Source organism: Trematomus bernacchii, unplaced genomic scaffold (assembly GCF_902827165.1).
Source record: "Trematomus bernacchii unplaced genomic scaffold, fTreBer1.1, whole genome shotgun sequence".
NCBI classification, from domain to species: Eukaryota; Metazoa; Chordata; class Actinopteri; order Perciformes; family Nototheniidae; genus Trematomus; species Trematomus bernacchii.
Window position 1 is genome coordinate 1,442,368 of NW_022987547.1, and position 576,716 is coordinate 2,019,083.

Sequence of the window (576,716 nt, forward strand, 5' to 3'; positions counted from 1 at the left end):
TCACCCACGACTGCGTGGCCACACACAGCTCCAACACCATCGTGAAGTTTGCTGATGACACGACCGTCATCGGCCAGATCACAGACGATGACGAGACGGCGTACAGAGAGGAGGTCGAAAACCTGACATCTTGGTGCCAGGAGAACAACCTCCATCTCAACATCAGCAAAACAAAGGAGCTGATTGTGGACTACAGGAAGCAGCAGGGAGAGGGACACGCCCCCATCGCCATCAATGGGACTACGGTGGAGAGAGTCAAAAGCTTCAGGTTCCTTGGGGTCCACATCACTGAGGACCTGACATGGTCTCTTCACACCACCACCATCACCAAGAAAGCTCGACAGCGGCTCTTCCTCCTCCGCAGGTTGAGGAGGTTCAAAATGGATTCCAGGATACTCTGCAACTTCTACAGGTGCACGATAGAGAGTATCCTCACTGGCAGCATGACGGCCTGGTACGGCAGCTGCACCGACCTCGATCGTAAGGCTTTACAGAGGGTGGTGAAAACTGCACAGCACATCACCAGGACGGAGCTGCCATCCATGGAGGACCTTTACTCCCAGCGGCTCAGGAAGAAATCACTACGGATTATCAAAGACCCCCATCACCCCAGCCACAAACTGTTCTTTCTGTTGCCGTCTGGCAGACGTTACCGCAGCATCCTGGCAAGGACAAGAAGATTCGGAGACAGTTTCTTCCTGCGGGCAGTGAGACTGTTAAAAAATTGAACTGTTGAAACAACTTCAAACATTCAACTGCTACTCAGTAGTATGTATCTAATACCTAATATATATATATATCATTCCAATAACTTGTATATAGACTCATACTGCACTATTCCACATCATAACTTTATTTCATTTTTATAACTATTATTATTTTTGTATTGCTCTTGCTCTTATTGTTATTATGTTATGTTATTATGTTGCATTGTTGGAGAAGCCTGTGACATAAGATTTTCAACTGCATAATTACTCTGTAGCTATGTCAGATTGACAATAAAGAACCTTGAACCTTGAACCTTGAACCTTGAACAACATGTTTATATCTCCTCATTCTCAAGTCTAATACAACAGAAAATGGGGCCTTCCCTCTGGAGGGATCGTCCCTTTTTTTCGTAAAGCAGTTTTCCAGCCTCCACTGTGTGTCGGGGACGAGGGGTTCAAATGCTGCAGCACAGACCTGCAGTTTGCAGATGTACATGTTATATCTGCCCATACTGTTGATCAAACGTTTATGTAAGCTCAAAGTCCTGGATGGCTGTTTCACCCTGCTCCCTCTCAAGTTGGCCATGCTCTGGCCCACTGGTGACTGCAGGAGATCTGGCAGTGTCACTCCACTTTTTCTCAGTACAGACACGCTGTGTTATGGCCCAAAGGACTCACTCTGATTCTCTTTGCCTCGCTTTACTGACACACAAACTGACACAAAAAACACGCACTCGCACAAACATCAAAACTCTTTCCCTGCCGTTCCAGCTGCTCCTGCTTTAGTGGCTGCATGAGGTTTGTACTCCCACTTTTCTCTTCACGTCCCGCATCATAAATAAGCAAGACATGCTGTGGTAAAAGTGTCTGAGATGTTTTTTGTAGGTTTCCACAATTGTAAAATCCATTTTAAGGTTTAATATATGAACTCAAAAAATACTGGAGAATTCTGCGGATGTGAGTGCACAAGACATAAAACTAAACTAATAAATATGGCACATTTGTGAAAGTATATATTGGTATGGTTTTTGAATCATTTATGTCTCAGTCTCTTGCTAATTAATATGCCAAAGTAGAAAATAACAAGCCTGTCTCGGCCACTTCTTGCTATTTAGTGTCAAGGCCTTAAGTGATGTGGGGTGAAATGAGCTACAGGAAGCAGCCTCAATTACCAGGGTTGTTTTTATTTTTTTATGTTGCTGGGTTACTAATCTTTAATTTGGCCTCCAGCTAAATAATGGCACATCTTTTTCAAAAATGTAACTGCTTTTCATATTGGCTGCACTGTATGACTGCTCAGTTGTGGATGATGCTAAACGATGAATTCACCTTATTAATGATTCCTCTTTTGGATAATCTCTTTATATATTTGCTAAGTTGTTTATGGAACACACAATAATTGCATGATGTACTTTTCTGCTTCAGTTGAGGTCTGTACAAAAGAAAAAACTATATATATCAGACCTTTAATGCACCAATTTGTGTTTGCACTCATTACGCATTCATCCTGCATTGCCAGTGCTGAGACTCAGTTGTGTTCTATTCTTTAGCAACAGTAAGCAACCTCTACTCGATCATCAGCAGTGTAAGGAGGTTCTCTGATGAATTAGCTTACACAAAAGGTAGTCTCCTTTTCCTGTAATGAGATAATGAGTGCGAACATTACAAGTTACCTGGATGTAGCTCCTGTTTTATTATGCGTGTAGCCCACGGTTTCTCTCTGTCAGTAAGTTAATGAAAGAATGTAAACACAGTTTCTGGCGGGAATGGGCAAAGCATGATAAAGCCTGAACATGTACAATATGCATCTATCAGAATAACCTCAAGAAACAGAAACAGGCAAATGCAGCTGGGTTTGTTTGAATTTCCACGATCCTTAAGAACATTATTCATTTCAAATGTAGCTACAGACATGTGCAATGAGACCTAATGTATTTCGTACTATGTTCATAGACATATTTTATAGCTTCATGCAGGTCTTGCATAATATCCTTGAGAAAAAAAAATATGGTGGTATATTTTGTGTGAAACATACGTTTATGAAAGTATGCAGCCTATATTTTGTATTATTTTGTAATGTTATTATAGTATTCTTAAAATAGTTCTCTTTGTTTTTCATTTTAGTTTTACTTTTAAGTATTCACCACGACAACATGTCAAATTCCTTATATGCGTCAACCTACCTGGTAATAAAGCTGTTTCTGATTCTTTATATTAAATGTATAGATTTATATTTCTTTGCGCACATCAAGGTGTTTCAGGCCTGAATGAACGCTTGTCCTCATCCACTCTTTCATGGCGCGTCCCCTGGCACGCCATGTATGACATTGGTGTGCAGGAACAGACCCGCCATTGTCACTCCACGAGGCTCAAAGCAGACAAGCTGTGTTGTGGCCCAAGGGAGTTTGGTGCGCACACACACACACAAACACACACAAACACACACAAAACACACACAAACAGAGAGAGCAGCCCAAGGGACTCCTCTATGAAGGGATCAGTGTAAACATCCAGTGGCAGACGAGGTGTTGGTGGCCCTGTGAAGTGGAAGCGGTGCTCAGGACATGGTGCTGGCTGATAAGCACTACCAACGTACAGGAGAGAAGTGAGTTGGTCAACCCTGTTTAAACACCGGGAGCTACAAATTCCCTCGGGACCGTAAGACTGCTGCAGCTCACTGAGGAGAAGCTAAGACTTCTGCAGAGGAAGTGGTGCACTTATGCGCGAGCCTGCTCTTCATTATGTCTACACAGAGGACCATCAAGTCAATCATACAGTAACATAGGCTGTTTATTGGTACGATTAAATTCATCTCTAACAGAAATACAAAAACATTGGTCGTTTGGACATATATTTTTGAGGGGACCTATTGTTGTGGGGTTAGTAATAACTGCTGAAGAGAAAATATCTACAAAAAAGGCCCTGGGAATACAAAATAAAAATGAAAACATGCCTTAAAGGGGATTAGCGAATTATGGTCTGCATCTTAACCCTTAAACCACTGGGATATCCAAATCTCTCCTGGAGAGAAGAGCTTAAATTCCAAAACCTAACTAAACATTTTCCATATAGGGCGGCACATTGGGAGATATTTTTTTATAGTTCTTGAATGGAACAGACAAACGTTTTTCTTTCTCTCCCAGCGATAGGGCTGTCACATCAGAAATATGGGTCGTTTCTGATGAAAATGACAAATGACTGGTCGTTAAGCTTGAAAGACTAGCTGATTGGAATGGTGCAATTGCACACTGCGTGATATATACCCTCTCAATACATAGTTTATTGGTGGGTGTCTTTATTTATGTCACAGGGGTAGAGCAGACTGTTCATTAATTGCAGGATTGGTACTCAATACTATGGTGCGTGTTGCAAAGGTATAAAAGCACTATATAAGCGCAGTGCATTTGCCATTATCTACAGTTTGTTATCTCTCAGTCAGGGTGAAGACCTACTGGCAGTGTTTCTAAAGAAAGCTGCAGGACTTAAAGCAACACAGGATACAACATACAAGAAAAACGACGGGTGACCTTATGCCAGTAGAACATGCATGATTACAGTGATTACAGAAACAAAGAAAACTAAGAAAGAATGGAAATAGAAATGTGAAAAAATCTTTGCGGAGGAAAAGATATATGTTGATATATTGTTTTGACATTGAATTGTTGCCGGGCACAGAGTCTCAGCTTGTTAGGAAAAGTTGTGATTTGCTATATATATATATATACAATGCAAGAATCCTTGCTATGCTTGTATGGTTTGGCATGATGTCAGCAACAAGCAAGAAGTGACACTTTATGAAGAGTTGCTCTGTGAGCCAATATGTGTTCCCTGGCATTGAAATAAAACAGTCAAATGTTAAATAAAGCTGCAAAATGTAAACTGATAGTGTTTGTTTTTTGTTTTTCTGGTGATGTAATGGATGCTTCTTCAGTGAGTGCAAAACAAGCGACTTTCTGAAATGCACACCATGAACAGCGCGTGATGAAACCATTTTGTGAGAATAAAGTTGTCTTGTGAGGTTGTTCACAGTAAAAATATGTTATTGAGTTAACTTTATCACAGTTCACCATCTGCTACGCAGTGGGGTCATAATGTTAGGCGAGACATTTCTTTTTCTGTGCAGCTATATAACTATCACTTTAGAAGAAGTTACTGGTTATACTTTAATTTTTTTTTTATGAGTACATCTACGGTTTGATTCTGAAATCAGGCATTGACTCCAAGACTTTGGACTTGCTTCAAGCTAAATGCAAAACCTGTGTTAACACAAACATGTGCCATGCAGTTTGAATTCGCTATGCTCTTAACTTTTACAGACACCTAGTGATGAGAAAGGTTGTTTTATTTATGGATTTGTTAGTCTCAGATTTGTTATCAGGTCCCTGAGATGGAAACTGGGAGGAAAATAAGAGAGGACGGGATGATGAGGGAAAGAGAGCCTAGAAAAGCAAGAAACACGATCTTTGAAAAGTAGATTTATGTTCATGCTGTGGATAACAAAGCTGCATTTGGGAAAGCACAAAATAAATCAAATTAAAATATGTGTATCTGTCAATTCCCATCTCATTTTAAGATTGTCTGTGGGGAGAGCGACGGGGTAGCATTTTACTCAAAAACAAACCCTCAAACACTTTCTTTTTACTTTTTTTGGTATGCTTTTGTTACAAAATAAGAGCACAGGAGCCTGCAGAGATTATCTGTTGTTTTCCAATCCAAGCCAATTATTTTACCCCTACGTCATTCCTCTATCTTCTTTGTGATTACCTCTCTTTCTCTCTGTCGCCATCACATCCCTTACATTCCTAATATGCCTCCACAGACATGCACGGGCACACAAACATCAATGTTTAAACCCCCCATAGATGACTATGTAGGGACTTGGGTCTGTTCCCTGTCTGGTGACCACAGTGCCCACTGGTGCACATAATGAAGTGCAAGTGGAGCTAATGTACTGGTTGACATGCCAGCTTTTACAGATCAGGACTGAATTGATTTACACGCGATGTCAGTTCAGCATTTTCCAATAATCTTCTCATGACAGAGTGCCATGAGTAAAGTGTGCAAACATTTCAGACAGATGCTTTATTTTGTCCCCAGTGGATGGCTGAGAATGTATGTGAACATAACCTTGAGACGAGCAAAAGGAAAACCAAGATGGAATTTATCCTATTTCTGGAGTTTGGGTTTTCGCAGTAAAAGCCACATTTCTCAGACTTGGCAAACATTTCGTGACAGCTTTCAGACGGACATTGTCTGAAATGTTGACATCTCTTCTTGTCACATCGCCACTCCAGCACTTACTGCACTGCCTTCCCACGGTTTCAACACAACAAACAGATGACATCTAGATCAAAAATGTGTCTGCCATGGCTCACTACGCTCACTCATGCCAGCGGGACGGATTTAATCAATTACTTCAGGGATATTGATAGTCCCCAACGTGAGGACAGTTTAATGCCGTGCTGTGACATCTGACCCCTGATAGTGATCACCTGCATCACCTGACCGGTTCAAACCAGCCAGTCATTCAGTCAGTCAATAAATCACTCATAGATGAAGTCAGGAGAGACCGGGGATTTAGTCCCTTCTCAGCAACCCTGGCTCCCGGCGCTATTAATGCGGCACACTTCATCAGTCCTAGCTGGCTTTTGTGTTTGTCCCTGGTGTGTCACATCCTTCAAAAACCTCCCACAACAGTGTATTCATACAATTTATGATCTAATTAGAGGGCATAATGAATAGTCAACCATTTGTAACGATCATGATTAAAACGTTTTAGCGATTGCCAAAGATTAATTGTTTCAGTAATGGCTTCGGATTGATGCAATTTGCATACGTATGGCAATTATGAGTTTTTGTTCTTCCTTTCCTTGATGTGCGCTCGGTGAAAGCTGTTTTCTGACAGTAATGTATACGCTCAGTCACAAAGTAATTTCCAACAAAACCTTTTAGTAAAAAAGTAACACAACTATCAGCGGAATTAGCACCTCATTCATTCATAATGTCAGTGATATGGACAGCCAGAAGACGTTATTTTTGTATTATTCTGACAGAAACGGGTGCGTCTTCATCTAAAAAATATACAATATGTTCATGTGTGACAGAAGAAATTACCGTCCTGCTAGCGGCTCGGCAGGGCGGTAATTATGCGCTAAATGCTAACATTAGCCTGTGAACATTCTCACAAGAACAATAATAGCGTGTTGATGTTTCGAATGGTCACCATCTTAATTCAATAGATACAGTACACATGCTACACTCTCAATGAAGCATTAACCCTAAAATGTGCCAATCCATCAGTTGAGATATTTGAACCAGTGAATAATTGGACTAGAGGAAAATAAAAGGGATCACAAAGGCAAAAAAAGCTATCTTTAATATCTGTAGAAAGTGTATTTGCGGTCTGTCCAACAGTTGTCAAGATAGTTGACTCTGAATCACCCATGTCAACTACATGGTGGTGCTAAAGTAAAAGATGAATCCTCTGGCAAGCAGGAGAAGGTGTTCTAAATTGTATGGCAATCCATCCAGTAAATGTAGAAATAATTCAGTATGGACCAAATTATGGATTCAAGCAAATGACTATTCATATAAATTATCTACTATACGCTCACATTTTATATGAAAGTATCGCCCTCAACTCCATCCCTCCTGTATTTCTCTCCCTGAGATGTTTCCTTATCCGTATCACTGCACAGATTGTAACTACAGATTTTCGGGTATACTGTATAAATGAAATGTACTTGACTCTTCAGCACATACTTTATATGGAAGCAAAGTCTGGGTTTCTGGCATTAACTTCCAACGTGCACAAAAAAGGGAAACAGCCCGAGGACATTCTTTAAGCAACACCATAAAGAACAACTTCATTGTCAAATCAATGCAGCTTTAGCCTTGATCCCGGTCATCACGATGACTATCGCATGTGCCGAGTCGCAGTGTTAATCCGTGTAACCCTTCCTACATCAGGTTTACAAATTTGCCATAATCTGTCCACTACATCCTGAGATTATACTGCTTGGCCTCCTTCTGCGTCCATCCAAATATTGGATCAGTCCTGGATCATCCGTCTATCCCGACGAATCCTATGCGAAGTCTAATTTGTTATCCCCTGCATGCAGCCTTATGTCAAATATGTTTTACTGGAAGCAGCGTCTGCATGTGTTTGCTCTGTCCCCTGTTGAACTGCCTGGGCTTCCAGTCAAATGGCAGCCATAGGGATCAAAACCTCTGTCTGCTACAACATGACCTCATTTCCTCAGCTAATCTACAGCACCAGTAGTAGAGAGTTCCTGAAATCCAGCGTTAAAGTGAATACCATTTTTACAAGTTTATAGAACACTGCTTGGCATACATTTCTGCAGTTATGAAAAATACAAGAGGAAAAACCAACGTGACACATATTTTATATTTGTGTTAATCTGGAATCCACTGCTTGTAATACAAATCCAGCGACTCAAATGAGGGTCAGAAATATAACATGCAGGGCGCCAGATGGTGATGTTCTTAAGTTTTATATTTTGAGACTTGCGTCGTGAGGAAAGCCAGGATGTGATTCACTGGAGGTGACTTGCTCTTGGCCACAGTGGGTGTTGCGCTGTCACACCCCTAAGTGTCATCATCCCGTTAGCCTGCTTTGTACACATACACACACACACACACGCAGCTCTTTGTCACTTCATTCAATACTCACCCACATCCAACCTGTTTCTTTATTCAGAATGTCATGTAATATTTCTTACAGTTTCGGGAAGTGAGTTTAAAAACAGTGTGACATTAGGAGATAACGAGAGCTCTGGGCAGATTAAATAAAAGGAAATCCATTCACTGCTCTCAGTTATTGGCTTTGATAACTTTTACTTTTTATGAGCTACAATTCCATTTCCTTTATTCATTATCCTCCTTCTAGTTTTTAAGTAAATACTGCCTTAATTACATCTTGCTCCCGCTCTATAATAACTTATGTATGTGTTGTAATCTTCTCCGAAACAGCAGACATGTATAATTCAAAAAGTGGCTCCACATTAATGCCGTCTCATCATATTGTTTTTATCTATAGCACTCTTGAAGCCTTTGCTTACAAAATTATGTTTAAAGGATTCCATTAGCCTTGTTTTTCTAATGTTCAACAATATGTGGTTTAAGCAAGATTAATTTGATTATTTTAAATGTGAAAGCCTCAATATAGCGTGGCACTTCTCTACTGAAGCAGTCATTTGTTGTTTCAACCATTACAAAGAATGATTATCTTTTTTCCATTTCCTCAGTCATAGCACTATCCATTTGGTTCCTTCTTAGGCTACATACAGATGCCTCAGTTTAAAACACCGGTATGATGGGATCCATTGGATTATTATTATTGACAGCAAGAAAAAAAGATTCCCTCACCACTAAGATGTACTCAAGATATATGAAACCTAACCAAAGTTTTCAAATGAAATGTCCTTTTTCTCTGACAATCTCAGGGGCTTATCTCAATTCCACTCCAATTCATTTCTCAGCGCTACTGCACACATGATTGCTCTTGATCTGTCATGGATTTGTTCATGTCATAAGGCTACGACCAGCTCACATTTTGAACTCCTTCTCATTTGAAGTCATGCTCTCCTCTGACAGTTATTTCTCTCTTTTTTTTTTAAGGCAGGAGTTTGTTCCTAGACCTCAGATCCAAGCTCCATATGTCAGTCATCTGGCTGCCTTTCTTTTAATTGAAAAGAATACTGCGAAAAAGATGCTAGGTGTTTTTTTTTCAGACTTGAATGAAAAGAGAGTTCGGCTGAAGGCAATCAACTACTCTCCTATTCAAGTGAAAATCAAATAGCCTGTGCTTTTTCTCAGGTAGTACCGTTCCTTACGTAGCCACCTGATTGAAAACGTGTGTTTGGTGACAGTCAGCATCTGCTCAATTAAGTAGCACTCAATACAATCCAATCGAGGTTGAAATGACTAAGAGGCACTTTAAGTAGTACTCCCTTTGATCATCTGTGTCCCTTGATAAATGGGTAGCTTTTAACCCTTCAGCTCCAATACCCTCAAAGCACACCCATTCACTGACTGGCTCGGATCACACAGATATTGATCTGTAAAGAAAGGTGAGATGAGTAGGCAGTCAATTGCAGCGAGTAGTGAAATTGACATTTCACAAGGGTAAAGTGAAGGACCGGCAACATAATTTTTTCCCAGCAACGACCTGAGGATATTAGAGGGTATATGTGTGAAGGTTAGGTGATGATAACCCCCTAGAAAAATATAGCAAAATGCTCCTTCAATCCTCCATTTTTATGAGTGCGTTTATTATATATAAAAGGGGGATAATGCTTTTTCCAGGTTTTGGAAATACAGGTTGAGCAAAGTATCACAGACAGCAAGGTTATTATATTGAATTGCTCTGTAATCTAGTATACTGTAGGTGTACACGGTGTGTCCAGCCTCCACATGTTTTGCTTGTTCCGAAGGTTAAAAGCTTCACTTATTGATTCATTTGTTAAGCCTAGTGAGGATTAAAAGGGGCACACAGAAAGAAGAGCTTTAGTAGAAAGAAGTCAAACTAAAAGTCGACATCCCGCTAGCAGCTCAGTCGGGGCGTAATACTCGTATTTAATAAAACCATCAGGAACTGTGTGTTCAAACTGAAAATGTGACCTTATCATGAAGTCATTAAAAAGTCAGGTGGGTCACCAAGTAAAACAATTTCTGCACAGGGTGCTCTTTTAAACATAGATATTTTACTGTGAACTACCAATGTCAATCTTTGGGTGGCGCTATAGGGGAAGTCAGAGTATCAAGTCTGTATAGGCTTTATCCTCTGGGGACCATGAATATGTGTCCAAAAGTTACAGCAAACAATCCATTGGTTTTGAGATATTAGACTTACCGACACCTTGAACAGAGTACCACAAAGTTCTAATCAAAGGCAAGTTGGGCCAAAAACGGTCAAGTCAGTAGTTTCCAACATGTTATCACAATGGCGGTGGCTTAGGCTAACTTTATTAAAAGCAAGTTGTTTGTGTCGTTAGACCTTCAAATTAGTTGATAAAGCTTTACAGACTAAACATTCTTGATTTGATAAAGCGAATTAGAGTGACTTGGCACTGGTTGCCTAGTGCAGAGCACCACAAAAAATGGGAGCTGTGGTGAAGGAAATGAGAGGAAGGCTTGGGTGTGTAGATACAGTGAGGGGAGCAGAGTGTTCCAGATAGAGACAGACAGTGGGAGATAGGATAAGAGACATGCTGAAAGTGAGACAAAAGGGTGAGACGGAGAGAGGGACGGCCCAGAATGCATGGGTGGAGATGAGCTTTGTCTGGAGAACCCTCTTTATCTGATAGTGTTAATCTTGTACTCGGTTTGCAGCGCCGCCACGCTCCAGCACTTTTAACTAGCTGTGATAATGGGAGGAACAGCATCAAACTCATTAATTGAATTAGCTCGCTCTTTATCTCTGCATCTGCCTGAGTCTGCTCACCCCTAAAAACACTCCTCCGACAACTATTCCTTAGCTAATTGACTCTGTTGCCCCGTTTCACCCTACTAATGTATTGAACCGGCTCCCAGCCTGGTTCACCTTTCATTAGCTACTATCTAATCTCATTTTACCCAGAGGTGAGAGGGATTATTTTGTTTCTGAGCAAGAGAGATAGAGAGGAAGGAAGGGAAATAAAGGAAGCCGGGGCTCTACAGTATGTCCAACAGCTTGTGCATTCATTTTATAACTGGATTTAGCTGCAGGTGTTTGAGCATTTCGGGACACAGGCCAAATCAACAAGCTCGATGTGATTTGGCCAATTTCACTTGCTGTCAGTAAATTGAATTTAGCGTAACTACCTTTTTGAAATTAATTAGGAAAATATGCCCAACCACGAGTTAGGGTGTGTTTTAGATTCATCCAAGTACCAGATGATCAATTTGTGATGTTTTTTGAGTGAGATAATGATTGCTCAGAAGCCGGCTGCTGGTTTTATTTGAATTAGCTGACTCATTTGTATCACAGCTTTTCTCCATCTGGCCCATCCCTTTGCGTCTCTGTGTAGAAGGAGCCAACGGTGGTTTTTCTTTGTGGCTGAGCCGATATCAGAGCAATTGTTCTCGCTTTCATTTATCTCCTCTAAAGGTTAGCTTTGTCCACCAACCCACTCTCTGCCAATGAGTTTACATAATATCTGATATAGACCCAGACCTGTGTGTGTATATCTAAGTGTGGAGAGATTGGGTTCTCTTCATCTCCATCTCTGTCGGAGTAATGATCCGCTATCACCTGGATTGGAAAACCGGGAACCATTTTCCTCCTGTTCGTGTCATTTATCTGCCAAGGAGGATGTGTCTTTGGCTCGGTTTATGTCTTTTTGTCCGACTGTGAGCAAGATTACAGAAAAACGACTGCCCGGTTTTCATGGCACTTGGTGGACGGGTGTAGCATTGTTCAAGATAGAAGCCTTTCAATGTTAGAGTCAATCTGAATAACGGGGTTGATACAAGCATATTGTTTACTTTGGTGACAGGCTTTACATAAAACATTCAGAGTCTGGGCCTCCTTAATCTGGAACCAGAGGGTTGGAGTTCTGTCTTTATTATTTGCTCAGGTATCCATTCCTCCATTGTCTCTAAAAGGTTTCTGGCTGTTAATGTAATGCTCTAAATGTCTTATATAACTTTGCAATCTAGGGCATTTGGTCTTAGCAGGGGTCTGTGCACTCCAAAAGCCGATTTCTTTATTATTTGTACTTTAGTGGGTGACATAACCTCGCAAATGGCTTCTTAATGATGTCATTGACATAATGTGCTCTCTGATGTTGGAAAGATAAGACCAGAACACATGCCATTGTTGACTTAAAGCTCTTATTCTAGCCTCTTAACCAATAAAGTCCTCTCTTCACCTCCATTGAATGTTTGTCATCTGTCCATTTTCTTCCACACTAACACAACACCCATGTCTTCTAAACCACCGCTGGTCCCTCCACTATCCACTCAAACACCTTTGACACCAAGATATATTTTCATCCCTGGGCTCTACACAAAGCCCTGTACACCACCTCTCAAACAACAATGCACTCTCCCTTCTGTTTTCTCCCTTTTCTTAAATTGTAATGTTGGCTTTTTTTGTTACAAAAGCCCAATTTGGCATCAAGTAAGAAAATTGACAAGTGATAGTTGATGTTGAAAGCTTTCCGCTGCTCCCAAGAACACACATCTGTTATGTTAAGTATATGGTGGTTTGGCTGAAAATAAGTAGGGCAGTTACTCATGGTGCACGAACAGCAGTCTCCTAAGTGAAAGTCTTGTGTTTTTGGACAGATCCCCCGCCCAGACTCTGCAGTTAAAAGAACCATTTTAAATCCTTTTTCTGTTGCTAATGGTTTTGTTACTTATTTTTAGATTGATGGCTTCAACATCTAAACAATTTAGTGTCTAAATTATGTTTTATTTGCACACAAGAGTCATGGCCTCACATCAGAATTGTTTGTTTTCCATTTATTTCCCTGCTGTGTAAAGTCAATTTATATAAATGCACATTGGTATTTCACGCAGCATACGAGTGGCCGTCCTGCGGAGTCATTTCTGAGCATCAATCAGGGGAGAGATGAACACCGTCTTTCTTGACAACCTCATCTCATCTGTAAACACTCATCCCACTGATGCAGGTTTTCATGGAATTAATGAGGCAGCTTCATGTGCTGATGCATGGGAAATTGCTTTCCCTTATTGCCTCACCCCTCCTCCCTCACCAGAAATCATATTAGCCAAAGCAATGTCATTTACAACATGCCATTTGTTAATTTAGCAGCGCTTGCTTGTCAGCTGTCATGTGTGTGTGAGAGATACAGAGCGAGTGTGAAGCAGGAGGGAAGAAACTGAGAGTGAGATGAAAGGATGAGAAAGAACGAAAGAAAGAATTATACAGTATTGATCATCTCATCAACCCATTGATTCACTAATACATTAGTAATTTACTTGCCAAATACTGTGACAAAACACCAGTTAAGCCAACATATATTTATACGGCATGACCAGCTTTCTTTTTTTTTTTTTAAATGTAGCACTAATGAAAATAAGTTGTATCTGTAAAGAGGAAGAAGGTGCCATGGGACAAAGCGCTTCTGCCTTCAAACTTGGATGTGATATTTGATCAATAGAGCAGACCTTGGTCCGTATAAGTTGATTATCATTAGCCGTTGTCCACTGTCAGCGCTAGTCTGCTTGTGAGTTTGTAGTAATTACTGCGCCGTGTAAAGGTGCTGACTGGGAAACAGGAGGGCAGACAGCAATCAGTCGCCTCCTCCTAGTTATTGTCTATGTCTTCCACACCGGCGGCCTTTATCTCTGCTCGTCAGGAGCAGCGACCAACACAAGGCCAGTTATTACCGCCTCAGCGGCCTGGATAAGATCAAAGATGACAGTGAAACACTGAAGATGTAATGACTGTGCTCTTCTAAAGACTGCTGCATGGTTTGTCATGTCATTATCCCCTGGTTAACGCTCAGTTTCCCCCCCCCTTCATCTCTACCAAGTCTTTCTCAGTTTCAGAACAAGGACAGTCTCCAATTATTTTGATGCAGAGAACGAATTTACCCTGGGCTCATGTTTCACTGGGAACAAAATGCATCTTTCTCATCACCTTGCTTTTTAGCCTTTGGTGTTTTACTTCAGATCTGGATTTTTCGTGCCCCTTCTTTCTTCATTTCCCTCGCATAAAATATTCTGCTGCATTCGTGCCAGGGGTTTGAACAAGAGCAATTTGTCATGTTGAAAAAGGAAGCACTGAAAGCCGCTCACGTACTTCATGGTAATTCCATGTGACAGAAGGAGGAGGAGGAGAGCAACAGCGTGTCAGTATACTAGAAGAAGAGGAGGTCATGGTTCTTTGGCACATGTTTAGCCTCTGCCAGACTGTGACCATCAGTAATGGAAGTTATAGAAGGACAAAGGGGTTGGACAGATGGGGCAAATATTGGAGTCTTGGTTAAACCCCAGGTGTGTTTGAGGTTGTGTTCATGCATGCTGTTTTCAAACACCATTCATAGCTAAGAAAAGTAAGACTTTGTCCTTCATACATCTCCAATAAATGTGTTATTGGGAACCAGGAAGTATAAAGAGCGACAAAGTCAGAAAAGCAAGGAGGTTGGGTTGGATGGACGGGATAAAAAAACACCTTAGTTTACAAGGAGACTTGTGTTAACGTCCCATGTGAGCCCGGAATACATTTTGTAAAAAAAGAAAATCTGTAACTTCCGTATTAAAGTGGCAATAGACTGTAGAATAATGACCCCAGTAGCTTTTGGATTGGTTTCCCATAATCCTCATTTTACAATGCAATATAGACTGCCGGAGGGTCGAATGACCATTTCAAAATAAGAGCCCTAGCCATATAAATGGCACCTCTCCCTCGACTGTGCACATGTTGCTGGACATTCATGGGGCGTGTTGCGTTCAGACTTTGTCTTAAAAATGCAGCAGATTATTACAAAATGAAGTGAAAACCTTTTCTCTTAATGATAATAATCCAGAGAGGATGAGTTGCTCAAACTGAAACGTTCCTTTGTCAACAAGAATTTTAGAGAAAAGGACAGCTATTGTTTTCTCATCATCCTCAACTGCCAAAAGCCTTTCAAAAAATGTTCTTCTTTTTTGCTGCAGTTACTGTAAGTGCTTTTATATTACTGTAGTAGAGCATGTTTTTTATCAGTGCAATACTACTGTCCAAAATATTCTTGTTTTGTTATTGCAGGAGCTAAAAGAATGTCCTTCCTGTGTGACAGAGACAGACCATGAATGTTTGATCTGTTTTTTTTGTGACCTTGTGTCAATTCAAGCCCAACTCATTTCATTTCTGTCTTTAGACATGTTTGTTGTGTCAGAGGGAGAAAGAGAATTAAGAGCCCAAGCGTATTTCTGAGGCTCTGAAATCAAATGTTTTTGTTTTCCTTTTAACCCGTGTGCACTTCTGTTTGTTTCAGGGTCAAACTGAAGGACGGCGTGGCGTTCCTGGGAGCTAGAGCCAGTAATCCTGTTGTGTGGACGGTGAGCCAGGAAGTCAGAAGTGAAGGTCACAGGGTCGTCACCCTCCACTGTCGGCGAAAGGAGAACAGTTATAGTCAAAGGTACGTCCGTCTCTTCTTCTGCGCAGTTAATCAATGCGTGAATGAAAAATGAAGTGAACACTCTGCTGAACATCCACAAAGCAGCAGCACACCTTCATTATCCTCATCATTTCTCGGACAGCTGTCAGGAGAGAGTGATTGCGAAGAGTGTGGATGAAAAAAGACATGACTCAGCATCTAAAGCATTCATTTCTTGGCACTGTCATGGATAACCGTGCAAGACGGAATGACAAAACTTTACAGGTGTGTAGTTTGAAGATGGGTGTATGGCGACAAGGGCATTGGAAGTAGGGGGTGGTTGGAAGTGGGGAAGGGGCCCTTGGCCTGGTCAGGGTATGGCGCTGGCCCCATTTAGGTGTCGTGATCCCATCGCAAGATCCAGTTCAGTGTGTCAGCAAATCCCATTAGAAGACCAAAGCAGACAGTGGATAGTTCATGTGTGCCCTAATCTACCAGGGTTGCCAAAATACTATTAAATCTAGACCATCTATTGGAATAAATACGATTATTCTCAAGTGACCTACCAGACAAATACCCCACCAGCAAAAGTCAACCAAGGAGCCAATAGCAAGCTGCCAGGTCTTACTAAATAAACATACTGGTGGTTATAAATGTAGATGTGTTACCCTGTTAACTACTTCACATTACTGCCAACCATTTTTCAAAACATACCATATATTTTAAAAGGGATTTCCCACCTTCTACACAACATTGGATTTCACTTGACTTCAGTGCACTATATCAACATTCACCATAGACTTAACAGTTGCTTAATATGGATGATTAATTGCATCTCATATCCTGGAGGGTATTTTCTGTTCTTATTATGATGTGGTATTCAAAACTCTTGTGTTGCATTCAGATATCCCCCACGTCCAAGCACTTGAGGACAATATGAATCTGGATGTTAAATGAAAGAGGCTCTCTTGACACTCAAAACTCTGTTGACTGGACTGTAAGTCCTTGAATTAATTCTGAAATAATACCTTACCAAACCTTTTCCCCAAAAATGAAGAAGGATGAAATACCTCAAGTAATTTGTCTCTCACAAAAAAGCAATACAATAAAAGGTTTGCTGGATAGGAATGAAATTAATCAAAAGCTATGGTGTTCTTTGAAAATGCATGGTACTGTAGTGAAGTACAGTGTAAAACCAAAATAACTTGTTTAATCCTAGAAGTTTCACTCAAGTACATGAAAAAAGGGTATTGCATTGTAAGTTTGAGAAGCTCACCGAACTTACCACTATGTGTAGAATTTAAGAACTTCCTGCCTTGGCGGGGCAAGGTGATCCCATGAATAAAAAGAAGGTTTGAAGAATAGAAGAAAAAGTCTGCAACTTTCATATCATGTCCACAAGACATAAATAATGAATTCAGGCTCATGCGTGGATGATTGCTGCTTACATTTATGTTTTTACATAAATATATGTTTGTGTGTCTCTGTACAGTATCTGGTATTCAACGCGACAGATAAACGTTTTTAGGGCAAGACAAAGTAGCTGCTCAAAGGAAATGACACCGTACCTGCACTGTTATTTCCTCCTGTGTGCCAAGGTGACGACGGTGATGAATGACAAGCCATCTATCATTTACATGCATTTCTTTCACACACCCGCTGTGGAGCCTGGACATTGAATTATACAGGACTGCTCAAGTCAAGGTCACACATGCTGAAGCTGGAATTACATCCTGCATCCTGCACCTCGACAAAAGACTACCTTGAAGTATTGAAATGATAATGGAACGCCAGCTGAGACCCTGTGCTTTTAGGTTCCTTAAGATTACATATCAAATAGAACACCTGTAGAAAAGCAGTGAATGAACAACATTGTTTGTGGTCTTTGCAAAAATGCACTGATCTTTAATAGAGAAATTCTCGTTGAGGAGGTTAAGCGGTTATAGAGAGAGCAGCAGTTCAACCAGTTTTTCTATTTGACTGAAACATTAAAAACATTTTCAAATGGAAAAATCAATGGAAAGTGCTCCCTTTGCGGTGCAAGTAGCCTTGGAAGCCAGTTCGGAAATGATTCTTTGCTTTTTGAGGACGCCTGACTGGACAAATACACGGCTTGATGGGCTTTTATTGGTCTTTGCTTTCCATATTCAAACAGGAACAAAATGAGCTGTGTTTACTCATGCGATGTCGACTGAAATGTTGTTTGAAATAACTTTTTAGGGGGAGGAGACTTTGCAGTTTCAGAAATGTGCTTTGTTTCTGAGCTCAGAACAATGTTCAGAAGTGGCCCAACCAGATCATCTTATTGGTCAAGCCTCTACCTCGACGGCTCTTCTCTGTAGATATTTTCCAGACTACCATAGAAAGAATTAATACATCTTGAAGTATTAAACTAAGCTAGCTTGGAGGCTACAACAGAGCCATGTTGAATTTAATCTGAAAGTCTTGAAAGTAATTGCTGTAATTAAATATTTTTCACTTCCTTTTACCTGCAAAGATTTTTTTCTCCTTCTGACCAGTAATAGGTTCATACTCATTTTATTCTACTGCTTTCCTGTGGGTAGGAAATATCCCATCAGTTAGGTTAAGTGCAGAACGAGCTTCATTAGCCAGAATATTAATGGGGGTTATGGACAAAGGTAGAGATGGAAAGCAAGGTTTTAAAAAAAGGCAAGTGGCCTGAAACATTAAACTCCTCCTTATGTCAATTGAAGCTCACTTTGCCGACCATTAAAACAGCATCACTGGCAGAACCTGGAAGATAAACACCGGAAGAGGTCTCTCCTGGTCTTGTGGTAGAAAGTGCGACATTACAGTCGATACTGTGACCGCCAGGTGACAGACTCTAATGATATATATAAAACAGGCTGGAGGACTAAACACCCAGCAGCCAATAAGGAGAGGTGAGAAACAACAGAGACCGGTCTATCTCAGTGTAATTATGTTTTATGTACTGTAGTGTGATGACCACTTTTGGGAAGTACTCATGTCCCAGAGGTTTGCAAGAAGTGTGTCCAGTTACTTTAGAAGCCATATGTCCAATGCTCATCCTCTAGGCTCTGCAGAAACCAACAGCTGAGAGTGGAGGTGTGAAAGCAGAAATGCATGACTGGAGTGCCAGTAGGAAAAGAGAGGATACAAACTCTTGGGGGACACACAAACACAGTTCATTTGGCAGTGCCTCAGTGTGTGAACCAATAATATGTTCCGGACAAACTTTAACCATCTGCCTGTGATATCCTTTTTAAATTCACATTCTCTTTAGTTCTGTCTTTAACCAAAAAAACGATATATTCCAACCATGATGTCAGGAAAGTCTCCAAATACTTCAGTTAAACCAACATAACACAAGCCAACATAGAAAACTATTCGAAAATGTTATATACGGTTGTGTTTATGCTTGTTTTTGCCCAATCCTTCTCCCTCTCAACTGCTGCTCTATCTCCTGGCTGCAGCAACTTTATGCAAACCACAGAAACCACACTCAATATTTTTGACAAATTGATTTTGCTTCAGTATGTATAGCAGCCTGCATGGATTACCTCCTCAGCTCAATACTGTGCGGTAAATTAATTGCCTATAGGAGTAAAAACAGCATGTTGATTTACACTGATCATAAGGTCTCCACATGTTTGGGATTTGGTTAGCATCAAGCTAATTAAATCAACCCTTTCCAATCCCAGTCCCCTCCACAGAACGCTGTGGTCAGCATTTTGTATTTGAGGGCATCTGTAGGCAGACAGCAAGGATGTCAGAGTGTAGTGTATGAGATAAGAAAATCCTATATTGAGCCAGACCTGGTCCTAACTGTGCTGTACATGTCTCATCAACCAAATTGCCTATACAGTTACACGTGTTTTCAGCATGACCATTTACATTTTGTTTAAATGAAAACTCCTTGCTTTCGCGCCCGGTGTTCTTCAGGTCTGTATAAGGAACATTGGGAGTAACAGGAAGACCAGCGTTAGAAGTGACATGTTTTTTTATTTTTTAACAAGTGTGGTAGTGGGTCTAAATTATGCGAATTTAAAGAGTGGTTCATGTTGATTTCGAAAAGTACATTGGTGTGTTGGTAGAATGAGTGTTTAATTGGGTTAGGCTGATCTAGTTTCTTTCTGAGCGACAGTGTCTTTCTTCAATTGTTCACAAGGAGAAGAGAGCGTATGCGGCTGCGTAGATAAAAAAGCAGTGCACTAAAAAGAAACTACCAATGTTATCCAAGGAAATTAAGCATTATGTGATGTATATACAAAATGAAATAGGTGATGGTAGGGAACAGACTGTCCTGTTTTAGAGAGTGGACACATTTTGTGGCAAGGCGGGAAAATGCAGTCTGACGAAATGTGTAACCTCGCTAGTTTTGCAAAGAAAATAAAACGTGTTTATATTCACTAAAGTTACGAGGCAAGACAAATGAAGGCAATGGCTGTCATGACTCATCACATTCCCTCGACAACAAGTGCTCTACTTGTTAACAATTCACTGAAAGCAAGACCCAAATCTAGTTTACCGCTCTTAACACAAGCGAAGCAGATCTTGTCACAAATGGGCTACTACATACATGACTGTGCAGGTCTCAAGGCTGCAATAAAGCTGACTGATGCCAGATCAAAGTGGCCCAATGGTCATCAGACAGTACTGTCCACTCTGTTATGAAGACGCATTAGGATACTTAAACGTTAAGAGCTGTCCTTCACCAGCCAGTCCTCCTTGTGTCCTCCCTCTTTTTGATTCAGCGCATGTCAGGTATACGCAAGCTGCCTCTGGGCTCCTTCATTTCTTTTTAATGAAAGCTAACACAATTTGGAGTTCCTGTGTGATGGAGGCGAAGAGTTAAGAAAGGGAAAGGAAAGAAGGTTTCATTCTCGCAGTAGCAGTTCTGCAGCCTAATAATCAACGTGTCAATCACTAGCTTGTCCACGGGGGGAGGGAGTTCGATTTGTAATTGCAGGAGGTGAGGCGTGGCATCTAACAATTCATTAAAATAAACTGAATCTAATGGCCGACATTTCTCAATCTGCTCCTCTCAAATGAACACATGCACACAGAGACGTGCAGACTTCAAGAGCAGTAAACACAAACACGAGCCCAGACAAGAAAGTTAGAATCTTCTGGGCTTCGGCTCTGTTTAAACTTGACAGGGCTATTATGGCTAGAGCAACAACATTTGGCATCTGGTACACAAAAGGGAGCAGTGGGCACAGCTGAGGGACAACAGCAATGAGTAGAAAATAATGACATGAAGCAAAAATGTGTTACTCTCAAAAGTCGCGTTGCTGATGGGTTTTAAAGTGTATTTGCTATATGAAGTTTATATTCATAACGGATTAATATGCTTATCCTTTTCTCAATTCGGTAATTAAGAGTTTTGTTATTGACGTTTCTAAAAGGGATTCAGTTCACTGCAGCAACTGGCATTTATGCTGAAAAAAGACTGACACGACTGATCAATTATCAAATGATATGGATATATTGGAACCGATTAATTTCCTGACAAGCATTGATTGACTGTCAAAGCTTTCATCCATAATATGAAGACTTCATCGATAACCTTTGAGAGTGCGAATCACTCACCCATTCTTCTCCCAGATAAATGTCCTACTTTTCCCATCAATTTCATCATGAAGTTTAATAGGCATTAATATAAATGACATATAATGAAATATTACTATGATTGTAAAATAAAAGACTCACATTTCCACCTTACTCAGAGACACACATAGTGACAGCGGGAGGAAGCTATTTACTCATGTTAATTAAAAATAATATCAAAATAAAAAACTACCCTTGTCTGTATGTCTATTTAAAAAAAGGCTTGATGTATCCTCTCAAATCACACACTTTCAAGGACTTCAAAGATCAGTGAAGATAACATATACTGTGTTAAATATCTAATTCTCAAATGTGTTTTTTCTTAATACTAACCGAGTCCCGTCTGTGTGCATACACATAATATACTGTCTGACACACACCAACAACACACACACACACACAAACAAACAAATAGAGCCCTCGAGCATCTTTCACCTTCAAAGTCTACAGGATCATGAAACATGTCACCACATTCAATTTGTCTGCGGTTGCTACAGAGAGCTCCCACTGTGAGCAAGTGGGAGTAAGGCTTACTCTAAAAGACTGACAAGACAGCCTTAAAACACCTACACAATGATGCAAGCCTGTAAAGCAAACTTCTTAGGGCAGCTATCTGAACACAACACCATCGTCTTGTGTCTGAGTGACAATGCCAGCATGAGTGGAGTCAGATTTGAGGTAAACAATCTATGCTTTTCAGTGTCTGTTTCATCAGGCTTCACATGTTGGTGGCTGTACTGACATGTGTTACATATTGATGGTTTTAAGAAACAAATGTGGCAGGGAAGTTGCAGGAAAAGTCTAATAGATGTGCTGAGCGTTTGATGAGAATAGCACTCAGTGTTCGAGCCCCTGTGTGAAAATAGGTTAAAGATTCAAATTGTTTTCCCACAGTTGGTGAAATCATGTTTTAAGCATCAGTGAAATCGAGGGCTGTCATACTGAGTTTGCCCCAGCCATCTGCTGAGGGAGGTGACATGAGCCTCAGAGGGTCTTTCTGCGAAACAGAGGAAGCAAGCATCAATGAGGGGAATGGAAACCCCAAGCTTGTTCTAGACTGATTAGCATACTGTGCAGTGTGCCAGGGAAAGAAGAAAGCCACAATTCTCATATAAATAGTCCATAAAGATTCTCGTTAGATTAGATTCCCACTGCTTAGCATTGTTATATCTCCATTTCCCACTGCAAGTATTTGTTCCAGTACACCCGATATGCTTTAGGTTGAATGTTATGTGAGCTAACCTGCTGAGATGTATAGATAGCTGTGCTCTTTAGGGGGGCGATAAGTCGACATGATCGGCTTTGAATGGTTTTACTGCCATGATATTTTATACAGACGTTCACGTTCCCCATGTTCCCAATGCCTTTGGGGATCCCCTGACTTTTCTGCCGGAGCAACCCTCACTGAAGGTTGACACATTTGGTTTTAAGTGTAATAACTCAAAGACTGTTGGAAAGATTACCAGGAACATTTCAACAGATAAGGTCATGGAGAACAAAGAATATATCACAATAACTTTGGGGATTCTTCCAGGTTGTGTCATTCGTTCATTTTCATTCTATTTTATAAAAGGAAAAACAATGTTCTGACAAACCATCAGCCTCTGTTGAACGTTGTGTTTACTGTAGCGCTAATCTCCCATGTTACCATGTTAAATTGACCTAACATGGTAAATACTGCCTGCCAACCAGCATATCAACATCGTCATCAGTTACTTAAAGACAAAAATGCTTTACATAAGGGACATTTTACGAAACATAGAAATAGGTATTGTACCCCTACTAAAAAATGTCATTTATAAATAGATTCTGGTAATGTGTTTATAAGCATTTTTGCTACAAAGAGCACTACATTTACTATTAGTTTGGATTCATTTTCAGTTTTAACTTCATCATTTTTTTAATCCCCTCCCCAAAACAAACTAAAGGTGGCAATAATATGTCACTGTTTTCTGATCATTTAAAGACAAGACGTGTATAAATTAATCGATATAAAAAGAATCAGCAGATGAATCGTCACTGAAAATATGTATTAGTAGCAGCCCTGATTTCAATAATATGTAAATATCAGGAAATTGTATTTAATGTGGCTATTTTGACCATATTGCAGAGCTACAATACAACATGTATTTGATTAAACTAGCTGAGGTTTGCAACCAACCAGAACGTGATCATGGATCAACATACAAGGAGGCTGTTGGTCCCTACTGCATGCTGTGTTCAATTACACGTAGGTTACCTGTGGCCCCGGGAGTGTGAGCGGCCCACTTTGTGCCACATGTGGAAGCTGTGCCATATTCATGATCCCATTACGCGCGTCCCGACACAGCATGTACATTTTAACCCAATTTGATTGATTGTTCTTCTGATATGGTAATAATAGCCTGAGGCCTGGAAGGGGGTGCAATCTTCTCCTGCTTTCATCACTTCTTCGCCCCATCTCAATGACAGCCCTCACTTTCTTCAGCCTTTATATGAAATTTAAGACGGTTATATTATATAGTGTCTCGTATGGAAACCCTTACATTAGAAAATAGTAGAAATGCGTCATCCCAATATGCATTTTTCATTATGAGCAATAGTGTTATCCTACATTGGATATGGTGATAATATTCCGACGTGAGCCATGCGCGTAATTTGAGAATTGTAATATGTGCCTGCAGAGCGATACTTTAGGTATACACTGATTTGAATAAGGAAGGGTTTCTTCATTCAGTGCTGACATTATACTAGACCCCACGAACTGTGAGCTCATGCAAATTGTTTAGGTTAGCGAATATATGTCTATGAAGGAGCTTTACTCGATGCCCGTAGAGTCGTTAGGGGCCGGAATAATTGACAGAACAATGATGAGTGAAGATTGAACAAGAAAGGAGCTCGATATTCAGACCTCTTCAGTTCAGTGGGAGAGGTCAGAGGGCCGTGTGCTGTTTTTTCTGATTACCGTTCTTCACTCACATTGAGAACGAAAGCATACAATCAATGGCCGGACCAAGCAGGACCAGAGCAGCTGCCTTTACAACCTGAGTTAAATCAAAAGGTCCCTTCAGAGCAATCTGATTCCGATGGAGGAACTCGCCATGCATCAGTGAGAAGCACGGAGGGTAATGACCTGCGTGCGTGAGTGTGCATATGCACCCCTTTATGTGTATTTGATTAAGCGGGAAATTAAAGAATAGTCTACCATTAGTTTGGGTCTTGAAGAGCGTGGCAGTTTTGATTAGTTCTGTGTTGTAATCGGTTTAATTAACGCTGGTTTAAAAACTAGCAGACACAATTGAGAGTTTGTGTGGATGTGGGGAAAAAGATATGAAAGTAAAGCAGAGTAATAAAGAGATAGGAATGCAATTGTGTGTGTGTGTGTTTTCCTGCGTGTCCTTGACTGTGCGAATTGTCTTTTGAAAGTACCATGTTATAGATGATGGATAGGGGGGACAAAGCAATTACCCTCCCAGGTGGTCTAATTTGTACGTTTGTGAACTGCTGTTTCCTTCAATTGTTTCATCACAGGTACAGGTAGCATACAATTTGGTATGAAAAATATTTGAATGCGTTTCGTAATCCTTTTAAGCAATCATCTAGACGTCCTATTTCCCGTGTTTACCCGGCGGGGCCACTAATGCATCTGTGGAATGCCGTCTTCTCGCTGTCTCCATTATATTAAAAAAGATTTCCACAGCAGTTCAAGGAAGGCAACTGTGTGATCATTAGATGGATCCGCCTTATTGATCGTGTGTAATTTAATCTGCATGAGTGGCATGTGAGTCCTATGTGATGCTGGGCCTTCTCATGCTTAATGCAATCATAAATGCTCCATAAAAAAACAGCTCCCTAATGTGATCAAAATAAACACAGAATTCGTATTTATTCCCTCTAACCTATTGTCATTAATGGAAATCAAAGGGGAAGCAATGGCACTAATGAAATATAATGAATTGAATCATGTATGGGAATGATTTATACCACATCCTTCACACTCAGAGATACGTGCCACCTTCTCCTCCCTACAGCCTCACCCCTAACAGCTCAAGACATGCATTCGATATTTACAGTGGATTCTGTCATATCCTTGACCCGCGTCATATCAGTGAGCTATCGGCCGGTGAAGTGTGTGATTGAGCCCTGTGGGACTGTTATCAGACCTTGGCGCTATGGCTAACCCCGGTAATACCGCCAAAAGGCCCTGATGTATGAAACAAGATGGAGGTTAACTTTTCTGGTTATCTATTTTGTCAGTCTGTTGTGTTTCTTTTATAAAATGGTGTTTGATTGTGTTAGGAAACAACACAGTTAAAAAAATCAGAATTTGAAGCCTTGCCATGATTGTTTCTGTCTAAGAAGTCCACACTTTCCCAATGTGTTTAAACTCAAGTCAACTGGAAATGAAGTTCATATATATTAAAGCTTTTTTTTGGTTGAAGCAGAGTTTTTCGTACACATTGATGAAGGAAGCATATTAATGATTTTCTTAAGGTGATCAAAGCGTAAGTTCCTCAATCTGACTTTTTTCAGCACCAGAGCTTTATGGAGAGTTGCCCACTGGAGATTGGCCATGGAGCCTGCTGGTGTTAGATAAGGCAGGCCCATCGGCCCAGAGACCCAGGGCTCAAACCCCTCTGATCCACTTCATCTTCTAATAAATCATCCGCTGAATCCTCGGATCCTGGTAATGCTTCAGAGCTCTATTTGAGGTGTTTGACAGGTTCTGGCTATACCTTAAATATCAAAGGATTTCCTCATGACATTCATCGACAATTTGATCGCACTTCTTAGAGTGTAGAGCCGCACAGAAAAGCTGTTTAACTTGAGTTAAAAACTAGAGTATGGAAAGGAGATTCATCTGAAACTGTTTCTGTAATCGATTAGTCGTTTAAATTGCTTCTCGTGAAAGCATTTGGTGCTGTTCTTTGTCATATACATGTTTCTGTAATGAACCACTTTTAGGATTATGGATCATAGTCAGACAAATCTAGCAATCCAAAATCAATCCTGATTCTGGGAGACATGTCGTTGATTAAACAATGATTTGCCTAACCCTGAGAATAATAACTATTGCAAATTAAATCAATCATAAGTGGCGGCCCTGATAGAGAGAAGCTAATATAGATCTCATACTAAATTATAAACAAAGACAAGGTCAAATATGTATTTTTCTACTTATGGTAAACATGCTATTTTGGTTAGAACATTTTCAGCTTGTTTGCTAGCTATCATTCAGAATTCCGTGTTCTTTTTGTGCATGTTGGTGTGCATCAGTGTGTGTAGGTAATAAACGAGGACATAGACAAACACCTTTGAGAGTTGTTTGCTCAACCGTTGTGTTCAACACCAGATGGAGAGAAATGTAAAGGGACGGCAAAATAAGAAACCATGTGCCTCTCCCTCTCGCATCAATCCCCCAGCTCGTCCAGTGGGTGAGGAGGAGAGGTTTCTGTTTACAGATTAATGAGGCAAGGGAGCAGAAGTAAAGGTTCGGGTCAGCAAGGGGGTCGCGGTGGGTCCAGCATTCTTATTAACCCTGTCCAGATACACCACCGTAATAAACTGAACCACGGAGCAGTCGGTTTGTTTGTTTGTTTACGCTTGTGTGCACATGCGTCCAGAGTGTGTGTGTGTGAGAGAGGCTGAGAGGGAGATTTGCAGACACGAATCATCCCGGGTTTATTGATGGAACTGGATCGGTTCAAGGGAAAACCTGCTTATAAAAGCATGCATTACATAGAAGAGACGTGTAAAACCCTGAAATGCAAACACGATGTCGTCACATTTTAAGCATACAGCAATCCAAACCAAAACCAAAATGCATTCAGAGCTCATCTAACCATTTCTATGGAAGCACAAACCCTGCTAAATCTTCCAATGAGGGATATCAGTCATATTGATTTACTGAGAAACAAGTAAAACAAGGTAAAAACAAATCAAAAGATTACCTGTCAACATTTAAAGAAAACAACAATATATGAGTCAGCCTCGCTCATAAATAAATGGAGACCTCATTAGAGAATAAGAGAGGCCAGACAAACAGGCATCTTCAAAGAAACTTCTGAAAAACACCACTACACTTCACACAAAAAAAATTCGATATAATCCACTGACTTCCAAACCCTTTTTTCTGCCAAAACTCCCAAGGTATCCCAAGATCAGAAACAGATGTTTTATTTGTACATTTGATTTATTTATTTACAGCCATTTTCAAATACAAATATCCAGTCTTCATAGACCGGTACATCAGTTTGACATACTACCTGCCTGCTTTTTTATTTTTTAATCTGCGACTAGAGGATACATCTTTCTACCACTTACAGTAAACAAGGTCCTCTTGCGGTGACAACATAATGTATGCCTCTGGCCCTAGAATCATATAGATGTAACCTTTACTTATCTGTGGTAGAATTGCTGATAGATTTGTTTTACATGTGTCTTAATGTGTTGCCACTGTTTCTCATTCAGCTTGACCTAACGTTACATTTCTACACAGCCCTGAAATGAAGACACACAAATGTATTAGTATATTCCTTCATACTGCTTGTGGCTATTTGAGGTCATCTATATTCCAATTGGCAGACCCCACAGACCAAAAGCAAAGAATATCGGAGAAAAAACGGACTAAAAATACTTTTTTCAGACATTCAAATGCTCTGTTTGGCCTTCACTTCTTACATGATAGACCTGCATAATATATCAAGTGAAGCTCCTATGAGAGCAGAATAGGAAAGACAAGTAAAATGGGTTGGCGTGGAGTGAATAGATGGCAAACTTCCTCTGTTCCCACAACGATGTAGACATACATTGATTCAAAGCAAGGAAAAAAAAACGAATTGGTGAACAAAGCAAAGTGAGTGGGAAGCAAAAAGCAAAGAAAAAAAGATGAAAGTTAAAAATAACATAGAAAACTCCAGTATCAGATCAAATAGATACCTCTCGAGCCGCGATACATAAAGCTTAAAATCATGGTGAGATTTAACATAAGCAGGCAGAAACTGAGCGGCACATAATGAAAACGTATATCTAATCCCTTGTCATCTTTGTGTGTATATGTGTGAGTAACAAGGAAAGGAAGAAGTGTCATTTCTAGTGGAGAGTTTAAACTCCAAAGGGGGGGGGGAGATAAGCCAGTCACACTGCGTTGATCTTATTGTCCGGGATAAGCACCATGGCCCTCTGGAGAATTTTACTAATACTCCTAGAGCTCACAGAAATCAATAGGGGGATAGAAGATGGCGGTTGTACGCTGATTGATTGTGTTGTATTGTAATCACTGTCTACAGCGTGATGGTGACCTCCGACTGGGTTTACACTGAGTCCAACAGAGGTCATGGTGGTTTTGTGTGGCTCCCATCAGGCGTTTGTTGGGCTCTCAACAGCTCGTTTGAAATATTATATGTCCAGGGAGACTGAATGAAAAACACATTTTCACTCACCGCCGCAATTTCTTTAATCTCGCACTATAGTGTAGCTGACTCAGAGGTAAGTAAACACTGATGTTCAAAGTGTTTAAAGAGGCTGCATTTATTTCTGTCTTACAAAGGTTAAAAGCTTTTATTTTTTAAGGCTACAAACAAGCTGTGGTACTCCCTGTTTGAAATGAATAATCCATTGTTATTTTAAAAGTATAAACGAGCACATCAGTGAGACCATATTAAGGATAACATACCATTAAAACTGATGTTTTTCTTTATTTTGGCTTTTACACTTTAAATGAGCTCCCCCCCCCGGATAACAAATACAGTCACTGGTAATGTGGGGTTGTATTATAGCACAGGATGGATGGTTAGGCGCACAAAAGGAGAATTGTGTCCCGTGTTGTAGATCTATGTTGAGGGAAAAATGGTTGCTTTTCATGAAAATGTTTTTTAAAGGTAACAAATCCTATCTACAAATGAACATAGACCTTTTCATTTACTGAAGAGGTGTACTTGCATGTCTGTACTGATCCATCGACTTCAGTAAAGTCAAGGGATCAACAAAATCCTTTCAATTCATCCTCTGGGTACCATCATATTTTGTACAAAAGTGAAAAGCATTCAGAAAAAAAAATAATGGACTGACCAATTGATTGCAGGATTTTGCCTGATGAAGGTCAAGCACCAACACGAAGCATACGAATGTATTTTTCTAATTTAGACAGTGAGTGGGAGTTTGTTTGCAACCTTTGATCTGCTCGCCCCTCTCCTATTCGCCTCGTGAAATAGATCTGTACTTCTGGTTTATGACCGATTGCGGGGAAAACAAACACGTTGACAGTAAATGTCTTGCAGCGAGTGTAGACATGCTTTTCTTTTGGAAGAGAAGGACTTTAACAAGAATGTAGCAGTGAATCATTGTAAAGTAGACTCCATTAAGTTGATATTAAAACACTGTGTGCTTAAATCCTTTGTCTAGTTGCATACAAATAGAATATCTATGAGACAATACTTTTTATAAAAATGCAATAGTGTTTGATTGTGAAGGTATTAGACATTTTCAAAAACCCTGTTGCTATATGATAGTAAAAAATATAGCCAGACAAAAAGAAAATCACATTTATTTTATGAAGACTGCATTTGAGACAGTGTCTAATTTCTAATTCAATGCATAACATTTTAGATGATGATTTTGGTTACGAGTAAAACAAAAAAGCATCGTCTTTCTGTTTATTATCTGACTCCGATAGAACTCTTAGAAGATGAGCTCACCGTGGAATTTTCTTTGCACCATTTTAACATCTCCAATTTCCCAGGGAAATGTCTGTTTTCTCTGCCACTTCTTCCGGCTCTGATGGGCGATACGGTGCAGAGTGGCGACACCGCCTTTTGATTGGTTGATGCATGAAGCCGCATCTGTTTCATGCAGGAAGCCTGAATCCTCTCATTTCACACACCGTTTGAGGGGAATATAGGGGAAATATGAGATAGAAATAAACTACTGCAGACCTCTGGGCAGTTGAGAGAGCAGAGATGCAGCAGCAACAGAAAAAAACAGAGGGGGGTAATTCAGAAAATACTGAAGAAGAGACAGTCCAAAAAGGCCATTTGGGAGAAAAACTGAACTATTTCTCTCTTAGTGTTTTCTCCAGCGGCGCCCCCATCTCTTTTACACTGCGGGTCGACTGTTAAAGCAAACTAATCTGTACTGACAGGGACAGGGCTGACGTCGCGGGTTTGATAGATCCTGGGGGAAATCTCCAGCATACATAAATTGGTTATTTTACGTTTCATCTGCCTCTTGACATGGTTTCGTTTTATGATCTCTTTCATTATCTGTCTGTCACATGTCAACGTTTATCGCTCCATAAACACATCCATTCCACACAGATGAAACAGGCATCAGTGGATGGAGAGCCCCCCGCCCCAAGGTTAGGATTGCAGAGCACAAGTTTAATAAACTCAGCGTATTTCTTACTAACAACTGTCACACGTCACCGAGCTGCGTCATGGGGAACATATTTGTCTTGTTTCAGTCATTATAACAAACACACATTTCAGCTATTTTTGCACTTTTTGTTTATTCTGTGATCTGTCACCCTTCCTTGCTTCAATAACCCCCCCCCAAAAAAACCTGCAGGGCCTCCAATGACTGCATTTATAATTTGCTTGTAACAACCTTCTCCAAACTATAACGTAACGTTGCATTTCAGGTTGGCTGTTCCCCAGCGATAGAGGGTTTTGATTGGATCTCATTAGCATCATATGGGAAAAAGAGACATATATTAGACCTGAGATAGTGAAACTCATTAGAGAGGCAGCAGGACTCTCTTGGGATGCGCACACGCAAAATATGGTTTCTGCTACACCAGATCCTAATTTATTAATCATTATATTCTAATGACCCCCAACTACATCAGCCTAAATGAGCTCATTACGCACACTTGGGATGAGCTAAGGTAGTCTGATGTACAGCCTCCACTGTTATTGTGCAGTGACCTTTATAACTACACTGTGGGAAGCAGCAGATGGAGCTCCTGTTGGGGCGAGTCATTGGAGATATCATACGACTCCCCATGTGGTCTTCCAAAACGATTAGAATCAAAATGTATTTGTTCGAGAGAAATCGGACTCCAAATGCGCAGAGCACTCAGCCACACAGCTGGAGGGTAAGTGAACTACAAATAATTAAAAGAGCTGCACAAGCAAATCATCTGTGCCACCACATACAGTGCACTCGGGGAGCAATAAAGAACAGTAATTACATCTTCCCAAAACATCTTCCCAGCACAATGAGAACTGACATTCAATGAACAGTTTGACAAGTTTTGGAAGTGCTTTCTTCTGAGAGTGGATCATACCACGCTCATATCTGTGCATATGGAGCAGAGACAGAGAGTCAATCAGATAAGTACAGACAGCAGGGGGAAACAGATTGCCTGGAAAAGGTTCAAACACGCCAAAGTCTTCTTTAAAGCTTTCTAATTAACTAATAACTTATTTGTTTAATCCATACAGAAACAGAAGAAACAAGTGCTGGTTTATGGGGAGTTTGACAGTGGAACTATTTCTCTCCTGGCGCAGTTTGGAATAAAACTTTATGTGGAAAGCTGTAAAATATTTGCCCTCCTTGAGAAAAGCTGATGAGGTCCATTAAAAGTTATCTGTGTCATTCTTTCAAATACAATATATAAATTACCAACTGAAAGTAAGGTTTTGCAGAGATTCAAATATAGGCCCTTCCATACAATAATGTAAACACAGATGGCCCACCGTCACACCTACTTTGTGTAATTACTGCTAATCTCCAATTATAGTGTTATACCTGATACATTCATATTATACATTATGGCCAAGGACACTGTGCATTCTGTACTGTTTTTTCAGCACAATCCCGGTTTGCACCAAGAAGTATACTTGCTAGGAGGATAAAAGTAGTGTTTTTAAATCAACAAAAAATATATTTTTAAGCTAAAATGCCAAACATACCACAGCCCAGTCTTTAGGGGACATTACTGTGAAAATATTTGTTTGCTACCACTTTAAAATAATTGAAAATCTCACAAGAAATCTGAAAATTGCTGCAAAGTCATAACTGTTTCATTCAGAGACTAATGAGGAAAATATCAAGACCGCCAACAGCAGACATTATGCCACACCAATTAATCCATCTGCTGATAAATTAACAGCAACACAGAAGAAGTCTTAGGAAATATGAAATCTGTCATCGTTTTGGAATCATTGGAATGCATCTGCAAAAAGAAATTATTGGAATGCACTTTCAACGCAGATGTCCTCCTCTCTTGTTTGTCTGACCCTCAGACACTGAAAAAAGTGTGTGTCAAGATCACAAACAGCCCATTCTCAGCACATCAAACAAACAACTCTGACTAAGAGGGAAATCCAGCACAGAAATCTGACCCGGACAAAACTAAAAATTGTCATGGGCAACCATTATTAGTTAAGTGTATAGCATGTCCTCACATTGGCTGAGAAAATGAGTTTTTGAAGTTAAACCGTCGTCTTCTGACTCCCATTATTGACAAAATAACCCTCCTCTTTCTCCTAAACTGAGCTTTTGAGGTGTTAGTTCTTACAAACTGTACACAACCTGTCTCCCTCCCTTCCTCTATTGTCGGACGTGCTGTCGATGTCTGAGTTGAAGAAGATTCAGGTCTTTGATGTATCATTGTTGTCAGTGCTAAAATCACCGCTGTGCATGAAAGGAAACCCCTCGGGTCTCCAAAAGAGACGGCAGACTTGTTCTTTCTCTACCTATTCTCAGAGCCAGATACCCACGGAGGTGTTAAGAGTGGAATGAGGAAAACATGGCCGCATGTTTAACGGGGCTTTTGTGTTGCTCTGCTCCCCTTTATTTCCCTGTTTTCTATCAAAAGAAATGTAATTCTTGTCATTTTTTTTTCCCGTTGTTGCTGTTCAGAGCCCCTTTGTTACTACAACGGCGTGTTTGAAATATTTCTGAACGCCTTATCCTCTAAATGGATACTTTTACCTTTCTCTTGTTGTGCTTTCACACCCAACAATAGGACTGACAAATGGAGAAACCTTAAAGTGACATGACTGATTTTCCCGCACAACACAACTGCTATGATACCGGGGTATTGTCAATGTTGGCATCTGTAGTGGCACTGTCAATTATGTTATCTCGGTAGACATTTTGCTTTTATTGAACCCCTTTTAAATGTCTTTCCGTTCTTTGTTTTGCCTTTGTTTATGCGTCCACCTGAAGGCAGAGGAGTGACAGTTGCCAGTGGGTGTATTGAATTGTGAAGGAAATCTCTCTAAGAAAAGGGCACATGTTAGCAAAAAGCAAGTAGGCTGTCCTTTACTACCAGTGGGATGCAAGCATTCATCATCTCAAACACAAGCTGTTGGAACGGGTGAGGGTGAGAGAAAACTGCCCTCTATTGGGAGCAACATGACACTGCAGGTAAGTGAAAAAGGGCAGACAAGAAAGCAAATAAGACAAGAGAAGACTGATTAAATAGGGAGTGAAGAGGCGTATTGTAGTGTTCAGCACTCACGCTCTGATTGTTTGCAGCTTTTTTGTAAAGCACGACACTCTGTTGCAGATAATTGATTGTAGACCATAAGCGTAAAGCACATAATCACTGCAGTCGCTGCCCCTGAGCCCAGCATGGTGTCAGGAAGAGGAAACCCCACTGCGCCTCCGTAGCACTCTGAATCTCTGAAGAGAAAACGAGAACAATGGCTGGACTCGATCTTCAGCAAGCTATTGACCCAAAGCCAACAACTAAAAGTTACATCAAACATGCAGTATTTATTTAGAATTGAAAGCTTCAATATTTGTTGTTGGAGATATTTTTGCTCACAGCAGTTCCTCTGTTTTGATTTTGATTTTTTACTTTCATAAAAAGGAAATGGATTTCAAAAAGCCAAAATGAGCCTAGAAATGTGTAAACGGCATCCCGCATGAAAATATGATTAGAAATTGCAAACATAATGTTTCCTGTTATTCCAGTAATTTTGTCATCTGTCAACAAATGTTGCAGAAATATTTGGCAATGGAAATATTTGGCTTTTTATTTTCACAATTTTGTCCCTAATCATTTTTACAGTTTTACACTTATATAGAGATATGTATTTAGTCGGGATTGTTTGTGAATGATGGGATGGTGAGTGTGGTAGAAATATCTATTTTCTTGCATTCTTTGCAGAAACATGTATGTAACGTCTTGATTGCATATTCAAAAACTATTTCTATTTAAAGGATAAGGCAGGAAATATGTTTTTATCAACACATTCCATTACACGCCTCTGAATTAACTAGGGATCCCATTAAAAGACCAAAACCAAATTGTGTAGGAGAGCCGGTTTTCAAAACTTAAAATGCTGCTCGTGGTGCTCAGCCCCATGACCATTCAGTTATTCTGAATATCTTTGAAAACAGGTCACATGTATATATAGAGTTTCATTAAAAAAAAAAATGTAATATCTGTTAGCGGCAGTGCACAGTAGGTTTTAACAAGCATTGTTCACACAGGAGTTAATATTGCATTTGTCTGGGACTATTTTCAGCAGCGGATTAATACACATTTGGTGCACTAATGAGTATATAAAGCATCAGGGCGGTGTATGTTGAGATGCACCGTACAACGTTGGGTTCGACTTGTGTATTTTTGACTTTTTTTGACAATAATGGCGCTCAATAGAAAAGTAATTTATTGTCAATATCATGGGATTTTATTGACAATAACAAAAATATCAACTCCCTCCACCTTTTTTCTTTTAGAGAAAGTTGTTTATTTGGGGGGATATAAGTGTTACAAATGTGTTTTAGGTAAAAATTGTGAACAATATCACAAATACAGCCAACAACTGTGGTGTACCTGCTCTTTCTGTTTTGTTTTTTTAGGGGGAAAGAGGTTCCTTATATATGCTGCACGGGTCTATGGACAGAGGGTGTTTTATACAGTCTGTAAACCCCCTGAGGAATATGTGTTATTTTGTGTATCGGGCTGGATAAATAAAATTGACTTGACCTGTATAACAGCACTCAATGTGACCAGATAAACACCTATAATAAGCTTTGATTGCCCTCGAGCCAAACCTTCTCGGTGGCATTAAGAAACACATTTAGCAAAGTTCAAAACATTACCCACTGAAACAGAAGATCTTTTCCGCTTGACCCAGAATTGATATCCGAGCTGTTTTCATCCACGCTGGTTTTCAGCTTCCAAATCTGTTTTCCCTTCTACTTTTCTACCAGAGTGGGTCCTTTAAATCAGCACTTTGAAGTGAGGCTAGCGTCTGAAGTTTGAACACATAAGGGGGAGTTGGGTGGGGGTTTTAAATAGAGGCTTGGCCAAAATATGTTCAAGGAAAACCTTGGATCTTACCCCCAACACCCCCCGCTTCCTCATGCTCAGTTTGGGCTCTCTCCAGGCTTGTTTTAATAGTGTGACAACTAAACAACAAACATACTTCTCATGAGAGAAATTAATAAAATGATGATATACATTGAAAACAACTTTATACTAACTCAGAGGACACAAACAAATATGTATTGCCTTTACAGTACTTTACACAACATGTTTAAGTTCATGAGCTCATTCCACATCCCCGAAGTGCAAATTGTATTCTTTAAGACACCTTGCATATCTGTGTACGGTTGATAGAAAAGGTGTTGCGTGGCGTTATGACTGTGACAGAGAACACCTGAGGGAGAGGCGGCAGCTTGATCAAAGCCAGCGCTCAGCAAATCAAATACGTTAGGAGGATTTTATTTCGCATTCATTGTTTTTCTCTGCTTTGTTTGCATCTCCATCAGCTGAAATCATTCGCCTGGCCCTGGCAATCTCTGCAAGAGAAGCTCCATAGGAGGAAAATAGGAAAAAAATAAATTGCTTTTTTTGTAGTTAGTTCTGATGTGAGAATGAATTTCAACGGCGCTGTGATTAGTTTCATATCAGATAGCCAGATGAGGGATACGTTGACTAAAAGATAGAATAACCCCATGCAGCATCTGCACAGCGTAATCATTGTGTATGAATAAAGATTTGTGTTACATTCTCTTTAAACCGGATTTAAATGTACAATTCAATCTCAGTCTTTCAGTCCATCTCCTGTTAATGGACAATAAAGACCATTTCCCTTCTGTTTCCCCTCAATCTGTCTCCTTCCACATTCTTTTCTAACACTATTCCATGGTTTCACTTTACTTTTACTTTGCAACTTTCTCATCTATTTTGTCTCTCCTCCCCCCCCCCCCCCCCCCCCCCCCCCCCAACATTTTTTTTTAGTTGTTTCTGTATGGATGTGAGAATGAATTTCAACTGCGCCGTGATTAGTTTCATATCAGAAAGTGAGATGAGGGAAACTTTGACTAAAAGAAAGCATATCCCCATGCAGCATCTGCACAGTGAAATCATTTTATATAAATATTTGTGTTATATTCTCTTTAAACTGTCTCAGTCTTTCAGTCTATCTCCTGTTAATGGACAATAAAGACCATTTTCCTTCCAATCTTTCTCCTTCTCTTCATTCATAGTCAACTTGTTTTCTCACACTATTCCATGGTTTCACTTTACTGCAACCTTCTCATCTCTTTTGTCTCCCCAGAACATTTATTTGTCAGACGTTCACTTGTGCCAGCATGTATCCTTCTTTATCTCCTGCCTCCTGCCATTCTCTCTTTATCTTAACCTGCTCCTGACACCCATCTTCTCCCCCCCCCCCCCCCCCCCCTGCAGGGCGGAGGCACCGGGCTACCAGCGGGTGCTGCAGGTGGACCTGGAGGTGAACGGGCTGGTGGTGACTCAGGGGGGACGGGAGGTGACGTGGCAGGTGGAGTACCCCCTCACCCGTACTCTGACCAGTGAGGTGCCGACTCTCATCCGCCTGGCACCGCAGGACCTGGGGGGCATCGTGCCGCTGGCCATGGTGAGCAGTGGGGGGTGAGCTGTGGGAGTTTGTGTGAATGCAACGTGGACGTATAAAGAGAAAGTGTGGGTATTTAATTACCGAATTATCTTTTTTTCTTTATCCTGCAAATGGATGACTAACGGGAGGGCTACCTCTGTATAAGCTATGCTTTCTGCCCTTCCGCTTCTACTAATTTTGTTTGATTTTCGGAAATTGTCTAATTGTTGAAGTAGTAGAATAAAGAAAAAAAGACAAATTGGGTACAGAAATAGAGCTGGGGACCCTTTTGTTCCCAAGAAAGTTGCTCAGTGGTTCATAAAGCTAAATATCTTCTACTGATGGTGTACCTGGCTCTTACTCACAGGGCCTATAGAGAAGCTAATAATTACTTTTTTATCACGGATCAATTCCCTGATAATATTCTTCCTTAATCAATTGATTGTTGCTGCCACAATAACGAAGAGCTCATTAAATCACCTTCACAATAATCGTTTTCTCTATGCAATGAATAGTCAACACAACTACCTGTCTCTTCCTTATACATTGGGCCTACAGAGAAAGTTAATCATTATTTGTATTATGGAAACATTGCCTGAACATTTTTTATATTCATCAACTGACTGAATACAAATCTTGAGAAAAATAATTGTGTGAACTGCTGTCACAATACCACAAAGATAATTATATCACCTTGACGACGGCTTTTTTCTCCTTACAATAGTAAAAACATCAATTATCAAACTAGTTAAAGCTGTAAAATAATTGTTGTTGAGTAAAAAGTAGTGTCTCCGTAGTAGAAAAGAAGTATAAAGTCACATAAAACCTAAAGGAACCTCAATGTGTACTTCAGTAAATCCAATGGATCTGCGGCAACATATCATCATAACAGATCAAACAAACAATATTATCTAAATATAACTTCTGTCAGATTCTATAAAGCAAGTGAACATGGGAAGACCTCTCACCACATTGGTTTTGAAATATAACAATGACTATTAGCTCAAAGCCAAGAGTTTCATGTGGTTTTTGAGGAGGTTCATCTCCTTATACTATAGTAGCCCTATGACAATGATCCTAAGCAAAGAGACAAGGCAGCCAAGGATCATTTTCTGACCAAACACTGGAATGCTTTTGACTGGCGGAGTGAGTCAGATGTCCTAAATCCAACCAAGCATGTTTTTCACTTGCTGAAGACGAGAAGGCAAAGAGCCAAAAGCAGAGCATCAGCGGAGAAGATACTGATGCCTTCTGACATCTAGGTGTCACACAAGTCAAAACTCATTTAATGCAACTATGTATGTATACTGAACAAATGACTGTCCCTTTATGAGATTGAGAGACTTTAAACAAAGGCTTATAACTGAATGCTTATCATCTATTGGAGATATCATATGAAGTTCTAATACTTTTGTAAGAAGGTAAAGCAGATAACCAAGTTTTACACCCACAGTGCTGTACTGTATATTTCCAAGGACTATAGATGTGCTGGTCACTAGGCAACGTGTCTTGCCACTAGTCGGAGAACAAATACATTTATAATTATTCCACTGTAAAGTCTGCATTCTCCCACAATATGAAAATAAAATTAATATGTGCATTAGATAATCTCCTCTCTTATTGTCTCGTTGTGAGCCTTTGCCCCCCCCGCATTGCACAGTAAGGAACATCTCCACTCTTTATTAATAGTGATAGAAGAAAGCATGGCAGAATTATTATTATAATACATTAGTCCCTTAAAAAGCCAAGCCCCGATATTTTTAACACAAAGCTTGCTCTTTTTAATTGCCAGTAATCTGGTTAACACTGCTCTCAGACTGTGCTGACTGAGAAGTTAATTGAGTTTGGATTTAGAAAGTCCAAACATGGGTGCATTGGCAAGTGGCTTAAAAATGCTAATTGTATTATTATAATGACAATGTAAATTGTTTTTCGGGAAATGAAAGGGAAACCACTTAGTATGCTGCAAAGAGATAAGTAAAGTTTTAATTTTTCCTCGCCAATAATGGCCACCTAAAAATCTAATGTCCTTGACCACTTTTTTAACTTTTATTATGACAATTTGAGTAGGCAGCAATTCACCTCTGACTGATGGTGTCTAGTCAGAAGAGCAGCCATTAAACTCTGATTACATCGTGAACTTTCAATGTTGTCAAAGCTGAATTGTTTTTCAATCAACAAAAAGACGAATAAGAAATGCAAACAACAAGGTTGCATTTGAAATAAACTTTCCTAAATGACATAAGATACTGCCAAAGTCCAAAATAAGATGGATAAACCATTTTGATAAAAACAATACAATGTGTATTGAGACAAAATTATAACCTCTGACATCACAACTGTATTGGAGTCATATATGAGTGTTAGACATGTAGAGATTGCTAAAGTAGCCCATAACTGACCGAATAATGAAAGAAAATAAACCCACTATTGTACAGCAATATGACTCAGCAACAAACAAAGCTCCATTGCCAACAATCAGATTTGCTTTTGATTCTCACTCAGACAAACAGCTGTAAACGTGCGCTGATGATCGCTGAACATCACATTATCAAGAGAGATTGGAAAGGACTGGGCCACTTCTCTCATGGGGAATTAGACTGACAAAATGTTAATTAAATTTAACAGGTTTTAGACCAAATATCAACACAGTAGTAGGCGATTCATAGATGTAGAAGAGCCTGTCGTTTTCTAGATGAGTGTATGGATACATGAAGAGAACCCTTGGGATTTGTCTCTGCAGCAATGTCTTTTTTTTATCATTATAATTTATTATCATGTTTTTACATTACTGTTTCATCACTCACCAAGTTCACTTTTCCCTCGAATAATACACGTTTAAAGGCAAATGAGTCAGAGTCAACAAACAGTGCTATTACATTTGCTGTTAGTTGACATTAATCTCCACCTTTGCAGCAGAACTGGTCGGCAGACACCAATCATTGCCCACACTCGTCTGCCTACAGAAAACCAGACACCTCAATTCAATAAAACTCTCATCTCCCTGTGATCCCTTCTGGACCTCACTCCCACTGAGAAGAACACACACACACACATAACATGTATACATCACTTCAGGGGACATTACATTGACTTACATGCATTTGCTGGAGACGTATCCTAACCATAACCAACACATGCCTAACCCTAACCCTTAACCTTACCAAGTCTTCACCCTAAAATTAATGATTTCCCTCATGGGGACCTCCATTATGTCCCCATAAGGGAGGCGAGTCCCCACATGTGACTGTGTAAACAGATGTAGGTCCCCACAAGTATAGTAATGCCAGGACACACACACACACACACACACACACACACACACACACACACACACACACACACACACACACACACACACACACACACACACACACACACACACACACACACACACACACACACTATCTGCCTGCCAAACAAAAAAGTACAGGTCTCTGCTTTCTTGACTTTACAGCTGCTGTAAACTGTGACTGATTGAAATTGTGACAAGTATTCTGATCGCTCCAATGGAAAAACATTCTAAAAATGTTTGCAGCTTTATATAGAAAATAAATGGTGAGATGTTTGCCCAATGTAGAGCGTACCACAAGGTTATTTTTTACCCTCAAGACATGAAGGCTCCTGACTGCATACAAGCAAGACATATCACCATTGGATATTCGTCCTGCAGCAATGCACAGAGCCCTTTACTGACATTTCAAGTTGAATGCTCAATACGCCTTAGAAAATATCTATCTCAACACTTTTTTAAACTGACTTTAAAGTTGATTTTCTGGTTGAATTAAGTTTCAATTCTGTAAAAGGAAAAGAAGAATTATGGCTTTGGAACGAGGTGATTTCACGTGTCCTCAGAGCAGTTCCTCTTGTTTCAGGAATATTTAATTAATCATTTTCTTTAAACAGAGCTAAATTAAATCAATGCGCTAATAAGAGGAAATTACACTTTCATGTTGGAACATCCTTAAGTACATTAAGAAATGATTAATTGGTTGAAAATGAGTGTGTTTTTACGATTCAAAAACAGATTCCTTGATTTTTGGCAATGAAGATATTTCCTCCAGTAGATCTTTAAGAAACCTCCAGCGGTTTAATATTTCAGATAATAACATTGTCTCTAAAACATTTTTTAATTAAAAGATTTAATAGCCCCAAGATTTATGATCAAAAGTGTAAACTAAAGAAGAGAAATCAAGAGAAAGTTATTTCACTACGCCATTACTGAGATGTTGTGAACTCAAGTCATGAATGCCGTCACAAGCTTGAAAGACAGAACATGCAGAGAACATGAGAGAACATGCCAACGGAGAGTTTTAATGCATATTCCCATGAATTTGATCTTGGTCTCTTGCCACGCTTGTGTCTCTCTTTGTGGCTCATTAGAGGAGACAGTTAGGCCCCCATAGTTCTTTACAGTACATCCCAAATGCTATCATTAGCATTTTAATCATAGCCTCTGAAAGAACTCCCTCAGTTTCAAACCCAATAACATTAGCTTTGTTCTCACAGTCCCATAACATTATAATCAGGGCCATTAGCGGGAAGCTCAATTTATCTTTTTTTTTTTTCTTCTTTCGGTTACGGGTTAGCACCCTTTGTCTGCAATAATTAGGGTATGGCCCAAATTAAAGCTTTTTTTCCCGTATTGACTCACGTTTGACAGATAGAGATAAGCCGAGGCAGCAAGGACAACACACTTGGTAAGAAGTTGTGTCCTCCGAGAGACAAACAAGTCAAAAAGAAAATACTCCTCATATCTGTACTTCACACACACATCGCTATCGCTTCATCAGGGCCGGCCAGCGGTATTCCAGCAGGCTGCCATCAGTCACACTGTCACGCTGTCAGGAAGTGTGTTTGGAAATGGCCCGGCAGAGCACTAATGTAGTAGTGTAGGGAGGCTATCCACGGGCATTAGCCATCTGCATGCAGCCATGATGCCCCTTATAGCTTGATTAAGTCCCCTTGTGTATATACAGGCCTCTAATTGACTGTTCTATCTTTCCCTTGTGCATTTTGACAACATTCATTTTCCCTCTATCCTTCTCTTAACCCTAGTGGATTCATTCTTATGCACAAGTTGTTTTTTTCTAATCTGGTCCCAGTTATCGTATACTGCAAGTATAAGAGAGAACCAGGAAGATAGAGAGAGAGAGAAAGAAAGAGAGAGAGAGAGAGAGAGAGAGAGAGAGAGAGAGAGAGAGAGAGAGAGAGAGAGAGATATCGAAAAAGGAAACTCACACAGGTTTTTTTTTAACTCTAGAAGACTGTGTTTTCATTAGTTATAAAAAAAATAACTGAATTCTGTAGGCTAACAAAATCAATATCTGTTTAGCACAAACAATACAGGATCCCTTATCACTGATTGACCAACATTCCTATCTTTAGGGCTTTAACTTACATTTGCTGTAATAATTGATTAATTTGGTAATTATTTTATAATTATTTTCTGTAAGCCTGACATGTAGGCTCACCTTGAGAAAATGTGCAGATAATGTAAATGTGAATATCGACACCCAATGTATTGATTGGACTCCCACACACACAGTGAAAACAGGAAGCGTGCCCCTCTGGATTAAAAACTTTTGCCAAGCTGATTTCAAGCAATTTATACAGCGCTCATTTGATCTGCAGCTGTTCTGTGGCGGGACTAGGAGTCATGGCAACTTCTAAGTGTGCATGTGTCTAACTGTGAGCATGCAGCAATGTTGCAGAGGGAGAGCAGCACTCTCCAGATGAATAACTAACACAATATGTGTGTGTCCTCGGTACTGCACACAAACTTTATTTCACTCCTGCCACCCAACATCTCCCCCTCTCCCCATCTCCCCCTCTCCCCCTCTCAGCTTCTATGTATGTCAGTCAGGCTTTACTTTGAAGCTAAGCCTGTCCATTCTGTAATTTGTTGTTGTGTGTTTGTTTATTTTGTGTTGGCTTGCCTTCCATCACCCTTTCCCCACTCTGTCAGTCTGGCTCCAGAGTCTTCTATTTGGCCCGCTCGGGGCCAGGGTTCAGCACAGCGCGGCTCTGCTGGCTTATTCTAATCAAATGGCCCCCAGAAACAGGCGAGGAGCCCCGCGGAATATGGACAGGGTTTATCAGGGGCAGCCGATTTCCCACTGCTGACTTTGGCATTTCCTCTACTGTTAAAAGAGTGAGAAAGAATGAGGAGGGAAAAACAATGCAGGCTTCATATTTAATCTCACTAAAAGTATTCAGCGCCCCCCACAGTACACAATAACAAAATCCAACGGATGGTCAGGCCAACAGGTTACGCAATAAATCAATATCTAATTAATGAGGAGAGTATAAATCACCGCAGGTCCTGATTTAATAATCAATAATGGTGATTCTTACTCCTGGTCATGGCAAAATGCCCCCAACCTGCCTCCCCTCCAAACTCTTTATTTGCTAATACTGCTATTACAGCTCCCTGCCGATTGTGTTAAATCAGTGGAGACACAGGAGTTGATTATTCAGCATGTTGTACCCTAACCTCTGATTCACTGTTGTTGCAAATGCAGTACGTGCAAAAGAGAGACATGATACTGGAGAATAAGTCTGTACGTTTTACTCACTGCATGTACAGTTGAAGTTCTCTAGTTAAAAAGTAGCACCTGAAATGACTGACATCTTCTTTAACAAACTCATTTTTTACCCGCGTCATCTCAGCTATCTGCACCTTTCCCCCGGCTTCTCTCCGACTCCCACATTGCAGTGCGGAATAACTTGGCTTTTTTTCTCCCAAGCCATAACCATAAAAAGATTAAATTCTATGAACACCGCTCTCCACCTGCTGTGTAGCAGAAAACCTGTGGAGGTGTTGATTCCCCTGCCCTCATTTTGATTTCATCTGCTGCTATAGGCTGTGAGACGCTCGGATGTATTTGATTGGCATGGGGACGATGCATAGTTGCTGGAGGGAATATTCTTTTTTTTATTGATAGTTGATACGAAGTGAATAGCCGAGTGCTGCATTGGCGGGATAATTCCCCCCCCCACAAGCACTGTAGGCCAACACCTTACAAGACCTGTGAGTGTAATGTCAATCAAAGCCGGTTAGTGAGTGGTTGAGCTGCGGGTCTCAAGGAGGTCTGAGGAATCTGTTCAGTCAATGAATAATAAATTGCTGGATGTGTTAAGCAGGGGTGACGGCCCTGATCTAAGCTAAACATATCTCAGATGTCTCCTTCTCCTCCCCCTCTTTATAAATATATAGCATTAGTTATGAGTGTTCTCTGATGTCTCCTCCTGGGCTTACAGCTTTCTCTGGTACAGGGTGTACTGAAGTGACTTGTAAAAAGAGATGCAGAACTCTTATGGACTTGAAGGCAACTGGATAGGTCAAATCCATTTATTTATTTGTATCACTGGGCTTGCAAAGGTTGGAAACATGTCTGTCAATTCCCTAAAACTGCCCAGAGAATTTCCAAGAGAAATTAAGTTTGGCACTTTTGGGATTTAAAATTTGTTTATACCCTATCTTGTTTTTTGGGGTAATACAACATCAAATTCTAGGCTACTGTTTAATGATGTCCTTTGATTTAATTGTAGATATGAATATATGCACTGTATATACAGTACAGTAGTTTGCAAGCATACCATTAAATAAATACTCATTAAAATTAAGACCCTCAGACTGCACAGTGCATTCTCTGCCATACTGCCCACACTAATACCAACACTGCTGCCCTCAAAGGACTACATGTTTTAATGCAAGCTTGGAATATATTACTGTGGTGAATTTATCTATATACAATGTGAAAAGACAACCCCTACTGTATGTTGACATTTTATTCCTGTGACTTCCCGTTAATTCTCATAAATCAAATGGCAATTTTCACCTTGAGTAAACCTGGAATTGTATAACTTTAGGAATCGTTTGTGTTTCACTGGAAAACGAGGGAAAATCTGATTACAGTGACTGATATAAAATAAACATGACTGTATGTATCCTTATGTATACAATTGTGTTCTTTGGTGTCACAAATAGCTGATGTAGAAAACTTCAAAATGAAGTAATTGTTGTGTGCTATAAAATGCAACTCATGCATTTCTATATAATGTTGATGGATAGATGTTCAATAAGAGTGCAATTATTTTAAGTGTCATAAAATCATGACAAAGCAACGTGGGGTGAACATGGGCAAGGAGAATTGACAGAGTTGACGCTGACAAAAAAGAACAAAGCCTTGAGCATTTAAAATAGTTGACATTGCTTCATGAGTCTTTTGTGATAAACCTTTTTAGTATGGGTTTTCTAAAAATGATGAATCAACTATAAAAATAGTGGCAGTTTCCAGGATGAAATTGCCCGCAGGCTAGCTGGAAGACAAACTGAAAGGTGGTTTCAAACATCCTCCATGGCCACCCAGTCGTCAGATCTCAGGAGATATACAGTATATTGCTCAGAGTTTTGTAGCTTTGATTTCCCAGCACCAGTGTGTGCCCTGCCCTTGAGCTTGCTGACATCCATATACAGTGACTATTCTTTAAAAGAGGGGCTTCTGTAGGTTGTCTGCTCCGGTACACATCATTCATCCGCAACCATATCAGCCCCCACACCTCCTTTTATCCCTGTTGCACAGAAGCGTAATGGTCTTTTATCGATTCTTCCCTCTCTCGCCTTTCTTCTCCTTTCCGTGCTCTCTTCCCTGGACCGCAATGAGAGGTTGTTAAGATAAGCTGCTGTGCCAGGGAGCCAGGACTCTTTTTTTTATGAGCTGGGCAGCAAGGGTGTGTTTGTGTGTGCCATATGTGCTTATACCTATGACTCCATTGGTGTGAATGTAGCATATGTGTGTGTCGGGAATAATGGAGCCATTTGGAGAGAGATTATCTGCATTGTGTACAAATAGGCTTCATGAATAGAACATGCATTTAACTCCTATATAACCCCAGAAGATGGCAAGTGTCGGAAAGGCAGATTTCATGGAAAGAAAATACTCCTTTTTTACCTATGAATCACTCCGACTGTCTCGCTAAATTCCACTTAGAGCTCACTCAATATTACACTCTTTATGGCACAAATGCTCTCCGTAATAAATGTCGAAGCTTATATAGACCCCTCTTTTTTTATACTGTTATTGTGGTGTTAATGGCTCATTATGTGTGAAGAGACCCGTAGATGTACGGAGCACAAAACACTTTTTATAGGTGCTTACGTGTCTCCCGAGAAGGTACATTCGTTCTTTTCAATAGATTATGAGCAAAGGTGTTGATTGTTCACAAGGGAACAGGGATAAGCGTCGTTATAAGGTCTCAAATGGCAGGCGTTAGCAAGCATAATGTGCATTAATGTCATGAAGTTAGGCAAAGGTGATTCACTCTCAAATTCAAAGAGGCGTATTTTTGGTTTTTCTAAGCTCCCCACTTGCTTGGTGACTTAAACACATCTAGCACACACCCCCATGGTTTTTTTATATCAGCATATGCTTTAGAAGCCAATTTATTTTTCCATCAACTGTGTAGAGAATGGCACTTCATAGCACATTTTTACCAGAATAATATGCTTCCAGGATGATTTTGTATCCCCAAATTGTAACCAATTGGTCTGATGTGACAAACTATTTGCAGTGAGGAAGATCTTTCTAATGAACTCTGCCAGTCATTTCAAACATGTGAATATGTAAGGCGTTGGATCACCTGCATTTCATCAGGGTATAGTTTAAATAGCATTTTTCTTGAAACCTCAGTGAAAAGTTGTCACTGGATGGCATTGTTTATTTAAGAAACCTTGAATAGGTGCCTCACTAAAAGCCATGATCGACAGCTAATAACATCGTCCGTGTCAGTTGGAGAAAGTTGGAGTCCTTTCTGAGATTGTGAGTAAGAATAGGGAAAGAACTACTCCGTTTCAATCTTTTTTCTTACCTTTTCATGATAACATAAGGTAGCAAATTGTCCACCTACCCATTGTCTTGATCTTCATTTTAAGTCATGAGCAAAGAAGACGTAATGTGGACAGTTTTATTAAACAGTCTGGTGTGTGACCAGTGTTGGCGTTATTTTGGAGTGACAACTTTGGGAAAACTGCAACCTTTAGTAGATAGGGGTAGAGGTGGAAAAAAAGATTACTTCTTTAATCCTTCAAAGAGTATCTAAGATTGGACTATTGACATTCTGGATGAAATAACCTCCAAACAGATGTCAGAGTGCTATCAGAAAACAGAAAATGTGCGAAAGAAACAAGTGAGAAAAGACCTCTTTTTAAATAGGCTAAGAATTCCTTAATCTTCACCGGAGCTTTAAATTATGGATTTTTTTTTCTCAGAAGGAGCATGAGGGTGAAGAAACAAATCAAACAGTGAGGCACCGGTTTTGATGAACAAAGAGCTGTCTGGAGACCAGTTTTCGTTTGCCTTTCAAAGTTGTAGGCCTCTTAGCAGTCTTTCATTGAAACTAAGCTGTGATGATCAGGATCCACTGTTATAGCACATCGTCTGTACAGCAAACGCACTGAGAGCTAAAGGATTACCAGACGTTGTCTTAATTGATCTGATTATCTTCTTCCTGCTTCTCTGTAAGGCCTTCAATTCTCAAGTGCATCTTGTGATATCTCTCTGACGCCTGCAAATTCACATAAAGTACTATTGTTGAAGTTGTGTTTTTTTCCCCGCTTGAAAGGAGTACCGGGGAATAGTTGTGAAAATGATTGTGAATGATACTATTTCACTGCAAATCCTTAATTGAAGGGGAACTGCACCATTATACACATCATGCGTTTAAAGGTCTTGTGGAGTACTACTTCATATGTGAAAGAAATGTGTAAAAATACTTTTGAGGCTCAATCATTTTTAAAAGGAAATGGATAATGTTCAGGGGCGGTCAGTGATGTCATTAATGATGGCCCCTGCGGACAGTTTAGCCATCATCGCAACAGTCATGTGACGCTTAGCAGCAGTGTGATAGCGAGCATTAACAATCTGTAATGTCCTAATTGACCAATCAGAATCAAGTATTCAAGCAAGCTGTGTTATAATAGGAGATAACACACTGGTTGGGTGGCATTCTGGGTAATGTAAGCGCCAGGTCTTGACAAGGGAAGATAATGCATCTATTAAAAATAATATTTCTGGTACTTAAATGTCAACTTTGAATTAAGTAGTATTATTGTTATAGTATATGCTTAAAGATTTGTAGTAAACGCCAACATAAGGAGGAACATTTGTTAGCTCACGTTATTTTTCATTTATTAGTCTAACCAACAAACTTTATATATTCCTAGCAGTGTAGAATATTAATTGATGATTAAATGAACAGTTACATTTTGATTGTGGCACAGTGTCAGATTGAGACATTTATTAAGTGCACAAAGTGACAGTCATCACAGTACATTAGTGCTTTAGCAGCAAATAGATAAGTTCATGGCTGGTCATCATCATGTTGGCCTTAAAGACATTTCCAAAGTAAATGTGATGTGAAGGGCTTTTGATGGAAACAAAAGCTTCAATCAAGAAGTGTTGGACCTCGAAAAATAAGGTGTTTGAATACGTTTTGTAAGTAGACTACACACACACACACACACACACACACACACACACACACACACACACACACCTCGAAGTGTTATTTGGATCAGAAACAAAAGGGGATTTAGATGTTCCTGTTAAGGTCGAAACTATTCAAAAGCCTCCCCCTCAGCTGAGTCAGTGCTACTTTGAAAAACTTCTAAAAGCTTGTGAGTACACATTGGCCTTTTCTAATTTGTTGCTCCGACACTATGTGGTTCTGTATTTATTATGCTGTTATTGTGCACTTCACTGAGTGATTAATTCAGGACATTTGGAATGAGTGTGCTAAATGTTACCCATTGTGGTGTAGGGTCTATTTACTTTGTAACTAGTGTTTTGAAAAGTGCTATGATAGGTTGAAATGTGACGCATTCACGGCGGACAAACAAATAGCACTCTGTTAAATCTCAATCTTCATTACTCTTCTTTTCTTTCTCAGGAAAACTTTCGTGTGCCCGTGCAGAATTGGAAGAGCATTTGTATATTCTATACCGTAGGCCTGGAATATTTTGGATAATGAATTGAAACTCAATTAATTGACCTTGTAAAGTGTTTTTCGATCCATATTGAAATGATTAGAGGCAGATTCCTTAAACTGTCAATGCTTGTAATTTAACCTGGATACCTCTTTTTAAATCCCCTTTGGAAATGTTGGTTCCTTATGCTTGATTTTTAATTCATGAATCCTCTTGTGTTCTATGTCTGTAACTATGTGTTTTTTTTTATTGACTCTTTTAGCCAGGGCTGCCGTGAAAAAGATCCTGGTCTAAATAAATAAATAATTAATGCAATGTCACCAATATTAGCAAATGACCATTATTAGGACATTATTTGAAAATAACTACAGAGGTGGAGGCTATCCGTTGTTTAAAATAGTTCCAAGTTTGCTTTAATCTATTAACTCAATAAGACCTAGAGAAATCTTAATGCACTCTATCATTACATGCTATCTTAATCCTAGCAAGACAGCATACAATCTTATTTCCCATAAGAGCTTGGAGCTTTATCTCGAGGGTTATTACCGACAAAATATAATCTATACTGTACAGTATGTATACCTGCAATTATGTCAATTGCTTTAAAGACAGGCGGAAGATGTCTAAGGTTATTTAGAAACTGTGTCTTAGTTAGAGACTAGTCATCCCCAGTTTAGCTATTTCAAAATGTTGAACTACTAAGGATGTTGGACAACTAAGGATAATTAACGTTTGTTTGCCAGATACCTTCATTTCTGTAGTGCTTAAAAATGCGATGGAAATATCCCATTGGCTTTCGTCGAGGGACAATGGTCTCTAAACCAGGGCATCACACAAATCACAATTTCTCTTGTTCAAAATTCTTACACAACCTCATTTTATGGATTCCTATGAATGATAGTGTATGTTGTGTCGTTATGTAAAATGTAAATAGATGAATAGAAAGTCTTGAATACTGATATCAAATCCCAAAATTCAGAATCGGTCTTGTGTTATTTGCTAGTCCCCAGGATCACTATGTTGTTAGCGCTAAAACTGATTGATGTATTTCTGTTTTCCCCTGCAGGACACTGAGATCCTCAACACAGCTGTCCTCAATGGGCGAACGGTGGCCGTGCCGGTGAAGGTAGTTACCGTAGGAACAGACGGAGCGGTCTCTGATGTAACCGAGTCAGTGGAGTGCAAGTCAACAGATGAGCAGGTTATTAAGGTTAGTGGGGAACGTGTTTTGAGCTGCTGCTTTTTGTTTTACCTTTTTCCAATTTGTCTCCTGCTTCATGCTAAGTTTTCTTTAGTGGTACGTGGGTGGGTGAGCAGCATGAATAAAAGATAGCCGGGTTGTAGAAGTGATTTGTGCCCATTAGTCGGGGAAGCAGGTGCTACATTTTCTACAGCAAAATAAGGCCTGACTTTCCCTTCTTTTTTTGTCGGTATGCCAGAAATTGAGAGGTTCTCCTCAGGTGTGAAATCGATACCTGGGAATGTCTGAAAAACAAATAAAAGAAACAACGTGCCTTTCTTATTGAACAGCCTGCTGAAAGAAAGCATTTAAGCTTTTTCTCTGGAGTTGTGCTTTTAAGTGTATGTGCAACTGCATCTTGGTCTCACTTATGCAGACCTTCTTTTATAGATCCAGATTCATCAAAAATGTATACTTTATATTGGAAACATGAACACACAATCCTAAAGTCAGCATGTTTTCAGAATACTATTTTGATGCATTGTCATCAGCAGTGTTTCTAGGAAGAGAGAAAACAGAAAGATGTCTTGTTTTTGTATTATTATATAAGCTGACGTCTGAACCAAAATAAGAAGACAGAAGCTTGGATTTATATAAGACAAAATTGCAACTCCAATCTGCCTTGCTTATTTCACTTGCCTCCAGAAAAATGTTCAAATATTGTTATTGAATTTATTGAAAAAAATGAAAGGCCCTCAAATTAGGTCATTTCCTGCATTAAAAAGGTTGTTATTTCAAAGCTTAATGTATGCACCAACAAGAACTTATTTTCTTAACAGCTCCTTTTTGCAATTTCATCACCACTTGCCAAAAATATGACTTTGAGAAACCATAAAAAAGTGATAAAATGGTTGATTGATTTTCTATCGTGCAAGTTTTAAATCTCTGTAAATGTATGGCTTCCTGAAAGCGTAGGTAATTAATCTCAATCCTTACTGAACGCTTTGGGAAAATTATACACTGGATTTGTTGTTAATCAAAAACAAATCGCAAAACCACGAGTACAATCCAATATTTAAAGTAAAAGGTGGAGCTTTTTACTATAACAACTCCAGATATAATATCTGATCCTCAACATGTCCCTATAGTATTATGTAAAGGAAGACACAGGAAATAAGTGATAGAAATGTGAAAAAAAGTGTTTGTTCTTAATATTGAGTATAAGGAATAATGTTGCAATGTGCTTGTGTTATATTGGAGCGGATTTGTTGTGTTTCTGTGTACCGTACATGCATATCACAGAGAAAAGAAGTGGAAGATCTCTCAAAGGGTTTAATTATCCACTGTAGAAGTACCACACATTGTGACGCTGACCTCAGTAGCACACTCCCCTGCCCACCCGGCTATTGGAATAATATGCTCACCCCTCCTTCCTCCACCCTATTTTCAAAGGGAAGCCATGATAAAACATATTTTTTGATCAGCATCTCCATCCTCCCTCACTGTTTCACTTAAACTAATGGAGCGAGTCCTTGGTGACCTTACCCCATCAAAAACACTTATGTAAACTTAAAACTGTGGAACATCCCAAGATGGTGGTTATTTTAGATTAATTTGACCCAACGGATACAAATTGTATCTTTGATTGTAGAGCTAAATACATTAATATTCAATCAGCACAATACTGACCTAAAACTATTTGATAATTGCCTAATCAATCAAGTCATTTAAAAGCCAAAATGCCAACAAATAAGATTTTACTGCTTGTCAAATTGTTCAAATGTGTAATTTGTTGGTTTTCTTAGTTTTGACAACACGAGAAATTTCAAGAAGCTGCCTCAGACTGGGAAAACGTGACTGTCCTTATTTCACTAGTAGCTGACATTTTATAGACCAAATGTTTAAACGAAAAAATAATCAGCCGATGAATCACTGCCATTATGGCCAGTCCTCTCCTTTAAAGAGATAATGTTATCATTAGCCTTAATTGATTGCTTAACAACTCGTTATAATGCAATGGCATGGGCACAATCTGGCCCGACGTAGCTCATTTATCATAGCCAGTAAAGGATTTTTTTCTCAACTTCTTAAAAGCAGTTATGAAAATAGTTCATGTTTTCAAATGTTGAACAATCCTAGGTCACAGCCAACCTGACACAAAGCCTTTTGTGTTGTGGGTTTACCTTCCCTGTAGACATGATATCAATGTTTCCATTTCTACATGGCAATTGCCTACTCTGCCTGTTATCATAATGCAATATGCAGTGCTTAGGTTAACAAGTGAGGCCAGGCATGTCCATGACTCAGTGGGACATTGCTACTTTTGACTGGCTTTCAAGGCATTTCCATGCTCAACAAGTGGCAAAACACATATCATTACTGTAGACTAGAATTTACTCCCGCAGAAAAGGGAAGTGAGGAAGTGTTTGTGTGAAACAAACCTAAAACCTAAATTGTAAGCTAAAGATGAGACTATATTGTCTATATTTATTGATTTAGAAAGGGAAGATTGATTGTAAGACAAAATCAACAAAATCAAAACAAGCATGTGTTTAGATATTCAGTTTCAGTTCGAGTTGTACTAAATTGTTCTCATGATGTCGAGCACAAGGTGTATTAATAAACAGTTGAACCTCCTACTACAATTAACTTTATACATTTAAGAGATCTTTATAATTGACAATGATGGAAACTGAACATACTTGATGCTCCAAGAAGAAGAAAAAATGCACTTCTGCTCAGCGCCTTGAATGTGTTACCTGTTACGACAAATATATTTTAGGGGAATGAAAGAAATCTTGACATACTTTACAAAACAGCCACAACAGAATTGTCCCAGTACAGACATTTTTTGTCAGATATAATTTCAGTCACAAACTCATCCGCGTATGCCTCCCACTGAATTGGATCCTGCTGTGTCTTATCTGTGTTTGCCACTCTGCATCAATTCGAAAACCGCATTATAAGCGAAACAATGGATTGTTTCCATTGAGAAGTGACATTGATTTTTGCAGGGCCTCATGACACATTCACAGTGATACATTGCTCATGCAGCGCGGAGGATGTCACCTTCGAGAGATCACAATTAAATCTTTATGGTTATCATTTCTGATGACTTTCATAAGGGGAAGATGGATCTAGAATTTAGATACGAAAGTGGTACAAAACTACAGATTGAAAGGTAGAAGTGAGCTCACAGAAAATGTTTTCAGCATTAGGGAGGGAGACAGAGAGGGAGAGGGAAAGAGAGAGAAGGGGGAGAGAGAAAATGAACATGGCAAAAGGAACAAAAATAGAGGTGAGGCTTAAGAGACTCAATGAGGAGTGAAGTGGATTTTTTCAGCTCATTCTTTGGATGGTTGCTCTTTGAAAGCCTGCACATTGGTGCATGTCGTCTATGTGTGTGTTTCTGTTACTTCAATGTGCACACACCTACCAAATAGACACATTCACTAACAGTATCTGATCCATTATCATGAACTCGCATCAACTGTTCACAGCCAACGAGAGCTGTAATTATTCAAATAAGTAAGTAAACTGGATTTTTTGTTATATTACATTTATGAAATATAATACATGTACCTAGCATATTCTAGTGTAAAACTGATTTCAAGACACAACTGCAGTGCTCTTCTGTCCAATGAAATACTATAAAAGACAACAAGAGATGCCATCGTTTTTATTTCCTTCCAAAAGCACTTTGCTCTACATTTAAAAATAGATTTAGGCTAGGCCTCTTATCACTTCTAAAGAATAAAACCTTCAGGAATTGTTGAGCACTGTCAATATCAGATAAGTATTTTACTGTATTATTTATCTCTGCCTGAATCAGTTTAAAAGCCAAGATGCATTGAAGGCTGTAACTTTGTTGATAGGATTAGTCATTTATGTGTCATTAAAAATGACCATAATAATTTCTCAGTACTCAATTTGATTCCTTCATATGTCTTGTTATGTCTGCTCGACTATAATCCCAGCTATATTTAAATTAAAACGGTATCAAATAGTGTTAGGCCGAAAAACCTCACATTTTAAAAAGCCATGAACAGTCAATGTTAGCCTTTTTGTCTTTGGCAATAAGTATAAGTGTTGACAATTAATTGTACGATTATTGATTAATCATGTAAAAAAGATGGCAGACCTATTTGCATCAAGCACTTGTTTTTCCAGTTAATCAAACTAATAATTGTTTGATATTGTTAATAACGACCATGGAATCGTACAAAGTCATCATTGGACTTGCACTGTTGCACCTATCACTAGCGCTCTGCTCAACAATGCTAATGTCCAATAGCCAGTCAAACACATGACAGATGTGGGTTATATATTGTTTTCTCATCATGCCACAGATGAATTGATTGTGAACCTAAATTTGATTTCTGAAACCAATCATTGAAACAAAACTTCATTTCAAATCTTAAACCTTCCCCTCACCACTTTGTATAATTCTGAAGCACATTGTTTTCTCAACACAGAAAGACTGAACATGTAGGAGTTACAGTGATGTTTTTGTATGATGAGCATGAGAGTGGGAGAGAAAGAGAAAGAGGAAAAGAAAATGGAGGAGGAGGAGAGAACTGACAAGATACCAAGCTGTCAGTTTTGTTCCTCAGAGATAGGAGGCTGGTCTGACATCATTTGAGAGTAAAGCTGTCAACTTATATGCAAAGAAGTGGAGACAGATGACAGTCTTCTGGTGATTTGTTACAAAGGGGCAATTCAGTGAAGACATGTGCTGAAATTACCAGTTGTGCCAATCAAGCTTAAGATGGTATTTGAGATAGAAATAAATTGAATTGCAAGTGATTACAATCACAAACATTGACAACAGATGACAGAGATTGAGTCCAGAAAATATTTATTCTGGCGCTCTGAAGATAAAACACGTTTCTTATGTTCCTGCTATAATTTATCCCTGTTGGAGATACATCAGAAACCACGGTAACCGATGCGGCCAATCGTAATATGATTCGAGCAAGAGTTTTCCTTTTCGAAGGAAAGCCAGCAGACGTTCGAGACTTCGAGGACTCATTAAAGCAGTAGCAATTTCTTCCACCATCCAGCATTTAAAAAGACCAAAAAACCACCTTGATCTTCCTTAAAGCATTCCAAATGACATATTTTGTCCACTACACATATATAAACACACATTTGTTATAAAGAATACATTTGAAGAAGCTGTTATTAAATAATTAGCTTGTTTCTGTATCTTTTTAGGTTTGGCTAGTATGCTCCTGCTGGTCTAATCTTCCCCTTTTCTCTCTAGGTGTCAGAGCGATGTGACTATGTGTATGTCAACGGGAAGGAGACAAGAGGAAGGACCAGGGTGATGCTCAACTTTACGTACAGTTTCCTCAGCGCCCAGCTGGAGATGAGCGTGTGGATGCCCCGCCTGCCCCTCCTCATCGATGTGGCCGACCCCGAGCTCAGCCAGATCAAAGGCTGGAGGGTCCCCGCTAGTACGGGCAACCGGAGGTAAGGCCAGTGGCACATAAACTGTCAGTGGTGGAATAAGTAGCAATACCACAGTGTAAAAATACTCTGTTATAAGTTAAAGTCCTGCCTTTAAAATCTTACTGAAGTATTTCTGATGCCATTACTCCAGTACTTAGAACTCTAAGTACCGGAAAAAATGGTTATGGCCCATTTCATAATAATATAAATGCAATTAATGGTTTATGGAAGGTGGAGTTAATTTAAAAAATGTAATGATTGCTGCTGGATATGTTAACTTTTATGTTAATGTTGGCTTGTTAGTTGATTTTTATTTTGTATTAGCTAATAATCTGAATCTAAAGTTGTCAAATAATAGTAGTGAAAAAAAAGGTTCAATACTGGCTTTCAAAATTAAGAATAAAAAACAGCATTCAAGTAAAGTACACGTAACTTCAAATGTTATGCAAGTACAGCATTCAGTAAAATATATTTAGTTATATTCCATCACTGTATTGGGCTACATGTTGTACTTTTGTTAAACTTACACCTATTCAATGTAACTGCAGCACTACATTCACAGCTAAATGGTTTGCTACTTAAACCAATACTAAACTATTGAACAAGGTCCTTCCTTAATAGAAAAGCTTTCTCCCAGTAACTCATATTTAAACGCACAACTTGGCCATATTAAAATAGTCCAAGGTCATATCCTGAATTGCTTTATTTAGGTCATTAACCAGGAGATTTTTCTTAACAAACCCTGCCTGAATGAGAATCCCATTCGACACTTGGTTACATGAAGGAAGGTTGCATTAAATTGGATTTGAAAGGTGGTTGAAGACATATGAGGCATAAAATGCAGGTGCAGCTGCAAAGGTGGTGTAACGAGTGTCGAATATTATCCGCCAAAAACTAACCGAATAAGAAATGAGTTATAATGTTGAGCGTTACAGATCATGGACAAAATTCCTAAGGCTGAAAAGGGACGTGTGCAGGGAGTTTTAATACAAATATTTTCTTGAACTATGAATACATTTAATTAAAATAAGAAATAACCCTCATAATAAAAATACATGATCACTGAGGGACACTGACTAATTTATATTTATTAATAGCATTTTTTACAAATTATTATTCACTGTGATCTTAGACAGTAACTATGGTGAAGTCACAAAGCACAGTCTTTGTGATTTAAAAAGGAATTAAATTGTTCCATACCCAGTTTATTAGAGCCAGGATATTACATTCATGCACAATTCCTACTGTGAAATGAAAACAGTAATTACGTGATGTCGTCTTTGACATACAGTAGGTCCCCTTATTGATAGCATTTAAATGAACAATAAGTGAGAACGTGTAGTCCCAATTTGTACTATTTATGCAATAAATGGAAACAATCCTGGGATTGATGGATAAGGCTGTGTGAAGAAATCAGATTTTTAATAGGCCTGGCAAATTAACACTCACAATGGATGTTATAGAAATAACTGCTTTAATAACTCTTTATATGCACAGAACCTCTTTACTGGAAACATCTTTTCACTATGCTAGCTCAAAGTCACTGCAGTGATATTTTCCAATTTCCTAGACTCCACAGGGTGGCACTGTAATACAAATACCCCCTGCTGTCCATGCCTGATCCCATCAGTCAGGTCTGTCAAGTGCATCACTTCATAAAAAATGCACGATATGAACGAGGTGGAAAGACCAAAGGCCCAATGAAGACAAATAAAATGTTTCTTGGCATTGTTTATCATTGTGTGTGTGGAGGCCCATTCACATTCATCACCTTTTTGCACGGCAACACCTTGGCTGACCTGTCACTCACCGCGACAAACATGACCTGACCTCATGTTTCTGTTGCCAGCCACAAATGTCACCTTGGTTTAGCCCGCCGTCCCTCAGCTGACGGGGAGGAAGGGAAGGGGAGGGGATGAAAGGCAGGTTAGGAACTAAGCCAAACCATTGGGCCACAGCATGTTAACCTGTCAGCCCGTTTTCTGCCTGACCGGCCATGCCTCATTAAACCTAATGGAAACTGTCACTGTCACTCCCCCCCGGCCACATGACTGTCAGAGAGGGAGATGCAGGCTGAGCTGGAAGAGGGACAGAGGATACAGGTGAGAAATGCAGACTGAAGGAGTTGAAAAATAGATTACAGGAAAGTCAAGTTAGAAAATGATGTCGAAAATATAGAGTGAGAGTCAGCCATGGAAGAGATATGACAATGGCAATGCACAGGAGAGCAAAATAGACCGTTGTGGTAATAAAGATCGATGGAAGATGAAGGTTGTGGATGGATAAGAGCGATGTTTACGGCTAACAGTTACAGCAATGTTTCTTTTCATCGTCAACATGGTTTACTCTTTAGAGCAGATCTGTGTCCCAAGGCCACATTTCACCCGTCGCTGCAGCTCAGATAGTTTGGCATTGAGACCAAGAAATACACTCTGTTGTTGCTGGATATGATGTATCGTAGAAGTTGAGGGAGCAATTTCTGTCTACAAGTGTTTTTTATGTATTTTTGAAAATATTTGGAACCTACAACTTATGGGAGGTATATTATACTTTTGATTTAGGACAACCCGCTTAGAAAATACTAGACGAACAGAACAGAATCAATTTGATCCTTAATATAGCAAAGTAGGATATCAACTGTTCTTATCTATCCCATTGAGTTTTGTAATGTTATAAGTGCAGTTAAACTGGTGTCAAACATGTATGTGCTATGTAGGGTTGCAAAATTCCGGGAATTTTCAAAGATGGAAACTTTCCATGGGAATTAACGGGACCACACCAAGGTTCGCAACAGGCTCACAAATGTGAGAGTGGAAAAACTGGTTGGCATTCGGGCAAACCTAAGGCTCTTTGAGCCTGACACGGAGCCATCCTCAACAAGGCTGGACAGTGACACTGAAGAGGAAGACTCAGAGTTGGATGTTGATGAGGCCCAGGAAGAGCCCGTTGACTGAAAGGGTTTAGCAAAAATGCAGAGGATTGCTTGAAGGAAGATTAGCATGTTTAATTGGACTTTTTGGAGGGAGAAGGGCTCTTTTCATTTAACATTTTGAATGGGATTTTTGGATAGGGGTGCATTTTTGTTCATTTTTTTTAATGAGTGGGGTTGGGGGGGATGAGTAACATTTAACTCAACATTCCTGTTTTCGTTCTTCAATGAAACAAATAATTGTTCAATAAAATAATTAAAACTTGTTCTGTTCTACTTAAAAAAAATAATTAAAAAATCTGTTGAACTGTCATGTTTTTTTGTTTAATTTTGCATCGAATATTTCCAAAATTCCCCAGCTTAACTTCCCATGGAAACTTTCCGGATATTTACCGGAAAGTTTCCGCCCCTTTGCAACCCTAGTGCTATGTACATTTTGCCTAGTAATGGCATTGAAACAGTTTTTGCTTTAAATTGTACCAAGCTGTCTATTGCTATCAATGTTTGGATGTCAGATTGAACCATTTAGCCCTCTTTCGTTATTCTTTGCAGGATTTCTCCAATTTCCAACCCTGTACTTCCTCTGCGACCTTCCCAACTCTAATGTGGCTCTGTAAAAGGCCTTATAAAATGCGACTTAAATAAGAGGAAAACAAAAGTGTCACAGAATTCCCAGACTGGGTTTGCATTTATTTGTTACAAAACATATCTTTCAGAGATCTGCAAAGTGTTTGCCGTGGGCTAAATAAATGGCAGACATACAGCAAAATATCAGTTGCCCTTTGAAAGAAAATGAGAAAACAAGAAAGGCAGCAGTTTGTCTCTGAAAGCTGTTTTTAATGGATTTTTGAAAACACTGGGAGCATATGACTTTCGGGAGGTCGAGGAAACCTGCAGCACAGTGGAGGCATCGACTGCAGTAAATACATCAGAGGGTCCCACTTCATGGCCATTAATGGTGATAATGAAAACTGGGACTAAAGTGAATTGAGATTTAAAAAAAGTTGAATTATACTGGTGATAACCTTCAGTTTTGTTTTCATATATAAATAAGTGTGTTCAAGGTTCAAGGTTCAAGGCTTTTATTGTCATATGCCTACAGTGTAGTTATGAGAATGAAATGCTTAGGTCACAGGCTCCTCCAACAGTGCAACACAATAAAACAGATAATAGTGTAAGTAAATAAAATATAAGATAATATAATAGGAAATTGTGCAGAATAGTCTATACACAAGTAATTGGAATATTGATATATATAAGTTGCAAACAGATTAATGTTATGGATGTTCTTTCAAAAGTTCTTCAAGAACAACATTTTTCTTCAAGGACAAGTATGCTTTCTGCCTCTTTCAGAAGTTATCGATCGATCCTTTATTCTCATTGGTTATTTACTCTTTCCCATTGATGCAGGTATGAGAGAGTCACTGACGACAGAGACGAAGACGATGATGCAGCTGGCGGGAGGACAGACAGCGGCTGTGTGGCGCAGTATCAAAGCACCACCCTGCGCGTCCTCACACACTTTATAGCAGATACGGGAGAAGTTAAAGGGGCCACGGAGGAGGAGGGGCAGGGCCAGCAGACCTTCCTGCTGGGCAGCGACTGGCAGGTGGAGGTCACTCAACTGGTCAAGGATTCTCTGAGGGTGGAGGTCCCGAAGGTTGCACAACTGCTGGATGGCCAAGTCCTTATAGGACTGAGCCCTGGGATCACCAAACTACAGGTGTGTGTTGAGTGTGTGTGTTTTGTTTGCCTGATAAGCACACTGCCATTTTGTTTCACTTTTCCTCAGTTTTTAGACTGACGATGTCATGTTTGAGGTTATTTTTTTTGGATAGGGGAGCTATTCTTGCCCTTAGCAATTAGTATTGACTGACACATCTGTTGTGTCAACATACATGTCAGTCGACAAAGAACCTTGCACTATAGCTTTTGCGAGCAGCAAAACTAAACGTGCAATTAATACAAATAAAACTTGGTAAGTCACCTCAGAATAACATGGCATTTGTGGCATTTTTCTGAATCCAACGTCCTCAATCCTTATGCGGCCTCAAAGCTCTTATGCGCCTGGTATGTTTTTTCCACTAAGAAACAGTCATTGAGTTGGTGTAGAAAAAGGATATATGGGAGGCATTGCAGAGGACGTAGGCAAATGTATTGAGAAAATCTGACTGATTGTGATGGAGGGTTTGTTCTTTTCTGTTCAAAACAGGATATTAAACAATCCATGGGGAAAGGAGAAGCTCCACAAATCAAAATGTCCTTGAGCAATTGAACAAATGTGTAACTTATAGATGGTAGCTCATAGCTCTACAAGGCTTTAAGACTTTCTAAAATGTTGTGGTGGTTGAGTTCGCAAATGTGACTCAACAGCAGGCTTCTAAAAGCTAATGAACTGACTTGTGATTATGGAGCATCAAGGTGAAAGGAATTTTAGCCAGAAACAAAACTCTGATGAGTGCAAATGTTGCTCTGTGTCTGCTGGAGGCATAAAACAAAAAAACGAGATAGTACAGAAAGAAAATAAATGCAACATAAGCCATTGGAAGTAATATAGAGGGGAAAGAAGACATGTTTGGCCATGGAAAGGTAAGAAAGTACAAAAACAACATTGATCGCAGCATAGCACAAATACTTAAGCCTATCTTGAGCTGACAGAGAAACATAGCATCAAGGCCAGTCTAATGACAGCTTGCCTCTCTACGGCCTCTCTGTCACTCCTTTTTCTCTACCTACGCCCACACAAACACTCCCATTCTCTCCTATTTCTGTAATACTACAACCAGGTGTAAGCTCAGGACGACACGCGTGCCCGCTCGCACCGTAAATCAACACCAATCTGGCATTTACAAGATAGCACAACAGAGAACAACACTGTGTGGAAGCGGTGGAGTGGAATCATAATCTCGTTTTTTTATTTATCAATTGTAGAGCTTAGTGCACTGCAGGAGTGATTACATGAGTGAGGGACATGGTTTAAATAGAAGGAAAACTAAATGAAAAGGTATTTAGGATTGAGTGTTAAGACTGATACTGATGAAATGGAAAGAAGGAGAAACTAAAAATGTGTGCCTTTTTTAAATTGCTTCAAAGTTATAATGTGGTATATTTGCATTTGTCTGATCTGTGTAGATGTTATGTCACTAATGGCAATTGCTTGTTTACCTTTATACTTTTGGCTATATACTCGCTTATATACTGGCTATGGTGGCAGAAGCTACTTGGTTTTTCATAGCAAATAAGCAAAAGACAAACAAAGCATTGACAACTATACATTAAAAAGACATCTGTTTAATTCAGTCACATTTAAGGTCAACCTTGCAGAACAAGTGCTCTCAGATTGTTGATGCAGAAATCCAAGCATTATCACTGCAGTAACACAAAGAGAAATCTGTACAATTACATTGGATTTAAAGCCATTGCAGATAATACACAGCTTTATTTACAGAGCAGCTTGTTCTAGCTCTCCCTCAGCTAAAAAAAGTGACAGTATTTCTCCATTACAACGCAAACTCTGTCAGTGAACTCAAAGGTTAATTATACCACAGAAGGAATAGGATATAATGTTTCTTCTATTATATCAACATGTTTTTCTCAAAGCATTAGTTATGTTTTCAGCCTAGTCTTTGGTATGCTGGTCAGGTAGTCTGTGGAAAAGGTTAAATCATTCTGAAGGAAAACATTCACTTGATTTAAGACAACGCTTCTGGGCTTAATCCAGTAAAAACATGTCAACTCTTGAGAAAGCAAAGCATGATCTCAATGAACCACCAGGTGTACGTATTCCAGTGGCCATCCTAATTTTCCTAAGAACATCACAAACCATTTATCAACATGTTGCTGTGACCTTTTTTTTGTTTTACTAGAATCTTTTCACAGTCAATGTGAAGGACAGCTACATACCATCCTTTATTGGCTCCTTCGAGGCATCTTAATCAGTCTTTTTGAAAGATACTGCGGTTCCAAAACAGGTACACATTGGCCTTTCAGCAACTTATGGGCTGAGGGTTTTCCAGGAGAACTAATATAATCAGCAAATAATGAACAATGCAGTAACAGTTACACAATGTTTTTTTTATTTTAACATTGCTTGAGAAGAACTATGGAGAACATGTTTATTTGTATTCGGAAGCCAATTAGGAAAACATCTCAAAAGTGCTTTAAGTCCAAGCTGCGACATTTTAGAAATCAAACAATTGAGTTAATGTGTTTCCTACCTCTAAAGCAGCCAGTGGTTTCATATGATTTAGATCCATTTTGTATACCAAACTATTGTTTTTACCTTTTTGGTGCTAATGTTTTTGCATGTGTGGACTGATTTCAACAATATGGAAAATGCCTATTGTTTGTTAATGTACTGGTTTACCGACAATCCATAAGCTAATCTTTTAAAGGATTATGTGAAATTGAGAGCTTGTTTCTCTAAAAATATATGGAAGGAGCCATTGCTCAATTATCCATTAAACAGTGCTAATACACTCCATTCTCCAATTTCCAAGGGCTTTGAATACAGAACGCATTAGGAGTTTTATTTGTGATCTAACTGTTCAGAATTACAATGAAGGACTTGGACTTGACAATTAAATGAAAGCAAAGGATTTCAAAAGGCCACTGAGGTATTAAAAGATTCCATAGTGGCCATAGAATTGGTAATGTGATCATTAATATACTGTGCTGCAAGTTCAATGGTGTCCGAGGAGAAATGAAAGAATTCATTCAAGCACCGTCTTTCTGACATATTATGGATAGACTTTCTGCATGCAAAACATATTTTGCCATTTAACTCTACAGAAGAGTCAAAGATAAATAGGTCTAGGAAGTGCTGGGTTATATGTTACATTGACTATTACAGCATAAAAGAAGTGAACAACAAATTTAGCAATTTCTTCAGACCATCAAAGATGTGTAAAATATCTTCAAATGTATTATATTGCTAAAATCATTGCCAATGCTGTTTAGAGTATTTGCAGTGATCTGTTCTGCCAACAGTATTGAGTGGGTGTCTAACTCTTGCTCCATACGCAGTCAGTAGGTGTTGGCAGGCAATTTACAGTTACTATATATACACGTATAATACAAACACCTTTACCTTATGTAAAAACATACTGATTCATAAGTGTTTTTTCTATAAATAAATAGGTAAATAAATACTGTTTACAGTTTTAGGTGAATGTTGTCCGTTGTAGTTCTTAAAATATCAGAAGTTCGAATTGACCAAGAAAATTCAACAAAAAAAAGCTCCAAAAAAGAAGTTTAAAATACCTTATTGAAGTTTACACCCATTTACCTGCATATATGTATAAGGTTCTTAAGCCTAAGTGGTTGCTGAGCAAAGAATATAGCATATGTTGTATTTGGCTAGATTAGATTTAAATATAAATGCAGCCAGATGTCACTAACCGATAATGATGTTAATCTACACAGCCAAAGGTGGAGCAAATATGCTGCTGGTTTAAGTATAAACTTTAGCAACCAGAAGAGCAGCAGTGATTATGCCCATGATTTCTAACTAACCATAGCCCATTAGTTTCTGATGAACATTCCGTGTCACAGTTTATTATGCTCTACTTTTATCAGTACAAAAAACTTCCAGCTAATCAGTGTGCATGCTTATTTTTAAGAGTGATAATCACCACCAGTCTATCTTTTTAACCTTTACATTCATCCCAGAGATGAGGTTAAACCAAATTTCCCATGATATGAGACAACACTGATTTAAGCGTTGTTTAACATTCAAGATGATCAGTTTCACTGTGTGGGAGGCAAAAGGGGGAAAACAAGAGGTAAACCAAAGGGATGAAAACAGGGAAAAGGGGTCTGTAAAACGAGGCAGTTATCAGTGCTGACAGTTCATTACGGCTGGTAAATGCAGCCATGCGGGGGCGGGTGCAGGAGAGACTGGAGCCCTAATTGGAGCGGATGGGAGGGACTCTCATCACATAACAATATCACAACTATTTACATGCTTACGCCTCTGGCAACTCAGGGAGATGGAGATCTGTTGGGTGGAGATAATATGTTTGCATGTGAGTTTAGGAGTGTTTTATGTTCGGTGCGTTTGGTAATCACAATGCAGAGTTGATGTGCATGTGGATTTGTAACTTCATTTAGTGAGTGTAGAATACAGAGGAAATTTAATTGTATTTACATTTGTATTGATCCAGAAAACAAACAAGAATAGGGAGGTATAGTAAAGGAATCAAAAAGTAGTAAAAGTCTTGGCTAATGGGAATAATCTAGTATCTGAAAATATTGAAATACATAGCCTTGTCAAATTATAAAACGTATTTTGCAACAGCAATTTGTAACTGTTTTTAAACGGTTAAGATAAATAATGTTTGACTTTAATGTCAAATAGTGCTTGACTTGTTGAGCATAAGTTAAAGTTTAAGCCTGTTTCCATATTGGAGTTTGACTGAATTTGAAGAAGCAACTGCAAAGGCAACTTTTGATAAAACACTATATCAAAGTGCAGTCTTTGGCTTGGAAGGCTCCTGGACAGGACATTCTATCATCTGTAGGGACATCATTGTCAACAACATTAGCTGCTAGAAAATGGGCTCTTCCTCTTCATTCATAGTAACAATGTCATCCTGGTTCTTAATGTTCCACCGTGAGTAGCAAGTGTATTTGTTTGTTGCAGGTGCTGTCCCCTCTGACATCATCGGTCCTGGCTGAGAGGAGTATCAGGGTGCTGGATGATAAAGTGAGTGTGACGGAGCTGGGGGTGCAGTTGGTTTCTGGACTCTCTTTGTCCCTGCAGCTCAGCCCAGGGAGCAACAGGGCCATTGTCGCCACTGCAACCACACAGGAAGTCATCGACTCGCTCAAACAGGTACGAATCAAACGCATCCTAATAAGGGGAAATCTAATCTTAACCATATTAGCACTGCACTTTGCATTGTATTGCATTTATAAACCCATGGCTGAAACTGATTTTGTGGAGCATATGCAATTTTTCCTTTATAATTATTTCCCTCTTGATATAGTAAAGCCATCTCTTTGATTTCCAAATCCAACCACTGAACCGTTCTGTTATTCCTGTAATTAGAATTTCAAATGGAAAAGGGCTACCGTCTCTTCCCTTTGAGAGAAAAGCATATTTAGCTTTCAGGATAATGGCTCCATATCCAGTTGTTTCCGTGAGCCTTTCTACTGTAATTAAGGCTTTCTTTTGCCTCTCCGTTTTCTCTAGTCATTATTATGCATTAGTTAGAATGAGCCGATTACTGTTATTTTATTCACAGGGTTATTTTCTCTGTTTTAGTGAATACAAATTCTGTTTGTGTGTGTATTTCCTTAGGAGTCCCTCATTAGTGCTTGGCTTCAGTTCAGTGATGGATCCATGACTGCTCTGGACAACTATAACCCTTCACATTTTATTCTGACTGCCACCTCTTTGGATGAACGGGTGGTGGCGGTGCAGCGCAGTGCGGCGTGGAAGTGGCCCATCATTGTTGCCAAGGGGGAAGGACAGGGTTTGCTTGTGCGCGTTGAAATGAGCCCGTCAGAGTTGTGCCAGAAGGGAAAACGACGTACTATCTTAGCCAGTGGAATGGCAAACATACAGACAAGGTTTGGTCAACCGGAGGGGCAATACAGACAACCAGGAGACCGGCGTACCCGTCCAGATCCTCCATATTACGGCGGATCTATCTCAGACATGGAAACTGGGTTGGTCAACCGCGGCGCCACAACAATCAAGGGCCATGTCCCAGTGAGACCTAATGGAGGCCGTCTATCAGCAGACAGCGGGGCCAGGGTCCCAAATGAATTCTCAGAATTCCCAGACCAGGCAGAGCTGCCTCGTAGCCGCAGCACCGTGGACGACTTGTTACCTTCCCGACGAGGACTGACAGACCTGGAGATCGGGATGTATGCTCTGCTTGGAGTCTTCTGCCTTGCTATCCTGGTTTTTCTCATTAACTGCATATCTTATGCATACAAGTACCGTAGCAAGCAGCTGACCCTGGAGACCACGGAGACAATGCCCCATGCTCACGACTGGGTTTGGCTGGGCCAGGATGAGGGGCTCTGTCTGCAGCAGCAGCAGGACGAGCTGGGCGCTACCCTAGAGGAGGGGAGTCAACTATTGAATGGAGGTATCCAGCGTGGAAATACCGGTGTGGGAGGCTGTAGTTTGAGTGGGAGGGATCACAGGAATGAATCCCTTAACTCACCCACCACCAAGAGAAAGAGGGTGAAGTTCACAACCTTTTCCAATGTCAAGTCCAGTAATGGTTGTCCTGTGCTCAGCCCATTAGCACTAATGCAGACCAGTGAGATCAAATGGGTATGTCCGGACATTGAGCTTGGGGACTCAAAGGAACTTAGGAACTACATGGACAAGCTTAATGAGAATGCAATTAAGAACATTGTATAGAGGGTGCTGGGTGTTTTCAATGAACTAAAGAGAAACTCACCTGAATGCCTTCAGAATCAGTTGGGGATGAGGGTTGGAGTGGGAAAAGAAAAATGGTTGCAAAAAACTGACTGGGCCTGCTGTTGGACTGATTACCATGACAACAGGATTGTGCATTCAGCCTTTGTTGTTTCTATGACAGTTGTCAGAAAGGGTAATGCAATGGACCATGACGAGACATGATTTGCCACAACCCCACAGCATAGTTATGAAGCGGAAAATGTGAACTTGATATTGTTGCTTAACTTAAATGTACGTTGTTTTTCTTTAATTGAGGTTCAATTTCCCTTTTCTATGCGCCATGTACTTTGTTTTTCTTTATTTACTCATCTTGTTTTAATGTTGGATTTGTTGTACTTCTTTGCGCTTTGTTTAGTTTTTTTAAGAGTTGCTCTGTACCACATGTCTGCAGTTATAGATTCTAGGAGAGAAGAGATAAAAATAACTTTTTTATTGTATATAAATTCAGAGTTTGATCTGGAGGTATTCTATGTATAGTAATATTTTGTAAAGTGTGGTTTGGTTTGGTTTTGTTTGTAGTTTGTTTTTTGTCTCCAGAAACCAGAGCATGACATTTTTGAAGAGGAGGCATGTGTGTCTGATCTGAAATGAAAGTGTGTAGATAACTAATACCAATATCTCTGGAGACATGTCAGTTTAATATTATTGCGTTTTTCTTGAAGTTGGGTTTTGGGTTTGTTTCTGTATGTTGATTTTGGTTATTTGTGTCAGCCCATAAATGTCCCCTTCTTATGTTAATCTTATTATTTACGCAACGCAACCCACCCCCCCCCCCCCCCCCCCCCCCCCCCCCTTGATTCATACCTTACAGAGAGTAGACTTTTTAAACTACTACTGATACTACATATTGAAAAAAAGGAATTAAGTCGCATTCAACAATAACGAAACATTGATCATCAAGAAAATCAATCGACAATCACATGTATGTTCATTTAAAAATGTTCCATAAAAATGAGTCCAGTTTACAGTTTGTATGGTCTAGGTGGAGATCGGTTAATATAGTTAACATCTTAAAATACTGTGTATGACATTTTGGATCCCAGAATAATAGTAAGTGAATCAACAAACTTTGAAGTGAGGCCCAATGTCTGATCTCTTCACTCCTTTTGTCAAATGTCAGTATTAGTCGAGTCCATCATTTTCTATCTCTGTTTTAAAATTGGCTGCTGGACTAATTAAAACTGAAGGTGACTCTTCTCCATCATGCTCATGTGTGATTCATTGGTCTGGTTTTCGTAGGGTTCTCTCGATGCGTCTAGTTTTACTCATCTGACTGGTTTATGGGAGTACTGTATACAAACATTGCTTTAACACAAATCAAAAAAGTCAGTAATACAGACAGTTTTAAAAGAAGAGAAGTAATCCACAAAAATTACAAAGAGGGTTGTCTGGCATTTTAATTGGATTTATATTAACAGAATATAATGGACTTGGAAGTGTGAAGTGCAGCTGTACTATCAACGGAAAAAAGAATATTGGATAGAGATTATTGAATGATTTATAGAATACAAAATTATTAAATCGGAAGATCCCTATTAAAAAGTGATGCAGTATCCAGTAGAATCTGTAATACAATTAGGCATAAGAAACATATTTTGCATTAAGCATCATACCGTTTAGTATAATTTTTCAACATAATGAACTGTAAAAAAGTTCTATGCCAAATGTGTCAGAGCCCTAAAAGCTTCAAATCCTCAGACAATTTGTCTTTTTCCACAGGATCACAGACATGCTCCCCTTTCTGAAAGGGCAACCTAATTAGAGAATACTTAGTTCTGTCTTATTACATGTTAATGTGACATTTCCTAGGCAATTTGTCTTGCCCACTTGCTGTACCTATGAATCTCCTCAGATATCATTTGCACCCTAATTAAAGCAAAGCCAGAGAACTGTGCATTGGAGATGTGCCCAGGTTACAAGGAAAGTCTAAGCGTTGTAAACATTGTCTGTAAGAATAAGGGCACGGTGATGCTTTCTCATCTACATATCTTCCTTAAAAGAGCTGTATGTTTATAGATTAGTTCAATACATCTCAGTAGATGAAAAACATAAAAGCATATCTTACATCAGAATTTAAATACTGCATCTTTACATGGTTTTAATGATAATGTGATCGCCAAACAATATACATCAATACAAATGTCAATGTTTTATCTATGTTTAAAAAGGTAGAAGTGCCTATTTTTCCTGCTTTGCTTTAGTTTTCTGTTTTCTTTTTTTATCACAGTGCTTATAAGGTGGTTCCCCGTCACAACTAAATCATTCGGAGGATTGGACGTTATCTTATGACTGACACTGTGGGTTGCAATTATTAACTTCAACTGACCATGTCATGCCTCTGTGCTCATTCACATCAATGTAGAGCACAGACTGCTGGACTACTGGCTTACAAAAGTTACTCAAAACTAGAATATTTGCACAGGAGGAAACTTGACTTAACTACACGACACTTTCCCAATCTCTCCTGCCATAGAGATTGCTCACCAGAGCTCAACTTGACACGATTGAGATGAACAGTCAACCTTAAATGGCACCATAACTTTCCCCAGAGTCACTGAAACAGTACAGTCATGTGTGGTGATGGGATTTCTACCTGCTGAGATAATATAAAACCAAGACAAATGCAAAACTGTCCTCAAGCACCAGATTTGAGGCGTTAGCTCAGCCAAATGTAACCACGCAGTTGAAAGGCCGAACATGAACACAGGCCACCGTAACCTTAGAAAAGCTAGTGAGCTAAAGCTAATTAAGAGGTCCGAACCATTAATTTGGTATGGGTCCTGATAAATATGGACAAAAAATAATTATGGTTGTGAGAGATGCTGCTATGAAATAGGGTAAGCCAATTAAAACATATTATTACATGGTTTAGTTGAATACTCGATTCTGATTGGTCAATTCAGAACACGTGACACGTTGTTAATCCAGAACAGACAGACCGCTGTCAAGGATTTATGACCGTTGTTAAGGACGCTCAAATCTGCAGAAAGAAGTCCGGTCGATTGAACTGTATACAGTTTGGCTGAAAAGCAAACTGCATGCAGTTTGCTTTTCGAACTGACAAGACAAGAGCACCACATCGGGTCAGTGCCTTTCCATGTTGTCTGTCCTTACACACACATTAGCGGTAGCGATACAACTGTGGCAATATTGTTTTCAGATGTGTCATCTGCGAAACCCCCGCAAGGAGAGAGGATCGAGGACAGAAACGTTGATCTCAATATCCTTAAAGATTTCCCATTCACCATGTCACATTGTACTATTAATGGAAACGTTCAGGTTAATGTTAATTACAGCTAAGGCTCAAATGCTAACATGCACAGAGTTAGTTGCTATCGAAGCAGTTCCTGCCGTTGCAACAGCCTAGTTCAAACATCAACAACGGAATATTTTTCGTAGCGGATGAATGTCATTTTAAATCAGTTACAACTATGTTTTTAATCATTAAAAACATTTTCTAAAACAATAAAAGCATTTCAATTAATATTGGGAGTCATATCGTTACTTTGTTGAGAATGTGGCCATGTAATAAGCGGGATAATGTGCAGCGACTTGGTCATTATGGGTAAAAGAACACCTTCATGCCGATCTAGATCCCTCCGCTTCGCGTCGGGCTCCTGATCTGCCTGTCGGTGTTCTTTTACCCATAATGACCGCGTCGCTGCACATTATCCCTTACCTACATCCTAGGTGCTATACTGTGACACAAAGAGAAAATATATGAGCGGATTTCTCATTGAACAGTTAACTGGCCTTATCCACCTGGATGACCATTTGTTTTTTAATTGACTTTTGACTAAATACCTGTCTTAGCAAAGCCTGTGGACTGAAAGGGATCAAATGCATTGATAACGTATTACACATCAGCACAAAAAAGACAGAACATCACAGCCTCTACATCAACCAGCTGATAACCAATTCCTCTCTACACTCTTCCCTGCCTCAGCCCTTTTGGGATTACCTGACTAAATGGAAGGGCTGGTTAATACCGGCCCTAAATTCACCTCCCCCAAACTCTGCCGCGTTGTATCCCTTAACCAAGAACCTTCTGTGACACTAACGTTGGAAAGAAAGAGAAAACAGCTCTCTCCCGCCTGTTCTGGTTCGCCTGATAAGGACGGTGAAGTCACCAAAGGTTTGCTCATGTCCCCTACCTTCCATCTTGGTGATTTCTCTAAGAAGCTGAGATCATTGATAAGGGATCTGGATGAGATGCTACAGGATGCTTTTGGAAATGCAGTGCCACATTTATAAAAGTCGGCAGTTCAATCAACATCCCTTAACTTTCCTCTATTTGGCATGGAATTACTGTATGGTAGACCCCATCAATGCCAAGGAATATGCTCAACAAGATTGCTAGAATGTAAGGTCCAGAGGGGAGGGAGGGGGGAGGCTCTGCCGTAAGCTCTGCTGTGATTGGTTGATAGGTCATCAGTTGCCTCACTTTGTCCTCCTTATCTTAACCTTATATTTGTGGACAGAGAAAAGGGCAAAAGGAAATGCAGACTTATTTAATGATTCTGTCAATATGAAAAACAGAGAAGCACTGCACAAGTGTTCCTTGCTTGCATCTGAATTCCTTTCCACTGAGACATTCCATGAGCCATATTTAAGGTTTAAGACAAGCCATTAAAAACCCATGCCATTCCAAAACAATGAATTCCCATCTGAAATTACATGGAAACAATAATAGCATCATTGGACAGAACTCGGAAAGAAGTTTTGCTTGCATTCTTTTGTATAGCCTGAGGCCTTCTGGTGGTATTTATTATGAATTTCAATTGGAATTCCTGCCGAGTCTGAGAGTATAGGCTGAAGCTGAGACTCTGGATGTCTCAGATTAAGTCTGTCGGATTCTGTGTACTATGATTGAGACGCCAGCCCTACGCTCATTATTAAATACATGTTGTTGTGACTCAACAGACTTGTTCTCTCCAATCTCTACAGATAAAGTCCAACAGCTTGCCTTCCTCCAGCAGGGTCAACACTATTCTTCCCGTAAACCCTTTAAATTACTCCACCAATCTATGACTTTTTGTCCTTTCTTTTTTCTCTAAACTTTGATAAAGTCCACCCTGACATAAGGATGCAACCTATCGACTGTACTTATTACCTTCCATTTTTGAAAATATAAACTTGATTGACTCAAACCTCAGCATTGTGTTGCGTCTTTTATTCCTTTCCAAAAATCCTAACATCTTACCACCATCTCAGTGGACATTCTTATCACACAGCCCACTCTGCTCCATTGAGATTTTTCTCCCTACCACTGTGGCACTCCAAACTGCTACAGCTGCCCTTCACTTCTCAGTCTTGACCCATTAGACTGGTGCCTGCATCCTCCACACTACGAACTGCCAGGTGCTCGTCTGGCAGAGAGGAGGATCTCTGGATCTGCACTCCTACTCACTAACCAACTGACAGCTGCTGTCAGGTATAATGAAATGGACTCCTGTAACCATTACAAACCATCTCCAGTGACATTCCCCATGCCAATACATCACTAGTTATCCTATTTCACAAATTTCCTATATCGTTGCCATGCCATCAATACTCAACACACCCTTTACTTCTTGCCATTTCTTCCCTTTGACAGGCTTGGGCGAGCAACACCAATTATACTGCAATGTCACCTATCACCCTACCACCTGACAGTTGCCCTTCTTCTAGGGTTCACACTGCTCTCATTACCCTAAGGGTTTGCACTCCACAAAAATGATTCTCAAAGAAGAGTCTGTGGAAGCGACTGCAGGGTGTCAATGAGAAACTGGGAAAAGGTCAATTGCAGATCAATTGTGGCTACACGTTTGAAAATATGCAATGAAAGATTTAGCTGTAACCATAATCTCTTCATATTCAGAATGTTTGTGCGTGGGTATATTCAAGAGAAAAACATGTTCCAGGATCATTGAGGTTACAATAGGGTTGAAACTTAACAATAAATAGTTTCAACAATTTAATTTGCAGTCTGTAAAAGAGATAGAAAACCAGCAAGGCAGCCTTATACAACAGAGGGCAAGACATTTTGCTCTAATAAACAAACTTAAAACTAGATGAAAAGTCAGGGGATCACCAAAGTCAGTATGATTCATCATACTGTGAGTCAACCATGAATTACACTTCGACTTTCATCGCAATCCATTAAATGCTTTGTATTTAAATTATGAACCAACCACCATTATAGGTACATATTTATCTATCATATTAATTCAATATTTTCTGTGCTTTCAATGATTGAATGAATATATATGTTGACTGAAATAGTCAAACAATGAGTGTTTAAGGCAAAAGGTGTTGGAATGATGGTCTGTTTTCCAGCAGCTACATGTGTTTCTATACTAACTCTAATGTATGCAAGTCCAGCATGTCCTTTTTTAAATTCACAGACCAATTTCTGCTGTCTGTATCTATGTGCATTACACATCACAATGAAGTATTGTTGCTCCGTTCATTATTGTATGCCAAAGGTACAGAGGTACAAAAGGTAGAATGGTTTACAAGACTACTGACTTACTACTGTATGTGAGTGTGAGTGTGAGTGTGAGTGTGAGTGTGAGTGTGAGTGTGAGTGTGAGTGTGAGAGTGAGTGTGAGGCTGGTGCCCCACGGGAACGAAAACGGGTTGTATCCGCATATTTCTCTTGCGTATAGCCCTTTTTGCCACACGAGGCCGTAACGAAACGATAGAAACGGACCCCGCAAGCGATAACGGGTCCAAAGGTGGATAGATCTGGGAACGGAGCGCTCTGGGGGGTCATACGGCTCCGTGTGATCGCCTCTATACGATCATTTTGTGATAATGATGACGCAATAGCCCTGCCTCCCCCCACCTCTGCTGCTCACCCCCGCAAAAGTAAACTGCACACTGAATTCAGATTATTTATCTTTATCTCGATATGGACACAAACGCGAGTGAAGTCTAATCTGACAGGACGGAGACACGCAGCAAAACACACACTTCAAGTCAGATCATCACCCTTAGCTATTTTAATTAGCCTACCTCTCAAACTACCTAGTTATAAATATGTTTATTTTTTACTGTCGGCCGGGTCACTCATTACTGGATCAGCTGCGGCATGAGACAGACACTGACGCTGTCAGAAGAGAGGAAAAAGAGAGGACCGGCTCCGTCTATTTTATTATTATATATAGTCGTTATTCATTTGTTTTAAAGCTTAATAAATAACAAAGAAGACATTTGACCGGCACTTTTATAATTTTGTCCGGAAGATTTAAACTTTTACACACGTTGACCGGCGAAAGACTCTGCCCGGTTCCCTCGGCCCCCACCACGGAGAATAAACAGAAGCGCAACCATGACGACCATGCTTCTTCGCTGCTTTTTCTGGAGGAAGTTACAGCGCCACGTACAGGCTCGGCATATGTACTGCAGCTTTTTCCAGTGGTTGGAGCTAAACGGAGCTGTCTCGTGTGAACAGACACTATAGTATCCGGTGTATATTGCGTGTGGACGGAAGCTTTTTTGCGATTGCGATTTCGTTAATCCTATGTGTTTTGCCGTATGCGTTCCCGTGGGGCACCAGCCTGAGTGTGAGTGTGAGTGTGAGTGTGAGTAATGGGCAGTGTGTATTCCCGTTGGCATACTGCATGCTTGTTTTTCTGTAGTGTGGGTGTAGATAACGTGGCAGACTTATCGTGTGTGTGTGTGTGTGTGTGTGTGTGTGTGTGTGTGTGTGTGTGTGTGTGTGTGTGTGTGTGTGTGTGTGTGTGTGTGTGTGTGTGTGTGTGTGTGTGTGCGTGTGTGTGTGTGCATGTGTGCGTGCGTGTGTGATTCATGGGTTAGACTGGTGCAATTAAAAGAGGTTTGAATGTGGTATTGTTTTCTTTATTCTGCTGACATTGAAACATTGCTTTTAGTGAGGATGAAGAAGACAGCAGATGAAAATCTTTGTTTTCTTTTTAAAGAAGGCTTTGACCTGGCTGTTTGTACACATGTAAACAATTCAGAGGGATGAATCAGAACTTAGAGAATGTCACTATGAGACCTTATGCAGCCCTGAAAAACAACAAATAGTTCATTAAGGGAAAGAATCAAGGCATTGTCAGCTGGCTGATCATTGGAAGTCCCTGTGGTTAAGACCTTATGAGCTCAGAGCGTACACAGGGCTGTATCTGTTGTTATTCCCCCATCCACCAAACATAAAGCTGCACTTCTAGCCTCTTCTGGAATTTATATTTTGCTCTTTTTATCTTTTTTAGGTCTGTGTTTTCAAGCGTCCTTGGGGGAATGTGAATTCTGGTTCCCTGAAGTGATAATGATGGCTTGCTTGCTGGTTTCTTTGTTCTGCAGCACAATGCCACACTGACAGGGCCAGGGTAAGGGAACGGCTGCTGGAAATAGTCATGCAGAGAGAAAAAGTTCAGGAATCAAGGAAACTAACAAAAAGCTGTGAAGTGCTAGACAGCATACTTGAGTAGACAGTGTTTATGTTTAAAGCCATTACTTTTATAAGTTTAAATTATGAAAATGGAGGATGCAATCCCTAAAGTTGACATACACTGTGCGGTAGAGAGAAGACATATCACTCTGCTGGATTTGTTGAAGCTACAGAAAGACTAAGGTGGCTTCACGGAGTAGAGGTTCTTCCATCACAAACCATTTATGTCCGAGCAAAGACACTAGCTTGCAGCGAGCACACACATCCAACCTTGTTTACCGTCCTTTGGATTTTCTTACGTAATTAATGATCAACAGCTAACGTAAACTACCAGTGAAAACAATGGTAAGTGAATCAAACACCAGCTGCTACCTTACCGGTTTTTAAACTGCTCATTGATTAGGTTGCTAATTAGCGTCATAGCTCATCAAATGTGTGCATTTTGCACATTCTACAAAAAATCTCTGCATGCTACAGTCCAGGGGCCTCATTTATAACGCCTTGCGTAGGATTGACGTGAGAAGGTTGCTTACGTAGTACAAAGCAAAAAAATAGGTACAGAAATGTTCCGACATTTTCCGATTCACAAAACATTGCGTACCGGTGAGGGAAGTGCGTACCGGCACTTCCTACGCCTGTTTCCCTTTATAAATCACAATCGACTCGAAATGCGGCGCAGCTTTTGCAGGCTTCACGTAACGCCCATATTTGCCTATAAATAGTCAAAGAAACGCCCATTCATTCATTCATTTTTGACTGACTGCATGAAGAAGATCGCAGGAAATGACGACCGAACAGCTAAAAAAGACATCTCACACCGTGTCAGATTTTGGTTATTTTGGGGAGGTCGAGATAAATCATATTGTTTGGTGGATGCAGTTTGAACCAGAGTAGCAGCATGGAGGTCGGATCGTCACCAAAATAAATAAATAAGTGGTCCGAAAAAAGTTAATGACAAAAAAAATACACATAACCTTCCTCAGGCAGTGTGTTTGTACCGGGGACAGGAGACACCCCCTTGATGAGAAACTGTAAGAAATGATCGGGGAATCCCTCCGGAGTGGAGTCATGACGACTGGATCTGAATTATTTTGGTGGTTTGTGTTCCAGCTGTCGATCAGCAACTATATATCCATAATCCACCAGTTAAAGGAAATACAACTAATGTGTTGTGTTATATTAGCTGTACAATTTACCATATATGGTGTTCTTAGTTTCCATACCTCCTGTGTTTTACGAGCGACTTATCAAGTCTTGGCAAACGGCATAAAACACGATTAAACGTGATAGTATATAAAACCATGCTCGTATCTACAACCTATAGAAATGCAAAACGGCGTCAGTTTAGACGTTATTCTGTCCTCCTGCTTACCGCATCATTTATGAGAAAACATTTCATAACATTAACACAACATATTCGAGGTGGTTTTAAATAACATATCCGTATTTATTTATTTCCCCAAGTTATGTTTTTGTGTGCACTGAGGAGTCTCAAACAGGCGTTTGTTTAATCATTTTAAGATTGGCTTTAATCAATGTTTGAAAATGAATTCTTCATATGATAAATGAGAGGTAACATTTTATTTATTTCCACATATTTCTCTCCATTCTTCCTTCTGCCAACGGTGTCGCAGTTTCTCGTCTCTCCCGTTGTTGTGCTTAGTGTGTACGCATGGGTTACAGTTTGCGTGGAGGACCGCACATTTTCCCGTCAAGTTAGTATTTTATAAATCGCAAACATTGCGTAGAAACTGGCGTACGCCATTTTTTGAGCGTATATCCCTTTATAAATGAGGCCCCAGGTAACATTGTTGGGTTTTTAACTTTCTTGGCCTGCGTTCAAACCCCAGATGGCCTGCCTTTGCACAAGTGACACCATCACCTGCTCAGACAGCATGGTGAAATGAGGCATTCTGCCACCAGAAACCATAGAAGAAGAATCAATATACTGCCAAAAGCTGGAGTACTCGCACTTGATGAGCTAGGACAGGTTTGTGCTCATCTTGAGTTCCATCACAGATACTCTTGGCATGATGCCTGAGCCCTGGCAATTGGCTCAGTTAATCCTACACACACCCCTTCTGCACATGACAATATGTTCACAATTCTATGAAGGAGTGAGGCAAGGTTTAGAAATGCCATGTCAAACTTTTCAAATAAATACACATTAAACCAAATTAAAGTCATCTGCCTACAGTAATTATTGGGATAATTTATTTTCAGAGAGCATACCCCCTGTCCCACTTACATGTAGTGTCTGTCTTTGCTTCTAAAACAACATAGGAGTTAGGGATGGGAATTTGAAATCAAATTTATATTCGATTATTCGACCCCAAAAAAACGGTTAACCGATTAACCGAATTTACATATCCTATACAAAAAATAGAAAAAGTTTTAATAATAAATACATTTTCAAATAAATATAGAAACCAAACCAAGTTTTCTTTGATATTTTTCTTAAGATATTTTAAATGGCACGGTCGTATACATTTAATTAATCCATTTGATAATATGTAATCAACTTAGGCACCCCTCCCATAAAATAAAAATATTCATAACTCATATTCGAATACCTGAATCATTTCGAATAGTCGAATATTCGATTAATCATTCCCATCCCTAATAGGAGTAGGCTTTTAGGTTTTTTTGTTTATAGGGTCTGTCTATCTGTTTGGCAGAGTGTCTGTGGAAAGACTTGTGTTCATGAAACCAGCTACAGCAACCATCAGAGCTAAGCCCTTGGCAACACAGTGCACTGCACCTGGCTGTTTGGATTACAAGAGACAGTGACTGTACTCAATGGCTGTAGCACACCGAAGACAAAAGTCTGGAAATATGTGTCGTATTCATTAATTGGTGCAAAGAAAACATGTTTCCCTTTGTTTGTTATTTAACAATATTTCATGGCTTAATAACAGAATTACTGACAAAGCAGATAAAATGTGTTTTTATGCAAATTGGTTAGTCCTAATGAAGCCACCAGAGAAGCTGCATTTGTGTTCCAATCCTACATTTTAATAGATTCGATTTTATAAGTGGGTTTGGTACTTTATGGCTACAAACATTCATCCTACATTTATTTGCCGTCTGTCATATTGATTTCTCTCTAACACTAGAGCGTCAGTTGTTTTATAGAAACTGAACTATCATACTATCAATTTAAGAATATATCTAGGATTAAAAGTCACCGCAGGATTTGGAAAAAGTTGTCCATGAATTTTTCTTCAGTACTCGACTACTGTAATGGTGTCTTTACAGGTCTTACTAAAAAATATATCAGAAAGCTGCAGCTAATTCAGAACGCTGCTGCTCGAGTCCTCACTAACACTAAGAAAGTGGATCACATCACTCCAGTTCTGAAGTCTTTACACTGGCTTCCTGTCTGTCAAATAATTTATTTCAAAATACTGCTGCTGGTTTATAAAGCACTGAATGTTTTAGGGCCAAAATACATTTCAATCAGGAGAGACTTCATTTTGTTTAAAGAACATTTATTGACACATGTCATATGATAAATGTTAAGTCTTTGGGGATTAGACCCCGATCCTGAAATCATATATCTAAAGGGGGAAATGCAGCCGTGAGCTGTATTTTACGTATTTTATTCTTGTTGCTTTTTAATGACTTTTTTCAAATGCCATTTTATAATGTGTTTCAACAGCACTATTTCTTAATGCTCTTAATGTCATTCATTTTTGTAAAGCACTTTGAATTGCCTCGTGTTGAAAGGTGTTATATAAATAAACTTGCCTTGCCTTGCCTATCATGTGAAATGCCAAGAACCAACACAACATGTGAGTTATTTATGGGTAGCAGCAGCAAAGTTCAAAAGAAAAATATACTGATAAAACATATATTGATTTTCAGTATTTGCCATTTAAATGTGGACACAAATATTTATAAACCTGATACTTATTTCAATTCTATAGATGCAACCTCTGCGGTGCTTTTTAGTCAGGTTTCCCAGGATGAATAAAAGGTTAAAAGTAGTGAAATTGAACTGCCAACAGGTATGGAGAATATAATGAGACAAGGCTGCTTACACAAATTAGTGAGTTGTTTTTATTTCTACGCTATTGTTCATGTAGTAAGCAGATGTGTGTTTGATTTTTTTCTGTACAAAGAAATAATATTTGGCCAGCACATCCACAGTAAAAGATCTACAAAATAAACAATGCCAGCAGGAGAAATGCAGACACACAAACACGCAGTTTGGTATCAGCACTCTTGGGGGAGCATATGCTTTTACGCTGTGTTTCTAACAAGAGGCTGCAGTGGTAAACAAATATCTTTCCTCCAACTTAAGAAAATGCTGTCTTAAGAAATAAACTGATACTTAGTGTCAGTAAACTCAACAGTTTCCCTCATAGCCCAGTGGGGAAGTCTGTTGTCTTACTATTTGAGATAAATGCAACAGTATTCTGAAGCAATAGTATCACCTCACACAGAGCTCACATTGCAAGGATCACAAATAACATACGTGTAAAATCAGAGATTAAATACTTTCATTTTTTTCTAATTTCCAAATATGGATTCTGCAATAGGCACACATTTTATTTTACTTTATGCCTACACTTTAGTAGTTTGGAAAGAGCAGCAACAGTTTCTGTGAGATTGAACCTAGATTGTGGCCACTGCAGTGCCTGAAATTGCATTGTACATATTTCAACTGAGATGAGGTGAAAATACACAAAGCTCCTCAGATATTAACGCTGTGTTCACAGGAAAGAACACACCACGGTCCCAACTCCATCTGATAGTGTGCCGACAATAATGAAGATGTAGCAGGAAGACGCAATTGTTACTGGAAAACCCGTACAATACAATGCAATCTGATGCAATACCTTTGCAACAATGGCACCTTGTTTTTTGGAAGCTTTTGATATTTATTTTCCCTCAAAGTCTGTGAAAAAGTTGAAATACACTTTTCAGGTTACAGTTTGTGTTGTATGCTATTTTGCATGGTAATTTTGGAATAGTTTACAAATATTTTAAGAGATATGAAATATTATTATTATTTAATCTTAAGCAAAAATGGCAAAAAATGCTGTGTTCTGCAGCCTCTCAAATATTGTGATTTCCTGCTTTTCATTGGTATATATATATAACAAAAAACTCTATAGGGTTAAGTTCTCTGAGAAACTTGGATGTACATTATAACTATTTTCTAAAATTGTATAGATGAACCTATAACAGAATCATTAATAACAGAAATGTATACAATGACGTGTGATACAAACAGTCTAAACTCTTCTTCAAGGATGTCCTGAAAATATTCAGACCAATGTAGCCTCTGCTTAAAGGCCTGCACTTGTCCTTTAATTCTGTAGTGACAACCACTGCCTCTTGCTTTTTAATCCCATGCACTCTTTTCCTGGCAACACAAATCGTTAGTGTCTTTTAGCATGAAGCCATGAGAGAAAGGGGCTCTATATTTAATGTGCTGTTAAAAGGAATCAGATGATTGCTGTTGGAGGATAGGAGGCCCCCGCACTGTCAAGCCTATTCTCACTTCATCTCAGAACAGCGATTTATCAAATTACAGAGCTGGCAGGGGAGATTACCGGTAGCTACATGGAGAGAGAGTGGTGTTTTCTCCAAAATGCCTGAGCCTCTAATCAATGAAGCATCCTTTCCTCACACCTATCCAACTCCATGTCTTACTCTGAGGTGTCCATTTCTTTAAAAGCTAAATAGGGCTGTGCGATTATGGCAACAATCATAATCACGATTATTTTGGTCAATAATTGATATCACGATTATTAAAAACGATTATCCATTTACTTTGAAAACATCCATATATTGAAAAAAATAATTTGAACAGTATGTTTTTAACAGTTGATTACCCTGAACTTTAAGTATAATTCAACAGAAAAACCAATAAAAAAAATAAATAAATTACATTTTTTTTTTTTTTTTATAAAAATAATAATCGTTTTATATCGATTACATTGTTTTCGTAATCGTTGCAAGCCAAAACCGTAATCGAGATTAAAATACGATTAATTGCACAGCCCTAAAGCTAAATACAAATCTTAAGAGGGTAAGCATGGGATACACCGGTTAATGCTTATGTGCGCATTTGTGCAAAGGAGCGTTTCTGCATTTCCAAGTGTTTTCTTGTGATTGTGTTTTGGTGAAGTGAGATGTAATATGGGAGAGGCTCTGGCAGCTCCATTATCCCGCTGGTGTCAGCCTGTCTGCCTGTGTGCACGCTTCCTTTCTTTGGACCCACTCTCCCATTCAAAAGTTTGTTTGCTACCCTGGCGTACCCTGTCAAGCCCCTTCTGCCTCTCTGTCAGTGAGCTGGGCATGCTAACTCTGCAACTTCAAGGCAACCTGCACCTCTATTTCTCTCTTTTCTAGCAACATAAAGTACGTTTTCCCCTCAACATTTAAAGGGGACCTATCATGCAAAATGCACTTGTTGATGTCTTTTATACATGAATATGTGTCTCCGGTGTGTCAGGGAACTCACAAAGTGTCAGAAAACAAAACCTTCTCTCTTTTCCTCCGTACCCAAATCTCTAAAAACGGGGGTACAACGGAGCTGATCCAGATTTGCGTCCGATATGACGTAACATCGGAAATGTGGGCTGGCTTTACACCCACGGCCCTATCAGGAACGTTGCTATCAGAAACAATGCCTGACGTGTTTTGGACGCAATATGGACTTTGTTTACATTAGCAAGCATCGCTAACACTCAGAGCTAACCTGTACTGGAGAGAGTATGTGTAAAAAAGCAGGATATAAAAAGGAACTCACCTTGTGGTAAACCCGCAAGAGAAAAAGCATTTGAGCTCCATACTGTTTCAGAAATAATCCTTGATGTGCTTTGGAACATGATATGGCATTTAATCATGGCAGCATTTAGCTGAGTATCTCGTAGAATTCTGAGCAGGCACCGGCTCCAAAGCTCTTTTTTTTCAAGCTAAGGACCCAGATCAGCCATTCTCTAACAGGGCTTAAACATTCACACTCATTTACAAACCGTTGGCCATGCCATTGGGAGCAATTTGGAATTAGGTATCATGCCCAAACACATGAACATGTTGACTGCAGGGCTGAAGATTGGACCACCTACCTTCTGATTGGTGGACGACCCAAAACTCAAGAGCTTCGGCCACCCCAGGTGCTTTGCAATTGTAATTATTTTATATCTAAATTCTTATCTTGTGTAAATGTCTTAAAGATCTCCTATCATATAGGCATATGTTATGGGTCTCAGATATATACAAATATATAAAGAACATGTCTATGATGTGTTTTGCTCAAAATACCAAACAGATCATGCATTTTAGACATCCCTCATATCCCTCTGTTAGTCTCCCTGATCAAGTGGCACCTCGTATGGCAGCCTATTCCTCTGTATGAATGTGTGTGAGTTGGGGAATGCTAACATATGTATGTAAAAATGCTTGTTTAAAAGACTGGAAAAAGCGCTGTTTAAATGCAGTCCATTAGCCTGTTTGTAAAATGTAAGTTTATTATACCCATAACTGTGAGACAGATTGCCTCATGTGCAGTAAATGTTGGTATTCCATTGCCAGTAACTGGGGTGTGATAGCAATAAGTGGTACCTTTCTGCCCGACTTCCACAGTGACTCAGCATTTGATTAAGTCAGTAATTGAGGGCAAAGTGTAAATAGATTACTGATTCAATTAACCCCATTACACGACGAAGTTCAGATCACAGCCAGACGTTTAGCCTTTCCAGTGAAAGCCTAACAAAGCTGCGGACAGCCTTGGATTACAGATGGATGACCAAGACGGAGCCTCTGCGGCAGACGGGAGAAACGCTTTCTGGAGCAAATGGCAGCTCAATTAAAAGTGTTAAATGTGGAAATAATTCTGGGTGCCATTTTACCAGCCGCCTGGGAGGAAGCAGCAGCAGAGAAATGTCATTTAACTTATGCAGCAAATGAGAGCATGATTAAGTGACTCTCGAGGCCGAAACAACTCCCTGCATAGCTTGCAAAATGAATAAGGTGCCCAACACTTGCCAGTTGTGGCTTTCAGATAAAGCACTTTTTCAACTTGGCAATATTCAGCAACTTGGCAATATTCAGCAACTTGAACTAGTATTATTGATGGCCCGTATAGGCCTGGGTATTAATTCTAGGAAAGGTCTTGCAGGCAATTTCTGTACTTCCACCTTAGTATTCCTTTCACGGTCACTGTGTTTGAGGGTACTTTGAGTGCTTCAGCACATGATAATGCGCCTCATATTGTAGCATTAGATCAACTGCTTATCTGAATGTCTAACCGATGTTATAACTGTATTGCCATTGGCAGAATGTTTACAGTAAATCATCTCCTGATTCACAAAAAAGATTCTGACTATTTTGTGATATATCTAGACATCTACCTGGCACAACATTTGGTAAAAAAATCCATGATGCCAAGATAATTTATCATTATGACTTCATTTCTTGTCTTGTTGACTTTTTGGGGTAAAGAATGTTGGCATGAGATATGAACGAACAATCAGTTTTGATCAATACTGAGAGAAAGTTCATATGATACCTGCCTTATTCCAATGTGAAACAATACCAGGGTGAAAGACCTGAAATGTCAGGAAAACAAATGGACGCACGTTCTACATAACAAAAAACATGGAAGTTAAATACGTAAAAACTGAAAATGTCGACTTAAATTCAAAGCAGTTAGTCTTGTGTTAGTTTGCTTTGTCCTAAAGTTTAGTATGGAAAGAAAAAACTTTACACCAACTACTTCCTGCTTTTTCACAAAACGTTATCATCAACCATGTGCTACAGGATTGTCCAATATACAGTAAATGTCATTTCTAAGGTATGACAGGAAGTAAAAAAGATACATTTGTTGTGGATGATTAAAAATATCTTCCGTCTCGAACAATTCAAGAGAGGTTCTACTTTTTTCATGAGGTTTACCGTTATGGCTGTGTGTTCCTAAATTAAAGGATGTCTAACAGTGAGCCCTGGATTCAGAAAATAATCTCTTCACTTCTTTCTATTCCTCTCCCACTGCCCTCCCACTTTTTTCATTCATTTCCCGCTACCCTCCGTCTCCCTCCTGGCTCCAAAAGAAATCTGCTTTAAACCATCTGTCTCCCGGCGCAACACATGCCTCCTCTTGTCACAGGAGGGAGGGAAAAGAGCATGCGAGGACACAATAGACCCGTTACAGGAGCAAATTGTCTGCCTTCTACCTCTCAGGCTTCTCCTCCCTTCATCCATCCAGATGCCTGTGCTCCACAAGTTGGGTACTTTCAGAGCAAGTGGGATAAATAGAACCAGCTGGTGGCAACAAAGACATAATTGAAGTGGTACATAGGAATGTCATTGTATGGTAATCTTAAAGGTCACCTATTTTGCAAAAATCTACTTTTTCATGTCTTTTATACATAAGCATGTGTCCCCTCTGTGTAAAGAGATTCTGAAAGTTTCAGGAACAAAGATTTGCTCACTTTTTGTCCTGATCCATTTATGTAAAAACCTTTCTGAAAATGCGCTGATCAGATTTTGGCCACTTTAAAGATTTTTTGGCTTGTGTAACCATTAGCCAATAACGAACCAAGGTAACCCCCCCCCCCCCCCCACCTGATTCTCCTCCTAGAGCACCATTGTGGTTTTTTTAACCAAATATCTCTCAGAGGGGCGTGGGGTAAAAGTAACAGACAGACAATCAGCACTTTTTAAACGGGGCTGAAACAGAGGGGATTATGGGATGCTACAATGATCTGTTTGGTATTTGGAGCCAAACACTTCAGAGACCCGTTTTGTATATATCTGAGACCTGTAATATATTGATGAAACACAGTATAATAGGGGACCTGTAATTCAAATTCATCTGTGAAATCCCAAATATGGTGCTTAAAAGTTACTTTGGGTTTAGAATACGATTCTCACTTCTTCTATAGTGTAACAGAAAGTGAGTTTGTCGGTGTGTGGACCCTCATTTCTTATTTCAAAAGTGTCTTGATCTCTCTCACCATGGCTCCTTTGACTGTCTGGTGGAATTCCGAACCCTAGACGAGCGGGTCGGCGATCTCAGCAGGAGGTTTGTAGGCTGAGATAGAGGATGAAGTCAGTGTGATCAGGCCATGGGGCCGCAAGCATGAAAACAGACTCTACAGAGAGACTAGGGTTTGCATGGGTGTTTATTTTCGACTTTGTGATTGTTCTTGGGTAGGGAGTCCTACAGTTTTCCATATCAAAATTGTATTTCTCTTGTGGCTCCAATTGCCCTGGTGAGTGTCTGGGAACATACAATCAGCGGTTTACAAAAGTTCTTTAGACAACGAATAAAGGGAAGTCTAAAGAAAATATGGAAAATATGAAAGATGTAGTGATTTACTATTTGTGGGGACTTAATGTTTTTGCGGTATATATACAAATAATTAGTACTGAGCATTTACAATGTCATTATTATAAAACGAAAAAAGGACAGTGCCATATGTCCCAGAATCAGAAATCCTTTATTTGGATTGATAAAGCCAATGGGTATTTTCTGTCCTTTTGCACCATAGATCTTATGAAATAGAACATATGTTGTATATAATGTAGAGGACTCAAAGTAACATGGAACAATAGTGACTAGGTTTATCACTTCGCTGTCGTACTGTATGACAAGTTGTTTAACACAAAACTGTCATAAACCGTTTTTGAATGCAATTATTTTCTTATCTCACTACAGTTGACTGAACAAATGCAGTATTGATGGATTTCATATCTGGATGTATAGAACACCTTTGAAAGTAATCAAATAACTCCAAAAACAAGTATGACCTAGGCAAAGAAATAGCTGCAGCTTTAAAATATTGGTTTAAAAAGAAAGCCTACATTTATTTCCTTCATGACTAAGCCTTACCAAGAAAAACAAATAAACTGAACTAATTCTAGATGCACTTACATATTCCTTCAAATAGTCCTATTATTTGTGGCATGTGCAGGCAAAAATAAAAGCTGCTCAATGTACTGCACAGTATGCTTCACAAAGGGATTAAATATCCTGTTATGTTGGTGGCTACCAAGCAACCAAACAAAAATGTCTCTTTGGACTTTCAAAACAAGGAAAGGTGATTATAGTGAGTGGAAAGAGAAAAAACATTAATTTGCAAACTGGTAAGATGTCTGTGTTAACTATGCAGTGACAATGTTTCTGTGAGGAACATCCTCCATGAATGCTCAAATAAACCATAAATTATAATTATATATAATCTAAGGGTTTAGAGCACATGGGCAAACAAGACTGTGAATGCACAATAAAACTGGACTATGATAAAATACTAAAACATTTACAAAAGTGATGCAGAGTTAATTTTATCAAGCGAAATGTGTACAATAGCTTATTGACATATAATGATTTTCTTTAGAATATCGTTTTTGAAAAGGCTTTTCACATCAACACAGGTGTGGTCAGTCATACTCGTTAAAAATGGTAAGAACTAGTCGGTCAAGAAGTCACTTAACTTAAGGCAGTGATTGGAAAAATGTCAAAAGGAAAATGCTACAAGAGAGTGAGGCCTATACCAATCAATATGACTATGTACATCATTATACAGCAGTATAAAATATAGACTAAAGTGTAATGATGACCTGTTTAAATTCATAAGACTAGCTGTAAAAATGTTATTGTGGAATTGTGTAATATCTCCGGTAATGGTATTAACTTCTACAGTGCTGTTATCTTGCCATCCCTACTTATTATGTATGTGCCTCAACTTTCTGTGCTCCTAGGATGCAATTAAGACGATTATTCACATCAGTACTTAAAAGTATTTTCATAAGACTTGTTTTCCTATTAAGAACAACAGCCCTCCCACCCACTCTGATGTCACATGTTAAGAATATGGTGTAAATGTGTCCTCATGTGTAAAGAAATGTCACAATCCAGAGGACACATTTTTCCTTTAGGCATTTGGCTGACATTGTGATCCACAGTGAACAATTTGGACAAACATGGCTGGCTGCTGTGAAATCAAGACCACCGCTGGTGTGACATGAAGCCCACCTCCTCCTTTGAAATCTGCATCAAATGTACATTCAGCTGCTCTCAATTATCACACAGAGACAGCCACGGTGAATTAAAAGACTGCAGAGAAATGTGGCAAAGAATATGAAGAAAAGCAGCAATTACTATCTGGTTTTTTCTGTGTTCTCGTTACGTGAACCTCCTATTTCAGCAAGAGAAAAAGGACACTTCCAACTGAAGAAAGCAAAGCAGTTACACAACTAAAGTCAGCTTTATTTCTGACATTCAGCACAAAAACTAGCTGCTCCCACTTATCACCCAAAGGATTAAAGTACACACCAAACTTCATAGACTGTTTCATAGGAAATATCCTTGGTACCATTTCTTTGTCTAATTAAGTGCCAAACAAGGTCGACAGCTACACAACTTACTTCTGTTCCAATTCCAAACTTCGCTTTACCCAAATCCCCAGCAAACATAATGGATGCAGGTTCAGTGGAAGACACATTTCTAGCTTGAATGAATTTGTCAATTATATACACCTCAAGTTTCTACAAGGTAATTTATATTAAAGCCATCAGACATCAGACTCTTTTAAGTCAGGAGGTTTCCAAACATTCACAGTGTTGGTTTGTCTACCAAGTCAATTAACTGAGCAAACGGAGCTCTTTATGAGTACACATGAGCAGATGGGGAAAGTCAAAAATATTCATGAGTGATTTCGCATATTATAACACCTGCCAGCTTGATTCATGTGCTGATCAACAAACATAAATGCAAGCGCTGATAATTACAGTTCCCTTCTTACTTTTACAATACTGTGTTTGAGAAGAAAATTAAGTGACAGCTGACGTTCCGAAGAAATAAATGGTTTTGGCAACATTGTATAATTTATTTTCCTAATTAAAACCAATATATGATAAGCATTTTTTAAAAAGGGTACAAAATGTGATTCAAATGTAAATAGATGAATAAAAGAGTAGTCCACCCACAATAAAATACGATTAAAAACACAGGACTGCTTGTCTTGTGTCGTTTTTCAAAAATGACAGGCAGATCTTTTTTAGTAATTCATGCAGAGAAGAAATACTTAATCTACGTGGATGTCTTTTGAAGCAGGAACGGCAGTCTTAAAAGTAGATTTTGAATTTAAAAAGTTGTTATCATTGATAGAAAGTTAGCTGCTGAAGGGGCATGTCGATGTCGAGTTTGATTGAAAACAGCTGGCAGGCTAAGCTCTAACAGGGGAACTATACACAAAGTAAACAAACCTTTGCCTTCAAAATGTAGAAATAGGAGAAAGACTTACACAGGAAATGGTTGCTGTTCCAAGCCTGTGGCTGCTGTCTGTCTGTTAGACAGTGTGGCCGCCTAAGATAGAAAGCTGTCAACAATATGACTTCTTGTATGCAGAAAAGGACCCCATATAAAATAGAATACTAATTAAATTAAACATATCATAGATTCTAGAGGAAGAAAATACAAAATATAAATTCCTACTTTTTGGTTTCAAATTAGGCACTAATATACAATTAACTGAATTTTCCTAAACGCTCAAGTATGTGTGTATCTGAGAAGAGAACAAGCAGTCATTTCTTTAAACCTTGGCAAAAGAGCAATAAGACACAGGGGACACAGAGAAGAGAGAGCACATTTATGTGATGACTTATTTCTCTGTAGCAGTAAAACCTGAAACAATGGCATATAAAAGCAATTATATCAGGAGGAATTTAACCGCTATTCAAGCCTAAGGCAAGCAATACAAATAACTTAGCCATCCAGCAAGCATTAGATATGTAGACTCATGAATAAATGATCCTCAGATCTGCAATTTGACATCACAAAGATACACACTGAGCCCACCATCAAAGGCACCCCAATCTCTGCCACTGTGTTGTCACCGCAAAGGTAATAACTTTGAATTCTCTCCCTCCCTGTCTTTCTCTCAAACTCAATGTAATTACATCTCTCTGCCACTGCATCCAGGGTAGCAACGTTTGATTCTGAAACACCAGGCTCACAGACGTCCTGTGGGTGTCAAGACATCAGACGGCAGTGGAAGCAGACTACCTGCTGGGCGCACCCCCGCACGTCGCCGCTCGATCGAAGCAACGATTTCACATATGTAGTAACACTGACAATCAAAGTCCCGTGTTTTGGAATGACACCGTCTTGATCTGAAAGCTGTCGTGGACGGCGCACCCATCAGTTCTGGTGACAAGTGCACTGATGCAAATATCGCCAGATGGAAGCCTGAGGAGGTGAAATTGAGGGCTTCTGAATAAACTCTTCTGAGGACGTTTTAGAAGCAGCATTGAGTTATAGAAGTTAGTTATAAACAAAGTGATTGGCATTAATGAATGCATGGAAAGGCATTGACGGCAGCTTTTTACGACTTCAACATGTTTGTACTGACAAGCGTTTAAATGTTGACTGCTGAACTATTTTGTTGGCATTTTTCACCTTTATTAGACAGATGGCAGCATAGAGGCAGACAGGATATAGTGGAAGAGAAAGAGAACAGGAGAGAAGTATGACACAAGGCTGGAATCAAGCCTGGGACTTTGCTGTAACCACTTGCTATCAAAGAGCTCCTTAAAGTATTTTTCTGAGCTATCATTCTTTGCTTTGAAGAACCCATCAGTCAAGTCAAAAAGTCTTACCTGCCTGAATCACATTGATCTGATGTTCCCATAAACTTAATTACTTTTTGGCCTTGTCTTTATATCCTATTCCAAACCCTATTAAACTTTATGATTCTTGTTACCTCCTCAATTAAATTTGACATTGTTTTTGTCCCTCTGAGGCACCAAGAAATGTAATCAAGACATCAAAAGACACATTTAGTTGTTATGCAGATATGAACCTCAATCTGAGCAGCAGATGGTGTAAAGATGGAGAATCCCACTTCTGGAGTTATTAAATCAAAACCAATATACAATAACCAACTTAAGAGAGGTACGTTTTTAGGGCTTTTTTTAAGAGCATTTATTGGTGTTTATGACATGAAACAAGCAGGGAATTTTCACATTAATCTGACACATTTTACTAACCCAAAATGTTACCAAAGATAATGCTTTTTGGATCCTATATGGAGCATGGATCCAGCATCGAACACAAGTCCACCATCAATGTGAGAGAGTTTTAACGCCTATAACCCTCACACTGTGTAACACGGGTCACTATATCAAAGCGATGAGAAATGACATCAAAAGAGGTCAACAGGTCATGAGAAATGAACTGGATGCCTGACCACTGACCCGGCAAACGACATGATGAACTGCCTGATTCAAAGCTTTTTACAGTAGCTCCCATCTTGTGTAAATGGTGTGACACAGAAAGACATAGGGTTATCGAGTTTATTGTAAAATAGATCCACATAGATCAGCCCTTTGTTGGAAAATGAAAGTTTAACGCGGCTCAGATGCCAGCGTTACCCAAAGAAATAAAATGCAGCGTGTGAACATGCCTGAGTTTGATTGACAGATGTATTGAATTATCTACTGTGTATGTAAAGTAGGTATGGAGATAGTGTACATGTACCTTTTGTAATTTTGATAAGAAATTCATAAGATGCATGTCAGGCAATACAGGAGCAGTGATGCATGTCTGCTATTACAATGGTGCAAAAGATGTTGTCAACGTCACTTTACTTATTTTTCTCTTCCCTACAGCAAATCATTAGCATGAGCTAAACTGATGGAGCTGCAGTGCACAGGTGTGGTCTGACACTCGCTGTTCGCCCCACAGAGCTGTGCTGCAAACCTCAAAGCAGCAGAAAAAGATGAATCAAGACGACTGCTGCGGTAAACACCCCACTGCTGAATTAGTATTATCTAAATAGAATCAACTTCTCTTCTTGGCCTGGATAAGACAAGTTTAGCACGTGCCACAATTAACATAGTGGCCTGCAGCTGAATGTCGGAGAAAGTACGAGATAAAGCATGAGAGAAAAGAGAGACAGAGCAACAATGAACCAACAAATCAACTTTATGCGCTCCTGCCTCCTGGTAAGTAGCACACAACAAGATCAGATGCATAATGCTTAAATATGAATACAATATATTCCCAGCTTTCTTTCAGCACAATAGCTAATTTATGACAAGCCAATTTACATGGAACAGATGTTCTGTGTGGAAAGACAGTGCAGTATAATAAACACAAGTATAGGAATGATCTGGCGTCTTGGCTTTGACCTCATCACCACCCACAAGCAAGCTTGGCACAATAGTAAATGTTCTCCTGCAAACTGCATTATATCCTGAGCCCAACACATTATTTAATCTGAAACAGCATTAGAAACCAACCACGGTGTGTGCCAAGTCACCTGCTAAGCACCGCAGACCACAAAGGGAGCATGCTATCCAGCGGCCTGACATGGATAAATCTAAAAGCAATGCATCTGCACTGCAGCAGAAGCAGGAGCATCAGTTATGCAGCAGAACATTATTAACAGCATATCACCACAAAAACAAAACAGACAATCTCTTTGCAAAGCAGCAGGTTTGTGATTAAAGTTGGATGTGAGTGCAGCTCAGAGTAAAACACAGCAGGGTATCAGCATTTATAACCAAATATGACACACAGTAAAGCAAGTTGTCAAATAAACATTTCTTAAAACAGGGGGAAGACATCAAACTTAGCTCAAAATATCAAGTGTGTAAAGTGAATGTGATAATCTATCCTTTGAGAAACATGTTGAAATTGAAATGTAGTTTGTATAACAGGGAACAGTTCAACCGTGGACTGCATTGATGTTTACAGCCCTATAGCAAATAAACAAAATCAACAACCAAGACGGAAATATGCCATCATGAACTCAATACAGCACACTGAAAGCATAACAACACATGCCAAACAAAACAAAACGGTGGAAATCAGCTCATCCACTACAATAATTGGATTCATATTTAGCTATGCAAGCACATCACATAGCCTAGGTGCATGATTGACAGAAAAGAAATTAGCAGCCAGCATGCAAAAGACACACAACACAAGCACAGATGGCAGAGCAATATCAGCCAGCACTGATTCGCAAAACACATAAACAACAACAACTGAGCAGAGCCAAGGCATCTCAGATAATAGTAGGCAAGGACTTAGCTTACAGTTAGCTGTCATCCCTGGCATGCTAGCTGGAGTCCAGGCTTGAGGCTCGACGTGTCTTTGACTTTCCAAACGTGGTTTTCTCATTATGAAGACCGCAATAAATGACATTGTTACAAACGGGTTTCAGCAAAGTAAGCCACGACAGTTGTAAAGAACTAGCCTTTTTGCTAACAAAGTGTAGCCTTCATTAACAGTGGGCATGGCCTCGATACCTTATGGTAGTTTAAGCCACCCTTCATTTTGAAAAGGGTGCCCTTACTTTTTTTTCTTATTAAATGTTTTTAAATAAACTGGTATGAACCATTAACAGTGTATACATGCAAAACTGTGCATACCATGCATGGGTAATACAGTTAACACATTTAAAAAGTAATATAAAAGTTTGTTCGAAAACTACTAATTCAAAACAATGCAGGCCTATCAAACACATACTTTAGTTTAATTGGCTTCATTTTCTTTGGTTTGTAAATGGAATGTCCAAAAAACATTCTAAGAAATGCCTTGAACCCAGTTAAATTAATAAAAAAGAGAGAAAACAGCCTACATATAGAGCCACACATTTTGCGTGGTTTATACGATATAGAGGGATTGTTTTGTGACTTTGTGTGGGTTTATACATTGTTTTTTGTTATTTAAGAAAATCCTTCTCATTGTGCATTTAAAGATTTAAAGGGAATGGATTCTAAATCCTGTGGTTTCTGTAGTTTCACCTTGTGTCTGACACTGATATTCCGCAGACAGAGGGAAAAACACAGTGTCAGCAAAAAACTTGAGGGGGGAAACAAATCAAGAGGATACAGTGAGAGTGGCAAGTGTGAGGAAAGGGAATGGAGTGAGGACAAATACGAATACGGACAGTCTTTGTTTAAGGGCTGTACAAGATGAATGCAGCATGTGTATAAAGTGTGAAGCAAGTTGGGAATCAAGTCAAGGCAGAAGGAGGTAGAGAGGCAGAGAGGCAAAGGACGAATGGGAGGAAAATAATGGTCTAGGATTAAATGGATACAGAGAACTGTCTGCTGGGTACAAGACAAGACCACATTTCCAAAAGTAATGGGCAGACTGCAGATGAAACATTGATGCTCACTGTTGCTTCAAAATGTCTGTCAGCTAAAAAGAAGATGTATTTTAAACATCTGTGTGAGCGCTAAAAAACTCTTCCGTATACCAACCTGTTATATGTTTTCCTTACTTTCTGCTCTGTCTGAAAGACCATCTCTGTCTTCTATGCCTTCATCCTTAAACCACACCTACACACACATGCAGTCAGACAGAGGCATGAGTGTGTGCATTTCTCTCTCTCTCTCTCTCTCTCTCTCTCTCTCTCTCTCTCTCTCTCTCTCTCTCTCTCTCTCTCTCTCTCTCTCTCTCTCTCTCTCTCACACTCTCTCTCTCTCTCTCTCACACTCGCACACACACACACACACACACACACACACACACACACACACACACACACACACACACACACACACACACACACACACACACACACACACACACTCTACTCTTCAGATCTGAAATGAGGTGGAAAAGTAACTGCGAAGCCAGACGGGAGCCTGCAGCTATCTCAGGGATGAATACAACTATTTCATTACAAACACCTTTAATGTCGCCATGGTGCGTCTCACTTGCTATGCAGTCCCATCATTTATTTTTTCTTGAAGGTACCAACAACACCATTATTTCTGGTTAAAGCTCTGCAGCATACAACTCGTAAAAAGGGCCAAACCGATGTGTCCTTAATGAGAGTCCATCAAAAGTCATTCATGGCTTTTTCCAAACTGGGTTTTGTTGTGTAACACATTAGAACCGTATAAAATAAATTCATATTACAGAAACAAGTTGCTGGGAGTGAAAGAAGGCAACTTTGCTGTGATGTGTGAAAGCCTTGTGACATCTGTGGAGGCAGGATTACTATAAATGCGACACTCCTAGTTCCCGCAGACTATTTTAATCCGCGCTTCACAGATGTGTAATCTAACGTGAAGTTTGTGGTAGACTTCATCAGGTTTTTTTGTTGCAAATGATATTCCTTTAAATCCTTTTAATCAACCTTACCCATTGTGAATTGAGCCTGTTGTAGTTGTGGTTTGCACAGAGATGATGATTAATATCATAATAAAATCAAAAAATGTCTCAATAAATTAATTGATGGCCTACTTTGCATCAACATAAATGTTTTTTTAAATGGACAAATTCTTATATTATGGCGTAATCTTGACTCATGTTGGTTGTTGTTGTTGTTCTTTACAAAAAACATGTAATCCAATAATAAAAGCATGGAAAATGATGTTTGGTCCTACAGAAAAAATGCTTTCTCTGAGCCAGCCGGTTTCGATCATACGCACAGGAATGCTAATATAAAGTAAGCAGAAGGTCAAATTTGCAGTTTTTTCCTGGTTCATAATTGAGACCTAAACCTGAACCACTGTTGGCCTTGCAGCTTGTTTGGTGTTATTTTTGCTTTGCCTCTTCCCCATCTCCCTCTTTCTTTTTACATTGCTGTTTCAGTTACACGTTCCTGTTCTTTTTTCAAATAATATAAATTCATTAACGTTTAATGTTTTACTATTTGGTACTGCATATTAGTGATCTTGGCTGTCATTTCACCACTTTGGTCCAAATTGAACTACAGACAATTTTCGGATTAATTGCCATGAAATATTTAAAGTCCCCTTAAGCCTCAAACTGGCATAGAACACAAGGATCTGGCTTGTTCAAAACATACTTAAAAAAGCATTGCTAAGTCCTCACCAAGGACCATAACTGGGATCATTTCATTCATGCAGCGATGAGTCTTGTTCTGTTGTTCGCCCAGTCTCTCTTTCCTCCCCTACCATTTTGCAGTTTTACCATACTTGCAAACTTAATGTGTTTTATATCCTCTCCCTACTGAAAGAAATAAAAAATATGACAACTATTGTAGTAACGATCATTTACCCGTTGCCTTCACACTGTGTCATCTAGTTTAGATTCTTCTTTAGTCAATTAAGGCTGTTTCATCTTCTGCTCTCACAAAGCTGTTATCCTTAATTTGTATTATTAATACACATAACTTTCCCACTGTCTTTTTCCCTTTTCTTTGTAAAAATGTGTGACATTATCTTTTGATTCACTGAGCACTGACACTGTTCTGAAAAGCAATTGACAGTGACGAGTGCAGCGGGGAAGCAAGAGGTATTTTGTCTTAATGAGCTGCCATACAGTCTGAGTTCCCCTCCACCTGTGATATGAGAGTAACCTCTCTCATCTCCTGAAATATCATGAGACTAACTTCTTTGTGTCTTCTAAAATCTGTCTTTGTCTCACTATCTGTTTTTTATGTTCTCTTTTACAAATCAGGTTACAATTCTTTTGTATATTCATTCAGTTGAATATACCACGCAATAACTATATAGCATCTCAACTATTGCACATTTTCACAACTGAGTTTGCAGATACACCTACCCACAAACACCTGTCTACCTCTGTGACCAGTTAGTGTCCAACCTGTCTGAAAGCAGCCTTATGCAAGAAGTGACCTTGTCTCTTTCGCCCTACATTACGAGGAGTATGCCATGGAGAGGGTCCACTAATGCACTCTAATCCTCCAACACAATGACCCCAATCCCTTAAATCTGTCAATAGGGAAGCTGATGCTCCAGATTATAGATGCTGCTGTAATGATACTGTGGGACTCTACTCCTGTCTTGTTGTTTGCAAGACAAACACACGATATGATTTGCATACTTCATTATATGCAAAGTATTCCCTACTGCTATGTTTTTCAACCTGTATTGAGGTATTTTTTTATTCAAACAATAATAAAGAATGTGCCTTGTTTGGTATGTTCAACTGACTTAAAACCTTGTGTCAGTTGCCTCTGAATTTCTATCCACCAGAGCCTTGCCTCGCTCATCACTGAAACAAATCAGAATATCAGACAAGCAGTCAGTGCCTCCATATCAGTTACAGGAAATGTGTGGTCCCCATGTCCGAATAAAATCAATTTAAATAGCATGGCACAATTCCATCCAATCAAACATGAATAGGACATGACTTTATACAACATCTGAAACGCTGCCAACAGGCTGTTAAATAAGTAAGGGATAATGTGCAGCGACGCGGTCATTATGGGGAAAAGAACACCGACAGGCTGATCAGGAGCCCGACGCGAAGCGGAGGGATCTAGATCTGCATGGCCACATTCTCAACAAAGTAATGATATGACTCCCACTATTAATTGAAATGCTTTTATGGATTTAGAAAATGATTTTATTGATTTAAAAAATAGCTGAATAACTTGGCACTTAGCAATTGTTATGTCCTTTCGACCATACCTCAGCATTTAGACTTGTTAAAGTCTTCAATGACATCCATTTAAACACTGATGCTGGCAGAATTTCAGTTCAGTTATATTCCAGGTCCTATTCTGTCAAACATCTACATGCTTCCTCCGGCTCATTCATTATAATTATGGAAAGCAACCTCAATATGTCACCACATCTATGCTGAACACACAAATGTATGTAATCATATCAACAGGGGACTATGGTGCTATATCACACGCACCGAGAATAGTTTGAATGTTGTTCAGTTTACATATGGAAGACCAAGAGATGAATCTGAGTTATAAAGACTGTCTTTGAAATAAAGAAAGCAACAGAAGTTCATTTAAAGCACATATTGTGTTCCTCTCTTGTTGTAATACCATCTGTGTTGCTTATGTACATTATTACTGTCTAAACGTTTGAGTTTTGTATTCTTCATCTTGTATGATACAGCAGGTCAAATCAGAGATGCCGGGCCACGATGCAATGTAGAGACAGCTTTGAATCAATGCTTATCTCAAAGGCGAGTTTGTTTACTTTTCCTACCGCTGCTGGACAGATAAATCGACTGGAAAGCAAAGAGAGTTTATACACATACAAAGAGGCTGGGCCTGTACACAGAGCATTTGGGAGAAAGTTATTAAAATTGCTTTTATCAACACTTTAAATCCACCCGATGCTGTTGTGCAGCAGGGAGAGACGAGGTTTGCTGTCATATCCACAACTGCCAATTCCTGAGGTGCAGGGCATCAGATTATTCTTTAAACTGGGGATGCTGTTTATGCTTCACAGCTCAGAGAATGTAATTTTGAGAAGTGTAGCAGTGCACCTCTGAGACACAGGAAGGGGGACGGTGAAAAAGGAGACAAATGAGCCATGAGTTCTCATGTGAAGCCTCCACCATTGATAAAATACCTGTAAATCTTTGGGGACACTGTCACAATACACACAACAAGAGTCATTTTTCTCTTTCCCATCGTTTGCTCTCTGTGTAACTGTTATTTTGTTTTACAGCAAAGAATCCCAATATTGGCAGGCACATCAAATACATCAAATTCCCTGAATGACATCAGACATAAGTCACATTCAATGGTGATTAAAAATAATCAAATCCCACTTATTCATAGCAGAGCTTTAGCCTATAATCCAAACCATTCACTGTGCTTTTCCATGAATGATACTTTACTATGTTTAAAGCTTTATAAACAACAATCGTAGGTCATTTAATTTCAACTATAACCGTTTGTTCTTTATTGATAGAGTCTCATAGGAAATACACATCACATTTTGGTTTAAAAATAAGAGGATGTTACATTTGGAAAAAGGCATCGTCATTTGCATTTACACATGAAAAATCTTACAGTTGCATATGTATTGCTCTGTGTCGAGAGACAAAGATTAGACATTTTTACAAATTGTAGAAGCAGCCCCCAGGAGAAACTTAAAACAAAAGGTAAGTTTGTTAAACAAATTCAGAAACAATGTCCACTTTAAACTCTGCACAGACTGTATTTGCATAGGTTGCATTGGATTTAAATAAATATCCAGTGAAGACTCCCGTGCATATTTCTCAAAATAACTTGACAAACGTTGCATTCTCTGACAAATTGCACAAACTCTTCAGGTATTCCCCTGAGGAATCTAAAAAAAAGATTACAAAGGCTGGAAAATAATAGAATTGCAAGAAATAATCCCTCCCGTACTGCATTCACCCGAACAAGTTGCAATATCTGGAGCTGTTTCTATAGCGGCAACATAATTGTACAAAAGTAGTAGGAGGTGAAAATGCATTTGTTATGAGTTACAAAAGTAAAAATAAGAAATAGTATAGATATATTTATATTTACAACATCAGATGTGCTGAGTGCATCCTTTTCAAATACAAGAATATTGCAATTTCTTCATGGGGTCACCAATGCACAATGTATTAAGAGGCTTTCCATCAGCATGTAGTTTCATATAGAAAGTCCTTTATCTAATCTCAATAAATACATCCTATAAAGGGACTTATCTTTTATCAAAACAAGAGCCAGCTTCTTATTTTTTAGACATTCTACAACAGGACTTGCTGTGTATGAATACTATTCTTTTCTTCTTGTTTTTCACTCGCATAACAATACCCCAATAAACTCACTTGGGCTCTCCTATAGGTTTGACCACAGGCCACGGCATGTCAGGTAGAGGTGACTGTGGCTCAGCGTGGACCTGCTGTAGCTGCAGGGCCTGCTGGTTAGCCCAGTTCAAGTCCACCCCATTCTTCTTCAGTGCAGCCAAGTGCTTGACGTCCAGCGTTGTGAAGGTGGTGAACTGGACCTGGTTCCTCTTACTGGTGGGGGAATGAAGTGGCTCGCTTCGGTGTGGCCTGGCCAGCAAGGTGGCTGAACGGTTCGCCATGGGGTCAATTGCAATTCCCTGAAAATGCTGCTGCTGGGAGGTGTTCCTGCTGCGGCCCAGAGTGGCAGTTCTTTCGGGGACAGGGGGGCCGCTCACTGTGGGCAGGGCGACCTCGAGGCCGTGGGGGCCGATGGAGTCTACGGAGTGACGAGACTCCAGAGAGCGGTGAGCCTCGCGTTTTAGCGTGGACACTTGAGCCGGGATACCTGGAGCGGGGTGGCCATCGTTGCCCAGCCACACCCAGTCGTGCTTGTGATCATTTGGGTCTCCTATGGGTGCCGGGGCTGCCTTCATTGCGGTCTTTTTATTCCGGAAACAAAGGTTATACGAAAGACAGTTGACCAAAAAGGCCAAAATAGCTACACAGGCCAGACCCACCAAGGCATACATGCCGATTTCAATCTGCGACAAGGCTCCGAATGTCCTAATGAGGTCACTCTCAATAACCTTCGGAGTTTGCTTCTTTGGCGTCACTTCTGCTTTAGGGATGTCTTTGTTAGGGGTTGAATTGGGGTTGTCAATCATGTTTCCAAAGCTTCTTTTCTGCTCTTCACCTTTACTTACTAACCCCACTGTTGTATATAGGGGTATGGCAGTGCTCAGCAGTGTATTGAAACTCATTGCGCTGGTAGTTGTAGTCGCCGTTGTTGTGGGAATAGCAGTGGTTGTGGTACCTCTTGTAGCTCTGGTTGTGGTTCTAACTCTAAAGACAGGCCGCACCATAGCTCTTGTTGAAACTGTGGTTGAGGTGGTGGGTTCTGCTGTGGTGGTCTCTTTCTGGGCAGGGGGTGTGCTTCTGTATAACCAGTTATCCACGTCGGCAACCACACGCTTGGTTGTTTTGGGATCACCTACCAATTCTAATGCACCGCCATCAAGATCTGTCAATCTGTCATTGCCACCACCACCACCACCACCTTCTCCTCCTGACACTCTGCTGCTACTCTGGAGGTTGATCCTGAGTAGACCGGTGCCCACCGCCAACTTGCCCTTCCTTTTGGACTTCTGGCATTCCTCGCAGATCCTCAGCTCCACTCTCACTAGCGCCCCCTGGCTTTTACCTTCACCTTGCGTTACTATGAATGTGGACTGCTGGGTTCGGCGCACCGTGGCAACCTTCTCATCTGGGGTAGAGACAGTCAGAGAGTAGATACTGCGGTCAAAAAGCTCCAGTGGTGTCACTGCGCCATCGCTGAACTGAACCCAACAGCTAACCACTGCTTCCTGAGAAAGAAAAAAAGAAAGAACGATTGTGATAACTGAGCAATACAGTTCATATGTACAAAAGCAGGTCAACAAATCAATATTCTCCTCTCTGCTTTCCGTGAGTGCTATATTCACATGATTGTTAATAGCACTAAATTGCTTATGCTAATCTCTTTATGATTACACTCAGTAGGGTGCTATTGTTCCATAGATTATAGTCTAATGAAGTCAGAGTATGGCATACAATTAACCAAAGTGGATAAAAAGAGTGTAATGAAAGCAATTTTAACAAGAACAAAAAGTACAGCGACAAGGGGTCGTGTTAAGAGCCAATCCAATCGCATGAATACACAATGACCTATTTCCTGTGGCTGATGTGAAACACTGAGGTACCACAGACCTAACCTATATTTGGGGTTTGAGTACATAATGAATCACCCTGAGCAGAGCATTAACAGCTTGCCACCACAGACACAATTGGTTGGTCATCTGTACTGGCATGGTTCCAACAGTTTTGTTATTGACAGGGGCCGACCAGCCACAGCAACAGTGCGCTGTAGGTAAATTGAGCTGTCGCTACAACAGATATGGAACCGCTAATTGCTGCCCCGTGCCTGTGTCGGGAGGCTGGTTTGATGTGGGCAGGATGCCAAGGCTAAATGTGCGAGTGAGCTTTTTAAATGATCATCTGTGCACCCTGTCTGCCTCTTCCGCTCTCTCACACAGCATGGTTACTGCAGATGGTGGTCTCAATGAGTTCACATTCTGAGAGGCAGAGAGAAAACACAAATGTTATTACACCCTTAAGGTGATTGTTTTTGCGCAAATCTGTTCTGCCGTGGCAATTTATATAATTCAAATCTTATCTGTTGGAGCCCATTATGTCTTTGGGGGAAAATATATATTTAGGATACGTTAATACCACACTATTTACCATAGAAAGTGTGATTTTAAGCCGCCCCTGACAGGGTTTAGAATGCAGTTGTTTTGAATGATACTGTATTGTTTTTGGTCTGCAGCAATATCCTCACTGGAGAAAACTTAAATAAATGTGAAATAGTGTGGTTTCCACTGAAAATAGGACTTTTTTTTTATAAGATTGTGGTCCTTCAAATGTGGGTTTAAAGCATTTGAAAAACATTTTCTGATCCTGCAGTGCTTTCACAATTAAATGACACAATATATCTAACAATGCTGATAAGTGCCACATCTCACCTACAGATTGTTCGATTTTCCAATGTTTAGGGGGTACCAAATTGAATAACACTATCTGTTCAGATCAAAATCTCAGACATTTTTATTTCTTACCTGTTGTGCTATTTATCAAGCTTGATTTGTTTTTGTGCATGTTTCCCATTGTCGGAGTTATCAGCCTTAGAGATGACCGCTTTCTCTTGAATATAATTTCTAAATCAATGCCAGTAGACACAATGGGAACGTGGGGCTCAATGCGCCAACAATGTTTTAAAGGGGCCTTATTATGCTTTTTGTGAGTTCCCTTTCCTATAGTGTGTTATATGTTTTTTTTCTGCATGTAAAAGCTTGGGTTTCTCTCCCACACCGTTTGTTTTCCACTGTTGCAGTTCCTCTTTGATAAATAGCACTAACTGTTAGAGCAGGGGTGCCCACACTTTTTCAGCTTGGGAGCTACTTTTAAAATGACCAAGTCAAAATGATCTACCTAGATTAAAAATGCTAAACATATATTTATTTATAAATATACTGAGTATACCTTATGTTGGTGTACCTTGCATAACTGCATGAACCTGTATGGCACAATACAACTCAGTACATTGTTGGTCATTACGTCCATTTTATACCCTTTCTTTAGTAGAATTGTATAAATTGGAAGGCTAAGGTAATCAGCTCGCCGGTGATTTGCAGCTGGCGCGGTTGACCGCACATGCGTGGTGAACTGCGTGTTAGAAAAGATGAGATCTCAGACTAGCGTACCTGTAGGTCAATCAAGTGGCAAATGCCATAGTAAGGATGGATGATAGGCTAACTTTTGTTTCCTTTTTTTTTCAATGCCATGTGATCTACCCACACTACCTTTGCGATCGAGGTATTGGGCACCCCTGTGTTAGAGGATGAAAATGATCATCACCCTCGTTTCATGTAAAGTTTCAAGTCAGGACTCCTCTGTGGACCCTACAAGGATAAGTGTCTTTTAAATAATCTATTACTTCAACAGATATCGGTACTACTTCAATTGCCGATATGAGATAACAAAATGTACCTGTAAAAGTCATAATGCATCTTCTCTCCTTTACGTTTCTATTCAGAACTTTTGATTCCTCCCATGACACGATCACCTTCTAGTAAACACTTTATCCTGATGTATCAAATTAAATGTTGCACTCAACAGCTCTGTCCCCACATATGTCTTGCTAATCACTTGATGTAGTTGTAGTTCAATTACTGCAGCCTAAATAAAGTGTGATGCAAGCAAGTTGTCTCCCTACTGCTATACATTCTGAACAGGCATACAACCAAGTAGATGTGTGGTCAAATCTAATTAAATCAATGTATCAATTAATCAGTTAATCACAGTTAACTACACCTGCAATGTTGGTGATTTCCTTACCATAAGCCAAACTATTATGAAATGTTGATTCCTGAATCCAAGCACTAGGATCAATACCCAAGTCTTGTGAACAAGGTTTGATTTACATGCGATATCATAGAGCATCAAAACAAACAAAAGATTCCCAATCTGTTCACAGTGCAAGGACATGTTAGTCTTTAAACGCAAGTCTGTGAGGATTCATGCTGTTCCTTTATTGCACATGCATCTGTGAGTGATTCTACGCTGGTAATAAAAGGAGAAAATTGTCATTGGAATGAATGCCAGGGGCCTTGCTCGTTAAATGCCCACACTTTAAAAGAACAAGAAAAAAGGGATGTTTTAAGACTTTGCACACCGGCAAATGCAGAGCTGCAATTTTAGCAGCTCACTGAGGGAAATAGCTTACTTGTTGCAAAGCCAATAAATAATTACATGTTGAGAGTAAATGCAGACAAAAACACATTGCGGGCTCTCACCTTTGATATTCAATCGCAGCCTACAGCAATCTGAATTCTGCATTTGTGTTTCTGCTCTTATGTAAGCCCTCTGATGAAACCTTGTCTACGGGGGAGACACTGACAGTTTCAAAAGATGTGAGTTACAAAGGAGAGTGAGTGATTAAAAGAACATGGACATCGTTCAGTGTACTTTCCATTCGAGACAAATGAGGTCTCATATATTTTTAAATACATTTACCATCCTTATTTTTTTAATCATTTTGTAAAAGAAAAAGTATTGTTCTGTGTCACATGGAAATCTATAAATCAATTGTTTTCTGTTTTATAATCTGAATAAAAGAGAAAATAAATGGTTGACTCATAATTATAAAGAAAACTCTCTTTTATTCTCTCACAGTACATGTTTGTATCTCTTATTGGACAGGATTCCCTCTTTTCGTTTATTTCTGCTCTTTTAGATTTTCACACTCAAGTTCTAAAACGAGAATCTGTAAAACTAATAGCAATAAAAAGAGAGAAGCAGAATCGAGAGAAGCTAAGCGAATCCAAACCCTTTCTATGCTTTCAGCATTACAATTTTCCAGTTTCTTACCTGTTCGAGCTGCGTGATCATCTCCCGTGTGGTTGCCGTGGCGACGATGGCCCCATTGCTCCCTGGGCTGAGCTGCAGGGACAGCGAGAGTCCAGAAACCAACTGCACCCCCAACTCCGTCACACTCACTTTATCGTCCACCACACTGATGCTCCTCTCAGCCAGCACCGACCAGGTCAGAGGGGACAGCACCTGCAACGAGGAAAACCTCATGCAACTTTCAGATGGAAGCACAACAGCATGCCCAGCACCTGCTAAAACCCGTCTGACATACACACATACACAAACACACAAACACACAAACACACAAACACACACGCAATGGCTTACCTGAACAGTAGTAGTGCCCACAGCCCGTCCCTGGAGGACCACCCCATCGTGCACACTGGCTATTTCAGGATCTGACACTTTTAGAAATGAGCGCACAATATTGGTCACATCCACCTAAAAACAGAGAAAATGTTGATTGTATTAAATCCTTATAAAGCTACTGCAATAATGTGATGATTACTATTGTTTCAACTTTTGGAAAAATGTAATCTATCTATAAATGTACTCAAGAACTGAACTTAAGTTGAGTTTTAAAATACTTCAAAAGAGTATTTCCATTACTCTATTCTTAAACTCCACAACATCTCAGAGGTTTTACTTTTTACTCCATCACATTTTTATGAAAACGTAAGTTCTTTACCAGACTCAGATTAATGATCATTTTAAATATTGTGATATTTTACTGTACATTAAGAAGACTTTATTGATTCACAAGATATTTAATGGACAAGATACCCACAATAGATCATATTGATGCAATGCAAACATTAGTGCATCAATAATCAAAATTCAATAAAACAAGATATTCTGTATAATTACTACATTGAGTTGTGATACTTTAAGTATAACCTAATGTTAATACTTATACTCCTAGTACTTGATATACAAATATGAATGTATATACTTTTTTACCTGCCAGTCAGGACCCATGAAGTACTCCACGGACTCCGCCCCCGTTAGTGGGTCAGACGGCGCCTCAGCGTCAGCCTGGGCTATAAATGGTGTTAGCACCGTGAGCCTAGAGTGCTGGTACTGCAGCATGCAACCCCTGCCCTTCCTCACGTCCTCCTCTTCCTCGATGTCCCATGTCGACCTGACACACAAAGGGGAATCAGACACAATTAGTCGCCGACTTTATTTCTAAAATATTTGTTAAGAAAACTTTAGTTCTGTTTCCAAAAGTTAGAGGATAAGATCTGAATTATGTTCAGACCTGTGTTGTAAATATGAAGGCATCAAGAGCAGTTATCTTAGCTTAGCATAAAGACTGCAAGAAGTGGGCGACATGATAACAGGTTATTACAGTCAGAACCTCTAAAGCTCACAAATGTAAATGTTATATATCCGTTTCAAATAAAACAACAACAGAAAGGTAAAAACAACAAGATGTGGTTCTAAAGGGATTTTTCAGAATGGCTATCTCCTCTGTCTTTATGCTAAGCTAAGCTAATCGCCGGCCGACTGTATTTTCATATTTAAATTTAAGTTATTCCGATATTTCACAAAAATGTGTTCATTTATTCTAAGTAACAAACATGACATTCAATAAGTTGCAGTGAATATGTGATGTGAACTCTTAAATGGTGTTTTCTAGCCAGCAGAGAGACCACAGGCTCATAAACAAAATACTGGAGACCAGCAGTGTTTGTTGATGCCATAAAAGGGACAACACATTTGCGGACTGACCTTTCCTTCTAAATGAATTTAAGTTAAATTAACCAGGATCCCACGGCTGGCTAGTTTGTTTGTGCGCAATAGAGGTTAAGCTGTGAACTATCCTCAACCCCCTCAGCAATGATCATTCTGTATAATTATCGTAAGCACAGCTGGTGCGCCATGCACCGCACCACAGGTGTGCTGCGGGGCTGGTGGCTATGCTTTTACACTGCAGGCACAGCGCTAGTGTCCAGAGCTACAGTCCAAATAAACATCATTATTATATAGCCTTAGGTCAGAACTTAACATGTGATGGAGATGCTGCTTGAATTAAATAAGTGTGACTCAACACCACACGGCAAATGTAATCTCCCCTAAATGATTGAGTCTAAACTCATAGCGGTTAGAAATGCTTCTAGGCTTCCGCCTGCAGAGAATGAACGGCACTTATTTAAAGTTTAATCTGTATTTTTTTATTTTTTTAAATATCAGCATTCATAGTATCATTAATTTGTTTAATTGCATTTTTGTACTTACTGACTAACTGATTTCCCAAAGTTTAGTTTCTTTGGCATAGTAATTCAACTTTTCTATTTGTTCTTTGATTAACCTTTACTCATTATGCCTTCTATTGGCTTGCCAGGTAGCTAATCAACGCCAACAAATACAACATTAATATCAGTATTATTTAAAGATGGAGTGTTAACTGATTTTGTGTTTATTTCATATTCTATTTTAAATCAATAGGGTTTTAGTGCAAATCATAATCACAATCTGAAGAAAAAGAATGACAAAACAAAGCAGGGGTGAGAATCTTTCATGAATCCACAGTACGTTAACAGTAAGTTAACAGTATTACTGTTTTGTTTATGAAGCCCAAAGTTTATTACCAGTCAGTTCTGATGCTACAATTGGACAGCTTTTATTCCATAGACATGCATGGCATATAAAATTCATCCCTAACATGAGCTGAGACTCGTCATTACAATCACCATAGGAGTTTCCCATTTATGACCTACTATCCATTTGTGGGTATTGAATGTTTTGGGAAATGAAAGCCTCAAAGAGTTTTTACCCTGAAGAGAATTAACAGCCCATCAGCCAGCCATCATCATTAGTATTGAGTGAAGAGTAATGACTTTACTGTAAGTATCGAGTGAAAAATCAACTAACCTTTGTCTCTAGGGCAACTGTGTCCTACCCACTAATGTGCCTAACACAAATGTTATGCTTTTCTGATGGCCTGTATTTGCAGTAGGCAGGCCGATAGAAACACACCTCTCAGTATGCTATAATCCATTTTAATATCCCCACTAACGGCAGACTCAAAAATGACAATACAGCTGAATTCTCAAGTCAACAAAACTGATTATAATCAACTTCACAGAATCACAATAGGGTTTCTTGCTACAGTAAAACAATACACAAAAAGGTTTATCCTATTATTTATTTCTGAAAATTCTTACATTTAGCACTTTTACCCAAATGACTGCATCTCTGCACTGGCCCACTCAGAATCAAGATAAAGGGACTATAGCAACCAGGGGCGGTTCTAGGGGGGGCCAACAGGGGCCAGTGCCCCCGTAACACTGACCAGGGACCCCCCTGTGGCCCCCCTCCAAAAAAAAGGTTACAATTTTACAATTTATTGGAACTAAATTAAATCAGAGACCCGGATGTACAGTGGAGATCTAACTGTTCATTACCTTATAAAAGTAAATACTGTTTATGTTTTGTTATTAAATTGTCACTTACAGTAAAGTTACTAAAACAAATACTCTAAATGAAAAAAACTACTGAAACAAAGGACTGTAACTTAAATGTACTGAAACAAATACCTTTACAAAAACAAATACCAGTTACTGTATTTTATGTTTATTTTACACAATTACTTTATACTGTCTTTGTAACCCGCTTTTATTGTGCCCCTCTCATGAAATAACTGGCTCCAGCCTGGCCCCCCCCAGTAAAATTGGTCGAGAACCGCCACTGATAGCAACCACATGTGTATAGCAATGCAAGTGATGGGCCTTACCTCCTGTTGCCAGAAGTAACAGGGACTCTCCAGCCTTTGATCTGGCTGAGCTCGGGGTCGGCCACATCGATTAGCAAAGGCAGGCGGGGAATCCATACACTCAGCTCCAGCTGAGCACTCAGGAAACCGTAGGTGAAGTCCAGCACTACCCTGCTCTTCCCTCGTGTTTCATTCCCATTTACATAAACGTAATCACATCGCTCTGACACCTGGAAAATGGAGAGAAGAAAAGAAAAAAGGTGAATATATGGCTCGGCTGTATCTGGCCGGAACATTTAAAAAGTTCAGAATTACTTTAGAATCGCTGGACTAGAGGTAGGACTGTGCTGTGATTTGGATTCAACTTTTCTTGACAGCACCAGCAAGGTTTTTTCTATGTATGGCCCCATGGAAAATAAATAAGAAAGTTTTAACAACTGACAGAGAGGAGAGGCACCAATACAAATAAGCTGAAACCACACAACCACAAACATTTTATCAATTTCGAACGACTTCCAAAGTCTGGCCGGGGAACCACACAATGTTTCTGTTTATGTCATGTAAACTCACAACCTTGGTCTCCATGAAACCTTTACGGAATATAAATTAAGTCAACCTTACGACTGTTCCTGTAGTGCTGTACGGTAGGAGGGAGCGTTGCATTTCCCCACCAGTGAGGGCAATGAGGTGAAACACAGCAGTTGGTGTGTTTTATTTAAGATTGGAGGCCTATCTCCACTGCAGACTCACTTATCTTAGCAAACCAGTGGCTCCACAGCGGTAATTGGAGGGCAATAGACTGGAGAGTAGAGCATAGCACTGGAGAGGGGGTGATATAAAGGGGGAGGCGTAAAAAGTGAGGAAAAAGCGGAGGGAGGAATGACGTCCAAGGTAAGTCAACTTGAACTCCAGGGGAAATATTGAGGGGGACCAGCCTGTGAAGAAATGTTCCCATCATGCCACAGGTCCAAAACAAACTCTCTGATGTGTGTTAGAGCTCTACAATGCAACTACATGTACTGTAGATGGGTTAATGGACAACAAATAAATGATATAAGCACCTACATCATGTGTTTGTTGGATTTTAGCTAAATAATGACGCATGTTGATACACATCAACACAATCAAAAACTTTAAAGGCGATTCTATAACTTGAAATTTGAATTCTTATTTTCAAATAATCACTCCTTTCCACATGATCTGTTGTAGGCCTAAAAAAGAATGCATCTTAAAATACCAGAACTTACACATTTTGCAAATCATCCTGCCCAGTTTCAACATTTCAGAATGTTTTACTTTCCAAGCTATAGTTTTCTCTTCATTATAGAAATCCATGAGCAGACTTATGAAACTTTAATCATGCACCCATTATAGTAAACATCACGTCGGTGTCCCTTTTTGTCAAAGTTAAAAAATATATATATGAGAGCAGAAGCACAGTGAAGACTTTCAAATCAATATGCATTTATAATTTCCATGACAATGCATCTATCTTTTATTTTATTTGAAGAAGTAATCTCATAGAGATCAATATATCTTTTTGAAGCAAGACCTATGCTCAAGGCATTATATAAGCACGGACAAAACATAGACATTCTCACAAACATACATACATATTGTAAAAACACTAAACAAGTGAATCTATTACGAGTAGAGCCCAAGTATAATAGGTTCAAAGTCAATATATTTTTAAATATTGATCATTTGCAGTTAAAGGTGAACCATTTATTAATCAAATATGGGTCAATTGACAATGAGTATAGTTCAAGTAAGAGACCCAACTCTGCCATCCCTTTATCAACTTTGATTTGATTTGTTTTGGCAGGTGTTTCCAGGAAGAAAACTAATAAAGTAGCTAACTCACATCATTACTAGCTAGCCTATGGACATGGTGAAGCATTTAGCTTCTAAAGACACAGATTCGGAGATGGTGGAGACCAAATCAGAGCTAAAAGTAGGGTGGATTTTGAACGTATTATAACAAGAGTTGCCTGTTTGCAGTTTCAACAGATGGCTACCTGTTAAAAGTTCAACTGTCATCAAAGGCCAAGAATTATCAAACTGGAAACCACAAAACATTTCACAAACTTGTTCATGGCACAGAAAGACGACCAATCTTATGTTGGCTAAATCAAACAGTTTGTGTGCTGTGTGTGAATACAGTCACCCTTGTGGAAGTTATATAGATGATAAGGTTTTTGTTTTCAAGCTTTCCCTTCACCTGGCAGTACTTTAAAAAGGGGTCAGAGAGAGCAGGAAGCAAAAGAGACCATTCAGAGACACAATAATAACTGGATTAAGTTCCTCTACTGATACAGAAAATCATTACAAACACAGGCTCCCTCTTTTTGGCTCTTTCCCACTCTCCTAAGCTTACACACTTACTGTAAGCACATCGACTCAAACTTACAAAGCCAGTGGCTTCCGTGTCGGCTAATGAAAAATAGCACAACTCCTTTTTTCTTCTTTTCTGGTATTCTGTTCTGCTTCTCTCTCCCATTCTCTCTTTCTGCTCCTACTGTTCCAGTAACATGGATCCATTACACAAAGGTCAAACCACTGTGCTTATGGACTGAGTGCTGGGATTATGCAGCTCAGTCTGTAATGCCATATGGAAGAACTGCTTTTATCCACCATGTTTTGACACACACTCACACACACACAGGCTGGAGCTGGCAAGTTGAGTATGATGGCAAAGTGACAGGGGATGTTTTGGAGTTAGAGACCTGTATAAATAATGTTTTGTATGTGCATTAGGGCCTGGATTATATATTACACTGGAATTTAATATGAGGGTAAAGAAGGCTGCAAACCTTTTTGCATCTTGAAATAGGTGATTTTAGGTTTGTTAGAGTCATTAATGCACACTGTTGAGTGTGCTTACACACAAGTCAGCATTATAACGGAATAACTACATCCTAGATTTTCATGAAACTTGGTGAAAGGTTTTCTAATGGGAAAAACCCAATATATTTTGGAGTGGACTCACATCACAGGGCTGATAAATTAACAAAGTTTCATTTTTGTTAACACTGACAGTTTGCGAATTTGCAGCCAGTGGTGTTAGCATACAGGAAAATGAATTATTACATATAGTGCAGGCAAAAAAGGAAGACATTTACAACCAACGGATTCTTGCTTGTAAATGTCTAATCCAAGTCAAATAAACTTGTTGTTGTAATGACTTACCTTGAGTACATCCTCCTCTGTAGACCTACATCTGGTGTAGTTTGTCACATCAGTGACGGAGCCATCAGCCTCAACTGCCAGAGTTTTCACAGGTACAGACACCGTTACACCCGTCAGCTTAGCAGTATTCAAGATATCAGTTTTCTGTGTAGAAAGGAGGACATTAATAGAGTAAAGAAAAATGTATTCTTTTTTTTTTATGGCAATTGCAAAGGTCAAATAGTTACACACCAAGATCATGTAAGTGTATTTCAAGTGTACTATGTATTCATTTATTGAGCTGTACTTACATCAGGTTTTAAAATTGTTTGACTGATAGAGATCATGCAATGTTATTATTTGTTTATTGATTGTTATGAACCTGCCTGAAGACCACAGATGGAAATGAGCTATTAGCTATAATCTGGCATATTGCATCTCTTCTCTTTGCTGAGATTAATGTTGTTGTATGCATGGTCCTTCTATAAATAAATAAATACAAAAACAAATAAACAAATTCTTCCTCTTTGTCTTCTTCACACCACAGCAGCTTGGATCTTAATTGTAATGCTAGCTCCCTTTAAAGCTGAAGAATATTGATCTAAATACTTTTTCACTGACGATCATCACTATTTGTATTGGGGCAGGGATAATAGGCAGAGGGTGTTAGCAAGACTAACAGAGATTAAAACACTTGCAGGCTCACAAACTCGATTCATTTAAATCACAATGATGCAACCCGTACACACAAACTAGACAGATGTGCTAAAAAGAAATCTCTCTGTGATGATATTATATAACAGAATACATGTCGTTCTGTCTCTCTCAAACTCACACACCTGGATTAAAACAAATCACCTATTAAACGTCGATTTCCCCACCCTGTTGTGCACATCTGTGTCAATGCTTAGCAACTGCTTAGCTTTTCATACATCAAGACTGGTACTTTACAGTTTACAAGATCTCTGATAAGGTCTTTTTAATCTATTATAGGTGATGGCAGTGTGTGTGTGTAAGGAGCTCTGGGTGATCAGCAGGGTTTTTTTCCCCCTCCTGATGCTTGTGGATCAGAAATCGCTCGGCAGATGTTCCCCGGCAGCTTCACATTCTGAACTCTGTCGGCCTGACAGCTGCTGACCGCAATTCAAAAGGGACATGCTCCAGTTCAGACCGAAACACTGACCCATACATAAAGCCACTGGATCAAGGTTAGCGCAAACCCGGAAAGCAATATCATCGCTCTGTGGTTCTGGCAGCGCCACACCGAGAGAGCTCCATTTCCGATGTTTCCGCAGTAATCTGTCTGGCAGTGATCAGGTTCAGTTCAAGTGGTTCAGCTCTGTTTTAAATCGGCCTCTTCTGGGAATACAGTCTTATATTTACACTTCCTTCATTTACATGTTCATTCAGTCAGTGTAAGTGCTAAATCCTTTAGAGGGCTACATGTCAATGAGATGGACATGAGAAGAACATGCAGAAAGAAAATCTAACACCCAACCTTCTTTGCTGTGACGCAACATCCCCCATGCCTTTCCTTCACTATTAAACAGTTTTGTATTAAATGTGCATTTTCTTGTGTAGTGCAGTTTTTATTTTAATAACCACACTTCAATTACTCATGGTGGTTATATAACAGTATGTTTGGCTATTAACAAAATAATTAATTCAATAATAATTCAATATAGTTGATGTCTTATTCATGCTATTGCAGCATGAAATAGCTTTCCGAGTCTCCTTTTCGAAGACAGTAATGAACCTATTATACATTGTCATTTCTTACAGTTTGTTTTAAAAAGGTAAACGTCGCATAGCAGCATGAAATCAGTCTAGGCATCACAAATAATATTAATGCATTGCAAGAAACTGCTGGTTCAGAAAATAAAATGTCCCTTTCCATACAGGTGATCCGAAGCATATCAAAATCTGCAGTCCAGACCTATAATAATTTGACATGGAGGATATTTGCAATAACTGCGATGAAGTATTTGCATGCAACCATGTGATCATGCATTCACACACACAGACAACCCAACTCTTGACCTCCATGCCAGATTTCAGCATCCTTGAGAAGTCTACTCATATTGTTTGTAATTAAATGATATCATCAGGATGTTTAGTGCATGAAACTGTGTTTAATTAAGGCAATTATTATCAATTTCCTTAAAAGTGAGGTATTGGGAATCACTCTCATGCTTTGCCGTAATGTTCGACCTATGGCAAAGCCAAGTAACTAGGTGTGGGGCATGACTAAAAACACATTTTAAACAGTAGATAAATGGATACAGATATTGTCCTCACCATGACCAGAGGTGCCAGCCCCACATAGTCTCTCTGAGTTGTGTAGATGCGCATTATGCCCACATCCTTGAGGTTTCCTGGCATCTCCAGACGCCAGGAGATCGTCTGACTCTCTGCCTGCTCTGAAACATCCTTTGGCACAAAGTCCAGTTGCAAGACTTCCAGAAGACCCCTGTTTAGAGACAACATTTGAAAAACACATAACGGTTGGACAAGTAAACGCAAGCCTCTGTAAACTCCGCTGAACAGCGACCATCACAGCTGCATGTGGCTCATTATGGGAAATTGACAATGCAAAAACGTCATGCAACTGTATCTGTCAGTAAGAATAAAGTCATTTAGTCAATGGAATTAGTCAGTAATGTCAGTCATAAAATCTAAAGTTTGCTTACTTAAATGAGCAATTACCGCCATAAGTTACTGGTCATAGCAGACTAGAAGCAAGGCTGTAACAACAATACCTGTTAGCTGATTAAAAAAACGATATTATAAATTTGGGTTGGAAAACTGAAACACTTGTCCTTGTATTCCTCATAAAGGTTGTGTCTAGAGCCTAATATTCTGTGCATGTATTGTAAACATAGACCATGCTGTTCACTGTCTTTTAAATGTACTACAGTATACATTCAGTCGTAGTGTGTTATATAAAGATGAATAATACAAATGTAACTAAATTGGATTTCAAGAGTTTTTACATGGTTTAATTGAGAGATAAAAACAGGAAATAACACTTAGCCTGTGCTCACATATAGTTCCAGTTTGATCACAATCTCAACTAAATAAGTTCCACTGGTGTTCAATTGGAACGTTATGTTTGTAAGTACTAAAGTTTAATTAGTGTCAGGATTATTTTGTTCAGTCTACTGTTAAATTACTAGAAGTGATGCAGGTAAATAACCAAAGCAAGCAGGAGTAATTTCACTCTCTGGAAGCTGGGATATATATTATTTTTTTCTTGGTGTCAAGAGACAAATATGCTTCGATGCAAAAAGGAGATGAGATGAGCTGTGTGCTCTCTTGTTCCATGAGGGAGGAAAAGTAAATATCTGTATAAAGAAGCTGCCAATGAAAATGAAAAAGATAGAAATTACTTTGAAATGTTTGAAAAACAAACTCCGGAGTTTAAACTCAAAGTGAGTGCAATACACAGGAGGACTCATTTATATCAGCTTAAGGAAGAATAAGGTGAGACTGTGGAAGGAAGATTAACTGAGCTGGCAGAGACTTGAGCCAAGTATTCTGGTCAAAGGCTTGTCAAAGAAATGACATGTGATGTTATTTGATGCTGCAAAGAGTGTGTAGGCATACCTGCCAGTAGGAACAGATCAAAGGGAAAATGGAGCCCAACGTAAATGGGGCTGTGGCACTTTGAAGTGAGGCAACACTTTGCATAAAGCGAAACAATCAACCTCTAGTTCATAAACTTGCATTATAAAAATACATATAATTATGTGCAGTGACAAGGTCATAACTACATGTACATATATACATATTTACACTTACACTATGTTGAAGCTTGGCAGAAAAGAGAAAACTTCCGCTGAGTCATTTCAAAGACCTCACAAGCAGGAAATGGAAACCAGGGAGCACATCAGAGATGAAGCAAGTCTTGTGCTATTATACAGTGTAAGAAGTTACCAAATTAAACTAAAGCAGCTATGACCAGTATCCTGCTTCTAAAAAATATGTTTATTAGCTTTTTCAGCGAGAACAATGTGAGAAACGTACTACTGATCTTCGTAAGTTTGTATGCGTTTGTATGAAAATACCACCAACAGTGAGCTAAATTAGCTTAGCATAAAAACTACACATGGCGGGAACAGCTTGAACTGTAGAGCTACAAATCGTCAGTTTGTAGGCAGTTTTCTTTTATCTTAGAGAAAAGCCAGGCTAGCTGCTTCTATTCTGTATGCTAAGCTAAGCTAACCAACTGTTGGCCATAGCTTCACAATTAATATACAAACATTATATCAATGTGGTAGTCATTCTCTCATCTTACTCTTTGCCAAGAAAACAAATGAACGTATTCTACGAAATGTCAAAAAAAAATGTAACATCCTCCATAAAGGGTTATTGATCCAGTGTTAAATTCTATATGCCAAATGTCCAGTGGGATATTACTAGAAATAAGTGATTATTTTGAGATAATGGAATTTAAGCATGTTAATGTCTAATCTGACTCTGTGTTCCTCTACAACACAAGGTAATGTGTGTGTGAAACAAATTAACCTTAAAGTAGGCTATACATACTGATCTCCACACTAAAAAGTATTTTCTTAAAAAAATTGACCAAGACTGAGATTATTTTTTAAAGGATCAGAAAATACTGCGAGAGCGTGCATGAGAGCGAGGAAGAGAAACATAGAAGGGGTTTATGCCCCTATTTCCTCGATACCCATGCATAAGGGGGGGTGTAAACCCTTGGACGTATCATTACTTCAAAGCACAGTGGTGGGAGGATGTTTGTGCGTGTGTGTGGTTGTGTGTGTGTGTGTGTGTGTGTGTGTGTGTGTGTGTGTGTGTGTGTGTGTGTGTGTGTGTGTGTGTGTGTGTGTGTGTGTGTGTGTGTGTGTGTGTGTGTGTGTGTGTGTGTGTGTGTGTGTGTGTGTGTGTGTGTGTGTGTGTGTGTGTGTGTGTGTGTGTGTGTGTCCTTGTGGGAGCTCAGCACTATGGACACACAACTTGGAATATCTCTCCTTCCTAATCTCCCCTTCTGAACGTGCAAGCGCTTAAGCCCGGATAACGTAGCCGTGATTATGGACGATTACGGATAAGTGGGTCGGACGGACGGCGGGTGCTGTGTGTCTGTGTGGGCGGAGGGTTGCTGGGCAGAGGTGACTGTGGGTGTGTGTCACTAGCAGCATCTGGCAAAACTGCTGTAATCAACTGGTGTGTGTCATGTAAATCAGGCAGTGAAAGGGCTGTGAAATATTCATTTAAGTAAAAGCACTTCAACTGATTTATTTTCTGCTACGGTTTACACTGTTTACACTTCTCATTTACACTTCATTTCCATCACCTCAAAGCCATTTGGAAAGTAAAACTGGTGATTCAACATAGTTTTTAAGGTTAATAAAGTAAATGTATGTAAGGTAAGATAATAAGCATTGCTGAATGAATAAATAAAACTAAACACTAATAGGAATTTAAAAAAAATGTTGTATCACAACTGTATACAGTATATGATGTTTTACATTTATTTCTTCCATTGCTGTTTCACAATGTTTTGTTTCTGCAGGATCATTATTATATTTTATCGAAAAATAATGTGTCTGGGGATGTTGTCAGTTAGTCCTTAAAGGAGGACCACATAAATGGTTTGAAACCAATTGAAAAGGGTATTTATTTTCTAGAACTCTTTGTTCAAATGTAGATTTCTGGAACTATAAATGTGTGCTTCATCATTGAAACAGACTTAGATAAACACAATTGTATGTATTTGACTTGAACTTGAAATACTATATCTTCAATGTTACATTTTACAGTGGAAGTAATTATTGTATTGCTTTTTCCTTAATGATGCAGTCTGAGGCCACCAATGATTACTTTTCCTGTAAGCGCTGAATATGTTTCTTCCTTGAAAACAAATTGATTTTCTTTTATACAGTAGTAGCAGAGGGGTTTATTGAAATCTTAGAAAATAAAGAGAACAAGAGACAATAACAAATCACAAAAGATGAAGATTGTTTTTTTATTGTAAGCAGAAAGAACATGACTGACCTCTTTGCGGTGACAGTAACTTTCCTCTGGCAGACGACGGAGACAGTGTTGGGAGTCGCTCCTCTGCCGGGCTCCACTATGATGTCCCAAAGTGCTGACTCACTGGGCCGCGCCGCACTGAATGACAGGCCCGATTTCACTGTTGCCCTGTGGTAAACACATTAAACAATACATAAACAAGCCAGTGCAAAGGGTGAATTTTAGTCACTACTCTCCATACACTCTTAGCAACATGTCTTATTTACTAACTAAGGTGATATGTGAGTTTTTTTACTGTAGAAGAAATTTTATATGTTTTTCCAACTCTTTTAATATCAACAAGAGTTGTATAGCTGCAAACACAACACCTACATCAGAATGTTGTACGTCCACTAAGCATTCAGCAAAATCCCCCAATTAGACTGCAGAGAAGATATCATTCTGGGCTTGATTTTGGACTTCCTCACAAACACACCCCAAGTTGTTCTGGTACAGGGTCAAAACTTCTCCACTCTATTATTGAATATTGGCGCACCCCAGGGCTACAGGCTCAGCACCCTTCTGTTTACACAGTTTACCCATAACCACAAACCCCAATATGATAAATTATTTTCTGTGTCTGTCTGCAGAGACACAACCATACTCAGCCGGATTACAAACAAGATCATTCATATCAGAGAGTAAATCAACAATCTTGCAGAGTGATGCTCAGACAAGATTATGATCGTTGATTTAAAGTGGACCTATTATGCTATATTGGAAAAATATATTGTAGGGCCATACCTATACAAAACATGTCTGTGAAGTTTTTTGCTTAAAATACCAAACAGTTCACCCATTGTAGCCATGCCTCATACTGCTCATACCCCTCTTTTGCAGCCCTGTTAGAGAAACGCAGATTTTGGGTCCTTAGCTTGAAAAAAAAAAAAAGAGGAGGCGGAGTTAAATTCTGCTGTGATAAAACGCCATCCGGTTCTAAACCACATCAAAGATTATTTCTGAAACAGTATGGAGCTCAAATGCTTTTTCTCTTGCGGGTTTATCACAAGGTGAGTTCCTTTTTTAATTTCCTGCTTTTTAAACACATGTGCTCTACAGCATGGGTTCCCAACCTTTATTGTGCCAAGGACCGGTACATTAAAAAAAAATCGCGGACCGGTTGTCAATTTTAACTGATTTTAATATTTACTCACCACCAGCAGGTAGCAACAGAGGCTAATTGTATGTAACAGCCTGAACAAATACTAGAACAATATGCATCCAAAACATATTAACAAAGTTTAAAAAAGAACCGGTGTTGTTTTTTGGTTTTTCGGAAAACCAAAAAACCGACGTTATTCAGTTTTTAAACCAAAACGGGAAAACAGATAAATCAACGTTTTGGTTTTGTTTGTATGATTTACGGATAATCCAGTGAATGCTGGGAAAACGAGGAGAAGGCGCATTATGTGTGTGTGTGTATGTATGTATGTATGTATGTATGTATGTATGTATGTATGTATGTATGTACGTGTGTGTGTGTGTGTGTGTGCGCGTGTGTGTGTGCGTGCGTGCGTGCGTGCGTGACACTGGCATTTGTTTTCAGAAGATATTATGATAGTGTCGTTCGTTCCGGTGCACTCCCGACAGCATTTAGCACTACATCGAGATTAAGATTAAACTAATTTATTTTGGGAACAGCCGCATATATGCCGGTGTCGGACACATCATGCGCCTTGGTGACTGACTGGACATCTCCTTCATAAAACTAATAAAAGGGGGAGTAATCGGGCAGTTCGATGTGTGTAGATGTGTGTGTGGTTAACACGTAGCAGCCTGCAGTCACTCTTAAGCTGTTCTGATTAAGTTAAACACAGCGAAGGCGGTGCGTAAAAAGGCACAGCTCTTTACGCTGCCTCCTGATGCTGCAGCCATTTCATGAAGGAGGGTTTCCTTCTATAAAACAGCTGCGGGCAGCAGATCGTGAGAGTCCCGGACATTAATTCATAGATCAAGGCAGACTGGTTTACTCTCCTGTTTTGCCAATCCGGTGCTTAAACAAATAGCTCTACACCCCTGGCCGACATGTCCTTAAAATGAAGTCCGAGTTTGAAATATATCTCAAATAATGTATGCACTGCTCCTAGTACTAGACTCCTTGTACTAGGATGGGTTAAAAGCAGAGGCCAAATTTCACTGTGTGTGCTGTGTGCTCTGCATGTGTGACCATTAAAGAGGGTTTCATCCCTCCATATTCTATTCTCTATCACCACCATTTCCCCACATAAACATAACAGTCTGCAATCAAACGGTTGTCTCCTGTGCGCTCCTCTTCCTACTTGGAGCACCGGTAACATGCTTGTGCGCACAAGAGGCTGAGACCTTAGGCTGAGCCGCCGAATCCCTCGGAACATCATAAAAGCCATTTTCAACGGTTTTCTGGTGAAAGATTAACTAGCTACTGGATGAAATAATATGACTGGTGGCATAGGTGCGAAAAAATATTATGATAAAATATTTTTATATATTTATAATTCTGCAAATATTACGATAAACTCACAGCTATTTCGCGGCCCAGCAGTAACACCTCCGCGGCCCGGTACCGGTCCGCGGACCGGGGGTTGGGAACCCCTGCTCTACAGTACAGGTTAGCTCTGAGTGTTAGCGAGGCTTGCTAATGTAAACAAAGACGAGATTACGTCCAAAACACGTCAGGCATTGTTTCTGATAACAATTTTCTGTATCCGCTCGTTGTACCCCTGTTTTTAAAAGATTTGGGTACGGAGGAAAAGAGAGAGGGTTTTATTTTCTGACGCTGCGTGAGTTCCCCGACGCACCGGGGACACATATTTATGTATAAAAGACATCACAAAGTGCATTTTGCATGATAGGTCCCCTTTAAGCAAAAAAGAGGCAAAGAAACAAACCCTGCTCTCCTTCAGGGGAGCTGAGGACGAGACAGTGACAGTTTTAAGTTCCTGGAAATCATCATCACAAACAAAATAACATAATATCTCGAAGATCGGCTTCAAATAAATAACACTCCATGTCGAAATAGACTAATCAGAATCAAGTATTCATAAAGCCATTCAAAAAGGTATATGTGTGTTCATTCATGTCGTGTCTAACAAGCCGAGTCAGAGACAGACTGATGTGTTGCAGGCTGCTGAAAATTAGCAGGGGTATTTATTCCTATTAGCCCTGGGGACAACTGGGAATAAGTTAATCAGATGTCTGATTCAGACTCACATAAGAGTCTGCTGGGAGAGAACAGTTATTATGAATAATGTGAATGGACCAGACAGTCCTAGAGGTTCAACAAACACCAAGCCTTTGTGTTTATAAAGCAAAGATCTCTCTGCTATATTATTAAATGTCACAGGACAGGGTCATGGAGCAGTTATTTAAGTTTGAAAGTGATATGAGACGCAAACTGCCTCTAATCAATGTTTAAAATGCAATGATTCACTAATCTGCACTCACACAGACACAATGCTACGGGGTGTGTTTCCAAAACAGGCCAATTTCCTTGTGGTAGGGATTCAACGAGGTGCTGGAAACTTTCCAGATATAATTCAACTCATGCTTACTCAAGAGCATCCTGCAGTTTGTCAGCAGGATATTTACAGCGAGAATAATTAGAAAAACCTCAACCTTGATAAGGTGCTGTATTTGGTTTGGAGAATGTGAAAGCCTCTGGTTTAAATTTGCTGAAACTATCTTGAAATGGAGTGTAACATCCCTGTGTTAATGAGTAGACTGCAGCTGTGAGAGGAACGAAACAGAAAGCAAAACGAAAGCTTAAATAAACATATTCAAAACACCATAAACTACTGTCACTTTTCCCATATGTTGATCCAAGGAAGGAGACATTAAAACTTCCATTATGTCTACCACAAATTTGGTTCCTGCCATCAGTATTTATGATTTATACGAGGTGTCCATTTTCTGCTTTCTAACAGCGGCTCTGTACCCAACCCACTTCATGGTCTGGTAGTGATACATGTAATGAATATACCACCAACCAAAAAGTGAAGCATAGAAAGGAAGATAATATACTTAGAACACATTGTAGAAAGGCTTCTTTGTTTACATATAAACCCTCAGTAATGAATCAGAGAGGCAACCTGCAATTTTACTGAAATCAATCTGTCTGTTTTAACAAGCTGTAGTGTTATCCTTTTTATCATCAGATTGCTGAATAATATTTTAAATTACATAACAGATGGACCTATAAAATGTATTCCTGCTACATCCAAATGAGGGTCAGTAAGCATGCACTCATGTTCAGCACACACTTTTACAAACACTGATTAGTAATCAAACAGCAGCAGACTGATCAATAACCATTGAGACAGGGTCAAGGACAGAGTTGTTTTGACAGAAAAAACACAGCAGGCAATCACACACACAAACACACACACACACAAATAATGGTGTTGGAAGCAAATTGAAAAAATAACAATTCAACATACTCTGGCTAAAGACATACTTGTGCAGAGATAATGTTGTGGTTTAAAAACCTTTTAGCCAAAGGGAAATCTCTATATTGCATTTTCCATTTGAATGACTGAAATATAATAAATATAAACATTTATTTGGTTATGTAGATCAGGCAGGCAAATCAAGAAAACATTTTTTTTAAAGATCTATTATGCTTTTTGGGGTTTTACCTTTCCTGTTGTGTGTTATATAGGTTTTTGTGCATGACATCACTGTGTAACACTTGCGCTTCTTTTGGCTAGCGCTCCAATACTTTGTACCTGATAACCAATCAGAGCAGACTGGGCTCTGGTTTCAGACAGAGGGTGAAAAGAGGTGCTGCATCACAGGCAGTATGAGAACAATAAAGCACGTTTTTAAAGCATGTAAACAGTAGAAGCACAAAATACATACATGAACCTGAACATTAGCAGAATATGTCCTCTTTAAACACAGACCTCATTTGATTCCTCATTTTCTGACTTAACTAACAGAATCATAAGGGAATTGTAACGTGCATTCATGTTTTTTCAAAGTCCTTTTCTCTGCTGCTTGTCCAGATAAGCATCACAGTGACAGCAACACCTGATGACCATCCTTCCCAGGGGTACAAAGCACTTCAGCGGGCTCCTATTGAGTGTGGAGGAGCAGTAACTCAATGCCAGAATCTCCCTGGATCACTGAGTTTCTCGCCCACTAGCAGACACAAGCCTCCCCATAGAGAAACCTAATTTCAGCCACTTCTGTCCCCGCTCTTTGTCTTTGTCAGTCACTACCCCGAGTTCATGACCACAGGTAGAGGGGAGGGCAGAATGGATATCGACCGGTAAAGTGAACAACTCTTCACTGTTATACCTGACTCGGACCATCTCTTTGATTAAACATGTGAAAGCTGGAGTTTTTTTGCCTGTTTATGTCATTATCATGGTGAAAAATAAATATATGTTCTCTTTGTAAATGTGATGCATTTTGTGTTTCTTCAACGCTGAATATTTTCTTTTTTGATGTGACTTCTTTTTATCTAAATGTGAGTATAGAAAATGTTTTTATTTTCATTTTAAGACCTTTTTTATTTCATGAGAGGACGAATTTGAAAATACATAATTTTGAATTACAAGTCGTTGAACTTGTGCACTTAACAGGTGGGTATGACGGAAAACTACAATCCCCCACACACACACAGATCTACATGGTTAATCCTGGCATTTTGCCCAGATCATCTCTACCCTAAAGGGTTAACCTCTTGATACATTTTCAATCAGGGCCACAGATTATCTGGCCTAACCCTGTTGGAGTGGACTCAATCTTGGGCCAAAGAGTGAAGTAATGCAGGGATTTCTCCCAGGAGGAATCAATCACTTTGCCAAGCTCCTCAGAGCTAGCCTTCAGTCGGACTTAACCGCACAGACTCTGCCCCCTCCTCTTGTCCAATCTCATTCTGGATGAGGCAGTAGGTCAAAAACACACAACAATCACTGACCTGAGTGTAGGAACTTTATAAGGCACGGTCAGTGAGTCAGTGTTTGGAGTATTTCATGTGGGGAGGCTGTAAATCCCTCCAAATACTCCAAACAACAGCAGATGTTAAAGGGTCAGCGTCCCTATGACAAATCTTAATCACGTAATGTCAACATTGTTAGCAGCAGAGCTACATTCAGCTCAATGTGGAGGAATGTTTGTGTCTGTGGAAGGTAAGTCTGACATTTTGTAAGGGATCGACTCACACACAGCCACAGTTTTAACTATGTGCCCTATGGATTAATACACACATCTCATTTCTCTGCATACCGCCACAGATTACTGCAGTGTTGGTATGTTGTTTGCAGCATGATATCACTTAATCATGGGATTAGAGAAAAAATGTGTCTTGCGTTTCAAACAAAACCATTAAACCAAGTAAAGACTGGAAACGCAAACCTCGCTGCGATGGCTTCACACACTACTGATCTGAAGCATTCTGATAAAAAAAAAACTCCCTCCAATCAGCGATTTGCATCAAAAGGCAGCGAGCAGACATTTTGAAAACAGATTAAAGTGCGGATGTCGGTGCTACAGGGCTGCTTTTATATTAACTTCACTTTTACCCAGCAGTGAGGGAGATGTTAGTTATTTGTTTTCCTGCTCCATTAAATAGATGCATTATTTATGAAGTCAAATACCCAGAGAACCTTGTTGAACTGTTAGGCGGGATATTGAGATATGGAAACCAGTGAATCATTTGCCAATTATTTCCCTGTTTATGGAAGAGTACCCTCCATAACTCCCCCACTAACTGAGAAGTTGAAGTAGACATGTCAGTAATTTATGAAGCCTGAGAAACTGGCAGACAACACAAGTCACGTTGGCGCTGAAGCATTTTACTGGATAGCCTTGATGGCGATACCCTATCAGTATTCAAGTGCCTTAAGTAACCATTTAAATGCATGGAGCCTATCTTTCATGAAGATGCTCAATTATACTGTTCATCACTGCGATTCAACTTGGTTTCAGTGACAATTAATTCATATGTCACTCCTATAAACTAAACTGTTGGCCCCTGCAGACTCAGCAACATAGTTAATAATGATAGTGTTTCCTCTGTGTGACATTTTAAGCTAAACACCCTCTTGCTGTATTTAGTTATGGAGGTCTAAAAAAAATCTTGGCATACTATAGTGTGTAATTGGGTTATCTTGGTTTCACTACAATATTAGTTTATTCTCTTTTTTCCGAAACAGCAGGTACAGCTGTAGCGCTGAAACTAGCTACTTAGCTACTCAGTAATACAATTCAGGCAACATCATCACCACTATGCTTGCAAAACAACCAGCAGAATGTATCCAACTTAACAGAATAATACAGAAATGTTAAATCACATGTTAAAAGACATCCAAAACATTTGAAGAAATGATTCAGAACTGTAGACATGAGAGATAAATCCCAGAACTGATCTTGACAAGAGACTTGACTAGATTTAAGACTTGAGAGAAGACTATTTGGTCTAATTTATTTTACATCAAAAATGAAATAACCAGTATAGCTCCCTGCAGGCCTTGTGTAGGCATGTAATTCTTGTATAGTCCTTTACAATTAAAAAAGTACTTGGTTAGGACTTGTACAGAATAAACACTATAAACACAACTTTGATTAAAAGGTTTCAAGAAAAAAGCCACCTTGACTTGCAACTTGTTCAAGAAGACTTCTGACTTGGCTCTGACTCCCCCCAAAGGACTTAAGACAGTGATGTAGTACCACTGACTAAAGAACTAACTTGGACTTGCATGAAAAAAAGAAAAAAACACAGCTCTGCAATGTACTATATCACTTTCAGCGGGCGATGTAAAATCTAACACTAGAGGACAGGTCTGTAACCAAACTGTGGTGCATGGTTCAAAACAGTGTTTAAACTCCTACAAAGAAATCCAAAGTACTTTAAACTTTCACCGTGAGGCTCAGCAAGTCGCTGCTCAAGGCCATAAACTGTCTGGCACAAAACCTGCAGTGAAAGTGCAACGGCTCATCTAACTTGAATAAGGATATTTCCACACTTTGAAACAAGACCTTTAAGAACAGCCTGAAACAGAAAAAAGGTGAAGCTCCCTCACCTGAGAGTGAAAGTTTCCAGGAAAGATGTGCTAGGCAGGAACACGTAGAAAGTTGCAACGTCCGTGGCCTTCAGGGGCTTGGAAGAAGTCTGGACCACCACGGCGCCCCCTAGCCTCAGTCGGAAAAAGGTGGGGTTCCCTGGTGGAGTTTTGAGGAGATTGACACTTCCTATACGCCTCATTGGTGTCCCTGAGCCCCCAGAGTCTCCCCCTCTTCCACCTCTGACCCGTTGCAAGCTATCCTGCGGGGCACACTGGCTTGTTGGATCCCCCCGACTCTGAAAGTAGACATCCACAAGGTTCCCCTGAAGCCCCTTAACTCCTTCTGTTTTTCCTGCTTCCCTGCTGGAGCTTCCTGACCGGCTGCCTGAGCCAAACCAGGCGGGTTCTGGCTTCAGCTGGGCCACACAGAACCCACCAGGAGACACCAGGCATGCCCCCCGGACCTCCTTCGTCTCCCAGAAGGCGTAGGCGGTCACACAGTGGCCTCCATCCTTCGCTTTGGCTCTAGTGCTTTTACTGACATTATCCTCTCCTGACCCCATCCTTTCTTGCCCAACAGTGATGTCACTGCCTGTGGGCATGTGGAAGAGGATCTTGACGACAGGGGATGATGATCGGACCTGACGGACCAGAATGAATGGCAGGATGGTGCGCCCACTGAGGAGAAGGTCTGGAGGAACGGGGGCATCGACAGTTATGGGGCCGAACGAGGCGTTGACAGCTGGTTGGAGGAGCCCAGCGCCTTTACTTGTGATGAGAAAAGTCTGAGCCTTTTGGCTAGAGTTCCGCGATGGGGTTGGACTGTTCCGCCTCAAAAACACATGATCCACATTGAGAACCTTGAAGTTGACACTGGGATAAACTGGTGACGGGGTGGAGGATGCGTCGATGTCCACAGCAGCCTTCTGACTTTCAGCAACTGGCAAGGGGAGAAGTTAAAAAAGACGGGTTAGTGCAATAACTGCTTGAAGGTTTAAATTCTGCTATTGGGATACACACAGTTGCCACTTACAAGGTCAGGGATTTCAATTTAGAGCATGGCAGGATGACCAAGGGTTGACAAAGGGATCACGGCCGGAAGAACAGAGCAGAGGGTCAAGGACGGAATGAGTTGGGGTGCTACGGGGATCGATAAAGATTGATGGGGGCAGGTAGGTCATCTGGAGAAGCCGAGGGTGGTGAGACTCAGGGAAAAGTCTCATTTCATCATGGAGTTCTTGAACTGAAAAAGGAGAGCGAAGGAAAACACACTGTTTATGGTGGAGTAATGTATAAATGGAGACTAACAGGAGAGAAGAAAGTTAGTCTTAAGAAAAGGAGTGGCTTTGAATGTTGAATGAGTACTTGTTAAGCTGTGCGAGGAGTTATACCCTTTTTAACATGAAAAAATTGCTCCAGAAGTCATTACAGCAACGTTAAGATAATCATTCTTTACGACTATCATAACCGCTGTGTAACGAAAGAAATTAAAGGGTTTTTAAACAGTTTTATGTCCGGCACATTCTCGCACAGACTGTCTTTCCTGTCTCTAAAAAGGTTAACTAGAGTATTTACATGACCTTCACAAACCCCATGAAATGCAACACTCCTCTTAAGTGAGTCCCATCTGTGAAGGGCAGATATAACAGTCTAAGGTGGTAGGTGGACTGATGTGGAAATAACAAACAGTGTCTTTTTTTTATTGCATACAATTTAACGAAATGGTAACATTTACAGTAAATCCACAGGTTGCTTATTAAATGTCCAGCCAAATGGCACATTACGGCCAAATAGCATATTAAAGGGAATTAAACACATTATATTCTCCATTGTAGTTATCATTTCTAGCACTAAAAAACAGGGATACTACGTGCATAACTCTTATGCATTATCCTTTGCACCAAAGTTTACTTTAATGTAATTAGAAAATGTAATTAGAAAATAAAACACGTACTCCTTCTATGTAATGCAATAAAGGGAATGGTGAATGCAGTGTCTGAGTGGTAAAAAGCCTCTCTCTCTCTCTGACTTCCATGAGATGACTGTTTGTCCCAAAAGGATGCTTCATGTGACAGATCCCACCTCCTCCTGCCAAAGACACTTGGTATTTTGCCATCCTCACTCTGTGTTGAAGTGCTCCAGAATTAATGTGCAAATTTGACTTGGCCTAGCTCACAAAAGTACTTTATCAGAAGGCAAACGTAAGGAAAAGCTGAACCTAATTTTACAGCCCCTAAAGATCTAAGAAGTGATTTATCTTTCCTTTCAGTTTTTTTTAAAGGGACCCTACTATGCTTTTTGGGAATTTTCCATTTCCTGTAGTATGTTGTATACGTTTTTCTCTCCCACACACTCACCCCCCACCCCCCCCCCCCCCCCCCCCCCCCTAGTTTACTTTTGTACCATAGTGACATCACTATGTATACACTAGCGCTTCTATTGGCTAGCGCTTGTTCACTTTGCATGTGTTAGGCTAAGGGGCGAAATATTTCTGAACAGTTGACCAATCAACAGATTCAGCCACCTAACCAGTCAGATCAGACTTGGCTCTGGTTTCAGACAGAGGGTGAAAAGAACAGGCAGTATGAAGACAATAAAGACCTTTTTGAACATTAAAGCATGGAGACATGTCACAGTAGAGGCACACAATTAAATATGAACTCCCAATATGAGCATAATAGTGCCCCTTTAACAATAGTTGAATATATCTGTATGTAAATCAATGTTCTTTCTGAAGGCATAGGAAAATCTATGAAAATAATTAGTGCGATAATATTAAACAAGTAGTATTCAGAAAAGCATACAGGAAGTAATAGATTGCAGGGATCAAACATATCTGCTAATTAAAAGAGTAGATATTGGCTGGTACCAAGCGGCAAACTCTGGGGCAGAGCCGGGAAGCCCATAAGGAAGTGCCACAAACTGCAGTTCATCTATTGGCCGATAGGGGATGGCTGCAGAAAGGAGCAATTTCCATAGACCCCCATGTTAAAATGCCCAACTTTACAGCAGAAATAAACATGTTTCTACCCCTGGATGCAATAACAAATATTCTGGATACCATGACAATGGATTGGGGAGTGAATTTTTTTATAAGACACCCCATTGAGTTATATTAGGTCTTAACGTTTTTGCATAAATTAGGGCGTGGTCACCTTGAGTGACAGGTCTCTGCAGTGACTGCTGCTTCTAGCTTTCTGTCCCTCTGCTAGCTCCGTTAGCTCTGTTAGCTCCAGGATGCTACAGGGGGCTGCGAGGCTGCGAGGCTGATCCGGGGAACGCAACTTGAACTCGGACGTGTTTGTTGTGTTGGTGCCTGGTGGAGTATTCTTCATTTAAATATCGGACTTATCTTATGCCGCCTCTTTGCCCTTATTTGGATCAGGCTGGAGCAGGCGGGAGTTAGGCTCTGACGTCACTGTCGAGATGGCAGCGGCCGACTCCGCCTACTAAGGGCTTCTCAGCAACTCTGCAGAAACCTATGGGTGACGTCACAGACACTACGTCCATTTATATATACAGTCTATGGCTGGTACACGTCACATTTGCATGATTTCCGCCGAACTATGACTATCCAAAAGTCTAAATTAAAGCTTAGGCAAAGGTGGAATATGCATCAACGTTTTAATTTGCTGTCATAATCGTATTTGTTGAAATAAACTTGATTTAAATGTTACTCTTTCTCTTCTCCACTAAGGAGACGGAGTTTGAACAGACCTTTTCAAATAGGCCCGAGGCCAAGAAACAGCTAATTAGATTTTGGTGATGATCCAGATCTGAGATTTCCACTTTGAGACGATTATTGGATTTTAGCCAGAAACAGGGATTAATAGTTAAAACATCATATCATGGGACTTCAATCCAAATTTTAGCACGTTTTTAGGATGAAAAAATCAATTAAGTTTTATTAAATGCTGACTTTGGATAGAAGTTGGGGAATTAGCATTTGCCAGAGGTTTTTTCCCCTCTAGTTTATTTTATAGTAAATATTCTACTCACAGAAGTTCGAGAAAGATGTTTGTATACCTCCAGCTTTCATGTGAAATAGTAAAACTTGTTCACCTTCATTATGAGCCCATAATCAGTAATAGACCAACCGGTGCTGCCTTTAGGTTGTTGATCCATATTGTTAAAGTATATCTATATCCTGCAGGTGTATAATGCAGGTCAAAGCAATATATGGGAGGAAGAAAACACAAAGAGGAAAATATTCCTCAGTCTGGTTCAAAACAAGTCTGCAATATGTCTGACCATGAAGTGACAAGGAAGGGACATAGTTCATACTGAGATGATGATTAAAAATAATGCTCACATTGCTAGTAAACACTGGTCTGGGAGAAAAACATTCAAAATAAGTGTTTGGAAGGATGCCTTCCCAAAATCCTTTGGTAAAAGTCGTGCGATAAGATCACAGAGTTTTGAGTTGCAGCCTTTGATCTGCGGCTTAAAATTAGTCCACTGCTGATATGCACTGCTGTACCTAATTATTTAATAATCAAATATTCATTTTGGGGAGTCCTGGCACCAAGGTATCTTGACTCGTCACATTAAAAGAAATATCTTAACTACTATTGTAAATGTTAGTTCAACCTCAGAGGGGCTCGCTGACACAACAGGCAACACATCTGTGACTGGACTGAGAGATAAGGCCGCCATGCATATTCATGGCGCCCATGCCGAGAAGATATCAAAGGCTGAACACTATCACTTAGACACGCATTAAGGGCACAGCTGCACAGCCGAGTCGTGCCTTATAGCAGAAATACAGCATTCCTACATACAGTACTTCATATGATGGGAAATACACACACGTGCAGATGTAAATCCAGGCAATCTCAGAAAGTAGACTTTTGCATGGTATCGCTATCACATAGAGACAGCTTATACTGTGACTCCATAGCTTGTGACTCCATAGCTCCCAATGCAGGTTATCTTTAAACAAGCAGAGAAACAGCTGTGAAGCCACAGCTTCAGGCCTCTTTAATCCCACAGATCAGTGTGCATCATGCCTGCTGTCACTTTCATCGAGACAGAGGGACAAGGAAATGGACAGGGCAGTAACCACAAACCTTAAAATAAAAATAAACACAATCCTAAATTCTTATGAAGACCACATCATTACAACAAAATGAACATTTTATAAACTGGTTCTATACTTTCAAGGCTCACTTCTCATAAACTTCATCCTCTCAAATGTACACAATAACTGCAGTCTTGTATTGGGCCCACTAAAGGTTTGTGCAGCACACTGTCAGGTTACACCAGAGCTTCAATGAGGGGGGCAATAAAGCCCATCTTGTAAATTAAATTAAATCAAAGCATGGACAAAAGCATATTCTCATTGCATCACCAGTAATGTTCTCTAGTAAACACAGCTGGAGCTTGCACTTCCAACCTCATTTACGTGAACACACGCACACACGCACGCACGCACGCACACACACACACACACACACACACACACACACACAGAGAGAGAGAGTCATGGATCTCACCTTTAACAGCTGTAAGTAGAGCCAATGCGACAACAGGGAGCCATGAACGGAGGGGTAAGTTGAGCATCATTTCTTCACAGTTGCAGGTAGTCCTACTCCCTCCGGTTGGTTGAAATAAAGCGATGAGAGCAAATCACTACATTGTCTGATGTCCTCTAAAGTAACTTCCCCTGACTGAAGAGGATAACAAATGGCGGTTTACTTCCTTATCCACATCAATCTTCAATCGGAATAGTTTTGAAATGTGTTTAAATCTCCTTTCCTCCGGATGATGAGAGGGATGTTTTCCTCCGGGAGCGCACTGCTCGAGCTGGCACGCTATGACAGCAACAGGCACGGCTATTCCCATGACAGAATCAGTAAACATGTGGCCTCCGTCAGATTAAGCGGACCCACGTGGGCAATCGCCGGTAGGGGAAGAGCTGCGAACAAATTAAATGCACATGAGGTCAAGGGGGATCAGTGGTTCCTCCACCAGTCATTAAACATTTTGAATTAACAAATTAATCATATTATTCTGGGCAGAAGGGCGGATTTTCCCACAGCAACTAATAATAATAATAATAATAATAATAATAATAATAATAATAATAATAATAATAATAATAATAATAATAATAATAATAATAATAATAATAAAATAATAAATGATGATAATAATAAAAAGTATGTATTTTTATTTGTTAATATAAGTAAGTATATGATATTATTGACAATTGTGAAAAAAAGTTTAATAAAAAAAAAAAAAAGTTATAATTATTTTTTTATATTTAGAACAAACGTATTTCTTCCCTTATTTATACACTGTTGACATATGTATATATTTTGTATATGCTATTTTTTTTAAATGTCTAAGAAATGCACAGATGTTCATAATAAACTCAGAAGGCCTTTGTATTAATCGCGACTTTACATAAGCCAGTTTTTGAGGGAAAAAAAGTTGAAAGCAGGTTATGCCAGCTGTCAGCTGCATACTCTCAGTTCACAGCGTCACGTGGATCATGCTGTGAAGGATGGAGCAGATGGGAGGAGGCACTATAACTGAAGCCTCTTGGTGTCACTGCACACTATTCCTTTGGCAACAACGGATAAGCAAACACTCGTGCTAATTCCACTTCAGTCTTGTATGAACCCTGCATACGTTTATGGACAATTTGAGATATCTTCACTCTCGGTCCACAGTTCAAATAAAGTAGAGTAGAACTATTTCTGGGCTACATCAGGCCTTCGGGCCACATTTAATTTCTTAACACCACTGGTTAATGATGTTTCTCTTTTTTATATGTATCACTTTATCTGCCTTGACCTAAAATCGCATAGACTCATTATAAAGAGGTACACTGAGCATTAGTGTGACTTCAAAGCCTGTACTGAAATAGCATGGTGTCTTATTGCAGTGTGCCCTCCCACCAGGGAGACATGATATGAGCAGTTTGATGTCTCAGAGCGGGTTTATGTAGTTTAAGCATGCAGTTCTGAACAGCGACATCGGGGTACATGTTCGGGTTGACATCAAATGTACAGTTTAAAAGTGTTTTACGAACTTGGTCAGACTAGTCTTCACTTCTCCACCCTCTAACATCCCCCTAAATACCTGTTCACTGAAACTAATTTGCTAACAGAAAATGTTTGCCAACATAACCCACTTTTCCCACTGCCTCGATACCTGTTTTATTGCAAGATGGCACCAGTTCCAAGGTGCCAGCATGATGCATGCATGCATCATTGGCAAATAAACATTTCCTCTCCTGACAGCAGTGGCTGATTAAAACAAATGTGTGCCTTAGAGAGACATTCAGGGAATCTCTAAATGCCAATAAAACTTTGTAGAACTAATGGTATTATCTCAGGAGAGGAGCTGGATTTCACTGTACACATTTCTGTAGTGTTTACAGTTAGTACTTGCATTGCATTTTGAAGCCTCTGAGCTTTAATTTGAGCGGTGTGTCTGCAGTTTTGGCTGGATGAGATTATTAAAGCTGACAGTGGCAGAGGCCACCGACTATTGAGTCTGGGAACCCCTCCAGATCTCAGTTGTTGTTCCAGATTTGCAACCTGCTGCTGCTGCTGAAGCTGCTATTAGAGATGATGGAGAGGTGGTCCACTGCACCATGTGTGACTACAATACTCAACATAAAGCAGGCGGCATGTGGCTCAAAGATTTTTTGGAGGTCATTATGTGTGTTGCAACATGGATCAAGACCTGAATCCATGTAGATATGTTCATTTTTTTACAAAACAGGTAGCAGTTCGCACAGAAATGACCTCAGTGGCAACTCCTTCAAGCTTTAGCTTAGTCCGAATTCAGGAAATAGACCATTGAGGGCACCTGCAGGGTGACTCTAGGTCAGCCACTCTCTCCCAGACTGAAATATGTCAACAACTATTGGATGGATTGCCATGGAATTTGGTGCAGATGTTCATGTCCCCCTCAGGATGAATTGTGATCTTTGTTAAACCTTTTACTTTTGCTCTAGCGCCATCATCAGGTTTCAATCTGTCTAATACTTTGGTTTATAACCCCATACCTGGATAGCTGTTTCCATTCCCATCATCTGATTCAATGATCCAAAGTGAAAACATTGATACGAATCATCATCGCCATCCACACAGCGGCGTGCGTTGAAAGCTTCACCATTCACTTTGAATGGGGTGACGTCACTTTTCGCCGAACTGCATTGTGGGAAGCGAAGCGGAGCTTTGCTGGCGTGGCTCGCTGCAAAAGTTGAGCAATGGTCAACTTTTGAAGCCTCGGCAGAAGCGTTAGCCAATCGAATCATATGCCAGTACAAGCTTTAGCCAATCAAACCGCTGCTTGTGTGTCCGGGGCGGGAGATTCATGTGATTGGTTGTTGGTCGAGTTTCAGACACGCCCGCCGGCAAGCTTCAACGCACGCCGCTGTGTGGATGGGCCGTTACGATATGCCTTTATTTTGAATTTCCCATGGCACAGTGTCATCATGACGTTCCAAGCCCATCTCCTTTCTAAATATTTGAATGGTTTAAACATGAGACATGTTTTTAGTAAACAGCAGGAGGTCTATTTGTTATCCACTTCATTAAAAAGAATAGATTCATGTTTATTTAAATGACTGCAAGAGTCCAATAATAAAACATATTATATTAGAGTTGCTGTTTAGAAGTGGAAACCAGGACAGGTTACATCATACCTCCATCTGGAAGTTGGCAGCTAGGTTATCCACGAGCTGACTCCTCGCTGCACACCTGGGCGATCACAGCGTTTAACCTTTACTGACACTAATCCAGCTCAGGGATGGATATTGAACTCTAGCAATTTTCCATTTTAATAATCCCATTGTCCTAACTTCCATCAATCAATCAATCACACAAGGATTAAATCAACTCTTCTCAATGCCATCCCCATGATGCTGCAGGTGTGGACAGGAATATAATATTAGAAGGAAAAAGGTGAATGAAGAATACCGTTGAAAAGCCCTCTGGGTGTAAATCATTAATAACTGCTTCTGTATTCTCTACTGTGATCTCCAGGGTGTGATAGAGACCAGTCTCTGAACATAAAGCTACTGTTACGCCTGTAAAACACTCAGCACTACAGACAGACAGCAACACTAAGGTGCTGGAGCTCTGAGGGCCAACTTCCATGTGAGGGTCTCCAACTTCTGAGCAGCTGAAGACGAATCACCGAGGCAAGGCAAGTCAAGTTTATTTATATAGCACCTTTCAACACAAGGCAATTCAAAGTGCTTTACAAAAATGAAAGACATTAAGAGCATTAAGAAACATATTATGAAATGACATTTAAAAACACTGATTTAAAAGCAAGGATAATAAAACATGAATAACAAAGGTACATGAATTAAAAGTTACAGTGCAGTGTGAGACACCCACATCTGAAATGTTTAGGTCTGACTCTCAATCCTTGAGTTTCTACTTTCTTTTTTAACTTATCCTTTAGTTATTTCAAGTGTTTCATGCTAAATGAACCCCCCTTGTGAACATTCTAATCTGCAACCCAATATTCCGACAATTCAACAGATCCTGGCCATATTTGTGTAGCAAATAAAATTAATTTGCTCTCAGACATTCATGTGGCTTGCTAGTTTTGGACCCCATCTGTAACCCCACCAAGGCAATGCGGATGCCCTGGGTTTCTTCTCTTCGCTGACGTCAGGCAACATTCCTCAGCTGGTGACGAACGACTGCTCTCCTCGGAGTTCGGCCACCATAAACATCGGTTTTCCACGCCAGCAGGGGGCTGCGAATGAGTTACCGGCCAGGTGGTACATCCTCCCCCCGGCAGCCTGCCCTCAGAGCGCGGGGTGAGCAGGTAAGAGGCTCGCTGCAAACCTCCTGCTGGGAAACACATTACTGTTGGAGCGGCTGCATGGACACACTTGTGAAGTACTCAGTGGGATCTATTTTTTTTTCGTGGAAATGCTGGAAAAAAGGATTTATGTAGCTGTGCACAGCTCGAGGTTATTTTGAGAAAATAATGTTTGTGTCTCGCATATTTAGCATGCAAATACTTCTATTGTATTTTCCTAACTTAAGGCTGGATGTTTTTCATGCACAGTAGGTGGATTCTTGCCATAATGTCATACAAATCTACATTGGCAAGCTTCAATTGTGTCTGTGTCAAATCAGGGTTAAGGTTATAGAATACAAACAGAAAGTCTACAACTTTAAAGAAACAAGGGGGTTAATAGGGGCCCAAAGGTTATTATTGCCCTCTGGCCATCAATCCAGTTGATCCGGCCCTGTAAGCATAAAAGGAAGAGTATAAAACATGTCAAATGAAAGCAGACAGTTACTATATTCAAATCCTTTTACAGTGCCAGGCACGTACGCTGTTACCTTCTCTACCACCTTGCTACTGTACGAGCTCAGGGAAGTTTCGAAAACGGTTCCCAGAGACTTCAAAAGAAATGTCCGACTCGCCTCTCGGTATATCAAAGTCAAATTAAAATATTTTACCTGAGAGATCCCTGCTGTGATTCTGGGGCAGAAGGGTCAAATGGATATTGAGTGTTTAACTGGCACTCTGGGGTTTTGTGAAATATTCAGAAAGGCCAGCAGAAGATGGATGTCTCCTTATGCCCCCCCCCCCCTCTGGTGTCGCAGCGGGCGGGACAAAAAGGAGTGATAGAGAGGTTACAACTGGCTAGAATTTTAAACACCCATTGGCCCCCGGGAACTCCACAGACTTACAGCTCAATACAGATCTGTTGGATAGAGAGGGGAAATAAGGGCAAGGAGGAGAGGGAGAGGAAATGGTGGATAGGGGAGGGGGGAGGGAGAGGAAGGAGGGCAAATATATTAGAAGCAACAAAACAAATATTCATTGATTCACAATTTCAATCTCCTTTCTATGTCGCCTCCCTGAGAGCACAATGGGGGATTCATCATAACCCCACTGAAACACTGCAGTGTTCTCCCAGTGTCTCTCCTGCTTAAATTAACATCCATATTATGCATATGGTAAGTGTGTAAAAAGTAAGAGGAAGCTAACATTAAGGATGTGCTTTACAGCCCTACAGACCTTTTATTGTGTGGATTTTGTGTCTGTGTTCCTGTGTTGACATCAGCAAATGTTGAAATTAGGCAATTATAGACATCGATGAGAACTAGGTTTGCCACTTTCTGAATCACATCCCCTGTGTGTAGCTGCAGTGTTCAGATCAGAGACTCAGACAGAGAAGCACTGCTGCCCTCCAGAGGACTGAGGGGTACCAGCGCCCAACAGCCAGATGTGAATAAAAATACTAGAATATATGGTATTGTATTTTGGCTGGCTTTATCAGGGTTATTTGTTTTTGTGCACCCACAATCTGTTTGCCTTGATTTGAGTGTTTACTGCCTTTAAGTACATTTTGTGGACATGAAGTTTGGTGAAATGGAGAGAAAAAAATGTACTAATGTACTTACTGTAGTGAGAGAATTGATGATTGATATGTCAGATGTGTCATGACTGATCTAAAATGACATGAAGGAAATCAAAGAATCTTTGTTGGATGTCGGACTTTCTAAAAACTCTAGTTGTCAAAATATTTCACAGTTTTTCAGGCACTTTTCAGTCAGAAAGAGTTTGAAGTCAGTGATCTGTCCCTTCAGATGTCATTTTACAACCCTTATTTCTTGCTGTTGTCAATTGCATTGTTAAAAACAAATCCATTTGTTACTGACGGTCAGTGTTGTTGTCAATGAAGTGAACATTGGCACCAGCATTTCAGCTTTTTCTCTCGCATGTACTGACATGATTTGATGTGATTGATTTAGTGAATGACACTAGACAGGTGGTAGAAACAATATTACATTCAGAAAAACATGTTGTCGAGTAGATGGTGTACATGTAATTGGCTCCTACAGATGAGTATCAAATCACATTATTTGCCATGTCCTCATCAATATCATCAAAAGAATATCATCCATTATTGTCATCTGTTAATGAGGATGAGGAAAGTTTTTTTAAAGCTGATTTAGGTATGTTTCCATACTTCATTTGTTGCAGCTGACCACAGTATGGGGTCATGACAAATAGTGGCTGCTCCATCAAGCCACCTATAATCCAATACTAAGTGAAGCTGCTGAAAATATTATCTATTTTTGGGCTGCTCTGAGTGTACTAGGTGCTGTAATTACTAGAACATCCACATATAAAGCTCTGGAATACATTTCCTCTGCATCCATTAGCACACTATTCACACGGCTAGGAAAAGATGAAACCTTGGCGATGGTGTCTGACATTGATTCTAATATAAAAACTCAGGTTACTAAAATATGCTCATCAAGGGATGTATCATCATGTCCATATGATGATGTAACGTCAGCTTCATTTATTATATCAGTTGCTACAGTACATGTCTACCATCCTAAATATATTCAAATGCATTTTTCATTAGTTTGTGTGACACTGTAATGATTAAAGATTAAACCAAAATCCAGGATATCATTCAGTCATGTATATTTTCTCTGCAACTTTTAATATTTGTTATGAATTACTCATGAAGCTTTTAACAGTATTGATAATGTCATAGTGTGATGGTCTCTTAAAGCAGGACACTAATACTGTATATATCACCAAAGATATTCCCCAGTCGATACAGACATAAATACAATTATTTTTGTATTACAACTTTTCTGACATGTTATGTTTAAGTCTTCATTTGATCATTTTAGTATGTGATCATTTGTGTAATTTCAAGAAAAAACGTTTAAATGGTGGACAAATTAAACTATTGTCATTAAGGCATATTTTAGAGTCAAAGGTTTTTACAGTTTCACTTTCTTAACCAGTAATACTGTAAACAGCCATACACAAATGAAATGTTCATATATTATTTAGGAATAAAATGTTATTGAAAACCAGGCTATGAATATTATTTGAATATTAATAAATAATATATCCAGAATATGGAATTAAACGGAAAAAAAGAGGAAATATTTGTGTATTTAAGTGTGACTGAAGGGAAGATTTTCTGGTGTTTAATTGTGAATAGTGTAAAAAATGTAACCATTAGATAGTAAGTTGATGACTTACATGAAGGTGATTCCTTTTTGTATTACAAGTTTTCTGAAATGTTTTGTTTAAATGTGAGTGAGGCATTATCTCATGAGACTTTGGTCTACTAAGGAGATATCTAAAGACCAAAATAGACAAAGTTAGAAAAATAAAGTGTTTGCTTCTCATTTTCAGAATTATCCAGTGCATAAAAATACTCTTTTTGACCGTTGTGTTACTCCAGTGTGTCCCCAGAAAACATGGATATTAGTGTCACTTACTAAAATGTGTTTTCAAAGGGTCAGAAACGCACAATATTTCCTGCTGTCTCAAACATCGTCTGACCTGAAAACAAGACACACAAATGAATGTGGACAACGCATTTCTAAAAAATATCAAATTTAATTTGGTTATAAAAGTTGTATTTTTTCACATGCACACCCACACATAATGAATCACCATAAATACTGTCCAATGATTTCTCTTTGACTTTTTTTTTTCTTTTTTGAACCTTTGATTCACAAAGCAAGCACATACGGTGGACCGATACATCTGATTCAAAGGACACTATGGAGAATGCAGTCTGTTACAGGGAGAGGAACTCTCAGTGCACTAACAAAAAGGCTGTCGTAAAATCAAGTAGAAACATTAAGAAATTATCTACAAATGGGTTCAAAGTACAAAAGAGCTACAGCGTTCAGAGACACTACACCCATTCACGAGTGAATGATTTTGGTATTGGGACACCGTGTTGCAGGAATGTGTGACTTTGTGAAAGAGAAACTATACACAACAAGCTTTGGAACACAAATCATGTCAACCTAAATCCAGCCAAACTTCCCTTACATTCCATTTTGGCAAAACCCTCACTTGTCATTGCATTTAATCAATCATTTTAATAAACAATGAGGACAAAGAACCCTCGAGAGCAACTTGACATGAGGAAGATAAATCTGATAGATTATAAAAAACTAAGCAGAGATAGTCGTTTTTAATTTATTAAAGCTATAAGACATACTATCCCTCCAGTCAGAGCACTTTTTGCCACCCTCACAGCACACGTTGGGATTGTGTTAGTAATCCAAATTATTCCAATATATTATTTCTGTAATCTTGTATAATTTACACACACACACAATAACCCTCAAAAGCAAGCAAAACTGAGGGAATTGGGTTGTGTTCAAGGTCACCAGATAAATGTTTGAATTATTTGCTGTGACTTATGCAATCAGTGTCCATCATGTTAGCATTGTAGTTTAAATTATATCAAAGTTCGTTATTGTTTTTCGGTGCATTTTAGAGCTCCGAATCAACATTTTATTTGATCACCAAACTACAGGCGTTGCAATTTTCTGAAAACCAGCAAACAGCTGTTATAACTAAGGTTGTTAGAAATTCTGGCAACAAAATGTTGAAGTCAAACTGAATATTGAGAGGGAAAATGACTTTGAATCAAGTAAAAAATAATTCAATAATAAATGCTGTCACTCAGTTTCAGTCATCAACCTTAATTCGAACGTCAGTATTGTTCTCACTTCATGCAGCGTCATCTATCTTGTAATAAAGATGAACGTTGGGGCTTTTTAAACTGACAATATATGAGAAACAGAATTAGTAGAGAGTCAGTGTGACAGTCTGCAGAATATTGAGTAGTTTTGTCTGACCTGATGGCATTTCTGAGTGCAAATCTTGTGGCATTATGCAAATAGGTTGGCTTGTTTCTAAATAAATAAACCTCAGAGTCTCACATGTACTCTGTTTGAGTACATGTGCTTATTTCATAAATAGGTACATTATCCAAGATCATAGGAATAAAAGGTGTTTTTTACCCAAATCCCTATAAAGTATACTATATATAGCCCTTCTGTGACTAAGAGTCATGTAGCGAATAAATGTGGCCAGATACAAAATGTTAAATCATTTCAGATTTCTCTTCACAGACCTCAAGCAGGACCTTTTTGTATTCTATGAGGCTTTAACTTGGCCGGCTATATCAACATGAGACATCAAAACTGAACAGTGCACAGGCAATGGAGGTAGCAGCACATCACTAAATCACAGGACCCATAAATGCATGGCCTCTCCTTCAGAAAAGAAATGAAAAGTGAACAAGAAACATGAGCGGTGCAAAACATGAACGCATCACATACTGCCTCACATACTCAGGCACACCAAACATCTTTAACCAATCAAAACCAACCTTTGTGCAATAGGAAGACAGACACAAAATGTAGTCTTTAGAACTAGGCGTTTCATGACAGTTTGACAGCGAGGACAACAAACACTTCTGCTCTTATTTAACTCTCGGAAAAAGACAAGTCATGAAACAAAGAAACCCTGGTGTGAATCAAACGAGGAATGTCACGCTCATATTGTTTTCGTAAAAGGCCACTGAGACAGCTGTAATGCCCTGTTGCCAATCTGATATACTTTTTAGAAAAACTCCCCTCTGTTGAAATCACAGGTACAAGTAGAAATGTCTCATTTCTTCCCACATTATGCTACCGCCTCTCTATGATATTGCACTGAATAAAGCCTTTGTGTTAGCAGCCGGCATTACTTCACAGAATGCCTCGATAACAGTGTAGTCTTTTTTTGATTTTCTTAGAGGAGTATGGTCTCTGTTTCCTTGAAGTGGCAACATCAATACTCCACATAAATGTTGTTTGCTTTGAAAAGAAAGGAACTGAGATGCTTTGTTTTCACAGCTACCCTGCTTGAAAGGAATTGTTTTTACAATAAAGAAAAAAACATGTCATGAAAATCCTAGTTTTTTTTTTTTTTTTAAGTCATCCGTTGATTTAAAATACATCACAGTAATATGTTTTTGTGTCTGCAGGCGACCTCTCTTGATTTTGGCACTGCACTGTACATAATTTACTTGATTTGTATCCGTACATGAATAATTGTATCACTTATATTAAAATAGGCTCTCACAGTCCATCCTCTCTGTCATGTGCTGTTGGATCAGAGTTGATTGTATGGATGCAATAAACAGAGCCCGATATGTACGCTCTCTCTTCTTATTTCACAGGGGAGAGTCTCTTCAGGAGCTTCTTCCCCTTGGAAAGTAGTCCTTTCTTCTTCTTGTTTGCCATATCTTCGTCCCGGGGGTCCCGGGGTTCCAGAGGGAGGCGGGGGCCCCTCGCAGGGCTGATGGGTCTCATGGTCCCTGGGAGGAGGGGCCGAGCGATGGGGGACGGCGCTCGGACAAGCGCGGCTCCGTTGTCGACCGTGTCGGTGGTTTCTGTGGCAACCTGAGGAGAGAGGTGATGGGTGGAGGCATGGGGCGGCGTTTACAAGAGAAGCAACACGTTCACACTGCAGATCTCTCCATCTATCTATCTATTTATATATCTATCCATACGTCTATCTATTTATCTGTCTATGTTTTTTATCAAACTATTTTAAATAAGTATTTCGAGTAGACTAGCCAATGAGCGTAGCGGTTTTGCCACATTTGTTGGTTGTCAGAATTGATCAAATGTCATTTATTTTAAATTTGATAGGTTATTTCTCTTAATGGCAGATGTGTCACATGACTGTCCACCACTAACACTTTCTATTACTAAAAGTAGAAGTCACAAGAAGAAGAGGATTATACAGCCTTAACCTTCTACTTGTGGTAAGAATATGTACAGGCAATATAGTTATGTAGAATTAGATTTTCGTTTTTTAGCTTAAGCTAAGTTTCTAGTTACAATTGTAGCCCACATTATGTTTATATTATCTACCTCAGTGTCTATAGTTTTAGTGATTGTTATGTTTTATTTGGCTGGCGTCACTTCTGTGATTTACCCTTTGGGATGAGAGTTGTCAATCTATCAATCATAGTTTCACAATAAATCAATTGTTGATATTCAATTCAAACGCACACACAAACACAAGTAGAAGTAGAGGAAACACTGAGGAAGAGGAAGAGGCATCAAACGTTGAGCACAACATCAGCACAGAGCCGGGGGGGGGGGGGGGGGGGGGGGGGGGGGGGTCCACCGTCAGAAGGCCAAGAGGGAACATACAGTACAATCAGAACAACACCCAGGGACACAACTGTAGATACCAGGCTGTTCCTCTAATGCAGCAGCTGCACACTTAGCCTCTGTTAGCATCATCGCTAACAAGATTGTATTTTGATATCTTAGAAATTCAGATTTAGTCTCGATGTCTCAAAATGTGGTCCAAATTGTCGGTGATAAAAAACACTTTTGCTGACAAAGTGATGCTTTTCTGTATTGTGAGGCTATGAGGAAACGTGTACATGTAAAACAATTTTTACAACATTTCATGTACACTCAAACCAGTATGAATTACACATTTTACTGATTTGACATGCCACAGGAAAAAAAGAGGCAAATTAAGAAACACTTGAGTGCTTCCATAATGTAAAGTGGCATTTCTAAAGCCTTTAGTGCGATACACCAGCTGCGTGCATTAGAGCCTGAGTTTGGTATCTCAAGTTGCCGACTTACTGTACAAGGCAGACAGAGCCATTTATGGTGTGAAATGAACAATCTTCTTCTGTTTGTTTGTTTAGTTTTGCCAAGCGGGTGAGGAAAAACAAAAAAGAAATCAGATGTGGCAGCATAGTCACCGTCGCTCAAACCCATACCACTATGAAAACTGAAAACAACAACACCACCACCACCACCACCGACACACAGGAACACAGAGCGCAAAAAAGATAGTTTTTAATATCCAATTTCTTCTTTTATTGTTCCATTGTAACAATACAGTATGGATGTATCAGTGCTGCGATTAGTTTTGTCTCTCGAGCTCAGAGCAAACATGGCATATCCACTGTCAACACGGCTGAAAAATAGATTTGATGTGTGTGCAATATACATAAAGAAACAAAGCCTCTTTTAAGGAAATACAGCAATCGAGCCAAGAAAGGTATTATAAAATGTATCAAGTTTGAAAAAGGCATGCTTTTCTGTCTTTTCTCATCTTTAAAGTATTCCCTCAAATCGTTTATTTCAGTGTCATTGGGTAGCCATTGTTATGTGTTTAATAAAGCACTTATTATTATACACAATAACCACAATTTGATTTTGTGTTTCAGTGCAAAGAGGTACCAAATTATCTTGTGTAAGGAATGAGTCGAGCCTTTTTTCAAGTCCTCCTTAACCGGTGCTACATGCATAAATCACCCAGCGCAGAGCTCCCACAGTCTATCCTCCCTCTGTCCATGTCAGGCTTTGCTTCTTCCTTTCTCTGAGACTCAGAAAGGTGTAAGCACTGGGTCCCCTTTTTCCAAAGGGTGAGGAGGAGGAGGAGGAGGAGGGGGAGGAGGGGGTTAGTTTGTATAGAGTCACCACTGTCACCACATGGACGAACACACACAATGAACAGCACACAGACGGCAAGTGGAGGAAGCGAGAGACGGAAATCAAGAGAGAGGACGGAGGATGGATGAACACAGGGCCTAGCGCTGAGAGCGGCGATGATGGTGTACCCGTTTGCCCTCCGAGACGCTGGCCGCAGGGTTGGGGGGGGGGGCGGTTGGCAGGCTCTTCCTGGGGCTGGTGGGACGGGGTGTCGGTCAGATACACCTCCACGTCATCAGGCACTTCTTCCAGGAAGTTCGAGGGAACCAGACCGCGGTGGCCGTTGATCTCACCCTGGGGACGGAAATGAGGAGACACAGGCATTTCATACTAAAGTCATTCAAAGTTTGCTGGACACTATTAACCCTGCCTGTAGTCAATCAATGTTTGAACATTTGGAGTTACCACATTACTTTTAATACTGATAAGAGGCTGGTATGTTGAAGATTTCACACTCTGAGAATGAAAGTAACATAAAACTAAGAGGATTTAAGACCAGAACAACACATATCCTGAGGTAACATTATAATCCTGCAGCCAATCGTCAGGTTAAATCATTGTGCAATGGTGCGGATGTTTTCAAAGGTATTTGAAGCACTTTATCTATTTGGTAATTTTGTGTTTCTGTTCATTTCCCTACAGGTGCTAGTGTTTATCTGTAGTGTTCCTATTTGCTCCATTTCATTTCACCCATTGGTTTTATGCTTTCATGAATTTTTACGAGCATGGATATTACTTGATACTCTTTGTGTTAAAAAAAAAAGATTTATATTCTACGTTTCTCTCTCTTTGTTTAAGTAAGCTCACCAAGACACATTCCAATCAATCATTGATAGATCAATATAGCAAAGCATTAGAACAATAAACCTCCTTCATGTCTGTATACATATAAAGCTATAGGAAGCAGCCAGTTAGCTTAGTTTCACATAGTGACTGGAAACAGGGAAAACAGCTGGGGCAAAACAAATATAATCTGCCCAACAGCCCTTAATAAGGATGATGACAATTCAGTTTTTGTAGACATTAAAATAAAATAAATGTAAAGTGTTGATAAGACAAGAAAACATGACCAAGTCGCACTCACATAATAAAATCCATCCTCATCAATATCTCCAAACACAGCCATGATGTCACCAGCACAGAAGGTCAGCTCGGCCTATCAGGAGACAGAGAAACAGAAAGTAAGGCGAGTCAAGTCAAGTCAAATAATTCTTAATCTTTTTTTGTTATTTTGTACAGCACTTCCTTGGATCTGTAAGTGTGTGTGTGTGTGTGTGTGTGTGTGTGTGTGTGTGTGTGTGTGTGTGTGTGTGTGTGTGTGTGTGTGTGTGTGTGTGTGTGTGTGTGTGTGTGTGTGTGTGTGTGTGTGTGTGTGTGTGTGTGTCTGTAGCAGAGAGTGATACCTCCGTATCAACATTAGGGGAGCTCTCTCGGGGGTCGTAGTCGTACAGAGCCACCATCCTCCGGGGGGCCTGATCTCGACGGAGGCCTCTCCTGTGTTGCTCTGGAAGCAAAAATGGACAGTATGATAGTTCATATCATGTTGTCATACACAGTTGAACCCCTCAGTTCCATAACAGGAGCAGATGTGTACGTGTTGAGGGAGTACCCCTGCGTAGTACCTAATCTGTCCACGGGGGTGCTGAGGGGCAGGAAGCCCTGTTTGATGAGCTGGTCCATGGTCTCCTCGTCCTCAGCTCTGATCTCTGACACCATGTTGCAGGGGATCAGCCCCATCCGGCCCCTCACCTCCGCCCTGTAGAACCCATCTGTGTCTTTATCACCGTACACCTGTCAGACAAGAGAGAGGTTAAGAGATCCCTAAACACATATAGTACTTATTTTATGGTAAGTGGATGACAGCCCTGAGTTTATAAAAATGTATAATTAGGTGATTTAAAATGTAACTTGTTTGAGCCTAACTCTGTCCAATGCCTGATTTTGAAAAGCCCTCCTGTCATTAAAGGACATAAACATTATTTTTGGGTATACATTTGCTGACATAGATAAGTCCCAACCGGTCTAATTTAGGTGAGCATTACCCGATATAAAGAAATTAGAGGGCGTGTTGAATACAAAATTAACACAGGCCATGATGGATGTCATTAGAGTATAGTAATATACTTTAGTTTTCAGATAGGGGTACAATACCTTGTACAAAACACATTTAGGGTGTTATGCACTTTGCTGCACCACTGACCTACATTCGCCAGTTGCTAACAAATGTGTTTTTGTTTGTTTGAAAGAAGATGCAAATGTGTGCATAAGGTTTGATTGTCCATACCCTTGCAACTTAAAAAGCAAACAATTGTGACGGGTGAAGTCAGATTTAGAGATCCGTATAAAACTGATTGTAAAGAATATAATTTCTGAAGTTACTACACACTAGAATTACCATTATTACCCAAGATTTAAATATTGAAGGGTTTGTTGCAAGCCCAACTGCAGCAAACAAGTTCTTCATAGTTTGAATTCACTTTTAAGAGAAAATAAATGCAGAGGAAACAGATGCAGTTAGTTCATCAAAGTATCTGTAATCTCCCACCCTAATGATCTGCCCCTCTTTGAAGGGCAGCTCCTCGTCGGCTGCGTCTGGGTTGGGGGACATGGACAGAGGGTCGTAGTCAAAGAGGGCCACGAAGATCCGGAAGGACTCCTCCGGCTCCGACTCATCGTAGTACGTGGGGGAGCGGCGATCCCGATCCCTGTATCCATCTTTCACACAAAGACAAAAGAATTCCATCATCCTGCATCACCAGAAAGAGCAAACTATGAATGAGATCCAAGACACAAAACATGACTTTTCTAGCAAACATAGTTTTCATCTTTGTGTTCAAATTGTGGTGTTTGGTTACAAATGGAGCAGATGTAAGGGCTCAGCTAAAAAAACTCAAATCAGTTGGTGACAAAACCTATTTCTGAATTGAAGCATATACCACCTCTATGATGATGAAGTCCATATGTTTACATATTCATGTCTCAGCCATGCTACAGTGAAAGAAAATCAATGAGAGCTTTTTTTTGTTTAATACATCTTATTGATTTGCTGTATTGTTAACAGATTGCATTTCCCTGTCTAGCCATAACTGTGCTTGTCAGCATGCAGGAAGACACCTGTGGTCAGTCAAACATCATTTACCATAGCACACATGCAACCAGTCACAAACACTCACTTAAACGCAATAAATGTATCTTTACATTTTTGACTTCATGTTGGCATATGCATTGAGAGACAAATGAGGAGCAAGACAAACCATGGTGCAATGCACAGAATGTGATTCATGGACATGACACAACGCCAGAATCACACACTAACCTGACATGCACGCTAAAAGAAGCCCAATAAGAAAATGCACCAAAAGATAAAACTCTATTTTCACTTCATTTGAAGACAAAACACTAAGTGAAATTCTGAGATTTAAAGTGGACATATCATGCTATATTTGAATAATATAGTGTAGGACCATACCTATATAAGGCATATTTATACTTTTTTTTTTTCAAAATACCAAACAGATCATGCATTTTAGCCATGCCTCATTTTGCTCAATTTGACCATTTCTAGCTCTGGGCAGATTCAGTGAGAACAGCACCATCTACTGGCCTGGCATATGTACTACAGCGTCTCCAGCGCTTTCGAACGGCAATGGCCGTGGCTGTCTCCTCCTGATTGGTGGAGTTGGCCCAATAGCCGTAGCGCCACTGTCCTGACGTCAGGACAGTGTTCAAATCTGGATCAGTTTTTATCAGATCCGTTGCAGCCCCTTTTTTAGAGATTTGGGTATGGAGGAAAATAGAGAGGGTTGTGTTTTCTGACACTTGGTGAGTTCCCTGGAACACCGGGGACACATATTCATGTATAAAAGATGTGCAAAAGTGCATTTTGCATGATAGGTCCCCTTTAAAGCAGAATCTTCGCACACATTGCCAACCCTTTGCAGCAGCAAGAGTTCGACAGCAGTGGAAGACTGTCATTTATCTGACTTTGCCATGGCAATATGGAAAATGGAAAAGCTTGTTCAGTGTTATACTGTGGAGGCAAGGCTTTATTATGGTCCTTGGAAACACAAGCATGAAATGAAATGCATCGCTCCCAGTCAGGGATATGCCAACCTACAAAAGGTGTGGTTATTGTATTCATGGGGTACTGAGAAATGTAAGGGACGACTGCATTTCCAACAACTGATATTTCAAACTTAAACGTGTCTAAAGGAAACAAGAAAGCAGTGAATGTGTGGTCAAATGTATTCATCCATGCATAAATGCTCTGTATAGAAGTGTAGTCAAAGGGGAGGGGTTTAGCAGGCATCTGTTCAGTGCAGTGAGTGAGGCATTCTCTGAGCAGTCAATGAATCATTGATCATCTTAAACTGTGGAGACATTCACCCCAGACCCCAGGTTTGGCTTTCCAACGGGTCCACCATTTCAGTGCAGTGCAGTCATGCTGTTCAACTGGAAGCATAATAATAACTATTATTATTTGAGACAGAGAAACAGGCACTTGCAAGTGTCCACAGCTACTTCTCGCTGTATTGCCAGTTGCTTAGTGGCATTTTTGTCGCCATGCTTTTGGTGGTAAAGAACAGGACTGCAAGCACATACCCTGGGGAGACCTGGTGCCGCCCGTTTGCCTGCGGGACGACCGCGTCTTGTGCCGAGCTACTCTGCCATAAACATCCTCGGTGACGGGGTTTCCCTCACTGTTATTCTCAGAGGTTACCTCTACAGGAAACACCAATTAAGAGGGTGATGGGGTTACAATGCAACGCTCCATAGATTTGTGTTGCCACATGCTATTGCTTGGACATTAGGTTAAACAAATACACACAAAAAGCTTATAAACAAAGAAAAACTATTTATGAAAAACTGTGTCCGCTGAGTAGATGACGGCATCAGTGTCAGCTTGTTGCATCTAAACTATTTCTGCAAGATCAAAAACTAATGTTGAGGGAGAGGAGGGCATGAGCATGGTTTATAAACACAGAGGTGATCTGGAGACACAGAGAAGCTCATGATGGTTTTAGCAGGGCAACACACACTTCTGTTCTATGGCACAGAAAACGTTACAATTATAAAATGTAAATGAAAGCTCCCCTCTGCTCTCTGTAGCTCCCACCCTTACTGACCAATGGAGGGGACCATCAGAGGCCGTCTCTGAGGCTGCGGCCCCCCGTGAGGAACTCTTCTCCCCTCTCGGTCATGGCGGCCTCCAGGAGTGTTGTTCTGAAATGCACATAAACACAGACAACATTCGCAAACATTAAACATTCTTGAGCTGCACGCACACACACACACACACACACGGACATACTCGCAGTGTGTGAGAAAAAACGCACGTCGGACATACTTCTACACAAATTGTATGTAAACAAAATCATGCAGCACTCACAGGCAGGCACACTGAAACACAGACGCAAAGACACACACTCAGACACACACAAGCCCACGGGAAATACCAACATCACAAAATTAAGAAATGACTGATAACATACTACTGAATAACAAAAAAAAAAGTGGTATAAAAAGGTGTGGGTTGGCACTGTTTTCCGTATGTTACTGTGTAGCCTCCCTCCACAGCGCTACACTGCTCAAACCCTGAGTCTCTGTCCAGGGTGCTGAACACATTCACACCCACAGTATCTTCTTTGATTTCCATGGAGCTGAAACATTCAAGCTCGTATTCTTTCTATCTTTTTTTTCCTTCTCTATGGTGCTGAAAAATGTAAGCTGCTCTCATTTGTAATGTGTGGCAGCCGGATGCAACACTGCAGCAGCTCAACGTTACCTTCCATCATTCTAGACAATAGGCTGCTTACTACCAAGTATAATCTCATTCCATAAAAAAGGACTACAGCTTAAATGAAGAATTTAGGAATATAGCACATTTGGCTGACTAATATCCCAAACATCGGTTCAGACGGGATCGTCACAGAAGATGGTGCTGCAGTACTATTTCTCTTCACGGATATGTTTATCATGCTGTCTAAAAGCATTTAAACCACAGGCTGTATGCAAGATGATCATTAGAGCTCCTCAAAAGTGAAGCCAAAACATCTCGTGTGGGACATGGGCCAAACCAAAAAGTACAAATAAAAGAGAAAATTCAAAAGAAATGGTTTCACTAGTTGTAATTGGTTCTTACCACGCTGATGTATGTTCGAGTGTTCGTGAGTGGGTGATGCTTTAAAAGAGTGAAGCGTCACGATTGACAGCTGTGATTGACAGCTGCTCTGAGTGAAGCAGTCACTGAGCCGAAGGCTCTGGGAGAAGGCGATGTAACTTTAGCTTTCCATAATCACCGCAGGTCTGCGTAAAAGAACATTCATATTTATGAGGATTAACTGGTTAGTTGTGTCTTTCTAGCCAATCAGCTGCTGTGTTGCTAAAGTAGCAGGTAGGTTGCTCGTGCTTCGGGACCTCGATACCACGACTCAAACCTCCCACTGCAAAGAGTCTGGGTACCGATGACGTTAAGAGCTAAATATGGAAGCTCCCATATCTGGGATATTTTGGCTTCACTTCTGTACAGGGGGATGAAGGGGAGACGCGTCACCCAGCTATTTACACAGTTTAGGATTAAAACCCAGTCTGTCTCTCTCCATGGTGCTGAAACTCTGTTTTTTTTAGCTCTCTTCCTATAAATTTGAATTAAACTCAGCACACACACTAACAACACATTTTAAATGCATGTCAAGGCAGCAGTCTCAATTGAAGCATCTGTGCCTGTGCAGTTCACTAGATTAAATTTGGGTGCTTATGACTCTTGGGTTTAGAATAAGTGCAAAGAACTGCACCTTGGGTGTGTTGTGCGAGTTGCGTCGACGTCCCTCTTCCAGCTGCATCTCAGAGTACAGCTCCTCCTCATCCTCTTCCATGATGTCAGACAGGTCAGAGCCCCGGCTGCTCTCGCTGTGATACTCTTCATTGTGACTATAGTGAGGCTATTGGCAGTCGCACACACAAACACAAACACACAGACGCAATTGTTTAAGTCCACATACATACAAACATACATACATGCACACACCAAACACACATGGAAGAACAAACACACACACACACAGGAACAAACAGAGACACAGGCAGAGGAGTGTAAGCATGCAACCACCCAGACATGCATGCACACACGTCCAAACACACACACACGTGGAAGAGGTTGTCCATTGAAACACACACTGGGACAAAAGGAGGTAGAAGAGTCATCACTTATCATGTCCTTCTTACCGGCCTCCCAAGCTCCGAGCCTCTGAGGAACTCATCGACTGAGGGTCCTCTTCGGCGGCCGCGTGCAAACCCTTCTTCATCCTCCTCTTCCTCGTCAGAGTGATGCTGGTGAAACGTACGACCCTGCTCTCCGTATCTGACCTGCCTCCTGTCGCCCTGGAAACAAGCATGAGACGTGAGGTAAGTGAGATACCAGCGGTACTTCATTATTGGATGTTGTAGCATTTCAAATTCATCTTCACATTTTCACTAGTTTGCAAAAATATAACAGTGAGCCAAAACAAATCACCGCCCATGGCCTGAGAAAGATGTTTCCTAAAACATTTTAGGCAAGAAACGGAATCATGGAACCATCTGTAATCACTGCTGCTCAGGATATAGTGTCAGTGTAAGCAAATATGACAAACGTATACTTTACTTTTAATGCAAAAACATATTGTCTTATATAAAACGTTCAGTGATGATAACAAATTGAATTCAATGGTAATTGTCGTGTTGTGAGTTTTAGTTTTTGTGACTGTGTCATATCATCTGTGTGATGGATTTATTGTTTTCATCAAACCTTGCCACTCTCTGCTGCCACCCTCTGCGCTGCTTCTCGGGCGATGGCTTTGGCCACGGTGTCCGGGATGAGCGTGCCTCTGGGCTGAGGGAGAATCCTCTGGGGGGAGGGCGAGCGTAGATTAGCAGAGGGAGGGGCCTCGAGAGTGTGGCCTTGCATGGGCCCAGGAGGCTGGGAGGAGGGCGAGCGAGAGGGGTCCCAGCCAGGCTGGCCCGGTGGGAAGGCCCCCCCTTGGTGGGCCGCGTGCTCTTTGGCATCCAGGTCTCTGGCACATACTGGTCTCTGAGGTATAGGGTGGTGATGAGGGTGGGGTAGCAGAGGCAGTTGGTGCTGGGGCCTGGGACCTTGGTGGGGGAGGCGGGGCTGAAGGTGCAGGGGCTGAGGATGTGGGGGGCGAAGCTGGGGCTGCTGGGGTCCGCCTGGGTGGGGCTGCTGGGGCCCGCCTGGGTGGGGTTGCCTGGGATGGGGTTGAGGGTGAGGTTGGAGTTGTTGTCCTTGCGCCTGGGGTGGACCAGGAAGTTGGGGTGGTGCGTGAGGATGGTGAGGGGATGGGAGGTGGGGTTGAGGGATGGGTTGAGGGTGGGGTTGAGGGTGGGGTTGAGGGTGGGGTTGAGGGTGGGGTTGCGGGTGGGGGTGTGGCGGGGGGCCTGCGTGGGGGTGCATTGGAGGGGGAAGGGGGATCGCAGGTGCAGGCACAAGGAGATTGTTTGGAATGACGGCGATTTGGGAGTCCTGGGATTCCCCCTGCACGGACAGCGTCCTGACGATCACTTCCCTCGCCTCCAGGCACTGAATCCTCGTCAGCTCCACAGTGACATAGTCTGCCATGGGGAACAGCACCTCAGCTATCTGCATTCAAATAGAGGAAATCAAATGTCAAGATGAACAGAAGCTCCATATTTTCTTTCAACAAAACTTGTTTTTCAACCCTTAGATTCCAAAGAACAGTAAACGGTTAGTTTACTCTGTGTTTTAGCAAACCCCCTCATAATTTATCATTTGTTCTATGTAAAGCACATAATAAGGTTGAAAGTGTGCCTTTAAAATGGAACCAGACTGCGATGATTAACTTTGGCAGCCAGTCACCAGAGGGAGTGGGAGAGCTTTCCAAGGCGTTCGCAGGGCCCAGATTGAAAGTCATGCACTGATCATGACTCACAGGTAGGGGGCACTGCTGTGTGCATTGAGGGCTCTGATGACATAATGCTAAACTCAACAACAGAGGGTAATACCACCTCATCTACAATGTATGTTCTCATGTTTCAACATTATCTAATATGGCTAAACACCTTACAGTGTATGAAATACTGTATCTGTGTACCTCATACTGTATAGGCCTTTGAAATATGGATCCCATATGCCTGGGAAGTCTGAACAATCCCTCCCCAAATGCCTGCTACTGTACACAGTATTTCCCTTTTCACAATCACTCACAAAGTAGGCCATACAAACCCTTTCAAACTCACCCTCTGTCCTTTAGTACAGACTGCGTATCCCACCACATTGGCCCCATTAGATGTGCCAGTGGGGGAGAGGATGGGGGGCTTCCAGCGTACCTGTAGGACCCCTGGAGCCTGCCCACAAAGCACCTGCACATCAAGGGGAGGCTGGGGGGGGCCTGGGAGGTGAGAGGACAGTTACGATTGATATCATAGTTTACAGTTTTAATAGCACATATATAAACAAGGTGAAGCATTCATCAAATGCACAAGTTGGGACACACAATCATGCCACAAACATGGGAGAGGGCCTGAGGGGGTGAGGTGGGGTGAGGATTCATAAAACAACAAACAGGGTTCATTTATCATTTGTCCTGCATTCTTAAATCTGTGAAAGAAGTTACATAAGGCATTATCTTTACTTGTGATAATGTGACATTGCTAGTGAGGGATATTAAACAGTTGTTTTGTGCTGTGATTATTACATTTCATTTAAAGTATTTGATTATTTGGTATGATAGCAATACACTAACATTGTCTAACCAAAGATACAGCTTTATTAAACTGAGGAGTGGAGGGGAATCTTCATATTGTGCAACATCAAATATGAACACCTCTTGTATAGTACCGAAAACTACTCTTCATGCGGTAAAAAAAGATGAAGGTAAAATAAAACAATGTGTGCTTGTGGTTCTCCTGAGAGAAGCGCTGTCTTCTCCGCATGCAGGACACGATCCAGGGAGACTTACTACAGCTCATTCTTTGTCTTCCACTCTCCTGGATCACTGGAGAAAACATGCACAACTGCATTCAAGCAGAGGCAAATGCACACTCATACAAAATGGTCATTTCAGTGGGCAGCGGAGGGGAACTGCTTTATATAGCACTGGTTACTACAGGCTAGGCTATAGGCTGAGGAAATGACTCATCAGAATAATAGCTGATCATATCGTGGGATGCCTGGCTGCTCTCTAATTACTGATATGCTCAGTGCAGTAAGCAAACTTAGGCAAAATTGCATTTGAATTTGGTTTCAAAACAGAAAGTGTTTTGAAATGTTGAATAAATGCATTATTGGCCACATGGTTTGTAAATAAAAAAATCTTTCTGTATATATGCGATTTTGCCAAGATCCCTTAATTGATTGCTCATATTGATCAATATGTCAAAAGCATTCACAGCATAATGACCATAGCTGTCTTCCAAAAGTATCCTAGCACTAATGTCCACTCCCATTAGTTTGCAATGGGAGAACATCTGTTAGTGCTCAGATATTTGGGAAACCCAGCCCAGAACTGATGTTTGATTCTGACCTGTTCTGCAATATGGTGTTGGACCTAGACAAAATACAATACACATCAGCAGCAGAGTAAGGCATTGCTGTACTGTACTCTTCCACAGCACAGAGACATTACCATTTCAGGCTGGTATTACAGTAAACTGAAATAAACAGAGTACTAGCAGCCTGTCATCTCCATCTTTCTCAAAGATAATTTAAAACATGTAAAAAAACAAACATAAAACACGACTGACAATCATCTGCTATGGATTTAGGCATATATTATTGATAGTGTGTCTCTATGTATAGAAAAGAGCTGACCTGCCGCCTGAGTGCAGAACTCCACGCCGGCTTCTTTCCTCTCTCTCTGCTCCAGCGGCAGTTGCCATGGCACCTGGTGCGGCTGTGCCACCACCGACACTTTGTAAACTGTCAGGGGCTTCAGATTGATGAAGCGTAGTCTGTACCTTCCCGGCTTTACCACCGCATGCTCCGCCCCGTCCAAGAACACGGTGTGGCCATAGTTACTGTTGCTCGGCAACCAGGAGAGCTCGGCGGTGTCGCGCTGGATGTCGTCCACCCGGAGGCCGCAGGGAGCCACCACCACGTTGGCCCCCACCAGCAGGGTGCAGCGCAGCTCGTCTGAGAGCCCACGCTCCGTGGCGCTCTGCACGGACACACGGTGCACGCAGTCGTCCAGGTCCAGCTTCTCCAGCAGACTCTTGGTGCGGCCGCCGAACGCCACGCTGGCCCGGAGCTCCCCGTCCACCAACACGTTGTAGCCGGAGATGTTCCCCCAGCCTAAAGGCACGAGTGAAGGCTCCCAGCCCACAATGACGCTCCGTGCCAGCTGCTTGATCAGGTTGATCTTTCGGGGATAAGGCACAACGTCTTCCGCCAGGTCTTCAGGGTCCAGGGGCCCCCCTGTCCCATTGCTATAGGGAACCAAGGCGTTACATGAGCCCAGAGGGCCATCTTGGGAGAAACCTCCATCAAAAGCCACTAAGGCCAGGGACATATGGTCCCGTGAGCCGCGCTCCTCCCCTCCATCGCCGGCCTGAATTGCTAGTTTCTCCTTGTCCTGGACAAATTCCACAAAGTTGGAAGGAACGAGTCCTCGCTGGCCATCTAGCAGCTCCCCTGTGACGCAGAAAGATAAAGAGAGGAAGGTGTAGGAGATACATGACTCAACATTGTTCCCTGTTATTCTGGTCCATATGAATTAACAAAAGGTCTAATGCCAACTGCTTGAAAATGCTAGGAAAGCTTAACAGTCCCTCTGTGGTGCCTCGTGCAAAGTTCAATAACTCTGCAGTAAAGCACCTAATTTAAAAAGTATATTTTAATTATATGTTACTTTATTCTTCTACTTCTCCACGTTTCAGAAATAATATTGTACTAAATATCACTAAAAGCTTTACTTACTTTTTAGAATAAGATTCTACAAGCAAAGCATACTATCAAATGATAAAATACGATAAAACATGATGTAGTTCAAATGTGTTCCATCAAGACCATCTGTACTGTATACTGAAAAGATTTAAGATAAAGTAAAAATAGGAATTCACTCGTAGTTTATAACAAGACAAAAGGCAAAAGAAAGCTGGAACTTGGATACACGTCATCATCAGTGAGAGCTGTTTTCCTTGCGGGCCGGGAATGAGTCAGTGAGTGAGAGGTGGGAGATATGTAAACATACAGTAGGTATTCTCTATGTACTTTTCTCTCAGATGTAACATTTACCACAGCTTCTCTGATCTTTTGCACCCTCTCCAGTAAACACCAAACTGAGAAAACATTTCAACATTTCAAAGATCTTGAACTTTAGTTTGCCGCTTTTGAACATTTCGAGGAACACCCCTGAGCATGTGGATTCTGCGGTCAATGCAGAAAAAAAACCATCTTAGATTTGTAGTTGTTTCCCAGGGGAAGAAGTTTAAAAAAAGCTCCCTATCATCTTGTCTTCAATCCTTTTTTCCACAGTGGCCTGTGAGACCTTAAGCCCATCTGTGCGTGTATTTGTGTGCAAGTGAGGGAGTGCGTTGTTTGTGTGCACTGATGATTAAGCCGAGCCCCACTGGATTAGTCATCAAGCTAAAAGGGACCAAGGTCTCATCTTGACGACAGCTTGGTCCGAAGCCCGAGTCTCCCTCCTGCGTGGCTCCTCCACGATGCCATGCAATCTCTCTGCCCACAGCGGATGAATCACTGCAGCTGACTGCCACTGTGTCTGTAGCGGGACGCGCTGTCTGCACGATGCTAGTCAGGGGGATTAGGACTGCCTCTGATGGAGAGGCCTTCATAATTCTGAAGAGATTAGCCCAAGAATCTGAAACTCTTCTTTTCTTTAAATCCATTTTCTTTTCTAATTTATTTATCGAGTCCACAAGCTGCAAAACTCACTTGTTCTAAAAGAAGTTAAAACCTCATCACCCATAGCAACAATGAAGCGTGCAGTATAAGTCTTGCTCATTGAGAAAGGATGTTCAGAGGGCATTTAGACAATAAATGCAAATCTGTAAACAGAACAAATTGACTGTGGAATAACTAACAAAGGTCTTGGCATTCATTTTCATTGTTGGATAATGAATGTGTGTTGATTCACACGCTTGTTGTGACTGTCAGGCATTCTCTTCAGCAGCAGCAGACAGGGACTCAAATCATAGACTTGAAAGAAAACAGAGGACACCTCTTGCTCTTCTGTAATCTTTCAACTTTAAGATGCCATCATTTTCCGTTTCTGTCTAGGCTTCACTTTCCAGTTGGAACTGATCAATATTTTCCATGTCATCTTGGAGTATTGTTTTTCTTCTCACCTTGATAGAAACCATCGTCATCCATGTTTCCGTACACGTACAGATACTTCCCAGCCACAAGGGGGAGTTCTGCTTCAGGATGCTCGTTTGGTCCATCGTAAGGATTATAGCTAAAAGGAGAATTTCAGAGTTTTAACATCAGCTTTTTTAAATCATTTCCAAATAAAGAAGCAGTTTGTCAGTTAACGATTATATTATTATACTATGTTAAGATTATATGCAATACAATCATTCCCGAAAGCTGAGGTCATTCACCTGTATCGGGCAGTGCAAAGGCGGACCTGGCCTGTGTAACGAGGCTTGGACCTGGGTGAGGGGCTGGCCTCATCCTCCATCTACAGATCCAGAACCAAAGATGAATATTACTCACACATATAAACACTATTCATAGGTAATACTCAACCTAAGAGCAAGCAATGACAGCCATTAAGTTTGAATGGATGACTTTGTAACTGGGTTAATGTTGAGAACATGGAAAACTAGCATGGTGAGTGACTCAAGCATTAATGAGATGATGCAGTCACACAGTCCCACCTCGGAGGGGGTCCGCTGTCGGGGGCTGCTGGGGCGGTCCGTTGTCACGGTGTTGTGTTTGACAGACAGCAGGTCCTGTCTGTCTCTGTCTCCAGTCTGTGGTTGGCGGGGTAAGAACCGGGAGATCAGGAGCGGCGGGTCTGAGGCGCTCTCATTGCCTGGGAGACATTGATTTCCATAGCAAATAAAGAGCAACTGTCATTCCTTCTGCACCCATTTGCTGCTCATTGTACAGCTATTGATCTCCTGTTGAAGCGAGTGTACAGCAAACACTCTTCATGGCAGAGGCTTTCCCACCCCCATCAACACCTCACATCTGCAACACGTTTGTCCTTAAATACCACTGAGGTCCACGGGGGAAAGAAAACACACACACACACACACTTGAAAAACGCAGGAAATAGAAAACTGAGGTCTAAGGGTGTGAACAGCTAAATTCCTTGAGGATATTAAAGCAAGTCAACAACATGGCTCCTCTGTATCAGTGGCTTTTCTGGTTTGTGAATGAGTAATATTATGCATTAGCACAAAAGCATCCCCCCCCCCCCCCCCCTGTTTAAAGTGAAGGAAAAGATAAAACAGGATTTCCAGCACTTCAAAGACCCTGGTCTCTGCCAGACTGTATAAATCTACATCGCTGATACGGCTCTATCTGCTGCCGCTGCAGGTTGCACAATGTGTGTTTGAATGCTAATGTGGTAAACCACATTCATGTCATACATCAGGCCTGTGATCAATTAGGATAGATATTGATCATGAATAAGCAGTATCGCCATTAATGGTGTCCACCTCTGGTCAGGAGTGAGCTGATGCAGCTGTGATGTGAGCTGTCTGCGGATCAGATCACTCTGACTCATTTCATTCTGATCACAGGCCCTTTGATCACATGTGATTTGGTTGATACTTTTATCTATTATGTATTCATTATTTTTAATAACGTGTGGACAACACTACGGATACACTTTACCCTAATAGTGAATGTGACTTATTCCTATGAAAAGTACTCGATTGAGATTTAGCATTGCATTTTAATAGCTTTGTCAGTCACGTTTTTATACGTTCTTTCTTATTGGTTTCTGTGAAAAACAATGAAACAAGTCAACTTCAGATGCGCCAAACGTTCTCAACCATCCTAATCTTATGCAAAATGATGAGTCATGTTCACCATTTGGAGGTGTCGGGCCGATTGTAAAGCCCACCAAACACTGTAGTAGTCCAATCATGGTAATTTCACAAAGAAATCTGTGAGATTGGTGCAGTTCTTTCAAGCACAAGTTGCCACATTATCATTGTAAGTATTTTGTCCAGAGCTGAGACCCACCTGTCTTTGTGTGGGCTTCAAATCCAAGGCTGACTTGTGAACGTCTTTGCTCTGATGACAGAGGGATCTGGGATCTGGAGTCGGGATTACTTTTAGGGATGTGCGCAGTATCTGATTGCAAACGGAAATTCAGCAGCTCGTTGGACAGCTGATGGAAGTGTTCACTCTGTGACCTGCATCTCTGCTCCAGGTCACAAACCTTGACCTTTGATAGAGAAGAAGAGAAGAGAGGAGGGGGGGGGGGGGGGGGGAGAGGGGAAGGTAAAGAATGATTCATGAGGGGAACTTAACACACAAAGCATGTAGGGCACTTCATTACATGTAATGTTCAGATATTAATTCTCTGAAGAACAGCCAACGATTCATCTATTAATGCTGATCAAACACAGAAGCAATTAGAAGAGGATCCCTACAGAGGCTGTTTCATTATATAGTAGCATGTTATTTTGAAACCACTGCAGTCTAATCAAAGGATGTGTAGAGTCATCTGCACTGCTGCAGCTGCTCATATACAACCCGGTTACACTCTGATAACAAAGCCTGAGTACTGGAAAGATTTAAGAGGATTATTAGACTCACAGTATAGGAATTAAAGATGCCATATCATAGATATCATATCACAGGAAGTCAAGGAAGATGGATGGGATGTATGGTGAATATAATAGTACTCAATCTAGGCACATATGGATTCTCGATGTGCACAAAATACCCAGGAAAAAGCTTTGGAAGCTTTAGTGATTTGCGGAAAATTCACATATGAAACTATTCAGGGGGGAAAATAAATACCTGAAACATTCTGTCCTTTTTGTTCTGCTCAGACAAAATGGAGGGAGACAGAAACAAGTAAAGAAAGAAGAGAAATTAAAAGAAAAAAACACACAACACAGAAATGAAAACGTTGCAAAAGGAGGAAAAGATAAAATGCAAAACAATAATATATGTATCAATACAGACAAATATACAAAAGCAAAATGAAAGAAGAAGGAACTGAACAGAAACACAAATATGTGTGTTTGTCAGACTGAAAGAAGCCTTCCAAGCACACAATAAGGAATGTACACAGAAAGCAGAGTCAAGAGGTTGGTTTGTTTTGTATACCTGTTGAAAAGTATATTTTCACATGAATGTAAAGTAACAGGCCTGTGAAAGGGACGATGAATTGATTTCATGAATTTGTGAGAAAGTAACTCTGGTGGAGTTTCCATTTCTCTGTCCAAACTCTTGATGTTTGTCGGAGCCAAACTAAGGCTGCTTGTTCAGCAAAACCGTGTTAAAGTGCTTCAGATGGATAATAACCTGACCTCACTTGAACTACATTCAGAGGAGTCGGAAACCTATTGTCGTGACAAAAAGGGTTTAAGAGTGGAATGAGAAAATCATTTAAGTAGATGATCCAGTGACAAGCATCTGTGATGAAAACAGCAGGTCGGAGATTTGATCAGAGGGAAATCTGGTATGCAAGGTCAGCCTGACTGCAAGATTAGGGGAAAACATTGTTAAGTTTGAAAGAATATTTGACAAAACAATAGTAAAGAAGGAACAGGCAGGAATAAGACAGAAAACACAGAAGAAGCTGAGCCACTGTTTGTTTTCAACTCTCAAATGTATCGCTCACAAACAGCTGCAGTATTGGATAACCGACACAGTATTACAGTGTTTGTCCACAAATAATACCGTGTACTGACTTTTGAATTAAATGTAACCACCTGTTCATACCCTGGAGATTTGTCAAAGAGGAACTGGCGCATACATATGACAAACTAAGAGGCAGACAATAATGTTTAAAAGCAAGTGTAAAAAGTATAAAATAATTGGTAAAGCCGGAAAAAAGAAATTGTGTTTTAATTCAGGGGATTTTGCGGAGAAAGAGTCATGGGCACTTTTTTTCATTCTATTGTGGGGATTTTGAAGGCACTTTATAGAGCATACAGTATACTTCAGAAATGTAAAACTATAATAGCAGAAAGTAAATAAAGTAACCAGATTTGGGATGTAGTGTGTGTCACCCTCTATCTCCTGTTAGTGTTCTTGTACCTGCTGTCGTGGGACAACTGACCAATTACATCTTAGCAATTGAACTAAAAAACCTCCTTCACAACAAGAGCAGCCACTGTGTAGTTTGAAGAAAAAGGTGACACTGAGTAAAAAGATCTTTGTGCTGTGTTCATGTTACCTAACCTCTCACAGGTGTAGTGCTTCTTCGAGCTCTTGGTCAGCTTGGACCTGAGCTTGCAGAGAGCAAACAGAAACACACAGTGGCACCTGACACTGTGATCACAGTGCATGAGGTAAAGATGACAGCACACAGCTGACATACTGTCAACACAATATCCTGGCAGAGACTCAGTGGTTGATCACAGCACTGGTACATGAATAGATTCTAGATGCTACTCCTGATGGCACGGTTCTGATGAGCAGTAGGATATATTTTGGGGTCTGTTAGTGTCTAAGAAGTGGCTCAAGGCATCATGAAACACCTTTTTGTTTAGTCGTACATTACTGGGCCTTGGCCTAGATATTTTTCTGTGTGTTTGTTTGGTCTTTGAACAGACACCAATGCACATACAGGACATTAAGCAGGTACATGGAGACAACTAGCACGAAGACCTCACAGATTACTAAAGCTTCAGTCACTGTTCAGCTCTTTATCAAAGCCTGTGTGATCTAGTCCAGTGGGTATGAGAATATTAACATATCAGTCATTTGAATTTGAATAAGCTTTTTTTTTAGCTTTTTGTCTGATCTATTTATGGTGTGTAAATAATTAACAGGAAATGACACTGCAACAGGACAAGAAATACAATGTTTAAAAGTAAATATTTGTTCATTTAACAATTAAAAATGTAGGATTGAAAAAGTAAATCAGGGTGAATTATGAATGACAGACATGAAGAGGAAAACATCCCCAAACTCCTTAATTACAATATTCTTGCATAAATTAGTGCCACGCATTTGGGCTAGACTTGGTAAACAGAAAGGCATATAATTAGCATTTTAGACATTTGAAAAGCCTTAGAAGTTCACAAGGAGTTTACAAATGTATCAACAGCAAGAAAGGCAACACTTTAGGCAGAGAGATCTTCGTCACACTATCGAACAATATGAAAAGGTGTTGCTGCATTTTCTCAAGAAATCTGCTGATTTTTTGAAAGCTTTCTGAGGTCTTTTCATCTTTCTGATACAGTATCAGATATTCAATGACAGTGATTCAGCAGAAACTGGTCACTGACACATCAAATACTGACAAAAAGGAGGGAGACAAAGAAAAATTAAAAGGTACAGATAAATATACAAAATATATATGACATTAAAGAAGAAGGAAATAAACAGAAACACAAATATGTGCGTTTGTCAGACTGAAAGAAGCCTTCCAAGCACAGAACAACGACATTTCACAAAAAGCAGAAAAGAGGTTGGTTTGTTTGAACCTACACAGCAGTTTTGTATACCTATTGAAAAGTGTGTTTTCCCATGAATGTAAAGAAACAGGCCGGTGAAAGGGACAATGAATTGATTCAATGAATATGTGAGAAGAAAGTAACTCCAGTTTCCAATTTTTTTCCGAGCCGATTGAGGATTTTCAGGATGTCATAATGATAACAAATAAGATTTCAATAACCAGTTTCAAATGTTTGCCTGTATCCGTATGGCCATACCTTTTGCAGTTGATTGATCTCCTTCTGCTTGGTGTGAAGGGCCACCAAGGCTTGCTCATGCTCTGTCTGCAGCTGCTGCTTCAGCTCCACAGCCTCTTGCATATGCTGCAGGAGAAACAGAGAGGATGTGGCTTTGTTGAAGGATGTTATTTACACAGTATATTTGACAGTATCCCACTTCAGGGAAAGAGAAACCAAAACATTTTTCTTCCTTTAAATCAAAATTGATTTCACTGTGAAAGAATGATACAGTATGGGATGTGTATCTCATTTGTAATGTATATCTATCCGATGCAGCCTACTCCGAAGTGACTCAGACGAAGCTGTAACGCCTGGTCACCCACGCTGCTCCTCAATCTACCCTTTCCCAAATTAGCCGAGTCATGACTATACACTATCTTTCCGGAGTCACGACCAGCTGTCACATCTAGCAGAAACAGAGTTAAGGCCATAAGATGTTTCAGAGGGCTTAGGAAGAAAAGACAGCTTAAAAGGCTCTGACATTCATCATTTTCTCTCTGTGTTCTCTCTGCCTTGAAAAAAGGAAAGAAAAGCCTCTTTACCTCCCGGAGTGGCTTCGAGGTGTCCTGAGCAGGCAGCCGCTGCTTTGCATAATCAGGAAGAAGTTTTAAGCTGCAGAGCACTGGGCTGGCTGAGAGGCTGTCACTGGAGCCTTAGTGAACACTTTCTTTATTTTTTAAACTCATGGATATTTAGGGAAGGCTTGATGAACTAACCTACATTTTCAGCAAACAGCCTGTGATGTTATGTTAAAACAGACTTCCTAATCATACTTTAGGCCATAACTCAAAAGATATCTTTTAGATATACTCATTCAAATTGGCTCCAACACATGGGCTGTGCATATTCAGAAAGTATTAAAGGTGGGGTAGGTAATTTTGGAGAAACCAGCTCGAGTGTGCTAGAATTTGAAAATACACAGCCGGAAAAAATCTGCCACTTCCTTACAGAGCCCCTCCTCCAACACACACGAACGCGCACATGACCAATGAGGGCACGAGATAAGTTTGTGCACAGATGGAAGGCTGACAGGCAGGTAGGCCATCCAGTTACTTTAGCCGGGCCGGCTAAAATGATTGGTCGTACTTTTTACAGCGCCACGGCTTCCACAGATGACATTTTTTGTATGGATTTTTTGTCAAAGCACATTCCATGGAATATAACAAAAAGTGTATCTCGAGCCGGTTTCTCAAACTTACCTACCCCACCTTTAAGTGTAATGTAATGTCTGGTAGGAAGTGAAAACCTGTTGCAGACAGAACAGTATTGAAAACCAGGATTTATAAGATCAAAATACGAATATGAGTGATGGTTAGGGCAACTTCATCTCTTTAAAAATGTTGGAAAATGTTTAATATCAGGGTTGAGACATTGTTCAATTGCTATTAGAACCACTCCTACATAAACAGCATTACAAGTAGAAATAAAAGGATTGCCACTGGAATTAAGTAGAATAAAGCCATACTTAAATGACAGAGTAAATGTAAAAAGAGGATCACAACAAACAAGAGACACTGAGACCCTGCTGCTGCCTGCTGCTGCCTGCAGCTACAGAGATGACGAGGGAATGTGTGTGTTACACAATACTGTAAAGACAAAGATCTTGAGACGGGGGATATTTACTGCCTGGATGAGCTGTAAACCTGACACCTGAGATTTGGACTTGACTATTTACAGATCCTGGGAAGTACTACTGTATATGTAGTGTGACTCACGGGATGAAGACTGTAGGTATAAGCCTGCCACGCAGTATTCTCTCCCCTCCTGTACATCTGACAATAACTCCCTTTGTTACCAGATTATATAACTTTAAAGTCAAGATGGACAGTTCTGTATCTCATTAGCTTTGACAAAAGAAAAAGCCTGTCTTTTTTTCTTCATGTTGCATCTCCTCCATCTTGCTCTCTCCTCCCACTTCGCCCTGTGTAATGTTCTCTAAATAGTCTCTTTGTCTTCATAATCAATACACAATAAGAAAGTGACAAACCTTTCTTTGCTGTATTAGGGTGCGGGTCAGTTTTTCTCAGACGGGTACATTTCTCTCTCAAATATCCTGACATACAGGCAATCAATAGGAGATGCAGGGAGGCGAGGATTTGTAATGAAAGTGCCTCTCACGGCGCACTGAGACTGTGTCTGATTACTATTGGCAGACCATAACAGGGTGGAAAAAAAGAGCCTCTCCATGAATGCAATGACACTTCACCTCATGAGTTGCAATACCCTTCTTCTAAAGTTTTTGCAGAAAACCAACACCTGGGAGATGGAGATTCTGGGGTCTGAAAAACCTCCAGATCTGATGAATTGTGCGAGGAGAACAGAACCACCGTAGTGAGCGAGGGATGAATGAGTGCAGATTGGAAAGCTGGAGAAATGTAGTGAGATATACAGTATGTCCGAGAAAGAGCGGACAGATAGAATCAGTGGTGATAAAGGGTTTAGATTCTTTTGCTTTGCCTACTCAGCAGAAAGATACGTGTAGGGTCTCTGAGACATATAGCTCAGTGGATTTCTACAACAAATAACGGGAGAGATGAAGAAGAAACAATTTCACATTCATCTTATTGAAGCCTGAACTAAAGTTAGATTGATTTACATAATCTAATCCATAACTGCAGATCATTAAATGTGAGCAAAGAAAGGACTATATGAAAAATGGCAAATTGGAATCCTTTGAGGAATAATAATCTAAGAGTTTTCTTCAGAAAGAAACTCACAGACGGCTTTTCCACAATACTCAAAATACTTGGTGTATTTATCTGGTGTGGATCACATGGACTTTTTTTAAACTAAAACTAATACCACAAAGCAGTGAAGATGACTCAGAAGTCAAAGTTGTCATAGTTAGAAATCAAGTACATGATTTTCCACAGTGTTAAGCTTTAAGGGGATATGAAAAAACGTTATCATTGCTTGTGCGCATATTTGGATATCTAGAGTGCCTGCCTACAGACAGACTGGGAAATAAGACAAAAAAAAAATCATAAAACATCGTATCCCACAAGCCATTCAGATTTGGCTCCCCTTCCTATGTCCCATTCAGGCTCATCAGAGTTTTTTACGGCTTGAGGACTACCTTTGCAAAAGTTATTTTTCTTGCAAGTCTCTAGGGGTGTTTCTCAATCTCGAGTAAAGCTGCTCCAGAGCCACTATTCCAAGCATACTACGTCATCGAGTGCCGCCGAAGTACTGTTCCAATCTCCAGCATACTTGGAATTCTACCGAGCCCGGCGTACTCCGTTTGGAGAAATTTCGAGGCTGCACATGAGTAGACTCTGCGGTCTTAAAATCCCCACAATGCTTTGCGCACGGACCAATTTCCCCAAATCTGTGGCGGAAGATGTAAGGCGGGGCCTCTCATATGACGCACACCTGCACACTTGCTAGCCTGTTCCACTCTTTGTTTTCCGAATGCCAGGAAGTATTCTTGCCTCGCTTCTGAAGCAAGATGCTTGGAAGACATGTGCTACCAAGCAAGCGTACTCGAGATTGAGAAACACCCCAGGTCTCTTTGATTTAGGTCGGGGACCTTAAAGAGACAGGCTAAAAAATTAGGCTTTTACATCAGAGGGTAATAAATACAGGTACTTTCGGACAGACAGTATAAAATTGAGTAATAAAATGTAAAGCAAAATATGTGCCCTTTAAGTGATAGGTAAAAGGGTGCTAATGCGAAGGATGCTATGATTGGACAATAAACTCAAACTTGCTCATATAAAAGATATATAATGCATGGATTAAATGATGAATGCACAGAAGCATACTGGTGGAGGAAGCAAAGTTAAGCGATGTATACATGAGAGTGTTTATGGGATCATGTAATTGAGATGATGGGATATAGCAACATAAGCTTAGCAACATCTCACCTTCAGAACCTGCTCCAGGTTCTCCACTCTGCCTTGGAGGTGGCTCTTCTGCTGCTGGGCCACGTCTCTCTCCTGGCTCACGACAGCTAAGGTCTGTCTCAGCTGGTCACAGTCTGATCGCACCTACGTGAACAGGAAACAAGTCCCATTTTAAGGGAGGGAGGGATAGGAGAAGAACAAGATAAAAAGTGCAAGGAGGTTAAGAGGATTATAAACAATATAAAAGGTAGACACAGGCACCAGGAAAAACATTACAACGTGAGAGGAAATGCTTGCCCTTACATACTTTAAAGGGGAAAATAAGTTTGGTAACTTCTACAAGGTTTGTCCTTGCAGTAGACCTACTTTTTATATTCATGAATAGAGGCATTTCTTTTCTTTTTTAGCTGGAGGGTTGATTGGAGTTCATAGTCGGAGGAGAAATTAATCAGCACATTTCAATTTAGGCTTGATGAGAAAGAGCTGCTGACTTGAGCGTTCTGCGTCTCGTTCCTTCATCAGTCAGAGGCCTTGAGCTAAGCTGGTTCCTCTAAAGGTGGCCTCGCAGGATCAGGCAGAACCATCCCTCAGCCATACACCAATCATCTCATTAACGGGCAAAAGAGATGAGCAGACAAAAAGATAAGCTCACTCAAAGTGCTTACTCTCTGACTGTTGCAAAGGCAATGATTTTATTCATATCGGGAAATGTAGGACAAGTGCTTAAGTAGCATCTAAGCTATGTCCCGTTGGACAAGCAGCTAAATTATCATTGTTACACATTAATTTACATACCTAAACATGCTTTAAATAATCATTTATAATACACTTAATTTATGAGCAAAAATAACCTCAAAAACCAATCTATAATTTAAGAACAGATGATAGTAAGACATCAAATATAACCTTAAAAACAGTGATCTGGGAATGAAACCAATAGTTAGCATTTTAGCCTATACCTTCCATATATAATAAAATCCAATATATGTTAGATACATATTCTGTATTATTCAGTAAAGGGCTGCTGGTACTGAAATTCAAATACTTCTTTAGCCATTTTAAATCATTGAATCACTGTATGGAGTCCAATATAAGACTATCAATAAATACTATGATTTTGAGTCAAACTTTTTTTATTCTCTTTTAACTCTGAACTGTCTCCGGAAGATGTATTATTAGTTTCTGTGATAACTATGTTACATGCCATCACCACCTTCCTATTTTCCTTTTTTATTCCTTAATTTTCTCTCTATGCATCTTCCACTATTTGCAGCCCGTCACTCTCATTCATATGAGACTTGACACGCTTTTTTCCCCAACTTCCTTTTCATCTCTGTGCCCACCTTGGCGGTGCACAGATGGCATCTTCTTGTGTGGCATGGTGGAGCAAAATCTCCGAGCTGAGTCCCTGGACCTGTGTCATATGTGCCCCCATTGTGAAAGTCACCATTAGCAGCAGAGAAGCTAATCGCCTACCGTCTGGGTCTGTGTGTTTATCTATGCATGTGTGAAGTGGGGATGAAGGCCGATTACGGGAAAAGAAACGCAGCAATGATGTGTGTGTATAAGACGGAAAACATGACATTAATAGCACATTTATACATCGTTGGCGTGAAGAGGCAACACATGATAACATATATAATGATGGTAACCAGGCTGCAGGTGTATTGATCTACAGAGATGAATCACAGCCGGCAACGTATGACTGATGTTACAGATAGTTATAAGACGTGTGCATGTGGTATGTAGCCCCTATGATTAGTAGTGCCTGATACAATATATTTTACCATTGATCATAGCATGGCCATTGATCATCAGTGTGTGTGTTTCCTTGCTTTCACATGTGTCAGAGCCATACCTGGTCATACTTGGACGTCTTCAGGTGGTGTGTGATCAGCTCAAGGTTCAGACAATTTTTCTCCTGCAAGGCAGCATGGAGCTTTGCTCTCTGAAGAAGGAACAAGAGAAACAGAAGAGAGTTAAGTGTGTTGTTACATTATGATACATTATCTTCCTCATTGCAAAGACTTTCCTGTCTGACTGCATCATGTATGCAAGCCACACACTGCAACTCCATCTTAAAACTATTATATAAGTGACAGATGAAAGCGCCAGGTTAGTGCCGAACCCTCCCTCTGTCTGTCTGTACGCGGGTGTGTGTGTGTGTGTGTGTGTGTGTGTGTGTGTGTGTGGCTAAGCTTTTCTCCAAGACGCTGTCTGGAGGACAAAACCCACAGCTGCATACTGTCACCCTCCATTTGGTATGTGGCATTAGGAGTGGAGGGGGAAGAGCTGAAAGAAGAGGGGCACACAGGAAGAGAGAGACAAGAGAGAGATGGATGGAGGGATGGTGTGGAAGAGGAATTGGGAAAAGGTTTGAGGGAGAAATATTCAGGAAAAAGTAACAACCCGAGGAATTTGAAGGATGGAATAAGGGAGAGTCAGTTGAATGCTAAATAAGCTAACAAGTGCAGTTTGTCTCCTGCATTTCAATATGAGATTAAGTTTCATAACACGCAAAAAGGATTGAAAAGAGGTGTGCACTTCCTGACTGACTCGCCACTGCCCAGATCCACGTTCTGAAGTTGTCATGCCGCTGGTGCTGCAGGTACTCAAGCGTTACATAATTACGCCAGACTCAAACTAGGGCAACGCTCTCCTCCTATCACAGCTCCGAGCATTCAAGAGTGATTTCACTGCGACTGGTCATATCCTGGCTCATAATACCACTTCATGCTAGTGCACTAAGCTCAAACTGCTGATTGTGATTCTCAGAATAAGAATAATATGTTTAGAAGTCATTTATAATAGCAGTTAAATAAAAAGCAACAGGAGATGATCACAGTTTTTATTATCACAGAACGTAAAAGCAGGATAAAATGTAAGGCTTTAAGATAAGTAGGGTTTGTTTCAACAAAGATTGCCCCTAAATAAAAAATAACTAGATTGATAGTCTCCTTAAAAGGATTGAATCTATTATTATTGCCCTATAAATATGCGTCATAAACTAGTGAAAAACCCAATCTTACAAACATTCCAGCTCCATAAAGCACAGCTGTGTTGTTTTTTCTCTACACGCTTGATGTAAACACACCACACATACATGCAATATGTTCCTGATTACTATGATATACTCGAGCAGAAGGGGAGTTCAAGCATTGTATGTCAGCGTCTGCACAGGAGAAGTGCGGCTCAGAGGTTTATGATCAAATTTATCAGTGCAAATCGAGTGAACTCAATAAACCCGAGCTGAGAGGAGAGGAGAGAGAAACAGACACAGTGAGGGGCCAGCCTGGTTCATCCATCTCTTTGTGTGCAGGCAGGGCTGTCGGAGGTAGACACAATCACACGGAGACACAGATAGAGAACAGACAAGGACGGGAAGACACAGAGACTGGTGAGTGAGTTCACTGGCTGCTCTTATTGTGTAACGCTGCCGCCGCATCACATCACTGCAGACCACAGAGCAGCTAGTGCACTAAACCACACCTAGCTACAGTAGCATCCACACAGGATTCTGTTCTCCTGCCTTTCGCTGGTCATTATGGGGACACGACACGTCATGAGGTGGCAGCTCTAGTTGTCCTCTGCGCTGACACCCCAGGACATGGCCTTGTAGCTGACATTATATTACATTACATGTCATTAAGCTGACGTTTTTATCCAAAGCAACTTATAATAAGTGCATTCAACCCTGAAGACACAATAGAGAGAAAAAGCGAGAATACTGCAAGTACATTCGTTTTCAATAAGCCAAACTATTGTTAGTGCTACTGCATTGACTAAGGCAAACCTTTTAAATGCTACGGACAGAAGTGAGATTATACGTGCAGTTGAAACAGTTTTCAGTTTTCAGTGGAAGATCTGTAGACTTTCTGCTGTCCTGATAACGATGGGTAGCTCATTTCTCAGTTTTGAGCCAAGGAATCAGACAAGCGCTTTTTTGTTGAGGGTTACCTGGGTCTAACTGGCAGTGAGGGAGTAGCGTCTGATTTGCAGATGCAGAGCGAAGTGCACATGCTGGACTGTATGGTTTGACCATGTTCTGGATGTAGAAAGGACCAGATCCAATCACAGCTCGTCAGGTCAGTACCTGTGTCCTAAAGCAGATCTGAGCAGCTACTGGTAGCCATTAAAGGGAGCAGAGGAGACTTCCTTCATGTAATGCCATTTTCTTAATGTCTTTCATTTTTTGTAAAGCACTTTGAATTGCCTTGTGTTGAAAGGTGCTATATAAATGAACTTGTCTTGCCTTTCTATAAGGAAGCGCAGCTGCGTTCAAAAGGAAGGTAAAGATAACTGGATAGAAGGAATGGAAAGGTAGCGAGGAAGGTTGAGTGAAAAGGGAGTAGAGGGTTTGGTTGTGGCTGCAATGATAACAAAAGAAAGAAAGAATAAAGAATGACCTTTTAAAGGTTTCTTTTTATGGGCCTCGGGAATGATGTCTGCATCTCCACTTCCTCCCACTTCCAGTGAATCACACATTCACAGCTCTGCCTAACACGTCGTAACATTTTGTAAACACACTGCTATACTGCAAAGGGGACATGCACACACATTTATGTGCCAATTGTAACCTTCAATATGCACCGATAAACAGTGAAATCTGGTTTGAATATATAAAAAGGACACCATAATGAGACCCTCTCTTAAGGAAACAACTCAGAACGTGTGTGTGTGTGTGTGTGTGTGTGTGTGTGTGTGTGTGTGTGTGTGTGTGTGTTCTGACAACTTCTTTCTTCCTCCCTCATCTGTCTTTTCTCTCCATCTATCTCTGTCTCCCCCCTGCACACACAAAAACACAAACAGAGACATACACACAAACAGATGCGTGCACTTTCCCTTCCATCACCCCCATGCTTATCATTCAATCCCCAAACCCACTCATTTAGCTGCTGATCCTAAATCTGCTCTGCTCACTGTGGCCTCTCGCTGAACTTCTAAAGTCCCAGAATGTACTGTGTGCATCAAGCCGATCCCATAACTCAGTCTCAACAAGAGCCTGCACCAGAGGTTAACATTTATTCTGTTTTTCTGTGGGATCAGATCAATACCCTCAAACAATAGCGTTTTCAAATATGGTAAGAAAGGTATACAAAAAAAGATTTGTAACTTTTCGTCATCTATCTAGAGTTGAAAAGCTTTAAATGTTGAATACTATTTTGGAATACTATCGAGACTTCTTATGCAGAGTTGATACCACTGGCACTCAAAGCTAAAGCCATAGATGGTTAGCTTAGCTTAGCATTACGACTGGAAACAGGCAGAAATAGCTAGTATGTTAGCCTGTGACACCCGGGTACTATCCAAACCAGGTAAGCAGTACCCCACGATCAATCATTCAGATTGTAGACATCATGTAATACATTGTGAGTTTTTGAGGCGCTGACAGATCGATTTTGTTGTGTTTGAACAGGGAAGTTATTTCCTCCGACTCCTACATAATGTCTCGTACTGTAGCTGGCGCTTCAAACATATTTAAATGTTATACATAGAGCATGTTTGATTATCAAGATTAGCCTATGATTATGCCTTAGAGAGCAAACCTAGGCAGGTAACGCGAGGCACACAATGAGATGCTGATGCCTAAACAAACAAGGATTTGCTCAGATCAGCTGACAAAGCAGAGCAGAGCAGTTCTCCAGTAGAAGAGAAGAGCAGCAACACCAGAACCTGCTCATCAGATTATCACGGTTGCTGTGAATCCATCACAACTGTGGGAAAAAAAAGGCTTTTATAGACCCTCTAACGTTTTTACACTAACCTGAGTGTTTGATACAAGAGAAATACATGTTGGGTGGAGCATCGCTGCAGTTCAGATAATCTTCAATCAATGTTTTGCCCCGGCCATGTTGTAGATAAAAGGGGTCGAGCTGTATCATACATAACACAATTACAACATATTAGATTTAGGCAGTGCTTCTGGTTATTGTAATATCATGCGTCACTGCATCACTGTAAAAAAAAAAAAATCTGCAGCGTAATGTTTTATATAAAATGAACTGTTTGATCCGGTCCAAACCAGAACAGGAAGTTACTTTGATCTTTGCAGAAAGATGTCATTTTATATCAAATGTTCACTTTTTACCTGATATTAAAGAATTGTACAGACAGTAATTGAAAATGATTGAATATAATTGACCCACCTGATCACCTGACAAGTATTCAAGATAAAAATTGGGCTGTATATGAAATCCTTTTAAGATAGTCCCTTTTTCATTACAAGGACTTTATTTACTTCAGTCGTCATAGCCGTTTAAGCACTTAAGGCTTTAAATCATGACAACAAATCTTGACAACAAATCTTGACGAAGGATTTATGCGTATTTAAGGAAGTATTTATTATTTGGAATTATAGATGTGCCACTTAAGAATTAAACGAACATTAAATGGGAATTAATTGCAACGTTTAAATCTTGCCTTATGTAAGCCAACAGAAAATTACATGGACAAGATGTTGGATTATCTTAATTTAGAAATATATGGATCACACTCGCAATGTTATTTATTGCCGAAGAGTAATTGAGTAAGCCGGTAGCGTCTGCGGTGATAATGCAGGATAGATAAAGGATGAAATAATTGGTGCATTAGGAGATTTCTACATTCGCTTCTGCTGATCCTAAATGGGATTTTTTTTGGTGGGTAGAGGATTGCTCCTGCTTTCCCTCAACTCCCAGCGGGATTGTCATTAATCAGATGTCACAGCGAAACACTTTGTTCCACTTAACTGTGGGTGGAAAGACACCAACGAAATCTGCTGTCTTTAGTGGGAGCACGTGGAGTCAAAGACAAGCAGAGGTGTGCCATGTGTCCATCAAATGTAACAAGTGAAGATATGACCTTCATGTAAAATATATGGAAATATATATGCTGCATTCTGAGGTTTGCTGCATTTGATTATACTTTATAATAAAGTGTTTCCTTCTAACAGCACTTCCATTTTGAAGGTAAACTAGAGTGCAGGACTCAAGTTTGGAGAAGCGATCATATTAGACAAATTCACTTTCTGTAGACCTCACCTCACTCTCAACCCACAGATAAGCATAATCTCCTCTCGGTTTTCTTTGTAAGTTATATTAAGAACAGAGTAGGCTGCGTGCTACTGTATCCGAATATTAGAAATAGTCTGATATATCAAACCGGTAACATATTTCACGGCTAACTACTCAAATGTGTGCAGAGTGGTTTAGTAGGACTACAGTTAATGTGTATGTGCATAGACACACCTGTGAGTATGTGTGTGTTTCTGTGTGAGAGATTGGTATGCACTTCTGTGGAAAGACAATGGGCAAATGGAGTCAGAGTCATCGATGTTGTCCCACCACTAATAGCTGTGGCAACATCAGCTGGTCAGGAGCAATCAGGACCATGGACAGCTCCTCAGCATTTTTAAAGGAGGGAAGATGGTGACAAATGCCGGAAAAACCTGTATGTAGAATCTTCCTTACTGCGCAATGCCACACCTTTTATTTTGCGTATTGTATCACATTAAAGGACTGCATATCAAACGCTGGGGTAGGAGTATAAATGATACATGTTAACCTATTTAAAGCCTTTATAGGATCTAACAACTCATTTGAAATATGGGTTACAGCCTTGCCACCAGTTTCACGTTTGGTTGTGCTCATTTCCGCAAAGCATAGCAAAAGGCAAGCAAAGGTTGTAAAAAAGACCTGAATCATGAAAAACAGATATTTAAAATATTCACAAAATATCTAGTTAGAGGGACACACACACGCACACAAATATTGATTTTGGTGACAATGGGGCATTGTTTCGTTATATTTTTATGATGTAATGAAGTTTTGAGCTGGAACAGTTGCCTTTTACAAAAGCTGACTCAAGGAACATTTTCAAAATGACTGCAATTGTAGTACCTTATTGCTGGAGTAGCACAAGTTTATTTTCACGATGATGGATCACCTACCTAAAGAATAATTCAACACCCATGCCAAACTGAAATGAAAAGAAAGCAATAACTGGCTGGAGGGGGACAACATCTATCATCTATCCATCATATCAAGACAGTTTCAAGAAAAAGGTTTGACGTTTGAGAAGTATGAAAATGTTACTGATGGACTACTGTACAACATATACAAGCAGCAGTATGAATATGTTGATTGAAAATCAGTTAACAACAGATTGTATCCAAATGAGGACACGCTTTCAAGGTTGCCTTTAAGGTAGTTGAACATTGGCATTGTACATCCCCACTTAAGGAATTGGTTATGAAAATGAGATACATTTCAGAGATGTATTGAGTAGCTTTAGCAAGGTCTTCACTGCAGCAGAAAAGATGATGTGTAGCAGAGTTTGTCCTCTGAAGGGCTCACTAGGTGTTTGCCTTTTCATAAGAGAATGTGTGACTTCTCTCCCACTTAATGTTCTGCCAAACATCAGCTTCTTTGGCACATGTTCAAGTCTCAAGAGCATTTTGAGATCAATTGTTATAATGCTGTTAAGACTGTGCATTACCTCTGGTTTACAGCAAGTGCATGACACCTGGGCAGCTACTTTACAAGAGCGGCACAGGACATTCCCAAACAGCCATTTCCTTTAACCTTTAAGACATGTAGTGTTCAGGTGTGCCAGATTTAGACTGCAACTGTTTGTATCGCTTATCTTTCTTTGTGCTTTTAATGAAGGGCAGTTCACAGTGAGTGTTACTATAATGTCACCAATAGATTATTCATCAAAAATATTCCCCTATGTGTTCCTCTCAACCTATGAATATAATGCGTCTCCACAGGTGCCTCATTCATAAAACATAAATGTGCGGCTAATCTTGCTTTTGTGTGTGAGTGAGAAAAACACACACACACACACATATATGTCACACCCAGCAAACCTACAAGGCAATGTCGAATAAGTATAAACTGTGGACCCAGATGGCAGTGAGTAACATCGATATAGTGAAGCATGAGTTGGAGTGTGTGTGTGTGTGTGTGTGTGTGTGTGTGAGTGTTTGTGTGCATGCAAGCATGAATGAGTTGCATAACTAGCATCTCCAGGCATACACCCGCCGTAAGCTCTTGTGCATCCACAATGTTCCAGACTTCCCATCTGAATCCTAAAGATTCAAAATCCCTTAAAATTATTCATGTGGCAAGAAGTAGTCGCATAAAAACACACATACACACTCTATTAAGTTAAAACTGCAAGTTCTCACGACAAATGACACCTTTAAAAAAATGTAGGAAACCCCGTGCTGTTGATGGATATGTAAATAGAGGTCTTAAGAAATATCTGAATATAAAATATGTGACTCACAGACAGATGAAATGAATTTGGATAAACTGAATGGAAACCCAGCCTACGCAGTCAAAGACGTTTAATTTGAACAATATCTCCAGTCCAAAAGATTGAATGTCAGGTCAATGTGGCAGCAGATTTGTTTGGCACAGTCAGAATCTTCTTCAGAACTCAGCAATCAATGTACAGTCTCCTGTGCTAAGGGAAACCACACACTCAATATGTTTGCTAAGAATTATGTGTTCAAAGACTGTGCACAAATTCTGTGATATGTAGCGCCCTGGTTTCTCTACATCCTGCAGTGTGTGTGTGTTAGTGTGTGTGTGTGCATGTGAACTGCACTGCCAGCCTCTCACAGAGCAGGAGACAAACCAGAGTTTTATGGAGGAGAGAAGACAGAGGAGAGGCAGGGAGAGGCCGGCGCTACCGCCAGGAGAGATTAACTTCTCCTCCACGTAACACACATCCTCATTCACCTCACTCTTCAACCTCCTCTGTCTCTTCTCCTGTTACTCATGCGAGCGCTGCCTGGGTTCTGTAATGTTCCTGCCTGTGTAATGTATGTGTTTATATATATATATATAGAGTTTATAGAGTTTATACAGTGTTTGCTTGTGTGTCTCCATAGGTCGCAGGGATGCATGTTAACATATAGGTATGTCAAATAAAGTCAAGATGTAGTCCCACATCGCGGGAAAGTAGCTATGTTTTCAAGTTTTCTTAACAATTGCAATTTGCATTATTATCTAAGATCGCCATTTCAATGACATCCAGATATTGTACTTTCATGATTATCAACTTTCAGGGGACATCATTTAAAATTGAAGCTACATTTGTTGCCAGAGAAACTGCAATCTCTCCTATCTGGATGTAAATCCAATCTGAAAGTGCTCCTAACAAGGCCAGGGAGGAAAACAGAGCCCATGTGAGCATATTCACTTTGACTGATATGTAGAGGTGCTCCAGCTGTACTTCATAAAGAGGGCCCTCGGGGGGGGAAAGGCTGGCCTCTCCGGAGAATACACATGCCCCACGGGGAATATTAGGGCATGTGAATGTGCAAATTGAAGAGTGTGTGTGCGTTGTATGTACATACTGAGGGAGCAGGCAGGGAGAGTGAAACAGGGCTCCCATGACGTGGGCAGCAAAGCTTCCAGTCACATTGATGACATAACACATTTGATGTGAACAGGACCTATTGTTCCCTCAGGCCACACAGAGAATATCAGAGGGCTGGAAAATAAGTTTGTAGGAAGATCAGTGCAATGCTAATGAGGAGCCCAAGAGCTGGTTAGGGATTACATGTGCTTCGATGGACCTTCATGCTCACATAATGCTTGGATGGAACTTAATGCTCAGAATACAAGTGCACGCACACACACGCACATGCCTGTATATAAACACTCAAGCACAAGCAAATCCATGAAAAGACTCAAACACACGAACGCCACCCGGGTCAGGGACGCACACACATTCCCCACATGATTCTATATGTGCATACACATTCACACAATTCCCACAAATACACATTCACGTGACCCCAATCTGCAGCAAAACACACTGCACAAGCTACTAAATAATTTACATCTGACCCCATTGCACAGTTGCTCAAATGTACAGTATGCTAGAAATTCACTGACAGAGCCTCAGCAGAGGTTTCCTCACCACTGCTTTCTATGAGGGTTTACATTCAAGATCTATATTTATACAAATACATTATATAGCATATTTTGTATGGATATCTCATCCAAAGAAAAAGGTCAAACTAAATGATTAATGCAGTGGTAACAGCATAAAACTTGTATTTTATTCTAATCAGCAGATTCTTGCTGAACACCGTCCTCTAACAAAGACAAAACCCTTGCAGTGGGTTATGTAAGTATTGGTCTCGTTTGATGTCACGACTGCCAGTAGATTTTAGAATTCATTATAATATTTTAGTTGATATCTATCAGGTACTACACATTCCTGAGCACATTTCTTAATTGACTCTCAGGTCAGAAAACCAATGGCTACTGTACTGTTCCTTTAATTAGATCATGAGTATTAGTCACTCCTATACAACGGATATATTGCTCTTCAGTTACTGTTATTACTTTTTTCCTTCCCGTTTTACTTTTTCCACTCAAAGCGATTAATAACATTTGATTTGAAAAGGTTTACATAAATAAACGATAACAAGCTTTATGTATTTTACAACCATTTGTTTCACATACATTGCACAAGCTATGAAATGGTTCCTCCTGCGAGAAGAGCAACAATTGCAGTTGCCGTGCAACATGGGAAAAAAAGCTATGAATCTGCTGCCATGATGACTATATCGCTAGCCTTTGAACAAAACATGCAAAGCTCCATGAGATAATCTTTTAGCGACTTTGGTTTCAACAAAAAAATTGGACAATGAAACTTTGGGATTTAAAAAAAGTCATTTACGGAGGCCAAAACTGAAACTCATCATCGAGACACTTAAAAGGTTTGATTGTATAAAAACCACAAATGTGAAAGTGATTGTCCTTTACTTTTCTACTTGAATTGCTGGTCAGGATTTAGTGGTTCAAATTCTACAATGGCTCCTGTAACAGGAAGCATGTGACCGAGTTTGAGGTCTCAAGTGAGCAGGACTCAGTGGCGCAGAGCGATAGGTGACAGTTACAGGAGCACAGGTCCTGTCATGTCATCTGTATCCGAACAGGCTGGTCTGTCTGACATTGTGTACTCTCCCCTGCCCTCCCTCCTGTCTCCCTCCTGTCTCCCTCCATCTAGTTGCCCTTGGTGTTCAGTCCACCAAAGGCTCCTGTCCTATGTTTAATCATTCAAGCCATTCCAGACACAAAACACTGTGGGCTGAAAGGAAGAAAGACGCAAAAGGCAGACTAATTCAGGCAATCAAGAAGTTAAGAGGAGCAGAGACTGAAAGAAAAGGGTGATCTCGACAGAAAGGAGTTGAAAAGGAAGAAGAAAAGACATCCTAAAAAAAAGGTACAGGAGACAGTGGGAGACAATAAGTGCTGCAGAATTAAAGTCCTTTTTTTAGGCATGCTCCTTTGCTAAAGGGCTCAGCTCGCCTGGCAGTGCCATGCTGAAATTATGTAGCGGTACAAAACCAAACTGAACACTAAAATTGTACGTTTTTTAAGTGCACATTGGTCTGCTTTATTATCCTACAACTATTAACATTGGACAACTTGGTTCAGGGTCATATAGAGTGCCACATATAGGGTCCTAAAACCCGGAAGTAAGCTGCGCATGGGTTCCTTCGACAAAAAAGCAATGCAATTTCTCCATAGGATTTTGGAAAATAGCTGGAAATAAGGTCTGTGGTTGACACACATTTAAGAGACGGATCATGTTTTGTTCAGTCGGATAATCTCCACATGTCTACCCTACTTTTATCATTTTCGAATCAATAGACCGATAGATTTATGATAGGCTTTTGGTAATGTCATCCAGAGGACACTTGTCCTTAATTGATACTTAATGGTTAAGTGATGACGATGCAAAAGAAGAAATACATGTGGTTAAGCCTTGGAATACATCTATCTGTTATACATTAAATACATATGACAACAAATCAACCAGGTAAGAAAGTGCTAAAATATGAACAATCTGTTGAAATATGTTATATTAAACTGTATTTTAATCTAGACTTTAATCAGACATCCATTTACTACCGACACTTCCTCTGTTCCACCTTCCTTCTGTGCCCCACCCTCCTCTTTTTGCGGTTCCCCTCTGCAGTGTTCTGTGTCTTTTCTCTAATATAACTTCTGTGTATCTTGAAAAGCTGCCAGGAAATGTGCAGAGGAAATGTTCCTTTATTGTTTCCCTCTCTGCTTCCCCCGCTGGCTAAATGACATCAACACTTATGGCATGCATGCTAGCAATCAATACAGCACTCACTCATATTCAGGCATGCGCTCGCATTGGGGACTACACATGTTGCGTGCGCACACAGACACAGAATCACACACACACGCACACACAGGCACACAACAGGGGTGGGGTGTGAGGGGAGGGGATGAGGGGGTTGCTATAGAAACTGTTCTCTTTCAGGTATGGAGTGTCAGGATGATAAAAAAAAAAAAAGTAGCAATGAAGTATCGCATGCAGCATATCTGATGCCCTTTGAATTATCTAAATGCAAGCCAGAATACAGGTCCTGCAATGTGCTATTTAAACCTGCAGGATGAATGAACAGTCAGTACACCTAAGATGCACAGCAAGTGTGCACACTGACCAATAAGGACTGTACAAATCAAGTCACATTTTGGAGTCCACTCTATACGAGGTGGATGTGTAGTAGAGTACAGTGCATGCATGGATACACTCAGTTAATAATACAGTGAATGTGGGGGAGTGTGTACGGAGGCATGTAATAGAGAGTAAAGAGTAAATGTGTAAACGTGCCATTGTCTGTGTGTAACGCACATGGTAGGTATGCTGATCTTTAACCGTCTTTTCTCCATAAGTTAGTGTACATTATGTGTTTATTATGTGCTGCCACACCCAGAAAGGCTGCTTCTGTACGGGGATTATTGCAGTGCCTGCATGTCTCAAGAAACATTTTTGATTAGTCAAGGAGGGAGTCTTTTGACTGCCAGACTCACTGATAATCTCAGGAGAGCTGCAAGGAAATCAGCCATGAGACTGAAAACACAAGTTTCATTTCTATCTTTTTTTCCTCCCCTCTCTCCTTCTCGCCCTCTGGCATCCAACTGAACAACAGCTGGCACTGCAACCAGTCTGCCGCATGGAGAGGGAAAAGTGGAAGAAGAAATGGGAGGATTGTGCAAGAGGAGCACGATTAGGGGAGTGTGTAAAATGTTCCTTATAAATCCTAATACACTATGTGTACCTTTGGTAAAACCAGGAAAAGGAGAGAAATGAGATCACAGACGGAAAGTAACACCGCACAGACAAAGCAAGATGATGCATAAGATACTAAGCACCAATTATTTCTCTCTCCTCCATATTTCCCCTTTGGTCCCACCCATCCAGACATCCATTCACTCAAACATAGGCATATACACTCTGTATATTCCAACCTTCACACACACACTTGTTTTAACACAACTCAATGCAACAGAGGAAGTAGTTGTTGATCATTTCTCTGACCATTTATCTCCCGTTTCAACTACTTTGACCTGATAAAACCAACTTACATTCTACTAATTGAGGAAACAAATTCTCAAAACTTGCTTGAAACTTAGGACTTTACTATCATGAAAGGATGACATTGGGACATGATAAGAAACTTCCGTGAAGTGTTTTATACTGAAGTTTGAGCATAACTTTGCCCAGTGTTTTACTTGCCATCTATGTCTTTTCAAACTTTTCACCAATATAAATGGTTATTGATACCAGTAGTAAAGCTTTTAAAGCTCCAGGCACCTGCTTCAGACACCTTGTTCCAACAAAACACATAGGAAGTGATGTGTTTTATGTTTTACAGAAGCAATATTTTTGTTTTAAGCGAGGAGACAACACAAAGACAACAGATACTTAATGGGCTGCAACATGATTGAAGAATCCAAAAATATTAGATACACTTCTTACCCGAGTACAATGGTTGTTGATTGCTTACAGTTCACACCATATTGTCATGGCTTCAATCCCTGCCATTTCTACCCTGTCCTCTGTCAAAACGGGATACAGGATGTAGTTTGTGTTCGCAACACAAACTACATCCTACAAGGTAAGAATTGAAGTGTGGTTGTAATGTACTGCATGACTTTTAGCAACGTAATATACAGCAAATAAGTTTATAGAATAGACCAGCTTGCCACGCACATAAACACAAACATATATGGCAACTGCCTCATGATGTTAAATATCTAGAGAGTGTCAATCAGCCATGAGTGGGTTAATATTCATCACCAACACCTGGCAACCCCTGAGCAGGCAGGAACCAGGAAAAGCTCAGGTTACAGGGGCCGACCACGTCAAAGCACACACACAAAATCAATTTGTTTGACAAAGCACCACACATTTGTCTCTCTCCCAGTGTGTCCAAGCGCCCATGTGAACATGTGTCTACATACACTGTTTAACATATACCGCTAGCATGTGCCCACGTACTGCATTAAGATTACATTCATCTTTTGACAGCAGTCAAAAGGCAGTGCATTCTTACACTTTACTAAATAATCCATGTGCACACACATTTTCACATGCACATACTAACCTTTCCAAGCTACAAACGCCTCATTAGACCCATTTGCCGTAACCCCACCCCCACCCTTCGACACACACGGCACACACCCACACATCTCCAAACAGGTGGCCCTGCTACAGTCAAGAAGCAGAGATCCGGAGGTCGCCTTATCCTCATTAAGTCCCGGAAGACACAAAATGTACAAATCCTTCTCTGCTTCCCACCTCTGTGTGGATGTCTGTCTCCTCCTGCAGCAGCTGCACAGACAGCTTCTCCCCAGCTGCTTGGCTATGCTAACCCTGTGCACTATATATAGGACTCAACAGAGCTAAATCAAACACAAACTCAACCGAGTCAATGATGCGGAGAAATACAGCGGCTGTAAAGAGGAAGCACAGTGGTGATAAAGGATTGGTAATTACCGTGCGTGTTGGCTAGCACAGGAGCATCTTGACTGAGGTGTCGCTTACTCCTTCTTGCTCTGATCTCCTCCCTTCTTCCCTGCTCTCTCTGGGTGGGGAATTGTCAAACGGCTGCAGCAGCATCAGCAGCATCAGTAGCAGCTCCGGGGCCTGCGTGTCTCTCCCTCTCTCTCTCTCTCTCTCTCTCTCTTCCTCTTTCCTCCGCCCCCTCTCCACATACTCTCTCTATCCTATCCTCCCCACCCCCGAAGACCCTCCTCCTTAACACCCTTCCTCCATCATTTTCTCCTTTTCTCTTACGCGCTGCCGTTCGCTCTTCCTTTGCTCAATTTCCCCCCCCCCCCTCCCCCCCTCTCTCTCTTTCTCTTGCGAGCTGTACGCGTGTGCAGCGATCTGCAGAAATCCTCTCTGTTGAATTAATCAGCCAGCTCCACTGCAACAACCATCAGCTACATCACAAGCTACTGTTGGGAGGAGAGGTATCGCTGGCAACCGGAAACAGACATCTTGGAGTCTGGGATACGAATAGGGATGATTTTTTTGGAAAGCTTCCCTGTACAGCCACAGTCTGGATACTTCCTGCTTGTCTGCCAAATTGACTGAAATGACAGCCTGCATGATGCTGGCTGCTGCCGGACAGACCCTCCCTCCTCTTCTCTGCAGCCCGTCTTAGCCCATGACACTAATTGAACAGGGTCTTTATTGATTTACTAACATACACACATTAAACAATGATGTTGATGGTATTCATTTATAAATTAAAGCGTTAGCGGACAAGTCACTGTTCAAATGGTTTGATGACAGATCATAGAAAGGTAACATGTTGAAAAGTAAAAATGATGAAAGTGTATTTTACTGTAATTTGGTGCTTTAAAGTTGTCCTCAGTCCCTTCATTTATTTTAAATTCAATATAACAAGGTACATGTCCTCATACACTGAGTATATGTCAAGTATATATAAAGCATGTATACGCATACGTTATTTTCTATTCCATGTAGGGGCATTAAAATGTATATTTGTTTCACTGCAGTAGTCCAAATTAAATGGGTTAACATTATTTTTGTTCTGTTGTGTAACTTTTTATCAGAAGTGCCACTATTTAAAAACTGTTTTTTTTACCTTGTCTGAATATCATTTAAAAAAATGTTTTCAAATGTCTGTTATTCGAGGCAAGTGTGACTATTGAGGATGGGTCGTTTAAGTTGTGTGTCTTAAGATGGCAAACCACATACTTTGGTGCAGTGTGCACAGGGGTAATCGGTAGTCGGGCCTTTTTGTCTCCATCTTTGCATTGCTGTGGCTTTGTCTCACAAGTTCCACTTCATGATGGCAGTTCTTCCTGTTGGGATTTCTTTCAGGAGTCCCCTCCCAGTTGCTCAATGTGATGTAAAATATGTGGGCAGTTGGGTGGAGATGACAAAAGGACCTGTTCTTGTTCTTTTGCAGAGTGCTGCAAAATAATATTGTTAACCTATAGTGGTGCTAAATGATAAGTTAAGGAATCCCAATGTTGTTACAAATCATCATGAAGGAGTAATACATTACAACCTAATTGAATGGAAAGCAGGTTGCGATCTGGTGGACCTCTACCGACCAATTAAGCAATGAATGGCTGAAATAAATCTATTGTAACCACAGGCTTGTTTCTTCCTAGAAACATTTAACAGCAACCGTCGAAAGCTACAGGGGGTGAAATTACCAGCATCATTTCTGTTCATTTACTCCACACCCGCTCAGATACTGCTTTGATATAACGTTTTCTGAGAACACAACCCAAACTTAAAATTCTACATGCAATAATTGTGAGGCTCAATTTTATCCCCATGCAACTCATTATTCCATTTTCACTCAGTTCCAACTGTAATCCTCACAGATTCACAGCTTTTAGCCTTTAACTACAACACAGAACACACTTGCTATCACACTGCCTACACTTCCCTGTCACAATGAGTAATTATATCGTATTGACATCAGCTTATGTGTGGGGGGTTCATGTGTGTCCATGCGTGTGTATGTGCGAGTGTGGGTATACAACAGTTAGCCCCTAAAAAAATGATTTAATCCGGTTAAGGGGATTTTCAATTAATCCAGGAGGGCCCTACATTTTGACAGTGCGATATTTTTAGCACATTTTCATTTTCCTTCTGATGCAACAGAATTTATTTTCCACTGCAGTTTTAAAGCCAATATGATTCAGTGCTCTCACAGGATGGACGGCAAATTTGTTTTCGCGTCAGTGCATGCTCTGAAAGCAAGCCAATGCTGGACATTTATGTAACTACGCATCTCTGTAACCATTATTGGTAAGATTTGTTTAACTGTGATTTCTATAGGCAGCTCCAAGTCAAAGAAGGACGTAAGCTGCAGTTGCCAAGGAAGCAGCTCTGTGAGGAACATTTATAGTTATGGTTATGCTGATTATTTGTCATAATAACTCTGAAGAATAATATATATATATTGTAAATAACTTTATACGGTCATTATGAGTAGTTCCGTTATAATAGTGAATGGTGTAGTCCTTTCTGGAACAGTAAGGAAACCAGGAGTGATCAGACTGTGGCAGCGTTACATTGTGTCTGTGGGTTTTAAGTTTATAATGATCATAGGAAAACTAACATGAAATTGGTTTTATCACGATATATTATTCACTCACTATCAAAAAGAAAGTATAACTAATTTCTCAGAAAAGGTCAGAAATGTGATAACATGCTGGCATGGCCTCTCTGATATCCATCTAATCTGCTTAGATGACTGCAGGCATGACGCTGCACAGGCCAGAACAGTGGGTGGACGCACTAAGGAGGTTAGGACAGGAAGTAAGAGGGAGGGTGGGAACGATGGAGACGACAGAGAGGACAAATGTATTAGCAGAGTCGAGAGAAGGGAAAGACGTGGAAGTTATGGGGTACAAAGCCAGAGAATTGAGAAGTGAGAGACGGCAAAGAGCAGAGATAAATGTAAAAACAAAGAGGCTCACAGATGGGAGGCTGCTTCAACTTGCAATTTGAGGATCCCGCGATCAAAGCAAACACTACAACTAGCACGCTAATCTGCTAGCACGTTTTCACTGCTTGCTGAATGAACTATTAGGCTGTTATCTAATAGAATACAGTGACTTGGGTATGGTTATTATTATTTTCAAAAAAGGCGCAATCGACACATTTTAGCACAAACAAAGGATCTAACTGATCCGTCACCCTGCAGGTCATAGCAGCCCTTTGAGATTCTCTCTTAACGGGAAAATCTACAAACCTTGACCCATTGGTTTCATCGCTTTGTTCACGTTACGCACAGTAGCCTAAGTGATACAGTAAGAAAAAAACTTAAATACATTGTTCTTTTCTGACCGATTTTCTAAAGGGTAAAGCTAATTGTAGATGTGTAATGTAGTTGTATAGAGCCAACTCACGCCATCTGATAACACTGTTTAAGATCAACTTAATTAAGAAAATAATAGAAAACTCGGCTTAAACACACACTGTCTAATACCAGTTGTTAAAACAGCCCTGTGAGTCAAAACAATGTGAATTTTCTGAATATCCTGTGGGCGGTGGAGGAATTATTCCAGCTGATTTGTGTTACATTACACTAGACTACTATTAACCCCGGTTTTTCGGTGCGTCCTTGATTAGAGGGAGTTGAAAATGAGATTACTGGGTCAGCTGAGACAACCCGGCTATTAGGGATTATTGATTAGTTGTTGTTCTTGTCGCAGTTGGACAGCCCATATCATCATGAGGACTATCATCTGAGTGGGCCAGCTGCTAGCAGTACACAAACGTTGCCATGGGGATGGTGTCCAGGGAGACAGCTGTGGCCTTTTAGCAGCAGCCGCACAACACACAGAAGGTCATTCTTCACCTAAGGTACCCTTCGCCGACTGTCCGTCACAGATTGTTTCCAGGCAACCGGTCTAAGGCTTTTTGTTTGTTTGTTTTTCTAGGAAGCCGTCCACCCTCTCAGTATTTTTTCTTGCCATTTCGGGAGCAAAACAACAAGTGAATTGGAAAAACACACAGAGACAAGAGAATCTAGCCCCATGCAATTCATTCTCAATGATACAACAAGGATTAAATGATAGAGCACGGAGTGGTAGATTTTAGGCATTTACTATTGCCTACAGCAAAACCAAGCACAATTACCTAAGTACAGAGGAATAACATGAAAAAGGAGCTGCAGTTTCATTGATCTGGGTGTGGAAACTTCACTGACATTTCAGCACCTCTTGTGTTGACATGGTGAACAGACGTCTATTTACACATCCAGCACATACGGAGCAAGATAAGCATTCATTGTATGTCTCTAACGGCAACCTGGTGAAAAAACCCTGATTATAACTGCTTTTATACAAGTAATGTTTATTTAAAAAAACTGAGGATAGCCATAGCATGCTGCTGATAAGTGACTAGATATGTGATGTGTTTTATAATGAAAACGTATATATTGTGCAGTCAGCGCCTGGAAGCCTTCCATTAAAACCATAACTAAATAGCTGGCTAATCAGCCATCTGGTGTGTGTTTTGTAACAGAATCTCTCTTAATCTTATATCTTCCTTCTAATGAGTGTTTTATTCCAGGTTTTACAAAGCTTATTTTGAACACTCCATTCAGCCAGGCTGTACATTTGATAAGCATCAAGAGCTGTTTATAATTACAGATTTATTTTTACGACATTTTCCTTTACCTAATTAAACTGAACGGAAAAAACTAATTTAGCAGTTAAGTTCAAATGTGATTCAGGGACATGTGCTTTGTTTCTTTCAATAGGTGTATGGATGGAGTATATCTGCATGAGCAAGCCCACTCTCATGACTGAGCTTCTCTGAGTCTAACTGAGCCATAGCTGAGTCTGTCTTTGCATGAATGACCATAATGCAGTCTGTGATAGTGTGGCTGTCAGCAGTGACAGCAGAAAGACTGCAAGGCACCCAGCTGGACCATCTCCAACAGTATATCCTCGTATACGAAAAACACACACAAACACGCACACACACATACATAATTACATAACATTATTGAGTTATGTTGCTGACTACAGCATGTTAGCTTTGGTGACAGACGAGGTTTGTGCCAAGGATCTTGGCTGTGAAGATGGACAAAATAACCCACTGTGCAGGTTGTCATAAATTCCTCCATAAACAGAAAGGTGTTAACGTTATCAGATAAAAAGAGAGAACATTTTAAAATGTAAAACATTGTGCTGTGTTTTAAGCGATTTCATGTCATGTAGTGAAAGGAGAGTGCCCAGTGGTTACTGGGAAAGATTTTTACATAATGTTATTTCTATATGGCTTATTCATTTTTGTGTAGTCATCATATATTGACTTATGGAGGCAAAATAATGATAAATAACTTTATCAAATTATTTTTGTTGTTTCGGTCCACACTGGTTTCTCAGATATGAACTCAGGTATGCTTCTATACCAAATGAATGAGCAAAAAGCGACTGCATCCATTCACAGACCAAATGACTGACTGTTTAAGCCTGAAAGCTACACTGAACTAAACCTTTAAACCGTTTGAAAATGCCGACTGTAGCATGCATGTTTTCTCCTTACTAAAACTAATGTCAAGCCATAGAGGATTATAACAGAAGCAGCCATTATGTTATGTCAGTTCCCCTTTGCCAGTCTGTCCACACTCCTGCAAATGGGCGTGTTGCCAAGACAACGACTCGCACACCTTGCCATCGGAGACCACCTGGGGGAGGCCTCCAAAGGACTAACCACACAAATGCATGCATGAACATACATAGTGCAAGGAAAACACACATGGCCCCACACACGCACACAACACTCCCATGCACAAAACACACCTAACCACACTAACCATTTTACACCACATTACACATGTCTGCATAACAAAGACCAATCAGAGGGAGTATATGTACACAGGGCCATGCGAGTCACACCGCTACGTCCTTGAAGAATAAAAGCTGCAACAGGGACTTGAATAAAGTGAATCACTGAACTCCTTACATGCATACTGTCATGATAATCACGTCTCAATGTTTTCAATTCAATAGGAGATTTATATGTACAGTATATACCCATGTGCAGGCAAAAATACATGTAATTTAAAATGGTTATAGTAAAAGAGGGTGAGAGACGAAATTGTGTTCTTCAGAGAAAAAAGACAAAAGTGTGGTGGTGGGAGTGGAAAGTTTACCAGTTTCCTATACTGCTGTTTCTCTTGGCGTAGCGTGGCAACCTCAAGCCTGAGAGCTCTGTTTCTCTCCTCCAGCAGTCGAAAACGGCTCACATTGTGGACCAAGTGTCCCGTAGCTTGCTGGGAGGAAACTTCATATCTACTCTGCAAGAAAAAAAGATGAAAAATTACTGATATTTGAATGTTTGGGTATAATACTGTTCTTAGCATTAAGCTTAGCTCTGCAGTGCCTTAAAACATCATACAACCATGCGTAATGACAATTCATACATGCTGATGCTAAACTTAGCACTTATCATACTCACTATGGTAGATTTGCAGGTAAGCATTATACACATGCCAAATAGCATAACATCAAAGAACTGCTGGATTTAAAAAAAAGTTAATTAAATGTATAATTCATTGTTCATTCCTCCTTAGTGAAACAAAAGTAAGACCAATTTTCATGGCAAACAATTTCATTCAAACCCATAAATGTGAACCTACATTTTAAAACTAGGGGATGTGGCTATATTTTACTGGATAAATAAAAAACTAGCTTGTGGAAAAAGCCACAGGCTATCTAAAATACTTAGTATCACTTATCAGGGCTCCATATATATCTGTACCAAAATCACTAGGCAATCCATCCAATAGATGTTGAGGTAATTTAGTCCACACCAAAGATGGTTCAGAAGACGAACACACAGGCAACAATGTAACATCAGGAGCAAAGGAGCACTCGATTAATAAAAGTTATGAAAGAGGACATAGGTTGGCTGTCAATCTTGCTTACAGTGATGTGCTCGGGCTTTAGTTCCATCCCGTGGGGTCAGTCACAGGAAAAGGATTACCAAGCCTGAAAATGAAGCTGCTACTGCAACAGGTTTTGAGGCTCAGCAGGATTTGCCAGTCAGTGTTTTTCTCCTTAGAAGTTTTCTTGATGGGTTAGAATGGCCTTTGAAAGTGAATTTTCACTCTGACGCTTGAACCCTCCATGGAAATAAACTGCATATCTGTAATAGGCAGTCTGGAAGCTTCTATTGGGGTCTGTGAACAGTTTCTTGTCAGTTTTCCCTAGCAGGGCAAATATTTGTACAATTTGATGGAACTTCGTTTAGCTTACAATTGTCTTGTTTTGGAAAATAACTGCTCTGCTGTCAATCTTGTATTTAAAAAAAATATTCCAATCACTTTGAGGCCACCAGAGGGGCTGCAGATAGTAGAGGAACTGAGCAGCTGTTTTGCTGAGGCAAGGGGGAAGTCGATTTAGGATAAATCCGTGTAAACTCTGCCTGTGGCTCCTGAAATTAAACACCCTCCAAGGATGTACTGCTTTCATTTGGTCCGTATTCTTTTCTATGAATTTAACTAAACATTTGATTCGATGTTCTGCTCCAAAAACTCTGCTTTTAGTAATACAAATGTATGAAATGGGGTGTAGTCCTCCCATTTGCCTCCTGAAAAACCAAACTTAGCCAGCCTAGCCACTCCAATATTACCAAAGCTATAAAAAGGGAATACATTACCACCAACTGAAAGATGATTTTTCTCTATCCCTCTAAATTTCTAATTACATATTTCCCATTAGGAGAATAAAAAAAGGGTACCAATATCATCGCATTGTTCATTTTGAGCTCTTTTTCTTTGTTGGGACCCCATAACAGACCAAACAACAGATGGTTCTAATATCAGTTTATATTACTCTGATATATCAATTAGCATGTTAGCAGAGTGTTTGGTATCTTGTCAGGCACACAAAAGCACTTGCACACACATAAATAACAACTAGATCCCCTGACTGCAGGCCAGACTTTCATACACCACAAACAAATCAAAAAAACAAAGTTGCAAGCGATATGTCTGATAACAGAGACAGCCAAAGGCTCCAAAGCCAGTATGATGGAGCTGCCAGGCAGACAGAAAGACAGCCAGATACACCTGCTAATGCAGCAGACCTGCCAAGCACACAAGCATGCAGATAGAGCCACCAGTGTGATGTTGTGGACTCTCCAAGAACAGACAGAGAGAGAGATAGACCTGCCAACCAGGACTGTGTGTTTTCCAAACAAACAGGCCGACTAACACATTCAGTCAGCCTATTTAGAGTGAGATATTAGGCCATATGGACATCCATGTGAAGTGATTTGAGTCATTTAGACCAGAAAACCACTAGGGCAAAGCATGAATGGTTATCACTATGGTAACCTGACATGTGGTTATAAGAAAATTACAAAAATGACTTGTAGTTGACTGGACTCTGGAGCAGGTAATGGTACACATCCATGCTTATCAATGCCAGGTTGAGATATCTAATGGTGACATGATAAGTTGAGCCCCAAATCAGTCACTCAGGCAGAAGCTGTGACCAGTAGCACGTCGGGCAGCGTCCAATTGTGACGTCCACTTGGGAGACATCATCCCTGTAACGAGGGAGCTGCTGAAGCTGCTCCGACAGGAGTTCTGTCAGAGTGGGGAATCATGACGCACTCATGTGCTCTGGGGCCACAGGAAGTACTGACAACATCTTCTGCTAAATGTGAGCCGGGAGGGGAGGAATTCAAAGGGACATATACTGAGCCATGCATCCACTCCCAAAGGTGTGTTGTCATACAAACACTTTCTGAGTGCCAGTCTTTTCAATCCAGTGTGGATGAACAAGTCGCACACTGCATCACATAAGAAAAGTTCATATATCACTGGTGACCATACGATACCAAAGACTCTTACATTTCATATTCATAACAGTATATACTGTTGGCCTGGTTTATGGTGTTAGCAGGCTGTTTCCTTCCTGGGTTTCATGGACAAACTTACTCGTTACATTTTTTTTTTTTTTTTGTCAATTTCACAAGTTGCTCTTATCCAAGCCAAGCACTGTATTTCCTTTCAATGTGTTTTAATCTAATTGAGAAAAGCTTGTACATGTCAAGGGGTGAGTTACAGGTAAAACATTAAATGAGCCATAAAAGGTGTTTTTGTTTTGTTTTTTTGAAAGGGAGGGTTGAGACAGCAGAAATGCCTAACTGACTTGCAAACCTGCTCTGAAGCAATCTCGACTACCAAAAACGTTGTGATTTTTTTTTTCTTGATATAACCTCTTCAGTGTATGCTTAGTCTCTCCTATCCCATCATTTATAAATCCAGCGCTCAGAGGAAGTCTACAATGTTGTACATTTTCCCACGTATTGCCCAATGACTTGCATACCACTGATGACAACACCATGTTGCGTACACTGTGAATAGATTATCCATTTGAAACTGATGATTTGGAGGCGGGGGTTACTTTATTAAGCAGTTTAGATTATTTGGGTGGTTATTAAGATGTTACATGTATACTTATGCAATAGGGGCTTTTTAGCACTTTATGCTGTGTACAGTTAGGCTTTCTTCCACTTTTGAAGTAAATAAAAGCAACTTCTTTTTAATTTTTTTATTCATCATGGACACCAATAAACACATGTGTATTATGCAATGATTCACTTCATAATGTCCTGAGATTTTTATGGCATTTCTGCTTTTTTGGATGACTTATGGTGGAGGGCCACAGGAGAAAGGACAATGATAGCAGCATGTGGTGGCTGGCTTTGACCCAATGGCATTGTGGTTAAGTGGCATGTGCTCAGCCAACCGACCCAACTCGACATCCCAAGGTAATCTTATTTTGACTAGGCGTGATTTAAATAGATTGCCATACCGCCATCTGGTGTGCGAGTGAATTACTTGCATCAGTGCAGCAGTCAGCCATGTATGTACAGCTATTGACCTGTTAATGAACAGATTTAAAAAGAAAATCAGTTTAAGCCCATCAAACTACTCCTGTTCAGCATTGGTGATGTTACAAATGTGGTACTCTTTAGTGGATTTAGACAGATTGTAAAAAATCTAGAGTCTCAGTCAACCACATGGGAGAAAAATGATTGCCTATCATTCTACTCCTCATAAAGAATACATGTAATCTCTGCTGTTTTACAATGCATTACATCTCTAAGAAACACAGCAGCATGCAGAGCATTGTATTGTATTGTGTTTTTGGATGAAGAAAAGCTACAGTATCATACAGTCTAAAAAAGGGGACGTAGACAGCAGTGTGTCGAAACAGGTATGTTTTTGCTGACACAAATAGAGACAATGCCCCTACCTTAAAGGCAATACCCTTTTTGTCCAAAAATGAATCTCTTCCCTTCCGGTCACATCCCAAACTGGCAGTGAAGGCGGAGGTGCTGCATCCATGCGTATGCACGTGTATGCCGGTGCAGGAGTGCCTGGAGTTGCAATGAGCGTTTCTGATCTGCAGCTTTAACAGCTCTGCAGTCTGTATGGCACTGTAACAGGCTGGAAGTCTCTCCCTTACAGTGATGGCAAAAAGAGCTACAGTAGCTCGGCACCCTCAGAGAAAACAGTCTCCGAGTCCCACCCTGAATGTGTTAACGCTTCCTCTTGCGCCCTCTGCTCCTTCCTCCAGTCGGGCTTTAACATTCCACTCCCTTCTTTTTCGCTGCTTCTCGCTTATGCGCAGACATGTGCACGCCCTGTCCAACTGACCCAAAACGTCACACATGCAAAAAATAAAATACATGCAGGGAAGCTTTCCTTTGAATGGATTGTGGAAATCTGTTGAGCAGTGATGTGTAAATCATTACATCAGAGTTTCTTTTCTCTGATAACATTTACTAAGCAAAGCAGATCATAGTCCAGCATCCACTTATCTCCTCTGCATCTTACAGAAGATAGTGGTTTTCTGTTTTTACTGATAGAAGCAACAATGCATACCTCGCTCCATCCTACATTTATACACATATCGTATTATACTGTCTCATATATTTTCACTATGTTTAAGGCATTCCTTGTTATCGATACCTATAACTTTCCTCTAGCATCAATCAAATGTTTACTATCATGTTCCTGGAGAGACCTTCAGATACACCCATCTCTTTTCTCTCTTCACCTCTCCTACATCCCTGGTCAGAGGACTCAAATTGAATCAGTGTGGTGTTTGAGTGGGGTAGCATCAGCATCATGCACTCAATGTACTCAGTGGATATGCGTTTAACACTGTGGACGGGGGCACAGGACAGTGAAGAGGACAGAAAGAAAGAGACACCAAGTGTGCGTGAGTGAGGAGAGAAAGCACAACGTACGCTCTGTCCCACTCTGTTGCCTAGCAACACTTGCTGTTCCCATGCTTACTGTAGACTCATTACTCTCGTAGTGAATTGGTTTTCGAGCATGACATGGAGCCATGTGAAATCAGGGTTTGTGCATGGATGGAAACTGGATGAGGCAGAAATGACCCCTTAAAATATGCAAATAACTGATGAATGTGTTATTTTACTAATAAAACAGGCTGCCACCTCTAACACAGCTAGGGTTCTTTATTGACTTGGTGAATATACTGATGTCACGTCAATTTGAGAAGTATGCTGTTCTCCTTTGGCCATATGAAATAAATGCAAAGGGGGAAAAAATCCTGGGATTGTGTTTCTTGATAAACACTTTTTTATGGCACGTTTTACACAATCACATTTTCCAGCAATATTACAAAAATACAGTTTCAAAGAAAAATTATAATTAGGAGTTGTATTGCTATTAAAATGGTTGCAGTAAAGTATAGAAAGCATGTGACAGTCGTTCCTTTTGGGCTGCAGACCTGAATCCTAAAATGCCATGCCAGTTGCCAACAAGACTACCAAAACATAATACAGAAAGATTTTAAAACACAACAGGGGACAGGTGTGCATCTGTTAGGGTCGGATGAGGTGAAAGATTACTGAAAACGGATTTGTGGTCAAAAACCCCAAACTGTCTACTATACAAATGTAAAGACGGGAGCAGATGGATTTAAGATTAAATAACATTCAGTAATAACAATGATGATCATGTTTGAAAACATCATTTTGATGCATTTGTAATAGCATGATTTAAAAAAAGCTCATTCCAGTTATAAGATATTCAAATCAGGCTTAGCTTTCACAAACATTTTTATTATTTTGTTAAGTTTGCTACACTAAGTGGCAATGAAGTGGGAATTAAAAAATGTTACGTCAAATGCAGAACTCCATAATTGTTTATTTGTATAAAAGCATTTATAATTGTAGATATCTTTCTCAATTGGGAAAATGTGTAATGCATGACTGAGCTATCCGTTTTTCTATCTTTGCTTAAACCAATCTTAAGACCGTTTAAATAAAGGATTAAATAAATCATGTGTATCCACATTGACACGTTTTAATTATCTTTATGATTAGGGTGAGCAGATGTTCCTTTTTTCTAAAGACAGTCTATTAATGTGATACTTTCTTCCAAGATCTTCTCCTCGGAAGTGGACCAATAACCTGTTTATTAACAGGACTATTTTATCATGGCAAGAAAATAAACTCTTATAGACAAGATCATCATTAGAGGGCACATTTCCCCTCCTGAAGTTTTACCGTGTCGTAGTAACACGGGCCTGCAGAGTGTGGTATAGCACAGTACCTTGCACTTGGCCAGTAGGTGATGATTGTGTTTGTTTCTGGCACCGATGATAGCCAGTTGTCTCTGGATCCACTGCAACTCCATCTGAGACCGCCTCAGCCGCTCCTCCACGTTCGCACCGGATGTGTGATCCCGCATTATCACCTGCCAAACACACACAACCAGAGATGACACATCCTGAAGCCACACACAAACCTCACATCTCCACACACACGAAAACCAAAACAGAACCATTTTACACACAAACACTCAGTATTTATATCCAGTCCATCTTAATTGCTTAATGAGTGTTTCAGATTCATACTTTTACTTTTGTAAAACAACTGGACTTCTGCACGTATTTGTTATACTTTTTCACTTATAGCTATACTTTTTTCCTTAATGTACTTTATTACAATAGCCAATTAAAGTATTTATTACTTGACATCAAAAACATCTGAGTTTTGTCATGCATTTGACATTTTTCAATGGGATTTAGATTTTTTTCCCCACAATCTTCTGCCCTTTTATTTCAGTATAGGCTACCATCAAAACAATAAATCGATCAAGCAAAAAAGTTTTCATTTACAAAATCGCCAGCATCTCAAACTAAATGTAAGAATGAACATTATTTATAACAAAGGCAAAGTTTATCATTCACAGAATAATTCTAGAAACATTTTTTTTTTTTTTTTCTTTAATACTATTCCAAGCAGGAACTCTAGAAAAACTAAACAAATCGACTGGACAAACAAAACATTTATTTGAAAAAAAGAGACATTGAATATTGACTTTTTTGGCACTTACTGTACAATTCCATCCACTTCTTTCATTAAATTACATGATCTGTTTGTTAGTGTAAGTATACAACTAATTCCTGACAGCAATATTTCCCAATCCAACATTGCTGCCCCATGCATTAGTAGGTACTGCCTGGTGATTGATAAATACATGTCTGTGTCCATGAGTATGAGTGTTCAGTGAGAGAGAGAGAGCCTCTCAGTTACATAAGAGAGGATTACTGTATCACAGCAACACAATGACAGGGGGGAGCGTGGAAAAAGCATCAGATGTTATCAGTCACTGCTAAATCCCCTTCTACGCATGTTGTCACATTTTCTACCTTTGCACACACACGGGAATATAGCATTCACAGTGACCAGTGTGTGCAGTAACACCAGAAGGTTAAGAAGGTTAATGCTGCTCGTACCTCAGGAGATTTGACTTATCAGCGTCTACTGCTGCATCATAATAAAACACTCAAACTGATTTCAGTAATCTGTGGTCCTCTTTTAGACTAGTGCACTGGAATAAAAAGGAACTTCAAAACAAGATCAGACAAAACACAACTTTGTACCTCGATACTATCAACAAAGTGTCAATAACTAATGCACCAAGAAATACAAGTTGTTTGTTTTCATGCATCCATCTTCCCCTGTCTCTCTCAGAGCTCCAGCCAATTGCTCAAACAGCTTTCCGTGCTGACTCACCTTGGACAGCTTTTTTTTCCTCGCAGGGGACAGGAGGAGGAGGACAGACACAACAAAAATCAACAACACAAAGCTCAGGAGTGCTGTAGATTTATGCAGAAATGTCCCATCCTGGCAAACCATCTATGAACCTGCAGTGGTAAGCATCTCTTGAACAGATTTATCAAGTTGAGAGGAGGGTGCAGTGCGTACGTCATTACATGTTTAGAAAAAATATGTATGCACATTGCATAGTTTTTGGTGTGTGCAGGACACGTAAATTATTGCAAATTACTTTAAAAGGTTGTTACCCATTCAAGTGACGCTCGTCGGTTTCTCTCATCCTCTTCACAGTGACCTTCTGTTCTGCTGGTTTTTCAAACCAGTTTCCCGGTTTTGGGAGAGTTTAATGCCATTTATTTGCCTTTTATTCCTCTATAACGATACTCCTTCGAAGAAAAATAAAAACATAGATAAAGACTCCAACACTTAAACGGAAACCTACAGGAGTGCAGCTCTCACTGCACTAAATTAACAATGAAAAGTGTTTCCTCCTTAGCATCCCAACGTAGGCTGCGTGCTTTGGACAGCCGTTCCCTGATATGAGTTGCTTTTTTCAAACAGTTATGATTCAGTTTCCTCTCACAATGTTCTTGTCCCAGAGGCTACCTACTGTGTGTCCATATGGCACACTTCACAAGAGGGTGGAACATGAACAGGAGAGGGAAAAGAGCAAATAAGGCTAACCTCTTACCTGTACGAACGACGAGGCCTTATGTTGCGGTCTGCTTAACGTTAGCGTACTTATCGGTAAGCTAGGGAAATATTTGTAAAATTGAAAGCTCCTAAAACACACGTTCACAACAATAAAAATATCCCAACCTGGGAACAATAAAGTATATCTTATCTTCGTGGTCAATCCGCACAGGTGCTCTCACTTTGCCTAATTAACTTTTCTCAGGCCTCGCGTGGACAACACCACATGCTGCCACTCCAAGCATGGCTCGCCTACCTATATCCTAAAGGCTAAGCAATCAACCTGGATAATTGAAAACACCTTTGTAGTTGTGCAGGGCCTTTAAAGCTACATTTCGCCACTTTTCTTAAGATAAGGTTAGACAGGTGGGCAACAAATATTCAGATTATGTACCTAATATGTAGAAATCCGATATTAGGCTGAATTGCTTACTGGTGTTATAGCAAAGAAAAATGGACATCTGCAGTAAAAGGACCATAAAAAGTATCTTGAACAGGTTACCAAGCACCAAAGAGCTGCACAGTTGGATGGTTAGAGTCAAGTCAATTATATCTATAAAGCAGAATACCCCAAATTTGCCTCAAGGGGCTTTATTATCTCTTCAGTTTAAGACATATTTTGTCCATTGACTCTTGATTCAATAAGATAATAAGAAAACCAGACCCCACCCACCCACATTATCAATGACCACATTGGCCAAACAACACAGAAATATGATTACAACCAGATCATATATGTAATATACAAGTCATTAAATACATATCCAAGAGATTTCTTTAAAAAAATTGATTTATTTACCATGAGCTTTGAGATTGTTTTAATGGTGTACAAATGTTACACATCAACGATCATGGACAAAACCCCAGATCAAATGTATTTATGTTGTTCTTCTTGGTGCAGCTGCTGAAAATGGTCTCGTGGAGTCGTGTTCATGCTTCCTGGTCCCAGAAATGAATATCATCCTCTGAATGCAGCTCCTTGTATCAAATGTGTTTCAATCCAGACAGAAGTGCTGTCCTAACACATTTCCCCCTCCTTTTAGCAACTCTGTGGCAATTTCAAACTCCAGTGGGATGTTCTTGATCTGAGACTTCTTCAGGTCTCTTTCCATCAGCTGAGGATAAGAACATGGGACACATTACTCATGCTATTCAGATAACCATAAGTATAAGATGAGTATTAGCAACATAATTAACTTCCATTGAGTTGCACTTATCAAGATTATGTCATTGTTATCCTTATTTACTTGCACTATATTTTTCTGTTTATCTGTGTTATTGTGTTGCTCTGTTGGAGAAGCCTGTGACCTAAGAATTTCATCGGCATAACTACACTGTAGCTATGTTCGTATGACAAAATAAAGAACCTTGAACCTTGAACCTTGAGTTTGGAATACGTCACCTCGTGTGTTGTTATTTCCAGCACCTCGTCGATATCGTCCTCTTTTCCTGACAAAGGTGTGTTGATCGCCATAGCAGCTTTGGTCACATCTGGATGGTAATGCTTCTGCAGTGTCTGTAGAGAAAGAGAGGAAAATAAGGTTAACTTCCAATTTGAATTAAGTCAGCTTTTATTTCTGAATATGATATTTATCTCCTTTAAATCAACATGACAAGAACCTTGGCTGACACTAGTCATAGCTCAGTGGTAGTCAGGGTCATTAATATTCATTAGTGAATCCAAAATCATTACTTGCTGAACACACCTTAATCTCCCACAAGCTGCTCTCTAATGCACGACACTGAACCGGGTCCTCTTCATCCATCAGGTAGGGGTCTTCTAAAACCTCTGTCATTATGAATGGAAGCATACATCAGTTATGTCCTCGTATTGTAGAAGAACATTAAATGTCACAACAAAATTATTTCAATTGGTATTAAATATAAGGAACTGGACTGCAAATCTGAAACCCCTGACATTTTGTCTGGTTATAAACAAATGAAATTCCAACCACGGGCTTGAGATTGAGTGACACTCACCGCCTTCCGTGGTGGGCTTGTGAATCAGGACTCTGCAGGATGGGTGGCGGCGGATTAGGTTGTAGATGAAGGGCAGCACGATGAGGAGTGCTGTGGGCGGAGCTGTGAGAGCCAGACGAGCCAAGCGTTTGGCGAACGCAGCCACTAGGTACACTGGCAAGTGACTGGAGGAAAACACAAACACAAACACATAAATGTTACTAATGCCATATGTACTTTTTGAGTTTTTATGGTGCTAATCTAAAACGCGGTGTAGCACAGTATTAGTTTACCAGTTTAAATATCCCAGCTACCGTTTTAATCACAAAACAAACAACTATAGCTGGTTAAAATGAGGGTAAAAAAAACTAAATGTTCAGTTATGGATAACTGATCTTACCTGGAGCTAAGGAAGAGGTTAGCTAGGTGGAAAAAGCGCGCTCTGTACTTCACGTGGAAAACAGAAGGCTCAAGCAGATTATACAACTTCTTGTAGAAATCTGGGTAATCTCTGCAACAAAAAAACACACACAGCATATACTACTTTATTAATGTAATTCAAAAACACCACACTTCTTCTACATATTACTCTGATTAATGTGAATTTGCCAAATCCTATACCATTTCATCCAATACTCACAGGTTGTGTTGATGTATGAGGACAAAGAGGCCATTGAGGGCCAGCAGGCTGATAGCCCCACCTGTTAAAAACAAAAATTCCATATTGTTATTACCATCAAAACCCTATATAAATTTGAGTCAAGTATCAAGACGTAAAAATGCAATTTTAGTTAAATTAAAGTAGTTATAGTCTCCACATTGACAACTTACCGACTTCATAGGCAGCAGTCAAGAAGTCAATCATCAGTGTGGGTTTACTCATGTGGGGCAAAATTGAGTCATGGAGGATCACCAAGATCTTTTTATACATGTTACTTGGCAACTACAACAGAGAGATGAGATGGCAGTGTCAGAGATGTGTACATGGAAGAATACATTTTGATAATAAAAAAAAATGCATGACTGTGCAAGAGTTTTACAATACCTTATACTTGAGAAAGCCCAGCCACATCCTCTCAAAGACACGCTTGTGTTCCTGCAATGAAGTAGAACATTTAAAGTGAGATTTAAAAAATCATTTGGGTTAGTTATGAGACTGTCTGGATCAAGTTATTTTACTTACATTCAGTTTAGCTGCTTTCCAGTCCTCATGCTTATCTGAAAAAAAAAAACCATCTGTTTAATGACCTACAAAAAACCTCACATTCAAAACAAACAGTGGATCATCAGCAAAGAATAATCTCTTTCTACGGCATTGCCATTTCTCACCTTCTTGTTGGACCATAAAGTTAGTGAGCTCCGACTCCTGGCTTGGTATACTGATGTTGGACATGAGCGTGAACACATTGTTCTGAAATATGGGCAACAATGCCTGAGAGGAACGAGACAACAGCATTTAACATACCAAGTAATGATAACATAGTAAAAAGTGTCACAATGAAAGCAAAATCAAGCACGTCTACAGCAGATTGGCTTATTTCTGAAACATTTTTCTTACCCCTTTGTTTTTGTCCATGACTTTGCCTACATTCTCGCGGATGGAGCTCATGACATAATAGCGCACATCCTCCATCTCCAGGAACTCCTGGAATCTGGAGATCAGCAGGGAGTTGTCTGTAGTTTTGGACAACAGTCTGTCCACCACTGACTGAAATGATAACACAAATATCAGAAGGCTTATGACGAAAAGGATGATGTTTTTTAAAGCATTTTGAAGAAACAGCTTTATTTATTTTCTTTGCAAATTACATGGAAGAACAGATAATGGGTAATAGTATTCCACCACCTATATTTTGTGTCACAATATTTTACCTGGAGGAGTTCTCTTGGGAAGCTGTAGTGCTCAGTCCAGTCCAAGTCCTCAAGAGGATGCTTTCCTTCTGCTGCAGCAAACTTCATCAGGCAGCACAGGGCAGTCTCCTGTATTCAGAGAATAAAAATCAGAAAACTTGATTTCTTTCCACCTGTACTTTTTCGGTGATAAATATAAGAAAATAACCATGGGGGCTGTAAGAATAAACCTTCCTACACACATCTCATTGTGCTTTTCACTTTAATCTGATCCCTCTCTTATGCGTTAGTCTTGAGTAAATATGTGACTAAAATAATTAACAAAAATAGGGACCCCTACTGCAGTGTCTGGTTAACTAATGTTTTGATTTAAAGCAGCACAAGTCTTTGTCAAGTCTGTGTGGGCACCATTTCCAACTCACCTGGACTCCGTGGAGATCATGGCTAAGGTGCTCCAGCAGCAGCTCCACACAGCTGTTGTAACGGTGTCGCATGAACATTTGGTACTTCTCTTCAGCACTACTCTCTCCTGAACCAGGAAGCAAACAGACAGACAACATTATTTGAAACTGTAATGGGAGTCTGTAATTGTGTTATTTCATATGTACAGACCCAGATCAGCAGCTACAGAGTGAAGCATGCTTATATCCACATCATTAGTAGCTTTAGCGTTAATTATGATGCATTTTCAGCCTGTACTCACCACTCACTGCCTCCTCTTCTCCAGGCAGTTTTCCCAAAAACAGCTCTTTCTTCTCCAACAAGGTGCAAAACAATTTGCTGCAGGCATTGACAGCACTGCCAACATCCTTCTCTTTTTCAGACTGCAAATACAGGGGAATACACACATTCAGAGTATTGTTTTAGTAACCTAGAGAAGTAGCATCATGCTTGTTAAAAACACAGCTAGCTAACCAGCATGTATCCAGTCGGGGTGCTCAGTGTGATATAGTTGATTATATTTACCTCAAGGGCCTCAAGGATGTCAAAAACGTCGTTGGCATTTTTTCTGCTCTCAAGTATAATCTCGACTTTGGCATTGAGGTCAATTTTTGCTTTTTTAACACTCTTCTCTGCTGTTTCTGACAAACTCACGTTGCGTCTTTTGGCCGGCGCCATGATTAGTTGGAGATGCTACGTTCACGTAACATTTGAGGAATGGGACATTCTTTTTTACAAACATTAAAGAACATCCTAGAAATGTTGTTGATGAAAGATTTTAACAAATGATAGTAAAGTACATTAAACACTGCCGTATTATGCGTTACAAAATATATGTTGTTTTATAATGTTATGTTTTACGGGCGTTTGATCAAGTGCAGCAGTTGAGTAGGTCTTAACTGTAAACCCACAGGTTCTTGAATGCAACATTAATCCCAAGCACTCAACTGTGGTGTTGCCTCCTAGTGTCTGGAGGGTAAAGTTCTACATACATATCATCCATGACAGCTTTAAAATGTACATCAAGTGCCTCAGCTGCATTTTGTCAACACAATACTTTCTGGTAAAAACCTATGATAAAGTAATAAACTACTGTTGCTATTATACAAATAGATTATGTATTTTAATAGTGATGCTCACGTTCCTAATTGTAATACTGTATATGGCAGTAAAATGGACTGAACATTTAAGGTTCACTTAAAAGTTTATAATTTAATTTACAAAAAGAAAAATAATTCAAATAACCAGCACAATGAACTCACACATTAAGATGCTTTACAAATTGGAAGACAAAGGGCATGAATATGTTGCTACCTTATGAACATATTAAACAATCGGGCATACAAAAGGCCTATGATGTGCCTAACTAACCACACAGAGTGCTTCCGCTTTACTTTAAAAAACATTCTTGCACTAATGGGGCTGAGACACAGGTTGGCAGGGCATCTGCATTTATTAAAGGTAGGACTTATCAGGAAAGATATCGGGGTACAATCAAGAATACAGAGGCTTTATTGTGTTGTTTGTTTAATAACATATGTAAAAGAGAAGCAGAATTAAATCCCACAAAAATAGTCAATCAAAAACATATTCCAAACAAATGAGAATGTTTTGTTGAGAAAAACTCTTCTTTCCTCAGACTGGGGTACCTAATCCGAGGCATTCCCTTCTTCTGCATTGTCCTGGGGAAAGAGAGCAAAATGAATATTAACATGCAACAAACAAACTTTTATTGTCAAAAATGAGGGTTTGAAATAAATGAAGCTACTCTATTATTTCTTCCATATACCTGTTTCTGGTCCTTGTTTTTAGTGTCAGTAGCTTTGGCTGAAGCCTCAAAGTCATGGATATGAAGTGTTGACATCCAGCTGACCATGGAGCCCTCATCACGCTCTGTTTCAACAATGCTGGGGTAGATGTGAGCCTCCTTAAAGGCCTTGACGGCCTCCTCCTCTTGGTCCCACTCCAGACGCTCGTGCAGCCCGTCCCCTCCAAAGCGTTTGTTGTACCGGTCAAAGTGAACCTTTTCCAGGACCAACCCCAGCCCTGGAGCTTTGGGCACATCCACCTTATCCTGTCCCCAGCTCCGCTCAATCACATCCTCCTTCGCATAACCCTTTATCACCGCAATCACCAGGCCGATCATCTTTCGGATTTGGTGCAGCATGAAGCTCTGGCCTTTGACAGTGATCACTGCAAACTGAGTATTGTTGTTGATAAAAGGCTCTCCGCACGAAATCTCTATGATGTACCGACGAGCACTGGGGTCACTTGCAGCCTTCTGAGAGGTGAAGTTGTGGAAGTTATGGGTGCCTTTGTAGGAAGCAAACAGACGGTTCACCCTCTCAAGTGTCTCTGGCTCAAGCCGAAACGCTGCTATGTTGCCAATGTCGTTGTCTTTTGGGGAAAAGGCCAGAGTTGGAAGCATGTAGCAGTATGTACGAGCATCACAGTTGTTCTTGGAGTTGAAACCCTGAGTCACCCGTTTGAGTCCTGTTAGAACAAATGTAAAATAAATGTTAGAACACCTCCTTTTAGCTTCAATTAATAAAACCAAAAGTTATAAGAACCAACGACTCACCGAGCACTCTGATCTGCGGTGGCAGATGCTCATTGATTTTTTCAATGATGTCTTCCATCAATCTCACCTTAAGAGACACCGCTTGGCCAGCTGCAGACACGCCCTAAACAGATTAAAATAAACTCAGCTCAGGTTTCATAATAAAAGACCAGTGATGTATGATTGTACTGATTATTTGCTTTATCAAATATAGAATAAAACTGAGAAAAGCAAGACATTTCAACATTTTAAAGGTGGGGTAGGTAAGTTTGAGAAACCGGCTCGAGATTGCTAGAATTTGAAAATACACAACCAGAGAAAATCTGCCACTTCCTTATAGAGCCCCTCCTCCAACACACACAAACGCACACATGACCAATGAGGGCACAAGATAAGTTTGTGCCCCGATGGAAGGCTGACAGGCAGGTAGGCCATCCAGTTATTTTAGCCGGGCCGGCTAAAATGATTGGTCGTGCTTTTTACAGTATTACGGCTTCCACAGATTACATTTTTTTATGGATTTTTTGTCAAAGCACTTAAGATATTCATTGCTATCGGGATGTTAAGAGCATTCCATGGAATATAACAAAAAGTGTATCTCGAGCCGGTTTCTCAAACTTACCTACCCCACCTTTAACGGTTGAAAAAACAAAACAAAATAGTTGGCAATTATTTTCCAATTAACACATTTTTTGCAGATTTAAAACAACATACCTGACAACAATGAGAGGGAGAAGAATACAGTGGATATCTTAAATGTTTTCGTAAAATGTGCCTTTTTGGCCTAATTATATTACATGAACTCCTGCCATGATATCTACCTTATCTGTTCTGGCACATCTTTGGAAAGACATCTTCTTCATGTCATCGCCATGGTTTTCAGGAATGCAACCTGATTTAACAAGTGAGGTGACCAGCTCATCTTCAATGGTCCTAAACTGAGTAGCTGTAGGATTTCTCTGAAACACAGAAAACAATTCATATTTGGCAAAAGTTAATAGAAATGTACTTTGAGAATAGAGATCAAAACAAAATTCAAACGCGTTATTGTCATATGCCGAGTAGCTATAGTGTAGTTATGGCAATTCAAAAAGTAAATATAATAAGATATACAAGCACAAGCTACTGTATGTACCTGCATGCCATAGTATCCCTTCCCGGAGTATGCCAGGAGGAGGACAACTTTCTTTTTGGGATATTTCTTTTCATCTTCAGTTGGTTCCTCTTCCACTTTTAATTTTTTTGTAGCCTGCAGCTTCTCAGCAGAGTCTTCATTTTCTTCATTGGCTCTTTTCAGCTGCTTGGCTGTCTGCTCATCTATGGATGCTTCACTCATCATGCAAAATAACTTACAAAGGCCACCTGTGAGGAAAGCACGATATATTCCATGATTAAGTGTAGCAATAACACCACTTCAGTAAAAGCACATTCAGTAAAACATTAGATGAAGTCTTGTTAGCTTATGTAACTGACGGACGATGAATTTGCAAAAGGGTTACTATTGCGAACAAAAGGGGTATTTAAAAACACCACGTGAACTATGACTCCAGGCACAATACATTCACTCACATTGTCTTTGTTAAGTTAACTCACCGTTTCTCTCTAGCGTAAGTCTGTGATTGAATAAGGCACTTAACAGTTGTCGGGTTTTAAACATGTCCTGCTAAACTCTTAAGCAGCTAAAGGATGCAGACTGGCATCACAGCCGGACTACGGAAGTTACCGATCAGCATGAACAAAATGTTCGGATATAACTTCCGCTGACGAACAATACGGTCTCCTAAAACGTAAATAAGCCGTCTAACTATAACTGTAATGCCTATTATCATAAATATTTACTCATGAAGTGTAGCTGTATCTAACAGTCCTGTAGTAGATGCGGCAACATTACACACATGGCCAATGTCAACTTTGACCTCTCGTGTAACTATCGCGAGACTCGTCCTGTTCTCACTTTTGTATACGTCATAGTAGTACTTGTAAAACCAATGAAATAAGTCATAATACATCCTTGATGTAGCCTCTCTGTGGAAAAAAGGAAAACGTGCATCCACTTTGATTGCAGTCTTGTCCTTGTGTATTTTATTTTAAACTCAGCATAAAGCCAACTCTCACAAAACTGCTATTTGAAGTCAGTTTAGCCTGATACTAAATGACTGATGTTCTCATTTGTTTACAATGAGTAGACAAATAACATAAATGACTACGTAGCCCTACATTCACTACATTTTCACCTACACCAGTTAACAGAATGTATGGAAAACATGTAATAATATAACTGACCACTTGAAGGCGGCAAATTCACATGGATGGAGGAGTCATCCAGCTGCTTTGGAAAATCTTCGAACGGAATGGTACTAAACGTGTTTTCGGTAATGGTTTGCAATCTAATCTGAATGTCATAGTCATATGTCAAAGACTGAATGAGATTTCTCCTCAGGTGGGTTTCAAGGACTACTAAATAGCCAGAACACACACTGAGCGTTATAATTAATAATCTGTTGTACAAGGAATGCAAACTGCAATTTATGGTATTTAAGGTTATACTAAATGTGTTGTTGAATAGCCTGACTGCCTGTTTCTAGAGGCTTAGAAAGACTTCTCCTCTACTTTGCTCAATGACCTTATTCAAGACATCAACTGGATCTTCATACAATTCAAACAAGCATATGTCATGATGAATATTACAAGATAAACAACATAAGCCTTTCTTCATAGATTTTAGTCCACGAAAAGCGTTACTATATCATTTACAGTAGCCACTCATCATGGTGTGCTGTGACTCATGTAACCTTAGTGCATGTGAGCAAACACCAAAGTCAAAGTCTACAGTGGCAGGTAGAGGTACCGCACTTCTAGAGCAAAGAGGCATTTATTTATTTCTCATGGACACCACAACAACAAGGGATGCTGGGTACCAAGAGACTAAACGTTTAACCATTTAATTCTGGGATGTGCACATGCACTTTTAGGGCACCTTATAAGGTGATGGAGTAATTTTGTGCTGAAAAGCCAAACATAGGCATGAGATGGAAAAGGGCCCCGGTTGCCACACGGGATACGACATTTGGTGAAGACTTGTAATTCAGAAGATACAGTTTTCCAGGATAAAAACAGCTTAGAGTATTTTTGTGAAATTAGCATTGCTTTACATAGCCTTACATGACAGTAGCAAACAGTGGCATGGATAATAAGTTCCCAAAATTAGAAACCATGAAATCATTGAGCGAAGCAAGAATCTCTTTCAGTTGGCAATGGTAATTATAAATGTATGTTATACCACTTAAATGTCCTTAATTAACCCACACGTGAAAGGTTAAAATTAAAAGAGTATCTCAACGTGGTGGATATATAAACAAACATTTTCTTTTCAGTAAATAACCATATATTTTGTTGATGACCTAGAAAACCTTGGGTGAAAGGTCAGTGGTGTCTTATCAAACTAGCAGAAATGTGCATCTACGCCCTAGAGCTAGTCATAAACAAAGCCTGCGTTGTTTTTAACCTCTGTGTCTTGACATTTCTCCTTTGACGTCGAAAAGAAAGAAGTACAGTATGACTTGCAAAGAAATCATCCGATCTCCAAAGAGAATGAACTGGCTTCACAGTGAGCAACTAAACAAGCTGTCCAAACAAACCTGAACCTTCCCGCACAACCTTTTGGCCACAGACTTTGCCAGCACATAAACATCCACAGCAGAACCTTTATCAGATTGGACTGTAACTCACTCTCTCTGCACTGCCCACACATATAACACAAAATAATGAATTAAAAAACATCCTCACTGTCAGCTAAGAAATCCACAGCTGCTGATGCTGTTGCCCTGTTGGCTGAGTTATATAAGCTGTGGAACAAAACAAAATGTATTTGCCAAATGTGGAAAGGGAATGGTGTGATTTTATTTGCAGATGAGCAAATAATAGAATATGCTGCCAAGTCGTATTTTTAAATTCAACTAGAGCTATTAAACATCATGATTAGTTTTGACTCAAGCTACATCTCTGCTGAATGATTTTTTTATTCAGGCTCAAAAGCGGCATGTGTGTTGTTCTTGTTTTTTAATTGTAATAATGCAACAAACTAGAAATTAGATATTGGAGTCCGAGGAATAACTGTCCTGTTTAACATTTAGCAGAATGTTAGATATATACATTTTAGTTGTGTGCTTCCAAAAATATATCAAGGCGTTGAGATATGAAATATGCATTTATCTGACCGGCTTTTTTGGTTGTATTTGATCATTTCAGGTTTGGAAAGAAAATCATAAAACATCGTTTCATCATCTTTAACTTTCCTACTGAGCACGGTTCTTGTTATCAAAGCATAACTGATTAAGGTAGTCACAAAACAAAATCTGGAAATGGTCTTCTCAGACAGCATTTGTTTTTGAGTAAGTCATTATTTATTGGAAGACAGAAGTAATGTTAACTGAACAATCTATCACAGACTGGATCTGAATGTGTCCTTTTTTATTTTCATCACAGGTCTATGTGTCTGAATAGTTGCAGAGATGTTTTGTTTTTATCAGGCTAGCCCAACTGTCACCATAGCTGCACAGATTCAGTCTTTCCTTGTCATTGAGCAGAAGTCTGATTGTGACATCACACATTAATCACAGTGTCTTAAAATAACTTGTCTTCCTGAGAAAGCAGATATGGCTGCAAAAGAAAGACACCATCTCACACAGGAGTTATCTAATTTTCTTTAGGGGATTTTAACTGTGAAAGGATTCTCTTTGTTTGTCCTGTATGAGGATAGCCAACTAATGGCTATAATGGATTTCAATTTAGTCTATTATGTCAAAACCATAGAAATGTCCCATGCAAAAGGTCAGACGTGTCACTGACCATTTTTACGATGGCTTTAAAATATACATTCTTTCTGACAAGATACATGTCCACATACGAATTGATAGTGTCTACTGTGTTATATCACTGACACTGCTACTCTGTCAGCCTGTCAAAGAATGGGATTCTTCTCAGTCAACTATGACAAATATGGGATAACCAAACTGATGTCTACAGTATTATCAGGGTTGGTGCTGGAAGCCTTTCTAAGGGGAAATCATGTATCACTTAAACCAACCTTATCCTTATTTACCCACCACTCTCACTCAAAACAGAACATAAGATTGATGAGTGTTTTACAGTAGGGAAACGGATAAAAATAAGAAGCTCACTTAGATAGCAGGACATTTTAGCATAGAAAAGTGGGTGTTTATTCCTTACTCAACACATGAGATACATTACACACGTGTAAAACAGGATATTTTCCTCAAAATTGTTCTTTCTATTTTACTAAAATACATTTTTTTAACTATTTCCCTCCTTGCAACATTTATATATAATTATTACCCCATACTAACTATTAAATCAGGAATTCTGCAACTGGATAAATCTAATGAAAAAGGTTGGAATGAGTTTCAGTGTCCTCTAGTCTAGGGAAAAGGCCCTTTAATAAAAAAGCACAGCCGTCGTTGAAAGTGAAAGAGAGAGAGAGAGAGAGAGAGAGAGAGAGCGAGAGAGACTTCCGGTGTGTCCAACCAATCAGCTGATTCCACATGCGGACACTGAACACCGCATTCGACAAACGCGAGAGCTGCAGCGGACAATCCCGATTGGTGCCGATAGCGACGTCGGTGATTCCGCAACACAGGCAAAGCGAGCTGCAACAGAGCCACATGTTTAAGCCATCTATTTGGACCGAATTGTACCGGTATTTGCTGTTTTAGAAGAAGAGTAATATATTTAAATATCAAATTGAGGCTGTGACGTTTACTATGAATTGTTCACTTAAGGTCTCGCAGGAAACATAGCGGACTACAGCCGGCGAATTCAAGCGGAGCCGAACAGTTAACATTAGCTAGCTTTAGCCTGTTAGCTATCCGTTAGCTCAGAAGCCGCTATCTCGTCAACTCGCCAGACATCTGCACGCCAAACTGTCCCGCGTTGAAGCTAATTATTCCGTTACGGTCAACACCGTGGGATCCTCGCTCCTATTTTCATCAAGTATTTTTTTTGTTTTAAGTCCCGAGGTCACACTAAAGGAGGAGAGAACCGTGACAGGTTGAGGCTGGGACCAGCAGGGCAATACAAGCCGTGTCCTCAAGTGGCCGTTCACCATGGACAACACACACACAAAGACGGTTGAAGAAGTTTACAGCTTTTTTAACGTGAATGAAAGCACAGGTCTGAGTTCCGAGCAAGTTAGGAAACAACGGGAACGTTATGGACCAAACGGTAAGGAGCTTGTAAACAAATTATTTTTTCAAAAAACAAGTAACGTTAGCTTTTTATTTTATGCCGGTGTCATGATGGCCCGATTTGTAACGGTTGAACCAAACGGAAGGTTGTCGACGTCATGCACTGTATGTTGTAATACCGGCGAGCATCAGTGATGTGTCTTAGTAAACAATTCATCGTCCTTTCTTATATTAACTATCTGTGTATTACTGCTACAGTAATGTGCTATTGTTTTGGATTATTAACATCTGATATTTAAATAACTCATTGTCCATCTCTTTTGCCTGCGGTCTGAATGGGATGATCTGCAGAATTGCCAGCGGAGGAGGGTAAGTGGAAGCCGCCTGTATATGTTTACAATCCATCATTCATAATATTTTAATTAAATGGAAACGTTCATTTAAATTCCAGTTATTAAATTAAATGTTTGTCTTCTAGGTAAATCCCTTTGGGAACTAGTGGTTGAACAGTTTGAAGATTTGCTTGTGAGGATCCTTTTACTCGCCGCCTGCATATCATTTGTAAGTATAACACACATGTTTTGTTAGTTGTAGAGGTGGTTTGTGGAGAGTTAATTAAACCAGTCTGGACCTGATGGATCTGTCTTTATGAAACTCCCATTTAATTTTTGCATAGCCAGGTGCTCTGCCTTGTTTAGTATCAAGATAAGTAGTAATAAAAGTCTGTGATCAGATTGTGTCGTTCGTTGTAAAGAGATGCGTCATGCACTCTCAACTTGAGATAAAGTTGTCTATAAAGATGTTGGGTACTAGAGTTATGACTGGATAATCCATTCTCAGATCTTCATATATATACCAAAGCATGCTCCTTTCTTTCAAAACACAGACTAGTTTGTGTTTAGGAGAGAACATGAATGAGTAAAACATTGTCTGTGTTCATCTCCACCACATTCCTTCTATTTACTCTTTTTAGTGATGAGTTCAGTGCTTTTTCTTCTTAGCACAGCTCTATCATCCTACAAAGTGTGCACATAGACCTTCTCTGATTCAGTGTAGCGCCTTTCCTCTCCAAAGTGGAGAGGAAAGGCGCCCAGAGTCTGTCTAGGGACACAACCCAGATGACCATTTATTTTCATGATTCTGTCTTCTAGAATGATACAGTATGTTAGCTCTGCTTTTGGTCTCAAAGTAAATCACAAGTCATTAGATTCTCTTAGATTCTTGGTTTCAAACAGATTATGTTAATACCTCAATAGCCAAGTGGTCTATAGTTAAAAAATAAATGCTGACATGTTGTTAATCTGGCAACTAATGGCTATTTCACTTTATTATGTGTCACATTGTTGGGAATAGCAGCATGCTGTTTGTTTGGCTGTTAAATAGTAAAAGTGGCACACACCTGATGTCCATTTTTTATATTCTTATTGTGAATACATTTCTTAAACCAGACATCACTTTTGAGTCTTATTTTGATGTCACTAGTGATAAGCAATCCCTACTTTTGTTTATGTGTGACACGGTATACTATCCCGTGGTCCTGTTTCTCCTAGGATGTATTACTTGCGTATTGGCTAAGAACATCACTCACAAAGCCATGGTGATGACAGCCAGCAACGGTCACAAAGCTCATAAATCACCAGCTGTTGTAGTAGCGTTCAATCACACCAGCACACAGCCCGCCGACACATGAACATTTCTATCAGCATGACAGAATGTAGACAACAGAGAAATATACAAAGATGTGCACCGTTCTTTTTTTTCTTTGTATTAATTGGACATTTGATTGGCCATGCTTAAATAGCTTGGAGCAGGAAACGGGGGGCATTGGCATTTCGTTTGACACACTTCACTTCCTGGCACAGATTCTAAAAGAGGACAAAGTGGTTACTACACTCTCACTTTCTCTCCAATGACTTTGTAACACACTTGGCCCAGTTCCTACTATTCTGGAAGATACTGGCTTTGTATTTATTATGAATTATTAAATGATTGTTGGATGCTTAAAAATAATTATCCTTAATCTTTTAAAGTCAAATGTTGGTCCTGGCACAACTTTAATTACTAGGAAGGTGAATGAGTGTTTAGTTATTTGTGTTCTTTGGGGTGCAGCTAATCGTATCCCATCCTGATTTCAATGGGCTCAGTATCTCACACTTGACTATTATTACTTATTGAATGTATGCCGACAATGTTCATTCATTTTTCTCTCTTCTGTGTGTAGGTGCTGGCTTGGTTCGAAGAGGGAGAATCAACCGTTACAGCCTTCGTGGAGCCTTTTGTTATCCTGCTTATTCTCATAGCAAACGCCATCGTAGGAGTCTGGCAGGTAAACATGTTACATTTACGTCATTCGGGGTCTTTCAAAGCGTCTCTTCTAGAATCAAATGTTTATTTATTTTTATGAATACTCAGAAATGTATGCCTCCAAAATATGGGACACAAACTATGTTTTTTGAAAAGTCTATAATGAGGTTTTAATAAAGACATTGGAAATATAACATTTCCCATTCAGGCCAAGGATACAGCGCACATCCCCTCCGTGTAAGAACACTCTAATCTGAAACACCTCTTCTTGTCTCAGTCACACGTGAAACCTGGCCTGCTCCACTTCCTCCTCACTTGGTATATTCTCGTCCACATTCATTAACCTATCCTTTTAGGGAAACCGTATCTCACGCCCTTTGACTATGCAGGGTCACATTATGTTGAGGGTGAATCAAGTCAACAAATGCAATTGTTTTTTCTTTGTGCTGGTAAGTGGTTTTAGCTTTCCCCCAGGATTTACGGTGTCGATTTCTATGAGAAGCATTATTGATCTTTTAAAATGCACCTTAATTATAGGCAGGAAGCAAACCCAGCATCAGCTTTGTATATAGGCATTCATCACAACACACAGAAAAGCAAATCAATTATCCTTTCTTTTTCATGACACCTTTTCAGTCAAAGTCAGAATTGCCCAGAATATGTCTTATTTCCCCGAAGTCAGTTATGATGGATACACACACCGAGTTCTTCCACCTGCCTTTTGAATGCAGCCCCAGAACAGTTAAGGATATATTTAATTGACATGCTTTTTAATCAGGCATTAATTAAAATGTTAGTCAAGCTAATTATAACAATTATTAAATAATATCTCTTTAGTAGCCATTTATTTTTCACCTGGCCTTTCTACCCATAAGGCAATATCTTTTAGACGTCTTCAGGAGTATGTCCTTCATTCTTAACTGAACAGATATCATTTAATATGCATCATATTATTCACTAGATTCTTGCTTGTTACACATAAACATTAGTTTAATACAGTTAATAAAGACCTTGAATCTCCCATTTAAATGTTTTTGAGGTTTCAAAATGGACCAAAATCAATCCCCATGTATTTTTTATTACACCACGGTAAAAGTAGATGGCTGGCAGGTTGGGTGGGTTTCTGCTGGATTGTCTTGTAAATGAATCGCTCGCCTAAGGTCCTGCTGAGGCTTTAGTAAATGGAGAGCTGTTGCAGTAAGTGGCTGGTTGTTTGACTTTGTTTATGTAAAGCAAAGCCTTTGTAAATGATGTAGAAGTGGAGGAGGCGATGTCTGCTCCTGCTGTTATTCATATGGCTCTACCTATTCAAAGCAGTTGATGTTTTGTGATTCCATTTCTTTTCCAAGCTTCTTTTTAACCTTGTACCATTAACCTTTACCAGCAGCCATTTTAGTAACTGCGTGTCCCTGTTGCTATTCAGTTAAAAAACCTTAATGTCCCGAGGTTGTGTGCTTGTCTTGCCGTGTCTCGTTGAGTGCTGCCTGCCATCCTGCCAGCGTGGCTGGGAGCTGCCACTAAAGCTGTCCACTCTCAGAGCGAGCTGTCAGGCACCGTGAAGTCAGCACTAACACAAAAGTGCAAGTGAAGAATGATCAAGAACGAACTGAATAGGCAATAAGAGAGCATTACGACAAAACAGAAGCAAGATGTCACTGTAGTCTTCGGGGCACTTGTATATACAGTATATTTTGGGTTTGGAACATCGACATTGATAGGGTTACTCTAAAATGTATTGTGTCACATTTGAAAAGATAACCATGTGACCCAGGCAAAAGCTTTCTTGTTTTTTTTTCTTCGTCTTCAGCCTTTTACAACATGTACCAGTGTTAACATTATTCTCCCAGCCATCTAGCCTAGACCACTTGTCATGTGCGCTTAGTTTGCTTTTTGTATGTGTTTTTTTGCTTATGCAAAGATTAGACCCTTATCAGTCAATTTGAATAATGCTGCTCTAACTGAAACAGCATGTCTGAGACGTCACGGTCTCCATCTCCCCTTTCATCCAGTTCCCGGGAAATGCTTGGTGTTGGTGTGAAATGAACTTGTTAACTTTTGTTCCCTCTTATTTCCACTCTTCAGGAGCGAAATGCAGAAAATGCCATTGAAGCCCTTAAGGAGTATGAGCCAGAGATGGGGAAGGTGTACCGTCAGGACAGAAAAAGTGTCCAGAGAATCAAAGCCAGGGACATTATGCCCGGGGACATTGTGGAGGTGGCAGGTAAGGTTAAAAGCATTTAGCTTTGTTTATTCCCAAGGCAGTCTCCCAAGTGCGTGCATGCAAGTAACATTACGCCTATTGCATTGAGCGTGCGAGCTTTTGCACCTTAACATTCTTTTCAAGTTTTTATTATTTACATTTTTTCCCATTTATTTCATCTGATAAGTCGCCGACATGCTTTTCATGTAAACTATAAAGAAGGATGAATACGTGGCTGTCTCTCAACACTCGGATGCTTTTAGTGACTGCGGGAAATGTACGAAGAACATTGTTCATCAGTTCTGTAAACATTATCACCAGTGTTATGACGTACACTTTGCACAGATTTAAACACACACACGGCTGATCCCTGATCTTGTTCATCCCCTTTGACGGTTTCTGAAATAATGGTAGTGCTGAGTTAGTAAAGCAGTTATGCAATACAGGGCAGGGGCCCAAACTGTTCCACAACATTTTATTTTCTTGGCTAACTTTAACTTGAATAAGGCCACATGTGTTTTTTTGACACATTTTTGCGTCACTGTATTGTTTTGTATTCATAAACTGCATTTATCTTATTACCCGACATGGCTTCTAGTGACTCTGGCTTTTAACTGCAGCTGCTGCACAAGTAGTGGACATTTAAAATGACTTACTCGCAATGTATTTTTGTATTTCATTTTCTTTAGTTTTACCTAAATTAAAGTTAGAGGCAAAACTGGAAGAAACACCATTGGGCCATTTGATTGGCCGATTGAGACAAGCCATTTCGGATTGGTCAATTATAACAAGGAATCAGATCCGGTGTTTGAAAAGAACCATCGTATTGGGCAATTGAAACAACCATCTGATTGGCCGACTTAAACAAGCTATTTCATTGGCCAATTGATATAAGGTGGTTTTTGGTGCATTCTAATTGTATTATCTATGAACATTTGATGTCATGTTGCTTTAATTGTAGCTATTGTTCAGCTATAGTTAGCTCTATTAACAAATCAGCTGTCTATTATAGCTAAGATTCCAGCTGATAAAGATTTTGTGTTGAGTGAGCACAGGCTACAGACTGCCAGCGTTGTGTTTCCTTTATCTTCATATAGTGGAAGCTGGCTGCTGCTGAATTAAGGGTTGCCTTGTTGACACATACACGTTTATTGGCAGCCATTGAGCACGAATAGTGCTGAGCAGCAGCGCTATTTTAGTTTCAAACGTTTCTGAGCGCTGAATGTCACAAAGGGTTGCTTTACGTAACTGGACAGGCAGGACAAAGATTTTTTTTAGCTTCAGCCATTCAAACATTGTTTTGTCTCCAGAGTACGGCAAGGCTTCATAAAAAATCACAAGTCCCCTCGTTTTTATTTCCATCGGCGCTTCACTGATGCAACAGTTAGTATTCTTTGCTTCTTTTTGCTTGCTTTTCTTTCACCGTGCAATTCCTTATTCGACAAGAGTGTCTTAATCTGTTGCCGAAGTGATGGCCTTGACCCTTGTAGCAACCACATCCTGTGCAGAGGAAATAAGAGTGCCCATTCCCTCGCACTTTATTTCTCTTCCCCGCATTCATTCTTTCTGGCTGTATGTAACTTGAATGTGTATTATGCGAGACTGGCCACCCCTGTCCTCTTTCTAAACCAGTCTGTGGGCAGTGTTCACCATTAATGTTTTTATGCGATGAGGGGGGAGAAGACAGCACGACAGGATGTAACATTTAGAAAGGGTACAGACTCAATTTGATAAATAATTTGTGCTCCAGATGGCCACATGGCCAGATTACCTCTCTTGTGTTTTAGAGTGTAGGATAGTCTGTCTATTGTCATCACCAAACCTATTTGTCTCTGCCCGTCCTTCGCTGTCTCTTCCACATGTCCACGCTCTGTGCTGTCCTTGCCAATGTTATTACTCCCATATTCGACAAAGCAATGATATGGAATGCACACAGTCATGGGTTTGTGTTTTTTTAAGGTTTGATCTCAATGTTTCCATTCATAAGAGACGTTGAGGAGTCCCTTGAGGGCTCGATGAACTCATGAAAGGTCTTAGAAAGTGGCAAACTACGTGCTAGCTCATCAGGGAACCGATGCACAGTGAGAAAAACAATATACAACCCCCTTAAGGGCTATAAAGTTTCACTGGACCCCACATGGTGTGCTGTGTACTCTGCACTACAAAGTAAATCCACACTTCTATTTAATATGAGTTTGATTGGAGTAGGACCACTGTTGGTTTAAGGGAGGAAAGGTGGGGACAAAGACGACAAACTTGTGTGTTTGTGTATGCAGACTGACATTTGTCCCTCACTCTAGGGAAAATATGATACAATCTTTTGTTCACAAGGGAGAAAAAAGGTCTCTTTCCCAGAGGCTTTCCACTCTTTCCCAGAAAAAGAGCAAAACAGAGCATGGGATGTAAGATGAAAAGAAAGATCACTCTCAATTTGAGACAGCTGCAAGTTTTGGGGGAAAAGACGGCATATCTCTGAACTTATGGTAACGTATAAATCGTAGCCACATTATTAAAGTGTAACATACATAGAAACACTTATAACTGTATCAATACAGAGTTTACATTGAAATGTAATTGGGTTATTCTTCCGAGGAGGAATTAGCTTTTTATGACGATGAAGTCAGAACGCTTAATCATGTGAAACAGATTATAAACATATGTTTGATAATGATAAGGTTTTAAATACAAAATAATAATAACTAGGTCTTATGTCTTCTTGCTGCCACTGAAAGTAGATGTATTTCTTTGCTGTGACTGTATTCCCAGCGGTGAACACCAATGAGTGGTACATACGCTCACAACTTTACTTTGACGTAGGAGGTTTTTCTAATTAGTGACTTTTTCTAGAAAGCTTCCCACAGGACTTTGATTCTTAAATGTCTCCAGTGAGTACAGGTCCTTGTCTCCTTTCTGTCCTTCCTCATGCTACACTTTTACTATCTCCTGTCTGTTTGGGAGGGGGGGGGGGGTCTAGTTTGAAGAAGAGTAGGTGAAGTCTTCGAGCCTCCTGTCAAGTGGAGGACCAAATTTGGTAGTGCAGCTGGTACAGGAGCATTATAACCTCTGTTACGGTGCATCTACAGCGATAACATTGGTAATTGGTATAATGTAAACATGTTTGTTTTATTGATAACGTAGTTATTTCCTCCTTATAGTCTCTGTATTATGCTTAGTTACTTTAATCTGTCCCGAACCCACGAATGTGGTGTTATGCTTGAACAGTTTGTTAGAAAGCCAACATATCACTGTTTCTTTTGTGTGACGCGGAGCGGGTTCTCCTTGCTTAAAGCTGAAGTTTTTATCATTTCCCCTCCCCCAAATCCAGCAGCACATGTTTGCAAACTGATCAAAATAGTTTTCCCATTTTTGGACGTGCGTTTCGCAGGACGCATCTAATCCCCGTTCCCATTCTCTCCTCCTCCTCCCCCCTCTTCTCCTCTCCACTCAGAAGGGCACTGCAGAGGCCCGAGGGTTGGTTTACATGTCTGTCACCGCTCTACTGTCCACACAGTGGTCCCTTAAGAGCCTCTGGGTTATTTGTTTTTTTATTGCTCTTACCTTTTCACCCTGTCAAGCTGTGTTTTGTCTTACTGGAAGCTAAAAGTAAGATTTAACCTTGGGGCAGCAGTGGCATTGTTCAATGTGATTTTTGGATTTTAATCAAACGTGCTATGGGGACCCTTCTGCAGCATCATGCAAGCCAAATCAGGCGGTGTGGCGAATATGCCGCAGCAGGCTCCTGAAAAAAAAATGACTTAAAGGTAGGGTAGGTAAGAATGGAGAAACCAGCTCGAGTGCGCTAGAATTTGAAAGTACACAACCGAAAAAAATCTGCCCCTTCCTTCAGACTTCCTTACAGAGCCCCTCCTCCAACACACACAAACATGACCAATGAGGGCACGAGATAAGTTTGTGCACGAGGTGGAAGGCTGACAGGCAGGTAGGCCATCCAATTATCTGCCGCGGGCCGAGGCAGATCATTGGTCGTGCTTTTTACAGTGCCACGGCTTCCACAGAGGAAATATTTGTATATATTTATTGTCAAAGCATTTAATTTATTCATTGCTATCGGGATGTTAAGAGTATTCCATGGAATATAACAAAAAGTGCTTCTGAAGTGAATTACCTACCCTACCTTTAAATCAGACTACTTTCTCGGAAAGTGCCAGAAAAAAACTGTTTAGTTTAAGAAAGTAAGGGTACAAACTAAACGCAAGCACTTACCCCTCGCTCTGTGTAAGAGCTGGCGACATTGATGCTCATTAGACCAATTCATGGGGAATTTGAATCCGTTTTTTCTGAAACAAGCTCCAGCCCAAGGCACAGTCCCAACATATTTTCTTATCTGGCTGCGGTGAAATAAATGTAGTTGCATTCAATGAGATCATAAAAACGATCTGATGTAAAACTTTTTTTGTCCAACAAGCATGACGTCAGACACACCGTCCCCACAAACTTGCGGGAAATCTTGGACTGCTTGATTTGGCGTGACTGCCACCTTGCTTGGCCCATAGTTAGTGTAATAGCAGTTATATACAGGAACATAATAGTTCTGACACTTTAATGTACTTCTAGGATAATCTTCTCAGGTTATATTGTTTGTTTGTTCATCATAGATCTGACCTATCAAGAGATAATAAATTGCTTGTTGATATTTCCATCGCCATCCCATAGAAGTCTTTAAATCTTAAACTATCCCTTGAAAGCAGATGAGTATCCGAATGGCAAACATTTTAAATATTCTTTTCTACAATCAAAGCCTTGAAGTTCATTATCAACACTTTGTATCTGCCGGATCAGACCCAAACCGCACGTGAACTGAAACAGAAGAATTAAAGCTGTTTGATACTGTTTTAAGCAAAGCTAATCTTCGGTGGCTTTAAAAGCACTCGTCTGCCTTCTGCAGAGGAAACACTTGTTTGGACTTTGTTGTATATTTACATTTTACATTGGTTTAACTAGAGATTGCTAAAGCCATGTCTAAGTGGAAAGAATGAGCAGCAATCTATTAGCGTCATGAGATGAGTGGAACATTAATAATTCTATGAACGCATGACTTTCCCTCAGCCTCTGTTCAACAAATAACTTGAGTTTATTATTTAACACAGCAGTTGATTTTTTTTTCACAAGTCTTCAGTGTCTGTGTGGCGACTTTTGTTTGTTCATTTGGTTTATTTCAAAGTGTTTTCTCTTTCATGAGAAGATGGTCTAATTTACGAGGTGTCTTTTTACATGTAGAACATTTACTCAACTGGCTGGATACAGTATTTGATCAAGACTCATCTGCTTTTATGGCCTGTATTTGACAAAGTACCCATCCACCTGTCGTCATACCATTTACAGATCCCTTTAACTTGTAAAGAGGTCCTTTAATGTCTCGTTTGCTTTGTTTCTGTCCACAGTTGGAGATAAAGTGCCCGCAGACATCAGGCTCTGCTCCATCAAGTCAACAACACTGAGGGTAGACCAATCAATTCTTACAGGTAAAACCATTTCCCTTTTGTTTATCTGTTTTTTCTGTGATTCTCCATTTGCCTATTACACATACATGTATTTAAACATTTCACATGTGACCCATCTAGCTTGAAAATACAAAAACATGCATTTCCTTCGTATCATTTCTCCGCCTCCCTCTGCCACCGACTCGCCTCTTGTGATCAACCCAGACACTAAACAAGAATAAGCAATGTCCTCTTCCTTTTGATGTGCATGGCCTCATTACCCCCTGTTGTCATGGCTGCTCAGGCAGTGACGAAGCTAAAGGAAGGGAGCGTGATATGGATGAGAGGAAAATTAAATAAATGAAGTTGTCGATGGCTAATTAGAGAGCAGTGCAGATGGAAAGGATTAGAAGGGGAGACTATGGAGAGATGGAGAATGCACGAGAGAAAAGGGTCAAAGAGTCCTTAAGTGGCTCCTCTTCCGATGCTACCTTAATTGGTAGCAAATTCCACGGGATATTTGAGTGTTTCAGCTATGTTCTCCCCTCTTTCCTCCCCCATTCATGGCGTTACAGCTTGTCAAATGCTCCCTTACTTACGGCATTAGAAAAAGTGCAGCCCAGTTATTTACTCACATCACATATGGGCTTTGAAAGGCAGTGGCGTTGCAGCGTTTGATGATTGTCAGGCCTGCTCAGTCAGCTGCAATGCCTTTTCCACACATATCTGCCCAATGTGTCAACCAAGCATCACAACCTCCACTTTTCCCTCTCTCCGCTCCCCTCACTCACATGCTCTGTTTCCACTTCCTGCAGGAGAGTCTGTGTCTGTGATCAAACACACCGACCCTGTGCCGGACCCGCGTGCCGTCAACCAGGACAAAAAGAACATGCTCTTCTCTGTGAGTGACCCACAAGACTATTTAAGTCTGCTTAGTATTGTTACCCTTTTATCTTAACTACACCTATAAAAAGGATGTCCTGCTGTCATCCTCCTACTCATCCGCTTCAAAGCTTTTTTATCCCTCTTCACAGCCATTTTTCTATTCCAGAGTGTCTTTTTTGGAACATACGGAATTAGCCCTTTATATTGTGGCTTTCAGTCTCTTGCATGCGAGAACCTAACAGTGCAAGTCCAAACAGCTTCCGTGTCCATTCATCTACAAAAGAAACATTTACTTCCATGGCAGCTCCCACGGTTACTTGGATTAGTTGAGGAGTGAAATGTATCGACATGTTGACACTTGCTGCTCCCTGAACCTCCTCGCTGTGTCTTTGTGACACATGGCTCGTAGTCGCCAGACCAGTTTTACCCCCAGAAGCTTTTCCGTTTAATAATACGTTTTGTTTTCTGCCGCCTCCTCCACAGGGCACCAACATTTCATCTGGTAAGGCTGTGGGTGTGGTGGTGGCCACAGGGGGCAGCACCGAGATCGGCAAAATCCGAGATGAGATGGCAGCAACGGAGCAGGAGCGCACGCCGCTGCAGCAGAAACTGGACGAGTTCGGACAGCAACTATCCAAGGTAATTTATGAACTCTCTCAAACAACCTCTGCTATTCCTGTATAATTTGTATTTGAGTTGTGCGTAATTGTTTGCTATTATGATTTTTAAGGTCATTACGCTAATCTGCATCGCTGTGTGGCTCATCAATATTGGACATTTCAACGACCCGGTCCATGGAGGCTCCTGGATCCGAGGTGCTGTCTACTACTTCAAGATCGCTGTGGCTCTGGCAGTTGCTGCAATCCCAGAGGGTAAGCTGGCCACACACACGCTCACACACACACACACACGCTCAGACACACACACACATGCTCAGACACACACACACACACGCTCAGACACACACACACACACACACACACACACACACACACACACACACACACACACACACACACAGCCTTGCCCTTGACACGCTTGTTGCTTTGAGAGCCTTCAATGATGTGCCATTATTCAGACTTCAGGAACATTTTGTTCAAAAATCCGACTTTTTAAATGCTTATATTTAATACTTCATGATACAGGATGTCTTTCTCTAACAGCTTATCTCCACTCATGTTTGTGTTAATCCTCTCTTTCTCCGTGGTTCTGTTGCTGCTCCTCTCAGGTCTGCCTGCTGTCATCACTACTTGCCTGGCTTTGGGAACTCGGCGCATGGCCAAGAAGAATGCCATTGTCCGCAGTTTGCCGTCTGTGGAGACCCTTGGCTGTACATCTGTCATCTGCTCTGACAAGACCGGCACGCTGACCACCAATCAGATGTCCGTGTGCAGGGTAAGAGAGTGAACAGGGGCAGAGAGGAGAAAAAGTATCAGCAAAAGCCTGATTGTGAATTTCTCGCATATCACCTTTTTATAGAGAATCGAATCAAATTGTACCTGGCTGTTTGGAGTTTGAAAAATGCAATGTTTATCTAATTTAATGGAGTATGTTAAGTATTTCTAAGCATTTTGTTTAACCCTGAATTGTAGATCTTACAGCAAGTCAATTATTGCCATTTTTCACCTCACAGGCTATTTGTTGCCATGTAAATGGGCTCATTAACCTTCACCTGTCAGCTCGGTTCACTGAAAATGTTGACATTCTTAGCTTATCTTTCAACCTTTACACTGGTTTCATAGTAACCAGTGTAACCATGCACTTCAGAGTGTCAACAGGTTAGAGTGCCCGACTAGGCTACTAATGAGTTCACACTATAAGCACAGCAAAAGTATTTTGTCATTAAAGAAATGACCAATTATCAGATGGCAATACTTGTACAGCGACGGTCATAATAATCCCTCCATGCTCCTCCTGGCTAAAATCCCTACCACTAAATGATGTTTAATAAGCACTCGGTGACAGGACAGTCTCAATATGTCTCACTGGATAGGTTTATTGGAATAACTGTGGTTGGAGAAGTGAAATTAGGAAAGGATTGCATCAGGGAACATTTAAGTGACACACCAAAATTAAACTACAGTCGCAGTGTACCCTTTGGAGTTGGAACTGCAAAGGATTACATTATTTTATTTGTCTCCTTAAAGCTTTGTCTCCTAACATTTTATGGACCAATCTCTTAACGATTTCTGAGGTACCAAAAATCGGAATAAAACCACAATAATTATTCAAGTTGTTCAGCGCATCTTGGTACGGCATAAAGATGGGTCGCTGATGTATGTCTGTGTACATCTTCACCATGACAACAGTACGATGAAAAGGTCTGCTATGCATAGGAAATGTAAAGAAATTGGAAAAAAGCCCAAAAATAAGTCGATTTTTTTAAAACAGTTGCCTTACATGGACAGAGCAATGGTAAGCGAAGTTATAAACCTTTTCCTGAGAAATAAAGCAACCTTGACGGCCTTTTAATGACAGTAGGGATTTACTGAGCTCCAAGCATTGCTGACGCTATATGGTTAATAATGGAAAAATATGATTTAGTTATACACAGGCAGCGATGCAAATTGATACGTGTATACATTTTCCCCTTTAGTAACGTTATAAGCTCATTGTGTGACTTTGTATTTCCTCCTGCCCTGCGTCTCCATCTTCCTCAGTGCTCTTCCTCAGCCCGTTATCTCGCCGCTCTTCTGTTTCCCTCCTCTCTCCTCTCTCCTCCCCCTTCTCTTTCAGGCAGCATGCTGATCAGTATGCAGTAGTTACTCACTTGCAGCAGAACCAGCAGTAGAGTTGCATAAGTGACCTTGTGTTGAAAGATGTCCTCTTCCCTTGCTCACCCTGCACAATTTTCTTACAGTCGATATTATGTTAAGCAAATTTAAAAGGCTTCATTTTGAAACTAACGGATGCTATTTCTGGCTATTTGATAGTCGGTGACGGAGAAGCTTGACGCATGCAAACCACTCGCGTCTTAATAGAGCTGAACTAAAATGCGGTGCCCTCAGTGACTCAATGTTCCTCCATCACGTTCAAGTCCTTTCTTTGTTAACTGTCGGATCGCCATTGACGTCACTGCTCTCTGTTGTCTCGACGCTGCCTCGAAGTGCACACATAATGCCAGATCATAATTTTATTCAGAGATTCCAGTTTCCATCCCTCATCATGTATTTCTGTCCTGCACCTCTGGGTGTTGGTGCTTCGATAGAAAGAACGTGTTATCTATCCATGTGTGCAACTATATTAACAGCTTGAGTGTTGTCTGACTCGAGACCTTTACTGTGTGTTTGTTTACGTCATCAGTTGATGAAAAGACCACCTCTTATATTTGGATAGCGAAGACAATATTAGTGGTGTGTGTGCCGTTTTCTTTCTTCCTGGTGGATAATTCTGTTCCCCCATGCTATTTCAATTTAAAGAAAAGATTAAAGTGATTAAATGAAGATCCTGAATAGACCTATTGCCGGTGTTCTTACCCAGGATTGGATCCTCAAGGTCAAATGATTTCCGCCTACGAATGATTCACTTCATACACTGTTCCTGTTGTGCGTCTGCACACAGAGGAATCTTGTGTCTGTCTCGCTGTAAGATGACATTTATGGAGCCTTCCCACCAGAGAGCTCAGTGTCTGCTTTGGCTCAGCATTTTATTATTTTACTCTGCTCTTGTTCAAGCATCTCATGATATGAAAGTCTTATTTCCTGTGGATGGTAGTACGCTGCCACCTGCTGGTCCGTCAGAATCCCACATCTAAATTCCTAAATCATTTACAATACAGTGTATACCGCACCTAAAATGTGGCAAAAAGACATTGTTACAGCCCTGATTTGGGCAACAATACTTTGTGGGAATACCACGTACTAATTGTATGTCTCTACAACGTTTGTGTTTCTAGATGTTCATCGTTGATCAGACAAAGGGTGATAGCTGTTCGCTAAAGGAATTCACCATCACTGGCTCGACATATGCCCCAGAGGGAGAAGTGTGAGTATTCATTCTCATAAGCATGTGTGCTCTGAGAGTTTGATAATGCATGCAAATCCCCCAAAATCCATTCTACTTGAAATTGATTGATAAAAGTGAAGGCGAACATGAATGTATTGTTTCTTACTTAATCTACAAAATGCTTTATTAATGAAATCTGCACAATTGTCTCACTTGTTGTCTTTGATTGGCTTTTGTTTAGGTTCCTTGATGGCAAACAAGTCAAATCCTCCCAGTATGATGCCTTGGTAGAGCTGGCCTCTATCTGCGCTCTGTGTAACGATTCCTCACTGGACTATAATGAGGTTAGTCGTGATTTTCTTTTCACTTTATTCTTTGGATCCAATAGGCGCTTTCACACCGGAGTACTTTTCCCCGTACTTTTCCCTTTTTTAGTTCCGATAGTTCCTGGGATTTTGCGTTCACACCAAAAAGAGAACTTAGTTCATGAGAACTTTTCCCCCCATTTCAGTCCCTGCTAGAGAGATGGTACTTTCCTGGGGAGAAATTGGCGGGGCGAATTGCAAACCACGCCCCGTAAAACTCTGAAAAGTTGCTGGGAGTCCCAGCGGCTTCTACTGAAGCCAGTCCCCAACTCCGGGGACTTCCGGCCGGGGACTTCGGGTGGCAGTATACGGCGTGAAGTGGTTTGCGGCCTGCCTGTAAACCCAAAGCAGAAGAAGAAGAAGTGACGTCAGCGGCTTCATTTGCCTAATCTTCCCTCAGGGAACTTATTCTGGTGTGAACGCGATCTGCTCTTTAGTTCCATGGGGGAACTAAGTGCTGGGAACTAAGTACGGCAAAGTACTTGGTGTGAAAGCGGCTAATGTGACTTTGGTACATAGTGCCTTAGATATTTTCAGTGACTTTTTCTGATGAACCATATGATTTCTTTTTCTCTTTGTGTCCAGAACAAAGGAGTGTTTGAGAAGGTGGGTGAGGCCACAGAGACGGCTCTCACGTGCCTGGTGGAGAAGATGAACGTGTTCGATACGGATGTCAAAGGCCTGTCAAAGATCGAGAGAGCCAACGCCTGTAACTCTGTACGTTGCCCTCCGTTCTTGAAAGTTGTTTCCTTGCAACCGAAACTCCATGATTTAATTGTACTTTATTCAAACGGTGACAAAACAAACTGAATGCAGAAATGCTAACAAACTGTTTGATCAAATCTTTAGGTGATCAAGCAGCTGATGAAGAAAGAGTTTACGCTGGAATTCTCCAGAGACAGGAAGTCCATGTCTGTGTACTGCACTGCAAATAAGGCCCGATCCTCTGTTGGCAAGATGTTTTTAAAGGTAAGATTTAGTAACATTTCAACTATAATACTCCTGTAGTATCGGCTTTCTCAAAGTCTATTAATGCCATTCAATTATATCTTTTTTTGTTAACTTGAAAGCACAATAATTATGACTTTAGAGTGAATCATTGTCCTAAGACTATAAAAAACACATTTGTTCACTTTTTAATTAAAGTGTTTCTCTTATACACTGTTTTGTCATTTCCTTTGTGTTTCCTCATCCTCCTGTCCTTCCCTGCTCATAGGGGGCCCCTGAGGGTTTGATTGACAGGTGCACGCACATCCGTGTGGGCAGTGACAAGGTGCCCTTGACCCCTGGCATCAAGGAAAAAGTGTTGTCAGTGATCAAGGAGTATGGAAGCGGCAGAGACACTCTGCGCTGTCTGGCTCTCGCTACCCGAGACCACCGCTTGGTCAGAGAGGAGATGAAGTTGGAGGACTCCGCCCGCTTTGTTGACTATGAGGTGAGAGCTGAGACGGATTTATATTACTCTCCCAAAGCTTCTGGTGTCTAGGTTCCTTTTCAGGTGTGACATGGTTTCCTTTATCTTTTATCGTGCAGACTGACCTGACCTTTGTTGGCTGTGTGGGCATGCTGGATCCTCCCAGGACGGAGGTGGCAGCCTCCATCAGACTCTGCCGCCTCGCAGGCATCAGAGTCATTATGATCACTGGAGACAACAAGGGTACGTAGAGAAAGTCACATTTGCAGAGAGAAGATTGACTTTGTTAATAACTTCCCTTGCGGTATGAGCATGAAAAAAAACCTTCCACCACTAAAAACACAAGGGAAATCATCACATCTAGTTCTGAATACTCACTTGCAGCCCTAAGACGTGTTCTCCTTTGTACCTTAGGGACGGCCGTGGCTATCTGCAGACGCATTGGCATCTTCGGAGAGAACGACGATGTTTCCAGCATGGCGTTCACCGGCCGAGAGTTCGACGATCTGTCGCCCACTGCACAGAGAGAAGCTGTGCTGAAGGCACGCTGCTATGCCCGTGTGGAGCCTTCACATAAATCCAAGATTATCGAGTACCTGCAGTCCTATGATGAGATCACAGCTATGGTAAGCCGCCTTATCTAACATGTCTTAGTTTATTCCCTTTTTAAATATGCAAAATGTCCTCTCAAAATGAAACCAGGAGAAATCAATGATTTCCAAGTGAAACATTAATGATACACTGTCAACTAGTTCTTCACACTTGTTTTCACTCTCCCTTCAGACTGGTGATGGAGTGAACGATGCCCCTGCTCTAAAGAAGGCTGAAATCGGTATTGCCATGGGTTCAGGCACGGCTGTTGCTAAGAGCGCGTCAGAGATGGTGCTGGCTGACGACAACTTCTCCACCATCGTCGCTGCAGTGGAGGAAGGCAGAGCCATTTACAACAACATGAAGCAGTTCATCAGATACCTCATCTCTTCCAATGTGGGCGAAGTTGTCTGGTAAGGATAACTAGTTTACCGTTTACCTTTTTTATATATCTTGTACACAATATACCATAACATCAGATAATTCCCTTCTTTAATTCTGCTTCTCTTGTGTGTAGCATCTTCCTGACCGCGGCGCTGGGATTCCCTGAAGCCCTCATCCCGGTGCAGCTGCTCTGGGTCAACCTGGTGACCGACGGTCTGCCCGCCACCGCTCTAGGATTCAACCCACCGGACCTGGACATCATGACCAAGCCCCCGCGCAACGCTCGCGAGCCCCTCATCTCAGGATGGCTCTTCTTCAGATACCTCACCATTGGATGTAAGTGGTTACCATATGTGTAGGGATAATTGTCCATTTAAACTTAGTCCTTTGTCAGATGTTATTGTTCATTGTCAATTTTTAGTGTGACATTTTCAGCCAAAATATCCCCCCCGTTTCTTCATTGCAAGGCCTGTTTGTGTTTGTTAACTTTAACTTTAAGAAATAACCGCAAGTGTTGAGTGAGTAGTTGGAAAATGTAGTAAATATGAACTGGTATTTAAGCTTCTAATGTGTGTGCATAAGTGGTGGTAAAACACTTCAGAAGCATTAGTCATCAACAGGCAATAGTACACTAGAACAGCCAGTTGTATTAATGCACAAGCTATCAATTCACTTGCTCAAAATCTGCCGCCATGGCACATTGTAAAAGTAGAGTTTATGCAGGTAGTCACAGAATAGGTCACTTCTAATTGCAGTTTGCCTTCATCTTGTATTTAAGTGACCGGCCTTTGCGTCATTGTGTGTGTGTGTGAGTGACGTCTTTCTGGTCCCCAGGTTATGTGGGTGCTGGCACTGTGGGTGCTGCTGCCTGGTGGTTTGTTGCTGCTGAGGATGGACCAAGAATCACCTTTTACCAGCTGGTAGGAATAACAGCCACACCGCTACCATCTTGCTAACAATGCACACTTCAACACACCAACCTAATGTCATTTTCTGTTAGCTTTAATCTATATGTTCCTTTGACTTCCTTTAGAGCCACTTCCTGCAGTGTGGCCCAGAGAATCCAGAGTTCACAGATCTGGACTGTAAGGTGTTTGAGTCTCCTTACCCCATGACCATGGCCCTGTCTGTGCTGGTCACCATAGAGATGTGCAATGCCCTGAACAGGTTAGTTTGAGCAAGGCATTCTCCCAGCTTTTACTACTGACAAATAAGCAAGATTGACATGTTCAGAATGATTGTTTTTGAAGTAAAAACAATTATAATAACTATTGTTCCATTTGTATATAGTGCTGGCCATTTTGTTTTACTTTCTCTATGTCCAATGTTTATTTGTTCATAATATATGCCTAACAATATAGCATGATAGGAGATCTTTAAGTGTGCTGGCTCTGAAGTCAGATTGAGTTTTTAACAAACGAGCTCCCTTGTTTTATTCTCAGCGTGTCAGAGAACCAGTCCCTGGTGAGGATGCCTCCCTGGGAGAACGTGTGGCTGCTGGGAGCCATCTGCCTCTCCATGTCCCTTCACTTCCTCATCCTCCACGTGGAGCCTCTTCCAGTGAGAAACATTTCTTTTCATTAGACACTTACCCATGACGTAGCGATCACATGTCATTATTTAAAATAGTGATCCACTGAACCACACCTTGACCTTTGTCTCCTCCTCCTTCTTTTCAGATGATCTTCCAGATCACCCCTCTGAATCTGACCCAATGGCTGGTGGTGCTTAAGATCTCCCTGCCTGTCATCCTACTTGACGAGTTCCTCAAGTTCGCCGCCAGGAACTACATGGAGCCCGGTAAAGAGCTGGAGAAGCCGGCCGGCTCCAAAGGCTGCTGCCTGCCTGCATGCTTGGAGGGCATCTCCTGGCCCTTTGTGGCCCTTACCATCCCCCTGGTGGGCTGGATCTACAGCACCGACACTAACATGGCCGACATGTTCTGGTCCTGACTGACTTGAGCACAATCTCGACTTTTTCCCATTTTCCTCCCCCGCCCCTCACCGCCATCACCTCCCTCTGTCCTCTCCCTCTCCCCTCTCTGCCTTCCTACGTGTGTGCATAGCTTGTGTGTGAGCGTGTTTGTAGAGTTAGCGTGTGTACTAGTGCGTGCCTACCTACCACCTGTGTGCGAGAAGGACCAACTTTAACACATAAAACGTAATGGATAATATAAAATGTGAACCGAGAAGACACCTGGTTAGCGTTAGGATAGGATATTTGAACGGGTGAGGCTTTAAATGCGAGTGTAAGAAAATCACCACTCCCGTAGCTGTGGACTTTGTTGCTTGTCTGTAAGAAAAATATACTGTTGACAGTTATTTTATTATTATTATTATTTTCAATATTGCCTTTAAGGTTTATATTTACTATTCTGGGAGTATCAGTTGTCCTATGTCACTACAGTAACAACAGTTATGTTTAGCTTCCCTCTTCTTGAATAGAAAGTTAAGAAATCCATCATCTGTACAGAGATAGAATTTTATGCAACTTTTTTTATGGCTTCGTCAATTCTTCGACCACTGTGGCTTTGACTTAGGGCCTTCATTTATGTTCACGTTTACCATTGTGTCTTCAGTATATCAACTCAGAACTCTTTCAGAGAGGACAAGCTCCGTGTGGCGGACGAGGACGGGGAAAGGTTTGGGAGTAAACGTTCGATTGCTCCGCTTCAACAAAAAGAAAAAAAAAAATATTTGAAAACAAATACGCCGCATGTCTTGTGACCAAGCATGAACTGTATGTGGTTTCTCATTTCTAATTTAATTGTGAATGTCCCCCACCCCCATGTTAGAGTTTAAATTAACCTCATGGATGTACTTTTTTTATTTTTACTATAATGATTTGAAAATAAGCCAGTTTTTCTGCACTGGGCAGAGCACAGCTACCTCAATGTGATACAAATAATCTTTCTTTTGCTCATCTCTAGATGCTTTTCCCTACAGGGTTTTGCTAAAGCGTAACATCTGAGGTGTGCCCCTATTTGCTTGTGCAAAAAAACGAAGAACAAAACATTTCCTTCCCCTTTAACATTTTTAAGGATATATTTTGTTTGTACTGATTTCTGACTTTCATTAACTTTATTTGTGTTTTGCTTCGGAGACAGAACTGAGAGGGGATGATGTTATTTACCATCTCATGGCGTTTGATTCAAAGGACAGTAATGTTCAAATCCTAAGACAAAAAAAAAACTAATGCAGAAAGTACTCCAAATGAACTTGGATTGCAAGAACCCAAAATGTTGTTTTTTTACTTTAAGGAAATATACACTCATAAACCCTTTGAATCAAAGTGTGCTCTGTCTTTATTTAATCCATTGACTTTGTGGTTTTCATATCCAGTGTTTTGTTTTGTGTATGTGCATATAATACTTGAATACAAACCATTTCAGACATATGAATGCTTCAGTGTCCTTGGCACAACATGACCGGCAGGAGACAATCTTAAATATTTGACTCTTGAAGGCTTTAATATCTGGAGGTTTGAGTTTGTGCCGCTCTGTGATCGTGTATCCGAGCCCATTCAGTCAACTGCACTAACATTTAGATGATTTTTTGTTTTGCCTCATCTAAAGCATGTCTTACAAGGTAGAAGCCTGGGTTTGTCCGCACCGTGTGTGTGTTTGTGTTCCACTTAACTGTGTGCTTTTCTTCCTCAATGCCTTCCATTGGCTCCCCTGTCACTAGAGTGAGTATCCATTTGCTTTCTTCACACTCTACTAAATACACATTCACTTCAGTAGAATCTAATGAAACAATAGGGCAACGGAGACTTTTTTTCCCAGAGTAAAAGCACCATTAAATTGAGAAGAATCCTGGGAAATGTTTTCTGGGTAACTTGTAGACTAGTTAAAGGAGTTTTAAAAAGTGATTCTACCCTTTAAAAGTATTCAATGGAGTGATTATGGCAAATTTAAGCAATTCAAAATGAATCATGCGTTGACCACATGCCACTTTTGGAAATGTTGCTGTGTGCTGTACTTTTCACCGCTCTGTCACTTGCCTATATTCACACTATAGTCACAGAATAAATTAAACTGGTCATGGAATTTTGAAGTGCTTTGTACTAACGTAGTTTTCTCTCCCTTTTTAGGTTGGCTCTCATAAAAACTGGGATAATTTTTAAAGAGTGGGCTCAGAGGCTGGCGTCGTCCTCCTGTCCAGCATGTGTGCTCACTCTTACCTTCACACACCTCTGACACTATGATGACCAGCAGTGTGTGTACCCTTGCACTGACAAAAAGGACACGTTTTCCAAAGTAATAAGACCAAATCCATAAAGGTATACTTAAAAGTGGTTGGAAACAGAATTCCCTTTGCCCCATGCACCACAACACATGACCACACACACACTTCCTAACATTCGTATGCCTCTGTGTGCAGATGCTATATAAACATGACACTATTCCATTTGTGTGCAGGGAAGTTTTCAACACCCTCAGCGTTCCTTCTTGCATGACAAACTCGTTTCCAAAATTCCATGGTAGCTTGTCACGTAGAGAATCTTTTAAAACACTGGGTCAAACGGTCTTAGCTATACATCAGTGTAAAAAACATCCATGCATGCGTTTCAGCTGTATGTAGGCTTTGCAATTTGTATTTATAGATTATAATGTATAATATTCAAATAAAGACATTAAGAGGGTTTTAAGATGGATATATCATAGATATGTAAATCACTGTTTTTATTGTAGCGGTTGGGGTAATTTGCACAACACTAGAAATTGAGAAATTACTCATGAACTTGACTCTGCTCTACTTTTTTTTTGTACTCAATTATCCTTCTTACAATTAAAGGCCAATAACTGACCCATTTACTTTGTAATGAAGTGCTCCTTTGCCATGAGAACAACAGACTTAACACTTTGATTCATTGGTAATCCTGCAATACAAGTGTTCTCCTGTTTTCTTATGCCTCTGCGTTATAACTATTATTATTACTGTCATGTATCTTTATCAACTGCTGTAAAACTGTGATCTATTGAGAGGGGGCTTTCCCCTCAGTGATACCTAGTCAAAGAACAACATTAACCATATGTAAAAAGACGATCATTATTGATTATTGACTAATAATGGTTGTACATGCATTACTGAGGTTGTGGTTTCAGGTAAATAAAACGATATAGTATTTGATTTGTGTCATTTTGATTTATTGCATAGCCTATGTGTTTCTCTTATAAAATTACATGAATTACTATGAGTTCAATGAGCAAAATTACCCATGAGGCCTGTGATAGAAAAACAGCAGAATGTTAAATACACACAGTACACCTCTAGTTTGTACAAGAACTGTTTTGTTAGAGTAATTTGAATTTACCAGCTGGTAATGCTGAATATGCAAAACTATTCTCAATTTGCATAAAAAATGTTATGTTATTTACTCAAAGTATCTGTGTTTACAATATTTGAAAAATAAACCCCAAAATGTCTTTATTTATAGATTGATTTATGTAAATAATTACAAAAAATGCAACGTTATTTTTTAGTTTCTGACTTCTTCTGGAATCTGATTAACCCTGCATGTATGATATCTCTCCACTAGATGGCAGTGTTACGTTAAAGATAACACAGCAGCACTGCTACGTGCTCTGTAACACCTGCTTTACAGGTAGGCCGACTGCCACTATCTTAAAGGAGCCCAGAAGGAGTCATATCTTGCATATTATTCTTATTATTAATTGCTAATAAAACCTGTAAGATTGGAGTGTTGGGAGAGGTATAGCTTAATGCTTCCTGACACATTTGAAAGGAGATGTTAAAACGAGTGATACAATATGACTTTATAAAGCTGCCTGAATGTGCGACATGACAAAACAATACAGTGTGGATCTATCTATTTTACAGAGACGACCATCCCTTGTTTGTTCGTGCTTTTGTATAATCTCTGCTTTTTTTCTTATATTTCCTTAACACAGAAAATCCCCCATGTCAACTGTTTTCTTATTTTTTTCTTATTATTTTTGTGTGTGTTTATGCTTGTTTATTTACCTGTTTATTGTGCGTTGGTTGGTTTACTATTTCTGTATCACTCAAAAAGATTGAAGTGTCAACTGAACAAAATGCTATACTATGTGACCCCAAACAAAAAAGAAAGAAGAAGAACGTGAGAAATGTGCCAGGATTTTCCTGATATAATGAAGTGTAGGGTGCTAATACAAAATGCCTATTTTTAATATTCTAATATAATATTCATAAAATAAACTAATAATGAGTGGGGGGCTGCATGGCCCTGCTCTGTCTCTTTAACAGCAGCTCTCTCTGGCCCCTCCCACTCCTGCAGCCCCTCAGTGCTGCTGCCTGAGATGCGAGCGCACACACAGCGGCACCATCACTGCCGAAGAAACGGGATAAACCTGGAAAACAACTGGGGGAAAGATCAACGAGACCACATAGGCACCGTGTTAAAACCATGGTCTAACGAAACAGTCCATAAACCGGACCACGCCGCTTGATCGCATCCCGTGAGAAACTCAGATGTTGTCGTCGCTTGGGTTTTGCGCTTTTTATCCTTTCTCCTTGAGCGCTGCTGGTACAAAGGCTCTTGGTGTGGAGCAGCACCTGGGATCACTGCCGTATGAATGGAGTGAGAGTGATCGGACCTGCTATCACTAACAAACCCGGAATAGTAGATAGTGAGTAAACCTCGCAGGATTAAACCACTTTCTTCTTTTTTCCTCTCTCCCTGGGAGCCAGATCCCAGTGTCACCCTGCGAGGACAGATGCTGTCATTGTGTCGAGGCTGAGATTGATCTTCTAAAAGTGTATTTTCTCGTAATAATGCTTGAGAAAGACGCGCGTTATTGCAGCTTTTTGTTCCTTTTTATGCCCCACACATTCCCAGCTCTTGCTCTGGCTGAACAGCCGGTTTCTCTTGTTCAGAATGGGATTTATTGTATCTGCGCAGCACACGACAAGTGTCAGCAATTAGGCAGTGTGTTTCTGCACGGGTTACCTAAAGGCCTGTTTTAAACACCGTCACTTTAAGTGGCCATTGTTGTCGATAAGGAGTCAGTAGCGAACTGGACTAAAGAAAAAAGACAAGGGCTGCCATTGCTTGAATCCCTCGGTGTGTGTGAACCGGGGTCCGTCACAGTAATAAATCAGGCACAATATGGTGGAGCCGGTGGGATTCACCGAGGCGTGGAAAGCGCAATTCCCAGAGTCCGACCCCCCCAAAATGGAGCTGCGATCAGTTGGTGGCATCGAGCATGAGCTGGAGAGGTGCAAAGCGTCCATCAGACGCCTGGAGCAGGAGGTGAACAAGGAGCGCTTCCGCATGATCTACCTGCAGACCCTCCTGGCTAAAGAAAGGAAGAGCTATGACAAGCAGCGGTGGGGCTTCAGAAAGACCCCGCTGGGTGAGGGGATGGACCCTGCAGCCGCACAGGGCGCAGAGTGCCAGTCCCAGCAGCCACACATGCAGGAGACTGGTGGAGTTGGAGTAGCAGTTGTTGGTGGAGTGTATGGTTGTGGCAGTGTTGATAGGATCCGTTATCAGCCTACCGCAGATGGGACTGGAAGGTCCAAACCCAGGCCTCCACCAGCCAGGAAGTCGGCCTCCCACGGAGACGGCCTGGAGTCCGCCTTCGAGGTTCCCCCGCAGGCTGAGTCCACTTCTTGTGACAACCTAGATGGCCTCTCGCCCTCTAAGCAGAGAGGTGGCATCTCCGCCTCTCCCCGCAGGATCAACGTTCCACCCACAGAGAAGGACTTGCCCTCTGACCCCAAGGACAAGCTGGGGATGGGACTTGGCGTTGCAGCTCTTAGGTCTAACTTTGAGAGGATCAAACGGGCCAACTCTCACACTGCTGGGGAGGCAGCGAAGGGCCAGGAGAAGCAGTTGCCGCCACCACCACCGCCATTCTACTCTAACATGGAATTCCACCAGGATCGGGGGCTGATCAGGGTCAACGACCGTGAAGTCTCGGACAAGATCAGCTCCCTGGGCAGCCAGGCCATGCAGATGGAGCGAAAGAGATCTCTCCATTCCCTCCCAGGTAACCTGGCAACGGTGGCAGGGGACCTCCGCGCCAGGCCGGTGTACAGAGGCCGCTCCACTGAAAGCACCTGCGGCTATGACGCAGAATATGAAGATGGGGAACCCAACCAGCGACATTCAGGGAGGGCCAATGGTGGCAAACCTCCACCTCCTCCTTGGCAGCCCTCGGAGTTCCAGGCTTACTCTAGTGTCTATGTCGGCGGGGTGATGATGGGTGAAGGTGGCGTTGGAGGTGTTGGGGGAAGTGGTAGTGGAGTCACTATGAGGGAACTTGGGGCAGCCGATGACCACCTGCTGACCTGGCCACGCCGTTCCTACTCCCCAGGGAGCTTCGAGGATGTCGGCGGAGGAGGCGGCTACACGCCAGATTGCAGCTCCAACGAGAACCTGACGTCCAGTGAGGAGGACTTTTCCTCAGGTCAGTCCAGCCACGTCTCACCCAGTCCCACCACGGCCTTCCGTCGGCCTTTTAGAGAGAAGAGCCGCTCTCCGTCCCAAAACTCCCAGAACTCCCAGCATTCGTTCGACAGCAGCAGCCCGCCGACTCCTCAGTCCCAGAAGCGACACCAACGGCAGCAGGGAGGCCATGTGGTCATGTCTGAAGCCACTATAGTGAGCGTTCGCAAGACTGGTCAAATCTGGCCACCTGCTGCCCATCATGACCTCGTGCCCCACGGTAGACCATCCCATGACAACAGTTTCCATGGAGACCATATAGGTGAGTGGAAGCTGCTGTCTCTAATCTTTGTTGTGGTTGGAACAGATGGTCTGGATTGCAAAGGGCATTTCAGACCCATCATAGAAACCTGTGTGTTGAGGAAGAAAATGTGTGAATGAGTGCACTGTAGTCATGTGTTGGCATATATTATTTTGCATTTTTATCCTCTTCCTCACGTATTTCCACTTGAAACCACAAAGCAGCCAAATGTTGACATCATTCATATTACGCTTGTGTCTGTGTGTGCACGTTAACACGCACGACTCAGTGTTCTTTAGATGGCCTTTGCGTGGGAGACGGATGAAAGATCCACCTCTGCTTATTCCTGGAATGTCAGTGGGGTGGGTGAACAATACATGTGGTCAGTCTGGGTTGAAAGTGCAGGTCTAGCCTTTCTCAGGCGACTCCTCCTGCGGCTCAGAGTATGGAATTCCAATCACATTTGTCTGTCTGCCTGCCTGAAACTTGACAGAGTAGGAAACAATTCTCTGGACCTCAAGCTGAAACTCTTAACCAGCCTTTAGCACGGAGCAGGACAAAAGAAATCCACTCTCCAAACGATTATGCGCAGTATCCCTAACCACTTAATTGCTGCCTTCGGGCCATGACACCTGTAATAAAACGGCAGCTAGCAGATAGATGTGCGGCCTGGAGCTGACTGGGCAGTAGCTAACTTAGCTGTCAGGCCTAAACCCAACAACAGTGGAGTTTGTTGCTCCAAAAAGCACATTAGTAGCACTTAAGCTTTTTGTAATTCCTCAGTAGAGTTTCCATTGCAGAAGCAGTGCCAGCTCCCAAGAAGTGAAACCAAACAGTTTGGGTAGTTCAAATATTTGACATCATTTTTAGTCATCGACTTTTGTTTACAGAGGCGCGGTTAAGTGCAGTTTTACATATTTTGCTTGTTGTTTCTCTCTGGTTCTCTGCTGTGGAAGTGAGAAGTGTTTTAGCGTCCACTATATTGTAACAGATTGGACCAGACAGGATGCAGGGTGCAAGCATCACATGCTCACTCCTTGCCAGCTTTAACTAGATGGGAGGAGGTAGTCTGAGAGATAGTAAAGAGAAAGAGACAGGAAGTATACAATTGGGGAATGAAAACACTGAAAGAGAAAGTTTGTAAGCAGAACAGATGGGACAGTTGATTCATTTGTTTAATGACGATTATTTGAAGGCTGAATATCATGAATGTTTTTGCTATTGTTGCATGACAATCAATACTAAACACATTTCTGTCATCATCATTCAAGGTAGCGTTACTGTCTGAAACCTAATGCTGCTCGTTGCATAAATACCCTGAACAGAGAATAGGTCTCTGTGCATCTATAATTCATTTATGTGTATAGAACCACCCACACATTGGCCCGGGTGGAATCATCACCAAACTATAGGATTGTGTCCGGAGCATATTAGCAGTGAAAGTAAAAGACATCTTCCCCCCCCCCCCCCCCCCCCCCCCCCCCCTGATCTTAAGTGATAGGCATCAACAGTTGAGTACCATGCTAACATTAGTAGCTCTAACAGCGATTGTGCATAGTTTGCAGTAAGCAACTCCCTAGCAAATGGCTAGCTAATTCCCCAGCTGCTGTGTTTAGGATTATCGCAGCACTGTCTGCTCTCTTTGTTTTAACATCTTTTCCACAACAGTGAGCCCTGTGGGGAGTGAGGCCAGCCGGAAGGGCAGCAATGGAGGATGGAGGATCAGGGGTGTGTTCCAGACAGCAGGGATAATCTGGAATTTGAGCATTAGAAGTTACAAATATGTGTAAGACACCCTGCAGAGGGGTTTTGTTTAAGCTGAGGGCTGTGATGTTGACAGCAAAGGTGACATAAATATTGCATCAGGTTGCAACCCAGCAGTGGCTTATTCCAGCCAAACAGAACAGAGATAGGTATAGTAAGGAAAGAGTGTGTTTTTTTTGTAGGCGGCGGATGATAATAATGGAGAGTGGGACGGTGTTATGAGGAAGACTGAGAGGAGGCAGAGTGCAAGGCAGAGCTGTCGTTTCTCGCTTCATTGGTCCGGGATGCGGGGGCTGCAGAGAGGCACAGATGGGAAGAACTCTCCCGTTGCGTAACAGAAACACACAGACTCAGGCTCACACACAAAGACACACACGCTTCATGTTTACTCTTCGACCGCGAGGCTGCTTTAAGCGCAGCAATAGGTGTGCATGTATGTGTTCAGGGCGATAGAAGAAGGATGTTTCCTGCCAGTGGTTGACCAGAGTCTGAGGAAGTCAATCTTCCACCCTCTGCCCAAACTGATCCATATTGATGACTTTTCTTCTCTTCATGCGAATACCAGTAGTAATTGCCTCATGGTGTGTTTTTGTTTATTTAATGTTTGGGGGGGTTTCAGGATGAAAAGTTTCCGTGCTGAGCAGATCTTTGTGTCGACAACAGAACATGTCAAAATGAGTGAAACAGAGATGTCTCCCTCACGGAAAGCAGACACGCTTGGCAAGTTTGATCTAGGCTAATGAAAGAAATAGGCACAACTGCCAACTTTTCATTTTTAACTGAACTGAACAAACATGAGCGCAGTGATGTTATGTCAAGAATTTGTGCCGAGTTGGATGACTGACGAGTCTCTTTTTCGTCGAATGACTCAATTTGTCACCTTTCCTGCAAGTAAGCGACTGCAGGGATGAAAACACTCATTTCAATGAATTACAGGAAAAAGTAAACCAACAGAGCAATTTAAACGTGTCTCACACACAAGGTGAAAGTAAAATCATACTTGTGGAAAGGTGGATTAGGTTCAAAACCAAACCCATAACGTTTTACCTGCTGACAGCTTAGGTGAGGTCAGTTTATTGAAGAAAGGAACCTTTCACTACCTTCTGTAAGCAAATGGGTGGTAACCAAAAATGACATTTTTCTGTTTCCATGAATTCATTAGAGGGGAACTCTTCCTTTAAACCAGGGAATACCTGTGGGTTTGTGTCTCGGAGGGTGGGGAAGCCGGAGCAGGACAGAACTGAGAACGCTTCAATGGCTGTATTGTCCACAACCTCCACCTCCCTCAGCTGGGTCCCGTCAGCGGCTATATTTCTGGGCAGGCACAACCTCTTGCTTTCTTTTTTTAACCTCTCTGGAGTCAGTGTTATTTATCACTTTATTTAACTCGCCCCATCCCAAAGTATCCAGATGGACCTATTGATACCATTAAAGGTTATTGATTGTAGTTATTAAAGTAGTCATTGGGGTGAACTATGTTTAAGAGGGGAAAGTTCACCTCAGTGAAGCATTGTTCATTGATATGTCAAGTTGAAGTAGAAAATGCAAAATGAACGAGGTAAAATGTAGCTGTTAGCTTACTAATACATGAGCTGTTTAGGGTGAACAGTAAAAAAAGATAATATGGAATATGGTCGACAATCTCACCTGATAAAATGCTGTTTAATATGAATTGGAACTGGAAAACAAATAACAAAACGTTATGCTTATACAGTTATGCTACGTGAGAAAAATCTGATTTTTCTTACTATGAAACAAAATAATCAGTGTTTGCATAACTATATAAACCAGGAGTGATACATTTTCAAATGAGCTGTACGAAGCAGTTTATAATGTTACATAGAGGGCCAACTATTGAATTCAGGTTGAAGTGAGACAATACATGTGCTTTACATAGTCATTGTATGTATTACAAAATGGAAGGTATTGGAAAGGACAGAAAATAGTCACTGAGGGCAAAAAAGGCCTTGGTGGTATCTGCTATTTGCAGATTAAATGTGACAAGGTTTGCTATCCTGGTTACAAAATGGTTGATGGTCCCGATTGATGTCAGGACAGCAGAAAGTCAACATATCATCCGTCGCAATTTAAAAACCCACCTGTTTCGCTTGTACCTTGGCCATTAAATCACTTAAAAAAATGTCACCTAACCCTTGCATTTGAAACTAATGCACCAGCACCGAAGCATTTGAAGCAAAATGTTTTTGTTCTGAGTTTGTATCTTTATGGTTTATAACTTATTGTAAGTCGCTTTTGATAAAAGCCTCAGCTAAATGAAATGTAATGCAATGGTGTCGTCAGGGCTGCTCTGTGTTTTGCGGGTATTTGGCGTATTATATTTGTCACTTAACATCATATTGAGTTACATACACTCACATTTTCTCCTCGCCAATCAGATTTGAGCGTGTTTCTTGTCAATGTATTATTTCCGTCTCAGCAACAAGCAGGCGATCAGTGGAGATTACTGTCTGTAGCAGTGGTGGCAGATAGGATCTGAGGCTGTGTGTGTGTCTTCCTCTCTGAGCCTTTCGTGTGTGTGGGTGTGTGTGCAGTTGCACCATGTAATCCAGCAGGCATGGAGGGCAGAAAAAGAGAAGGATTGATGGGTAGAGACCGCTCCAGAGACACTGAGACAGATTGTCGGTGGTACCTCCGGCTGAGCCCACATGGTTAACAGTAGTCCAGTGTGGCACAGTGACCCCCTTTTCACACTGAGAGAGAGGAGGGGGGGGGGCACGACTGTAGCTTTTCAAAAGGCTTGTTCACTCTGTGCTGTTGAGTGTGCTTGGCAGTGAAAGCCTGAGTTACCTCAGCCGGCACACAGTCGGGCCCTGAGTGGTGGAAAGACGAGGAGAGAAGGAGGAGAAGAAGAAGAAGTGGATGTAGAGTGAGGGGGGGGGGGGAAGCGGATATGCCTTTCTTGCCAGCTGGGTGCTCCGCTCAGGCTTTCATTGGGCCAGTGCAACCTGCTCAGGCAAAGCACGAGGGCCCAAAACGACCCCTTTGTTCCCTTGGAAGGGATCGTTATGGAGGAAAAAAACATACTTTCTGTGAAAAATGGAAAAGCATGTGAACTCATTCAAGATTAAAGATCACCTATTATGCAAAATCCACTTTTCATGTCTTTTATACATAAACATGCGTCTCATCTGTGGAAAGAGATTCTGAAAGTTTCAGGAAAAAAGATTCTCTCTCTTTTTGTTCTGATCCATTTATATAAAAATGAAAATGAGCTGATCAGATTTTAGCCACGTTATGATGTCATAACGATTTTGTGGCTTGTGTAACCATTAGCCAATAACCAACCAAGGTAACCCCCCCCCCCCCCCCCACCTTATCACCTGAATCTCCTCCTAGAGCACCATTGTGTTCTTTTTAACCAAATATCTCTCAGAGGGGCGTGGGGAGTGGCTCCTTATTTTCATCTAAAGTAACAGACACAGAATCAGCACTTTTGAAACAGGGCTGAAACAGAGGGGATTATGGGATGCTACAATGCATGATCTGTTTGGTATTTCAGCCAAACAACACTTCAGAATTCCGGTTCTTATCGATTCACCGTTTCGATTCCAAAATTGTAAAAGAAAGAGGTCAAATGTTTAGATAACAAAAATATCTTTATTCGTTTAAGCTTTAACTGACATTTTTACAAATAAAAAATATACATACAATACAAATGTATTACAAAATAGCTGTGCTTTATTTTAACTGAGCCTGAGCCTTGCCTGTGGCAAGCTATTAACTTGCCACAGGCATTGCATTGTGCCTTGCCTTTTTCTTTTTTAGTGTAGTGGAGCCACACTTTAGAGCGTTTGTCTACGGGAGGGTTGGGGGAGCCTCGCTGCGGGGCAACTGTGGACCTCTGTCGCCTGTCAGCGCAACTTACATGATGCCGTTTAAAAAAAACCCGGACCCGGTGGAATACAGGGTCTACCGCGTTTAGGAACCGTTAAGCAGAACCGAAATTGTGTATTTTGTATGGCATTTTCTTATCGGTTCTCATCTGGAACCGAGTTTCGGTTCCCAACCCTAATGCACAACGCGTTCTTGTCTGGTTGTGGAGGCCCCTATGTTTCTGCAGTATGAGTCCAGCCTGGCACCGAGGCTGGCGTGGCCTTGCTTTGTTGGCAGAGGGCAGGAGGGTGGAGTTTCTCCAGCTACCCGGAGAGAGTCAAACTGCCTGGCTTGGTTTTTGGAGCTGGAGCCGCCACTTTCAGCCTGTTTCTGCTAACCGCCCGTGGAAAAATGGATCAAACCATTGGGAGTGCTTGTGTGTCCTCCATCCAAAGTATTTTTCGGACATTCAGGCTATTGGGTGATCATAACGGGACTCTGCAGACAGACAAGCAAATACAAACACGCATAAACACAAACTCGCATCCCTCCAATGGGTAATCACTTTTCCCTGCTTCTGTTTATTTCTTCTTCTTTTTTGTGTGTGTGCTTGTATACTTCCATGCCAAGCATCTAACCACAGTCTATGCTCTGGTAACCAACAGCTCTTGTAAAAAAAATTAAAAAAAGAAATGGTGGAAAATCCCTAAGATAAATTCTGGTGACTCTCCCCCTGTTTAGCTGCTTGTGTTTTTGAACATCGGCCATCTTGGCTCTCTGTAACATGGTCATCTAGATTGGCCACAGTGAAGGGAAACTGTGCTAGTAGCGTCCACCGCTAACCACTCACCACAGGCCTTGTAGTGGGAGTGCACTGCCGGTGTGTTTTTTTAAAAGTTGTCTACATATATCCTAGATTAGCTGCATGGGCCATTAATCAAAGCCAGCAATCTGAGGGTCAAGGTTGGGGGGTGGGATGGAAAGTGAAGCCGGGTTTATTCATTAAAGGAGCTTTCCACCTATTTTCCAGGTCAATAGTTTGGCTAAATTTACCCTTATATGTTCTGCTATTCTTATCTTTTTCGATTCTTTACCACTTGAGTGCTCTTTTAACACAATTCAAAGCATTAAATACAGTCATATTGATAAAGTGTGATTTATTACCCTAACAAAACACTCCCAGTGTTTCCCCTAGGTTTACTGCTTTGAGGGGGTGCTGCCTGAGCGGGGGTGGGGTGGGGGGGGTTGGTGGCGTTGGGATATATTCTTTTTAAATCCTCTGGAGCAGAGAGAGGAGCTGTGGATTATTGTTATTGATTAATGCATCAGTGTTTCTTAGGGTCAAAAACACTAAACTCACAACTTAAAATGAAAGCGTTAAGTGTATTTAATAAAAGAGCACATGTTCAATGTGAAAAGTGATGGTTGATATAGATTAGTTGCAATTTGGTGCTATCTATATATATATATATATATATATATATATATATATATATATATATATATATATATATATATATATATATATATATATATATATATATAAAAAAACACCTTGAAGTTCAGGGGGGGGCGCGGAGCTCCGTTGGCGGGGTGCAGCTGATCTGACTCTGGATTAGAGGACAACAAAAACCTGTCTAGTCATGGAAACATGTAAACCTTAATCTCCACTCTTCAGTCGGGGAATTAGAAACTGGCATACAATCAGATGAACCATTTCCCCTCGCTTCACCCAGCTGACACCACGCTGCACTCATTACAGCACTAATGCCTGATGTCCTATATATTACAGATGGGATTATCATCACTCACGAACCATTGCTGCCATCTAAACATAACGGGTTATAAAGAAATAATAGTTGCCTAACATTTAGTAAATGTCCTGCCGGGATTATTTGAATGTGCGATCAGTGGTCTGTGTTTACACTGTTTACTCCTGCACAGCATTTTATATTCCAGGCGTTTAAAAAAATGAAGAGCTTCTCTTAAATTTAATGAGGCATTCTTGCTGTTATTTTCCACCTCGTTTCTTCGCTAAACCTTTTCTCTTTCACTTTATTATATCCTTCTTCATCATGTCCTTGTCTTTTCTCTCCATCTACGCTCCACTCAACCAGCTGCTTCCAGTTTCCTTTAGCTTGGAGCCAATTAGAGGTGCATCACCTTTTCGTCTTTGTTTCCGCGGGTTTTCCACCGAGCAAGGGGGGGAAAAGCAGAGCGAGATCAAAGTCACGACCCCCCCCCCCCCCCCCCCCCCCCCCCTTGCAGGAGCAAGCAGGCTCTCTCTGTAATTGTCCAATAGGGGTTTAACTGACGAATGCCTATAAAACCGCACAATCAATGCCAAATGTCAGCAGCCGGCCATCCAGTTACAGAACAGTGTAGACCACAGAGTTTATTCCTCTGAACGGCTGATTTCCCAATGTTACCTCTGCCTGTCTGTCCACCATACACATATGTTCAATCTTCAGTGTGTGGACAGACAGTTAAGAGCTTATGAGTCTTCGTTAAATGGGTTTATACGACTGTAATGGAGTTAGCCTTGGCTTTCTGTTGGTAGTAAGGATTGTGGATCACTGAAGGTTAAGCTATACGTAGCACGCAACATTCCTTTCCCTTCGCTTCTTGAACGTCCTAGAAATCCTTGATATCGATACCATCTTGGATGCAAACAACAGGACAACTCCATGAATCAGTCCGCATGGTTATTTAGTACAGTGAAAGAAACTTGATTATTAATTAGTTTTGCATCTGAATCTATCGGGGCTTCTACAGGAGGAGCAGAGAAGATAGATAGTGTAGTGATATAGCGCTTCATGGTCAAAACATCAGCTTATGAAATACTTGGGAGCTTGTTATATCAAGTGTCGGGAGTTCCTCTAGTTTTCCTTTGCTATTAGAGAAATACAGGAGTGATCAGTGTGCTTCTGCAGGGCCAGAAAAACCCCTGAAGTTGTTTCCACAGTGAAGCTGAAAGGCTGGGGAAGAGGGAGGAAGCTCTTCAGACCTTATTAGCTTTTTGTCTTCAGATGATGATGAAAAGCACCTTGTCCTTTTCCCCTATGCCTGACAGGACACATGCACACACTTACTCTCTCTGTACTCTGTCTACTTCTCTTGATCAACAACAGAAGCAAGGATAGGACCATTTTCGTCTTTCTGCATACTAGATATTGCTTGAACCAGTTTGATTTCAGTTCCCTTAAATCAAATATGGATACCTGAATCCTTTGAAATCCTGTACCGCAAACACTTTACTTTCGTAAAGCAGCAGAATAAATGGTGCTGAACAGACGGGTCCAAAACAAATGTCCCCTAGCTAATAACTAAAGGACAAGGAGACAAGAGTATAAGAGTTTAATTTGCCTTGAAACTTACTAAATTAAGGTTTTCATACCTACCTGAAACTAGTTTAAAATTGATTATTTTCCAACCCAACCCATAGCTTGCAAACACACACACAACTAAACAAATAACTTGTTTCAGCTGGCCTGTCCTTCTTCTACCTTCACTGTTATATAAACGGTTGGATTTGCCTTCTGTCCTTCCCTAAACTTCTCTTTCAAAGTGTGTGTGTGTTTCTTTCTCTCTCTGACCGTAGGCTCTTTGTTATTGGACTGTGTTTGCACTGGGCAGCTAGATGGGTTTTCTCAATAAATGGCACTTATTTCGAGCTGCTGGGCTATTAGAGAAGGAACTGTGTATGTGCGTGTTTGCCTTCGTGTGTGTGTGTGTGCGAGTGTGTTTAAGGTTTCGGGAGGTAAACCTGCCGCGTGAGTGAGTTAGTCAGAGATGCAGAGAGACAGACAAGTTGCAAGACACTGACGGACTGCAAAGTGAGCTAGGTGTGCTATGAAAATAACACATGATCAATTGAGTAAAGTGTCTGGCTGTTGATCAGAGTTGCAGCTGGCTACTGGTGTCTGGTGAGTGTGAGAGCTGTGGACCAGAGCCAGTGGAAACGGCTGGAGTTGTGAAGAAGAACCGCACTGTAAAAAGAAATGATGTAACCAATGTTCAAGCATTTGTTTCTGAAGGGCACAATGCATCGTTGTTGCTCCTCGGGCGGTTGAGTAGAGTAGTTGTATTTCTAGTGATTCCTTTGTGTTAAAAGGGTACTTGGTACATGCATTGTCCCGCACATTGAAGCACAGATCTGTTGACATATGACCTTTTTGCAAGAGTGTGAATGAAAGCAAGGTTGTGATGGAGATTTGAGTGTGTCTTGTAATATGCATGGCCTGGACGAGGAAAGAAAAGCCAAGTATGTTTTAGCATTCATTTAGCTAAGACATCAAAACAGATGTTGCCTGATGATGTTGTTCAGTTTTTTTTTAAATGGTAAGTAATTCAGTGTTTGTTTTCATTTCAGTGTAGGGAACAAGAATACAATTATGTAGGCATGGTAAATATGACTCCACATAAATGCACCGATGCATGCATATTGCTTCAGAATAGACACTAGATGTGCACAGATGGAGGGAGAAGCAGAAATAAACTGACTCTGCTGTAGTCCGAGACATTTTTATAGGCGAGGACATTCTCCCGCTGTCAAAACACGAGAAGAACAAAACATTTGACCAGATGTGAAAACAAGTTTGATTTAAATGTTATGCTTTCTCCGTCTCGGGCTCCTTTTTTTATTGTGTGTTGTTTGTTGAGCCGCTAGTTGCAGAGGGACTGGATAAGTAGAGGCTCCTGGGGAAGATCAGATTTCATGTTGCGATCTGCCTCCCTCCCCTTCCTCCATCTTTTCCCTGAATGCCCTTCGGTAACATCGCTCCTTCTGTGATATCTCCCTTTTATGTCACTTAATATCCCTTTCTCTATCCCCCTGACCATTTCTCTCTCTCTCTCTCTCTCTCTGCCTCTTTCACTCAGTGCTATTCAGCCTGGAGCGCTACTATACAACATAAAGGCAGATTTTAAGCCCAATTTGGCCTTGACAACTGATTTTCAAGTTCGCAGAGAGGCTGCACTTGTCTACAAAAATGTAGGACGCATCAGCAGTTGGCAAACGTTATCTGGCGGGTTTGATGCTTTTTTCAGAAGCAGTCATAATTACATATTCTATTGTAACAACTTGAGATAAATCCGAATGTGATCCTGAGCAGGTAGACTGAAATTCGAATGGAAATCACTTTTGGTTGTGTGTGTGACGCCTAGTCTTTTCATTGACAGTCACATTGTAAAAGCCTTTTCTCCGCTGCTGTATTGTCCCTTTCTGTCTTTCTGTTTCAATTGTTAGGTAAGGTAAGGTACGTTTATTTACATAGCACATTTCAGACGCAGAGGCAATTCAAAGTGCTTTACATGATCATTATCACTTAATAGTAAGACAACAGAAAGAAACAAAATAAATAAACAAGAAACACAATAAATAAACCGTCTTTTTCCGCGGCAAAAGCTAGCAGCTCTCGGACTGATTCTGCTCTAGCAATATGGAGACTAGAAAAACTCTGGCTTTTCCTGCTCAACCTGTGCCCCAGCGGAGCACTCAAAACACATATATTTAAGTAAAAGATAATTTACATAGCTTTCAAGTGATGCAGAGGCTCAACGCGTCTTAACAGCCACTCCAGAGAGTTTCTCTCCGAGTTATGCAACGTGTAAGTCTTTGAGAGAAACCTTGTGCAAATAGCCCTGACTGCAAGATAACAAGGCCGCTCTGAAGGCGTGTGACGTTTGCTCCGGGATGAGGTGGCCAAAAGCCAAATAGGCAATTTCAGTAAAAACATAAGCACTCATGTTATTAACACATCAAGAAAATGAGACGGACAAAAAAAAAAGCTGTAGTGTATCAAAAGAAAACAACTCACCAGCAGCTGGGAATTTGGTTTACTCAACATTGACTCAAATATATTTGAGCTGCTTGTGAATGTAGAGGGAGAGAATACGAAGTGATTCCTTGTGTGTTGCTTTGTTGTGGGGTTTGGAGTTTCCTCTGTAGTGTCCACATGTTGTCCAGATGGGCATTTACTTTTTTCAATTTTCTTCTTCTCTCTCTCATTTCTTTACAGCTCTTTCATTCTCTTTGTTTGTCCCTTCAAGTGTTCCAGTTTTTTTTTGTTTTTATTTTACAAATCTTCCTGTGTCATTGTAACTGCAGCTCCCTCTAATTTGTCCCACTTTATAGACCTATAAATGGCAGAGCGTGCTCGGGGCAGAGCGCTTTTGATTGGCTCGGAGTGACATCTCGAAAAGTATTTTCTCTGTCACGTCTGTAAGGAGGACATACAAGACACTTTGTTGGATGTGTGCTGTGTGTGTCTTCTATCCAACAGTATAAAGCTGGAGTGAGGGTTTTCTATGCTAATTCTGTACATCTCATTCACATGTAGAGCAGAATGCATAACTTATAATCGACTGCTGCGTTTATGCACGCACCATTCTGCCTCCCCGCCCAATCATTTTCTCTGTCATCCATTATTGATGCTGTAGCGCACTTGTTGCAAAATGAGATAACTGACATGACACAGCAGGGTGTCATATTCCCCTCTCCCCACCCAGCAGCCAGCCTACCACATTGACACACCCTCATATCCACGCACACAGTATAAAGGAAATGTTGGTCGTAAGCTGACAAATGCTGAAAGGAAGCATGGTCTTATCCTTGAGCAGATTATTTGATCTAAGAAATCGTTGATTTTTCTGATTTGAAAATTATTGTCAAAAAAGTAGCACATTTTCTCCTTTTTTAGATGCACACTTCGGCATATTTGTTCTTGAAAAACTACAGAAATAGTGAAATGTCAAAATAAAAGCTGATTTAATGTCTTAAAGTGTTGAATCCCTTCTTTCCCATTCTCACATATATCCCATAACTGTCCCAAAGCAGTCCAAAATATTCAACAAGTTACACTTAATAACTTTTTTACGAGTGTTACAGATGATACACGTATGATTTTATTCCAAAAATGTATTCAAATTCAATATCTGTCCTTAACATTAGACAGCAATGTTTAGTATACATTGGGGCTGTCCACCTCTGAGTTTCCATAACAACACTTGAGCTTTGACACAGACCATAATTCCTAAGCACACTTCAAATAAAGAAAGACGTTTTTCCAGTTACTCAAGGAGGCACAGTTTTTTTATATTTGATATAGCCGAAAGCCACACGTACTGATATCTACAATTTATTAAGTTACAGGTTATAAAATGCAACTAGGGATCCTGTTTCTTCAAGTGTCGTCTTTAAAACATGACATTTCCAACTGAAGATCAAGGCAAACTGCGGCAGGTGAGCTTTGGCTCCTAACACAGCAAAAGACGAGCTTAGAAGTCCTGCTGAAGCTACGATGAGTCACATAATCACTAATAATACCTGCTACTAAAGAAAAATATTGTGTAACATGACTTCTTTCCCTCCACTTAGTGCTTTTGCTGAAATCTGTAAATACTCCGTAGCTTACAACTCCGTCTAACAAGCAGATGATAACAGCATACAGATCCTTGTAAACAAAACCACAGCAGGCCTGGCTATATGTGGCTCCATCTGTCAGAACACATTTAGGTTAGTCACCTATCAGGTAAAACAGAGTGCGAATATCGAATTGAATATACGATAGAAAATTGAGGTTTGTGTACATTTTGCACAAACTGGAATAATATGAGATCCGAATCAGTTCAATATTGTCAATTTCCCCCTTTGTAATATTTCCTGCAATCTTTATTCGATTTTTTTTAATTTAAGGTAAAGTTTTAGTTGTTGTTGGATATGTGCAAAAAAAGGAATATAATTTTTTTGTATTGGAGGATAGTTTATGATTCAATTTCCTATTGGAAAACCAGCTGGATTTCTGATTGGACAGCCTCTAATTCTAATTAAACATTTAGAAAAAAGTCTGATTGAACATCCTCAGAAGCGCCAAAGTCACTGCTTGACTCCTCAGAGGAATAAAGAGCAGCCACAGTGACAAGTGATTGACATGGAGTTGTCCCCGCCCCCCTCCCTGCAGTGGATTGGACGGTGGCCAGAGGACAAGGTGTCTCAAGGAATCCCTGTGTCACCAGAGAAGCTTTGGCACACACAGACACAGGCAGAGATAAAACACACTGCAGATAACCTCACACCCAGGACTATTTACTCTCGACACACACTTCCCCCGGCTCTAGGTCTCGTAATGGGATCCTCTCTGAAACTCAAAGAGGACGCCGGTCTCTAGGTGTGTTCCCTGGTAACACAAACACACCTCCCTCAGAGGCAATGCTCTTTCTTTGAGAGCATCTTCAGTCCTGTTCACTGTGTACGACCCACTGAGGGATGCCACTCCCTGCTGTGTGTGGGCACCAGTGTGTTCTTCTGTTTCTTGTGTGTGTGCTTCCGTCAGACTGCCTTGAGTGTGACTTTGTATTGAAAACAGAAAAGTGATCAATACACGGTGCCGCAGCCTGCTCTCTGGGCCGGAGCAAAGTGGAATAATTGTATTACTGTTGTACCACGCTGAGGGATATTCATAACTCTATCGATTACTTAAGTGAATCAATGATAAGGGCGGCCATCAGAAGACCTCAATAAATCTTCCAGCTTTGAATCTGTGTCAGGCTGAAACTACGCTTCATTCTCAAGCAAGCTGAAGTCTTATCTTCAAGCTGTGATTTTCTGCAGCTGAACAAGCACAACAGATTCACATCCAATGTTCTTTTGTTTTGCTTTTTGGTTTGCTTGACTGGTTGTTAAGCACAAGCCCATCTACCTGCCATATTTCCTCTGTCCCCTAAAGAAAGAAGGCTTCCAGAAGAACCGAACAGATGGCTGGACTGCTTGATGATACGCAGTGCTCCACGGTGGAAACTTCCAGTGTTTTACACTGACACAATTATCTGTAATGAATTGAATTAGCCTGCCAAGCTAGGGATGGCATCAGTGAAAAACATAACACAGAGAGAATCAGATTCTTGTCATGGCATTCTGCTTCAAGGCCTCTGTTCTTTCACAGGGAGGTGTGTGTGTGTGTGTGTGTGTGTGTGTGTGTGTGTGTGTGTGTGTGTGTGTGTGTGTGTGTGTGTGTGTGTGTGTGTGTGTGTGTGTGTGTGTGTGTGTGTGTGTGTGTGTGTGTGTGTGTGTGTGTGTGTGTGTGTGGTGTGTGTGTGTGTGTGTGTGTGTGTGTGTGTGTGTGTGTGTGTGTGTGTGTGTGTGTGTGTGTGTGTGTGTGTGTGTGTGTGTGTGTGTGTGTGTGTGTGTGTGTGTGTGTGTGTGTGTGTGTGTGTGTGTGTGGTCTCAAACCGTCTCTTGTCTTTTCAAGAGGCTCGAATTAGCTCGAAGACGTATTGAAGCGACATTTAGAGCTTTTATAATGTGACATGGTATAATTACAAGAGTGATTTATTTATTTGTATACTTACATAAATGTGATTGTTTTACACTTGAGACTTTATATTTAGCATATAACAATATATTGATTTAATTATTTCAAACTGGACCAATGGACTCAGTCAAACTATTCAGACATCAGCAGATTTGTTTCGCCTAAAGTGGTTTTGCGTTCTTTTTTCATGTTGTTTTCTCGACTAACACTAGCTTCAGGTCTGCAGCATTGGTGGGTTCCTTGTTCACATTGTAAAGCCTTAAATGAAAACATATGGAGTATCTCCAGACCACAGCATTGCAGGATACATAATGGCGGAAGCAAAGATCTAACTCAAGATTGTTGGACTATAATGAAGTTACTTTTGTTTACCAATCAATAATTCTAACCTCTCCAGGATCAGTCTTTTCTCAAACAAACAAGCCCAGCAAATACAGTGTAAACCTGTTATAGGGGAGTCTGGTCAGCCACTGGAACAACCACTCTGTGGTATGTGCACGGCAGGGGAAAGGATAGAGTCTTGTTAGCTTTAATTAGCATGTATCATCCTCCAATCGATGCCGTTTGGCCTGTCAGTCAGTTCGATAATAGGCTAGTCACAGAAAAGCAACGCTAGTGCATTAGCTTTCAATCACATGTGAACCAGAGAGACTTAAAGAGAGATTAATGCATGTGTGGTTCTGCGGCTCTCCAATGTCATTCAGGACACACACACACTGATTCACAAGCTGGAAACAATTGTGATGTATGTGAAGAGGAAGTGCAAAACAGACAGGCTCTGTCTTGACCAAAACTAAAGTGGCATGTTTCCAGAAATACTGCAGGAGAATTACATCCCTTCCCTCTCAGCCGGAGTGCTGATCATAGTTACTAAATCTCTGACGCCTGTGCGTGTGTGAGTTACAGACTGAAAGATGATTTGTGGGAGAAGTAATCTTCACAGGGTGTCTGAGAAACCCACTGTGATATGAAAGACTACCCAAAGCTTGATGTATATTTAAGAAAAATTGCAGTCTAGTTTATGTTTTATGTCACATTAATGTTCTGTATTATTTTGGATGAAATACAGCAGACAGGCCTGCTATAAAGAATAAAATAAGGGCATTTCGTCTTGCTTTTGCCTCCTGCCTCCTGCCTAGATGCTTCTCTGTGTTTATCCTTCGTATTTCTCTCACTGTACTTAGAAATTCATGTCTTAGTTGAGGCTCTTATGTAAGAGAATTAGCTGGCAATGTAGCGTTTCATTTTTCATGTGCTGAGCTGGCGAACAGAGACTAGCTGGCTTATGTCATCTCCCTCCAGCTGAGGAGAAAGATTTAAACTAAATGCGGCTGATTTTGCCCGCTTACTTGTATTGCTCCTGTTTTACGCTCTATTTCTTACCAACCTTATTATGTACAAGATTGCATTTCAGTGTATTTTCCACAAAGATTTTGCAACATAATGTATTTTAGATGATATTGCCCACATTGCTCTATAGAGTGCAGTTCGGTGTTTAGAAATAGGAGTCTTCAAAAAGATTAAAATATATCTTTGGTAGGCTTTTCTTTTGTTTTCCCCTTGTGGTAATTCTTTAAGTACTATCACATCTCTATGGTAAATATCAATATAAAGCTTTAAGCAAAGAGTAATGTTGTTTTCCTATTCACATCACTAATGCATGTATAGCCTACTGTAATTCAGTCTATGTGTGCTCATGCATTCAAAAAGACATTAACTTTAAAGTTATTGCAGAGAGAACAAGACTCAGCTCTTCTCAGATTGTTGCCATTGAAAAACATTAATCCATCAGACTTTACAACCAGTATTAAAACATCAGAAGTTAAGAGTGGCTACATCCAGGTTAAAGGGTTTGTCCTATTCAGGTAGATTGGTATTGACAGTGGGCCATTTTCTGTTACCATTTTAGTCTCAAGGCCAGACCTCTTGAGAGAAAGAAGCTATCTGCCAGTGAAAAGCCATTATCTCCTTTTCCCTTTGCAAAAAGCAAAACAAGTGCCATCTCACTCCTTTGACTTATTTTTAACTCACTTTAAAGTGTTGGAAGGGCAGAATTTAAAGGGACATGATAAGCAGGAATTATAAAATGCATCCCTGGTGAGAGAAGATTTGTTGTAGAATAAAAGGGAAAACAAGCACTCTACAACTCTGAAAGAGAAATGCTGTACAGTGAAATGAACTGATATGGCAAGCTTGTTAGCAAACAGTTTTTTGTTAGCTTTGTTTCGGTCTCCAAGTCCTGGACCCTTTCACACTTTGTCTACCAACATTAAAGTACACTCTCATATTATGAAGTGGTAGTGTTCTACTTGGCTAACCAAAAAGCTAGCTTGGTTAGCGGTGTGGTTTCCTTGCAGATATGCATTTATCTACAACAGCTAGTTCTCTGTGTTTCTTTTTGTGTAGTCTATAGTTTATTTACCTCATGAATGCTCTTGCATAACCAGATTAAAGGACATTTCTGATATTGAGGTATTTTTTTTTCTTCTAGTGTGCTAACCAAACAGCTAGCTTGGTTAGCCGTGTGATTTCCTTGTAATAATGTTCCTATCTAGTTAGACACAATACCAGTGGCGGCTGGTGGAAAATATTTTAGGTGGGGCTGTGGAAATGGTGATCAAACAATACTAGAGGGGTCCGGAGGGATGCTCCCCCGGTAATTTTTTTTGAGAAAAGACCCCTTAAATCATGACTTCTGGTGATGTTAGAGGGGGGAGAAGGACAATTTGAGGCTTAAAAATATGAGAAGACTGATCAATACCTCCATAACTTCAGTGTGGTTAGCTATGAATCTTCCAAAACTTCCAAACACCTTGTCCTGGACATAGTTTCTACAGCATAAACTGTGCAACAGTACAGTAGGCCCACACAAACTGCAGAACACCGGGGCTTTGGGAACACTGATTTAATTCCCATTTAACCTGTTAAGGGGCTTTTTTCCCTCTGTTTTTTTTCTCACGAAACTGTGTCTCAGGGCTTCTTAAAATGTAATAAACTATTCATGTGTCCTACTCAGAGGAAACGCATCTAACTGATGATATGAACCATGTTTACCGAAACAAAACACAAGTCTCACAAGAAGCGTCGAAATGAGCCCTGAGCGAAAAAATGCTAACGCACTCTAGGTATAAATCAATCGATATACTTATCGGATATGCACAAACAAGCTTACAAGCTGAGATTCCACATATTCTAGAAATATAAGTATCATCACTGAGCGATCAGAACTCGCGACAGGGGAAGCAAATACAAACATCACACGACGTAGCTTTAGGTAGCAAAACATGGAGATATGCTCACCTTTTGCAGAATAACAATTCTGATCAAAAACAAGAAAAACGCAGCTGAAGGTTAATCCAATGTGTCTGTCACTTTGAAAAATGATTGATGATCCATAATTCCATTTTTATGTCAAAAACTGAGTTTTCATTAGCTGCTAATGGTAGCTTCCAGAGTGTATGACAGCTTCCTGTTTTGTCTCCTTGGATACGAGTCCAAACAACTCACAGACTGCACCGGGCGCTCACGTAGGAGCCCTGTGACCATCAGATTTGACGACGCTGATTGGCTGAAATTATGTTTTCGCTGCATAGTTTACACGTTACAGATAGCAACAGTCAGCTGCTAGTGGCTGCTGCTGCACTGGTTGAGGGCTCCTCTCTTAGCGCCCAGACGAGAGAAGGTACACGGGCAAGGCCAGGCAGGAAACATGTGACTTATCAGTAACTTTAGACATCGTAACACAATTTTAAACGAGATTTTATTGTAGATTATACATTTTACTGATACCAATTATATAATATTTACCTTGTTCATTAAAAATAAAAATAAAAATATATATGTTTTTTAAAATATATTTTTTATTTTTATTTTTTATTTATTTTTTTAATATGGGAAGAGGTGGGGCGGCGCCCCTAGCGCCCCTATGGACCGGCCGCCACTGCACAATACCCATATAGCATGCATCTTTTTGTGTTTTTGTTTATTGGAAATGAGTGATGAGACTTTCAATGAATATGCGTTACATTTAAGTTATTCAATTTAAGTTTATTTGACGGGTTTTTGACGTTGATGCTGCTTGCTTCGAAACAAACTGTTCTGCTGGATTATCCCAAATATTTACAGCTTTGGCTAATGCAGACTTAGCACGACCCATGTTCGTAGTAAATGCTAGAATTTCTAGTTAATACTATCATTTTTCAACACCATGGCTAATTTTGTAATGTATTTAGTATGTTTTCAGTATCTTCTGGGACTTTACTCTGTTGAATCACAGAGGAAAATGTTAATCTGTAAAATGAAGAGCAGTGTTGGTGCAGCTAACACAAAACATGTATGACTTCATTTTGAGGATTTAATTCCTTTTACTGGATTAGCTTCTGTCTGGCCAATGTTCACTTTGTGCGTTAATGTGCATATTTTTTACATGGGGGTTTATTTGTGGGCGAGGCTGGATTTCAGAAAAACCTTTCTGCTAATGCTTTTAAGTCGGATGTTGGCAGCACTGCTATATTTTGACACTGATGTCACAGTCACTCGTCTTGTCTGTTCGAGGCTGATTCATAAATCTCAGGAGGAACATCTGACTGAGGGGACAACCGGGTGGGACATCACATATGAGTGTGTTAAATATATGTGTGTGTACATGCATGTCTTTCAGTGGTGAACCGTCAGGGCCTTCAAGGTATTCAGAGAATACCCTGGAACACTCATATCTGTGTTGTTGATCTGTACTATTACAGTGTTACGTTGATTTGTTTGTCCTTCTCGGTCCATGCACTACACATTTCAGTGGTTTTGTGTTAGAAAAAAAAAAGCAACCAATCAGATATTTTTCTGGGTAGAATATCAAGGTATTCTATATCCTTGATAGGAGGGTGTGTGTGTGTCTAGAAGGTCCAGTTGTGATAGATACGGTTCGCCACTGATGTCTTTATACGTGGTCGCATGAATGAGAAATGAGTCTATTTCTGATCTGGTAAGGTTATTTTAAAGGCGTGGAACATGGACTCACAGAGGAAAAAAGGGCAAAACTGATTTTTAAAATAAACTCATCGGATGAGTAACGATGAAAGAGGCCATAAAAGGCTCACAGTCATAAGAGCAGCCGCCGCAAGAACATGTGCTTTATAGTATTTTCAAACCAGGACACAACAGAACAGAGTTAATTTTTCTCTGGAGGCAAAGCCTGTGAAAGTATATTTAAGACATGAGCCATTTGGTGACTCATACGAAACAAGGCTGGGTCCCATATGGTTGTTAAAGAAAGACGCAGTCTGGATAATGCAGGTACCGGTACTCATTTGATTTTTTAGCCACATCTGTTGGACTGCAATGGAGGACCTTTTTGAATTCCTTTTGATAGTTAAATCTTTACTAGTTAAAATGATGTTGCATTGAATTTTCCATTTAATTTAAAGAGGTCAAGGATACAGACTGCATTGTCAAGATCTCAGAAAACAAAATATTGGCAAAAATCGTAAGAATTAAACGTTCAATTGTCAAAATGAACAAGAAAAGGTCCATAAATAAACAAAAAAAAGGTCCTCAAACATAAAAAAATATATTCTTGCGTCCAAATCATACGTCTAAAGCTAAGTGCATACCTCTCTTGGCCAAATGGACTGATAAGGGGCAGCTGATAATACCAACCGACGACAACAAGGTTATCAAAGAGTAGACCAAGTCTTACATTTTACAGACCTCAGAGAGTGTGTATTGGTGTGTTGAAGGAGAATTTGTGCACTGCAAATAGCTTGTCAGACCCCCCTGTGTCGCAGTGACACCTGTGTGCAGTGTTATTGATAGCTTCAATTAGGACTGAATCCCCTCGTGAAGGCACTCACACTCTGCCTTACCTGTTTATTATTTCTCCACACCATCTTTTTCTCATGGGTAATGTAGCTCTCAGGTTGCTCGGAGTGCACAGCTAAATGTAATAAATGTTGCTGAGGAGGCACAAACACAATCCCCACTGGAATTGGCTGAATGGACCGTATTAAAGGGACTGTTTTTACATTCTTCTGTCATTTTATAGATAATAACATGACCTGATGATTTATAATAATTACAACTGGTAACCCATGTTAACATTAAGCTGTCTTTGGCTCTTTTCTGCTCTAACAATGTACATTTCCCCTCTGTGGGACTAATAAAGGTATTCTGATTCTGATTCTGATCGGATGTTGAATCAATTTGAGAGAAATAATGAGGAAAAAACACAGCTGATAGAGATTAAGAGAGAGGTGAAGATGAACTGAAGCACATGCTGCTTTCCCACGCCCTTCCCTATCTCTGCATACACACATCTTTCTCTCTCTCACATAAACACACACACACACATCATCACTTGTTATGGGTGATTTGTTGATCATTTTGGTGTGCAGTCTTCTAACAGTGAAAAAGTGGGTCACTTGAGGGTCTTGTCCCATTTTTTTGGTAGCTATTATTTGTCCTCACTCGAGTGTGACGAGGCCCCTGCGTCCTTTGTCTCACTTCTCAATGGATCATGGTTTCCCTCCCTCTCCGCTCCACCTCCCCGCCTCTCTCTATGTCCGTCCTTGACCACTGGTTGACTCAGTATTGCCTCAGGCTCGTTGCCAAGGGCTCGCGACTCCGTGCTAAAAAGGTTACTTACTTTGGCCAGCGTAGCCGAACAGGGTGTGTGATCGCTCAAATGTTTTGCTGAGTGCACTGACAACTATGTGTCAGTTTGTGTGTGCCTGTCGACTTATATCCAATTGAAGTGCCTAGAAGTGGTTGCGAGAAGGATGGAGGACTTAATAATTGCACTTAAGGTCAGTTTTCAGGTACTTGAGCTTAATTTATTATTTCCACAATAGATTTAACTACCCATAATGTGGACCTCCGCCAAGCCCCTTTCCATAGGTTATAAATAATATCCGGCCCAGCATTCAGAGCTTTTACTAAATGTAATGGGTCCAATGAGGTCCATGAATAAGAAAATCCACAAACTGAGCCCAAAACATTACCTCCTTGGCAAAGGCAATGATTAGCTCCACATGTTGCAACATTACAATGCTTCCTGCAATATAATGCATCAGTAATAATAGTGATTCAATACTGTAATATGTGTAAACCCCAGACACTTTTTTCAATTACAAGTGAGTCACATTTAATGAGATAATACTCCTTTACCTTATCATAAGTAAACATTGGAATGCAGGACTTGATAACAATAATATGAACATTGTTTCTTCCATCATATGTGAAGTTCATAGAAAATAAACAATATTAATGCCTGTGTGGGTCTGATGATGATGATGATTTGTATTGTGTTTAACATTTGTATCATCGTTGCCTGCTGTGTAGTAGTGTTGTAGTGTGCTTGGCTAGTCTTTGTAGCGCTCTGAGACAGAAGTGTTACTCACAAAACCACAAGTATAAATACTGCATGTCCTTAAACTTCTGTCACTAATTTGGGTTAATTGTTTCCATGCGCATAGTTGAACCGGTGCTTCCCTGAAAGTTTCCTTACACAGCCTGTCTGACATGTCTAAAGACACAAACACTTCAAGGTGGACGTGCAGGATTTGGGTCAGACCCCTCCTCTCTCACACTGACTTGTGATGTGTGTGTGTGTGTGTGTATGTGTGTATGGGCCTGGCCTTTGTGTCCCACTGATATCCTAACAGACGCTCCATGCTATCTGTTTCTGCTTATTGTCAGTAAGACAGGTCTCCTGTAGTGTTATATGAAGACGGCTCTTGTTGGCAGATAAGGAGCACACATGCAAGTGACATGCTGATGAATCAGACATTAGAGAGAGTATGTGGTTTTGCTTTCTGGATGAATACTAACCAACAGGCTGACCACAAAATCATTGGTGTTTTTTTTGGTTTCCTATCTTGAAATATTCATGTACAGCAGAGACAAATTAGGGAGTTTGTGTCTGGTGTGTTTCTCTTTGTGAAATGCTCCTGTGTGTGTGACTACATTTCCCTACATTGTGCATTCAGATGGTCATTTGTGGGAGCATACTGGTGGTCCAGTGTTCTGTGATGCATACTTTGAAATGTAATTACAGATTCTAACACCAGTTCACAAGTGCCCTCTTTGTAGTGTGTCGTTCATACAGTATGTGATAATAGGGAAGATACCCTAAAGCACACACAAAGTGGACAAAAGGCTTCTTGAAAGTTTTAAATAATCATCAAAGCATACAGTGTCAAATCCAAGCTGCTTGTGTGGCTTCAGTAGTGGTTTGTGTTTGTCTGCATGAGTATGTGTAGGAGTCATATTATCTCAGACACAATACATCTTATGTTATGACTCATTGTGTCTCTCTGCTGAGGGTTTATCTTATGTTTTCCTGAAAAGGTTAACAACATGTTATACCCAGCTAAAGATGGAAGCAGTCATTTATCCTATTTTAAATGCCAAATACTCTTTTTTTTTTCTTTGAATTATTAGTACAGTTACCCAGACTTGTATTTAGTGGTAACTACATTTCAGGATTCGTCTGAATTCAAAAACTGCACGTTTGTTCTTTTTTTACTTTTAAAGAAACTGATTTATACCTACAAATTAACTCTTTGGGCGATGTAGATTTATGTGACTCTCACGTGCAACCTGTCCTGTATTTATTCTTACACCACAAAGCACATGGTGAGAACTCCACTGTTCAGTAAGCTCTTATTATAGAGAACAATGGAGAAGTATTTTACGTTTAGTCAGTTCTATTCATAACATCATGCATTCAGCGCTATCTTGTCACTCTACTGCCCTGCTTACCACCCAGCGAGCCTCATCTGTGTGTCTGTGCATTGTGTGTGCGTGTGTGTTTATTTCAGCAGCATGGTGATGTGAACGCCCATTTGAACAGAGGCTGACAATATGACAGATTCCATATTAACAATCACATAAATAACCTGGACAAACATAGTCATACCCAGAATACGGCTTCACATGAATGTAGCCACAACATAAACATGCACACACTCTTCTTCTCCTTCCTCTCTCCATCATTCAGACTGGCGGGCAGATTAGTGGAGCGCACAACGCCCACAGGGGAATAGTTGCATTTGTGTCTCTGTGGAGTCAAGCTGAGAACCTTTTGGGAGACTCACTTTAATTTGAGTTTTGTTGTTGAGGTTTTAGCTCTATTTCTAGCCTGTTTACTTTAATGGACTACTTAACTCTCTATATTCTGCTCTGTTGTCTCTTGACTTTCCAACGTATGTGCCTGCTATTAATCAATCTTATTTGACAAATATAACAATATGGCTGCAAGCTGTTTACTCTGTTTTTGTTTTAAAATCAGCTTCTTCTGTTTTGAGACTTGCTGTGCCTGTTTTACGGCATTCTTACTTATCTGTGAGCTGTGAGAGCAGGTTTAGTCAGAAAGGGTTCAAATGACAAAGTTAAAGGGGCCCTATTAGGCTTTTTTGGATTGTCCCTTTCCTGTACTGTGTTATATTGGTCTTTGTGCATATAAATGGTTTGCAAAGGCTTAAATCCCAAAGTTCATGCCAAAGGGAGTTTCTCTCCCACAAACTCAGCCTCTGCCTGAAACGCCTGGATTGTACTTATTTCTTTACTTCCGTAGTGACATCAATACGTAACTCGCTAGCGCTCCAACACATTGTATGTGATAGGCTAAGGAGCAGGACATCTCTAAGCGGTTAACCATTTACAAAAGAGCCGGCCGGCTAACCAATCAGAGCAGATTGGGCTCTGGTTTCAGACAGAGGGTGAAAAGAGGTGCTGCAGCAAAGGCAGTATGAACATTTTTGAACATTAAAGCAGTCGCAGTATACAAATATGAACCTGAAAATGTGCATAGGTGAGCCCTTTTAAGCATAAAAACAAGCAAATGGTTGAATGCAGTAAACGCAAATATGTACTCTTGCTTTGTTGCCATAAAAACATATTTTGTTGGACTCGAGAAATCAATTCTGCATCAGGCAAAAATACAATTGTGAAGAATCTTAGACCTTGTAGCTTTGAGAAGAAGCTAAAAATACACTAATGCTGTTGTGTACTCTTCTCTCCTCTGCTCTGTTCCCCTGTGTGTTTGTGTATCTTGTTTGTTTGCCTTTGTGCATCAGCCCGTGTTGATGTGTGACTGTTGAATGTTTTTCTCTGTGTCACACATGTATTTTTAAATCTGAGCCTGATTTGTGTTTGGATCTCATCATATCTTAATGCAATGAGTATTGTTGTCAGCTTGGCAATCATCTGTAAACCGTGTTTTAGTAAGGGAACTACAGTACAGTCAAAGGGCAATGACCGGAAGTTCTGAACTTTAGCATAACACTGATTTAAAATAATGAACACTGCGAGTCCATGGTTTTATAATGTCATATTTAATCCTTGACATTTTTAAATGATATGCAGAGATGCTAAGTGAAGCAGAAAGCATTGTAGATGGTACAAGTAAATGGTTCTGTACAGAGAAAACGGTAAAAAAGCTGAGAGAGCTATTGTGACTGACAAATGTAAGCATGCTGCTGGCTGGCTAACTTTTCATCAATTAGCAAGTGAGGATCCATTTCTCTGTGCTACTTTCCGACTTGACCCGAAGAACACACATTGTAATCGCCCCAGCAATTAACCTTGTTTTTATTTATACCGTCCATTCACCCATTTGTGCATCTGTTCACCCATCCATAAAACAGTAATTTTCCCCCCTCTGTGTCCTTTCGCTCCAGTGCCACTGAAAACCACATGGGAGGCACTGAGTCCAGCTTCTCTTTAATTAACAGCTGGCTAGTCTAATCAAAGTGATGTGATGCTGTTGCTCGGTTGCATCATGATTTGCCTCATCATCATCCTTATTATCAGTGTCATCATTCACTCTTACTGTGTGTTCAGGCGCACACTCACACAGCGGAGATGAAGGACAGTCAAAAAGCTTCTTGGCTTTCTCTCTCTACCACTGTGTCTAGGTTACTCTTAGTTTTCATATCTTTCTGTTACCCTACTTCTGTCATTCTCTCAGGCTGTGCTTTATGATTTACATGGGAACAGATGGTTCAGTGGTGATCAAAAGTTTCACTAGAAAATTAAGTGTTTGCTTGCTGTCAGGAAATGACAATGAAAGTTTTTTTCAGGAAACTCTCCAACAGACCTTGGCTAAGAACATTTTATAAATACAAAATCTGAATGCATTTAGAGAAAGGAGCTTGTATCTGGGAAAGGAGTAATGTGTAATTTCACACCTTGAATGTGATCAGATGTGCCAGACCCCTTTCAGAGACTGTCTGGGTCACATTGGAATTCAATCCAGCCAGAAATAAATGTGTGTTAAACAAATCCACAGACTTTGCATCACACCTTGCTTCAATTAATGAAGTCTAATTCATCAGACCGGCACTACATTCTGTACCCTGAAAGGTTCACTTTTTATATACTCTGTACCTGAGTCTCAGTCTGTATTTTGTCGTTATCTGGCAGTTTTTGGAGTAAAAGCTGAATCAAGTGTTTCAGACGGAGGACTTTGGATCAAGGGCAGCAGGACATTAAGTTAAAGAAGCAGTGTTAACAGTTTTTTTCTCTGCATTGGACAGAATTAGAACACACACACACACACACACACACACACACACACACACACACACACACACACACACACACACACACACACACACACACACACACACACACACACACACACACACTTGCTGGTGAGACAGGCCTGATTCATTGTCACACACACGCCTCTGAGGGATGATGACAAAAATGACTCCTTTGTTCCTCCGCTGTAGTTCCACACGTTCTGATCATCTCTGTCTGTGTTCTTTTTTAGGTCAGATGGAGTTTAATGTCATCGTGTGTCTGCGCGTTGATGAGGAAGTCGCCATTTAATGTTGTTGTTCAAAACATGCACATCTGGAGTGTGTGTGGAGTACAGTTGCTCAGTGTTGATGGATGGTATTCATGTGTCCTTGTGGTGCATTTTGCTATATGAGGTCATGTTTGCGCAGGCATGTGTTCCCGTGTGTGTGTGTGTGGCTCCTATGTCCTTGGTAGGTAATAAGCATGTGGGACTGCGGCTTTTTGCACATCTGTGTAGTGGTGGAGAAACTGCGCAGTGCTGCTGCTGTGCACCATTTCCACCACCAGCAGCTGCCCCACCCCCCACCTGCTCGGCCCTCCCAGTCACTTTGTACACACACACACACTCACACACTCACACATAACACCAAAGGAGGTCGTTTCCACAGTTTGAGGACACCCACACTCCACGGGGAAATCTGGCTCTGCTTGAATCCTTGCGAGGACCTGCTGTGCTTTCATCACGTTTCCCCTTATTGTGTCATACAGTCATGATGTATGTATTATTAGCTCAGCTCAGCAGCCACACTGGTACTTTACCTTATTCTCTGGGTTGGTAGCAGACTTTGAAATGACAGGCTTGACAAATCATGATATGAAGATAAAGTCCGGATGTGTATAACATACTTCTGGTCATTTCTTTTATCAGTTCATTATAAAAATAGAATTTGAATTGTCAAACAGCAGTACATTTGTAAGCATTGAACCTTTATCAGTGATCCAATCACACTCTCATTTATTTTGTATAGTAATCATCTACTTGCCCTTTCCCATTATTCTCCTATATCTAACATGTGATGGTCCTGAGCTTGAATGCTGCTGAAAAACACAAATATTTCGTTTTTAACAGTTTAACATCTTTGTTATTTGAAATCCCGGCTATACATATTGATTGCTATGCATGGCATGTGGTTAAGCAAACACATATCTTTTTGGTACATTTTATTTTTAAAGTTTCAAAGCTTACTTCTGGAAGAGAACCAGGAAGTTTGGTTTTATTTAATCTCAATTTAGTTATACAGAATCAAGTTACATCACAAAGTGAGTGCTTGTTTTTGAATTTTGAGTCAAAACATCTGTTACAGTTGAGTGAAACCAATATTAGCTTTTTGATTCCTGTTGGAATCGACGCTCTAAAAGTTATTTTGTACTCTGCTGCTCTCTCTTAATGTACTAAAGTTACACCCGTGGGCGTACACCCATGCATACATATGAGCATCCCTACAACCTGCAGTGCCATGCCCTCTCCTGTGTGTAGTCTCTAGTTACATAAGCAGGCTAATGTTACCCAAGCTACTCATGTAACTGGCACCCCATAGTCAGTCAGCACCCTGGAGAGAAAGAGGGAGGAGGGGAGCAATGAAATGATTGGACGAGAAGATGAGAGGAGGTCTGAGAAACGCAGAGATGTGAACGAAAATGTAAAAGAAGGAGAGAATCAGAAGTGAAAATGAAGAAATAAAGAGGAGACAAAGCCATAGAGGGAACATGGCCTCTTGATTGTTCTTTTTTTAGCAGTTTTTGAGTGACAGAAAGCTGCCCTCATGGCCATGTTTGTAGTTCCCATTGACAGCTTGTAGCCTTGATCTGACTCAGTAAAAGCTCCGTTCCTGAATCTCTCAATTACCGTCACGCAGAGAAACACAGAAAAGGCATTAATCCTCCAATGTGTGTCTCTCATACACTCCGGGCCGCCGTAGTGTTTCTAAACGCATTCTTTTAACCCAAATTGAATATATCATTCCTCCCTGGAGGCGCCAGAGAAGAAAGAGTCTAATTCACACTGCCTGCCTCCCCGTCTCTCTCCAAGTATTTAATGCTTCTGAGAGGCTGCTATCTCGTCTCATCTCTGCTTTCCTCTCACTAACTTACTGTCTACCCCCGTTCCTTGTTTTTTCTGTCACCTTTTTCTGTCTTGAGTTGTGCTCACGATTTAGAAAGAAGCAGATAACATGAGCAACTCTTACAGAGACCGTTTACACTTGATGTCCAGGCTTGGTGTTCTTTTCCCTCCCATATATGCAACAAGCAACACTCTTCTCTTCTCCAGTTTCTAACCTTTTAACACTGACCATATCTCTCTTGCGCTGTCTCTGTGGAAAAAGTGTGTTCAAAGTGTAGGAAAAGCTCAAACCGCATGTTTGCTGAGAGCTGTGTGTAAAAGAAAATGCCATAGACTCCATGCCTAGCTAAGGGTCATGCCCTCTCCTACTCACATACTGCTATTTTAGACTGAGGAGGTAATTGCACAAAAGCTCAGCAGAAGCAGATTCTTTTCAGCACCATGCATTTACTAACATATCATTGTTTATTTATCTGTTTATAAAGGCATGTGGAATGCCCACTTCTACTGTGGTTTCACAAAATTAACTGCTGGTGGAGCAATTTACCTTTATTTTGTGTCGTAATGAATTAATGTCAGACTAATTAAATGATTAAATAACATGGATGGTTGGATATTTGATGGTCTGTTGGATTAATGGAAACTGGTGGTCCTCTCTTAAAGCAATCTCCTACAGTAATTCATTTTCTGCCGTTTTTTGTCCATAGCTTGTTGTATCCACGCATTTATTGCATAACAGATATTTTAAGCACTTTGCATAAATGTATGATCCTGCCATAAAAAGGGCTCTGCAGTTATCGGTAGCGGCAAGCATCTATGTGCCTAGCCATGTTCATATCATTGCATCTATCTATTTGTGCTGTTTGTTTTCCTGTTTTCAACATATTTCCTATATCAGCTTGTGTTTGTGTGTAGGTGTTGACGGTCAGAGTGGCATTGGGTTATTTTGAGTTGTGTCCTTGCAGCAGAGACATGGAGGATGTTGTGCTTGCATTTGTTTCCAGAGGGAAACAGATAAACAACACACACACACACACACACACACACACACACACACACACACACACACACACACACACACACGCACACGCACACACACTCAGGTCTACCCACAGCTTCCTATGTCTCCCTGCTACGTCCTGTTGCCAAGGAGACCAGGCCTGGGCTGTACGCATCCAATAAATACCTGGTAGGATCTAGTAGTGGGAGTGAGGGGTGTATACGGGGTTTGCGCCGTTTCAAATCCCTCTTTATCATATCAAAATGTAGCCTTTAAGAGACAAGAAATGCCAGGCAGTTGGTTTGGCTGCGAGCCATTGTTGGTTCATTAGTATACTATGGAATTTATCAAAAATCATTAATAAAACCACCGTAATAGGAATTGTTTTCCCCAGTCCAGACAGGCAAGGTGGGATGGAGACAAAGTGGTTTTTCATCACAGTGATGAGATGGGGGTCCTGTGTGGAGGGGAGTCAAATAGCAAACTGGTTCCTCATGACTAAGTCCCAGAGGAGACGGTGGTGAGCTGAGCCCATAACCTTCAAGAGACAGCAGCCAGACAGCCAGAGGAGTAGAGATAATTGAAATGACTCTCTGTGTTGGCTTTTTCATCTTGCTAATTATTCAGTGTCCTCATTTGGTGAAAATGCGCGTGTGAGTGAGTGCATACACATGAACAGAGAAAGGCTGAGAGTCTAGGTTTTTGAATAGTATCTCACGAGTGTGTGTTTGATCCCATACTATGTCTTTTGTAATTGTGTGTGTGTATGGGTAGGTTTTAGAGCCATTATGGGAATATTGTGAGTGCTGGGTTCAGGTAATTGATGCTTCTGGGACCCTTGAAAGTGGCAGACAGTCAAACTGGCCCGATGCCAGTTTAAAGAGGGGGAAGGAGAGATGAGGGAGGAAAAGATTGGAGAAGAAGAGATGGAGGCCACAGAAATTATATGGCAAACAAGAGATCGGGTTAGAAATGAAATGATAATAAAATTGATCTTACAATTTGTTTACCTCCTGTTCTATATTTTGCAGGTTGCTTGTTTACCTTAACACATCAAACCAAGCAGTAAAGCTGCTTGGTTTGATATCATGACTAAAATGATAAGGCCAGCAGATGCACGTTAGATCCTTGTGAAGTGTTTTTAAAGTGTCTGTGGGGCAAACATCTGTCTTTCTTTGGGGTTTTACTCCTAATTTGAAGAAAAACCAACAAATCATTTCATATTCACTTGGGACTTCTAATTCCTTCTGCTTAAACATCCTGAGTAGCATGAATAAAAAGCCTCCTCGACATCTTGACAGGTTACCTAATCAGAATTGAAATGCTCTTCCTGTTGGCGGTGGTAACCAAGGCAACGGTTCCCCTGGAGATGTGCTTTGGCAAATCTCTTCGGTCCGTTTAGCAAAGTCCTAACGCGTGTCCCCTGAACAGCTCCGGCATAAAGCAGCAGTTTATGGCCCTGAGCAGCGATGATGCTGCTGCTTGTGTTTGACCAGAGATTAGGCAGATCGGGGCCTTTGTGCTCGTTCTGCTGTCTGCCGACGATAAGCGCCGCCGCAGGCCGTCGCGTCTGAGCCGGGAGCCGTGGGAGAGGCGACAGGGTGAGGTACAGTACAGCCATTGTGGCATTTTCAGGCTGGATCGGGAAATATCACTGATTGATGATAAAAGTCTCTCTAAAGTAGGGGGTTGTTTGGCAGGGAAATCAGAAATTATCTTTTCAGGTTGTTTGCTGATTTGATATGATTTTATTTGAATTGCCAAAAAGTGCATATTTTTTTTTAGCATTTTGGGTTTATTACATTATATAAAATAAATGTTTATTCAAAAGGTATTTCATTTCATTTTTATTTGTTCCGTTCATGGTATGCACAACTTAATGTATAACAATTATTTACAAATGTCTCTATAAACACACCATACCAGGAAAGGAGCAGGGAGAAGAAAACAATCTTATATTACCTGCCCCTTTCTAAAAAACAAAACAAAAACAGAAATACTGTAGATGGTCTGTCCTTCATATTTTCTTATTCACAGCCAATCATATCAGTATCATAGGAAACAAAGAGAAACACAAAAGCTTTAATAAAAAAATACTTAGTTCCCACTTGACGGCAACTAAATGGGAACTAAGCAATTTCATATTGTACAAGTTGCAGGGAAATACACAAAATCATATTAAAATAATAACTGAGCTTTGAGCAATCCCACCCCTCCCATCAGATACACAATCCAAATACACTTAGTCTAAATAAGTGTTTACTAATAATATACTAATACTAATAACGATTTGAATGATATCCTGCTGCGTCTCAAACAAGCAGATTAAATCATCATCTTACTGTACATCACATGTTGCTGTCGACGGTCATGCTTGACATAATCATGTTTGGATATGATATTTAAATATGAAAAAGGCTTTGTATCGTCCATATCAATTTATGTGAACTATATCATCAAGAGGCAAATGTTTCGTTGTTGGCAGGAAGCTTTAGCAGTAGTCCTGATGGTTTGACATGGTTTCTTAGAGACCCTCTCAGCAACATTACCTGCATTACAGGACCTGTGGGATTGTAATGGGGATGATGTGATGTGCCTTGGAGACGGAGTAATGGAACTTATTGAAGGTCGACCTACTGTATGAAGTACATTAAATAATTGGATGCGGTTTCAAGCAGCATGCTTGGAAGAACACAAGCCATTTGCACTTTCCTTCATTACGTCTTCACCAAGGATTTTATAGCTTTGTCTCAGTCTGGAGAGAAGGCGGCAGCACATCGTAGGTGGAGCTTTACACCATTTTGAAACTCTTAACATGCTACGGTAGCACACAAAACCTAAAAAGTGATTATAGCGTTGCCATGTCTTTACACTTAGACAACCACCAAGCTTCTCGCAGTATGTGGAGGTAGCCACACCCTCCAACGAGGTGATGCTAGTTTAGTGTTTAATATGCTGCCAGACTGTACTCCCATTAGCCGCTCTGCACCACCTTAGCAGTACATATAACAGAATCCCATAACCATAAAACTCACAACCACTGTGTATAAGTGCAGTTAGTAAAAGAAAGGGTTAGGGTTATGCATGAGCACACATAACCAACACAGCTCTTGTAGAGTTTCTTCTTCTACATGGTGGAATGTGTACTCGGATCTTTCAAGTAAGAGGAACATGTGGGTGTGAAAGGTTGTGGAGTATATAGTTGCAAACAATAGGAAGTAAAGTACAAGCTCATGCTAATTGTAAAGAATACATAAATGTGAATGTACCTTATTTCCACCACCACAAATTCTTCGTGTAAGGTCTAATTTCTAAGTACAGTAACCTAGTAGACCAAATAGAAGTCCAAGTAGCACAGTCAGTTGTAGTAATAGGACTAATAGTAGTATTACATGTGTGTGGATCTGAAAATATGTGGTGCAACTCAACTAAAAAGACGCGTCAATAGTATTTAGACCCCGGTTGAATATCTGTGGCAGATAATTTACCTTTCTTATTTGAGGAATATCATGGCCTGTCATAGATTATTACTCAATCATTCTTCTTTGCCAACTGTCAGCATTGAGCCTCTAATTAAATCCAAATGGAGGAGGAGTTGTGGTGCACCCATCATTCATCAATGACAACTTTAAAGTGTCAAATCTTCTATCACACGTCAGTCATTGTAGAACAATCACTCAGAACTTTTTCTGTTTTCATAAGGCACTGTCAGACTGGATAAAGTGAAACAGGACCAGACTTGAGTTGTCATTTCTCTCAGTGCTCAGCTGAAACGGAGCCAAATGAAAATTGGAGAATGGTTTTCCTGATGAGATCAATAGACCGATGATACTTAGAAAATGTAGTGTGTTTAAAATGTAAGACTACTACTTACTACTATAAGTAAGTACTACGAGTAATTGACTTCTGTCTGGAAGAATTTATGGAAAACAAACAATCCCCAACACTTTCACAAAATGACACACAATTTCTGTATCACTCTATCCATATTAAAGAACTGAAAAAGACATATGGATTTAGTTGTATATTTTAATCAATGTAGTCATAATTTTATAACTGATTGGTTGGTTGTTCAGTTGTTTAACCTGTTAAGCCCGGCAGCCCCCGCCCCCGCGAATCCACAGATTCTAGGGGTATAAGTATCATCACTGAGCGATGCAGGGGAAGCAAACCCAGACATCACACTAAAACGGAAAATAAGTCTTACTGTTGCTGTTTTCTGATCAAAAGTTGTGTTCAATGGCATTAAAACACATACAACGCTGCTGAAGGTTAATCCAATGTCTCTGTGTCACTTTGAAATGATTACTGATAATCCATCTTTGTATTTATGGCAAAAAGCATAGTTTTCAGAGCGTAACATAGCTTTCGGTTTGGGCAAACTGGGTGCGCATCACTCTCACTCCTCATGGTAACGTGTAGATGGATTTAGGATACACAAATACACCCAAATGACCCCAGAGGTGGTTTTATTTTTCTAAATCTCTCTAAAAAGGTCAAATGTCACTTGTTTTGCATCAATCTTGATACAGGGTACTTATTATATGTTATAGTTTGGATTCCTAAAGCTTTCAGTATCCGATCCCATCATTCAAGGGTGGTTTTCACTTGAAGTAATGTTTTTTTTTTTGGACGGACACTATAATTTACATTTTTTTTACTATGTTCAATCTGAATTATTACTTTAAAATAAAAATACATCTATATTGATTCTGACTCACAGGTTTATCATTGCTTTGAGAAAAAAGATTCATAATTTACCGCTTTTAGAAGTGAAGATATAGTCATTTGTTTTGGGAATGTCATTTTCGAGCATGAGACCTGAAAAACAGGCTCAGGGGTTAACAGGTTAAAGCCAATTTGGATCAGTTGTGTCCATGTTTTCAAGATGTGACATTATTCTTAAAGGGAGGTATGTGTTGTAAATAGCTGATAAGGCCCAGTGTTCATTCCCAAGCTAGTGATTGTATTGATTGAAGCAGTAATACTGTTAGTTAATTGGCTTTCAGCTCCCCCGCTTGAGGCATACATGGATACACCAACACCTACATATGAACACATGGTAACACAAAACCCATGTGACCTTTGTCCCCGCTCCTCCAATGCATTAACCTCTAACCTCCAACCTTTGCTCTGCTCGGGGCATTGAGTGCAGCCTCCAGCAACAGACACATGAAAACACTTAACACCTGTGATTGTGTGAGGAATAGTTTGTTATATGGGATATTCGTAAGTTGTCTCTCTCTGGACGGCATTGGTTTGCAGTCAATCTACAGTATCTGTTGTCCCCAGAGGATATTTCCTAAAGTGCCACTAACAGTTTGGCAATTGAAGATTACAATCAGTACTCTTGCTGAGCAATACTTGTGTACTTGTGAACATTATATTTGTCAAACAGTATAATGTTATCATAACGTTAACAGCAGGGTATTTTAAGCATGTTAGCATTCTGACATTAGCATTTAGCTCAGAGCAACGCTGCACCAAATTACAGCCTAAAAGAGCTGCTAGCGTTGCTGTAGTAGACTTTCAAGTCATAATGTGACCTAATTTGCACTGAAATATCATGTCTTAGAAGTCAGGTGTTATCTTATATGGTAAAACAAGCACCCATTAGCTACTAGTTATACCAAAACATTGCTTTTAGACTACTCAAACAGTACAAGTTTGCAGTTTCAAAGTCAGGGAAATTAAGAACATCTGGAATTGTTGTAAATATTAGTTTAAACTAAATTGATCTGCCAACTTATTTTGTTCTTCAATATTAGCTTATTGCCTTTTAAATACAAGTAATTGCATTACAAAAAGGCAAATACATTGATGTCTAAAATCTTAGTTCTTCAGGTCTTAATGAGCCCAATTTCTAGACAGTTTAACCGCCGTTTGTTTCGCCACACATTTCTAGCTTCTTTTACGAGTAGATTCATGACCAGATGTAAAAACAGTTGTCGATGTGTTCTTTTTTGTTTGTTTCTCATTCTACAAACCACATCTTAATGAACTATATCAGTCATACTCCTTTCTATTGGGTCATTTGTTAGCATCTTTAAACCAAGTCCAACAACTGTGTCAAACTAAAAGAAATAGCATTCCTATCAGTCCCATTCATTCTATTTTAATCAAGCGCATTAGAGCATTTAAAACCCACACATTACTTATGATTGTCCGCAAAGTGTTTTGCAAATAGCAATGGAGGTTTAAGTGCCAGCTTCAGAGCAGATAAATTAATGAGGCTGCTCTCCGCCAACGCTGAAACACACGCAATTGCTGCGGTGCTCATGATGCATTAAGTAGAGTGTCGGAGGGCTTGGATCTGCCCTCAAGATTTACCGCCGCGGTGAGATCGCAAACTGGCTCCTGCAAGGGCCAACGTGAAAGAGGAGAGCAGAAAGGAAAGGTAGTATTTAGAAAAAAAGCAAAAGAAAGCTCCTAAAAGCTGAATGGAAACGAAAGAGCAGATATAAATGTGGTATTATTGTATTTACCCTGAAGACCATACACATACTGTAGATACCATTAAAGATCCTAAATGTTGTATTCACTTAGTCTACCATCCTAAAAGCCTAGTCTATTCTTCATCACACATAACCATCTTTGCCTGTAGAAAAGCGCAGTCTAATGAGTGCTGAGCTGCTAATTTAGCATGCTGTATTATTAATCAGAGTCTCTGTGTGATTTTGCAGCAATTTGAACGCTTATTTCCCCCATAATGCTTCGGGGGACGGGGTAATGAGTCTCTTTCCTAATGACTTTAGCAGTTGACAGAAAAGACACGACAGGCGCTTTACGAATCAAAGGTTTGTCTGGCAGGATGAGGGGAGAGTGATGTGTGTGGTTGAGCATGTGTCCGCCGAGACGGTAGAGCGCTCTCCTGGAAGTCGTGTGTGATCAAAGGCAGCGACGGCAGGAAGAAGAGAGAGAGAGAAAAGATGTAGAAGGAGACAGAGAGAAGGAGAGAAGTGGGTACAGAGGAGGATGTAAAACACTCGGTGCAGAGGGAAGTTGACACAACGTAGAAGAAATGACACAGCCGTGTGTTGTTATTTATCTTTGTGTCCACGTCTTTCGTTCTACTTATGTTTATTTTTGTGTTTGGGTCCTTATCCTTTGTATTAATCTGCCACCTGCCTGCCTGCCTGTCAACTTTTGTCTTGTTCTCTCTGTCTCTTCTCATCCTTCTTCCTTTTTATCAAATCATTTTCTGTTACTTTCCATGTCTCCATGTATTTCTACTTTCCTATATATCACACTCGTCTTGTGACAGTGATGCAGAATGCCAAGGCAGCATCCCTTGCCTGAAAACTCTATAAAAATGAGGCTCATGAAACACAGAAATGATTAGCTTTTTCTCTGTATTATAGAATTAAAAATCATATTTCTTTTACTGTTTTTTGGACAAACATAAAATAAATCTTAACTTGCTGCACTAAACTCTTGTTATGGCACCATACATGCTTCTATTTAAGATTAAGTAAAGTTCGACTTTCACTTTGCTGATGTCTCTTTGACATGAATTACCATGAAAGACTCGGGAAACATGATTGGCACTAGTTGTAGTAATTAAGAGTCAGTATCCTTCATAATTGTCCCAACACTGACTCAAATTACACCACTTAAGACAATGTGTCATTTTTGTACAGCCCCTTCTAAAACTACAAAAGGCCTTAAAGACTTTGACTTTTACATTGTGTACTACAACTGCTTCTCCTACATTAGTGGTGTTTTCTTTTGAATCCAAGTAAGCAGCATATGGGCAGCCACAGGCGATATTGCAGGTGAATGTAACTCATCAGCACTCGCAGCTGTCATATCTGCCACTGTTTCTTTCTCTTTGGCAGATATTTATGGCATAGAGAAACATTGACAAGCATCTGTCCCCATGAGTAGTTTAGGAAACGCACAAAACCACACATAATCAAATGTATAAAAAGGGTTGTAGCACAAACATTGTGAAGCCACACGGTAAAACCAGCACCACTGCATGCTATACACAAACAAATACTTCTGCTCATATCTTCTCCTGAACTATGACTTCATGCCATGTCTTTTGTCCTTTGTATCCTTTTTCTGTCATCCGCGTTCTGCCTGTCATTCCTCCATCCTGAGAAAAAGGGACAATTACATCACTGCAGGTGGCGATGTTCGTTTTGAAAAAAGTAGCATTCTTTTCTCAATTTGGCGATCGTCCCAGCTTTCTAACCGAAACCGTCGGCATCTGCTGCTGGGTTGTATCCGCAGAGATTATCAACGCTGAGGCAAAGAGATTTCCTCCAGGAAACAAATTGGTTTATTATGATTTCTCAAGTCGAGTAATGTTGATAATTCAAGTGGGAACAAGGAATTCACTAGCAATAAGGTGATTCGATTGTAAATAAGATGAGGAGAGTTATTGTGTTACATAGGGAATGTGTGGTCCTCTCAAAGGAGCGGTAGAAATTCAAAAATAAATTCATTAAATCAGAAGAGCTTTCAGGGACACATTGCCTCTGCGGGAGTGGTTTATTTAGCCAAATACACGCTTTGCTTATTCCAAAGCATCCTTCACGGCAATTCTTTGAAGAATACTTTAGGGTTCATATCTATCTTGTGAGAGTCCCCACCTAGTTACATTTAATGGTTTATATGAGGCATGCAAAGTGCCAGTGGTGACCTCGTGTGAAAGTGAAGAATTTATATTTAAACTGTCCCCAGATAGTCGCATCTTCCTAAGCCACACCTCCAGATTTTACTGCCTAACTTGCAGATATTGAGGACTTTCAGGAATACAGTCACCAGTTTAATTTGACACACTTTGCATCTTCTGCCCTCTAATGACAAGATAGTGGCATTTATCAAATTAACTGCTGTCAAGTGCCAGTGCATTCGCAGGAGGATTATGAGTGAAAGGCTGTTCATTTGACGGCATGTCTGTCCCCCCCAGCGACGCTGTAGCTGAGCCTTCACTTTCATTTCCACAGCCTCCCACTTTCTCTCGCCTACCAGCCCCCTCTCGTTGGAGCTAAATTGTCTCTAAATTGGATATTTAAGGGGAAGTAGGAACTCAGGGGAAGGGGCGCTTTCTGTCAATTGTTTCCTCTCCTTGCAGCCCCCCACTTCCCTTTCCGTCATGGTGTGCAGTACAGCCAAGCATATGTATTTTACACCATTTCTGAGGTGCATTTTGGAGATGGGGGGCATCTTATTTATCTCAAGTATCCAGACTTGGCCTCTATAAAAAGCTAAGCCCTTCCAAATCCAACACAGTGTTTATGAATTAGATTTAATGAGGGGGAAGCCATTAAAACACACCATTCGATCTCTGATTACAGACTCCTCTCATCAAATAGCCAGATTAAGAGAGTGTGTTGTAGCGTAACATTAGGATCCTATGGGGCTGGGTGGGGTTAGTGTGACTTGTGTGTGTGTGTGTGTGGGGTGGGGCTATATTGTTTGGGTGACAGTCGTCTTTCTATAAATGCCTCAGAAGCAGAGGCAGATTTATGACGGCCATGCTCTTTGGAAAGCATGAGGGGGGGATGGAGAAGCAGCTCTCACTTTCGAGGATATCTTATGCCTCCTCTGAGAGTCACTCCCCCGTCTCTCCAATTTCACGGCTGTCTGTCTATTGCATTGTCTTTGTCTTCTTTCTCTTTATTGCGAGTCATCGTTTTCTTACTTATTATTGTAGTTGTTATAATTATTTCCGCCTTAATGGTGGCTCATTTCATCATTTTCTTTTGTCTCAGGCCTCCTTTGCTAGAGCACTTGTTTCCTTTGTCAGAGAAGCCTTTTAATTCCTTGTATTTGTGAGGGTGAGAGAGTGAGGGCAGCTCATTCATACAGGAGATGTTATATCCATTATGACTGAGAGCAAAAACAGGAAAGACTGAGACACAGTCAAAGAAAAAGGGCAGAGAGGAGGTAGCATGGGACAAAGAATGAACAGTGGCAGAGGGTCTGCTGTGTGGCCTCTCAAAATGATGACACCCGGTAGTGCTTAAAACTGTTGTACACTTGAAACGGCTAATGAGGCACTTACACAAAAGAGAGACGCTTTTTGCAGGTCAGATTTAGCTGTCAGTTTAAATATAAATGTTCTTAGCTGACTTAGGAATATATATATATGTTTTCTTGGGTTTGACATTTTGAGGAATGTGCCTATTTGTTTTTGTTGGAAGTAAAAAACAAAGATGGAAACCTCTCTTGTGTATGCTAATATGGAGCTACAGAGGATTAGCTTAGCTTAGACTGGAAGCAGGTGAAACATCTGGTGGGGCTCTGTTCTCCCGGCGTTTGGACTTTAAACTAAGCTAAACTAATTATCGCCAAGGTCTTACTCCATATTTTCCATACAGATATTTAAATTATATTGGAATTCTCAAAAAAGAAAAAGCTTTATACTAAGCTAAGCTAAGCTAATTATCTGCAGGGTCTAACAGCACATTTTACTTTCACTTTTATTTATTTTATACAGATATTTCAGTGATATGGATTTTCTCAAAAGGAACTGCGATCTGATAAAATAAAAGAGAACAACATAATGATTACTCAGTGGTAAGGTTTTTTAACTTTGTGATTCAGGCTCAATTTAGTTGGGCTCAAAGCAATAGTCTTATCATGTACGGTCTATTCCTTTCTAATTGTATTACTTACCAAAATATCCCTTCACCAAGCATCACACAGGAGTAGTAATGAGTTGCGAAGAACTTGGATGTACAGTCTTTGAAGCCTAAAGTTATCTATTATATAGGAAGTCCCGTCTACCGGTCAGCGTCACTTGACACCGTGAAACCCTGATACCCTGCCCGTGATATTGTTTTGGAAAGACCCATGTGTTGCCATGGCAGCAGAGCACTAGCTATTCCCAGTGCGATTGTAGTTTTCCACCTGCAACAGGAAAAATACCTCCTCCCTCCCAAACACTGTTTCCATGTAAACATTTTATGAGAGTGTGTGTGTTTTATTTCCTAGTGTTTGAAGCAGACTGAGGTTGTTTTATTTTGCCAATAGCTCCAGGAAGAAATCAATGGGTGCACTGTTTTTTGGAGAATCAAAAAAGGCCGTGTGTGTGTTAGCTTTTCTGTAATATTTGCAGTTTATACTTTTCCTTGGGGGGGTTGTATGGGAAACAAGAGAGGAGTGGAAGGTGCTGATCTGTGAACAGCATGAGGAAGAGGCCAGCTGTGGTAGAGGCTACAAATCAGCCGAATCACAAGTGATGTGTTCACAAGACGGATGGAGAGATGAGACAGCGAAAGAGAAAGAAAGAGGCAGTTAGATATATGCGAAGATCTAGGGGCATATAAACAATGTGCGTGAAAGACAGACGGAGAGAAACTGACTCAAGGCGGCGTTAGAAGCAGCGTCTGGGCCGAGATGAGGTCAGACGTGGACAGACTGAAGCCTAGTGTTTGACGTCCACAGGCTATAGTGAGCCATTAACAGACCTGTCAAACGTAGCCCCTCCCCCATAGGAAACTGCTGGTATAAACACTTTATTATAATGGCAGGCTAGTAATAGTCCTCACTTTTTTGTAACTTAGCAATCCCTCAAAGAAAACATTACATTTAGCTAAACTGGAGCTTTTTAGGTTGTAGCTTGTGTTTGTTTTTGTACCTTAGACACATACATTCTCCAGAAGGCACTGTTGAGTCAGAGTCAGGGCTGCAGTGATTCACTGGGCATTGTATCTACAGTTTATCATTATTATTCATGACTGTGGTTTTAGGTCTGTGACTGTGTTTCCTTTTAACTAAGGGGTGGTTACAGCCTAAAAAATGTAGTTTGGATCCTCAATATTTCTGGCCCCAGGGTTGTGTGGGCACTAAATGCATTCCACACAGACTCACACACATGCACACACACACATGCAAACACAAAACCTCACTGTGTTTCTAGTGACAGCATTTTTCCACAGCAAGGTGGTAGGAAGATCAAAATTACTGAAGCTATGCTCCCTAACATGGATACACAGAGGAGGGGTTCGAAAAGAAAAGAAAAAGAAACACATTCCAGGATGCCACTAATTTCCCACTTGGTGTTTTTAGCATCCACAACCCTTATTTTTAGACCGTCTGTAAATCAGATTTAGTTAGTGAGTAACCTCTAAAAAACGTTAGATTTTGTAAATCAGTAATCTTAATAGGCAGAAAGACAGTTAACTGCACTCTGCTACAGGCTGAATGTTTATGTGTGAACATAAAGCAGAACATTTATGGTTGATCAACACAAACAGGAGTCTTTTGAAACTCAGAAAATTATAAATAAAACAGCATAATGCAGGAATTGCAAATACCAAACTAAGTCTAAAAGTGATGGAAGAATTTGTAGAACACCACTCAGTTTGGTTTGCAAGATTTGGCAATGTGGGAAGAGAGTGTTTGCATTTTACACACACACGCACACGCACACGCACACACGCGCACGCACACACACGTGTCACACACAGGGCCTCTATATCGGTGTTTGCCTGGCAGGAGGCCGCTGGTCGAAGCAGGCGCATTGGGCAGCGGCCGCCCACAGGCAGCAGCTAGTACGAGAAGCGAGCGGTGGGTGGGCTGAAGGTCAGACGGGCCCTGAACACACCACCATTGTTCTTTCTATCTCTTTCCTTCACACTTTGACCTGCGAAACATATGTCTGTGTATCTGCGGTTGTATGCTAAAATATCTCAACGAAAGAGAGGTGTAGAAACAATGGAGGCACAACATACTTTGGTAGCTGTATGTGTTCTAAAGCTGCTTTTAAAATAGTATGTACTAGAGTGTATTCTGCATGTTTGTGTGTTGACCGTGGCATGTTATTAGTCTGAGTCAGCACAGAGGAGGCCGGCCTGCTCTCTGAGAAGAGCGGCTCTGTCTAATGTAGGAGTGGGAGGAGATGAGCAAAAGGTCTTCTTTGACATTCAAAGATGCATGATGTCTTCCCCTCAGCTGTTACACACCAGATTCCCCGAACCGCTGACTGTACTCTCCCCTCCTGGAAGCAGAACTATTTAAACTAAAACATGTTTAGTGAAAACCGCAACTCTAACTTGGGAATGGGATGCATTTCCTCATGGAGTGCAACATTGTGAAACAAGTTGTTTTAAGTCTAATTTGTAGTTTCTTTGCATCCAGCTTGACCTTTGGTTTTTAGTTGTTTTCTCTCTTCTAATTCTCCTCATAAAGAACATCACACATAATCATATGCAAAACTACTTTGAGCTGGTATTTTCCCACAAAGAAAACGATTGCAGAAGCTGGTCAAAGGCAGGTTACAGAAGAATTTCCCCAGAGATGCTTCAGAAATTATTTGAACCTTGACCCAGTTTGTAGTGGTTGGCCTCTTCAATTGCCTCGTCTCAGAGCTGTATGTTTTGTATAAGGGCATGAACAAAGATGAAGGGGGAACTCATTTGGTGTGCCCTAGTTTTGTAGAGCCGCATTAATTAGTGTTAGAAAATTAACTTTGCGCTGCACAAGACAACCTTCTGTGAGCATCAGGCCAACCAGCAAATGTAAGACATGAGTCTAGACAAAGGATATTTGCTGAGATTGAAGCTTACTTAAGTTCTTTGAGATATGAGAGTATGGATTTAAACTACTGTTTTGCATAACCATAATGACAATTGTCTGCCTCCCTATGTCAGTGGAGTGCACCTCGGAAAGCTTCACAGTTATAGTAACTTTGGTGATTTGCTAAATGTGTCGATTTAGGGTGAGAGGTAGAATGGTCATTCCCTAGTCAAAGAGTTGAGGGTTCAATCCCTCAAGCCTCTGCGGTCAACATATCCGAGTGTTCTTGGGCCAGAAACTGAACCCCAAATTCCTCTCGATTTCATGGTGTGGAGTGTGTGTCAATGTTTATCATATCTGATGAGAAAGTGACACCTTTTATGGTAGACACTTTGTTTGAATGTCTGTGGAAATGGGTGAATGCTAAAATGTTCTAAAAGAGTGGTCTCAAATACTGAACAAGCTCTGATAAATGCTGGCCGTTTACAAGTCCAGATAAAAAAGTAAAAGTTACTAACAAACTGTTTTGTTTTCTCCTATCACAGACGGTCATTTCACCGGGACCCCTCCATCGTACGGTTACGATGCAGATCGCGCAGAGGAGCAGCGAAGGCACCACGAAATCCTGCCGTACATCGATGACTCGCCGTCATCTTCACCGCACCTCAGCTCAAAGAGCCGCAGCAGTCGGGACACGCTCTCCTCCGGATCGCTAGAGTCCTCCAAGTCGGTCAGTACGCCTGCTGCCATTTCCTACTGCTGGGTATTGTATTAGCAACATTTTCAGATTTGTAAAGTTACTGAGAACAAACCAAGCTGAGAGATATTTCATAGGAGTTTTCTTTCACTAGTATCATAGCGTGGTGCAGGGCTGAAGTTTTTTTTGTACGGCAACGGTATTACAGTGGTTTCCTTGACAATTTTTTCAGATTTTGGAATATTGCAGAAAATAAGCTCTCTTGCAAACAAACGCTTATGATACTTACATTTTTCGATAAGCTGGACACAATATCCACATACAGTATAACGTTCACTTTTGTAATTTTTAAAGCATAAATGCATTCACCAGAAGTTAATTTGAATTAAATCACGGTCACATGACTTAAGGTCAACACCACCACCATGTTAAAGGCAAACTCATATTCAGCGTGTTGTCCTTTAGTGCATCATTTAGCCACTTGTTAGCAACCACCGTTTATCTGATACATAAATGCTTCACACCTTCAAATGTGAGATATATACTGATGTTTTTTTTTTTACGTAGAACAAAAAATTTAAAAATCTTAAACTTGTGTTATTTCATCCATCTAACCATAAACCCATTCAGAAAACTATTGACATCAAGATAAGGAACAGGAAGTGCTAACTCATTTCGAGGTTTTGGGACTCATTCCTGCATCACCCTATATCAGGGGTCACCAACATTTTTTAGGGTGAGGGCTACTTTAAAAAAATAAAACAAGTCGGGGGCTACTTTTACTCCTCTTTTTTTTGTTTTTTGCAGTGTATATATTTAGCACATTTTAACATTATGATATGCTGACCTTTAACCTTTGTGTGCTGTTTGGGCCTGTGGGACCCGTTTTCAGTGTTTACTAAAAGAACATGTATGCAATTTAATTATTTTAACCTGCTTTATTTGGGGGTGGACCTCACATCCTCTAGGGGGGTCCTCACCTCCTCTAGGGGGGTCCGGGGGCATGCACCCCCGGGAAGATTATTTTTAAATGTTGAAGTGAAATGCATCAATCTGGAGCACTTTGAGCACAACATGAATTGATGGATACAGCTCTCAACACTCAGATGAAAGGGAGCTGTATACTTTTCAATAATCCAAACATCTTTAGAATATGATCACAACCAATAACAAATCATTTAAACTGGTTTATTCTTATCTTATGTTACCTAGTTAGCATTCTTTCTTTTTATGTATGCTTATTTTACTAATCACTCCCCTTTCAAACTGTTTTTTGTTTTTCTTACTGTCCTATAGTACACATTGGAATGATTTCTTACTTTATCTATATTAAATAGATAAAGGTGTGCTCTCCCTAGCTCTCTCTCTCTCTCTCTCTCTCTCTCTCTCTGTCTGTCTCGCTCGCTCACAGAGGCTGTGTGCTCCTCCGTGGCGATGACGGCTTGCGTTAAAAAATAATAATAAACATATTTGTAAAGTGGGGGGACACAAACGGGATTTCGAAAAGAGCGGGGGACATTTCCCCCCTGTCCCAGGTGGAAATTACGCCATGCGTGTGTGTAAAACTCTGCCCCCCATGTGTTGTATAGGCTGGCATGATAGGCTGTTCAATGGGGCTGATGTGTTGTGTAGATTATGCCAGAAGGAAAATCAGCGGGGAGGTGCCACATTGCTTTTCTTCCCGACTGCAACGCTGGTCCCGCAAATCAAGCAAGAACGTGATTGGTCGATACTCATTGTGGGGGTGGGGGGAGGAGGGGTGTTAGATAGCTATAGAGTTGTAGTAAGTAGATAGACTTCGCTATGATTTAGGTTTCGTTTATGCATAGGGTAGATTCTTTTAATTACATTTCCTTTTTTGTTTTGTGTATTTTATACATTTTGGATTTGCTTGGCGAGCTATTTTTAGAACATGCCCCGCGGGCGACTCACGTTGCCCCTGCGGGCGACCAAGTGCCCGCGGGCACCGTGTTGGCTACCCCTGCCCTATATCATATGAATGTAAATTCCTACAAACGTGGCTGTAATCACTCTTCAATGGCCAATAGCTGCGTACATTGACCTCAATGCAGCGCAGAAGTGGGCTAATCTATTCTTAGAGCAATCCAGAGCCATCAGAAATATGTCGATTGACGAGAAATAAAATCTGCCACTTGATGGGATTGATATATGACGATATGGCCTGCCTCATAAACCCAGAGGTAGTCGCCTAGTGAAGAAACTCATCCCCCCCTAAGAGTCTGGCTGTTCTTCTCAGGGTATTAGGCAGAATTACCTATCACCTCCATCGCCCCATCACTGCCTTCATCCTCTTACCCTCCCTCCTTTACTCTTTCTTGTCCTCGAAGAGAAAACCAGTGATCTATGACGTCTGGTGCTATTAAAGGTTGCCATGGAGAGGAGGCACACACACACACACACACACACACACACACACACACACACACACACACACACACACACACACACACACACACACACACACACACACACACACACACACACACACACACACACACACACACACACACACACAAAACCATAGCGTCAGCAAAGATGAGAATGGATTCCAGAGCCGGAATCTATTTTAGCATTTACACATTATTTCTTGCACCAGTGAATTTAACAGAAACAGATGAACATACTAGAGCCATATGTCCGTTACAGATGGAGAGGTATTGTGTGAGAATGTAATAGGCTAATACTGCATCTATCTACTGTGCCCTTGGAGGAAGTAATTGCATCAGTGGCCATGAAGCAGTATCAGTTGCTCCGCCCCCTCCGTCTGAGCGAGAGCCCGTCAATCTGATTGATGGTAGAATCTGCCAATAAATGATGAGTCCCTTGACTGCATCTAACCTCCGACCTGTGATCCTGGAACTCTCCCTGATTTGAATTTATACACTCATGCACACATATAATGTCTTCTAGTCAGCACGAGACAAATGCAGAAAGCAAAAATGATATCAAATAACGTTTAAAGACAATTGATCTCATGTTTAGAGGCAGAATCTTAGAGAATACCAGACGCTGTGTGTGTTTACTGTCAGTAGAAGTGCCATCTGATGGCCAGTTAAATATATTACACAGCCAAACAGCAATTATCCATCAACCAAATCCCCAAGCTGTCAATAACTGCCATGAAAATGGAGTTACCATCCACCGTCCTTGACTTGCCCTTGGACAGCCAGTCTTCAAGCATCATCCCAGTCTGCCTCCCTAATTGATGAGTCACAGCCCGGACGAGCTCCCATTGGCTGATGGTTTTGTGATGTCACTGGGATGAGTCATCACCATCACAAATACTGCTGATTTAATTTTCTCTTATGATCTGACTCTTCCCAGCAATGAGAAGGAAATAAGGGGGTGGGGGGAACTGTGAAGTATGAGAACTGTGCTTTTATTAAAACAATTTATAATATGTTATATCAAGGACTGCAGGAGCCAAATCTTTCTTTTATAGATGTTTCACGAGATTGGGAATAATCATGTAACATTTACTTGGCCAGAATCAAATCTGGGATGTTACTTTTTATAGTCAGTGGTTACTATGGCACCTCCCAAATTCCTCTTAAATCATGAATCATTTCCTCTGTCTAAATCCCCCTTGTTTTCTTTGCCCTATGGTCTTTTCTGACATCAGACATTGAGGCTACATCATCAGATTAGGAGGATTAGATCCATGTAAGGAAAAGTCTTGTTACCTTGCAATTAAAGGCATGTTGTGATGCAGCACTGCGAACATCCTTGTAAAAAAACAACAACCCTGCAGACACCAACTCTGTCAGCGTCCATCACGTCTGCCTGAAGTGCGGTTTAAATAACCAGAAGTAATGCTGCATTTAAAAATATTTAATAATATTTCTCCCGCTGCATAGGGTAATTCTAAGACGGCTCCATTACTTAGCAGACATGTGGAGATAGGAAGCAATCACATTAGGCCTTTCAGAAAGCGAGGGATGGCAGAGCAGGATGCTAAAGGGATTAGAAAATGAAAAATGAAAATGGCTAATAAAGTTCTCTCCTCTCTAACTCCGAATGTTTATATGAGCTGACAGTCTCCTGCCCTCCATGGGTAAGAGACGGAGAGATTTGGGAATAATGTTATTACAGTCGCTGCTGCTCCGTTTCTATCTGCGCCTCCTGAGATACGCGCTTCACAAATAAACACCGTTTGCATTGATTCTCATGTATCTCCTGCGAACATTATCTTTGCATAAACAAATCAGAAGCAAATCAGGAATTAGGGAGAGCACGATAGGGTGTTGAAAGAGCTGAATTTAGCATAGGTTAAGTATTAGCTTGTTTCACACACTGGATGTGAAAAAATAGACAAACCAACCCAAATATACCCAGGAAGAGGGAGATGTGTCTTGCTTTATGCCCAAAAAAGGAAGCAAGACACCCCTTTTGGTCTGAACCCAGAGATTGGCTCATTAGTTGCCACGGCGATGAATAAAAGATGATGTGTCTGGAGATGAGGGTACTTCCTGGGGGAGTCGTCTGGGGTCTGAAACGATGAATAAACACTTTGGTCTCCCCCTATGCTACTTCACTAACATGTGGCGGGATGGTAAAGTTGCCTCCTTGTGATTTCAAATGTTCTTGATGCTTTGAACGGACCCTCGTAATCCTGCGAGGGTAAAGTCAGGCAGCTCATGCCGATACTTGTAGATCAGCAAGGACTCATTCATTTTTCATCAAATCACAAACATTCAGGGGGCTCCGTTGCCGCCCCAGGCTGTCTCTTTTAAGTCTGAAAGGCTCAAAGCGGCTGCAATGCAATAACACACATTTAAGAGCAATCAGAACTACTTATTACATAACTTATTTACTTTCAACTCCAGTTTATGTGCACTCTTAATATGAAATGAGGACATTTTCCGGCTTTTAGTTGTCTTAATGAGCAATTCTTTGTACTGTTCTATACAGCAAGGATCCCCAGACAGCTCAGTGTGATGCATAATACATGTATGTCTGTCAGAATGATTTCCTTTATGCTTCACCTGGGAAACAGACACAAAGAACAAGAGACTGTGGAAGTGTTAGCCAGAAAATATAATAAAACAGTAAGATAATGAGGAGGATGATTTAAATACTGTCCCGTTCTACTTGAAGTCAATGCCTGTTTGCTGTTAACTATATCAATAAACTAAGAAGGGCTCCAAGGATTCATTGATTAGTTATTTGACAGAAAAGAGACAGAAAAACAATCCTAACTAAAACAATTCCCTTGTTATATACCTTTTTTTGTGAGAATTGTTTGCATTTCTTTGTGCTTCATTGATTCTTGGTTGGACAAAAATGAACATAGAAGACAGAATGTGTGATTTAAAGAAATGTGACAATTTTTTAGACCAAATATTCAATTAATTGAGAAAGTATTTGGCAGATTAATATATAATGCAAATAAGATAAGATAAGATAAGATGGTACTTTATTGATTTTTTGTGTGTTGTGAAAATAAAGAAAATCGAAAATATACATGTTGAATTTGACAAGATATTATATATACAAATATATATACATAAATATATGACATATGGAATATTAATATTAAATATTGAACAGAGTAAAATGTACAACGTGGTTTTATTCCAAGAGAAACTATGGAGTAGAGAGTTCTCTTCCAGCCAGAGGTGATTTGTTTTACAGAGTTATTATGCTGCAGCAGTCTGTTGGAGAAGGAGCTCCGCTGACTGTCCAGCTGCAGGTGGAGAGGATGGGTGGGGTTATCCATGAGCCTGTTCAGTGTCCTCCTCTCCACCACAGCTTCAAAGGGGTCCAGCTTGATGCCGATGACAGACCCAGCTTTCCTGTTCAGTGTATTGATCCTGCTGATGTCACCGGCTCTGATGCTGCCCCCCCCCATGCAGCACACGTTGAAGGATCTCAGCTTCCTCAGAAAATAGAGTCTGCTCATCCCCTTCTTGTACACGGCAGACTCTATTTTCTGAGGAAGCTGAGATCCTTCAACGTGTGCTGCAAGATGCTGGAGATCTTCTACCAGTCAGTTGTGGCCAGTGCACTCTTCTTAGCTTTAGTTGCAGCCAAAAAGTAAATAATCTTTTCTTTATTTAAAGCTTTAAAGTAATGCAAAACTCTGTACACACGTGATTTGTTTAAAGCTGCGTTCATAAGGATGAAGGTTTATTGGTTGTAAGTAGAACTGTAACCACACGCAGTACAGTAACATGTAAATGTTGTGTTATTTTTATTCTTGCATAGGCAGTGGCCATGGAAACAGGCTTCAGGCCTATTTACCCCTTCATTTAAATAAAACTGTACACCCACAGACATCCGAGTACAGTACAGTGCATGCTGAAATGCAGCTCACAGGAATACTGTTCATTATTTGAGCATGCATATTTATACAATACCTGCCCTGTAGATATGTACTTGTGGACTGAACATGTGCAGACAGTAACTAAGGAGCCAATTATAGAAATGATTGTTTAAGTTGTTTCTTAATCACAACTGCTAAACACTAATGCACGAATATGCTGCTTTTCTCTGATGTTGTCACTTTAATATTCGGCTTTTAGTCTGTTAGTTTTACACACAGGCAACTTTAAGTCACCTTCTTGAGTGTGAGGAGATTGTGATGGGCATGTCCACTCTTTCTGACATTTTATAGACAGACAAATACATCAATTCATAAAAAATAACCCCTATCTAAAACAAAGGATCGGATCTATCTCAAACTAACTTGAATCCTTATTTCCCATATGGGAGGCGTGTGGCGCAGTGGATAGAGCCTTGGTGTTGGGATCAGGGGGTCACAGGTTCAAACCCCACTGCAGTCAGCATGTCGTTGTGTCCCTGGGAAAGACACTTCACCCCAAGTTGCTCCTGTGGGGATTGTCCACAGTGTTGAGCATGTAAGTCGCTTTGGATAAAAGCGTCTAACAAGTAACTTGTAATGTAATTTCAGATCTGGCGATAAATCCATTTCTGAACCAGTTTATCTCACATTCATTTTCCCATCTCGTGCTCTCACTCCTGACCTTCCTTTGGCCTCTCTCACATGTAGAACCCATATGATCTCTGTGTACAGTAAACATGCACAGCAGCATTAGGGTGTAAAGTCTATAAGACTCGCAGAATGTGTAAACACTGGACAGCTCCTGAGACGCAGGCATTACAGATGCTTTATGGAAAGTTGTTCTTTGTTCAGGAATCTTATGGCTTTGTTTACACTGGCTAAGAATCCGAGGAATTTGAATGAGAAGAAGCATATCAAGATCGAGCTTTCCTACATATAAACTATGGCTCCAGTATATTTCTCTTTTAATTTGTTTTCTCCGTCTAGCTATCTTCTCTCTTGCTTCCTTCTTTCTTTGCATCACTCCCAACCAGAGAGGCAGAGCAACGGGAATCCTGCCTTCTGCTGCCCTCTCTCTTCCTCTGGTCTTCATTATGTCTGCTCTTTTCTACTTAATGTATCCTCCATCTTTGTCTCCCCCTTCATCATGTCAGATATTTTGTCTTCTCCCTCTTTCCTCTTATTTGTGCCTTGATCTCCTTCTCCATCTCCTATTCTCTTTTTCTTTTCTTTTTACATTTTCTCTCACGCTTGCTCTGTGTTTCCTCACTTTTTTCCTCCTCATAGCCTGAGGGACGGGAAGTTTCCACGTGTGTGTGTGTGTGTGTTGTGTGTGTGTGTGCACCCTCTGCACTTGCACATTCCCTCACACACACATTTAAACGCCGACCTTGCTCCCATGGGAGACCCTGCCTGTTTGAGTTATTTCAGATTTTGTGTTTAAAGAGGACAGCCTGAGGAATCTCTCTGTCTCTCTGTTTTCTTTCATGTCAGTGCTCCTCCGTGAGCTTTGACTGGGCTGAAGGGGATGAGGGATGTAACCCGGGGAGGATTTTCTTAGAGGTGCCAATGTTGCCGTTTGATTTCCTAGACTTTGGCGCTCACAAACGGCAAACCTGAAGAAGTTGCCAGGAAGCTAAAAACTAGGAATCACTCCATTCCAGATTTAAAAACAAGGGAAATTGCAGCTCATGTAAGGACTGAAATGAAGCTTGGATTTTGTTCATGCATCACCAGACACAAAATATGAAAGTTCTGTGCCATTCAGTGTGCAAATAGTTGAGAAAAAGATTGGAAGAGAGTACATCTTAATCGTTTTTTTTATCTGTATTGTGTCTGTTTGTGTTACAGAATGAATGTGACCTGGAAAAGGGTTTGGAGATGAGGAAGTGGGTCCTGTCTGGGATCTTGGCCACCGAGGAAACATACCTCAGTCACCTGGAGGCACTGCTACTGGTGAGAACACACAAACATACACACCCACATACACACACTCACTACGTATAGCCATAATGTACGGTACAATGTAATTAGTAGTAGGCCGATTGATTAGGCAAATTGAGCTGTAAGTATGGGATTGAATTATAGACTCTTCACACTTAATTTGATTTAGTGCCTTTTAGATGCATCTGCAAAATGTAAATGGTTCAAAGTAACAAGATGGTTTCTTTTTTGCTGGCTGGCCTGATGTAGATTAAAAACCACACTAATCGATTTGAGGAATAGCCGGCAGAAAAAAGAAAATTGTACAAGTACTTGATCTAAGTGGCCCGAAACTACTAAATGAATCCTTATTTTCTCGAGGTCTTCTGGATGTGTAGATATAAAACAGTTTACTATAAGAAATCCATTTCAGTTGTTAATCTGACCAGCTAGAACCATTGCTCAAGTAAAAAAAGAAAGTCTTAAAGTTGACAAATGAACGCATTAATGTTAGCTTAAAGCTCACACAAAGACCCTGCAAAGGCCACTTTGTCATCTTTACCGTTTACTTCCTCGCAGCCGATGAAGCCTCTGAAGGCAGCAGCTACGACGTCGCAGCCTGTGCTCACCGTGGCTCAGATAGAAACCATCTTCTTCAAAGTGCCTGAGCTCTACGAGATCCACCGGGAGTTCTACGACGGACTTCTGCCCCGCGTCCAGCAGTGGAGCCACCACCAGAGAGTGGGGGACCTCTTCCAGAAACTGGTGAGCAAAAAGAAAGATACATCCAAGACTTCTGTACCCATGATGGCAGATGTAACCTTGCTCTTAATGGAAGGGACGACCTTGGGCACTCAAGAAAGTGTATTTGAAGAGACCTGTGGTCATGACACCAATGTGCTACTGTGACATTATTCACAGTAATGTTGTTTTCTGAATCTCTTTCAGAAGCAGCTGTCCGCATAATACAATAAACCAATACTAGAAATTTAGATTTGATTTCATACTGATGCTCTTTTTTATCATTTTATGTTAAGACAAATTTCAAATAAGTGTTTCTCTCTCTTTCCCTCTCTCTTTCTCAAACTTATGCTTGAACTCTCTCACACACACACACACACACACACACACACACACACACACACACCACACACACACACACACACACACACACACACACACGCATGCACACACAGAGGCAGGTGCAGCCGTGTTTCACAATGCCTCCCTTCTACCCCAGGCAGCTGAGGCCATCACTGTACTGTGTGCTTTGTGTCTCGAAGAAGCTGCTATAAATAGGAACCCCTCTCTCTCACACACACATATAAAGACACACACACACACACACACACACACACACACACACACACACACCACACACACACACACACACACACACACACACACACACACACACACACACACACACACACACACCACACACACACACACACACACACACACACACACACACACACACACACACACACACACACACACACACGAATTCACTAACTCAGTAGACTCAACTTGAGCATTGCTACAATATTAGGATTTCATTTATCTCTCTCACTATCAAGGAGGCAGACTCAAATTAAATATTTTCTTTAAAAGCTCCTCTAGATGTATTTCCTACTTTAAAAATATTTAATTTGACAAAGCTCCCCCCGAAGAAGTGATGTCATGGTTAAAACTTCTGGTCATGGCTAAAACATGAATATTAAGCAGAGTGATTGTACAGTGTTCCCACGCAGACACTCACACGGTTTCTGCTCCATCTCCTACCTCTCTCCAGACATTAGTTAATGGAAGTCAGCAGGAGAAGACGCTTAGTCCACAGAAATGGGGAAAAAGGAGAAATGCTACATGACAGTTGGGAGGTGGAGAGGGAGGAAGAGATTAGATGAGAGTAGAGGAGGTGATACAGGCGAGGGACGGGGGAAGGGAGGATGAGAGTCGGGGGAGAGTAGATTTTTGGCTGCTGCTACTCCAATAGAGCTGTCTCACCATGACTCTAATATCTGAGAGGAGAGCAGACGGGCTTAGGAATCATAAAACATCGGAACAAGGATGGCGCGAGACGGGGAGAAAAGAGGAAGAGGCAAAGCGTCGCTGACAGGTTATGAGCATGAGTGTCAGAGAGAAGTGTTTGAAGGCCTGAAATCACACTTCTGCTTTTCATACCATCACACTTCATACAAAGTGGAAAAAGTGAAGGTTATACATCATGAGGACAGACAGGCAAACCGATAAACTGGCTTTGGATGTTGCTCTTCAGAGATGGAGGACCAAGAAAACCCTGATTTTTTTTATTTATAGAAGAATGATCCTTCGTTGGGCTAAACCAACCCATAAAATGTTCTTCGCTCTGTTGAATTAATACGTTTAATAGGTTTCTTTGGTCTATACCATTGTACAACATTTAATTGACTAAATGACAACTAGTCTCCAAACATGCTTGATTCCCCCCTGGTTGCTTATCAAATCTAATCACAGCCATCTACCAAAATAGTTTTAGCAATGCTAGTGGCGTTGCTTTATGGCTGGAAATGTCAGTGTATTTGTTTGTCCACAATTTTGACTGAATTTATTGAATTATCTCGACAACAATTCGATTACATAGATCACATTTTATCCTGTGAAATTTCTTAACATATACTAGACAGGTCAGCACCAAATGTTTGGCCTCAGCACATCTTGGCATGGTTAAAAAATAAATTCATCTTAGCATGCTAATACGCTAAATTTAGATGAACAGGGTAAACAGTATCCCTACTTAACATCAGCATCTTATCATTGTCATTGCAAGCATATTAGCATGTGGATGTTAGCACACAGCATCACTATACAGCCTCACAGAGCTGCCATCATAACTGTAGCCTCAAAAGAAGAGGCTTAACCTTTTCTATTTCTGTCTATTCATATCATTATATCATTGTAGACTAAACAGCCTTTTTTTTCCTTGTCACAAAATATCCCAGTCTGGTAAAACTCCCTTTTTAAAGTGGCTAAATCCAGCCTTCTCCTATAATGGCCGTAGTCTGTCATGAGGCTGTTTTCTTAATGTTGTTTTCCGCTGTGGATTACACACATACTCTCACACAGGACAAATCCCGGACTGAGAAAATCCAAACACCCAAGCATTTTCTTTCATCACCCAAAGCCACTTTCTGCCATGATACTGGAGCTGCAGACGCACACGCAGTAAGCCTTCGCGGTGTTGTGCGACTCTGTGGATGTGGCTGGCAGACATCCGGGCTTTCTGTTCTCTCCACAGTCAAACTGTCACGCTCTGAATGGCCTCCACTGCGCTACAGATTGTGTGGCCCAGGGCAGGACACAGGATTGCAGGATTGTGAAAATTGCTTTTTTCCTCGCCTTCCTCCTTATTTACTCAAGTTCTAGTGTGCGGATAAATGTAAAAAGCACTGTATATCCATTATGGAGCTAGTTTGCTGCCTGAAATTCAGGAATGAGTGTATAGAAAACACAAATTATGACAAACATTTGGTAAGGTACTACTTTCAGCCATGTATGTTTCCTGGGCTTTCTATTTTCTGGGCTTCTATAAAGATTTAAATGTAAAAAGCACTTTATATCCATTATGGAGCCAGTTTGCTGGCTGAAATTCAGGAATGACTGTATAAAAAACACAAATTATGACATGCATTTGGTAAAGTACTACTTCAGGCACATGTGTTTTCTGGGGTTTTCTATTTTCTGGGCTTCTGTAAAGATCTAACACACACCACGTACACACTGTAGATGCCTGCAACAACATCACAAGTGTCAACAATGTTAAGAAATCTTGTGACTTCACATTCCTGGCAGAATTGAATCTCACACCTATCCATGACAGCGAAGATCAGGGCATTTTCCGAAGGTCATGCCTAAACAGGGATGAATGAGGTCAGTTTAAGACAAGAATAACCATGCGTGTGTGTTAAAGTCCTTTAGTTGTAGACCACTTCTAATCAAATTATAAAGTGCTTCCCACAAGGAAACTATTCAAATCAACAAAAAAAGCACTAACTTAGCCAAAGTCTAATTTGTTGCAACGTGGGTCTCGTTTTCCCATCAGTATCTAGTAACATTCTTCATACTTGATGGTGGTTTACGAAGTTGTTGTCGTACTTGAGGGAGTGTTCATCGAAATTTCAAGGAAAGTCGGGAACAATTTCTTCAGGTAATTCCATAACAACATGGATGCAGCTCAGATTCCCTATCTTCCAATGTTAAATAAAGCGAAAAACTATTATGTATCGCCCCATGTTTAGTATCAGAAATGTATTAGGTTCATCCTTGGCCAATGAGGAACCCTTCCACCAGATTTCATGAAAAACAAGCTTGTTGCTTCTGCCAAAATGGACAGAACAAGCCAGAAACATAACAAGTACAGTAATAACAGGCAGACATTCAGACACTAACCTCCATGATAAGAAAACTGAGAAAAATACTGTATGTTAAACCTTTTACACTTAATGGCAATTAAATGCATCCATCATAGTTAACAGACTAGACTGTACAGTTAAGTGTACTAAAAACTCACTTTTGGTTCAACCTCCAGATAAAGTGGTTTGGATCATCTGTCGTATCTGTTGGCTTGTTTACAAGCTTTCTGACATTCAGACCGCTCATTTCTCACCTTGTCTACTTCCATCACAGCTGGGGAACAACATCTCAGAGATGAGTAAATTGCTATCATAACAGATAGAACTGATGCTAAGTACTACAAGTGTGACGTACTTGACGACCCAAGTTGTTATAAACCTAGATTTACCTTAAAACCTTGCCTCTCCAAAGGACAAATTAATCTGCCCGAATTACTTAAAATCCACCCAGCTCTTATGGGGCTAAAATATAACAATACAATTTCATAAAGAGCTCTAAAGGTAATACATAATTCATGTTCCATACACTCAGGAAAGATTTCGTATTATTTCGAGAAGTCTGTGTGTGTGCGTGCAGGCCTATCGACATGACACACAGAGCCCATCTCCACTGTACTCTCTCCTCCGCTGGCTTTTGTTCAGGAGAATTGATTGTGCTTTTGTTCGCCGTGGAGATGGATCGCAGTGCTGGCAGGCAGCGTTTGGTGGAGGTTTATTCAGCCATCCAGTTTCCTAACCGTACTTTCATAGCCTCCGTTACACCAACCATTAATTACTCACCCCGGCACAGTGTAAGTCTCGCCGGTTTCCAGGGCAACGGGCCCGGCTGTGAGGTGCACCGTGGTAACGTGCTGTTGTTGGGACCGTGATCTACGTCTCTCCTTTGCTGTTTGTTTCGTTTGATTGTCTGCAAGTCCCGTCTCAAAAGCAGCTGAATGGATTTCATCTCAGATTCACGGATTATACGTCACACTGCCTCAATGTAGCATTCTTAAAGTCACCCTGAGAATGTTAAGGTGGTCTTCATATTGTCCAATGCAAAGATTTGTGTTGTTTTTCTAACAAGCCAACTAATCTGAAGGAAATCAAGTTCCAGCTGGGATCATCATCATTAGTGTTCCCAGATTTCAACCTTGAGCATCAGTAGTACCCATATATATGAAATTAACCTAGATGCCAATTTCCCTTTGGCTCTGTTTGCTGGATCAGAAATTTGAAGCGTTTTGCACATTCGCTATAAGCAGTCTTCTCACACAGATATGCCTCTTGACAAAAAAAGCATAATCCTGATGAACTGGAAAGTGAGCAAATTATCCTCTCAGTGTTAATAACCGTTCTGTGATGTTCCTTCCCATTTCTTCTTTACGCACAAAATAAAGCCAAAGTTTCAGCATTTTCCTTTTCCTTTTTTGTTATTTGGATAATCCAGAAGTAACACAAATAATTCACGTTACTTTTACCCTGTAGAAAGTAAATAACTTAGGTTCTAACAAGTTTACATGTTGTCAAATATAGCTTGGCATCTGTGAAAAACAAAATATATATATTCTGTTACTCCTGGTGAGTGGTGACTGATGTTCAAGTATGTCTAAAGTAGCAGAAGGGCTGCAGTTTGTATGGTGTTAGGAAATGAAGTGGTGACAATTAGGATAAGGAAGTAGTGAAGAGGACTATTGAGTTTGTTTGAAAGACTGTTTTTATGGGTTTCACTGCTCTTACTGTCTTCACAATGAACAGCTCAGTCTGAGACTAGGCAATGCTGCTATTTATAGAAGCTCACACAGGGTTTACTGTCACTGTTATTTGTATTTGAATTTGACACATTAAGTGCAGGCAGAACAATCTCTATACAAATGACTTTCCCTGACAAACATCTCTTTTACTTTGAATATGTTAAATAATGTTATTTAAAACATCCCTTCTCTGTGTCTTTCCCTCCATCAGGCCAGCCAGCTCGGAGTTTACCGAGCGTTTGTGGACAACTACGAGCTGGCTGTGGAGACGGCGGAGAAGTGCTGCCAGGCCAACACACAGTTTGCGGAAATCTCTGAGGTAAGAAGAAGAAAGGGAAAAACCGAAACATAAATATGTTTTGAAGGCTATACCGTAGATGTGGGGATAAGAAATGGGGGGGGGAAAGTTACTGTTCTAGCTTCAACCTCAAAGCTGTTGCTGGAGTCGAAGCTGTGATCTCACAGTTATGGGATCATTTTACAACCGTGTAAAATCGGTCAGTCAGACTCTTAACCCCCTACATACCAGCAAATTATCCAATTGCTTGTTCTTTTTATGATGTTTGGAGCAGAGCTGTATCTAATGTAGATGAAAGTTAGTGAATGTTAAGTTGAGCATTCATCACAGCAGTGATTTTCACTATCACATTACACAAAAAAGTGTATCCCATAATTCCTGTCTATTGCATCCTTTTGTTGCACACATTTTAGTTTATATGCACATTTGTTTAATCCAAATTGCTACTACAGCACATTTAGCTTAATATAATTTGATCGTGTAATATAATTTAGCTTGTTGTGATACTGGATATCAACTTGTTGGCATAGTAAAGCTAGTGTTTCTAATACAGTTACTTTTATGTCACCATAAAACAGTTGGTCTTCTGTAGCTGTATACTTATTTTAATTAAAAAATCTAAACTATAACCATCGAGCTGCAGCTGGACACCATCTTAGAGAAAAGCAGTGTCACCTAGTCATACAAACATGACAAAGAACATACAGTATAACTGACTAACAGCAAAGTGATAAATGTGTTTCTAGTTAAAGGAAAAGTGGAGAGGTGTTTTTATAGAAAGTGCACTCTACTTGCAAAAGGCTCTCTCATTATACCCCTACTCATCTTTCAGCATTTCTCTGCACTCAAATTTGCATGTTCTGCTGAATATTTGTATACAAATGCAACCAGACGCAATTATTTGTGTGTTATTATTCAGTGTGTATAAATTAAATCAGGGGAAAGGCAGAGGATGGTTGCTTGGTCTTTTTCTCTCTCAGAATCTGAGCCGAGTATCACCTACACAGAGCGGGGATGAGCCTTGACAGCGTAACAAATCTGGTCATTTATCTTTTCCCCAAACACAAGTTGCCAACAGCTTTCGAGGGCTCAGAACAATTTATTTTATCAACCACAAACTAGATTTGGAAACACTTATTCTCATGCCTCTAATGTAGTTTTGGAGGCTGATGTAACAAAATTGACCCTGGTTTTGAACTAATCTACATTCCCAGCAGTGTTATATTCAAGAGTTCAAACACCATTACAGCTCTATTCATACATGTGGGGATGTTTCTATTTGTCCAGCAGCTACAAAAATAGTTTAAGATGCAGCTTTTAAAACATTATTTTCACCACTATAAAAGCTGCTCATTGTGGGGGGCTTATTCAAACTACAGTGTATATATTAAAACAAATGTACACCTCTTTTTCGTATACATTATTTTAAAAATGTTCAAGTAGTCTCCGGGACACCATCAGTCTTCGTCAATGTTTTATGAGGTCTACCAGTTAGCGTTGAGCTGGTGTCTGCATGCAGGGTGGGGAATTCATCATGGAGGGTTGTTAATGGCCTCCGTAATGATGCATGACTCTGAGCCATCTGAGCAAGATGGTGGGGGGGGAAAAGCTGCTGAGGATGGCATAATTAATTTGCAAGTGGATGACCTCAGTGCTAGAGCAGGGATGCTAACCTCAATATGTTTTCATATGGCGGAGACATAGTAAACATGTTTTTTAAAACCTGTGTGTCCAAACAGAACCTGAAGGTGAGGAGCCCGAAGGACTCTAAGGACCAGACGGCCAAGAACTCTCTAGAAGGTCAGTCACATCCTGTGTTTTATTAATTGTATATCTAAAAATTGCTTATTAAAATACGTAATAATAGAAAATGACAGTAACAACTCAGTCTTTTGTATTTTTTTCTCATGCACAGCGCTGCTTTATAAACCAGTGGACAGAGTGACTCGCAGCACTTTGGTACTTCATGTAAGTAAGAGCAATACATCTTAATACTGTTTGATCACACATCTGTATCTATGATATGTAGTAGTGGCCTTTGTTGCCTACAACATAACTCCAACATTGTAAGAATATAACATGTAGTTTCTTTTGTATATCTTTGTCACAACCTATAAAACATTTTCTCCATCAATACACACCCAAAGTCTCTATAAAGAAATCCTGTTAAAGGTGGGGTAGGTAAGTTTTAGAAACCGGCTCGAGATACACTTTTTGTTATATTCCATGGAAAGCTCTTAACATCCCGATAGCAATGAATATCTTAAGTGCTTTGACAAAAAATCCATAAAATAATGTCATCTGTGGAAGCTGTAGTACTGTAAAAAGCACGACCAATCATTTTAGCCGGCCCGGCTAAAGTAACTGGATGGCCTACCTGCCTGTCAGCCTTCCATCTGTGCACAAACTTATCTCGTGCCCTCATTGGTCATGTGCGCGTTCGTGTGTGTTGGAGGAGGGGCTCTGTAAGGAAGTGGCAGATTTTTTCCGGCTGTGTATTTTCAAATTCTAGCACACTCGAGCTGGTTTCTCCAAAATGACCTACCCCACCTTTAATACATTTGTAAAGGTCAATTCTATTAGATATGTAACAAATAATTGGTATTTAGGTCTTCGTTTATTGTATCGATGAAAAAGTAATATCACTTTACCGTACTGTTTTCAGCAGAGGTGTCATTTAGACAGGGTGACTGCACTGTTTATGAATCATTAGGGCTGAAAAGGAAAAGAAAAGAGCAGCGTACACAGTAATACATACTGTGCATACTGAATATGTGGTCTTTAACCAGCACAAAGTCAATATTTGTCCTTCCCCACTGTTCTCCAGGATCTGCTCAAACACACGCCCACCAGCCACCCGGACCACCCGCTGCTGCAGGACGCCCTGCGGATCTCCCAGAACTTCCTGTCCAGCATCAACGAGGAGTCGACGCCCCGACGCCAGTCCATGACTGTCAAGAAGGGAGAGGTGAGAGATTCTTTCTGGCACCTTTTAATCAGCATGCTCTTTTTCAATTAGTTGATACGAAGAATTATATATTACTTGGATCTTTTTACTGGGTGGTGATGGGTTGGAACGTCTTTTTGCGCATTGTGTTGTGTCTTTTAAGGTTGTCATTTTACAGTACATCTAACTGAACTAGAGCAAATAATAGTAAATCAGAATCTGATTCATACCGACTGTCCCTTTACTACATTTGGCTAACAACATTCACTGAAATAAGACTCAATCCCATTTCCTCCACAGAGAGGTGTTAGCAGTTTATTTTTCTCATCATTTGAACTCTTTCCTGCTCCGATGTTGAGCATGGTGATGTCATAACCCCGCCTCCAAAATGACCATGAAGTTGCTGCCAATTGAGTGAACATGAGCCGCCAATCTGCAGCCTAAAGCAGAGCCCATGCCCTTATATGGTCATACAGGGTTGCCTGGCTGAGGCTGATTCTCTGTTTGCTCGGTGTCTCTCTTGTGGCTTCCCGTCCCTCCCATCTCCCCTAACGCAAACACACACACACACACACACAACCCACCCCCCACAGTCTCTGTCATCCCCGGAGATGACTTGACGCACATGAATGGACGCCCCTTGATTTATAGCTTGCGTGACACTGCCGTACATAATGCCTTGTAATGAGCCACCGGTCCGCTCTGACTGGCAGATTCCAAGTTAATTATTCATAAATGAAGGGTGGGAGAGAACGAGCAAAAAAAAGGGTCCGTGCGGGCTCCTCCCTCTGCTCACAGGGGGGTCATTACTGCACCCTTTCCACACACAAACACACTCTCTGTTCCATTCACTCGCTCTCTTTCTCTTGTGTGCCTTTGAACATGCGCACACACCCGGACACACACACTTACCCTCCTATATGTCCCCGCAGGCCCCAGTTCCACCCCGAGTCCATCTAGACCTCCACACCAGCCATCAAATATTTATTGTGGATACATGAAAGCTGCACATGGAAATCAATGGGGCTCATTATATCTTACCTTGGCGTATATACAGTAAAATGCCTGAGGTTTTCATCCACATTTCATCACTTGAGCTGCAACATATATCTTTCTTTGTCGATTCCCATTAACTGTAAAGTTTAGAAGCAGTTATTCAATGAGCAGGACGATGCTTAGACTCCACTTTTAGTAGAGAGGATGTGTTTTAAAGCTGCTTTTATATGCGTTTTACATAAAATGATCAAGTTATTTGAGTTATAGGATTCATTACACCCTCACCCTCCTAAATTGCCGCTCTGCTGATTCTGTTCTCTGACCCCTCCACGATGTATGTGCACATTAACATCATTACAGTCCTTTTTCTGAGCCTTCAGATGTCCAAAAGGGAACTCAGGCCTTTGATCGGGTTGATTGTTTAACTTAGTAAAGGAGATACCCTCATTATCCTTTATTCACGTGATGCCAAAACAAATTTGATGAGCGCAGGATTAGGTTAAATGACATTGATATAATTGAATCAGTCGTTTTTACACAATGAATGATTGTTATTTTTGATCTTCCTTTCAATTCACCTGATTCACTTTCATTTTGTAGAAAGCTTTGCCTCTGTAACGTTTTTTCGTTGAAGTATCGGACATTTCCGTGGCTATATCTTGGATGGGCACTTGCGATCTGGCACCAGTTAGCTGCATTTTCATTAAGATTGTCGCCCAGAAGCATCCGCAACATGGCAAAATTAATAAAAAAAGAGACAGTACAGGCAGAGAGCAGATACAGACACCGCAAAACACTTAATACTTTGTATACGTTGCAATAGTTCCTAGGACAATTCGACTCATTGCGCCCTGTAGAAGCTCTTAACACAGTCATAAATGTCAAAGGAACAATAAGTCTATCAACATTAGCATGGTGTTGTTCTATTGTTGTCTCAGTTAAAACAACACTGATGGTTTGAGTGCGTGGGGAGCACTTTTGCAACATGATCGTTATTGAATTGCGTCAAGTCGATTAAGACAAAAACATTCAGATAGATGTTAAGAATAGGGAAAAGGCCACAGTGCTCATTGAGGATCCGATCCCAGGGAGCACTGAAGTGTCACTCCATGTGTTCACACTAGTGAGAAACCTGTGGTCTGTTCAGTGGAGGAATGCAGTAGCATTGCAGCACAAGTGTCCCCCGGAGGCCCCGAGAGGCCAATGAGACGAGGGGAGGGGACAAACAGAAGCTTCTTGATTAAAATGCAAATGACGGCGCTGCCTAAATCTCAATTTCCCCCTTCGCTCTGCTCTGTTTGCCTGTGGGAGACATGTGCTCCTGATGTGACTGTTTGTGTGTGTATTTTGGTGCTCTGTCTGTCTTTCATGACACAAACTAGTCCCCTTATACACACATTGTTTTACGCACACACAGAAAACACACAGGCGCAGCGCAGAGAAGCCCCTTCAAGCGTGCGGTCTAAAAATAAACATGTATCTTTTGTAAATTCATGCCATTACTCGCGCACACGCTCTCAGAAGGCTCCTCCAGGAGATGGTCAATATTTAATCTGCGTTCTGTGCTGTCAGCACGCTCTGCCTCACATCGCCTCGCTTCCACGTGCTGCTGATGCTCCGGTCAGCTATTATGAGAACGGAGAAAGTCACATTTCTCCTACTGGCTGTTCAATATTGTGAAAATGTCATCTGATGAGCTGAGACAGCTTGTATTTCCCCCCCAGTTGCAGAGCAAAGCAGCAGTGTAAGCACATTTTTAAATGCATCAGATTCCTGATGTAGGAATGATCATTAACTGGAATATGCGTCTGCAACCAAAGATAAAAACAATGAACATTGATTAAATGAGAAAATAGAAGTCTCTGCAGGCATTCAGCGAGTGTGTTAAACCTTTTATGCAGCGTTTAAATAACACATCTGTTGAGATCAGCATTATTAATGCTATTCTTTTTTACTGATTCAAAAATGAGTGCTTTTAATGGAGTCAAAGTTAATGACAGAATTTGAATGTGCAAGTTATATAAATGCCTTTGTGTTGCAGCATTTTAGTAGCCAGTCTTGCTTTATCCCTTCAAATACATTCACATTCACTCCCACACAGTAGGAATCCTGTAAATCCTTAATCTAGCTGTTATCCCTCCTTCTATGTTGTCTCTTTTTATCATAGGATCAATGACGAGGATTATCACAGAAGCTTGATGGGCAGCGTAGTTTCCCAGTTGGTCATTTGAAGTCCAGTTTACTTACCTGAACATTAAGTCTAATCCAATACAAACATCAGCATTAGTATTTGTTTTTGAGTTAACTTTATAGTAATCCAACATAATGTACTTTGTGCTTTCTGTTCCATATTAAGGGGCAACATTCTTAATTTGCAGTCTGCTCTAAGACCATCCATAGAAAAAAATTATAATTTAAAAGAAACTCGAGGCTAGATTTTTGGAAAGATGAGAAACACAGCTGCCCTGGCCTCTGTGGGCTGAAAGCTACACACCCAACATCCCAGCTAGGTGTGGTCAGGTGTGGTCCCTCGTAATGTGACCACAGCCTGCTGGTGATGTAGGGTGGTACCATGGTGCCACGCTACATCACTGCTGCACAGGCTGTGGACAAAGATGTTGCCACCACTAGTGGGCCTGTCAGCAAGGATTAAAACAACTAAACTCTTTAAAGTTGGAAGAGGAGAATACAAAAATGAAAAAGAAGTAATTATACAAGTTTAGTATACATCCAGCTGTTGTTTAAATCTAGTTTAAATCTGTAGCTTACCGTTCTTTTCTTTATAGCCACCATTACGTATACATTTTGCCACTTATCTGGTGAGATATCTGACATTTTTCTACTTTCATTTTTCCAAATATGATTCAATTTATGACAAAACATCTGCTAAACTGATGAAATACCCCTTCAACCTCAACTGTACTTGGTGCTAAGTGTTTAATGCTAACATGCTAAAGTAAGAGGGGACTATTGCTAACATGACAATTGTTAAACATCAACACGTTAACATTGACATCCTGAGTTAGCATGCTGCTGTTAGCTTGCGGCTGAAAGCTACGCCGTGCTAGCTAGGCTGTGGAGTTGTGGTCCTTTTACCATATCTATTTATAAATGGCATACGAAAGTTATATCCCTTTATGATGTATAGTATACTGTACGTAATTGGCAACGGATTAAATGCCCTTTTAACCTCAAATCTGTGATTATGTTATAGCGTCCAATTGGATCAGACTGATTGTGCATCTATGCTTTTAATATACACGGCATTATAGCTTAAGCTCCTGCAGCTACTACTCATTCCTTCAGTTTAATGTTGTATACTGTATGAGGAGCTAAACTAAGCAAAGCAGTGTGACCAATGTCTTATTCTTACTTCTGTACAGTACTTGTTATATTTATAGACCAACATGACAGCATGCAGACTGATGGGAGTAACGAAAGATGGGGCCTTGTTTTATATTCTAGCTAGAACATATCCTCAGGGGGATTATAATACATGTGGAGTCTTTTCATAGATGTGCTGCTCTTCTGGCATCAAAGTCCAAAGAACAAAACAAGGATGGAGATGGAATTTATAGTAAATACTTAACAGCAATTTCATCAAATCTCAGACTGTAAAACATCACAGAATGTAGCCTACCAGGAAATGAGACGAGTTGTTCCCTGACAGATGTAGCATCTCAGAATCCACGAGAGAAATATGCCATATAGACAGAAAGCCACTCATCTGGAAGTTATCTATCACAGGTCGACATCATTTCAGGCTTCATTATCTCGCTGGTAATGAATAATTGTATTCCCCCGCTGGGAAATCGATTTTTATTAGATCCTTATTGCGGGGATAAGAACATATTTGTAATCTGCTGCAGGATCTTCATGTGTGCTCGCATGTGCATGTGCATAAAGAAGCACCTTAACAACAGATGACTGCAGTGGAGCTGTGTCACATGGTTTGGTATCTACAGTCTGAAACTGCAGCATGACATCAGGATCCTTTTTCGTCCTGCGTCTTCTCTTTAAGCCATTTAGTTTCCTTGGGATGTACTCTCAGGCTCTCTCTGACTCTGTCATCCTCTCCATCACGCACTAACACCGAGTGACACAGTATGGTCCCCCTCTTTGCCAGCAGATGTCCAGTCAGGTTTTGTAAAACATAAAACCAGCTCCTCTCCAGTGTGTTCTGGTGGTGACAGTGGCTGTGTGGTCCTGATGGAGGGGGGACAGGAGGCGGGGGAGGGGGCACAAAGATGAAGATAAGGATGCGAAAGTCAATGTTCTTACTTTGACTTTCAACTAGGACATGGAAGCAGGCACAAACATTAAGTGTTCATTGACAAAGTCCTTTCCATGCTATATCCTGTTCTCCCGGTGAGTTAAAAAGCTAAATTAAACAATCACAGTTGTTTTTTTGTTTTTTTACCCTCCCTCAAGCTTAAAGTAAAACCAGTGTTATCAGCATGTAAAGGTGGATGGTTTACTACTCAGTGGTGGCTTGGCATTTCTTTGCTCGGTTATTGTTCTAAGTCCATTCTTGTAAATGTGTGTTGTAATTTAGAAAAGGACATTACTGCCCCCTTTTGGCAGATGACAGTATTACACATCTCATTATGTAGTCTGACATCAGCGATTCCCAGGCTGCCATTACCTCATTCATTCCTCTAGAACCTGGGCATTGATGATTATGCTGGTAAATGACAAAAGCTTTTGTCAGGCGATTAGTTTAGTTCATGCTATTCATGCAAATTCCTCAAACATTCTGCGGGTAATATGTGGGGTATTATTCAATAAACATTACTAGGTTGCACATGAGCATCGTCACTGATGTTTCAATAAAGCCGCATTTTTGAGGATTCTGCAGCAAATAAAAACAAAATCCTGTCACCCTCCTCACATCTTCACTCGGTTTTTTATTTGTCTCCTCTTGTCGTGTTTTTGAGGACTCGTATGGTGAGAAGAGAAGGAATAAAGATTTAGGATGCAGCAACAATACAAAGGCTTTACACATCCACATATTGTGAAAGCGTTACTGACCCTCTACGGTTTTCCCCTATGCTAATTATGTGTATATATCCTTTTTCATTTATCTAGTAAACAAACTATGTGTGTATTACCTTTTTGGATGCAATTATCCACGATGGATCATGTATGAGTTAAAAAGGCATCATGCTAATCTGTATGCTACTATCTGTTCAACATAATATTATTTAGTATTTCCATATTTCTCCTTTTAAAAATGTTGTTTCATTTATTTTTTTGGACTCTTGAACTGTAACAAGAACATTTTCCCTGAGCTGGCTCCATTAGTCTTGACTTATCTGTACTGATCACCAGTGTTGTGTGTTGTATCCACAGAACCGGCAGCTTCTGAGGGACAGCTTCATGGTGGAGCTGGTGGAGGGAGCGAGGAAACTGCGGCACGTCTTCCTCTTCTCCGATCTGCTGCTCTGCGCCAAGCTGAAGAAACAGATCGGAGGGTAAGAGACTGGGAAAAACACTCAAATATATGAATTACCAGCACTGCAGTAGGACATGTTATGTCATTATAGTTTAACATTTATTTCTTAGGTTAAAATCCCTGTATTATATCAATAAATGTCCATCTTCTTTTTCTTCTTCTAATTACCCGAGTTGCAGAAGGTTTTAGAAAATATTCGGAAAGTTTAATAGAAACCTCTAGATAGATAAGTTATCTATCCTCTAAATATTGAGTTAGTATCAGTTATTTTAAGCCTCATTTATTTTATTTCCAACATAAAACCAGCACTTTAATTTAGAGTTTGCAAAAGAATACTTTTTTTTGTTGTTAACGTTTCCCATTTCCACTGTCCCCTTCCTCCCTATTCATCCACACCTTTGAACCCTCTTTATCAATCCACTCATCTCATACCTCCATCCCCTCTCTTTTCTCCTCCCCTGCAGTAAAAACCAACAGTATGACAGTAAGTGGTACATCCCCCTGACCGAGCTGACCTTCCAGGGTCCCGAGGAAGCGGAGCCCCTCACCATCCCACAGGTCCCCGACGAAGAGCTGGACGCCATGAGGGTCAAGATCTCACACCTCCGCAGTGAGGTTCAGAGAGAGAAGGTAGACACCGTTTCATAAAAATATGTTCAGGAACTATAAAATCTACTTTCCAGTTGGGAGAAATAATTGAATGACCTATTTGGAAACACATTTAAATGTATGATGATCAGGTTTCCGCACACAAACATACACAAGGTCACACAGGTCACCTCTGTGTTTTCAGAGAGCCAACAAAGGCTCAAAAGTCATCGACCGCCTCAGGAAGAAGCTGTTCGAGCAGGAGTCCATGCTCCTCCTAATGGCTCCCAGCCTGCCGATTAGAGTCTACAACAAGAACGGCAAGGTAACGACACCTTCATCATCGTTTCTTACCCCCATCCCCCTCCTCCTACTGCTCCCCTGTACGCTCCTCTTCTCTATATTCTTTCCCTCCTTCTCATTTTACTCTATTTTGGTCACCATCTGCTTTATTCCCAGCACAATATCCATTACATTGGATTTTATTTAGCCATGGGTTTTATCCAAATTGAATTACAGTAAGTGCATTCATAGTCTTTCTGCTATCCTAATATCATGCAATGTAATGTAATATAAAAGAAACAAATAAGATGTGTGCATGATTTCCATTCTCATTGTTAAAGGTGGGGTAGGTAAGTTTGAGAAACCGGCTCGAGATACACTTTTTGTTATATTCCATGGAATGCTCTTAACATCCCGATAGCAATGAATATCTTAAGTGCTTTGACAAAAAATCCATAAAAAAATGTTATCTGTGGAAGCCGTAATACTAAATAATACGTAATAATAAAAGCACGACCAATCATTTTAGCCGGCCCGGCTAAAATAACTGGATGGCCTACCTGCCTGTCAGCCTTCCATCTGGGCACAAACTTATCTCGTGCCCTCATTGGTCATGTGCACGTTCGTGTGTGTTGGAGGAGGGGCTCTATAAGGAAGTGGCAGATTTTCTCCGGTTGTGTATTTTCAAATTCTAGCGATCTCGAGCCGGTTTCTCAAACTTACCTACCCCACCTTTAAAACATGTTGTCAGTATGAAGCATTCTCTGTATAAAATGTTATTAGGTTGAAGTTAGCTGGAAAAGAATGCATGACATTTAATTGTAATATTGTATCTGTGCACAGATGACGTGTGTCTGCCTCTCCTCATATCAACTGAGGATGAAATAACAGTATGTTTGTGTTTATATTCAGAGTTACAGTTTCCTGATTTCGTCCGACTATGAGCGCGCAGAGTGGAGGGAGATAATGAAGGAACAGCAGAAGAAATGTAAGTGTCCTAGAAATGTAATTTTATTTTATTTGTGAAGAACATCCTCGGCACTTGAAAGATATAAAGCTAAATGTGGCCAGTACTAATCCGAGAGCCTTGAGATTAAGAAAGCAAGACCGATATACAGTGTCATTTACAAGCAGCATTTACTGTCTTCCCTTAAGGTTTGAAAACGTCCTCCTTGACCTCCATGGAGCTGCAAATGCTGACCAGCTCCTGTGTCAAACTGCAGACTGTACACCACATTCCACTTAGCATCAATAAAGAAGGTAAGGCACTCGTTTTTACATTTGTTTTTACACTCAAACGTGGTTTACTGAAAAGAAAAGTTGCACGGATCATTCTGTATTTCTTAATAATGTCCTGGAAAAAAATGATTGTGATTAATAACTGTGACTTAGATGAGGATAGAAAAGTAGGCAGACGTTTAGGCAGCGTGTGTTTTCTGTCCAGGGCAGTTTTATCCCTTCCTTCCGTGTCTGATTTGGTTCCAAAACAAACACAGATCTGCATGCTTTTCTAATCCCCTCTCGCTGACTGTTTTTCCTTCTCTCTCTGCCTTCTGACTGTTTTTCCAGAGGATGAATCCCCCGGTCTCCACGGGTTCCTGAATGTAATCGTCCACTCTGCCTCCGGCCTCAAACAGAGCTTGAGTGAGTCATTCCCCTTTAGCCTTCATGCACACAGCCGAAAATACAGATAATCAGACAAAATGAGGAAACTCTACAGACCACTGAGAAGTAGAACACGGTGTTTTATTTTTGAAATTCACATCTTCTTAAACATTGTGACAAATTGAATGTGATTCATTCCTATTTGACTTCCTGTGGATAACGTCATGTAGTCAGTTCTGCTACTGTAATACATTCACAAACTACAGTACACTTCTTTAGTTTTATAAATGTCCTCTGTTTTTAAACCTCTCTTTCAGATCTCTACTGCACAATGGAGGTGGATTCCTTTGGCTTCTTTTCAAATAAAGCCAAGACGAGAGTGTATCGATACACTACTGAACCCAAATGGAACGAGGTATGAGAATAGCACAGTATAAATACGTGACTCTACAGATTTACTGTTTGAATAAAATGTCCCTGCAAAGTCTCTCTAGATGATATAAGGACCAATTATATGTCGATGGTGAAATAATAAATACTTAGTTAATCAATCTTGAACTTGTTATCTCTGCATTATACAAAGTGGAAAAGCAAAAAGGGATTACATTGCAAACAGACAAAAAAAATAGACAAAATCAGTATGCCCAATGAGTTGTTCACATAAAAAACAGATAATTGACTTTTTTCATATTTCATATGGGAACACTTATCTCAGTATTTGTGGAGCATCCATTTGAACAAAATCGAAATCTATTTTTATCTTACCCAACATCTTGCTACAAAGCATTGCGTAGTCACAACATAAATGTACAGTAGAAGACAAAGTGGAAATAGTTTTCTATACTGTTTAGACCAGCGGTTTTCAAAGTGTGAGGCGCGCCTCCCCTGGGGGGCGCCAGAGAGCTTCAGGGGAGGCGCAGCGTGAGAAAAAAATAAAGAGAAACAGTGAAATCTAGCTCGTTAACTTCAGCTAACTTTATGCGAGCGGCAACATGGATCGATTTTTAGTGAAGTTATCTAAAGTGAGAGAGGAGACAGCGTCTGGCCACCCCAGTTGGCAGCTTTGTTTTGAAATAAAAGTTGTGGCTCATCGGACATTTATCAGAGAAAATCCCTGATGTCCGAGGGCAAGTGAATGCAGCACAAGACGCGAGCCTTGTAACCCTGGCGCGAGCGAGGAAATGTGATTGGCGGCGATTTCAATTGAACGGGCGGCAGAAAACGAGAAGCATTCGGACCCAAGTACACGGAAGGAATAAGGTATTTGCGGTCTACAATGACAGAGAAGAGACTGTCAAGTGTGGCTGTACTCAGCATTGAATCAAAACGCACTAAAGCTTTGGATCTTAATATTTTGTGAGGCGTTTTGCTGAACAAGATGGTAATCGCCGCATTCAGCTGTAATAGGCATGCCAACTTGATGCTCTGCTCACGGATGACTCGAGCATAAAAAACTGTTAAGATGATGACCTTACGTGTGTACATATATTTTTTTCTTTGTGGGGTCTGCCCTGAGAAAGTCAAATAAGATGGTGTGTACAACTACACTGCCCAGACAAAAATAAGTAACCACTTTGATTTAACTAGGCCAGTAGGTAAGGGCATTCCACTGGTTAATAATACCCCTGCATTATAGCAACAACAATAATAATAATAATAATAGCAATAATAATTGTGAGGGGGGGCGCGACTGTTCTTATGTTCTCTGAGGGGAGGCTCACCTTCCCACACTTTGAAAACCCCTGGTTTAGACAAACCATCTGACATATCTGCTTTTCTTTTTCTAGAATAATACGCTGTCTAGTTTCCACAGTCAAATACAAGATCTCAACTGAGCACACTTTTAGATCAATTATAACATAAATCTCTGTCATATCAAGTTTTATCTTTGTAAAATTCCGCCCACTGCCTTTGTATCTTTTGCAAGTTTAAAGTCCTTTTAAATATAAAAATGTAATTGGTATCTGCACAGATTGGTTTGATGTCGTATATATTTTATTTGAAAAACGATTCAACATGTTTGTTTCTTTTCAACCAACATACAGTAGACATACATACATATATAAGCACATGTGCTGCTTGTCACGTATGAGACATCTGGTCTTGTAATCAGTTAGCTGTACATCTCTAAGTAACCCCTGCAAACATATAGCAAAAACATACATGTATGCATACTGCATATGTATGCAAGCAAGCACAAATACATGCACGTGAATGCATTAATGACACAGCTGGATGTTAGAGGTCAACCTAACAGAGGAGAGCTTTGAGACACAATCAGTGGATCTGTTCATCTGCGGCACAGCTTTTTTTCCATCGTGGACCCAAAGACTCTTTGCTCAGCAAAGTGGAAATAATATCAGCTAATGAGGGGCTGCTGGTGATGACTCACATCTGTCCAAATGTTAAGTGAACCAACACAGTGTGGGCCCCAGAACGATGCTCAAAACATATGCAGAGCGCTCCCGAACATAATTACAGGGAAGTATGGTCAGCTGTGTGGTGAGATGTATGAACTAAATGGCAGGGTGTATGCTGATTTTTCTTTTGGACGTGTATTGCCATTCTTGTCTTTATTCCCCTCTCCATTGGTGATATTGCACTTAATTCTTGGACATTTCTGCACCATATCTTTGCAAATACTTTTGTTCTTCTTCCCCTTAGGAGTTTGAGATTGACCTGGAGGGCTCTCAGACCCTGAGGCTGCTCTGCTACGAGAAGTGTTACAACAAGACCAAGCAGAACAAAGAGGATGGAGAGAGCACAGACCGCATCATGGGGAAAGGACAGATCCAAGTATGTCATGACGTCACCCCCCCCCCCCCCCCCACACACACACACACACACACACACACACCTCAGCCCCATCCTTTCAGCAGACCCACCATGACTCATTACTGATAGGCTGTTATGTCACCACGGCTGCCACAAAGCATGAAATCCATATTATTGCTCAATGAACAACTTCAACTGAGCATGATGTTAAAAGAATCAGCTGATTAGATGAATAACCCATAATGTAATGGATGGGTGGTGATTGGTTAAATTGAGAGAAATATCTCAGGATGTGCACAATGACGCAAAGCTCTTTTTGTCATTGATATGTTATCATGCTGCCAGGTTCAGATGTTTAAAATATCACTTACTCACAGGCCATGGATTACACTGGTTATTGAGTAACATATTGCATCAATACTATAGGCTGCTTTGTCCGTAGAAAGTCCCAAAATCCTGATGAAAAAAACCCACAGACGCTGTCCTCAGCAAACTAGCTGATCGCTGGTTGATAGCACATCTAGATAGCAGGTGATTGTGTTGCCAAGACGACGGCAGACTGCAGGACAATGCCAAGTGTCACTCAGGAGATCAACAAAGAGAAAGCAAAGATACAGAAAGATCTAGTCATAAACTAGAGTCTCTTCTTTGTTGCACTGCCTCGTGTGTGTGTGTGTGTGTGTGTGTGTGTGTGTGTGTGTGTGTGTGTGTGTGTGTGTGTGTGTGTGTGTGTGTGTGTGTGTGTGTGTGTGTGTGTGTGTGTGTGTGTGTGTGTGTGTGTGTGTGTGTGTGTGTGTGTGTGTGTGTGTGTGTGTGTGTGTGTGTGTGTGTGTGTGTGTGTGTGTGTGTGTGATCATACACTGCTGACACCCACTAAAACAGACAAAAGGATATTTTTTGGTGTCTGGAAGATGTGTAATTACTTATTTTGGGTTTTCTGTCGACAATTCGTAGAAACAAAAAGCTAGGATAATGGCAAAATACAAAACCATTAGTACAGCAGTTCACTTTGTTATCAGACAATTTAAATGTAGTAAGCAAAGAACAACATATGTACACATTAGCTTTGTGTCATTATTCTGAGGAGCCTTTGTCCTGAAACTCAAATTGCAGCAGATGTGTTCACTATACTAAACTTGTTTTATACCAAACTGTGAGTTACAGTCTCATGCTCCCCCTAGTGGCTCCTCTGGTAATCCTGTGGCATGATTGCTTTCTGAAAGATGATGTCATTCGAAACCAAACACACAGGGTGGTGAGAAAGTTATTCAGCAGGATTTTCATAAATCCAGGGCAGGAAAAATACCGCAGTAGAAGAACATCATGTCATAAACACATAGCACATGCATATCCAGGTGATATTAAACTATCATTTATCTGCCCTAAATGCGTTTCTCACACATGTAAAGATAGTAGATTTTGAATGGTAATTTCTCTTTATTCTCTGTCATCGTCTGTTATTTTTGCTCTTTATTGCCTTATGCAGCTGTGACTCTATTTCTGTTCACCCTTTTGGAAGCTCATTTGCTATCAAACAACATTTAATTTCATTACTGTATGCAAATCCATCCCACATATACAGAGACATGTTCAGTCCTATATAGTTATAAAGATTTATATTGTCTCGTCATTTAAAATTGAAATCCATTTTGGTCCAAGATGTACATAGTTACACAAATACAGAAGAAGAGAAGGGGAACATTGTTCTAGTTGTTCACTACTAGAAATGTACTAACAGAAAATACATTTATTATTTTACGCTTGTCCAGCTCTTTTCTTTCTCCAGTATTCAAATTCATCTGAAATTACATTATATATAAACAGTATGTATATTATACATTCGGGAAATATTTAGAACTTGCACCGATCAGCAACTAGATAACATGAATATTTGTATGCATGTTTCCATTTTTATTCACTGTAATAATTTTTACATAGCGTTTCTAAACTACCTTAACCCACACTTTATGTCAGTGTTTGCATAAAGTCTTAACACAGCGTAGGGCCTTCTAAATCTTCGATCGATAAAGTCTATAGAAGATACAGTACATTCATGTTTGTGGGGCAAAAACTTCAGCTTTTATAAAATGTTATCAGTAAGCAAAGAAATGTTTGCCGTTATTCTGTGTCTGTAAACGGTTCTCACAAAATGGCACATTCAGCAGTGGAAAATTCAGTTATGAGAAACATGATCCAGCCTTGCATGCAACCAGATGGGGCTTAGCCCAGGTAACATACAGTATACTGTGTGTGTGTGTGTGTGTGTGTGTGTGTGTGTGTGTGTGTGTGTGTGTGTGTGTGTGTGTGTGTGTGTGTGTGTGTGTGTGTGTGTGTGTGTGTGTGTGTGTGTGTGTGTGTGTGTGTGTGTGTGTGTGTGTGTGTGTGTGTGTGTGTGTGTGTGTGTGTGTGTGTCAGATGTGTGTAAGTACTCAGATATGAAGAGACATGGCATATGGGGTCCATACAATCAAAGTGTGCTTGGGTGGGAATTTACACTCTTCACACGGAAGACATTTGTTTATCCTATTTATGAAAATACATTGAAGGGAAGATACAACATTCCACTGGAGAGAAGATTTGTACTGCTGTTGCAAATAAACCTTAAGGCACTGCTGTTGAGCCTAATTGAGCAGTACATAAGTAGGACAACAGTATGTAAGATCAAATAATATTCACAATAAAAGTAAACGTGAAAAATGCATGTAGCTGTGGTTCATGAGAAACTAGTGATCCTTGACCTATAACCCTCTTTGGCTTAATGACTACATTTCAAACACACACATGAGTTATTCATATATTTTTAGTAAAAAAAAAAGTAAATTCCAACAGATGGGTAGTTATTTATTTAATCATGGGAAAACCAATTGAGATCAAGACTCTCTTTCACAATGGTACCGTATATACATAATTTAAAAAAAGTGCTAAAATGTACATTATTTTACAAAACGTGGATACAAGACCAACTCCAAATGTTAAACCATTTCACATTTCACACCAGTTGAGTAAAAAAGGACAAGTTCTTTATATATAATATTATGTATTGTACTTGATCTGAAGGAAGTACATCTCAATATTAAAATCAAGTATTAACTATAGCTTTCAAATAAGTAGACTTAAAAAGTGAATGTTGCCTCTAAAATGTAGTAGAAAAGAAGTAGAAACTGTAAATTGTCCTTAAGTCTATCACTTGATTTAATGTACATACTGTTTGTGTACATGGGTACTTCCAACCACCGCAAATGGTAAACCAAACTAATCACCCAGCATGATCTGACAGGCTGGTAATGATTATCTCAAATAATCAATTGTGTGGATGTGCTGAAACCTATCTTCAAATGAAATATCATTAATGCTTATTTGTATTGTCCTTTTGTGTCGCCTCCTCCAGCTTGACCCTGCATCTCTCCAAGGCAAAGACTGGCAGAGAACAGTTATTCAAATGAACGGGGTGAGTACGGCACATTGTTGTAATTGCTTTCCTGTATTTAAACATCAATTGTTCTCAGGTGTAACTCTAGCTCCAATACATTTATGTTAAAGTAGCACACAGCAGTAAGGACGTGGTTCAGCAGTTCATTTGAGTCTACATCTGGTTTTAACATGGCAGGATTTCCTCAAGATCAGCAAAAGCCGTTGCAGATGGCTCGTAACAACCTGTTTTAACGTTGAGCCGTTTTTTCCTGTGTCAGATCGAGGTTAAACTTTCAATAAAGTTCACCACCCGAGAGTTCAGCCTGCAGAGGATGCCCTCACGGAAACCAATGGGCGTGTTCGGAGTCAAGATCTCCACCGTGACCAAGTGAGTTCACATTTCAACACGCAGGTCTCTACTGTTTAACTTCAGTTCTACTTTTTCTTGCCTGTTTTTTGGGAGGCCTGATCAAGTATTACTTGGCAGAACATAACAGACAATATCTCAACATATGAGATATTTGAGATGTGAGAATGAGTAGATTTTTTGCATTTTAAAAGCAGTGGCTTTAACGGATAACAAAAAACTGTCTGAAACTAGAGGCACTGAAACTAAGCTAATAAAATCTTTCAATTACATAAATCAAGCAAATTAAGATAATAAATCGTAAGTTAGGAGTCGAGCTGAACTGTGATGTGAGATTGAAGAGCATGCAAAAAAACACCTATTATACGAAAATACAAAACGATGTATTTCTAAATAATTTATTTGGTCAAATTATGTTAGGAGGAAAATGAGGCAATGCAAGTTTATTTATAAAGCACCGTTCAACACAAGGCAATTCAAAGTGCTCTACAAAAATGAAAACATTAAAATAGTAGAGCAGAAACACATTTTAAAATGGCATGTAAAAACAGTCATTAAAGAGATTCAAAGAGAATCAAATAAAGATAAAACAAGCTAATATATAAAAACATGAATAAAATGTACAGTGCAGTTTAAGATATGAATAGTTATTAAAAGCACCTGCAAAAAGAAAAGTCTTCAGCCTGGGTTTAAAAGTAGTTGCAGCGGACCTGAAGGATTCTGGGAGTTTGTTCCAGATAAATGGAGCTATTAGAAGCCTTAGTGTGTTGTGTGTTTGTGGCCATTGTTGTCCCTGATAAACATAAATTAAGGGTAATAGGATTAGAGATAATGAGTAGGCTAACTAGATTTAGCAGCAAAAACAAATCAGTGCTGCAGAGCTACAAGCAGTTATTCTAACAATGCAAAACACAGCATTCAGTTTTTAGCCTTCTTCATTTCCTTTTGTCTCGATAAACAAAACATTCGTTGTTTTCTGTATTCCTGCTGGTAAGAGTTTTACCAATATAAACTGCGTGTTGATCAATAATGTTTTTCTCCATCCAGGCGAGAGCGCTCCAAGGTGCCCTACATCGTCCGGCAGTGTCTAGAGGAGATTGAGAGGAGGGGGATGGAGGAGGTGGGCATCTACCGAGTATCAGGAGTGGCCACTGACATTCAGGCCTTGAAGACCGCATTTGACACCAGTGAGTATTCCCTTCATCTACGAAGTGTATGCTTTGTGTAAATTATGTAATGAGGTCAAATGTGTACTGTTGTCCCTTGTAAACCAATCAATTTGACCATATTTCTGGTCAAATCCAATGTGTTATGTGAAATTAACGAAAGACATAGGACTAAAACTTAACTAAAATCTTCATAGAAGCCAAATAAATTGGATGACAAAAAGATTATATTTAGTTTTAATATGTACAATATTAAATATGCCAAAGATATAGATTATCTTAACATCCCATTTTGTGAGATTAATACTGTAACTGCCATGCATTTCTAGAAAACATTCTGAGATTGATCCTCACCTGAAGGAAAGTTTTTTTAAATCTTTCTATTTCTGTTGATCAGGTGATCATTATTGTAGCTGTGTGGCTAACTGTGAGCTAACATGAAGTGGTTTCTCTGATGTGAAATGATTAGCCAGATTTATGAACTTAACATGTTTGTGTCAGCTAATCGTATATGTATCTTGCATGGATTGTGTGTACCGGTATATTGCGATTTCAGAATGAGCGGATGGCAACTGCTGCTTGTTTTGAGGTGTTTTCCAATCTTACCGTGTCCCTTTTGGACCCTCCTGTCTTCATGTCGTTCTTGCTTCTCTCCTGCAGATCACAAAGACGTGTCAGTGATGATGAGTGAGATGGATGTCAACGCCATCGCTGGGACCTTGAAGCTTTACTTCAGAGAGCTGCCAGAGCCGCTCTTCACTGATGATCTCTACCCTAACTTTGCAGGCGGCATTAGTAAGTTCCAGGGATATTGACATTCTCAAATATATCTAATCACTGGTGATTGCAGCTTGATTGGCAGGATGTGAAACAATCTAATTATTTTTCTCTCTGTGCAGACCTGTCTGATAGTGTTGCCAAAGAGAGCTGCATGTTGAACTTACTGCTGTCACTGCCGGAGCCCAACCTGGTCACATTCCTATTCCTGTTGGATCACATGAAGAGGTAAGGAAACACACACATCCTTTAAAATAATGTAGACAGGAATGCTAACATATGCAGAGAAAACAACAAGCCATAAAAATACAGGTGGTGCATTCAACTGTGATCACTGAGAAATATACATCAGAATCAGATTAATTCATCTGTACCCTGGTGGAAATGAGGTTTTTTGACAGTTGCTCCATTTAAGATTAAAAATAAATAAAATAGAATACACATATGAATATAAACATAACTTAAAGTAAAAATGTGCAATAAGAAGAGAATATTTGTTATATTAGCATATGAAGTTAGGAAAAAATGTGCAAATTGAACTACAATATATAACAAAATATGTCAAAATGTTATACTACAATGTATATATATATATATAATGGTGGGAGAAGTACTCAGATCTTGTCCTTAAGTAAAAGTAGAAGTAACATAGCGTAGGAATACTATTAAGTAAAAGTCCTGCATTCTAAATGTAACTCAAGTAAAAGTACAAAAGTATTTGCATCAACATATACTTAAAGTACCAAAAGTACATACTAGCACATCACATGCATGATCTCTTGTCATCTCTCTATGCCACTAACAGACGTCATGTCTTCTTCTCCTCAGGGTGGCAGATAAGGAGAGCATCAACAAGATGTCTCTCCACAACTTGGCGACAGTTTTCGGGCCGACCTTGCTGAGGCCTTCCGAGAAGGACAGCAAGATCCCCGCAAACCCCACCCAGCCAATCAGCATGGGGGACAGCTGGTCCCTGGAAGTCATGGCGCAGGTTGGTCTCGTTCTGGCATTTCATCTTTGATTTTCAGGGTTCTAACTAAAAGCTCGTCCATCTAAAATCTCATATGTCTCTTCTGTTTTGTATTCGCTCGCAGGTCCAGGTGTTGCTGTACTTCCTCCAGCTGGAGACGATCCCCACCCCGGACAGTAAAAGACAGAGCATCCTCTTCTCCACTGAAGTATAGAGCTAATATTGACTCTGCCACCCTGATTCTTTGACCATGGAGGAGAGAAACGAGACGGACCGTGGCTCAAAGTGAGCCTATAGTAGGATGTTTTTTAATTGACTGACCAGACTCTTGCAGATGGAAAAGATTGTCTCTGGTGATGCCTGCCCTCCTCAAACACAAGAGGGCGCCATTGGACCTCCGAACCTCTGAGGATGCGAGGGCCTTGGTGTTCATATCTCTCATTACATGATATTTAGTAAGATTCCTTCATTGACTACATTCACCATCTACATTTCTCCACCACGCTTTTTGTTGGTCTTTACAGCTTTAACGCAATTGTGGTTCAAAAATCAAGATCGATGTCAGTCCATAAGAGAACAAAACACGTCTTTCCTGATCCTTGAATTAGTTTGCCATCAAATCTGAATTTCCATGTAAGTTTGTGTTTGCGTTGTTCTCTATCTGTGTTTATTTTGGACAATCATCTACTCAAGACTTTTCATTGATCCATCTCAAACATTGCTTCATTTCCTGATGAGGTCAATCCTAACTGTGTCTTACATCATCTCAGCCCATTGTTTCTGAGAAAGACAAGAGAAGACATTTATAGGAGTTGAAAATGAACGGCACGATACTGGCTTTCGTTCTTTGGGTGAGGAAGCCAACACCTGTATGTTTTAGTGTTTACAACGTAAACAAACCCAGATGGGAGTCAGAGACAAATGCTACAGCTTGAAGAAGAACAAAAAAAGGAACCTGATGATTAGTAATACACTGCAATCTGACTGCCTGCGGTTTTCACGACCATAAAAGCAAAATGTCCTCTATTTGTGTTGTTTGTGTCTCAAGGTAGTCTTCAGCTTGAATACCGAGGAAGCAATATATTTTCTAACATAGGAAGTGTCTGTGTTCATATCGTTGCTGACGAAAAGTCCTTCTTACTGTAACAGAGGACATCTTGCCAAAAGTAATATGTTTTTTGTTTGTTTCTAGACAAAAAAGGAGGCGGTTGTATTTACAGATACAGTATGTACATAATCTTAAATATTTCTTTCTTTTTGTTTAACAGTATAATCATTGATGCTATTATTGTAATTTATTTTGGGGGGGAAGGGGTCGGTTTGTTTTTCTATGTGAGCTCTTTTTCTGTTTTGATTCTGAAAGTGGTAGGTCTTAGCCTTGACTTTGAGTCTTGCAGTAAATAAGCAGGATTTAGCCTTGTTCTTATAGAAACTACTCAGCTGTTCTGTCCAGCCTCTTGATTATTCATTTAGATATTATTATTGAAGGTAACACACACATTGTAGTTACATACTGTATGCTGCTGTGGAAAAGGCACAAGCTCTTTAACGGCTGGGTGTTCCTCGGCAAAAAAACTTCTCGCATCCAGAGACCGTCGCCTGTCTAGTGTAGACAATATGCAATGTCATAATAGAGCACACACACTCACACACATATGACATTGTCTCATTTTGTACCATTTAATCATTGGCTGCAGAAGTGCACTCACGCAATGTTAGAAACTACTGTATTACAATTTAAGTGACCTGAGCACTCTGCATTTATGTCCAATGAAGAGCATATCTGTTGGTTTTTATGAAGGAATATTATTTTTGTTTCATCTTCTCCTGAACGGCGAAATGTCCTTATAATCCTTTGTCCCTTTCAATGTTCTTCATACGGTTAAGCATGAAGGTGTCCAACTCGATGGCCATTTTAAAAGAAAGCTCTTAAGATGTGTTTTTGATTCTAAAAAGTACATATTTCTCATTTTGATTTGAGTTTCCTAGATTTAACATGCAGGCATGTTTTATTGTTTTGTTTTTTATTTTTGTGTTATTGCTGTCTTTTTCACAGTTGTGTCATCATGTGGGATGTTTGTAACTCGTGAGTATCTGGTTTACATTATCGCAGCATATCCTTCTCATGCCAAGGGTAAATATCACGGTTGTTCCTCTCGAATATCTTAGATATAAAACTATAACCATTTGAACAGTTAACTGGATCTGATAAGGGCTTGTGTCCATGTTTGAGATGACATAGGGGAGTCAATGTTATTGATAACACATTTTAAAGTGGACCTATCATGCTATATTTGAATAATATATTGTAGGGCCATACCTATATAAAACATGTCTGTGAAGTTTTTTATTCAAAATACCAAACAGATCATGCATTTTAGCCATGCCTCATTTCGCTCTATTTGCTGTATTCCAGCACTGTTTTTGCAAGGGCTGATTCTGTGGCAAATGAGCTGCAGCTGACCACGCCGCCCTGCAAAGGAGGGGGGCGAGGCACGAGCGTCATATTACCATGCTGTTACCATGCCACGGCAACCTCTCATTCCCCTGTAGGCAGAGCGTCACCGCCCACTATTCCGGGCTGACGTCGGGTCGGATGGAATCTGTATCCGCTCGTTGTAGCCCCGTTTTTAAAAGATTTGGCTACGGAGGAAAAGAGAGGGTTGTATTTTCTGACACTTGGTGAGTTCCCTGGAACACCGGGGACACATATTCATGTATAAAAGACGTACAAAAGTGCATTTTGCATGATAGGTCCACTTTAAGTTAACATAAATGTCTTTGGACTTTTTAAGGCAAGAGAAGTCATTCTCAGATACATATCAACTCTCTAAATCTTAAGTCACTCGATAAATATACATAAAACATCATTATATCAACCCAATTATGTTAAGCTTTTATTCTGAAAGTCAAGGTTCAAGGTTCAAGTCTTCATGCCTTCAGTCCCACTTTTGATGTACTTCCACAAGTTTTGGCCCACTGTAGCATGCCCACATTGTTTCATCATCTATATGTCAGGATGTGAGACACCGGGTGAATCCACCACTCATTCATTCGTCTGTCACCCTTTAAAACAAGTCCCGATTGCCTACACTCTACCCTATCGTGCCTCGACACTTTTGTTTTTTTGTTAAGCGCCTGTGGTACTCTGAAACGTTGTTCAGTCTCCTGTTGCCTTTGCTGAGGACAGCCACACACCTTCCATCTCTTAAAGACTAAGACAGGACCTTAACCTTAAGCACGGTCTTAGCTCATACTGTACATGCTCTACTGTCACATTCATCGTACTGTGATGCTGTAATTTAAAAAAGTCAGTCTTAAAACATTTTCGTCCTTGTTTTGGCTCTTAAACTTTCAGCTCCTTTTAATGCCTTTTAATCTAATTTATTTATGTTTTGTCCCTGTTTGGTATAAGAAGGTCTCCTAGTTCTATTTATTTATGATATAATATCATCTGAAACTATATTAATGTATATGGTGTGCTTTCTTTGGGAAAACGTATGTCTTATTTTACTGTTTGTTGATATTTTGTCCCAGAATCACAACCCCTCCAAACACCTACGAAAGCCCATTTCTCATCTCTGTAGTTTGACGTGTTGTACAACTTGTTGTACAGACTGGCCACTGTGAGTGTTTAGCTATTTGATTAAATAACTGAATAGCAGATGCAGGTTCTTGTCAATTGAAAAAAGGTAGATTCACAGAATTCAAACTTCTCTCATTTTCCACGAAGTTGTATAATATGTATTATACAAGAGAGTACATTATCTGGTTTCCGTTATTATTTATTTTGGCGTCCGCTGACGTATGATCGTCAAGAGTTGAGCCGGTACGCCTCTCGTCTCTTTGAAAAGACAAACTGTCAGTGTATGGTAGAGGAGATAAGAGTCTTATATTGCTCTAAAATCTGCATTGTTTTTGGTCTGTTGATTGTCAGTGTAACTGCATGTACCCTCCATAACCTCAGTCCCTCTGTACATGAAAAAGTAAATACAACAAAAAAGGTTTAATTTATCTGTTGAATAGCCTGAAGATGTGGAACATATTGCTCTATATGAAAGTTCTCCATTTATTGTATATGGTAATTATCACATTCCCATAATACTGTCAAATGACCCTCTGCTGCCACTTCTACGCCACCAGACTTACATTAAGTTAGACTCCCTGACTCTTTGGAAATATACCAGTTTTGATTTTATTTGGCACACAATGTTAAGCTGAGAATGAAACTTGCTGACCAACCACAAACACTTTCTCTTTACCTTCTGCGATCTTTGAACTCTTGTTCCTCTTGTTCAATATTCAGTGTTCTGCTTGTAGAACTGTAAAAAGGAATACTGTATTCTGAGGGCAAACATGTTTGGAAGGCATTTGCTGCCTATGTTTGTACACAAAAATGTTAAATAAAATCTCCTTGTATCTACATAGAATGATTTTTGGTTTTCGTTTTTTAAACTTCTGATTCATTCTGCAGCCTGGTCGCTTTTCAGGTGGAAATGATTGCACTGAACAACATGACAAAGATTATGACATGGTAGACGAAAACAGCATGAAACAATAAAATGTTTACAGGTTAGTTTAATTCTTCCTGATGTTACCACTAGACATGTGTATCAGCAGGACACCTATTCTGGGTTTTTAAATCTTCTATAAAACATCTGAGCTTTCCATTAGATAATCGTATTTAGAAGTGAATCATGGATCTGACTGATGAGCAGTAAAACTACTAATGCAAGGCTAAAGAAATGGGTCTTTACAAATTAATAAGTATGTAAAGAGTTGACTGTTCCATTTAAATGTGAGTCAGATTAGGTTGATAGTATTAATGGCAATGTTATTTCAGAGAGGGATGAAGACAAGCAAAGAGAGCAACTAATAAATATATAAAAGCATAAATTATATTCAATCTTAACTTCTTAACTTGAATTATGAAATAGCTGTTAGGAAATCCAACAGGCCACTTGTGTCATCAAACGTGGCAGAGGTTTTACATTACATTGCAAATAAAAATAAAGTTTAAAGGTCTCTGAATACATAATTTACAATGTATTAAGGCAAATAACCATGAAGCATTCAAACAATACAATCCTCACATTTGTCTGTGTATTTGACTTTAACGCACAGCCTCATTTACAACAAACCAAAAATGGGCGTGGTTTTGAGGGTGTGCACGTGGACTCAGAATTGGCTTTCTCCTGGGGTTTCTTTCGCGTTTTGTAACACATGTTTAATGTGAAACTTATCATAGAAAAATGTTTGTACTTTTATTCCACCTATTTTGACGGTATCTTATTTTTATTTAATTTCCTCGGCCTCTTTCACTTTCCAGCCGTTCATACGTCACTATTCACCACAAGACACCCTCCTCAACACACCCACAGATACACACCGATACACACACACACACGCGCGCGCGCAGGAGAGAGAAAGAGGCAAGCGCTTCTATTGTATTGCAGCGTGTGTGCGGCTCACCTTCAGAACTTCCCCTGAACCACCGAACATCAGCAGCAGTCACATATCACAGGATTTACAACGTATTCATTTTTCATTCCGTGTCTGTCACTTTCCATTTAAGTTTCTGGGGTAAAGGTATCCGCCTATTGTGTTCTTATACACGTTGATTAGGAGGAAAGACTTCTTATTTCCACTCTTAAAGGTAAGAAATGTTTTCTGCTTGTTCAGGCTATGTTTTAAATGTGTGTCAGATGATGTCTAAGAAGAGTAGTTACATTGACCAGGTGCTTTTTTCCATAACCAATGCGCGAAGATTGTGTTTATTAATTGAACATAAGCAACTATTGGTTATTCTAACCATGGAAGATTTCAATGTGTCTAGGTTGTGGAGTTTTTCATAGCAATACATTTAAGAATTAGATGGTTCAAGTCAAATCAATGTAGCTGATATTGCATCAACCCAGTACTTTGTGTGAATAGCTGTAATTATGAAAGTGTGTGTATCTATCTTTGTCACAACAATGATGTGTGGGCCTCCCTCATTAGTTATAAACACAGAACCGTTGCCAATAATAACATAGCAGCTTTTCATTTTGTTTTCCTATGCCTTTGGTGGAGCTGGTGCATTGATTGACATGGCAGAGACAGATCAGCCTCTAGCAGGATGTGCATGTTCTTATCACTTCCTCCAAGCCTTAATGCACATTTAGCCCTGATCATAATAAAGGAGAGTCGTTTTTCATTAAAGCAGACAACTGGATGAAGGTTAAACAAGAAGAATCAGATGTAGCCTATAAACTATGGGAAAAGCTATGTAAGTTCTTGTTTTATTTTACCACTTTCTTCTATTTTGCAAGTTTTGCAGCAGCTTGAGGTTTTAAATGGTTGGGTGTTATAGCTTTCTAGAAATGCTGCATGAAGCTTGTTTTTTTAAATTCCTTTGGCTTGTGAGAAAGTTTAAACAATAGAGAAAAAGCACAACTTTGGTCCGACGTACTGCCAATCAGGATCATAGCTGTAGAGCTAATACAAAACTATGTGAGAACAACACAGCAAGATTAGTGGAAGCACACTGTGTGGAAGGAAAGCTAATCTACATGTTTTCAGTTTTCTTCATATTTTCAACTCTATGGCAATGTGTCTTTATATTTCCTATGACTATGAGGTCGTGTGAGGTCATTTACCGATCTTTTTTCATATACAGTACAATAATAGCCAGTTTATTCGAGAAATAATATGTCTTTCTAATCAGGTACAATCCTGAACCTCAACAGATAGGAAGATTGATGATTCAATATGGAATCTAAAGAAATAACCCACACTTTGGTTAGATGTGGATTTCCATACACTTCATAGTTTAATATTACTCAATGGGGAATTCCCCAATAACTGAAGTGAACTGAGCTGAAACGTCGTCAATATAAAAATTATAATCACAGCTTTTTCTTATACAAAGCTACGCCCATTTTGTCCAAGATGTGGATGACATTTTTTGACACGCACTAGATGTTGAATATTAGATTGAGGCTCAGTGAGCATCTTCATCAGCTCCAAGAATATCCCACAGTACATGAATGCTAAAGCTGGTCAGATTGATTAGTCATTCTGTTATGAGATTACGCTCATCAGTGTCACATTCATCTTTGGATTCATTTATGATACAGTGGCAGAGACATGCTAATGCAAGGCCCTGAAAAACAGGTCCCAGCATCGCTCGTGACAGATTTCCCTCCGTTGTCAGAGAATAATTTGTGTGGCGTGCATTCATTGTTGTTGAACCCTATCTAATCTAATGTCAATCGCTGTGCCAGGAACTAGTCCATATCAACAAATTATTCTTGTCCCCAATGTCACCAAGTTTACTTTGAACATATGTCTGCTTTGTGCGCTTGCCTCATTTCAGGGTTTATATACGTGTTCACGTTTCCAACAAGAGGAAGAAACTTGTGCCATTGGTCTTGAGTACAATGATGTACAGCAGCATATTGTATACATGGTGATGCTTGTATTATAGGCTAACCCGTTCTGTTTGTATTGAGTTTTAAGAAAATGTCAAACAAATAGAAGAAATTGCATAAAAGCACAACAAAATTAAGCATTTTTCCCAGAGACATTTTATAAATACACTAATCCCCCTGGTATTTCGCTAATCTGAAACCACAGGCAACTGGCAACAACACAAATCCTTCAATTTACTTCCTTGTTTTGATACAAATATAGATTCGAACTGCTATAGGGAAAATCCATAATACTGCACTAGTGTAGTATCAATGCAGCCTTGGTTAATTTCTCACGTGATCTGGTAACACGTCTGTCTTCCCCCCTGAGCTATACCCCATTATTCATAAGTGAATAACTTGGCTTGCATTTCTCTCAGACTCCCTTTGTAGAGGTTGACATAAATGCAGTGATGATAGCCCAACAAAGTGTTCAAGTGTTGGTACAATGGCTCTGAAATGTATAGGTGGTTTAATCTGTGGTATTATCAGTGATTCTGGAGGAAAGCATGTCATTGACAGGAATGGTCAGTGTGTGGCAGGGTTTCGGGAAACTTTTCTTGAAATAAAAGGTGCATTGTTGAACTGTCTGCTTTGGCCCTGTATGGAAACAAACTGCACGCCTGTCTTCCAGAGATAGATTGCTTTTCGGACCTGTGTGGTAGGCTGCAATCTGTTTGTACAGGCCAGATGACTGAGATTGTGTTCTCTCTCTCTCACTCTCCAGACCAGTGTTCTTAACTTGGCAGCCATCGGGCTAACCTCCCAGACCCTTCCTCTTCAACATTCTGCCGCCGTCTGAGGCAAGGTTTACCAAGCCGAACACAAAGGAGGTGAAGACGGCTGCAGAGAGAAATAGGAAGACTCACAGACTGAGTTACAGTAAACATTATGTCAGGTGTCATGTTTGTGGTGGCAACTTCCTGCCTTGGCTGTCCTCTCTTGACAGTATCACTCTTTCCTCAAGTCGTACCATGGGGTTTGGCAAGGTGGTTTTTTGTCTAAAAACAAATCACAGCAGCTGAGTTTGTGGAATGAAAACGCAAGGAAAGCAAATAATAAGAAAAAACAACCATGCCGGAGAATGACCAGCTGGTCTATATCGGCCTGGAGCTGGTGATCGCCTTATTGTCTGTGGCGGGAAACGTGCTGGTCTGCTGGGCAGTCTGCCTCAACTCCAATCTGCAGAGCATCACCAACTTCTTTGTGGTGTCACTGGCAGTGGCTGATATTGCTGTGGGGCTGCTGGCAATCCCCTTCGCTATCACTATAAGGTACTGCTTGCTGTTTCATTTAAATTATAATTATGACTTAAATCCAATTGTGCCAATTTACTGGTTTTTAACATGTTTTTTTGCAATCCCACATTAGTACCGGCTTCTGTGCAAACTTCTTTGGCTGCCTGTTCATCGCTTGCTTCGTCCTCATCCTCACCCAGAGCTCCATCTTCAGCCTGCTGGCCATCGCCGTCGACCGCTACATCGCTATCAAGAACCCACTCAGGTGAGAGGAAACAAAAAGGTCACATCAACTGAAACAAATACGGTTTTCCACACTGTCACTTTCACCAAATATCTCTTCAGACTGTTCACATTTCTGGGACTTAATGATAGAGCTGAATTTTGTTTAGAAAGATATGATTTAGCTGTATTCATTTCAACACAATGCCCTTTACACACAAGTCAGAGGAGTGTGGGTAAACCATTAAACGTGACAAGCGTCCAAATTACAAATGCACTGTAGCAAAGCACATTCAATTATAGAAAGATATTATTACATTACAGCTAATGTGGCCGGCTGTGTGCAGACATAGATGTATGCCTCCACAGGATGTATTAGGTTACTGTTTGTGTGCTGTTCAAGGGATAACATCTTCTAAAGACATTTTCATGTAAATCAACACCATTTGAATGATATCTCTTTAAAACGGTCTCATTCATTTTAACAAAGCACATACATTTCTGGCATTTTTACATACCATTAAGTTGTTGTTGAGCTGTTTTAACCAAAGCCACTGTTGTTTAGTCACAGTTGTATTCTTTACTCCTGCCATGAGAGGATTTTTCAAGCTTTAAGCCACAGCAGGTGACACATTTGCATAAGCAGCAAGTTGCATAACGGCCTCTGCGCGTGTTTGTTTGCTCGAGCTGGTGCCACAACCCCTGGCTGGCACCAAGGACCAGAGAGCTAATAATTCATCAGAGTTTTTAGGGGCTTAATATAGCCTGCTGGCCGCCATCCTGGCCGTGAAAAATCTCAGTCACATGGGACAATGGCTGTAGGTGAGGGGATGTTGTTACCAGGAATACTATGGTTATTCGTGTTGATTCTCAATTTGTATTCCTCCACTCAAATGTGTGCATTGCCTGTGTCTGAATGAATCAATGCTGCCAACACTGTCTTTAAAAGTGCCTGACAACCTGAGGATGAAGCAAAAATGTAATATTTAAAAGCTGGATTTTCTTAAAAGCAGGTCCAGTTTCTGGGTATTAATAGCTCAATGATGCTGAATGAATGCTTAAAGGGGACCTATCATGCAAAATGCACTTTTGTACATCTTTTATACATGAATATGTGTCCCCGGTGTTCCAGGGAACTCACCAAGTGTCAGAAAACACAACCCTCTCTATTTTCCTCCATACCCAAATCTCTAAAAAAGGGGCTGCAACGGATCTGATAAAAACTGATCCAGATTTGAACACTGTCCTGACGTCAGGACGGTGGCGCTACGGCTATTGGACTAACTCTCCACCTATCAGGGGAATGTGGGGTTGGGCCACGGCCGGCCATTGCCGCTCGAAAGCGCTGGAGACGCTGTAGTACATATGCCAGGCCTGTAAGTGGCGCTGTAGTCTGCCACAAAAGCAGCGAAGAAGACTTCCCGCCCATAGTTACCATGGTTACCCTTCTGTTTATTCTCCGCTGTGGCTTTTTTTGTCCCTCCCCGAGGCAAGCGTTTGCTCCCGCTGCTTTAATTCAATGCAATCCCTCCCCGTCAAGGCAAGCACTGTAATTCTCTCCGGTTAGTCCACCAGCAGATGACAAACACCCACCTCTCCGCCTCTTCCAAGGAACGAGGGGACCGTGCGGCAGAGTTTTAGTTTCAGTTTCTTTCGTCGGTCAAGATGTCCGTTAAAGTTTAAATCTTCCGGACAAAATTAGAAAAGTGCCGGTCAAAGGTCTTCTTTGTTATTTATTGAGCTTTAAAACAAATGAATAACGACTCTATATAATAATAGGCTATAATAAAACACGGAAGACGGAGATCTATTTTTCTCCCCCTCTTCTGACAGCCCAGCAGCTGTTCAGAGCCGCTCCCCTCTCCTGCAGGGGGGCGTGGTCAGCTGCAGCTCACAGAATCAGCCCCCTGCAAAAACAGTGCTGGAGAACAGCAAATAGAGCGAAATGAGGCATGGCTTAAAATCATGATCTGTTTGGTATTTTGAAAACAGAAACGTATAAATATACCTTATATAGGTATGGCCCTACAATATATCATTTAAATATAGCATGATAGGTCCACTTTAAGTGACATCTGAATTATTTATCTAAAATGTTTATGTCCTCGTGTCAGAAAAGGCTAACTTAATTATTATAATATGAAGCTATTGTATATTTTTGTTGACATAATCTTATCAGCGACCTCATAGTAAAATAAATGTCCTCATTATTTCGCCCAAGTTGGTACTGTAAATCATGTGCTATTATTAAACGTCATGTTTGTATTTCACTGCATTGTTCAGAATCCCTTACAGTATATGACTACACTGAAGAAAACAACAGCGTTTTGTCTTAATGTGTGAACTTAGAGGAGAAATACTTGTGCCGGTAAATGACGTTAGAGGAAGGAAATGCCCTTTATTGCACACTTACAGTACAAGATGTCAAAAGTCATGCAGCAACATGCAGCACTGTTTCACTTCTTCACCTTTTAGCATGGATAGAAATGAGAATATATACTGGCATAAAAGCCTCAATCAAAATGGATTTAGTAATTTCATGTGTCTTTAAAATGCAGACAAAAGTACTGGAGAGGAGCTGGTTAGATTGCTGTAAGTGCTTACAGTGTATTTAAAAGCCAGTGATGCCAGTGTTCATTCAAATCACCAAATATTGACTTTGCCACACAGGGATACTATCACAAAGCGATTAGATAAAACACCTAATGTGTCATTCTGCTCTGCTCAACCATTTAGGTACAACAGCCTGGTGACAGGGCAGAGGGCAAAGGGCATCATCGCATTGTGCTGGGTCCTCTCAGTGGGCATCGGCCTGACACCAATGCTGGGCTGGAACACAGGTGGGAGTTTATTTGTTCTCCAAATGTAAACCTGACTTAACCCTAAGCCTGTAGAAATAACATAAATGTGGCATCTGTTACATGCTTCAATGGTTTCTGAGTAGGTGTAATGGTTTGTTGAGGCTGGTCTATGTTTTGTTTCTTTGTCAGTTGTTAAAAGCCAGAAAATCTGAATTATGGGAAACAGTTCGCCAAAATAAACACATCTCCCAACAATCCCTGCTTTTAGTGTCAACTTCCAATTCCTGGAACAACCATTTTCAAAGTGAGGTTGAAAAAAGATGTTAAAACGCTCCTTGGGGAAAATGGAAGGATGCATTTGATTTGTATTTCTTGATATAAAGCTCAAATTCATTTCAGTACTAACAATTAAAAGAAATGTATCTGGCATTTTTGTCGTCCTAAAGCATGCAATTTTACTGATTTGTTTGACATTATATAAGATAAAACTGACATTTAATTCCCATTGCTCTTTGTTTTACAGGTTTGAACACAACCGCCCCAACCAGCAGCAAAATCTGCCCTGAAGGTTTGACCGAGTGCCTGTTTGAAGGAGTGGTTACCCTGGACTACATGGTCTATTTCAATTTCTTCGGCTGTGTGCTGGTGCCCCTGTTGGTCATGCTGGTCATCTATGCCCATATCTTCATGGCTGCTCGACGCCAGCTCCGACTGATGTGTCTCAAAGTCGCACACACGCCCGCTCCTGGAGTTATAACTTCATCGTCGAGCTCATCTCGTTCCACCCTGCAGAAGGAAGTTCACGCAGCCAAATCGTTGGCTATCATTGTCGGTTTGTTCGCATTGTGTTGGCTCCCGCTGCACATCATCAACTGTTTCAACCACCTGTGTCAGGACTGTGGGCGCGTACATATCTGGGTAATGAACATCGCCATCATCCTTTCCCATGCTAACTCTGTGGTGAATCCCTTCATCTACGCGTATCGCATACGGGAGTTCAGGCAGACCTTTCGAAGGATCCTGTACCAGCAAATCCTCGGGCAGAGGGATGGACGTGGGTTTGTGAACGATTGTGGTGATGGCAGAAGTGTTGGGAAAAGCAGTTTCAGGCGGCGGACTTCTTCCCGTACCAGCAAAGAGGGTTCATCCAGTGGCACCGTAGTGAATAGTTACGTCCTGGACTCCAGTCCTGAGCGATCTACACCAAAAGCAACTCATGAAGCCTCTTGCCATTGGACATCAAATTTAGACACTGCACCAGGTAGTTACATACCTAACGGACAGCATGTGAAGGGTAGCCACCTACCAGGTGGCTTTGCTGCTCAGGATGGAGTCCAGTTGGTCTCCTATTTGAAGGGAACAACAGATGTTTTGGAGGTGAAAGACAGTGAAAATTGCATTACTTTTGTAAATGTTCAGGCTTTTTCCCTTAAACAATCTGACTTTGAACATTCAACAGAGCTCACAAAAGTCTCATGACATAGATATTTAGGTATTTAAAGGTGGGCTAGGTAAGTTTGAGAAACCGGCTCGAGATACACTTTTTGTTATATTCCATGGAATGCTCTTAACATCCAGATAGCAATGAATATTTTAAGTGCTTTGACAAAAAATCCATGAAAAAATGTCATCTGTGGAAGCCGTAGTGCTGTAAAAAGCACGACCAATCATTTTAGTCGGCCCGGCTAAAATAACTGGATGGCCTACCTGCCTGTCAGCCTTCCATCTGTGCACAAACTTATCTCGTGCCCTCATTGGTCATGTGCGCGTTCGTGTGTGTTGGAGGAGGGGCTCTGTAAGGAAGTGGCAGATTTTTTCCGGCTGTGTATTTTCAAATTCTAGCGATCTCGAGCTGGTTTCTCCAAAATTACCTACCCCACCTTTAAAGGGGACATATTATGCTCATGTCATACTTTGGTTTTCTAATAGAACATGTTTACATGCCTAAATGTTCAAAAAACACTTAATATATCTCCAACTGTCTTTGTGAATATACTCTGTCTGAAATGCTCTGTTTTACCGAATGAGCCCAGTCTCCTCTGACTGACCTGCAGGTAAAGAACCCATGGGAGCTAAATCTGAATGGTTTCTTGAATCCTATGTTTTCAGATCTAGGCAGTCCGCCCACTAGGGTGTATTATTTCACAGGTTGAGTGTAATAATTCCAGGAACCAATATGTGCAAATGGTATAATGATATGACCTCTTTAAATATTTGTATATGCCATAAAACCTATACAAGTCTGAAAACATAACAAAATGAAAAAGGATGAATAAAGCCTCAATAAAACCCACAGTAACTGTAAGCATCTGTTGCTCTCTTTTTGTTGCCCACTTACTCTTTATATTCAACCAATTTTGAGACATAATGACATGCAGTACAATAACATATGTGCTCTTTTTCTAAGCCAAATGCTTTTTCAACTGTACTGTATCTTGCATTTATATTTTCATTAGACAATAAACATTTAAAACTTTGAATTGTATTTGTTTCATCAAGTCACTTTTGTAATGGTCATCTGTATTGTGTTATTCATCTGAAAATAAAACACTGACTCTTAAATACTAATTAGCACACTTTTTCATCAGCTGAGGACAATTCTTCTCTAGAAGATACCGGCTATGTGTTCAACAGACTGTTAAAGATGAAGCTCTATAGTATGTCCTTCTAACAGCTGTAAGTAATGGTCTGAAGGAACCATACAACTCAACCCTCAAAGACAACTTGGGGTAAACAATAAGATTGTTTGAAAGTGTGCATCATCTCTTGTTTAACGATCTGTTTAAAAGTAATTCCGCAGTGTGCTTGATAGCTACAGAACATTTGGTGTTGCTAGTTTGATCAGTGATTTGATAACTGCCAGGCAACAAGATGCTGCTTCAACAACTTCTTGACATATGCGTCATGTAAACCGAACACCCAAAATAAAGGCTTGTTTGATCTTTTCAATTATCACTCCATATGCCAGTAGTGTGGCTACTCACACACATGCACACACACACTAACGTAAAGTACATACACATGACCGCAGATGACTCAGCGAATCAGCAAGAGGTGTTTACAGAGTAGCCCGGCGGCTGACGCCAGTCAATGACCCTAATGCAATGGAAATCAAATGAAGGGTCATTTCATGATGTATTTTATTATGCCATTATGCTTTCCCAGTCCTCATTACAAAGCCATTGTGGGAAAGACCTGCATTTAGCTACATTTACATGCCCGGAGACATGTCTCCAGGAATAAACACATAGGGTATGTATCTAGATCATGTACTGTTTGTTTATTTTAAAACTTTGCATATCAGTTGTATATTATACTTTGTGGTCATGCACAGGGGTATTCAAATGGATGAAGCCATTTCACTTTCATGCTTTATTTTGTGTGTTCTATTTTGATTAGCGTGATATAAAGGTTATACAATGATGTGGTCATGGGTGATGAGTGAACACAATAACTAACAAAAACAAATATAAAAGGCACAGTTAAAGGTGAACTACATGCCATAGCAGCCGCCAAAGCTACCTCACTGGCTCCATCATTTGCTTTTGTCCACACACAAGCCTTCATGTAAAGTATGGCATGATAGCCTGACTGGAAACCATCAGGTGGGCGTCTTGATAGTATGCCATTGAGTACTAAACAAATGTATTGTAAGCATCACATTGGCATGCAAAATATCGGCAAGCTGTTTTATAAAGAACAAACAATTAAGTAGAAAAACAAGGTCGTTTGTTTTACGATTCTCTTTATGTTATCTCTCAATGTGATAGAGTGGAGACATAGACCTGGGAACATTTATATAATGTCTAGTGTAAAGACTGTACACTGTAAATATGAAGGTATAGACTTTATTTCAGTGAGAGACAAGTTTTTTAAATTGTATTTAAAAAAACAACCAACATAATAATACACGGTGACACAAAAAGCTTAAAGAGGGATCACAAGGGGGAGAGATGTGATTTAATATACTGTTTATATGGGACTTTCCAAGCAACAGCACGTTAAAGGTCAAGACAGTATTTGTAATGTAGGCTACATAACCATGTTTTACCACACACTTAGCATACATATGTTTATATCTACACACATACCATAGATAGACTGTATTCATACATACATCTGGTTGGCCTACATGTTATACAGTACAAAGTGAATGAAATGAACTTGGCCAAAATAACCCAAGAATGTACATAAATACACACATTAAAGCTGCAAATATTAAATATGATAACTTATTATTTCTTTTTTTTTATCTTGAGTTGATTAATAACATTATCCCGCCTATTGATTATTAAAGTCTAAGTGTAAAGCAATGCAAAACAAGGCAGTCTCTCCTTTAGCACCACACAAAGCAGTGCAAATCATGGATGTATAATCAGGAAGAAAAAGCATAACAATCTAATCCCACAATGCACCGCGCAAGGACACCGGAAGCAGTTTATTGACCCCATGTTGCATTGTGGGTAGGCGGAAAAGGCTCCAAAAGCTACGCAAAAGCTACAAGCGCACGTTGCAGTATCGTCCAAGAAGAAATAACTACGACAAAGAAATCAAATTTCAAGAAAGAAAACAGGTAAGCAACTTAACATTTCAAACAGAGTATCGTTATTGCTTAGTTTACCTAACAATAGTGTTTATCTGTGTTGTACATAATAGCTCATTCATTCAGGTAGCTAACATTGCTTCCCCACTTTGCCGAAGTGTGTTTCCATAAATAATCAACTGTTAATCTTACATTTAGAAATCAATTGCAACGTGTTTTGTTTTTATTTAATACGTCAGAAAGACATTATTTCGGGCTAACCCTTTGTAAGATTACGTTAGCGTTGTTTAATTCATTGAAGACTAACGTTTGCTAATGTGGCTAATTTAGCTAGAAGCTAAGTATCTCTACTACAATAAACTGGTCATAGTTAACACCCCGGAATGTTAGCAAGCTATCACTGCATCCTGTGATAACTTTAGGGTAGTTCACTGCAATAGTACAAGTAGTATTAGCATTTTTTAGACTGACATGGTGCTATAATGTAAACGGTAACAATGCAACACAGCGAGTGCTAATGCAAATAATGGATTCACACAAAAACAATGGCTGGCCAAATGTATGGTTTTACAGTACACCAAATCAAGTAAAAGTAAGTTCAAAGTATCTGGAAGTAAAGATAGTTTTTGAAACAGGTTTGTGACTAATTTATGCCTTTGTAACATTTCTACCATTTTTCTTTTTCTTCCAGGAAGACAGTTGAAATATGTCCATCGGAGTACCAATCAAAGTCCTGCATGAGGCAGAGGGACACATCGTGACCTGCGAGACCAACACGGGAGAGGTGTACAGAGGCAAGCTGATCGAGGCTGAGGACAACATGAACTGCCAGGTTGGTTCTAAAGAAGAAATGCTGAATAATAATGTAATCATAGAAAATAGTCATTCTTGCAGCCCGATATACCCAAAGTGTTATGAGGCATTTTTCTGTATTTGCTCGTTCTTGCATCATTGGAATTAGATAAATAACCGACTTAATACCCACAACTCAATTTACATTGTGACAGCTAAGGCTTTAAATAATCTCATCATATATGTGATTCTTAAGTATACGCCCATAAATGTGATTATTTACTTACTATACAGGAAAATTACCCTCTTGTTTGACTAGTGTGATGCTGCTTTGTTGCCTAACAGTCTACTTGAGCTGAAATGATTTGAATTAATATAATATAAACCATTTGGCTACAAATATATAATGATATATTTCTGATTATTGTTCAAGCAGAGACAGTGATGCCAATCTCGCTGAAATGATTTTCTTTATTGTATATTACTCTAAACAAAAATATTTGGAATTGTGTTCAACAAGACACACGAGTCATTTATTGGTGTTTCACAACCATATAAATATTTTAAAAATAATATATTTGGAGTGTCCTAAAAGCTTGTTCCTGGACTTCTAGTTTATCCAATGTTTTCAAGCTCCAATCTGTGCTAGAGCCATGGTGCCCATCCTGCTAGCTGGACCTTAACTGCGCGTAGTTAATCAGTTGCTCGACGTATGCCAGCACTGCACTATTTAGCTGTAGTCTAGATTTAAATGTATAGTTGCAATTGTGTATTTTTCATTGAAGTCTAATGACTTGCATTTACATGTTTCTATGCCCACAGATGTCCAACATAACAGTCACTTATCGTGATGGCCGGGTGGCACAGTTGGAGCAAGTCTACATCCGTGGTAGCAAGATCCGCTTCCTGATCTTACCTGACATGTTAAAAAATGCCCCCATGCTAAAGAGCATGAAAAACAAGAACCAGGGATCCGGTGCAGGAAGGGGCAAGGCAGCTATTCTCAAAGCACAAGGTGAGGAAAAGTTCTTGCACCAGTACCTCCCCGACCTTTTCCAAGAATGCTGGGTTTTTAGCTTACCTCATACATGTGTCTCTTTTACAAATTTCAACAGTTTACACATTTAACCCCTTTTTTTTATGCTGCAGAACTGAATCCCTTATGTTTAAGGTCAATGTACTTATAGATATGTATTTTAAGTTGTACCGATTTGTATTAACAACTCTGATGGGTCCACTGAGACAGCATTTTAATACGGAGATAATTAAATGCATTTTACAGTACATGAGTATATTATCCACCTCTTACCTATTTGGATTTATTCATAGGTTATCTGTGCTAAATGAGTAAACCAGAGCGGTTTGTATTTGTTCGTTTTGTGTAATATGTATTCTCTTTTTCGTTGCAGTGGCTGCAAGGGGCCGGGGACGTGGTGGAATGGGAAGAGGAAACATCTTCCAGAAGAGGCGATAACTGCTCCAGCTGTGTTAACATTGTTGCATTGTATAGTCTTTTGTTGTTTCAGTTTGTCTTCTTTTGATTGGAAATGTTTGAATTTTTTTTTAGCAATCCTGTAATTTGCAGTTTATGCTTTTATGTTCATTTTTTTTTTAATGAAAATAAACATTTTTCAATTTGATCATTCTTGTCCTTTGGTTTACTCAACTACTAATTCCATGCCAACCACTTCAATCAAAACACACTTTTGTTTTTACCCACACTGGGTAAGGTGAGATTTACTTGGTTCCAAAATAATAGTTTTCAGCATCGCTTCTGCCCCAGTTGGATTTTGCCTTATATTTGAATGCATAAAGAAATTGAATATTGATATTGGCAATATGCACCAGTTGCACCCTGCATATCCTGAATGCAAAATTGTAAACATGTGAACGTTGCTTAAGCTAATCTTTTTTTTGGTCAGGTTTGCTGGTGAAACTGCACATCTGTCCAACTGACTCTGAACATGAAGGAAAAGTTATCACATGAACTGAGCCTAAATGCATCTTCGACACGATTATAGGCTATTGAAGAATCTACTGGTACTAGCTTGCTCAGTGTAACAGCTACTATTTTCTAACATGTGCATATTTATTTCAATGTAAAAAATACTACAAAGCTGCTTTTAGGTTGCAAGTCTCCAAAACACCACAAGAGGGAGCCAGTCGCCCATGAAATGCTGATGGAAATCCCCCAGGAACAATAAAGTGTTACCTATGTTGAGGTCGTGAGTTAAACAGAAAGAAGAACAAATGGTAGCCTACACCTCCAGCGCGGTTGTGGGTCTCTATGAAGCATATTGCTGAAACTATTCACGTTAAATGACCACACTGCCCGTTCACCAACACTTCCTCCAGAGGAAGCACGGGACCCTGTGCGCTCCGCGGGATTGGTCCATCACAACATCGGGTGTCTGCTCTCCGGCTGTCACACCGCTAGCTAGCTGTCGTGGTACAGACGTGACTTGAACCGCAGCTGAAGGAGAATACACCCAACAATTCTGACTTGTTGCCTAAATAACACGTTAAGGTAAGGCTTAATTGTTACATATAGTATTTGCTTTGTGTTCTGTAGCGTTGTCTTGGGGCGTACTATGGACGATACTGAGTCGCACTAGCCATCCTTGACTCCTGCCCAACAACATCTGTATTTTGACAGATGAGCCAGCTGCTAGCGTTAGCTGAGCTAAAGTTAGCTTTGTGGGACCTAAGACGACGCTAACACTAATTTCAGCCTGTGAATTTGTGACAACATCGATAAAATTTTTTTTTTTTTACCCGTGTCAATGTGTGTTCTCGGTTGTAAGTATAAGGAAGAGATTACTGCACTAGAAAAGCTAAACCGTTGTTTTTAATGTAGTAAACGTGAGAATATCTATAATAGTCTTGGTCTAATTGTTTGCGTTAACGGTATGCTCAAAGGGAGTTGATGTTGCTGTGCATTATAACTCAAACAAATGTCATTGTCGTTGTGTGAAACTCTTTAAGAAACCAAAGTTCTATTAACATGTATTTTATTGAAGATAATATAATATGTAGTTCCTTTTAATGTTATTTTTCAACACAGTTTTTCAGTGTTTCTTTAATTTAACTTAAAAGGACTTCAAACCTAGGACTTAAAATTACTGATTAAAATGAATGCCCCGTTTTAAAGGACACAGTTGTTTGGTTAAACATATGATGACAAACTTCATATCATACTTGAAATGCACCATGTAATATGTCTGCTGCTGATCAAATGGACTATTTATCTTGTTTTAAAGTTCTGAACAAAAATGTGTCTGTCTTACCCTACAATATTGAAACCTATTTGAAAACACATGTCTCAGTTTTAGAAATGTAATGAGAAAAGATCACCCAGAGGTGATGTGTCGATTAATATAGACAAAATAATCCACTAGACTTTGGGTTTTTGCATATTTCGGTGCACATTTATCACCATTATTATTTCAAAACAATGAAAGATGTGGGTATATTTGTAGTTTTGTTGACGGCCAATTTCTGAAACTCCGCAACATTTAGCTGTGCTTGTGTGATAACACTGCAGTTAAGTTGGCCCGGGGACGCTCATCCCTTCATTTACAGGAGCTTATCTCTTGCACGGCTCCGCAGATCACTGACAGGGTTGCCCTGTTGATCTTTTAATGAAGCCGGGGATCCTCCTCTGCTCCAGATGGCCCTGTGTTGTACTTGTATGTCTATGGGGCCATGTCTGTGTTGTTATTAATGCTGTACAAAGCCTGGACCCCCTGCAAGCTCTGATAAGTCCTCTCTCCCCCTCCCCTACAGCACAGATAGTGAAGGTCATATGACTTTTGTTAGGATAAGAGGTCCAGAGCGGCATCTGGAGCTAGGCATTATCTTTTGTAGTAAGCAGCATGTAAGTGCTTATTCTTCGACTAGCTGCTGTGATTACCAGGGATCACTGAAGTTTTTGTTATCTATTATAAAGAGGGTCTTTGTCGAGGAACAATATAGATTCTGGAGGCTTCACTGTTACAGACTACCAAGTTCAGAGGCTTCTTTTTATAGTCGTAAGGTTTATATATTTTAAATGTTCTGCTGAAGGCATGGATACATTTTAAGCTTGTGTCCAGCCCCCCAACCCTCTAATTTTTTTAAGTTAGGTGTTCGGTAAACATGACTTGTGAGTGAGTTGCGTCAAAGTGATGTATGTTTCTCAGCTCCAAGCTATAAGGATTGTCATGAGTGTTAGCCTGACAGTAGTTTGACGTTTAGTAAATCATTTCTTAAATAGTGGCTGTTGACATTCGAACATGTTTAGAAACTCTGCTGGCATCACTTCTCCTTTTGTTGAAGTCTCATGCTACAGCAAATCCTGCTGGACATTAAACCACCAATGACATAATAACCCACCGTCTGAGGGACCCTAAGGAAGGATTTCCTATCAAAACCATGTTGGGCGGAGAATGGAAATGTAGTGATAATGTGTTGACTGTTATAAAATAGCATGAGGGAACAACCACTTCCTTTCACCAATATAGAAACTACACAAAAACCTCTTGAAGGCAAACTGCCCTGAATGAGAACATATTGATATGAAATCAAAGTAGGTCAAATTCGGTAAGTTCTCTCTTTTCTGTGGAAATAAAAAAAATACTGTAGCTGGTGCACTGCCGGTTTCGTCCAGTCTATATTTTTCTCTAGTCCATTGAGGCCAAGTCCACTTATCAGAGCACATATCTTTTCTATATGGCACTGATACTGTATGTTATAGGTCTAACTTGATTGAAAGATTTTTTTCTGGTGCTTGAATGTAGGATCGTATAAAATGTATGGTTAAGTCAGGAACTTTCAGAGGTCATGCAGGGCAAATATCTTTGATAGATTTGTTCTGATGAGAACATTAGGTCCCTAATACAGACACAAGCAACACTCCTAACCTGTAGACGTTGTGTTTGTATTGTCAGAATAATTGTCTGAAAATAATTATTCCACGTTTAATGAAATGTCCTTTTTGCAGCTAAAGACACAGTGCAGTCGGGAAGACAAGAGAGTATGTTCCAGTATGAAACCGTTATGCCTAATATAAGTCTCTTTGTGAATGTGCTGCAATTCTTTCTTCCTTTTTGTGAGTTTGCATCACTATATATAGGCTGGCAATGGAGGTAGTGAGGCCACCTGGAGTGGGTGTCTCTTCCCACACACGGTCCTCTTTCTGAACTTGGCTGGAGCTCCCACTGTCTTGTTTTCCTCATGGCTTCCCTCTCTTTTCCTGTGTCTGTGAGATTTACTGAGCTCCCACACACTGACAAACCACAATCCTGTAAAAACCATGCTGGAAGCCAAGAGATCCGCTCTGTCTCTCTCTTTCTATCCGTCCTTTTCCTTCTCTCTCCATTCTTCTCACAGATAATGAGCAGATAATAAGCTGAGTGGACTCGGAGAGATGGAAATGGCAGAAGAAAGGCTTTGGTTGGATGCTGCATACATCAAATACTTTGTTGTATAAGTGACATTAAAAGCATGGCTGTTATAGACGCGTCAAATCTGTCCACTTAGAGCTGATGTTTGTGGTACTAGACATGTAATCATGAATTAATTAGCACCTCACCGAATGTGTGGGGGGAAAAATGAAAGGTTTCATACGGTAAGAACTGCATCTCCTTATGTTTCACAGCTAGTGGATATTAACTCCAATTATATTTCCCCTCACCCTTTCATTACACCCACAACTTGATCCGTGGTAGCCCTTCAAACACTGTGCTCCAGCTGTGAAAGCGTGAGTTACGCATGGAATTTCTGTAATACTTGGTCTAAGGAAAACTAGCAGCCCTGGTTTTCGTGGATACAGATATACAGATGCCCTCTTTTGTCTACCTGGAACCCCACTTCTCATTTGCTTTCAATTTGTTCCTGCATGGCCACAGGGGAAAACAGAGGGAAATTCACTGCGGGCGTTGCAACGGTAAAGGTAAATGAATATAGCTAGACAAGCTTTTTGTTAACTGATATTTGTTTTTCACTCTTGCCACTGTTTGTTGAGGATGCCGTGAAAGTTGAATGAAATATTGGTGCTGGTTAAATATTGTCTTGGGCTCCCTCCCTCTAACCTAGGTCATGCAGCATGAGCACATTTTGTAAAATAAATCCCAAATTAAAGTAGAAACCTCATCTCAAAGTGAACGTTTCCTACAGTATGCTCTGTCAGCAGACAAGGTGTGTATCGTAAGCGTCTGCACTCCATTTGTAGTCTTGAGTATTATAGATATATAACTCAACTGTCATTGGACAGTTGAGCAGGCTTTGGTTGTGTGCAGCTAAATATGTGGACGTGTGGAGAGCAAATGAGGCCGATTGATTGGCCCAGATGCAACTTCTGAAACCACCGGCTGTTGTCTGACAATAACATAGCTTTTTAAAGGCGTAAAATGTGCTTGTCAACTGGCTACTTGTGAAACAATCCAGTCAAAGATACACTGTGATTGGAGGGTTCTGTGCGTTGAGTCGTGAGTCAAGAGAGAAGGACATAGGGGTTATATTTTTGCTTTTGTTATTGTATTTGTATAGTGTGATTATATAATACAGTTTTGACACATTTAAAGTGAGTTGTATACTTTGTTCAGGGTTAAGACGGACACTGTCCAAATAAAGCAGCTGGTACTCATTCTGTCCCTTTTTTGTTTTCTTTGTCCCAGCACTATTTGCCTTATAAAAGCTCCACCTGTTAAAAGTGCTGTAGATGTCCAGAAGGCCAGTTGTTCTCCATATGTTTTTATTATTATATAATTTGCTCATGTGTCACTGATTCCCCCCCAGGCTCCCATCTGATGGAGCAGTGGTTGTCTGTCTTTGCTAAGAAGAGGCACCATGTTCCCTTGTCACGTGACGCCCTGGCCCACCGCTGAGCCCCCGGCCTCCTGCGGTCATGCGCCCCAATCACAAGCCTCAAAACCTCTGCCTGATCTGCTGTGCAGCTGTCCCGCTCCACCTTTGAACACCCACTCCGAAACGCCCTCCCCAGACCCCATGGAGTCCCTCATCGTGGTCACAGAATACGAACCCAGCAGACCGCCCGGAGAGGAGGAGGTAAGATCAAACACACACGATATGTACCAGGGATGTCATTGGAAATGTGGGTTTCTACTTAATGAAGCGTTGACATATGATGATACATGGCCATACATGTTATTTACCACACCCCATTTCAGATTTATCATATGAAAGTGATAGAAACAGACAAATGCAACATATTGACCATCATACTGTATAATACTCATATGCTAAAAGGAACATTTTGGGTCTTTTCACACAGAGAGAAAACATACACATGTTGAGAGGAAACTGCATTTAAACCCATACGAACAAATTCCAAACTTCATTGCATCACATCAAAAGGTGTTCATCTGTGGAATAACTGTAATGATGAGCTGAAATACTGTGCAACTTTACCTAAACTAAAACTATTATTTAGAAACCAAATCCTGAATGGTTATGAGCAGGACCTGCGAAGTGATGCTGCTTGCTATTTCTTGTCGTTGTAAAAGTTGTTTAATTTTTACAAATAAATGGTTTGTTTAAAACAATGAATCAAATATCACGGATGCCGATGACCTAAACTTTGATTTTCATGAAGAATGTGCGTTAGAGGGGGTAGGACCAGAACAGTTTTTAAGCTTCTTCTTGCCCCTTTTGAACATGACAGAAACTATTGGACTATTTATTTCTTTGTATACCTTGAACTTTTTTTAAATTTTGATTCTCTTTGTTATAATTATTATAATTATTATTGTTTGTTTTCTAACATGTTCAATAAATTGACTAATAAAATAATAATATAACTATGATTTGTATGTATCATATCTCAGGTAGAAGACATGGACAGTTCGGAGACGCCCGAGCCTGCGTCCTCTGTGGCGGCTCCTTTCCGGACCCCGTCCTGCGACCTGCTGTCCCACACGGTGGGCCGGTCGGAGGCTCTGCTGCCCGGGAGCCAAGAGCAGAGGGGGAGGTTAAGCCTGTCGGACAGAAAGCTATCTCTACAGGAGCGCTCGCATACAGCATCGTCACCCTGCAGCTCACCGGGACTCAACGGGCGCCATATTTACCCGTCTTTACCCTACTCTCCCATCACGTCGCCTCACTCCTCTCCACGCCTGCCTCGCCGGCCCACAGTGGAGTCCCACAGCGTTTCCATCACAGACCTCCAGGTAGGGTCAAGCCTTCGGGTTAACACAAATCCAGTGTTAAGGATTTTTAACTCTGATATTGCTACTTGAAGACATTTCAAAACCATCAAAGTCAATAGTTTGGTGCAATGTATTTGTAGGCAGACCCTGAAGTTAGAATTGCAAGAGTTTTCTTGATAAAAGCCAACTGGATTTTCCGTAGAACTTGAATATATTGCAGAAAATAAATCCTGTAGGAAACACACATTTATGATATTTACACACATTTTGTTCAGCAGGTTAATCTCCACATACTGACACCACTTTGATAATAGTTCAAACGTAAATGCATTGGCCAGAAGTAAGAAGCTAACGTTATGCTATAAACGATCTTCATGACAGTCGCATTAGTTCACCTCACAAACTAAGCTAAAAGCGGACTTGCGCGCGTGAGGATCTTTAGTCACATGTTGAAAGCCTGTCAAAAAACCACAGACCTTTATTTTAGGCATAAAACCAACAACACATTAAATAAAACAAGACGAGGGAACCCTTTAGTGCTAAAATGATAACTAACTTCCTGGTTTTGGACACATTCCTTCACCACTCTAAACTGTTAACACAAAATATTGTATATGTACTGTTATTTAACTGGTTGACCTTAATATGTTGATGAACAAATCCCAAGAAATTAGCCAAAATGATGCTACAGCCTGCCAGCGTAATAATAATTGGGATTATATAATTTATACTCCTGCACCATCTGAACAGTGTACTCCCTTAAGGACTACATTGCATAAGGTGCTACACATGAATGAACAAACTAACTCATGTTTACACAAAGCCAGACTTGTGCTCCTATTGAACATCTGTTAGTTCTCAAAACATCAGCTTCATACTCGTCTGAAAGTAAGCAGACCTACATGTGCATTTGTTTTAAAAGCAGCAGCACACTGATAAAGAGATGATGCAAAGGTAAGGTCTTCCTGTCTTGGTAGATCATAGCTGAGATTCACGTAGATGCAGAAACCTGTGAATGTAAGTAGAGTCCCTCTTAGTGCTCTGCAGAGGGGGGACTGTGTTATAGTTAGAACATGATTGCATGTATAAAAGCAGGTTTACACATGCAAGGAATTTGCTTTTGTGTATACCAATACAAAAACACTAAAAAGGAATTAAGTTGTAAAAATCAGCAAATATAGAACTCTTTTCAAAACAATTAAAAAAACTCTTATACAATTAAAATTAATAAAATGTATCTAGTTATACAAAAAATAAGAATATGATAAGTTACACTTGTAACAAAAAAAAAATGCAGTATATCAGAATTTAAAGTGCAAAGTTTCATTAGGTGAAATTATTTACAAATATGTTTAAATGATCCTCTTATGGTGTTTAATTATTGTTTTGTAAATGACCTTACTGTGAGTAAAGGGTCATATGATGATGTAAGTCATTGTTATTTCTCTAAATGTATGTATTCACATCATCTTACAATTTTTCTTGGCACTCTTGGTCTTTTATTAATCTGGTTCAATGACCAACAATGAAATCAATTACTCTTACAAATATATATATTTCAATGAAAGGCTGGTTAGTAGGTGTATCTCCAGGTGTTCGTATGACTCATTCTCTGTGGGCTGATTGCAGTTTGTTCTCAGCACTGAATGTGTTTAATCACTCTTTGTCTTAAATCCACACTTTTTATTTGATTACACCTGCCTAGTTTCCCCTGAAGATTACAAAATATACTGGAAAACTGTGATAGCTGGGTAACACATCCTACCTGTCAAGTCTCAAACATGGATTTGTGGAGATTTTAAAGACAGGGACTGCTTTCAAGCTGACAAGCACAGAAGACGTGTCGCCAGATTTAGAAAAATACACTTAGAAATAGTGATGTGGAAAGCAGATTTTCGAAGATTGCTTTTGATATATTTCTATATCTAAAATGTGTGATGTGATTTCATCTGTACAGAAACCGTTTTTGTCCTCCTCTCTTCTTTCTCTCTTCAAGGACTGCGTTCAACTCAACCAGTACAAGCTGAAAGATGAGATTGGAAAGGTACAACTCAACTGATTGCTCCCTTTCACTGACTCTCCCATTTTCTCTCTCTCTCTCCCGCCTACTGCATGTCTGTCAAGTAGCGCGTATCATCGAGGACACGCGGTACCAGCCTCTGCTCTCCGCTCTCTTCCGGCTGTCCTCATTTCCCAAACTCTGAGTAGACTCCCAGGCCATGGGAGAGTTTGGGCGAGAGGCTGCTGGTATAAATAGCGCTCTCTAAGGGTCGTGCAAGGCTTAGCTCGGTATGTGTCAGTGCACGACTTACATTGTGGGTTTCATAAGACACAATGTGCACGGCTGATGTGAATTTCTGCATGAGGGCAGACATGTTAATGTGTGTGGTTTGGCTGAGACAAATAGAGCCTTTCAAGACGGTTGTTATCAGATCGTCTCAGGGACTCTGCCTCTCCGTTCTGCCCCCGCCTCTCTTATCTCTTGTTTGTTTTTTGGGCATGAATTTGTGCACACAGGCTGCTAATTGGGCCTAGTTTGTATCCTGTATTTCCTGTGTGTGTGGGCAGAAGAGCTTGATAGCATAAACCAGATCCAGGTTCCTTAATTAGCCTGAAATAAAAAATGAAAGCGAGAGGGAGAGATGATTTGAATTTCTCTGTTCTCACTCTGAAGCAGCTGGTACTCTTTCAGTGTACACTGTCGACCCACACAGGGCCGTCCCTCCCTACAGGCCGATCATGCAGACTGCGTGGGGCCTCATCTTGCGGAGGGTGCCTCAACTGAGCCGAAAATGCGGCACACCTATGCGCTTATGCGGCCAATTAGTGTGGCGCGGCACGATTTCGCCACTGCGAGGCTCCACTAGCAACCCCCCCCCCCCCCCCGGTCGACACTCACGAAACAGAGGGCCTCATCATATCACTTTGCGTGGGGCCTCTTGACCCACACACTTCCCCGTGTGTATATATTCAAATATATATATATGTTTGTGTATCGTGTGTATCTATATTAAGATTGCTTTGCACTTAGTGTGATGTGTTTGTCTTTCACATGAAAAATGGCAGCTGCTCAGCCTCATTCTCACATTTTCTGTTCCTTTTTTTAAACTTATTCCTGTTCCAGGGCTCCTATGGTGTTGTGAAGCTGGCCTACAATGAGGATGACAACACATACTATGTGAGTCCTTCACACACACACATACAGATGTTATTTCTTCCCCATCTATTAACATTGTCTCCATTTCTCTCATTCCTAATCACTTGTCACACAGACAGAGATATAGCTCATAATGATCAAATCCCCTCGTCACATTAACTGGTGTCATTTCTATGTGAGTCCTCCACATGTGAAAATGTTAATTGTGCCTGGCTGCGTGCGACAATAACACGTCAGTTTCAGATTTTCTGTCTGCTGTTCATGTGTATTGCTGCAATTCTCATTAAGCTGCATGATGTTGACAGGCAATGACATGAGGATTATTTTAATATTCCTCCCAAGTGACAAAGCCCACAAGTGATTATATCATTGCCATAATAACTGAGGGGCGTCGAGGCTTATAACCCCGGAACACGGAAATGATCTGCCGAACAATGTAGCTGTCACACAATAGATGTGTATAAGCAACCTTTTAATGTGTGCCTATTTTCTAACTTTCTAACCAATTTAATAGTTTTTCAAATGAAAAACTGAGAAATGCTGTGTTATTCAGCAACTTAACTCTTTTGAATTAGAAATGTAGGAGTCCTGTCAGAAACTGAGCAAAATTCATAGTTTCTTTAGGCCTGAAATGTGTTTGCCATGCATGTGTTGCGTATGTCCTTTTATTGTTTACTGATATGTTCTATGAGACAACAGGCCAAAATGTTGCTTGTGCTGAAGTAAGCTAATGACACCTAGAAGTCCATCATTTTGAATGATATACTATGTTTAAGTATACACATATTATATTGTATGAATTACAGTTTATTGTATGATTTCAAGCTTAAAAACACTATTTTTCAGTAGATGTAGTTGACATTTCAGAAGTATTTCTTAAAGAAGGATTAATGAGGCAGGTTTGCATTTCACTCATTTTGCACCTTGATGCTTCTCAGCTTAGCTTTTAAGCCGATGATGCTTTCAACTGTTAGCAGTCCTGAAACGTACACAAAGGATGTTCAAGGTGATGAGAGAAACGTTAAGGCGCTGCTGAGATACTCATATGTAGGTGTGTGAGTGGGTGCTCTGTCAGATGTCTCTTTGTCTGCCTTTCTGTTCATATTTTTTCTTTGAATCTCCTGCCCACTTGGCTCTCCCACCCCCCTCTGACTCTACTCTTATCCTCCACTCCATCTCCCTCCCGTAGGCGATGAAGGTGTTGTCCAAGAAGAGGCTGATGAGGCAGGCAGGTTTCCCACGTAAGTCCGGAGCCAGGGGCAGATGGTTTAAACAGCAGAGAGCACAGTCTCTGTTAATGCTTCAGTGGTACATGAACACAGCGCGTTAATACTTAAACCCTGTCTGTCCTCCTGTCCTGTCTCTCTCTCCTCTGTCAGGGAGACCTCCGCCTCGTGGAGCCAAAGCAGACCCTGAAGGCCCCCCTCAGCTCAAAGGACCCCTGGAGCGGGTCTATCAAGAGATTGCCATCCTGAAAAAGCTAGACCATTCCAATGTGGTGAAGCTAGTAGAGGTAGGGGCTGTTAAAACATTCCTGAATTGTGTATCACAATATCCAACTTGTTCTAATCCATAGTGGCTTCATTTCAGGAAGAAGTGTAAATGCATATAAGTATTATAAAGGTTACAAATAATTCAAGCGATATTTAAGTGACAAAACAATTAGACCTACTCAAGTTAAAACTGAATGCAGTAAAACAGTCTTTTAAATTGAGCCTTTCTCTGTGAAGCACAACAAAGGTATGTTGCCAACTCTCTAGTCGAACAATTTGGAGAGATGCCTCAGCAGTGTCTCAGAAAGAAGGACAAATAGGGATCAAAACAACAATCAGTTTTTTTAAATTTAATTTAAGCATATCTGTTCAAAGAGAGTAAACCCAGGTAATGAGACTATAACGGAAACCTCCCAGCCCTTTATAAGAGCATCACGTACAACAAAACTGTATGTGCTAGCATACGGGAAAATGATCCATTTGTGTGTGTTTACGCTCATTTCCATGTCTCTGTCATTTGTTGCCAGGTTTTGGATGACCCCAGCGAGGACCATCTGTACATGGGTATGTTGTGGCCAGACAGTTAGCCTTCAGAACAACACACACACACACACGCACGCACACACACACACACATACACACACACACACACACACACACACACACACACACACACACACACACACACACACACACACACACACACACACACACACACACACACACACACACACACACACACACACACACACAGCAAGCATAAAATAAATGTATTTGAAACCAACTTTAAAAGATATTTTTGGCAGTTTGTCTATGTCTTTGAAAAGCTTTCATCACTAACTCATCTGTGTTTCTGTCACAGTGTTTGAGCTGGTCAAGCAAGGGTAAGCTAAGCCTCTTTATGAAAATGATTGTGTCACTGGAATGAGCTGAATCTCATTAGTTATGATTGCTAATTGTGTGTTCGTTTATGTATTCAGGGCTGTCATGGAGGTGCCCACAGATAAGCCTTTCAGCGAGGACCAGTCACGCTTCTACTTCCAAGATCTGCTCCGGGGAATCGAGTATCGTGAGTCTTTCGAAAACATCCGTTATTGTTCAATCTGTGACTGCATGGTAGAGCAATAATAATGGGGGGGGGGGTGATTAGGGCTGTTCATCCTTTTCAGATTAGTTGTTATGCATCCAGAAACACTTTAATTCAATTCTGCTACAGCTGCTGTTTAATTATTTTCTTCTCAGATGCTGCTTTATTTTTATTAGGCAGTTGAAATTAAATGTATCAAGGAAACTCAGTACCTTTTAAATTGTCCAACCTTTATTCTGAAAATGTGCTTGAATCTTAACATCTTAACCTTTGTGAAAGAAAAAATGAAAAATACTGATGATTACAGTAGCAATTTATGTTGCAAAAGTAGCCTAATACACGATGATATCCCAAAATGAGCTGTACTCGTGGTATCAAGATGAAGCGCTTTTGTATCTAGATCTGCCCGAATGCTGCAATTCTTCCACGCCACTTACACAAATCCTTTGCCTGTGCTGTTCTTGACTCAAGCCACCCACAAGGCTCATTTCACCTCAGCTCAGTGGCTCTTAATGTATTTCAGCACAGCAGAAAAGCTTTTGCACAATGTGTCGTCTAGGAGACTAACACTGAGAGGAAGGCTCTGCAGCAGGGACACTGAAACTCAATTATTTCTTATTATAATCAAACACAACTGAACAAGGCTAAGTGGTTAGGTTAATAAATACATTTTATTCTCTTTAATTGCCCATATGGTAATCCAACTTCCTGACTAAGTGCACTTCCAGAGATTTCACCACAAGCCATTTTTCATTTTACACCCCAAGCCAACAACTGATGTGTTTACAATAAAAAATATAAAAAGTACTGGTCTCTCCTTACATTTTTGATACTTTTTGTAAAAAAAATATTATTAGTCTTTTTAAATATGCAAAACAAACAGAAAATATACCGGATTTCGCGATTAGCTAATTTCCCTCTGCTGTCCATGGATCGGTACACACATAACAATCAACAGCCGCTAAATATGATATTAATAAAAAAAAAATAATAATAATCAGAGCCTGGATCAACATATACATACCAGCACATTTATATATAGAATACACCACTATTAGATACAATTTATTTCAATAAGAAAAACTTGAATTACAGGAAAATAATGTTGAGAAGACTGATTGCTCAATACCCAATTTCTTGCAATATGATAAAAAGATGAATAGTCTTTGCATGCCCTAAGCAGGATTCCTCAAATGGGATCTTGTTGCTGTTAAATGTATCTGTAATGTTTCTTTTCCAACAGTACATTACCAGAGGATCATCCACAGAGACGTGAAACCCTCCAACCTGTTGGTGGGAGAAGACGGACACATCAAGATCGCAGACTTTGGAGTCAGTAACCAGTTTGAGGGCGCTGATGCTCTGCTGACCAGCACCGTGGGAACGCCCGCCTTCCTCGCCCCCGAAGCTCTCTCTGAGACCAGGAAGAACTTCTCTGGAAAGGTGGAGGAACATTTGACTAACTAGTGCCCTCTGGGGATGATTTGATGAAATGCACACATCCTTGGTTTTTTTGGTCATTTGTTGTCTTAGTTTTCATTAAAGGTGGGGTATGTAATTTTGGAGAAACCAGCTTGAGTGTGCTAGAATTTGAAAATACACAGCCGAAAGAAATCTGCCACTTCCTTACAGAGCCCCTCCTCCAACACACATGGACATGACCAATGAGGGCACGAGATAAGTTTGTGCACAGATGGAAGGCTGACAGGCAGGTAGGCCATCCAGTTATTTTAGCCGGGCCGGCTAAAATGATTGGTCGTGCTTTTTACAGCGCTACGGCTTCCACAGATGATTTTTTTTAATGTATTTATCGTCAAAGCATTTAATATATTCATTGCTATCGCGATGTTAAGAGCATTCCATGGAATATGGCAAAAAGTGTTTCTGAAATAAATTACATACCCCACCTTTAAGTGTTGTATTTCAACTATCTTACACTGAGGAAACTATTTCTTAACATAACATTTTTATCATGTTTCTTTACATCTAGGCTTTGGATGTTTGGGCCATGGGAGTGACACTTTACTGCTTCGTCTATGGAGTGGTGAGTGTGTGCTTTGGTAAAATTGCTTTTTGGTATGTTGTTTAAAGGTCCCATGTCATGCTTTTCTGGTTATTACCCATCCCCTTGTGTGTTATGAAGGTTTCTATGCATGTAAACGGTCTGCAGAGTCACAAACCCTCAAAGTACACCCTGTAGCGAGTAAAACTCTAACACAGACAATACCTGTCTATGCTGCCCCAGAACGCCTCGTTGGAGTTTTCTCTTTTTCCATTGTTTACTTCTTGGGTATAGTGACGTATTTGGGTAAAGTGACGTAACGTAAAGTACACACTCGGCGGGACATTGCGAGGCTCGCTGCTGCGAGGAGCGGGACACTGTGAGCTGGCTCACTGGTGTGGGGTCGGCGAGACAGCGAGACACCGCGGAACTCAGCCTGAGTACACACACAAACTCCCAGCCAGTCTGCGGGTGTGTGTGTGTTTCGGGCTGGGTTTCGCTGTGTCTTGCTTTCTCACATACCCCTTTCACACCAACGGTGTTTCAGGGCCGGTTCGGTGCTGGTGCTTGAAAAGCACCGGGTTTTCCTGTTCACACCGCAGCGGAGCAGCGTCATAGCTCCGGAATCCGGTTCGTTTCGAGCACCAAAAAGTTGTCCGTCTAGAAGCAAGAACCGCATACGTCACGCTTACGTCGGAGGGGGGCGAGATTAACCTGAGCTAACACTTAAGGCGAGTACGGCAAATAAAAGTTGTAACAAGCAGTAGTGCTGAGCAAAGTGACTAGAACGCAACCACACACTTGTTAAAAAAAACACACTTTATAAAGTCAGGCAACACTAACCAGGCTTCGTGTGATTCTGTTTATTTGTACCTTACTTTGACCATCCGTTCGCTGTTATTGATCATTGTGGAGAGCAGGCAGACGTTTTGTTTGTTATTGTAGCAGCTATCGGATGGAATCAATACATGGGCTGCACAGGTTGTCATGTCCGACTATCACAAGTAGAATCATAATGAAAAATACGTCGGTAAAAAGTGCCTGTAGAAAACTGCTTAGCAAGTAGTCAGTTTAGCTTCGGTTGCTATGCTAACATCACCCATGTTATACCAGAGAAACTTTCATAACAGCGTTGTGATGCCAAACAGCGTCAATTCAGACTGACACACATTCACTTAAGGGGAACTGGGGATATGTATCAGCTGCTTGTGTGACAGTCAGACAGTGAATACTTTAGAGCCGTGTGAGCTAACCCGGAGCTAACGGGAGAATACACTCGTGGAAGAGCAGCCGGCCAGCACTGCAGCGGTCGGTAAATGCCGCTGAAACACATTAATAAACAATGAACCACGGCACTCTGGAGAAAAGTATAAGGTTGGAGAAGTCGTTATTTAATTTAATCTGGCTTCGTATGATTAAAAGCAACGCAGTCCCCGGCCCGTTGTTGTTGTGAGGTGAGCTCCGGCGTTGGGGAGAAACTCAGCGACGTAAACTGTGACGTCATGACGCAGCAGCGGCAGCACCAGTCGGGCTCTGAGCGGTGTGAAAAGAGCCGGCGCTAAACCGAAGAACCGGTTCTGAACCAGAAAAGCTCTAGCACGGAGCTTGAACCGGAGTTGCGTTGGTGTGAAAGGGGCAACAGACGGCCACTGGGCTCACAGGGGGGGGAGGGGCAGGAGCTCCAACAAGCCGTTTAGGACAGAGAGTGAATACACATACTATACAGAGATGCTGTATGAGAAACCAATGTGAGTTTGGAAAATTGCACAATATAAATCTATTTTAGTATTCCTCAACAATGGAATTATGATCAGTAGAAATGGCCATGACATGGGACCTTTAAGAGTTTCTCTTGAAAGACAATCAGCTGATCCTTCTTTCATTCACAGTGTCCTTTTATGGACGAGCGCATCGTGAGTCTTCATCAGAAAATCAAGACGCAACCTGTGGAGTTACCTGAAAAGTGGGTGAAAAGTTTAAGATTCATTCTAATAAATTAACATGAAAAATAAAGGTTATTATTATTAATAAAAAATGTTTTACAAGATGCTTCATAGCTCAACATAAAACTTTATTTTGTGATGTTTAACTAGGATACAAAGGAGTGTAAATAATATATCAGGTCCTTGGCTGGTAAAAAACAGAGAACCTCTGGTTTATTTGATTAAATTGTAGTTTTACGTCTTTTAATTCACAAAAATATGATTTAAATGTACACGACATAATCTGAAGGTTACATTTCTGTCTACCTCAACAGTGCTGACATCTCAGATGATCTCAGAGATTTGTTGCTGAAAATGCTGGACAAGAATCCAGAGACCAGAATATCAATCCCTCAAATTAAGGTAAACACTCGTTCCTGTAAACTGCTATTTTACATTATATTGCATTCAAGCACATTTGCATTATATAGAGGGCTGTAAACTACCTGTAGCAGATATTCGAATGGGGAATCACTGTATGTGTTAATGGGTTTAAATGATAAGAGACCAGTGCCTCTTACTGGGGGTATTGTTTGTTTCTGCACATGTCATAACAATGATTCCAGTTACATTTGCTTTGGTGTAAAACAAACCTCTTGTAGTTGGAGAAAAGTTGTTCCCTAATGTGGAAATGAAATTTGTGTCGGCTTCAGATCCTTGGAAATACAGTCGTAAGATCATTTTGTATGTTCATTTAATTCTACATACGACATTATTGAAATCTCTCAATAACAATAACATGTTTCTGGCATAGCTTGACTTGACGTCACTTTGGTAGCATGGGTTTCGATGTTCCATCCGTTCAGAGATTCTGTGTTTCATCATATCAAGTAATACATAACGTACGCCATTGTTCTCCTCATGTTTGTGTCCAGGTGCACCCGTGGGTGACGAGGCACGGAGCTGAGCCTCTTCCTCCGGAGGACGACAACTGTTGTATGCTGATCGAGGTGACGGAGGAGGAGGTGGAGAATTCTGTGAAACACATCCCCAGCCTGGCCACAGTGGTGAGTAGACTCATCAATGAACAACACAGAACACACTCCTGCTACCTGGAGACACACAAAAAACATCTTAACTGAGAAAGAGTGCTTTTCAAGGGCATTTTTTTTATGTATTCTCTTTTTTCAGTTACATTTCAACAGCACCACTACACCTCTGCCACCTACTTGTTTGCCCTCTCTGCACTCTGTTAGAGCGGATGTATGACTCATTTAGTTGCTCTAATGTATTTGTATTAGTTGTGGCCAAATGCTGCGAAATACATAAACATTTGAGGTGGACCTAACATCTTCAGGCTTGGAGTTTTGCTAGGAGAAAACTTTAGTAACTGGAGCTCTTTGAATGTGAATTGAATATAATACTTGGCGTTGGCCTCTTGTAATAAACAGTATATATAATATATAAATGCTATAATAAATGCTATTACAGCCTGAGTGGAAATGTATGCTCATTATGAAGTTTAAAAATAAACAATATTACGGTTAGAATAACTCCAGGACCGGGGATCTTTTTTTACTTAACATTTCTTCGCATATTCATTCAATTCAGTTCAAGGCTTTATTGTTATTTGCACATTAGCTACAGTGTAGATATGTACAATGAAAAACTTAGGTCACAGGCTCCTCCAACAGTGCAACATATATATATAGGACATAGAACAAATAAAACCGATGAAATAGTGCAAGTAAATACAAATAATAGCATGGTTTTCTGATGTGTGTGTTATTGTTGACTTTTCTGTTCCAGATCATGGTGAGGACCATGCTGAGGAAGCGCTCCTTTGGGAACCCCTTTGACTGGGCCCGTAAAGAGGACCGCAGCAGCCTGGGTGCTCCGGGGCCAACGCTCACGTAAGGATTGTTTACAGACACACAGCAGATACTAAACTCTGTCTCTAGAAAAGCTTTTGCAATAGCTTGTCCTATCACTAGCATCATCTCATTTAGAGCTGCTGGGTCCTCTTGTACTGTGATATAGTAAAGCGAGCTAATGTTTGTCAAGTATCCTGTTATTATGTCTCTTCCCCCCCCCCCCCCCCCCCCCCCCTCCTGGCCTGCAGGAAAGGCAGAGCAGGCAATGTGAGATACTGCTACATTCATTGTAACCAAACAAGGTAAATAACCTCAGGAGAATGCTGCCTGCTGTAGTGCTGCAGATAGTTTACTTTTCCCCGGCATGATATAAGCAGCTGTATTTCTCAATATGGCTTTAATGATCAAATGCTCTCGTGCATCGAGTTTGTAAACTAGCCTGTGCTCGTTACGGGTGTTTGGACAAGCCATGTTTGGGAAAGGTTGCGCTGTGTTTTAGAGCCAGTAGTATCTGTATTATGATTTGCTTTATATTTTATTTCCGATGACACTTTGGGTGAAGCATGTGCTGTGCGCTGCAGAAAATCCCATTCGACTTTATAACAAATTAAAGTAAATACATTTATTTACTCAGTTAGAGCTTTATGAGACTACAGTGTTTTGTGGAATTACGCATACAAACATTGGGCTGGTAGCAAAACAACGGACTGCCGTGGACGCCTGCCGCAGCAACACGTAAATATTTGAGCCACCAAAAATAAATGCCCATCTTAAACAATTATTATCAGTTTAAGTGTGTTTAGGCTATTTCTTTATATTCCACAATTTTACCTAGCCATTGGACAGCCCATTCAGATGGAGAATGGTAGCCGTTACATCTTGCTTTGCTCTTGCAGAGTCTCCATTCTCAATTGATAAAAACAGTCATTTGACCTCACAGACACAGATGCTGCTGGTTTACCATTTCCTTGATGTTTGCTTGTGTGACTTTGGTGATTCAAAACTTGCCCTTTAAACGCAACAAACAACACAAACAAAAAAAACAGTCATGGGTGTGGAAGACCAAGAACACTCTGTGTTCTGTGATGTAAAATGACTGTTTTTATCAATGAAGCCTAGTGCTTTGAGAATATACTATAATGGCTTCAGTTCCCTCTATGGCTGCCTCTTGTCAAGGTAAAGCTGTGAACATTTTCTAAATATATTGTGCACTTGAACAACAAATATTGTTTTTTCAGGAACACCTTTTTTAAGGTGCCTTAAATACGTTTTGCTGCTGCTCTCTGTCCACAGCAGTACATTGCTTAACTCCTGTCTGTTCTTTAAAGTTAGGGTGTGCTGACCAGCATTCTCTGTAGGAAATACACTGACTGAGGATCGGTGTGATATACAACCTGTCTTCAAATCCTACAAACTATCTTTTTAAAGTTAATCAAAAATTCCAATTACAGTTGAATTAATGCATTGGAAACAGAAAGTAGCGTTTTCAAGTTCATTCACCATAAGCCCAGAGCCTCCATTTATATTGATAAGATGTTCCTTTGCATGGAGCCCTCTCCACCCTTATCCAAAGGAGCTGTAAACTAATAGCTGTTGTGTCTCTCCTCGACATAAATGATTAACTTCTTAGAACATCCCCCCCTCATTCCTTAGTTTTCTTCCCTTTTCTTTATTTTCTTCCCCTTGTGTATGATGTGTAAACTTGGCCAACAGCGTTTCCTCAGTGCTCGCTGCCTCGCATTATGTAACAATTAAACGCTTGGCTTCAGTTCCTTAACGTAGCTTACCTAACAGCAGCTGATTTGTCCGTTCCTTCGGTGCTGTGCTTTAAATGCTGTGTCTCTGGCTGGTGTGTTTCTTAGGAAACAGGAGAGTGGCGACGGCATGAGGACTCTGGAGCTGCCCTACGTGGGAGAGGACGAGGCTCTCTCCTGATGCAGAGGCTTCCTCACGCACCGTGTTATATATCTTCCTGCTTGCAAACACACCCCTTTACTCACAGTTTTATACTGGCAGCTCACACTTGTGTACATTTCCTGAAAGATGGACGTACGGCGGGCGCAGAAAAAAAGAAGAAGTTAAGGATCTATGAACAATTTTAAAGATTTCCTCTCCTCTTAAAAAGGCTCAGTTTGCAGGTCGTGGGTTGGATTGTTCCATGAGAGGATCCTCTTCATCGTTTATTGCCTGACCCACTCTGCCCCTCTTCATCCCGCATGCGTATATAGTCCCAGCATGCTTTGTCTCAGGCTTCAACTGTACAGTGTTTCCTTGTAGTCTAGCCACTTGTGTTCTCCTTGTCTTTACTCGACAATTCTTTCAGGTATACAGGGCACGGGAACAGGTGATGGTGATGGGTGTTATGAGGAAGGATGGTTGTCTTCATCATCACCTCGACTTCCTCTGTAGGAGAGCAGGTTTTCTTGACGATGATTGTCTGGTTCTCTCTGCTTCAGAGGAGCAGGGCCCAGTTTTGTAACATATATACAGTTTTCCCAAAATGAAAGAAATGGGAGTGAAGAAATGTTTACTTCATTGAATGCATGTGTTTACGTTCCCAATGCAAACACCCTATAAGCTATGTATGATACATTTGCACGCTCATACTTGTTCGACGCAATTTTCACCGTCTCTTTATGAATTTACTACAATCAATAGAAAGCTTTAAAATAGTTGATATATAGTGTTTTGTGAGCCATCACATTCATCATACTGCTTATGAGATAGCATAGAAAATAATTAGATCATTTCTTTTGCAAAGCAAGTTCTTTTAGTAAAGCTTTTGATATGATTTTAGGTGTTTGCTGTATATTTTTTAAAGTGATAGTTACAACAAATTGAGTAAGGATGGTACTGATCTACCAAATGCACATGAGGAAAGAAACGAATGTGTTGGTAGAAACAATCTGTCTGCAATGGTTCAAATGTGGTTGTTTTTTTACTTTTCCAGTTATGTGGTTGTGTGTTGTGATGCTGAGTTTCAACTGTGTCATGTATTTGTTCCACTTCCTAAAGTGGATGTTTTTTTAATGTAGTTAAAACAGAAAATCATAACTATTGAACCTCAAGTTGAAATTGTGAATTACTGGTGTTTTTTTCAAAACTGCACATTTTCAGGACACCAAAAAAACGTCAAATTATGTCTACCTTTGTAAAGTAGAGTACAGTAACTTAAAGAAAAACGAACCTTTAAACTACTTTTGTTCTTAGAGCAAAATGTACAGCACTAATGTACGTTTTGAGGAGGAGGCATAGTGCAGCTGCAGGCTCTTTGTACAAATCTATGCATGTAGAAAAAAAACATAGTCTTCTTTAATCAAGGCCGCCCTGCAAATATTTCAAATGAATTGTAAATTACTTTTCAATTGATGTTTTACTTTTAGAAGATCCCAAAGCAGTAAAACAATTGTTTCACCTTTTCTTCCCCCTTTGTTTTCTAAAATACATTAGTGTAAATGTAGATAAAGCATCTCCAACATAGAATATTGATACAATATTAAATATAACATGTAATGCTTCCACATTTTAATTATTCAGCACTCTTGTGTTGAATGTATGAGAAAGGGACTCCATTCACTACTTGCATGTCACTCTCGACTGTCAGTTTTCTAAGACTGACACTATGCATACGATGTGGCTGGATGTGACTGATTCTAATTTGTTTTGTTTACCCATGTGTTTCCAAAAAGATGCAATTAGGTCGTGCTCCTTACAGTAAAGTGCTCCAAATCCAGACAGTTCCTAAGGCTTTAGGAAATGATTTTCTCTGTACTTAATGATAACTTAACTTAATGATATTGCTCAATAATGATAGCCAATTATGTTTCAATGCCCTTTATTAAGACAGGTAACTGCAGACATGCCTCAATTTGTGTTATACTTTAAAATGTCACCTCATTTAAACATTCACAGACATTTTACATTCTGAATGAGTTGCTTTTGTGGTACAAGATGAATTTAACTTCCCCTTTTGAAGTAGTGTTGCCCTTCATGAGCATCAAGAATAAACTGATGAACAGTTTGGGTCTGACTGGTGCAAGCCACAGGAAAGCTGTAAGATTAAACATTTTATATATATAATATTTTAACTTGTTGTTGGTTTTAAATTCCCTTTTTTCTCAGAGGGCCAGGCTAAGTGATTCACCTTTATTAATCACATGGTTTTGCATTCTGTAGTGTACATTTATTTGAGCTTTGGGGTCGCTTCTCCCCTAAATGCATGCCAACATACTGAACACATACCACTGTATTGTCATAGCATGAGAGGTCCTTGGTAAAACATGAACGAGACCTTTAAACTAATTATTCTATACATACTGTATCTTGTTCATCTTTGAATAAAATATTATTGCCTTTCTGATGTTTTTGAGCTTTGTATCAACAGTTCCTGAAATACACCACTAGTGTGTGCTGTGTACCATAATATTTCACAGGCTGTAGGGTACTCCTGAGAGCCTGAATATCACATTGTGTTCCTTCCCTGTATATGACAACAGAACATATGTGCCATAGTTTGCTTTAAATTTAATGCATTTTAACATCTGCTGGATTCATACTGTACATATTATATGGGCCATTTGTTACATGACAGCTCGTTTTTTTAAGGAGGACACGAGGACACCTGCATTTAAATGTAAAAAAAATAAAACTCAAGTACCTTGGGTTGCCACTAGATGCTGATGCTTAACAACAAAAGTGTGACCATGTCATCTTAATCAGACTCTGGCTGAATATATGGGTCCTCCTTATAGAAGAGAAATACTGTTTGAATTACAACACACTATTACAAATACTATGTGAATTTGTGGTTTGAAATATTCAAAGGCATTTTTACATTGAGAAAATACGGAAGAGGATTAGGGCCAGCCACATGAAAAATGTTTTGGAGGATAAAAATAATAATTATAGAATTCTAACTTTTTTTTCATGTGGCTGGCCCTAATCCTCTTCCGTACTCTTCCGTAAGAAAATGATTCAATATATAAATGTAATGATTTTTTGTCCTCCAAAAAGTAAGAAACAAGAATATGTTAGAGAGAGTTGACAAATAGTGATTCATGTGCCAATAAAGAAACTAAATGATATCCAGGTGAGGCCTAAATCTCCTGTATAATGGATAATGTTTGGGCATTTTTAGTGATGATATTTTCATTAAAGATTGTATCCATGATGTTGATTTTATTTGTCCCTTGCTGCCTCTGTGCTGCCTGATTTTCACACTGCACTTGTCGGTTTTTAGTGTGAAGAAGTGTTGGCGTGCAAGAACATGACCTTCACTCTTCACACTCAAGGCTTTTTACACATCTTGGGACTCAGAGTGTGACACTGACCTCTTGTGCTAATTTCATTGTACTGTTGTTGTTTAACTGTATTTGAAAGACTCTCAAATGATTGATAACTCTTAACTTCTCAATTATATTACTTTATGAGTAAAGACAAATAAATGTAGAAAGTAAATTATAGTTTCACGCTAAGCTGAATATGAATATATAAGGTTGATATAACTGAAACACACCAACAATTAAATGTACTAATCAGATACAGGACAAATGGACTTATGTGCATAGCATAATCGTTTTTTTTTTTTATCAGACTCAAATCCAATTAGGGACTGCTGTCTGATACAGTGGGTTATAAATCTCATGAGTGTGAAGAACTGTGCAAAACAGAGCGAGCATCAATAACATACAGACATAAACATCAGAACATCAACATAAAAGGAATCCAAAGGCCAGGTTTGAAATTGATCAAGTCTCTGGGGCATTATAAACGAAGCTCACTGTACCGAACAGCGTAATGTTGGTCGTATAAGATGCAGTGTAAATGCATCTTTGGGTCCTGAACTGTGCTGTTATGCCCCCCCACTGGGGTTCATAAAGCAGCTTATATCCCCACATCAGCACTAAGAAGTGCTGAGTGTGACAGAATCTGAGCATTCACTCCTCATGCTCACTTAATTGTTTACCTGCTGCAGGCCAAAGAGGTAGGAAAGGAACAAAATGCAGTAAAACAGTCAAATAAAATACTTGCTCAGCGTTTTGTAAAAATGCACGCTTTTTGAAAGACCTAATTCTGCAGGTAAGTTTAGTTTAGTGGTACACTCCGCCTCCCACCTTTACCCTTCTTCAGTACACTGCCTGTCCAATTAAAATAGACTGCAATCTTCTAAAAAGGAAAGATCACAACATCAGAAGTTTAACATTTTACAACTGTGGAATAAAGAACAAAAACACCTTTCAATTAGTAGCAGAGCGAAACTAAATTCACTTACTGCTATTGCTGCATTTTTGAGTTATGCTACAACAAGGCTTTAAAGATAGAAAGGACTCAATTGAGACTCTTGACATTCCTCATTTAATTAAAGATGTTTCAAGTGTGGATGTAGCTGCTGAGTAGAAATGAACAATGTTGAGCCTGATCAGTCAGACTTTGTTCACTTCACATTTGAATAATAAAGTATGAATGTTAATTTAGAATTTCTATCGGAAAAATACATACTCACTTAACATATTATTTTCAGATGGGTTATTATTTTTGCCTGTTTGCCTTTATTTGAGCTGTATTTGAAGTGCCTATCTAAGTCTAATCCTCTGGATCACTGGATGTGATGTGGTACGCCTGCAGCATGAGGGAAAAAGCTCAAGTGCTCAACTTGTGTACAGCTTTGCAAATGTCAAATAAACCTTGTTTGAATTCAGATCGTGTGGAGTTTTCTACATGGAATAGAAGGCTGGAGTTTGGTGTGATCGTTGCCTTTGGCATTATGCAAGATTAATAAAATATCAAGAAGATACTGTAATAAAGCCTGCAGGCTATTTCACACTGAGGAGCAGTGGTGCAAATAAACAAGTAAATTACTCAGTGTATTTCACTTTTAGGCTAGGTTTGTGAGAAAATACTGTAGACTACCTCTTACTTTGCATGTTTAGAATAATTAAACACAACATAATCAACATATAAAATATCAAGTAATACAAGATTAAGATAAACTATTATACTACTATATTTGGATGACAATAGCCTACTTTGTCTTGCATTCAAAAATGAATTCGTGCTTGTAACAGAGTATACAAGGTGGAGTTGCTATTTCATAGATTTGTTGTTTCATCAGCCTACAGGATATCAAACGCACCCTTCGTAATGAGGCGGGGTATTTAAACCTCCGCGTGTCAGCTGTTGCTGTAACCAAGCCTGCTCTCCGTTAGCTAACATGACGCTGCTGGAAACATGCTAAACAAAGACTGTAAACAGTAGTTCGCTGCGTTAAAGATTAGCCTAAAACAACCGCACTGTGTTACTACTGGAAGCCTTTATGAAAAAAACATGCATGTTCGCTGCCATGCGTGTTCACCAGTCCTGCTGTGAAGCTAACCTGCCAGAAAGCTAACCGGTTAGCAGCAACCACAACTAACTTCACAGAGGTAAATACTGCTTTTACTAACATCTCAGATGATGTCTTTTCTCTATTCTGTTGTTGTTTGTGTGTTTTATGCTCTTTTCATCTATCTCTAAGATTGGCTCCTGCATTTTTACATGGTAGGCTACACATAATACATATGTTGGAGTGGCTGAGCTCAGTTATTTGGCCTATGATGCTCTCATGCTGCTGATTTACATTGTAAAGAAGAAGTGTCATTATTGTTTAAGTGTTGTTCAGCTGAACTGGTTTCATGGCAACCATGGTTGTTTCCTTTGATTTCCAAGGATCAAGTACTCCTACACAGGCTCTGATGGGAAACTCAACAATGGCCATTCTTGGCAATCAGAGCAATACTTCACAATACCATTTAGAATACCTTAATAGCTGATCTCCTGGTTCGTCTTTATTGTGTGTATATATATATATATATATATATATATATATATATATATATATATATATATATATATATATATATATATATATACTGATAGTCACCTGTTGCTAAGCACACTACAAATCATTTCATATAAGTAGAGATGGCCTCCTTGTAATTTCAATATTTTTAAATTCCTAATTATCTGTTTCTTAGCTCGCTGCTGCATATGAAATATATTCAGCTGTGTAAAGACCAGGTTGTATGCATTTGCAGTATATAACAGTCAGTCAACATCAGTGGCTCCCATTTCTCATACAGTAGAGTCTATGAACTGCTGTCGGATTATCTGCTGGTTTTGCAAGGAAGTTTATTATTGTAGCTCTCTTCTGTGCTGAGCGTGGTTTATTGTCATAGTGACTGGGTCACAGCCAAGAAGGAACATATCATCTGTGTTATGTGACTACTCAGTTCCTCGAAATGTTAACTTTTTCTCTTTTTATTCGTCCATAACCCTCACTAGGAGTCCTGATTGTCCCTGGGGCTGTATCGGTTTTTAAGTGGAACATCTGCTATAAGGAGGATAAGAAGCAGGGAACTTGAATGCCCTTTTGAATAAGAATTCCATTTATTTTTGTATTAGATTGCTTACATTGATTGAGACATACGATATGATGACTTACCTTTTTATGTTATTTTCTTAGTGTGTTGTCTTTGACTCGTATATACTGTAGGGCCAGTATAGGTAAAGAAAAATCAATTGAGAAGCCAGTGGTGAAGGGTTAATATTTAAGGAGAAAACCAGAGATTAAAGTTGTAAATGAACGCTAACAAAAAAAGACATTCTATCTGATTAATGAAGTAAATGTATGCAACATAACTTATCCTACCATAAAACACATAAAACACAAGTCCTAGTACCAAATGTACCACATTCATCAACGTTAAACCAGGCTTGGCCTTTTCGTGCACTCTGCAGTTTGTAGCCTCCGGGGGTTCAATGCTTTTTGACCTTGAAGGACTCAGGAGAACAGCTTAAGATAACACCGGCTTTAAGTTGAATACTTAGTGGGATGCTTGCTTCAATGATGTTTGCGTTAACATAATGTTTTACTTTCTTTACACACACACTTATTCATTATCAATCATCAGTTTTTTCTCTGTCATGTTTGTTCCTGCCCCCTCCAAGAAAGAGGTGAAAGGGAAATGTGTAAACTGTTGTGTTGGCGCATTGGTGGTCTTTAAAATCAGCAGTTTCGGGGGACTCTGCTGAAAGAATTGCACTTGAATATTAACAAACTGTCTGTGATGTTTGCATACTCTGTTTTGCATATCAAACTTACATCCTACTTCAAGTGGAGAAAGGAAAGAGAGATGGAGGTGTAAAAGCTAAGCAGAGTGCGTGAAAGGCAAGTGCACGGAGATTAGGGATTGAGGGGTTTCTGGGACGGGGACATAAGGTACCGCAGAAGTACTTCCTCTGGATCAAGACTGCCTTATCTGCAATTCTGCATGCTAATGCTGCTAAGACAAAAATAATGAGAAATGTGTGTTTTTGTTGACATCTCTTTCCGTTTCCCTGCTATTCTAACTCATTTCTGGCACTGGGGCTGAACTGAGTTTTATTCTAGAAAGAACTCTATGACATGTTTCTCTTCTCGTGATTAAACATATGCCTCTTCTATCTACCTTTCATCGATTCTGCTACCGCTTTGCACGAGTCAGGAAGAAGCCACTTGGTAGATGTTGGACTGGGAATTACAGTTGAAGTTGCTCTCTTGGCTTTTCCTGTGATCAATAGGCATTGGCCACTTACTGACCACATTGTTTGAAGAAGCATTCGATTTTTCTCTATCTATTACATGAAATGAACCATATTCACACTTCTTTTTTAATTGGACCGTAGCAGTTGCAGCCGTTAGCAGTTTAGTGTAAGATGTTTACCAATTCAAATTTAGATATGTATTGCAGAACAATGGAAAATGGCCTGTTTGTTGGCAGTAGTGAGGTTTTATCAGGTTTTCCAAGCCAAAATGATTCCACATCTCTGTTTGAAATGGGGAAAGGCCAGAACCTCGTTCATTTACAAAGAGTACTAATGATGGTGGAGATATATCTTTTGGCTAATTGGGGAAAATTCTTGAAATACGATTTTTTTTCTCTGATTTCCCCGCTGATTTCGCCACCATGTGAAATGGAATAAATAATAATACAACGCAGACTGAGAAATACAATTGGACACGTTTGCATCTTTAATTAGAATTCCGGTGAAATGTTGTGGGATTTTTTGCTGAAGAAGAGAATATCAAAGCTCTCTCAAACTCTTCACATCACGGTCAGTTCAGCCCAAGAAATATAACAGAAAAGGTATTACCATTAATATCTTTATAGACAGTTTCTATGGCATGAGAAAGACATTTTCTGACTTGACTGAATCCATATAATCGCTGCTGGATTTTGAATTAAAAGTATACCATGGTGTTATGTTGAGAAGACCGTTCAGCAGCAGCTGTTGAGGGCAACGTCTTTGAGTATACGGCAGCTTAATGCTTCTGCTGGAATGAACACGGCTCAATGAAATATGACAGGTGTTTGGCCTTTAAATCTGGAGTGAAAACATGTTCGGCGTGACTCAGGCTGAGAGAGCACTTGTCTGTGCCAGACAAACTGTAGGCTAGCACTGCAATGTCAGAGAGAGGGCACACGCAAATAAAAGCAGAGTTTTGTTAGAACAGAGCACTCCAGTGAGGCTGGTTGACTTTAACAGAAAAAAAGCCCCCACATAGTGCTCCAAATATGAACACATCCACACAAATAAGGACAAATGGAAATGTGTTTGCCATACACAGATCAAGAGTATCTTTGTTTGTGAGTTTGTTTGTATATGTGTGTGTGTGTGTTATGAAGGGCTTGGGTCAATCTATTAAATAACAAAAATATTATTCCTCATGCACTCTGTAAACGTTCTGCACGCCAATGAATTATGCAGAGACTCAATGACTGGTTTTAAAAATCATACTTAGCAAGTGTTGCTCTGCACCGAGGTTTTACTGACATTCAGGGGCCGATGTCATTACAGGACTCCGCTGTGATTGGCTGAGCAGTGAGCCGTTGCGTGACTTAGCAATGTCTCCTTGGAACGCTGCCACATTGGTAAAGTTATGGCCGAAATGCAGCAGCGTGTCGTTAGAAATGACAGACATAAAAACTGGGATTGCAGAACTCCATAAGTACAAAAGCTCAATGGACTTTTAAGCAGATCTGCCTTCATAAGGGCCTTCACAGAAACATGTCAACCTGAGAAATCAAATAAACTGAGTGTTGAGATTTTCTGTGCTTTTAGAGTGTCACTGTCCCAGTTTCAATGGTGAAGCACATGTATCTTTGCTTTGCTATAGTTTGACCTTGTTATTTAGTGCTGCTTAACTATATACTATAGAGACTATGAGAGACTTAAGGTCCCTTCTATAAGTCAAGCCCCAAAGTCCTTTGCCACTTGCCATTAAAAAAAAGTTGATAGTATGCCTGGTAATTGTCATAAGCTGAAACTGAGATACATCTGATGACATCAACAGGGTTATTTTGGCCTGAGTCCCCCACAGACAAGCATACAGATAATGTTTTCACAGACTGAGTTCTTCACGATGGGTAAACTGTCTTTTTATTGGTAAAATCTGTGGACCCCTTTCACATGTCCCGATTTATTGATTTCTTAAATGTCTTTTTGTCCCAGCCCCAGTGTTTCTGTTCGTGTGTGTATAAGCAATGTTTTCAGATTTCGGCTTAGTGGCTGCTCTTCACATTTCACCATCTTTCACCTATGTGAGACCGCTCTGGTCACTCAGGTGGTGTGCTGTCTCAGACACACACACACACACTCTGTGCATATTTCTGGCCTTTTTACCAGCCGACACCTGGCAGGGGCGGCAGGAGGCTGTTAACAGCTTAAACCTCTGGCAGATCTGTTTAATTCAGAGAACTCCGGTCCTCAGACTGGATCTCAGCCCAGTGATATACGAGGTGGCGGAAACTCGTTTGCCTGCCATTAAGATATGCCAGGAGTGTTTGGCAGATAGTGAGAGCAGCTGGCTCCGCTGACAGGGGCCGACTAAGTGGCTCGGACCTTCTGCGGAAGAGTAGCAGGGATCAATAGGGTGACTCCTCCACTGCAGTGGCAGGAGCTCTTGGATGGCTGTTACATCCCTCTTGACATCATGAACCATGCTAGACTGTATTTGCGTATGTGTGACAGGAAGAGAGAGAAATGGCAAGTGAAGGTGATGAACATTTTTGCTTTAACAGAGGAGCAGAAAGAGAAATACACACAACATCATGTTTTTTTTTACATGGAAATTACTCCCACACACACTCTCACAAAATCAGCACTTTTTTTTCCTACTTTTTTTTTTTTTTTTTTAACCAAAACATGAAGCTCAATTCCTCAAACTGAAGATACATTTCCAGAGAGGTAATACATTCATTCCAAGCAATGGTGATGAAGATTACAATATCTTGATAGAATGGACCAACAGATGAAGTACTTCATGGCTAAAACCTGAGTTATTCCAAAGTATTTCCATATGAAACTGCACAACAATGCACATCAAAAATAAATGATGCATCATTATTCTCATATAGAGTATTATTTGCATGACTAAAGCTATGCTAATATATTCATGTGGTATATACACACATCGACACATGGATTATTTATGTATATGTATGTCTGAGAGGTCCAGTCTAATCACAGAACCACATTATGGCAGAATGAGATTTTGCTGAAGCCCATAAGCCTCCGAAAATGTCTTTTTGCGATAGAGGGGTGACTAAAATGACCTTTTTTTTGTTTTCACATTTGATTATTTGAATTTTTGTTTCTCCTTTGCCTTCAAGATGCAAATGGAGTTGGTGACTAAGACTTGGACAGCCCAGTTTTCTCTGATCTTTCCTCATTTTTTTTCAGCCTCCTCAATCCTGCCTGCCTTCACATCCTCCTCTTCTCCCAGTCCTCTCCAGGATGAAAGCAGGTATGAGTGTTTATATTTGTCGGGTCGAGCGCTATAGTTGAGCAAATGTTCAGTCATTGGATCGCATTTGGACGGGTTCCTGGGGGGGCTCCGCTGCGCCCATTATCCAAGTTTCTTCGTCACAAAAATTCCTCATAGTCCAAGTGTTTGGAGTGCTGGCGGGTCTTCCAGAGCCGGTAGAGGCGGAAGTCGAAGTACAGCTCAATCAGCTCTTTGCCTTAATTGGTAAACGAGACAGGAACATAATCACTCACCCATTAAGAGAGCAGAATATCACTTTTTTGTTTTACCATTTTCCCATATCATTTCACTAAGACCTCAAATTCCTTGTCATGGATTTTCTTGGTCAACTTATTTTAAAAGTAGTTCATTCTGCGGACCTTGAACACATTCTACTACAAGTGTGTTTTCTAATCCTGATAAGTTGCTTATTTTATAATGGTTTGGGTTCAAAGTTTGCACTGAAAACCCATGAAAGAAAGGGTCATTTGCATTCATGGAAATTGTTGTTGCTGAATCCAAATACTCCAATCGTTTTTTAAATTGATATCTCGCATATTTCTTTACTTTATCTCAACAACATTTGAATTATGACTAGTATTAAAATAGTCCTATCATGTCTTGAAATGATTTAGTCCTGCATACAAAATGGTGTGCCACAGATCTTGCTAAATGTAGCTTTAGAGCTGAAAAAACAACAACCATGATATGTTGACTATACTGTTGAGGATAATTTATTATTTGATCATATTTGTCTCTAGCCTTAAGATATTGGGATAGTATTTATTGCAGATGGAAAATATCCTATAGTATTTTGAAAGGTCAAAGAAATCCACGACATAAACTGGGATGTCCGGAACTGACCCTTTCCCTAATCTAAACTAAGATCAGTGCGTGCCCAACTATAACCATACAAACATGTATCATGCTTCAGTTGCTATGGACAGCTAGCCTTTGCAAATACATAGAATATCAACAATTTGCAACTGTCCAGATATATTAAAGAGCATTTCTTAATATTGATAAGAAACAAAACTCTGGTGGCAATAAGGTCGGTGGTCGTCGTTGTGAATAACTGAGTTTGAAGTCTATGACTTGGATCTTTTGCATTTTCAAACGAAAAATGGAGAAGCTGTTTGAGTAAATTCCTTGTAGACAAATCGCTGTCTACATGTTAATGATAGACAGCGATTTGTCTTTCATACACGCATCATGTGTGTATTCGTTTGAGAAATCACAATGCACGTGCGGGTCTGTTTGATGTGTGTGTCGGGGTGTTTTGTTCATACCCACCCTGAGCAGACAGCTCCAGCGGCGACCCGAACTCGACAGAATAAGGCCTCATCAGATTCTTCAGTTTCTGAAACAGCTGTTGGGACGAGATAAGGAAGCAAACAGCAATTAATCCCACTGCACTTGGATACACTCGTAGCAGGGAAGCCTGCATCTTCATACACAACACACACTCAGACACAAACATAACAACACACTCAAGAACGGCTATGAATCCTGCTCATTACCGCCAAAGAGACGTGCACATTCTCGAGCAGGTAACAAGGAGGTATAGACTGCAAAAGCATTCCTCTTTTTCTGTTTGTCTTCATATAACCGCTGTGCAGAATTCCATGAAACAGCAGAGCTTCTAAAGAGTTGCAGAAGCACCTCATTATCCTATTCATGTTCAGGAAGAAATTAAACGAAAATATTCAAATTTAAAGCTTGAACTTAACTGTAAATTAGAGGGATTTGTTGGCTGATAAGTGTTTTTTCATATACCACAATATTAAATGCAGCATTTAAAAAATGAATGGAGGACACTGACTGCTTCCTGCTATTCAGATGTGAGAACTTGTAGATTTTTCTCAGTGTAGATGAAATATTCTGGAACTGAAGCATATAAAGACTTTGATGGCAATATAATATTTTTTCCTTATTCAGTCAAATAAATCAATTGCAGCCCTAATTACATAATGACAGTTTGATTGGAGCATTACAGTGATTTGGGGTTTCTCAGTAATCTATTCTGCAGTTTTTCACAGACACGTGCACATTAAAAATTGAAGCTGACTGATTTCTTGCTCCAATTTGTTCACGTGGAATACCCCTCTGTCAAAGAAATCAAAGGGCCACATGCGCTTTTCTTTTTCACTTTGTGATGTCAAAATGGAGGTGGCGATGAAAAGAGCAGCTTTCATTCCTTCGTGTTTGCAGTCCTTTGAAAAAGATAAAAGAAGATGGCTTCATGCCAGATGTGGCGGAGAGAATGTTTGGGGAGACGCAGGCGGTGTGCCGAGTCTGTAGTGCAGAGAGCTGGAGGCAACAAACAAATATCTCATGCACTTCGAGGGTGGGACGCCGCTTGACGCTGCAGTGCATTGCCGTGACCATTGGAGACTTGGCGATGGAGTGAGGATTACTTCCTGCATGGAGTGTAATGCGCTGGAAATGATATATTGTGAATACCCATTTGATAGATAGATATCTTTTACATTTTTTGCTGTTTTTTAGTGTCATGTTTGCTTTTCATGCAAGACATTTTGTTGTGCTTGGACTCTATTAATGTTGGGTTGTTTCCTTTCTGTCCTCTGAGGCTATTGTTGCCAAGACTGAGGCAGAATTTGTGCTGACAAAACAACATGCTTAAACAACTCTGAATGAGAAAAGTAGGTCAGACTGCCTGGCTGACCTGTTCCCCTGCTGCTCTGCTCCAGCCTCTGTTTTCATCCTCAACGCTGTGTCTCAAAACTGACAAACCCTAAGTGCTGTGGTGTTAGAAACTGAAAAGCAGCCTGCTCCACATTTCACAGAGTTATAACTGTGGTTTTCTTTTTTACTACAGAGCAGAAGCATTTCACCCCTCCCCTAATATCAGCAAATTGGAGCTCCTTTTTAATGTTCAGAACTGCGGCAAATGTTCATTTCTTAGATTAAATGACATTCATATCAATTAAACAACCCCAGAACAAGACAATATTATATTGGAGATGATTATTATTACAAAATCAGCGCTTGCTGTAATGAACAGGCTAGACCCCTTTGGTATTTGCTGAGTCATTTTTATTAATCATGAATAAACTAATGTGTTTTCAAACAGGGAGGGGGTAGTTTAATTTACTTCTCTATTAAAGTCAGCCCAGACTATTATGCCTTCAGGATGCATGTCAGTTTTAACAGTGTAAGCTTAAATAAATATAAATTGCTATAACATATCAAGATGGAAGTTCTCCCAAGCACAACTGCAGATAGTGACACGCAGCATGTGAATATACAGCGAGTGAGTGTGTGTGAAATTGCAGTATGTTACCTGAGACCTCCTCTCAAGCAGCTTGAGCACATCATGTGTGTTTAAGACAACTTCCTAGTTATTATTTAAGTCATGTACAGCGACGTGGTGTTTGCAAGCCATTGGTTTATGCTGTCTGTAGTTCATCATTTGGCATTGATCCTTCCTGTTTCAAAATGTATAAAACGGGGACCCAATCTGACTCCATTCATGCTTTGGCAGACAGAGCGGCTGGGAGTGATGTTCTCTGTTAATGATGGGCTTTTCTATGGTTGGTTATATGATTAAGAAAGTAAAGAAAATACTAAATGTCAGAGAAAAAAACGGTATATGACCAAAAGATATTTGAGAAATATCACTACTCTTGAAGTTTAAAAACTTTCTTGGAGTTTGGATGCTGTTTTAGCACATAACATGAAGTGTGTATACTATTAAAGTGACCACACTTTTCCCCATATAGTGTATAATGGAGAATACGTTTGATTAAAAACACTTGTTATAGGGTCTCCAGTAAAATCACTTTGTAATTGTATGAGTGTACTCTAGGGAGGTATAAACAAATACTCATTAACTCTATTCTCTAACTGTAGTTTAGATTACATTTAGCTTCCAGCGTGAGAAAATATCACTTTGAGATCTTGGGACCAAGCCTTGAGTAAAATATGAATCACACCAATATTGTTGTTTTGGAATTGAAGCTCTGTTGAGGCAGGTGCCTGTGTTTGTCTGCAGGGGGGGAGATGTCACTCTGCACGCTGTACTGCAGACTTCCAGACTCTCCATCTACCCCAGAGAGACCCACTTTATATAACAAAGTATTTTGGCAGACATGACTGGAACAGACAGCTAGGTCAGACAAACCCCGCTGGCTATGTCGTTCCTCTGTGTCTCTGCCAGTTTGTTTGTCTGCTTTGATTTCGATTTTTTGGTTGTGTCTTATTGTTTGTTCCTGTCAGGTAGAGAGAGGTGCATCATTACTCAGCCTGTGTGCTTCATCCAGTAATATTACACAGAGTGAGGTAATAGTCCCACATGTTGAGGGAGAAAGAGCTAGAAACGGAGGCAGCCAGGATGAACGTGTGGTGATTATCAGACTAACGTGTATAATAAATATGAAAGCACAGGGCAGCAAACGGAAAGACTAACGGGGGAGAACAAAGCGAGGCACGAGCGAGCACAAGGAAGCGCTCCCTTTTAATGATAGGAGACAGGGAACAAAACGTCTATATACCTCGGGCAGCCTCATTTATTAAATCAGTTTGCGTGGCACATAAATCTGACGTTTTGAACACGTAAATCAACAGAGACCTTGTTATGAATGAATTGCCAAATCTACTCTACTTGGGCCACGGTGTGTATGCCACCAGCACAGGAAGTAATGAATTGTTGGGAATCAGATTTCACCGCTGTTGAACACTGTCTGCCTGTATCCTCCAGAGAAACTGTGTTTACATTCTTTCATTCAATGTGGGATAAAGGTGTCTCACTAAATATGTGATTACTTTACAAAGTCATTTTATTTACCACATTCCTGCAATGTGATAAAAGTGAAGACACTTGGTAGTGCAACTGGCTTGCTGCATGTGTATTACTGAGAAGTAATGAAATGAGAAACCACAATGGCCTTCATTTAGCTTTCTTTGAACAAACACAAACAGCCTTAGCCGACCTTAGTACTCGCGGTCTTTATGTAGTATCTACATAGACCTGTTGTTATGGTTTCGATGCGCTATGCATTAGCTTCAGCAGATAACTGCTATGCTACTTGCAAAGCTACTGCAACTTAAACACTGGAGCAAAACCAGTCCATAGCTGACATATGTGTTCATTTTTAAATGACATTAGTATCTTCTGTGAAATAGTGTTTGCTTGAGAGTCGCGATTTATCATAATTGTAAGATTACAGTGTTATTTGGACAAAATAAACGTCCTAATATAAATATAGCTTTGGGACTTTTTGTTTGTCAAAATCGGGTTGCCCTTTTCATAAATGTAATCACTCTTTTTGTACTATTACTGACTTTTATATATTTTCGTTTTAGGGAATTGATTTGAGCACTAAAATCGTGAAGTAAACATTTTATTATGGCGACACCAAATGTCACCATCTTTTCTGTAAACTAAACGTCCTCTGGCCTGAGATGTAATTAGGGTAAAGTAGAGCTTTTGTGTTATAGGTTGTGAAAGTGTGTGTGATGGTGTGTCTTCTTGCGTCAGCGTCTGTTTACCTTCTCTCCGTTGGGGTTGCCCAGGACGTAGCATCCCATTATGTGGATGAGGTTGGGTTCTGGGTTGACTTTGCTCATGAAGCGACTAAGCCTCCTCCAGAATCTGAACAAAAACAAAGACTTCAGTTATCACTCTTACCAACAGTTCCCATGGAATTAAATGCAAAAAATGACCTTTAAAAATGATTAGCTCGCGTCAAGCACATGTCCCTCTTTGGTGATTAACCACTTGATTTAGCAAAAAACAGGAGGTGAGGCTTGTGTTTTATATCTCTAAACCATCAACTATTCAAAGATGCCCCCCCCCCAGGAGAGACACTCTGAAAGATTCTCAATTGTTCATGAATGACAAACAATTGAAGGTTGAATCATCCCTCTTCGATTTAAGTCAAGTGGAAGAGCAGAAATATTATTTATATTCTGAAAATGGAGAAAAGAGCATTTACATAAGTAATTTGTATCAGGATCTTCAATCATTTGAATGCCTAAAAGGAGAGTCTTCTTTAGGAGTGAGCCGGTTTCTCTTCACAAAATACATTTTTATATGATGGAGCCCTTTTTGTGATATTTGGTGGATTAGGACTCAATGAGAGGGCAGCTAAGGTATCTTAATGATAAATACCTCCCTACATTTTCTTACTCTGGCTTCTTGAGGTATGGGTCACTACTACAGATAACTTGTTTTAATCTCTTATACTGTATGCATTTTCTCTCTCATGCCAACCACCTGCATGTCGTCTTCACCATATCTATAAACCACATTCTTGCCTTTTCTTTCGTCTGGCACCTCTACCTTCAGATAGCATACTTCTCCAGATATACCCAGCATCTCTCCTTTGCAAATGTCCAAACCATCTCAATCTGGCCTCTCACTTTCTCTCCAAACCGTCTAACCTGATCTGTCCCTCTATATACTCAATCTTAATCCTGTCAATCCAAACCAAAAATCATAGCATCTTCAACTCTGCCACCTCCAGATTAGGGCTGAACGATTAATCGATTTTAAATCGAAATCGCGATTTTAAATGATGCAATTATCAAATCGCAAAGCCTGCTTTTTTAAAAAGTGTTTTTGTTCTTCTTGTGTGTCAGTCATCCACACCAATCAGAAGTGCTGTGCTCCACATGTACCAGTCATTCTTAACCAATCAGAAGTGGCCCATGATAGTAGGTGATAGACAGATTGATCCAATCACCTGCCAAGTATTTTTGAAAGTGCCTGCCCTTTCCAAATGGCTTCCAATGGAGCTTTCCTAGATGGTTTGGTGAAACAAAGCATCTGAGTCCGGTTAGTAATGCTCCATCACATGTGTTACATCTATTACAGGGTGAATCTTAAACTGCAGCTTGACTTTAAAGCAACCCAACGGAAGTTTCATGTAAGTTTAGTTCTTTCACTCGTAGCTCGGGCTGCGGGGGTGCTAGAGACGGGAGCAACGTTGATACGACCTTCCTAGCCAGAGATATGGCCGCATTTTACAATAAACTTCCGTTGGGTCGCTTAAAAACAAATATCGCAAATCGAATCGCAATATCTGTCAGAAAAATCGCAATTAGATTATTTCCTCAAATCGTTTAGCCCTACTCCAGATGTGCCTGCTGTCTGCTCTCCGGGGAATCCCTCCACCTCTTTGCGCTGTCCCTAACCTGCTCCTTCTTCTCACAACAGATCACGATGTCAGCCATGAACATCGTCCACAGAGACTGCTGCCTGATCTCCTCCGTCAGCCTGTCCATCACCATTGTAAGCAAGTAAGGGCTCCCACTTTAAAATGCTAGCCCAAAAATGTAAAATAGCTCTCAGCAAAGCGTATCAGAGATGGAGAGAAAATGTTATATAAACCCAGCGGTAACTTACTGGCTCATGTCATCTTCCTTTTCAACCTTCGCAAAAGTTGCCACTTTATTCTTCAGTAAATACAGGTGACCAGGTCCTCCCTAACAAACACACACAAGAATGAAACAAATTACATTCCATCACAACTGGTAGTTTTCTTGATTTATATATAAAAATGGTAGCTATTACTTTCAGTACACTGCATGAATGTACACATAACCCCATTTATCACAAATGAATGTACAATTTTACAGGAAATACAGTATTACTTTTATTTAGTGTCTACATGTTCCTTACCTGACAAAAGATGAGCATCCTCCAGAACTTGCTTCCTCTCCTGTAAGCTGTGAGCTTCTTCTCTATTTCCTCTGGGAGAGAGAGTAACAGGTTGTATTGATATGAACAACAGTGACAGATAGCATAAAGAATATGCAAAAGAGACAAGTAACAATGTACAGTGAGAGAGGGAGAAATGTCAACAGTGTACACAAAGGAAACCTCTAGAAGGGTGGGTTCAAGTACAGTAAGACATCACAGACACTAATGGAATATATGAATTCAACAGTGTTTCAACAGCAAAAAACAGGTCAATAAAAGACAGAAAAATGGAAACCTGAAATCTCTACATGTGAATTATTCATTAACATCCTCAAGGCAACAGAGGGTCCTTCTCTGAATGAAGGAATCCAATTGAACCACATCTAAGCAAGTTTAAAAGAGATTTATAGCAGGCGAAGTTTAGCCTGTAGCTGTTTAATTGACCTTTAACCCTTACAGAGAGAGTCAGAGTTCAGACTCCGTTCCTCAGGCAAACTGCTGCACGCACAAGACTAGAGGTGATTGATTTTTTAGACTGTTGGTTTTATAAATCTGCTGTGGCTCTATATTTTATAATAAGTGTGTCTTTGTCCTCCTTCAACGCATTCTCATCTTTATGAGACAACTTTCATTAGTTGGACCCAAAATCATGCGATTGAGAGTTTCATATTTCATTTTTGTTCTGTTCTTAGTCATTTTATTATTAGATTATGTGATTTAAGTACATTATGTTATTCATTGTACTCACTGTTGAAATTACATGTTTATTGAATATTTTATTATAAAGGCAGACGCTAAGAGAAAACAAAAAGTTTTACTCACCCAAAATGTCATCAAAGGTTGCATGTTCATGGTCCTAAGGAAAAAGAAATGAACACATATAGTTGTTTGCAAAAGGTGTATGCTTGGTATGTCCATATATTTTTAAGCACATGTCCGAGTGTGTTTGACTCACATAGAGGATGGGGATGATGGACGGGTCGTCCCTGCGGATTATAGTGGGAACGTACTCCGCCTTCGGGACTTTAGAAGAGATCAGCTGAAGGTGAAGGAGACGAAGGATGGATTAAGTAGGGTGTGAGAGAAGGAAAGATGGAGAAAATCGAGCATGGGTTCAGAGAAATGAGAGGAAAGGGGAAAGGAGCAAACTTCATCACACTCATGCCTGCAGGGAATGTACAGCTCTATATATTATTCAGAGTGAGATGGTAGAGAATACATTAGGGGCGTTTAAAATAACTGTACCTTCCTAGGATTAAGCTCATTTTAACATATTTACCTATCAGTGTGTAAGTAACCATTTCCTAAAACAGTTACTTTTATTGTGCCCAAGGGATACTTTTAAGATGCAACAAATACAGAACTTGCATTTTTTACACAACATTCATAACAACTTAATAAATTATATTGATATCTGTGGCATTGAGGGACCTTCAACCATCAAACCCCTCATGTTTTTATTTCACAGTCAACACCATTTCATTTCAACTTTTTCTATCTGTTCTAAATAGATGGCTGCTTTTTTTTTGTTCGATTTTTGTTCTATGTAAAGCACGTTTTGAAAATGCTGATTTATTATCATTATTAGTATTAGGGAAGTCTCCCAACTCGAAATTGGGGAGTGTGGGATTTGAATGTCACGAGCATATAAAAGGTAGAGGGGGTTAAACAAATAATGCTAGTGTGTAGCATTGTGGGGAATGTAGGAATGTATTTATTGCTGCCTTCAAATGGAACCTGTGAGCTCATGGTCGCAACGTGGGAAGTTGATTGGCTTGGTGTTCAAAGTGGTTACATTGTGAGCAGAGCACTGCCAGGCTAGGGTAACATGGATAGATTGTTAACATTACTGTTAACATTACTGTTGGCATCAAGCCGAGCTCACAAGTGGGTAATGTAAGGCAGGAAATATAAAGGCTTAGTGACAAAGAAAAAAAAGATAAGAATTTGGGAATATTAAAGGTCCCCTATCATACTGTTTTTCATCAATATATTATAGGTCTCAGATATATACAAACATGTCTCTGAAGTGTTTGGCTCCAAACACCAAACAGATCATGCATTGTAGCATCCCATAATCCTCTCTGTTTCAGGCCTGTTTCAAAAGTGCTGATTCTCTGTCTGTTACTTTAGATGAAAATAAGGAGCCACTCCCCACGCCCCTCTGAGAGATATTTGGTTAAAAAGAACACAATGGTGCTCTAGGAGGAGATTCAGGTGATAAGGTGTTACCTTGGTTGGTGATTGGCTAATGGTTACACAAGCCAAAAAATCGTTATGACATCATAAAGTGGCCAAAATCTGATCAGCTCATTTTCAGACAGGTTTTTATATAAGTGGATCAGGACAAAAAGTGAGCGAATCTTTTTTCCTGAAACTTTTAGAATCTCTTTACACAGAGGGGACACATGGTGATGTATAAAAGACATGAACAAGTGGAATTTGCATAATAGGTGACCTTTAACACTTTCCTCAAGAATCATTTGTTGACTAAAATTTGAATTCATCCACAGAAATGTTACTTCAATTGCTCCCACCATTTCTGAAAAGAGCAGCATACTTGTCAGAACTTTGGGCTTTCATTAAATGTGCAGGTGCAAGCTTGTAAATACAAGAGGGGGGAATGTGGACCCTCCTTGCTCTTTTACTTACATTTTGAACATTTACAAGTTATTTCCCTTGTAAGTCTGCCAACTTTAAGTGTGATTCGAAATTGTTGTTAAATACTGATCTCTCACCATGATTTTGGGAGGTACAAAGTCGTCCCCTTCGCAGGCCAGCCGCTCCATCTCCCTCTCCTCCTCCCAGTCTAAATTATCGTCTTGGCCTCCTTCATCTAAAGTACCACAGGATGCCTGCAGGTCTCCGCCTGGAAGAGAATAATACCACACCTGTGAGCAAGAACACTAAAGATAATAGGTTTTAGGTAGGAGTGTTCTTGAGAGGCAAGAAAGGTGACAGAGAAATAGAAGAATCTGGGAGTGAAAGGACGTGTCCAGGAAGTGGAGAGGAGTGATTGCGGAGGAGAGGAAACGGGATGGAGTTGGTAATAATGACGGATGGAGGAAGGAAAAGATGAGACCGCTGGCAGAAGGAGAAAGAGGAGGATAGTGAGTGAGCAGGACTTCAGCTAACAAGAAAAGAAACAACTAAGTTCAGAGGGCAGACATTGTAGGAAGGAAAGGAGTTGTATCAAAATGTGCTTCTGTGTAATGTAATCGTAATGTGTACTATATTTTAATTTTGAATGTTGTAAAAACATCAACTGAGTAGGACTTTGATGAGTTAACATCGCTCAAAATTGTCAAATATAATCACTTCACTTTCAGAAATAAGAAATATGAATGGACTCATTAGATTTAGGTTAGAATAATGCATAATAATCCAGCATTATTCCACATCTGTTCAAAAAACATTTAGAATCTTAAACAAATCTTAAAAACTAGTAAATTCAAACAATATGCAGAAGATTTTCTAATCCAAAAAGATTTTTACTTTAAATTGATATTTAGTATACCCTTTTTGCCTGTTTGTTTTATAATTTGTAGACAGCTACTTTTGTGTACTTTTAGGTTTTATTTGTTCTGTAATCAGGGCATCCTTGTATATAAATGAGTGGCAGAGATACTCATTAGCATATTCGCTTGTCATTCAATTAACCTCTGGTGGGCCTCAGTATAACCTTGTAAAATCGTGTAAGACAGCTGTTGAATTATTTCCTCGAAGGAGATTTATTAATGTGAGGTTAAACTGGTCGTTTGGTTGTGCCACAAACCTTAAACCCATAGAACAGCTGTACAAGAGAGCTGTCAAGGTGTTTGACATAAAGCCTTATTCATATCACCACTGTACCATCCTTGATAAACACAATTTCTTGAGCTTTGACAATTGTAAGTCTTTTAAAAGTATGTGTTTTTTTTTATAAATGTTTACATGGACTGGCCCCCCCTCCCTTAGGGGAATGCATCCACAAAAAACACACTGGACGCTGCACTAGGTCAGAAACCAGAGGAGACTGTGACGTCCATCGTAGACGAACCACTTTTGGACAAAATGTACTCTCCATTAAAGGCAGCTCTTTGTGGAATAGCCTCCCAACTGAGATACGGGATTGTCCCACTCTCAATAGTTTTAAAGGTCAACTCACAGAATGGTTGAGAAACAAACAGACGTGCAATTACCGCTAAATGCACTTTAATACTGGCACTTTATATGTCGTTGCTGCTATATTGTATTACCATGTCATAAATACTTGTGTGTGCTGCTCTTGCTCTTTTGCACTTTTTGCATATCATGTATTTTGTTTTTACTATGTTTGTAAAATGTAATCTTCTTAAATGTTTTATGTGAGGGACTGCGGATGGAAATTAGCTCAAAGCTAAATCTGGCACTGTTACGCTTGATACATTAATTCAATGAACACTTAATGTTTTAAGTGTTCATTACTGTGCATTGTCCCTGCCAAATAAACGATTAAATAAATAAACTCCTTCAATTATCATATTACTTTAGCATGAGGAGAGAATACAACTTATCTACAGCATAGATTTGTATTTTTCATAGAAGAAGGCAGTTGTATTAATAACGATGCTCATTGACTGATTTTGACTCAACCGAGCACAGTGATCGTTCACGATGTTTGTTACACCTGTGCTTCTCCTGCTATGAAATTATTCTGATTGGTAACTGGAGACGCTATCTATGCTTTTGCCAAAAACGTCATTGAAAAACTCAGTTATTTTACCACGCAAAGAACACAGGTTGTGTCTACTGCTGCCTTGATGAGTTAGTTTGTTTATGTTACTGTGTGAATGTAGTGAATCCGAACTAACAGACAACTATACAAACAAATGAACTGATTGGAGCAGTAGAACAGCTGTTTTTGTTCAACAAGGTTTAGCTTTAGCCTTGGCACAATCATGGCTGGATACAACAGCTTCAAATCGTTGTTGGAAATGGCTGTCTGAAAGCAAGGTGAAGCGTAGAAAAATCTAAATGTTGCCTATGCGCTTAAACAGATTCGGATTATTTTTCGGTGGGTCTATTTTAGGAAGCTAAAATATGTTTTTGCTCGTGCCCCATTTGACATCAGTACATTGCATAGCTGGACAAAGTATTTTAATTTACTTATAGACATATAGATGCTTTCTTGATGTTCATAACCACTAAATAGACAGACCTACAGAGCAGGTGTTCGTTAAATCTGAGCTGTCAGTATTTCTTTGATCCGTGGATAGCTGACGTGATGCATGCAGTTTTGACTTAGTATTTATTTACAGTTTAACATTCTTAGGGTCAATGCATGCATAGTAAAAGTGTTGTTGCTGATAATTGCTATTTATATTCAAGTGCTGTTACTGTATACGAAATTGCCATGTTCCATTGCTGTAGTTTAATTACAATGTGAGCACTACGTTTATGATTGTCATATATTTGTGTTATATATATTTGCTGCTCACAGTGTTGTCCTTGAGGTTTTTTATTAATAATATACATTTGTTTGTATTTACCATTTATAGAAAACAACCTCAAAATAGTAATTGGCCATTATGTTATATGAGGATATTTTGAAAACAAAAATGTACTTTTATGCTCGTATCAGCCTTAAAGAATCAGTTTCAGCCCAACTGTAGTCAAAGGATTTTGGCAATAGGTTTTGTGAAGCAGCTAATAAAGAACATTGTAGTGGTACCAAGAGGGAAATATCCTTCTCAAGAAAGTAAAGAATGAAAAAAGAGAAAATAACAAGCGAAATTGATGATTAATGTCACAGAGAACAATACCTTTCCCTCAGGAAACAGGGAAGAATGAGGCATCAGCTACACCATTCGACTGTCATCAACAGTTCATTTATCTTTCATCACACTCTAAAACACAGAAACACTGAAGATGGAAGGTGGAGAAAAACATAAAACCACAGACACCAACATAGACAAACATCACCTGCAATCAGTGTGGGTTGAAACTCACATTTATAAGCCATTTAGATACACTTAGATACACTTAGACACACGTTCCTTGCCTTGACATTTGTACCAGCGGACACACTCGGACTGAGACGCACACTCCAGTTCGAAAGACATACTCACAGATATAGAGAGAGCATCACAAAGTTGAAGAAAGACCCACGGTCAAAGGGAGACAGATGGACAGGGTCAGAGTCAACAGCAGGGACAGTCAGTGTGTACGTGTGATGGAGGGTTTTCTGTGTAAGTGTCTTTGGATTTGTTATGTGTGTGTTAACTGTTCTTTCAAAACACGGAGCTGAGCTGTAAAACCGTGATGACAAAATGTCACCTTACAGTTTACTGTCAAATCCCAAGTCCTGTTTGTACACACTTGATGAAAAGTGGCTTTAACCTTCAAGTACCTAAATCACCATTGAAAACACTGACAACCAGAATGGCTCCCGGAGAGTACAGACTCCTTCAAAGGCAGTTGCCTTAAGTGAAAAATGTCATGTTTCCACCGTGTGATTCAGAACTACATAATAACTGGGTTCCTCTTAGGCCATAGTACTTCCTTCAACCAAGTTTAATGAAAATTGGGATAGTCGTTTTTCCACAATCCTGCTGACAAAGAAACCAACAAACCAAACCAAAAACATAACCTTCTTGACACGGGTAGAATCACATCGGCAATTTTAGTAGGGAAATTATTTCACTGTTGAGTGTTTTGGGATTTTAAGATTTTACATTTGCTGAGGGAGGAAGTAAAAAAAGAAATAACTTTTGTGGTATCCTTAACATAAGAATAGAAGTACAATTTGTTTTGCCTATTAATGCAAACAAAATTAGGATTTTTCCCAATCTGGAAATATTTAAAAAAGGTTCGTGTAGAATATACATTTGTACTTACTAAGCAGAGGCGGGAAGTTACTAAGTACATTTACTCAAGTACTGTACTAAAGTACCATTTTGAGATACTTGTACTTGACTTGAGTATTTCCATTTGATGCTACTTTGTACTTCTACTCCACTACACTTCAGAGGTAAATCGTGTACTTTTACTCCACTACTTTTATTTTGTACCTTTTAGTTACTTTGCAGATTTGGATTAATGATGTGAAATATAAACCACACTTAAATCAGACTTTAGTTAAACCTGGAGTAAATTCACAAGCTACCTGCAGTATACAGAGTCATTAAAATAGCTGTACCTTTACCAGCTTTGATACAATTTTAATGCATCAATAATTATAATCAAAACATATCATATATATTATTCTGAAATGGACCAATCTGCATAATAGGTTCTTTTATTTTTGGTACTTTTAAGTTAATTTTGATGTTAATACTTTTATACTTTTACTTGAGTAATCTTTTGAATGCAGGACTTTTAGTTGTAACAGAGTATCCCTGCACTCTGGTACTTTTACTCAACTACACAATCTGAGTATTTCTCCCACCTCTGTTACTAAGTACTGTACTACTACTTTGCATTACTTTTGACAGCTTGACCATTATTTAAGACTAGAGATGATCTGGCCTCATTCCATCGGTCGGTTCATATATCAAAGTGCTGATTACCACATCATTTTCAGAGCTGACACATGCTGCTAAGTGGCTTTCAACAATGTATGAGCCACCTGTGTATGGAATAAATTAAGGACAAAAGTACTGAGCAAGCACAAAGCGAATTGAAGTTGTAATCGATATGCCAGTTGTGATGTGAGGGCATGAAGGGTCATGGGCTATTATTAATAATAACTGCACACCTTTTACATTGTTTAAAATGCAGCAGCTGCAGCAGTTTTGGTGGATTATTAACACTTTAAAAGGACATGTCTGTATCTTGCGCTTATTGTAATATTTATAATAGGAGGATGACTGCACTGAAGTAGTCTGGAATATTAAAAAAGGCCAGGTCTTAACAGTGGAGGCCAATTTTACATTTTTCATATCTCAGTGCATGCAGGGAATACAAACTGGTAACTTAACTAGACGAGACGCAACAGACACTGGTTTACACACATGTAACACGTGATTTGGTTACTTCAGAGTTAAAGCCTGCTTCCAAGTGTTTAAATCGCACAATGTTTGCTCCACTGTGTGTGTCAGCGTCTGTGTGTAGATGGACGTGTGTTAGTACGTGTTAACTCACTGTCATGCTGAGAGTCATTCTTGACAGGGGTGGGGTCACTCCAGGAGCGGCTGAAACTCTTCGATCTACGCTCAGCGAATGCTAGTACAGGCGGGGAGAGATTGTCACACACACACACAAACCACACACGCGCACTGAACAACCCGCAAAATGACCTTTTTTCCCTACACACTCACCACCTAAAACACATATGTGAACACACGGAAGCAGCTCACATATATTGTGTACATACGATGTCACCCCATCTCGGCACAAACAAACACCTGCATGTTTAAACAAACATACACATACAGTATGCTGACAAACTATAACGCCATAAAAGATCCTGCTTCTTATCTTAAGGATGGATTTCAAGGTCTGCTTTTGTCTCAGAGATTTAGTGAGCCTCGATAGAATCAGCTTTGCTTTGAAGAGTAATCACTGTGCTCTTGGAATATGTGTAGACTACTTTAAAGTGTTTGATCAACAGTGTCCCTCAAGGCGGCATTTTGCTGCTGACAACAATTTGTTCTATTCAAGTACAACAATCTTTTCATTAGCTAGAAACATTCATAAGGTCAACTTTAAGGCCTTTTTTTTAAAATGTTGATATTTCAGGGTTGCTTTTAGAAATAACTGTTTATCAAATCAAAATATGTTTTCCTGTTTTGTGACACAATAACTCTTGACTAGACTTTAGATTTTTATCAAAACTAGATGATTCTGTGATGATTTCACTTAATCAGCAATGCAGCATTGGGACCTTATTCTCTGAAATTGTGTTGAATAAGAAAATTGCTCCAGGAGAAGTAGTTCCTCCTCACAGCAGGGTTGCTTCTTGAGATATAGGATTAAATAAATGTCTACTCTATAGGGCAAAATGTAACACTGAGTTACAATCATAGGTGACATATTCGGGTTATAATTGGGTTCAGGCTTGTCTGCTAAAACATTCTTTTTTTCGCATTACAAAATAATGGCCTTCACGCCTGACATCATCATAGGCCACTGTGACACATTTCCATTGTGACCTATAACGATGGACAAGGAACATCTTGTTAACATTCATAGTGCTTTGACATTTGGCACATGTTTGGCACATGTTGTATAATCTTAGCACGTGTACTCTTCCTAAGTTACTTGTAATAATGATGCATCTTAATTTGACAGAAATAAAAAACAAGCAATGTTTGTATTTGCTGGAGCATGGATTTATAGTTGATTTGACTTTGTCCTTACCCATTTTATCTCCATTACATCTTTAAGATGCCTCCTAAAATGACACTCAAACTGTTACTGAAGCCACAAACTGCTACTCAAGCCACATCTAATCCACATTTTTTCAATGTGTTTTCAATACGACACACACTCCTCCATTGTTACCAATCATTACTTCCGTATTTTCCTTTAAAAATATATATTTAGCATCTTAGTCTTTACAACAAACCGAACAAAGACCCGAAACATTCAAAGCGATGCAACAGGAAAGGACCACCAACACACTCGTATAGACAGGAGCAAGACTCATATTGTACACACACACACACACACACACACACACATACATACATACATACATACATACATACATACATACACACACACTGATAAACATATCAATATTACGTTTTATAATCCCAGTAAAAGCAGGCGCGCTTTGGTGCCACACGCGTGCAATAAACACACCAGAAAACAAACAGAAAAACAGATGATGGCGAGGTGGAAAACACAACAGTCAGTTTGAGCAAACATATCAGCCACACACACAAACACACACATCTCTGACTCACTCTGTGCTTTCATCCTCCTGCTGCCCACCATCCGAAGATGCTTCCGGAAGTTCCTGTGGGTAGGGAAATGAAAACATGCGAGGGATAACAGAGGAAAGAGGAAGACCCAAAACGTAAAGAAGAGAAGGAGGAAAGAGGGCGGGAAACGACAAAGCCAGGGAAGACAAGTAGGAGAGTTTAGTGTCAAGCTTCTGTCTCTAGGTTAAAAAAGAGATAATTATAGGTAAATATACTCATTTTATTGTCACTGTGAGTGGAAAATACTTGTCACAGGAGCAGTGTGGGTGTAATGTACCACACTGCCAAAGCACCGCTCTTTATCCTTTTACAGTAAAGATTTAATGAGTCTCATTCACGTAACAGCCAAAAGGGAAACACTTTTCTAGTGTTTTATAGGTTTCAATGCATCAGAGTGAGGTTATTTAGTCAATATTTAAAATTATAATAATAATATATGCATAACTAAACATTTGTATAACAATCACCCGGATTTTGTTATTAAAGGATGGCAACTTTTACGTATAAGGCAAGATGTTACGCATTAAATACGTCCAGAAGATCCTTAAGACCCTATTACATGGTTTAAATATAATCATTGTTATAACAGATGAAAACTTAGACTATGTTCTTTGCTGCTTCCAACAATCAAGCTAAATCCATATGTCTCTGCTCCATAATATAAATGCACATTTATTAATCAGCATTATAATCCTCCATTAAACCCTGCCTGCAAGAGGCCAATGGTGATCCATCATCCTGAACAATAATCAGTGTCTTTGTAAACCATATTCTTTTTACTTGACATAACCGATAGTTAAAATGTTTTATATGCTGACGTATTTCTCAGGTCAGACAGAAGCAGAGCACTTATTACAAGTCCTGTGTCATAAACATGTTCACATCAGTGCTTGGAGACTGATTAACATTCACTTTAGGAAACCCTATTCTGTCAGAGACTGCTGACCGTGAATAACCTTAACTTACTGTTCTTCCACCCTCTGTGAAAGAAATCTTCAAAAACAGCTTGAGTGCACAAGATGAGTCAGACAATGGATTTGTCTATACACAACAGTATATCTGTGAAACATGTGCTAATGATTGCAGACTCTATTCCAGTCATTACAGGATCAAACGCCATTTTTATTACATCAGTGGTGTAAAGTAACCTGAGTGCACGAAGCCTGTTATCCTCATTATTCAAATGTAGTCATAAAAATGGTTAACTGCTGCATCTCATTGAGGCTAATCATGGGCTAATGAGTAAAGTTAATTCACCAAAGTTGTAACACAGTGCATTATTAACATTTCGAACCTTATCTTTTCAAAACGTGCTTGTTGTCTTGGTCCGTTCCTTTATTCCTGTTTCTTCACACACTTTAATGAGAAGATATGTCAGACTATCAAATAAATGCTGTGTTGTAGCCGACTATATGCTACAAACTTGTGGAGTTACTTTCTCTTATGTTTTCAATTTCCAAGTTTTAGCTACTTGCATTAGCTTCGTAAACCATAGTATTCATGTCTCCTAGCAACAATTAAACTCTCTGACTTCACTGTATATTTGTAGTCTATACGTAATTAAATACAGAAGCTTTGCATTACCATGTTCCACTTGAAGTCCATTTTGTGTATTTAGTAAGAACAAAGCAATATGGTTTGTATAGTCGTCCCTATGACTGCCTGTCTCAGACCGACGCCATGTTCTATGCAAGAGTCCCAGATAAACATCCTCTTATCTTCCTGCCTCCCTCCCATGTCACATCTACACACAGTTTCAGCACACCGAGCCAACAGTCTGCACTCAGGATTAATGATCTCAGCGTGTGGTTTTATGTATGTGTGTGTCTGTGCGATAGTGGGTCCATGTTTATTATTCATAGTGGAGAAGCACATAAAAAAAAAAGAAGCGACTTAAAAAGGAAACATAAATACACTTTGTAGTCTTTGTCCTTGGTTTACCTCCGTAAAAATGTCAGCAAACCAACAGTAAACTCGCTACACCAAACGATGCATTTCCCTGCTCATTTAATGTACAAACACAAATCAAGTCATGGTTAAAAACAGGAGAGATCACTGCTACTTGCACTTTGAGATCTTTAACACACTGATACACACACTCTCCTGTGCTTAAACCTCAGCTGCCCACAATGAGAGGTGTGGACACGGATAATGGGAGTTTAGACTGAAAGAGAGGAAATGTGAGAGAAAGCGTGGTCTCCTCCATTTCCAACTAAAGACAATCTGACAGGTTCTGCCACCCTCATCTTCAGCTCTTTCTGTGATGCTCTATAACTCTCCATGACTCCTTTCCCATCCACATTTTTGCCTACATTTTCAGATTTTGCTTCAATTTGACTCTCTACTGCCTACTCCTGTTCCACCTTCTCTATATCTGTATTTGAACAAGAATGATGATCACACCTGCATTATTTCTCACGTTATTTTCCCTCCTTTTCTACCTTACTGTACAAGCCATTCCTCCCAAAGACTATCCTGTATGTGTCTTTCTCCCAGTTATCTGGTTTCTTTGATAGTATTTGCCTAAGGTTTGATCAAATTGTCAAAAATATACTAACTATTAAGTACTCCATATGCGGTATATTATTGGATTATGATCATTAATGCATGAATGTGAGCTAAGGCTCATTTGAACTTCTACATAATGCTATAGCTTTCACCATAATGCATCCAAATGTATAAGTTCAGTACATTTTGTAATAGGAGTACAGTATTCAACTCCTATAAGTATATGGATGGAACAATATTAATTTGGGATTCGAACCACACTAACTATAAATTGATACGTTGACATTTTTTGGTATTCCAGTATGTTATAGTGCCATTTTAAGATGTTAACAGCATATTTGTTTGATTACTGATATAATATCGTAGATCACATTGACTGGCCAGGGGAATCGTGATTTTAAATTCTCCTATCCTCCTATGCGATAGTGCATTAGAAGTTTAGACTAGTACTCAAGTAAATGTGTCTCTGAGTAAAGTCAGACTTAAGAAAATTCTGGGAAAAGGTCTGATTTAATTGTGTAGAGATGGTAATGCAAGATGAAAAAGAAAGTGAACCCCTCACATCAAAGACACCAGGTATAATCTACTCTCCCATTGTGAAAAAAAGCACTCTCAGAGTACAGGGGCTGAATTAGAGCAATACTGAAACGGCACTTACCTTTGTGCATTGATGTTTATAACTATGGTTCAAATGATCGTGTGGGGATGAGGATCTTGACAGAGGCACTGCCTGCTGTATGAGAGTAATAATTTCTGCTCTGCTTTGTGGCTTTAGGGCACATCTTTACTATACTAATGCAGGAAGATTTAAAAAACACTTTCACACTGGTGTTTTAAAGCTTTTCCTAAACTTTGCCAACCAGATTGAAATACGGAAATGCTTCAATTTTGACCCTTCGGCTGTACATCATATGAAAAGAATATAATATATAATATAATAAAAAGGAAGCTTACAGTCATATTAAGTGTTTTTTTGTTAAAGGGAAATAGGGCTGAAGAAAAAAGTGCTTTACCCAGTCAGGAATTTCCCTTTATTCAGTTTAAGATGGCTTCCTGTTTGATCTGCTTTTAGTGGTCAAATACTCAGCTTAGTGAAAACAAAAGACAAAAAGGAAATACTTAAACATACTATTTTACAATTTTACTGCCGTGGTTGAATATGGCATTATTGGATAATACAAATGTAAGTAATGGTTTCTGTTGGATGGCGGACTATTTTTCCCGTGGTATTTTATGCAACTTTTTTTGTTATGCTTTTTCCCCTCTTTTCAAATCACACATTTTGATGAAAAAACACCAATGTCAGTGAACTGACACTGCAGATGGATGAGTGAGATGTTAAAGGAATTGAGATGCGCGGTCTCACATTCGCCATCTGTCCCCGTGTGACGGAGCATCTGGGTGGGACGGTTTCTGAACTTGTTGCTGATGACACTACTCCTGCAAGTGTTACAGAATCTCACTCCACATTTCAAAATAATCATTTGGAGTGATTCTAATTCACCCATTTCTGTAAGGGTGTTAAATACATTTTACGGTAGAATGCTGCGGTCTCATTCAAACTTGTAGTGTAGGTTTTGAATTCTGAAGTATAATGAATGAATGACTCTAATGTCATACAAAAGTCGTATACCAATGCAATTAATCTAGGTGTGGCTGAGTAGCATTCAGAAGATTTTCCAGAGTTTTTTCAAATCATTCAAACAGAATGTACCAGTTTTTTTCGGAGACCAAGAATTCAGGGGTGGCAGTAAATATCCAGCCTAGAAATGTGGGCAGTGGGCACCCTAGCAGGGCGCTCAGTGGATCCTTTTTAAAGCTGACATCCTCACCTTCAAATGCCACGTAGTGAATCTTTGGTTTAGTCAGATTAGAGGCAGCTGTAAATAAGCGACAACGGAGCTATAGCCAGAAACAAGCCAACAGCAAAGCACACCCTGGCAGGGGCCGCTTCGTACCTCTGGATGACTTCTGCAGAATCCTGCTCCCTCTCTCTCCTTTTTCTCTGCACAAATCCCCGGAAAGCCCTGCCGGGACGTGGCACAGTATTAAAGGGATGAGAGAGCGAGAATGCTGGCGTAGCGAGGGGTAGGACAGAGCAAGGGGGGGAGGGGGGGGCTGGTGCCAGGGCTTTTAGCGGCAGGGTTTATTTGGCTGCAAACGGGAAGTTGTTGTTGGTAGGCAGCAGCTAGCTTGGAGAATAAAGACCAGAGTCAAATCACATCACTGTTCAAATCTTATTTTCTATTCACCCCTGCGACAAATGTGCCAGTATACATGTGGTATAATCCATCTGAGACGCTGGTCTGGTGACCTCATGTGGCTTTTCAGAGGTGCCTTATGAGATATATGTTTTTTTTCTGAATTGTAGGATTCCTACTACTTTGCCAGAATCAGTCATGGATACTTGTTGTGTATCCTCATGCAGTTTAGAGTAATCTTGAGAGTGTAATTCTGCCACTGAAGGCCTTTGGGCTTAAGTAACAGCTCAACTCGAAAATAGTGCACATTCTCCATTGCTGTGACATTAATACTTCATATTTAATGGATATTTTTTTATCCTAACGCTGTAATCAACAAGCAAGAGGTTGACTGCAAAGACAGTTATGTTGTTATAACTTGTATAACTTGTGTCCTTTCATATCAAAACGTTTGTAATAGTTCTGCAGAAAGTGACACCACCTTATGTGTCAAAGTACAAACATGGTGTGAAATGCATCACTGTTGATGTGCGATTATGTCCTAATAATCGCACTTATTGTTGTTCAGATGTAACCCAACGATCCTGTGAAGCTGATTAAAATGTTTCCATGGCAGAAAGAGAGCTAGAGATAGAGCATCTCTGACCATGCTACATTTAATTGACCGACTCTGGGTATGTAGTGGAAAGTAGCTTGTAAAATCCACCAAAGAACAAAATGTTCTTTAAAAGGTCAAGGCTGCCAAATCCTATAAAAAGACCAAAACCAAGAATGCATTAGTCAGCCTGTCAATACTTTCTGACTCCCCTGCCAGTCTGTAGCTCTCAACTGCAAGCCCAGTCGTATACATTGGCATACATCTGGGATAAAATATAGGATTTTGTAGTTTGAAGCAAACCTTACTCAAACAGGGGTAAATAAATGGTGCCACTGGTACAAAAAGCAACAGGATGGCTTGTTACAGCTTACTTCAAATGAGCTACACTATGTCTGTTCATCGTAATAGCTCAGGAGGAGTGGTTATCCACCAATCAGAAGGTCAGTGGTTCAATCCCTCGCTGCAAATCTTCACATTTTGAATAAATCCTCAAAATGTACTTTGAGCTAGCAGCAGGAGGTTAGCTTGGTCAACATACAAAGAACTTGAAAGCATTTGAAAGCAGCTTGGTTAGTTAGGTTTAGTAAGGTGAGATGTGTTTGCAGCAGGGGTTGTGCAGTATGAAATGTGAAGAACTAGCCTTAGTTTATTCATGGCAAACTACACTATTCCTCTTATCATTTATCTGATGGCTTAACCTTCTTCTCTGATCACCAATACTAACCTCTCATGCCTAACGTGTTCCTCTAACTACTTGTTCTTAGTGTGAAATAAAAAAGATTTTTTTTTTTAGAGCAGATATGGGATTTTAGAATGGTTTCAAAACTACTTAACTACGGTGATTCAAAAATGTAATAAGGAAACGATCGAATAATTTATCTATATTGCCCATTTATATAACCTACTGAATGTATGAATTCATATTTTTATCAATGTACACACTTTGCACGTTAGTGTAGGTATTTGCCTGATTAACAGTTAAGGAGCTGTTTAACGCTGTGTCTGAGTATGTTTACTTTGTCAGTTCATTAAGTCCATTAAAAAGTGTGACAGTGATCTAAATGAATGCATCATGGCAATCAACAACACTGTCAAAGTCAAACAAAGTCATCTGTCAGTTTTTGTCATTTTTAGTTTACTCCTCCATCATGTCAGTGTGAACAGGAACCGGACCAGAAATAAAACGCAACAAATCATAACTCATATCGTTTTACCAGAAGGCACTTGGGATCACATGTTAGCACTATAAATACTTGTTCCTAACAAATCTGTCTAGAGCCAATTACCACAGTCAGTTCCAAAAAACGCCTAAAGTCCGCCAGCACAGATTTTGTGATAATTGGAGATGGCGGTGGAGAGGGATTAGAGCACTAACAGGAGTGCCACAAAAATCTAATATGGCCAAACTCTTATCTATCGATGTGTGCTAAGTGAGGACGGGTGTGTGTGTTGAACTGACATAACTGCTGGGTAGATGTGAGCTGACAGGTTGTGGTCAGCCAACACACAGACGGACATTTTCCTGACTTGAGAATGGCAGAATAACTCGACCTCAGTGGATTACTCGAGACTTGATCCCTGCTGTTGCATGAATATCCTGAAAACTCAATTTCCCCCTTCTGGCTTAAAGAAAGAGTAATTAAAAGAAAAGAAATTCGCTGACTTGGCTTCTACCTCACAATCCATAACTCTATATCAGGAGATGATTGATGTTTCTCGAAAATCAAATGTTTTAGTACCTCAAAAAAAGGTCCACCCACTCCCTGGTCCTATCCTGTAATGGTCACTTTGTTTTCAATCACCCAGCCCAGGGATGAAGGTTAAATGGTAGACATCGAAGTTAAGGAACAGCAGTTAAGTACAAGAAGTAAGCGAGATAAAAGGAAGCATGCATGGGAAATATACTCACGATATCCTGTTTGGTTGTCCCATTGTTAATTAGCACGCAGGAAGAGAGGAGAGGGAGAAAAAAACAACACATTTCAGGCACCGGTGATTAATGAGGCCGAAAACAGCGATGGAAAAACTGTAAGGCATAATGAGACAGTAAGTGTGTGTTAAAGTTGACCTTGCTGCTGGTCTAAGCTTATTTAAAAGGCTAAATGAACAACCTATTTTATATTGAGTCTGCCTTTGTGTTCAAGTTCTTTTGTACAGACTAACACTCATTCTCACTCACACACATCTGCCTTTTATTTTTTCATTTGCTTTAAAAAACTCACGTTTGCCTATGTTTTTGCACATGAACTAAAAAACTGCTTACGTTACATTACTGCCAATAAAGTACTTATTGAAGCCGTGCTAGCAACATGCCTTTGAGGATTTCGATGCCCTTCTTGGTTGTATAGTCCACCACTTGGGTTCAGACTAAACTATAATAATGTTGGTGATACTGTACATTTTCAATTGGCGACACCATCAGCTCTTCCAATACTCCTATTCATTACTTAATACCTGGAAAAACTACTGTGTATAGCATATGTTAGCATGCTAAGAGACTCAACTAAGATGGTGAACATGCTAAACAAGCTTGCTAAACAGCCAAATGTTAGCAATGTCATTTTAACCATGTGAGATCCTGATAAGAAGCTCCACAGCTATGTTTACATACAGTACACGAACATGGCTGCAGACTCGCAGTCTTTTAACTTGCTCAAGATAAACGTATACTTAATTCTTTATTGACGAAAGTGTTGAAATATGAAATCTAAAACATCGGCAATCCAGCGGTTTGGAAGTGATAATGAATTGTGTAATCTCAGATGTCAAATCATCTTGATGAGCCTTTTAAAACACACCATGCATTAATTATTCAGCTAAAGTTGACTAAACATTCACGATGATGGATTGTTTTTCCTAGAGCACGCTTTAAGGGTCTGCAAGCTGTTTTTATAGCCTACTGAAATGGAAATCAATGGCAGCCTGGAAGGTAAGAAATCAATCTAAAAACCTATAGCATGCTTTGGATAATGGTGTGCGGTTTATGTAAAGTATGCAGTTTGGAGTTAATGGTCTGAAACATGCAAGCACACCAGTCCGACCTTTCAAACAACATAAGTGTGATCGTGTGTGTATTTGTGTACATGTGAGATTGATGTGTGTGTGCTTGAAGGTTGGACACTCACGCCTGCATGGTTGTCGTGGCAGTTTGAAAGCTGAACATGTTTTCCTTTGGGAACCAGTTAGTGTCCTCTGCAATTAGAGAGACAAATGTTAAATCCTGGGTTAAGTACGAAACATGAAATATCTATGTGCCATATTGGCTAACGTTGTAATCAATATATTTGATATATGGATGCACAAAACCAGCGACAGCACCAGCACTTCACAGTCCACCACTCCACAAATGGAGAGAGGGAGACACACAGAAGGAGACAGCAGAGGGGAGAGACGGGGAGACGAAGAGTCAGATCAACAGACCACCACGTCACATCCAACAACACACCCTCAATCCCCACCAGAGCTGAGAAGAAATAGATTTGAATGCAATAGGAACTTACTTTCAACTGTTTTCTCAAAGTTCAAATGAAAAAAACATCTAAGTGTTCTAGTTATTGCTTACTTATTGCTTACTCAAGTGTAGACTGTGATTTTCTGCTTATTTCAACAGAAGTGGTTCTGAAACTTTAAAAAGGCTAGAAATATCACTTGTAAACAGTTTATTTTGTTACTAAAGTTGCAATCAGGCAAATTAAAGAAATGCTATTTCCTCTCTGGTCCAATACCAAACCCCAGCAAACCCACCAATGGGGTCTAAAAACATACCCTTACCCCCTCCCGCCCTGGTTTGGAATTCCGCGCCTCTCTTCTCCTCTGTGTCCTCCGCCCTCTCACCTCTCTCCAGCCCAGTCATCCGGTCCACACTCCACATCCGCTCTAGGCGTCGGTGCTGCTTGCCTGCCTCTCGGGATGCGCTCTCCAGGTCCAGAGACCCCTGGCTCCGCGAGGGGGCCCCGCTGCAAGACTCGCATGCCAGCCCGCTGCACTCCGCCTCCCCCTTTCCCCCCTCCCCCCAGCCGCGGATGTTGTGGGCGCTGACAGAGGTCTGCAGCGGGGGTTGAGACAGGTGATGGTGGTGGCCGTGGTGGTGCGATCCATGATGGGAGTGGGATCCAGTGACCGCAGAAGACTGCTGCTGCTGGTTGCTACTGCTGCTTCCACTCGCCCCCCCACTGCTGGAGGTGGTGCCAGAGAGGCCGTGGTGGTGGTGGTTTCCGTGGTGAGGGTCGTGATGGTTTCTGTGATGGTGGTTGTTGCCACGGCTGCTGCTGGCATGGTGGTGCTGGGTTGGAGACGATGTGGCGGAGGAAGGGGAACCCTGGATCAGGCCACTTCTGGAGGCCACCCCGCCACTCCCCGACTTCTCCTTCAGGACGTCCAGTTCTAGGCTCTCCTTGCTGCCCCGGCCGCTGTTCATCAGCATACCGCGCTGAGTGGTGATGGTGTAGACGCGGGCAGGCTGCAGGGTGCACTCAACACTCTTCTGTTGGTCCTCCTCCGCTGAGAAGCTGCGCTCAAGGGAGAGCTTTGATGCTTTGGTAGAGATGGTGATGGATGGTGGAGGTGGCTGGTGTAAGCCCAGCGTGGGTTTCACCTGGCCGGGATCCCGGTTGTCCTCACAGCCCTTGGTGGTGTTGGAGCAGGGATGGAGATGATTGTTGTTGTTCGGGCCAATCTTGTCACTCGGCGACTCCGGGTCGGGACCCACCAAGGTTTCACACAGTAGATGAGCTAGAATGGCGATGAAAAAAGACAAACATGAGTGTTAGAGAAGAATAATTACTCTAAATATCATCTTTCTTCGGTTATCAGCTTTTGCAGTGATGATTGCAGCTTGGCATTTCAGCAGAGGGTGAGGTAGGAGAGCACAAAGGAATAGGCAGAGCAGCATAGAGGGATGGACAAATGGCAGGATGGCTGAAACGCTGACCTGATCCGTTTCGGTTTTCAGGGTGTGTGTGGGACAGGTACTCTCCAAATGCTCGGGCTGCTCTGTGGACACACACACACACACACACGACACACATAAAGACATTAATTCATGGTTGGAAAGGAGGGGTGAGTTGAAATAAGAGGAAATGGGAGGGTAGAGAGGAGAAAAGGGCAAGGGAATTGTAAATTATAAACCTAATTGCCTTCTTTGTAGGCTTTTGCCACCCACAGATTACAGATGCAGCTGTTTTTATCTCCACACTTCAGGCAGCCACAGACTGAAAGAGAGAACGTGAATGAGACAGCCGGATGAGATAAAGTGAAGAATTGTTCAACTTCATTTCTCAGTATGACCTCAGTTTGCGTCAGTGGATGTAATTACAGCAGGCAGACCATAGGTGTTTTGGTTTTTTCTTGGTTCATAAATGGTATGTGTGTTTGTACCGCAAATACTGTATTTTCATGTCAACTTAACCTTGACAACAATTGAAGAAGATTGCTTGGATACGTGCTGAAAATGGAAGCTCAGTGACCACCGTACTGAATCTCATAATGAGCTCCTTTTCTTCTCTTAGTGTCTCTTTTACTCGCACACAGAAATAGACAGACAATAATACGCTACAGACGTCCATTCAGCCACATTGAGCTAAAATCCAATATCATAGAGGGCTTCAGCTTTTAATAAAATAGCCCCGGGTCTTGCAATTGAATGACACTGACCTCCTAATGTTCCTCTGTGTGACAGGACAGGAGAGGGAAATGAGCCAAAGGAGACGGGGCAAAAGAGAGACGAATTACTCCCAATATGTGCTTTCAATGTCAATCTGGAACTGAGAGGATATGAACCGCAGCAATAACTATTAGGAATAACGAGTCATGACTATTATTAGGAATTATTGGAGGGATAAAAGGAAACGAGAAAATGTGAGAACCTCTAATAGTGTATGCTATAAATATCAGGTAACTCCTATAGCGCTGTATGCAAACTGACTTTTAACACAGAGGTCACTAATAATCTATAACTTCAGGAAGACTGATCAGTTGTGAGTCAGCATATTCTTTTCCTTTTAGCAAACGTGGTTATAATGCAGCATTTATTAAGTTTATATCGATGTGGTCCTGAAAAATAAACTGATGTGTCCACAGATACAGTCCAATTATCAAAGGGGAACATTTGACGTCCTCCAGCACTTGCAGGAGAGTGGCCTGTTTTCTTATTCAGCGAGTGTTGGAAGTGACTGTGCAGGAGAGGCTCCTGAATGAAGGGCAAACACTGGGTGAATGCCTCCCTCCTGGCAGCTCTGTCAATTATTCAAGCCTGTCCAACACAGCAGGCGCACACACAGTCAGAGCAGGGGCAAGGAAAACATACTTTTTTTTAAAAACATTGCTATGATGCAACATCTTTCCTTCTCTCGTACACTAAGATCCTTGATGTATGGCAACCTGGTTGCAAAAGGAGAACAGATTTGATAGAAGTCTATAAGAAAAGGACCTTACTTATCACTTTTTTCGTTGTAGTAGTAATATTTTAAGTAGTTTGTGGTCATTTCAAGTTTTCTTTAATACATGTTTAATGCACATTAAAGCAGGGAATGCATTAGTTATACACAGTTGCCTATAAAGTTGGAATACAATATTTGTACATCTTCTCATGCAATGATTGTGACAATGTGATTTGTTCTTGATAGATAAAGTGTATATCTTCTCAAAACTTTATTGATCAATCTCTTCCAAACACATCACAGTGAACATTAAATAGGAGTAAAAAGTGGAATGTGTCTGAAAACAAAATTAATCCAACTTTATGGGCAACAAATAACCGTAAGTATATTACAAATAAGCATATTTTTGCTAGGCATAATTAGCATCACAGTTAAAGTGATTTACGCCTGCACCTTACTAACCAAGCTGGCCAACTAGTGCTAGCATTAGCTGCTTATAATACATGACTCACTTGCTTGTCTCCTGCTTCACCCTCTCGTCCAATCATGGCCACTTCTGGCTCTAAAAAAAACTAGATCACGAAGGCCAAAAACCAAAGTCGAGGCTTCAAATCCATAGTCTCGAAAACCAATGTGTGATGTCGCCGTGACGACCTCAGATCGCAGTCTAAGATGTCATCTTAAAGTTACTGTGTGTGTGAGTCAGTCTCAGTATTCAAAGGCAAAAAAGAAGAAAGAACAGAAAAAATGAAAGAGACAAAATATTAGTGTCTTTGTTTTGTGATCTGACAAGCAACCAGTCCCGTTAAGGGCCGTCGTGAAACATGTTTTATACGTTCTAATCAGCAGGTGTTCCTCTGAAGCTCTGAGACATTTTTATTTTGCCCTCCTGTTTCATTATTCAACAGGCTGGGCACTCTGATTAGAATCTGAAAACAATGGTGCAAGAGACTCGCATCATCCATTATACATGAGAGGAAACTGAGTCAGAAAGGGATATAGAAAAATCACTCTCGATCAATCCATTAAATAAACCCTCTCTCCTTGCTGTCTTATATCACTGTGGGCACCCACTCCAAAAATGACATGCGATCCCATCAGGGACACAGGTGCAGTAGGCGGCAGGGGACAGATACCCTGTGCACATGTGAAAAATGAAGGAGGACAAGAGGAAGAAAGCCTCGCAGGCAGATATGGAATTCGTCCCGCATGCTCTCAGACATGTGACAGGGGTTTGGGGAGAGACACGAGTTAGGGAGGGGAGTTTCTGAGGAGAGACGGGATTACAGCAGAGAGGAAGAGGCGTGTGTGGTGAAAAATGGGGGCACATTAAAAATGGAAGGGGGAGTAAACTAGAGAAAACAGAGGCAGACAGAGAGCACAGGTCAAGCGAGAAGCAAGACAAGCTCCTCAGGACAGATGCCTCTTGGAAAATCAACTCAACCCTAAAATCCTTTGTCATTTGGCCTCCTAAGGGGTCTCTACGGGCGTGTTTGGTACATCTGCGGTCATTTGCTATGATACATGTGTCAAATGGGAGTAAGTGAGGCTGAATAGAGATCTGTTTAGATATTCTGACAGTGATGGAGGCGACTGGTTGTATGACAGTTAACCTTAAAGGTAAAATAGATTTTTGCCCAGAGTGTCGCCCAACCATGCATATCTTCACGTCTCCATGTATTTTAGTACATGATGAACATTAACTTGCAGAGATTTCTAAATCGTATAGCTGTAATGTCTTCAAAACCGTTCCATGGTGGTATGTTCATGAGCTTATTGGAAAATGGGAATTGGCAACCAACAGTGTTTTGTGTTTTTTTATTATGAGTCTGTCGGCCATCAGACTGTTTGAAAACACAATCCCTATGTCAAAACTTGTTCACATTTGTACAGATACCCATACTGCCTATACACGTGAGTGCAGTTTTATGTATAATCCATTTTGTCAATGGTTCCTTTGTTGTTTTTCTTACATGAATGAAAGTTAGATATTCTGAAAGCTTTCTGCAATGCTTTTAAGCTGCCAACTCGGCTGTCACAGCGACCATCACAACAGAGTTCTTGGAAACCACTCTCCCACTCTCAAGTCCCCACATGAAATGACAAAATACCTTGTGTGTGTTATTGCCCTCTGAAATGACTTAGACCAAGTTGGAAAAACATCACACGGGGGGGGGGGGTTACCTTGGTTGGTGATTGGCTAATGGTTACACAAGCCAAAAAAATCATCATAAAGTGGCCGAAATTTGATCAGCTCATTTTCAGACAGGTTTTTATAGAAATGGATCAGGACAAAAAGAGAGGGGGTCTTTGTTCCTGAAACGTTCAGAATCTCTTTACACAGAGGGGACACATGTTTATGTATAAAAGACATGGAAAAGTGGATTTTGCATATTAGGTGACCTTTAAAGTCTTGACCTCTTTCGTGTGTAAACTTTGATTCTCATGAGATAATTTCAACTGACTTCCCAGCAAGCTTATGTATCTTTAATGTACACAAATGCCGTTTGGTCATTCGCTGATATGACAGATGCTCTCATCTTTCCTAGAGGGTATTCTCAAGCCACAATGCAAAGCAACAATGATGCCAATGATGCCACTTTCTTGGACAGAGCTCCTCTCCAAGAGTTACTGAAAGTCTGCTCTAGAAACTCCTTGTGGGTGCAACCTGAAGCTCCTGCTGAGTGAGAGTGAATATGAGCATATTTCTCCTCTTGTCTGGGTCTACAGTTCAGCACATACTGGAGTGTACTTAGCATTTCGAGGGCTGAATGAGTCAGACACAATTACACACACTCTACTCCTCCTTTAACACTTTTCTGCCACAAACTCCACTAACCACTTCGCAGTTGCATAGAAAAGGTAGAGAAAAGGTACACCTCAGCATCTCTTTTAATGGATCTAGACAGAACAATGCATAATTTACTTGACAGATGGAAACATTACAAAACTGTAAACATACCCATTAGCTTCAGCCAGGTGTGTGCTTACTAATGCATATGGTGAAACATTCTTCATTACTTATCCAGTGTTACTTTATTCTCTTTTTCTTTGCCACCTTTCTCCAACTGTCCTGTTTTTAAGCGTGTTTTACACCTGCAATGTTAGCAATCATCCGTCAAACCTATGCCCTGGGTATCTTTGCTGCAAAAGGTGTAAAGGCATAAAAATGCCCACCCACATTTGGATACATGAAAAATCATTTTCCAAGTAAAAATCACGGGACTTTTTTATCCATGTATTTTTTCTTTTAATGTTTATTTTATTATCTTTTCATTTTAATGACTGATTTTAAATGCCATTTTCTTAATGTCTTTCATTTTTTGTAAAGCACTTTGAATTGCCTTGTGTTGAAAGGTGCTATATAAATAAACTTGCCTTGCCTTGCCTTGCCTTGCCTTCCAAGTGGAGACCAAATGTAAGTGCACATTTTAGATAAAGTAATATAAAATATACCACAGTTTCATTAAGATAATTTAGTTATAGAAAAATATCTTAACCCTTTTTATACCATTGGGTAAGAATGCAGTGCTTTTATGCATCTTTACATTTCCACTGTAATATTTGACTAACAAATGGCTGCTAAAGTCATCCTGAGGACGCTGTTAGTCCAAGATTAACGAACTGACATACAGGTGCTTATCGTGGCACGTTCTATAATGTTGTACAGGATTTATTCCAATGTTGACTCCTATCTAATCATCTCATGCCTTTTCCCTGTCGATTCTCATGCCGTTTTACGCTGTGACCATATATCTTTAGAGGACAAGCGGCTGGAGGCTGAAAACAGGCTATTACTCCCCGTGGCAGTATTCCCACTGGTGTGAATATCATCAGAGCGGATGTCTCCCCGGGCGTCTCTCCACTGTAAACAATGGGCTGCCAAGCAAAGAGATTCCTCACTCGTAATGCTCCGTAATCGAATCCCCCTCTCAGATGGGCTTAATTGAATTGGGTTTCCTTCAAAGAAACACACACACACACACACACACACACACACACACACACACACATACACGCATACATACATACATACATATACATACATACATACATACATACATACATACATACATACACACACACACACACGCACGCACGCACACAGAGAATTGCACAGCGGGTGATGAGAACCGGGGGGGCTTGGGAATGTTAATTGCAAGTCTTGAAGGTGTGGGGCATTATGGGACGTGTTAATGAAGCACCTGTTCAGGGAGCTGATTGAAATGTCAGTGCACTAGTGGCTCACCACGTACTGTACAGCGCTGATTTATACACTCACTAACACCAAGCACTTTTATGTTTCCCTGCAGAAGTCTGAACATATTTACCTTATCGATGTTTTATCGTAAAAAAAAGAGAGCACTTCTTAAAAGAGTAACATATTATGTAAAAATTATTAACTGAAAAATGTCAACATACAGAAAGATGGTGCATGATTCAGTTCGACCCTGCAAATGAAACATTACTTCTTCACTCTAAAATGACCTCATCGCTTTTCTGAAGTTGTTTACCAATGCATAAGGTCTTTATTTTCAAACTAGGCTTGGTAAGGTGTACCCACACTATATGAAAGTGCTTATAAAAGGGACATTTCTTTAAACAAACCTTTCTGTTTGGATGGTCATTTTTTGTATAAAGAATAAATGAAGATAAAACAAATGTAGATGACAGCAGACAGACCATTCTTCCAAATTGCTTTAATAACTTCTGCCTCAGTCTATTAATTGCAAAGACCACCACTTGTCCATATTACCAAAAATCTAAAATACAGTATTTTAAAAACACAAGCTAACCAGATAAGACACACATTAGGGCATTCTAGCAGAGAATGACCAGATTCTCAGAATTGAAGAAGAAACACGGTCTCCCTTTGTTGAGCTTGTTATTTCCAAAAAACAATTAGGCAACAACCGTCGACCCCGGTGAACAGGTCTACACAACAAAGAGTACCACCTGTCGACTGCAGTGAATAAACTAATTAAACTAATAAGACACACTATTTAATTTCCATCCCTCAAACACACCCCCCCCCCCCCCCCCCCCCCCCGGTCTGTGAACGCTGTTGTCCGACGCCCTTCATCCGGACCACAGCCCAGCCTTTCCTCTCCGTCTGATAGGAAGATCAAAGCATTTGCTTTTGCACTCAATATCGCAGAATTCTGGTATTCAAATTGGAGGTAATGTCATCCCCCCTCTCTCCCCCCCCGCTCGCACTTCTCATGAGCTGCTGGAGGGGAGAGTGTGACCTGTTTCATAACCAGCAATCCATAAACATGCAGGAGATGACAGACGAACTCAACAAGAAGCTAGTGGCTCTTTAGCGCTTTGTTTGTATTGCCTGTCTATGAATGCTGCCATTCCCTACTGTGTGATTTCAAACCAATCCTCATACCTCAATGAGAAAATGGCTCATCTGTAAGTGCTTTCCTAAATGACTCCTCGTGTGAGCGGTTTATGATCTGGCACACCTTTCGGCAGGACAAATACCTTCTGGACGTGCAATAAAGCTCAAGGGTTTGCAATGTCAGGTCTGTCCACCACTTTAGTCCACACTTAAGTATCTCAACAACCATTGGATGGATTACCATGATATTTGGTGCATCCATTAACAGTCCCAAGAGGATGTCGCCTACTGACTTTGGTGATTCGCAGATTTAACTTTGGTGCCAACAGCAGGTTGACATTTTCGATTGTTTTACTGCCATGTCCAGACAACAATGGGGCAGATTGCCATGGTGTTTGGAACAGATATCAATGCTTCTTAGAGGGTAAATCCTATTGAGTGTCCTGATTACCTGACTTTGCCTATAGCGCCACCGGCAAGTGGTGAGTTATGTTGTTGTTATGTTTTGGTGATTAGAATTTCATGGTTTCATTTAAGGAAGAAAATCATGATGCAAACCTTGGTCTCTCATATGAAAATCAGATGCTTTTTATGCCAGTTCCACTCATATTGAGACCATATTTGAGTTAGTTATAGTATATGTATATAGTATATCACGCTATGTTTGGAATTGGAATAAAACTGCTTTTATTTGCAACAAGAGGTCTCCAGTCAGAACAACAAACAGTGAATATTACTTATTCAAAGAATTTTAAATGTACCTTCTTCACAGTGTGCAGTGCACTGGTTCATTGCACACACAACTGAAGTGTGACTAACTCAGTCCATGCCATGACCTCCATAAACAGGTCGGCTCGTTCATTAAATGTTTCATGAGCTTCTCACCGACTTAGCTGTATGCAAGAGAAACAGATTACAAAAGCTGTTGAATGATAAATGAGTTTATGTTCTGTGTAGATGAATGTGCAGTATGTGGGTGTGTGTTTGTTTTAGTCCTATACCTCCAGAGTGAGGACGTGTCTTTAGGGATTAGAGCTTGGGTTTACAATAAGGTTAGAGTAGGAATTGGTTAAAGAAAATAGGTCATAGTGTTAGGTAGGTGCTAAATATAGATCACAAAAGGTTAAAGCTATGCATTTTGTGCTTATGGTTTTGAAAACATGAAGTTTATAAAGTCAGTGGAGGGTCCCCATGAGCAAAAGGAGTAGTGGTTATTGAAGAAAGTAAAAAAAAAAGTGAATATGTAGAGTTATGTTTGGATGGATTGGCAAAGGATGATGACTCAGACTTGTATGCATATGCCTGCTGTCAGTTTCCTTAAGGATTCTGATGCACAGGAACGTGTTGGCGTGTCTTTGTTTGTACAGTATGTAAAAATGAGAAGTTAAGAAAAGAAAGACATCATCAGGAGGTTGCACTGGCAGTAAGGCTGCAACTAGTGATTATCTTCATAATTAATCCATTAATCATTTGGTCTATTAAGTGTCCGAAAATATTGAAAAATGTCCGTCCCATTTTAATCCAAGCTGATGGCTTAAATGAATATGTTCCCAAATCCAGAACCCAAAGACATTACTTTTCATATATCATGATGATATAAACCAGAAGGACCGTTTTTTATTTTTTTTATTTCTGCATACAAAATGTATTAAAATTAAATGTCTTGATTTTTTTTTTTCTGCGTGATTGACTATAGCCGACTAATCATTAAAGCTCAACCTGGCATAGAGTATGTGTATGTGTGCAGGTGTGTGTGCGGGTGTGTGTGTAAGAGTGAGGCAGGAGGGAAAGCCTTCTTTGTACGTGACACCCATGTCAATTCCCACCCTGTCTCACCATTGATGCATGCATGTGCACCTCGCCTCACCTATCTCACAGTTCCCAGCCTGCAGGGGAAGAAAAGCTATACGGAAGACTGACGGTACACAGAGGCTCATATTAACCAGACCATCCTGCTATAATCAAAGTCATTTGACATAAAGGTCTATTCCCCTCACCAGTTCCAACCGAATAGCTGTAAACTGACCTGTAACATCCTGATTATAAAACAAGCTCTATGGCTCTTGACGAAAACAGAATCAACAACAATACTTACTAAGCAGATACAGTAATCCAGCTGTCTCCAGATGTTTCACTATAGGGACACTGTTGTGCTCTCAGCTGCTTCATCCAAAGTTTATTCTGGCACAGCACACGATGAGCACAAAATGTACAGAATGTATGGAAATGAACCTCATCCTTCAAAATGGAATAGAAAAATAAATGGTGTCTCCGAGATAAAATCCTTTGATTTAAATATACATTGCAACATAAATGGCTGTATTGGGGGTACAAAAAAGTCCACAGATCTGCCGTTGCAGACGGAGGTCTAGCACTTAAAATCTGCTGGAGTCCAGCCTGCCCTTCAGATAGAATGGGGAAAAGAAGCGAGCATGTGTTGATGAAATGGAGAGAGATGTGTGTGCACATGCCTTGCTATGTTTGTGTGTGGTGGAGAGATGCAGAGAAAACACTGCTGAATGCTTACTTCCTTATTCAGGAGGTTGCTTGCAGGGGAAAGGCTGATGAATTTTGGATGTGGTTCAGCTGCATTCCCCATCTACGGGAGGCAAGGTTCAGTCTGCCAATAAACTCGGAAATAATTCAACTCTGAACTTTGTGTGTGAACGAGAGAGGGGTTGTATAACCCAATCATGTATTTGAGTGTGTATGTTTGCGTTTGAAAGGGATCATCCTCAATACCAGTTATGCAAGTTAACATGAAATGTCTCCTGTCCCCACACACACACACACACACACACACACACACACACACACACACACACACACACACACACACACACACACACACACACACACACACACACACACACACACACACTGCACTGTAATGTAATGCACTCAAGCACGGCTCACGTATACGGGCTGTGCAATGTTAAGGAAGACACACTGAGAGAATGACGTAATAGCACATCAGCCCACATCTGTGGACGTCGGAGTCTGCACAAGTCAAGGTCATTCATTGATCGAATTAAAGTCACACAGCGAGGCCTGCAGCGAGGCCACCGCCGAGACGCAGGACAACTACATTTGTATTCTGATCTCAGTCAAGATCTCAGCTCGATGTCTGCACTTCATGTGTGGATACATGAACAGCCACACGTGCTTTTTTAGGCAAACTGCAGCTTCAGCTCAGCCATGCAGCCAGCACATGATGGAGATTGTGCTAGAACAGCTGGATGCAGACTCAACCATTAATAATACAAATATTCATACAGCCCCATACACTGAACGAGTGAGTCGTTAACAGCTTTTAACGGGCTGGACTCGTGCCAAACAGTCTGAGTCCCATGTTATTTCCAGGCTGAATTAATTACCAGCCGCTTACCAGAGCTGCCCCTCAGTGACCGGTCCAATAACTGACCACGATAGGTGATCACTGCAACGATCTGATCGATTCAGTGATTGATTAATTGGCGGCCGTATCATTTGCCCGCCGGGCCGTGAAGGCAGCAGCAGCCCCTTCGCTGCGCTGCGCTCGGGTCGATGCGGCCAGACAGAAAGCCGTTTGTCTTTAAAACACCATTATCAAAAGGATGGCAGGCTATTTCTTTTCAAAGCAGAGGAAAGGCTATTTTAGGTGAGAAATTGCATGAGGGTTACGGTGAGTCCCAGCAACCCTCGCTTTGCCTCTGCATGACTTTCATTACACAATGATGCTTCATTCACAACATCAGATAGCTCCGACGCGCCAGGGGCAAATATCCTCTTCCAGCATTATTTAATCCAGATAAAACAATTTTGTAGGATTAAAGGGAAGCCTTTTCTTAAATTGGCTTGATTTAATCATCACAAATCTTGTTTAGAGGGATGTCTTTTTATTTTAAAGCACACGTTTTCTCGGATGCACGCCCCGGGGCTAGACGGGACAGTCGGAGGACGTGAGAAAAGCGCAAAGAACCTCTGCGCATTACAAAGAAGGGCTAGCTCTACCCGGGAAGCGCAGTGGAATTGAACTGTCACACATGGGTAACTTCGGTTGGGTGGCACCTGAAAGCTTAAATACCTGCCAAGTCTCACTGAAGCTTCCATGTAACGTGTTCAAATGCGGAGAGCTCCGGGTGTCACTCACCTAACTTTTGCTGCCACAGAAGAAATCGCATCGTTTCTTAAATTCTTCCTTTTGGATACGGCAGTTCCCATGCTGACATGGAAACGACGCAGGCAGGAAACCCGTTCATTCCAAAGACACGGAGGGAATGCGACAACCAAAACAGTATAAAAACCGCAGCAACAAAAAGAAGGAAAACAAAGTTGAAAATGGGAAATCCTGGAGAAGGTATGTCTCGCACGCGTCTGCAGAGGAAATGATGCAGAAAAGGGAGGAATGTCAGACTTGCTCTCTCTGTGTTTCTCAGGATATGAGCACGTACGTGGGGTAGCTGCACAGCTGTCAGCGTGTGGCTGAAAATACACAGACCTCTCTCTCTCTCTCTTTCTCTCTTTCTCCCTCCCTCATTGATCTGAAAATGCAATGAGGGGATGGGGGGGTGGTGATATCACCATCATCATCATCATCACAGAGGGGAGGGAGGGACACTGGTGCCATCCACATATAGGAACCTCTGCCTTTCATCTCATCCTTTTTTTGGACCATTTCGTATCTATTTGGTTATTGCATGTTATGTAAACGGTCATTTTGGTAAAAGCCTCTCCCTCTCACACACAAACGTCAAAAATGGTTCTCATCCCCAGCCAAGGACAGAGGGAGCATGAAGTTCAGGCGCTGCAGTGCACTGAGCCCCACATAATATGGCACGAGGACAATAGCTTTAGACTGTGAGTTTTTTCTGCTGTTGAATATTTATTTCTCCAAGCCATTGTTATCAGTATTCAAAAGAGTGCAGGAGACTGACAGATCAAAAAGGGCAGCTCCTCTGTGGAGCAATATGAGAGGTTTCCTTCATGGATCCACAATGCTCTTTTGCATGTAATTATGCAATTGTGATTGCAAGAGTTGCAATGACTTCTATGTGTTACTAAAGCAGTTGCACACACCTTAATCAGGTCATCATTATTCTCACTTAAATCAATTGATGCATACTGTAAAAACCTTTCAGGATGTCTTTAGGCCTTTAGATCTCACATACAGTAAGGGTAGTACAAAACAATCCTTTAAACACTTAAAAATACATAAATTAAACTTGAATGTCAAGGTAAAAGTCCTTAATTTAACGTACAAATGTTTCCTTATCGTGAGTTCTAAAAATTGCAGTTTTTTTATTTTTAAGTTCAAGTCTATGTAGAGTTGGTAATGGTTGAGATTTTTTAGATGGGCCGATTTCTGCAGAACATGTACTGTAGGAGGAGAATGGCCTCTGTCTGAAAATGTGCCACATAAATAAACGTACCTTACCTTAGAGTATGATTTTATCTATTGCTGCAGATGCTTTCTTTGCTCCTTTTGTGCGAATGTAGAACACAATATAAAAGACAAACATGTTTATATCAAACAGATACAGTGCATCCGGAAAGTATTCATACCCCTTCACTTTTTCCACATTTTGTTATGTTACAGCTATATTTCAAAATGGATTAAATGCATTTGTTTTCTCAACATTCTAGACACAATACCCCATAATGACAAAGTTAAAAAAGTTTTAAAATAATTTTTGCAAATGAATTAAAAATAAAAAACTCATATCACATGTGCATAAGTATTCACACCCTTAACTCAATACTTTTTTGAAGCACCTTTGGCAGCAATTACAGCCTCAAGTCTTCTTGAGTATGATGCTACAAGCTTGGCACACCTATCTTTGGGCAGTTTCTCCCATTCTTCTTTGCAGATCGTCTCAAGCTCCATCAGGTTGGATGGGGAGCGTCGGTGCACAGCCATTTTCAGATCTCTCCAGAGACGTTCAATCGGGGTCAAGTCTGGGCTCTGGTTGAGGCACTCAAGAACATTCACAGACTTGTCCTGAAGCCACTCCTTTGTTATCGTGGCTGTGTGCTTAGGGTCGTTGTCCTGTTGAAAGGTGAACCACGCCCCAGTCTGATGTCCAGAGCGCTCTGGAGCAGGTTTTCATCAAGGATCTCCCTGTACATTGCTGCATTCATCTTTCCCTTGACCCTGACTAGGACCATCAGGTTCTTGGTCACCTCTCTGACTAAGGTCCTTCTCCCCCGGTGTTCAGTTTGGTTTGGGAAGCAAGCTCTAGGAAGAGCCCTGGTGGTTTCAAACATCTTCCATTTGCAAATGATGGAAACCACTGTGCTCGTTGGGACGTTCAATGCTGCAGACATTTTTCTGTACCCTTCCCCAGATCTGTGCCTTGATACAATCCTGACTCTGAGGTCTACAGTCAATTCCTTGGACCTCATGACTTGGTTTGTGCTCTGATGTGCACTGTCAATTGTGGGACCTCATTTATACCCCTTTCACACCGGCGCTTTTCCAGCTCCTGCTGGGAGCCTGAGCCTGAAAAGTGCCGGTTTTTCCTGTTCACACCGCAGCGGCGGCGCGTCATAGCTCCGGAATGCGGTTCACTTCCAGCTCCAAAAAATTGTCGGTCCAGAGGCAAGAGCTTCGGAGCTATGACGCGGCGTCGCTTACGTCTCTTACGTCGAGGCGTGCAGGAAACCTTACTTTGACCATCCGTTCGCTGTTATTGATCATTGTGGAGATACATGGGCTATACAGGTTGTCATGTCCGACTATCACAAGTAGAATCATAATGAAAAATACGCCGGTAAAATGTGCCTATAGAAAACGGCTTAGCAAGTAGTCAGTTTAGCTTTGGTTGCTATGCTAACATCACCCATGTTATACCAGAGAAACTTTCATAACAGCGTTGTGATGCCAAACAGCGTCAATTCAGACTGACACACATTCACTTAAGGGGAACTGGGGATATGTATCAGCTGCTTGTGTGACAGTCAGACAGTGAATACTTTAGAGCCGTGTGAGCTAACCCGGAGCTAACGGGAGAATACACTCGTGGAAGAGCAGCCGGCCAGCACTGCAGCGGTCGGTAAATGCCGCTGAAACACATTAATAAACAATGAACCACGGCACTCTGGAGAAAAGTATAAGGTTGGAGAAGTCGTTATTTAATTTAATCTGGCTTCGTATGATTAAAAGCAACACGACCCGATGCAGTCCCCGGCCCGTTGTTGTTGTGGGAGAAAATCAGCGACGTAAACTGTGACGTCATGACGCAGCAGCGGCAGCTCTGGGCAGTGTGAACAGAGCGGGAGCTGAAAAGGGAAACGGGAGCTGAACCAGAAAAGCTCTCGCGAGGAGCTAGAAAGTGAAAAGCGCCGGTGTGAAAGCCGCAATAGACAATTTAATTTACCACAGGTGGACTCCAATCAAGTTATAGAAACATTTCAAGGATGATCAGTGGAAACGGGATGCGCCTGAGCTCAATTTTCAGTGTCAAAGCAAAGGGTGTGAATACTTATGTACATGTGATATTTCATTTGATTATTTTTAACACGTTTGCAAAAAATTATTTAAAAACGTTTTCACTTTGTCATTATGGGGTATTGTGTGTGGAATATTGAGAAACAAAATGAATTGAATCCATTTTGAAATAAGGCTGTAACATAACAAAATGTGAAAAAAGTTAAGGGGTATGAATACTTTCCGGATGCACTGTATATTATTTACAAAAACCAACACTATGTGCAGACATTTTCATGTCAAACTGTGCGAATCAATGTTGGCATGATTCCCAGCGGTATAGAAAATGTGTTGGCTCCCACTGCTCAGAGATAATTAATCACTTGTCATTGATTGAAGATAATTAGTGGTTCACACACACCCACACACACCCAAACACACACATGTTGGCACATGCACACATCAACTTATTGAAGCACAGGTACCAGACAGATCCCCCAGTAACGCACGACTAGCCTTCAAACATCAAACCAGTCAGTCTTTCAATAAACAGGTCATTTCACAAGCAGCTCCAGTGTGCAGTTTGTCCTTGAGCTTTATATCTTTTAAAATGTGCTTGTCCTGCACACACACACAGTCACTTGTGCACACACACACACACAAACACACACACATACTAAGACAAAAGGAATGAAAATCAATAAATAAAGCAAAGCACCAATGGGCTTTGGTGAGCGGCTGTAGGCCATTAAGCAGTAAATAATTCCAGGCAGCTCTGACGAGACTGAGGTGAGCGTGTGTGGATGGACTGTAGATGAGCAGGGGAGAAGGAGGGATGAATGAAATGAGGGAGGAAAGGACGGCGGAGCTCCTTCAAAGAGACAAAAAAAATGTGAGATGATGGAAAGGGGAGGGATGAATGGATGGCAGGGATCCAAAACAGAAAGGAGAGCAGAGTAGGGACAGCATGCAGGGGAATACAGCGAGGACGAGAGACACGGGGGTGAATGAAAGCGGCGATTTCAGGTTTTTCATTCTAAAAAACGAGTGCCGCTGTCTGCCACCAACAAACAATGCAGCTGTGCTACAATGTGCTTTAAAGGGTTGTGGATGCAACTAAATAGATGAAAGGCAATGAAAATGGGAGGACAAGGAAGACATGCAGCCATAAATCCACATCTGCCCAACATATTAGTGTCTCCTCTGACCCTGACAAGCACTCACCAGATGATTGATGGCTAAGCAGATCAATATTTGAGTCGCAGCAGTTACAACAGCAGCCAGCCAAGTGGCCCGAGAGTCCCTCTCACTGAGGGGACTGACTTTACATGCTCAATCAGATTCTCCACAAATACTGATGTAGTTTCCCAATGAAAATCATTCAGTATTAATGAACATCAAACCCAATTCGACAAATCAAATGTCATTTGATATTTCAAGTCAAATGTAACTTGTCTAATGTACAATTGGCCCACTGATGGATTTTTCTTTGTATATAAATATACCAATAAATCAATTTTGGCAAAGTCACTTAATTGGTCGATCACATCAATGCAAGTTCACATTCCCGATGGATTCTTTTTAAGCATAAACCGTATTCACAACCTTATTCCTCTCCCAAAAATAGTTGTTGGGGCATTGCTGTAGACTCTTAGTCCTCTTGTAACTTTCTCAAGTGATACAAATTATCCCTATTTTATTTCAGCATTATCTAACTTGTGCAGTCTCAACACATTTCGCGGCCACATGCTATCAGCCCTTTTATCTGAAACGTAATCACTCCATCTGACATGTGTGCAAACCAGCTGATAAAAATACCATCAGAACTTTGGTGACACGGCTGAAGAAGAGGAGAGAAAGTGTGAAAATGAATTGTGAAATGTTCCTCTGAGGTAGTCCAGATATTTATTCAGAACACGTAAAGGCAAACTTGTAAGAAAACCATGCAGCGAGCAACCTGCCCTATTTCTGGAGACTTTGAGGAATTTCTAGGATAAAGTTGGGGAACGGGGTTGATAATGTGTGTGTAAATGGATGGGGAGTATAGTAAAGCTTAAGAGTGGATTAAGACTCTTAAAGCTTGCAAGACGTTAAGTGAGATGATATTAAACTTTGATACCGTCCCAATGGGATGTTCATATCACTGAACTCTTTTAAAGTCCTTGTTTCTTTAAATACATGGTTTAATTTGAGGAGGATGATTTAGACAGTGGAACTCGCATTAAAGAATAATGCTTCCCATTGGTAATAAACTTTGACAGGGCATTATAATCTCATTTGCTACATTTGAACGGCTTAATTAAGACCATTAGGGAGAATTGTTACACAAAGCTTCATAGACAAATAGTTCATAACCTTTTTCAATTAACATTGTCTGTTAAAGACAGAATATGGAGACTTTTCAGAATCAAAAACAGGTTTATTACCAGGTAGGTTTACACGTACGAGGAATTTGACTAGGTGTCGTGGCGCATACAATTAAAACACAGATATAGAACTAGAAAAAATGTAAAAAAATATATATATAACAGTATTTACATTGCAATGGAATGGAATCAAATATGGAATAAAAAATAAATATAAAATCGGCAGTAATAAGAAAAGAAAACAGATATTGTTGTACAGTATGTGCATTAATGTAATGCATGTGTCACTTGAGATATGATTTCCTTAGGTGTCCATTTTCCTAAAGGGATTTTACTGGTAGGATTGTTAAGCTTGTGTTTGAGTAGTTTCTCTGGCTTTAAGATGTACTTACTGTTATACATGTGGAACCTACACTATTCCTTTGGTGGACAACATTAATAAATAGATCAGCATTAACAAATTGGATTTCAACAAACTTCCTAATTCCCTTATCATTTATCCTAATGATTCATGACCTATCCATGATTAGGCCAAGATGTCTATTCGTCCAATCATATGCTTTGACCTACCTGTAAAACTAATGACATTCTCAATGCAGCATGCTAATATAAACATGATGAACAATACAGAGTTCTATGTTAGCATGCTGACGCTAGCGTTTTAGCTCACAGTACAGCCTCACAGAGTATCGAGCACGGCTGCAGACTCTTTGTCTTGCTTAAAGAATAACACGTTAGCTTTAGAAGTGAGTAAATGGACAGGCATGTAAATGATGGCTCTGCTAGTCCCTCCATTACCACTGCCACTGCTTTCATATATCAAGGGGAAACCCAAAAGCTTTGCTAACCCTTTAAGCAAATAGGCTACTGATTTCTGCATCAATCTATCCGGCGGTGCTGCGTGGCACTTTTGTTACTCAAACTTAAGATCTTTCTCCACAATAACATCAAGGACTTTTGCAGTAAACCATATTCTCTTCAGGGAGGCAGGCTGTCAGGAGATAAGGGAGAAGAAAGACAGTGATGGGAAGAAAGAAAAAAGGAAGGCAGCTTGGAGGGCAAATGAGGGTTAACAATCAGGTGAGAAGATAGAAGCCGGCATTGCTCTGTGACAATGAATATTAAAAGGGACAGAAGGAAAGGTGAACGTTGGTGTATTTGGTTAATTTGCAAAGAATCACTGTTTCTGTGGCATCACAATGTACTTCAAATCTGTGTGTGAGAGAAGACCCAGCTCACCTGACAGAGGGAGGGAGGGTGGGGGGAGATGGATAGCGGCAGTAAAGTGACACAAAGCGAGGGACAGAAAGTGAGCTGGTGGAGGAGAAGAGATTTTCATGTGCAGATGATGGATAGAGCAATCCGTGGGCCAGAAGAGAGAAACTGTGTGTGTGTGACAGGTTTAACTGTGGGTAACCAGGGCAAGTTCTGTTTAGATTTACTACCAGACCATGCTACAAAACTGTATTACTATATCCCATTACCGCCGCTTCAAAAAACATGCAGATCTTCTCTGCAAAATAAGAACAATTACTCTAAATCTGTTGCAGTGGTTCACCCTGCAGCCTGCCAAAGCCAAACCGTGTTTTTCTCAGGACTTGTCCTTGTTAAGACCTAGAATACTAAAAAGCATTGATGGCTGCTCCAGACCTAACTGTGATATATTGCTCCTCCACACAACAAGCGTAGAAAAAAAACCAGGCACTTTTTCAGGTGCAGTGATTCTGTATTCACTGCCGCTCCACCCTCACTTTAACTAACAGAGGTAGTGGCAAATAAACGTAGAAACAAGGTCGGCCAAGAGACATTCATTCCCTTTGCATACATGGTGTAGCCGCCACATCAATCTCTCCCTAAGCAGCCTGTGTGAATACAATTACTGTGGCACACTCTCACTGTAGCTGATAAACGAACCATGAGCACTTCAGCAGGCTGTGCATGGAATAAGTTGCCATACAAGCAGATCTGTATCAGGGCTGTGACTGTAGCATGCTCACCAGTTTGTACTTGATGACAGGGCCTTGTTCTCGGCCGCTAAACAGAGCAGACAAGCTGCCGGCAGCCGCCTAAACCAGTTGTTTGGTCTGTCTAAATAAATAATTGGGAATTATGTTAATGTGGGTTTTGACAAATTGTTCAATTTAAAATGACATTGTCATTTTAATACTATTTTATATTCACCATCAGGCAGAGGAGGTGTGCTGTTCATTTGGATTGGAATTGTTTGATTTTGTGCCGGGTTATTTACTACTGCTTGCAGGGGAAAGACAAATAATGTAAATACAAAAAGGAAGAAGTCGTCATTGCAAACACTGGTACGAAGGTGGATCATATTAGTATGTATGGATTTGGTGATTGCTAGTCCTCTCGTATAGCAGACTAAATCTGCAGTTATCATTTTTGTCCCTATTATTTCCTTGTTTACCCCTATGCCACACCTCATCTGTTTTCTCAATAGGAAACGCTGAACTAAGTCAGAAGTAGAAAAGCAACTTGCATACTCTGAGTTCAAATGACTGTTTGAAGATTACACTGAGTCTCCAAATGGAGTGCAGGTGCGGTGCTGGTATCCTCAGGTTGCTATGCAGCCGCCCACTAGATCTCTGGAATTAAGTTTGTGACTAAAATGTTCCTAAAACTTGAAGAGAAAACCAGACCTAAGGTTGTAAAAAGACTTCCCTGCCGTGGAAGTGTAAGTCTGCGGAGCTCTCCATGGTGCTGAAACCAGACATTCTCCAGAACTGGAAGTAGAAGCACTGACGCAAATGACTGCTGTGAATAACAATGTTGAAACTGACCTAGACAGAGCATTTGGCAGAGTCTTGGGAAATGATGGGTTCCTTTAAATGAGCCATAGGAGAACTAACACAAAGCAGAGACAGAGACTTCAAAATAGAGGACAGTAAGTGGGCAGAGGGGAAACACAAATGTAATAGAGAGTGGCAGAGAGGGCTGGGGGGGAAAGGAAACAGACCAATGAAATAAGATGTTAGACAAAAAGAGATGGAGAGTATAACTATCCCCGACAAAGGGGGAGACTATGTCCGGTGTGCACATGAGCATTGTGTTTAAGAAGTGAACCTACGTCACTACCACTACTTCCTCCCCACAGACACAGGACAGCCCTCATTATTTAACACCGGTGGACATGAGCTTCATTAGAGGGATAAACCGTGGTTCCTCTCCCAGTGAGTCATCGGGCCATCGCTGCATGTCCGTTCTCTGCCATGGCAGAGGTGGCTGGATGGTAATTGTCATTCTCCGTGGTTAGCGGGAATCCCTGCAGTCGCGTCGTCCACCCACTCCCCTGTGACATTCAGGCAGCAGCGATATATAAATAAGCCGTGGAATCCCGTAGATGATGCGGAGGTTTAAAGGTCTTATCATGAGAGAATGATACAACAATGGGGGGGGATGCCACTACACAGGAAATGCCAACGCTTAAATCTCACCCTGCACGCGCCCTCATCTATCATTGTGTCCTTCTCTCGTTTGTTCAGTCCTCCTCTTGTACTCCTCTGGCCTCCTCATCAAACACGTGGTTTAACTGAATCTGCTGGAACAAACTAAGGTGTTTCTGTATTTCCTGGAGTTTAACTTTGTATACATCAACAGGAGATTGTCCATGTCAGTTCTCACTTACTAGAAAAACACTGTTTGGTTTAGACAAGGTGTTGTTTCATGGAGGCGCAGGAGGCATGACATGAAAACACATTACACCAAGGTCTCTTAGCCGGTTCATCATTTTTTTCTTAAACAGATTACCTTGCCATTTCTTGAACTTGTCTGACGATTTGGGGGTCGGCTCGTACAAACAGACGTTCCCAATTGACATTTTCATTGGAGTTTTTTGTGGAAATGAACCTTCTTCTTAACCCTGAGATCAGATCAAATCAAATCAAAATGTATTGTAGCCCCAAATCACCAAAAATGTAAAGCAAACAAAAGCAAAGACAAAAACAAAATACAAATGTCATAGCATAACAATTATAAAAACATTATACAACAACATAAAATTGCCATATGATAAAAGCATGTGACAGAAGTGATGCTATAGCAGATGGAAACTAGGTGATGGAAATGAGTTGACAAAGAAGACGAAGAGATGGGTTTTGAGTTTGCTTTTGAAGGAATCAACGGAATTAGCTTCACGGATGTGAAAGGGAAGACGACTCCAAAGGAGAGGTGCTCGTTTGCCGTTTTCAGGCCAGCCATAGTAGAAACATTAACAATATGCCCACACATGGGCTTAGTCGGACATTACCAGGGAGCTAGCAGGGTAAAGTCCATTGTATGTCCGGTCCAAAGATTCAAACCTTACCTCTGGGTAATGTCTAGATAGTATCAGGGTTGCAGAGCATGTGTGAAAGGGCCTTTAAGAACAGTATAATGAATCAATTTGCACTCATTTCCTCACCAACAAAGAACTCATAATTATTATTTTTCATTAGCCTTTTGAAGAGGTTCAAAATGTCAATGACTCATCACATGAAATCAGCTACATACAAAGAGCTCCCCCCCCTTGTGTGTACAGGGATATGCTTCATACAGCGCCTGGTGCTGACAGTGATGAGGTGACCCTTTGCACTACAAAGAGAGCTATCACTGTCATCGCTGTCATCTGTACGCTTGCTCACGGTGAAGCAGCTCCTTCAGCTATAAGGTCAAACAGTCACATCTCCCTCTGTGAGGCTCTATGACAGAAGACGTGTTGATTCACACACGTAGCACCTGCAGAAGTGTGGTTTGTTGTGTAGGTAAAAGCACTTATGCATGGCTTGTATGAAAGATACTGTATTTCTTGTTAAATGGTACAAAATAGGCACATCATAGAAACACAATCACTACAAATACATCTATGATATGCACATATACATCATACAATTACCATTATAATATGATCTTATTTTATGTCTGCTGAACATTCCTGTGCAGCTCTGGCGTCAGAATCCTTTACGCATTTCAGACGCAGTCTTTCATTAGAGGATATAAAACACAATTGATTCCATAAATGGTTAAGAAATGTAATTTGACAGAATCATCTCTGCTCGTATTGGTGCTCCCTGCTGGCTTTAGTAGCAGCGCAGCGGGTCCCTAAAGCCTTCTATAGAGCAGATTCAAGCTGACACATTCAGCATCGCTGGGATGTGGGATGCACAAAAAGGCAAAAGGCATGTGATGCCATAACCCAGTACTGTAGTACGTCATTAAAACATGAGGAGCTGGTGCCGTGGAATCAGGATGAAAGCTGAGAAATGTACCACAGCTACCTACATCAGTTTAAACATAGTGGCAACATGACATCTGGTATGTTAAAAAAACTCAACTAAATACATAAAGTGTGGCAGAAAAGTGTGTGTAAATGTAGGACCTAATGGCTCAAAGTACGAAGCTGATTGAAAAAACTCGTTTTCAGGTTAATAAGATAAAAGAAATGAAAGTAAGAAACACATACAGTATATTAAGAATATACAATAGAACAGTTATTGTAAAATGTACTGAAAATGGCATCTTTTACAGTGTTACATTACGTTACCTCACATTAACAAAGGACAAGGCTTTGATCACTAAATCACTGCTCTTTTGGAAACGTTATCTTCATTTCAATTAAAACTCGTACATTCCAAAACATTAGATTTCGAATTAAACTATGTCAGGCTTTCTTGCTTCAAATATGTTGGAATGAAATAGGAAGCATGGACATAATATCTATAGCTGTACTAATGCTTAGACTTACACTTCTCCTGTCTATAATGCCTTACGTTAATCTAGAGAAACTCTCATTTATATTACAAGTATTTCAATGAAAAGTGTATTTTATTATCTCTTTTCAAACATTTGGTGTTGTTGTTCTTGTCTGCACCAAACGATGGATTCAAATGCTATGACTTATTGACTGTTCATGAACCAGCCAGTAGAAAAAACGACGAAATCAAGTCAAAGAAATTGACATGTCATGTATTTATGTCCACTGCAGTGTGATTAGGTGAATTGATGGTGTTGTTAAGGGTGATATAACTCTAACAAGGCAGTCCTCCAATCTCATTACGGGGCCAGAATCACCTCTGAGACTAATTGTGTGTGTGTGTGTGTGTGTGTGTGTGTGTGTGTGTGTGTGTGTGTGTGTGTGTGTGTGTGTGTGTGTGTGGTGTGTGTGTGTGTGTGTGTGTGTGGTGTGTGTGTGTGTGTGATGTGTGGTGTGTGTGTGTGTGTGTGTGTGTGGTGTGGTGTGTGTGTGTGTGTGTGTGTGTGTGTGTGTGTGTGTGTGTGTGTTGTGTGTGTGTGTGTGTGTGTGTGTGTTTGTGTGTGTGTGTTGTGTGTGTGTGTGTGTGTGTGTGTGTGTGTGTGTGTGTGTGTGTGTGTGTGTGTCCTTCCTGTACGTGACACCCATGTCTATCCCCACCTTGTCTCACCTTGGTACTGCAGCACACCTCCCCTCCTCACTGCTCCTCTTCTTCACCCTTCCCTCAATACTAAATTGCTCCTAACATCGGCTCCCAGGTGACATATTTCCACTATGGTGCTTAACAGATTCCTGCGCTCTCTGGTCGCCTGAGCAGCGGTGGTTTGATTCTGTTGAAGGTAAAGGAGAGGAGAGGCCGGTTAGAAAGCTGATGGAAGACTCTAAAAGGGTAATATAAGGTGAGATGAAGAGGGGAAGAAATGGGATGAAAGCGGAAAAGGAGAAACAGCAATAGCCAATGGGTAATGGAGGAAAAGGGCACAGGTCAATGCGGTATCTTCACGAACAGATGATCAGAGTCATGGTCGAGGTGTAGTAAGGGAAAGATGGACTGAACTCTTTCATTTTGTGGTTTGATTCTGTGTGTCCAATGTTTTCGTTACAATGGCGCCACACTTAAACAAATGTGTATGTTTACAGCTTGCATATGAAGACGGTTCCAAAAGCATTTTGATGTATTGTTGCAATTTTGCCATTACGTTTATTCCCTTATTTGGTGGATTCTACCTTTTCTGGAGATGGATGCAAATTGCCTTCACACATGAAACAAATGAGATTACTGTTACTAATTCTCGGTTCATTTTGACGTGATGATGGGACTATGAAATGTGAGGGGATCATCAAATTCATTAGGATTCATCCTCTGGGGATCATGAATATTGTCTACAAAATGTCATTCCAAATCCATTCTGTAGTTGTTGAGATATGTCAGTCCCTATAAAAGCGGCGCCGGCGGATCAACCGACCGACTCAAAATTCTCACATTCAAGGAGCAAATGAAGATTTTCTTTGACATTACATTTCTGTCCATTGACAAATAAAAAAAACTACATTTCAGCTGTAGTTTCCCACCTTCCAAGCAGCTACAGGTCTCAGTACATGTCTGTGGTACGTATACGATTTGTTTAAAAAAGGCTTAAAATTTGCTCAAGAAATATAATCTAGCATATTTTAGTCACATCTCCAAAGTAACATTTGTAGTTTTGTAATCATTTAATGACCCTGTGATATCTGACCTTTGAAAAGCACCGCCTTAATGAGCAAATGACTTTTTAGATATCAAACTAGAAAACATGCAGGCTGTAAAAACAATGGCTGTTTTCTCTCAGTGAAAAGGTTACTGCTTGGCAGCCACATGTAAGATGTTTGATGAGTTGGGAAAGGGAACATTTGAAAAAACAAAGCTTTGCTCAATTGCATAACCTCAAGAAAATAACATCTACTTACACCTCTGCACAGCTTTCAATATAATAGTGTGTGTTTGTCTTAAAATGAACTGTAAATACAATCAGAGACACAGTGTGTTATTATTTTGTTCATATATATGACTACATCAGCATGAATGTCTTATCTGCATATCCAGTGGGACTCTATCTGTAGCTCCTGCAGCGTTAGCAGGTATACAAATGTAAACACATTAGAGTGGTTCTTTGGGAAGAGTCCACTGGGTGTATTTAAGCTTTGCTCTAAGTGAATGGAGCTCAGCTGCAGCGGTGTTACACTGCAGATGAATGAGAGGCTGAGGCCAGGGCTGGCTGTCCTCCCAGACGCTAAATTATGAATTATGGAGTCCTGCTTGACTCTGCTTACTCCGACAAATGTTGCTTCATTCACTTCAAGAGAAAAAGAGAAAGAAAGTGTGTAAAAATGAAGCTCAATGATGTCACCAGCTGACATTACATTTCATTCTCACACGCTTAAACACACTGCACCTTTATTCTACTCTGCACATAACAGAAACCAAAAAGGAACAATGTGTCCTTCGCAGGGAGTCAAGTGATTTACTGTAGCTCCGGGGACATTATGATGAAGCTGAAAGTGAAGCCAGAGAGCTAGAAAGTGTCTGTCGGTCCTTACTGCTCTCCTCCCTGCACAGCCACAGCAGGCAGAGGGTGAGACAGCTGGGGATACAGGCCGATAAACAGGAATGTGTATCGACTAATAACAGCTAATAGATGAACAGAAAAACCAGAAACAGAGTGTGATGTACATACGAAGTGACATATGGCTGGAAAATCTGATAAACACACAACAAAGGCATGTAACATACATGTGTACCGCTTCACTGAATGCACCCAACCTTCAGTTATACATTCACAACTTGCATAACTGGATACATTTTCTAGATAATACAATATACAAGTAGCTTTTGTAAGAAAAACATTTTTGAATAAAGAAAGAAAAAAATATATTTAATTTTGTTTAAAGTAAAGAGGTGCTCAATGCTTGAAGAAGGTCTAAACACAAAAACTAAGGTAGCGTAAATAGATTGTAGGCGTACACGGTCCTCAGAGGATTAAACATACTGAATTTAGTGAACGACTGAATTTTCCTAAAAAATTACTAGCAGATCAGTTTTTTTACTTATGTTGTGTCGTATCTACAGATCTACTAACTACACTATCAGGTCAGATTTTTTTTTTTTTTTTTCAGTGCTATTTAGCAAATGTTTGAAGGCCTAAAACAACATGGGGCATATTACACCTGCTCCACATCCTCATGTTAGCTACAGTAGCATACAGATTATCAGTGTGTTAGCAATTTTGATGTACTGTAAGCATTTAGCTCAAAGCAACGTTGTACCTTTGAACAGCCTCACCGGGCTTATTTTTTGGTAATTGCGGCTTGCTTAAATTCCTTGTTCTGGACAAAGCACAAGACCTTTGAGATACCAAACATCAACATTTGTGATACCTGGTGTAATTTCATAAAATAAATTAAAAAAAAAATATCTGCCAGGATTTTGTCGAATTGCTATGGGGCATTATACATTTAAAAAAAAAACAGGCGCAGACACCTTTTGGGTTGAACAGATCAACAAATTGAAAACAGATACTCAGGAGTAAACAGACAACACATGGGCAGAAACACAAACTGACAAGGCAGACGGTGAGATGACAAAGGGCACATTGATCTGATTTAAACCGCGTTGCTTCCCAGCTCTGTCTTGCTGCTCAGCTGGGAAAAGGTAATTTCTTTCTGACTTTCTCACTCGCTGTGGCCTAATGCCTCTGAGGACGCCCAGCCAAATCACTCAGATCTCTGTGGGTTAGCAAACAATGAGAGAGACTATTTACTGTTGGAAAAGGCAAGCAAGTTGGTTTATTTAGGGAGGCTGTGGCTCAGTGGGTAGTGTGATGGACTTCGAATCAGGGGATAGCAAGTTCGAGTCCCACTGCAGTCAGCATGTCGTTGTGTCCCTAGGCAAGACACTTCACCCCAAATTGCTCCTGTGGGGATTGTCCACAGTACTCAATGTATGTAAGTCGCTTTGGATAAAAGCGTCTAACAAATTACATGTAATGTAATTTAGCACATTTCAACACTAACGCAATTCAAAGTACTTAACAAAAAACATTTAAAACATTAAGACAGTTCAAAAGAAGTACATTATAAAATAACAAGGTTATTAAAGAGCCAAGAGATTGGGACATTAAAACAAACAGGCACACATAGAAAAAGACTGGAATAAAATTGCAGTCAAAGGAATTCAAACTCCAATCCAATTGAATTTATACAGCCCAATATCACAAATAACACCTTTGCCTCAGGTGGCTTTACGATGTGTGCAGCTTGTCCTTAGACCCCTGTGGCTTGTACCAAACAGCCTTGATTTAAAAGAAGTATGAGTTTCAGCAGACCTGCAATTTTCTGGGAGTTCCAGATATGGAGCATAAACACGCTGCTTCTCCATGTGTAGTTTTGACTATCTGACTGAAAACAATCCCAGACGGCCCGAGATGTCTTGATGGTTCAGTACATTATAGAGCACAGGATCAGACATTGATTTTTGACACAACATTTAGTGTCTTATAAGCAAAAGTATTTTTATTTTTATTGTAGAGGCAATTCTTCGACAGACATGCATGTAGATGTTAAACAGAAGTGGCCCCAGAATGAAGCCTTGGGGAACTCCTCATTTCAAATGGTTCTTGTCAGATTTGTAAGGACCTATAGACATGACGTGTTCTCTCCTTTAAGTAGAGTTCAAGCCAGCTTAGTGCTGTGCTAAAATGTCCTACCAAGTTTTCCCTCAGTCTTGTTATGTGTTGATATTGAGCTTGTCAAATTCAGCACCATGAACCAGTTATACTGAAACTGAAATTCTGCCGATGACTGTGTTTTTAGTGGATGTCATTGAAGTCATTCACAAGAGCAGTCTCAGTGCTGCGATGTCGTGGAAGACATGTCTGGAAGACATCAAAACAGTTGTTCAGTGCCTCTAATCCAATCAGAGTAAGGCATGGGCAGTGAGGGAAATGTAAGAAGGAAGAGGAACACACCAATAAAATGTAAAAGGCCTGGATGAGTTATTGATGAATGAACCTAAAGTATGATTGAGATATTGGACAGTAGAAGGGGGGACAAAAAAGGGGAGGAGAATAAATAAATAAAAAGGAAGGGTAAGGAGCTGGGGCGAACAGCCCTTCCAGCACAGAATCTAACAGAGGGGCGAGTGAAGGGTGAGGGGGGAAAGTGATGAATGAGCAGGCGATAGGAAAGCTGGATAGAGTGCCACGAGAGACCCTGGTGCTGATGTACTTTGCACTCTCTAAGACCCTAACACACATGGCAGTTTCAAGGGAAAGGTTTATCAAATCGAAGAGGGTATTGCTCTGGCTTCGAGATCGGGACACATGGGTGAACAGTTGGACCTTGAAACACAATTAAAATTGTCTGTAGAAAAACAATGAATATAATAAAACCAGAATAACAATATATTCAACCAGAAGTCTGCTAGTTCATCTAAAGATGAAGGTTGAAGGTTAATTGTGTTTCTGAAACCCTCCATCTTTTCAGCTGTGTGCTGCTAAACTTAAAGTAACCAGACCTATTTTAAAGTTTTTCATCTATCTAACCAACTCTAAAACACACCTTAAACTAACAATTAAAAAATATATATATTTGCGTCAGTGCAGTCTTTATTTAGGCTCCGTCATGGAGTGGAAGTATTTTTGTGGTTTATATTCGAAAACCCATGACCCTGTTTCTATCTAGAGAACTGTTATCCTCCTTTTATAGCAGCTGCAAACGCTCTGACGTACTTGGACAGCGAGGTGCTCTCACCTCGTGTTCCTAATCTTCAGCGTTAGCAGGATATTATTAGCCTGGTAGAGAGCTGGAAAAGGCAGCAGCTCTGCCCAGACCTCATGATGGATCAACCATCAGCTGTGACTACATCTTTGTTTTCCTCCTGACCTCCAGTTCTGTGTCTGTGAGCATATTACACAGAATACAGCGCAGGAGCCCACTCCCACACAAAGACTCTTACAGGGATTCTGCAGACTCATATCCAGACCCACACAAGCTGCCACTGGACATGATTTTATTTTCAGATGGCAAACTCATAAATACTTTTCTCTCTGTTGTACATCTCCCAGGAAAGTTGAATATTGGACTTTAAATCCAGGAAGAAATTTGAAGTTTGATATGTTATCTACTAATAAACATAACATTTTTAGAGATTTTGGATTAAATTACATTTTTTTTGAAAAGTGTATAAGTGATAAGTGTAGTATCAGCATCTCATTGCTGTTTGTACAGGTTATTGCTTACATTAAAGACAGTATATCTACATTTTTCAATTAAAATGTGGCTTTCATTTTGTTTTCACTTGACAGACATTTGCCCAAACATGACAGTCATAGTGAGGAATGTATCTTAACTCCACTACTGCTATTCAATTAATATATTCTAAGACTTCTACGATAAGTTTTCCTTTATAAGAACTAGTTAAAATAATTGTTTCCAATGATAATGCTTTTGTATTTCATGGGGGAATAGTTGAAGCAGAAAGGTGTATGAACCAATAAAACATCCCAAGCTAAACAGGATTCACATCAACAAATCACTCATATGTATTGGAGAGTTTCTGTAATCAGGATTACTGTTTCTGATCACTGTCCAGCCGAAGGAACATTTGAATAAAGAATTGACAACAGAGAGACACACCCTCGTGTCCTGTTTCCCTGGTTGCATATTAACTTATTTCCTCTTAGACAATCGCACTTACATATTCACACATTTCAGTATTTTGTTGTTGCAAATCAGGTTATCTGTGCTAGTTGACTGAGTGAGTGTTGTGAAGGTGTTTGGGTGGTGCACTGTTAATAAGTTATGTGCATTTCAGAGTGCTTCACATACAGGGTTCTATATATACTGTGAATGTTACAGTTACTGAGAGGTACAATGTGCTTTATGTTGAGTAACGTATGAATCATCACCTCTGTGTCCTCACACACTGTGAAATAAAGACAGGAGGCCACAGATACATGTTGATAGTGTCTCTACTGGAAAAACAGACACTCATTTTGTTCTTATCGCTCCATCCTGTACAGACCCGAGGCAGTGATCAACTGACTCATGCTGAGACAGATTGAAACCGAGACAAAAGGAAAAATCTTGAGATAACAGACAACCTTAATTTACTGGAGTTGATGTTGGACAGGTTTCTGTGAAAAATGACTTTGTCCTCTATGGAGCTTGCATCTCTGAGACAAATCAGCTCTAGTTGGTGTTTAGTTCATGGAGCAACTTGAAGACTCGAGCTTTAATCCTATCAGCTTCGGCATCAAGTCTAAAATGTACGGTGATTTTTGCTTGAATGTTTAATGGAGTTAGGTCTGTAGATTGCTATCAGTATGATTAGCTTTTTCATTATTGACACATTTACTATGCAAATTATAAAAAGAAAATGTTAAAACTCATCACTAGTCCCCAGATTCCAAGTTGCCTGGTGTCTTGAAATTCAATCTTGTCCTACTAATATTTATAAACGATTTGAGGTAAACACATTACATTTACAACAACATAAACTGTAGAAAATATGCAAATTCTCCCATTTCAAAAGCAGCAAAAGGTTCAGATTTCATTGTTAAATGGCTGAATCTCAAACTTGTTCTGAAGGAATTCTTTGTTGATTGACAAATAGGTTGATAGTTTTTAGTACAAATTGAAATAATAGTTGCTCATCACCCTGATGTATGAATGTCTGTTTTATATTTGCCATTTGATGAATCTGGATCTGTCTCCTTTGGCGTATTCTCATGGCACCTTTTAGCTCGTATCCTTTTGACAGCCAGATATGAAAAACACTACGGTAAATTAAAGTCATAACAGAATACAATTGAACATACTTTTTGCACCTTTTGATCCAACCCCAGCAGGTATTACTTCCAAAATAGTTTTTAACAATCACATAAAATCACCAGCAGAGATAGCAAAACTAAAAACATCCTTTACTCAAGTAGAAGTACAGATACTCGTGTTTAAAAACACTCTGGTAAAGGTAGAAGTACTGACTAAAATTCTTTACTCAAGTAAAAGTAAAAAAGAATGGGCTTCGAAATGTACTTAAGTAAAAAGTACCCATAACTACCAACTGTTTCATAGAGTAACTGGTAACTGGACCTCACTTTATATTAATAGAACATTAAAGATCTTCTATTTCAAATTGTAATTATGTCATTGTTAGCTAATGAATGTTTCAACACTGAACGACAACCATTTAGCAAAGAAAAACAAAGTGGGGAAATAAACGCCTACATTGTAGATTCTAGGGTGACTAGTTCTTCCTTGGAAACAACACAACAATTATTATAGTAATGCTTTAAAAAAACTGAATTGAAGTAAGTTATATGGTGAACTTTATTTAAAAGTGTGGGATCAATTAATGAACAACCCAACTCAATAATTGTGTGTCTGTTTGAAATTAAAAGCTTATATTTTGTATAAGGGGGGACCCTTATCAAAAATAGGGGGATATATGATGTGAAGTTAATGCTTATTATTTGCTCCATCCTAGTGTCATAGTGTGTTAATGCTGGTTATCTGTGTTCTTTTGCAGATAGTAAATATATATCCCTCACCTGTTGCTTATTACTAGTGCTCCTGCTAGTTCTAAACCACCGTTTAACCTCATATGACACATGGTGCTGCGGTTTGGAAAGTCACATTTATCGAGTGCTTTTCTACTACTAATGGCTGCTGCCGCTTCTGCTCTGGAGCAAAGAGCCTCACATTGTGAATGGCAGAGACATACTGAGAGTGAGAGGTTAACACAAGTCTTAGCTGCAGGGCAACGAGGCTCTGAACTCGAGGGCAGTGAACTCCAATCCAGGTCTCAAAATAATACTCTCACATCGTTTCTACCCCTTAATCCCGGTAATGTTTCTCCCTCAAAACGTCTTTTTTAGTTCAATTTCAATGTCGGTCAAAATGTTGATATAAAAAACGACTCAGGAACAACAGCAGTGTGTGTGTAGTTGTTTTTGTTGTCTTATGTGTGCGTGTAATTGTGACCCAGCACCTTTGCATGAATAATGGTCGTATGTGTTACTCCTGATGGTTCATCTGTCTCTGCACGTGATGTCTGACAGCAAATCATATTGAGAAGTGTTCATGGAGATCAATAATGACTGTATAGAGTATTCTCGAGTGGAGACCTTAAGTAATTATTATTGTTGATTGTTGGAAATAGCTCTTTTAGTTTATACATTGTGTGTCACCATCTTCTACGTTTCATATTGTATCATCATCATCATCGTCATGTGATGAAATTCTGATTCAGTAAGTGGTGCTAATACATTTTCCACAGGGACCTTTCTGTTTGTTGACACATCTTTTTGTAGCCTCTCATCCCAGAGGCCTTTTTACTACAGCAACAAAGGTGTGACCCACTTACCTGTTTAAGTCCTTTTTGTCCCCATTTTTCCAAACGCCTGTAGACAGGGGAAGAAGAATGAGAGGCGATGAAACAGGGAAAAGAGAGGTATACAGTATGTGATTCTGGACCGTTAAATACGACCTTCTATAAATCAAACTATCTGTCTGTTTGAGGGCAGAAAGTTCCCCTTGTCGCCCCACTTCCCCTGCCTCATTTTTCTATAAACGGCTCTCCTGATGCCTGCAGCGGTAATTCTGTCCAGAGCGGGGTCTTTGTCCAACAACGCTGTGGCACCGCTTGTTCATTGTCAACCGTGTTGTTCACTGTCAACCTTGTCAAAAAGACTGTAATATCCTGGGAGCTTGGACTCATTCACCCCTCGTTTTGTCCTCTCTCCACTCTTTTGCCTGTGATGTATTGATCGAGGCTAGTGCCACTTATTCCCCTCACGTTCTCTTCCCCCTTCTTCTGACCTAAATTCCCCTCTGCCTGCTCATTAATTAGCTGATGCAAGTCTGCGTTCCTCTGGGAGGCTGCGGGATTGAAAGAGCTCATTATGGCACATCAATAACGTGGGATTAATCATCCATTGGTATGTTGCTCTGTGTTTGTGTGAGTGTGTGTGTGTGTGTGTGTGGTAAACAGGCTCCCAGGTGTGATAGCTCTTCATTTATGATAATCTCTGTTTTCTTTAGCGCAAGCTCAATACAACACAGAACAAATGTTTTCTTCAGTTTGTATCTTTGATTTCGAAAATCTACTTTAAAGGTCCCCTATTATACTGTTTTAGATCAATATATTATAGGTCTCAGATATATATAAAACATGTCTCTGAAGTGTTTGGCTCAAAATACCTAACAGATCATGCATTGTAGCATCCCATAAACCCCTCTGTTTCAGCCCTGTTTCAAAAATGCTGATTCTCTGTCTGTTACTTTAGATGAAAATAAGGAGCCCCTCCCCACGCCCCTTTGCGAGATATTTGGTTAAAAAGAACACAATGGTGCTCTAGGAGGAGATTCAGGTGATAAGGTGGGGGGGGGGGGGGTGATTGGCTAATGGTTACACAAGCCACAAAATCGTTATGACATCATAAAGTGGCTAAAATCTGATCAGCTCATTTTCAGACAGGTTTTTATATAAATGGCTCAGGACAAAAAGAGAGGGGGTCTTTGTTCTTGAAACTTTCAGAGTCTCTTTCCACAGAGAGGACACATGTTTATGTATAAAAGACATGAAAAAGTGGATTTTGCATAATAGGTGACCTTTAATCGTTTTACTGCACCGGTTGCATTCATCCCCCTTTTATCCTATTCTCAATGATGGTCTCTGGTTGGGAGGTAGTGGAGAATATCCATTATGCAGTAAGCAAAAGCCAGACATAGGTTCTAACTTCCCCTTGTGATCATTTTAGAAGCTGCGGTGCTGTTAAAGTGATTTGCATTATACTGCACTATATACTAAGAGGCTTTAATAATATACCCTCCATTTTTTTTCTAGGTATTTCTGAGCGACTGGTCATTTAACTTACAATATATTGGTTGATGTTTTATTTATTTGTATTATTATTGCTTTATTTTTTTTTTAAATCTGAGGGGTGAACATTTAGCAAAACTTAGAATTGTCGGGTCCGGGAGTCGAACCAGGGCCGGTGTATTTTAGACATACTAAACTATATTACTATATATATATAGTATACTAATATATATCCTGTTACCATACCGGGAACTCTTTTTACTAACTACAGTATAGTATGAGTTTTTTTTAAAAGGTTTTGACAGACTATACTATGTTGTTTTAAAAAAATATTTTATCCTATGCCGTTTTTGCATGTTTTAAACATATTTTCGACATACTATACCATTTCGTTTTTTGCATATTTTTGACATACTATAATTTATTTTTATTAAATGATTCACATTTTGTGTTTTTTTTTCATTTGATGCTAGAATATGATTTATGTTTTGTATATGGTAACATGACTTTTTTGTTACAATGAAAAATAATATTAGTCATTTATTTTCTGTAGCAAACTGAGAGAGAATGATGGATAATAGAATAATGACTGACATACAGAGTACAACAGCAAAACAGTGATTTATTAGTAAGAATTGATTATCAAAAAGAACATTTATCAAATAACATAAATATAGACAAGTAACCAATGTCATACAGTCCAGGTAAACATTCATCATTGTACACTAATCCTAAATTAGGGCACGAGTGGTTGTGTTTCTGTAGGGTCATCTGAGGCTTTGTTACATTAACTTTATGGCACAGTTCCACACATTACACAAGCACTTAATCCATTACCATGTCCCATTTCATAAAGTAGAGATACATTCATTCTGCCAGAAAACATCAATTCATTGTGCTTGGTTTTTGGAAACCACCCAAAAATAAAAACGCACACCAGTGCAAAAAAACCATCACCTCCTTGGTAAACAATATTTTCCCATCTCTGCTTTTCTCTAATGTGTCCAGACTCCATTTCTCCAACACCATATGGGATCCCAAAGTGTTTATCACAAGGTTTCTCCTGCTGTCAGGCTGCAGGCACTGTAGCACCAGAGTTAGCCGCAGGATGCTATATTCAGAAAATAAGATCTGGAAAAGTTGCATTGATATTCTAACTTCATTGAATGTTACAGATACAGTACGTGACATGTGTTACTATCACTGTAACAACGCTTGTTGGCCAGATAATGACATGTTTGTCAATAAAAAGTATATACAAGTATATATTCATGATTCTTTCAGAACAAAAATGGTTAAGCACTTTTGTTATGGCTCATGTAATAAGGTGATTAATCATTACCAGAAATACTACTTACTTTGATAAACTATGAATCGTTCATAAATAACAAAACTGCCAAACATTTAAAAGGTTCCAGTTTCTCAGCTACAGGAACTTTTTAAATACTTTATACTACACTGAAGTACTCTGGGTTTTGGACGGTTGATTAGACAAATAAAATGTAGAGATGGCATCTTCGGCTCTAAGACATTTTCATATCCATTTCTTTCGTATAGACAAAAATATAAATCTGTTAACTGAACCAATAAAGATCACACAAATCAATTGTTAATGCTTGTTAGATGTAATTGGTGTGAAGTTAGCTCTTAAAGAATTGGTTAAATGTCATACAGAGAGGTTTGTTTAACACGATTTGAACTCAATCTGTTAGCGTATTTGTGCATTGCATTTCTGGAGTGATTGTCCAGTTATCGTGTGAAAAATCATCTAAGGTTTAGTTTGTCTACATTATTGGCTTCATTTTAAACATATTTTGTGTAATTGACTTATGTGTGCAAAGAAAATCATGTAAATGACCATTTCACGACACAAATACATCCAAATCACTGGAAACAAGTTGGAACCTGTGTTGACAAGCCAAGTAACAACATGTTCCTGTGAATAACTGATCTGCTGCTGCAAATAGCTCAAACTGCACTGAGGCGAGTGGAGCGTCACCCAAGAGATCCGCACTGCTGCTCAGTCTGTGTACGATTCAAGCCAGAAAACAGACGGGTGGGGGGTGGGGGGTGGGGGGGGGGAGATCTCGTGCTTTGAAGTGGAATGCAATAATTACTTCCCTCCGTGTCCCTGGTACGCTGCGTGTGACAAAACTGTGCTGACAGCCATGGCCACAGTGTGCGGCTTATTCTGATCTCTTTCTGCTTTTTGAAATGACGTTTGTCGATGTGGATCATCACAAAGACTGAATGTAGAAAAGTTAAAGAATGCCTGTGAACTTAGAACAATTACATATTTGGATGCCACTTTATCAGGTAGAAATGTACAATCCAGTACAACTGTTCTGCCATGAAGCCTACTTTATAATCACTCAAAGAAGTGTAAACACCATGTTTTAGCATTGAGATCATAGTTAGACTGCATTCTAATTAGTTGTATTTTGAATATTCTGCCACCCTAAATGTAGGTTAATGTGGCCAACAAATAAGAATATAAACACCTTAATATAATACAGTCAAGCACAACCTCATAGGATTGGTAAAGGTAGAATATATGGCTAGTGTGTTGTATTGACATTAGATTTACGGGTATACCTCATAAAGTGGCCCCTGATAGTATTTGTCTATCTTATCTCTAGTGGTATCTAGCCATGTAGATAGTTCTGCCCTTGTTTGACCAAGTTTCTGATATTTCTGCCCCAGAAAATACACATAAGGTGTTTTATAGAGAAATGTATTCAGAAAATAAAAAATGCTCAAACATCACTGTCAGCAGAGTGCACTTGATCTATGTTCTACTCAGGGAATTAAACCTGACGAAAACTCTTGACATTGCTGATTATTCAGAGCTTTGATTTACAAAAATGTGTTTGTGACCACTTACAATTTAAAGAATGTCTTAAGTCACATTACCTGTGGTCAGTCAAAAATTACCATCATTATTATAATTGTAGAATATTTGTTCTATTCGGAAAAGTTGAATTTGCTTCATAATAAAACGATCTGCATGTCTAGATAACAGGGAAGGGGAGAAACAGGTATTTTGGAATATAGGTTAACTGACACCATACATCTGTCTTCCTAGCATAATCAGCCATACGTAATAGTTCTCACTTCATGAATATCTCCTCACCTCTCCTACCGTCTGTCTATCTGTACTGGTGTTATTCATGTTAAGCTTCAGCAAGTACTCTTGACTCTCAATATGAGAAATGATTTGCATGCAGCTGCTCTTGTGTAAAAGGAATGCATAGGATTTGCAGCTGAGTAATTGCGAGACTCGCTGCTTGTAATCGTTTTTTTAAAGGGGGGGGGGGGGGGGCGTCCGTTAGTCATGTCAGCCACACTTAACGACGCTCGGCTACAGAGGGCACAATGGTTCTCGTTGTCATGCCGACAGGGGTAGGGGACAGGTTTTGTGTGGGGGGGGGGGGTGGAAAGACATACAGGTTACATTTTGGGTGACCTGATCAGTTAGAGGTCATTGCAGCAGTGTTCACTTCATGGACTGTTTGGTAAGGACTTCCTGGTGTGACGGACGGACGGGGGCGGGGCCTGGCTGCTGGAGGGTGAGGTGATGCGGGGTGCACGTCTCCCATCCAGCTCTTCATCCTGAGAATCACAAGGAAGGTCATGTATCAGTGAAGAAGCAAGGAGCTCAAATGACATTAATAATGCTATTGAATAAAGATACGTTTGTCTTGTCAATCAATTAACAATCTCAATGTGTATCTTATTCTAACTGTTCATCTTGCTCTTTCAATAACTAGCTAAACTTTAAAGTGTTAAGTAACCAAAATAAATGGCCTTTTATGGCCTGGGCTAGACCTCGAAACCACTCACGGATCCTCTCCTTAACCCTTTATAGGACACTATTAGGTTCACTCTAACCCATTTCAGGCCTCTGCTGATTGGTCAAATTCCCCAATGGCGTAGAGTGATCTTCGCTGATTGGCTGGGAGAAAACCACATGCTTTTCGACCTCACTGAGTCGCGGGGGGGGACGCCATGTTTGGTAACCCTAACCCAAATATGGTTCCTCGCCCGATAAAGGGTTAATCCACCATCAACATTCGATCTGTGTGATGTGCCGTTATCGTTACAGCGTTAATAATCCCCTTCTCTTTTGTTATAGTAGGGTACACGTAACACTTCTTTCTTGGACGGACAAAAGCTCCACTTGCCAGTTAAACTAAATCTTTTATGTACTGGAATATGCAATCATTTATTTGATTTGTCTGCTTTGGGAAACACTTTTTAAGGGTGACCAGGGTTTAAGAAGTTGGTCTCAAATTCATCGCCCAACAGCTTTCTCAGACCCTGTCTCTTAACTACAAGAAAAACACATCATTTAGTTTAATGAGGTGGCTCTCTAGTGTCTTCCACCTACTTTCAGGAAATGTTTTACGGCATTATTGATCACCTTCTAAAGAATGAATTGGCCTGGCTCCAGTGAACTTTAATCTCTTTCTGTACCAAAGCCAACAGGACACATTTGACTTTCCCAAAGTCTAGATTAAACATGCTCAAATGTATGTTGTGAAGAGAGAGAAAAACATGTACACTGCAGAAGTCTATGGTTTACCATTGTTTTAGACATGACTAAATGCATTGGCTTCTTTAAAGAAAAGAATGGCCATAGTGTGTGTTCACGCCGTGTCAGCAGTCTCCTCCCCCTCAGTGTGCTCTCCGTAGCGGTTATAGAGCTCCATGTCAGACAGAGCGCTCTCCAGAGCCTCCTCGTCGTAGTCAGTGTGGAAGTCTGACTCCTCTGAGGGAGGGGAGGGAGACAGGAAGCAGAGCATTGTGGGTGAATAAGTAAGAATATGTGGTGTGTAAGACAGGTGACAAATGGAAGTGGGGGGGCAGGTGAGTGAGTCAGAATATCAAAAATGTAAAAGTGTGACGAGCGATAGATGACAAATGCGTTAAAAATAGAAAGAGTGAGAGGGACGGAAATATCAAGGACAAACACCACTGGTAGCTGAATGATGCGAGTTACACACTTTAACTAAAGTTATATTATACAGCCTGATTTTTTTTTTAAAGTTCAGCATCAAAACATTTTGTGGGGCCCTGGTTTGGGAAATAAAATGTATGCATTATATTTGAATCATCTGCTGATGACGACTACTTTTTTACAAAATGCGATACATTAAAAAATGCCTATTAAGACTTTTTAATAATATTAAAAGGTCCGTAATAGTCCCTAAATTGAACTTTTAACACTTTCTAAGACCCTGCTGACAGCCTGTACAATATGGTTGCATACATTTTAACATGTAACTGCTAAAATGTATTCTGCAATGGAGATTCAGAAATTGATTTGCTCCTCGATGCGAAACAGACAGGAAAAAGAATCTATAAACAAATAACAGCGAGCATGGGAAAGACAAACATGGAGGAGAAACACTATCAGCATGTTTCTCTGTACACATGTGTAACTAAAGTACGATGGAGGGTGTGTCTGAAGAGGGGAAGTGTGTCAGTGTTTTACCGTCCACCAGGACAGGTTTGACGGGCTCGATGCGGGACACGATTTCTGCCAGGTCAGTGAAGGAGGCATTGGGACACGTCAGCACCTGGAAGACAAGTATAAACATTACAGAAATGATTTAAATAAACTGAGCCATCGTTTATCAACCACATCTAACATCAACCACACTTTTTAAGGGCCTGATTTAGAAAATTGCCAATTGGGGAAAAAGAGACACAAAATCTGTCCATATATTAAAGGTGGGGTAGGTAAGTTTGAGAAACCGGCTCGAGATCGCTAGAATTTGAAAATACACAGCCGGAGAAAATCTGCCACTTCCTTACAGAGCCCCTCCTCCAACACACACGAACGCGCACATGACCAATGAGGGCACGAGATAAGTTTGTGCACAGATGGAAGGCTGACAGGCAGGTAGGCCATCCAGTTATTTTAGCCGGGCCGGCTAAAATGATTGGTCGTGCTTTTTACAGTACTACAGCTTCCACAGATGACATTTTTTTATGGATTTTTTGTCAAAGCACTGAAGATATTCATTGCTATCGGGATGTTAAGAGCATTCTATGGAATATAACAAAAAGTGTATCTCGAGCCGGTTTCTCAAACTTACCTACCCCACCTTTAAACAGATGTCCACCATGTAAACAGAAAACCACAGAGAGGAAACCAGCGAAAGCTTTGAGGCAAAAATGTTCTCATGGCGATCTAATTGTTGCCATTTTCACTTCTATCATGTCAGCTTGAATGGACATAACATTTGTGCACACTCATTTCGGTTAGGACCAATTCTGACTATTGTCTCACCGGTGGATATGATCTTCTTTGTTTCCTCAGACACAATTCAAGGATCAGTGGTTTTTCTTGAAATCATTAGATTTAATGTTGTTTTTTTTAGACACAATCACCCCCTTTTGTTTTCAAATGTCTACCACCATCTCGGTTAGAGAAGCATCTTTTCCCCTGAGGGTGCTCCCTACAATAGCAACTTAAAAATATCTAAAAAAAAGATCACAATTATTCAGGTTAATGTGATGCTTTGCGGCTATTCTCAAAACTCATTTAGATATCAGCCCTAGTATCTGATCCTCTGATCTGATGTTGTTCATATTTGTGCTGATTATCTCAACCCTTTTCATCATTCTGTCTTCTTCCTTGTTTAGTTGGTCTTTTGTCTCTCATTGTCATAGCTCAGGGACAAATCTGGTTTACGGCTAATCCGTGTTTCTGTGCTTTAAGAGAACAGCCTGATGCAGAGTTTTAATTGTATTACTTTAACCGCAGTGTAGCCCAAAGCCTGCAACATCAGGCTGTTGACATTGAAATGCAGCTGGCAATGAAAAGCGTAGAAACGAGAGAAAATATTAAACGTATAGTACACCCATGTGGTTGATTAAACACACATTGACTGCAAATGAGATTAAAGACGCCGACTGAACTGGAGAGGATGTGAATTTTGCTTTGTTCTTTTTGCACAGATGGGTACTAATGCAGAGCAGTCACTGAGATAATGTGTTTGTGAGCTTATCAGTTTGATTGCTAAACCCAGACGATCTAAACAATAAGAGATCGAGAAACAACTTTGAAGATGTCCTCTGTCAGCTACTTTACTGTAAATCACAAATATACATACTTATACTTCACACTACGAGTTAAACTAGGCCCAGGCTCTGGTGTTGCTCTGCATTTAACTGTACTTAAATGTTTCCCTCTTCCTCCATCCTTACATTGTTCTTGCTCTGGGTGTTGTGGAACTCCTCCTGGTGTCGGTCTTTCAACATTTTCTCCACCACTCCGCTGCGCGTCCACACGTCAAACACAGTCTTTCCGTGCTGGTATCCCACCTCCTGCATTTCACAAATACACAGATATCAGTGTATATTATACATATCTTTATACATATTTCTATTACTCGGGATGTTGGGAAGTATTTCGATCTCTCTGTCTGTACACACAAACTGAACAAATGACAATAAAGTTGACTTTGACTGTCTCTACTGATGGCCAAAATCTATAAGACACCTCAGGATACTTTATGAAAACGTTATACGTGTTCTGCGTAAACTTACAGCAATCTCGTCAAACTTGCCAAACTCCAGAGTGCGGTATCTGTCGATCGGAGGTCTGATGTACTCGCAGTAGTCGCTGCTCTTCACAGACTCCAGCTGTCTAACGCAGCACACGTAGGCCAGGCGAGTCTGGATCTCTGCCATGTTTAACACCTAAAACAGCAAGTGTGGAAACGAGCATATGCATCACGTACAATAATATCCTCATACTTATTCATAGGACTCATTTAGTTTCAAAACACAACCGCGCACAGTCTGTTGTGTCTTCATTTTTTTATCAATCCATTACCTTTACTTTCTCAGCTAGGGGGTTGAGGCGTTTCCATAGCAGCCACCAGCCTGAGAGTGAGTCTCCGTAATTAGTGAGGTTGGTTTCATCCCGGCTGCCCACGTCGATAGCTATCACCACTTTGGCCCCCATGGAGCGCGCCACATCAGCTGGGAGAAGGAAATAGGGTGGAGATTGAGAAATAATCAATCATACATGGGTGTTAAAATAGAAGATACCTGATTCATCTTCAGGTATTTTTAAATATGCGCAAATAGCACAGCAGCACTGATATATGCTATTTGCTTGGCAGCGCAGTAAGGAGATAGTGTTATCGTTTGCGGATGTTTGAGATTTCCTTTTTGTGTTATATGTGCAGGTTCAGCAATCTTGGGGCCTTTTTGTAAATGTGCCTTAATTGTAACACACCTGGCAGGTTGTTGATGTAGCCTCCATCCATCAGCAGGTGTCCATCTTTGGGGTCGCAGAGCGGAGGTAGATACCCAGACAGAGACATGCTGGCGCGAACATACCGCCACAGAGAACCTCAAACAGAAAACAGAAAACGGTGTTATGCCTCTTCAGCACTATGTATTACATTTTATATATCCTTTATTTAACCCACGTAAAATCTCTTTTCCAAGAGAGACCTGGCCAAGAAGGGCAGCATGACGAAGTTACAACAGATAAAACACAGACAAGACAGGCAGACAAATACAGCTGTAAAACACAAATGAAAGGGCACATTAGCCAGTCAATATGCGAAATAAAACAAACTATTAAAAATCATTAAAAACTGGCAAAAATGTAATTGGTATTAAATTGAAGGCAACCAACCTGAACTGGAAGAAAATGAGTCATCAGTGAGACTAATTAAAGGGTCAGTTCACCAATGAGGACAGTGGACATCTCAGAAGCAGATAAATGAGAAAGCAGCAGCAGAATCTAAGAAAACGCTCTTTCTGTTATAACGGGTTTAAGACAAAAAAAGAAAGTGCACCTACCATCAGTGTGTACTCTCATGGCGGAGGCAGTGATGTCAGTTGTAATATTGAAGTATGGGATCCGAAGGTCCTGAATACACAACAGATCAGATAAACAAACGTTAACATGATCCTGTTGACTTTGCAACATGCATGCTGATCTCTATGCCTCGTTTTATAGTTCTTTGTGAACTCGCCTCAATCTGTTTGCCCTTGAAGACATTGCTGACGCTTGAGTTGAAGGCAGCGCCGGAGAACATGGAGGTCACTGGGTACGTCAAGTCCAGAACCTTCTTGAATACCGATGTCATCCCCTTCAAAGAAAGAAAGAAAGGTCAAATGACTTCTGTCCTACACAAGATGTCTCTGTCTGAATTCATCCCTGAAATTAAAGCAGAATTTTGATTCATTGGTTTTGGGTTGTTGTTGCTGTACAAAAGTGTTTTGTATACATGCTTTTCAATGACAAAAACTTCAAAAAAGGAGATCAATTCATTCCTTATCATTTCAACAGCGCAAACTGTCCTGTTCTGACTTTGCTAAGGACAAACGTTTTATTACAGCAGTGGTTATTTTTATTTGATACAGCTACACAGCCAGCTGCATCTGAAGAAAAAAGGTTTAGAACCAAGGACAGAACCACAGGAGGACGGGGAGGCGGGAGTCGCGGGACACACTGCGGGAGGACCAATCACACTCCTTGCTCAGCCTGCAGACTGAGGAGGTGTCTCAAATCAGCCGTCAAGGATGTTCACGGGGTTAAAGACCCAAAGATGACTTCATATTACAACTAAGCGTTTCAGTTCAACAGTGTATGTAAAACTATACACATTTGACTTTTAATGGTTCATCAGCAAAGTGTAGTTAATAAAATAGAAAGTAGAAAAGAGGTCTTAGCTGCATTATAATTTAAATAGAATGACGTGAGAGAGAGAGTCACCTTCACAAGGACAGTCGTCACTATAAAATGTAAACTGCTTGAACATATTCCTCTTCTACCCGAGTAAAAGCCGTTTCAATCAGATTGTCTTTCACAAAACACAATCTTGTCTAATAAATAATCAACATTAAACATTTGTTTGTCACAGTTGTTGGCCTAATTCAAGGCTGCCATCTAACGGGACAAAACTTCTCCTGGCTCTGCAGTCAGCATATGTTGTGCAACAGATTATACAGTGTCATGATACATCAACAAGTTATTCCAAAAACAGTAGGAAGGGGTTTCCTGCTGGAAAAAATGCTGAATGTCTGCTCAAATACTAATAATAATAAGGAGCCACTCCCCACGCCCCTCTGAGAGATATTTGGTTAAAAAGAACACAATGGTGCTCTAGGAGGAGATTCAGGTGATAAGGTGGGGGGGGGGGGGTTACCTTGGTTGGTGATTGGCTAATGGTTAAACAAGCCAAAAAATCGTTATGACATCATAAAGTGGCCAAAATCTGATCAGCTGATTTTCAGACAGGTTTTTATATAAATGAATCAGGACAAAAAGTGACCAAATCTTTGTTCCTGAAACTTTCAGAATCTCTTTACACAGAGGGGACACATGTTTATGTATAAAAGACATGAAAAGTGGATTTTGCATAATAGGTGACCTTTAAAAGACTAGTGTCATGTTGCTCTGACTCTCACCATGGCCCACTCTCTGGCCCTCATCCTCATGCGGCTGTGGCTCTTGTCCTCAGCGTATATTGCACCCATCAGGGAGCCTATAGAGGTGCCACCGATGAGGTCCACTGGGATGCCGGCTTCACAGAGAGCTCGCACTACCCCCACCTGGGAACAGCCCCTGAACAGGAGATAAACAACAGAGAGAAACTTAACTACTTATCCAAAAAAAGATGCAGGTGGGCTGAGAGATTAAACAAAAAGCTTTGTGATTAAAGGTCTTAGGCTCTGATTATAAAATCCATTAAACCCAGAAGAGTGTTTCAGATGTTATATATAAAAGTGAATGTCTTAGATTCATTTGAAGACAGACAGGAGCGTTACCTGGCCCCTCCCCCTCCCAGGATGAGAGCAATAGAGTTTCCTGTGAGGACTCGAGCCAGGCGGGAGAAGTCTGAGTGGCGGTCTGCAGGCTTCTCAAACACACGTAGATACAGCTCCAACTGCAAAACAGAAACATTGAGATTACTATAATACAAGTAGAGAGTGGGATGTTGAGAGGAATGAACTGGATGAGAGATAATAGATTATAAAAAGGCCTAAATGCAAGATGGAAACAGCCACAGGGGAGAATTAAAGAGAAGGAAAAACAACTTTCTTAATTCTTACCAATTTGGGCAGGCTCCTCTTAGAGAAGACCCTTCGGGGACAGAAGAGGTGGAGGTGTCTGGAGATCCAGCTCCGCATGTTGAGCCAGTCCACAGTTCCTTTGGGTGGGGGGCCGTCCTCTCGGTGCAGCAGCACCAGCTGCTTCTGGGCCCGCACCGCACTTCCTTCCAACATGCGCTCCAGCTAGAGGGAAGACATGGAGCACAGATGTTTTACACATGTTATTCTCCTCACTCTCTTCACAGTAGGGATGCTCGATTATGGCAAAAATCATAATCACGATTATTTTGGTCAATAACTGATATCACGATTATTAAAAACGATTATCCATTTACTTTGAAAACATCAATTTATGAAAAGAAAAAATGTAAACAGTATGTTTTTAACAGTTGATTACCCTGAACTTTAAGTATAATTCAACTGAAAACACAATAAAAAAAATGTTTATTAAAAATTATAATAAATAAAAAAGAAAATTATAATAATAATAGTTTTATTTCGATTACGTTGTTTTCGTAATCGTTGCAAGCCAAAATCGTAATCGAGATTAAAATTTGATTAATTACACAGCCCTACTTCACAGTGGCTCCTGTGGAGTGCTTGCACAGAATTTCGAGTGTTTCCAAGAAGAATACTGCGAACACCTGAAGCCTAGAGGCATGTATTGATTGCAATTTTTATATTTATTTTCATGACTATTTACAGGTTTTTCAGCGACAAACAAGTATCTATTTTAGACTCTTATTTAGAAATGTATCTTTATGTAAAAGAGATGCACTGTGATGTAGGGTTGCAGCTTAGGCCATCAAAACAGAATAGGAGATATTTGGGGAGACTCATTTATAATAATTACATTTCCGTTCATTTCATTCACATTTTGTCAAGTGAAATTTCGCAGTTTCTTTGAAGAAGGCTAAATAACCTGCGAGGAAGGTCAGATCTGTTCCTCAGTCAACACACCCTCTGCTAAAGGTTCTCGTGTGTGTGTGTGTGTGTGTGTGTGTGTGTGTGTGTGTGTGTGTGTGTGTGTGTGTGTGTGTGTGTGTGTGTGTGTGTGTGTGTGTGTGTGTGTGTGTGTGTGTGTGTGTGTGTGTGTGTGTGTGTGTGTGTGTGTGTGTGTGTGTGTGTGTGTGTGTGTGTGTGTGTGTGTGTGTGTGTGTGTGTGTGTGTGTGTGGTGTGTGTGTGTGTGTGTGTGTGTGTGTGTGTGTGTGTGTGTGTGTGTGTGTGTGTGTGTGTGTGTGTGTGTGTGTGTGTGTGTGTGCCCTGAAAGATAAAACCCAGAGCTATGACTCATTCCGAGCCTGGGCTGATATTGATCGGTCCATCTCCTGTTAAAAACGGGGATACATTCTTTACCTTTCTCTGTGCCCATTTGTCCCTTAGAAGGCAATTACCTCCCCTTCATCAGCTGGACCGGCGCTTCCTTTCTCCCGCACCCCCTCTCTCTTTAACAACATCCACCCTTTTGCTCATTTAGTCAATACGCCCAAGGGTCAGATACAAACCCCCACCGTGATTCTATCTAGAGGATAACTGACCCTAATATCAAATCACAAAAACACCTATTAACAGTAATCGGTGTGATGATTTCTCTGGAGAGGAAATCCTGACAAAAGGTGAGTTAATGTATGGTGAGCTGTACCAAGCACCATTAACCCTTTAAGGTTTTCAATTAACTTCCAGCTTTCAAGATGTTCAGATTTGATGTTAGATTCTTTTTAAATGTCTCATGTTGTGGAGATTAGCTGATAAAGACACTTTTTCTGTTGTAGTGCAGCAAATCCAGCAAAAAGACTAAAACCAACAATAACCTCATCCTCCTAGAAATGATTGTCAGTGTGTCGAAGGTCAGATATAGATTTTTCCGCCACACAGTGAGTAATGTGGTACTAAAGAGATAATGAATGCGCATTAGGTTCATTTTGAGTCACTCTCCCATATACAGTCCTGCAGCAAAAAATACGCCCAAATCCTACACTGAAAATTACAAGACAGATACAATAAGGAATTGTGTTGGCTAAAAACTACAGTTCCCAACTTTTTTGTTAATAAATGGACACAACAAGTAATCACCTTTTTTGTTGTTCAACTCTAACCTCCTTGAGAACAAATATAATTCCTTACCCCATAGCCCATTTGCCTCCCTATTCTCCTCCCACCTCTCTCCACACCCACCCTAACATCTCACCTCCCCCACGGCAGGGTCCTGCTCTCCTAGTCCCACGATAATGATGCAGTCGGCCTGACGGATGCAGCGCTGCGTCCAGGGGGTCAGTGTGTAGTCCGTCTGGTACAGAACTATGCGATGGATGTCTTCCTGTTGGCCCAGCCAGCTGGACAGACGGTACTCGTGGACACTGCAGAGGGAAGAAGTGCATTAATGACAGCCGAGCTGGCAGAATACTGAAGATCCATTTGTGCCAATTAAGTATACTTAAGCTGAATGTAATTAGTGAGCCAGAAAGACAGCCAGCCAAAAAAGTATTAAATAAGCCAACAAGTAGTAAGAGCAGAGTATGTTGGGGGGGGGGGCTGAGGAGAATGAACCACTTTCCACACGTTTCTCAGTGAGTCACAAATCACACCTGTCTAATGCTGCAGCTCCAAGACGCTGTTTAATGACATCACTGGTCAGCAGAAGCGTGGGACCTGTATGTGGAAAAACACAGCAGGTACAGTCAATGTGATGGGTTTAAACACTCTTGACTCAGACAGGCGGCATGAGAAGTGCTTTTAATCATAATATTACAATAAACCAATGGACAAAGGGTTCTGCACTGGGAGTACAGGTAACATACTTTACTGTTTTAGCCATTACATTCAAAGCCATAAAACACACTGGACAGGACAGACACTCCCTTAGGCTTTAAACGCTCTTGCTGGAATAAAATCCAATTTCCTCAATTCAATATGTACCGAAGGCACCCTCCCAGTTCAGATTGGAGGCCTGGAGTAAACAGGAGATCCTAACAAACTACAAAGAATCACACTACACACCTACGCAATGATTACATTCAGGCAAACTGTAGAATACAACCTCTTTGGACAATTTATATACTTATTGAAAACAAGCTACAAAATGTAATACCTTGGAAAATGCCGTTTAATACTTTTTAATAGCCTTAATTTTCGCTAAATTGATATATCAACTTTTAATACCCCGCGGACACCCTGACAAGATGACCAGACACATCACACCTAAGTTGTATGAGTCGAGCAGAACAAGGCTCTGGTTGGGCGGCCATAAGCGGAGGTTTCTTGAGAAGGCGGAATGTGTGCCAACGCTGGAAATGGTTTGGGCTAATTTAATATTATATAAAAAGAGACCATCCAGAACCTGAAGTGTCCTCGACCCTGAGCTCTGCCCTCTCTGCGGAGGATGGCACTGAAAACTCCCGTCAGCAAGATTATTTCTTACCTATTGCCATGAGTGCATGCTGCAGCTCCAGGGTGAAGGCGGTGAGAGGCACTTCTTCTGATACAGGCAGCACCGTCACCGTGGAGAGGTTGGACGCTTGGTTCCCCGCATCCCACTTACTGCCCGGAGTGTGAAGGGCTAAACTGCGAGCTGAGGACATGCACACACATTAGCAAACCTCCCCCTCAACAGTGAGTGGAGATTAACACCAACACAGGTGGAGGCAACACTCTGAGCATATGAAGATACCTCACCTGTCAGAGGACCGTTGACCTGCTGGAGGATCTTCTGCCCCAGTAAGTGGATCAACCTGGTGACAACCTGAGAGGCCAGAATATTTAATAAGAGCCTTTGTGTTACAAGTTGCAACTTTCCCATCATGTAAATAGTTATGCTTTAGATATGTTCGCAACAACATTTGAATTCAAAATACAAAGAAAATACATTTTTGGGAACCCTTTACTATTACTGGATGATATAGGATCTTATTGCGGAACGTAAAACATATAATGAGATGATTGTGGTGAATTTTCATTTTTGGAATAATCATGAATATCTTCACACAAAAAAATTAAGGAAATATCATTTAAGAAAGAACACATTTTTTATTATTATACTTTATTGTGCATGGATCTTAATATTTAACATATTTAATTAAAGATTGCAGGTTTTCCCATAAAAGGATGTTCCCTGAAAAATGTATGTGTCTGTGATACAATTCAATATTTGTTTCTTAACTAAATGTACCGTAAAGTTATGTTTTAGGAAGGTTTTTTGTGCCATTTCAGTTATATTTAGATGATAAGTGGGATATTATAGTAAATCAAAAAAAATTCAGCAGGGATAATTGTGGCATGAATTTTTCATATGGTCCCATGCCTTCCCTTTACCCACACTTTTGTGAAGTTGATGATGAATTATAGATGTTCTCATTGTCTGGGGTAACATCTTCATTCATTTTCAAAGCTGACCTTTTGGACATTTCTACAATCAAATCAATATCCAATAAAAACTCATTGAAAATGAATTGTGTTTGTGTTTTCACATCAGCTGAATTTCCTTTTTAAGATGAAGGTTCAGCCTACCTGCGGGTATTTCCTCTTGATGGAGCTGAGAGCTCCTTCTGGTAGCTTGGCCAGCTCGGAGTCTCGTACAGCGTGCACGGTGGTGGCTCGGTTCTGATGGGTCAGGGCCTCCACCTGCAGAGAGGCAAAGGAAAGACCGTGCACGTTGTGACACATTGTAAACACTAAGGGCCATCATCAGGAGTCAAAACAAATCCCAATGATTCATAACCATTACATGAAATAAATATATAAGATACTGATAATGTTGGAAATTACACTTGTATATGTATCTTTATTTAAGTTTTAAATCAGTTTTAGCTTGAATATGTGACCATTAGGAGCCTGCTGCAGCCTGTAGTCCCCACATGTCTTAAACACTCCACCATCATTCCTGTCCCCAAAAAGACAATCATCACCTGCCCCAACGACTACCGCCCAGTAGCACTCACCTCCATCATAATGAAGTGCTTTGAGCGGTTAGTCAAATTATTCATCACCTCCTCCCTCCCTGAATCTCTGGACCCCCTGCAGTTTGCCTACAGAGCAAACAGGTCCACAGACGACGCCATAGCCCTCACCCTCCACACTGCCCTCTCACACCTGGACCCGAAGAACAGGAACACATATGTGAGAATGCTGTTCATTGACTACAGTTCAGCATTCAACACCATTGTGCCCTCCAAGCTGGCCATCAAGCTCAGAGACCTCGGGCTCAACAGCGCCCTCTGCGACTGGATCCTGAACTTCCTGACGGGCAGACCCCAGGCAGTGCGAGTGGGAAATATCACATCCTCCACCCTGATTCTCAACACCGGTGCCCCTCAAGGCTGCGTGCTCAGCCCTCTCCTCTACTCCCTGTTCACCCACGACTGCGTGGCCACACACAGCTCCAACACCATCGTGAAGTTTGCTGATGACACGACCGTCATCGGCCAGATCACAGACGATGACGAGACGGCGTACAGAGAGGAGGTCGAAAACCTGACATCTTGGTGCCAGGAGAACAACCTCCATCTCAACATCAGCAAAACAAAGGAGCTGATTGTGGATTACAGGAAGCAGCAGGGAGAGGGACACGCCCCCATCGCCATCAATGGGACTACGGTGGAGAGAGTCAGCAGCTTCAGGTTCCTTGGGGTCCACATCACTGAGGACCTGACATGGTCTCTTCACACCACCACCATCACCAAGAAAGCTCGACAGCGGCTCTTCTTCCTCCGCAGGTTGAGGAGGTTCAAAATGGATTCCAGGATACTCTGCAACTTCTACAGGTGCACGATAGAGAGTATCCTGACTGGCAGCATGACGGCCTGGTACGGCAGCTGCACCGACCTCGATCGTAAGGCTTTACAGAGGGTGGTGAAAACTGCACAGCACATCACCAGGACGGAGCTGCCATCCATGGAGGACCTTTACTCCCAGCGGCTCAGGAAGAAATCACTACGGATTATCAAAGACCCCCATCACCCCAGCCACAAACTGTTGTTTCTGTTGCCGTCTGGCAGACGTTACCGCAGCATCCTGGCAAGGACAAGAAGATTCGGAGACAGTTTCTTCCCGCGGGCAGTGAGACTGTTAAAAAATTGAACTGTTGAAACAACTTCAAACATTCAACTGCTACTCAGTAGTATGTATCTAATACCTAATATATATATATCATTCCAATAACTTGTATATAGACTCATACTGCACTATTCCACATCATAACTTTATTTCATTTTTATAACTATTATTATTTTTGTATTGCTCTTGCTCTTATTGTTATTATGTTATGTTATTATGTTGCATTGTTGGAGAAGCCTGTGACATAAGATTTTCAACTGCATAATTACTCTGTAGCTATGTCAGATTGACAATAAAGAACCTTGAACCTTGCTATGCAACGTCCAAGACTCTCAGATGTATCTTCAAGTAAAGAAAAAAAGAGATCTATAAATAAGATCTCATCATGGAGACTTGACGTCAACACTGCCGTGCTTAATATGTCTCAGAATGATAGCTTCAACGACAGCTTCCCTCCTCCAGGTAACGGTTACCATAGCATCCATCACCCCAGGTATTATTAGAAGCATCGTGGCAGAGATCAGCCGGGTGAAAGTGAAACAAAGTGACGTTCCTTTACATACTTTAGCAAAACTAAAATAGTCCTGCTGTTCGCTTTTAGATGCTAACCTATGAAGGGAAACGCATGGACGTTTTTCAGATTCCTGCTAAATGAATTGATTCGCTGAATAGTTGAAGTAGTTCTGAAGATATCAGACAAGATAAGAAACATGTGAAACTGCAGTGTGCACTCCCACACTTCATTCGCCAGACTGCATGATAGCCTGGCACAAACTATTATGTGTTCCCTAAAAGAGTGTGAGAAAGAAAAGTTTTAATGATGTATACTGAATAAATAGAAGTATAAAATAACTATAATGTACAGTACTGTATATATCAGGGGTCGGCAACCCCTGGCACGCGTGCCACCATTGGCACGCGCCACCGTAACCAGTGGCACACTAGGAATAAGTGGAATGAGTGTGCAAAATATTTAAATTTTATTTTCGGATCCTGAACGAGACCGCCGCCAGAGCGCGTCTCCCCGTTACCTGCAGAAGGAAGCCATGCACGCAACGCAGCCCCGCTCTCTTTAACTCCAGGCGACTTTCTGCCGCTTTCCTCCGTGGTGCAGTGCTGATCGTTTCACCACAGAGGAAAGCACTTCACAAATTGCAGTACCCATAAGGAGCTGTACAAATGCTGCAGTTTTTGCGTGGCTGTGTCTTTAGTTGAAAGCCCAGCAGTGGCGATCTGCTCATCTCTCATCGAAATAACATGCTACACAGGGGCGGACTGGCCACCTGTGTGTTCTGGAGAATCACAGAACGGACGATCGTCCTTATTATTATGCCGTTTAAACCAATTATTTAAATTTGTTTGTTAAATTCGGCATCATGTAAGTTGCGCTGACAGGTCCACACACTGCTTCCCCGCAGCGAGGCTCCCCCCGCCCTCCTGTTGACAGTTCACGAGCGTCGAGCTCTTCACCCCCCCAACAGATATTCATTGTTTTCTAACTCCTATCTACCATCTGTCTTCCCCGTCACCCATCCTGATCCTTACCACTCCAATCATGTCTCCACGTCCGTACTCTCCAATCAGCTCCTTCTTGCCATCTTCCTTCAAGATCACAGAGCGCAGTCGACCACTCAGCACTATGAAAGTACTGTCTGACTTCTCTCCCTGCCTGAAAAATACACAGATAACTGAATTCCCCACAAATATGCCAACAAGCATGTGAACCAAAACCTCCAATGCTTAATAACTTGTAATGGATCTAAAAAATATGTGATTTGATTATTGTCAACTAAGTTCCTTTCACACCGGAGTACTTTTCCCCGTACTTTTCCCTTTTAGTTCCTGGGATTTTGCGTTCAAACCAAAAAGAGAACTTAGTTCATGAGAACCTTTTCACCCCCTTTTCAGTCCCTGCTAGAGAGCAGGTACTTTCCTGGGGAGAAAACTTATTCGGGTGTGAACGCGATCTGCTGGGAACTAAGTACGGCAAAGTACTTGGTGTGAAAGCGGCTAAGGCAATCATTTAAATACCTGTAGACCGCTCTGCCAGCCTCCACAGCCATCCAATCGAGAGCGAAGTCTATCTGTCTGACAAAAGACGACATCCTCCTCACCACAGTGTGAGCGACGTTCAGCACCACCTTTGGCTCCACACGCATTATCCTGAAGAAGAGTCAAATCAACAGAAAGACGAGAGTAAGAATGGATTTAACTACAAAACCTAAATGCAGTTACTACAAGTTAGGACAAAACAAGATCAGAATCTAATCTTACCATAAAAAAGATAACATCAAAGAATGAAGGAATTTTGAGGGGGAGGAAAACTAGCAATAAAAAGTTCCAGTACTATTAAACTGAAAAGTCACTTAATACCTTTCTATAACGCTCAATTTAGCTCAATTTTAAATAATTAAAAAGTAACTTAATAAGTAGTAACTTGCTTATCTTAGCAGGGAAGTGTCTAACATTTCTCTAAATCATATATTTGACAATTTTATTGTTGATTCATCTATTTATGAACAATAATAGCTAAAGAAGATCAGGAACACAATTTGTTTGTAGGTGCTGCGCTTTTCTCTGTGCCTGAAGATTGTTCAAACATAAGAACAAAAGGATTCAACTATAGTTATCTATAGTAACTGCCCTCTGCCTACACATCTTGAGTACACTTTAATGCATGGCTGGGTGTGTGCACGTGTGTTGGTGTGACTGACTCATAGAAGTGGGTTTTGGAAATGGAGAGGAAGCTGCAGTCTCTCTGGGCTCGAACGGTGAATATGAGGGGCTCTCCGGTCAGGACGGCTAGTTGACCCACGAGCTCTCCGGGGTGCGTGACAAACAGACGCGTCTCTTCTTCACGGTCGATCATCCGCTGGTAAACATGGAGGAGGCCAGAAATCACAAACTGGATGCTCACCTCCTAAAGCAGCAAGAGGAGAAGAGCAGAGATTTAACAGTTTGAAGGTGGATGACAACAAATGATTTCACAGTCATCATCATAGCTCTAGTTTATTATTGATATATTGTGAATTGTATTCCTGTTTTTAAGACCCCATTCTTAGATATTTAATGTTTCACACAAATGTTACGTTTGTAATATCTCATTTAGACATTAGAACTGTAAACCTCAATATCTATTTGAATGTGTTCACAATAACTAGAGAGAGAATAAAACAACATGTTAGTAAGATATACTTTTATACTTCTTATTGCATGTAAAACTTGTTTGCAAATGTCAAAGGCTTGCATTACAATACAACAAGAACAAACCAACTGCCTCCAGCTTAAAGAGAAATACATTTCTCATTTATTGATGAGGCTTGTTCAAGCTTTTGTCCCACATGAGTGGCTAAGGGTCACTGTGTTTAAATTCAAGTCAGCTGTGGAAACTGCTGCTAAATGAATAGTAACAGGGTCCCCCTAAACAACATTTGAACATTGCTGGATTAGAACAAATGAATGAAATAAAAGTACTCTTTCGGATGGGACGGTCAGAGCATGTTTACTACATTATAAGACACAATGCTCTAAAACTAAACCTGCTCCTTAAATGCCTCTACACCCTCTATAGGTGAAAGAAGAGTGTGAAAATATGAAAACCCTCAAATGAAATGGTCAGTGCCTTGAAACAGAAAGGAAGTTGTAACAGCTTTCAAACCTGGTCTCCCTGACGAGCCACCACAGAACCAGCTTTGACATGATGGAGGGTCACTCTGCCATCCAGCAGACTGGGGTCCTGCAAGAGAAAAATAAGCAACTGTTCATAAGCTTTAATATCACAAAACACACCTCTCATAATCAGAACAGTCACCCCATCTATCCAAAAATCAGTGATCAGAATTTTCCCCATTTATACCAGTTGGTGTTCATTTCCTCTCACCTGCAGCTGGATGATTCCCAGCAGGTCCTTTTTGGCAGCCTGGAAGATCGTGCAGCTCTTACTGAGGTTCGCAGCATCATAGTGCCCCCCACTGTCCGTGTAGTGAAGCACTTCAGAGGGCGTGGGCTGCATCGTCACACTCTTCTTCAGATTGGACTACAATGACAGACATAAGGCAGTGATTGATGGGGGAAAACCAGACAAGATGCAGGGATATGTTCTTGCATCTACAGAGCCAACCTGTGATACAATATGAGGAGGTGGCAGGGGTCTTACTTTGAGAGTGGCAGGACTGGGTGGAGCCTCATCTTTAGTGACTCGTGCTCGCTCATAGGCCATGTTCAAGTCATTTCCTGCAACTAGGGACAAAGGAGGAGGATTATGAGTTTAGTGGTGTCTGCGTGTGTCCTTGTTTTCAGATCAGTGACTGCAGGACATTAGCAGAGACATATGCCGCTTGGTGATCGCTTATGTCCAAGTCAGTGACCTACCTGCGCTGTCGGTGGGCATCGAGGAGGATCGCAGCTTCCTGTTGCTGTTTGAAGGACTGTCCTTTACACCATCTGTTTATTGGGTGGTGCCAGCACTGGATCAGTGTCAACTCAACACAAAGCACCAATTCAAATGTGTGTATTCTTAGAATGATGTGTGCGTGAATGTGTGACCTGTCTCTGTGGGGCTCTCCGTGGGCCCTGCTGGTAACTCGTCCTGAAAGTGCAAGCGGCGAGTCGTCTTCCCAGAAGTCACCTCTCCTATCACACTGTTTATATTGGACAAGGGCACCGTCTGACTCTCCTGATCATAAGGAAGCAAAATAAATAAGTTAACAGTCCATACTTAGCCATGAAATATTTTATGCATTACACTTTGAAATGCAACATTAAGATAATCTATGTGTTCTGGGCAATCTTTCTAGAAAATAAATATGGTACAAAAACACTGACTTTGCAGGTATTTTATTTATTTATTCATGGGTTTCTTTTTTATGGTTAAAAAACTAATATAAGGCAGTCATTTCTTAGAATAAAAATCACTGAGAGAAAAACCCGCTATAAAAACACGATAAAGCTTTGAAGCGTATTTCCATTGTGGCATTTGATTTATGAGAACAACTTTTAATTTAAAGCTTCAGGAAATAGCAAAGTGAACGCCCTGCCACATATCATCTTTCAAAATTGTTGAGGAGTGTTTTAGGTTCCTCATACATCATCTTAAACCCTTGGATGTAAGAGTGACTGGACCCTACACTCTTCCATAAGTGGGTCAAAAAGGACCGGTATTAGAATAATATGTGTTTTTATGCCATTTTTGTCATTTTGGTTAAGAGGAATCACTTGTATAATATTTAGTATTATATTTTTGGTTCACACTAGAAATATTTTATATATAATTTTTCACTATTTATAATTTTTTTTATATTTTGAAAAAAAAACGAAAAAAATAGAAAATGCATGCGGGTCATTTTTGACCCACTTATGGAAGCTTGGGGTAGTAATACAAAAACTACAATTTCTTAAAATGTAAATAAAAAATTTGAATGGCATGATATCTAAAACATGTTTTTTGAGGAATAGCTGGAATATGAAATGATAAAAACATGTAATTACAAAGATACTCCAAGAAAACCACCTCACCGGGTAAAAAAAGACCCACTTGTGCATCTAAGGGTTAAAGTCTAAGGCAAGCCAGGTTTAAAGGTAACTGCCCCCCCTGTTTTCTGTGGAGGGGTTGTAATCATTTGTTCTCATTTACACTGAGCTTTATGAAGATCTGAGTTATGGTTCTGTGCTTAATGTTGTATGAAATAAGCTTGCATGTGTGAAACTGAGGGTGTAGGCACCTTTCTGTGGTTGTTTATGTGCACATTCCACTGGTGCTTAGGTATTTAATGTGAGCTTCTAAGCGTGACTGTATGTGTACACACACTCACAAATATGTGTGCACAAATTAATTTCCCTCCTACCGGATTGAAGAGCTCAGTGGTTAGGCCCAGATAGTTATGTAACGCCAAGAAGGTGACTCGTTGGAGGCGCACCATGATTATCTGCAACACACACAAAATCAACGTTAACAGAGCAAAACATATTATACATCAGACTGTAATTACATCTAATAACATCACATTTTAATGAATGATGAGGGAGAAATCTCCATACTGTATATTTATTTACAAACAATCAGTTACCTGAATGACGCGAACGAGTGTCTCTGGGTATTTCTTAAACACAGACTCAAAGGCTGACGCAGGCAAACGTAGGATGGTGGAGCGGGTAGCAGCACGAGCACATACAGTCTTATAGGGAGCCGGATAACCCTGGGAAAGGCAGAACAGTTCAAACTCAAATGTAAGTCACTTATGCCTTTGATACTTATTTGGCTGCATTGTTGGTGGCCACCTAATGGGAACAGTTCATGAAAAAATGATTTGTACTGAGCGTTTTTTTTTTGCTCTCATTTTATCTCCAATTTATTTGATTAGTTAAATGAGTTTTTCCAAGGTTTGATTTCTTTGAATTGTTTTGCTTGCACTTAACATGAACAATCCTTCATTCTGTGGATTTTAGAACAGCAAACCGTCTTGAAATGTTTAAAAGCTAATTAAAAACTTATCTCTTTTAATTTGGGTTAACTTTCAATTCTCACAAGTATCATTGTCCACGTTTTACTGTATTTCTTCTGTTTTGCTTTTATTTTCCATTTTTTATTGTTTTTAACATTTAAATTTCTTGTCAGCTTTAATTCACGGGAATTCATTAGGATCACTGTAGATGTTTTATCTTGTTCTGTATTTATTTTAATATTATTTTAATATTGTGGTCATATTTTCTGTAAAACACTTTGGGCTGCTTTGTGCATGAAAGGTGCTATACAGATAAATTATTATTCTGTTATGAAATATAGCGATAGGAATGTCTAAAAAGAAAACTAAAACTACGAAAACAGTACAAATTGCTGACATCTTAAGAACTCTAAAAGATGCAGCTTGAATTGAGGATCAAAACTGAGTATGACAGCATAGGAAATAGAAACCAAACAGAGCATGCCACAAGAGATAATATCTAAATGAAGTGGTGGACACAAAGGGGTATGGGTGGTGTGAATAAATACATTGAGTTAAACAGGAAGTACAAAAGGAATTTGCTCTAAATAAGAGAAGCATGAGTGGAAATATAAACCGTGGAGAGAGGTGACACAAACAGATCAGAGAGCAAAAGAGGACAGAAGCTGAGATGTTGTTTGAAATAAAGAGCTCACGGTGATGATGTCCAGAATACTGAGCAGGCTGTGGACGCTGTCTCCTGGGACCACATCCTTCACCACTGGCTCTGTACCATCCTAAAAAAACACACAAATACAAGCGGATGAGTCTTTAATCAAACTTCACGGTGAAGCCACATATAAGATGCACATTTCAAACAAATCTGAAGGATTCTTTGGGATTAGTAAACCTAGCCACAATGGCGAGAGCTTTAACAAAAAGACTTGGAGGCCCTCCTGATCTTTCAATACTGATAGAATCAAGCAGCACATTCAAATACTAACCAAGGTGTTGTGAGCTGTACATTTCTTTCTACTTCTTGAAGCTTTAACAGTAGACTGCATCAAGATAAATGATGGTTTACTGCCCTCTGCTGGTCATATATTTTCATTAGTTATGCACGTGGGTATTGGAAGGTTAAGGAGGACATTAAGACGGTCATAACAGAGAGCAAAGTGTGCATGTGCCCTTTTTTCACACTTCATTAAGATCATATGTCACATGTGTTTACAACAATCAGAAGCACGATTGCTAATGACCTGTCCCAGTTAAAGCAGCGTTACAAAAATAGCAAAGGTGTCATGTTTTCTACAAGTCGGTCTTGAAATGAAACATTTAATTTAGTTTATCACATATATTGTTAGTTTATCTACATAACAATTTTGTGTATTAACAATGGACCAAAAGGCTTGGTGTTATATGATAGAACTTATTAATAAAATGGTAAAAGGGCACAAGAACCGCTCAAAATGTAGTTTTTCTGAGAAGAAAATAAAGTAAAATTGAGCTTTCTATCCACATACGGTCTCCTGGATGCAGAGTTCCAGTCGTCCGTCCTGTACCACGTAGATGCTGTCGTCATCGTCTCCTGGCCGGAACAGACCCTCGCCCTCCTGCAGCTCGATAAACACCATGTGGCGACACAGCTCGAGGAACAGGGGCTTCTCAAAGTGACCCAAGACCCTACAACAAATTGCAGCCCACACACATTATGATAAAAACACATTGGAGAAAAAAAAGGGAAGTCTGTAGGAAATATTGTTTATTTTTTTTACCTGACATTCTTCAGCATATAGAGGACTTCCGAGGGAAGGTTTGAGCTCTGAACATCAAACTCTGTCAGGTCAGCCTCCAGCAGGGAGGGGGGCGGTTCCTTGGGCTGCAGGATGGGAGGGTCTTTGCTGATCCTCAGGATTCTGTTAAATCACAATTCTTTCTTAAGAATCTTAATGAACAGGTCAAAAGCTCATTTGAACAATTACTTTTCACTTATGCACACTCATTTAGAAAAGTATGAATGGATCATACTTGCGAGCTATGCTTAAAACTTTGGTTCTTTTGCGAATGCGCTGCGGTTGCTTAGATACTGAGGTAGAGCTGGGAGGAGGAACCGCTGACAGCGTCTGGACCTTAAAAAAAAAAAATACAACATCCATGTTTTTAATGACTCCTCATTTTTTACTTTGGACAGACAAATACATTTGATATGACATATGATGTAGCCCAAATAAATAGACATAGGTGGTGAAAACAATCGCAAATTGCTGGGAATTAATAGCATTATGAGGACCTGCATTAATCACTAAGGTAAATGCATTGGTGAATTTCAGTCTAACGGTATCAGAGTACATTACAGTGATAAGCTAATGGAGCCTTGGTGTTATTATAACCAGTGGAGTAGGTTTCATGCAGTGGTGTAACAAGATACAAACACTCAGTCTTTGGGGAATGGGCTTACATTACAGTTTGATGAAGGGAAAATGTGCAAATTACAAATTGTACAAACCTTTCGCATTATCTTCCGTCCATAGAAGAGCACTTTATCTCGTTTCCTGAAGCGATACTGTGGTACACCAGGCTGTTTTGCACCTTATAAAACAAATCACAAAAACATCCATGTTAAAATAAGATAGTACTTTATTGATCCCAATTTGGGAAATGTTTGTGTTCCAGCAGCATACAAGACATGGCATTGTACAATAACAATTAAAAAGACTAGAAATAAACAAAAAAGTAGAAAATATACATGTTGAATTTACAAATTAACAAAATATTAAGCAAGTTATTATATATGCAAGTATGTGAGGGATGGAATATTAAAAACAACAATCTGTAGAAGACTGAAAACAAAATAGACTTTCCTGAACAGCCATATCATTTAAGGAACCCAAATAAACATGAACTATAGCATTGAGATAAAGTTAGGGTAGAGGTTGGATGACTCACGAGCGAGCTTGAATCTCCTGTAGAGGAAGAGCACCACAATCCCGATGAGTGAGACAGCGACTGCCGCTCCAATCAGCACACCTGTAAGCTAGAAGATAGAGACAGGAAGCTTTGTCAAAATAGTATGGACACAGGAGAGGGTGTTATAGTGTAGCTGCCCTCAGAATCGCACATCTTAAGTGGTGTCCTAGTTAAAGACCACGTACACATTTGAAGCTGGTTAAGTATGTAGTGCATTCACACTAGAAAATAAACTTCTTCTTCTTTGGTGTTTATTGGCGGTTGGCAAACCAACTTGTAGGTGCATTACCGCCACCAACTGGACTGGAGTGTGGACAAGAGACTGCAGAAATTAATAAAGAAAAGAAAAGAAAAAATAACTAAACCTCTAGATTATTTTTAAATGTATCAATTTCTCTTAGAAACTTAATAATCTCACAATACATATTGCCTGATGTTTTCCCCTAACAGCCCTGCTAGCGAAAAGTCATGATATTTTGCTTTCTTCAGTATCTGGAAAAGCACATTCCTCTGAGTACTATATTTCCTGCAATGCAGTAAAACATGTTCGACAGTTTCTGGCTGGCTACAGTGTATAGATTTTCCGGTTGGATGCTTTCCTGTTATACTTAAAGTATGATTGAGACCTTTATGACCTATTCTCATCTGAGAAATGACTTTTTCTTCCCTTCTTCTAAACCCCACCTTCCTTCCATCCCCCACATACCTTTGAATTTGATAAAGATGTCTTCCTGTATCACTAATGTCCCAATGTTCTTGCCATGTTGTTTGTGCATATTTCTGTATGAATGTTTTAGAAAATAAACTAAGTCACAGTATTTATACTAAAACACTAGATGTTAGTGTGCTGTTGGTACAATATCGTCCCAAGATTAAATGCAAAAAGGAAATAAGAGGACTTGTTTATAGTGTTGAAAAAACTAAGGGATGCATTTTTGTTTAACTGGCAAGTCATGGTTTGTTAGATAAGATAAGATAAGATAAGATAGAACTTTATTGATCCCAATTTGGGAAATGTTTGTGTTGCAGCAGCATAAAAAGACATGGCATTGTACAATACAATTTAAAAGACAAGAAATAAATAAGAAAGTAGAAAATATACATGTTGAATTTACAAATTAACAATAACAAGATATAAAGCAAGGTATTATATTTACATAAGTATGTGACAGATGGAATATTAAATATTAGAATGAATATATAAATGTAAAAAACAAGTATAGTAGTACAGACAGTATAGCATTGTTTTTTATACATGCTAACTGGAAATAACAGTGTACAATCACGTCAACACAGTATGCATGGTGTGCCTATACTTGCGGGGTAGAGCCTATTGTATGCTGTCACAATGAATTGATATCTCATACCATGGTGGTCTGCATCCTTTCCTCCAAAAACCGTTGTACTCTTATTCCAATTTCGGTTTTGCTGTTCACCTAAAAGCATAATTTAGATTATCACAGTTATTTCAATACAATAAACAGTAGGTATTGTTCAGAAAAAGTCACCACTGTTATGCCAAGTTGTTTAGCGTTTGCTTTAAAAGAAACTGTTCTGCTTACTAAATATTTAAATCTGCAGAATTCTCCATCATCCTGTCCTTGGCAATCCATCCTGTTGTGAAAATCAAAATCAGGGTTTCACAAGTGACATGCCTTTGTATTCAGTCCATAACAATAAACATAGGAGGAAAATAAAGGATAAAAGCAAGTTGTGCATACTCTTGATATAGAATATGATGATACACATTGACAATAGGAAAACATAAGGAAGCTTTGAGTAGCTTTACTTTGAGTATGATCGCACAGAAGAGAGGGGGATAAATGGAGATCACGAGTTGTTTGGGGAGGAAAGGGGAAACTATGAAAACAGCAACATTCATTTGTGAATCAACAGCACTTGCCACCAGTCATCCTCATCATCTTGATTCCTGTCATTATGACGTTACAAGTCAAAGAAAAGCTAATATAATAACCCCAAAACTAAGTAACTGGAGGCTGTTGTTGTGGCTGCAGTCCCAGCGTTAGCTTGGCGTAAGCTAACACAACACAAGCTAGCAGCTGGATAACTAAAGTTACCCGTATTGCCAGTAATTATATCCAAAGTTCACTTAACATGATAGCATTAAGAAATACCAAGCGGACAGAAAACATTCCGCTTACTTTTCGAGGATTCGTGGGGCGCTGTGTCAGGCTGGTAACATTTCAAAGAGACGATGGAGCGAAGTTAGCATTTAGCTAACAAAGTTTTCTGTATTCTGCCTGTCACTTGCTTAGCCCCGCCCATGTCTGTACGTCCACCAATCGCTTCTTTAATGTCTGTTGTTGCCTTGGTACCGTTCAACGCCCTTGTCCAATCAGGAACGGAGCAGGCACACACTTGTCTATAGTTAAAACATTAAACGCAGGTATCCTTTGTTTAACAAAAGACTATGGCTTTTAATCCAATCAAATGGTGTAACATAATCAAGAACATTTACTGGAGTACTGTTCTTCAGTGGTGGAAGAAGTATCAGATCCTTTACATTACTTAAAGTACTAATACTGCTCTGTGAAAATATTCCATTAAAAGTAAAGATATTTCATTCAAAACCTTACTTAAGTAAAACTATGTGAGGATTATTATTGTATTTTAAGTATGTCAGTTGTGCAATACATCTTAACCTGTCATTGTTTAACTATTTTATATGATGTCGGTTTTTGGCTGCATAATGTGTATGTTGCTTATGATTGGTGCACATATGTAGGGTCGTTCTAGTAAAAACAATTTTACTGTTGGGTGGTTTAATCTACAGAAATGCATCATATTCTATAAAATCATCAGATGCTTTGTCCCTTTAATGTTGCAACCTTGTATATTTCCTATGTTTTCAGCTTTGTGGTGATTCATTTACGAGGTGACTCAAGGTTTAAAATGTGTTTATTTAGCTTAAGAAGCAAGAGAATGTTGTCAACAAAGGAACATTTGAAAGCAACACATCTGGAGAAGCGTGGTTTTTACACTTCATACATTTAGCAGCTATTGTTTTTCTGGCATTTACAGGTACATTGTTTACACATTTAATTACACATTATTGCAAACTCACCCAATATTCCTACAACCAACACCAAACTTGTTTACAACATCTTGTAAAGGACATCTTTATCAATAGGGTTTTTTCTTTTTCTTTACCCGGTCTTCATTCTTTTTATACATTTTTGGCAAAGTTCAACATAACAGAGTCACTACTAAGACATACACAGTCATTTTCAAACACAAAAATTCATTAGCGATGGTAACAAATAATTTATTGAGAGAAAAGAATGTCTGTGTGAGTTGAAAAACGTACCATTAAAAGACAATTTAAAAGCAAACCATAGCTTACTGTCTGCCATATCTACAGACAAAATGTGTATTCCATGTTTGCACATGTACTATTCCTGAACATAAAATAATTGCTTTAAAGTTACATCTGATTTCACGTTAGAATGTAATTCATTCATTTAAATCAACATTGTGGTAATGAAACAATACAGAAACAATACATGCATGCAAAATGACAAACAATATACATATTTCCTTGGATTTACAGTGCTTTCTTACTTCTCTTGCTGGGGCTGAATAAGAAATACACAACAATATAACCACAGCATGCAACATAACATATAGTATATACAAATACAGATTTTAAGCAACTTTGAAGTAGCAGTTGGCAAACCTAATTGATAAAAACAACCGTTTTCTAGAAAGCTATATGCCAATGCAGACCCATTTCATTATCAAAAATCTTATTTTCAGACAAATAAAACATAAATCATGTTCAGTTTCCATGCATTTAGTCACCTGTTGTTCTCTGTATTTCTCATTTTATTATTTTATGACTTACACTGCTTCATCTGTTCCTGTGATTTATTTGTTCAGGTACTTTGCCACAGAGTGGTAGGCAATAAGGATCTCTGAAGCATTCGGGCAGGTGTAACGAAACTGATCTTGTTTGTAGGCATTATCCAGGTAACGTGTCAGACCTTTCAGTTCTTTAGGGATGTCAAAGTCGCGGTACTGCTTACACACCACCTGCAGAAAGAGAGGTTTTAAGATGGTATTATATGCAATAAGATATCAGGAGAATTGAATTAGTTACACATTACTTTACGTTATTATTACACATTTTTACTACAGAATTATTTTTGGATTTCTGTACCAATGAAGGAAACAAATGTATCAGTGGAAGAAGAACTATTTTACTTAGCTAAAAGTTGCAATTTTATAGTGTACAAATATTTAGTTATAGGCAAAATTCCTGTATTCAAATTTTTACTCAAGTAAAAGTACAAATGTATTAACATCAAAATATACTTAAAGTACCAAAAGTAAACGTACTTTTTGCAGAATCATAAATAATACATTATTGTAAGTGATGCAAAAAAAAATGTGTATTACTTTATAAACATCTACGTAGCTTTACTTAAAATTATATTTCATAATTGATTTGTGGATTCATATTATGTATGAATAATCTAAATATGCAAGTAGACAAAAAGTTGAATAAAAGATATAATGTTCCATAAAGTGAAAATAATCAAATAAAGTACAAATTCCTCTCATTTGTACTTTATCAGAGTACTTGAGTAAATGTACTTATATTCAACCACTTGTTGTCGTGCTGCTGAAGTCTGTTTACCTTGACAATGTTGAGTTTGGGAAGCAGGTTGCAGTCTGCCAAGGTGAGAGATTCCCCGTCCAGGTAGAGGCGTGTCGACTGGGTGGCGTTGGGGTTCTGGTCCAGCTCGTGAGGGAGGGGCGTCTCCAGGTACATGTTCAGCTTCACCAGGGTGGACAGGAATTTAGTCTCCAGCACTGAAAGACAGAAAGGTATCACAGGCTTTTGTTATCAGCAGTATCCAGAAATTACAGTAATTTTTTTTTGAAGTATCCAGATGATGCCCTCACTGGTATTTATTCCAGAATTGGGATTCTTAATGTAGCCTGAGAATTTTCGGAAGATGTCATCTCCAGCACCGTTGGACTCTTTGTATCGACAGCACAATTTTGGATACCTGCCATTGGGAGAATAAAACATGTATTTATTCAAAACGTTTTTGTGTTTTTAGTATTAATGTATTTCTTTTTTCTTTGTATTTTACATTGTTTATATTTTTATAAATATTCATCTGAAGTCATTGGTCGGTTAAGAAAAAGTGAAAAATACTTATTTAAAAATGATTTTATTATTCTTTTATCTACTCACTCAGGTGGGGCTAGGTTTTCCTCCAGGAACTCCTCAATCTTGTTAGTGTCCGTTTTGACTTCATCGTTGAAGATGAGGAAGGGGGGCTGAGAGCCCGGAGCCAGAGCCTTCAGCACAGCAGGGGCCCTGCAACAGAACAGCAAACAAGATGTAGCTCAAATAAAAACTATGCCAAATTAGTAATTGCTTCAACTGGATTTCTTCCACTTTACTTTAAATTTCTATTTGTGTTTCAGGACTCATTAAAAAGTGCTGTCTGACCATCTCAGGACATCAATAGATAATTAACAGCTTTGAGTTTTGCTTCAAACTTTTTCTGTGTGAGGAGATCTTAATTATTTGTTTCCTACTTTGTAGGTTGGTCCTGGGTTTGATCTTGTTGGCCATTGATTTATTTGTGTCTGTTTTTTAACTTTCTTCATGTGAGGTACGGCCGTTTCCTCCTAAAACTCTTACTATTTTCCCTTGTGTGCTAACACAGGCTACATTCCCTCTGCAACCCTGTCCACACTTTGGATAGAGGGATGACTTCATAAAATATTGAAGTACAGAAAAGAGCAAAAAACCTAAACATCATATTTTTCATTGTACTGCAAGTTGTACGTGTTAATCCGTTAAGTCAGTCTTGAAGACATGACCAGTAACTTTAGGAAACAACAATAAGGAGTGTTCTCACCTCTTCATGTCCACAGTGGTAAGGGTAAAGTTGGCCCCTTTCAACCAAAGAATCATGAAGAGTCTCTGGGAGAAAGGACAGTTCCCCACACTCTCAGCATCAACACTGGCCTGACCGACACAAAGACACAACATTAAGAACACATGCAAGACAAATAACTGATATCAGAGTATGAATTAAAATGAGAAAAACTGCCTCGAAAGAAATGTATTGGAAAATGCATACTTTATGCAAGATGCTACAGGTTAATATAGTAAACAAAAAAGTAAGAGATATTACTATGAAACTTCCCTAGTTTATAAGAAAATAATGTTTTGTAATAAAAGTTGAAATGTTATGTTTAAATATGCAAGTGAGGCATTAACTAATGCTAACTTTTGGTGAATTTATTGGGAATCTACAGACGTAAAAGTAAAAGTAAAATAAACACAATTGTGAATTTTGGATGTTTTCTTTCCACAAGTCTGAAAGAAGGCCTTCTATTGAAGCCCAAACTCTCACATTTGACTAGTTCATGGGAAGTAAACAATGTTTTACCTGTATTGTCACACCTTATAACAATAGGAGTAAACATGTTCTTGAAATGGGACACTGGTATGTTGTTTTCAGTATCAGTGCTGCAACGTATCTGACCAGATAAAGTCTTCCTGATCGTTGAGGAATTTTAAGTGGAGAGTTGACACTGCTTTACACCCAAATGAAACAGCCCAGTTTTTAGATAATGTTTGGTGTGTCATGCATTTCACTACAGCATGTCATCATTGAGTCACAGGCGTTCATGGAGGCAAACACATTTTTGAAAGGGCAGGACACAGGTTTCCAAACTGGACAGGTCTCTTTTTCAGTTTCTACTGTTCACCATAAATGCACACATTGATAATATCTCAAAAAACCACTGAAAGATAACCTCAACTCAGTTACAAGAGTCCATCACAAAATAGAGAGTGGAACAGTATCATTTCAACTGTACATCATTTACCATTCAATGCATTGCAACGTTCATAAAGAATCATTATATTAGAAAGTCCTTGCACCAAAACTATATTGACATGCTAAAGAAACATGTTCGAAAGTCCCATACATTTATGAGCTAATACAAAAATAACACAAATGAAGTAATAGACTGACTAAAGAATACTGAAGCAGGCACTTTGATATCTGGAAATTGTCTTTTTATAATCTTTTATTTCATCTTATTTGAGATTTAAGGCTACCAAAGGAACAGTGTGAGATGAAATACAGAAAAGGGAAACAATGGCATGGTCATATCATTTCAAAAAGAAACTGAAGGCTTACTAGATGTTTGTTGTCAACTAATATGTAGTACATACAGAGGTAGGGCATTTACACAATTGTATCCATATCTGTTGTGTTTAATCAGGATTATTTTTAATCACAACACATCACAAGTAGGTCTTACCTTAACGAAGAGTTCAATCTTCGGGGACTCGGCCATCTTTCTTCCTCTCTCTGTGTATGTCCTCCAGTGGATGCACAAAATGGTTTGCCTCAGTCCCTGACAATGCAAAAACAATCCAGACATTAAAAAACTATTTGTGCCTGGGAAGTAACATTCCTGTTTAATTATGACTATTTGCAACCTCATTCTTTCCCTCTCACACACACCCACACCCATTTTTACACACGTCACTCTTAATAGTTTTTAATGAAACTATTAGTAACATGTAATGAAGCTTATACTCACGGTCAGCACTGGATGCTTTATCTCCACCTGTAGAGTTTTATATTCCAGTATTATTTCCTCTCCGTCTCTTACAGCCGTGTGTGCGGCTGTATCTGTTTTTTGTCCGTCTCTCACCACACCTGTCACACTCTCAGAGGCAGCCCACACCCCCTCCGGCCTTTCCAGTTAGACAAGTAAATCTGGATCTCTGCTCGCAGCCTTGCAGCATATTTTCTGAAGGAAACAATCCACCCTCACTCGGTAACTGTCTCAGTCCTTCAACTTTATCAGTATGTGTTTGTCCATGTCACTTTCTCTCTCCTTTTCATTCAAGAATTCTGAGCAAGCTGGTTGTTTTCTACCACAACAATAATCTAAAAAAAAACGTTCTTTATGGACCTGACTATGTCCATTGGGGGATTGTCGTGTTGAAACAGAAATGGGCCTTTCCCAAATGTGTAACCACAATTATTTAAAATATCATTGTATCAAGTTTTAAGACTGTGCTTGATTTAAACTAACCATTTAACAATGAAAAACAGAAAAAAAAGTGTTCACATACATTTGTCAATAAAGTGCATTCTCTTATTATATTAGAAGGATATAAAAAATGTGTCACACCGAGGACACAATTTGAAGTTTGTATACTTGCATCCCTACAGTTAAAGAACAGATACACCTTTGTGTCAACTGAAATAAAAATACCTTTCTATATGTCTCTGTCTCTCTTTTATCAAAAGTGCTTTTGTAGTTTGTAGTCCCCTACTTGTTCCCTGTCATACTCAGTTTGATGTGTTTGTTTTGTATTCATCCCACAACCTGCATCTAGATGATGACCTGCATTCATGTCTGGCAGAAAATGCTCTCATGTGGCAGGTATTTGCAGAGGTTTTCTGAGATAGCAGGAAGAAACAACACACCCTAAAACATTGGAACAATGTTGCAAGCAGAGAGGAGGGAGATAAAGATCCCATAACAGAAGGAAACCGATTGGGGGAGATAAGGCAGAAAAAGGTAATTTCATAGGCGAGGACGCACAAGAGAGGAAATCATGAGGGTGTGAGTGAAAGTCACCTGTGACTCTGCGCTGAGGAATCCACAAATTGGATTCATATTGTATGAGGCTAATTAAAGTAATTTCGTAAATAGGATAGTTCAATTTAATGTATCACATTTCTTTCATTGCATTCAGCCCTGGGAACCAATCCAAATAAACAAAACGTCCTGTTTGATGAGGTTGTTGTTGTTGTTTCTGAATACATCTGACATATAATCTTACATCACGTCAATCTCCCACATGAAAACCCCTCCCAACCTTTATAATCCTAAAGCAAAGCTATGTTTATTTGTTACCATCTTAGCCTTCTCATAGTTTGCATACCTCTAAGAGAGATGTTTCCTCCTCAGAATCAACCATGTGGAACTATCTAGTATTTCTTTGGTAAAGAACAGATTAGACAAACTTGAGCTTTGTCCTAGAACATACTTACTTCCTTATTATATCTTAATAAACCCCGAAGTTAAGAACAATAGGGATACATTGCAGCTATGTTGTTTTTCAAAGTAAACCGTTTAACCTTGCTGACAAATGAAGCTCAGCGCAAGTTCTTTCAGGAAGACTGGTAGGCCTATACATTCATTCCACAGCTGCTTAATCAGCTCATCACGGGCTTCCTGCTAACCTATTACATTCACCTCAATCTCAGCAGCCAATCATCGTGCTGCAGCCAAACTTTAAAATGGTTCTCCTCTCTCCTGCAGTCAGCTGTGATTTCAGGTGTTCATGCTGCCGCCCGCCTCCTCCCCATCCACCTCCTTTCATCACATCCAGTGTCAGGAGAGCTAATCCAAAGACCTCATCACATCCCCTCTTCATCCCATCTCCTCATCAAATCCAGATCTTCAGCATCATCACCAGTGTCTAGACCCCGGGGGTAGGGTGACCAGATGTCCCGCTTTGCGCGGGACTGCACAGCATTTTCACGACTTTTGGTGCGTCCCGCAAATTGAGACGATGTCCCGCATATTTAATTTTGATTGGCCAAAACGCTTTTCTGCGGAGAAAGGCCGGCTCGGTTCGCTGACGGCCGGCACCGCCCATTATTATATGTTTTAAACGGCATTATGTAAGTTGCGCTGACAGGCGACAGAGGTCCAAAGAGGTCCAATCCACGGAGGGGTCGTCGTTACGTCACTTGGTTCCCGGAAGAAAAAAATTGAAAAAGAAAATCTCCAACGAGGCGTTTTGGGGCAGCATAGACACGTATTGTCTGTGTTAGAGTTTTACTCGCTACAGGGTGTACTTTGAGGGTTTGTGACTTTGCAGACCGTTTACATGCATAAAAACCTTCATAACACACAAGGGGACGGGTAATAACCGGAAAAGCATGACATGGGACCTTTAAGCAAAAAACTTCACAGACATGTTTTGTATAGGTATGGCCCTACAATATATTTTTCAAATATAGCATAATAGGTCCCCTTTAAAGTTAAAGATGTATTTAATTATTATTTTCCTGAATTTGTTGCACATTTTCTTGAAAAACAAATCCTATTGTGGGCTTTGCTTTTAATTTCTTTATTTTCTATCCTCTATTTCGGATCGAGCAGGAGCTGGCGAAGAAGGGTGTGAATGTTACGGATTATTTTGATATGTGTTTATGCAGTGAATCATTATCTTTCTGTTCTATCCCTGCAAGTGCCTTACACTTGCATTCTCTCTAATATCCAACAGGGGGCGTCTCCTCTGGTTGAACATATCAGGTTTTATAGAAGTTAACGAGAAAATAGTCTTCTTATCACTTCTGTAGGAGCCATTTTATGGGTGTTGTTGGTGTCTCAGTTTACTTTAATTTATATGTATAGTGCAATATTATTTTTGAACACTTGGTGGCGGGGTTTAGCTACACCAGGTGTATAAAAGGGGTCCTAGGTGACAGGAGAGGACGAGGACACAGGAGGAAGAGCATACCGATTCTACCAGCCCGGCCAGCCCCGGCAGATGCTCCTACCACAACTATTGACACAGTATACTTAAACCTTGGTATGTAAAGCAATAAAACATCATTCTAAACTGCAGCAAAAGACCGGAAATTCATCTGTTTGTGTCTGCGTCAGGATCACTCTAAACCATCCTGTGAAGTAATGGCAAAAGGATATAGGACATTGGAACATTAAAATTGCCATTACAACTTCATTAACTCAGTATCACTTGCAGCAAACATTTTCTTTATACGTTTTTGGTCTCAATCGAGAGAGAAACAATGCTGTTCGGGGAGGTTTGGGGTCTGATCGAATTCAAATTTGGTCTGGACCGTCTCAAGGCTTTGAGGATGACAAGTTATCAAAATCTTGAGTTTTCGTGAAGTGACCTTGCTGTGGCGTGGCGGTTATTTTGGCGCTATTTCCCCAGGAAAAAGGAAGTTGTTGAAACTCCAGTTAACACCGCCTGAACTGCTCGAAATGTTAAGAACATGACATGTTAAGAACATGACATTTTAAGAACACGAAATTTGAAGAACACGAAAAGTGTTCGGTCCTGACGCCATTCAAAAAGACACATTAACCCAAAGTCGTACTGGCAACTGGAAGTTGCTGTAAATTGATGGCACCATACTTTGCCAAACTTCTTCTTTAAGGCATTTTAATGGAGCCACAAGCCCTCCCTCTGCAACATCCCATATGTGTGTGATTGAGCACACCTTGATTTGTGCAGTGCTTAATAAAAAATGAAAGTTCATAAATGTTATATTAGTGTTTATTTGTATGATATTTCGCCAATAAACCTAATTAGAGTAAACTCACACATGGAGACTATCTGATCTCCAACAGAAAGATCTGACCTGAACCAGAACCTGTCTGTGTGGCATCAGTTTTAAATAGTACCGTGTCATATAAAAAGATACATAGATATTTGAACACATTAATAATAATAATAATAATAATAATAATACATGGGACTTGTATAGCGCTTTTCAAGAAACTCAAAGACGCTTTGACAGAGAATTAAAAAACAAACACAAAAACAAAGAAATACAAAAAGAGATAAAGGAAGAGAGGAAATAAGGGAAATATAGATTGAGTTGCAACAGCAGTAGAGGGGTTGTAGATTGGCCCTTTGAGGCCTCCTGAGCAGCAGCCTCATGATCTCCTGGTGCTGTTATGGCGCGTTTCCACTACAGTGCGGAGCACGGTTTAAGAGGGCTGTGACGTCAGCGGCCCGTTTTTGGTTGCGTTTCCACTTGGCCTAGTACCGGCCGGCGGGTCCTAATTCACAGTTTTTCTGGCCTCATAAAATCGTGGGTCTAGGGCCAGAGACAACGAGGCTGAGTCGGGCTGAGTATGCTAAACTAGAGAGAGAATCGCTGGTAAGGGGGCTACAACTACAACAAGATGGACATATTTGACCGTGATTTAATTGTAATACACGTTTCAAAATGATGCCGAAGTAACAACATACTGATACCGGTTAGTAAAAACCATGAATTAATGCTTTGACAAGTCTGCAGACAGACGGCAGGCGAAAAACCTTTTAAAATGCGTGTTTTCTAAATGGAGATTGGCTAAGCTAACGCAGTATATGCTCCGACCGTCCACACTCACAACAACGGCCTATACAGACATAAATAAAGCAGCGACTGTATTCGCCATGACACAGGCAATCTGTGGTTTGTACTTGTTTAACTTTTGTCTAGTTTCTGAACATATATGAGGAGCTGTGAGCTCTGAGTGCTAACAGCTAACGGCTGTGTTGTTTTTCTGGGGTTCTCATTGAAGATGACGTCACGGCTCCGCCTACACTGCGTTACTATAGTTGCTACCCCTGGTACTAAACTGTAATGGCAATGCGCCATAAAGTGAGCCCGTCCTAACGAGCCCTACCATACCGAGCGAGGCCGAGCGAGGCCGTGTAGTGGAAATGCGCCTTTATTGTCATGAAAATGAGAAATATAGGAAAGACATTCAAATAAAGGCGAGAATAATGTGAGGTTTTTTCATAACCTGAAAAATTCAGATTGTGGGACAAAACCAGAACACCTGGAGAAAACCCATTCATGAAGACTATATTGACTTGGGGGGAAAAGGGGGAACAATGAAAACACATTAAATTAAAGGTATAGTAAAAAGATAGGAATTTAGAGGAGTGGGTTGGGGAGAAGGGAGTTTGTAGAACGGCCATTTAATTCCTCCCAGCTAGCGTGAGTTGCTCCTGCTTCCTCTTGATCATTTTTGTTTGCTCAGTGGCAAATCTGAGCAATGGTTCGCCTGTCACTGTCATTTGGGCCTGCAACACAACCTGAGGGGAACGGATTCTTACTGCAGGAGTGTTTTTTGTTGAGATTGTTGGGAGGAGGGTACTATTCTTTTCACTGATCTTCTTGTAAATTGTTGGGAGGAGGGTACGCTGCAGATTCTTTTCACTGTTCTTCTTGTAAATTGTTGGGAGGAGGGTACTATTCTTTTCACTGTTCTTCTTGTAAATTGTTGGGAGGAGGGTACGCTGCAGATTCTCTTCACTGTTCTTCTTGTAAATTGTTGGGAGGAGGGTACGCTGCAGATTCTCTTCACTGTTCTTCTTGTAAATTGTTGGGAGGAGGGTACGCTGCGGATTCTCTTCACTGTTCTTCTTGTAAATTGTTGGGAGGAGGGTGCGCTGCAGGTTCTTTTCACTGTTCTTCTTGTAAATTGTTGGGAGGAGGGTACGCTGCAGATTCCCTTCACTGTTCTTCTTGTGAATTGTTGGGAGGAGGGTACGCTGCAGATCCCCTTTAATGTTCTCTTTGGTGTCCCGGATTTTAGGAGTGTCCAATCTGGGCAACCGTTCTCCTGTTTCTTTCACATGGTTCTTTGATGACTCTACCCCAGTTGGGGGAGAGCGTTGTCCTGCAGGTGCTCCCGGTGTTTTAATGGTTGGGAAGCGGGTTTGCCGCTGATCAGCAGTACTGCTCTCATTGAGCTGAATTTTGTCCTTATCCAGGTACTGCTTGATCTTCTCCTCCGGGGAAGGGGTGCGCTGCCATCCAGAATTTACCTTCGTGGGCAACAGTTCACCTGCATCTTTTGAACCATGGCAGGCATCACCAGCTCTGGAAAGTGGTGGAAGAAAGTGCGGCCTCACATCCACCATGGCTTGCTTCAGGCTGTCGCGTTCCCGATACCGTTTCATTAAACGGGTCGGGTCAGGAGCACGTTTGAGCAACGGCTCACCAGTATCTCGACAGACGTAATCTGGCACTTCCCTATTTAAAAGGACACAATGCCGTTCTGCTGCTGGAAGATGCTCGCCCACCTGCTGCATGTATTGCTGGATGTCTTTCTCTCCCTCAGCAATCTGTTTCTCCATTTCTCTGGCAGCATGTATTTCCTCTCTTATCTGTTGAAGGAGGGCTTGCTTTTCAGCAGCAGCGGACATTAAAGCCACTTTATGCTTAATGTTGTTTTGTCTTTTAAAATAAACTTCTAGTTTATTTTGCTCCTCAGACAACCTGTCACACTGTTTCATTTGATTTAACAAGTCCAGGCTGCCCTCTTTCTCCTCTCTCTCCTTCTGTTCATTTTCATGATGTTTTTCCACTCTCTGAGTGGCAATGCTCTTCAGAGCCGCAGCCCTCTTCTCTTTCACATCCTTCTGCCGTTTTATCACTTTAGCTTCTGCCTCGGCCACATCCTTGGACAACTTCACCTTCTCTCTCTGGATTTTCTCAGCAGCCTGCTGTTTTTTAGCATCTGCCAGTTTTTCTATAACTATATCCTTAGGAATCTGCCTCTTATTGAATTGTTCTGACTTCTTCTGTTTTCTCTGCTGCAGCACTTCCTCTCTGTCAGTCTGAACACGTTTAGTTTCCTTCTCCTTCATGTTCAGTTTTTCAATTTCCTTTTGTCTTAGGCAGTTTTTTCTATAGATTTCCTCTTTGTGAAGTTTTGCTTTTTTGTCCTTTGCCTCCAGTTCTTTTCGTTCCTCATGTCTAAGCTCCTGTTGATGCTGTTCATCGAGGGCCCTGAGTTGGTCTCTTTCTACCTTCTCCTGCTGTCTCTCCTTTTCTCTCGACAGCTTCTTCTCCTTGATCTTCTTAACAAGCTCGTCTTTCAGAGCCAGCTTATCACGGCGTCTCTTACGACTTTCGTCCTCTTCTTTTCTCTGAGCATCAATACATTTCTGACGCATCTCTTCTTCCTTCTCCCTTCTCTGTTGGTCAGCCTTCCTCTCTGTCTCTCTCTTAGACGCAGCCATGGCTGCATTGTCCTTTCTTATTTTTTCTTTTAAGAGGTCGCTATTGAACTTTCTGACGCTGGCATTCTGGAAGAACCTCTTATCATTGGCTGCATCAACCGCTCGCTGCCGTAGATTTTTCTTGAAATCCACCTCATCTGCAGGCGTCTCAGACCTATAGTCCTTCTCTGCCTGTTTCCGCATCATTATTCCTTCCCGCCCCTTCAATATGCAGGCTTTGTAGATTGGATGGGCCATTTCAGTTTGTTCTGTGTTGTCGTGTTGTGAAAAATACTGTGTGTAATGCAAGCTGTGTTGTGTCTCAAAGAACTGCTGAACTCAAGACTATAAGAATTTGGCAACTTCAAAGCCATTAATGACATCATCGCAGATGAGAGGCAGATAGTGACCTCATCACATTCCGTGTGACATCACTTGACTTTGTTCTACTATTAAGTCATTCAAATAATTGCATTCCAAGTTGCCTACTTACAGTTGCTAGGCAACCAACGCTATTTCATTGACACCTGAGTCTAAACTAATGTATTCCAATTCAAAGTTCAGGTATATTAATTAGAAGTAAGAAATAGCATAAATATTAGTAAGTAAGTTCCCTAATAATGTTAAGTATTTCAGTATTATGATCTGTAATCATAATACTATGAATTCTCGTTACCCTTTTTTTTTTTTTGGGGGGGCGGGGGGGGGTTGGTTTATGTATTTGGGATTCACCTTGAACTTTCCTCATGTAAGAGTTTGCAGGTTTTTCCTGTGTCAATGCGGGTTTCCGACCACAACTTGCACTAGTTGAGAATAAATGGCAGAATAAAACTGCAATTGTTTTAGTAACAGGTCAAATGTAAGATAACCACAAGAGGGCTCCATATTCTTTATAAAACATTTTCTAATTACTGTACAGTATGACACAGACAAAGGTGAATACTCTCTGAATAATCAACACAATGTACAGAGCAGTGTTTAGGAGACAATCATTTAAATACACCATCTAAATTGTTGATGCAGGGAGTAAAGAATGTGGCTAAACTTGGCCAGTAGCATCTAAGAAAATATAATGTTAGCCATATTAACTATATGTGTAGGATCCACAGTATGTTATTATAATTTGAGATGTTATGAAGTAAGGATCTAACAACCTAAAATGAAGTACAGGACATTGATTAGACAAGAAGGACTTCAAAGATGGAGAGAGATCTTCAGCAGCCTTCCTGTACTGCCCTCTGGTGGCATTATTAACAATTCTTCAAAAATATTTATGCAAGAAAGTATTCAAAGAACCGCTCTCAAAATGCACAGGGAAGTATGAGACCTATAATAGTGCATAGGTTTGTGTACATTTGACAAATCTGCTATACTTAAACTGCAAAACCTAGCACATGGTCAAGATTACAAACCTAAGAGTTGTTTTTATTTTCTTTGCAACAGCAGTAGTAACACTGCTAGTGCAAGATAGCCCCTTGGAGAATAAGCTACATGGGGACATATTGAGATGTTTATCAAATTCTCATCATGTAAATTGTAAATGGTGACTCAACTAACAGTAAAATATTCATAAACTTGATTTAGTATACTCTCTTTTCATACCTTAACCCCTTTCCCTTCAGAGTTTCTTTGTGTTATAGCTGTTGAAGAAAAAAAGCTGGCATGAAGAACTTAATTTCCTCTGTGTTCCTGTGTGTGTCCTCTATGTGGTTGCATTTGTGTGTAACTTGCATATCTGTGTGTGTTCATTGTATTCATGTAGCTGTTCATGTGCATTGTACACTGTTTGTCCCTTTTCTGTATATGGTGCCTCATATGTCTGTCTGTATATTATTTGACACTAATTATTATTTAGCCTGCATGTCGGTGTTGAGCGTGGGCATTCGTGTTTGTGAGTCTGGCAGGCAGCATTGTTCCCAGCAGTGGTGAAGGACACATCTCCATGGCCTGTGTACCATTCCTCTGCATGCTGCTATAAATAGCTTACAATGTTTTTGCAGTGTGTGTATACGTGTGTTTAGGTCTGTGTTTATTACTTTCACTTTCAGAGATGTTTGCCAAGGGAAGGTGAAAGAGAGACCATTGTTATAGAAGAAATGAGGAAGGTACACACACACATTTTACTTTAAAAAAAGACCACCACCACCACCACCACCACCACAACACCATCTTGATACTTTTATCTAAAAATGTTGCAGTGCTATCAAAGCTGCACCCATATATCGAGTAGTCGATTTAAAGAAAATTAATCCAAAATAATTTTTGACAAGTGATTAATGTTTAAGTAATTTTGATGGCAAAGAAGCCAGACGTGATGGTTTCAGGTTGTCAAATGACTTCTTTGACATTTACCTATGTTATGATTTAAAATGTTCAGTTTTGTGCACTGTTGATCGGACAAAACAATCCATTTAATGTCTCATTATAGTGTTGGAATAGGCTTTTTTCCTGTTTTATATAGGAAACTATTACTTGACAATGATTGAGAAGAAAATTGGCTTATTGCTGCCCTATAGTATTCATGCAGAGACTAGAATTATTATCCATAAATCACCATGCACTGGAGTAGGCCTGAAATGTATAGGAAAATACTCAGTATAGTAAGAGAGCTTTAATTAAGTAGCTACAGCAGGCTTTCTTGAGTAAATAGAGCCTACATGAAAACATTCCACGACTGAGTAAATGTTTTCCCGGTTACTTTCTGTGTTGTATTCGTATATTGTAATCACCGTCATCTTTTCCTCATTGACTTTATCCACAGTTGTGAAACAGCGCCCCCATTAATAGCAACTTGTGGAAATGGGAACCAGCGTGTGTGGTTAAACACGGTATTGCAGCCTTGCAGTTGAGGCATTCATCCCAAGCCTACCGAAGATGAGCCAGGTGAAGTCAATGTCCTTTGATTAGTATTCGACAATAAGTTATCTTAGTATAACAAAAACTGGGAAATGTAAAACTTCGGCACCATGAAGGAAAGGATAACAACCTTCTTCGTCTTCAGATAGCATGAGTAACATTTAAAAATATATATATTTTTGCCTTTCTGATGTTTAAATTGACTTTTTGACTTCAAATAAATACAGCTTTGTATTACAGTGGACAATATGGACACACCTCTTCTTATGAGTCTAGCCATGTAAACCAATGGTAACTAAACTGGAAAAGTAAGCAAACTCTTTTTTTTGTGGATGTTAGTCAACCTTCCTTGCAACTGTCACCCAGAATATCCCTGTATTATAAGGTTGTTAATGCATTGCATACTTTTGCGTAATACTATTATTTTTTTTTCTAATGTTATTATTTTGAAGCTCTCTGAGTGTTATTAAATATCAATATTTTTTCAGCAATTTACTATTTCGATTATAATTAGTTTAAATCTATAACATATATTGGTCAATGATGCTGACAAGTCTAGTGATTCTAGTCAGTGTCTTGATTAGAATGGAGGACACTGGTCTCTGCTGCATGATTTAAAGATATTTTCTAATTTTAGGGTCATCAGTGAGCCGAAATCTGAAATATCTGTCCTAAAGACGTTCAACATTCCTGAGTGAATGACATTCTTTAGTTACCAGTACCTCATTGGTCATGTGCGCGTTCGTGTGTGTTGGAGGAGGGGCTCTATAAGGAAGTGGCAGATTTTCTCCGGTTGTGCATTTTCAAATTCTAGCGATCTCGAGTCGGTTTCTCAAACTTACCTACCCCACCTTTAAAGAATCAATTATATTTACAATGAGTTGAAAAACCAAATATTGTTACTTACTTTTTACAATGGCGTTGCATATATTTTTGATTATGGCTGGATTATGGCTTGCCTCTTAATCTAATGTTAACCTAGTTTGCATTTAGCCTTTTGCACTGTCCCTTTGCTGTAACAATACATATTCCTGATGAGGGACAAATAGGTATTCTGATTCTGAAACGGGTCTAGGGTTAGGAAAAAGAGGCAACATAAGGTTCACACTCTAGAAAAGTTCAACGCTGATGGCAACTTTTGTCCCTCAGAGGACACATTTACATTGTTAAAGATAGTTTTAAATATGAATATATCACCTGAGAGGGAATAGATATGAACTCTGAGGCTGATGAGGGAATGAGATGCAGGTGTATAGTGTAGGGGAGGGGCAATCAGGTGGTGGGGAAGAGAGGGGGCATCTGCGGAAGGGTGTGAAATGGCAATGAAAGGGCCTGGGAACAAAAGATTGTGGCAACACAACACTGCCCTCTTGTGGTCCTTTAGTATACAAATATACATTTAAACCTGAATAAACATGGCAGAAATGTAATCTGCTATTTAGGATTTGGATTGTTCCTTAAGTATGCATAAGTCTTTAGTATGCTTGATTTAAGCTAATATAGTTAACATATACAGTACATATTTCAAGTGTTAAAGACAGATGCAACTTTTTTATTATTATTTATAAAAGTGATTTATTAATTTATTAATATAACATTTGATTTTGGTTGTGCAAATTCCCATTGATGATACATCTGCTTATTAATTTCTTAACATTAGCATGGCTGATGTGAGTGGCACCTGCTTTCTTAAATGCCTCAGAGGCACGTGTACTTAAATCACACTTTTCAGTGTGTTTAGCTTTTATTTTTTTCCACAAAAAGCACAGCTGAATTTTGCGGCTCAGTCTGTATGAAACATTTACATTTGAGATATGAGATAATTTATTTCCAATCATATTTATACACTTCAAATGTATCACTTTTAAAGACTAAGGAGAAAACAATCATAAAGTATTACAAAAATAAACATATGTTACCATTCAGTGCCTCTGCCACACACATCAATGCTCTTTGTGGGCATCAAACGTGTACATGCGTATACTTTGATATGCTAACCTCTACAATGTAGCGACACAGATGAATCATTGCTTTGCTCACTCTTGTGTAACCCTTTCAATCCTGTTGTAGGCTACACTTCTTCTTTTCCATCAGTGCGCACATGTCGCAAACACCCCCTGAACGGTTGTTCTCCATTTTTAAAGACAGCAGGGAGCAGATAAGTATACATTTCACCAAAAAGTAGAAGCTTAAGGGGATGTGGAAGAAAAAGGAGGGCTTGCACGATGCTCATGTTCCACAATATTTAGAAAGCCACACCTCAGCTTCCTTTAAAAGGGGCTGGGTTGTTGGTTTTAAAGCACTTCAAGCTCATGATAATTGTCATACCATGCAGCGGCAACCAAAGATGGTATCAGTGCTGACTGAGGACGGAGGACAGGCCGCTCATCTCTGGATCAGGTTAGTGTTGTATTAATAAATTGTGTTTTATGGCATGCCCTTTGCACCTTGTGCAAAAGCCACTGAGGCAAAGTGCCACTGCCAACATCAATCTTTCACCACATCCTGTTCACAGTTTGTCTTAAAACGTAATGGAGAGTAACTTAAAAGGAATTATATCATTCATATTTAAAGGCTTTGTCTTAATCTCTCACCTTCGCTGGAAAATGTTCTGGTCATGATATTCTACTTTTCCGTTACAAAACACCTTTAACGTTTATTCTTTAAAGTAAAGATTTCGGCTTCAAAAGAAAATAATGAAATAACTGGGCAGTTTGTGTTTATATCAAATGATGTAGATATACGTATATATATTCTTGATATGGTTTAAGCTGCGGTGCTTCTGTTGTGCCAATGTATGGTTGTTTCCCTTATTTTATGATGCAGCCAGGATGCTCTTAAAATGTGTTTTGTATTGAGATAGTGTGAGAGGTATGTGATGAAAGCTTTGTTTAGAGGTATTATTTAATTCCACAGGTTGAAATTATACGAGTATTCATTAGTTCCTCGTGTGCACACTGTTCAGTTAATGGTCTTTTTCCTTTTCATAATGTTCTTTCCAAAGAGGAAACTACAGCAGTGAGGCTAGCATCCTAAATAAGAGAGATCATTTTAGGACTGGATAACTGGAGTATGATTCAATAACTGCAAATTAATCAAATAAATCATCAATCTAAATGTTTTCCACTTTGAATATGTATTGAATTATTTTCTATCCCTCCTAAGACATTAAAGAAAGTATTGACAAACGATTAAATGTGTGTCTTTAAGTGGTGACTGACTGGGAGATGATATCAATGGATAAATGTTAATTTAGTTTCGACTAGAGCACTTATAACTCTTTCAAATATTTTCACTTTTTGTCCATATAGAGAAAAGGAAGCATATACTCCCGTTCCTCTTGATTGAGCAGAAAGCTGTCATGGTGTCTGGTTTGAGAGGGAGGTCGTGATTCTTCCTCATACAGGGAGTCACAGCTGAGGACCTGATGGTAAGTCCTCGTTGCAAATCTCATCAGAGGATTACATCACAGACACTCAAACAAAACCTGCATGCTAAAAAAGTGATTTTCATCATTTAGAAACTTTGAGGAATCAATTTGGTTTTCACTTTACATTGTCATGACTGCCACACATGAGGAATTCCCCTTTGAGGTGGTGGCTTATATGTCCTGTTAATGTGTGTCACCTATTCTGCTCTCTAAGGGTCTTCAGTGGTTACATGGTGTACATTTGGAAGGAAGTAGTTAATACAATATGTTTTTCCTGATTAGGCTTAAGCATACTTTTTTTTTGCTTGGGAGGACTCTTACTCTCTTCTGTTATTGAGCTACATGGTGCAATTTAATCAAATTAATCTTATTTAGTCACATTATATTATTTTCAGTCTATTCAGTAAAACATTTGAGTCTTTGTATTCTTGGTATGTTAAATATCTTAAATGCTAAATTGGTCATTGGTTTCCACATACCTGTGCAAAAATAGAAATCAATTAGCACATTTAAAAGAATTATGAGGAAATTCACAGATTGATTTGAAATGATTTGCTGCATTACCTCAGCAATGATTTGTATGTATTATGGAAATGAATCAGAAGGAAAGGTACATCAACATTGCTCAACAGAGCAGCACACTTTACAAAAAATGGTTAGTTGTGATGTTAAGTATATGATTTGTAATGATTAGATTTAAACCTGCAAAAATAACAAGTACGCGAAAAAACCACGGTTCTCCTTTACAATCCTACTTAATTTCCTTTGCAACAGGGGCGTTACAACACTAAGAGGACTGGGCTCGGCTCAATGAAGAAGCGCCTCCTCCTCCTCTCCTTTCTCTGTGTTTTACCGCTGTGTCTTCTCAATGGATGGTGGAGAAGATTTCCGGCCCAGACAGCTATAAATCCTTCCAGCTTCCGTAACATCACGATCCTGCTGTGGCATTGGCCCTACGGCAGGTCGTCGTCCCTGAAGGGGGACACGTGCTGGGATCTCTACCGTATCCCTCGCTGTAGACTGGTGGACCAGCGCTCCTTGTTCCCCTCCGCTGATGTGGTGGTGTTCCACAACAGAGAGCTGGCACTGGGCCGCCAAAAGCTGCCCCTTGACCTTCCACGGCCACAGGGCCAGAGGTGGGCCTGGATGTCCCTGGAAGCCCCTCTTCACAATGGAAAGTCGCATCAGTATGCAAATATATTCAACATGACCATCAGCTATAGGAGAGATGCTGATGTCACTGTTCCATACGGCCAGCTGCTACCAAAGGAGGCTGAAGGACATCTGGTGGACAATGTCCCTCTCAATAAGAGCTCCTTGGCCTGTTGGGTGGTCAGCAACTACAGAAAGCACCACAAGAGAAGCAAAGTGTACCAAGAGCTAAAGGCAGTAGTTCCTGTGAAGGTTTACGGACGTTGGACTAAGACACCTCTTTCCCAAAATGCCCTCTTATCTACAATCTCTCGCTGCTTCTTCTACTTGGCTTTTGAGAACTCAATCAGCAAAGATTACATCACAGAAAAACTGTGGAGGAATGCTTACCAAGGTGGCGCGGTGCCTGTCGTCCTGGGACCCCTGTTAGGCGACTACAAATCTGTGGCTCCACCTAATTCTTTTATCCATGTCGATGAGTTTGCATCAGTCAAGGATTTAGGAGAGTATCTACAACAGCTTGCAGAGGACAAGAAACGCTACAGTGAATATTTCACTTGGAAACATCAGTGGACAGTAAAGTTGTACAAAGACTGGAGGGAGAGACTGTGTAAGATCTGCTCACATTACAACAGCTTACCTCAGGAGAAAGTTTACTCCAATCTAGAGGCCTGGGTCAATGGCTCATAACACTTGAGCTTGCATATACATAGTTAATGTGTAATTTATCACATTTTTGGAGGATTAGCATCCTTGAGATTTCAGGAAAATCCTTTTTTAAAGGCACTTTGGAAACATGCTTATTCACTGTGAGCACCTACCCAACACAACTTACATTAACTATTTCATACTAAGAATGACCAAGTTCAAACACCTGACCTCCCTGGAGTAAAATGGATTTAAGTTTTTTGGAGCCGTGTTGTTTAGCATTTCTCCTCTTTAAAACTCATGTACTACAGTACAAGCAAAAAGGTTACTGTAAAGAACACTGACGCACTTCAATGTAATTTACAAACAAAAGCATTATGGTTTATGTCTGGTGGACACACTGTTAAGGGCTTTAAAACACACTCAACAATTAAACTAGTGTGGATAAAGTCTGCATTTGTTTTCATGTAAAATAGTTACATATTGTACTCAAACAGAAACATGTGAACCATTTGATCTCAATTCAAGTCAAATTAGCTTGAGTGTGCTCTATTCTACTGAAGCTTGGAATCTTCATGAACTACATTGTAAATATTTGAGTAGGGCTGCATTATTCAAAAGGCTAGCCCGTTGTTGAAGTATTTGGGCTTGGAGATGTCCGATACTTTCTTTTAAAATTTTTGTCTGTTGTATGGTTTCATGTCCAACTTCCCTTTCCAAATTAAAAGATGGTTTACTTAATGAATACATTGTGAATGAGTCTCATTGCAGGACACTCCCTGAATTACAAAGCTCAGCTTCCTCAAACTGATGCAAAACAAGAGGTTTTACCGCAAAAATACCTCTCGTTTAAAATATATATAAATCAGTACTGGACATATTCAACAAGTCAGTTTTACTAGATTTGATGCATTTAAGGTTGAGGTCGTTTGGGTTGAAAACATTTTAGCATAGCTACCAAGTCAATAAATTATATTTTAATCCATTAACAATCTGTTGAGGAAACGTTGCAAAAAATCCCAGTAAGCGTGTAGCAAGTTTGATTTCACGTTGGTAATATCAAAGTAAAAATCAATCCCGAGGCAATAATCCACACTTAGATCATTCTGGGTTGAACAGATTGGTGACATTTAATGTCTTCATGTATGCAAATTACAGTCTTTAGAGTAAAAAATATTTTCTTAAAACAATACCAGACAAAAACACCAATTAGCATCCAAATGTAACTTTTGGTATAAATTGTAATTCAACATTTCATTAACATAAAAATCATTTACAATAATAAAAAAAAAAGTTTGACGTATTGAAATACACTATAAAAGCAAAATTAATCACTTCAATTCACCTGAGATGAGAAAATATGGAAATTGTGCAATTGGCAGATAAGCAGCAATGAAACTTGAGAATAGCTAATCATTTATCAAGTTCCTTCAAAACATTACTATGAGTCTCACAGCCTCAGTCATAAGGCCAGAATCTATTGGTATACAAATGGGGAAATATTTTTTTTTTAAAGGGATATATTAAACATTACAAAAGCATCTTTGTGCAAAAATTATGGAAAATTCCATTTCAATGACTGCTCTATTCAGAAGTATTGCACAAATATTGACCAGAAAGACTGATTTTCGGTCCAAATCTCCCTTTTATAACTCAGATCTAAACTCATTCGCACCACAGAAAACCACCCAGGACATATATCACCGTTGTGTTTTAGCATCAGATCTTTTACCATTATTCTTAAAAGGCAATGATAAAAGCCTATGGAATAACTTGCAATGCATTATCCAAGAACACGAAAACAATCAAAAGGCACATTCAGTTCAAATGTCTTAGTTTTAACTCAAAGCAGTTGCAGGAACTACGGTCTGCCATTAAAAACAGTAATATGGATATACTTTGAACCATCTCAAAGTTGGAAGAGCCTCTAAACTAGGAGTGTTTTTATCCCAAGACCTGCCAATGCGTTTGGTTGATTGGGTTACCGTTTACGAGACTTCTTCTTGGACAGAGAGGCTTGGGTGGGCAATCTATGGTTATGTCTGGGACTACATGAACACTTTTATCCAGTCAGGTGACTAACCAGTCCGTGGTGCAGGCCCTGTTTCAAGATGTCGGGCCGGTGCAGCTGGGGCATGTAAAGTGTGGGAGGAGGGGCGCCTCCTAGCTGGTAGCTGGAAAGGGGGTAGCCCTGGCCTGGAATGGGGGAGTGGGCCATGTTCAGTGGGGAAGGACTCTGCTCGTAGTACTGGCCATCACACTCTTCATCTAGTGGCACGGCCAGGCGCTTTCCTTTCTGTCTTCGGTTGCAGAACCACACGCGTACGACCTGACAGGAAACAAGTGTCTTTCAAAAATGTGAACCAGCTTTATAAAAAATAAATAAATAAACACGCTTCTATCAAAATAAAAAGGCAATTGGCATAACTTTCACAGCTGTACTTACATCTCTCTCCAGACCCAGGTCGTCTGAGATGTGAGTGATCTCCTGGGTGTTTGGCTTCGGACACTTGACAAAGTAGGTCTCAAGAGCAGACCGCACTGCTCCCTCCAGACTGGTCCTCCTCTTCCTCTTTCTGGTGTCAACAAATACTCGCTCAATCTTGTACATCTGAAGAATCAAAGCATGCTAGTAAGGGTTGATGCAGTAATGAATACAACCAAATTAAGATTTGTAAGCTCCATGTTCTCAAAAGATGGCTCCCCCACTTGGTGCACATCATAGAGGTTTTATGGCCACTAGGTGGCATTTTACACTTCCCAAGAGTAGAGGGCCTTGATTCAGGTTAACTCAGCAGGAAGTTAGCAAGGCCTGAAAAGACCAAGGATCCCATGAAGCTTAGAGATCTTCTGTTGTCTTGTAAACTAGTCGGCAGATGTCAAAGTATAGCACTTACATCCTGGGGATTGTCTGAGGTCTCTGCCTCATTCAGCCATCTCTGAAGAAGGGGCTTCAGCTTGCACATGTTCTTGAAGCTCAGCTGCAGAGCCTCAAAGCGGCAAATGGTCGTCTGGCTGAACATCTTACCTACATGTACAAAAAATAACATTAGAGCACAAGTTGAAAAAAGGGTCATGGCCCAAAACTTGAAAGACAAAACTTGACAAAATGGAGATTCAGCTATGTAAAAGTCTCAATCCTTCTCAGGATAGTAGGCTATACACAGTCAACTTGTATACACAGCATTGACCAATCTCTTTTTAGTGATTTATATATACAGAATATAATAAGTGTGAATCTCCATAACATTCAAATGCAGACAGTGGGCCCAACTAGGCTGACATAGACTTTGTTCTTGGATTGACCATAATGACACAAAATTAAGACAACTTTAAACAGTGGTTAATTATCTCTTTATGGTTGCCATACTTACCATAAAGGTTTCCTAGGGCAAGACCGACATCAGCTTGGGTAAAACCCAATGTTATGCGCTTGTGTTTCAGCTCCTTTGCAAACTGCTCTAGTTCTTCTGTTGAAAGATTCTCCTGAAGAAAACAATAAATTACATTAATACCCAATGTGATCCACAAGTAAACTGTATTTATAAAATAGATTCAGTCCATATTCAGTTAATGCTTTTACCTCCTCAGAGTCGCTGCATCCACCGCTGGAGGACCCACTGCTCCTAGTTGAAGAGGCCGGGTTCTGAGTCTGCGGCCCGGGGGAGGCCTGGGTTGTGTTCACGCTGAAAAACGAGTTTCCCGGAAGCCCGTTGCTTGGGGGTGAGGGGGACATGGAGGGTGAAGATGCCGAGGATGTCGAGGGATTTTGATTATTGCTGGCGGGCGGTGTGATGTGGTTGATGCCGGGCCAGAAGGAGGGGTTCCAGGTCGGGTAGAAAACTCCATGGGACATGGCAGCAGAGGCTGCTGATGGGTACTGCTGAATCTTAACCTCCGTGGAGTATTCATCGCCGGTGTCCTTCTCAGTCTTTATTGCGGAAAGTTTAATCTGCTCCCGTGTCTCGGCAATGGGGGGACTCAGGTTTAAAGGCTGGGTAGCTGCTGTTGCCCCGGGTACCTGGCCGGTGTACTCGGGAGCAGCGAAGGGATACCAATGCTTGGTTTGCCCAAAATCTCCGGCCTGCAGGTCGGATCCCCTGTAGTCCCCATTGACGGATGGGAAAGGGAAAAAGTTCTGCGCAGATGCCGATGTGATGCCACTGTAGGCGGACTTGTTGTAGAGGAGACTCGGGTCTGTCAGGAGACCGTGGGGAAGCTGGAACGGACCACCGCTGCCCAAACCTTCATGACCCAGCAGCTGGCCGCAATGGTTGGCCCGGCTGAAGTCATACGGACGGATTTGGCTTTCCGGACTATGCGATCTTTCAGACATCTTCCAAACACCGTAAAAAGTATATAAAAGCGAACGTCCAAAATGTAAACTTAGAATAAGTCAGTGGCGACTGATTCTAAACCACCCGCTTCACGTATACGCACACACCAATGAAGGATGAGGTAGGAAAAGCACTCCAGGGAAAAAAAACGTCTGTGAAAAGTCCGTTTCTGGAGATATTGTCCGAAAAGTGTAGGTCTGGGCAGTTGCCGTTTTGGTGCTACATAACCACCAATACGCCTACGGCCGACTCCACCAAGTTGTTTTTAACACTACTGCACTTAACTCACCTTCAAGCTCAAATGCCCCTCTCTCCTTCCCCTGCTCCACAGGTTTTCCTAATCACAGCTGCGGGTGTTGGGGGGTCACATCATCTCTTCACCCATTGGCTGGAGTAGACAATTGGCCACAGCTGATGGTGAATTTGCGAATGACCTTGATTCGCCCTAAAGTAGTGGGCGTGTTTTCAAATAAACATCCAGCCCTTTGGGCTGCAGACTTACAATGTTTTTCTGTTTCTTAGCAAATGCAAAACTAATTACGTGCAATTTAAAACCATTACATAAAAAAATATTAATAATTCAACAGTTTTAATCAGAATATTAACATTGCTAAGGCACGGGTCAGTGTTCCTTTAAATACATATTGTAACACTATAATTTGCTCACCTCATACATGAATTATAAAGCTCAGTTTGTTTAACTTATTCCCCTTTAAGGAGATGGCTTTGATATTAAAATCCCTGTCATTCAGACCTGCATTTATTTTAATCACTAACATCTAAACTAAACGTTTTATCAGCTCATACAAATAAACTGGAGGAAAAACAATGTATGACAATGCACTGGAAATGACTTCAACGTTCTTTAATAGAAATAACGAGATAAGCAGGGTGACATGTACACCCATGAAAGTGTTGTTGTGAAGCTTGATTTCGGAGAAGTGGGTCAGAAGAACATGATGGCATGATGACGACTCAATCTTTTAACCAGCTGAGTTTCTGGGTGTTAAATCTTCTTACTTTGTTGATGCTACTGGAAACAGGAATAACACTATTTTTTACATAAAGCTGATTTATTTTTGCACTTTTAAAAAAGGAAAACACGATTTCTGTCAGATGAATATTTATTTTAAGTTAGAGTCCAACGTGGATGATACTGTGACATTGTGGCTACTCTTTATTGCTATTCTTTCCATTGCCAAACTATAAATGGTGGAATACTAGTGACTGAATCGTAAAACCACCGACAGCATTCAGGTGAACTTCTCCCATTAACCCTTGATCGATGGTCGTTCAGAGAGCCTGTATGGCCGGAGCACTACAGATGCGCACCCCCAGCGCGAGTCGTTGGCCGCAGATTGCGGCAGGAAGACACACTGCGGGGAGGGAGAGGGGGGGCCATTGTACGAGCTGGCCCCGGGGCACCCTGTGGATTTCAGATCCCGAGTTGCGATGGTCGACCATTAGCTCCTTTTCAGATTCGAACAATAAGTCTCAACCCTTTGATTCCGCCCCACACCCACCACCTCCCCCGCCTGTCTTCTGAAACAAACACCAGGCTGAAGTTTCGCCCTGGTCTGCAGGTCCGGGGTTCACTGTGGTGGGCCAATACTATGGCACCCAGTCTGATATATAGCCTAAAGGTCCAAAACTGCTAGGAGGCAGGTGCAATATCCAATCTCTGTTTGAATATCTCTTACTCCTTTTGAGATGAAAGGCCATTATATTCATCATGGAAGCATGTAGATAGAAAATGTGCTTAATGTTTTTGCCTTGTGGCCCCTTAAAAATAAGTGATACCTCACTGGTAGACAGTTTGATTAAAACAATGATGTTAGTTTTGCTGATTGGGCTGTTTAATTGTTTATCAAAGGTAGTTTAGAGAAACTATTTCACAGGAAGATGAGGAACAGACAAGTACAAAATCATTAGTTAAGAGATACAAGTGTTATTAATAGTGTATATGGTAAGACTGAAAAGAAAGCCTTTTCAAAGGGAATAAAGGTCAGCTCAAAAACAAGAGTGAGTCAATTGAAATCAGCAAAAGCTCTGATAAAAGAAACTTTAAAGAATGGATTTAGAGAATACAGAATATAATCAATATGTCTTTTTTTCTGACACTATAACCAAGAGATTAGCACTCTCTGTAGGCCCGTGATCGGGGAGCTGTAAGAGCCTGGTCAATAGCTTAAAAGACATCAAACCCCAACGATACAAGCATTGTCCTGGGCCATGGACTTGGGAGTATAATTGTCATGCAAAAGACAGACAGCAAGAGAGATAGTAGACTTCAGGCAATGCGAGAGAGAAAGGGACAGCAGAGCACAGAGCTCTCAGGGTGTCCAAAGGAGGGAGGGGAGGGGGGTCTCAGTGTTGAATAGCTCAGTACAGTGAGGAGGAGATGTGTGAGGGGAGTATCTGGGGATTGAGTTGAAAACCCCCCAGATGTCTCAGATCTTGCCTTTAGTTCTTTTAAGTGGCCTCTTCAAGACACCTCAGAGAGATGTGTTTGCGGTCCAGGTCCCGTCACACAGAGGCAGAGAGAACGTTACACTTAAAAGAAGGCCTGTTGATGCAGCAGTAGAAGCACCAGTGTGAATATGTTGGACACCTAGTCACACCAGTAGATACAAACATATCTTGAGTGATGAAAAAAGTATCACATTATAGCCTATATTGCTCATTTAAATTAGTGTCCTCTTCATTTTAACTTCTTCGAAACATCACTGCAGGCAGCGTTCAAAGAAAAGGCCTCTACTGGGCGTGTGTGTGATATTTAACTCAGAGGTGCTGCTGCCCTTTAATGCACGACCGCTCATGCTAAAAGAAGCAAATTGAATGTGAGATCTGAACTGTGGTCCACTTTTTCTAAAGATCTTGCTGTGGCCGGGACATTTCGTATTTGTATGACACAAACCCTCATCTTCATTCAGGATGTACTTCTAATTTTGCCCCGTTGTCGATGTGTGTTTCATTCAGCAGGTTGCTAAATAAAAAATGTCGAGTAATTTAGTTTTGCCAATACAAATACTATCTTCTTCTGGAAAAGACAAGTTTTCTTAATAACACAAATCTACATCCAGATTTTTGGCTCTATTGTAACTGTTGCATTAAGATACATTTGTGAATCAATATAAATCACTACTTTTGAAATCATCTGTTAAATTAAAGTTATAATCCTGGGTTTTTTCCTAAATACTGCCCATCAAGCAGCACAAACTTCTCCCACAAACAAGTCTGATGGCTTTTTGATTTTCTTCCCAAACGGCCCTGCCTTTGATACCGACATTCACAGACATTACACCCACCCAGGTTTTTATCCGAGGGCCAATGGCTGCCTTCCTTCCACTGTCCTCAGCACAAAGGGCTTTTAATGGCCCCTTGGCATGTGGCTCAATAGGGACAGGAGACTGACCCATCCCCTCCCCGACTCACGGACATGCAACCACAAACACAAAAGCTACATGGAGGTCACTTTCTGGGTGTAGTCGTTTGTGTCCTGAAAGTAAAACACGGTTAAACAGGATAACCTAAAATAGAGACAGTAAGTCAGAGACAGTCTGAGGCAGAGGTGACACCAACTGTGTCTCTGCGTGGTGACAGGTGTAAGTGGCAGCAGAGTTGATCAGAACAGGAAATGCTAATCCAGTGCATTGTGACTATATGATTCAGCGAGACTAAATATATATTTATGCCTCTTACTTCCCTTATTCTGACAAGAAAAAGAAGAGGGGGGGGGGGGACCACAGACTTGCTCAATAAAGTGGCATTGATCATATTTCTAGTTAAATTGCAAAAATTGCTCAAAGAGGAGACCTCACTCTTTTAACCCTATGACCTTTTTTTACCGTCTTTATTTTCCACATTGGAGAAATCATCCCACACTGAGAGCATCTCAGGAGGAATTTATAATAAAGTTTTGTGGATTTATACAATATTTTGCTTCGCAGAATTAGGTTTTTGTTGATTTTCCTTAAAGACAAAAACAGATTCTATTATTTTTTATCTTGGTTTCAATAATTGGTTAGGCTTTAATGTGCCACCTGCACAGACTGAGACTGAACAAATATGATTTTATTACGGCCATTAGTCTAGGAAAGAACAGCAGGCTAGACTAAATCTAATCTCCCTTATCTATTTTAATAGCTAGATTTTGTCCAAAATGTGTAACTTTGTTGCATCTCTCCCTAATTTCCTGTCATTTAGCCACTAGCATCAATAAAGCCATTACATTTAAAATGTCTATATACGTTTCAAAAATCTTATTAAGTGTATGTCATGAAAACCACAACATGAAACAAAGTTATTTTCACATGTGGTAAAAACTTTTAATTCCAATCCTTTGTCTGCATGTACAAATATCTATAAAAAGTGAACACATTCACTCGTTTTTGTATATTTTGCAGCACAGAGTAAACTTGGGACCGACAAGAGGACAGAGAGGAAAGAGGGACGATACAAGATAGTGATATTTACCACCTACACATCCATCAGTATAGTCCGTCACCAACATTTCATTCAAGTGCTCATAAATCACTTTTAGTGTACATTCCTCCTCCAGCTACAGGATGCATACATACGGGAGGGCCCAATAACTTTTCAAAGCATTGCCATGATTCAAACACGGTACAGTCAAACCATGCGACAGACATCATCAAGTACTTCATTTTCATATATATATATTTTTCTATAATCTTAAAATATTTATGCGTAGCTTATAAGACAAGGAATAAAATGAGCAACACCAACGTTAACATTTTTAATGCTCAACCTTGTGTTGCATTTGGGAGTTTTTACAGGAGGTATCACACAGATCTGATTTGAAACTTTGTATCTGTTGGGAATGTGGTTTAGCCACTAGCTATGCATGACAAAACAAAGGGAGGGCACCTGTTTCCCGGCGTATGCATGTGTATCAGTGTGTTATACACATGTCTGCTGTTGTAAGACATTCTTTGGAAATAGCTGCAGAAATGAAGGAAAGTAACCAAAATGAAAGGGAAAATCTTAACTTAAGAGATTAACATTTAAACAATTTAATACGGACTCTGAAAACCTTATGTTAAAAGAAAGGAAAGCTCCAAATCAGGGAAAGAAATAAATTAACAAGGAACCCAACATATATTTGTAATATTATAACATGATATAGTAAAGGGCCAACAAGAAAACAATCCTTTTTATCACCTCCTCTGACAGGAAACCTTCAAATCTATGCATGCAGTGTGAGATCAAGTGGTTTCTTCCCCAGAACTGGTGTGTGCCTGTGTGTATATTTATCTATGTGTGTGCGTAAAGGGTTCAGCATTCACTTGTGATTTTCCGGGAAATGTAAATTCGAGTCATCAAACAGAGGGTTCTTCACTTCCATTTCTCCAGTCTGTCAAGGAGGGAAGAGAAAAATTGATATTTAGTCAATAAATCAGAAAGGATTGGTTTTGTGTGTAGTGTGGTGTGGTGAGTGGTTTTTGTGTGTGGTGTGTGTGTGTGTGTGTATGTGTATGTGTATGTGTATGTGTATGTGTGTGTGTGTGTCTACCTACCGGTGCAAGTCCAGGGCACTCGTATACTGTGAAGTCTCCTCCCACTTCTTCCTCATCTGATGTGACCTCGGTGTCAACGGTTTTCTGTTCAGGTTTGTTACTGCAAGACAGGGGGAAAACACAGTTAAGATAAAGAATAGCGGAAAAATATCAGAGGATGTGGTTGAACATTTGAAATCCGCATTAATACACGAGAGACATGAAAAAGAGGAAAGGAAGGAGGTGTCAGCGAGAGTGAAGAAAAAGACCAAAGAAACGTACTTTCCCATTGAGAGCATCTGCTGTTTTTGATGTTGGTAGTGATACATCTGAGCATTTTGGGCCAGATTCTTATCTCCCATCTGAGGAGACAACAGAAGGAGGAAGTTTGATAACAGAAGTTGCAGTGCACAATCATATCTGGCTATTATGCAGAAAAAGGAAGCGAGCTGTAACAATAGGTGAAGGAAGAGTCACTTACCGAGGAGCCGTTGGCTGGGGGGGCAGGCAAGCTCGTCCCTCCTCTGAAAGCCGGGTAGTCGACCTTCTGAGCCAGGTGCGATTCTTTCTGCAACCTGTGGGGGGCAACGTGAATCTGAGTCTCCTGTAATAATGATGGCCGTTTCCTGCCTCTGGCATGAAAACAACATCCTGTCATCTAAGCTCGCAGATCTTATCATACTTGAAGACCAAATTAAAGTGTGATTTTAGGTGTAAAAAAGGGTTATAAATAGGTATAAAACAAGAAGAGACATTGACTGAGAAACACACAAGTACATCCAAATTATAACTTGTCTACTAAATTGATTACCAAAAAATAAAGTTTGGTTTTGTGTTTTAAAACAAAAAGCATACATTAACGTCATGCTTTTTTAATAACTAATATTATGGGCCTAGTCTCAATTTGGATACCTCCGTTGGTACAATTGTTATGTAGTACACGGTGTACACCAGTGGTTCTCAACTGGGAACCAGAAGGAGACTTTAGGGAGTTCAAGGGAGCCCCTAGACAAATGAGGAATAGTACATGTTTACTATTACTTCACTATAGAAGTGAGGCAATGTGAGTCATAGGAGAGACTTCGGATCCTAGGTTTCACTTCCTTCACGATTATCTCCTCACCTGTAGTAGACATATACTGGATTTGTAATCTTATCTAAAAAACGTAATCTTTTTATATGGCGGCCCCTGCAGGAAAATCATAAAATGGTCGTTTGTAAACTAATGTTGTTAATTCAAGCGTCTTTGACATGAATAAGGTTGAACAACGTCATAGTGCACAATGTACTAACTTCATTTTGACAGGTTTGTGTTTTCTCAAATACAACAAGGATGTCCTACACTTACCAGAAATAGCAATTACACTATTTGCCCACTTCCTCTTTTTTAAATGGCAAACTGCAACCAGACAGAGCATTACTGCTAACATCTGACGGTAAATTTCCCCCACCAAAATATCTGTAGGTCTTTACAGATTACCATCCACCCCTATTATCGCGATGTTGCCATGTCGGCGACCATTGAAGGTGAAAACTTCAGGATACTCATGTTGCAATGCGATTGGCCATAATCCGTGTGAATGCACTAACTGTTTGAAATCCAAATACCGAGTGTAAGTGCAGAAGAATATGTATGTTCGTATGTATTTCATTCAGTGTAGAGGTTTTTTCAGACTTACTTGACGTAACAGACGGTTGCCAGGACCACTGCCACAGAGCCCACCGCCACACACAGCGAAATCATGACTGCAGGTTGATTAAAAAAATAAGAAAAACAGAACATGTTAAGGAGCAAATAATGAGTGTTTGAGTCAGATGAGACATTTTCTTATGGGTGCTATAGATCATTTTATCTCTATCTAATTTTCTCATTATGAGTTGTAATGAATTGAGATGCATCTTAAAAGCAATAAACACATTAGGATGAAAATGACTAACCCCTCTGTTGGGATAAAAGCCGAAAGGGATTCAATCTTGCTTCCAAATATCCATGCAGCATAATGACCCACATTTTAAGCTAATGGACTGCATTTCTACCCTTTTTTGTTTATTTTAATATACTGTAGCAGCAATGGATTATTTACCCACAGGCTTTCACTTTCTCAGAGCATTAAAGCCTTCTGAGGACATAAACAAATCATACTCACTGACTATAAACTTGTCATGTTTGGATGCTGGCACAGCGATAGGACCAGCTCGACCCGGTTCTCCGGAAACACGAGGCTGGTGGGTCGGGGGTTCAGGGAGAGCAGAAACTGTGGGGCGGGGGTCTGTACTGTTGTCATTCTGGCTTTTCAGTTTGGGTTTGGTGACACCTGGTTTGGTTATTTTATCATCTTTCTGGGAGGTGACGGCAGCTGGAAAGAGCGGGTACACAAAAAGAGACCGCGTTAAAACCAAAAGGCGTTGAGAGGAAACATGGGTGGGGTTAACTGTCAATCAGAGGACATGTGTGAACTTGGTAATATAATATTAGTAATATTGTTTTTTTTAAGATTGCTCTTACCAGGATGTTTGCTTGTGTGGTGTCTTTCTGTCTTGATCTCAGTCACTTCCTGTTTTTCGATGACTGAGTGAAGGAAATCGATCTCTTCATCGAGGTCGGGGTAGAATGCCACTTTACCTACCGAAAGGACAAGACATATTAAACATAAAATACTACATAAAAATAAATAGGCAATTATTTTACATGAATCAATGTATTTTTCTTCTAAGAGCATTGTATTCTATGTCTGGATCTGCCAGTGGGTCGTCACGGTTAACAATAGGCGTAATAATATACCTCCATTACAGGAGGGACTTATTGTTTCCTACAATTAGGTGTTAAAACATATATGTGAGTATATCTCTGTTCTGCAATTTTCTAAAATTAGATAAGAAAAATCTGCATAGTATAACGGATATCAGCAAAAATCAAAAATGGTGGATCCTCATTTCAGTATATTCTTCTATTCATTAACTTTCATTGATTTTGAATCATTGGTCTATAAAATCTAAGAAAACGTTGATATAGTATTAATTTAATGATCACATTAGACAAAGAACAGAAGCACAAGCTCACAGCTGATAAAACTGGAACAGGGGACTATTTGGCATCTTTACATTTAGTCGCAATTTCGCAATCTCAGTCTTCTTAATCAGCTCTTATATTCCTAGATGTTAGACCTCATGACCCATAACCTTGAGGTTGGGCATTCTTAATCCTGGAAAACATTATTCTTTCACAACTTATCAATGTTCATGACGAGTAATGTGTAACTATTGTGGTAAGAAAGGCAAAGACAGAGAGCTCATGCATATGGTTTAGGCGTGTATACATGTGTTTCTCAGCGTCTTGCCTCTGAAGCGATGAACAGGGAGTGTGCTCATGTGTGTTGTTTGTTTGTGGACGAGTAAAAAAGGAGACAATACTAAACTGTTGTTAACAGCCCCTCAGGCCAGACAGTGAGCCACATTCCTGCAGCCCTGCCGAGGCGTCCGGGGCGACCAGGGCCGAGAGTGTGTGTGTGGCCGGGGGAGGAAGCACCGCAGGGGGCCCAGCAATCAGCCAAACATTGGCCTCACTGGGCTTTAGTTGCTACATTCACAAAAGACCCCATAGCTCCCTGCTAATGGTGGTAATCAAAGTGCTATTTCCCTCTATAAAGTTACCCTGCAATATATCACATATCGAATCAAGGCCCGTGTCGTGGCTGATCTTAAACACATGCTGCTATGTGGAATAAAGGCATTTTAATACTGCACCAATGCTACAGTGTGCCATGGACTTCTTTTCTTTTTTTAAAGGACACTTGAATTCAGTTTTTGTGACATTATTTCACCTCTGTGATGAGCCCTTCATACTTTAATTACAGAGAAATTAAATTAAAGGTATTTTCACTCAAACCTGGAGAGAAGGGAAGTTATGTAAAAATAAGTTGTGGATAAAATAAGTTCAAACAAGGTTCTGCAGTTTGAGGAAATTTGACTTTTAAGTGAATTTAACAACTTAAAATCTAATTGTTATAGTAATGAATTCAAGGCCTTTGAATACTTTTGAAGGATTCTCGGGATACCGATGCAGAAAGATAAATGATCAGCGTTGTCACACATTGTTTTAAACCACCTACATTACATTAATGATTACAGTTTCACTTTTGCTCCAGAAGGCCGGCCATCTGGCTGAGCTAATGTGTATGATATGACATGCCAGCACTTTCACTGCCTGCTTTGTTATCAGCTTACCCCCCTCCACTAATGGTCATTTAGTGCACTCCATAGCAGGTGTCTGTGGAGGCAGGATGCACCATCTGTACTTTGCAGGTGGTTGGGAGCTCCAACCGTGCCAGTGGGCTCACCAGTGGCACGTGGCAATACAGCTTATTTTAGGGATTTAAAAAAAGAGTAGGTAAGATATGTAGAGGTCGGTCTCAAAAAAAAAATTGTGAATTGATTTTAAATCAGCAAGGACATGGTGAAAAAAGAATTACCATTATTTATTCATGTGGAAAACCCCAGGACCCCTAGCTAAGCAGTAGCTGATAAATCACCTAAAAAGGTGGTGATTGTGTGTGGTTTGTCACACACTGACAAAGCACGCACACCTCTTCTTGTGTAAGCGAGATTTGTCACCGGGTTGATAATGACCAATAACCTCTGGAGAGGCACCCAGGGGGCTGCTGGGTACAACAAACAAACACTAAACAGCTCAACAGGAATCGAGGTTCACACACATCTGTGCTGTTACTTTTCCCACTTAAAAAAATAGTCACATTTCTTCCTCCCCCAAAACACAAGCTTGCACACACACAAACACACAAACTCACATACACATTCTCTCCATGAGTTTCACAATACCTTGTCAATTTGTTTCAAACTTTTAGGAAATTTCAAAAAAATAGTAATGTCACCATACAATATATCCTAAAACTTAAAAACACCATTAAGTGACAGATGCAATATAAACCAGTCAAAACGATTATCTTTTTTCTTTTATATGATTAATGTTTTGTCAATCAAATAATGACTTAAATGCTACAAAAAATACTTATTTAACTCTTTGATGCAGCTGTAGATGTTAGAAGTGAAAGGACAGGGTGTAATGGCGCGTTTCCACTACAGCGCGGAGCACGGTTTAAGAGGGCTGTGACGTCAGCGGCCCGTTTTTGGTTGCGTTTCCACTTGGCCTAGTATCGGCCGGCGGGTCCTAATTCACAGTTTTTCTGGCCTCATAAAATCGTGGGTCTAGGGCCAGAGACAACGAGGCTGAGTCGGGCTGAGTATGCTAAACTAATCACAGTGCCTCTGCCTCAGTGAGCCGTGCTGTGAGAGATTATTGATTTGTACTCAGTGTGTCCTGCTGCCCTCTAGTGGTAAATGTAATACATGTACTACATAGCTGAAGAGACAAAAAGAGACTAGGCGTTGATGAAGAGACAAAAAGAGAGACTAAGCTGTTTATTCTCCTCCTCTCTAAAAGCACATAGTCTTGATAGTTGAAAAATATTTATATACATTTTTATAGAGTGTTTCATATTTGTATAGGAATTTAGCTTTATTTTATATCTTCATTTTTGTACTTATTTAAAAATGTCATTTTCTCTTACTGTTTTAAATGTACCTATACACCGAATCAAATTCTTTGTACATGTATTTATGTGTTTTGATTTATGTGTTTTGTCCACAGCGTTTGGATAAAAGGTCTAAAAAACGGATAAAGGGAAACAAAAAGGTCACAGATTAAACAGAAACTCTTATCTTCTTTATTAGTTGGTCTGTTTTTGGAATGAGGAAGAAGTGCATAGTTGCCACTTTATCTAACGTTGTTAAGGTTACAGCAGAGAGTCCCCCTCCCACCTGCCATAAAAAGTTAGTCACAGCTGACTGCAGAGCTTTGAGTAAATACAGTAAATGTGTTAACATTTTCTAACCTTCAGTAAACAGTTCCACAGGTATTTCATTCATTGTTCCAAAGAGGAACAGTGGTAAAATGGTGGGAGCGACATTAACAACCGTGAATCTGTATATAATCTGTAACTTTTAGATACAACAGTTGTAATATGAAATGCTGGTACCCTTCATTTAAACATGCAGCATGTCTTGCAGGCAATTCGTTTACTGAAAGTGTGTAATGTTTATTTAATATTTAGTAAGCTAAAACTGAAGTTTGGCCGTCCATTAGATTAGTGTTCTAACATCATGTTGACAAAGTAAATGCTGCAGGATACCTTCTCATGTTTCCACTCGTTAAACAACTAAAATTACTTTTTTTTGTATCTCGGTTCTCACCGTTTTTTTACCCCTCGATCACTTAATATAAAAATACATATACAACACGAATACAAAAAACGAGAACAAAAAGTCCAATTAAATTTGCCGCATGGAGTCAGCCATGCCTTTAGCACATACACTATTTAACTGCGTGTTAGGAATACATACCATTTACAGGCTATTTGTGCGGCTTCCAAACAAAGAACATGGCTTGGAGGTATAGGCTCCTGTGTGTTTACCAATGGCAGCACACGCCTCCATGTCAAACACAAGCAGGTCCTTCTTCCAATACAAAGTGCTGCACACCTCACCAGGGAGCACTTTCATCCTCTCTGAGCCGAGTATGTGAAATATTAGACATTTCTGAGTCCTGACAGAGATGATCAACACCGGAACAACCTTGACCAACAGGTGCAAGGCCGAGGAATAATAAAAGTTCATGACAGAAGTGCTGATATAACAATTTTAAATTCAAGATATGTGAATAGGGGCTTGCCATTTAGAGAAGAGGAATTTAGAGTGAAAAATGTTGCTTTACAGCACAAAAATAAACCCTGTCATCACTGACTATTTACTAAAGTAATGCTGTCGTATCTCTAAATATATAAATATAATTAAAAAAGCCAGTATTTATTTTATTCCTTTGAAGATAACTGCAGTTAATAAGCAACACTTGTTCATATTCTTGTGAATGTGCAAGTCTTTAATGTATGATAATTAAACTATATAAAATGTCAAATGGATAAAACATCTTACAATCTTGAAATAACACTTAATTTGACCACTTAACCTTTGTTTTTGGATGGTGGTTGATGCAGATCTACTAAGCACTTGCCTATTTTACAAGTACTGGCTGCTAAAATGTGCTAATTGTGTTCCCTGTTAGAAGGTTAAGCAGCCTTGCAGCAGTAGCTATAGTAACATAACACACTCCTCTCTACAGCCAGAGAATAGAGAGTTCTGGGTGAATGAAGATGACTGCAGTATCCTGGTTCAGCCTCTCTTCAGTCTGCTTTATTCTTAAGGACATACCGGTAGTTGCAATCTGCTGCAGACATTGAATTATGTCTTTCTTTCTGGCACACATTACATTTTAGCGTCTGATTTTGTCTAAAAAATGTATTTCTCTGTGATATTATTGTGATGATTCTGCAGGAAAAAATACATCTAACCTCTCTTGCAGAGCCAGCGATTCTGCTTGGTAATTTAATTGGAAGAACAATTTGATTCATTATCTGACGCAAACGGTGCTTGCTGACAAATCACAGGTTTAGTTACGAGTGCATAACTGTGTGAGTGAGCGAAAGAAAAGAAAACGAAGGACAATTATCTGACTTGTACCAGGGGAGCGGGGGAAATCGTGCGTCAGTTGTTTGGTCCTGAAAACACAGCCATTATATTTCCTCTGACGTCATAAAAGACTTACTTTAGAGGTGTAATTTATTTGTGTTGTGGAATGATGCCAGCTAGTGCAATCTTTATTGTGTTTTGCTGCATTCATATGTGACAAACCAATAAGTGGTGTATTTATCAGAGTGAAATGACAGTAACTTCATCTGTTCATTTATCCTGTGTGTGTGTGTGTGTGTGTGTGTGTGTGTGTGTGTGTGTGAAAAAGAGACAGAGTTGATATGTTGTTCGGGTCACTGGGTTCTGTGGTGTGTCAGGGGTTTATGTAACTGCGGGGGGGCTTATCTGAGGCGTCCTATGATGTGCTGGATTCACATCACCACACAAACAACAGCATCACACATACGATTCAAAGTCCTAATACTAACAGCTGATTTCATCATCATACGAGTGGGCTCCAGTAAAAAGAAGCATCCTCTCTTCTTCATGATAGACTTTTCTCTCCGATACACACTCATCCCCTTCTCGTGTTTGCTTGATTCTGCCGCCAATCATTTGAGCCAAGTTCGTATCCTCCCCTGCCGCAGACCCATCTAAATTATTAATCCTGCAGACACACATGCCCACTTCCCACTGATAGACACACACATTTGTGCACAGGCAAGCATGTGCTCTCAAATAAACACGAGACGCTTCAGTTTCTCTTGGATTTCTGCAGCGTGGTCTGTGTTTGCAAGCAGTGCGATTCCATGGAAATCGGAAAAACAAGATTGACTTTCATTGAATTACATTAGATTCAGTGATGGAGGCGAGAGAGAGAGAGAGAGAGAGAGAGAGAGAGATGGGGAGAGAGAGAGAGATGGGGAGAGAGAGATGGAGAGAGAGGAGAGAGAGGGAGAGAGAGTGAGAAGAGAGAGAGAGAGAGAGAGGCATGTCGTCTAAGTGATTAAAGCCGTCAGTGCGGGGGCTGGGCATGTGTCGCAGACGCAGCAGGGGCAGGACGGATTTAATAACAGAGGATCAGACTGCACCAAATCTACCACAATGTAGTGAGAAGAGAACGGGACAAAAAAAGAGTGAATTGGAGGAGATACACAAGATACTGAGAGGGAGGAGGAATAAAGACATCAAACTAAGATTGAAGGGAGGAGAAGCAAAGCAGAGAATCAATAGTAACAGAGAAAGAGGTGGAGAGGCAGGGAGATGTGGGCAACAGGATACAAAGATCAACTGGAAATAAAACAGACAGAACACAGAATGAAAGTGGAGTGAACCAGAGAAATACTGGCTTTCTAAAGAGGACATATTATGCTCTTTTTGAGGTTCATATTTGTATTGTGAGCCTCTACTGTGACATGTTTACATGCTTTAATGTTCAAAAAGCTCCTTATTTCCCTCAGACTGCCTGTGCTGCAGCACCTCTTTTCACCCTCTGTCTGAAACCAGAGCCGAGTCTGCTCTGATTGGTTAGCTGGTCAGCTCTGTTGTGTTTGGTCAACCGCTAAGAGATATCCTGCCCCTTAGCCAATTACTTACAATGTGTGGGAACGCGAGCCAATAGAAGCGTGAGTGTTACATAGTGATTTCACTATGTAACTGCAGTAAACAAAGGAGTCCCATTTGAGGTGATTCTGGTGGATTTTAGTCTTTGCAGACCATTTACATGCACCAAAATCTATATAAACACACTACAGGAAAGGGGAAACACAAGAACGCAAAATAGGGCCCCTTTAAAACCCAACAGGTTATCTTAGTACAATTGAGGTTGAAGATTTGAATGTGCTTCTCAGATCAGATTCCACATGAAATATATTGACATTTCATTTTCATGGAAAATTTATGTTTTGGCTGTTTTCTTGACTATTGTCTTTTTCGTTGTCTGTTAATCTTATTGTTTGTAAGGTGACCATTTGTCTGGGTCTGGAATTTATATTATGTAACATTTCTGCTAGGTAACATTGAGTGTGTAACCTTTATGTCTCATGAAATATTGCTGATGAAATCATAGCTGCGGCCTCTGTGAAGTGAAAATGGGAAATGTTTATATATTCCTTACCCTGCTTATGGTGCCTCTTCTTCACCTCGCAGCTTCCCTCCTCGTTCTCCTCCAATGGAGCGAGGCAGGGGCCACATCGGGAGGAGCCCGGCCTGCAGAAATGGCGTCCGTCTTTGGCACAGTCTAAATGGCGAGGGCATTTACTGCTAACTGAGAGAGAAGGAGAGAGAACAACAGTGTATTAGTATCCCGACTGTGATGCAGAAATTATGCTTTTAATGAGGCAGTTAAATAGCAGTCTATATGCGAAACAGAGTACTATTAAAATGCTCTCAATAGGAGATGCTTCAACTTCATTACACACACTCCTTTCATGAGTGGATGTGTCAGCTCTTCTGCTCCATTCACAGATGAGACATCTGCCCTCGAACTGAGCGTCTGCTGACGTCAGAAAAACGTCATGGAGTTTCTGAAAATACTATTATTATTATTATTGTTCGTTGTGACTTCATCACAGCTTACTAACGGTCGAGGTTACCCAGATAGGACACGGATGTTAGGCGAGTCAGAAACACTCATTATGATTTTTTTTCTGCATATGTGATGATCCCCACCTGTTTGCCAATATTAAAAAAACGTAAAGAGTGATAGACAGCTGCTCTCATACAGATCTGCCCGTAATCAGGTTAGATAATCACTCGGCCTGATTACTGCCTGTCTGAAACAAAAACAGTGCTCGAACACACACACAATGGGATACACACACTGGAAGAAGTGGGTTGCAGAACCACAGCAGGTGTGTTTCTCAGCAGAGGGCAGGTGGAGCAGCGGGGAGCTATCGGAGCGGATAATGAGCGCGGCAGTTCTGCACAGCGGGCAGGCTAAAGGTGAACGGCACAGCGGGGGGGGGGTGATACTGACATAACAGACACACATGATATAAGGGCGGTGAGAGGAGATGGACCTGGTGTTTGTGAGGGTCGCAAAATGTCAAGGTTGTTCAAGTCAATAGGTGTTATAAAAAAACCTGTTTGTAAAAAAAACGGTTTGAGATAGTCACACATTTGCGGTAGTGAGACAGAGCCTTTTTTCACAATATATAATGACCTCGCTAAAGGGGAAGGTAAGGTTTTTTGCCTCGGTCTGTCCGACTACGGAAAATCTACTGACCTATTTTTTTATACCTAACTATGCTTTACTTTCATAAACATTGGAAGCATTTTTGCTGCTTTCTTGTAGTGTAGTGTGTCTGTCTCACATGAACGTCCATTTTGTTTCCATTTTATGATTTGAAACTCATCAACACACCAAAATTTAGAGAAAAGACTTACCAACTCTGAGGTATAATCATTTAGGTATTCAAGTTATCGTCTGAAATGAGCCTACTTTTCATAACACTTCATGTGTTTATTAAAACCTCTGCCATGTGGCTTTGATGAATAAGAACTTAGTACGGTGAGATGACATACAAATATTGAAGACCCTCTTTGTTTTTACTGTTTTGCAACAGACTCTTTCCTCAATAATATTGTTTCAATTGCTTCATAACAGAGGAGAATTATAAATGACAAAAGATCGCTGAGGGGGGAATCTGAAAGACCTCCATGGCAACAAAGCCTGTGACATCAGAGGCCTGTACTACGAAGCTGGTTCAACCTAACCTGGATATGTTTGAGTTAGCCGGTTGGCCCAATCCAAAACATACGCGCTGGCGCTAAATTGTACTACGACGCTGGTTATCAAGTGGATCGCTCAAGCCGCCGTGTCCTATCTAGTTAGGTGCGCGTTCACATGAAAGGGGTGGTATTTGGAGCATTCGACCAATCTCAAACACGGACAAGCGTACTGACAGCGCAGCGTCATACTTCCTGAATGAAAAGTGAACTTTAATATTAGTCAAATATGAAGAAGTTAAACTTTAAACATCCATGACTTAAACACTTTATCCAGGATAAAAGCCACATAGCTGCACCTGCAAGGTGAATACAGCTGGTAAAAGAAAAAGCGTTTGAATGCGTACATTAACAGGTTTATGAAATCACTGCCCCGTCCAAGACACGAGTGGATCTGACTTTAATTAGGAGAATTTGACTCGAGTGTTTCGTCAACTTAATGTGTTGCTTAAAATAATACTTCTGCATACAGTATGTGACACTGTGAGTGTTGCACGGCCAGATACGGCTCAAGAAGCTGACTCAAATAAGGAAATATATGATACATTATGATGTGATATGATATGAATGATAATGGGACACATCGACGTCTGCACTCACAGTGCCGCGGACTGTACTTAATGTTACTCTGATCCGGTTACTTATGTCGTGGCAGATATTTAAGTAAGCTTTCTTAACGCTAATGTTATAATAGTCAGATTGCTCTGAAGATGGGAGGGGATATTCTATTAATTTTCACGTTCACACAGTCAGTTGATTTTGGCCGGCCGTCTTTCCTGCAACGGCAGTTTTTCTGTATTTCCTCTATCCTGTAATATGAATTGATCGCTTTAAACTCCGCACACGGAGCTCTGATTGGTCAGCAGGCGGTGCTTTCACTGAGTTGATCTCTTAGCCTGCCACCTAACCTGCTCCGGAGCAGGTTTGCCGCTCAGCATAAGTTACCATGGAAATCTAGCTTGCTAAAAAGAGAACCAGCGTCATAGGACCGGAAAGCCCGAGATTTCCCTGAAGTCAGCCGGCTAAGCGAAAACCCAGCTTCGTAGTACAGGCCTCAGGACAGCTGTATTGAAGGAGCACATATGCAGATGGGGAGTGTTTCAGAGATGAAGAGCAGATAGGGAAGACCGGCAATAGCATTCAGTATTTTTATCCAAAATAAAAGATGAAAACGAGTTTGTTTAAATTGCTTCTTCTTGCACATACCCTACTACTTCTGTCGCTGTGTCTGACTCGTCATATGGGATGCTACACTATCTTTATCATTTAAGCATTTTGATTTGATTTTGCATGTCATAGTCCATTTTTGACACAGTCATTCTAAGATAAACCAATATATTTCCTTGTATAGGTTACTGAAAAACATATAACTGAATTATTCTGAACCTCCACGTCATCAAATCTGACAAAAGTCCCTTAAACCCATTTTTGAACTGAAATTCTATAATAAAAAGAAATAGGAAAGAAAAGTAAGAAATATGAAGGAAATTCTCCATCTTTCAACAACATACCAAAAGGTTGGAAACACCACAAAGAGTAAAACAAAGACATGCCTACACATCTCTACAGCATCGCATCAGAGAGGTGGAAACACGTCTTCTCAGATCACTGATGCTCTGCCTCAGGGAGGGAGCGGTAGAGTGACGCATGTGTAATCTGAGACGCTTTGTTTGTTGTTCACGTCGAAGACACAGGAAGAGCCGTAGTATGGGGATGTTTGTGATACATCTGTAGCTAAGGGTTTGTTCAAGGTTGTATTTATGGATAGAAAACTTTGCAGATATTGCCACAAAACCAACCTGCAGGTAGACGACTCCCAGAGAGTCTTTAATCGCTGGTTTTATTTGGAGTCACGCTCTGTCTTCCCACGGCTTGGCAACACCGCTGTCACTGCGACGTTTAATTGCTGCCACATCCCTGTCAGTGCGACCTGCTCACGTGGCGAGCCCCCTCATTCCTGATTTCATCAAAGATTGTTCACCCTCTTAATTGTTTTCTCTCCTCTCCCTCCCTTGATCGTCATGGCTTCTATTTTTAAATGCCACGAGGCCTCTCTTTTAATTTCCCTGCAGGTATTGTCTGATCTTTTCACATGTTTATATTGACTTCTTTCAACCCCCATGACCCTCAGAAAGAAAGACAAAATGTCACTGGGAATAGAATAGTGAGTGGAATGGTATTAAGGGTTGGGATTTAACATAGCATGGGTTAGGGTTAGGGTTAAGTGTATGCAAGACTTCATGAAAGAAATCCCAGATTCACTCACATCCAAAATATGATGTCTCCAGGTTTGGCCTTTTATTCTTCTGTAAGCTCCTGTATTCTGTCCGTTATTTCTTTAATACTGCCCAAATGGTTGGGGTCAGCAAAGACATTTATCAGACATCTCTGTTCCGAACTATTTACTCCATACCAAGCCAAGGTTTAGGACACTGGATGTCAAACCTCCTTTCATCGACATCCAACCTCACTCATGAGTCATGTCGTCAAATCATTCCGACGTCAATTTTCTTTTCTTTTTACGACTATTGGATCTGCTATTTGAGGATCAAGGGTTGGCCATAGATCAGGTACAGATGACTGGATTCATGTCACAGATCAGATATGTTGCTGCACATGTGGCGCCTCACAAAGAAGTCAACAGTGGAAACATTGACTTAAAGCACCGTTAGGGTGCGGACGAAAGGTCAAAACAAGTAGTCAAAACGACCCGTGTAGGTGTGGACTAAGCCTTAGAATTAATATGTTTAAATTGGGGTATACGTGTGCCTTTGATTAGGAAATAAATGTTGACTTATTTTGTTTTCATACTTATGTTATTCAGTATTCAAGATATTACAAGTGCAACGTTTAAAGTGCAGACTGGCCTTGGCAGGGTGAGAAGTTCTATGCAAAGAAGCACAGATATTAATGTATTACTCTCTGCATTATGAGGTGATTTCATTTTCAAAGTTAAAGCAACATAAACATATGCCTGAATAAAACGAGAGCATATTGAGATATGTCTGCAATAATGTAGAAATAAACCATTGCCAGAGACTGAATCATGTGCTGTGTTTGCCCGGAGCCCACGTTCACAAAAAGACCATTTGCAAATCCTGGCCCATAAATGAATCACTGTTGTCTATGAAGAAAGGGGAAGAGGCATTACATCCCTAAAGCCAGAAATCAATGTCCTTTCAAAAAATCTTTATTATTTAAAGCTAGCATCTTCTCACCTCTGGTATGCATCACATTGGAAGTTAATATGGTGGAACCTACTGCAGTAACATGAATGCACATTATTATTTTCCTCACACACACACACCCATACACAAACGGGCTGTTTGTGTGTTTCATTATGATTGCGTGGCATGGCAACGGTGAGAAAAAGAGTGTGAGAGAAGGCGAAGCGAGTGTGAAAACTGGAAAGCTCCAACAGCTGCCTGAAAACCTTCTTCTTCTTCCACCAGTAAATGTAATCATTATTATTAATTTACCAAACTCAGATACATAATGGCCCTTTATTCCAAACGCAGCAGAATCCTTGAAGATGCTCATCATGATAATTACACTACAAAGAAGATCAAATCTATTTAGCAGCCTGACAAAGGAGCCGCAGAAGTGAATGTCAAGTCTCCATAGGAGGCCGGCCTTGCACCAACATGCCTCCCACACAGTGCTGGAGCTAATTAGAGATTTCAATCATGGAGGCAGAGGAAGAGAAACACAAAACAGGAGAAAGGCAGGAAGATAGAGATGGGAAAGATGCGTTCCTGCTGCACAACAGGTCGTTCGGTATTAGCAAAGACATGGGAGGTGTGGAGAAAAACATTATGTAGCTAAGGGGACTCAGAAAGTAGTCCTTGGAACGAGTGAAACAATTACTTTTTTTTAACCATCTGCTGCTGCTGTTGCCAGAAAGAACTGAGAGAAACAGAGGCGTTCTCACAAAGCCTGGTAAACACCTACACTCGCAAAAAAGTGCACACTCGCATGTCACGGTTAACAAGCTGTTCGGCAGATAAAGTGCAGAATATTTCATCCAATCTTTAATTGTGTATGTGATTTTGAGAGGAAGTTGGAAATCGGTATGCCAGGAGGTCATACAGCCCCATTGTGTGTGCTTCCTGACCCTCTGATAGCAGACAGGAAGTAAGACAAGCACTCCATATCAAGAGCTCTTCAGTTGATATGCAACCGCACTGTTTATTTCCACATGGATAAAGTGTGTGATTGTGCATTCAAGTGTGTGTGCTGCTTATTGTGTGACCTTGCTGCCTCGTTTGAGTTTATGCAACATGACTCGCTGGTAAATGACAAAAACAAACAAATGCCGGGCAGCCTGTTTAACTTCTTTGTTTTCATCAGAAGGGCACTGCTGAGGGAGTTAGGATTAGGCCGCATGACGGGAAGAATGCAGGCAATGAAACCGTATAAATGAGTCATTGCCAGAAACTGATTATACAGTGGTCAAGCCTCATCTACGCCATCCAAGTTTGCAGATATGGGATTTGTTGAACAGAAATGCTATTTAAAACAGAAATAAAGATTCAGTGTAGAATAGCATTTTTTGCTTCAATGTGATTGATGGTATCATGGTATTTTAAGAGTCCTTTAAATCAAATTCGTAATGGGTTAGCCGAAAAATATATACCATGACAAAAATAACAATGAATTCATTACTGGGCACATCACAACCGGAATTTAATAATACACACAATCCATATTTAAGGTTCAGTTAAATTGAAAGAAGGCATTAAATAACACAAATATTTATATATATAGAACAACAAGTGTGTGATCCTAAAATTAGCTTTATGATAGGAAAGGACATCTGTTTGCAACTCACATATATCATATCAATATTCCAATTACTGTATATAGACTATTCTGCACATTTCTATCATTCTGTTTCCATTATATTCTATTTTATTTTACTATTTTATCTGTTATATTGTGTTGCACTGTTGGAAGAGCCTGTGACCTAAGATTTTCATAGTCATAACTACACTGTAGCTATGCACACATGACAATAAAAGCCTTGAAACTTGAAACTTGAAATGACACCTGAAGACAAAGAAAGGCCACATATTTGTGCCCACTATGCAACTTCCTCAAAGAACAATTTATTATAACCAGAAATATTTTTTCACACATTTCTTACACCTGTGAAAAGTTCCTTTGCGTAGCAGAAAACATTTCTGATCAGAAAATTGCCCACAATCTTTAACAACGTTGCGGAAAAAGCTGCCCGATAGCTCTACCTCTTACGAATATAGTGGAAACGAAAACCTGAAATAGATGACTAAACATGTGAAAACTGCCAACTTTAGGAGATTCAGCATAAATGTGTAACGTGGGTGTTTGGTTCCCACCATTATCTGATGCAGTGACTCCTACATGTGACACTTTTTGCCACGCTTTGTGGAAAATGGGGCATGAATTAGCACCTGTTCAGAGCGCAGACACGTCATAATGCCGAAGCAGGAAATAAAGCGGTGGTAAGTAGAGGCTAAGGTTAAAAGGAAGTGAAACACAAAAAATAAAATAAAATAAATTTCACTCTCAAATCGAATTCAAGTTTGTTTTCCATCTCTCGTTGTGCAGTCTTATCTCTCCCTGCGTCTGTCATTCGTCTTTTCTGTTGCAGTAATTTCTGTCATGTCAGACAATGACGAGTCTAACCCATTTACACAGGGGATAATTACCCTGTCATCATCGTTAGAGTGTAGCAGAGCAGCACACCCCGCAGCAACCCAAACAAAGGCTGAAGGATTTATACAATGGCAGCAAGTATCTGGCAAATGAAAGCTCCCTGATTTAGGCTCTCCTAATTCTTCTTCTGATTCTTTTATCATCATCATGGTTATTTCTTTGGCCAGTCCAGTTGTTAGAATAGTATGCAATGCAACAATTACATTACCCCAAAACGGAATGATGCCGATTGCGTTCAAAATGAGTTTAATAGATAATCACATTTTGTTGTTATCAAAAGCATTTGCTATATCTAAAACAGACAGATTTCTGGGTATGACTACGGAAGAGGTTTTAGCACTAATATTATGATGTTTCCATTTAATTCAGGTTACACAGACACTCTCGTTCTTGGTAAGGATGTGGCTCGACACAGATGTAACCTGTGCTACATAACCCCTGACATAGAAAATGTTCTGTGCATTTCCATCACAGACAAGTCTTAATATAACATCATAACTGTTGCTACAACATTTACAGCTGTTGTCATTGGCCTAGTTTCCCCCTAAACAAGCCTAAACTATGAGCAAAAGGTTCTTTCTATCTGTGAAATACTTTGCAGATATTCTCTTGTATTGTTTTTTATTTATTTATTTTTTATAAGTGTGTATTCCTTTTTTTGGGTTGCTTTGCAGTGCAGGCATGTTGTGTCAATGGTCGAATAGCACTATGGTCTTCCTATTTATTGAACTAGACTTTTGCCGTGACGGTCTCATTTGTAGAACAGCCAATAGTAACGCCCTTTCTCTGAAATGATCTATGATTAGCTAAAGTCTCTCTAAACGGGCTAGATTTTCTAAAGCCTTAAAATAGACCCAACAAGAGGTGCAGAAGTTTCGTTTTTTCTTCAGACCAATTGAATTACAATATGCTAATAGGTTGTTTTGAGTTTTTTGTGAAACATGACACCACCCCGTGAAACAAATGCCTATTCCATCTTTAAGGTTAATGGCAGTACTCAAACTGAAGCAGCCTACCTAGAGGGTTTCATTCCAGCCTAACTGTGCTGACTCTGGCTTGATCAAATGTCTAAAAGGCGCTCTGTAAGTTGATTAATTGTGGCTTATTTCCTGGAGAAGTCTGGTAGCCGACTGTAGGCTCTTAATGAAGAAGCCCAGGGTGGAGTGAAGGAAAGTAAGAAAAACAATAGGAGAGAAAGGGAGAGGGAGAGCATGTTTTAAGATGCCACTACAGCAAAGCTTTGGCAAACCGCTTATTTTTCAGACCTCCAATTGAGACAACAAGGACCACAATGAGGCAGATCAATAATATCTTTCCTGGCTGTTGCGTAGTGTCAGTGTAATGGTTACCAACGTATAATTGGATGGTCTTTCTCCCTTTCTCTCACGGAGGAGAGCTGGAAAGGTCAAATCCCCTCAAAGACCACACAAGCTGCAAATTAGATCCATTTGAAGCCAGAGGGAGGAGTATTTTTAAGCTTTAAACTGCATTTACTAAATTACTTCCTGGAAGAACTGACTTCACATATAATATTAATCGAACCAAGGTTAAAAAAGGGAAAAAGATAAAGATTTGAAAATGTCCAATGAGAACATTTAAGAGGTAGTATTATTATTAGTATCCTTGAACTATAGAAATGTAATTTTACTGATTCCCTTTAACTGAAAACATACGTAAACTTCGATTTAATCTTGAGTCATATGAGGATAAAAATCCTTACTTATAAACCCTGTCATCGCCTCAGTGAGCTTTATGTCACAAGGCAGTGTGTGTGTGTGTGTCCTTTTCCCCTGACTTTTCACTGCCCTCACTCTCCACTACCACGTTGGCAGATGAATAATTTTGCCGCAGGGTAAGGAAAGGTGAAAAACACTGCAGCTGGTGGCTGTGTGTGTGTGTGTGTGTGTGTGTGTGTGTGTGTGTGTGTGTGTGTGTGTGTGTGTGTGTGTGTGTGTGTGTGTGTGTGTGTGTGTGTGTGTGTGTGTGTGTGTGTGTAAAGGTATTAATAGTTAAAGATTAATCCTGGAAAAAGAAAAGGCCAGAGGCAGCGACTCTGAATAAATTATCTCATCAGATCTATGTGAACGACAAACCTGGCATTTAAACGTGGCAGCACAACAATGCTGAATTGGAACATTGAGAAGTAAAGATGCCATTTCTAAAAGGAAAGGTGATAGAGAGCAGCAAGCACATGCAAAAAAAATCAGTGGAAAAAGTGACTTTTCTGCTGCTTATTCACCTTGCCCCCACTTACCAAGAATCACACAACAAATTCTGGATGTTAAGATCATTCTGTCTCTTTGCCAGTAGACTAGACAACATTTATGTCATTACTTCCATCCCAAGAACCAAATGTTCTGTAAAAGTGTTCTCTGACATATTTACACATGATGTGTCAACACTTGCTGAATCAACCATCTCATTACTATGCACTCCATGCTGTTGTCACACTCCAGCAAATCCCCCATGAAACATGACTCACTGTAAATACTGAATGTGCTTTTTGGCGGTTCTGGAAATGTTTCCAATGTATTCAACACTCTTGAATAAAGCACCATACTCAATACAAATGCCTGCGATAAAATTCCTGTTTACCCTTCTTTGTGACTTATTCTCCAACGTCACATAGGTGGGTAAAAATGTGTTATTTCGCCTTGTCTTGTTACTCATACTCAAACAATAGCCCACATACTGACACACTGTCACACATTGTTATATAGAAGCTGCGTTCGAATCTAACAGGTGTTGAAAACTCTAGAAAGATCCTTTCACTAGTGATGACACCAAACATTATACTCTTTTCTGGAGACGAGACACACTGGAGGCAGCAGTGTATTGACAGCTTTGTCTGTCTCCATCTCAAATTCTGACACTGAAAACGTCTTTATGTCACCAAATTATCTTTTTCACAACAGTTAGGTTTTTCAGCATTTGAGTGAGGATGTTTACTATTGGCATTGGTTGAATTTTGATGCAAAGCGAAAAATGACCAGACTTCTTACCGGAGGAAAACAATGCAGACACTGCGTCACATCCTCTCTGCACAAGCAAAATGAAGAGGCAGTACATGTGTTTCTGTGTGAGTGTTTATGTGTGCGCCCCTCAGATAAAGGTTTAAGATTACATGTGAGTCCAGCTGTTGGTTCTCCCACAGGGATTCTGTGTTAAAAGCTCAGAAGCAGATTATCTCCCCTGCAAACACCACACACACACACACACACACACACACACACACACACACACACACACACACACACACACACACACACACACACACACACACACACACACACACACACACACACCACACAACACACACACACACACACAACACACACACACACACACACACACACACACACACACACAACACCACACACACACACCACACACACACACACACACACACACACACACACACACCACACACACACACACACACAGACACACACACACACACACACACACACACACACACACACACACACACACACACACACACACACACACACACACACACACACACACACACACACACACACACACACACACACACACACACACACACACACACACACACACACACACACACACACACACACACACACACACCTTTGATTCATTGTTTGTTTTCCAAAATGCCAGAAAATGTTGTTTCAATTTGTGATTTCCTCTGGTTTAAAGAATATAATAGTATATCTTTGGGTTTGGACTGACAAAACAAGACATTTAAATACATCACCTTGGTTTTTGAAAGTAGGGATGGACATGTTTCACAATATCCTGACATTTTAGAGATTAATTGAGAAGGGTACTCTGTAGATTATTCAATATTTAAAACAATCCTCTGCTGGAGCCGTGCTTCCATCATATTCTAAAAAGTGCTAAAGACATTTATTCAATTGCGAAGAGATTTACTAAATTAATTCCTTGTTTCTTTTACAGATGTTATAGTTACAGTTTAAATATAATCAAAGTACAGACAGCTGCTTTCTTTTCCCCAATCCTAGCGAAATGATTTGGATTGTGTGACTGCAGCTCAGATTTTTGAAAATGTCACAAAGTAATTTCACTGTGATAGAAGTTAAGCTGATAAATGATTTACTGGTTAAGAACTAATTAATGGCGATTATGAACACATGAATACACTGTTTAAAAAGCAGCTTTATCTATCACAATCTACAAATATGGCTGTGTCCACATTCAGGATACATTAGTGTAAAAATATGTGAGCATATAAGGAAATGACTCACTTTACAAGAAAGGGAATTTGTATTTTTTGTTAACCCTTGTTTTTCCTTGTGCTTTTCCCTCACTCACCTGACCTGTACAAAATCTGAACTCATGTTATGTCCAATACTATCAAACCACTATATGTACTACAAAACCAACACCATAAACAACAATAAAAATAAAAAGTCAGAAAAACACACGTGTCTTACAAAACTACTCGGTGAATTAAAACAAAAACTACTATTACAAAAACACTATTTAGATAAAAACAAGCCTCTGTCTTGCTTTTTGTCACGACCTGATAAATTGACTTAAGATGCCCCATTGATGCCCCATTTGTTTATAAGAAGACTGAATAAGCTAACACAACCAAAGGTAATAGTGTTTTTGTCGTGTTCGTTGTGTGTTTACCTGGCGGGCTAGCACTGACGGGGGCTACACAGAGGAGCACCGCGGCGAGCAGCAGCAGCGAGGCCTGGCGCAGGCGTCCGTTCCTCGGGCTGGAGAGCAGCAGCATCTTGGGGGTCTTCTCGGGGACGGAGAGCCGTAGACGGAGACGCAGTTCGTTGTCATTCCTCCATCACTCCTGTTTTACGTGTGTATGTTTTTCAGCGTGAAGGACTCACAGAGATGTACCGAGCAGGTGTAACCGGGACGCAGTCTGTGACACACTGCGCACTGTAATCCGTGGCGGGTCTAAAGATAGCGGAGCTTCCCGCGAGGAGGGTGGGTGTGTATGTGTGCTTGTGTGTGCGTGAGTTTGACATGCTGCCTTCAAGGCCTCCTTGTAAACTCCGGAATAACAACAGTACATAGACTGATTACCTGGCAGACATGTGTGTTTTCTTTTTAAATAGCCTCTGTTATAAGCATTCGTGCATATTCTTGACATGTATACATAGGACAAAGCTTCAAATATAACACTGTTTCCCCGATAATATGTAGCCTAAGTGAAATCTGGACATTTTAGATTTCTTTAGGGAATTTAAGCTATTTATTAAATACATACATTTGATTTGATTTACTGTATATTCTTATTGGCTGATAGGGAATACAGTGATGCTCAGAAGTCGCCAATGTATCCTAATAAATGCCTCTGATATTCCTAGTATAATCAGTTCTGAATCTGGCTCCAGAAGGATTTTCAGTCAAATTCCAATTACCAAATGTAATTGAAAATGCTTGAAGAAATGCTTGAAGTCTAAAATGTGTTTAATAGATGTACATTTACCTAAAGTAAAAACAAATGCTTCTGGGCTTAAATGTTTCAAAATACCACCCACAAGCTGTTTGATGAACACATCATTTGAATTAAGGCAATATGTAAACTCATTGTTTTTAGCTAGCTGTTTTAAACCAGCTAGTAAAAACGGATCCACAACCGAGGAGTCGCTGTTTCCCACACTACCTGAAGGCAACAGTTTACTGAGAGATTACAAACAGAGCACAGGAGGTGGACGTGAGACGTGATGACGTGGTAAAACCGGTTTAAATAACCAGATTTACACACTGCCAGAGATATGCTGATACAAATTGATAATCTAATTTTAATGCTGTTAAATTTACATAGCCAATCATTCATTTTTTCTTCGCAATTCATCATTAAACAGCTCAGATTTGCTAATCATATTTTATAATAAATAAAGTGGTTGAAGAAGAAAGTTGATAAGCAAATAGTGTATGTATGTAGCAGGTGCTGTGAAATGAAATCGCATGACGTATTTCAAGATATACTTCAAATAAACAAACACATCATGGTTGATCTATTCCTATTGTTTTCCATTCTGCCTATTAACTCCATTATTCTTTTCCAAACACTGGCTTAAATGGGGAATGACATCTCGTGACAGTTTGTTTGCTCAGAGTTGAAACACAAAACCACAATTAAAATAAAATGAAACCTAACACCAAACTGCACTTCCATCTGTGGAATAAATCTAATGAATCAACATTAACAACTACTAGTATAAATGTTTGAAAAATAACATGGATGATTTACCATGTGGGAAATATATTTCCTTTCATTTCAATGTAATTACACGCCCACCAGGAGCTTCATATACTCAGAACTATAAATATAATTTCACTTTACCATTAAAAATAATATTGGCTTGTGTTTAAATCTTGAACACATTTATTGGGACTGTGCTGTCTCACCCATGGGTGATTCTGAACAAAGCTGAAACTAAAACCATATGTTGTTGAAGCAGCACACAGTGAAATAGTAACATGCTTTAAAGTCAGGTTCAACAAATTGACTGTGGAAGTTCCAGATTTTATTATTTTAGTAGAAAGAAAAATTCCTGAGCTGATACATTTCACTGCTGCGGATAAATGCAGTTATGTAAATGTAGGATGAAGAAAAAAAAAGAGGTAAAATGTTTGATAATTAGGTTTTTAATTGTATTAATGAGACTCATAGTCAGAAAGTAAATACAGAGAAGAAACCAGAAACAGGAGCTGTGTCACACCTCTCTTTTGGCACTTTTCAGCCACTGTTTAACAGAAACTTAGACAGCTGGAAATAAAATAGCATGTAAAATGATTTAAAAAAAAGAATCCTCTGCTTCTTGTCCATACTCCGTTTCTGCCTCTGAGCTGTAACACACACAGTCCTGAGGTATGGGTTGGCAAAAGCCTTATAGAGGCAAACAAAATTAAAATACAATTAAGATAAAACAATCATGTTGGATTTTAAATTAATTCAGCAGCATTTAAGAACAGGTCCACTGTATAACAAAATAAATCATAAGCTCACATTTGATGTACCACAAAACACAAAAATCATGCAACAAATTATTAGTGAGAATAAAGTGAATATGAACAAAGTGATTAAAGAGTTTTTATGTATGGAAGTGATTACACATATCAATGCCCAGATAATGGTTTAGCTTTAGAAAGACAAGACTGTATTCATCAAAACAATGTAAATGAAAAAATTGGCCTTTGCAGGTCGTATGTTACCGACTGATGCAAAAACCTTTCTGTACTTCAGCAAACTCAATGGAATATAAACTAAATATTAAAACAATTTGAGTAACCCTGTAGAGTTCTCCTTACATTTGAAGGTGGCCAAACGCATCTAATCATTGCACAATGTAAATGAGACGATGTATGACTGCAACTATTACTTATTGCAACACACACAAACTAATGAATCTGCTTAGACAATCGTACCCGTGTTTCAAAGTGCATAGACCAACCTGTGACTTAGCAACAGTAACACTTAGACTTCAGCTGTAAGAAAACAGCTTTGGTAATGTTTGCAAGATGGCATGATCAAATACAATTTAATAATGAGTGCAGTTATTTGTATTTGGGGAAGTAAAGGACAAAATCTGCAAAATCCAAACCTTATTTCTTAATAATAATAATACTTATGAATTCAATGGTCAATCTTACAACATTTGTATTCTTTTTTCCTTGCATGATGTAAGGGTTTCCTCTGCTAGGAATGATATTATAACACACACCTTATCACACACGCACACACACTATAGCAAAAAGGAAATTCAGACACACACAGATGCTCACAAACATTTCTTCAATAGGTCAACCTGGCAAATTGCATTCACTCTTTAAATTCCCTGAAGTTGCTTGCAAGTACAAAATAAACGTCCCAAATTGGCCCCAGTTCATCTCCTTCATCTATCATTGTATTATTGAGCATCGACGGCAGCTAACACCACCTAGTGGCCAGGTAATACTCCATCACTGAATATTTAACAGTAGTTATCGAAGTGAAAAGGTGCACTAAAAAACAAACTGCATTGCATAAAAAAACCTAGCTAAGTACATTTTGGCCTTATCTATATTTCCCTCTAAACTGAAGTAATTCTACTCAATTATTTACGTCATTAGCATCACAACCACCATGTACTGTATGTGCCTACAATAGCAACACTACAGGCATCTTAACCTACAGCTTTTGGCCTTAAATTACCGATTTTAGTCTCATTCCAGAGAGATCTGCACCACATAAAATAAAAGCCCCACGATGTCTCTCTGTCTGATAAACCATATTTAGGTTTCAAAGTCACGACAGGATGAGAAGATGGCCGTCACACTGCTTTACTCTCCTCTGTAAACATGCAGGCGGGGTCAGTTCGAGCTCTGTGTAGGGCAGTGAGGGGCTCTGAGAAACTGACGAGAGATCAGTGTTAGGACACTGCTTCTGGATCAGCAGTGGTCAAGGCTCTGCGTCTGGAGCGCTGTTTGAGTTTGTGTTTTGAGAGGAATCTGCTGAATATGGTTCAGTTCTGTCATCCTCTGTGGCTTCTGTGCAGAATTGTTTGTGTTGTGCTTCTTGCTCCACTTCCTTAAGAATCATCCCATCTTTCTCCAAGACAAACTCCAGGGTGGGCCCTCTGGCCGCTCCGTCCTCCAGCTCCCCCTCCTCTGCCAGGCGGAGTTTGATGTTCATGCCGGCAGGTTTTTCTGTCTTACCTGCACAATGAGGGCCAATGATATGCAAAATTAGAACAAGACCACCGAGAGGAATTAAGATTTGATGTAATTGTGTTAGCTGGGAGAGCAGTGCTCCTTCTGAATCTTGTTAAAGTAGGAAAGTACACATTTTAAATTCTTTAATCTTCCTCCCATCCTTCTCACTAGAGTTCAAACCCGGGAAAAGATATCAGAACTACTGACCTTTTCCATGAAAACATATAAAAATGGCTAACCAGAACTAGTTCCAGACCTATAGATTGATTACTAGATATGGCGATCTTTGGCCTTAATAACTATTAAGACTCATATAGGTTTTTGCATATTTCTCCTTGTTGCATGAAGTGTTGCTTTAAGAATGACCAATGTATTTGGACTGTTATAATATGTCTCCATGCCCCTCACCATGTCCCAGCTGCCTCTCTTTGGGCAGCAGCAGCACATCCACATTGTGATTTTCCTTCAGAGCGGATGTGAGCACGGCCCCCTCCTGGCTGAAGAGGAAGACTAAAGGCAGGGTGAGATCTTCAGTGGAGTCGCCGTCTCCAACCATTTGGAAGAGGGGAGAATCCTGACTGTTGCTTCCCTCTCGGTGGTCTGAGGAAAAATAATAAGGGAGCAATTTGAACGATAGTGTCTTTTTGAGGACCAAGTCAGTATTTGATAGCCACTATTACCTTTGAGGTGGACTTAAAGAATATATGTGGTAATCTGGTATTTGTCCTCACCTATAAAGATGACTCCTATGGCTCCTGCTTCCTGCAGATGACGAGCCTTTACAGCGAACATGCAGTCCCCACGCAGCGCCACGGCAATATGCCCTTTAAGCTGCGCTGCATTATCTACTGGCACACATGCAGTGTAGGGGGAGGCTTTCGCTATGCTGCCCTTCACCTGGGGAAAAAGAGTGTGTTATTGCATGTTATTTGTAGTTTTTTTTAAAGTTACATCTCTGTCTCTTTGGCTGCACGGCAGTAAGTGGTTTGTATTTTGATCTTGCTTGCCATTTTCCCTTTTATATATCTTATTATAGTGACTAGAAGCTCACCCCGTGCTCCTGCTTGGTTAGGTCCATCCCAAACTTGGCAGGTCCCGCTGTGATGACTGTCCTACCCAGAAATGGGGGGGATATGAGCTGAACAACATGGGGCACCACCTCCTCTTCCTCCGGTGCTTGGCTCACCTCTGCTACAAGTTTGACCCGGTAAACGCCTTTATGGTCCTGAAAGGGATTCATATTTAGAAACTCTCTCAAGGAAATTCTGTGTTTTCTTAAAATGCCAAGAATATGTTTTGCTTTCATAACATAACGTTTTTGAGGTCTATACGAAATACCATTCGAACACTGTCTCCTCCCATTACCTCATTAAGCGGGGTGAGAGAAATGCCCATGCTTTTCAAGAACTCGACTGGTTCCATCCCATTGTCATGGAACGGGAGATCAATTTCCCTGTAAAGCAAAAACACACATAAGTTAACACTCAAAGTAATCATGGTAAAAAATGTTTTCACTGAGGATTTCACTTTAAAAAGTCACACACCTGACAGGTACAGGGTGGAAGGCTCGTCCCACCCCGGTGAGGTACTTGTAGCTGTCCCGGATGGTTTTAGCAAACGAGGGGTTGTTGGGGAATAACGTCTCCATGCTGGGGCAGGAGTGTGTGAACAGGTCTTCTTCTTGGGAAAGAGGAACAGTCTCCTGAGGAACAGGACCGACAGCTGCTCAGTTCACAGTAGTTGTCAACAATAAACAGTATTGCTTAGGACAAAACTACTATTCAATTACTTGTGACATTAACTCCTATAATAACTAATTCATACACAGTTAAAATGTCCTTGTCATGATTGAATCTACTAGCAGCTTGTATAAATGAGATATTTAGAATTTAAAATAGCTATATGAGGTGTATTTTTTAGTGTTCATATAACTTGATAATTCTCACAGTGTGGTTGCCTTGATAGGGGGGCTTTGTGATGGAGAGGGACACTGGGAGTAGGTGGGCCTCGGTGGTGAAAATGTAGTCGTCGATATCGATCGGCAGCTGGCTCTTCTCCGAAAACAGCAGGTACAGGTATTTAAACATCTCAGCCAGGAAGAAGGAGTCCATCCTACACATCAGGAAACATATGATGTTATTGCATGTTCATAACAGATGTTTTGAGTTTCCATAACAACAGCTAACACCAAACTAAAGTTGCTATTACATATGAAGCATGTGTGATGGCATTTGTTTACCTGTCTTCATGCATCCCAGTGCGGACATCTTGCACGGCAGCAAACCCGCAAGGCACCCTGGCGTAGGCGTTTAGCTTCTCCACGATGGACTGTCCCACTCTGAGGTAGTAGGGGTCGCCAGTGGCCTGCAGAAATGTAAATATTATTTAAACTACACATCTAATAAAAATGCTTAGTGTATATATAGTGCCAAAGTGTAGTAGTTTCATCCACTTAAAAGGGTAATTTAAGTTGTTTATGGCACTGCCCTGTCACCTTATAGAGGTAGTAGGTGCTTTCTGCAAACTCTGGTCTCAGAAGGTGTTGGCCCCAATGAACTCTGAACTCTGAGGTGAATGCCTGCAGGAGATTAAGCAAAGAAAGCAAAAGTGAAACAGGCTTCTTCTAAGAAAGTACAGATTTCATACAATAGGACAAAGAAGATAAGCCACAATACATTTCCATTCGATATCTTTTAATCTGTTGTTATATCATGACATATAAACTATATCTTAGAGTGTTACAAATGTGTGATATGATATACATTTTTAGAAGTTTATTTTATATTAAAATGTAAGGTTTTTTCATATCTATACTTACATTACGTAATTGCAGGCAGTGTTGAAATGAGAATGAATGTTTAAAGGCAATATATTATGTCATGTCATATCATGTTTCAATTTAAATTGTCCGATTCAACTCAATAGAAAGCCAATAGCAGACATTCCCATCTGGCTACTGTTCTTAGCTCTTGTTGTGTTCAGTTTAATACATAGTTACCTTTATAGTATACCTACTATATGCCGTTAATTAAGCAAAAAGCGCAGAGATCCTTTACCTCTGGAAGGAACTTGTGTTGTTTGGTCACTTGGTAAAGCATTTCATGAGTCTCAATAGCTGGTTTCAGATCCCCTCTCAAAACCTGTGTGAAAAATGAATGTCACTCCAGAGACACGTGTGCAGTTCTACGGACCCCTTCTGTGATTTAATGGTGGTAAATGTGATTAATGGAGGATCTCTGACCTGTAAGCCGGGGAAGAAAGCCAGGAGAGAGTCCATCCAGCTGCGCACGCTCACAGTGGGATTGTGCATGTGGACGTTGAGCAGCAGGGGGGGCTGACTGATGTACTTCATAATGGCACTGTAGTGCTGTTACAGACAAACATCATGAAACATGTATTAGCAAGCACCGACAAAATGGCCAATTACGTGTCAGCAGGGAGTACAATACAGCAGGTGCCAAAGGCCTGGGTATAGATGTCTATGTGGGTGTACAGTGATGGAGGACTTACAATGTTAAACCTCTCCAGGAAGACATTGTCTCCCAGAAGAATGTAGGCCTTCATCAGATATTCATAGTACGAGTCGATACCAGCACCGACTCCGCTTTCTGCAAACACACAAGAGAAATGATTATGGTTCACTTAAAGAGCAGTGGAATAGGTTTATGTTTTTATTCATCACTAACTTTGTTAATATGCACATTTCTGGTTTGACACATTGACTTCAAACATTAGAAAAGGCTTGGAAATCAACAGGTTTTTAGGCATGTACCACAACACTAACCTTTTCAAAATGAGAATAAAGAGACATGCTATGTTTACTACCAGCTGTATGTAACCCTGAATATAAGTGAAATATTCTTCTTCGTTAGCCATGTAAACAAAAAGAAAGTAGGAATTGTGTTGTTTTGAAATTAGGGCAAAATCCAAAATATTTTGTGGATGTAAAAGTAGTTAAAGTTCTAGTTTTCATTTTTTGTCTAAAGGAAATGATTGCCTCACCCCTCCGGACCCATTCTTCATTGTGGATATTGATAACAGTCCCCACTAGGTCACTTCCCTTCTGTCTCCTCTGCCAGAGGACATCCAGAGCCTTCCTCGCATGTTCCTGTGAAACAATAAGAAGCACCACATGTTTAAAATGCGTATGGTAAAAACAGTTAAATCATTCATATTTTAATCCATCCTCAATGACTATACTTTATTCTTTTGTCTCAGTTATTTCAACAAAAAGGGCGTGTTACACAATAATACAAAACATCTCTATAGAGGCAGAGTGAGATAATACCTCAAACACAGACTCCCCTGACAGCCTGCTGAGAGCAGCAAACTCCAGGATCATTGTTCCAGCACACGCTGTGCAGGTGTCCGATTCTGTGCCTGTGCGTGAAAGGGGGTTCAGGACTCCATACCGCAGATTCACCTGGAAAACCAGAAAATAAAACATTAATCTTGTCACTTTTAGTAGAACATTTTTGTCAACTCGAAGCTCTTGAAAAAAAACCCAGCTACCAACTAAATAATTTAAGTTGAATAATAAACCATTATGCAAATCAGTTCATCTGTGGTGCACTGATTGCAATGAACTACATCTAAAATAAGACTTGTGATATTTAACAGTATAATTAGAAATACCTTAGGGTAAGGTAGGCCACTTGTGGTGTTGAAGGCAGGCAGTAATCGATGGCCCAGCTCTTTGGCCATGTGTAGAAGCTCATCGCGGTACCACTGCATCCTCTCCCCGCGCTGCTTTAGGAGGTCGGCCATCACGTGGCCTCCCAAAAGCCCTCTGGGGAGAATTACATAAAACAAGGAAATGAAGGTTTTACTTTTAAAATTGCATTGAAGAGTTTGGGGTGAATAGGTTGAAATATGATATACAGAACAACATTTCTGACCAGTAATAGTGATATGGGATGTAATTATACATCAGGAATAATTATCCAAAACATTCTGCTTCACTCAGATGTTGTAAAGACTAATCTAAGAAGTGGATGTAGACAGTTAAAAAGACACGTTTCATACCCTAAAACTCTGATGTTGGTCTCAAACACCGACACCACCACATCGTTGTCCAGCCGCACATCCGTCACAACCTTCCTCACTGCATCCTCAAACTCATCCAGCTTGTTTAACACCTGCTCACACACAGACAGGAACAGATACAACTCATGTCAAGATAAGGAAGGAAAAAAAGCCTGAAAACAAAAGCATGGCGAGAAATAAGACTCCAAAACTCAATTAAATCCAACTACTTTGATGTTTTTAGCAAGAGGGAGTACTCACCACCAGGGTATCCAGTGTGTCTATCAGTGTGAGAGAAAACCTGCGGAAAAGAAGGAACACATGTTGTGATGGGAGTCAGCACGGGGGAGCTGGTGTCCCACTTCGCCACTAAATTAGCCTAATTTGAACTGATAAATGCCAAACATGTTGAATAAACTGTGAAATGATATTATGCAGCTTGGCTTGAGCATGAATGGAAGTATTCCACTGCAAGTCCATGACTTATTGCCATCCTGTAAATGTAATTGACTGAAATTAGCATCTTATTCATGTGTTCCTGAGAAACTGGGGCATATAGTCCAAGTTGAATTAAGTCTGTCTGAAACAGCATGGTATTACTAAATGAAATTAGTAATTTTCTACTTTGAAAAAGTCAAATACTGTTTTAGGATGAGAAGAAATTACATAAATGTCACATTTTGTGTGGAATCTATATTCCATTTACCCATTTGCTCCCATGCAAACTTATTTTGGACTTCATATCCTAATTTATCACCAAATAAATAACCTGCATAAATTCTATTTTTAAATAATATGTTCTTTTTAATGTATAAATAATAGTATTTCAGAATGCAGAGCAACAGATCAATTTCATGTTTTTTGTTATCGTATACCTTGGAAAGTAACGGGAAACACAAAAATCTCCACTTGACCTTGATCAAATCTTTACATTTGGATGTCCTACAATTAAAATAGGAATGTGGATTCAAAATGGCTGAAACTCCCGAGGCGTGTTTTTCTTTTTAGAATCTATCGCTTTCTTTAACATTCTCAGTGATGAGTGAATCTTGAAAGAAGGCAAAGGGCTGGACAGATATATATTAACTTGAAACAAGCACAAATATTTGGGTAGTTACATTTTTACAATCAGCAAGGAGATTAAAAAGCAACTGTGGCACATCTCTGAAGAAAGCTCTAAAGAGATATGGCATTCCAGACAGTTAGAGTACATAATAAACCTTAGAGGATAGATTTGTTCTAAAACTGATTGATTAAAAAGAACATGGCTTGTTAGCTTGAGGAAATGTAACCCAACTTACTTCCCCAAAGAGTCGTCTATATCCCCTCTGTTGGGCTCCTGGCCCCGGACTCTCCCCCGGCAGCTTAAAGGCATCAACTCGTCTGCTGGATAAGCATTTTTCTGCAACACAAACAACAAAAACTGCCTTCAACTTCATCAAGCAGCCAACAGTAAGGTGTCATTAGGAAAAGGTGGCTGGAGTGTTGCAAATTCTTTAAGAGGGAAAAGCCCCTGGCAACTTGAAGCTAAACACAACCGCTGGGTCACTATTGGTACATTATTATGTATTTATTTCAACAAGGAACATGCATACAAATACAATAATCTCTGAAAAGAGAAGAGATGAATTATGCCAGATTTGATCTAATAGCTCATTTCCATCTGCAGTCCTTAGGTAGGTACATAACAATCAACAAACACTACAAACATTGCATAATCTCTATCACACAAACAATTGTAAAACATGATTTAAGTACAGGTCAATAAAATAATACATAGTACAGTTAAAATATAATATTACAATACAGTTATAATTGAAAAACTCAGATTACAGTGTAATTAATGTTGGCATGACTGGTTGCTTAATATCATTTTTTTTTGTTAAAGTCAGGGTTTTTTTCACTCATCGTTTTCCCTACATTTTACTGGCTACTGAATTGAGCTTTCCAATCATTGAGATCGAGGGTCAACATACAGCCTATAGGGAGCATATTCTCTAGATCTTATTCTGCCTGAACTTTGAACCACTTGATGGTCTAGCCAACCCTGACCCAATCATCTCTGGCTGTCATTGCTTTCTTTCTGTAGGGAAAATCCTGACTAGGACCCGAGGAAGACAACTGTGTAATCCCTGACACAAAGCTGAATCAGAATGTTCCGACACTGCAGCTGCAACATAATCCTGCATGTTGGCTTTCTTCACAATCTCACAAAATCCGATCCAACTGCGTTGTCAGCCCCTGATTCAAGCTTTCCTAAACTGAATGACCTCAATCGAACTCCAAAGCATGTTACTCTCACACAATAAAGTAGTGCTTTTCTATAAATGTTTTCTTTATTCAAGCTTTTTATAACTTCCCTTTAACAGTAATACAATGATTCGATCAAAGTCTTACCATGTAACTCCCATAAGCGTGATCAAACATTTCGAGAATCTGGTCCCTGCAAAAAGAAATAGGGACAAAATCATGGAATGAAAATGGCACGAACACTGTAATTTTTCACAATATAGAAGAGACTTTCAAAGCCACTCACTCACAGACAGATCTAAACAGGGTTATACATGTCTGTATGTCCTCACCTGATAACAGTCTTCTCCTCTAGTGTCATGATCTGGCTGTCTTGACATTTCACCCAGCCAAGAAGACTGGTGATCAGTAGAGTTTTCAGCAACATCCCAGCAGAGTGTGTTGCCTGTAAACCTCGTGTAATCGTGTTCCAGGTTCAGCTTTAATATGGACAAACAAACTGCTGTCCTTTGTCCACCGCCCACACAAAGTCAAACAGTCCAGCAGTCCTCCTTCAAAGCCCCGATCATCCTCATTCAGGTAGAGATAGGCTGTAGAGATCTGGCTAACGTCTGGCTGACGTTAGCTACCTCCCAGCCCCATTTCCATATGTCCACGTTGGTTTTTTCTGTAGTTGATCCAGTATTGTAACGATCACCACATGCCCTCAGTGCACTTCAACTGACCGTTTCCATGTAAACAATGGAGGCAGCTAGCTACAGCTCAGCCTTAAGGACAAGAAAACATAACCGTTCACAAAACACTGGCTTGTTAGTCCAAACAGGGCTGGCGGGAAACTTTTTGTTAAATCAAGAAATGTAAACATTTCAAATTAGGAAAATATTTACCAAATTGATAGTGAGAGTGTGTAGCTAACGCCTGCTAGCCATCACAGTGCTGGGAGGATCCCTGTTGCTAGCCAGCTAACTAGTTGCTAACTAGTTCACCGTTAACAGAGCTAGCTAGTAAGCTAACAAGCATAAAAGCTCAATAAATAAAGATGGCTAAACATGAGCCTTTTCTAAAGTCACTTGCATTGTAAACTGGCTGTCATAGAGTTAAATGGTCGTTGACACGTCGTCCGTATAGGAGCCTGACGTCGGGTACCGAGCTGTCAAAGGACGGCAGGCTGTTGTGCTGCCCCCCGGCTGCGGGTCTGTCAGCTGGGGGCAACTGTGCCCTGAGTTTAGAATCTCAGGCAAGCTTCACTACCACGTATGCTTTTGCTGTTTACGAAGTCTAGCTTTCAGCTGATGCCCCTCGTAAAGTAGTTATATAAACATGCTTATAGACGCTTTAGATTAGTTTGAGGCGAATGGTTTCAGCCTGACATTTTAAAGGACATCGTATTTATACATCCATGGTCCAGACAGGGAAAAAAGTCCCCTTGCAGGTTGTACTGAGGGCACCATTACCAAAATATAACAGGACAGATTTGTGAGTAAACCACCAGTAACTTACTGATCGGTAGTATATTTTTAGGGTCCAATCATGGTCCTATTGAAATCTAATACTTTATTTATCCCACAATGAATTGGCCATAATAAGCTGCTTTCAAGCTGTATTAAACTTTGCACAAATCCAGGCATGGGGAAAATAGTGTATTGCACATGGGTCGTGGCACAATTGCACAAGAGCGCCCCCTACATCTTACTCTATAGTTTGCCACAAGATGTCGCAGTTGCCCCTCACCTCTCCCCTGCTGAAAAAACCAGCAAGACCAACAAGGCAGGTCTTGGTAAACCAGCCTGACCAGCCAGTCAATATTAGGCTGGATTAGTTTGCTGGTTTAGAGGGGTTTTGGACACTTTAGCTGGTCAGGATAGCTGGTTTGGTCACAGTGGTCTAGCTGGTCACCATTAGCTGGTCGGGGATAGCTGGTTTAGCTGGTAAAAGCTGGTGGTCACAGTGTTCTAGCTGGTCACCATTAGCTGGTCAGACTGGTATGATCTTGAGTAGAACTTTAGCTGGGATTACTTGATGGTTAAACTGGTCATATATGATGATGAAACACTCTCACCCAATTGCAGTAGCTCAATGAACATCTATCATTTCAGATCAGAGCACCTACCTTACCAGAAAGGTACCAGAATGTATAGAATGTATTGTCTGTAAATAAATACTCATACATCAAATGATTAGAAGCAGGAAAATAATTTATAACACACAATGAACATTAACACACATTTGAAAACATTTTCACAACACCCATTACTTCATATTTTTAAGCAGTTTCCTTCAACTGTTTCTTTCCGCTTTTCACAAGGTCCTGTATTTTTTGTGAAATGTAGTAACCGACAACTTCTCCCTCTCGGTCTTCTCCACGTTTTGTGAATTCAGCCATCCTCTGAAGCACTCTTGAAAAGAGAAAGGAAAAACAGATTCACTTTTAGCTTTGTGTTATGATTACTTAAATATGTGCACTGTGAGATGAAAAAGAAAAATGTATCAAATTTAGTTTTGAACATTCACTGTGATTGGGTCTATTATCCACGCAATACACCGTATTTAATTTTTTTCTTAATTTACATTATTTTATTTCATATTCTGTTCTTGTAAATATAATATTCTATTATATTACATGTATATAAACTTTTTGCACTACTTTTTATTTTGTATTTTTGTATTTTATTATATATGTTGCATTGTTGGAGGAGCTCAGGTCAGAAGAATTTCATTGACATTTCTACACTGTAGCTGCTGAGCATATGAGAATGAAACATTTGAATCTTAAATCCAACACTTTTTTCAGTGGAAAATCCTAAATTGTAGGATAGTTTGGCCATAATAATGCTTTATGATTACATTTCTAGTGAGAAGTGTATATTTTACTTTCAGAATCTACCCCCAGTGGATGTGTAGGATCTACAGTATGATAGATATATTACTTTACACCCGGAAGTATGTATTGTCATTCTTATTGTCGATAAATTGAGGGATACACGCTATATTTTATTAACACCAGTATGTACTTTATACATCCACCTCGAGTGTTTGTCTCTGCACTGGAAATGATTTAATTTGAAAGTTCAACCGCATATTATATAGACTATATCAGCGCCACACCTGCGTAACACATGGTGCCTCTTGTCTGAACCATTTTTTAAGCGATTTGTAATCTATTCTTGTCGACTTGCAGCCTAAATACAAAGATAACTCCACTCTCCTACCACTGCTTACCTCTAATGAGCCTTGGTAGAACTAGTGTCCCGAGTCATTGGGTCCAGAACTGACTGAAGACATGTGGAACAGAGTACAGGCATGGTTCCATGTACAGGAAACTGGAACTTTGAACAGGTGTTTTCATCTTTTCTGCCTGAAGATTCACAAGTTCTTGATCAGGTGTTTGATGTGGGCTGGCATGATCCTTTCTGCAGCGATAAATAAAGAAAACAAAGAAAACATTTTTAATAATAGTAATGATGGTAACAACAATAATATTAGTATAACTATTTATATAGCACTTACACAATTGCAAAGTGATTCTCACAACAAAAATAAAGAACAAAACAATATCAACAATAAAAAAACAAATGATTATAGGAATGTTAAGAGACAAAGAAATTATAAACATTCTGAGAGGCCGACTACAAAAGCTAGACTCAATGGCTTTTGATGACATCAATGAGCAGTCCCAATAGATGCTGTTGTATGAAAAGAAATAGAATAGGTCCAGATTTCTTCTATTTTGTGTTGGATGATTTGTTTTATTGATTGCTGATGGATGTATATATATAGGGTTTATTCAACAGCAGTAAAGCATTAAGTTGCTAAATTAACGTACACTGAACTGTAAAACAACTTACCACTATTTAGGAAAGGCTCTGATCAGGAGAGTTGACTAGTAGGACAGCTTTTTTCAGCAGGGTCAGTATGTCACTTCCATACCTCACCTGCATTATATGCATTTATATGTTTATGATCAGTGATATTCATTTGACTCTGCCTGCCACATTGTGTAGTACACAGGAGTGTGTGTTAATACGTTTGCTGAGATTAAAAGAGCCATTAATGAGGTGATTATTGTGCACAAGTAAAAAAAATAGTAAATGTATTTGGCTTTACGCGCATGATATATGTGTGCCAAAGCACAATTAAGATTATAAAACAATGATTGAAATAATAAATTAAAAAAACGATATTAGTTATTAGTATAAGATTTACAATAACACACGTAAATCATATATTAATCAAGTTTGTATTGGTATTTCAACATGATTAACTTTAACAATGCAAGAACAATATAAGAGTAAACATGTTGGTAGAGATAATACAAGATACTATGGAAAACGAAATATAATCTACTGATACAATAAAAGTTAAACAGTGATCAAGTTATGGTCTATAGTATTGATAGTAAACTATAGTAGCATAATTGATACAAACATATTTCAACCTTCTGCAGTTATATGACATTAAGAGATAACAGGGCCGTCCCTCCCTACAGGCCGATCATGCAGGCTGCATGGGGCCTCACATTGCGCAGGGGGCCTCGCGCAGGGGGCCTTGCGCAGGGGGCCTCTGCTTATGAGCTCGGCTTGTGCGCAGCTCTCAGCGCAGTTCACGGCGCAGTTCACAGCGCAGTTCTCAGCACAGTTCTCTGTCTGTCTAGTTGGCTTACATAACAGTTAAAGTTTACAGCCCAAAAAACATGGAGCATTTTTTCCCCTTTTATTCATTTTTATGTTAATTTGCACATTTCATGGTGATGCTCAGCCTCTCCCCTTAACTCCTAACAGTCATCATCATGTCAACCACAACACAGAGAAATACTGATAGAAATGTGTGTGTAGTTGTTGATACATTGCTGACAGAGGGAACTACATTTGAATACAGATTTAAGAAATATCCGTTTTTGAGCATGTCATAAGCATGTTTTGTCTTGACTATATTAAAACTATATTATAATAAAATAATAATATAGTATTTATATTATTGAGGGGGGGCTCATCTCACAATGTCGCTTGGGGCCCCAAGTTGGCCAGGGACGGCCCTGAGAGATAAGGTCGATTGTAAACGTTTATTTCGGTTTATGTCCTTCCTCCTTCTGACTCATGTCCTCATCCCTGCCTTGAGCAAACATGACTTTGGAACTGTCAGTACAGTGCTTGTTGGGTCACTCCTGAAATCAAATGGCTTCTGTTCAATACTGATCAGAGGATACTGTTTCTTTTAGTGAAGTGTCTAGATTGTTGAGCAAGAGTCAAGTTACAGAGAAACGCTAACATCCTGCTTACATCCCGCATTCTGTACAAACCACAGTGTAAAACTGAGGAGGAGTTGTGAAAAACATCATGATTCAACTTCCTCCAGTTTAAAATGGGCGTTGCCTTTCCAACTTCCCTTAAAGGTGTGGCGATTTTGTCATTTTGTGAAATTCCCCCACTGACATCAATCCAGTCCTCTCACTAAAGGTAAGATAAAAAGTAACGTTTCTGACTTTTGATCGCAGTATCTATTGATCTTCGTCGTTTTATCTGTCTGTGTTCCGTGTTTTGACTCTTTTCCCATCGGAAGGGTTGTTTGACTGCAGAGTCCGACATTAAAACGTTAAAGGCTTTAACTGTCTGCAGTTCTTGTAACGAACATGTGTCCTCGATTATTTTGGCTAACTAAACTTCAAAATGTCATAATAATCAAGAAGTGGATGCCTATAAATGCGAAGGCAGTGAAGGACAGAGGATGAGGAAACATTTGCAATGCTAAACAGAAAAAGGAGTCTAAAGCTGTAGAAAATCATCAAAATACCCTTACAGTATGTGGAGATGCTGATACTGTATGCTTTTTTTCTTCCTTTTAGTATAATACGTTCATCTTCAACTTCAACAATGTCTGGTTGGGTGAGTATTCAGGCATTCAAATTGGAATATAGGCTTCAAAAATGTAATAAAGGTGAAACTGTAATCATCTATGTTGACTTGTTTTTTAGGAAGAATTGGAAATGCTGTTGGACTCCCCCTCCTCACTGACTGCGACAGTAAGTTGAACATACTCAACATTTTTAGTGCCTGAATGATAATGATAGTTATTGTATAGGTGGCTTTTGCTTTAATAGATGGTGGCAAATACTAATTGAAAGCTTAGAACGTACAAATAATAAACTGCAAACAATTTAGCATGTTGTATAAACAAATACTTGGAGGTTTACATGTGTTTCTGTGCTCCTCAGTCCAATGTCAGAGGAACTGTGAAGGATAAGCCTAATTTCAAAGTGGATGAAGATGTGTCTGCACTAAAGAAGGCTATGGAGGGCATTGGTATGTTAATTCACCAGTATCTAATATACAAGACCAACATATAAAGCTGTTTAATCATTATTTACTCTGTGTAATGTGTACATGTGTGTGTTAGTTAGGGTTTGGAATCACTGGATGCTACAACTATTATCAAGAAACGTAATAAATATTAATGATTAATTTTTTTAAGAGTGTATTGATACAATGTTATCACACAGAATTTCGCAATACTATGCTGGTATCAAATTGTTCCCACACCTGTCTGTTTGTAGAACAAGTGATTGTATGAGGTTTGAGACCTTGACTGATTTGTGATGTCTCTTCTCTACAGGTACGACAGAAAAGACACTTATTGAGGTGTTGACCCAAAGAAGTAATGCTCAGCGTCAGCTCATCGCTAAGGCCTATGAGAAAAAAAACGGAAAGGTATAATGTACTTCTATAAACTCAATATTATTTCAAAATAATGTCGTACAGTTAACCAAAATCTGTTTTATTAACATTCCTCCATCAGAAACTGATAGATGATCTGGAGGGCGACACCCAAGGAGACTTTGAGGACTTGTTGGTTGCTTTGGTAACGCCAACCGCTGTCTACGACTGCCAGGAAGTCATCAAAGCCATCAAGGTTAGATTTGGTCGGGTTAACTTTAAATGCCCTGGTTCATAAAATAAATTGTAATGGCCATACATTTTGGTTGTATTGCAAACAGGGAGCAGGGACAACTGAGTGTACGCTGACAGAAATCTTCGCTTCGAGATCCAACAAACAGATCAAGGCCTTGTCTGAAGCATACCTCGCAGGTTGGTATCCTAAAGACAAAGTATTCATAATTTCATCAGTTAGATAGTCACTTGTTGGCAAATACTCATTAAGCAATGTGTCTACACAGTTGTGAAATTCTCCTTTTGTGCTGTTTTATTCAAGAAACTGGAAAAGCGCTGATTCATGATCTGAAGTCGGAGGTATCTGGAGAGTACGGCAAGGCACTGCTCATCTTGGCTGAGGTACTGTATGTTAAATTGAGACAATAATTTGCTTGCATTCCTGAGAAATCATCAAAAGTAATTTTAGCTAGACAATCTACACGTTGAGAATAAATGTTTCATAAGTCTGGCTTCAGTTATTGGCCTGAATTGTAAAATGGCTAACTATGTTCTCTACATACCTGTTCATCTTTGGAAAGATTGTAATCCTTAATACCAGAGTGTGACAAAGTATGATAAAAATGGCATCATTTGATAAAGCAAATTCTAAAAACATTGGATTCAGTCTATTTAACACAAAAATGTATTCTTCTTTTTTTCTTAACAGGGGAAGAGAGACGAGAGCACCAATGTGGACGCTGCTAAAGCTAAAGCAGATGCTAAGGTATATTCATTGCCTCATATCCACTAGTTTCTCAAGTACATTTAGTATACTAATACAGGATAATACATTCATGTTTTGAAGTCAACATAAACCTCAAATAAAAAAATGATCTTGCTAATTCAAGTCTGAACCTGCTTTTGTTTGTATTCTCACACTCACTCTCATTCTTTGCAGGCCCTGTATGAAGCAGGGGAGAAGAAATGGGGAACTGATGAGGATAAGTTTATCGACATCCTGTGCCACAGGAGTGTTCCCCAGCTGCGACAGAGTAGGTTCAACCCACACATTTTTTTATCTGTATGCTAATAAAATACAAGACTACCAGTATGCAGCCCACTGGCGCCTGTGAGGTTGTACAACAGTGTCTGTTAACATCAACATGCTAACGTGCTGATGTTTACCTCTACGATTTTTAACATCACCATCTTTGCTTTAGCTTGCTAGCATTTGTTAATCAATACTAAATGCAAAGTAATACTAATAGTGTGGATGATGGTAATGCCATTAGTTTAACTTGACAAATACAAATGTTATGATATAGAATGTGTGCACCAAATTACCCTGGAAATTAATCCAGAATATATTCCGTGGGGAACAAAACAATTGCATGGCAATCGAAAAGGTAGAGACATTAAATGCAATGCCGCTAGCATGGCTAAACAACTATTGATGTAATTTTTACTTTGCCACCTGACCAAATCGCTGATGTCTTCTAACAGCTCTGGTAGAGTACAAGAACATTAGCAAGAAGACTCTGCAGGAGAGCATTGAGAGCGAGATGTCTGGAAACATCGAGGCGCTACTTGTTGCTGTTGGTGAGAAAAATGTGCCATGTTGTCTGCCTATTTCTGATCCTCACATCTTACAATTAACATAATATTGATTAGAAAACATGTATTAACATATGTTTTTTTATTAGTGAAGTGTGTGAAAAACGTTCCTTTATACATGGCTGAGACCCTTTTCAAGAGCATGAAGGTAAGTGATACAATATGTCTATCTATAACTTAAGCACCTTTTCAAACACCAGAGCCAGTGGCCCCCAAAACAAAATTATTTGTTTGGTTACACCCTTTCACTTTTAGCCACAGCAGACATGTGTTCATCACCAGTGGTGTGGAAAGGAATGCTTAGCCACTGTTTTATAGCTGCAGCTTTGACTAAATGTGCACCACTGCTTATTTCCCAATTGTTCTTTTGTCTAGGGAGCGGGGACCACCGAGTCCACTCTGACCAGGATTATAGTGAGCCGCTCTGAGGTGGACCTGATGGACATCAGAGCACAGTATAAGAAGGTGTTTGGATTGACCCTCTACTCCCAGCTAGAGGTCTGTGCACACACCTAGATTAAACTGAATTTTCAATACCATTTAAGTAAACATTTCAACAGTTTCAAGTGCTTATTTTGAGATATGACGTTCCCCTAAAACCCTGTTCTCTCTCATGTTTGTGTAGTCTGAAGTGTCAGGCAGCTATGGCGACGCCCTCAAGCATCTCTGTGGCCAAGATGAGTGACTCCTCCAGACATCTGTGATGAGAAACATGTGGTGCAGAGGGGAAGAACCGCAGCTAATGACCAGTCCCTGACCCTTCCAAAAGCATCGCACATTTTCTTTCTGGAACTAATCATCTAGAAATGCTTTTACATGTGGAATTCCAGTAATTTTCAACCAGACAGCTGACTGGCTTAAGAAGAAGTACGGACAAGAAGATGCTGATGAACGTCTTATAATATATATATATAATAGTTTGTATTACATGTATAAAACATAATCAACATGTCTTACCAAACAGTTGTTATTGCATATTGTAACTGAAAGTGAACCTATAAGTTGGAACAATAATAACTAATGTCATACATTTCTCATCAAAGAAAATAAACATTTTGTATTCTACTATTTGATGTGAGTGAGCAAAAACAACACCATTTCATTTATATATATAAAAAAAAAAACAGATTTTATTTTAGGGTTTTGTTAATGTTGCTGTAACCGACTCCTACACAGGTCATCAGGACCTTGTCCCCCCCTTTCCTTTCGTCTTCTGAAGGCTTCTGAACCTGGATCTTGAACATGATCTGGAAGAAATCTCTAATGTGTCTGAGGAACTCGATCCTGGAGAGACAGTGAGGGAGAGAGAGGAAATAAGTTTAATTTGTAAGGGAGGCGTTGCTCCTTGAAATGAAATATTGTCCAGCTATCAATAAATCATACACCCTGGGAGTTTAAGAACACAGTGTCCCAGGAGTACTCAATGTAGACTAAGGTCATAGGTTATTAGTAGCAATTTTTATGCATTTCTCAAAGCTAGGGTGTTCAATATGTATAAAGACAAAGCCGATTAACAGAATACAAATATGCAAATGTTTAAGCTGGATTCCATTGGTCTTCAGAAAACAAGAAATGAGCATTACCTGAGTAAGAAGAGGAATGCATTGTGATGGCACTGCCAATCTTCAGTTATCATAGTACTGTACTTAAGAGGGACACAGCACCGGTACCATGATAACTGAAAATGGACAGTTCATAGTTCATTCCTCATTCACGATGATGTTGTCTGAAATCAACATGACATTATTATCCTTATATTCATTCTAATATATTATTAAAGATTTAAAGCGGTTTGCCTACCAGAAAATATTCAAGTTAATATGAAACCTAAACTGTTAATATATCAGTTTATCACACATACACAAGGCACACTCTATAAACACACGGACCATGTTAAAGCACAGCTGGACAGGTCCCATGATAATGCATTCCTTCAAAAGCATGTGAGAAATGTGAGGACATTTAACCTGTGATTCATCGTCAGCTGAATTTCACTTGGGGATTTTCTGCTAGTTGAAATAAAAATAAATAAACTTTTTTTCAATGTAACAAAATACATAAAAAACAGTTCACTTGAACTTGTTTACTGTAAACTGCAGGCCCCCCCGTGTGCGTTTGAAGCAAGAAAAACACTTTTGGTTGCATGGGCCTTCAATTTAGTTAAAAACTAGTTTAAAATGTTTTAATTCTATTATTTTGCAAGTGAAAAACACAAACCACAAGGCTAATGTTTAACACACGGATGATTGTTTTTATTATGCTCGACAGTTGGACGAGAACTTTGGAATATCTGCACTTGCAAAAGATGGGATAAGTAGAAGAATACCAAAGTGCTTCTTTGTGGTGACTTATAAACAAGCTATGGCAGGAAGCTATGTGTGTCTGTCATTGAGTGACGGTGGCTTACGTGTGTGGGGAGAGGGGTCCGAGCAGAACCTTCGACACGTCCTGTTGGCCAAGGGTCATCAGGAGCAGCGCCAGGCTTTGATTGGAGGAGTCCACACAGCCACCCTAATACAGAGAAAGAGGAGGGGCGATGCGTTCAGCAACAAAAACAACTTCGAAACACGTCATGGAGGTGGAGATGTTGGAAAGAACTCGGTAACCCCTCGACAGGATATTGATTATCTCAGGTTCATTACCCAACAATATTTGCAAAACATAGTGAGCATCCAATAGTGGTTGTATGTTTTTGTCAGCTCTGGAAACGCATATAGTTACTTTAAACTTACAAGAAAATACATTATGAATCAGAGAACACAACATGTTTGTCTTGTTTTTCACTAAATGACTCTGGGTTTTCCTGCCCTCCCCCCTTTTCTTCGACATATGACATATTTAGAGGACAGACGATCCACTCTCTGTATCCAAGTGATCACATGCCATCGTGACAACAGCTACGTGCTTTCCACCAGCCTGTATGAAGGGCCTATGCAACTCTGGAAACACCCCAATTTACATTTAAAAAAAGAAAAGAAACCAACATTAAAATGGCCATCTATTCTGTGGATCTGTCAGTAAAGTGAAAAATGAGTTTCCTCAATAGCACATCTATTCTATGCATGTGAGCATGATCCCAAGTCACGCAGTATTATTGCATCGTGACAGCAGGAATATTATTAAATTACATAATCATATAACTGAAGCCACGGCAAAACTATGGAGACATTGTTTTTTTTGCCAATGCGGCAGAAATGTTGCCAACTGCATTCCTCCTATGAGTGATTGATGGAACTAGGTATTCTGTGAAAACAAATTCAAACAAATACTTCATGACTTCCAATATGCAACACTTCCATTGCAGTTCACCATTATACTCCATTGACAAGCCTTCAGACTAGCATTTTGTTATGAATTTAACTGTATAATGCACATTTATTAATGCGTATTAAACACGAAATAGCTGTTACTTTTAATCAAATAAGCAAATACTTCATACTGTCTGGATACAAGAGAGAATTTTCATATTAGTATTTTCAAGAAATTCTACCAATCACAATTAATTTGCCTCCAGTAAAAACTCAAAGATGATCATTAGGCGCAATAAAGGATCTCAAGGTTTAAGGTTGATTTGCTATTTTACAGCTTTATCCAACCACTGAGAGCACCTATAATTGAGTATTTAAAGATATGTTGTGCCCGTAGGACCTTACCTTTGTGGGTTGCCTCCTATCAGTTCAAAAGAAGAAGTGCAACACATTACTATCATTTGTAGCTAGTTTCAGGCCCTGCCTCTACAGACTCTCCCAAGAGGCCACCAACAGACAAGATCTGATGGAAAAGTCCCTTAAATCCTTCCACTGAAATGGTATCCCCCTTTCAAACAAGCAAACAAAAAAAAGTGGTCGCAGACAAACTTAAGCTAGTCAATAAAATGGCAAATCAATAGCCAAATTCCAAGATATTACTTGACCTAAACTTGTAAAAATGTGTCAAAAGGGTGAAATAAAAACCAAATTCAGCACCATTCTTAATTAAGTAGAAAAAAAACAACCTGAAATATGTTATTGGAAACACTTACATCAGCTCCTGTCCAGTGTTGATGTTGCTTCCAAAAACAAAATGTCCATCGTGTGGCTTTGGGTTACTACAAGAAACTGTACTGATTAACCATTAGACAAACAGACGCACATGATAGAGAGCTTCCATGCCCTTTAATGTGAATCCAGCTTATTTCTTTCTCAGTTTTCAAAAATTAACTATTCCAGCACTAATGTCTGACATCCATTTTACTCTGGTGTTATCATTTCTATTCTCCGCTGTAGAAAATGCTCTGACGCCTCGCTACAGTTAGGTATTAGAACCAGTTAATCAAATGCTGTCCAGCTTCTGTTTATCAAAAAAGGAAAGAAGCGTTTTAAACTAGTTTTTCTTAAGAGTTTCTTTCGTCCACCACCCTCTGAGGCTGCTAAAGACAAACTCTGTGGCTTGGATTCAAGAGGATGCATCCAACAATATTCCTTAATCAGCCCTACCCTGACCAGCTAACTGGACTCACATGGCTCCTCTGAGAGAAGCAGAGCCTTGTGGAGGCAAAGTGAAGTCACAAACACTTGATCTAATTCTACATACTCTGATGAAAGTGGGCTCTTTTTCCTGACTATGTGACAGTCTTTATGCCAAGTTAGTTTATGTATACAGCCATTACTACACGTCACACTACAGCATAGAAATATATGGATATAATAAATGTGACTTATGGGTTATTTTTCTGAGGCCTCAAGCATATTAACAAATTACTGATCAAGAAATCCTTATTCATCGAGAAATTAATGACGATAGGATCACACATTATTCATTTGACACGTCACATAACCAGGTTAAACCCTGACCTTTGACCTCTGCACAAACATATTTGTGGCTCGAGTAAGATAGCGGTTTTCTCTTCATCATAGATAATAACGGTTTTAAATCCAGGTATTTATTTAATTCATCATGGCATTTTCTTCAACAAGGTCATGTAGCTTTTAATTTCATATGGAAAATGCAACATATGGGTTGTCGCCAAATGCGAGCCAGCCTCTGATGGATAAGTAAAAACAATCAAAAAAAGTAATAAGTATGTAGTATATATATATATATGTCTTAGACAAAAGTGTCATAGGAAAAAAATCAATGAGACTCGACCAGTCAGGGGAACATACTTCTTTTAAGGCACTGTTAAGTTCTACCAACACACTGACTTACATGCATGACGTTTAAACAGGCCATTACATCCATAGGAATGGAATTTAGAAATATTCTGATTTGATTTAAATGAAAATACGCTTTTGTTATATTATACTTTCCTTCTTCATTGTGGTTCTTCCCACAAGCAGTTTCTCAGAATGCCCGACTGGGGTCATTACTGGAGAATGCGGGTAAACAAGAGAAGATAGTGTTGGTAGCGCATGCTCGGACTCTAATAACTAATAGTGTGTCCTGACCTTGTATTTCAGGTATTCCCCAAGAATTTCAAAATCTCTCGAGACAGGGTAACAATAGATTTTCCAGCTGCTGTGTGCAGGAACATTCCGACTTAATAGCATCTTCCAGTGATAAAAAAGATGCAAAAAAATAAAATAAACTTTGAGTGAGTTAAACATAAGCAAAGTATTATAATAAAGTATATACACTTCATAGTGAAAAAACATTACAGGAAGTGACGGATAACTTTTTGCAAATGTATTTTCAACATAAAAGTGACTACTCAGCATCCAAAGTTAGAAAGAATATAGCCATTGAATTTGAGTTGGATGTGATCTGTCAACCATTATCAGACTTGAGTACAGCAGGTAAACATCACGGTCTGCTGGAACTATTCAAATAAACAGCACAGGCTTGGTATTTTGAAGGGCAGCTGCTTTGAAAATCAGTTAGGCGACAAAAGAGCTCTCAGTAGCATGAACTATCAGAGCAACTGAAAAACACTGAGCGCAATAATGTAGCAAACCAATATCCAGCCTTCACGCATTGGATCAAAGTGCTGCCATTATGGGCCAAGGTCCCGGTTAGACAAGGCCTGAAAACATTGGACACATTCCTGTGAACGTCTGCTTGAGTTTCTACACCTGTTCACAATTAAATAAATATTTGATACCCTGTTCAGAGCAGCCTGTAAATTGCCAAAGAGGGATGATTCAAAATTCATGCCGAGACACAAAATAAATCACATTCTAGGCTCAGACAACTTAAATCTCTATATTTTCTGTAACTAATAACCCCCAAAAAGAACCTTACTGACACAAGTGTGTGGAGTGAGGCCGGAATATAATACATCTTTTTAGGGTTTTTGAGGAACTCACCCGATACACCTCCTCCAAAAGCATCTGGGCACAGTTCTTGCCGAGGTCCTCTGGAAGCATGGGGTCTCCCTGCCCCTGCGGCGTGGACGACATCTCAGCGCTGAGGAAGGAGCCGTTCATCGTCTCTGCCACCAGGGTCAGACCAAAACCTGGAGATCTGCAATTCACCAAAATGAATTACTATGCGTTTCTTTGACTAAAGCTGTAAGTACAGGTGATAAAACAGTGAGTGTTTAACAAACATTTTATTTCCCTGTAATTCCATTTAGGCTGAGATACTCACTTTCCAGAGTTGGCTCCCTTCATGTGGTCGGTGTAGATGTAGATGTCAGGAATGAACTTGTTTAGGACGCCCCTGGCTGTGTCCACTATCCTGTTGGCCATCTGAGGAGAAACTCTCACTGAATATCTGGGTTTAGACTGTCAAGGACCTTTCAGATCATCAGAACACACATTTTATTCAATTGAAAAAGGGCAAGCTTAAACTGAAAGGAGCACGAACTTGAGAAAAAACAAAGTAAAGCTCACTGGCATTTGTGAACAGATGGAGTGATTAGTAAATAAATCAAGAGACTTATTCAACAACCATTTACAAATTGACTCATTGTTTATTTTTCATGCAAATATGCAGAAAATTAACTTGTTCGTGCTTCTCCAATGTGAGGATATAATGGATTTATGCGTGTACACATCTGGAGCTTTCACATTAAGCTGTAATGGCTTTTGAATGTCAACTTGTATCATATGTATATTGTTAACAGATGAAAAAGGGCCATGACTGTGAGCTCGACAAGGATACGCCACTCCCCTGATCCTCTTGATCTTCCCCGGGTCGGTCAGCTGCACCGGCCTCATCGTCCTGCGGGTTGGACATATGAAAACGACCTCTCCTCCCCCGCCAGGCGCCATACCCCTCTTCACCACCTGAGGGAGCATCAATAGAGGGAGAGTGAGAGAGCGAAGGATAGACTGACCTGTGTTCAAGTAGCAGTAGTATATTTGAACATAAACCCCCCCCAAATCAAATGTGACAGCATGCTTATCAGCAGATCACTATTGTGTGCTCACCTTGAGATCAAAGCCCTCTCCATCAATGCCAAACTGCTTCATCAGAGGGAGGGCTGTGGACTTCAGCACATCCACCTGCAGGAGACAGAGGGTTTACAACCATTAAGTTGGAGAAGACCGCGAAGTAAAGTGGAAACTCCTGGCACCAGAAAACCTGCACTGTTGTTAAGGAGGCAAATAAAACATTGATACAAATAAATGTTTCTACAAAGCTTGATCACAAGGTAAGAAACCATGCTCTGGCTCTGTTATCTGGATTTCTAGATTATATACGGCTTTCTTGCTGTTGTAAATGAACTGGTGCGTATACCAGACACCAAAGCAAATTCCTAGTATGTGTAAACGTACCTGCCAATAAACTTGATTCTGATTCTGAAACAGTTGCAAATCTGCTTGAGGTAGCCATGTTGCTAACGATAAGAACAAGAATGCTGATCTTTCTGTAAGTATTCTTGTCTGTTGAGATTTTAAAATATGCTTCTGCGTCATCACCGGGTTAAGATATCTACCATTTCCCAAAACTGCAACAAATTGTTTCCATGACAACACTTTTCTCTAGCGTCTGCAATGCTTCTTCTCAGTGCTGGTTTGTTGACAATATACATGTCAAAACAATGCAGCTCAGTGCAGAAAAAGGATGATGCATTGGCTGAGACTGGACTGCTATAACAACACTTCAAACGTGCAAACAAACTCAGAGACCATGGTTTAAAAATGTGGTGGAAAACAGACATCAGTTACAAAAGTATGTGAACCACAATCTGTTCACATTTGAATAATCAAGTCAATGTACAAATTGATTAAAAACCTGAATATGTTCCTTAACTATTATGTGTTCTTTACAAACTCTCCACCTCAGACATAAAATATGCAGTCTGTAAAAAAATACATAATTGATCTGACATATAATTACATGTACAATAGAGGGCACGCCCATGTGGATTTGGCAGGTGTGGACTTCCCATAAATTCAATTTACAAATAGGTTGAGGTTAGTCGTTTTAGTAATGAGCTGATGCATGCATGAGGGTCCTCACCGTCGGGTCAATGTGGTCATTGGTGACCCCTTTAAGCGTGGCCTTCAGAGAGGTCTTCATGAATGGAGCCAGCATGAGCAGAGCCTCCAGATAGTAGCCGATCGAGCGCTGAGTGTTACATTCATGTTCTACAGAGCCCCCGTACAACAAGCCAGGCTGGTAGAATAACACAGTACCTTGTGAGGAAAGACAAATTGTTGTTAGTGAGTCTGTATGTAGAAGGTGCTACTTTGCAGTCTTTTGTTAAATAAGCCTCTGAACATAACAACAGTTCAATTTAACACCAAATGCACGCAGAAATAACTAAACTGTAAAATTAATTATGAGAACAAAAATACAGAAAACATTGAATAATTTATACAAGGATGCCTTTTATGCATAGCTTAGGTGTTTATTCAATGATGACATCTCCACAATCATCTGGCAGTAAACAGTAATCAGATAAACCACATACATTATTAGAAAGGTAAACACTTCAGTCACATCATAATGATAACACTCACCTGTCTGGTTAATTTCTATTCTGGAGCCATTGGTCACTTTGTCTAGCAGTCTGATAAAGCTGGCCTCGAAATCTGTAGAAGAAAAGCAACAATGATACTCATACAGTATATCTTTAACCAGGCTTTCTGTGGCTGAACGCCATGTTTTAATAAAGTAAAGACCTTGATGGGACAAAATGTTGCCCTCTTTTCTTATTTTACATACAGTAACAAAACATTTAGAGTCAAACAAGTTGATTTAAGTATTCTTGCATCTACTGTGGGAACTTTTTAAGATTCTCACTCACATTAAGCAAGATAAGTCCCTCAAATAATATGATAACGTTAAGGCAGAACTCTGCTTTGCAAATACTAGTTCAAACTCTTGAAAGGCATAACAGCGACATAACTTTATACAATTACATTAACTTCACATTTGCAGTACTGTACTATCGTTTCCCCTCCTATGACTTCCAGTTATAAAACACACTCCCAACTGCGTAACAGCTAGCATGTTAGCCACCGAGCTAACTGCGACGCCACATGCAAAGTGGAGCTGAAACTCACCGCGGAGCCCCGGGTTGTCGTCTTTGGACCTTATGTTTTTTATTCTAACACGCTTTCCACTGAGTGTGGATAAAACTAGCCGCTGTCTGAAGAAATTGCAACCATCGTAATCGAGCCCGTGGCTGGCCATGTTATTGTTGTTTCTGCCTGGAGTCAGTGGGAATCCACGTGTGTTTGTACGGAAAAACGCTGGTGGGAGGCGAATATACGGCACACCACGAGGGTCAAAAAGGGAATTTACAGGTGGTTACAGTCAGACCATTCAAAATAAGACTTATTAAATGTATTACATTACTTATTTATTGATGCAGAAAATCTAGTCCACACGTGTTTTTGTTTTTTTAAACCTGGATTATTGTAATTATTTATTTTCAAATATAATTATCTTAAAATTCTCCAGTTGATCCAGAATGGTGTAGCATGGGTCCAAACCCTGGTCCAAACCTGCTGATTGTCATTATGCTATGGCATCATGCTATGCAAAACGAAAATAATAAAGATGATGGTGTTTATCTATGCTTTCAACTTTAGATTTGGGGTAGAATTGTGTTTTCATTTGAGGCTTCATTCAAGGACAGTGTCTCTCTGGATTCACTCCTCTTGTTAGAATTTAGGATAGCATCTTTCTCTTGATGTTCTTCGTTCCAAAATCAGCTCTCTCCCACCATGACTTGTGTGGCATCAGGGCCGTCCCTCCCTAGAGGCCGATCATGCAGGCTTCATGGGGCCTCACATTGCGCAGGGGGCCTCGGCTTATGAGCTCGGCTTGTGCGCAGCTCTCAGTGCAGTTCTCAGCGCAGTTCTCCGCTCAAATGTACAACTTGCGAATGTTGTATAAGTGTCAAACTTTTGCCAATTGCCATATTAAAACATCAGCTGCAATTCACGACATGAAGAAGGCAGTCTCTGCAATAGCATATAGGCTAATGGAGATGCAGTTATTTCCAGCATTCTTTATTTACCATTCATTCAAGTATTGTATGCCTTTTATCTGCTAATGGAAGAGTGATAAACTGTCTGTCTAGTTAGCTTACATAACAGTTAAAGTTTACAGCCTAAAAAACATGGAGCATTTTTCCCCCTTTTATTCATTTTGATGTCAATTTGCACATTTCATGGTGATGCTCAGCCTCTCCCCTTAACTCCTAACAGTCATCATCATGTCAACCACAACACAGAGAAATACTGATAGAAATGTGTGTGTAGTTGTTGATACATTGCTGACAGAGGGAACTACATTTGAACACAGATTTAAGAAATATCAGTTTTTGAGCATGTCATAAGCATGTTTTGTCTTGACTATATTACAACTATATTATAATAAAATATAGTATTTATATTATTGAATTGATTATGATGATTATTAGTAGAAGTAGTTAATTTGCATTAATTATTTGAATCTTTTTGAGGCTAGTATTTGGCAGGAAATGCAGACGTATTCACCTGAAAACGCATACTGAACGACATACATGCATATTTACCATTTACCTCACTGTATACAAAAGTAACTGTGTTGATAATAATAATAATAAACAGGAATTATATTTGCAAAGTACTTTGCTTCCAAAAAGAAAATGTCACTCCTGTCGGTGGGGGGGGCTCATCTCACAATGTCGCTTGGGGCCCCAAGGGCCACACAGGGACGGCCCTGTGTGGCATCATTGTCTGAACCTTGTTTCAGAATTCTTGCTTCTCCACTGTCATCCTTTCAAAAAAGGATTTAATCAATGGACGAACATCATCCATTCTAATATCCAACATCCCCTCTGTATTTGACCTTACATTTCTATCCATGGCTAGGGTTTCTCTAATGTGATTAAACAATATTTGATTCTGCAAAATGTTGTCTAAGTTTTCATAAACTCTGTTGCTCATACTTTCTTAAAAGGCCTATAGACTCGAAACTGTCCCTTTTTGCATGCTTTTGTGTGAGTGACCTCAGCATAAAAGCTATTCTAGAAGGTGATTAATTGACTGTAACCCCTCTCTGAAATAAGACTTGTGTGGGTGCATCGCCGAGTTTGACCACCAGACAGTGCCATAACCTTTCTTTGAAAACACCGTAGGAGTGGCTTGATAGCCATAAAGGCACACAATGTGATCAACATGTAAACAAATGGATCACCGACAATATTTGTAAGGATTGTCTCTTTTATCTCTCTTTAGTAGGGCACCTGTTGGCATCTAAGGAAGCAACTTGATTGACTAACACAATGTTTACATGTACCCCAGATGGTTTCCTTAACTCTGATGATGTTATTCAGATCAGTCATTTCAGCGAGGCATTATAATGTTACATCGTTAATGCCTGCAAACGGTTTTAAAAAGTCCTCTTTCAGATGATGAACAGAGAGCAGATCGTTGCCTGCCTGCCATCTGCAGGTCTGTCCGCTGAGGGGATCGAGGATCGGAAGGGATTAATCACCGCAAAGCTTTATCCCCCTTTGTAGATAATTACATAACCGTGTTATACAGAAAAAAATCATCTCCGGTGAACCGCAAGCACGGACGAGGAAATGTGCCAACTATCCGGAGACAGAAGCTTATTTGGCTCGTTGTGCGTCGACTCGTCAGGGGAGAGGATCATCTGCCCCCGCTGCCACTGAGCTGGGCTCCTCTTCTTCCTCCTCCTGCATGCGTGTTTCTGAGGGGACATACAAGATAGTCCAGTGAGAGACTGGGTGCAAAAGACGCGCCCACTCCTTGTTGCGCACTGGTAAAGAAAGTAGGTTATACCTGCTGTGCATCCAGAGAGGGTTTTTCTTTTCATGGGAAGGATACGGCTACACTGTTGCTAAAAACTCAGTATATCGTGCAGAGATGGTTCTCCAAAGGATTTTTCGTGCTGTTATTATGGGACCTCCGGGGTCGGGGAAAGGAACCGTGTCTGCACGCATTACCAAAACTTTTGGGCTAAGCCACATTTCCAGTGGGGACATTTTGAGATCCAACATCAACAACAAAACCGGTAAGATAGCGATGACCTAACTCAAACATACACCAAGGCAGTATATCTGTCCTTTATTTCTGTAAGAATGGTTTCTAGACACTATTGGATTTTATAAACCACATTTGTTCATATATTTATGTTTTCTTTTAAACACTTTGATGTATGACTTGTCTGTCTTACTATGCTGTATGAAGGATTTTAAAAAGTTCTCTATAAATAATTTAAAATATATAAATTAAAACAAGAAGTCATGAGACTGCATCTTTAGATTATTTGAGGTGTAATGATACTTGTTACACAAAAAGACACACAATTATATCTGTTTTTATAACCTTGTTTTCTTGAGAATTCACTCTTTGAAACCACCTACACAATGTATTTCATGCCCAAAACGCAGACATTCCCTCACTTTGGGTTGTTTCTGGTCTGCTGTGATAAAGGAGCCACTCCTACACCAGTTAGATGTCCTATCTTTGTGCGCTTGAATAGATACTACTGTGGATTCAGATAAAGAGGGTGTAAAGATAAGGCTGCACCTTTGTCCCTTTAGATGAGCAGTACAGACAAAGAGCTTTGTTATATGGCATATGAACCTGCAGCAATGCAAGGGCAAACATTATAATTTTAAAGCTCCTCAGTTGAACTAAATCCCTTTTGTTGTTAGCATCTTTGCAGCTTCACTGCAGCAGCTGGCATTCAAACAGTTCTTCTCATTGACTTTCCCAGCTCAAATCTCTCCCAAACAGTCCTTGGATCTTAACTAGTGACCTTCAACTTCCTAAACACTCACTTTTGTCAGACTGAACATGTGAAATGGCTGATTTTGGTGTGAGAATTGCAAACAATATGGTTTACAGAGACCAATGCATTTACCTCACACAATCCTTCTTTTGGTTGTCACTTATACTTGACTATGTTCCTTGCTAAACTGCTAATCATGCACGTAGCATGTTTGCTATGGTAACACCATGTTTTGGGTCCAGCTTGCATGCCCAAAACATATAGTGTGCCATTTTAAATTCATCCGTCAGTACCTAAATAATGTATATCTGTTGAATATTTTTTTGGTATTGCTGTATGTATTTGAAAGTCTATTTTTACCATTTAGCTTTATGGCTACACACTATGGTTAAACCAGAGCAGTATGTGAGCACATTCAGCTCATTTCTTCAAGACTTGTCAGGAAGTTCCTTTTTTTTCAGCTGGACTCATATCAATTAAAGTGGAAGTGAAAGGGAAAAAAAGAAACTGTCATGCCCTGACCGCCTAAATCCAGATTCTCCTGTCAAATTTTCCATTAAGTAACTTTACCCAGACGTGTTTTTGCTTGTTCAGCTTGATTGTATGTGCAGTTTGCAACATAGAATGTCTCGTAAGTCCATTATAATCACTATATAAGGGTTGAAGCAGCTAAATCACAATATTGTTATTTTGCTGGAGTAATTTAATAGCAATAGATGCTTTAGACAAATAGGTACAGATAATTTTTCATACTGTGGTTTGAGCAGCATTTGAAAAGTCAAGATAAAAAAATGTTGTTGTGAAAAAGACTGAGTTTTGTAATGAACAGCATCCTCTCTCTGTTGTTCTGTTTGTATCTCAGAGCTGGGTCTGTTGATGAAGTGCTGTATTGATCAAGGTCAGCTGGTACCTGATGACGTCATGTCCCGTCTCATCCTGCGTGACCTGAGAGTGATGGACCACAGCAGCTGGCTGCTCGATGGTACGAGCATTATTTCTGCTGGGAATCGAGTAATATCATATTGTCAGCATTGTTTGTTATAGAATTGTGAGATAATGAAAGCACAGTTAAATTCCTATCATAGATTTTCTTTGACTTTTTTTGTCCTTTAATGTTAAAATCAAATGTTGGTATAATTTATCTTACCCTTACTTCACTCAACTTTTGTCCGTCTGCTTCTTGACCAGGTTTCCCTCGTACAGTACCCCAGGCCGAGGCTCTGGATGACGCACACAGTGTGGATACAGTCATCAACCTCAATGTACCTTTCCAGACCATCAAACAGAGGCTCACTTCACGCTGGACTCACCTTCCCACCGGCAGAGTCTACAACGTGGATTTCAACCCGCCTAAAGTCCCTGTAAATACATCCTCTCTCACCTCTCACATATCCCGTTTTCAGATCTTGTCAGTATGTTTCCATATAAACATATATGCACGGTTCAAATGAACAAAGTTGGGTTTAGGCACCTGTTTATGTGTGACTGCTGGCGGTCACGTGTTCTCCCTGTGGCTGTGATTTTCAGCACGTTCCTGCAAAATGTCCTGCAGTCTGGAGGAGAAAGACAGTTACAGTTAATCATTGGCTTTGGTTTTTCTTCAAAGCCCTGTTTTGAGAGAAAACACTATATCAGAAACAGACAAGGTGACATATAACCTATAAGGTCAATGCTAATTTGTTTGTCTTTCTTTAGTTCTTTAAGCCCCTGCCCTTAAACAGCTTGAATTATTTGAGGCATAACTTAGGTGTTGCAAATGTGAATCATTAATTTCATGCAGATTTTTTGGGTCAGTACATTCCCTGCTGTTCCCTCACAACCCAGAAGTGCTCTTTAGAGACTGTGCAAGCTCTCTGGGTAAACTAAAGGCACTGTCATATTCCTGGAACTGTGCAAAACAACATCTACTGAAACACTCAAGGGGGTATGTCTCAGACCAAAACTTTGACCGTTTCTTTTGTGCGTTTCTTTTACACTGCCTTGAGATAATGTTAAAACAATTCAACACATAGACCTTGACTTTTCATTCTAGTCTTTCTTAAAAAGGCAGTTCAATACACCTGCTACTGTGCAGATACGTTTTTGTTCTGCTGGTTAGCTATTGGAGTCGCAAAATCTGTTAGTTAACATAAATGCTAACTCATTTCCGGCTTTACATTCATGCAACAAGTTATACCTCAAAACCTAAGGACATTACAATCAGTCTCAACTGTTCTTTGTGTTTAGTGAGGAAATGTGAGCGTGCTAATCTAAGATGGCAGATACAAATGGCAAACGTTAACTACTGAAAATCAGTTTGCTAGCCTGTTAATGTCAGAAATTATACTTTATTTCATGGTAAGTGGAATTTTTCATGCCAAGGAAGATTTAAACCCCTTTCACAACCTTTAACACATTATAAATAATACAATTAATGACGATCCATTTATTTGCTCCAGTATCAGGGTCCTGGTATTGTGCATGCAAGCTAACTATCATGAGTCATTGGGACACTTGAATAGAGCAGAGCCATTGTTAATCTTATTAGCAGCACCTGTGCTTTTCCCGCTGAAACAGACCTGTGGTTCCGGACAAAATGTGGTTATAAAGGATAAAATGCTGGCATACATCCCCCAACTGTTTCTGCTATTCTGGCTAATGTTTAAACTCTACATGCTAACAGTGGCAACACATAGCTTAGACACCAAATGCCTTTTAACGTTATTCAGCTTTTCCTATTTTCAGCCTGGTCTCTTTTCTTGGTCAGCTGGTTTAAAAGCCAACATCTGTGTTTCTTAAGAAGTGTTTACATTCTAGTCCCTTTGCTGTGTCTGTATCCTGCAGTAAATGGACGCTACAATATTCTACCTGTCTCACCGGTTTCTCACCACATTTTCTCACCATTTAAGTCAGCAACAACCTGTGTATGTGTTTTGTTCAGGGTTTGGATGATGAGACAGGGGAGCCTCTGGTCCAGAGGGACGATGACACACCTGATACGGTCACACTGAGACTGAAGGCCTATGAAAACCAGACAGAGCCCGTCTTAGAGTACTACAGGTAGTACACATAAATCACTGCCACCCTGTTTCATATGTCTCAAATACATTCAGACTTTGCATATACTAACAACTTACCCTGCAGCCATACACAAAGAACCTAAAGAAGAAACACAGGCACATGTTTGACTGCATTACAGCGTTAACCTCAGTGTTAGCCCCATTAATGCATTAATATAAGACAAAGCTACACCCATAGACCATATACTCCATATATAAAGGGCTACACCCAAATGTTGATGAACTTTGACCTTGGGCCTCTTTCTGCACATTCCTCACTGCTGGAGGCATGCCTAACAATCGCTTAAGAACCACATTCCAAGGGGACAGGCGTGTCTAACTAAGTGCTTTTGTTATTCAAATTCACAAATATTTCCCCAAAGAATTAGGAAAACTCAGGCAAAAGTACAAACACTAGAGAAATGAGGCTGTGGACCCAGTTTGTATGCGCATCATGATTTCAATTTCTGGACTAATTAGGCAGGAAAACATGTTTCTCTGTTCCCTCAAACCTCACATAGTGCTTAGCTTGTGTCCCACTTATTTTTACCACAATGTTTCAGAGTCTGTTCATCCTTTCCTCAAGGAAGAACAGAAAAGATGGCTGGGGATACAAGAGGATAGATTTACTTAAAAGGAAGAAAATATAACATTAAGGCTGTATTTTCTGTGTTTTTTTCCAACCCCCCCAGGAGTAACGGTGTGCTAGAGACCTTCACTGGGACAGAAACCAACATGATCTGGCCGCACGTCGAGGCTTTCCTCCACAAAAAACTCTTCTCCGTCAAACAGAAAGTTGCATAGAAGAAAGCCTGATCAGGAAAGCACAAGAAGGGGTAAAGTTCACCAGCAGAAACCACTCTGTACTCACATCGTCCAATCAGGTGCCTCTTTCTGTAAAACAAGAGCTATCTGTGCAATAATATATTCTGAATGTTCAAAGTGAAGAGCTCATAGAGTGTGTCAGGAAGTGTTAGTAAGACAACAGATGTACTTGGAAAAGCCTCCACTTTTGCACTGTTTCAACAATGCTGTTGACATTAGTTAAAAGAACTCCTAACATGTGGATATAAAGTACTTCAAAAATGGTATTGTCTCTTTATATAGAAATGTGCCTTTATAAAGCCAGGAGACTTTAATGAAACAGATATTAGAAAATCATTGTTCCTAAATAAGAAGTTTTAGTGTTTCTAAATGCAATCATTAATAATTTTCTTAGTTGATGAAAAGAATGGGCACACACAAGATATTTTTAGAGACATTTCATTTTTTTGAATCCTTTGAAAGCAATATTGTATGGGCATTTTGCCCTGGCATAACTGCCTTGGGGATGTGTTTTATGCCGTGGGAAAATACTAAAGGGAACTGTGCCATGTTTAACAAATTACTGTCAATTCTCTTTAGCATTTAAGTGCCTCTTTCCGCTTGTGGAAATGTAACAGGTATTTCAGTGAATGTAGTTTGTAAATAATTCTTAGATTAAGGACCATAGATTGAATAATGTATAAACCAAATGTATTATTTGGAATATTTAATTATTTTAATTAAACAATCATGTGGCAGCTTCTTTTGACCACCTTTAGTCTTAAATACACCCCATTGATTCCATGTTAACCAGACATTCCTCATGACAACCAATTCTATAAATGTATACTGATATTTGCCATTAAATGTGTCTTGACAACTGACAACTTAATTGAAATAACATTCAAACATTCAAGGTTGATCATCAGTTCTGTGTTACGCATGTCATCATGTTAAAAGCCACAGAAATGCTAATGTGTCCTGCAAATGTACTGTAGCCTCATTTATGCAGTGAATGTGTCCTGAATTGTACTGTGTATTTCTTTAACACTTGAATACAATGCTAAAAAGCACATCCTCTTCATAGACAACTGTGTTATGAGTTGCATTAAGAATCACAATAAACCTGACGCTGGTTTACTGAATGTAGTGTGTTATTGTAAACCAGTACTGAATAACCTCCCAGTCATTGATATAATTAGAATGATCTAACAGTTAAAGTAGCCTTCTACACCTTCAGCTGTTTTCCAACACTGTCTGACTCATGTATGAAATGTGACACACAACAGAGGTTTTTTATTTTTATTTTTATTGGTGCCTACATTATCCAGAATGCAACTGAAGACATACTTTCACATGGCTCTGGGTGCCTTATGCTAGTATCGGCTCCAAGCACAGATGAAGTGCTAGCTACAGAAGTCCACAATTTATCAAATGTTCACTACTTAGTTCTCTCAACCAACATCTAATAAATGTATCAGATTTAACAAAGAACTGTAGCAGTCAACAACAAAATACAAACATTTAGCACTTTGTTTTATATTTGAGTTAACAGCAGCAAGAGAAACCAATTCTTACAGTAGCCTTGAGAAGTGTATAACTAGATGTCCTACAGATTATAGCTTAGTGACAGAAATTCGTATACTGTCAGTCTCACAAATTCTGTGATAATCTTTAAATAATTTAGGATGTTGAAACACCGTAGATAGTGGCCACAGGTTCAGAACAACAGCTTAAGCCATACAATTATATTGCATAGTTGATAAGTCACTGTGACTAAAAAAAGGAAGAAAACAAAACACATTTAGGATCACAACACATCGTTTTAGTTCCACTGCTTACAATACCTCTGTTTACAGTATTTGATACTTCTTATATGTGCACTGTGCAGATCTGTGAAACAATGAAGAATGAAATGACAGGCGCACTGCAGAAGCAACATTGCATCACACAGAAGCTTTAAGTCATAATCACATGAATTGTACTTTAATGTATCCTACGGTACCTTTAACTCAAGTCTGCAGCTAAAATGTCACTGATTGTGTTGGTCAGCATATTTTCACACTTGTTTAGGCTGTCTTAAATAATGATTATGAAGGGGACAGTTTATTGGAAGCCTGATAAATCTGGCAAAAGCTCTCTTAATGTCTTCCAAAAGGTCAAACAAATCAAGTTCATCTGAAGCCTGGGAACACAACAAAAAAAACGACAAAACCAAACGGTATGAGGAAGAATATTATTCACACTCCACCTCGAACTCTGTGTACGGCAGACAGATATAAAGTGCAGGACACATTCAGACGCAGACTTCCTTTCTGCTTACAGCACAAGTCTCTTAAAAAGACCCCCCCCCACACACACACACACACACACGTGCTTTCAGCTCCTTAGTTGTACTTCCAAGAAATCTTTAACACACCTCTGAGTCCAGTCTGCAGAGCATTGGTATAAAAGGAGACTGACATGAGATGTTCCAGACGTTGAGGGAAGCTCGTAGATAAAATGTAAGCTAAACCATTGCCTGTGTCAGTTCAAATTTGAGGCTATGATTTTAAATCGTCAAATAAATGTATAAACTAAACAAAAGTAGTGATAGAAGATATTTTTTGCTGTTAACACTATAGAGACCAAGATTGCCTCAAACTTCCTTATAAGATTTTGCCTGACTTTCGCCTCTTTGCATCAAAACCGGTGTGTAATAAATGCTGAGTTGGAAAATTCTCCTCATGCACTATTGTCTATAGCTCATTATTCATCGCTGCATTATGTTAAGCTGCTTAAATAAATAAGCAACTGACTATTGTTGTAAAGAGTGGATTATGATGTCACAGAAGAGGACAATAAGAGCAAAGTCAGCCACGTAAACAATTATTATCAACCTCTGTTGCTGTATGTGGACTTGAGATTCAATGGACTTTGTAGCCATTACGTGTATTGAGTAAATTGCATGTGAATGGAAGATGTAGTCAAGGAGGAGGTCTGATTACCAAGACACCTTAAGCCTCACGAGAAAACAAAATAACTACTTGTTTATTCAGAAGAACTTAAACATTAAAACCACCTCTAGTGTAATCTTTAGAGAAGTTATAACTCCTGACTTTCATGTGTCAGCCACTCAGCAAAGCGGTCAAAGATTACCATCATTGAACTCTTGATTCACTTAAATCCAAAGAGGCAGCTGTCGACAAAATAATGATTGACAAAAGCAAAGTAAATGTTGCACCAACAATCTTAATTCCTCCCAACTCTGCAGCAAACTGCCTATCCTTCGAAACAGATTGCATTATTTATCCTCTCCTGTTAATGAGCCAGAGAGACCTTTGTGCTGCTTAATACATGCAAGTCAGTTGTGAGTCCAAACACTGTAAGATGAATCTGACCTGTTGAACAAACCATTTACTCCTATACCGTCATTTCCTTATAGCCAAACAAGTTGCTGGAGAAAACACAAACCCAGGTTAGCCCAACTGGAGCGCTTGTGCTCTCTGTATTTCTTACAGATTCAAACATCACTCCATTCAAACACAAGCATGTTTTTACCGAATATACAAAGTTACACCGACTGACTTTAGATTGAGAAAACGTGTACATTTGCCGGGAAGGATATTTGTTTGACAACTGACTTGTGTGTTTTACAGTAGCTACAGTATGGTGCTACATGATCAGTTGTTTCTGTTAAATGAAAATCTTCATAAAAAGCCAGCATCTGTCAGTCATGCTGTCATTTAAGCAGCGTTTACAATATTCCTTTCAAGTCCACTAACCTGAGTCCTACTTCAGGCATTGGATTTGGTTCCTAACTGCCCAAATAAGTGGTTTAGTATTCTTTGTATTGCCTGGTTTAAATGATCTATTGTTGTTTTTTCCTACCATGTAAGGTTTCCCTTTTTTTCCAGGAGAAATAAAAAATGCAACCAGCTTAAAGGATATCAGAAATCCATCTGTACCACCAGGATTATGTTGCAACACGTGCTTTTAGCCGTCATGAGACACTGCAGGAACTCCACAGTATGGACAACACTGAGGAATGTTTCTTATCGGCAAAACATTGTTTCCTGCAGTGTGAAAGACCGATCAAGTCTCCTTTTATTCCTGCTCTGCTCTGCTGGGTATAGAGGACTTTAAAACTCCTAAATGGGGAGGCGGTGGAGATGGAGGAGAAGCAGGAGCCTAGGAGGTCTCCATCATGCGCATATCGTCCGTTTCTGCAGCGTCGTTCTTTGTCCACCTCCCTGTGCTTGTCCACAGTCCGTCCTCTATGTAACGCTTCTTGGGATACTCTGACACCTAGAGGAGGGGGAGAGAGACCATTTCATATAAAAAAAACATTCACAGGTTACTTTAGTTGTTACTTTATCAATACAGGAAGCTCAGGAGAAGGCATGTTATACATAAGTAAAGCTCCATAGTGTAACTTTATCCTTTACTGCGTCTACAGGATTGTCATGCACAAAATCAGTCTGAATGTGGCTGGAGAAAGACGGATGGAGAGATCCCTGTTGCCTAGTTAGAGGATTATAATGGTTATGTAACTGCACTCTGCCTCTTTAGCATTGCATGCCCTAATCTGAGTTTAAGCTTAGATGATCATGAATTCACAAATGTTCAGTAGAGATTTTAACCATGAACTAAAACACACAAACATGTGCTTTTCTTTAAAGAGAGCAGCTTCTCGTGTACTTATTCTCTTCAAATTCCCCTCAGAGACTCACTGCAAAGTTCAAACAACCGAAGCACAGAGAATAAACGGGACGAGGAGAGCAAGAGCTTCACTTTCAACAGGCTCGATCACATTCCTGAGCAGCCATCTTCCCTGTGTGGGAGAAGGGGGGGTAGGAAGTGTTTTCTTTTTTTTTCCCCCCGAGAAGAAGTTTTGGCAGCCTATCAAGCTGTGAGGCCCACGGAGGGGAGGAGGCCTCTTTCTCTCTCGCCAACTAAAGGCTTACAAACTATAAAGATACAGGTTAAGTAGCCAGCATGTGGAATATGCTATTTGCCAATTATTTATTCTGAATAGTGAAATGGATTTAAAAAAAATACCTCAGACCTCTGTCCAGAGTGATTATGTGCTCACATTGCTAATACACCACTGACGTAGGAGAATAATAACGTCTGAGTGGGGATTTACTCTGATACCTACGCTGCTGATACGATGATTAGATGGAACACTGATGGTGAGGATATTATCTATTGGTGCATTCATATTGAAACATGAATTCATTTGTATAAGGTAGTGGTGGTCTAATGGATAGTGAGATAGTGAGGTGGGCTGAAGATTGGAAGGTTGTGAGTTCAAATCCCGCATGGAACACCACCACTAGTGTGCCCTTGAGTAAGGCACTTAGCCCTCAGTTACGCCAGGGAGAATGTCCCTGTAATTGGTAATTGTAAGTCGCTTTGGATAAAAGCGTCAGCTAAATGCAATGTATAACCAAGTAATACATATAATATAATCATTTCTTTCTTTATCACAGATGTTAATCACCATCGCCATTTAAGAAACGTTTAGATTGTTATACTGTGTCTGTTTATTTCAACAGCCTTGCAAAGCAAACCCCTAAAAAAACCAGCTTATTTAGCCCATACGTTAGAATGGAAGTTTTGACTTGATTTTCTTTCTTGTAACAAGTTACAATAATTGCTTAAGGGTGACACACTGATGCAACACAAGAGAAATATATTGACTATTCCCTTTTGCACTACTGCTCCGTTATCAAGTTTCTGTGTGGGAGATGTTAGGATTTTAAAGAGACACATAATAAACTCCATCTTTGGGCAGCTGCTGGAGTGCTTACTTGTGTTTTACTCCAGGTTTTCTGACTTCCCATGAATTTTCCCTGGAGCACTTTTACAATTTACTGTATGTGAAAATTATTATTTGCATATTTTGTGGGAATCATACCACTGAAAGATAGAATACGAGTGCTGATGCTCTAAAATCCAGCATCCAACTAAAGCCTTATGAGTTCTCCATTTATCAAAGCACTAACATTCAGTAACTCAGTGGTGCCATCTGCCAGCTGAGTAGAGGAACTGCAGCCTGTGAAGAGGAAAAGCACTTACTATAGGAAAAGAGTCCAGGGCTTCTTTGGGTTTAACTCTGCAGTTTGTGTCACTTTGTTGTGGTTCTACATTATGGAGTGCTTCACATCTGGACCTGACTGCGGATTCTCTCACTCTCTGTTTGAAGGCCTCGAGCTCTGAATGGAAGACTTCTAAGTAGACGTCTTGTCCTTCCTACGGAACAACCAAGCGACAATATTAGAAAACATGCATAGCTTTAAGCAAACTTTCACACACAGTATTCAAACTTTTTAACCACAAGCAGTGTCACGGAGTGTTTCGCACCCATCTCATTTTAAATCACCATGCCCTTGCTTTTTAACTGTAATATATAATTCCTGCACCCCTATGGAGACAGTACAATCATGGCTGGAGCTAAGGAGAACTTAAACATGTATTGTGCATTATAACGAAGTACAAAATTGGGAAAAAGGCAAACGAAAGGTCCTGAAATGTTACCCATATTGGAGTCCAAATGGGGGCTTCGCAAGCTTTACATATTAAACCATTTACATTTATACAAACTCCTCTTCTCCTCTCTGCTCTTTGTAAACAGTTGGCAGTTCAGTTGAAGTTTCACTACGTTTTTGTCACGCGACTGTTGTTCTCAGCCGGGTCAATCATGGTTGGTTGGCTCGACGAGCACAAAATGTAATGTTTTTCACAGGATGTGGTGAGTGCAAATGCAGGTTAAACATTTTTTTTTTTTTTTTTTTAAAGCTACATGTAAAATAACTTCAAGCAAAGTAAATAATAATATTTTTCATTTTCTGACAGTTTCTAGCTATGATGAAGGGGACAATTTTGGCAGTAGCCTACATGCCTTTTTAACCCAGGAGAGGACAATTTTGGGGATTGAGGGGATTCATCTCAGGTCATGTTGGGTCTTACTTTGGCTTTGTGGAAGAAGTGTCTGAAGCAGCCTCTGGGATCCTGCTGAGAGGTCGAGGCCATCTCCAGGATGAAGCGCATGACGACAGCTTGGTGCGCCACCTGCTCCATCAGGGCTTCTTTCTGCAGGACAAAACACCATTTTGATGTCATGTTCAAAAACATATGTACTAAGTCATTTCTGGATTTATTGTACTACTTTGACAAGTGACACCCTTTGATTACACTAATGAAAATGGCCAGATGCATTCTAATCTAAAATGACTCCACAACTGTGTTTTCAAGATGTCAGTGAACATGCTCAGGCAGTGGTTCTATGTTTAAAACGTGTTTGGAGTATTTCACTGTGTCAGGCTTTGACTACACATATTACAGGTTTTGTTTTTATAAATAACAACAACCAGGTGTTTTCAGTACATTACCCCCTCTTGCTGTAGTCTCATGCACCACAGAATTAAGTAGTTTGCTGTCTCCTCACAGATGATCTGAGGCATCTCTGCAAGGAATCGTTGACTGTCATCCCATCTGTGCAACATACCTGACACAAAGATAAAAAGCATAACGTTTCATGTTGGCTGGAAACAAAAAAGGTTTACTGTTAAACACAAATCAGGTGCATGCAAATCTTTCAAAAGGCCATAGTACATCTGGGATAATTACATCAAAACAAAAAGGTGACCCAACAAGTCCTCTTTCTTTTCATGGCCTTACCTAGTTGCCTGTGTCTGTCAAAGAACATGCAACCCATTCTGTCATGAGCAAACGTAACCCAAATTCTACATGTAAAATGTGCACTCCAAAATCTATCCACCATTATAAACCTCATCTTGTACTTAGTTGAGTTTAGTCATAACAGACGTTGCCTTCAACACATTCTATTCAACTAAACATGTAAAAGTCCCAACAAGTATGAGGGCAAGACAATTCATGAAAGAAACTTTATATTTTAAGTCTCATTTACCAAAATGTCGGAGCTCTTGGTCAAACTTTTGAAGAAACGTCTTGCACTTTTCCTGATCCATATCTTCAGGGAGATGTTGAACATTGATAATACTCTGGAAGACAAAAGAGACAATGACTAACTGTTGATATTATAAAGAAAATGGTTACAGACAGTAAGTATACAGTTAAATAAGAACATGTAAATAATCAACACAATATAATTGCTCTCTTGAAATACTCCATGTCATCTCTATGCGTCATAAGAGCTCACTTAAATTGTGGAACAAACACACACAAAACGGATAGTTTACCTTATCAAAAACGTCCCAACTCCTGGCAGCTCCGAGCACAGGACTGCGGCTGGGCTCCTGACCTCCCAGCATGCTCTCCTTGCGGCGCCACTCCTCCTCAGTGTGCGTGAGTTCGGTGGGGCAGGCCATTGTCCGAGCACGCTCCTGCTCCAGGGACTCTGAGCTGTGGACGCCCAGGGAGCAGAGCTGATCCTGGGCCTCAGCCAGTCTCCAGCTGGACACGATGGAGGCTTTCACACAGCGGCCCTGACACAGCGACGCTATGGCACAATCACAGCGGTGCGACAACGGTGACTGATGGGAGGAGAACAGATGAAACTGATATTAGGACTAAGAGAAAGGGAATACAATGTCAGAGAGTTGAGTCAAATTGACAGTTAATCCTCATCACATACACATCTATTACATACAAGGTGTGCTTTGTACCACTAAACCAAGTCAAGTCTATTTAAATAGCATATCTAATATGACAGGCATGGACTTAATGCGCTTCAAAGTAAGGGCTGTATGATATGAGGATAATATGCGATGACATTGTTGAATATCCAAAAATGATATTGCTTGCAATAAATAAACACATAGAATTGTGACCTCAGTGCCGTTCCTTTATTCTGCTACTATACATTGACAACATAATGCATTCAAATGCACACACAAAAGACATTCAAATGTTTTGACAAGAATAGAGGAAAGTGTGCAAATCTAAATCTTAAGTAAATAAATACACACTTTTACTTGTATAGGTTCTGCTTATTTAATAATCCTGTGGTAAAAACAACATCCTCATGATACTCTTCCTCCCCAAGTTTTCTAAATAGTCCAATTACACTTTTTTCCATAGATAGGCTCTTCGCTCACACTCAATCCCAAAAGAAATGCAATCCATTGGTTCAAGAGCTTTCAAGCACAACCATGCTGTGTTTGGTACAGGGTGGGGCGAGAGGAATAAAAACAACATACTTTCCATTTTGATCATGGCTCCCAAAACATCTAAATCCTATTCCAGTCAACAACAGACAGCTGAACACACAGCTGTCAATGTCTGAGAATGTCGAGGACCTGTGGGATTAAATTGAGAAGGAGAGCTGCTGCTTCATGTGATGATGTGGCCTCTTAATCTCCCCATCTCACATATACATGATCTCTCTCTGGAGCTGATAGTATGTTTGTATGTCCTGACAGGATCGGGACAGCCTTAGATCTGCTTTCCATTTCGATGTGTAAGAATGTAAAGCTAGCTTAATATATAGCTAGAGCAACTGGGTGGACATGAGGTCAGCATTCACTCTGGCATGCAGCCTGGACCCTGGTGACAGTTATTGTCTGTACGCTATATGCTAGCTAGCTGCTAATAAAATGACAGATAAGGTAGAAACTGAGGCACTGAATACACGTAGAAAAACATGCTCAAGCACATGTGTTGTTGTCAAGCAATGAAAGTTGGCATGAACCAACTTTACTGATCCCTTAACAGGTTTAGCTAGTTAGCATGCTTTTAATACCGTTAGGTTACCTCAGCGATGCCAAATAAGGTAGTTATTTCGTCAACAACGACCCGACCTCTAGCATGAGGTTATTACCTGCTGGTGAGTATGAACACCGCTGAAGCCGTTGGCTGCTGGAGCTGGGTCACTGCTCGACTCTTCATCATGAAGTAAAGCGCTGTTACCAAGCCACTCCATTGCTGCTACGCAACTAGCAGGCTAGCTTTGCTCCGCTAGCTGATGCTAGCTGTTTTGAAGAAGCTCCAACAGTGTGGCTCTCTGCTGTCAGCTGTTTGCCAGAGTTATATTTGATCTAAATGTCCCTCTGGTGAGTCAGCTGAGCTGACGGCGTAATCTGAAGCACCGCGGCAGGCAGTTTGGTTGCTGAAGTACAGCGTTAGCTATAAAAACAACAAGCACTAGCTGCCCAAACTCACCCCGGCGGCTGCGTTTTTCTAGAAGTGACGCGCAGACTCAGAACACGTGGTAAACAACTTTGACCACGTGACTATGTCTGGTCTCATAATTTTAGCTATTTTTTAACTTGCAAAGCCATGCAAAATGACTCATTTGAGACGAAAATATAAACTATATTATCCGATTAAATTCTGATGCATTCATATGTATATATATATATATATATATATATATATATATATTCAAATGTGTTGCTAATAAAGGTGGAGCTAATCTCAAATACTTTATTAACTTCTAGGTACCCTTATACACCATAATTGATAAGTTAAATATATTTAAGAAATAATCATTTGGATCTGCAAAGTTGGTTAGGCTACAGCTGTCAAATAAATGTAGTAAACATTACAATATTTGCCTGAAAAGTAGTGGAGAAGTGATAAAGTAGCAAGGAATGAAAATACTCAAGTGAAGTACAAGAACTTCAAAATTGTACTCGAGTAGCCTACTTGGGAAATGTACGTTGCCACATTCCACTTTGTTTGTCATTGAGTGACTTTAGTCAGGAGGGGGCGATATTGCTCTATTTACAGATGATCGACATGTATTTCACAAAATCTGAAATAGGCCTACACAAAAAAGACACCAAAAATACACAATAGCTCCATCCTCAAAGGTTTGTTTTTAGTTTGTATTTCTATAGAAAATGAGTCACTTAACATTGCAACTATTTCAAAGCAACTTGTATAACAAATAGGAAATAAGTAATGTGAAGCATTTGTTCTGTACAATTCAAGTTAGCATTTCTGAGAATCAGATCTCCTTCTCAGGATGTTTTCAATGTTTTTCTAGTGTATTTAGTCCTGTATTGAGACCTCCTTATAGGAAATAGTAACAAACTAGTAGAACCTATTAAAGAAGCAGAACAAACAGGGTTCAAGTGTTGAAATAACAAAATAACATATTAAAGTAGACAAAGAGATTCAATGTTAAAAATAAGTTAATAATATTAATAATAATACCCCCCACCCCTCTCTCGAAGGAGCCAGGCTTCCTGCTCTTATTTCCCAGAGTTCCCGGCTGCTGGCAGGAGAATGCTGGGAATATCCGGAAAGGAAGGGGAAGTGACATCACAGCGGTGACCTTCCGTACCAGGCCATATCACCTGGTGCAACCAAAAACACACCCACCCACCCACGCACGCACGCACGCACGCGCGCGCGCGCACACACACACACACACACACACACACACACACACACACACACACACACACACACACACACACACACACACACACACACACACACACACACACACACACACACACACACACACACACACACACACACCACACACACACACACACTCTGAGAGGCCGTATTGACACACTTCAGTATGCTTTTCAGGAGAGGAGAAAGAGCAAGTTCCCATGAAGAGAGAGAGGAAGCGATAACTTCGAGTATGCAGAACTTTGCATTGACAGGCTGAGTTAAACACATGTTTGGCAGGAAAAATTCCCAGCATGCTTCAGCTGGTTCCTCACATCAGCTCAGTGTCTTGCTTTTTCCAACTTGGCAAACCATCTTAAGTTAACCAGAATGACTTCATTACTACACAATTCATGGTTAGTGTTTTGGTAGAAGTGAGCATACAACTGAAAACATAACACCTAGAGTACACTGCAATTACTGTGAAAGAGTTTATAAATGGATGTTTAAATAGAGTTTTGCTTCTTTTTTTTTTAAACGTCTACTTCATTTTCACTTCTTCATTTTTTTATGCGTTGTTCACCATTGAGGAATACGAGAAAAACAAAAGATTCTACTATGATTTTAGGTAACACCAGTTGAGTAATTGATGTACAAAAGTTCAATTTGTGGACATATCTATTCAGGACCGTTCAAAGGATAAAACCAGACCTCCATCTTCCCTCACAATACAGAATACTCCCCCTACTGTCCGAACGAAGCTGAAGACCTCCAGATTTCCACCATACTGTTGTACGCACGTTTCACTCTCAGCCAGGCCCTCAGCAGACCTTTAACTGTAACACCTGCTTAGGCTCCGGCTTGTCTTAGCAGTTTAATGAAATGAATGAGGGTGTGGGGATTCTTTTTCCTGGAAAAATATTTTTCCCCAAGTACATTTAATCAGGCAGTAAGCTGGCCTATAGTTAGGAGGCCCGGTTTGTCCATATGATGTCCACCACACCTATGTTTGCAGTTCCACCAAAAATGACTTGCTCCATTACCCCTACCATGGTTTATTTAACAGACTAAATTAATGGAAACACATTTGTGTAGCAGAACTGTTCACATTTCTTCCTCCCCCAATAGTCATCTAACCACCATGGGGTCCTTTAAACTCAAGTATCATTTACAGAGTAGCTTTTACTTATGATTGGTTTTGTTGAGAATATTTATTTCTAAATTTGGAAGCATGGCTTATTGGTACATTGTTGTAATGGAGCTTTTTGATATTTCTAATTCTTCCACCGCTGCAAATAAAAAATCCTACACTTAACCAAAAACAGATAGAGAAAATATGCCATACAAAAGTGGATAGAGGGAAGGCAAGAACAAGCTGTACAAAGCGAAACAGACGTCAATACACACAGGTTGCACACAGATGGGAGCTGGACACACACACAGATAACATATGGCCAGTAGTGGAGATATTTACTGAGTTTGGAGAGCGTCTCAGAGGTTACATTCTTTAGGAGCAAAGGCTGCAAAACACATATACAAACCCGCGTACTTGCACAAACACAGACATAGAAAGACACATGCACACAGACAATGATATATAGAGAGAACTGTGCACAGGAGAGGAATGGCTAAAGGAGAGATGCCAGGAAAAAGGATGGAAGAGAGAAAGAACATGCAGAAGTCTCTTGATGCCAAATCAAGCAGGGAGGGAGGGGGGATGAGTAGTGATGGGGGAGAGAGAGGGAGAGGGAGAGAGTGTGTGTGGTGGAGACGTCATTATACACGATGACAAAAGAAGAAGGGATTCTCTGGTCAGCTGCTGCCACTGTCTATTGTCCTGCCGACAGAAGACCCCCCCACCTCCACACGCACACGCACACACACACACACACACACACACACACACACACACACACACACACACACACACACACACACACACACACACACACACACACACACACACACACACACACACACACACACACACACACACACACACACACACACACACACACACACACACACTCATATTGTGTTGGACATCACTTTCTTTCCTTCTCCAAGTTCAACTCTGATTACATGGCAGACCAACTGGCGGCCTCGGACATTTAAAGACCAGGCGCTAACCCCCCCCCCCAAAAAAACCCAGCTGTGTGTTCTCAGTGTTTTCTGTAAGTCTGAGATCCAACAGATGTTTGCTCCAAAAACACGGAATCTAGAAAAATGTGTGAAGAAAGTTGAGGCGTGGAGAAAAAGTAGCAAGAAAAACATGCTAACTTCAATGTGACTAAAGTAGATAAAATTGAAAAATATTAGTTGTAAAAGCCTATAGCCTTTTGAAAGTCAATACATATTAATATTTATAATATGATTAAATGATATTATTGAAGTTATAAAAAAGTAATATGTGATAATAGATGACATTATATGCATATACAAAGAATTCAATACATTATTCATTAACTTTTAATAAAAGGTGTAATGTACAGCCTTTGATATAAACACTATATTTAGCAGTCTGCCTGATCCAAACTCTACTTCAGTGAATGCAGAGTAACTCATTTAAACACTTTTTTGGGGTTATTTTTATAGGTGGAATTGATGAAAAGAATCTGCTCAATTAAAAGCACAAGAGTGCTTGTAATTAGTTGTTTTCCACCCATGGAGAAGTTGTATTGTCTTTAAAGAGGGATGTTTTAGACGAAGAGGCGATAAATTCAGGCAACTAATAGAAGCAGCTATGAATGAAGCTCTTTTCTTCCCTTTGTGCGTGAGCCGTGTATGTATTCGCCTCACGTAGTGGCCAAAGGTGCTGAGCTGTGCAATATCATTTATCTACCTCCCTGGTGTGTAAGGAACCGCGCACTGGTCAGGCTTAAGAATATCAAAATGTGTTTGTGTCAAAAGTTGCCAGTGTGAGTTCACAAATGTTGTTTTTCCGCGTGTCATTATTTCTGCTTTTAAATCAATCCAGAGCCAATGACCCTTGACCAGCAGACCTCAGAAATCCTCCACTGTCTCCGCACAGTGTGTGACACTAGGGTCCGTTCTGCTTTGATTGACCTCTCTTTGACACACACACACTCACTTGGGCTATATGACCACTCAGTGACACTTGCAGACAGACAGACACAATGGCAGAGCGAGCACATTCCTTTCCCCAGGTGGCATAAAAGACCTAGCCAGATCAATGGCCTAATGGGCTCCACACCAATGGCCGACGATCATTAACCCCCGATGAGTGCGAGTTCCTCATAGCCAGACTATTGTGTGACCAATGTGTCTTCGTATACAAACTATTGTGTGAGGGTTTCTTCTGCTGTGTGGAGCTGGTTAACTGCTGGATGAGGGGTCTAACTTAGGGCATTAGGTGGTGACAACTGTGGAGAGCTGGACATTAACATGTGCCAAAACAGGTGTTTCACAGTGACAAGCACACTGTGGCAGATTGTAACCTCCTATGATTGTAACTAGGTATATTAACTCAAGTAAAGTTATCGAGGTAGTATTTATATTGTCATTGTATGCTACTTTATACTGTACTAATCTTCTATATTTCAGAGGGAAATATACAAATAAATATTTTCACTTCATTTTTTGTATTTACCGGTAGTTGCTTTCCATGTCAACACATTAGAGTTATGAATATAATGAATAAACACTCTTAGTGCATGCATACAGAGAACTTTTAATAGACATTTACCTTGATTTTTTTGTTTGTTTGCACACACATAAGACTGCATAAAATCCATGTAATGAAAATGGAAATATGTGACAGGAGAGGTCAAAAACAGCAATACTCCACACATTTTCAATCACGAAAAAGGGGGGAAAAACACAGAAAATACAAGAGAAGCCCACAAAACGAGCAGAACAAATGACCAATCGCTAGAAAACTATCAAACAATTACAAATAAACACATGAAAAACAATACAGATTGGGATGCTTATTTACTTAAATGGATTACAGGACTGTTTGTCATAGTTGCGTTTTTGTTTAACTGTGTAATTCACTAAAGAACTAAAAGTAATTTATTTACATTTTGAGATGACACCACTATCAAAGCAAAAAGATTTTTGTTAAATTAAAGAGTTACCGTGGCATCACAATTATATTTTCTATCCCTGTTGTCCACCCCCTCTCTTCCTCACTTCAACCCCCCAACAGCTCTCAGATTCAGCAGGAGCTCACTCCATCTCTTTCTCCTCCAGGCTTGCGCAATTCCACTGGGTCGTGTGTGTGTGTGTGTGTGTGTGTGTGTGTGTGTGTGTGTGTGTGTGTGTGTGTGTGTGTGTGTGTGTGTGTGTGTGTGTGCGTGTGTGTGTGTGTGTGTGTGTGTGTGTGTGTGTGTGTGTGGGGCTGGTGGTGGGAGGACAATGGGCAGTAAGGGGGCTGGCTGAATGGGACCATTGAGTCTGCTCAGCCAAACAGAAAAGCATCTTCCATCTCACTTCAAAACCCACAGTTTCACTCTGTACAACCAGGCCTTTATTCTCCATAATTACTCCCTGACACACATGCACATACGCACACACACATGTACATATATACACACATTTATAAATATGTATATGAATTAATTTATGGGCCAATTCCAAAAATAACATAGCCAGACTGACTCTTGACGGTCTAGAAATGTGTCAAATGTTAAAAGTCGAAATGGTACTGTTCAGTATTACAACACAACAACTCAACATGAAAGATCACTTGTAAAACAATAATATTTAGAACGTTTTATATACACATTTTTATAAATTTGAATTGTTGTATACAGCTGTTTCAAGTCTATGACTCAAAAGAGGATAACAAAGTGTTATGATGTAGGTTAAAAAAATGAATATCATCATTGCAGTCCAGCACAATAGGAAACATGTCTTCTTGTTAAGTAGAAATTAAGCTGTTTAAATCATTTTTATTTCAGAATTTGACGATACAAAATCATATACCGAGATCATTTTGTTGAAATCATCATTAAAGGTTGTCGGTCAGCAGTGACTAAAGAAAATAGTTCCCTCATGAAACTGCTCTCAACAAGTTGTATTGACGACCAGGTCATCATTTCTGGAAAGAGTCTTTGGTGTTGAATTTTTTAATAGTATGTTTTTTGCACACATCTCTATGGCAAATATCTCAAACTCTCAAACCAAAACGATCTTGGTTGATGAAAAAAAGCACTACAGGCATGTGAACAAAAATTGTATTTTTTAAACTGTGGGTGAAATGTCCGTTTAAGATTGAGAAGCAACATGTGCAACATCTTTCTGATTCATAAAAGCTGCAGTTTGCACAATAACTTTTACCTGCATACATGTAAATATTTAACAATCCGGAATCAAATATGTGTTCATTTAATTCATTTCTTATTTTAACAGTTACTTACCTGTATATAATTGTATTTGTATCTTTAATTGTATTAATCTTGTGTGAATCAGGGCTGTCCTGTTTCTCACTCTCACTCTGTTGCTGCTTAAACTCCTGAATTTCCCCACGGGGATTAATAAAGGTCCATCTTATCTTATCTTGTTTTTCTGCCATGTTTGGGGATGCTATGCCCCCGCAGCCTCTGGGTCCGCTACAGAAAGTCTTTGAAAGGATGCTTCAACAGGTTTTGATTCTCATTTCTAATGGAATCTGGATGATCTGATGTTAGTGTATACTCTCTCTGTCCCCCTCCACTTGCTGTTTACCTGCACCTGACCTAAATATAGGATGGGATGTGGTCTTAATCACCCAGCTATAAAGAAACAATTCAGCCAATGCATATGGGGATTAATTTCCAAAGCTATTTAAGCCTAATTTTCTTCACTGTAATAGAAAAAATAGCTGCGCCAGCTGTGTCACAATATGTAACAACCTAATTCACTGTAAGCCCTTTAACAAGAGGTATTATCGTAAACAGGCTGTCGGACAAAGGCAGCGGCTCTGACAGAGGACGTGCTGTCACAGAGTGCAGTATCACCAACAGTTTTTTGTCAGTGTTACACTGGGCCATTTAAACTCCACCGAGCTCGTTAGCCTAGATCCAGGCCTGCGGCCAGCCTGCTCTTTGTGCACGCTGCACACTGAATCATTGTGTAGGAGGATAATCCATACAGGGTAATTGGTACACCCTATCATGCAACACATAAAGACAGCAGGACGTAGGTGTGGGTTGATCCATCCATCCAAATGACACATGGCTAAAAGTACTTTGAACATATAGTAAATAGGACAGCAACTAACAAGTATTATCTTTATTGGTTTAAGCAAAGGTAGATCATCTGTCTGTCCAATCATTTTATTTGTGCCAAATCTGTCTACCTGCTCACACACTTTCCCTTGTTCGTCAATGGAGTCTTCCACAAGCTGCTAACTAGACAGCTGTGAGTTTAAACAATAGACGTGTTTACCGTTAGAATTCATGATGGTGTTATTATGTTGGTGGAGTGGCTTTTGAGGAGTCCTATAATGATGCACCCAGTATGTTGTCTGTGTATGCATGTGTGTGTGTGTGTGTGTGTGTATATGTGCATACGTTTGTGTGAATATGTTATTGTCTTTAAAGTGTGCTATGTAGTATTTATGATATTTGTAACCCTTTGTGGAACTGCAGGACGTAGTCCAAAACTAATTTCCTTATGGGGATAATCTATAATATAAGTATATTGTATCGTATTGTACTTACATTGGTTATCTGGTTTGATTAAAAACAAATGTATTTTAGTCTTGCAGGTTTTGCAAAAATCAGCTCTTCTCCCACTGGACTTGCAGCAGGCCTGTGTGTTGGAATGGCACGACATCACACACACACACACACACACACACACACACACACACACACACACACACACACACACACACACACACACACACACACACACACACACACACACACACACACACACACACACACACACACACACACACACACACACACACACACACACACACACACACACACACACACACACACACAGGGTGCATGCAGCAGGAGATAGGAGATGAGGTGTATGTGTGTGTGTGTGTGTGTGTGTGTGTGTGTGTGTGTGTGTGTGTGTGTGTGTGTGTGTGTGAGGGACGGGGGAAGTCCTGGTCTGGGCAGGGTGAGGGGACGTAGAAGCTCCATATGGGCACCCCACCCCCTCCCTCCCCCTGCAAACAGGCAGATGTCAGATGGGACGTGCCTCCCGGATGGGGCAAAGGGGTCACACTGCATAGGGGTAAATAACAGAACAGGAGGGACGGAGGGAGAAATGTCTTCCTGCCAACACCCCCCACCCTCCCAACCCCTCCCCAAAACACAGCAAAAGATGTGTACAAATGCTACCAGAAAAACCTGCTGACACAAACATGCCAACACACAGCCATATGCATTGAATTATAATCAGTCAAATAAATGTATAAAATAGGTTATAAAGTCAGAATATTGTTCCAATTGAGACATTTTCAAGTTTATGTTCATGCAGATGGACAACAGAAATAAAAATGTAAAAAGAATAGATGTAAATAACATATTTGCAACCCATATGAGTCTCAAACAACCGTAGGAGTTAAATGGTCCTTTCATTGTAATGTTTTATTTAATTTTTTTGCATTGCCTATCTTATTTAATTAGAGAAATCCATCTTGGGACCAGCATCGCAAAAAAGATTGAGCCCTAAATGTCACAATATGTGGCATTGGTTCATATATAAATTAAAAAATAAATGTCTCTCTGTCATTATAAAATGCATAGAAATCTTTAACAGTAGTAATGTAGATAGCTTTCATTGTGGCAGCATCTATTGCAGGGCTGTTGTAGTATTAGAACTATTGCTTGGTTCACCCAATAACATGGTATTATAAGGATACATTATTCTATACTAGGGATGTAACCATTCTCTTGATCAAATTAAAGAATCTTTTTTTAAGTATAAACAGTGGGTATAAACAATGCAAAACAATGATTTGATTTCCTTTTTTTAAATGAAACTGTCAATATCTTTAGTGAAGTTAAACTTTAACAAAACGTATTTAATATCTGTAGAGTTCATCACTATTTTGCAACGATTGCACAATGTTTTTGTCTCGTCTGTTATCGTATCACTTATTTCATTTTCCGACTACATCTCACCATTTCTGTCACAATTACTGTCCTGCTCTATACCAAACGGTGTGTGTGTGTGTGTGTGTGTGTGTGTGTGTGTGTGTGTGTGTGTGTGTGTGTGTGTGTGTGTGTTTGTCTGTGTGTGAATGATCTGTGACTCGTTTTTAGGAAGAAGGGAGATGCAACTCGACTCAAGGACAGGTGTCAGTTTGTGTGTGTGGAGGTATGGTCTGCAGTTCTAAACAAAGCAGGGGAATGCGCACACACACACACACACACACACACACACACACACACACACACACACACACACACACACACACACACACACACACACACACACACACACACACACACACACACACACACACACACACACACACACACACACACACACACACACACACACACACACACACACACACACACACACACACACACACACACACACACACACACACACACACACACACACACCTCTCTGTGTATTAAGCCCTGAATGGTTACGCCCGCAGGGCAGGAGTAAGGTTACTTTACATACTGCACTTACAGCTCCCTTTACCACTGGGGTATAAAATGGATTTGAATGAGAAAGAGGGGAACAGAGGGGGTGGAAGGAGGGGGGGAGAGGGGTGAGAAGGGGGAGGGGGGTGAGGAGGGCCGGGGGACTCCCTTTGTGTAACAGGAGGCGAGCTGCTGCTCTGGCATGGCTATGGAGATGGAGGAGCAGGGTCACTCTCCCTGCTCTCCCTCCCTCTGTCCCCTCACTATAGGCTGGCTGCTCTGTCTCTCCTCCTCATCCCTCCCTCCCTCACCCCCCCTATCCATCCCTTCCTCCCTATTAGCATAGCAGCTGCCTGATACAGGGCATAGGGTGGGGAATGGCCAGGTTGCTGTGTGCATATGTGTGTGTGAGGGGTGTTTGTCGGGAGGGATGTCAGGGAGGGGGAGGACGAGGGGTGAGGGGGGGTCCAGTCAATGGCGGTCCGTCTGGCTGGTGAATAGCAGCTAAAGCAGGCCCCCGCAAGCTAGACAAAGGAGCCGGGAGGGAGGAGGATGGGGTCGGGGTGTGTGAGGGGAGATGGAGGGGGAGGGAAGGGAGGAAGAATGAGGCAGTGAATGGAGCGCCTTGTCACCAGCGCTATGGAAAGAAGCACAGAATGAACTGGAAGAATGAAAGAAAAGTTCAAAAAGGAGCGGAGGGCAAGGAAAAGACCGGCCCGACCACCTGTCTCTCTCTCGCTCTCTCTCTCTCCCCCTGTGTCACTTTATTTTCTTTTACTCCCCTTCTTACTCACAGGCAGACTTTTGGGGAGGGGGGTGTTCACAGGGCGTGTTTTAGCGACAGACATGAGAGAGAAAGTGTTGCATCAGCAGGATTTCAAGCTCACTGTCATCCAGCAGCACCACTGACTGGTTTCACTGCGCACATGGGATGGGACACACATCCTTTATTGTGGGTTCAATTGTTGTTGTGTTACATTCTCTGAAACAAATACCACCAACAAAGTAAGCAAGACTGTCATTTCACAAAGGATGAATCCACAGAAAATGTTAGTGTGATTATGGACACTTGTTGCCAAGATAACAGCTAAACAGAGTACAAATAATCTCCTGTATCATCAATATTACTTGTTAGACACATACATACCATATTTTGGATGAAGGGGGACTCAAACCCTGTTCATCTTTACCTGTGATTACAAGAAAGCAAACCTTTGAACATTTGAATTAGGAAATTGAACATTAAAGGAACACTTTTCACCTCAAATTAGGATTTGTATATCAGTTACTCACCCGGTGTAACCCTGAATATGTGAAGAAAAAAGTCTTAAAATGGGAGCCACATTTAACAGCGAAACTATCCTAAAAAATATCACTCTTCATTTATCAAGTCATATGCTCCCAACATAAACAATTTGAATAGTAAGGTTTGAATGAAAATGCCTTGATACATGAGGCTTGGATTGTACTTCACAAGTTGTGTAAATGCGGCCCACATTTATCGCAATTCGTTGTGAATTTACTCGGTTTTGGGATAATCCGTAAGGTAATTCATGGTAGCAGGAGGAGTTATTGATAAACAAATGATCGTCTTGTGGGTGAAGTATTCCTTTAAATATGTTTTATTTACAGTCTGACCTGTTAAGTAAAAATAGTGGCTAATGTTTGCTAACTTAAAGGTGGGGTAGGTAAGTTTGAGAAACCGGCTCGAGATACACTTTTTGTTATATTCCATGGAAAGCTCTTAACATCCCGATAGCAATGAATATCTTAAGTGCTTTGACAAAAAATCCATAAAAAAATGTCATCTGTGGAAGCCGTAATACTGTAAAAAGCACGACCAATCATTTTAGCCGGCCCGGCTAAAGTAACTGGATGGCCTACCTGCCTGTCAGCCTTCCATCTGTGCACAAACTTATCTCGTGCCCTCATTGGTCATGTGCACGTTCGTGTGTTGGAGGAGGGGCTCTGTAAGGAAGTGGCAGATTTTCTCCAGTTGTGTATTTTCAAATTATAGCGCACTCAAGCTGGTTTCTCCAAAATTACCTACCCCACCTTTAAGCGAGTTTTGTTGAGTCTTGTTAGACTCTTTTAAGATCAAAGTGTCACAAATAAAGATTTAGATCCTTTTTTATCACCTCAATGAATCATCATTCAACAATAGAAAAAAAAACACCACTCAAGACGTTTGATGTTGTTTCTACTCTCTCTCAGTCAGGTCACATAAAGATGATGTTAGAGCAAGAGACACCAAAGAGCTTTGGGTAATGTAGGAAAATTCAAATGGACATTATCGAGGCTGCTTTGTTTACATACATATTTTCCTGAGGAGTTAGTGGAGACCAAAACAGAGATTAAAGTAGAGAGGATTTAGGATTCACATTATTGTGTACAAAAACAACCCCATATGAATGATAATGTTGCTCTGCTGGATCTGTAAATGGGCAAACTGTTTGCCAACAGGTTCACCATATCAATTTATCAGGTGAAAATGTGAGTGGAGTATTTTTGCCCTTTTAATTGCCCAATATATTCAATTATAGTAGGTATAAATATGGTTTTATAACCATCAGTGGCGGAGGACCCATATTTTGGTTAATATTGCACTGTAAAAATACTCAAATAGAGCCAAATGTGTACTTATGGCTAATTGCAATGTACAGTTACAAATAACGTGGAGCATACACGGGATATAAGAGCAACTTCATGAAGGAAATCTCAAACTTACAGGTGTGTCACAACATGCTTGGCCTGCTATAGCTCTGTGCCGCATAGTTCATTTATTATTGTACACATATTTAAAATCTCTGCACACCCACGCTGGTATTTTCAGTTACTCTTATAGCTCCAGTCAGGTGGAAGCTGGGTGGAGCAATGATGGGAAATACCAAACTCTATGTACCAATAATGATGATAAGAACACACATTTTCCCACCATAACAGGTGCTACAAAACTAAGAGATGGGAAAAACGGTTCAACACTTGCACTAGTTCCTCTTTATGTGGCCGCAGGTTCCTGCAGCAAGTTCCTCATACGTGTTCTCGTCCTAAATAAAAAACTAATTCAGAAGAGCCGTTTGTATTACATTATTTCCCAATCAGACGGCAATCATGTCAATACGATCGGCCCTTTGAGGAAGTATTACACAGTCTCACAATCAAAGCTTGCCTCTTTGTACAGGAGCCGTTAGAGAATGAGGAATTTAGTGTTGTGAAACCAATTAAACTGCGTTTTACACATATCACAAGATGTTCAGTTAAACTTGTGTCCCACAGATCAAGTGTAACCCTTTAAATGAGGGGTGTAAGCATGGATATGAATATTTGATGAGACGCAGAACAATGGCCTTTTGAATGGAGATAGAAGATTATCACACAGACGCACTTGATTGCAGCTGCTGTAACATCGACGCAAAAACGATATTTTACTACATTTATGTCTAAAATGCGAAAACAGACAACATAAACTGTAAACTGAAACATTTGCTGGGTGTCGTCCTGCTTCAGTTACGCTGTTATAATAAAGTCATTTCAAACTGCTCTCTTAAGTCGTCTGGATATTTCTTCATCTGATTTCTCTCACAGTCATGTCTGCAGAATTCCTCCCAAAATGCCTTGTGTTGTCTGGCTCACTGAAGCTCCAGACCAAGAGGAGCGAGGAAAGCCAAAGCACATGAAGAACCTATTAGGGGGCCTATAGCAGTCAGCAGCAGCCCTGGGAGGCCAGCCAACTCAGTGTGTGAACAATAGGGAACCCAGCTCAACAAAAACATCCTGCAGAAGTGAGAGACTGGGAGGGAGAGAGGAAAGGACGAGCGGGCGAGCAGCGAGCCCCTTCGGACCGCCACGGCATCAAAACATCTAACTCTCCTGGAGTCTGGATCCGACAAATCAAATGCATCAGAACATTTGAGGTCAGTGATGGTTCAGCAGCAGCTCAGAAAGAAACAGCTGCTTCAATAATAACAATAACTCTTTTTTTTCCCCGAGAATTTAAATCCAGCATCACACTGAAACGAAAACTCCCAAACCACAAACTGTTGTTTAAAGCACATTTCTAACCCTCATTGCTCAAACGTTTGCAGCAGGACGACACCCAGCAAATGTTTCAACACCAACAGGTTGGACATGCAGGAAGACGTATTGTAGTGTCCCTTTTCCCACGACCCTCCCACTGTCGCGCAATATCAGTTGCAACGCAGCATTTCAATGAAACGGTGAAAACATGACTCAATGAGACCTTTAAACTCAGATATATAGGTGTTGAGACATATAACCAATAGAGTCTTCCGCCTTTATAGGTTTAACAAGTAATATAGAAGAAAGAAATGACTGCAAATGTTCATTTAAAGGCTTCACTTCACTCATAAGCTTTTGTTTTTTCATGAAATTGGAAACACTAACACAGTATTACTTGGCTCAAAATGAATCATTGTGTTCCACTTTTTTTGACTCATGGCCAGTCAGATAAAGTGTGAGTGGTTTAACAGTTCAACCAACCATTTTTAGGGTCGTTTCACCATCACAAGTACATCTTTTACAAGAAAGATCACAAATTGACATGAATGTCCACCTTTAACAGTGTTTTTTTTAGTAGTGGTACACGGCTTATGGGAAGGGGTTAGTGACGTGAAAGATCATTTGAGGGAATTATTATAAATGAATGATTGAAAGATACATTCAAGTGTGTGCAAAAGCAGGTTGTTAGCATTGAGCTGAATTGCGGCGCAGAGCTTGGAAAGAGAGCACAAGAGAGGAGTGTGTGTTGGAAAGTTTTTGAGTGTGTGGGGGTAACATAAAACCAGCTCTCCCACAACACACACAGGGGAGGGGACCCTTCTTTAAACTGAGCCTACCCACAATGCACCGGGCTCTTTTATCCTGGCAGTGAAAGGATGAGGCCAGATGAATGACAAAGGGAGAGAATGGGGATCTGGGTTGGGCCCGGCTTGGAAGACAGGGAGGGAGTAGAGAGAGAGAGAGAGAGAGAGAGAAGGGGTGTGTTTCCCAAACCAACCTTTTCTATGAAATATGCAGGAGGGGGGAGGCGGGAGAAGGAAGGGGGGGGGGGGGGGGGGGGGTGTAGCTTTCTACTTAGGAGATGAGGAAGAAATGTATGCATACACAGAGAGTTTGAGTTTAATGATTTCTTTACTGGCTTGTACACAAACGTACAAAAATAATACAGCACTCATCTCCACATGACGTCACGTCATCATCACAGTGTTACAAACGCTCAAAAAATAAAAGAATACAAACTAAATCAAACATGATGGAACATCTGCATCACTCATGAAAAGAAATCAGCCGTTTCCTCTCGCTTGAAATGAAGCGAGACCAGGAAACACAACTTGGTCCAAAGAAGTCATCACTTTTTTTTTTCTCTTTAAAAAAAAAAATCATCTCACTCATGTACACCAACGGCGGCTGGCTCCTTACGTCATAAATGTTATGACCCTGGTAAGCCAAACAACCACACAACCGTGCAATTTTTAATCATGTTACAATGATCTTACCATCAAATGTATTATTCCCCTTTAAAAAAAAACAGGAAGACAGCACTTCAGAAAAGAAAGTGCCCCAAGATATCATCATCATCAGCGTCGATATATATATATCCATATGTATATACATACACCCAATCACAGAGATACACGCATCTTTGTTAAAAAAAACATCATGTTCTTTCCACAAAGTAACACACACATTAGGACATTATCACCTGGAGCATATATTTATACAATAGTATTTTGTTGTGTTTGTTTTTTTTTCTATTCAGAAAAAAATTAAATGTTGACACATAAAAGCCAACTTTTTCAACAACAGTCATCAGTGCAATATTCGAAACAAAAAAAAACAAAAAGGAAAAAACATCAAGTTTAAGACAAGCGATGCATATTTAATTTGTTGCCTGATACCAATGTATACCATGATGAAGTGGATCTAGAATCGCTTCAGTTTACTTGTGGTTATTCCAGGTTTAAAATGGGAAGTTTCAACAACACCAAGCCCCTCATGAGACGCACACAATCACACTTAAAAAAAACACACTCTCTTTCAAAAGCTTCTCATGTGGTGACCCGGTGCTGCTGTGACTTGAGCAGTAAAAAAACAAAAACATTTAACATTTAAAAACTAAAAAAGAAACATACAAGCAGCATTGATACAAATGTTAGGGTGCCATGACTTTCTAAATGCAGCAGGCAAGTTGATGAAACCAATTTCCTTTTCTGTGACTTCCTGCAATAGTCATGTGGTGTTGTGTTTTTTAATTTTTTTTAAGTCTTCATCGTCCAACAGTATTAGGGTCCTGCTCAGTAGTAGTAACTATTCCAAAGCCTTGGCTCCTGCAGTTACCCCGTAAAAACACTGGGGGCGCACAAGGCTCCGCATTTTTGTGCAATAAAACTCCCTGCATTTATAAGTCATGCGATACAATTCCATTTTTTTTTTGTATGACTGGAAAAGATGAAGACAGAAAGAGAGGAAAAAGTGGAGGTTTATAGGGAAAACAATGGCAGTGTGTGAGAGACAGAGACTCCCTTGCAGAAACGATGCATTGCTTGACAGAATTGGTTTGGTTGTAGTGTAAAATAAACTGTCCCGTCTGAGGATGCAGGAATGGGGTCTTTGCATCTTCTGTAATGAAGTCCATCTGTCTATTATAGGCTACAAAAAAAACAAAAAACATACTGGCATGTGGATGATCACAGACACATTGTGAATGTCTCCTCAGACTCCAAACAACGTGGCAGAGTGGTGAGAACAACTTGAGAATACTTTATAGTCGAGGTAGCTGGCAAAAGGCAACCAAACAAAGTCCTTTTAATGGGAGGAGGAGAGGGGAGGGGGGGGAGAAAGTCCTCTTGAGGGTCAACAGGCTTTAACAGAGGGGTTTTTTGGGTGGGGGGGGTGAGTATTTGGAGGGGGGGGGGGGGGGGGGGGGGGGAGTGGCAGGTCTACCTCCACACGGGACAGTTTATACTACGAGTCTGAAGCAGCTTGAGTCACCCTAGATATTCTGACACTTTTGTTAAAGAAGAACCACAACAACAAAAAAATGCATCTTCTCAATGTACCTTCATAAATAAAATAAAAACCCAGCCTGCTTTCACAGTGATGACTAGGATGTTAATAAAATACTGAAAGGAGATTATAAAGTGATTTCCAAATGCGACTTTTTTTTGATACAAAGCGAAAGCAGCGGTTTCTCTCTCTTAATAACACAATGACCAAAGGTCGCAACTGGCCTGACAAGTTGGACGCCAGCTAAGATCTGCATGAAGAGCGCATTCAGCTACTTTTTTCTCTTAAAAAAACAAACAAAAGTAAAGCTATTGTGTACAGTACTTCACAACAATGATGGAGTCCCTTGTTGTTACATGATTACACATCTGAAAGCGTGTTGGATAGCCATAATGCCGCTCTTTGAGTAAAACAAAAAAAGTTAAAGAAAACAGACCTCTGGTAGCCAACAGAGGGCAACCCTTCTTCTCTTGTTCCTGTGTCTTCCCTTTCAGATATTCCAGCATGCAGCCATAGAGCATCAAGTGCCGTGTTTCATATAAAATAACTTAAAAAGGGTTTTTACAAGTGAACAATGAGGAGCAACAGTCTCCCCCCCCCACCCCTCCCCACAAAGAAACTATTCAACTGTATAACCGGGGATGGGAGGTCATGGATAGAAAAAGAAACTGGGCCATCTGCACTCTGGAGTCCAAACACACACATGTGATACACACACACACACTGGCTTCTTTTATAGTGGACGACAAGATCTAGTATACACATTCAAGTGGAAAGCTTTAGTACCAACAAACTCACCAAAAATTGCGTTTTTTTTTCTTTTGTTAAAAAGATTCGTGTTGTAGCTGTGTGTGGAGCATGAGGTGCCTCACTCAGGAGTGCAGAGAGGACCCCGTTTGGTTTACAATGAGGGAAGATTATTGTGCAGGTCTTTTTATTTCCTTTTTTTTTTTAAATATAATTTGGCACAACTATGAAGATATTGGCAGTTTTTTTGTGTTGCTTTTACAAGAGCCTGGCTTTCCCGTGTGTTGCAGTTTTATTTTCCACTTGTTGTTTTTTCTTGTTTTACCTGACAGCAGAGACATATCACCGGGCGCCAGAGGAGTACTTGGCCTTGGTGATGAGGTATAGCACAATGTCTTGGTGGCCCCCGAAGGCGGCGATGTGTAAAGCGCTCCACCCTTCCCTGTTGGCCAGCCGGATGTCTGCACCAAACTTCACCAGCAGTTTTACCAGCTCCAGGTTGCCGTCAATGACAGACTGGTGCAGGGCCGTCTGCCCTTCAGGCCCGAAGGAGTTGACGTTGAACTCGCAGTTTGTCATGTTCTGCAGCAAAGAGTGCAGCTCCTTGGTGTTGCCCTGCTTCACCGCCTCCTGGAAAACCCTCTGCGGCGCGGAGCAAGTCGAAACATCCGCCTGGCTCATGGTTGCAGCTCTCTGGAGGGTGGGGGGGAACCAGTAATCCTGCCCGGGCTCTAAAGCTGATAATAATCGTCCTGTTGAGCGTCTCTGGTCTGGTGACAATGCCACAGTTAAACTGGATTACAACCAGTTATTAAGGCACTTTAAAGTACTAAAAGATCACCGTGTATATCCCAAAAAGGACAAGAAAGGAAATAACACACTTGGTGTGCAAAAATGTTAATATTGAGAGATCCTGAAATCCCTAAAACATAAAAAGGGTGCGATCCAGGGTTCTGTAGACGTAGTTCCCCCTCCGTGGCAGCAGCAGGTAGCCTGTAGCAGGGGATGGAGACACCTCCGACTTCTCTTGGGGAAATTGGAAGTATGGTCACTATCTCCACGGGGCAGGTTTTCCTTAAACACTCCGACCTGATTCCCAGCTACACGTCCCGGCTGTGTCGCTGCTCATGTGGCCAGGGGGTCTGCGGAAGACAAGAGAAAAAACATCCGAATGAGTCCCGGTTGCGAGAGACCCCACATTCCGCCACATCCAAGAGTGCGAGAGGAGACCTCCGTGCGCACACGTTTACGCACAGTTACACTGCTTGATATTTGCCACTAAATTACTAGAAAATGTGAGCCGCTGCAGATTTGGGACTTACCTGTGACAGATGGACGGGTCCGAAGCGACGAAAATGATACAAATCCACCGTGGGGCCCGGGCTGTGTCCTCCTCGCGGTCCGTGTGAGTCTCTGCCCTGCGCTGCGCTCTGGGGGAATATTTTACGCGTCCTCTATTTGCATGACAATGCCATCCCGAAGAATCAACTGTGGAGGAATGGGCGGAAACGCGGGGAGGTTATAGGCTGCCGGCTCGGTTAGGGGGAGGGACCGGGCCCCTGTGAATCTGCGGGGAGGAGGCGGGGTCTTCCGAGGAGGGAGCCAAACGTTGCTGCTGCAGAAATATTAAACAAGCCGCCCGCAGCAATGGTGAGCTCTATATCCGATCTCCTGTAGCAGACCCAGGAAGCTCTGAAAGCCAGAGGCATGGAGCTGCCGGGGCTGTAAAATGCTGAGAGAGCGGGCACGTTGTAAAGGATCATCCGCTGGATTAACATCAACAGGAACTCCGCACAAAAAGTCAATCAAGCCTCTTCATGTCTCAGTGACAGCCAGAGAATAAGACAGGATTTCATTCATGTGAAAAAAAGTGTGCTGAAAATAAACAAAATAGCACATTTATTTTTAAATAAGAACTAAATTGATGAAAAAACTAATATTTGGTTTCATTTTTTCTGTCACAACAGGTGACAGTTGAAGAAAACTTCACTTGATTCCCTCTTGATATTGAGAAAATGTTTAACTTCATAAAAGGAAAAGGTTATAGTTTCTGGACTTTATAACGTGAGAAGACATGGTTGATTGTAAAAAAACAACCATCTTGGTGGTTTTCTTTTAAATAGGGGGTACTTGGACTCATTAACACCTTTTTATGTTAAATTGGGCCAGAAAAGGGGCTGATAATGACACGCTGTCCAGGGGAGGCTCGGGTTTATGTCTTGCTATTACGTGGCCCGAATTATCTGTAATTTCACTAAAACACTCACTGTCAAAACACAACAGGGATTTTTTTTGCACAAATATGAAATAAAAATGGGCAGAACGCTGGACCCTGACTTTGTTCTTCTTCTGCGTAAATGCTATTTAAACCCCAGAGGCTATCCGTGCAGTTAACGCTGAAATAAAGAGTTTTATTCTCCATATGGTTAGGGCTCAAGGGAGACATATAAAAGTAGCATTTAACAGCGTATGTCTCAAGTGTGAACCTGTATATATATATATACAGTCTATGGTGTGAACGCATCTTAAACCTCAAAGACTGTGATTACCTCCGAACTAAATGGTAACGACAGTAAATAGAAAAATCCCAACCGCTCCATCTCAAAACACACCCTGGGGAGGAGATTATAGGTGGCTGTTTGAATCATAAACTGCGGATATATTCCAGTTGTTTTAGACTGTGGGACTTCGAATAACAAAAGCCCCTGCGCTACTTCCTTTTTGCAAGTGAAAGAGGTGACGCTGTGCGCAGATTGACACGCCGCTCAGCTTCCCCCACCACCGTGGGAACTGGGTGCCTGTGTGTGTGTGTGTGTGTGTGTGTGTGTGTGTGTGTGTTTTTTTTAGTGTGTGAAAGGCAACCTGAAGGTGGTGAGAGATATTGATAGATAGACTCGGAGTTTGACAGAAAGAATACATGAGAAAGTCACAGAGCTGCGTGGATGGGAGTAAAAAAGAGAATACTGTGAAAACCACAGCAGGTACATCTCAGCGTCCCCCGGGGCGTCTGCACCGTTTGGCGGACCGTAAACCTTATCTCATCTGTGCTACGCTTTATAAACCGCTCTGATGGTTTGGTGGCTTTCACACTGTCCTCGTTTTCCCACACTCTGAACTGTACATTTGGCGCACGTCTGTGGCCGCATCTGTCTATGTGCATATGTGCGTCAGTCAGCGTGAGAGACATGCAGCAGATCACACAAATGAAGGTCACAACCTGTTTTGTATAATCTAACACAACAGGAAGGCTAAATATTAATGATCACATTCAGCAGTTACATACAGAAATATTTTTTATTGGAGCCAAGTACATTATTTCTAAAGCTGTCATGGACCTAACACACTCATACAATTCTGTTAATTACACTTTAAATAGTGTATTTACCAGAGCTTTACTTAAAGGTTCTTGGAGATAAGCCAGTTAGCATGAAACAAACATTTACAAATGTCTAATTGACTGAATAAACTTTAAGTCAACTATGACAAAAAACTGCATTTAGTCGACTAAGAGGGACAGACCTAATGACTTCTTAATCACATTTGGAGTGCATTACCATGGTCATGGGTAACCTTTGTTTTAGACTTTGGTTGGCATGTGTCCATTAAGTTGTAGCACTTTAAACATATAGTTCAAGTACAGACTCTTAATCAATACACACATTATAGAAACCAGAGCTGGTACAGGTAACTGTCTTACTTATCAAATGTGTCTGTCTATTTTATCTATAAAGAATGACAAGGGAACATGTAAATAAACTGGATTGCTTAGTTCCATTATTTCTACACCCTTGGGAGCATCATGGCACACAACTTTTGCCAAGTTTGGTAAGGTGTTGTATACTGTACAAACTGTACAGCCTTAAAGGAAAATCTGTGACTTTAGGCTTTTTAAATGGAGTCGACTTGACTTTTACCTATGACAAGGTGAGTGAAGTGCTAATGTTGCTATTTATGCTAACATACACTCATCCAACTGTTGTTTTACTGTTGGCCTGATGTTCAAACCAATGGACTTTAGCCAAACACCTGCCAACAAATGGGAAACACGTAATTCTATTTTATAATCTCAGATGTGTCAGATTAGTTGAAATGTGGCAAACAATTTATGTGATTCATTTGTTTTAGACAGACTGTTTTTGAAGTTTTGTTCCACTGCAACAAGTGGCCCACAGCTGCAAATGTTCTAAAACAAAGACTGTGGCTCTGACTCATTGATAGAAATGTGGTGAATACCTAACTCCGACCCCTTACCGTAGGCTACACTAACAGATGTGTGTTTTCCTCTCTCCATGCTTCATATGACACATCATGGACCTGCATGTGCACACTGGAGTTTAGTTCAAACAACTCAAAGTACATTAGGAAATGTTCAAAGGTTGTGGGTTATGGTTGCGTATTAAGATTTGGTATTTTAGGATCACTAAAAGTATTTATTACATGTGTTGTATATATATGGGATTTTTTCTTCTTCGGTTTAGTGAATGGTGCGGAACATCTTCTGGAAAATCAGGAACATCTGTTGGCTATCAGAGCTTTGGCTGCAGTGTGTCTGGACACTTGGAAAACATTTGCACAGACCGCAGGAGCCAAAAGTTTCTCTGACTGGATGAGTTTCTCCTCCAAACTCTGTGGCATTTGCTCTCCTCTCTTTGCCCCCCCCCCCCCCACCCCAACCGCTGCTCCTGAGTCTAATGTGTGTCTGGGAAGCAGCCAAGAACAGATACAATTATGAGGCTTTGTACACTTTAAGCAGTGATAAAGTACTTATTTTACAATCTCTGATTTTCTCTTTGACAGGTCTAATTATCAACACAGCTTTGTTAAGACTACCATTCAGTTTACAGTGAGCAATGGAGCATTCCATGCGTGCGTAAAAAGCGCAGTCATTTTTTGCAATAAACGACGTCCAAATAATATTTTTTAAAGCGTTATCGAAGAGGTTTTGTGGAGTCAGTGCTGGTGGTGACACAAAGATAAAACAAGTCTATTCTGGTTCTATTATTGCAGCCATATCTCTGTTCTATTGCTGTGTGTTGATAAACAAGTCGTGTTTTTTTCCCTGCGACATAGACGGAGCCCAGATTGGTGCAGTGTTGTAAACCGAGCGCCGGGCAGATCGGTGCGCTGCGCCGAGATTTGGCGCCGAGAGCCGGGGCAGCAGGGGCCAGACGAGACGGGAGGAGCCTGTTGAATGCGGGTCGCCTGAGAGGGGAGTCCGGAT

The 576,716-nt window shown here is 40.2% G+C and overlaps 22 protein-coding genes across 27 annotated transcripts in view; 9 read left to right on the plus strand and 13 right to left on the minus strand.

The window, feature by feature from the left end:
* The window catches only part of si:dkey-112m2.1 (transmembrane protein 132C), a 126,941-nt gene extending 59,069 nt beyond the window's left edge, over positions 1 to 67,872 (plus strand). The window contains exons 3-9 of the mRNA XM_034123365.1: positions 15,659 to 15,802; positions 36,990 to 37,179; positions 50,214 to 50,357; positions 55,594 to 55,802; positions 60,121 to 60,433; positions 65,354 to 65,545; positions 66,014 to 67,872. Coding sequence (XP_033979256.1) covers positions 15,659 to 15,802; positions 36,990 to 37,179; positions 50,214 to 50,357; positions 55,594 to 55,802; positions 60,121 to 60,433; positions 65,354 to 65,545; positions 66,014 to 67,093 — 2,272 coding nt within the window. The 3' untranslated portion in view covers positions 67,094 to 67,872. The remainder of the gene's footprint in view (positions 1 to 15,658; positions 15,803 to 36,989; positions 37,180 to 50,213; positions 50,358 to 55,593; positions 55,803 to 60,120; positions 60,434 to 65,353; positions 65,546 to 66,013) is intronic.
* Positions 67,873 to 98,183: 30,311 nt separating this feature from the next.
* LOC117476337 (transmembrane protein 132D-like) lies at positions 98,184 to 130,669 on the minus strand. The gene is made up of 10 exons (XM_034122777.1): positions 130,557 to 130,669; positions 125,080 to 126,001; positions 117,056 to 117,202; positions 113,336 to 113,507; positions 111,059 to 111,202; positions 107,891 to 108,099; positions 105,112 to 105,292; positions 104,479 to 104,592; positions 104,149 to 104,340; positions 98,184 to 100,547 (listed from the first exon to the last, which is right to left on the minus strand). Exons 1-10 carry the CDS (start codon positions 130,624 to 130,626, stop codon positions 99,060 to 99,062), a joined length of 3,639 nt encoding a protein of 1,212 aa, XP_033978668.1. The 5' UTR covers positions 130,627 to 130,669; the 3' UTR covers positions 98,184 to 99,059.
* A 7,749-nt stretch (positions 130,670 to 138,418) lies between these two features.
* Positions 138,419 to 196,930, minus strand: LOC117476268 (RIMS-binding protein 2-like). Its single transcript, XM_034122664.1, is given in 25 exon segments — positions 138,419 to 141,293; positions 143,492 to 143,533; positions 143,535 to 143,657; positions 144,448 to 144,519; positions 144,767 to 144,867; positions 144,986 to 145,154; positions 145,909 to 146,078; positions 147,966 to 148,085; positions 148,490 to 148,586; positions 150,158 to 150,304; positions 150,588 to 150,743; positions 151,150 to 151,998; positions 152,616 to 152,767; positions 154,189 to 155,007; positions 156,684 to 156,793; positions 156,939 to 157,018; positions 157,218 to 157,375; positions 158,539 to 158,743; positions 162,195 to 162,299; positions 166,082 to 166,204; positions 167,919 to 168,008; positions 188,058 to 188,201; positions 194,514 to 194,657; positions 196,273 to 196,410; positions 196,716 to 196,930. Coding segments are annotated over 23 exon segments (4,404 nt in total). The 5' UTR covers positions 194,652 to 194,657; positions 196,273 to 196,410; positions 196,716 to 196,930; the 3' UTR covers positions 138,419 to 141,059.
* A 581-nt stretch (positions 196,931 to 197,511) lies between these two features.
* Positions 197,512 to 201,649, minus strand: noc4l (nucleolar complex associated 4 homolog). Its single transcript, XM_034122692.1, has 15 exons — positions 201,494 to 201,649; positions 201,231 to 201,351; positions 200,950 to 201,056; positions 200,549 to 200,656; positions 200,235 to 200,384; positions 200,006 to 200,108; positions 199,860 to 199,894; positions 199,722 to 199,772; positions 199,508 to 199,619; positions 199,317 to 199,377; positions 199,077 to 199,187; positions 198,698 to 198,861; positions 198,424 to 198,506; positions 198,120 to 198,233; positions 197,512 to 197,832 (listed from the first exon to the last, which is right to left on the minus strand). Exons 1-15 carry the CDS (start codon positions 201,644 to 201,646, stop codon positions 197,713 to 197,715), a joined length of 1,593 nt encoding a protein of 530 aa, XP_033978583.1. The 5' UTR covers positions 201,647 to 201,649; the 3' UTR covers positions 197,512 to 197,712.
* Positions 201,650 to 202,482: 833 nt separating this feature from the next.
* On the minus strand, positions 202,483 to 205,443 carry pus1 (pseudouridine synthase 1). The gene is made up of 6 exons (XM_034123583.1): positions 205,122 to 205,443; positions 204,664 to 204,890; positions 204,350 to 204,487; positions 203,550 to 203,652; positions 202,758 to 203,461; positions 202,483 to 202,650 (listed from the first exon to the last, which is right to left on the minus strand). Exons 1-6 carry the CDS (start codon positions 205,183 to 205,185, stop codon positions 202,618 to 202,620), a joined length of 1,269 nt encoding a protein of 422 aa, XP_033979474.1. The 5' UTR covers positions 205,186 to 205,443; the 3' UTR covers positions 202,483 to 202,617.
* Positions 205,444 to 209,121: 3,678 nt separating this feature from the next.
* On the plus strand, positions 209,122 to 232,392 carry atp2a2b (ATPase sarcoplasmic/endoplasmic reticulum Ca2+ transporting 2b). Its single transcript, XM_034122774.1, has 24 exons — positions 209,122 to 209,768; positions 210,083 to 210,100; positions 210,210 to 210,292; positions 211,953 to 212,057; positions 214,118 to 214,256; positions 219,638 to 219,718; positions 220,492 to 220,577; positions 221,045 to 221,200; positions 221,292 to 221,433; positions 221,790 to 221,956; positions 224,457 to 224,545; positions 224,748 to 224,850; positions 225,457 to 225,588; positions 225,721 to 225,840; positions 226,088 to 226,306; positions 226,405 to 226,528; positions 226,700 to 226,911; positions 227,069 to 227,289; positions 227,394 to 227,596; positions 228,095 to 228,180; positions 228,294 to 228,427; positions 228,703 to 228,820; positions 228,940 to 230,947; positions 231,353 to 232,392. The coding sequence occupies exons 1-23, from the start codon at positions 209,651 to 209,653 to the stop codon at positions 229,210 to 229,212; spliced, it is 3,129 nt and encodes a 1,042-aa protein (XP_033978665.1). The 5' UTR covers positions 209,122 to 209,650; the 3' UTR covers positions 229,213 to 230,947; positions 231,353 to 232,392.
* Positions 232,393 to 233,578: 1,186 nt separating this feature from the next.
* Positions 233,579 to 320,118, plus strand: bcr (BCR activator of RhoGEF and GTPase). Its single transcript, XM_034122775.1, has 23 exons — positions 233,579 to 235,976; positions 279,528 to 279,712; positions 287,856 to 287,960; positions 288,507 to 288,692; positions 294,263 to 294,370; positions 296,089 to 296,149; positions 296,265 to 296,317; positions 297,177 to 297,317; positions 303,645 to 303,766; positions 304,212 to 304,377; positions 304,541 to 304,660; positions 305,530 to 305,605; positions 305,773 to 305,877; positions 306,187 to 306,261; positions 306,540 to 306,637; positions 308,887 to 309,018; positions 312,386 to 312,445; positions 312,687 to 312,796; positions 313,823 to 313,962; positions 314,602 to 314,736; positions 314,841 to 314,946; positions 315,547 to 315,709; positions 315,813 to 320,118. The coding sequence occupies exons 1-23, from the start codon at positions 234,371 to 234,373 to the stop codon at positions 315,900 to 315,902; spliced, it is 4,143 nt and encodes a 1,380-aa protein (XP_033978666.1). The 5' UTR covers positions 233,579 to 234,370; the 3' UTR covers positions 315,903 to 320,118.
* A 1,001-nt stretch (positions 320,119 to 321,119) lies between these two features.
* adora2ab (adenosine A2a receptor b) lies at positions 321,120 to 328,975 on the plus strand. The gene is made up of 5 exons (XM_034122660.1): positions 321,120 to 321,344; positions 323,867 to 324,413; positions 324,511 to 324,642; positions 327,336 to 327,439; positions 327,924 to 328,975. The coding sequence occupies exons 2-5, from the start codon at positions 324,214 to 324,216 to the stop codon at positions 328,877 to 328,879; spliced, it is 1,392 nt and encodes a 463-aa protein (XP_033978551.1). The 5' UTR covers positions 321,120 to 321,344; positions 323,867 to 324,213; the 3' UTR covers positions 328,880 to 328,975.
* A 2,856-nt stretch (positions 328,976 to 331,831) lies between these two features.
* Positions 331,832 to 334,375, plus strand: snrpd3l (small nuclear ribonucleoprotein D3 polypeptide, like). Its single transcript, XM_034122724.1, has 4 exons — positions 331,832 to 331,973; positions 332,635 to 332,775; positions 333,558 to 333,750; positions 334,145 to 334,375. The coding sequence occupies exons 2-4, from the start codon at positions 332,650 to 332,652 to the stop codon at positions 334,207 to 334,209; spliced, it is 384 nt and encodes a 127-aa protein (XP_033978615.1). The 5' UTR covers positions 331,832 to 331,973; positions 332,635 to 332,649; the 3' UTR covers positions 334,210 to 334,375.
* Positions 334,376 to 334,952: 577 nt separating this feature from the next.
* On the plus strand, positions 334,953 to 357,000 carry LOC117476543 (calcium/calmodulin-dependent protein kinase kinase 2). Of its 3 annotated transcripts, none has more exons than XM_034123162.1 (18): positions 334,953 to 335,262; positions 339,513 to 339,782; positions 340,562 to 340,903; positions 342,879 to 342,926; positions 344,007 to 344,060; positions 345,229 to 345,280; positions 345,419 to 345,552; positions 346,060 to 346,096; positions 346,395 to 346,416; positions 346,513 to 346,601; positions 347,863 to 348,062; positions 348,610 to 348,663; positions 350,511 to 350,584; positions 350,879 to 350,966; positions 351,479 to 351,610; positions 352,353 to 352,456; positions 352,666 to 352,719; positions 354,280 to 357,000. In XM_034123162.1, the coding sequence occupies exons 2-18, from the start codon at positions 339,564 to 339,566 to the stop codon at positions 354,350 to 354,352; spliced, it is 1,776 nt and encodes a 591-aa protein (XP_033979053.1). In that variant the 5' UTR covers positions 334,953 to 335,262; positions 339,513 to 339,563; the 3' UTR covers positions 354,353 to 357,000. The 3 variants fall into 3 exon arrangements, with proteins under 3 accessions (XP_033979053.1, XP_033979055.1, XP_033979054.1); XM_034123163.1 differs by lacking the exon at positions 334,953 to 335,262 and adding an exon at positions 338,647 to 338,667; XM_034123164.1 differs by lacking the exon at positions 352,666 to 352,719.
* An 8,268-nt stretch (positions 357,001 to 365,268) lies between these two features.
* Positions 365,269 to 404,126, minus strand: LOC117476506 (NMDA receptor synaptonuclear signaling and neuronal migration factor). 2 transcript variants are annotated; one of them, XM_034123104.1, is made up of 15 exons: positions 403,960 to 404,057; positions 393,034 to 393,095; positions 391,869 to 392,834; positions 391,229 to 391,295; positions 390,013 to 390,018; positions 382,779 to 382,831; positions 381,010 to 381,090; positions 375,645 to 375,775; positions 373,862 to 373,945; positions 373,729 to 373,762; positions 372,886 to 372,956; positions 372,610 to 372,689; positions 370,752 to 370,854; positions 366,534 to 366,609; positions 365,269 to 365,457 (listed from the first exon to the last, which is right to left on the minus strand). In XM_034123104.1, exons 1-15 carry the CDS (start codon positions 404,028 to 404,030, stop codon positions 365,360 to 365,362), a joined length of 1,983 nt encoding a protein of 660 aa, XP_033978995.1. In that variant the 5' UTR covers positions 404,031 to 404,057; the 3' UTR covers positions 365,269 to 365,359. The 2 variants fall into 2 exon arrangements, with proteins under 2 accessions (XP_033978995.1, XP_033978996.1); XM_034123105.1 differs by lacking the exon at positions 393,034 to 393,095 and having other exon boundaries at positions 403,960 to 404,126.
* Positions 404,127 to 426,807: 22,681 nt separating this feature from the next.
* On the minus strand, positions 426,808 to 454,996 carry pnpla7a (patatin-like phospholipase domain containing 7a). The gene is made up of 36 exons (XM_034123106.1): positions 454,894 to 454,996; positions 454,294 to 454,345; positions 454,099 to 454,167; positions 452,711 to 452,798; positions 452,271 to 452,353; positions 451,793 to 451,893; positions 451,540 to 451,680; positions 451,288 to 451,447; positions 450,481 to 450,561; positions 449,411 to 449,539; positions 449,189 to 449,269; positions 447,891 to 448,020; positions 447,717 to 447,788; positions 447,502 to 447,584; positions 447,226 to 447,381; positions 447,004 to 447,081; positions 446,060 to 446,265; positions 445,377 to 445,508; positions 444,891 to 445,014; positions 441,801 to 441,914; positions 440,970 to 441,036; positions 440,716 to 440,865; positions 439,883 to 439,946; positions 439,486 to 439,654; positions 437,297 to 437,479; positions 437,012 to 437,130; positions 436,652 to 436,808; positions 435,214 to 435,330; positions 435,038 to 435,107; positions 434,463 to 434,579; positions 434,055 to 434,203; positions 433,766 to 433,918; positions 433,424 to 433,543; positions 431,703 to 431,787; positions 430,791 to 430,976; positions 426,808 to 429,817 (listed from the first exon to the last, which is right to left on the minus strand). Exons 2-35 carry the CDS (start codon positions 454,342 to 454,344, stop codon positions 430,855 to 430,857), a joined length of 3,921 nt encoding a protein of 1,306 aa, XP_033978997.1. The 5' UTR covers position 454,345; positions 454,894 to 454,996; the 3' UTR covers positions 426,808 to 429,817; positions 430,791 to 430,854.
* Positions 454,997 to 455,632: 636 nt separating this feature from the next.
* Positions 455,633 to 460,461, minus strand: clic3 (chloride intracellular channel 3). Its single transcript, XM_034123442.1, has 7 exons — positions 460,340 to 460,461; positions 460,055 to 460,150; positions 458,635 to 458,744; positions 457,959 to 458,084; positions 457,661 to 457,767; positions 457,392 to 457,567; positions 455,633 to 456,784 (listed from the first exon to the last, which is right to left on the minus strand). The coding sequence occupies exons 2-7, from the start codon at positions 460,088 to 460,090 to the stop codon at positions 456,620 to 456,622; spliced, it is 720 nt and encodes a 239-aa protein (XP_033979333.1). The 5' UTR covers positions 460,091 to 460,150; positions 460,340 to 460,461; the 3' UTR covers positions 455,633 to 456,619.
* A 12,025-nt stretch (positions 460,462 to 472,486) lies between these two features.
* On the plus strand, positions 472,487 to 476,359 carry LOC117476823 (fucosyltransferase 7 (alpha (1,3) fucosyltransferase)). Of its 2 annotated transcripts, XM_034123585.1 has the most exons (3): positions 472,487 to 472,784; positions 473,696 to 473,814; positions 474,589 to 476,359. In XM_034123585.1, the coding sequence occupies exons 2-3, from the start codon at positions 473,812 to 473,814 to the stop codon at positions 475,654 to 475,656; spliced, it is 1,071 nt and encodes a 356-aa protein (XP_033979476.1). In that variant the 5' UTR covers positions 472,487 to 472,784; positions 473,696 to 473,811; the 3' UTR covers positions 475,657 to 476,359. The 2 variants fall into 2 exon arrangements, with proteins under 2 accessions (XP_033979476.1, XP_033979477.1); XM_034123586.1 differs by lacking the exon at positions 473,696 to 473,814.
* Positions 476,360 to 476,525: 166 nt separating this feature from the next.
* pou5f3 (POU domain, class 5, transcription factor 3) lies at positions 476,526 to 480,475 on the minus strand. Its single transcript, XM_034123584.1, has 5 exons — positions 479,198 to 480,475; positions 478,989 to 479,100; positions 478,512 to 478,642; positions 478,061 to 478,225; positions 476,526 to 477,943 (listed from the first exon to the last, which is right to left on the minus strand). The coding sequence occupies exons 1-5, from the start codon at positions 479,948 to 479,950 to the stop codon at positions 477,677 to 477,679; spliced, it is 1,428 nt and encodes a 475-aa protein (XP_033979475.1). The 5' UTR covers positions 479,951 to 480,475; the 3' UTR covers positions 476,526 to 477,676.
* Positions 480,476 to 484,254: 3,779 nt separating this feature from the next.
* Positions 484,255 to 507,382, minus strand: npdc1a (neural proliferation, differentiation and control, 1a). 2 transcript variants are annotated; one of them, XM_034123374.1, is made up of 9 exons: positions 507,080 to 507,382; positions 495,126 to 495,275; positions 487,977 to 488,096; positions 487,618 to 487,827; positions 487,150 to 487,216; positions 485,952 to 486,045; positions 485,753 to 485,832; positions 485,492 to 485,591; positions 484,255 to 485,328 (listed from the first exon to the last, which is right to left on the minus strand). In XM_034123374.1, exons 1-9 carry the CDS (start codon positions 507,183 to 507,185, stop codon positions 485,257 to 485,259), a joined length of 999 nt encoding a protein of 332 aa, XP_033979265.1. In that variant the 5' UTR covers positions 507,186 to 507,382; the 3' UTR covers positions 484,255 to 485,256. The 2 variants fall into 2 exon arrangements, with proteins under 2 accessions (XP_033979265.1, XP_033979266.1); XM_034123375.1 differs by having other exon boundaries at positions 487,977 to 488,093; positions 507,080 to 507,381.
* A 1,665-nt stretch (positions 507,383 to 509,047) lies between these two features.
* si:ch211-282j22.3 (ER degradation-enhancing alpha-mannosidase-like protein 3) lies at positions 509,048 to 519,567 on the minus strand. The gene is made up of 21 exons (XM_034123225.1): positions 519,274 to 519,567; positions 518,719 to 519,153; positions 518,534 to 518,579; positions 517,438 to 517,538; positions 516,398 to 516,437; positions 516,137 to 516,249; positions 515,747 to 515,900; positions 515,400 to 515,534; positions 515,114 to 515,219; positions 514,622 to 514,719; positions 514,353 to 514,478; positions 514,168 to 514,251; positions 513,606 to 513,689; positions 513,351 to 513,475; positions 513,058 to 513,223; positions 512,656 to 512,813; positions 512,477 to 512,564; positions 512,163 to 512,336; positions 511,843 to 512,008; positions 511,520 to 511,711; positions 509,048 to 511,114 (listed from the first exon to the last, which is right to left on the minus strand). The coding sequence occupies exons 2-21, from the start codon at positions 518,811 to 518,813 to the stop codon at positions 510,858 to 510,860; spliced, it is 2,508 nt and encodes an 835-aa protein (XP_033979116.1). The 5' UTR covers positions 518,814 to 519,153; positions 519,274 to 519,567; the 3' UTR covers positions 509,048 to 510,857.
* Positions 519,568 to 523,765: 4,198 nt separating this feature from the next.
* On the plus strand, positions 523,766 to 527,928 carry LOC117476411 (annexin A3-like). The gene is made up of 14 exons (XM_034122947.1): positions 523,766 to 523,839; positions 524,226 to 524,265; positions 524,355 to 524,402; positions 524,595 to 524,682; positions 524,993 to 525,087; positions 525,176 to 525,289; positions 525,375 to 525,465; positions 525,590 to 525,669; positions 525,977 to 526,033; positions 526,208 to 526,301; positions 526,753 to 526,848; positions 526,953 to 527,011; positions 527,239 to 527,361; positions 527,489 to 527,928. The coding sequence occupies exons 2-14, from the start codon at positions 524,254 to 524,256 to the stop codon at positions 527,546 to 527,548; spliced, it is 1,017 nt and encodes a 338-aa protein (XP_033978838.1). The 5' UTR covers positions 523,766 to 523,839; positions 524,226 to 524,253; the 3' UTR covers positions 527,549 to 527,928.
* A 45-nt stretch (positions 527,929 to 527,973) lies between these two features.
* On the minus strand, positions 527,974 to 536,490 carry rcl1 (RNA terminal phosphate cyclase-like 1). Its single transcript, XM_034122943.1, has 9 exons — positions 536,301 to 536,490; positions 535,755 to 535,826; positions 535,252 to 535,427; positions 534,216 to 534,290; positions 533,947 to 534,071; positions 533,431 to 533,556; positions 533,148 to 533,304; positions 529,271 to 529,374; positions 527,974 to 528,147 (listed from the first exon to the last, which is right to left on the minus strand). Exons 1-9 carry the CDS (start codon positions 536,428 to 536,430, stop codon positions 527,994 to 527,996), a joined length of 1,119 nt encoding a protein of 372 aa, XP_033978834.1. The 5' UTR covers positions 536,431 to 536,490; the 3' UTR covers positions 527,974 to 527,993.
* A 1,936-nt stretch (positions 536,491 to 538,426) lies between these two features.
* On the plus strand, positions 538,427 to 544,978 carry ak3 (adenylate kinase 3). Its single transcript, XM_034122948.1, has 5 exons — positions 538,427 to 539,268; positions 540,854 to 540,973; positions 541,180 to 541,352; positions 542,912 to 543,030; positions 543,722 to 544,978. Exons 1-5 carry the CDS (start codon positions 539,121 to 539,123, stop codon positions 543,831 to 543,833), a joined length of 672 nt encoding a protein of 223 aa, XP_033978839.1. The 5' UTR covers positions 538,427 to 539,120; the 3' UTR covers positions 543,834 to 544,978.
* A 143-nt stretch (positions 544,979 to 545,121) lies between these two features.
* On the minus strand, positions 545,122 to 553,966 carry cdc37l1 (cell division cycle 37-like 1). The gene is made up of 7 exons (XM_034122946.1): positions 553,621 to 553,966; positions 552,041 to 552,334; positions 551,749 to 551,842; positions 551,210 to 551,325; positions 550,788 to 550,910; positions 549,897 to 550,070; positions 545,122 to 548,120 (listed from the first exon to the last, which is right to left on the minus strand). Exons 1-7 carry the CDS (start codon positions 553,720 to 553,722, stop codon positions 548,004 to 548,006), a joined length of 1,020 nt encoding a protein of 339 aa, XP_033978837.1. The 5' UTR covers positions 553,723 to 553,966; the 3' UTR covers positions 545,122 to 548,003.
* A 16,706-nt stretch (positions 553,967 to 570,672) lies between these two features.
* Positions 570,673 to 573,021, minus strand: nrarpa (NOTCH regulated ankyrin repeat protein a). Its single transcript, XM_034122960.1, has 2 exons — positions 572,818 to 573,021; positions 570,673 to 572,637 (listed from the first exon to the last, which is right to left on the minus strand). Exon 2 carries the CDS (start codon positions 572,174 to 572,176, stop codon positions 571,838 to 571,840), a length of 339 nt encoding a protein of 112 aa, XP_033978851.1. The 5' UTR covers positions 572,177 to 572,637; positions 572,818 to 573,021; the 3' UTR covers positions 570,673 to 571,837.
* Positions 573,022 to 576,716: the final 3,695 nt, after the last annotated feature.

Excerpts from the sequence above, each read along its gene's own strand:
- ak3 (XM_034122948.1), top strand. The coding sequence starts at position 539,121 with ATGGTTCTCCAAAGGATTTTTCGTGCTGTTATTATGGGACCTCCGGGG. Across the intron at positions 541,353-542,911 it reads TCAACCCGCCTAAAGTCCCT|GGTTTGGATGATGAGACAGG; the intron begins GTAAATACATCC and ends TGTTTTGTTCAG. Across the intron at positions 543,031-543,721 it reads CCCGTCTTAGAGTACTACAG|GAGTAACGGTGTGCTAGAGA; the intron begins GTAGTACACATA and ends CAACCCCCCCAG.
- LOC117476543 (XM_034123162.1), top strand. The coding sequence starts at position 339,564 with ATGTTCCCTTGTCACGTGACGCCCTGGCCCACCGCTGAGCCCCCGGCC. Across the intron at positions 350,967-351,478 it reads TATCAATCCCTCAAATTAAG|GTGCACCCGTGGGTGACGAG; the intron begins GTAAACACTCGT and ends GTTTGTGTCCAG. Across the intron at positions 352,720-354,279 it reads ATTCATTGTAACCAAACAAG|GAAACAGGAGAGTGGCGACG; the intron begins GTAAATAACCTC and ends TGTGTTTCTTAG.
- LOC117476337 (XM_034122777.1), bottom strand. The coding sequence starts at position 130,626 with ATGATGCTCAACTTACCCCTCCGTTCATGGCTCCCTGTTGTCGCATTG. Across the intron at positions 117,203-125,079 it reads CTGGAAACTTTCACTCTCAG|GGCAACAGTGAAATCGGGCC; the intron begins GTGAGGGAGCTT and ends TGTTTACCACAG. Across the intron at positions 104,341-104,478 it reads TGGGCACTACTACTGTTCAG|GTGCTGTCCCCTCTGACCTG; the intron begins GTAAGCCATTGC and ends TCCTCGTTGCAG.
- cdc37l1 (XM_034122946.1), bottom strand. The coding sequence starts at position 553,722 with ATGGAGTGGCTTGGTAACAGCGCTTTACTTCATGATGAAGAGTCGAGC. Across the intron at positions 551,843-552,040 it reads GTTGGGACGTTTTTGATAAG|AGTATTATCAATGTTCAACA; the intron begins GTAAACTATCCG and ends TTTGTCTTCCAG. Across the intron at positions 551,326-551,748 it reads CCAAGAGCTCCGACATTTTG|GTATGTTGCACAGATGGGAT; the intron begins GTAAATGAGACT and ends TCTTTGTGTCAG.
- LOC117476411 (XM_034122947.1), top strand. Across the intron at positions 525,466-525,589 it reads GTCTGAAGCATACCTCGCAG|AAACTGGAAAAGCGCTGATT; the intron begins GTTGGTATCCTA and ends GTTTTATTCAAG. Across the intron at positions 527,362-527,488 it reads CCCTCTACTCCCAGCTAGAG|TCTGAAGTGTCAGGCAGCTA; the intron begins GTCTGTGCACAC and ends ATGTTTGTGTAG.
- snrpd3l (XM_034122724.1), top strand. The coding sequence starts at position 332,650 with ATGTCCATCGGAGTACCAATCAAAGTCCTGCATGAGGCAGAGGGACAC. Across the intron at positions 332,776-333,557 it reads AGGACAACATGAACTGCCAG|ATGTCCAACATAACAGTCAC; the intron begins GTTGGTTCTAAA and ends CTATGCCCACAG. Across the intron at positions 333,751-334,144 it reads AGCTATTCTCAAAGCACAAG|TGGCTGCAAGGGGCCGGGGA; the intron begins GTGAGGAAAAGT and ends TTTTCGTTGCAG.
- nrarpa (XM_034122960.1), bottom strand. The coding sequence starts at position 572,176 with ATGAGCCAGGCGGATGTTTCGACTTGCTCCGCGCCGCAGAGGGTTTTC.
- rcl1 (XM_034122943.1), bottom strand. The coding sequence starts at position 536,430 with ATGGCCAGCCACGGGCTCGATTACGATGGTTGCAATTTCTTCAGACAG. Across the intron at positions 533,305-533,430 it reads AAGGGAGCCAACTCTGGAAA|ATCTCCAGGTTTTGGTCTGA; the intron begins GTGAGTATCTCA and ends GGTGAATTGCAG. Across the intron at positions 528,148-529,270 it reads GGACCCCTCTCCCCACACAC|GATCGAGTTCCTCAGACACA; the intron begins GTAAGCCACCGT and ends CTGTCTCTCCAG.
- clic3 (XM_034123442.1), bottom strand. The coding sequence starts at position 460,090 with ATGGCCGAGTCCCCGAAGATTGAACTCTTCGTTAAG. Across the intron at positions 457,768-457,958 it reads GAAAACCTAGCCCCACCTGA|GTATCCAAAATTGTGCTGTC; the intron begins GTGAGTAGATAA and ends TCCCAATGGCAG. Across the intron at positions 457,568-457,660 it reads CAATTCTGGAATAAATACCA|TGCTGGAGACTAAATTCCTG; the intron begins GTGAGGGCATCA and ends TCTGTCTTTCAG.
- pus1 (XM_034123583.1), bottom strand. The coding sequence starts at position 205,185 with ATGTTTAAAACCCGACAACTGTTAAGTGCCTTATTCAATCACAGACTT. Across the intron at positions 204,891-205,121 it reads ACTTACGCTAGAGAGAAACG|GTGGCCTTTGTAAGTTATTT; the intron begins GTGAGTTAACTT and ends CTTTCCTCACAG. Across the intron at positions 204,488-204,663 it reads AGGGATACTATGGCATGCAG|AGAAATCCTACAGCTACTCA; the intron begins GTACATACAGTA and ends TCTGTGTTTCAG.
- noc4l (XM_034122692.1), bottom strand. The coding sequence starts at position 201,646 with ATGGCGCCGGCCAAAAGACGCAACGTGAGTTTGTCAGAAACAGCAGAG. Across the intron at positions 201,352-201,493 it reads ACATCCTTGAGGCCCTTGAG|TCTGAAAAAGAGAAGGATGT; the intron begins GTAAATATAATC and ends CTGTATTTGCAG. Across the intron at positions 199,773-199,859 it reads GGAAAGCAGCTAAACTGAAT|GAACACAAGCGTGTCTTTGA; the intron begins GTAAGTAAAATA and ends ACTTCATTGCAG.
- npdc1a (XM_034123374.1), bottom strand. The coding sequence starts at position 507,185 with ATGCTGCTGCTCTCCAGCCCGAGGAACGGACGCCTGCGCCAGGCCTCG. Across the intron at positions 487,828-487,976 it reads CCACACAAGCAAACATCCTG|CTGCCGTCACCTCCCAGAAA; the intron begins GTAAGAGCAATC and ends CGCTCTTTCCAG. Across the intron at positions 485,833-485,951 it reads CCCCAGCCAACGGCTCCTCG|ATGGGAGATAAGAATCTGGC; the intron begins GTAAGTGACTCT and ends TTGTCTCCTCAG.
- pnpla7a (XM_034123106.1), bottom strand. The coding sequence starts at position 454,344 with ATGGATTGCCAAGGACAGGATGATGGAGAATTCTGCAGATTTAAATAT. Across the intron at positions 451,894-452,270 it reads GACGGAAGATAATGCGAAAG|GTCCAGACGCTGTCAGCGGT; the intron begins GTTTGTACAATT and ends TTTTTTTTTAAG. Across the intron at positions 434,204-434,462 it reads CTACATCAACAACCTGCCAG|CTGATGTGGCGCGCTCCATG; the intron begins GTGTGTTACAAT and ends TCCTTCTCCCAG.
- atp2a2b (XM_034122774.1), top strand. The coding sequence starts at position 209,651 with ATGGACAACACACACACAAAGACGGTTGAAGAAGTTTACAGCTTTTTT. Across the intron at positions 228,181-228,293 it reads GAATCACCTTTTACCAGCTG|AGCCACTTCCTGCAGTGTGG; the intron begins GTAGGAATAACA and ends GACTTCCTTTAG. Across the intron at positions 228,428-228,702 it reads ATGTGCAATGCCCTGAACAG|CGTGTCAGAGAACCAGTCCC; the intron begins GTTAGTTTGAGC and ends TTTTATTCTCAG.
- si:ch211-282j22.3 (XM_034123225.1), bottom strand. The coding sequence starts at position 518,813 with ATGTTGCTGAAAACTCTACTGATCACCAGTCTTCTTGGCTGGGTGAAA. Across the intron at positions 518,580-518,718 it reads GAGGAGAAGACTGTTATCAG|GGACCAGATTCTCGAAATGT; the intron begins GTGAGGACATAC and ends TTCTTTTTGCAG. Across the intron at positions 517,539-518,533 it reads ACGCTTATGGGAGTTACATG|AAAAATGCTTATCCAGCAGA; the intron begins GTAAGACTTTGA and ends TTTGTGTTGCAG.
- LOC117476506 (XM_034123104.1), bottom strand. The coding sequence starts at position 404,030 with ATGGGAACTGCCGTATCCAAAAGGAAGAATTTAAGAAACGATGCGATT. Across the intron at positions 373,763-373,861 it reads CCATCATCCCCATCCTCTAT|GACCATGAACATGCAACCTT; the intron begins GTGAGTCAAACA and ends CTTTTTCCTTAG. Across the intron at positions 372,690-372,885 it reads GGATGCTCATCTTTTGTCAG|GGAGGACCTGGTCACCTGTA; the intron begins GTAAGGAACATG and ends TGTGTTTGTTAG.
- pou5f3 (XM_034123584.1), bottom strand. The coding sequence starts at position 479,950 with ATGTCTGAAAGATCGCATAGTCCGGAAAGCCAAATCCGTCCGTATGAC. Across the intron at positions 478,226-478,511 it reads CCTCAGACAATCCCCAGGAT|ATGTACAAGATTGAGCGAGT; the intron begins GTAAGTGCTATA and ends TTGATTCTTCAG. Across the intron at positions 477,944-478,060 it reads ACCTGGGTCTGGAGAGAGAT|GTCGTACGCGTGTGGTTCTG; the intron begins GTAAGTACAGCT and ends GTTTCCTGTCAG.
- adora2ab (XM_034122660.1), top strand. The coding sequence starts at position 324,214 with ATGCCGGAGAATGACCAGCTGGTCTATATCGGCCTGGAGCTGGTGATC. Across the intron at positions 324,414-324,510 it reads CCCTTCGCTATCACTATAAG|TACCGGCTTCTGTGCAAACT; the intron begins GTACTGCTTGCT and ends ATCCCACATTAG. Across the intron at positions 324,643-327,335 it reads GCTATCAAGAACCCACTCAG|GTACAACAGCCTGGTGACAG; the intron begins GTGAGAGGAAAC and ends TCAACCATTTAG.
- bcr (XM_034122775.1), top strand. The coding sequence starts at position 234,371 with ATGGTGGAGCCGGTGGGATTCACCGAGGCGTGGAAAGCGCAATTCCCA. Across the intron at positions 235,977-279,527 it reads TTTCCATGGAGACCATATAG|ACGGTCATTTCACCGGGACC; the intron begins GTGAGTGGAAGC and ends CTCCTATCACAG. Across the intron at positions 313,963-314,601 it reads GAAGACCGCATTTGACACCA|ATCACAAAGACGTGTCAGTG; the intron begins GTGAGTATTCCC and ends TCTCTCCTGCAG.